The sequence below is a fragment of the Triturus cristatus genome, chromosome 4_1 (assembly GCF_964204655.1).
Source record: "Triturus cristatus chromosome 4_1, aTriCri1.1, whole genome shotgun sequence".
In the NCBI taxonomy this organism is placed as follows: domain Eukaryota; kingdom Metazoa; phylum Chordata; class Amphibia; order Caudata; family Salamandridae; genus Triturus; species Triturus cristatus.
This window is the reverse complement of record NC_140585.1, coordinates 1,246,086,882-1,246,663,597: the sequence shown is the minus strand read 5'-3', so window position 1 is coordinate 1,246,663,597 and position 576,716 is coordinate 1,246,086,882. Positions and strand designations below refer to the sequence as shown.

The 576,716-nt window shown below is 48.3% G+C and overlaps 1 long non-coding RNA gene and 1 pseudogene across 2 annotated transcripts; one reads left to right on the top strand and one right to left on the bottom strand.

Moving 5' to 3' along the window:
• Positions 1-107,918: 107,918 nt before the first annotated feature.
• LOC146856510 (uncharacterized) lies at positions 107,919-108,923 on the bottom strand (annotated as a pseudogene).
• A 14,373-nt stretch (positions 108,924-123,296) lies between these two features.
• On the top strand, positions 123,297-394,238 carry LOC146856509 (uncharacterized). Of its 2 annotated transcripts, none has more exons than XR_014980961.1 (3): positions 123,297-123,421; positions 139,416-139,488; positions 394,138-394,238. It is a non-coding gene; the product is annotated as an uncharacterized LOC146856509 (long non-coding RNA). The 2 variants fall into 2 exon arrangements; XR_014980960.1 differs by lacking the exon at positions 394,138-394,238 and adding an exon at positions 185,639-186,589.
• The last annotated feature ends 182,478 nt before the right edge of the window (positions 394,239-576,716 follow it).

Sequence of the window (576,716 nt, the reverse complement as noted above, 5' to 3'; positions counted from 1 at the left end):
CGCAATCGCAAATAGTGATTGCATGTCACCGATTCGCTAATTAAGAAATCGCTATCTGCAACATCGCTATTAGAGATATCGCAAATAGCGAAATCACTAATAGCAAAATCACAAATTGCGAGTCACTTTTAGTGCAGGGTGATGACATCACAATCAGGAAGTGATGCATCCCATGCTTGTTCCAGCGCACTGAGAGAGTCAGAGGAGGAGGCTGAGTGCAGGAGCACAGCAGAAGAAGGCAATTTTGGTATTTTAAATACTGTCCTGTGCCAAAACATGGAATCAGCAGCACCAGGGAAGAAAGCAGCTGAAAGAAAACGAAAACTAAAATTTAGTGAGAAGGAAATAGATATCCTCATTGAGGAGCTTGTGAGGAACCACAATAGGGTTTTTGGAAAAGTATCTCTCCGGAGTAGGATACAATCAAAAGTATACGCAGTGGGGATCAACCACCGCAGAATTGACAAACTGAAAAAAAGGTGGCATGACCTGCGCAGCCGTGCCAAAGAGGGGATTGCGGACAGGCTCAAGGAGGCAAAGAAGACTGGAGGGGGACCTGCAACACTGCCCGGAAATACACTCCTGGAGGACCTAGTCGAGTCCACACTCCAGCCTGAAGCTGTAGTGGGAGTGACGCAGTTGGACACCTCAGCAGCGGCCAGTACTTCACAAGGTAAGATGCATGCAAATGTCCATTTACAGCTGATTATTAATTTAGAAACATCACGTCAGTTCAGCTCTAGTGTTTAGAATTAGACTCCAGTCCACATTTTACTTGCAACACCCAAATGCATTATGGGAGTAACAGGCAGGGAAGGCAAGTTGGTAGGCAAATACAACAAGAGAGTAAAACACATTAACACTGTGTGTCATTTAGTAATTTAATGAGACTAAAAAGATGCTGAATGTGACACAACATTATTTTGAGAATTACTAAAAATTGCACTGTTTAACATCACAGATGCAGCAACAGAGGAGGCGGAGAAAAGTGAAGGCGGAGACACACAGGAGACTCCGGCTGAGGCAGATGTGGAAACACCTGTGGCCCCACTAGACGCAGGTCCCCAGTCGCACCACTGCAGCTCATGGAACTTGAGGAGGAGTGTGAACCAGCTCTCCAGACAACCCGGACTGGAGGTACAGCCATAACAAGACCCCAGTCACAGGTCCGGAGCAGCACAAACCAGAGCCGAAGGCATAGGTTAAGGGCAATGATGTCATCATAGGAGGAAAAAAGTCCAAATGTCTGGGGTGGGCTGGAGAGCCAGATGCTGAGGGTGCAGCACCTGCAGGCAAAACACATGAGATCAATGCAGGCACAATTCAGCAAAATGGCGACCAACATGGCAGAAATGAAAGACTGTGTGAAAGAACTGACTACAGCAGTGGTGGAAGGCAATAGGCAGTCCAATGAGGCCATGTAGGAGCTATGCGGGGTGATGCAGGAGGACCAGGTGTCACAAAGAAAAAGGCATCGCCAATTATTAGTGCGTCTAGATGGCTATACTAAATCCAACAACCGCCTGAGCAACAACACAGCACTGCTGTCCCGTCGGTCTGTGACTATGCAGCTCGAAATGAGCCATTGTTGAGGGGATATGGCCAGGGCACTGGCCGAGGTTACTAAAGCCATAGAGCAATTTCAGACTGCGACTGCTGGGGGCAGCAATGTAACATGGGAAGAGGGGAGTGAGGAGACATCCAGCCTCAGTAGTCTGTTGGTGCCAGTCACTACATGCAGGAGGCGTATCACTAGGAGCACAACACCTTCCGAAGCCTCCATGAGGGATGAGAATGAGGCCAGCGAAAGGCGTTTGGGAGTGCGTGGTCGACAAAAATAGTGTGGCCTTGGCAGACTAACTGACAGATGGTGATGTAACCATTGACAATGCTACAGTAGTGACTGATAAACAAGTCTGATGCTGAGGTCTTGTTGTTTATGATGTTTACACTCACTGTGTTATTTTGCACATGGTATGTGTGGTTTAACACAACCACATTGTTAAATTCAAATACATGCAGTACAGTTCAAACATGCTGTTGTGTCTCATCATCACCCTCTTCAAAAATAATGTTGTGTAATTTCTGCACATCTCCTTCTCCCTTCTGCTAAGCTTGCACCAGCTGCTGCTTGTAGTTGAATTATTTACATGGAACCAGGGTAGTCAAATTATTTACATAGAACAGGGTAGTCAAATTATTAAGTAGTTGAGGCCCTGGCTGGTTGTCCTCCTCAGGCTCGCTGTCTGACAGTTCCAGGGGTATGCCTCTCCTAGTAGCGATGTTGTGCAAAATGGCACATGTGGCCACTATTCTGCAGCAGGAGTTTGGTTGGTACTGCAACGCCCCGCCAGTCTTGTGGAGGCAGCGAAACCTACTCTTCAGCTGTCGGAAGATGCGTTCTATGACGTTTCGGGTTGCTATGTGTGCTGCATTATAACACTACTCACTTGGGATAGTTGAGGGTTGAGGTATGGTGTCAGGATGTAGTTGCGCATGGCATATGCGCTGTCACCTACAGGATAGTAAGCAAACGGTTAGTAACTGATATCCATTTCCATTAGGCCATAGTGTCAGAGCGAATGTAACATATGTTTACCAAGCAGATGTCCTTCTCCAAATTCACCCCCAAGGAGCCGAGTTTGTATGCCACTGTGTCTAAATATGTACAAGTCATGTGTGCTGCCAGGGTATTGTGCCACAATGTCAGTACTTGGATATTCAGTGAATTATATGATTTGCGGGTCCTACAGATGTACTAATTCACTGATGGTGAACAAATGGCAACATGAATTCCACCTATGCAACCTATTACATGGGGAAACTGGGCTACCTGATAGAAGTCTATTTTAGTTTTTACCAAATCTTGTGGGGTTGCGGGGAAGCTAATGTGGTGGTGTATTCTTGTCAATATGGCCTGCAGGAATGCATTGAAGAAATGTGACAGGGAACTTTGTGACACTCCTCCAGCTACAGCTACTACACCCTGGAAGCTGCCTGACGCTAGTAGGTGCAGGGAACATAAGACCTGCATGTGAGTGGGAATAGCATGTGTCCTGTGAGGCTGGCGCTGCAGTAGGGGATCCAATTCTGCAATCAGATCAAGGATCATGGCAGCATTTAGCCTGTACTTGTCATAGATCTCCTCTTCAGTCTGCCCCAACAATGTGATGCGCACTCTAAAAATGCACTCCTGTAATCTCCTTCTTCTCTGTGCTGCTGCTCTTAGCCTCATCCTCCTCGCCAAGGCGTAGAGCACTGCTATAGTGAAACATTCTGAGTCCTCCTGGGTCTGTTTAAATACTTTGCTGATGTGCTGCACCTGATGAGATTGTTTTCACCTGTTTACCACCTGCCTGTAAAATTTGGTAAATTGCGAGCACTAAATAGCAATTTTGATAGAAATTGCTATTTGCAATTTTTTGTGCTTAGCTTTGCGAGTCCTTATTTGCAATTTGCAAATAAGAATTCACTATTTCAGGTCCCGCAATTTTGCGAATTCTTATTTTTTGCTAATTCCTTGAAATTTCGCTATTTTGTGTTGGTGCATTGCGAAGGGCTATTTTGCGATCGCCAACTGACTTTTTTTGCGATTCACAACGTTTGCGATCGCAAAATAGCTTGATGCATGTGCAAGTGTATATGCTTTTTTCTCAAATCATATGAACCTCAGCCACAAAATTAATCTATTGTTTACTTGCTACTCTATTCAGCCTTTATGACTATCAATGAAGATCCTATGATGCAAAAGGAAATGATGCATACCTGTGGTTCTAGTTCTGCATCGTAAGAATCTTCATTGAGGTCATAAACATCCCATCCTCCTCCCTAGCTGTCTCTTCACACAACATATTCTATCCGCAAATAATAACTGACTCTCACAGGCAACTGTCAACACAAAGCATTGTAGGTAGAGGTTCCTCCTAGGTGCTTAATAGAGACTTTCTTTTTTTGCTCCTATTACAGAGTAAGTCTATCAGGCTGCATTTTCTCTTAATGTTTTACATGTTAAAAAGGTAGCCCTTTTCCATGGCAGATGATGTAAACTCAAGGAGTTATTCATCTTCATCAAGATTTACAAGCATTCACACATAAAATGACATCTTTGATAGCCTAGCATTTGATTTTCACAGGAAATTAACTTGGATTTAGAACATTCTACAAAGTTAATTCCATTAAAGATCAGGGCCTGATTTAGATCTTGGCAGACGGCTTACTCTGTCACAATGGTGACGGATATCCAGTCCGCTGAAATATAAATCCCATTATAACCTATGGATTTTATTTTGACGGACGGGATATCTGTCACCATGGTTATAGAGTGACCTGTCCGCAAAGATCTAAATCAGGCCCTATATTTTCAAAGGTGTTCCGGGATCTGCGCAGTCAGTGGGGAATTATTCCGCGTTTATGACTTCAATGGAGAATTTTACGATGTAGAACTAGGACTACAGGTATGTAACCTTTCCTTATTGCATAACAGAGTTAGGCTTTGGATGTGTTATAATCAGTACATGGCCCTTCTGAATTGCTTGCTCTTTGTGTCCTAGAGCATCAGCTGCATGTACACCCTCAAAAAAAGACGCAACATAACATATATTCTTATATTAAGCACAGAGGTGTAGATGTTGTGTTTCTTCAGAAAACCCACATCACTGAGCCCGAGGAAGCTAGGTTATAAAATACGTGGAGGGCTCAATGGCCAGTTACAGTACAGGTAGGCAGGGAAGGCAGGTATGTATTGATAGAGGGGCTGCTTATATCACCTCAGTATATATCGGGTGGCCTTCTTGTTTGACTTCTCCCAGTTGTTAGCTTGATGGGCCAGCATACCTTGGGTCTTTGAGGATGACTTCAATTGTACTTTGGATACCACCCTTGACACATCAATGCCTTCAATTCCTCACTCAACTGCAAATGCAGTTGCTTGATCATTCTCACAATGGCTATAACATTGGTTTCTTGGAGACACATGGAGAATCTGAACCCCAGACAAAAGACAGTACTCCTACTCACCTTCTCATGACCTACACGACCGGCTTGATTGTTTCATTCTTTCTGAAACATTCAGTCTGTCTGCATGTAATGTTGAGGGCCGGAGTAAAAACATTCGCGGCCATAATTACTCTCATGGCATACTGGGCTGGGACCCTACTACCGGTTCCTAAATGGAAGCTTCAACAGGGTTTGTTAGAAGACTGCATTCAGGTTTACCCTACGAGAGTGAATTGGCAACTACCTAGAAGCCAACACCAGGTTTACGTCCCCCCCCCCCCACTAGTTTAAAGGGAAGCATTCAATGTAGTAGCCTGCGGCTGCTGCATTCATGTTGGGGTGGGGACCCACAGGGTATTAGACCACGAACTGCATGACTCTGAGGCCTCATTGGGATGGCTTGAGGCTGACTTGTCCTCTGGCAATGCTACTGGACGGACACTCCTGGCTGCAAGGAAGTCACATGCCTCCCTGTTAGAAAAGCTGCGCTGCTTTGACTTTTGTACATATAGGTGCCAATTCCGATCCGGTAAAAAAATTCCCCGTCCGACTCGTATCCGGATTTTTTTCCGTCCGAATCGTCAAAGTAGCGTACAAACTGCCAAGTACGATTCGAACGGAAAAAAGTTCATACGAATCGCATTGGGAAGATTTCCCCACACGTCCTCGGGTCGGGAAAAGTCACCGACACGTCCCCGGTCGAAAAACCCACGTGCGGAAAAATAAAGTCCGACAGCGCAAGTACGATCCCTCCCGTCCTCCCCATTTCACAACCGTACGCAAAAAACACCGTCCGAACCGAACTCCCATAGCAACCATGGAGACATGTGCCCGCATACGCGCCGAACACCCCACCACCCCCCGCCCGCGTATGTACGCCCCGAACCCCCACCCGTGTATGTACGCACCAAACCCCCACCCGTGTATGTACGCCCCCGAACCACCACCCGTGTATGTATGCACCGAACCCCCACCCCAGCAGTGTATGTACGCACCGAACCCCCACCCCAGCAGTGTATGTACGCACCGAACACCCCCCCCCAGCCGTGTATGTACGCACCAAACCCCCACCCGTGTATGTACGCCCCGAACCCCCACCCGTGTATGTACGCACCAAACCCCACCCCAGCACTGTATGTACGCACCATACCACCACCCGTGTATGTACGCACCAAACCCCCACCCCAGCACTGTATGTACGCACCAAACCACCACCCATGTATGTACGCACAGAACCCCCACCCCAGCAGTGTATGTACGCACCGAACCCCCACCCCAGCAGTGTATGTACGCACCAAACCCCCACCCGTGTATGTACGCCCCGAACCCCCACCCGTGTATGTACGCACCAAACCCCCACCCCAGCACTGTATGTACGCCCCGAACCCCCACCCGTGTATGTACGCACCAAACCCCCACCCCAGCACTGTATGTACGCACCAAACCACCACCCGTGTATGTACGCACCAAACCCCCACCCCAGCACTGTATGTACGCACCAAACCACCACCCGTGTATGTACGCACCGAACCCCCACCCCAGCAGTGTATGTACGCACCGAACCCCCACCCCAGCAGTGTATGTACGCACCGAACACCCCCCCAGCCGTGTATGTACGCACCAAACCCCCACCCGTGTATGTACGCCCCGAACCCCCACCCGTGTATGTACGCACCAAACCCCCACCCCAGCACTGTATGTTCGCCCCGAACCCCCACCCGTGTATGTACGCACCAAACCCCCACCCCAGCACTGTATGTACGCACCAAACCACCACCTGTGTATGTACGCACCGAACCCCCACCCCAGCAGTGTATGTACGCACCGAACCCCCACCCCAGCAGTGTATGTACGCACCGAACACCCCCCCCAGCCGTGTATGTACGCACCAAACCCCCACCCGTGTATGTACGCCCCAACCCCCACCCGTGTATGTACGCACCAAACCCCCACCCCAGCACTGTATGTACGCACCAAACCACCACCCGTGTATGTACGCACCAAACCCCCACCCCAGCACTGTATGTACGCACCAAACCACCACCCGTGTATGTACGCACCGAACCCCCACCCCAGCAGTGTATGTACGCACCGAACCCCCACCCCAGCAGTGTATGTACGCACCGAACACCCCCCCCCCAGCCGTGTATGTACGCACCAAACCCCCACCCGTGTATGTACGCCCCGAACCCCCACCCGTGTATGTACGCACCAAACCCCCACCCCAGCACTGTATGTACGCCCCGAACCCCCACCCGTGTATGTACGCACCAAACCCCCACCCCAGCACTGTATGTACGCACCAAACCACCACCCGTGTATGTACGCACCGAACCCCCACCCCAGCAGTGTATGTACGCACCGAACCCCCACCCCAGCAGTGTATGTACGCACCGAACACCCCCCCCAGCCGTGTATGTACGCACCAAACCCCCACCCGTGTATGTACGCCCTGAACCCCCACCCGTGTATGTACGCACCAAACCCCCACCCCAGCACTGTATGTACGCACCAAACCACCACCCGTGTATGTACGCACCGAACCCCCACCCCAGCAGTGTATGTACGCACCGAACTCCCACCCCAGCAGTGTATGTACGCACCGAACACCCCCCCCAGCCGTGTATGTACGCACCAAACCCCCACCCGTGTATGTACGCCCCGAACCCCCACCCGTGTATGTACGCACCAAACCCCCACCCCAGCACTGTATGTACGCCCCGAACCCCCACCCGTGTATGTACGCACCGAACCCCCACCCCAGCACTGTATGTACGCACCGAACCCCCACCCCAGCAGTGTATGTACGCACCGAACACCCCCCCCCCAGCCGTGTATGTACGCACCAAACCCCCGCCCGTGTATGTACGCCCCGAACCCCCACCCGTGTATGTACGCACCAAACCCCCACCCCAGCACTGTATGTACGCACCAAACCCCCACCCCAGCACTGTATGTACGCACCAAACCACCACCCGTGTATGTACGCACCGAACCCCCACCCCAGCACTGTATGTACGCACCAAACCACCACCCGTGTATGTACGCACCGAACCCCCACCCCAGCAGTGTATGTACGCACCGAACACCCCCCCCCAGCCGTGTATGTACGCACCAAACCACCACCCGTGTATGTACGGCCGTACCCACACCCCACCAGGGAATGTACGGACCGTACCCCCACCAGTGCATGTACGGACCGTACTGACGCCAAAAACACACGTACTGAACCAGGACAAACCATATTTACACAAGGAGAGTCAATTAGAGTTTCCCCACACCACCAAACATGCCCAACAACCCCACAAACATCACATACACTGACCTGCAACTGCCAAACTGCCAAACAGAGGCCCAAAACTCAATCACTCCTCATAACACACCCACACAAATTTCAAACACAGCCACACCCACAAATGGACCAATAAAAATGGACCACACACACAAACCATGAGCCTTTGCAACAGACCCACTGCTGCCAGAGCCCACAGACGACCCACACCACCATACTTGAACCTCACACTTGCATACCTTCACACAACCACCTATACAAACACCCCCTCATCACATTCACACACACACCTCCACTACCACACCCACACACCCACAGCCATCCACACCCACACCCCCACAACCATCCACACCCACACCCCACGCCATGTCCACCACCAAGAATCCAAAGTTCACAAAGGAGGAGCTGGAGATCCTTGTCGACGAAATCCTCAGAGTCGAGCCACAGCTCTTTGGGACATTGGTCAGACAGACCAGCATATCCGAAAAAACGGCCATGTGGCAGAGGATTGTCGATTCTGTGAATGCTGTTGGGACCACCAGAAGGACCAGGCACGAGTGCCAATCCAGGTGGTACGATCTGCGGAGGACGGTCAAGAGGAAGATGACTGACAATCACAACCAGGGGAACATCACTGGAGGAGGGCCGCCCCCCAGACCGGTACAATACCATCCCTGGGAGGAGAAGGTGATGTCCACGCTGGCGGTGGAGGGACTACACGGACTGCCAGGACTCCCAGACCCTGGTGAGTACACAAACAACTCACCTCACATGGGGGGGATGCCATACACAATCAATCATGCATGCCACCCCCCCCAAGCCACCACCGGACACAACAACACTCCACAAACACACACATGCCACTAGCGCCTCCATGCCCCATGCATCAATCAGGGCCATGCCAAGTCACAGGCCACACAAAACACCAACACAACACAGGATGTGGTCGATGCTGGGAGTGGGGGCATCAAAACTAACATTGAGCAACTCACAAGCACACAACAATGCCCTCAGCCCATATGGCCCAGGGCACAGCCATACTAACTGTGTGTACCCACACAGTACTGTCTTGCCTGTAAATGGTGGCTGCCATGCAGGATGACATGGGTCTGAAGGCACAATTTGCACATTACAGCAGACAATGAAGATGCATCGCTCTGATAGAGTCTCAGCACACACCGCCACAGCAGCAGCCTACACTCAGACACACTGCCCAATGGGTGCCCGGAGAACAGGGACTAACTCACATGAACAAGCCAATGGCCATTCAAAGACCGGCTAACTGTGTGTGCCCAGGAAGCTGGCCTGAGGTGACAGAGGGTGACAAAGAGAGGGAGGGAGAGGGGGAATGAGAGGGAAGGAGACAGAGGGGGACACAGGGAGACAGACAGAGGGAGGGAGTAGGGTGACAGAGGGAGACCGACAGAGGGAGGAGGGTGACAGAGGGAGGGAGGAAGGGAGACACAGGGAGACTAAATCACCCTTGGGTGGTGTGGCCATGTCCACTCGTCAGCCGGTGGACTGTGTGCATGCAGACAAGGTCTGGCAGTGCCTCAAACCCCCCCTTCCGTAGATGAAGACCGGTCCATGTGTCAATCTGTGCACGAGTCCATCCGTGCTGCAGGCACAGACCTAACCACACACCCAGTATACCCACCCACTGTGTCGGTAAGAACCCTGTCACAAATGCTTCAGTCACCTACCTGCAACATCAAATTGCCTTGGCAAAACACCATTTGGCCACGTACAGTGCAACACGTAAGGCGCCTCTGCATGGCTCGCTACGCCCGCACACCACACTGCTGACTGTGTACCCAAATAGATGCATCAACTAAGATTGTGTCACACATGCGTAAAGCCCTGACAGTTGTGGCCAAGGGACATACCCATGCACAAGTGCACTGTGAGAGGAATGCAAGACAGATCCAACTACCCAGAGGAAGAGTGCCAAATCAGAAATGCATGAAACATGGATGCCACATGTGACACTGTTAACATTGTCTCTCTCACACACAGGTCAACGTCGACGAACACCCCCCAACACTGGGGGGGAAGTCTCACAGGACCAGGCTCCGCGGGATGAGGACCCCACCGCCAGCGATGACTCTCACCACTCCGTGGATGACCCAGACCAACCTGGCCCCTCTGGTGTCCAACCACCTGCAGCACCTGCGTCAGGTACAACTGTGCCAACCACCACCCCCATTCCTGCCACATCCCAGGAGACGTCCAGGAGCCCTGCCCGCACACGACCACCCAGCCAGTCTGCCCAGGAGGGACACGGTCCTCCGGGCACCCAGGAGGAGGCAGGCGGCAACGCAGATGCCATCCCTCAGGGGTCCCGGAGACCCGATGCGCCCACAACGGCAGGCCAGGTGCACGTGGGCAGGGGTGGCGGGAGTGGAGGACGGCGGAGGCGCGAACCTGACCAGGCAGCTCAGGACCCGGTAGTGTCCCAGGTCAGCAACATCCTGGATACATACCGGCGTGACACCAGGGGCATGGACCAGATTGCGTCCACCCTCAATGACATCAAGGGGACCCTCCAGGAGATGAAGACCCTGCAGGCCCAGCAACATGCCTGTCAACTGCAACACCAAGGAAGGATGGAGGATAGACAGGCTGAGCTCGTGGCGGTGCAAACCCAAATGACCGGTGTACTCAGTCGGATTGCCGACAACATGGGCAACCCTCCCTGTGGCACCAGGCGAAGGCCATTACCAGACACAGGGAGGGATCAGGAGGAGGAGGATTCATCCGACGGAGCGTCACAGACATCGTCACGGCCTGCTTCCGAGGGTCCCCGCAGGAAGGTGGGTCGTCCACGAAAAAGACTGTGAGAGTCAGCAGAACATCACCATCTCCCAGGTCACCTGGCCTGGCACCTGGCCCTCTGGCCCAATAGCAGCACATGACATTCTCTGCCACATGGACTTGCTGGTCACTGTCTGACCTATGTTTTTTTTTTTTTTTTCTTTTTTTTTTTGAAAACCTTTATTGACATTTCAATCAATTACACATATGGGCCTACAACCCCCGGGGCCGGCCGCTAAACACTCAGAATAACAGAAAGCAGGTCTATCACAGTCAGTACCTCGGGGAGCAGAATCTCGACGCTAGCATTCTCTCAGTCTCTGAACAGCCCAAGTAGGAAGGATAATAAAGGTTTACATTTTATAATAGAAAAGGATGGAAGGATCAGGTGCCAAACAGTTTCCCAGCAGCGAAAAATGGCAGGCAGAACGATGAACGTAAACAATACACAGCAGTCTATCTAAGCAATGGCGCTGAAACAGGAAGTTCAGGATGTAGAGGAATGACACGGCCATTTGCGCCTGCAACCCCCTGCCCCAAGACCCAGGAAACTCCACGGAAATTATGGCACTCCGGAAACAGCAGTGATTAACAACAAAGGAGTACTACCATGCTGATCCCAGAAAAAGACAAAGAAGAATAAGAGAAGAAAAGGAGGCCATAGAAAAAGGAGATGAAAGACTAGAGGATCTCCTCCCCCAACCCCCCACCCTGCACCTCTGCAGATGAGTACGGCCCCCCCCCCCCAGCAGTGTGCCTGTCGCCCCGGAACCAGACCCGAAATATAGAAGAAACAGAGAAAAGAAGTGGGAAAAGAGCCCCCACCAGACGGGGGGGTAGAGAGAGTATTAATAAACTGGAGGAGGGCCTGCAAAACACGCCCCCGGCTTCTCCCTCCCGCACCACACGGTTTCCCATAAAGCACACAATAAAGAACACAAAATCGACCCTGTCAAAGAGGAGTAAGGAGCATTACGCACTTGGTACACTAACAGTTATGCCGTGAGAGCATACAACTCCCGAGCCCGCCCGCCTAGTAGGTGACCACCTCGGAAGGGTCAGCATCATCCTTGGCCACTCTTTGCAAACCCACCCATGCATACCCCCCGTCCCAGTGCCATGCCCAATGTTACCAGGAAGAGAAGTGTCCAATAAAACTCAGGAAGCGACACACACAGGTAGGGTAGAGGGCTCTGAAGATCGACACAGTCAGCTCTAGGGAGGATCGTCTTTCCCGATGCCGAGCCAGGATTTACGCTGCACACCAGGCCCAGGAAGGCGGAATCAGCCAGGGCGGGCGACCGTTGCTTGGACGTTGCCTGGGTCGTCGGAGACCGCGCACGGGACAAGGCCACCACCCCCCACTCAGGTCCGAAACCTCCGGGACAGACCAAATCCACAGCCAGCTGATCGCACGTTAATATACTGTCCGGAGAGTCCAGGCGTGCACTATTCACAGGGGCGGCCACGACACTGTCCCCCCGTGCGCGGCATGAGAAGTCCCAGTGTACCTGGGGATAGGCAGGCGGCAACTGTTCCGACGCTGATGTCACTCCATCGAGCTTGCTCCCCAACACCCAGGCTCCGTAAATCAGGGTGGAGTGAAGGGCACCGAGAGCCTCGAGAAGGTCACCGTACCCCAGTACAGCTCCCGGCGCTCGCTCCGCTACGCTCCTCAGAGTCGCACCCTCCCAATCCTGCTGCAACCCGGTGTACAGGATGGTGGACTCAGGCATACCAAAATGGCCGCTGGGTAGGTCCATCCCAGATCGGGGCCGGGGCTCAGACACAAGCGCCTCGGGTTCCATGGCACTGGTAACTGGGTTCCGAGGGCAGGCAAACAATGTGTCCGGTGTGTGGTCACGGGCCACGGTCGTCCCCACCACGGACCAGCGCCCGCGAAAATCCGGGAGCCGCCCGCAAGAATCGGGACAAGTTACGGGCGGCGTCCGGGCAGCTCACCGGCGAAGGCTGAAGCAATCACCGGAGAGTCTTGGAGTTGCCACCACGGGCACGCACTCGTTCAGCTACGCTTAGTGGTAGGAGCGACCACGGCGAAGCGCAGTCCGACATTCGCACCACTCCGGCGGTCCGACCACACCCAGTCACCAAAGGCCGTTGTTGTTGCACTGCCGCCCGGCCACGGCGTTCACTCGAGGTCCCGGCTCCGGGGCAGCACAGGCCGCAAACTTCAGACGGACATTTCTCCGGCGGTACCGCTGCCAGAAACTTCGGGGTCACACGGCCGGTTGCCGCTCGCGTTCACCAACACGGGTAGATGGCGCAGGCTAAGGATCTCGTGCAGGATATCTGTGCGGGGTGCGGAGGTTCACGGAGCCGGGAGCCTACGCTGCCGTCCCGGTCGCCATCTTGGCTCCTCCCCTGTCTGACCTATGTTGACGAAGACTGTGGCATGGACTCTGACATTTTGCTACGGCAAGGATACCAACTCCCCCAGTGAACTTTGGATTCTACACTCCCGCTGTGCACCTCTTGTCATCCCCACAAACCCGTAGCCCACCACAAATAAATTAATCACACTTACAAGATGATGCCGTGATTCTGCATTATTACAATACATGTGTGTGTCGTAAAGTCAAAGCATGCCTGATCTCAGAATTAACTCCAACCATCCAAACCGTGGGGTCGCAGTCTTGCCCAGGACACACATGGGTCCCAATGTATCATCTGATACAGACATGGAGTACCATATTCACCTGTGCTGGGCCCAACCAGCTGAGTGGTTCCCGCACAACTGTGGCTACAGACACATTCAGGGGAGCAACAGTCATGCGCAGAGGTCAGGGATCATGTGGAGTGACCTGGCTTGCCGCTCCCAGGTATGTCTAGACATGTGTCCCTACCATGTCCTGCATGCTTGCGTCAGGCGGATGTTGAGAATGGTGGCTAGCCCAAGGTTGGATGCATGGAGATGCCAGAATGGAGTTTTGGATCACAGTGCCACATGGTTGTGTTGGGGTTGTGGGCTGCATCATGAGTGTGGGCGTGGATCGAGAAGGTCATCCTGCAGCTGGCTGTGAATCATTCCCCCCATCCCGTTTGGACGTTGATGTGGCCTGGTTGCCCGATGCAGTAGCAGAGCTGTGCAGATGCACTCCGGATATGGACAAGTATCATGGGAGTCGTAAGGCACATGTCCGTAGACTGCAGGGTAGGATTCGACACGGATGTTGTAGTTGCCCTGGGGGATGGTCTCTCTTGCCTTGAGGTGGATGGAACTGTGCATCTTGTGCATAATACAGTTCCCACTCCCTGACAAACCGCTAGCATCTTGTCACTCTACACATAGACACATATGCACCACCTCTGAAAACTATGCCAGACATGCCGCACGCACAGTGGCAACAGGCCACCATTGACAGGGAAGAGGCACCTTGGAGACAGAGGGACAAATTTATTAGTCATGTGTGTTGGAATGACAATGATACTCTGTCAACACATACACAGGTCATGTGGATGAACATGTGGGAGCAACACTGGCACCCCCCATTGCAACACAGATGCTGGTATTCCATTGAACTGGCACACAAGTGACGGATAACAGCTAAACACCCCCTGCTGCCACGGAGAGGCTGCTATACACCATTGAGGCCCTGATGGGGCAATCACACACCATGTCAACCCGGTGCAACCTGTATGTTTCCGAGGTCAGTGTTACACACATTGATGGCCTCATCACAATCCCCAATCCCCTGACACATGACAGTCACCAAGTCTGACCATGGCTCCAGGTGAAGCCTGCCCCATGTCATGTTCCCCATGTAGGATCCACATGTATGCAAATTGAACACACATGAACCGGAGAAGTGCACACAGACTACAAACAATTCACACACCCAAAACGCCGTGAGGCATCCCTTACCCTAAGGAGATTTCAAAACTTGCCCGTGCATGTGACGCAGAATCAGCACATGTTGCTGTGTTCATGAGGAGTAGCAGGAGCACAACAATGCCACCAGCAGACAGCATGCCCATGGACCTGTGGAAGAGAGACACACAAGGAGTCAGCCCAAAGGAGCACATCCGCAAGCATGTACTCAACACGTATCATGTTGTCAACATGACAGGTGACAATGATGACCCTCGGACAACATCCTTCCATTGCGCCATCACTCGAGTGACACTTCAATACACACCACTGACTCACTTGGCAGACATGCAGATGGACACACACATTGCAACACATGCCACACACGGCCCAATGCGTGCACACTCAGACACTGGAACTCACCACTAAGCAAAGAAGTTGCGTATGAGCCGACTCCGCATGTCCTCCACAGCCTCCTCCTCCTCCACATCACTTGCCCCGTCACCAAGGCCTTCATCCTCCACGGGTGGATGGTCCTGGTCATCTTGATCCAGTATGAGTGGAACAGCTTCCTCCACTGCCATGTTGTGCAGCATGCAGCAGACGATGATGATCTTGCACACCTTCACCGGGGCATATGGGAGTGCTCCGCCGGTCTTGTGGAGGCACCGGAATCGGCTCTTCAGAAGTCCAAACGTCCTCTCAATGACTCTCCTGGTCCGCCCATGGGCGTTGTTGTAGCGGTGCTCGGCAGCCGTGCTGGGGTTGCGGACAGGCGTCATCAGCCATGGCATGTTGGGATAGCCAGCGTCCCCTACAAGGAAACATCATGGACAGAAGTGTGTCAGCACAGGCAGTGAGATTGGAAGATGACGCCAAACACTGAACTGCCAGAGTCTACCCACCAACAATACATGCTCGCTCGTTCCGCAGCTGCAGCATCATTTCAGGCAGCCTGCTACGCCTCATGATGAAGGCATCGTGTGCTGATCCTGGAAAGCGAACACAGACATGTGAAATCACCATGTTGGACAGACACACCACAAGGGCATTAATGGAGTGATAATGTTTGCGATTCCTATACACCACCTCCTGTGCCTGTGGTGGTACCAACGCAACATGTGTCCCATCTATGGACCCAATGACATGGGGCATCCCTCCCAGGGCATAGAACTCACGCTTGACATCTGTCAACTGCTCACGAATTGGGAATTTAATGTACTCATCCAGGTGAACCAACATGGCCTCTAAGAAATCATGCAGAACACGGCTGAACATCGTCTGGGACATGCCCCCGACATCAGCAATGGTATGTTGGAACGTACCCGTGGCAAGGAAATGTAGGGCTGCCATCACCTTCAACTTGGGTGTCAGTGCACTGGGATACCTGTGGCGCGGGAGGAGTTGTGCTTCCAGCCGGCCAGTCAACTCATCAATCAACCGTTGGCTGAATCTGTAGCGGCGTATACAGTCCCGTTCATGCAGGGCAGCCATGTCTGGCATACGTCGAGGGAGAGGCGGAGCCCTGCAGTGAAATGGAAGGAACACCGAAGAGTGAGCACTGTACAACGACATTGCCAATGCACTGAGCACATGTTACACAGCCAATACACATATGGCACATTCTGAGTCAGGTCTGTGCCACATTTCCTGGACACGTACGCCAGTCAGGTGACACTCCTACCAAGGGACAGCCACTAACGGAGTGGGGCAAGCTCACGATGACATGGCATGAGACTAGCTGTGGGCCATTGTAAGTGAACATGCACACGCATCACAGGATTCACAGACATCCACACATGTGCAGAAGTAGTATGCGTATGGTACAGACAGGTTGGTGGATGCGATATGCACTGGTCACATGTCATAGGAATAGGACAGGCCACACACATTGCCTTGGAGGAGTACATGTCGAGACAGAACATACATAGAGAGCATGTGGATATGTACTTGTGTTGATACTCCGTGTAGTTGCATACATACACACCTCATGGCAAATCACATATGTGGGCTGGTGTGCGGAACAGTGTGCCATGGCCATCTACACACAGACACATGTTGGCAGCAGCAACTGCTGATGCATTGGACCACACACCTACAGCAAAATCATGGAAACACATGCCACACACATGACATGGTTGCAGCGTCCACGCAGCCATACACATGTCATGTGTAATATTCCGTGTACCTGGCATCAGGGGACAGGTGCGGGTGTCCGTGACTGGGACATGCAAGTGACTCATGGCTCCACTAGTGTGTACGACATGCACACATGTCAAAGGAGTGCAGGGGATGTGTGGTACAATGCGCACCATCACACACGACATGTGTACACAGCTCATCGTACATGTGCTTTGCCCACACCTCAGGGGTGAAGTGCCACATCACATCCTGACACACCTGTGTCACACACATGTGGTATTGCACAGACAATGCATTGGTGTCCACCCTTGGCAAAATCTGACCGCTCCATTCCTGTCTGTGTGCCGCCTGTCACCACTGACAGGTGTGAAACGCACCGTACATACGCTCTGAGTGCGTGTATAGGGTCCCTGGGCCAATATTGCCGCTGGCGTATGCGTACGCCACAGTAGTACGAACTGTACACGCGCTTGTACGGTCCGGATCACAATATGGGCGCTGGCGTATGCGTACGCCACAGTAGTACGGACTGTACACGCGCTTGTACGGTCCGGATCACAATATGGGTGCGGGCGTGTGCGTACGCCACAGTAGTACGAACTGTACACGCGCTTGTACGGTCCGGATCACAAAATGGGCGCTGGCGTATGCGTACGCCACAGTAGTACGAACCGTACAAGCGCTTGTACAGTCCGTACTACTGTGGCGTACGCATACGCCAGCGCCCATATTGTGATCCGGACCGTACAAGCGCGTGTACAGTTCGTACTACTGTGGCGTACGCATACGCCAGCGCCCATATTGTGATCCGGACCGTACAAGCGCGTGTACGGTCCGTACTACTGTGGCGTACGCATACGCCAGCGCCCATATTGTGATCCGGACCGTACAAGCGCGTGTACGGTCCGTATCACTGCTTGTGGGGTGCCCTAGGGCGTGGAACGCACCGTACCTGTGTGTATATGTATGAAGACACATAGGGGACACATGAGGGACAAGTATAAGGGCCTAAATGCATGATGGTTGCCATGGAGACTGAGTTAGATTTTTGAATTTGAGCACCAGGTGCCCAGCAGAAGTCAGTTTGAAAGAATCTACATTGTTGCAATGTGGATGTTGACTTGACATCATCATCAAAACTGAAACCATGCAAAGCCACACACTGGGGTAGGTTTGAAGGGATTGGATGAAACGTAGGATGCAAATGTGACTGACCAATCAATCTGTACTCCTATACATGAACAGGCCAGCCAGGCATATATAAGGCAGCCAGGTCCCATGAGAGAGCACTTGCCTGCACATCCATTCATCCATGACCACTGCTGCTGATAGTGATTCCTCTGGCACCATGTCCAGGACTGTGGAGAGGTCACAGCCATTCACCCAGGAGGAGAACCTTGCCCTGATAGATGTGATCCTCCCACAGTTCCAGAGCCTGTATGGTCGACCAGGGGTTCAGGTGAGTGCAGACTCCACTAGCTTAGACTGTGCCCCTTTTGTGTGCCAGTGACTTCTGCCATTGTATCCATGTGTGACAGACATGCACTGTTGTTTGGAGTGGGTCCCAGGGTGTGGAAGGCCTCATGTCACCCATGCAGAGCATGCTGTGTTTCCTGTGTGCACTCCTCACTTGCATAGTGCCTACTGTGACAATGAATGCAAGGTGCATGCCACATTCTGCCTGCATACTCCTCCTGGGGATGTTGTTTCCACAGTCCTGATGTGATCCTGTGTTCCCCCCAGTGTGACAGGTGTCAGTACCCATGGATGTGTGTTTGTTCAGTGTACCTGTGCTGTGAGTGTCCAAAGGCCGTGTTCGTCTCCTGCACATTGGTGTGTGTGTGTAAGTCCCCTGTCATGTGGGTGAGTGCATATGGGGAGTGTTGCACACAAGCAGCATGAGGGATGGATATAGCCTGGCCATCCGATGTGGGCAGGGGGAAGTGCTGTGTGCATGCCGTGCTGAGCCAGCCCCACACCTGTGACACCCCCGTCTACTGGCACATGGGCAGAGTGAGGTGTGTACCCGCAGTTGGCAATGCCATGTGATTGTCCTGTACCTGTGTGTGTCTGTGTACTCTGCTGAGGTAGCATCAGTGTGCTGGGGCAGGTGACTGCTGTGAGGTGCTGTACATAATCCTGGTGTAGCCTGTGAGGCACAGTGTGATCCCTGGTCAGTGAGTGTGTGGTGCCCCTCGTGTACTTTCAATGACACGTAGTGCATTTGGCCTTCCACAGTGGATAATGTCCCTATGACAAAGGTGCAATTAGTTGCATGCATACCATGGCCTGTTCATAAAGAGGATTGTTCTATATGTGTGTCTCTGTGTCTTTGCTCATGTGGATTAATGTATTCTCACTTTTGCATCCTCACAGGTAGGCGCCATTGCCAAGGGGGAGATCTGGAGGGAAGCCGTCAGTGCCGTGAGGGGTACAGAGGGTCGGAGGCGGAGCCTGTCTCAGGTGAGGAAACGCTGGCAGGACATCCGGTGCTGGACGAGGAGGATTGCACGGGTCCTGCTGGGGGACTCACCTGTGAGCCGTAAGAACCGTGGGCGCCGTCGTCTGACCCACATCCAGGAGCGTGTGCTGGCGGTGGTCTTCCCCGATATGGACAGGCGCCTACAGGAGAAGCAGCAGCAGGAAGGGGGTAGGTACATGTGTGTCAGTTGTGTGTCCCCAGCCAATGTAAGTGTGCAGTTGCATGGATACACTGCCAGGGTTTGATTGTGCAGTGCGTCAACTTCTCCACAAAGTAGCACAGTGCTGTTCTCACTCCCTCCCTTCCCCTCCTTGCCATGTGTTCCCTGGTCTGTCTGTAGCCACTCTTGCACAAGGTTATTTAGGCAGGCAGTTCATGCAGGTGCCCAATGCTATCAGCATCATGTGTGGGGGTGATGTGCCACAGGTATGGGGACCTTGCGTGTGCCATGGCCAATTTCAGTCATTGTGGTGTCCATGTCACTTGGCACTGATTGTGAATCACGACATAGGGGTGTGTCTCCAAAATGTACAGCCTTCCAGCATACATGTCCAATTGTGTGCCCTCTGACATGATGTGCCTGAGTGGGAGGCCTGCTAAGTGCAGGGACGGTTGCTTAATTTGCAGTCATGGCCATCCTGGACCATGGAGGAGTGTGGGCACTACTGTGCCCTGGGGCACCTCTTCCTAGGTATCATGTGCGTCATCCAACAATATGGCCATTCACTGTGTCTTCGCCATGGGTTGGGTAGGGTGGCATTGTACCCTGGGCTCAACTGTTAGGACCTACAGGTTGCTACATGTGTCCACTGTACAGGGGGACCCATTTTGCTTGTGCATACTCACAGTGGGCATTACCTGTGTGTGTTGTTGAGACAATCTGATGATGTTTGCCTGTCAATGATGTGTGGACATGCCCACCAGGGGCTGTGTGTGTACAGTCATGAATTAGTGGAGGCCATGTGTTTTCATCCCAGAGTAAGAGGTGTACATACTTTCTCCGTCTCAATGAGATTGTCTCAGGTGTGGGTGGTTTGTGCGTACAAGGCCTACATGTCAGAAGCTTCATCCTCCTTGCTGGGTTTAGCCTGTGTGTGATGTTTGACTGGACATACGCTCAAGGTGCAGTGACCCAGTCATGTTTGGCCTGGTTTCATGTATTGCCTTTGCAGCATGTGGCAAGAGTAAATGGATATGATTCATGCTCATCCCTTTTTGACGACGCAGTGTGGTGCAGGTGCTGTGCACATTTGTCCCCAGAGGCTGGCTCCTCTGTAAAATTTCAGGTGCAGTGATTTGCTGTTGTGTCATGCTCTCCATTGTGTCTCAGTGGCATGGTGGGTCGACAAACTGTGTGTTCCATGGCCTACATGTGTACATTGTTTTGTAGGTGTTACTCCTGTTGCTTTTCAGGCTATGCAATGTGACCTATGTATATTTGACTCATGTGACATATGTGTACAGGTGTCTGATTATCTCCTGTCTCTTCACCTTGCCCACAGCATCGCCGGGGGACACGGAAGGAGACACTAGCACGGACCGGGAGGAGGGATTGAGCACCAGTGCCAGCAGTGCTGTCCTGTCTGGCACATGGAGTGGCACGGAGGCCGAAGGGAGTGAGGCAGAGGACCTGTCGACTGCCAACACAGACTATGACGCAGACGGGTCCGAGGCTGAGCTCCAAGAGGTGGCGGAGTCTGCCCCCCCAGCTGATGGCAGCCCTCCACATCCCCCCGCCACCTCAGTTTCCATCACCGGCCTCCCACCTGCTCGTGGCCCTTCCCTCCGTGCTCGGTCCCCACATGTCTCCTTCCTGCCAGGCACCGCACCCCCTGCCCCTGTCACCACTGCTGCGGTGAGTGCGGAGTCTGTGGACATCCTGAGGCAGTTGCAGGTTGGTCAGACTGCGATGCTAAATGTCCTCTATGCCCACACCCAGGTGCTGACCCAGATGGAGGCATACATGGAGGGCATGTCGGCTGCGCAGTCTGACCAACGGCAGTTGCTGAGGTCCATAGACTCCACACTGACTGCAGCACTGGATCTCCTGCAGCGCTGCCTACCCCCCCTACCCCTGCACCATCCACAATTCCCACTCCCGTGCCTGTCCCACGCACATCCAGACGTCAGCGTGCACGCACCCCAACAGACACAGGCACCACACCACCAGGGAAGTCGAAGCGCACACCTCCTGTCACGCACACACAGGGTGAGGAAGGCACACCCACTGGGTCGGGGGGAAACGTAGAACACGCAGCCACAGTGGGAGTCCGCAGTCCACACAACCCACTCCCTCCAAATCCACTCCCCTTAGCTCTCCTGGCCAACAGTCGGTGACAGCATCATCCACTGCGAGTGTGCCCCCCAGCCCCAGGATGACACCACCCCGCAAGCGGTGGAGGCGGGACCCGGCCAGGGGAGTTGAGTCCCCCACCCTGTCCACACCCTCCCCCAGTGGCGCTGCGACCCATCCCTCTGCCCCCCCCCCCTCCTTGGGGCCTGTGGTTGGATTGGGTGCGGGGGAGTCGCTGGGGGAACTTGCCGACGTGTGCAGCGCCATTCTGTCCTCCACCTTTGGCGCTGGCACCCCCCCTGTGGCAGAATCATCCCTCCCTGCACCCACAACACCTACCCTTTCCCCTCCTGTCCCTGCGGTGCCTGTTTCCACCCTCCCCCCTGATGCCCCCTCTTCTGTGGATGAAATGGACTTGTGAACTGTGCAGGCACGCTAGGGGACACACGTCCCGATGTGTACCCCCCCCCCCCGGACTTTGCTGCTGGCCTGGCCCATGGCCCTTGTACATAGTGGACATTTTCTCAGAGATATTTTCCTGCTGAATAAAGCATTTTCTTTTGGTTTTGCACACTGATGCTTTCCTGGACTTGCTGTTGGTGCTGGTGCTCCCTGAGTTGGGGTGGTGATAATGTGTTAGGGGTCTGTGAAATGTTGGAGTGTGCTGCTCATGGGGTGTACCCTGCCATCTGCGTGCCATCACAAAGGTCTCTGCCAATGGTATTTGGTCATGTTTGCTCTCACTGTATGGTGACATTGTCCCAAGGTGTGTTCCATCCTCTGTGGAGCAGGCCATTTTCCCTGCAGGGTGTCTCCCAAATGCTGTGCTGTGCTGTGTCTACATTTCCTGGATGTGTGAGGGTTGCCGTTCAATATAGCCATGCTGGCTCAGCGATGGCTCCGCCTGCATCTGGGGTATCACCCTTGTTGGTCACTGAACTTGTTGATGGGGTATATTGTCCTATGTCTGGGCACTGCTGGGAGGACTCTGCACCCACCCCTCCTGTGTCTGGGCACTGCCGGGAGGACTCTGCACACACCCCTCCTGTCTCTGGGCACTGCTGGGAGGACTCTGCACCCACCCCTCCTATGTCTGGGCACTGCTGGGGGTGTTTGGCACACACCATTCTTATTGCAGGTTCGGTGCGTACATACACGGGTGGGGGTTCGGGGCGTACATACACGGGTGGGGGTTCGGGGCGTACATACACTGCTGGGGTGGGGGTTCGGGGCGTACATACACTGCTGGGGTGGGGGTTCGGGGCGTACATACACGGGTGGGGGTTCGGTGCGTACATACACGGGTGGGGGTTTGGTGCGTACATACACGGGTGGGGGTTCGGGGCGTACATACACGGGTGGGGGTTCGGGGCGTACATACACTGCTGGGGTGGTGGTTCGGGGCGTACATACACGGGTGGGGGTTCGGGGCGTACATACACTGCTGGGGTGGGGGTTCGGGGCGTACATACACTGCTGGGGTGGGGGTTCGGGGCGTACATACACGGGTGGGGGTTCGGGGCGTACATACACTGCTGGGGTGGGGGTTCAGGGCGTACATACACTGCTGGGGTGGGGGTTCGGGGCGTACATACACGGGTGGGGGTTCGGTGCGTACATACACGGGTGGGGGTTCGGGGCGTACATACACGGGTGGGGGTTCGGGGCGTACATACACTGCTGGGGTGGGGGTTCGGGGCGTACATACACGGGTGGGGGTTCGGGGCGTACATACACGGGTGGGGGTTCGGGGCGTACATACACTGCTGGGGTGGGGGTTCGGGGCGTACATACACTGCTGGGGTGGGGGTTCGGGGCGTACATACACGGGTGGGGGTTCGGTGCGTACATACACGGGTGGGGGTTCGGGGCGTACATACACTGCTGGGGTGGGGGTTCGGGGCGTACATACACGGGTGGTGGTTCGGTGCGTACATACACGGGTGGGGGTTCGGGGCGTACATACACGGGTGGGGGTACGGGCCGTACTTCCACGGGTGGGGGTACGGTCCGTACATACCCCTACCCACGCTCTGCGTGCCTGGGTATGGGCCGTACCCATGCCTTTGGTGGGTGGGTACGGTGCGTCCCCCCATTGTTGCGGTGCCGTGGGGTCCGCACCGTACACAGGCCTTGGGGGCGTGGCTACGGGTCGTACCACGCGTACCCCTACATGACCCCAGCAATGCTGGTACGAGCCGTACCAAGGCCTTTCTGACGTGGGTACGGGCCGTACCGCCATTGTTGGAGTGACGTAGGGGGACGCGTGGTACGTTCCGTACCCACGCTCTTGCGGCCTGGGTAGGGTACGTACCGGTTCGCGTGACCATCCACTTCCGTTGTGGCGGACGCTTGCGTTGCTGGCCTCGCCCCCACCCCCTGGAAGTGACCAGGCCCTGATGGTCAGGTATGTCCAGGCCATGTGTGATTTGGTACCGTGTGTTGGTGTTGTGTGTCCTGCCCCTGCCCCCCCCCTTTGCCCCTGGTTGTTGTGCCGACCTTCTGCGGCGTCTGCGTCGGTTCCTGTACGCCAGGTGGACTGCTAGGAGGGCAGGGATGGCACGTAGGTTCGGGTCCATGTCTGTTCGTCGCGTCCAGCTGCTCCTTGCGTGTGTCGTCCTGATTTCCCGGCAGTTTTTGGCAGCCGGTAAATATTTTCCGTGCGGGATGACGTCGGTTCGATTCGTACTTCCTGGTTCGTGAAACGTAGGCTGGATGCGTACCGACGTCAGGTCGGCGCCTTTCTGGATCGGAATTGTGTTTAGTTTCTGTTCGGTCGGTGTTTTGTTCGATTCGTACGGAAATGGTGTTTCCGTGCGAATCGTACTTGCATTTTCGGATGGATTTGGCACCGGGTACGAGTCGGACGGAGATAGGGCTCCGTCCGACGGTTCGTACCCGGTTTTTACCGGATCGGAATTGGCACCATACTGTCAAAACTAATTCGGAGGCTGATAAATCCGGTAGACTCCTAACTCACCTTGTACAGCAGGAAAAATCCCCTACCATAACTGCCATTTCATTGGCATCGGGCGACACAGTGTATACTCTATGCAAAATGTATGCCACTTTGTATGAATATTATAAGTTTCTCCACAGCCTGCCCTTATTGATGCTTGTTGGAGGCATTCACATGTTCCTACACTGCAGTGCTTAATTTGTGCCGGTGCTTTCCGAGGCTTAGCACCGGCCCTTATTTTTCAGTGCCGGGTCTACAACTGAGGGCCACTGCCAAATCACATGAAGGACTCAACTGCGTGTGATATGTTACATTATATGATTGACTCACTGCAGTGTAGTTCACTCTCTATCACAGTCTCCCGAGTCCCTGGTGAAGAGTGCTGCTGTGCTGAGCCGATACTCATTGGACAGGATATAGTTCTGTGGGGTAGGGACGGCAGCGTGCGTGCGAGTGTTTAACCTTTTTTTCAAAATTCCAACGCCTGCACCCACGCACTGCACGAGTCACTGCCAGTTCAGCAGGACGTATTGTAGTTTTTGAAACAGCCAGTGTGTCGTGCAGCAGTGTGTGTGCAGCAGCAGGCTTAATAAAGGCAGTGCCACCAGTAAGTACCCACACCAATGCTGCTTTTTATTGAGAGTGGTGTGACAGTCACCGTTTGTTAAACAGACTTCGAGTACGAGAAATCATGCCGCCGGCACCGTGTGCAATGCTCCGGCCTGGTGGCTGGAAGGAGGGCAGGGCCTTGTCTTATGGCCTTAACCCTTTTCTGTCTAATCGTTGACATAGTTGTCTTGCATGAAATGCTGTTTTTCCATGCGTTTATATCTCTTTCGTATATACTTTGGTTTTGGTATTTTAATACATATCCTCCCCAGTGCTCCTGTTGAAAGTTTATTTTCGACGTCATCAAACCTCGCGCTCGTGGCTCAGGTTGTTTGTGCAGTGGTGTGGTTGCTGTTGTGGGGTAAGGTGTGCATCCTTCACCCGCCGGTAGTTGAGTGATGCTTTACATTCTAGTGAGCACATGGCACCTCCGTAGTGAGAGCATGACACAACGCACACACCCCTTAGCTCAGCTGTATTTGTTTGCTGGCACTGGCAGTGGCACACGCCCTATGCAGAATTGACTCTGTATTTACTTTTTTTCATGTATGATGTAGTTCGAAATACCTGTTGTGCCAGCAGCCAAACCAGTCTCTGGAGCGAGTCCCTGTGAATGTTGCTGGTTTCAGCAAAACGCCGTGGGCATGTTTTCATTTTATTTCTGCCCTTGTCCTCATCGCAGTCCTTACACAACACTATCTACACATGCAGTGCCTGCTGTAGAGGGGAATTTGGGTTTACTGGCAGTGTTGCACCCTCTCTGTGCCAGGGTGAGGTAACACTGTGACCCCAGTATTTAATTGGTTTCATGGTCGGCTCTAGGTTAGTATGACTGGTATCACCAAACTGGGTGCTGGTTTCAGGGAGCGCAGTGTTTCAGATGCTTGCCTCCAGTAATTTCCAAGCAACAATAAAGATGTCAAGATAACTCCATGATTAATATTCTTCATGGAGAGCGATGGGAGTTGAGTCTAGTAGAGGTTTTGACTCATCAGTAGGTAGCACAGAGGGTTAATATGCGTGCTGTAAAGAATGGGTTCCATGCAGATCAAAAGTGCACATAATGTAAATAGGTCAGTGCTTTTCTAAGAGACATCCTTTTTTTACAGTTTATATGTTAAAAATCCTAATTTAGAACAGTGAATTATTAACTGTTGTCAAAGAACTGCATGCACAGTGCAAAGTATAGGTTAGAGCACAGATTAATGTTGCAAAAAGGGTTAATTTTGGTAGGTAAATTTTTATTATTTAAGAGAACCTCCAATTATGGTGTTCCATTTTCAGTTCAGAGGTTGTACTTCTCCAGACCAAGCAGTCTTAAACTATACTGCCTACCCATATGGATGACATGTCACTCCAACACCTTGTAGTCCTCTGGGCCTGGCTTATGTAACATTTCCTATTTGCTGATTTATATACGTATGATTAATTGTGGGAGCCAGTAGAGGAAGTGGGTGGAGCCGGGGGAAAGTAGGTGAGGCCTCCGACAAAGATTTAAGCACCTGGACTTCATATTTTACAAAGGAAAAAAGGCTGGATAGTATTACGATCTGCTCATGGAACGTCCACGGTTTTAAAGATATGGACCAGGACCATGAAACCCTAGACTTTTTCCAGCAACAAGACATAGGTGCCGATTACGATCCTGTAAAAAAAATCCCCGTACGACTCGTATCCGGTCTTTTTACCGTACGAATCGTACAAGTGCCGTACAAACTGCCAAGTACGATTCGCATGGGAAAAAGTCCATACGAATCGCATTGGGAATAATTCCCCACACGTCTTCGGGTCGGAAAATGTGTCCGACGCATCCTCGGACGATTTACCGTACAAATGTGAAAAGTGAAGTCCGACCGCGCTAGTACGATCCATCCCGTGCGTCCGATGTTACAACCGGATGGAAAAAACACCGTCCGCACCAAACTCCCATAGCAACCATGGAGACTCTGCCCGCATACGCGCCCAACACTCCCCCCAGCCCTCCTATGTACGAGTCGAATCCCCACCCGTGTATGTACACCCGTGTATGTACGAGACGTACCCCCACCTGTGAAAGTACACCCGTGTATGTACACCCGTGTATGTACACCCGTGTATGTACGAGACGTACCCCCACCCGTGTATGTACACCCCCGTACGTACGGTCCGTACCCCCACCCGCGTATGTATGGAGCGTACCCCCACCCCAACCGTGTATGTACGGCCCGTACCCACACCCGCGTATGTATGGAGCGTACCCCCACCCCAACAGTGTATGTACGGACCGTACCCCCACCCCAACCGTGTATGTATGGCCCGTACCCTCAACCGCGTATGTTTGGAGCGTACCCCCACCCCAACCGTGTATGTACGGCCCGTACCCACACCCGCGTATGTATGGAGCGTACCCCCACCCCAACCGTGTATGTACGACCCGTACCCTCACCCGCGTACGTATGGAGCGTACCCCCACCCCAACCGTGTATGTATGACCCGTACCCTCACCCGCGTATGTATGGAGCGTACCCCCACCCCAACCATGTATGTACGGCCCGTACCCACACCCCAACCTTGCATGTCCACCCGTACCCTCACCTGCGTATGTATGAAGCGTACCCCCACCCCAACAGTGTATGTACGCCCCGTACCCTCACCCGCGTACGTATGGAGCGTACCCCCACCCCAACCGTGTATGTACGGCCCGTACCCACACCCGCGTATGTATGGAGCGTACCCCCACCCCAACCGTGTATGTACGACCCGTACCCTCACCCGCGTACGTATGGAGCGTACCCCCACCCCAACCGTGTATGTACGACCTGTACCCTCACCCGCGTATGTATGGAGCATACCCCCACCCCAACCGTGTATGTACGGCCCGTACCCACACCCCAACCTTGCATGTCCGCCCATACCCTCACCCGCGTATGTATGGAGCGTGCCCCCACCCCAACAGTGTATGTACGCCCCGTACCCTCACCCGCATACGTATGGAGCGTACCCCCACCCCAACCGTGTATGTACGGCCCGTACCCACACCCGCGTATGTATGGAGCGTACCCCCACCCCAACCTTGTATGTACGACCCGTACCCTCACCCGCGTACGTATGGAGCGTACCCCCACCCCAACCGTGTATGTACGGACCGTACCCCCACCCCAACCGTGTATGTACGGCCCGTACCCACACCCGCGTATGTATGGAGCGTACCCCCACCCCAACATTCTAAGTACGGAGCGCACCCCAGGCCCGAACACCAGCACCTTCACCCAACATCGCGCATGTACGAGTCGTACCAAGCCAGACACAAGGACAGCACTGTACAACAAAATTGCCGATGTACACACTGTACACACGCTAAAAACACACGTACACAACCAGGACAAAGCAAAACAACACAAGAATACACTATTCGAATGGCACAAAGCCACAAAACATGTCCAACAAGCACAAATACAACACATTCACTGACCTGCAACTGCCAAAATCCCAAACAGAGGCCCAAAACACAACCACTCCATATAATACACCCACCCAAAGTTCAAACACAGCCACACCCACCAATGGACCAATAAAAAGGGCCCACAGACACAAACCATGAGCCTTTGCAACAGACTCACTGCTGCCAGACCCCACAGACAACCTACAGCACCATACTTGAACCTTTCCTACACCTTACACTTGTACACCTTCACACACCCACCTTCACAAACATCCCCTCATCACATTCACACACACACCTGCACAACCACACCCACACACCCACAACCATCCACACCCACACCCCCCACAACCATCCACACCCACACCCCTCACCATGCCCACTAACAAGAATCCAAAGTTCACTAGCCAAGAGTTGGTGGTCCTTGTCGACGAAATCCTCAGAGTCGAGCCACACCTCTTTGGAACATTGGTCAGACAGACCAGCATTTCCGAAAAAACGGCCATGTGGCAGAGGATTGTCGATGCTGTGAATGCTGTTGCGTCCACCAGAAGGACCAGGCATGAATGCCAAGCCAGGTGGTACGATCTGCGGAGGAGGGTCCGAGCCAAAATGACCGACGACCACAACCAGGCCAACATCACTGGAGGAGGGCCGCCCCGCAGACGCGTACAATACCATCCCTGGGAGGAGAGGGTGATGGCCATACTGCCGGTGGTGGCAGTGGACGGATTAGATGGACTCCGAGAGCCGGGTGAGTACACAAACAACTCACCTCACATGGGGGGAACGTCATCCACAACCAAACTCACAATCAGGCACGCAACCACCCCAAGCTATCGCATGACTCAACCACACTCCATGAACACGCACATGCCACTAGCGCCACCATGCCCCATGCACCCAGCTGGACAATGCCAAGTCACAGGCCACAGAAAACATCAACACAAGACACGGTAAGCCGGATGGCGGGAGTGTGGGCCCCAAAAATCACATAGTGCAACTCTGAAGCAGACAACAATGCCCTCTGCCCATATGGCCTAGGTCACAGCCAGACAAACAGTGTGTCCCCACACAGCAAAGACTTGCCAGCAAATGGCGGACGCCTTGCATTAAGACATGGGGGTGAAGGCACGTTTTTGCACATGACAGCAGCTAATGAACAGCCAACACTGTGAAAGAGTGGCAGCACACACCACCACAGCAGCAGCGCAGACACAGACACTACACCCAATGGGTGCCTGGAGATCAGAAACAAACTCACATCAACAAGCCAAGGGCCATTCAAAGATCTGCAAAAAGTGTGTGCCTAGGAAGCTGGGCTGAGGTGACAGAGGGTGACACACAGAGGGAGGGAGAGGGGGAGAGAGAGGGAGGGAGACACAGGGAGACGGACAGAGGGAGGAGGCTGACACAGGGAGGGAGGGAGAGGGGGACAGAGAGGGAGTGAGAAAGGGACACACAGGGAGACCAATTCAGCCTTGGGGGGTGTGGGAATGTCTGCTCGTCAGCAGGTGGACTGCGTGCATGTAGACAAGGGTGGCCAGTGCCTGAATACCCCTCTCTTCTCCATGGCAAAACACTGGGCCATGTCTCAACCTGTGCACGAGCACAACGACAGCTACCTGCATTATATAAGTGTGTGGAACAACTCCATGTGCCCACATACATTGCAACACAGAAAACACCAATGCATGGCTCGCCACACCTGCTCACTCCACTGCTGACTGCAGTCACAATTGACGCAGCAAGTAAGACTGTGCCACACATAGGTAAAGTCTCAAAAGCTGTGGCCAAGGGACATACCCATGCACAAGTGCACTGTGAGTGGAATGCAAGACATATCCAAATACCCAGAGGAAATGTGCCAACTTAGAAACGAATGAAACATGGATGTTGCATGGAACAAAATTAACATTGTCTCTCTCACACACAGGTCAACGTCGTGGATCACCCCCCAACACTGGGGGGAAGACTCACAGGACCCGGCTCTGGGGGATGACGGACCCACTGGCAGCGACGACTCTCACCACTCTGTGGACGACCCCGACCAACCTGGCCCCTCTGGTGTCCAACCACCTGCAGCACCTGCGTCAGGTACAACTGGGCCTACCACCACCCCCACTCCTGCCACATCCCAGGAGACACCCAGGATCCCTGCCCCACCACCACAATGCAGCCAGGCTGACCAGGAGGGACACGGTGTACCGGGCACCCAGGAGGAGGCAGGCGACAACGCTAATGCCACCCCTCAGGGGTCCCGGAGACCCGATGTGCCCACAAGGGCAGGCCAGGTGCAAGTGGGCAGGGGTGGTGGGAGTGGAGGGCGGCCGAGGCGCGAGCCTGACCAGTTGGCTGCGGAACCGGTATATTCCCATGTCAGAAACATCCTGGACACATACCGGCAGGACACCACGGGCATGGGCCAGGTTGTGTCCACCCTCAACGAGATGAAGGGGACCCTCGAGGAGATCAAGACCCAGCAGGCCCAGCAACATGCGGAGCAACATGCCTGTCTACTGCGACACCAAGGGCGGATGGAGGACAGACAGGCTGAGCTTGTGACGGTGTTCACGGGAATTCACCGTACACTCCGTTGGATGGCCGACAACATGGGCAACCCTCCCTGTGCCACCAGGCCAAGAACATCACCACCCACAGGGAGGGATCAGGAGGAGGAGGAGACATCCGACGGAGCATCCCAAACATCGTCACGGCCTGCTTCTGAGGGTTCCCGCAGGAGGGCGGGTCGTCCACGGAAAAGACCGTGAGGGTCGGCGCAACAGCACCATCTCCCAGGACACCTGGCCTGGCACCTGGCCCACTGGACCAACAGCAGCACATCAGCAAAAGACATTCTCTGCCACATGGACTTGCTGGTCACTGTCTGACCAATGTTGACAAAGACTGTGGCATGGACTCTGAGGATTTCCAATGGCAAGGACACCAACTCCCCCAGTGAACTTTGGATTCCACACACCCGGAAAGCCCCTCATGTCATACCCCCCCCCCCCACATACCCCAACAAAAATAAAAAGTTACACAATAAAGAGATGATGCCTACATTTTGCATTATTACCTTACATGTGTCTTGTAAAGTCTAACCATTCCTGAGTTCTCATATGACTTCAACCATCTACACCCTGGGGCCTGAGTCTGGCACAGGACACACATGGGTCACAATGTATTAGTCAACACAGACATGGAGCACCATACACACCCGTGATGGGCCCAACCAGCTGAGGGGGTGGCCGCACAACCGTGCCGACAGACATATTGAGTACAACGACAGCCATGCGCAGAGGTCAGGGATCATGTGGAGTGTCCTGGGGGCACCCAGGTATGTGTGGACAGGTGGCAGAATCATCTCCTGCAAGCTTGAGTCAGGTGGATGCAGAGAATGGTGGCCTGGCCAACGTTGGATGCATGGGGATGGCACATGTCACAATACCCACACAGCGGTTATATAGGGAGAGCACTCCGATAATGAACCAATTTTGTCAATAGTTCTGCGTTGGAAAAACAGCGGTGCTACAGTTATCTAGGAGTTTGTCTTCTCCTACTATGCTAAAGACCAGATATTGACAGGGTGAGAGCCTGTGTATAACTGTGCACTGTTCACAGGGTGTCTAGTCTGACACTATACAATCTTTGAAGTCATAATGTGCTTTAATTTTCAACAAAGAAACAAGATATTATCTAGAACTTTCCACATTATTTGGGTGTGAAACAACAAATAAAGGTATTGCGGTTTGTACCGAAAACAAATTCATGTCATGTTTTCTTAAAGAACACGGTATCATACAGTAATCATGTGGAATATTGATTCAATTACATGTTACAAACATCTCATAATGCTACAAAATTACATCACAACAGAAATCTAAATGCCCAATGCATTTCGGAACCAGCCGGTTCCTTCGTCAGGGGCTAATCTGCAAAATATAAAATAAACCATTTTGCTTGTAAGTACAGTGTGTTTAGGGCTCAATCTCTAGAAATCTGATGATGTTGATGAGATTACTGGGGTGAAAGCTGGAAAATTGCAGCGCATTGTTGCGATCTGTGGGTTTAGTATAGACTGTCGTGGTCAGTCCATGTCCATCTGAGTTTTTGTCGATAGTGACGTCGAGATATTGGATGGACTGTGTATCAATTTTGTGAGTGAATTGAATCCTGGGGTTATGTGAGTTTAGAGTGGTTATCATTTGTTCGAGGAGTTGCTGTGAGTTAGTCCAAACCAAGAAGATGTCATCGATGTATCGACAGTATGTGTAGATGTTTGAGGGGGGCGTGGCTTGGCGCGCGACTAAGATGGTCGCAGCCCTGTAGAGCTCCGTCGTGCTGGTGCCCTTATCCTGGGTTTATCCTGCAGGGGAACCCCTCCTGGGTGCTGTGAGCTGTGGCGGGGGCGGCTCGCTCACCCCCCAACACATCGGCGTGACAGTCGGCACGCGTGGACATTGTATGTGCAGCGGGGGGCGCCTGCAAGTTGCGGCCGGCAGTCCCGGAGTGAGGCTGGAGCTCGGCGCCCGGCAGCGAGCCCGACTGGACACCGCGGCTTGGTGGAGGCCCACTGGGCCGCGGCAGTTACGGCGCCGGAGCTCGTGATCCGGAGGTAACGCGGAGGACCCGTGGAGGTGCCAGTGCGGTGCGCATGCTGTGAGGAGCCGGCATTGAGGACCCCCGTAGAGGAGCAGGTGTCCGGTGCTGAAGGAGTGCACGGCGGGAAACCCTGGAAGACGGACGACCTGGCTGGCTGCGGTGAGAGCGGGGTGGGCTTGACGACCCAGTGGGAGCCATCCTGTGGCTCGGAGCCCGCCGAGGCGCGATCGCATTGCCGGGAAGGGGGAGGCGCTCCCCGCTGCGACCCCCGGCTGCCCGTGGTGAACTATGGCGCAAGGTAGCGGGAAGACCGGGGAGTGAGACGCTGCCTGGGGCCCACAGATAGCAGGTCTTCCGCTGCTGCCCCGTTGCCCCGCTGTGTGTCCTGGGAGTGCGACACCTTGCCCTGAGGAGCCACGCGGAGGAGCGGGTGTCTGGCGCCGACGGTGTGGACGGTGGACAGCTCTGGGAGGCGGACGATCTGGCCGGCTGCGGAGAGAGCGGAGTAGGCCTGAAACCCCGGCGGGAGCCACCCTGCGGTTCAGAGCCCACCGAGGCGTGATCACGTTGCTGTGGAGGGGGAGGTGGCCCCCGTTGGGGCACCCGTCTGCCAGCGGAGGACTATCGTGGAGGTAACGAGAGGATCGGGGAGTGTGACGCCGCCCGGGGCCCGCGGATAGCGGCTCTTCCTCTGCTGCCCACGCGGTGTGCCCAGGGAGTGCGGCGCCTTGCGCAGGGTCATTGCTGGGAGCTACCTGGCAGTACACAGGCGCTTGACTACCGACGTGGAGGCCCGCGCATGAGAGTTTGTGTGGGAGCGTAGCGAGTGGATCCACGGTGCTGCGGAGGGACAGACGGCTTGTACTAGACGGGACGTGGTCGCCGGTCGCGTGGACTGCGGGCGGATGCCCACTGCACAGCAGCTGGTCATGGGTCGGCTGCGCAATGCCCAGAGGGATGGCCAGCCACCGGCGGCCGGCCCGGGCCGGGCTGCGGCGCCCGGAGACTCTGGCCCGGCTCCACAAACTGAGCTACTGGCGGCTAAACTGGACTCTGTGCTGGCCGCAGTGGAGCGGATAGGATCCTCGCTCGAGCAAACGAGATCCTCCTTGGAGGCCCGCATTGACAAAGTCACCGTTGACTTCACGTTGCTCCACGCGGATCATCGCAAGCTGGCGGACAAGGTGACGCTGCAGGGGCAGACTCTACAAGACGTACGGCCGGTCGTAGCCACTCACACGGCCGCCCTCCAGGACCTGCTTGACCGCGTCCATGCTCTGGAGGATCGCGTGGACGATGCCGAAGGACGTTCACGGCGCAGCAATGTGCGCGTGGTGGGCCTGCCGGAGGGGGAGGAGGGGCGGCAGCCGGAGCACTACGTGGAGGAATGGCTGCGCGGCCTGATCGGCCCCGAGAAGCTTTCGCCGCACTTTGTGGTGGAGCGGGCCCACAGGGTGCCGGCGCGGCGGCCCGGCCCCGGGTCTCGCCCTCGACCCTTCCTGTTTAAGCTCCTGAACTACCGGGATAGAGATGTGGTGCTCCGGGAGACCCGGCGACTTGGCAACATCGCTGTCGGCAATGGACAGGTACAATTCTTCCCAGACTATACTGCCCTGGTGCAGAGGCGTCGCAGCAACTATCTGGCGGTCAAGCGTCGCCTGCGCGAGTTGGAGATATCATACTCCCTTTTGTTTCCTTCCCGTCTGCGGGTAGTCACCGCCGATGGCACTCGCTTCTTCGATGCACCATCTGAGGTTTGGGACTGGCTGGAGGAAACTGGGCGCAGCGATGGCTGGCGGCCGCCGGACGTGGAAGCAGCTCCGCGGCGTCGCAGGAGATCTCGGCAGCGCAGGGGGAGAGGACACTGGCGAGCGGAGGAACGCACCCTGGGAGTGGCCCCTAGCCCGGAGAGGAGCAGAATGGAACGGCAAGAGGCGCTGGAAGCGGTGGCCACTCTTGGGTCCCCGGACAGCAGGAGTGGGGAATCTACCCGAGAGCAGGGTGGACTGGTGGCCAGCGGCTCCTCTTCTCCGTCCACTGTAATATCGGATGACCAGCTGCTGCCGCTGGTCACCCCACAGACATCGGACCATGTCATGTAGGGCATGGGTGGTGGGGAGGTTGGGGTCATCGCCAAAGGTACTCCCCAGCATTGGGCCTGACTCGTGTGGGCTGTTGCCACTTGACCCGGGCCTGTGGGGTGGAGGGAGTGCTGGGGGGTGGACGGAGGGGGGGCCTGTTGTCGGGGTATCTGGAGGGGTTAGCGGGGAGGCTGAGATGAGGAAGAGGCGACCGGGCTTGTGTTTCTCTCTAGTGGGGTGCGCACCTGTTGTGCTGGACGTTCCCAAGTGCGGGCACACGCTGTGGGGGCCGCGCGCTCCTCCGGCTCACATTGCGCCCTGCGCAGGGGAGGCCCTTGCACCGCATATACACAGGCACCTTTACAGGGGACCACACATACGCAGCGACCACCACTCGCCCGCCCCATCAGCCACAATTAGGCTCAGTTTAATATTGTGAGCGTTGCCTCATGGTTTGGACGAACGCCCGCAGAGGGGTTTGCCCTGATGGTTACTTTGGCCTGTTTGGTCTGGTTTTGTGTTTGATTGTACGTTTACATGATGTTGTTCTAACTGGTTATCAATGCAGCTCCCTATATAATCTAGTGACAGTCCTCTGCCTCCCGCTCTGGGGCGGAGTCCCTGGCCCCGGTCGCAGATCTCCACTTTGGATCTACCCATGGCTGTTACCAATGTAATTACGTGGAATGTCCGAGGTATGCACACGCCGGCGCGTAGGTACTCGGTCTATGCATACATGCAGCGACACGCAGTGGCCATAGCTCTCCTGCAGGAAACACATATGACACCGAGGGAACTGGAAAGACTGCGCATGCGCTGGAGGGGTCAGGTATACGGCACCACATGCTCGGCGCACGCTAGAGGCACGCTGATATGGGTGAGGGCGGGTACCCCATTTGTTTGTTTGGAGGTGCTGGTGGACCCGGAGGGGAGGTATACCCTGGTACACGGGAAGATTGATGGGCAACAGGTGCTGCTGGGGTCCCTTTATGCGCCCAATGTAGAACAGCCCTCTTACCTGGCCGGGCTGTCGACGGTGCTGGCGCCGTACGCTGGCCTTCCCTGGCTCTTGGGCGGAGATTTTAATTCCGTCCTAGATGTGCACTTAGACCGGTCCTTCCCACCCCTGCGGAGCACACAGGTGGGGTCGAATGCTAGGGCCCTGACCGCCTGGCTATCGCAGTGGACCCTGATTGACCTGTGGCGGAGCATGCACCCCGGCGACCGCGTCTACTCCTTCTATTCAGCGGTTCACGGCCTCCATGTTCGGTTGGACAGGGTGGTGGGTACCCAATCGGTGCTTCCGTGGGAGGTTCGGGCGGAGTATATGGGTAGGACACACTCGGACCATAACCCCCTCATCCTGGGACTTCGGTGGCGCCCGGATAGACCTCCGGTTCCGACCTGGCGCCTTCAGACGGTGGCTTTGGAGGACTCGGAGTTCCGTGCCTCCCTGGGTACAGCGATCGAACAATACTTTGACCTAAATGAGGGCACTACGGATAGTGAGTTGCTGGAATGGGACGCCCATAAGGTGTATATTAGGGGGCACTGCTTGGGTGCGACGTGGAATATTCGTAGGCAGTTGGCGCGAACTCTTGCCGCCCTGGAATCCCGCCTCCTCGCGTGTGAATTGCCTGGGGAGGGTGGCGGTACAGGCTCAAGTGGCTTATTGGAGCTCAGGGCACGCCATGCTGAGCTTCTAGAACGGCTGCGCTGCCTTAATTATGCGGCCCACTCGGCTAGGGTGCACGCTACGTCGGATAGAGCCGGGCGGCTCCTGGCCTGGCTGATTCGGCAGGAGACCGCGCGGGGCCCTATAGGCGCCATTGCTGGCCCCGATGGTACGCTTGTCCATACCCAATGGGAAATCCATCAAGCATTCACGGCGTACTATACCTCTCTGTACCGGTCAACTGGAAGGAGGAGAGAGTGTGACCTAGATGACTTTTTGGGCAGTGTAGTACTGCCCGTGGTGCCGGAGGAGCACCATGATCTTCTGGAGGGCCCCCCCACGGTGGAAGAGATTGGAGATGCTGTCTCCTCGCTGGCGACGGGTAAGGCGCCGGGGCCGGATGGGCTCCCGGCGGAATACTATAAGGCCTACCGCGAGTCCCTGATACCAAAACTCCACAGCCTCTACTTAACAGCTCTGGAGAACGGCACGTTACCGGAGTCGATGAAGGAGGCCTATCTGATTTCCCTGCTTAAGCCGGGCCGCGATGCTACCCAGCTGGGGTCTTACCGCCCGCTCGCCCTGCTCAACACAGACTATAAAATCCTGGCGAAGATACTGGCGGAGAGGCTGGCGCCGGTGGTGCCTGCGCTGATACACGGTGACCAAAACGGCTTCGTGCCTAAACGCAGCACCTCTCTCAATTTGAGGCGGTTCTTTCGAGTCATGGCGGAGAGCACCCGCCTCTGGCCCCGGGCAGGATGTCTGATTTTAGACCTGGAAAAGGCCTTTGATAGCCTGGAATGGGGGTACCTAGTGACTACGCTGTCGCGCTTCGGGATGGGGCTCGGCTTTCTCCAACTGGCGGCTCTCCTGTATAAAGGTCCGACGGTGAGAGTGCGTACTGGCCCATATGTTTCAGAACCCATTAAGGTCGGACGCGGCACCAGACAGGGCTGCCCGCTGTCGCCTCTCCTGTTTGCGCTCGCAATGGAGCCGCTGGCGGCGACGCTTCGTAGGGACCTGGCAGACGGCATTCCGCTGGGGGATGCGGTGCACCAGGTGTCCCTTTACGCGGATGACCTCCTAGTCTTTGTTAGGGATGTGTCTTCTATCCCTGTAGACTTGGAACGAGTCTTGTCCACTTTTGAACAGCTCTCGGGACTCCGGGTGAATGCCGCCAAATCCTGCCTCTATGCATTTCGAGACGACACTCAGGACCCCGCTTACCAGCTTGGTGGGGTGCGAGTGCGGTGGCAGTCGGACACCTTTCGTTACTTAGGAGTCCAGATCTATCGCCGGCCAGAGGACCTGGTGGAGGGCAACCTGGGGCGTGCCGTGACGGCGCTTCGGACTCAGATGGCCTTCTGGAGTACGCTAGCCCTATCTGTCACTGGCCGTATAGCGCTGGTCAAGATGGTAGTGCTGCCTCGGTTGTTGTACTACTTCGCCAATCTGCCGCTGTACCTGCCGGCATCTTTCTTCGCAGGCCTCATGCGCTCCCTCCGGGATTTCGTCTGGGGAGCGGCACGCCATAGGGTTGCGTTGCCCAAGCTATGCCTTCCCGTTGGCCAGGGCGGGCTCGCAATGCCCTGTCTTGAACACTACTATTTGGCGGCGCAGTTGCAATGGATAGCCCGGTGGCTGGCGGACAGATGTCGGGAGGATACTGCAACAGCGGAGAGTCCTCCGATGGCGGTGGCGGAGCTTCTGCGGATCTTTCACCCGACGACGGGGGCTTCCCGGCCAGCACCGGCGCTGCTGGCGGTGGCGTGCAAATGCTACCGCAGAAGCCTCCGGCTCACCAGTACCAGGACCCCTTATGCCCCGGCTATGCCCCTGGAGGGTTCCCCTTGCGGCCGGGACACACTTGGGGCCGCGGAGCTGAGGGACTGGCATGCGGTGGATATCCACACATTGGAGGATCTCTACCGTGAGGGGGAATTGTTGTCATTCGCGACCCTTGCGGAGGAGACGGGACTGGCACAGGGCCAGTTCCTCCGCCATCGGGCCCTGGTAGAGACGCTCACGTGGCACTGGGGAGACCTACGGGAAGAGCCGGAACAACACTTGGTGATGCAGTACCTCCATGTCTTGGGCCGCGGGGGACACCTGATCAGGTGGTTTGCTGCGGCACTGCGCGCGCATGCTGTGCCGGGTCTGGGTGCACTACGCGAGAAATGGGAGGGAGACCTCGCCCGCCCCATGACAGACAAGGAATGGGACAGGGTGTTGCAGGGGCCGAGGAGGGTACCTCGAAATATGAGATTTCGTCAAATACAATTCTTCGTCTTGCATAGGGCCTACCTAACGCCTGCCGCCATTAATAGGTATTTCCACCGTGTGGATGCCAGCTGCCCCCGTTGTGCGGAAGCTGATGCTGATCTGCTTCACATGCTGTGGGGCTGCCCGGAACTGAGTACATACTGGCAGGCGATACACGGGATACTCCGTCGGTGTACGGGACGGGAGATCCCTCCTGAGTGGCCTACTTACCTGTTGCACCTCTTTCATAGGTCACCCCCGGTCAAGGTAGCATCTCGTTTTATAGACCTGGGGGTCATAGTGGCAAAGCGACTCATCACTAAACGCTGGAAAGCAGACGCTGCGCCACACGTACGGGCGTGGCGCGGCTCTTTTCTAGTCTGGGCCAAGGCGGAGGAGGTGGCACTTCGGAGAGAGGAGACGCTGGGTCTCCGGATGACACCGATCGCATCCCAATGGGGAGAGATGCTGCAGGTCCTGCTACAATCTGATGGGGTGACTCTGGCTGGGGTCGAGGGTGAGCTGCAGGACCCGGGTTAGCTGCGGGGAGGTGGTCCGATCTGACGGGGTGCCGCAGCGCTGGGGCTGATTTGCTTGGATTCTGGCATTCCTGCGCGTCGCAGCCCGGATGTTCCTACACATGACGTTCCTGGGGTGGGAGCCGGGGGGGGGACTCGACGGGAGGGGGGGTTTGAGGGAGAAGGACGCCTGGAATTGAGACAGGAGAGCTGCTGTTAGATGTTGTTTTCGTTGTTCTGTGGCAAGCAGGCCAGTTCCCCAGTTGCAGTATGGGTGCGCAAGGCTGTTTGATTATTGATCTGGGGGTACACTGGGCAGCACGCGTCTATAGTGAATAAGGCGGTGACTTGCTACTCTCAACTGACACAGTGACTGCAACAACACGCGTGATGGTAGTGGTCATTACAGACTCACGGGTCACAACTTTAGCCCATACTGATTGCTCCTCAATTGGCGTAAAGTGTTATGCTTATATGTGGCATACTACGAGTCCTTACTGTGTACCAGCTGTAATTATGCTTTTTGCCATTCTGCACTGCATTGTATAATCTTCTTGCTGCAAACTTTAAAAATTCAATAAACAGATTTCTAAATAAATGTGTAGATGTTTGACCACCACTGGGGAATGTCCATGATATATTCCTGTTCGAACATCGCCATGAAGATGTTAGCGTACGATGGGGCCCCCGGAAAACCCATAGAGGTTCCCGAGAGTTGGGCGTAGAATCTTTCATTCCATTTGAAATAGCTGTGGTGAAGGCAGAAATGTAGTAGCTGTAAAATGAAAACTTTTTCTGTGTCAATGTCTTCGCGTTGGAGAAGGGCCCATTCAACTGCCTCCATACCTGTGGAGTGAGGAATAGAAGTGTAGAGAGCCACCACATCGATGGTGCACAGTAGCCAGGTTGATTGGATATTGGGTTGAATCAGCTCAAGTTTTTTGAGGAAGTCTGTAGTATCCCTGGTGTATGACCACCAGTTCTGTACAAACTTCTGCAGGTAATGATCCAGATATTTTTGTAAATTGTACAAATTGCAAGTCCCGTTAGCTTCTTTTATTCCACTCGGTACGTTTGTTTATATTCTTTATTTACTCTCCATACAGCTTCTAAAGTATTTCGTCAGAGGTAAGATTTCTATCTCCTCGAGAAATATTATACTTTTGTATACTTATTTTGTCTTAGGTTCTGTTAGCTTCACTTACCCTACACAGTCCGTTTTTTACATTTTCAGAAACAGGAGTTTCCTTTCAAACAGGTAAGCGTGAATCTGGTAGTTATCAACCGCCACCACTCACGTATATTCTACAGCTCTAGTTGTTGCTGACACGGTCACATCTTTATCTCTTTCAGAGCATATTAAATTGTACACACAAACAGGTAACTCCTTGAGTCACGTTTGTTCATCATCAGATTTCTAGAGATTGAGCCCTAAACACACTGTACTTACAAGCAAAATGGTTTATTTTATATTTTTCAGATTAGCCCCTGACGAAGGAACCGGCTGGTTCCGAAATGCATTGGGCATTTAGATTCCTGTTGTGATGTAATTTTGTAGCATTATGAGATGTTTGTAACATGTAATTGAATCAATATTCCACATGATTACTGTATGATACCGTGTTCTTTAAGAAAACATGACATGAATTTGTTTTCGGTACAAACCGCAATACCTTTATTTGTTGTTTCACACCCAAATAATGTGGAAAGTTCTAGATAATATCTTGTTTCTTTGTTGAAAATTAAAGCACATTATGACTTCAAAGATTGTATAGTGTCAGACTAGACACCCTGTGAACAGTGCACAGTTATACACAGGCTCTCACCCTGTCAATATCTGACAATACCCACACAGTCATGGACATCATGCACAATACAGAGTCTAATCCCACACAAACAGCTTGCATCTTGCTACTCGACACATAGACACATAGCCACTATCACGGAAAACCATGCCAGACATGCCGTATGCACCGTGGCAACACACCAGCATTGACTGAGAATAGGCACCTTGGAGGCATAGGGACACCTTTATTATTCATGTATTCGGGAATGCAGAGGCAACTCGGAGTACACATACACAGGTCATGTGGAGTAACATGTGGGTCCAACACTGGAACCCCCCTTCTGCAGCACAAATGCGTGATAGCCATGGAACTGGCACACAAGTGTCGGGTAACAGCTAAACACCCCCTGCTGCTCACGGAGAGGCTGCCATACACCATTGATCCTCTGATGTGGAAGTCCCACACCATGTCAAGCCAATGCAAACCGTATGTGTCCGAGGGCAGTGTTACACACATTGATGCCATCATCACAATCCACTATCCCATCACAGATGACTGGCAACAAGTCTGACCATCTATTCAGGTGTACCCAGCTACATGTAATGTGTCCCATGGTGATGCGACATGTCTGCAGAGGAACCAAACATCGACAGGGGCAGTGTGCACACATCGTAAACAACTGCCACACCCAATACACCCCTGATGCATCCCTTACCCTAAGGAGACTTCCAAACTTGTCCGTGCGTGTAACGCTGAGTCAGCACACGATGACGTGTCCATGAGGAATAGCAGTGCCACAACAATGCAACCAGCAGACGGCATGCGCAAGTACCTGGGGATGAGAGACACACAAGAAGTCAGCCACAAAAAGCACAGCCACTTGCATGTGCATGTACTCGACACATGTAAGGATGACAACATGCTAGGTCACAATTATGACTGGGGAAATACACTCATCACTGGCACCATCACTCGAGTGACACATCCACACACACCTCTGACTCACGTGGCATACATGCAGATGGACACACACATCGCAACACATGCCACACGGGGACCAATGCGTGCACACTCAGACACTGGTACTCACCTGTGGAAATATGGATTTTTCTGATCAGTTATGTCCCCTATCTTGGACCCCAACGGTTTCATGTATGAATCACAAGTACATGTATGTTCCCTCCAGTTCCAGTTATGAAGACGCAAACAGATGTGCGTCCACCGTCAACATGTCCTCTGTCAGATCCGCCATGAATAGGCCGGATATTCCATTCCTAAGTATGAAAGGCCACCGGCTTTATATAGTTCACTTATGCCATTTTACAGTCCAGGCAAGTAGGCCCTGATTCTGTCATCAAACTCTTCTTGCCTTCTGCCTCTGAAAGCTCCAGTCTGAGCCTGCATCTGTGACCATGAACTTTGTCTCATTCTCTGCGCGGCTCACGAAGCCTGACATCAGCCTGCTGCTTGCCAAAAAAACTGTATTTCACCTTCGAAATTATCTGCTCCGTTCCCTGCCCGATGCATTCCTGTCTAGTAGTTTAAGTAAACATTCTTCCAGCTACCGAGCAAAGGCTCGGCTTCTCTGTCTTTATGAAAGTAATTCATAGCCCTATTGCTATGGAAGATTTCCGCCCTCGCATCTAGTGTAGACGCTTAGACGCTTGTACACGCACTAGCAGTCAGTATAGTCAGTATAGAATAAGATTCTACTCTAAGAAGACCTCTCTCTCGGATAACTTAGTTCTTTAAACATAGGATGTTAGATATGATTTGGGATTAGGTTGACTTGACCCTCCAGACTTCTGTCGCCACATGTAGAGCTAAATGTCAAGTCCCCTTCACCCCCTAGTTGCACGTCAATCACACGTCATGCTGCTGCGCGCGCATTTCTGCCAAGTATTTCTGCTGACATTGCGAAATTCTTTCATGTGACCACCCTCTTATGACATCACATCTGATGACGTTCTTTAAACCACACCTAGTTACGCCTATTTCTGCTACGCACGAATATATTATCACCACTATCAATTGTTACGCCTCTTGTATTTGCTTCACTGTAATGTCTATTGTATAAAAGTAATTGATTGTTAATAACGTATGTACTTCACTTCCTGAACCTTCGTGGTGATGGAACTTGGAGCAACCGATTATAATCGACCATTGGAATAAAGCCCATTCCGAACCTCTAATACCACGGATTCTGCCTCTTATTTACTGAGCTATTTTATTATGTTTCTGTATCAAATTAAGTCCCGGTAATTAAATTATTTACCACATGAATGGCGCCCGAACAGGGACACTTTCTCATCTCACGCGCCGGCGGTGCGTTGCAGGCCCGGTCTCCTGCCACAGCTGGACGGACAATAACGCGTACCAGCAGGATTTCCTGTATCTCCCTCCGGTCAAGCGGGGGCGACTGAGGCTGCGATCAACACCCAGACGAGGCGGTGAGAAGTGCGAAGTATCCCGACCAGAGCCTAGCTGAGAGAGCAAGATCCGAGGTATACAGAGGCCCACCAGTTTCCGAAGTCCCAAGTCGAGTCCAGTGTCCGAAGTGGTCGAGTCGAGTCCAGTCCGGTTCAAGTTCAGTTCAGTTTCCGAGGCCTTCTGTTTCCGAGCTACCCGGTGAGTACCATTACTGGGGAGGCGTTCTGACGTGCACATAGGTTGTGCCGGTCAAGACGGGTTTGGGTACACAAATCCGGTCTGCACTGTTTCAGCAGTGTATCTGTACTGTTTAGCAGTATATCTAGTATATCAAGTATATAAATTCAGAATAATTCAGTTAAAAGTCGAGTATTATGTTTAGTGATTAAGTTTTCCTTAGATCGTCATCATCATCGTTGCTAAGTTAAATGTTAAATGTTGAATGTTTTAATATCGTTCTGCATATTGTGGTATGAATGACTGTTCATTATTGTGTTTACTGTATTAAGTTTGTTTAAAATCAAGTATCAGATCAGTTCTCAATATGCCGCTCTTTTCGAAATTAAGACAGATCACAACAAGAAAAGGGGTACTCGAAGAAGCCGTTCCTATTCCTCCTAGGGACACTCCAGGGTACTTCATGTATCATAAACATGGCTTAGACGCTATATTATTTCTTGATTTATGGGTAGACTACACCAAGGAATTACCAGAAAGTCAGAGGTGGCCCGCAGCGGGGACCTGGGATGCAGAGTGCATCATGAAAGTGGAGGAAGAGTTATGGAAAAGGAAAGTTAGACAGTCACAGAAAGACGCCATTGAGTTATGGCGTAAAGAATCTCATAGACGTACAGAAAAAGCACTCCGACAGGAAGAAAAGAATAAAGAGAGTTCAAATAAAGTCCGAGAAAATCTATTAATTGAAGAAGGTATCCGAGTGAAATCAGAACAAGTAGACAGACAAAGAAATGCCCTTATGAATGGTATGTATCCCCTTCTGGCCGAAGGATTACCTAAGGCTACTCCAGAGATACCAAAAGACTTGCCACCCCCATTATTTCCAATAAAGGTACATCCTAAGGGGCATCCTAGAACCGCAGAAGATGTTTTTCTTTCCTCATATTTAGATGACGCAGCTCCCGAGTATGCTAATTCCGCCCCACATAGACCGCCTGCCAGGGAGGTTCAACGCCAAGATCCAGTACCCGTATCTCTACAGCAACAAGTCCTGACACAAGTTCCGGCAAGCACATCTGTTTCTGCATCTGTTCCTACAGCTACTTCTATAGCTGTGTCCACACCTATAGTTGCTGTATCACGTTCAACGAACCCTTTTACACCCGATACCCCAGACGGGGCTACCGGAGGTGCTACCAACATTTTTTCTATGCCACCTAGAATAAATAAACTTACCTTTCAAGAGTCAGCACATTCACGTACCCCCAAACTCATAAATGCCCGTACGCTTAAGGAACTTCTTATAGATTGTAGATATGACCCTGTGCCCGGAAAAGAGGACGAAATGGCCCTGGCATCATTACGTATCAGACGAGCCGCAGTGTATTTAGGGAAGTTACCAGGAATGACTGCGCATCTAGATAATATATATCATTTTGTTCAAACAGGGCGAGACTCTGAATGTATTAACAGAGCTATGGAATACCAGAAAGTGGAGATACAGGGGGAACTGTTACGTTTCCTCATAAATTGTGTGATCAGAAATCAAGACCGACCGGGGGTAGACCCGGAAACAATGCAAATTCTTACCAGATGGAGCCAGAATATATCAGAAGGGAGACATGATAAGCAAAATTGTATAATAGCCATGTGCCGAAAGATCCGTAAAGAAATAGAACGCCTACACGAAGAAAGATTAGCGGTAGACCAGTTCGAACAAAGCGAGGAGGAAGGATCAGGACTGCCCACAGGACAGTCAGACACCATAGCCTATGTAGGTAGAGGAAGATCTTGTAATAGTAATAGATGTCTTATTGACCCGATACGTCCGATATGTCCAGATAATAACAGGAATTTCCAAATACCAATAATAAATATAAGGTCTAACGAGCATTCATTCCAAGCAGCTGACAAATTACTCCGAGAACGAAGGGGTTATCATTTTCTCGATTCTATGGATGAACAAGATTTAGCCAGGTCAGCTGTCCATTGGGTTGACAGTCCCGGAAAGTATAGTGATGATACAGTAGCACGCACATTTTTGAATCTCACCCCAGATGAACAGCGTTTAGCTGGGATTTATATGATTCAACAACTCCTTATACTATATCAGAGTCAACATTCGGATCCTGGTCCCTTGCCTGATATATTGACTGAATTACTCATGAATAGATGGAGAGGTTCAGGTACTAAATTAATTAAAGAAATACTAGAATCAAGAAAACAGTACATTCTTTTTGTATGCTCAGACCATGTCTCGTTGCCCATCAAGGAAAGAACCACGTATTACATGGACAGACAGAATCCCTTACGAGAAGTACACCCAATAAAAGGCGAGGACAATGAGTTTAAACGCGTATTTGTATATACGCCCATATCTAAAATAGAATTGTTAGAAATGAAGAAAGTGGTACCCAGTCATGACAAAGACCCAGCAGGTTTCCACCGAGAAATTAAAGACATGTTACTCATGGGAGAGTATACCTATCCCGACATTATGACAATATTAAAGGTATTAATGCCTGCTGGCATTTATGAAAAACTCAGGGAAAAAGAGTGGGAGGTAGGAGACCAAAAGATAGAATGGTCAGCACTAGAAGCAGAAGAAAAGGCCCGAACTGCAGGAGCAGGGCTTGGGGATAAAACTAAAGCACTACCAGATTTACTAGTACAGGTACTGCCACGTTTATTAACTACGAAAAAGGAAGATTGGGGTACAATTTCAGCCTGTAAACAGAAGCAAGATGAAGACACTAGTGATTTCTATGCCAGATTTGAAAAATGTTTTGGTATAAATAGTGGCATAAAAGCAAGTAGCGAATCATACCCACATCTGTTTGTGACAAAATTAGTAGAAAATGCCTTGCCCCAAGTAAAGAACAGAGTATTAAAATTCGAGAGTACCTGGCAAGGTAACACTCCATCACAAATGCTACAAATGTTACAGTACCATCACAATAGAATTAGAGAGGAACAAGAACATGAACAAAGACGCATGAAAGACACGAAAATGAAAATGCTAGTCTCCCAGACAGTTCCAGCTGAAGGACATAAAAAGGGTACGGCACATTCCGGTGATTCAACAGGACCTGTAAAAGGGACATGCAACTATTGTAAAAAGCCAGGCCATTACGTACACGATTGTCCAGTTTTGAAACATAATATCGCCATAGGTAATACAAAAGAAAGACCACGGCCACCTAGACAGGATCAGAATGAACAAGGAGCCCCGCAGCATGCACAGTCCATGCCAGCTCCACCACAATCTATACAGTTTGTGCCTGCTGCACCAGCGCTGCCTGTTGCTGCCACACAAACGACGACAAGACAACTGTACCAGACCGCACAGTACGACTATCCTGATTATCAGCGATACGCATGAACCAGCCTAGAGAGGGAAGTTGACTTACCCCTTATCGAGATCCCTGTAGATCAAGAAGGACCTTATGTACATAGTGAATTATTAGGCCAAGACCGAAAATTTTTACGCGATACAGGGGCAAGTCGAACAACCATAAAACGTAGTGAAGTTCCAGGGGCACCCCTCTCAGGCTCACAGAATATTTCCCTTGGTTTTTCAGGAAAACCTATTGTTAATGAAGTGTCACAGCCTCTTCCACTTACGATAGGACCGTTGACCCGAACTACAGATTTATTGCTTACTAAATCATGTCCAGAAAACTTGTTAGGAATAAAAACACTGAAAGCTCTAGGAGCTATAATATGTTGTTCTCCGGAAGGAGTAAGATTGTTCTTACGTGATTTTAAAGGTCACTATGTGTCTAGAGACATGGATCCCCGACTGCAGACTTTACCTACACATCTATGGGCACAAGGCCCTACTGATGTTGGTTGCATGAATATTACACCATATCGAGTCACACTAAAGGCAGGAGTGGTACTACCACGAATGCGACAATACAAGTTACCACCAGATGCCGTAGTGGCTTTACTGCAAATCATTGACGAGCTCATTGCCCAAGGAGTGGTTGTGGAAACAGACTCCAATGTATGTAATTCACCGATAATTCCGATTCTTAAACAAACAGATCCGAAGGCCCCGCCAGTATATCGATTGGTTATTGATCTGCGCGAATTAAACAAGTGCATTGTGCCACAATTCCCTGTGGTCCCAGATATCTCGTCATTACTGACAGCTATTGATTCCGAAGCAACATTCTTTACTGTAATTGATCTCAAGAATGCCTTTTTCAGCGTCCCAATAGATCCGGAAAGCCAATATTTGTTCGGATTTAGTTTAAATGGACGTAGCTTTAAATTCTCCCGCGCACCTCAAGGATTTACAGAAAGCCCCAGCATCTATAGCCAAGCACTGAAACGAGAACTCGACAGTATCCACATGCCAGTGAACACTGCTCTGCTTCAATATGTCGATGATCTGCTGATCACCGCTAGAAGCGAACCCGAATGTGAGAAAGCATCACTGACAGTTTTACAATTTCTAGCCGAAAAGGGGCACAAGGTGTCCCCTTCTAAACTGCAATTCTGTGTCCAGCGAGTTGTTTATCTTGGACACTCGCTGTCCAAGGAGGGAAGGCAGCTTACACCCGACCGCATTCAGTTAATAGCTAACATGCCAATACCAAAGACACAAAAGGAGGTACAGGCTTTCATAGGCCTCACTTCATATTGTAGGCAGTGGATCCCTCAGTATGCATTTCTAGCAAAACCACTCATTCAGTTGACAACACAGGAGGCAGCCACATCGACTGTTCTCCCTTGGACTCAGGAACATACACAAGCTTTTGAAAGCTTAAAGAAAGCTTTATGTCAAGCACCTGTTTTAGCAACACCATGTTACAGTAAACAGTTTACACTTTTCGTTACAGAACGCGAAGGTACTGCCTTGTCAGTACTCACACAGGAACAAGCAGGATCACACAAACCATGTGCTTATTTTTCTAGTACATTAGATCCCGTAGCTCAGGCTTTGCCTGTGTGCCTGAAATCAGTGGCAGCGACAGCTTTAGCAATCAGACAAAGCGATGCCATAGTGTTAGGACATCCATTGACAGTTCAAGTACCACATGCAGTAGAGGTTCTTGTAAATAGAACGCAAACACAACACTTGACTATTGCGCGACTCACTGGGTACGAACTAACATTGTTTCAGCCACACATAGAAATCAGACGCTGTAACACATTGAATCCTGCCACACTTTTACCTGTAATCGGAACAGATCCACTAGCTCATGACTGTATTGAAGTTATTACAATCACGACGAAACCCAGACAAGACTTAACCGATGTCCCATTGTCAGACCCAGACCTGACGTTGTATGTAGATGGTTCATGTATGAGAACAAGTACAGGAGAGTTGGTGGCCGCTTACGCAGTCACAACAGATACTGAAGTCATTGAAACAAATCGCATAAATACCTTGTCAGCTCAAGCCGCAGAGCTCATCGCTCTGACACAAGCCTGTATTCAAGCCACAAATAAAAAAGTCAACATATACACTGATTCGCGTTATGCATTCGGAGTTGTACATGACTTCGGCGTGCTGTGGCGAGAGAGAGGTTATTTAACTTCTCACGGTGCCCACATTCAGCACGGACCCCTCATTCATGCCTTATTAGATGCGATACATCTACCCACTGCAATATCAATCATGAAATGTAAAGCTCATACGAAAGTTACTGATATCATTTCTCAAGGCAATGATCTAGCCGACAGAACAGCTAAACAGACTGCTCAAACTCAAACATCCGACATGACAAAGACAATAGTCCCGACGCCAACACATTGTATGACGGTTAAAGATCCTACTCTTGACGTAATTGACATACAGACACATGCTACACCAGACGAAATAAAGAAATGGACTGAATTAGGAGGGATCCAAACGGACCAAGGATGGATGATGAAGGAAAAATCTGTGTGGTTCCTTCCTGATTCAATGGTTCAAGTTACAATTAACACTGTACATAGTCCAGCACATCTAGGAGAAAAAGCTATGCTTGATAGCATTCAACACATTTGGTTCAATAAACATTTACGAGCAGCAGCCAAACAAAAAGTTCGTACCTGTATGATCTGTTGTCAGTTCAACCCAGGAAAAAGCGTTCCCGTAGAACAGGGTGGATTTCATCCTCCTGATCACCCTTTTGAAGTCCTCCAGATGGATTATATCCAGATGGAACGATGCCGAGGATTCAAATATGTTCTCGTAGTTGTTTGTGCTCTTTCCCGTTGGACGGAGGCATACCCGGTTTCAGATTACACTGCCCCGACTACTGCCAAACAGTTGGTTCGAGAATTCTTCCCACGATACGGTTTACCACGTGTTGTTCACTCAGATAACGGCCAGCCGTTCTCATCCGAATTAATGAAACAGGTTTCACTTTTGTTAGGCTATCAGTGGAAATTTCACTGTGTCCGACACCCCGAGGCAGCAGGTCTCGTAGAAAGACATAATCAGATACTGAAAATCAGATTGTCCAAAATATGCAGAGAGAAAGGTGTCGACTGGGTAGTAGCATTACCAGTTGCACTCTTTTACATGAGAATGGTAGCACACTCTCGAACAGGGCTATCCCCGTATGAAGTGATCTTCGGCAGACCACCAAATATGTGGGGGACGCCTATACCACGCAAAATAACTGATATTGACTGTAATATGCTGACAGATTACTTGGCTTCCTTGATGTCTGCACTACAATCTTGTCGTTCACAGGTAGCTGCAGCTTTTCCTGACAACACTGAGGTGAAACCCCATGACGTAGTTCCGGGAGACTTGGTCCTCGTGAGGAACTTTGATCGAAAGACTCAGCTGGAACCTAGGTGGAAGTCGCCTCAGCTGGTGTTGCTCACCACAAGGACAGCCGTGAAGATCGAGGGCAGAAAAGGCTGGATTCATTCAAGTCATATCAAGAAATTCCATGGACTACAATCAGATGTGAGTACCACACCTCGTGTGTCTCCACCCATTGACTCAAAACTTCCTTTTGTTGAAAAGAGTAATTCCGAACACTATAAACTAAAGCTCAGGTCCAATCAGTCAAGCAATTTGATTGTTTAAGTCCTCTCCAAGGTGAAGTGGTTGAATTGTCTCTGACATGTATCCCTTGGACCTGAATAGAGATAACACCCGAAAAATGTTGAAACGACAGGCGTACTGTAAATCACTGCGTAGTCATTGCATAGTGACGTTATTAATTTTGTTTTTCTTAAGTCTTTTAATAATTACTGCAAGTATATTGTTGCACATATATTATCCTATTTCTAGACATGTTTACAATGTTACTGCTGAACATTCTTTTAGTGAATTACCTCCGCTTGAATTGTCTTATAGATTTGCGCTGCGCAACAACACGTTTATCAGTATGTTACATCATTCCCATCAGGTTAGCAATGCTACAAATTGTTGGATATGTGGCCGACTCCCTCCCTATCAGAATTATAAAGGAATTCTACCTCTCTTTCCATACCCGTTCACACACAACGGCTCCTGTGGAGCATGGTTTAGTTTAATTAATTCTCTAGATTCAAATTCTGCAGTTTATCAAGATAACTGGGTATGGGGAAATTTGAACTTAGTTTTGTTTAAGGTCTGCCACCCTAACAAGGAGGGACTTCCCCAGAGAACAGGAACTGATCTAGAAAACGAAGTGTATGGATTAGGTAATTTTACGCTTAATCTTATGATCCTAAATGTCGAATCCGAAGCTACTCCAATTTTGCCCACTATGTCAATATTTCCAGTAAAGGGTGAATTATGTGTAAGAAAGAATGGTTCCATACATATGGGCCATAGTAGATGCACCACTGTAGTAGAATTTAGTGATCAAGGCAAGTCTACATTTAGAGCTTCCCGCCATTCTTATTTCATATGTGGTCAGACGGCATATGTACGTTTGCCTCTAGATTGGGATGGTACTTGCTATATTGGATTCCTTTTGCCACCTGTTTTTCTAGCTCCTCCTGATTATCACAGAAATACTCATTTAGTATATAATAGAGTAAGGAGAGATCTCCCAATAGTCGATTACACTGAAACAGCATGGGAAAAATACACAGATTTCAATAAAGGTCTTTTTCCCTATATAGGTACCGTTACTAATAGTAAGTTGATACGTAGATTAACCAGAACCCTTGAAGCAGTAGTGAACGAAACTATTTCCGCCTTAGGCAATTTAACAGAAGAGCAGTCTGCTATGCGGATTGTTGTGCTTCAAAATCGTCTTGTCCTTGACGTCATCCTAGCCGATAGGGGCGGAGCTTGTAGGGTCATCGGATCGAGCTGTTGCATTTTCATACCAGAAAATTCGCCATCTGTATATAAAGCCATAACTCGCCTTCATAAGATTGTAAGCCAGATACATCAGAACCCAGGCACCTGGACTTGGTCCGGTTGGTTTTGGAGTGTATTATCTACCTTTGGATGGAAGGTCCTATCTTTCCTAGGTATTGGCCTTCTCATACTATTCAGTTGCTGTCTATGTCTACAATGTGGACCAGCGATCTGTGGTCTGTGTGCCACATCGTGTATTCCACCACCAGGATTTCATTCATCACGGAAGAAGAAAGAAGAACAAATGATGTTATATGAACAGATCAATGGATTGATGAAGATTGATATCTCTTAACGGGCAAGTAGGGGACAAGGAGGGAATGTGGAAATATGGATTTTTCTGATCAGTTATGTCCCCTATCTTGGACCCCAACGGTTTCATGTATGAATCACAAGTACATGTATGTTCCCTCCAGTTCCAGTTATGAAGACGCAAACACATGTGCGTCCACCGTCAACATGTCCTCTGTCAGATCAGCCATGAATAGGCCGGATATTCCATTCCTAAGTATGAAAGGCCACCGGCTTTATATAGTTCACTTATGCCATTTTACAGTCCAGGCAAGTAGGCCCTGATTCTGTCATCAAACTCTTCTTGCCTTCTGCCTCTGAAAGCTCCAGTCTGAGCCTGCATCTGTGACCATGAACTTTGTCTCATTCTCTGCGCGGCTCACGAAGCCTGACATCAGCCTGCTGCTTGCCAAAAAAACTGTATTTCACCTTCGAAATTATCTGCTCCGTTCCCTGCCCGATGGATTCCTGTCTAGTAGTTTAAGTAAACATTCTTCCAGCTACCGAGCAAAGGCTCGGCTTCTCTGTCTTTATGAAAGTAATTCATAGCCCTATTGCTATGGAAGATTTCCGCCCTCGCATCTAGTGTAGACGCTTAGACGCTTGTACACGCACTAGCAGTCAGTATAGTCAGTATAGAATAAGATTCTACTCTAAGAAGACCTCTCTCTCGGATAACTTAGTTCTTTAAACATAGGATGTTAGATATGATTTGGGATTAGGTTGACTTGACCCTCCAGACTTCTGTCGCCACATGTAGAGCTAAATGTCAAGTCCCCTTCACCCCCTAGTTGCACGTCAATCACACGTCATGCTGCTGCGCGCGCATTTCTGCCAAGTATTTCTGCTGACATTGCGAAATTCTTTCATGTAACCACCCTCTTATGACATCACATCTGATGACGTTCTTTAAACCACACCTAGTTACGCCTATTTCTGCTACGCACGAATATATTATCACCACTATCAATTGTTACGCCTCTTGTATTTGCTTCACTGTAATGTCTATTGTATAAAAGTAATTGATTGTTAATAACGTATGTACTTCACTTCCTGAACCTTCGTGGTGATGGAACTTGGAGCAACCGATTATAATCGACCATTGGAATAAAGCCCATTCCGAACCTCTAATACCACGGATTCTGCCTCTTATTTACTGAGCTATTTTATTATGTTTCTGTATCAAATTAAGTCACGGTAATTAAATTATTTACCACACACCACTAAGCAAAGAAGTCGCGTATGAGCCGACTCCGAATGTCCTCTTGTGGAACCACATCCTCCACATCACTAGCCCCATTGCCAAGCCCTTCGTCCTCCACGGGTGGATGGTCCTGATCATCTTGATCCAGGATGAGTGGCACAGCTTTCTCAACTGCCATGTTGTGCAGCATGCAGCAGACCATGAAGATTTTGCAGACCTTCGCCGGGGCATATGGGAGTGCGCCGCCGGTCTTGTGGAGGCATCTGAATCGGCTCTTCAGGAGGCCAAATGTCCTCTCTATCACTCGCCTTGTCCGGCCATGGGCGGTGTTGTAGCGGAGCTGGGCCGGCGTGCTGGGGTTGCGGAGAGGTGTGATCAGCCATGGCATGTTGGGATAGCCAGCGTCCCCTACATGGAAACCACATGGACATAAGTAGGACAGGAGAAGCGGTCGTGCTGGAAGTCTACGCAAAATACAGGACAGACAGAGTGTACCCACCAACAACACATGCTCGTTCGTTGCGCAGCTGCGTCATCATTTCAGGCACCCTGCTACGCCTCATGATGTAGGCATCGTGTGCTGATCCTGGAAAACGAGCACAGACATGTGAAATTACCATGTTGGACAGACACACCACAAGGGCATTGATGGAGTGGTAGTGTTTGCGATTCCTGTACGCTACCTCATGTGCCTGTGGTGGTACCAAAGCCACATGTGTCCCATCTATGGACCCAATGACATGGGGCATCCCTCCCGGGGCATAGAATCCACGCTTGACCCCAGTCAACAGTTCAGGAGTTGGGAAATGGATGAACTCATCCAGGTGAAGCAACATGGCCTCTAAGAAATCATGCAGCACACGGCTGAACATGCTCTGGGACATGCCACCAACATGAGCTATGGTATATTGAAAGGTACCCGTGGCAAGAAAATGTAGGGCTGCCATTACCTTCAGCTTGGGTGTCAGTGCCGTAGGATACCTGTGCAGCGGTTGCAGGTGTGGTGCCAGCCTTGCCGTCAACTCCTCAATCAACGGTTGGGGGAAGCGGTAGCAGCGTATACAGTCATTCTCCCGCATGTCAGCCAAGTCCGGAATTGGTCGGGGAAGAGGCGACGCTCTGCAGTAATTTGGAAGTGACAAGGAAGAGTGAGTGCACTACAACAACAATTTATATGTACTGAGCACATGTTAATCTGTCAATACACATATGCTACATACGGAGTCAGGTATGTGCCACATGCCCTGGACACGTATGGCTGCCAGGTGACACTCCTACCAAGACCCAGCTACACACGGAGATTGTGAACCTCCACATGCCATGGCATGGGATTAGCTGTGTCCCAGTGTAAGTGAACAGCCAGACGCAACACAGGAGTGACATACATCAACACATCAGCAGAAGTAGGATGTTGATTGCAGAGACAGGTAGCGGAACACTAGAGCCACAGGTCACATGACATTACACTAGGACAGCCCACACACCTTGCCATTAAGGTGTACATGTAATGACTCACCACACATACATTGAGAGGATGCAGACAGGTCCTTGTTACGCTACTCCGTGTCCCATGCATACATACACACCTCACATCCGATACCACATGTGGCCTGGTGTGCGTAACAGTGTGCCATGTCCATCTACACACAGACACATGTTGGTTGCTGCAACAGCTGATGCTTTTGAGGGAACACCAACATCAAGCTAATGGGAACACACCACACATACATGACATAGACACATCGTGCACCGTGGGTAGTCACATGTCTGGTGTGGTAACCCCTGTAGCGGGCATCAGTGGACACTTGCGTGTGTTGTTGACTGTGCCATGCCAGTGACGCTCATCCCAAGTGTGCAGTATGACATGCACACATGTCAAAGGAGTTAAGGGCATGCCTGGCACATATTGCACCGTCACACATAACATCTGTACACATCTCATCATACATCTATTGCCTTCTCGACTCAGGAGTAATGTGCCACATCACAGCCTTTCACACCTGTGCCCCACACATGTAGTACTGCCAAGACAATGCCTTGATGTCCATCCATGGACAAGTATGTCAGCTCTATTCCTTCCTGTGTGCTGCCTGTCACCACTGTGATGTGTGAAATGCACCGTACATTCGCTCTGAGGGCCTGTGTACGTTCCCTATCACTATGGGAGTGCTGCCGTAGGCCTACCCATAGTGATGGTGAGCGTACGCGCCTGTGTACGGTCCGTATCACTATGGGTACGCATACGCCAGCACACCCATAGTTATAGTGAGCGTACGCGCGCGTGTACGGTCCGTATCACTATGGGTACGCATACGCCAGCACACCCATAGTGATAGTGAGCGTACGCGCGCGTGTACGGTACGTATCACTATGGGTACACATACGCCAGCACACCCATAGTGATAGTGAGCGTAAGCGCGCGTGTACGGTCCGTATCACTATGGGTACGCATACGCCAGCACACCCATAGTGATAGTGAGCGTACGCGCGCGTGTACGGTCCGTATCACTATGGGTACGCATACGCCAGCACACCCATAGTGATAGTGAGCATACGCGCGCGTGTACGGTCCGTATCACTATGGGTACGCATACGCCAGCACACCCATAGTGATAGTGAGCGTATGCACGCGTGTACGGTCCGTATCACTATGGGTACGCATACGCCAGCACACCCATAGTGATACGGACCGTACACGCGCGCGTACGCTCACTATCACTATGGGTGTGCTCGCGTATGCGTACCCATAGTGATACGGACCGTACACACGCCTGTACGGCCCGTTGCTATGCATTTGGGATGCCCTAGGGCCCCGGAACGCACCGTACCTGTGTGTGAATCTCCAAATTACATAGGGGACACATGAGGGACAAGTATAAAGGCCTACATGCATGCTGGTTGTCATGGAGACCAAGTTTAAAGTATGAATTTTTTTCTGCAGGTGCACAGCAAAAGTCAGTTTGAATGAATCTACTTTGTTGCAATGGGGTTCTGGAGTTGACATCATGCTCAGGAAAAATAAACAATACAAACCCACTGACTGTGCTAGGTTTGAAGGGATTGGAGGAAACATAGGATGCAAATGTGAGTGACCAATCACTCTGTACTCCTGTGCATGAAACAGGCCAGCAAGGCAGATATAAGGCAGCCAGGTCCCATGAGAGAGCACTTGCCTGCACATCTTTGGATTCTACGACCCAGCTGCTGCTCCTGATTCCCTGGAACCATGTCAAGGTCTGTGGAGAGGGCACAGCCTTTCACCCTGGAGGAGAACCTGGCATTGCTGGATGTGATCCTCCCACAGTACCCCCTGCTGTATGGGTGACCAGGGTATCAGGTGAGTGCAGAGTCCACTGGCACAGACTGTGTCCCTTTTTTGTGACTGTGACTTCTGGCATTGTGTCCAGGTGTGACACACATGCAATGTACTGTAGGGGGGGTCCCAGGGGGGGGAATGCCTGATGTCTCCCAGCCAGGGCATGCTGTGGTGCATGTCTGCCGTCCTCACTTGCATTGCGTTTACTGTGACAATCACTGCATGGTGCATGCCACATTCTGCCTGTCTTATCCTCCTGGGAATGTAGCCTTACAGTCCTCATGTGATTATGTGGTCAGCCCAGTGTGACAGGTGACTGTACCCACAGATGTGTGTTAGTTCTGTGTACCGGTGCTGAGAGTGTCCACATGATGTGTTCGTACCCTGGACATCGGTGTGTGTGTAAGTCCCCTGTCATGTGGGTGGGTGCATATGTGGAGTGTAGCACCCAAGCTGATGAGGGATGGATATACCCTGCCCATGTGATGTGAGCAGGGAGCAGTGCTGTGTGTCTGACGTGCAGAGCCAGCCCCACACCTGTGAGCCCCCCCCCGTCTAGTGGCACATGTGCAGAGTGAGGTTTGTAGCAGCATTTGGCAATGGCAGGTGAATGTCCTGTGCCTGTGTGTGTCTGTGTACTCTGCTGAGGTAGCGTCAGTGGCCTGTGGCATGTGACTGCTTTGAGGTGCTGCACATAATCCTGGTGTAGCTTGTGATGCACAGTGTGAGCCTGGATCATTGATTGTGTTGTTGCCCTCATTCCACCTGTGTCCTTTCAATGGCACGTACTGCTTTTGCCCTTCCCCAGAGGATCATGTCCCTATGACAAAGGTGCAATGCGTTGGATGCATACTATGCCTTGTTGTAAACAGCAAATTTGTTCTAATATGTGTCTCTGTGACATGTGCCAGGTGTATTGATGTAGTGTCACTTGTTCATCCTCACAGGTAGGCGCCTCTGCCAAGAAGCAGATCTGGATGAACGCCGTCAGTGCCGTGAGGAGGACGGACGGTCGCAAGCGGCGCCTGGCCCAGGTGAGAAAACGCTGGCAGGATATCCGGTGCTGGACGTGGAGGATCGCACGGGTCCTGCTGGGGGACTCACCTGAGACCCATAAGAACCGCGGGCGCCGCCGTCTGACCCACATCCACAAGCGTGTGCTGGCGGTGGTCTTTCCAGACTTGGACAGGCGCTTACAGGAGAAGCAGCAGCAGGAAGGGGGTAGGTACATGTGTGTTTGTTGTGTGTCACCAGCATTTGTAAGTGCACAGTTGCATGGATACACTGCCAGGGTTTAAAGGTGCTGTGCAGATCCTGTTACCCACAGTATAGCGGTGCTCTCCTGCCTCCCTTCCCCTTGCAATGTGTTCCCTGATCTGTGTGTAGTCACTCCTTCACAAGGTTATCTAGGCTGGCACTTTATCCACGTGAACAATGCCTGTAGCATCATGTGTGGGGGTGGTGTGTAACAGGTTTTGGGACCTTGCCTGTGCCCTGTCCAGTTCAGTACTTGTGGGTTCCATGTCAGTTGGCACTGATGCTGAGTCCAGACATGGGAGTTAGTCTCTCAAGTGTCATGCCTTACAGCACGCATGTCCTATGTTGTGGCCTGTGACATGATGTGCATGAGTGTGCGATACGCATTGTGCAGGGATGGTGGCGTGTGTTGCAGTCATTCCCATTCAGGACCATGGAGTTGTGTGGCCACTACTGTCCCCTGGGGCATATTTTCCTAGGTGTCATGTGTGTCATCACAAAATGTGGACACTCTCACTGTCTACAGCATAGGTTGTGCTCTGTGCCATTGTCCCCTGGCACCATGTATATTGACGTAAAATGTAGTACAAGTGTCCACTGTACAGCCTGACCTGATTTTCCTTGTTCATACTCACGGTGGCCAGTGCCTGTGTGTCTTGTTACAATCATCTGATGATGACCTTTTGTACATGATTATTTGGACAGGCGCACCTTGGGTATTTTGTGTCCAATCTTGCTTTTATCCAGCCCATGTGTATTACACCCAGACTAAGAGATGTAAGTGCTTCCTGTGTCTCAACAAATTGTCTCATGTAGGGGGTGGTTGGTGCGGGCAAAGCCTACATGTCAAAACCTGATATCTCCTTGCTAGGTCTGGCCAGTGTGTGATGTTTGTCTGGACATACACTCAAGGTGCAGTGAGCCAGTCATGGTGGGCATGTTTTCAGTATTACCTATGCAGCATGTGCCTAAAGTTCATGGATATGGTCCCTGCTCATCCCTATTTTCGGCAACGCTGTGTGGTGCAGATGTAGTGCTGGATTGTCCCCAGAGCCTGGCTCCTCTGTCAAAATCCATTTCATGTCATTTGCTATTGTGTCATGCTCTCCATAGTTTTTCAGTGGCATGGTGGGTCAACCAACTGTGTGTTGCAGGGCCTACATATGTACCTTGTTTTGTAGATGTTACTCATCTTTCTTTTCAGGCTATGCACTGTAACCTATGTAGATTGGACTCATGTGACATATGTATACAGGTGTATGATTAATTGCTGTCTCTTCACCTTGCCCACAGCATCGTCGGGGGACATGGAGGGAGACATCAGCACAGACGGAGCGGCGGGACCGAGCACCAGTGCCAGCGGTGACATCTTGGCTGGCACATAGAGTGGAACTGAGGCGGAGGGGAGTGAGGCCGAGGACCTGTCCAGTGCCACCACAGAATATGAAGCTGACGGGTCCGAGGATGAGCTCTCCGAGTGGGCGGAGGCTGCACCAGCAGCTGACAGCGGCACAACATCTCTCCCCGCCCCCTCCATTGCCATCAGCCGCCTCCCACTTGCTCGTGTCCCTTCCCAGCGTGCCCAGTCACCACATGTCTCCTTCCTGCCAGGCACCGCACCCCCTGCCCCTGTCTCCACTGCTTCCGCCAATGCCGAGTCTGTGGACATCCAGCGGCAGTTGCAGGTTGGTCAGGCTGCGATGCTTAATGTCCTCCATGGCCACAGCCAAGTGCTGAACAACATGGAGGCATACTTGGAGGGCATTTTCTCATCGCAGGCTGACCAACGCAACTTGCTGAGGTCCATTGACTCGACACTGACTGTAGCAGTGGGTCTCCTGCAGCGCTTCGTCCAACCCCCTACCCCTGACCCATCCACACTTCCCACTCCCATGCCTGTCCCACGTACACCCAGACGTCAGCATGCACCCACCACAACAGACACAGGCACCACACCAGCAGGGAAGGTCAAACGCACACCTCCTGGCACGCACACACAGGGTGAAGTAGGCACACCCACTGGGTCGGGGGGCAAACGTAAGACACGCAGCCAGAGTGGGAGTCCGCATTCCACCAAATCCACTCCCTCCAAATCCCCTCCCCTCAGCTCTCCTGGCCACAAATCCAGCAAAGACTCCTTCATGGCCGCTCTGTCCCTGAGCCCCACAGTGACACCACCCCGCAAGCGGTCAAAGGAGTCCCCGGTCAGGGTGGTAGAGTCCCCCCCCTGTCCACACCCTCCCCCAGTGGCGCTGCGACCCATCCCTCTGACCCCCCCCCCCTCCTTGGGGCCTGTGGTTCCTTCGGGTGCAGGGGAGTCGCTGGAGGACCTTGCTAAGGTGTGCAGCGCCATATGGCCTCCGCCTTTGGCGCTGCCCCACCCCCTGTGGTGGAGTCCTCCGTCCCTGCACCCACGACGCCTACCCTTCGCCCTCATGTCCCTGCGGTGCCTGGTCCTTCCCCCCCACATGATGCCCCCCACCCCCTCTGGAAGACGAAGGAGTCTGACTGTGCAGGCAAGCTAGGGGACACGCGTCCCACTGTGTCCCCCACCTGGATTTGAACTTTGGATTGCCCTATAGGCATTGTACATTTTGAACTTTCAAGGGACAAACAGATTTTTGGATGCTGAATAAAGCAATTTATTTTTCCTTAGTACACTACTGTCTGTCTGGTATTGCTGTTGGTGGACCTGCTCCATTATTTTGGGTGGTGATAATGTGTTGGGTGTGTGGGAATTGTAGTCTTGTGCTGGTCATAGGGTGGATCCTGGTATCTGTGTGCCATCACAAGCTGTTGGCTACATAACTTTGTTCATGTAAGCAGTTACTGCATGGTGACATCGTCCCAAGGTGTGTTCCTTCCTCTGTGTAACCTGACATCTTCCCTGCAGGGTCATTCCAATATGTGGTGCTGAGCTGTGTCTACATTGGCTGGGTGTGTGACGGACTCGTTAGACTTGGGCCATGCATGCTGAGCGATGTCTCCACCTGCATCATTCGTGGCGTCCTTGGTGGTCACTGTACTTGTGTATGTAGACTGTTGTCATGACTTCATGTGGACATGTTTTCTTTTCGGCGCTATGCATGTGTATACTCCCAGTCTCGCACACATGTGGTACATGTACTGCAGGATCTTTGTGCACCTGACTGACATTTGTGGGCATTGGATCTGTGGGTACTCCACCCTTTTCTTTGCAGGGGCACTGCTGTGAGTGTTAGGCACCCACCCCTCCTGTGTCTGGGCACTGCTGGGAGGACTCTGCACACACCCCTCCTGTGTCTGGGCACTGCTGGGAGGACTCTGCACACACCCCTCCTGTGTCTGGGCACTGCTGGGAGGACTCTGCACCCAACCCTCCTGTTTCAGGATATGTACGCCTAGAACATACACGGGTGTGGGTTCGCTCCATGCATACGCGGGTGGGGGTACGGTCCGTACGTACACTGTTGGGGTGGGGGTATGCTCCATACATACGTGGGTGAGGGTACGGGTCGTACATACACGGTTGGGGTGGGGGTACGCTCCATGCATACGCGGGTGAGGGTACGGGTCGTACATACACGGTTGGGGTGGGGGTACGCTCCATGCATATGCGGGTGAGGGTACGGGTCGTACATACACGGTTGGGGTGGGGGTACGCTCCATGCATACGCGGGTGAGGGTACGGGTCGTACATACACTGTTGGGGTGGGGGTACGCTCCATACGTACGCGGGTGAGGGTACGGGTCGTACATACACTGTTGGGGTGGGGGTACGCTCAATACGTACGCGGGTGAGGGTACAGGTCGTACATACACGGTTGGGGTGGGGGTACGCTCCATGCATACGGGGTGGGGGTACGGTCCGTACGTACACTGTTGCCATGGGGGGTACGCTCCATGCATACGGAGTGGGGGTACGGTCCGTACGTACACTGTTGGCATGGGAGGTACGCTCCATACGTACACGGGTGAGGGTACGGGTCATACATACACGGTTGGGGTGGGGGTACGCTCCATACATACACGGGTGAGGGTACGGGTCGTACATACACTGTTGGGGTGGAGGTACGCTCCATACATACGCGGGTGAGGGTACGGGTCGTACATATATGGTTGGGGTGGGGGTACGCTCCATGCATACGCGGGTGAGGGTACGGGTCGTACATACACGGTTGGGGTGGGGGTACGCTCCATGCATACGGGGTGGGGGTACGGTCCGTACGTACACTGTTGGCATGGGGGGTACGCTCCATACGTACGCGGGTGAGGGTATGGGTCGTACATACAAGGTTGGGGTGGGGGTACGCTCCATGCATACGGGGTGGGGGTACGGTCCGTACGTACACTGTTGGCATGGGGGTACGCTCCATGCATACGGGGTGGGGGTACGGTCCGTGCGTACACTGTTGGCATGGGGGTACGCTCCATACGTACGCGTGTGAGGGTACCGGTCGTACATACACGGTTGGGGTGGGGGTACGCTCCATGCATACGGGGTGGGGGTATGGTCCGTACGTACACTGTTGGCATGGGGGGTACGCTCCATGCATACGGGGTGGGGGTACGGTCCGTACATATCCGTACCCACGCTGTGGAATGCTTGTGCGGGCCGTACCCAGGCCTTTGCCACGTGGGTACAGCCGTCCCGCCATTGTTGGGGTGACGTAGGTGTGGGCGTGGTACGACTCGTACCCACGCTCTTAAGGCGTGGGTACGGGACGTACCTGTATTGTTGTGTTACCGGTTCGCGTCGTCAACCACTTCCGTTGTGGCGGATGCTGGCTTTGCTGGACACGCCCCCACCCCCTCGTAGTGACCAGGGCCTGGGGGTCAGGTATGTCCAGGGCATGTGTGCTGTGTGACTTGGGTGGGGGTTTTGTGGCCTGCCCCTGCTCCTGCCCCCCCCCCTTTCCCCCCTCCCTTTGTTGTTCTGACCTTCTGCGGCGTCTGCGTCGTAACCTGTAGAGGAGGTCGACTGCTATGAGGGCCGGGATGACACGTAGGTTCGGGTCCATGTCTGTCCGTCGCGTGCAGGTACTCCTTGTTCGCGTCGTCCTGATTTCCCGGCAGTTTTTGGCTGCCGGAAAATATTCTCCGTGCGGGATGACGTCGGTGCGAATCGTACTTCCTGGTTTGTGAATGGCAGGCTGCGTGCGTCCCGACGTCACGTCGGCGCTTTCCCGGATCACATTTGTATGTATATTTTCGTCGGTCGGTGTTTTGTACGAATCGTACGGAAATAGTATTTCCGTGCGAATCGTACTTCCATGTTTGTATCTTGTTCCGACCGGGTACGCGTCGGACGGGGAATATGCTCCGTCCGACGGTTCGTACCCGGTTTTTACAGGATCGTAATCGGCACCAGAATCTTGCTCCAGTAAACTTGGAATATGACTCCAGCTTCAATTCCAGGATTTAAAGAACACCACATTCTCGCAGAAAGATTTTCATCTTTTAGGTACCCGCGAGGCGGTTTATCGATATATGCCGCCCAAAAGTATGATTGGTTAACTGAAGAACTGGATGCTGGGGTTAACTGGGTACAAGTGATTAAAATTAGTGGTAAGTCACCATTAAAGTGGCAACTTCTACTGATTAATGTTTACATTCATCCAGAGAGAAAGACCCAGAAAGAAACATTTTCTACTTTAATGACCTTGATAAAAGCAATGCAAAGATCTCATGAGCAATGCCCTATGTTCATCTCAGGAGACTTAAATTGTAATCTCACAACCAAAAATCAGATAGAAGGAAATAGGCTAGTGAACTGGGGAGGACGAATAATAACGAACAAACTAGAAGACCTTGGATTGACAATTCTGAATGGTAACACAAAGGGAGACACACCAGTGGCAATAACACACTTGAGTGGTAATGTTCGCTCAACAATAGATTTCACAATTATTAGTATTAAGTTATTCCCTTGTACTGAAACATTTCATATAGTCCAGCGCATAGAAAGTGATCAGTTCCCCCAAATTACGAGAATGAATATCTCTCTCACACAGGCCCAAAAAATTAACTCCCTTATATGGAATGCCCGAAAAGTTTAACCTAAGAAAACTAAAATGGCGAGGTGGGGGCTTGAAAGGCATTTAGGAGACAGCAAGGGAGTATGTGAGCAAATTGGGGCCACAGACAGAGGAGGAACGTGTAAAAAACTGGGAACAGCTGGCCCAGGTCCTCACCCAAAAACTTCCAGCCTTGCCGGGTAGCCAAAGAAGAATAAACACCAGAAGGGAACCATGGTTCAATATTGACCTACGAGACCAAAAGAGAAGGATCGCAAGAGAGGTACGATTACAAACATGGGCGATAAGAATGGGAAGATAACCAAATAAAAGTAAATTAAAGGAAATAAGGAACAACTACAGGAAGACGTTGAGGAATGCTAAAACAGCATATAAAGAAACCATCTGGAATAAACTATTGTGTGCAAGTAAACTGCCAAACAGCAGGGACTTCTGGGGCATCATAAATAATTTGAATAAAGGAGCAAGACTTCAACAAGAAGCAGGAATTGGAGAGGAAATGTGGGTTCAGCTTGTGCGAAATATGTACAGTAGTACGGAATTAGGGACCATTGGAGGTTCCTGAGGGCCATCGTTGGTAGAGGAAAAAATAAAACCAAAATCCAGTCAGGACAAGGCGGAGTGCGAAGATCCAGAACAAGAGAAAGGTGGTAATGAACAAAATACCCTGACCAACACTAAACAATTACGAGGTATAATACAAAAACTTAAGACAGAAGGAGCGCCAGGTCCGAATGGGCTGCCCAATGCGCTTTTCAAGAATGACCCAGATTTCTGGTCGGAGAACCTAATGCCTCTCTTCAATCAGATTTATACGCAAATCGACGTCCCCGACTCTTGGAAAGGGAACATAATCCATCCAATATTTAAACAGGGAGACCATCGCAAGCCAGGGAATTACAGGCTGATTCTCTAATTGATGTAGAGGCCAAGCTCTATGCTTCTTGCCTCCTAGTTCAGCTGCAATATTGGATGGATGATAAGAACATAATTCCCAAGTTCCAAACAGGCTTTAGACTAGGGATGGGCACATTAACAAACTTGGCTATCTTGGCGCTTTTAACTGAAAAAGCAGTAAAAAAGAGAACACGGCTGTATGCATGTTTTGTTAATATAAAATCCGCCTTTGACCGAGTGAGTAGAAAGAGTCTCTGAGAAAAGCTAAACGCATGGGGATTGCCGAGTCAATTACTAAATGCAATAATTGCCCTATACAGTGACACCTGGGCAAGAGTGAAATTAGGTGATGGATGCAGTACAACTTCGAGCATTGACACGCAGCAAGGTTTAAAACAAGCATGCGTGTTAGCACCAAGCCTATTTAATTTGTTTCTATGAGACATCAGCAAAAACATGGAAGCAGCCGATTGTCATCCGCCGAATATGGCCAACAAGCCGATTACTGTTTTAAAGTACGCGGACAATATTGTAGTGCTAAGCCAAACCCCCATTGGTCTACAAAGAGCGATAAATAACCTAGTATCCTATTTGGACCAGGAAAACTTGGAACTAAATAAAGAAAAAATAAAAGTCATCCGCCTAGTGAATTCCCAAAAAATTAAGTTTAAATGGTCGGTGAAAGGGGCAACGGTGGAAGAGCAAGGGTCCTATAAATACCTTGGCATAACAATAGGGCAGGGCACAACACACAAGGAGCACAAACTGGCCATAAAAGCCAAGCACAATCGCTAATTTTTGCGTACAGACTACTAAAACCAAAATTGGATTGCCCAAATCATAACCACCTTTTAAAAGTGATCGCTGCGCAAATCTTGACCACCTTGTCATACGGTTTAGTCACTTGGTGCGGCAAGGAGGCTGATCTATTAAATGATCTCCAAACGAAGATTTACAAGGCCGTTTTCAATCTGCCAAAGTCTGCCTCCCCATCGCAAGTTCGGTTTGAATTCGGCATCCAGAACCAGAAGTTCCGGGGCATGAGCGGCTTTGTAAAGCTGTGCCAGAAATTTCGCTCCGCAGACCCAGACACAATGGACAGCCTATGCTGGGAAGAAATTAAGCACCAGGTGGACCAAGAAACATCGAGCTCATGGGGAAGTTATTTGAGAACTTGTTTGGCCGACTTGGAAATAAAAACAGCATGGGAAAATAGGGCAGATTAAGCAAGCATCAGTAAAGCGGTCAATGACGCAGCAAAAAAGAAATCTTTCCTGGAAGATAAAAATACAATTTCCAAACGTCGGCATGGGTGGACTGTCATCACCTCTTATAAATCATTAAAGCCGCAAACAAACTTAATATCTCACTTTAGCCAGCAGTTAAAAAAGAGCTACACAGTCTACCAGAGGTGTCTGCACGATTTAAAAGACCTACAGCCGTCCTGGAAAAACAGCAAACAAACAGCACAGTGTCGACTGTGTGGCTATTATAAGGAATCTCTAATCCATCTATTATGTGTATGCCCAGCAGTCACGTTCCTGAGGAGACAGTACTTAAAACAATTTTTTTCTCAAAAGTGTTTTTTTATTAAGATATAAAACAAGGGAAGGGAAAAAGGGGAAAAAAAAAAAAACACGCGGCAATCCCGCAACAATTCCCACGCAGGGGAAATGCACAAATTGGGGGGGGCGCCATGACTAGCAAATGTCCTGCTGTCTGGCCCAGCTAAGCTATATGTCTAAAGGAAAATAAGAGGGTCCAAGTCCAGGCCTCCAGCACAGATGCAATACGGGCGTCGGAATCCCGCCCACCAAGAATGGACAACAGCATTGAAGGTACCGGGGCCGGACCAGCCAATCCCAGTACTGCGGGCTCTCCCCTCTTGTCGTTTAGGACTGTCACAGTAACCCAAAGAAAAACTAAAATGAAACCCGGGAAAAAGAGGAAAAAAAAAACCCACCCCCCCAACACCACCCCACCCCCCAGTGGTGGCAGCACACAATCACACTTCAGCAATCATCCAATGATATTCAAACCTGAAACAGATGGAGGGCTCGGACCGATGGCGGGCAAACAGCAGCTGGTAGCCCTCCAGACAGAAAGCGCACCAAGGGCCCCCAACGGAAAACAACATTTTTGAAGTCCCCCAGAAATATGTCCGCCATGCGCTCCATGCTCATCAACTTCCACAACCTCGCATGCCACAGCGAAATCGCTGGGGCTTCCCTCTTTTTCCAGGCCACCGCCAGAGTGATTTTAGCCGCCCCTATGCAGAGCCAAAAGATCTTCTTGTCCGCTCGAGTCTGATGTTCTAGAAGCGGGTCCCGAAGGCCCAACAGCACATGCTCCAGGGAATCCCTGATCGGGTACCCCAAGATGTCCCTAATATGGGACAGGATCTCTTCCCAATAGGGGCGGATGACCGGGCAGTCCCACCAGATATGGCGGAAGTCCCCCAACAAGCCACAACCCCTCCAACACCTGTCTGAGGATCTGGGGAAGATGCGATGGAGCTTGGCAGGGGGGAGGTACCAATCCATCATAGTTTTAATATGCGCCTCTCGAAGTTCCATTGAGTGGTTATGTCTGGTCAGGTCCCGCCACAGATGGGACCACTCCTCATCCGTGATGCCACGCCCAAGGAGGTCCTCCCAATGACCCATGTATCGTGGCCGAGGCGAGACCGCGGTGGTCAGGAGGTGGCTATAGATGAAAGAGATGGCCCCGCGCATGGCCGTGGTTCGAGAGAGAAAGGCCTCAAAGGGGGTGGGCAGCCGAGTTGCCACCTCTCGATCCGACGGAGATAGGGCCCAGTGGATCAACTGAGCGTGGTGGAACTGCTCCGTCTCGGCAATCCCATAGTCCCGCCCACAATTCGGGAAAGTCAGCGGGGCATGGCCATGAAACAGATGCATGAGGGCTAGGCAGCCTCCCTCCCTCCAGGCATCAAAAGGGCCCTCCCGAAGTGCAAGCGGAAAGGCCGGGTTGAAATGTATGGGAGTGAAAGGTGATGGGAAAGTAGTCCAGCGCTCGTCTCCTGAAACTGAGTCCCAGACCTTAAGGGTGGTGCCGGTAGGGGTGCTAATGTAAGCATTCTTGGGCCTATCCCCCCTAGGCTTCCACACCAGGTCCCAGATCGTGCGACCCGCCACACTATCCATGTGGAGCCAATGCTTCTCCGAAAGGGGTTGGGTCCACTCCACCAAGACCCTCAATTGCGCTGCTTTATAGTAGAGATGCACGTCAGGGAGGCCCACCCCCCCTCCGCTCGCGGTCGCCGAAGAGTGGCAAAGGAAAACGAGCCCGGCCCCCCTGCCACACGAAGCGAAGCATGAGGGTCTTTATGCGGCGGAAGAAATCCCCATCGAGGACAATAGGGAGGGCCTGAAATAAATATAAGAGCTTCGGTAGGAGCGTCATCTTGATCGCATGGATCCTGCCCAGCCAGGAGATAAACAATGGCTTCCATCGCTGCAAATCAGTTTGGATAGTCGCCAAGAGCGGGGGGAAGTTGGCGGAATACAGCTTACCAACTGTGGGGGTCAAGCGAACCCCTAGATACAATATGGAAGAGTGGGACCACGGTAGGGGCGAGAGCGGTCGGAGACGGTCCACCTCTGCCGACGAGAGCGTGAGATTGAGGATATAAGACTTGCCGTAATTGACCCGAAACCCCGCCACCTCCTCAAAGTGCGCCAGGGCCCTCTGCACATGGGGGATGGAGTGCGCCAGATCCGTAAGGGATAGGAGGACATCGTCCGCAAACAAAGAAATCTTGTGTTGCTCCCCTGTGAAGGGCAGTCCCCGGATATCCGGGTGTTCCCGGATCGCCATCGCTAGGGGCTCGATACTCAGGGCGAACAACAAGGGGGAGAGAGGGCAACCCTGTCGCGTGCCCCGCGAATGCGAGAAGAAGGGGGACAAATACCCATTCACCGCGACTCTAGACCGGGGGCCGCTATAGTTGGCTTTAAGCATGGTCACAAACCTGTCCGAGAATCCAAAGGCTTGAAGGGTCCGGAACAGGAACTGCCAGTCCACCTGGTCAAATGCCTTCTCGGCATCCAGGCCAATCAATACCGCCGGGATGTTAAACCGGTTGGCCTTCTCAATAAGGTGGACCACCCTTCTAGTGTTATCATGAGTTTGCCGCCCCTTGATGGAACCCGATTGGTCAGGGTGAATCAACGCCGGCATCAGGTCTTGTAAGCGCGACGCGAGAATGGAAGAGTAAAGTTTAGCATCGAGGTTGAGAAGGGCTATCGGCCGGAATGACGAACAAACAGAAGGATTTTTGCCAGGTTTAGGGATCACCGAGATGACCGCCTCTGCCATGGAGACCGAGGACACCCCCGCGTCGGCCATTTCCTTATACAGGCGAACCAGGAACTCACAGACATCCACAGCAAAGGTCTGATAGAAAAGGGCCGTGAACCCGTCCGTGCCAGGCGCCTTGTGGGGCTTCAGAGATTTAATGGCGCCCAACACTTCCTCCCTAGTAATGGGGGCCGAGAGCAGGTCATTTCACGCGGTAGACACACGGGGGAGAAGAAGAGCGCGCAGGTAGTCCTCCTGGGCAGCGGGGTCCAGGGCGTCCCCCGAGTACAACGTCGCATTAAAGTTCCCGAAGATGCCTGCCTTGATCGCGACGTTGTACTGCAGCAGGCCGGCGGCGTCCCTCATGCCCCCTATGTACTCCTTCTCCCGTTTATGGCGTAGTTGGCGGGCTAGGTCCCTCCCCACCTTGTTCCCCTGGGAGTAAGAGAGATGGCGGAGCTTCAGGAGAGTGAACTCTGCCCTGTTATTATAGTGGGCCCGGAGCTTGCCCCTGAGAGCAGTAAGGGAGCGCAGCGTTTGCCGGGATGGATTGGCTTTATGCGTCTGCTCCAGCGTTGAGAGCTCCCGCTCCAGCGCTTCCCGTTCCGCCCTCCGCAGCCTATTGAGCGCTGCATTAAGGGCCAAGCAGCTACCCCGAATCGACGCCTTAAAGGCGTCCCAGGTAGTAAAGATCGAGGTGTCCTGCACCGGGTTGAGCTCAAAGAAGTCCAGAATCGCCTTACGGAGGTCTTTACAGGAAGACTCGTACCGCACCAGGGACGCCGGAAAGTACCATCGTCGCGGCGCAGTCCCCTCCGGAGCCCACTGGAGGCCCAGCGCCAACAGACTATGATCAGAGACGGAGAGGGGAAAGATCTTTGCTTCCCTCAGAGACCCCTGGAGGGACTGGCTATAGAAAACATGGTCGAGTCGGGAGTAAGAGTGGTGCACATGAGAAAAGAAGGTGTAATCACGAGAAAGGGGGTGAAGAGAGCGCCACCCGTCCACCAGGCCCAGTTCCTCAAATCGCTGACGTGTCTCCTCAGAAAAGAGGCCGGTCTCGGCTCTCCGCTGGTGAGAACAGTCCAAGTCCCCATCCCAGACCAAATTGAAATCGCCCATTATGAAGAGGCCACCCTCCACAAAGTCCTCCACCGAGCGCAACAAGTCCAGGAGAAACCTATTTTGCCCAGCGTTAGGGGCATACAATACCAGGAATGTGCAAGTCCTGCCGAGGAGTAGTCCTTTAACAATGAGCCATCTGCCCTCCTTATCGCCACGCACCCCCAACGGCTGAAACTGAAGGGTCGAGCGGAACATCAGGGCCACTCCCCTGTGTTTCGACGCCGCCGAAGACCTATAAATAAGGGGGAATTGCCTATGTTTGAGATGGGACTCGTCCCTCCGGGTCAAGTGTGTCTCCTGAAGTCCCACCACATCCAGGTGGTGATCCAGGATGTATTTCCAGACCTTCTGGCGTTTCTGGGGAGAGTTCAGCCCCTTCACATTCCAAGTACCTAGGGTAACAGGCATCCTACATAACTCCCCTCTCCCGTCTCTGCCAGATCACCCCACTCACACCAAAGCTCCCTCACCCATTCCCCAGCGTGTGCAGGCCTCCCTTCCCCATCGAGGGTCAGCAACGCACCCCAGGTCAGCCGCCCCCGACTCACAGCGCACGGAGACTCCAGGTCGTATCCCAAGTCATCTTGCTTCGCCCCAGACCCATCAACCAAACGTCGCCTCGCGCTCTGCCACAGCAAATAGAACAAGGACCCTAGCCAAGTCAACCCCTCACCCCACCGCCCGGACTCACATCGCGTACAGTTACTCACCCCAGGGCCACCCCCCAACCCCCGCGGAACAAACTATCCCCACACAGCCCGCATACGCCACCCCCAGCCGCCACCACCGGCCCCTCACCCCCCAACCCCAACCCTCCCCCCCCCGAACCCCCCTCCCTCTCCCAGGGCCACCCCAACTAGGACCCCACCGAAGACAAAAAAGAAAGAGAAAAAAAGCCAGCAACCCCAAAGCAGGGACCACTGTGGTTATCCCCCAAGTCCATGGAGCGGAGTCCCCGATCCCACCCCTCCAGGGACCAGGCCCAGGGTGTCTCCCCACAAAGTACATCAGTTCCCAGTGGTACCTGAAAGGAGGGTGGCCCTCCGGCGTCAAGCACGCAAAGGCATCCCAAGGGATTAGGCAGCCGAAGAAGAGTCCTGCAAGGCAGCCTCCGTCACAGTCGCCACCGAAGCAACCGCGGCACCTCGCTCCTGTACGCTGGTCTCAGGGTCCGGCCGACCCGCAGCGGAAGAGCGCCCCACTCTCTGCCAAGAGGAGGAGCGTCGGCGGCGCCTCACCGACGAGTCCCCAGCCCCCAGCGGGGGGGACCCGTCATCCAATCCCAGGAGATCCTTGGCAGCCTGTAGAGAGCGGACCTGAACCAGCCGGTTCTGCCACCGGAAAATAAGCCGGAACGGGTGGCCCCACGAATAGGAGACATTCTGGTCCCGCAGGAAGGATGTCACGGGACGGAAGTCACGCCGCTTCTGGAGCGTCGACGCCGCCAGGTCTTGAAACAGCTGGGGACGGTGGTCCCGGTACAGCAGCGACGGAATCCCACGCGCCTTCTGAAGAATGCGTTCTTTAGGCTGGAAGTTATGGACGCAGACCAGGATGTTGGGGGGGGAGCCCCCGTCCTTCTCGGTAACCCCACGCGATGTACTCTGTCCATCCGGACTTCGCGGACATCATCCTCACCCAAGATCTGCAAGAACAGGCCCTCCACGTAGCCCCGCAGGTCCCCGGCCTCTCCATCCCACGGCACCGCTCGAATGCGATTGTTGTTCTGGCGGGACCTGTTTTCTAGGTCCTCCGCGTGGGCTTGGAGGTCCAGGTTCTGCTCCGTGAGCCGCAGAACATCCTGTTGGAGTTGATGGATGTCGCCGGTGAGCCCTAAATCATGCTCCTCCAGGGTCGCCACTCTCTCCCCAATACCATCCACACCGCGGCGCACCTCCCGGAGGTCAGAAGCCAGCTGGGAGCGGAGGCTGGTGATATCCTCCTTGATGGCGTTGAACAGCTCCAGCATAAAGGCCTTGGTGACAGGCGCGTCATCATCAGTCTGCTTGGGAGGGGCACTGGCTCCAGGCGGCGTCGAAGGGGTAGCACCCCGCTGTGAACTGTCCTTACCGGTCTTGCCCCCCCGGGCTCTGTTGGACATCGTGCTCCGTTCGAAGATAGCTCGACGAAACGTGCCACCAGGCCACCCGACTCCACCACCGGTGCGGCCCCCACTGCGCGACCCAACAAACGGGAAAAGCCGGTCTCCGTGCAGGTCCCTCTTCCCAGACCGTGTCAAGCGTGGGGAATGAGCAGAGACAGGTAAGCGCTCATCAGGTCGGAGGGGCCAGCCATGGAGCAGCGCACCCAGCTGCAGGACGACTTTACGCACGTCTCCACTCTCCCAGACCTCCGCCGCTCTCTCCTCATCCGGGGCCACACAACCAGCAGGCTAGGCAGTGGGGTTACACCTCCCCCAGACGGCCGTCAGCGGGAGCCCCCAAGGGGAACCGCTCATAGGATGGGCCCCAACCAGAGCCCGCCGGACCCACACCGGAATCGCCTGGTTCCAGGGGGGAGCCCGCCACTTCACGGCTCCCCCGGCAGTCCACGCAGGTTGAAGTAGGCCTCACCCAGCTCGGGGGCAAAGGAGCACTGCCCCCGTGCGCCTTCACGTCATGGCAGCCGGTCACTACTCCGCAGCCACCTTGGCAATCCAGCCACGTCCCAGCGGGGTCCCGCCTGTAAGACTGCGGGCCCCCCGGCACCACCACGGGCGGAGCACGCTCCCAGCTCCCACGCCCAGGCCTCCACAAGTGTCCCCCTGCAGTGTCCGCCAGAGGCCGCAGCGCCTCCAAGAGTACAGTTGCTCACCGCCTCTCAGGTACCCGGAGGGGTCAGAACGCCTCCCTGCACGCCGCGTCGCCTGGGCGGCTCGGCGATCCCGGCCTCCAGCTGCTCAGCGCTCCGGTCCGGGTACTCCCGCAGGACCGGCCCCTCCGTCAAAGCGTGGGCGTGGGCCAAAGCTCCCAGGCGACCGCCGCTGAGTCCCCCAGCAGGTCAGGGGCGCGTGGGCCACAGCTACCGGACGTCCCCGCAAGGCCGCCTCCTCCGATGCACCGCTCCGCCCCCGATGGGAGCCCGGGCTCCACGGCTCCTGCCCGGCTCCTAAGATAGGCCCCGGCTTCTCCGTCAGCCACGCCACAGGCCGCAGGCAGGACGAGACAGCCAGCAGCACGAGAGGGGCCGCTGGAGACTCCAAACTCCGTCCGCTGCCTCAGGGGACTAAGCAACACACCAGGCAGGTCTCAGGGGCCCTCGGGAGGCCGCTATAATAATGCTATGGAGGACTGACGCCGGAGGGACCGAAGAAATCGTCCTAGTCCGTCGCCATCTTGACTCCGCCCCTTAAAACTGATAGAAAAATGAAACGCGGGGGAGGATTAGCAATAGTAGCAAAAGAAGAACTCAGGATTAGGAGCTCAGAAAGAGGAAGTAACTCGGACTGTGAAACCTTGACCTTCCAAATCAAGATCACAGATAACTACACGTTTAATGGACTATTAATCTACAAACCACCTAGCGCAAAAACGCCCCTAATTGAGTTGTTAAGTCCATTTTTAGAATCAAGCCTGACAGACCCTGATTATACAATTTTGGGAGATTTTAATTTGCATCTAGAGAAAACCATCGACCCTAAGATAGCATCATTTATGGACGCAATGTCAGATTTCGATCTAGAACAAAAGGTACACCTAGATACCCATAACGCTGGCCACACACTGGACGGTATATTCACCTCATGTCAGAGCTTAAATAAAATTGATACTCTCACGGTCCCATGGTCGGACCACAAACTAGTCCTGTTCATACTAGAAATTAAAGAAGATACGGGGAGACCCATGGAAACCCTTAAGAAAACAACATACCTGGATTGGTCCAGGGTTAACCATCAGGAATTTGTTGATATACTCCGAACATCTTATCCTTTATTTGATGGAAACTGCAATATAGCCTGTAAACAATTTAATGAATGGCTAGATACTGCAGTGAAACTTACAGTCCCACAAAAAAAAGCTACCTTTAAAAGAAAAACCCCCTCACAGCCGTGGTTCTCGGAAGCACTGAAGGCACAAAAACAGAAGTGCAGAAGAGCTGAGAAAAAATGGAGAGATAATTATGACACCCAGCTCAGACAAGAATATAAAGCTGCTCTAGCCAGTTATAAAAAACTAATAATAACAGAAAAATTATATATTTCATTCAGAAAATTAATGAGTCAAAAAACTCTAGTAAAGTTCTCTTTGATACTGTCAAAATTTGAAAATGAAAACTCTGAAGAAATGTCATCAGACTTCTGTAACACACTAGGTGAATTCTTCGTTAGTAAAGTATCTTCAGTCTATGACTCCTTTAAAAATCACAACACAGAGATGGCAGGCCAGGATACCCTACACCCAATAAATCTGGCGGAACAATCAGTTCAACCTAAATTGTTCCATTTCACCCCTCCCACTGCAGATCAAATCCAGAAAGAGGTGCTCACCACTAACTCAGGTAGCCCAATGGACCCTTGTCCACCTAAAATAATGCAAACCTGCTCAGAACAGCTGAGCCTGGTGTTAGAAAAACTATTCTCCCAAATTATCGAAACCAACATCTTTCCAGATGATTGGAAAATGATATCGATCAAGCCGCTACTGAAAAAACCAAACCTAGACGGTGAAATCCCAAACAATTATAGACCAATAGCCAGGATCCCTTTTGCCGCAAAAATCATCGAGAAACTGTTAAACAAACAGCTATCCCGATATCTGATGGATGGTGACTGGCTGGACCATTCTCAGTTCGGTTTTCGCGAGGGACACGGAACAGAGACTGCGCTACTCACAGCAGTGGAGGAAATCAGGCAAGTGTTGGACAATGGAGCGAAGGCCACCTTGGTACTACTTGACCTATCGGCGGCCTTCGATACGGTCAGCCACGAGATCCTCCTAACCCGACTAAAAACAGCAGAAATACATGACTCAGCATGTACCCTCATTGCTTCCTACCTAGAGAATAGAACTTTCTCGGTAGAATCAGGAGGAGCTAAATCCAATGCATTCAACCTACCATGCGGGGTCCCACAGGGCTCCTCGATGAGCCCCACTCTTTTTAATCTATATGTGGCCCCTCGTGCTGAAATTATAAGGAACTGTGGATTCATTCCAATATCCTATGCTGACGATACTCAAATCGTGGTGTCAATCAGTAAGGATGTGGAGGACACAGCAGAAAAATGTCAACATTGCATGGTTAAAGTCAGCCAATGGATGAAAAGAAACTGCCTAAAACTTAACGGGGACAAGAGTGAGGTCATGATATTAGGAGGCAACACAAATATATGGTCCCCCTCCTGGTGGCCTAAAAACATGGGAAGATGCCCAGATCCATCTGAAAAAGTGAGGAACCTGGGAATCATTCTAGACACCAATCTCTCATTTGACGCCCAAGCCAGCAAACTGGCATCAACACTCTGGTATATCCTAAAAATGATTAAAAAAATATTACCTTATCTACCACAAGATTCGCGTAAAACAGTGGTGACAGCTTTAGCTTTGTCAAGACTGGACTACGGGAACGGCCTTTATGCTGGAGCCAGGATGAAAATCCTAGCCAAACTTCAACGCCTGCAGAATGCAGCAGCCAGGCTTGTATTAGACATACCTAAGTTTGAGCCAATTAGCCACAAACTAAAAACTCTGCACTGGCTACCTATTGCAAAAAGGGTACAATTTAAATCACTGTGCCTGGCATATAAGGCTATTAACGGAACTGGATCACAATTCCTGAAGTCACATCTAAAACTTTATGAGCCAAATAGACTTCTCAGATCCGGCCAAAAGAGACTTATCGGGATCCCGAGATTCAGAAGAGCCAATTGGGGCGGAAGAAGCTTCCTTGTACATACAGCAAGAACCTGGAATCAGCTGCCTCTTGCCATAAAAATCAGTCCATCTTTGAAATCTTTTAGAAAGGAAGTTAAAACCTGGCTGTTCTCCGCATAGCTCTAACAACATCTTCAAGAGACAAGGGTATATCTTAGCGCCAAGACGCCTTCGGGCATTCGCGCGCTCTATAAATTGATAAATCAAATCAAATCATTAAAACACATTTTTAACAAACTGAATATCCGCACGTGCAGGCAAGCTGTAATATGCTGGTTGGACGGTTCCTCCATAATTCTGGCCTGCCGGGGAGTAAAATACCTGGCAGAGGTAAGAAAACTTTTACGGCAAGCCGATCTGGAGGAAAACAAAGAAGTATGACCGACCAGGCATGGGCCCAGCGGAGCCATCTGCATAATATATGGACTGAAAGTAAAACATATCAGTCTATTTAGTTAGTAGGATCACAGAAGTTGGATTTAATTTTAATTATTGTATTTATAACATTTTATGCGCTGGTTAAGCACACGCACTTTAGCTAAACAACCAATGGGATAATATCAATGTTGTCTGGTTTTAACTGCGAATGTAAAGATATTTTATTTCTTGGGGATATTTGTAAAGATTTTAATTAATCATACAATAAATTTTGACTTGACATATTTTACAAATTACAAAACACACAAGATGATGGACGGAATGTTGCACAATGGCAAAACATTCACCCCCAGTCACAGATCTGGGTTTAATCCATCGTTATTTTGCTCACCACACCACCCCAGTTCAGACATGGCCATATGCAAATCAGTCTTGACCCTGTGCCTCATGGGAACAGTCCAGCCCAAACTGCCAAGCCATGTCTTCCCTGGACCGGAAACAAGCATCCTAGGACCGGTTTCTGGCTATCAGCCGTCATCAGCCAGGATAGCTTGACTCCAGTGGTGTAGTGAGCACGGGACCCACGTCTGGGCATACCCTTCCCACATAGGGTGAACAGCAAAACACACAAGATGATGGACGGAATGTTGCACAATGGCAAAACATTCACCCCCAGTCACAGATCTGGGTTTAATCCATCGTTATTTTGCTCACCACACCACCCCAGTTCAGACATGGCCATATGCAAATCAGTCTTGACCCTGTGCCTCATGGGAACAGTCCAGCCCGAACTGCCAAGCCATGTCTTCCCTGAACCGGAATCAAGCATCCTAGGACCGGTTTCTGGCTATCAGCCGTCATCAGCCAGGATAGCTTGACTCCAGTGGTGTAGTGAGCACGGGACCCACGTCTGGGCATACCCTTCCCACATAGGGTGAACAGCAAAACACACAAGATGATGGACGGAATGTTGCACAATGGCAAAACATTCACCCCCAGTCACAGATCTGGGTTTAATCCATTGTTATTTTGCTCACCACACCACCCCAGTTCAGACATGGCCATATGCAAATCAGTCTTGACCCTGTGCCTCATGGGAACAGTCCAGCCCGAACTGCCAAGCCATGTCTTCCCTGGACCGGAATCAAGCATCCTAGGACCGGTTTCTGGCTATCAGCCGTCATCAGCCAGGATAGCTTGACTCCAGTGGTGAAGACATGGCTTGGCAGTTCGGGCTGGACTGTTCCCATGAGGCACAGGGTCAAGACTGATTTGCATATGGCCATGTCTAAACTGGGGTGGTGTAGTGGGCAAAAGAACGATGGATTTAACCCAGATCTCTTGACTGGGGGAGAATGTCTGCATTGTCAGCATTCCGTCCATCAATTGTTTGTTGTAACGCTTTTTGCCCTAAGTGGGATGGGTATTCCCAGACGTGGGACCCGTGCTCACTACGCCACTGGAGTCAAGCTATCCTGGCTGATGACGGCTGATAGCCAGAAACCGGTCCTAGGATGCTTGATTCCGGTCCAGGGAAGACATGGCTTGGCAGTTCGGGCTGGACTGTTCCCATGAGGCACAGGGTCAAGACTGATTTGCATATGGCCATGTCTAAACTGGGGTGGTGTAGTGGGCAAAAGAACGATGGATTTAACCCAGATCTCTTGACTGGGGGAGAATGTCTGCATTGTCAGCATTCCGTCCATCAATTGTTTGTTGTAACGCTTTTTGCCCTAAGTGGGATGGGTATTCCCAGACGTGGGACCCGTGCTCACTACGCCACTGGAGTCAAGCTATCCTGGCTGATGACGGCTGATAGCCAGAAACCGGTCCTAGGATGCTTGATTCCGGTCCAGGGAAGACATGGCTTGGCAGTTCGGGCTGGACTGTTCCCATGAGGCACAGGGTCAAGACTGATTTGCATATGGCCATGTCTAAACTGGGGTGGTGTAGTGGGCAAAAGAACGATGGATTTAACCCAGATCTCTTGACTGGGGGAGAATGTCTGCATTGTCAGCATTCCGTCCATCAATTGTTTGTTGTAACGCTTTTTGCCCTAAGTGGGATGGGTATTCCCAGACGTGGGACCCGTGCTCACTACGCCACTGGAGTCAAGCTATCCTGGCTGATGACGGCTGATAGCCAGAAACCGGTCCTAGGATGCTTGATTCCGGTCCAGGGAAGACATGGCTTGGCAGTTCGGGCTGGACTGTTCCCATGAGGCACAGGGTCAAGACTGATTTGCATATGGCCATGTCTAAACTGGGGTGGTGTAGTGGGCAAAAGAACGATGGATTTAACCCAGATCTCTTGACTGGGGGAGAATGTCTGCATTGTCAGCATTCCGTCCATCAATTGTTTGTTGTAACGCTTTTTGCCCTAAGTGGGATGGGTATTCCCAGACGTGGGACCCGTGCTCACTACGCCACTGGAGTCAAGCTATCCTGGCTGATGACGGCTGATAGCCAGAAACCGGTCCTAGGATGCTTGATTCCGGTCCAGGGAAGACATGGCTTGGCAGTTCGGGCTGGACTGTTCCCATGAGGCACAGGGTCAAGACTGATTTGCATATGGCCATGTCTAAACTGGGGTGGTGTAGTGGGCAAAAGAACGATGGATTTAACCCAGATCTCTTGACTGGGGGAGAATGTCTGCATTGTCAGCATTCCGTCCATCAATTGTTTGTTGTAACGCTTTTTGCCCTAAGTGGGATGGGTATTCCCAGACGTGGGACCCGTGCTCACTACGCCACTGGAGTCAAGCTATCCTGGCTGATGACGGCTGATAGCCAGAAACCGGTCCTAGGATGCTTGATTCCGGTCCAGGGAAGACATGGCTTGGCAGTTCGGGCTGGACTGTTCCCATGAGGCACAGGGTCAAGACTGATTTGCATATGGCCATGTCTAAACTGGGGTGGTGTAGTGGGCAAAAGAACGATGGATTTAACCCAGATCTCTTGACTGGGGGAGAATGTCTGCATTGTCAGCATTCCGTCCATCAATTGTTTGTTGTAACGCTTTTTGCCCTAAGTGGGATGGGTATTCCCAGACGTGGGACCCGTGCTCACTACGCCACTGGAGTCAAGCTATCCTGGCTGATGACGGCTGATAGCCAGAAACCGGTCCTAGGATGCTTGATTCCGGTCCAGGGAAGACATGGCTTGGCAGTTCGGGCTGGACTGTTCCCATGAGGCACAGGGTCAAGACTGATTTGCATATGGCCATGTCTAAACTGGGGTGGTGTAGTGGGCAAAAGAACGATGGATTTAACCCAGATCTCTTGACTGGGGGAGAATGTCTGCATTGTCAGCATTCCGTCCATCAATTGTTTGTTGTAACGCTTTTTGCCCTAAGTGGGATGGGTATTCCCAGACGTGGGACCCGTGCTCACTACGCCACTGGAGTCAAGCTATCCTGGCTGATGACGGCTGATAGCCAGAAACCGGTCCTAGGATGCTTGATTCCGGTCCAGGGAAGACATGGCTTGGCAGTTCGGGCTGGACTGTTCCCATGAGGCACAGGGTCAAGACTGATTTGCATATGGCCATGTCTAAACTGGGGTGGTGTAGTGGGCAAAAGAACGATGGATTTAACCCAGATCTCTTGACTGGGGGAGAATGTCTGCATTGTCAGCATTCCGTCCATCAATTGTTTGTTGTAACGCTTTTTGCCCTAAGTGGGATGGGTATTCCCAGACGTGGGACCCGTGCTCACTACGCCACTGGAGTCAAGCTATCCTGGCTGATGACGGCTGATAGCCAGAAACCGGTCCTAGGATGCTTGATTCCGGTCCAGGGAAGACATGGCTTGGCAGTTCGGGCTGGACTGTTCCCATGAGGCACAGGGTCAAGACTGATTTGCATATGGCCATGTCTAAACTGGGGTGGTGTAGTGGGCAAAAGAACGATGGATTTAACCCAGATCTCTTGACTGGGGGAGAATGTCTGCATTGTCAGCATTCCGTCCATCAATTGTTTGTTGTAACGCTTTTTGCCCTAAGTGGGATGGGTATTCCCAGACGTGGGACCCGTGCTCACTACGCCACTGGAGTCAAGCTATCCTGGCTGATGACGGCTGATAGCCAGAAACCGGTCCTAGGATGCTTGATTCCGGTCCAGGGAAGACATGGCTTGGCAGTTCGGGCTGGACTGTTCCCATGAGGCACAGGGTCAAGACTGATTTGCATATGGCCATGTCTAAACTGGGGTGGTGTAGTGGGCAAAAGAACGATGGATTTAACCCAGATCTCTTGACTGGGGGAGAATGTCTGCATTGTCAGCATTCCGTCCATCAATTGTTTGTTGTAACGCTTTTTGCCCTAAGTGGGATGGGTATTCCCAGACGTGGGACCCGTGCTCACTACGCCACTGGAGTCAAGCTATCCTGGCTGATGACGGCTGATAGCCAGAAACCGGTCCTAGGATGCTTGATTCCGGTCCAGGGAAGACATGGCTTGGCAGTTCGGGCTGGACTGTTCCCATGAGGCACAGGGTCAAGACTGATTTGCATATGGCCATGTCTAAACTGGGGTGGTGTAGTGGGCAAAAGAACGATGGATTTAACCCAGATCTCTTGACTGGGGGAGAATGTCTGCATTGTCAGCATTCCGTCCATCAATTGTTTGTTGTAACACTTTTTGCCCTAAGTGGGATGGGTATTCCCAGACGTGGGACCCGTGCTCACTACGCCACTGGAGTCAAGCTATCCTGGCTGTTGACGGCTGATAGCCAGAAACCGGTCCTAGGATGCTTGATTCCGGTCCAGGGAAGACATGGCTTGGCAGTTCGGGCTGGACTGTTCCCATGAGGCACAGGGTCAAGACTGATTTGCATATGGCCATGTCTAAACTGGGGTGGTGTAGTGGGCAAAAGAACGATGGATTTAACCCAGATCTCTTGACTGGGGGAGAATGTCTGCATTGTCAGCATTCCGTCCATCAATTGTTTGTTGTAACGCTTTTTGCCCTAAGTGGGACGGGTATTCCCAGACGTGGGACCCGTGCTCACTACGCCACTGGAGTCAAGCTATCCTGGCTGATGACGGCTGATAGCCAGAAACCGGTCCTAGGATGCTTGATTCCGGTCCAGGGAAGACATGGCTTGGCAGTTCGGGCTGGACTGTTCCCATGAGGCACAGGGTCAAGACTGATTTGCATATGGCCATGTCTAAACTGGGGTGGTGTAGTGGGCAAAAGAACGATGGATTTAACCCAGATCTCTTGACTGGGGGAGAATGTCTGCATTGTCAGCATTCCGTCCATCAATTGTTTGTTGTAACGCTTTTTGCCCTAAGTGGGATGGGTATTCCCAGACGTGGGACCCGTGCTCACTACGCCACTGGAGTCAAGCTATCATGGCTGATGACGGCTGATAGCCAGAAACCGGTCCTAGGATGCTTGATTCCGGTCCAGGGAAGACATGGCTTGGCAGTTCGGGCTGGACTGTTCCCATGAGGCACAGGGTCAAGACTGATTTGCATATGGCCATGTCTAAACTGGGGTGGTGTAGTGGGCAAAAGAACGATGGATTTAACCCAGATCTCTTGACTGGGGGAGAATGTCTGCATTGTCAGCATTCCGTCCATCAATTGTTTGTTGTAACGCTTTTTGCCCTAAGTGGGATGGGTATTCCCAGACGTGGGACCCGTGCTCACTACGCCACTGGAGTCAAGCTATCCTGGCTGATGACGGCTGATAGCCAGAAACCGGTCCTAGGATGCTTGATTCCGGTCCAGGGAAGACATGGCTTGGCAGTTCGGGCTGGACTGTTCCCATGAGGCACAGGGTCAAGACTGATTTGCATATGGCCATGTCTAAACTGGGGTGGTGTAGTGGGCAAAAGAACGATGGATTTAACCCAGATCTCTTGACTGGGGGAGAATGTCTGCATTGTCAGCATTCCGTCCATCAATTGTTTGTTGTACAAATATTTTACAAATTAAGCACTGCTACACTGTACATACAGTCTTAAGATCCCATTGGAGTTTATTGACGGTGTGGATTTGCTAACATCAAACCAAGAGGTCTATGGAGCAATCAAGGAACTGGCAACTTGTAAGACCCCAGGCCATGATGGCCTGCCTTTGGAGTTTTACAGCACATACCCCGATCTCCTGGCTGCCAGACTAACCAAACAATACAACACTGCGGCTCAGAACAGTCCCTCTGGGAGATCCGTCAGTGAGGCACAAATTACATCACTTCCCAAGCAGATGTGTCATATTATAGACCCTTGGCTATACTTAACTCTGATTTGAAATAATGAAAGAATTAGTAAAATCCTCTCTGTTTACTTGCTTGCCTGTGGAATTGATCCATAGCAACCAGAATGGATTCATATCTGGCAGGTTCACCTCCATTTACAATTGGCGGTAATTTCACAGTATGGAGGTGGACCCCGCTAGTGGCCCTACTCTGAAAGCGTAGTTATAGACCTGGGAAAAGCGTTTGAAATCCTGCGATAGTCCTACCTATTTGCGGTGTTTAAAAAATTGCTATGGGCAATAAAATGCTCCATTGAATTATTTGTACACACTGCTTACTGCCAGGGTCAGAATCTGTACACTTATCTCAAATGCATTTCCTTTCCAAGGGGGTCTGAGGCAATGATGCCCGCCTTGCCCCATGTTGTTCACTCTCGCCACAGAGCTATTAACTGTGATTTTGCCATCCCTGCAGTGGGATTTCGGCATTTCTCTAGAATGCCACATATGCAATCTCACTTAGCACTGATGACCTGCTAGTTTACATCAGAGAAAAACTTGCTGACCTCTCCCTGATATCCCAGATCCTTAGTGAGCTTAAGGATTTAGGTGTTAATTGGACTATGTCCACTCAATTTCTGCTCTCCTCTGACTGCCCTGAAATTACATGGTCAACATCTATGTTTCAGTACCTCTGCAACAGCGTACACCATAATAGCAATTATTTACTGGAAACCAACCGTAACAGATTGGTGACAGCCTTACGTGCACAGGTGGGGTTCTGGAAATCACTCCCTATTTCCACAGTTGGCAAAATCACTCTAGCCAAGATGATCATGTTGCCTAGACTTCTTTATCATTTTTCAAACCTCCAGCTTCCTGCCTAGAAAAGATTTTAAATCGGTGGGCAGGCTGTTGGTGAACTAATATGTAGTTTAGGTAGGCGCAGAATATCACTGGCCAAATTGAAGCTGGGTGCTCCTGATTTTGAACTTTATTATTTATCAGCTCACTTATAATGGGCCTCCATTGGCTGGCTGGTCGACTATTAGTGGAAATTCCAGTCCCCTCTACAGAATTGCAGAGATTGCTCAACCATTACTAACTGCTTGCTTCGTGTTGTGCCACGCTGCTGTCCACGCTGCTTATCTATCAATAGGCATCTACTTTTGTAAGCTTCTTTTATCCCCCTTTGTTTCATCCCTGACCCCAAACAGGGCAACGGCAGGTTCATCTTGACTGCATGGGAGGAACTGAGCTTATGCACATTGGACAATTTCTTCCAGGAGAGACCTTGATCCACGTCACATCAATCATGGCGATACTACCTTGCACACATGTAGCTGATGTCAACCCTCTAGAAATGATGTGAAGTTGCGGACACTGAGCTCTCCACCACACGCTACTGTAATACCTCTACATAATGGGCTTTGGAAGGCGCTTAATTACTTAGATTTACTGGGGCATCATAGCATATGCCGGAGCGGATCGCTCTGCGATATGAGGTGAATAGGAGCTAAACATTGGTAGAACCTATTATGAATCCAAGTGGACCAAGATTGCAGATAATCCCCATAAACATTTCCTGTATCGCACGTCTTCAATACATTACATTTTATGAATTCTGGGCAATAAGAGTGTGGGGGGGGGCACTGAAGCTGGGCCATCAGCAATGCATCCAGGTGCACCATAGCTAAAGCCATCATGCAGAGTGAGAGTCCGCATAGTATGAGGGAAAGGGTGTGAGTGACCAACAATGAGTGGAGCATGAAACAGAGGAGACAAAGCATAGCCAACAATTGCAGATAGAAAATGTATGCATGTCAGTAGATCAAGGGGGTCTAGTTTAATCTTAAATCGCGCCAAGCAAGCTAATCAACATTTCATCCCAGTAAGGCCCCTAGACTCTTCTCTATGTAAGGCCACACTCTCAGCCTCAGCCCATCTTAACACAGTACCCAGCGACTGCTGCAACATAGGATGTTAGTTTCTTTTCCAATTCTAGGCTATGGATCGCTAAGCAAGCAAGAAAGACTAATCCAATAATTTGGAATTAGCCCATTGGGGTTTTGTTAGTTTAAAGAGACCCACCAGGTTATGCTAAGCAAGCATGGCACTAGTGAGCCAGTGATTTCAGATGACAGCTACACCACCTTATACCAGAAACTATAGAGGTGCGGGGAAACTCCAAAACGTGTTACAGGACAGCCTCGAGAGGATTCAGAATCTGTATCAGGGCTGAGTTTTTTCAGGGGTTTGGGTGTCAGGTCCACCCTTTCTAATATGTTGTGCCACGCTCTACTTCGCCACATGCTCACAATTAATGTGGTTCTCAATCATACCAGTCTGTGGTGCATCATTTCTTTAGTTGTTGTATTGTTCTCTGGTTTCTGACCATTTCATGCTGAGGGTTGTTATTTTCAGCATTCGTGTCACCCACTATACCACCGCCTATGGACTGATCACATATCCTTTTGTCCCCTTACAGCTCATGTTTTTCACTTCATGCATACATATTTGTTGACCCACGTATGGCAGGCAATATGCTGACCCGATTTTTGTATTTCACGAAAAACCTAATTAAATTACTTTAAAATGCTCGTGTATGGTAGTGAGTGCCAGAGCCAGCGTGACCAGAGTCATAGTGAATGATAATTCTGTTGTTCGTGTGTCTGCACTTTAAACATCTATTAACTCTGAGCATGAGCTCTTCTCCATAATTGTGTGTCGTGCTTGATGGCTGCTGTCTAAGGTTCCAACTTGGAGTACCAGTGCAATCTGAGCAAATGTCCAGCTTTTTCATGCTCACAACTGGAAATGCTGTGTGCTTTGTTTGCTAGTTCTTGTCCCTAAGGCTGAAATCTGGAACAGAGTAACCCATGCGTACATCTGCGCAGTCTAAGGTTCAGACCTGGAACAGCGGCACAGTCTAAGCACAGGCCATATTGGCAAGCATGTGTATCTGAATTGTTTGTATCGGACCGCAATGTAGTTCATTTGTCTTGCTAATGTAATGTTTAAGAAATGACTACTGACACTGTAAGTGTGTGAAAATGTCTTTGATGAGACATGCACATCACATTTTCTTACTTCCCTGGTAAAAGCTATACAAACTAATCTCAACAACCTTTCTAACACAATTGTATTCCTGAAACATCCCCTCCCTCTCCTCACTTCTCTAAAATTCTATGTCAGGACCCAGAGGCGAGGATTAGGCTGTCATCTCTCTTCGCTTTAATAATTCCATTTTCTCCAGCAGCCATTTTTACAAAAGATTATTCAAACTCAAACTACAAATCCCATGAACACTTGGGAAACCAATAGCGATAGTCCATCCAATCACGGCACAGAACGCGGTATAATGTCCCCTGTAGACACTCCATCCGCCTCTTTCTTCGCTGCTCCAGCAGCGGTTCAGATAAGTGCCTTGCTTTTCTCTTTCGCTTTGTTTCTCTGCAGTTTATGTTTATTACGTGGTGTTCATGCTATAGCTTTCATTGAACGTGATCGTGGGGGCTTGCAACGCTCGTACGTGGTAACAGACCTGATTTCCTGATGGCTTGGGTGTGCGGTGTGGTCTTCTGACAGCCGGAGGGCCAGCGCACTCTGAATTCATGCGCTGCGCGTTCCAGACCCCCCGGCAGCCGGAACACATCAATTTCACTGTCAGAGTACAGTGAAGTGTTCCGGCCGCGGCCGACACTGGGAAGCTCCTGTATTACCACTCGCGTTTGAACCGAGTAATGGTTTTTCAGACTGGAATTTATTCATTGGGAGCCACAGCATGAGGCATAACACCCTAGGGGGTAAGACCTATACTTGGGACCTCCCAGGTGGGATCTAACCCAGATTTCACAGGGATGCCTTCCCACCTGTCCTATTTGCTCTTGAACTAAGGGCTTTGCTCAATATACTGCCCTCTTGTTGTTCTCCCACCTCAGTGCACCCTTTATGGAATTTGAAGAGGCTTGGGATTTTATGGAGGAGGAAGAGATTACCTACCTCCCGGCGGATGACCGCTTCTGTGAAGTGATGGCTGCATCCATCCTCAGAGCAGTCTCCCAAGTGGTAGCCCCCCTGGAGAGGAAAATTCTGGTGCTCCAGGCGCAGTGCCAACAACCCCTCAAGCGAAGAAAGACCTCACTGGGTCACAGGCCCCCTCAACTACAGGGCAGTTGGCTACCCCAACCCTTCCCTCTCTCCAAAATGAGAAGCGCAAGCGCTCGGAAGTCCCCGGGGTCGACCTAGATGCTTTTGCGCAGCTGAAAAAGGCGTTTTTAGACTCCCAACCCCTGCCAGACACACAGACTCCTGGCACTTCAGGGACAACTCCGGCTATGCCCCCAGGGGACCAAGGGAATGGCGATGATTCACCCAACACCTTGGATTGGGATGGGGACGGTTCCAGGCCTTGCCGCCCTATGGCCAACCCCTCACCGGATGTCCCCTTACCATCTACTCACACGCAGCCCCCGGCTGGAGATCTTCTGGATCCCGATGATCTGTTGCATCCATGTTTGTCGGAATAGTGTCCCGCTCCCAATGTGGTAGCCTATATGGCGAGCTGCTTAAGAAAACCCCTTGATAAGGAAGTGAGGGGCTGCCTTAAGGCGGAGTGTCCCAGATCTTCTTTGGAAGGGAAGGCGGCCACTACTCCGCAGATAGACCCCAATATGGCCACTTTCCTGGCCACGTTTGTATGAGACCCAAAGAATAGTATTGACAGGTCATGGCGCTTATGCCAGGACAAGCTCTTGGGTGTCGCTGGGCCCTTGGTAAAATTAATGAACATGGTGGAAGACACGAAATCTTCCCGGTCCCTTATTTCCCCTGGACTCAGAGAGCTATTATCTTTTTGGGGAATGCAAACTGTGCAATCTCTACAGAAAGATGGACCCCAATTTAGCTGAATTATCCACATCAAAAGCATGGGGCCATTGCTCAGGGTAACATGTTCGGGGACCCATTCATTAGGCAACTGAGCAAATTCGTCAACACGTTTACTTTCCTAGACAAAGCTCAATCTTTGATTAAAAAGATATTCACACCCCGTGTTTTTGCAGCAGCCAGTCGAGGTAGGGGGCGCTCGACCGGCTGCCCTGCCCAGCAAGCCTCCAGAGGTGATTATTCTCGCTATGAGCAATGGCAGGACCGAAACAAATTCGGAAATTTGTACCAGACCAAGTCCTATCTGTGCCGCCACGGAGGCAGAGGTGGAGGTCGAGGCGCTAACTTCAAAATTCACAAGGTGAGGACTCAGGATGCTGGGAACAATCATGTGGGGGGTCGATTGGCCCTTTTTCGGTCATACTGGGAAAGTCTCTCATCCGATGCATGGTTTCTTTAGATGATTGGAGGTTTTCATATACATTTTTACGGCTCTCTATGCCAAACCCACTTCCACAGACCACTGTTTTTTTCCAAGGAGCAACGTCCTCTGGTGGATCAAGAGATAACGAGCCTTCTACAGAAAGGGGCAATAGCAAAGTCGGTGATTCATCCCTGTGGCTTTGTCAGCAATCTTTTCCTGGTAGAGAAGAGGGATCGCGGACAACGCCCTGTGATAAATCTTAGAGAGTTAATCACATGGCTCCTATACCACCACTTCAAGATGGAGGGCATCCATCTCTTGAGGGATCTCCTTCAGGGATCGGATTGGATGGGCCGCTTGGACCTGAAGGACGCCTACCTGGTAGTCCCCATATTCCCACCTCACAGGCGTTTTCTGCAATTTCGTTGGGATTCGCAGGCTTTCGAGTTTACCTGTCCTTCCTTTCGGTCTATCATCGTCCCCTTGGTGCTTCACCAAGCTGATGAGACCGGTCGTCGAACATCTGCAAGCTCTCGCGGTACGGTTAATCATCTACCTCGACGATATTCTGATCATGGATCAATGTCCAGGCTGTCTCACATTGAATGTCCAAATGGCAGTGGATCTACTGGAATCCCAGGGATTTGTCATCAACACAGGGAAGACTGAGCTGGTTCCATCCCAATCAGTCGAATTTCTGATAAGCTCGACCAAAGCGACCCTCTGCCTGCCGAATTGGAAGCTGTCAAAAATCAGACACGAGCTTCAGAGGTCCCAAATTACCCTTCGACACTTGACACAAATTGTAGGCCTCCTTTCGGTGTCCATTCAGGTGATCTTCCACTCTATTACGGGGCGATTCAGCGCTTAAAAATAGACCACCTCAGAAGAGGTCTTTTTAATTCCCAATTGAGTCTACTCTCGGTCAAAGCGAAAGAGGAACTGCGTTGGTGGTTGACCCACATGGAAGCCTGGACCGGCCGGGCGATCTTCGGATCCCAACCCGACCTGGTAATGGAATCAGACGCTAATGGCTCGGGTGGGAGTTCTCCACCGGTGGAAAATGGTCCTCCACAGAGCAGTTGTTGCACATAAATTGCCTGGAACTAATGGCGGGCTCCTTTTCCCTTCGATGTTGGACCAAAGAGTGGGTCAAGTGTTCAGTTCTGCTGAAAATGGACAACGTGGCAGCAGTTCGTTATGTCAATCACCTGGGGGGCACGTGGTCCAAGACTTTGTTGGACCTCACCCGCACTTTTTGGGAATATTACCTGGCCAACCAGATTTCACAGACAGCGGAACATCTCCCAGGTTGTGCCAATCACGTAGCGGATTGGCACTCTCGTCACTGGAAGGACAATAGCCTCTGGAGGTTGGACCTTCATCTCTTTCGATAACTCCAGGCCCGATGGGGTCCTTTCTTCATGAACCTTTTTGCCTCCCGTCTAGATCACTAACTCGAACGGTATTGCAGTTGGAGGCCGGATCCACACGTGACGGCCTCGGATACCTCTCTCCAGATTTAGAGCAAGGAGCGAGCCTACGCCTTTCCACCCTTCGCGATGATAATGTGCTTGACGGCTCAAACACGGAGACAGGAGGCGGATCTGGTAGTGGTTACCCCGATCTGGAGATCACAAGCGTGGTTTCCAGTGATGGAACTTTCTTGGGATTTTCCAATTCCTCTAACCCTGTCTCCCGAACTCCTCAAGGATCCCCAGAACAATCCCCATCCGCTGATCATAGCAGGATATCTCCGCCTCATGACTTGGAAGGTTACTAGCAACGTTGGGAAGTCCCAGGCCTTTCACGAGAAGCTGCCTCCTTGCTCGCCAGGGCATGGGCGGACGGCACAAATAAACAATATCGATCCGCCTGGCACCGATGGACAGGTTTGTGTATTCAACTACAGGTGGATCCCATGGGGGCAGACGTTACACACGTCTTGAACTTCTTGGCGGATCTAGTCTCGCAGGGTTTTGCTTACCGGTCAATGAATACCTTCAGATCGGCAATCTTCACAGGCTGTCTCCCTGTGGATGGCAGGCCAATTTGAGACCATCCACTGGTCTGTAAGTTATTGAGAAGCATCAGGCTCTCAGTGCCCCTGGAACCAAGATATTCTGCATTTTGGGACGTTAACAAGGTCCTTTCCTTGTTCAAATCCTGCCCTTTGAATAAATATCTCTCGAGGAAACAACTGTCAGCAAAGTTAGCAATGCTTCTCTGCTTGATATCTTGTCGTCAGGTATCCGATGTAGGAGCCCTGGATATTACAGGTAGAGTTTTCACCCAGGACAGGAGGACTTTCCAAGTTGGTGTCATACCCTGCTTTTCCTCAGATTACAAAGTTATGTGTTGTTCGGACACTTAAGAGATATGAAGTGGTTACAGATGAGCTCTGCCCACATGTCGAAAGGCAGTTGTTGATTGCCCTCACAAAATCCCACAGAGCGGTGTCTTCCCCTACGATTGCCAGGTGGGTCACATGGGTCATGCAGGAGGCAGGGATTGATATATCCAGTTTTGGAGCCCATTCAGCAAGAGAGGCGATGGCCTTGAATGCCTTTTGTCTGGGAGCTCGTCTTGAGGATATACTCTTTGTGGCAGACTCATCTTCGGACTCAACCTTCAAGGCTTTCTACTTTATGGTTTAAATATTTTTATTAGTTTTAAACACCAAAATACACCACTACAAACAGACATCTATGAGCATGAGATGTTCTATGCATTCCACCATACACGGTGGTCATAAGAGTTACTCAATTGTGCGTAGCTCCCACTACCATAACAATCAATAGCAAACCCCCATAAATCCCCAACCCCCTCCCCCTAACCCCCCCCGCGTCTCTCTTCAAGGGTACAGTGGGGCCTCGTCTCGAACCTCCGTTGCTAGTCGCAGCAGTCTTAGGTATCTGGGGCATGTGACTTTTCAGAACTCAGTGGCCAGCAGTGACAGGAATGGACGCCACAATTCCCCGTATTTAGCCCCCTCCCCTGCCAGGGTAAGTGCAAGCTTCTCCATCCCCAGGACATACCACAAGCGGTGTAACCAGCCTGTAAAAGCTGGGAGAACGGTGGTACGCCAGTGTGCGAGAATATTTTGCGTAGCCGACCCCAACACTATAGCCATCTGCCTGCCTCTACAGGATTTTAGTGGGTAGGTCAAGGGGTTAGAAAGACCCAAGAGGACATAGGCCGGGAAGCGCGGTATCTCCGTCTCGAAGTGCTTGTCTACCTCATCCAACACCTGTGCCCAGTATGGCTGAATGAGTGCGCACTTCCAGAGCAAATGCACTAGAGTGCCTTCCCGGCCGCAGCCTCGCCAACATGTCGCCTCTCGGGTCTGGTCTATGTCATGCAATCGTACCGGGGTGTAGTACCAATATGTTGCTATCTTTGTTAAAGTTTCCTTGAGGCCCATATGGTATGCTGAGTGCCTGGCTCTGTAATAAATATCTTCCCATTCCTTATGTGTTAAAACTCTACCCAACTCACGTTCCCACCTCTCTCTACTGGGATTGTGAATATGCGCGTGTGTCAGCTGCAGTGTTTTGTAGATATCCAATATGAGTGTCCGGTCGGACGTACGTGTGAGAAGCCACCTTTCATAGGGGGAAAAACTCCTGTCCGCACCGGAGCGGGTCTGCGGCTGAAGTGCCCAGTGTCTCACCTGAAAGTATTGATGCCTTTCGGCCTCCTGAAACCCAAATTCCTGCTGCATTTGGGTAAACGAGTGGACCCCTTTGGGCCCGTAGACGTGGTACAGAAATCGACATCCCGCTTCTTTCCACTTAGAAAAGGCTACCTTATCCATTCCCGGGGCAAAATCAGGATTGTCTGTCAACGGGGTGAGCGGAGATGGGAAGGATGTGAGTTTATATTTAGTGCTAGTGGCGTCCTACACTTCTAGGGGGACACACGTGATATAGGAGGCATATAGGTTAGGCGGTCTATGCGGCTTTCGCAGAAACGGGATTTCCTGCAGGGCGCGGGCTGCCACCGCCTGATCTTGGAATAGCCAATGTTTACCCGACTCCCATTTGCTCCATTCCACCAAATACCTAAGCTGCGCCGCCTGGAAGTAGAGCTGAAGATCCGGGACGCCCAGCCCCCTGCCTTCTGGAGCGAGCACCACTAGGGCGCGTCGCATTCGTGGCTTCCGGCCATTCCAAATAAATTGAGCTAAATCGGATTGGGTCCGGCGAATCCAGCCGGCTGGCGGTCGCAAGGGTATGGTACGGAAGAGATAGAGGATCTGCGGCAAAATGATCATCTTAACTGCCGCCACCCTTCCCAACCAGGACAGTGGATAATGTTTCCAACGGCCCACTTCACGGCGAATTTTCCCGCGCAATGTGGTATAGTTGACATCAACCACTGCGGAGAGTGAGGGAGCCAACTGGATTCCCAGATAGGGGATCGTGTCCGTCGCCCACTGTAGGGGAAGTATTGCCTGCAAGAACTCCCTCGTGGACCCCGCCAAAGACAAATCGAGGGCCAGGGACTTATCAGTGTTCACCTTAAAACCTGCGACTCGGGCAAACGCCTCCAGCTCTGCCATACACGCCGGCAACGCGGACCTCGGCTCGGCGAGCGACAACAGGACATCGTCTGCATATAAGCTAATGGTGTGAGTGAACTCCCCGAATTTGATCCCCTGTACTTCCGGGTTCTGCCTTATACTTTGAGCTAATGGCTCCATGTAGAGAGCAAAAAGAAGGGGGGACAGAGGACATCCCTGCCTCGTGCCTCTTTCAATTGAGAAGCGGGAGGACGTATATCCATTTACTCTAACTGTTGCGGTGGGGAATTTATAGCAATTGAATATGTACGTGCAAAATCGTTCCCCCATCCCGACCTTCCCGAGCACCTGTTCCAAAAATGGCCAGTGCACACGGTCAAATGCCTTTTCGGCATCAATGGCCAACATCATATACTCGCCTGGCACCCGAGAACCTTTCTCGATGAGGTGCAGGACTCTTTTGGTATGATTTGCCGTTCCGGGATAAACCCGGCTTGATCCGGGTCAATGAGACTAGTCATATAAGGACTGAGTCGGGAGGCCAGGATCCCCGTGTATAGTTTAAGATCTATGTTGAGGAGGGAGATTGGTCGATATGATCCGCACCGGGATCTATCTTTCCCGGGTTCGGGGATTACCACTATAGAGGCTTCCAAAAGGTCCTTATGCAATGCCCCCGGGGTGGCAAAGGAGTTAAACAGCCGAGTGAGAACCGGGGCAAGCACAGCACAGCACAGTATGTTTTGTAAAAAAATACGGAAAAGCCGTCTGGGCCGGGGGCCTTCCCCGATTTAAGGCGAGATATAGCTGCTATGACCTCTTCCTGTTGGATTTCCCTGTCTAAGTGAGTCGCTTGATCCTCCGTCAGTGTAGGTAGATTAACGGACGCGAGGAGGGCTGTCCCCTCCGAGCTCTCTAACGAGTCTCCTGCATATAGCTTGGCATAGAAGGCACGGAACTCCTCCGCTATTGCCCCGTCCGCCGAGACACAAGTGCCATCCCCTCGGGCGATAGTCTGGATCCCCCGATGCTGACGTACTTCCCGCAGCTTGTGAGCGAGGAGACGTCCACATCTGTCTGCCCCGGTGTAATATGCATGCTTCAGCCGTAATGCTGCATATTCCGCTCTGTCCTGATCTAACGCGGCTAACTGGTGCCGTGCAGCTTTATGCTTTCTCCACACCCTACGCACACCCGTTCTCTGATGTATCTGTTCTAACTCCCGGGTCTGCTGCATGAGATCGTCCCGTATCTGACCGCGCTCTCTGTTGTTCGCCACCGACAAAGCTATAAAGTCCCCTCGAATTACTGTCTTCATGGCCGCCCACTGTATTGCCAGTGCAGTGTCGGAATTTGCATTGTGTGTGATGAAGTCGTCTATGGTGTGTCGTACGCGTTGGACGACGTCTGGTCGGTGTAGGAGAGTGTCCCTGGGTCGCCAAACCCTAAGTGGTCGTGGTGTGGGTGGAAGGGCCAGAGTGGCCAGGACCGGCGCATGGTCTGACAAAGCTGCAACTCCAATCTCCACTGTCTTGGTGAGTGTGCGTATCGAGTCAGACGCTAAAAAATAATCCAAGCGAGCGTACGTCTTGTGTGCATTAGAATAGAATGAATATTCCCTGGAGTAAGGGTGAAAGCTACGCCATAGGTCACACAGTCCCAGGTCTTTTATGTCTGCGATCCCCTCTGCTGATAGGGCCCCCTTGAAGTGGGTGCGTTGACTAGACCTGTCCCTATGAGTGTCTAACACCAGGTTCAAATCGCCCCCTAAAATGACATTCCGATCTGTCGTGGCTGTTGCCTCCATCAAGGCGGAATGTATAAATCGTTCCTGGTTTTCGTTTGGGGCTTATAGGGAACCAACCGAGAACGTCTGTCCCCCCAGGGCAAAGCGAAAGACTAACAATCTTCCACGGATCTCGGCCACTCTATAAAGGACTACCCCCCGGAACTTCTGTGCCACCAATATCGCCACCCCTGCCGTTTTAGTATTGGCAGAAGAAAAAAACTGTGTAGGGAACTTCCAGGATCGGAGACGGTGGCAGTCTCTCAGCAGCAAATGGGTCTCCTGTAAAAGGCACAGGTCCGCGTGGGAGCCCTCCAGACAGGACAACACAGCCCTACGCTTCACGGGGTTATTCAGACCCCTCACATTGAGGGTAAGGATTTTAAGTGTGGTGACTGGCATATGCAAGAGCCCCCATTCCTTGCGACATTAAACAAACGATCCCCGAAGCCGCTCCCATCCCCCCATCCGGCAGACGTCGGGGCCATGCATGAGAACCAGCGGACCCCAGCAGGACACAAAGAAGGTGGGCGCGGGGTAGCGGAATCCCTCCCTCAACCAACCCCCCGTAACACATCAACAAAAACAATTTACAACCAGCACCAATAACTCTGAGTCCATCTCTCGTCAGTGATTGGTAAGAAACCATGTGGGTGAAGTTTTCCACCGTGGGACGAAAGCCCTCCTCCCGCCAGCGACCCCTCTAGGAAAAGACAGGCTGCAAATATTAAGCAAATAGTAGTTCGGAGTCAATCCGGGCCAGGCCCCGACAGGCCCGCGGAGACGGCCTCCAAAGCAGATCGCTGACTCTCCGCAATGTCTGCTGCTGGGGGCTTCTTGGGGCGACGTCTGCAGCTCTGTATGCGCCATCGAGCCCCATGTTTCTCAGGGTCCGACTTACGTGGCTTCCCGCTAGTCCCCTCTTCCGGAGGGTCAAGGCCCAGGAGCTTGCAGGCCTCCGATAAAGAGCGCAATTGAAACAGTTTGTTGTCCTTACGGAACACCAGCCGGAAAGGATGGCCCCAGCTGTAGGGGATGCCATGTTGTTGAAGGTGCGCAGTGACAGGCCTGAATGTTCGCCGTTTTTGTAATGTGAGTGCGGATAAGTCTTGAAACAGAACCGTGGTCTGTCCCTGAAACTGTATGGGGTGTAGATGGCGTGCTTTCTGAAGGATGGATTCTTTAATGCGATAGTCCTGGACACATATGAGGATATCCGAAGGGGGAGCCGCCGACGCCCTCGGGGGACCTACTCTATGAGCACGATCTATTCGGATCTCGGTCTCAGAGGGGTTGCCCAAAATGTGATTAAAGAGCTTCTGTGCGTAGTCAAACAGGTCTCTCGAGGTTTCATCTGCTTTCACCCCTCTAATCCGTATATTGTGGCGACGGGAGCGGTTTTCCATGTCCTCAAAGTGGGTTTGGAGATCCACTTGTTGATCATGGAGCCGGATGATCTCCTGCTGAAGATCCGAAATCTCCACATCCCGGCCATCCCCCTTGCCTTCCAGATCCGCTACTCGCTCCCCAATAGCATCCACATCACGACGCACCTCCTTCAGCTCTGCAGTGAACTCCTGCTTGAAAGTGCGAATATCTTCTCTCAGTGCCCCAAACATAGACTCCAGAAAGGCCCTGGTGACCTGCCCAGAATCCTCCGTCTGCATCGCCGCTCCCCTGGTGGCGCCCGCCTCCGCGCTTGAAGCCATCTGCTCAGCCGGGCCCTGGGCAAACAAATCCTTGATCGACCGACCCTGCCTCTTCTTGGTTGTGGGCATAGCCCTCTCCTGTCGAACCGCCGGAGGCGCGACAGGCCCGGCACCGCTGCCCACGCTCCTCCCTAGCAGGCGTCCCTCGGTTCAATCCGCCGATCCAAAGTGGGCCTCCAGGCGCCAGACGATCGACACGACCCCCTCTTAATACCGAGTGACGGCCGGACCCAAAGGCAGCCACGCCACCGGGGTGGGCCACGGACCAAATAATATGGGCGCCGACCTCCACTCGCCTTGGGCGTCCAAGAGGGCTCCGGTTGCTATTGTGCCTGTGCGAGTCCCTGCGCCGCCAAGTCCGCTTCTCCCTTTGCGGCCCACCTCCAGGCGGAACTGCACTCCGGGGTCAGGGCACCAAACCCCTGCGCCGCGGTGCTAGGGCGTCTCCTCCCAGCTCGCCGCCCCTTCACACCAGGGACTCCGACACCCGCTTCTCCATGTCCTCACTCCGCGGCCGCCGCTCGGCCGGGCGCTGCTCCTCTTCCCGCGCCGAGCTCGAGAACCGCCACCTCTCAGCTTCCACGGTGCGAGCGGGCCTCCGGGACCCTGCGCTTCCGGCCCCGCCGCACCGTCTTCCCCAGCCTTCGTCGTGTGTCTAGGGCCCCGTCTCCACCGGCTTCGCACTCCGACCAGGCTTCGGCCTTTCGTGGCGTCGAGCCCCGCAGCACCTCGCAACACCTCCGATGTCCTGCCACCGCGCCTACCGGAACCGGCGAGCCAGCGTTTACAGTGGTCGCGGGACACACCGAGCCCTGGAATCCGCCCTGTTTGTGCCAAAGACGGTCCACGGACCGGCGCTATCCGGATCGCCGGCGGGAGCAGAAGAGCAACACGTCTGCTCACTCTGCCATCTTGACTCCGCCCCCAAGGCTTTCTACTTTAAACCAGTCCCATCCCTGGCAAGCGTAGTGGTTGATAAGCTTTAAACCAGTTTATTCCTCGCCTCCGGGTCCTGACAAAGAATTAAAAATTTCCTAGCTAACGTAAAGGAAAGTTTCAATTCTATTAAGGACACGGAGGCGAGGATTAGCCTACCCTATATCACAATAGATAACTTGTCCCACCTTACGACAAGATGATCATACTCCTCATGTAAGGATAACAAATGGTTCTTATGGTGTTTGGTTTAACTGCTGCGGAAAGTAAAATTCCCTGTTAATGCATTTTGTTTGATAATGCCAGAATGCGTTCTGTGCCATGGTGACAGACATTATGTATTTTGGTCCATTAGGGTCGGAATCTAACAAGCAAGAATAAATCAAATGGAGTACTCAGGCTCCGCAGGAAGAAAGAGGCAGATGAAGTGTCTACAAGGGACATTATACCGCGTTCTGTGCCGTGATTGGATGGACTATTTCGATTGTTTTCCCAAGTGTTCATGGTATTTGTAGTTTGCATTTGAATATTCTTTTGTAAAAATGGCTGCTGGAGAAAATGGAATTAATAAAGCGAAGAGAGATGACAGCCTAATCCTCTCCTCCGTGTCCCTAATAGAATTGAAACTTTCCTTTACGTTACCTAGGGAATGTTTCATTCTCCCTCTTGTTCATCACTGCGTTCCCATGGACAACTTTCTCTTAGACTTTCTCAGATAGTTCTGACAAACGTGACCTCTTTACCTGAAAACAAATCCAACAACCCCCTCCCCTAGAGGTGAACTGTCTGTACCGCAGCCAAACCAACCCTGTTTCTATCCTTCTCCCAGTGCAACCTGGCACTAAAAAAATCTTGTCAAGCTATTTTTCTGCTCCCCCGTATTCCCCAAAAACCTGAACTGAATTGTCAGCCAGGACCCTACAACTACTCCCCCCCCAGCAGCTCAGCCAGCCTTTCTCTCAACTGAAGTAAATACAACTCCATTGCTGTATCATCTCTAAAAAACTGCTTTATCTGATATTTTATATTCTCGTGCACAATTCTTTCCACCCTCTACTCGAAGCAGAAATGTTGTAGCTCTCTATAAATCTTTCTGCTCCTCTTATCAATAGTGCTCTGTTTGTGTGCACCTCACCACTCCCTTCTTGGTATCAGCTCCGTCCCCACTATATGCGTTCCAGCCAAGTGCATAGACACTTATTTAAGGTTATTCCTTATTGCCTTCAACAAATCAAATCCTTTTACTTTCACTAGGTCATTTTAGCCTAGATGAATAATTATTACATCTAGGCACTCCCAACATATTTGCAGTTTACTTGAAGTAGGCAACAATTCCATCCAGCGCATACCACCCTTTTCAAACCATTTTATTTGCACCTTTAGGTCTTTGAAGCCCAACTGCTGTCGTATCTTCCCTGTGCAGCTTACTTTGCTGTCCATTTTACGTATGAGTAGCCACATAACTGCATTAATATCTATAGTTTCTGACGACCAGCAACGCAACCTAGAACAGCCAACAGAAACAAGACAAATGTTAACAACAACAACAAATCAATGCAACACCCAATCAAGGCAAACATATTTCTTAAAGTACCCAGACCTCCAACCTCCCAGTTCCTGAATCCTCTACTTTCCATAACTCAATACATCTACCTCTGTAGCCATCTCCATTCTGAAAGAACGTGCTCAAAACACCCTCCCTGACAGCCTCAATATCCCAAATGCCTATCGCAAAACCACCAACACCTGACTGCTCTCCACCAGGGCCCATTTATGTGTCGCAACCCAACCTCCTTTCCCTCCCAACCAAAACCCATAATGGGCATATTTCTGCCATTGGATATTGTAGTAACATCACTTTTCTTCCCAATACCTTCTTTACAGCCTTGCTCTTCCTGACAGTAACTTCAAGCCTGTCCTGTCTTTTTACCACATTCCTCAACTCTTGACCCCCATCTATTCCTCCCCACTATCTCTGAAATACAAAATGCTCCAAAACGCATCCACACCATTGTCCCTATAAATCACACAGCCTCAACCACATTTTTACATACAACTTTCAAAAACTGAACAATTTTTTTCAACAAACCCAGCGTGATTGGTCGTCGCATTCTCAGCCAAATCCTGTTTTTTCAGGTCCACCCTTCCTAACTTTTTTGCCCAATCCTCCCGTTGAAGGAATGTGCCCCCTCAACATGTTCCCATGAAAGGCATCCTATACAGTTTTCCTGCTATTGATACTGGAAATAATACTTTGTTAATCATATCCAAAATAAACTGCACTACAACATTAACCAGATCCACCACCCCCTCCCCAGTACTGTCTCTCCGTTTTGCTCTGGATCTCTTGAACTCAATGTAGGGGGAATGAGAGGGGCTCTTAGAGCAAAGAGACAGGGCTCGTAAGAGGCTAAAAGGTTTTTAAAAACTCACTTTGTGAACTCAGTCAATCACAACTCATTATCTACAGACATTCATTCTAGCGTTCACCACCATAGTATCGTATATCCTTCAATACTGATCCCTGAACTAAGCAATTCAAATTTTACAAGAAATATTAAAATCTTTACTGCCGACATATTACATCCCAGACTACATATTACATATACATAAAACTTCAATTAAAAGTACATTTACCTAAATTCATGAATAGCAAAATGAAATTACAAAAAAAAGTTGAACACAAAAGACTATTACATCTGTCTTTCTAGTTTGGTTATTCATATGAATCAACAATTAAGATACACAATTGTTCATAAAATTAACATCAATTGTATCCTTGTGTTCCTCAGATTTAGCCCAAAGTGAGCGTCCGCGCGTTTCGGTGGCTGACATGAATTTTGACTACCTTCTTCAGGACAAGATATCACCCATTTATAGATTTCTATTATTAGAATGTACCAAACAAATGCGACAATCTTTCGTATTTGACTGGTGAAGGAAGTGACCCGATTAGGGTCACGCGGGTTACTCGCGACCTCCTCTTAGCCTTCCAAGAGAAATGAGTCGGTGATGCAGTAGAGAATACGAACTAACTGATTTATTAGTAGTTACACTGCAGTGGAGTCCAGTCTGACCAACCCCATTAGAAGGCTGTCGAGGGACTGACTTCAGAACACTTGGTAACATAGAATAAGCTTTTCCAACACCCCCAAGTCCCGTCCCTGGTGGAAAAATACAACTTGGGTAAACACTGAACAAAGGGAGGCACAGATGGATAAGCTAAGAATCTGAGACCAGGCTACACTATCTCTCTGGCAAGGTCATTCAGTCTGGGCTTGCTGCTGGAATAGTGGGAGCAACTTCTATGTAAAGGGAAAGGAATGTGTTAACGAGCGACTTTCTCATACTTCAGTGAGGCCTAACCTTGGAGATGCAAATGGATTCAAGCAGCTTTCTGCTGTGGCACGCAACATGAGACAGAAGCTTAGTTTCAATCATGGAGCAAAATGGTGGCTGTATGGCTGAAAATGGCTCCACAGATGCTAACTTTAACGAACACAATATTTGCAGGGATTGATTACACACGTATGCAATAGCGATTAATACAAAGTAGCTACATGATGCTAACAAAATACAGTGTAAAGCATACGTGATGGAGCAATAACACATTCAATTCTAACACTGGTTCAGTTATTGTCTAAATCAAATCTATTTAGTTGAGCCCAATAACTATTTGTACAGCAGAGGCAGCTCCTCAGCTATGGCGGAGGAGCAGCACCCGCCAGCCTCAAAACTTGAAAAATAAAGTGATAATAAAACAGGTTTATTATCGTTTTGTTTTTCAAGATCTAAATGCCGGGCCGAGTCATGGGGCGGGGCCAGTCATGAGAGGGAGTGGTGGGTACTGCTATCGGTGTGCATGTCTGCTGGGCCAGCCATCTCAGGACGGCCAAACCGACATAAGCACTGAGCTGTTTCCAACCCAAGCTGCGTTGCTGGGTTGGAGACAGCAAGCACAGGCTCTCTGGAAGCGCAAATTCAGGGCACTCAGGCTAATCCTGATGCTGCTTTCAAGCATGAGAGCAGCATCAGAATTGGCCGCAGGGGAGTCTGGTAGCATGTGTTGCAGCGAGGACTGCAGAAAAGCACCGGGCGGCGGTTAAGTTAATTTTTCCCCTTTTTTCTGTTTTTTTTGTTGTCCGTCTGTCCCCGCCACTCTGCCTGCACACCAATCACTACTGATAGATGGTCCTCAATATCACAAGAAGGACCCAAGCCCTTGTGTACTTGCCACATTGTCTGCTTAGTTGAGCTGAGGGACTACAGAGATATGTAGGTTTTCTTCATCGCACTATGATCATTTCTAGTGCTGTTCGGACCTGTGTATAGTTCTGAAACCACTGGGTTCCAATGTCTCAAGAATTCTGTGCCACATATAAACGTGCACACATCTTTCCATACATTTTTATCGCCGTGTACATGAATTTAGGTAAATGTGCTTTTAATTGAAGCTTTATGTAAATTTCATTTGTGTACAACGATCCAGATATTTTTCACGATACACACTGGCATAAATATGAAAAGCCACCTACCAGTTCTCTATGGTCACCGGCACTCTCTGTCTCCTTGGTAGCTCGTACTCTTCCTCCTTCGACCTGTCTCTTGTCTGGACCCCCTATCTAAGAGTTTAAAAACATCCATATACTCCCATTTCCAGATCCTTTCCTTTATCACCATCATAAGATGTGCACCCAATTGCTTCATAATGCCCACAGGGCAACTTCTTATGCTTAATCCCTTTACTCCCCAACATTGCCTGTTGAGATTCCTTGGCTTTTGCACAATCCTCACTGCTCCTATCCATCATTTTACTCTCAGTCTGCATCCTTCTTACCTGTTTATACATCTTTCTTGTTCTCCGCCCTGTCCCCAAATCCATCACATATTTACGGTTTCGCAAATGTGCTAAGCCGTCAACATCCCCCCACCCATACGCATTGCAAAACACTCCATTCAGAGTCCCTGAAACCTATTTTACTGCTGTTGAGAGTGAAGTGAGGACATTACTTTGGGATGGGAAGCCTTCCCAAATAGCTACACATAATCTCGTGAAAGGATGGTATGACGGCGATATGGCACTGCCCAACATTCGAGTATACTACTGGATGCCACAATCGGTGGTTGTTAACCATTGGGTATATCGACTGCAAGACGAGACAGCATACCGGATTGATAGGTTACTCATGGGCACCGGGGGCTATGAAAGAGCCCTGTATACAAACCCCCAATGCCAGTCCCTTATGGGCCAGAAAGCTTGCACAATTGCACTATGGCATCATGTAAACAAGATATTGGGTTGGCACAAAAAAGTGATGCCCCTGTGGCGTGCCGAACAGTTAGGCAAGCTAAGTGACTGCCAGGGTTTTGACAAATGGGAAGTCATAGGTATATCAACAGTTGGGGATCTCTGAGCGAGGAGGGTGTGAACCAGTTTTCAGATCTGCGGACGGAGTACAAAATGATGGACTCGGAAACATTTAGGTATCTACAAATACGTTCTGCCCTGAAGACTGTCATCCCACAAGACAAGGTCTTGCTGGAGGCCTCCGCACTGGAGGATAGGCTCTTATCGGAACCTATGGATCGCTGAGCAATCTCCATGACTTATCAAAAAATTGTCAACAACATGCCAGACCCACTCTTGCATCTTCGTGAGCTTTGGCAGAGGGATATGGGAAACCTAGAAGACAAAGATTGGCAGGAAGCACTGGCATCCCTGCGTGAGGTAGCCATCCCACTGAAACTTAGATTAATCCAGCTCAAGATACTGCATAGCTATTATCTCTCTTGCGGCACTATGACCATAATGGGGAGGAGAGATGACTCTAGGTGTATATGACTCTGCGCACAAGAAGGCATGTTCTATCACATTCTTTGGGAGCACCCTGCTATCAAAACATATTGGGAGCCTATAATTTCCCAGCTACGGAGTGTGTGTGGAAGGGAGATTCACCCAATAGCCCAACTATTTCTACTCAATATATGGGAGGCCACTGATCTGACCCACCTAGAGCAAACATGATTTACCCTGGGTATGATCATAGCTTAACGAAACATAGCCCAAAAATGGGGAGCTAGAGAAACACCGACTGGAGAGACATGGGCAGGTGTATGATAGCAGAAAAAAACGTCTATAGAAATAGAGGAATTCCGGGGAAGTGGGACTGGCTGTGGGGTAGATGGAATGCACATAGAGGTAATATATGTGCCTCTCCCATCAGTCAGCTAGACAGGGCTGAGCTTGGCGGGACTGCTGGGGAGAGAAATTATGAAGAAATGCGACAATTTGTATATGATCCAATTCATGCTAAATTAGATGAATTGTTCGCTATTTATATGTAGTAATTGCTGTTCTACTTTGTCTGAATGCTGTTTGACTGAACAACTTACAATAAAGAGATGTCATTTCAAAAAAATGTTTAACTCCTACTCACATCCACTGAACGTACAGCCCTGGTGACTCCCCTGTACCCTTCTTACTAGGCCTTTGGATAAGGGCCCGATCCAAACTCATCCTCCAAGCCAGTGCTTTTTTTACTTCCATTAGTCTTTTTGGCTATGGTGTTCTGTCCTGCAAAACGCCAAATCTCCTCCTATTCTCACCACCCTCCCCCTGACTGGTACCCATGTTCTCAGACCACCATGCATGTTCTACCCACTGCTCTTTCACCTCTTGCCCTTCTACAATTCCACCCTCCTTCAGTTCTTCCTCTTTGTCCTCTTAGTCTAAATCAGTGACATTCAAATGTGTCCCATTATTTGACTCGAGCTGGTGCTCGGCTTCTCTCCATCTCCAATTCCACATCACCTTATACATCAAATTCTTGGTCCTTGAGTTGTGTAGGCTTATAAATGGGGGCTGCCCAGAGCCCACCATGCTTCTCGCGTCAAGAGTTGAACGCCTCTGTCATGCCTGCCACACAAGCCCCTGCCTTCTCTTCTTGCCGAGGTAGAAAAGCTGCACCAAACTTTCCCAGTGCCTTTGCGCCACAGTCCCTGCATTCAGTAAATCCTGCCTGATCCACTGTGCCACCTAAGGATTGTATCTAGGGTGTCCAACCATCCGTAAATTTCACGGACCGTTCGTTATTTTGCTATCACGTCTGTTATCATTCCTTTTATGGACGGCTTTTGTCCATCATTTTGGGATTGGAGCATAGGACCCGGACCCCCCAGAGCAACCCCGTTCCACCCATTGTGCACCCACAAACCATTCAATAGTCCAAGGTGTGGGACAATTAGGCCATGTTTAATACAACAAGATATTCATAAACATGACAATCAATAACATTGATAAACTTTGCAGGTTACAAATTCATTTTTACCACATTTAATGTTATAAGCGTTCAGAATTCATAACCCAATATTTTTGTCCCTAATACCCTCCAGCACTAAAGGGCCTCCTGGCTCGCATCTCCAATGATTGAGAACCACGCAAGGCGCAACCCACCTGCGTCCTTGAGTGGTGAGCCCCCCAGCCCTTGGTCCTTGTCCGTCTATTTCCAGGGGGCCCACCCCTCGCCACCAGGCTGCGAAAGGAGGCTCGTGTAACCTGTCGCCCTTGCCTCTCCAGCCGGTGTCCCCATTCTCCCTGCGGAGAGCTTACCGTCTCTCCCCTCAGTGCTGGCCTCGGGAGTATGCCAGCGGGCCTCCCGTTACCCAGAAAATCACAGCTCTGTGACCCCTTTTCCGCAACCCCCCTCACTCCTATCCTGCCTGGAAACTTTATCTCAAGGGATGGGTGGGTGGGAGATCACAGTAATCCTCAGCATCCGGGCAGGGCAGGAAGATCAGGAAGAGAGGAAGAGTGAAGGTGAGTGCCGGGCATAAATAGCCCCCTGGTCCCAGTTCCACCCCCCCCCCCCCCGCCGGAAGTCTGCGATGGGCCCACGTCGTGGTGCCCCGGAAGTGATACTACCGGCCAGCAGCCAATTAGGCTGCTGGCCGCGCTGAGGGGGTGTGTCACGGGGCGGGGTGCCGGGCCCTAAGTGCGCACTCTCCTAGGGTCGCGCTTGGCATAGGACCCGGACCCCCCAGAGCAACCCCGTTCCACCCATTGTGCACCCACAAACCATTCAATAGTCCAAGGTGTGGGAAAATTAGGCCATGTTTAATACAACAAGATATTCATAAACATGACAATCAATAACATTGATAAACTTTTCAGGTTACAAATTCATTTTTACCACATTTAATGTTATAAGCGTTCAGAATTCATAACCCAATATTTTTGTCCCTAATACCCTCCAGCACTAAGGGGCCTCCTGGCTCGCATCCCCAACAATTGAGAACCATGCAAGGCGCAACCCACCTGCGTCCTTGAGTGGTGAGCCCCCCAGCCCTTGGTCCTTGTCCGTCTATTTCCGGGGGCCCACCCCTCGCCACCAGGCTGCCAAAGGAGGCTCGTGTGACCTGTCGCCCTTGCCTCTCCAGCCGGTGTCCCCATTCTCCCTGCGGAGAGCTTACCGTCTCTCCCCTCAGTGCTGGCCTCGGGAGTATGCCAGCGGGCCTCCCGTTACCCAGAAAATCACAGCTCTGTGACTCCTTTTCCGCCACTAGGGTGACCAGGGCCCACAGGTCCTTCATCCTCCCCACCAAAAAACAGGTTTTGCACAAATGACCAGATCCCCCTGATCCACATGTCCGTGCCAATGTCTGATAAGTGAACGCCGTCGTGGTGAAACATCCGGTCCCCAGTTATTAGTCTGTGAGGGATATGGCACAGGCAGTCTGGACCTGAGCACAACTTGGCCAACTCCCCGTTGAGGCGTCTCACTGACACATTCAAGGCCCGGGATCTGACCCCCTCCGCCCAAGTCCGGCGAGAGATCATGCATGACCACGCAATCCGGGCCCGTGGGAATGTTCTCCCCAGCCAGGCAAATTCGGTCAGTAAGTCCTCTCTTACTGCCATGCGACCCGACTTCACCATGTCATTTCCTCCCAGGTGCAAGATGATTAGATCCGGGGACGGATGTCCCTCGTGTTCCCGTGTCTCTTCAACCAGCTGACGCAACTGCCGGATTCGCAGACCGCTGACGCCTCGCCATAAGAATGATGTCCCTTTTAAACCCAATGGTTTTGCCACTCGCTTTTGCCGCAGCCGGACTGTGGCGCGCCGCACGAACGAGTGCCCCAACACCCAAATCACTTTCGGTGACATACTAATAGCGAGGGAGAAGAAAAACAATGTCAGCGTGGTCAACTCTATACACTGCACTTCATTTCAAAGTAACTCAGGCCGCACATAGTGCTTAAAACAGGATGATGACCAGTGCCCCACTTTCTTAACCGTCTCAGCCGGTAAACCAGCGCCTGCAGCAAGCGTTGCTGCCCCTATCCTAAAGGAGTGTGATGAATATTCCTTAGGATCCAACCCTAGGCAGTCCAACGCCCGTTGAAACGCTGCCCTGAACTGGAATTGAGATAGGCAATCCCCCTGCTCATGTATGAACAGGGCCTGCCCCCCCCAACAGGGCCGTATTAGCAGATATGCTTCCATATTGGCTATGGGGCATGCCACATCTCCTGGAGCTGGGGACAAGTGAATTAAGGCCCCCTTCCCCAACGGGTCTGTCTTGGATCTCCTTAGTACCACCTCCAAACCCCTTGGGTCTATTCTTGTGTCCTGCCACTGGAGGCCCCCTAGGTGATCTCTTTTTGAAGCCCCTACTAATTCACCCAGCCGGAAAGCCCCATAAAAGGCTAGGGAGAATGCTGCCCTGAATAGCATGCATTCATACTGGGAAACGCATACCGACTAATATCCCTAAGATGTCCCTTAGCGTCCTCACTTCCAAAGGCCTCGTCATGTCTTTCTTTGCCCCTTCCAATTTTGCAAAGAAGCCTATTGCTGTTACGCGCGCCCTGGCGTAAGAAGCCGGTCTACCCTGATTTCTAAGTGCCATTAAATACAAGCAAGCGTCTCAGTGGAAAAAAGGGGGGACCGGCTTGTTGGCCTAGCGAACATCCTGTATGCTCTGAACTGCTGCTGGTATGTCCGTCTCGTGCGTTCACTCAATGATGATCCCACCGACCCGGCTATTCCGGGACTCCAATCTTCCACAAAGATGCCGGGAACACTGTCATCTGCTCATCTGCTCGTCTGCCTGAGGGTGGTACTTTCTGAACTCCTGCAACTTGGAGCGAGACAAAGCGTCAGCAGCCTGGTTATTTACACCGGGGATATGTGCTGCCTTGAACACCAAATTAAGTTTTAAACAAGCCATGACCAAATTCTTCAACAATCGTAACACGTGCTTACAAGTAGCTCCTTGCCTATTGATGGCTTCCACTACTGCCATATTGTCAGACCAAAAGATTACAGTCTTATTCCTAAAGACTGGTGCCCAGATTTCCACTGCCACTATGATTGGGAAGAGCTCTAAGAAGGCTATGTTCCTAGCCAGACCACTCTCATGCCATGCCGCTGGCCAATCGCCCCTACACCACTGAGGCCCCAATATTGCCCCAAAACCAATGCTACCTGCTGAGTCAGTGAGCAGGCCCAATTCTGAATTGGAAATCGCCGGCTCGGGCCAAATTACCTTTCCATTGAAATCCTTCAAAAAACTACGCCAAATCCTTAGGTCTTCCTTCACATCTGCCTGCAACCTCACGTGGTGATACTTCTGAGTGAGACCCGCCATAGCTCGGACAATTGATCTCGAGAACGGGCGGCCCATCGGGATGATCCTCAATGCGAAGTTCAACTGTCCCACTAGTACCTGAAGTTGATGCAGGGTGACCTTGGGACCTGCTAAGGCAGCGTCTATTACCTGTGAGAAAGCCCTTACTTTGTCTAGCGGCAGCCTGCATTCCCCCGCCACTGTATCAATCTCAATGCCCAAGAAGGACATGCTGGTATCAGGGCCCACCGTCTTACCTGGGGCCAGCGGCACTCCCAGCTCTTCAAACAAAGCTACCAGCTCGCTCAAAGCCTGCCCACACTTCCCTGACGCAGGGGGGCCCATGATCATAAAATCATCCAAGTAGTGCACTATCTCTTAGTGCCCTGTTCTTAATACAAACAACCACTGTAGCATAGTGCTGAACATCTCAAAATATTTGCATGACACTGCGCAGCCCATTGGCATGCACCTATCATAATAGTAATTGAAATTCAATTGGAAACCTAGGATATGATAGTCTTCTGGGTGCACTGGCAAGAGCCGAAAGGCAGACTCAACGTCGGTTTTTGCTAGCAAAGCGCTTGGCCCTAGGTCGCGCAGCCTCTGTAGAGCCGCATCGAATGAAGAGTAAGTCACAGAGCACAGGGACGGGCCTATGGCGTCATTCACTGATGCACCCTGTGGCGCCGATAAATTGTGAATCATTCTGAATTGACCCGGCTCTTTTTTGGGCACCACCCCCAGGGGTGAACATACAAAACCTGGGAGTGTCGGAGTCCCAAAAGGACCTGCCACCCGCCCTAGCGCTTTTTCCTTGCGCACCTTAAGCGCCACTACCTCTGGATGCATACGCGCTGACAATACATTTTTACAATAATCCACTGGTGGTACTCCCTGCGCCGGGATGCGGAAGCCTGCAGAGAACCCTTCGTACAAAATTCTGGTGTCACCATTGGTATTGCTGTGGTGACTGGTGTATTCTCTGGGACTGTGGGTATTGGGGTAGTTGTGGCCGGCGTCAAGGCCCTAATAGCCCCTCTGATTTCGGCCAATATAATTCTCACATCATCCCGCCCTTCCCCTGGCCCCCCACCCACTGGGCGTGGGGGTGCTTCTTGTGGGACCGCCGGAGCCATGATGGGCTCGGGCACTGGGGTTAATGTAGGTATGGGGCCACCGGTGCAGAAGGCATTGTAGGTACAGGTTCTGGTGGTGTCTGTGGTACCACTGGTTGTGGCCCGGGAGTAACTGGCACTGGCCCTTCAATCTCCCTCACCACCCTCCTCTTCTTGTTTCCCTTGGCTTTCTTCACTAGAGTAGGGAAGGCAGCATGGGTGGGACAATAGCCCTACGCGGGCGCTCCCTTGCTACTGGCTCTGGGACATCCTCACTGTCTGACTCAGGAGCCTCCCCCCCAGCATTCTCAGGCAGCTCACCCTCACTATCCTCGTCCCTGCTCAGCTTTGCCAGCACCAGCTTCAACAGTTGCGCAATTTCTGACTCTCCCTCCTTCCTCTTAGGGTTCCTCTTAGGAGGCATTGCAATTCTTGTGTGATCGGCCGAGTGCTTGTCAAACACAACTGCTTTGACCCGCTGACCCCGTGTGTCCTCCCCCACGTCAGTCACCAATCCTTTTGAATTTGTCCACACCCCTTTACTCTCTCCCCTAACTTGACCCTTGCTAAATGTAAACTGAAACTTTGTCTGGTCTATCCCTTCTTGCTTAACACAGGATTCTATCTGACCTGAATCAATGGGAATTGAACCTGTGAACTAGATTATCAATGTCCCGCACTGTTATTATACACTTTATATACCAAAAAACCTGGGAATTGCACCTGTAACTCAAAGCGAATCTGAGATTATGAGCCACAGACCTAAATTATGTTTAATTAGTTGCTTCATAAAAAACCACGCACACGGGCAGTGAAGCGCTTGCTGCTTCGCGCTTCTCGCTGTCTAATTACGGTACTCTGTTCCTCGCTGCCCTGCTTCACAGAAAGCCCCGCGCTCTCTCTACGCCTGCGCGCAGCTGCCGACTTGTGCTGACTTCTCCTTAATGATTGCTGTCCCTACGAAGCCGCGCTCAACCCAACCGCCGCACTTCGGCCCGCCCGCACCACAAAGCGTTCTAAACCCCGGCTTGTCCTTATGCGCTACTTTTCCAAGAGACGTGCCCAAGCGTGTCCCAAGCGCTTATCTTACACCGCTAATCGAACAGAATCAATGGGAATCGAACCAGCAACCTTGAGAGTTAGAGTCTTAAAGCTTAACCATTCGGCCACAGTGACTCGCAGTTGCTGGGGCCCACTGACGAAGCGCTCGCCGCCCACACAATAAATAATATTGACTCCGGGAATCCTCCGAGACGCGCCGCGCCTGCCTCACAGTCCCACGATGCGGAAAACAGAAGGGGCACCGCGCCGCGACCTGGAGCCCAGCGGGGACCACGATACTAATAAGGATTACACCGCTGGCCGCCCCCTGAAAACCGGAAGCTGCACACGCGCCCCCACCGCCCCCAACACCTTACCTGGGAATCAGCGACGCCGCAAATATACGCTGCTACCAGATCACCGCCGCCCGCGCCCCGAACGGCACCAAGCAGCCCGACAAGCCCCGCAACCACGACACGACGACCTCGACGACTGCGGGAAAAAAGATCGCAGTAATCCTCAGCATCCGGGCAGGGCAGGAAGATCAGGAACAGAGGAAGAGTGAAGGTGAGTGCCGGGCATAAATAGCCCCCTGGCCACACCTCCACTCCCCCCCCCACCAGAAGTCTGCGTTGGGCCCATGTGGTGGTGCCTCGGAAGTAATACTATCAGCCAGCAGCCAATTAGGCTGCTGGCCGCGCTAAGGGGGTGTGTTACGGGGCGGGGGGCCGGGCCCTAAGTGCGCGCTCTCATAGGGTCGTGCTTGGCAGACTGTGCTGTTCCCCTGCGGCAATCACAGCCAGCTCGCACTTCTCTTGTGAACAGTAGAGGCTACAGCAGCCCTTCCCGGACCTTGCACAGACTTTGTACAGGCCCATTGTCATTCTGACTGTGGCTGATTATGACATAAAGAATTACAATGGGCCAAGGTGGAATTTGAAGCACCGGCTAAGTGGGGGTGGCACGGGTCAGATAAAAGTGTTTCATAATCCTTCCTAACTTTGATCTGTGGCTTGCAGGTCAGCAAAAGACAGAATGAGAATCTAACAAACAAAACAAGAATAATCACTGTGATGCAGCTGTGAGGAGGGGGGCCAAAGGGTGCCGAAGTAGCCAAAAGAGCAGACTGAAAGAGACATTATTAATATGGTAAATCAAAAAGAAGTACGAGAGAAATGGAGTGAGAAAATGAAGGAAGAATAGAATGCAAATAATGAAAGAAAGCTGGAAAGATATAAGAGAAAGATTTAACAATGAAGGAAGGACAAGACGATAATCAAATTAAAAAAGAACACAAAAATGAATAGGAATATAGAATATTGAAATATGAAAAGAAAATGCAAAATGAATTTAAAGAACAGAGCGAAAACAATGTGGGATGAAATGAAAGGATGCACAGACAGAATGATCAAAAGGGGAATAAATGGAGGATGGAAAGAAGAAAGTAGAGAACAAAGGTGGATAGAAAGAAAGCACAGGATAAAAGAAGAACATAAAGAAAGAAAGAAGATAAAAAGAGAGAAAGAATAAAAGAAAAATGTCAACATAGGTAAATGCAGTTTTTGACCAAGTTTCATTCATGCTGTAAAAAGGGTAATTTTGCATTATTTTATGCAAATTTTCACGAGGGGGACAATTCTCAATGGCTTCAATGGGGAAAAGCCAGGATAGCTCACTTTAGTCCTTTATTTAGTGCCTCATAAATCGGGGGTATTTTATATTCATGGCTACTCCCTTCCAATGGGCCCTTATGTAGTTACAGCATGTGGTGTGCCTTCCTCTGCATAGGCCTAGGGCATAGCATTCTGCTAGAGTGGAGGAGCCATGCTGGAGGACAATGCTGCATTTTGAAATTTCCGACAGGATTAAAGGCAAAGCCATCTGATTGCTTTGCACCTGCAATTTTCAGGCCATAACAAAAATGTCTATTTTGACTCTGGTGAATAATATATCTTTTGGAAAGATCTGAGTTTTCACTAATCACAGTTTTGACTCATCATAAAGAAGTACAGATTGATAAAGCGCCTTTTGCAAAGCACAGAGTGTAACATGCAGATCAAAAAATTTATTTGGATAATGATAAATATTTTTAGTAGGGACAACCCAAACCACTATGTTATGTTTTAAATCCTGAGTTTGTATTTCTCTGGAGCAAGAACTCTTAACATGTAGTCGGGCCACTGGAATTATGTGATTGTGCAGCTGCAACAGTTTTCCCATGATTTTGGATTTGCCACATAATCCATCATCCGCTGCATAATCTGAACATTCTAATTTAAAAATAGTTTCTAGCTCAAATGGTTCAAAATATATCAAAACATTTAGTGACACGTTTTACGATGGGTGACTGGTCACCTTTCTTTTGCATATTACTATATTTGGGTGTTAAACCGGTACTAATGAGGTCAAACCTATGCCCTGAAAGTGTTAAAAAGTGTACAATTAATAGTTAATGTAGTAATACTATCACAAAATGAGCAGCATTATGCTGCATAATTTCCCTTTTCTTGCCAAATAATTTAGTCAACCCTGCAGTATAATTTGCCCCCTCACTGCATAATTCCAGTGGTTCTGCATATAGTACCTACCAGTATGGATGACGTGACAACTACACCTTGCATCCCTCATTGTCTCAAGTAACATTTCCTATACATTGATTTACACACTTCCATGAGTCATTGTCTCTGAACAATATGTGTGTGTGCTAAAGCGCTCAATAGCCTTCACTGGGCTGAGTAGCACTCTAAAAGAAATTAAATACACATGAGTGAGGGTCTGCATAGAAATGAGGGGCGCCATTGAAGGTTGATAGTGAGGTAATCTGTGCAGAGGGAGGTCTTTGGTGAAGGGGTGTAATGAAGGACTCTGCAGGGCGGGGGCAATCCTTTAAGGGAACCCCAAACCTTCAGGAGGCCTCATACAGCTTAAAGCCAATGTACATTTGTGAGATATGGTAGATTCAGGGGCCCATCATCTTATTCTCCACGGGGCCCCCATAGTTTTGCATTATGCCACTACTTTCACTGAGGGTTGCACCAACAAAGAATGTCACACCAGGTGCCACAAGCAGGAAAGCTGGTCCTGCCAGGGTCGTAGCTTTCATTTCTGAAGCCTGGGTTGTGCCCCAGGCCTTGAGGTAAAAGCACTTCAGGAGCTGAATGTAGGACGGACTATTAGGAAGGCATAACCTGTGAACGGAGGGATTTTATTATATTATAACCGTATATCTGTACAGTTTCTATTTCCCCATTTCCAGTTAATGGAGAATGAAGAGCACAATTATAAATGTCTAACATAACACAACTGGTGTGCACTAATCCCAAAACCCTGTATTGCATCACTTTAACCTGCCAGACAAATGCTCCGAACTGTAGCCTTGGATACATTTATCCCTCATTCTTTGAAAAATAGCCTTTTTTCCTAGCAAACTGTGATTTTCTATCTTTATGTATGTATATGTTATTTCTGTAGTGTGACCTTCGCCAAAAAGGCAGTGGAGTGCTGTACAATGCCCAAGACAAAATGTCTGTCTGAAAACGTGCCAAATTTATGATGGATATATTTACCAACATTTCATGCAACACAGCGCAGCAAGTGAAGTTCTGCACTGTGTTGCCTGAACTGGAAAGAGCACAAGAGCACCGTATTTTCAAATATATGGTGCTGTTCTGTTCTCTCCTAATACTGGGGCATTTGTGGCTACCTAGTGCCAAAACATTGTGGTCAAGTAAGCTTTTTGTGCTGGAAGGGGAACCTATCCTTTGCAGCTATTTCTTATTTGTATGTGTACTGCAGTTTGCAGCACACATGCATAGAGAAAGTAACGAGGAGGAATGAAGATATTTTTCTAGTTATACCTACCTCAGACAGACACACTATTTTGCCACAAACCCTTGTTCACTAGTCTTTGTAAATATGGGTTTAGATTGAGATGCATGGAAACGTACATGCACCATCCATGTAAGGCCTACCTGACCGTTCTCTAAAATTGGAGTCAAAGAAAGAATTGTAAAGTGTACTAGTTGACAGTCTTGTTGTGGTGGTAAAGAACGTGTGAAAACGAAGGCTGTAAGCTGTCAGTTTTTTTTGTAACACGCAACAACGTTTAGATACCTGTAAATGAACTGTGCACATGTTTCAAAACATTCAGCAGTTAGAAAACCACATTTGTAGTTCAGAAGTGTGCTGGAAACAGAGGGGCATATTTACTAGAAACTGGCGGAACAAGGTGTTACGCCAAAATTGGTAATGCCGTGCTTCGTCAGTTTCAAAATGCGGGGATGTGCCATATTTGCAAGAATGCGGTGCACATCTGCCTTTCCCCTAGCACTGGCACTAAAAAAGCTGCCTTGCGCCAGCACAAGCACCCTCATGCCATGTTGCAAGCGTGCTTGCGCTGTAGGAGTGATTGTTTATGTATCTTTACAGGTGATTTGCTGTTTCTATGATTGCTGCAGAATGCAGCACACATGGTAAGAGCAAAATACGAGGAGAAAGTAAACATTTCTCCTAGTATTGCCTGCTTAAGACCAAGTATTCCCTGGCGATATATTTGGCACTCCCCCATACCTTGTAAATATGGGGCAGCGTCAAAAAGCAATGGGTGTTGCAGCGGAACGCCCACTGCAACACCTATTGCCTGCCTCTTTCACGCTAAGTGCTGCCTGAATAGGGGCATTACTTGCAAGGAGGCGTTAAGCCACGTTAAGTGGCTTAATGCTTCCTTGTGAATAAGGCGAAGGACTTAACGGCACCAGAATGTTGGAAAAAGTGACGTTCTGGTAGAGTTAACTGTACATATGCCCCAGAGTTTTAATGGGATCAAAACAATCAAGACACTTCACTTGGTGATGTTCGAATGATATATATTTGCTTAAAGCACATTGCCATGCATTATTGTTTGAGCACTATATAATTTTATCAGTAAAAGTTCATGTTGGTATTTTGCTGCCATTTCCATGGAAAATGTTCTGTATGTAAAAGACAGTGCCTCCTTCTGACCTACAATAATGCCTCAACAACATATACAGTTTCTAGTCTGTAGCACACTTCTGTGCATCTATGAAAATCTGCAGTTTACAACTCACAGAAATGAAACAGCCCAATCAGTATACTATTTGCTATATACAGGTAAAATAAGGAGGGCTGATATATGGCTAGCTAGGGCCCTATATAGTGATGCTAACTTCTATCTAACTGTTCTGGCCCACAATAATACCATAACACCCAGCAGTCTGCACCCAGTTATAGCTCATTCAGGCTGGTTAATAACTCCCTTTTCTTGCTTCATGCTCTTACTGTCTCACAACACATGTCTGCTATGGGTCTTAAAACAGTTCAATCAGGGTGGGGGGAAAAAAGAAGCAATGGTCCATTTGGCTTTCATGTGTTAATCCAAAAATCAATGGGGGGAGAATGGACCACTTGTCCTGTGTAACCAGGGTCTATTCAGTTATGGATCCTTCTTAAAAAAAACTCAAATCTGTACACAGGTGTCAGTCGGTATATTTTGATTCTCTGCCTTCCAGTACAGTGGCAGCATCATCATAGGGTTTAGTTTGTTATGCTGACCTCCGCCCGGAGGTTAGACCAACTGGTGTTACAGTAAGGTCCAGTGATCAAAAAATAAGTGATAGTGCTCTAAGTGAAGTGAGTTAAAATTCCCTACACCGCAATATGAGAAACATTTATTAGAGAAAAATGGAGGTGTGGAAAATTAAAAGCAAGGTGGTGCATGCATAGATCCAGTTACTAATCTACCGCACTATTGATGGTCGACATGTTTCAGCCTCTTGGGATCTCGAGGCTTTCTTCAGGACCGAGTAATATGTAGCAGCACGTTGGGGCGGCTACTAAGTGGTTAACTTACCACTCTTGAGTTATCGAGTCAGGTCTGTCGTACCTGTAACTGAAAAAGAAATTGCTATTGTATGTTTAACTTCATTTTTGCAAACGTTTTATTTTAAAAACCCAAAATGGAGATGCTCACTATAGCGCGGTGGTCTAGCGCATTATTTAAAGTGAAAAGATTGCTCACTGGTTACGTAAACTCAGAAGGGGGGGATAAAACAGGGTTAAAAATGTACTAGGTTTGAACACAAGTTAACTGAATCGTTGTGACAGATTCATCGTGTACTCACATGCTGCTCTTAATTAGACACTCTATTAGCATAAATGCATAGGTAGCGCATTTTTGGATGGCATTTACAAAAAGCGCGCTATTGATATGTGTATTATCTGCATCTTATCATGGTCGCAAGGAGCAGTTTTGGTTAAGCATCGCATTTGTGAGCGAAATCTCAAAGACAGCGCATGGTTTTGGGAGAGTGTGGTGTCAATTACTGGTAAGAATCGATGGCGTCTTTAGACTAAAGAAGAGTGAAACTGATCGCTCGTTCGCGGGGATGGAATCGCCGTATATTGATCTGTCAGTGTATACAGTGACTGAAATTATTGTTTTAAATGCCTTTACTCATCTTTCAATTATAATTTTTATAAATACCTCAACGTTCCCCAATCCGGGCTTCCTCGGGGTACCGGGGAGCTCACAAGAACTGCTTCTGTTGGGTTAAATTAAATATTAGTCATGCCTTACTTGTTAGGTTCCTTAGACCCTTACTCTTTTAGTTGCGTGATCACCAGTCCGTGTTTAGTCGTAACTTGTGCTTGCTCTGTCTACGGTGCCCCCGGTGACGCGGGCCCACGTAGAGCTCCTGGTTATCTGTAGGAATTCAATAGGAATGGTAGAAAGACTATCGGGATGTTAATATAACGTAGTCTACCGTTAGTGATTCAAGACTCATTATTATTTTATATGACTTGTTCTCGTATCGCCAAGTTTATTTTGAAGAACTGCTGTGGATCAAGGCCCAAAAACACATTTAATGAAATATGTTAGTTTGTATAGCTTAACCTTAGTATGATGGAATATACATAATGGTGGTATATGATGGTTTTCATCGTACGGCAATAACCATAGGCCCCGTGTGTCCTGTAAACTGATGGAGGATTCTGTTCTCTGTTTAGTTGTCAGACTAGAACCATAATAATTTTACCTTCATAAGATGGAGTATACATAATGGTGGTGTATGATGGTTTTCATCCTATGGCAATAACCATGGGCCCCGTGTATCCTATGAATTGATAGAGGACTCTGTCCTCTGTGTAGTTTACAGGTTAGAGCCCACTATGGTGTGCGGAATAAAGTTAGTCTATGGCTTTTTTGATGCTCATGAGGGTAATTCGTAACTCAGAGAGTTCTTGTTCATAAATTCCCTTAAGTTCTAACTAAGATATCATGCCAATGCATGCCAGTGAATATTATCATTCAGTACCTCTGAATCTGTCCGGAGTCGATGTACCCATCACTGCTCCTTCTCAAATAGGATTCGTTCTGCATTGTGACTCATGACAGAGAGTGTTTCCAGAACCACCCAATTCATCTCCTCAATGGTATGGTTGCTATCTATGTAATGTTTACTCATCTTGGTAGTGGCCCTTTTGCAGTTCACGTTGCTCTTATGTTCACAAATTCGTTGTTTTACCTTACGGCAGGTCATCCCTATGTATTTCAGATTACAGGGGCACATGATCATATAAACCACGTGTGGTATTACAGTTAGTGAAATGACGCAGTGTCCAGGTAAAATTTGGTAACAGTTGTAACGTTTTGGTTACTTTGGTCAATTTACAGACTGAACAATGAGCGCATGGATAGTGTCCTATGATGGGACTCAAGTTCCAAGTTGTGGTAATTGTCTCACTCATTGTGGTTGGAGTTGGCCTCGTATGCACAAGGATGTCCTTGATGTTCCAAGTCCTTTTGTTGGCAAACCTTTGGTTAGGCCATTTCAACGTGCCTAATGTCAGAATCTTCCAGTTCTTGTTGATAATTTTCTTTACTGTGTTAGAGGATGTGTTGTAAGTCGTGACACAGGTTAGTAGATCTTCTGGTGGTTCTCATGGTGTAGTCACAAGTAGATTTTGTCTTGGTTGGTTCCGTGCTCTTTTTTGACATTTCTTTATCGTTCTGGTTGGATAATTCCTTCTTTGAAGTTTCTGGCTTAGTTCATCCGCTTGTGTTTTATAGTGTTCTAGCTTGCTGCAGTTACGTCTGAGACGTAAAAATTGACTGTAAGGCAAATTCTCCCTCAATGGGCGAGCATGAAAGCTATTGTAAGAGAGTATACTGTTTTTAGCTGTAGGTTAATGGAATGTTTTTGTCTGGAGTGTGTTATTTTCAACATAGATGGTAATATCCAGGAAATCCAGTTGTTTCTTATCTGAGGAGTGGGTGAATTTCAGGCACTCGTGTCTGGTGTTGATCCATTCTAGAAATTCTTGTAGGGTTTCCTGGGTGTCTTCCCAGATCATGATGACATCGTCTATATATCGTCTCCAGAATTTTACTTGTGTGAAAAATGGGTTGACTTGGTTCTGGATGTGCTGTTTTTCAAAACTACTCACATAAAGTCTTGCCACACTGGGGGCAAATGTGCTGCCCATAGATGTTCTGTGGCATTGTTCAAACAGGGTGCCTTCATATTCAAAATAATTTTCAGACAGTGCCAGTCTGCAGCACTCTAGAACGAAGTGTCTTGGCGTCCTGTAATTCCATTGCTCAGAGAAAAGGATGTCCTCCAATGTTTCTAGAGTCTTCTGTTGAGGCAGACTCGTATAGAGACCAACAAAAGGACTCGGAACATCAAGGTCATCCTTGTACATACGAGGCCAACTGCAACCACAATGAGTGAGACAATTACCACAACTTGGAACTTGAGTCCCATCACAGGACACTATCCATGCGGTCATTGTTCAGTCTGTAAATTGACCAAAGTAACCAAAATGTTACAACTATTACCAAATTTTACCTGGACACTGCGTCATTTCACTACCTGTAATACCACATGTGGTTTATATGATCATGTGCCCCTGTAATCTGAAATACATAGGGTTGACCTGCCGTAAGGTAAAACAACAAATTTGTGAACATAAGAGCAACATGAAGCAAAAGGGCCACTACCAAGATGAGTAAACATTACATAGATAGCAACCATACCATCAAGGAGTTGAATTGGGTGGTTCTGTAAACACTATCTGTCAATAGTCACAATGCAGAATGAATCCTATTTGAGAAGGATCAGCGATGGGTACATCTACTCCGGACAGACACAGGGGGACTGAATGATAATATTCCCTGGCATGCGTTGGTATGATATCTTAGTTAGAACTTAAGGGAATTTATGAACAAGAACTCTCTGAGTTACGAATTACCCTCATGAGCATCAAGAAAAAACAATAGACTAACTTTATTCCGCTCACCTTAGTGGGCTCTAACCTGTAAACTACACAGAGGACAGAGTCCTCTATCAATTCACAGGATACATAGGGCCCATGGTTATTGCCATAGGATGAAAAACATCATACACCACCATTATGTATACTCCGTTTTATGAAGGTAAAATTATTATTGTTCTAATCTGACAACTAAACAGAGAACAGAGTCCTCCATCAGTTTACGGGACACACGGGGCCCATGGTTATTGCCATACGATGGAAACCACCATATACCACCATTATGTATACTCTATCATACTAAGGTTAAGCTATACTAACTAACATATTTCATTAAATGTGTTTTTGGGCCTTGATCCACAGCAGTTCTTCAAAATAAACTTGGCAAAACGAGAACAAGTCATATACAATAATAACGTGTCTTGAATCACTAACGGCAGACTATGTTATATTAACATCCCGATAGTCTTTCTACCATTCCTATTGAATTCCCACAGATAACCAGGAGCTCTACGTGGGCCCACGTCACCGGGGGCACCGTAGACAGAGCAAGCACAAGTTGCGACTAAACACGGATTGGTGAGCACGCAACTAAAAGAGTACGGGTCTAAGGAACCTAACGAGTAAGACATGACTAATCTTTAATTTAACCCAACAGAAGCTGGTCTCGTGAGCTCACCGGTACCCCGAGAAAGCCCGGATTAGGGAACATTGAGGTATTTATAAAGATTATAATTGGAAGATGAATAACGGCATATAAAACAATCATTTCAGTCACTGCTTACACTGACAGCTCAATATACGGCGATTCCGTCACCACGAACAAGCTATCAGTTTCACTCTTCTTTAGTCTAAAGACGCCATCGATTCTTACCAGTAATTGACACCATGCTCTCCCAAAACCATGCCCTGTCTTTGAGATTTCGCTCACAAATTCACACACGCGATGGTTAACCAAAACTTCTCCTTGCGACCATGATTAGATGCACATAATACACATATCAATAGCGCGCTTTTTGAAGATGCCATTCCAATAATGCTCTACCTACGCATTTATGCTAATAGAGTGTCTAATTAAGAGCAGCATGTAAGGACACGATGAATCTGTCACAACGATTCAGTTAACTTGTGTTCAAACCTAGTACATTTTTAACCCTGTTTTTTTCCCCCCTTTTGAGTTTACGTAACCAGTGAGCCATCTTTTCACTTTAAATAACGCGCTAGACCACCGCGCTATAGTGAGCATCGCCATTTTGGGTTTTTAATATAGAACATTTGCAACAGTGAAGTTAAACGTACAATAGCAATTTCTTTTTCAGTTACAGGTACGACAGACCTGACTCGATAACTCAAGAGTGGTAAGTTAACCACTTAGTAGGCGCCCCAACATATTACTCGGTCCTGAAGAAAGCCTTGAGATCCCAAGAGGCTGAAACATGTCGACCACCAATAGTGCGGTAGATTAGTAACTGGATCTACGCACGCCCCACCTTGCTTTTAATTTTCCACACCTCCATTTTTCTCTAATAAATGTTTCTCATATGGCGGTGTAGGGAATTTTACCTCACTTCACTTAGAGCAGTATCACTTATTTTTTGATCACCAGACCCTACTGTAACACCAGTGGGTCTAACCTCCGGGCGGAGGTCAGCATAACGAACTAAACCCTATGATGATGCTGCCACTGTAGTGAAAGGCGGAGAATCAAGATATACCGCCTGACGCCTGTGCACAGATATGAGGTTTTTTTTAAGAAGGATCCATAACTGTGCTATGGGTCTTATCATTCACTCAGTACTGTACTAGCCCCCAAACCAGTCATCACCAGCTGAACAGACATGTAATACCAGAAGCAATCCGACACATAAAACTGGCCACTCACAGGACTGCACTGTAGTCTAACACTGCAAGTCCCAATTATCTACATTCTATTTGTGCTGCTTTGCATCTCGGAATGGCACTCAGAAATGAGATGCTAGTAACAAAGTCCATCCGAGCAGATCTTCCCAACCACTTCTCCCAACAAGCATGCCTGCTCAGGACCATGAACTGTAAACAAAATATCAGACTGGACAACCCAGTGCAGTAACCATATAAATAGGTTATGATCATATGAAATACCACAAAAATACCTGCACAGTTGCTCAAAGATGCATGCATACTGAAAAACCGTGAAGTGCACGATTGTCTCAAACGAATATAAACTTTTTTTGACTTGTACTTATGTTGGTTGTCAATTTTACTTTCTTATATACTATTGCACGACCTCCTTGTTGTGTCTGTAAAACTTACATTTTGCCCCGAATTTTGACCTTCTGTCCTGAATTTTTGTCCTGAATTGTGACCCTTGGTCCTGAATTTTTACACTCACCATCCTGAATTTGAATCCATGCCAGTTGGTCACCCTCACTGTATCCCTTTGCCTGTGTAAAGATGAGACGTCAGAAGGTTTAGCAGTAAGTAAGTTTATTACTCTACAGGACGACACACTCAACCGGAGGCTAAGTGCAACACCTAACATATGACGTTACTTCCAACTGTCACAACTGTCACCTTGGAACGTCCAGCTGTCAACATTCCAGCTGGTGGCTGCCGCGCGCAGGAGGGAGGGGCGCGCGGTGGAAGGAGGCAAGCAAGATGCAAATGAACTAAGCAATCAACATAACAGCCTGATGTGCCACTTACTTTCTCCTCCTCTGGTTAGGTACCCATACCCATGTTTTTCTACGTTGCCCTCTACTTCTAAGGATCTTGTCGCTCCTCCTCTTTCAGAAAAGGACTGTTTTCTCTTTCCGGATCACCACATACTGTAAAACCCTCCCCACTCGCCTTGCTGCTCCCACTATTTGACACTATTGTTGTATGTTTAATTTATTACACTTTGTTATTACTGCATGTTGTTTCCCTTTAATTCCAGCTAGTAGGGCGAGACGTGGAATCTTGCTGAGCTATTGTTTAGATTCTGACCCAGGAGTCAGTTGCACTGGCGTCCTGGAGAAGAAGCTGTATTTACCTGGCGCTCACCTGTACTAAGATTTGCCTAATAAATCTTCGTCTTGGAGAAGAAGCTGTATTTACCTGGCGCTCACCTGTTCTAAGATTTACCTAATAAATCTTCTACCTACTACCGCCTTAATTGCATCATTACAACTATGTCATACTGCTCCTTACTTCCAAGGCGCTTGCACCGCCATGTCACTTCCTTTAGTCATTCCCGCCGCCCTCTGCGCTAGTTTATTTGTGCTCTTTCCCCATTCCTCACAAGCACTTGTCACCCAAGAAAGCCTCCATCACAAGCATAGAACTCGAAAGTCCTTTCTCTCTTTTTCTTACTGTAGGTGTGTATTCACGCGTCTGTATGGACGCACTCACGTCTGGGCATGCCCTTCCCTCGCGCTCCTGCACAGCTGCCCCTGGTGATTCGACGCCGCCACCGCGGGATGCTAGTCTGGCGCGGCCGCTCCAAACAGCCTCACCACGTTACTATGCAGCCTCCGTTTACCTCAGGTAAGGCTGCCTGCCTTTTCGCCGACTGCGCACCAGCTCTATGGAGCCTGTCCGCCCAAGTGGGACTTACTTATACACGCTTTTCTCCTAAAGTGCACACCAGTTTTCTATTGCTGCCTCCTTCACTTTTGCTCCTCGGGGCGAGCACACCTACATGGCGGCGCCGCCCCCCAGTTGCCCGCCTCACCGGAGGCATTGCACAGGGTATTCACCAGGTCTCTTCAGGCACCCCTGTCTGGCTCAATAAGGTCGGCCCTCCCCGCCTCCTGCAAAAAACCCCAGAGCCTCAATCACCTTCTCAGTAGACATCTCTCCGCACAGCTAAAAAGGACACCACAAAGAAAGTCCTTTTCCTTAAGGCCTGTACCTGCTTGATGACCACCCTACTCTTTGCCTCTCCTTGTAGCCAGGGTGTCCCTACCCTAAAGAGGACCTCCCCATTTCTAGCTGAGCTCTTTCAAGTCACTAACTTTGCCCCCTTTTCTCCTTGACCAATCTTTGCCCAGCAGACCTATGGCCTGCACCACTCGCCCACGGACCCCGGCGTGGTCTCTTCTAGCCAGCATCGTCCAAAGCCCCATTTTGCAAAACGTCTTCTGTTGCATTTTCTGCCAGTGAAAGAATTCCTGTTACACACAGTGCCTTAACGCAAAATGATCCCCCACAATCAAACGTTATGAGAGGCCCCTGAGTCTCCTATATCTCACAGAGTGCTTCTACATTACCAGCGTCTGAATGGCGGCCTGCTACAGGGTTAGGCCTGGGCGAAAATTCCGTTCCGCTCGCGGAAATTGCGATAATTTGACATTTTCGCGTTCCGCGGAGAGCGCAAAAATGTCAAAATTTCCGCAATCCGCATCTTACCGGAATTTTTTCTTTCTCGCGCTCCCAAAAATACATTCTCGCGTGCGTGCGATCGCCTTACCTGAATCCCCGCGTTCGCCGACAAGTTTTCCCGATCCGGTCGCGTTCTCCACGAGATATTGGATTGTTGGTAGCCATTTGCGCTGTCTCGCGACAGTTCGTGCCCGCATTAACATAATTCGTCGCGCGATCATGTCTTTCTTCTCGCGATTATGCACCGCGAGATAAGTGAAAACAAGATGGCTGCGCCCTTGAGCAACCACAAGGGTAAGTTGGCGAGCCGCGATCACGCAGAAAATACCACGAACGGGCGGGAAAAAAACATTCGTGTCTTCGCGATATTTCTGCGTGTTTGCGGAGATTTTTAACATTTTCGCGATAGTTTGCGAAAGTGAATTTCGCAAATTCCGCCCACCCCTGTACAGGGTCCTAGGCCCCCTGAAGGATTGGGGGCCTACCTGTGCTTTAGCGGCCTGGGTCACGACTCTGGTTCAACAGACTGGCATTTTGGCAGCTTGCTCAGCAGCAACTGGTGAATCCTATACTATTATAGGTAACAATAATCGAAATTGGGATCAAATCATCTTTATTGCAATTTCATAGATTAGAAGACAGCCTTTGACTCTGTAGATCAGGCAATTCTGTGGACAACACTGTCAGCACAGGGAACTGATAAGGGATATTATTTTGGAAGATTTCAACATTTTTGTTGATAGGACGGATGACCCCCCCTTACGTGTACATTTCTTGTCTTTAATACACTGTTCGTTATCACGATTTCTAACTTCTTGTGTGCTCATACATCCGACCACTTACTGGATTTTATTATAGCTCCTGATCCTGAAGCATCTGTCTCTCTTATTTCCATTTTGCCCTCCATGTGGTCTGACCATTTCTCATCTGATTTTACTCTGCCCTTCTCACACTGTACCGCGGCTCCTCTGCCTTTGAGATTGCCTTCCAGAAACCTGAAGAATATAATCCATCCTTTCAACCCATTTTCTCCACCAGTGTTAATAATGTAGGACCAGCTGTACATAACATTGTTTTTGGTAACAAAACGTCTGATTCACAGAATCAGAACATTTGCAATCACAAAAAAGAATTTTCTCAGTATACAAACCACAAATTGCAATTTGGTAGCATGTTACCGAATCGGTATTTGGAAGGGGCGTGGTTAAGGCATCCCTTCCAAATACCAATTTGCATAGGTTTGTATTAATGTTTTGGGACCGAATTCTGGTTGCAAAATTTTAATCTTTTACCACCTCCTCAAAATAGGTGGCAAGCCATTCGCAAACTATACCACTTCCCCTTTGTGAATCTGGTCAAGAACGTTTTTATAAACAAATCCTATTTTGCTTTAAGGAAAATGGGTTGCATTTAAACAAAAACAATTGCCTGATTAAAAAGCAATCACAGACATTTCGGTCTACTGACCTCAACACGCCACAATCTAATTGATGGCTGCGATTCTTTAGGGGTCACACTTTGGGACCTACCTCATTAATATTCATGAGGTATGTCAAACTTCTACCCACTTGGAATTGGTAATTTGCGAATCTACCTACTAGTACATAGGCCGCTCACAAATTACCACACTAGTTGCAAAAATATTGTCGCAAATTGCGATTGCCCCGCTGCATCTTACATCTCTCTCACAAATAAATACACTGCGTATTGCTGTCAGATTTCTACTGCTTTATATTTGCTATTGCCTTCTAAGAATAATCTCATTTGGAAAAAAATCTTAACTCTATCCCTGGTTCAATAAGACCCTTTAACATGATCTGAGATGTACAGAACCCATTTGGTGCCGTAACTATAATAGTGCCTGGATACCCTATCGGCTGATTAGCCGTGCTTTATAGATCCTGATTGATTGAGTAATATGAAACAGGAGTACAGGGCAGCCCAATCAAAATATAAATCTGTTTCAAAAGGTACAAAACCCTTCAGTTATAAACACCAGAAAATCATCAGTAAAAATGAATGCACCTTCAACAGACTGAGCTCCTCTTTAAACAAGTATTTATTTGCCTTTAAATGAGGCAAAGATGTCAGAGACCTTGCAGTCAGAGCACCGACCTCTAATGAAAAGCCTACTTTTTCCATTACCCAGCAATTGGGCTTAACCTCTTTTATTGGTACTTTTAAATGTGTCAAATGTTACTGCGTTCAACTATGTGGTCTATACTAAAATTTCACACAAGAGCATCTACATCATATAAACAGTCACACTAATTGTATGTTCCCAGTTTTTCTTTAGGCCATCTGGTGCCCTTGTGGGAAGGTGTACTGCTTGTGGGGAGATAAGGTCCCCTTGTGTCCTGAGGACCTCAGAACTAAAGTGGACTTAGTCCCCCAAGCAGAAGTGCGCCAGGAGGCACGTTTGCAGAATGGTGTGGGGCGTGTCCTCTGACTACCTCTCAGCAATCCAGCTGTGTGGGTCTTACTAGAGGTACCAGGAGGGCTAGTTGGCCCACAGGGACCATCAAGAGGCAAGGGCACTCCATCCTTCAACCAAGAGCGCACCAGGAGGCACGTTTGCAGAGTGGGGGTTTAAGGGGTCGTGGACTTGTATCAGAACTCAGCAATCCTGCTGTGTGGGACTTACTGGAAGTACTAGGAGGGGTAGTTGGCCTCCAAGGATGTCCTTGGGGGCCAACTACCCCTCCTGTTACCTCCAGTAAATCCCACACAGTGGGATTGCTAAGGTTTTCGGAGGCCGCGCCCCCCTTTCTCCACTACTCTGCAAACACGTCTCGTGGTGCACTACTGGTTGGAGATGAAGTCCACTTTACACTTGAGGGACCTTGGGGGCCAAGAAGTCCTCCTGGTACCGCCTGTAAGTCCTACGCATCGGAATTCCTGAGAGCTGGTTCCAGTGACTGTGAGTGTTTTTTTTAAAGTTTATGAGTGTTAAATATATATACACCAAGGTGTATTGGTAAAACTGTGGGTTTATGAGTGACTGTATGGATAACTCAGCGTGTGCGTGACTGACTGTATAAGTGAGTGATTAGGTGTCTCAGTGAATGTATGGGTGAGTGACTGGTTGTATGAATGTATGAATCTGTCAACTAATGTCTAAGTGGGGTATGAGTGTGTTAGTGAGTACGTGAATGGCTATATAGGTGATTGATTGGTTGTTTGACTACGTCTATGGTTGTCTGGGTGTCTGTGTGTGTGGGTGAGGAGGTGTGTGACTGCCTGTATGGATCAGTGAGTGGGTGAGTCAGTGGCTGTATGGGGTACTGTTGCATGTGTGAAAAGTTGTGTGAGTGATTGGGTGTCTGTATGGCTGTGTCGGTGATTGAGTGCATGTGTCAGTATGAGTGAGTGAGTATGTGAAAGGCAGTATACATGAGTAACAGAGTATATGAGTGACTGTATAGATGAGTGAGTAAATGTGAGAGTGGCTATATAGATGAGTGCATGCTTCCGTCAGTGACCGTATAGCGGAGTGAGTATGTGTTCCTATTTCTATGAGTAAGTGGGTGGGTGTGTAACTGTTTGGGTAAGTAAGTTGCTGTATGATTGACTGTATGGGTGAGTGTCTAAGTGTGTGAGTAGTTTTATGGGTGACTCACTCGGTGTGTCAGTGCCTTTATGCCTATATGAGTGGATATGTCAATTGCTGTATTAGTGAGTGAGTGGGTCTATGACTGGCAGTATGGGTGAGCGAGTGGATGTGTGTATAGATCAATGAATCAGTGAGTGGGTGTGTAAGTACTGGTATGGATTTGTGAATGGGTTTGTGAAATGTGTGGGAGCAGCAGTGGGTGTATAAAAGATTCTACAGTGGTGTGAGTGGGTGCATCTTCGGAAACATGGTGAGACTACAACAGTGACATGGGAAGGGTTGCTGTTTTATATTTGGCTAGGCCCAACATTCTGAGCAGTCAGTGAATAGTGATGCTCCCAGAAAGAAGTGAGGATTAAGACATGTTGGCAGAGGGATTAGGGATTAGGCTACTCCGTATGAGTCTCTTGAAAGGTACACTTGAAGTAGGCCGTATAAATGTAGGTGTCTGCTTGCAATGGGAAGTGCAGTTGAAAGGTCTGCGTGTTCTTGTGACTCAGGTATGTGTCTACTTGTACATGTATTCTGACACATGCTATGCGTCTGAAGATGCTAAACTTGTAGTTTCTCATACAGGTGCACAAATCTTCTCCATTCCGCTCCATCATTCCGTCGCAGCGGGAGACATGTCACCTATATAGGTGTCACAGAACTCCTCAAATAGACTGTTGAATACCCATGTGCCCTGTATTATCAGCAGAAAGGAATACATACACCTTCTACAGAAATTTAGAGAGCATGTGGTCTTAAACACAGGTATTCTACTATTTCTAGCCTTCTTTTTATGTATCATGTCACTGGAAAAAGGCACAGACACACGCATTGAAGCTTTCGGAAACATGGTGAGACTTACAACAGTGACATGGGAAGGGTTGCTGTTTTATATTTGGCTAGGCCCAGCATTCTGAGCAGTCAGTGAATAGTGAAGCTGCCAAAGAAAAGGCTCTACTATTACATTCATCCAATCACTCACGCACTCTCCTTGCACTCAACCATTCACTCAGGTACTAAGCATACACGTCTGCATTCTCTCAGGTACTACCCATGCACTTATCCATTCATCCGGGCACTTCCCATGCTCTCATCCAATCACTCGGGCACTACCCATGCACTAATCCTTTCACTCAGGCACTATGCATACACTGTATTCTCTCACGTACTACCCATGTAATTATCCTACTTATTCAATGACGCAGACACTACTCTTGCACTCATCCAGTCCCCCAGGCACTACCCAAGCATTCATTCAAACATTCAAGTACTTTTCTTCCACTAAATCATTCGCTCAGGCACTATACACGGTCTCATTATATCACTGAGGCACTACCCATGCACTAATCCATTCTCTCAGGCAGTACCCATGCACTCATCCAGTCACCTAGCACTGCCCATGCTCTCATCCAATCACTAAACCACTACCCATGCACTCATCTAATTACTCAGACGCTACCCATGAACTCATGCATTTTCTCAGGCACTAAGTATGCACTCATCCAGTCACCCAAGCACTACGCATGCATTCATCCAATCACCGAGACACTACCCTTGCACGCATCCAATCACTGAAGCACTACTCTTCAACTCAAGCATTCACTCAGGCACTAACCATGAACTTATGCATTCTCTCAGGCACTATGCTTGCACTCATTCAATCACCCAGGCACTACCCATGCACTAATAAAATCACCCAGGCACTACCCATACACTTATCCTATCACCCAGGCACTACCCTTGCACTCAACCATTTACTGAGGTACTGCCCATGCACTCATCCATTCTCTCAGGCACTACCCATGCACTCATTCAATCACCCAGGCACTACATTTGCACTCATGGATTCACTGAGGCACAACCCATGCACTTATCCAATCATTCAAACACTATCCTTGCACTCATCCATTCTTTTAGACACTACACATACACACTTCCATTCGCTCAGGCACTTCTCATGCACTCATCCAATCAACCATACACTATGATGCACTCATGCAATCACACATGCACAAGTCATGCACTCATCCAATCACCCAGGCTCTACTAGTACACTCAACCATTCACTCCGTCACTACCCATGCACTAATCCAATCACCCAGGAACTAGCCTTCCACACATCCATTCACTCAGGTACTATCCATGCATTCATCCAATCACCCAGACTCTACCCATGCACTCCTCCAATGAGCCAGGCACTAACCTTGATCTAATCCATTCACTCAGGCCCTACCCATGCACTCATTCAATCACCCAGGCACCACCTTTGCACTTATGCATTCACTGAGGCACTACTCATGCAGTCATCCAATCAACCAGGCCCTACACATGCACTCATGCAATCACACACGCACTAGTTGTGCACTCATGCAATCACCCAGGCACTACTATTACAGTCAACCATTCACTCAGGCACTACCCATGCACTCATCCAATTGCCCTGGCACTCATACAATGAGCTAGGCATTACCCTTGCACACATCCATTCACTCAGGCACTACCCATGCACTCATTCAATTACCCAGGCAGTACCCATGCACTCATCCAATGAGCTAGGCATTACCCTTGCACACATCCATTCACTCGGGCACTACCCATGCACTTATTCAATCACCCAGGCCCTACCCATGCACTCATTCAGTGAATTTGGCCATTTTGCCAAATTCAAACTACTGTACACCGCAAAACTACAGCAACAAATGCGACGTTAGAAGCAACTAGCTTCCATCAACCGTCACTCATTGCCAGTATACCCTACGGGGAATTCTTGAGATTGCGCAGAATATGTACTGAATACGAAGAATGGAAAAATCAGAGTCGTTTGACAGCAAAGAGATTTGAACTGAGAAAGTATGACAAAACATTGATCAAAAGATGTTGGAAACGAGCAGATGGGAAACCGCGAGCAGAATGTTTGAAACCAAAGCAAGAGACCACATTGGGCAAGGAACCTATTAGAATGATTTCAGACTTTACGAATGATGCCCAACAAATCAACAGCATATTAAGGAAAAATTGGAAAATCTTGCAAATGGATGAAACAGTGAAAGAAATTGTGGGCAATCACCCCATGATCACGTATCGCAGAGCTCGGAACCTCAAAGATCGATTGGTTAACAGTCACTATCAACCAAAAAAGGATACTCATTGGCTAAAAACAACAGGTTTCATAAAATGTCAAAAATGTAAAGTGTGTGAGATTGCCAAACCCATCAAAGATGTCTGCCTAGCAAACGGTTCCAAATGGCAAATAAAACAGCTAATATCATGCAAAAGTGAATTTACAATCTACATAATCGAGTGCCCATGTAAAATGAAGTACGTGGGTAGTACCACTTGTGAACTAAAAAAACGAATTTTGGAACACACACGAGCAGTGACAAACAAGGATGCATCCAACGCAGTGGCAAAACACATGAACCAATCACACACGAACAATTGGAAACTCCTAAAATTTTATGGAATTGAAACCATACCACTGACCATCAGAGGTGGTAATAGAGAGAAAACCTTACGACAAAAGGAATCTCGTTTCATTATTAAACTCAGAACATTGACTCCTTATGGGCTCAACCAAAGTGAGGAATTATACAGCCACCTCTGAATTGTATGAAATGGATTCTTGATGTACATTTTGAATGTTTTGGAAACTTGTATGGGGTTTTTCTGAAGCTTACAATGCTTGGAACATGAAAGGGAAACGCATTGACTGCTCAACTGATTAATTCCTACCATGTCCTGGTTTCCCATTTTGCTAACCCGGTTAAACAATTTGGGTGCCTATCTGTTAACATATTGAGAGACACTAGAACGATAGACAGAAGTATGATTGTAATACTTGAATGTCACACCCCACTGGAGGGGTATAAATGATGAACAACAATGGTACAACAAATGGTTAAAAATCGTGCCTTCATCACTCTCTAATAACAATTCATTGGGTACCTTATAAATTATATATTTTCGCTTATTGTAAATATTTATCGTGGCACTATTGGTCTACAGAATAAGATTGTATATTCTTCATGTGGAATGGAATTTTCTTTGAACATTATTGATGATTGTAATATGCTGATAATGCTGAAAGCTTATGTTAATCTGGTGTTGGGAACTACAAGTCCCAGAATGCACGCAAAGTCACATGACAGGAAATCCCTTTGTTTTTTCAAAAAACAGTTATGAATTGTGCACGTAAACCAGGCCACAGTATCGTGAGCAAGGTCTTGAGGCAAGACCGAAACGCGTCGCTTTGTTTTTGGATTTATTGCATACTTCAATTGGGCTGAAATAAAAACAGTTCTTGTACTTTGCGGAGTGCGACCCTATTTTCTCTTGTTTAACCCCTTCAGCGCTGGGCGAATTCCGGAACGGTTCCGTCATGAGCACAGCTCAACCGTGGCTCATGACGGAACCGTTCCGTCATGAGCATGGAAGGGGTTAAGAGAGTTGGACATATATATATATATATATATATATATATATATATATATATATATAGCCCTATTATTGTGTTCTTCTGACACGCATTAGTGTGTTATGTCCTAGTTCTGTTCCGTTGTGCCTGCCGAAACCTTGTTCTTTGAGAATCTGAGGAAATGAGGTCTCTGTAAATAATTGCGATTTACATACGCAGCACGTTTTTATTTATTGCAGGCTTATTCATTGCTGAGCTATGTTCTGAATTTTCATCAGTAGGGAATATGTTTTAGAGAGCATTGGCGCCATTATTTTAAATTCACATTAGAGTAACTCGGCTTGTGTCACTATGACATGCTACTAGCTAGGGTAGACGATATATATTTTTTTCTCTGCATATATCAGGAGGCTGATTATGTTTGATCTTTGGTGAAACTATGCTGTTATTTATATCTATGGTCTCATTGTATTTTGTATTTTATATTATGTGACAAGCATGTTATCCCAGTTATATTTTAGATGTTTAATTGTATATTGGTCAAACACAGGAATATGGCTGCGATCAGCATTTCGTCATAACAGCACAGTCTATTTCCTATGTTCATTCATGCCTTAGAGGGGGGAGGGCTATATAAACTTGAATATTCATGGCGCCAATCAGATTGATAAAGGCTGCTGTGCAGCCGAAACGCGTATCTCTTCTATTGTGGGGTCGAGGGAGACCTGATATACAATAAATGAGCCCTATTCCTACTTACCTCGAGTACGTGCCTCTTCTTTGCTGGAGCAGGACGTCTTTTTTGATTGAGATATATATATATATATATATATATATAACATTCTTAAACTTTTTACAAACACTCAGTCCCTGGATGATGTCATTTGAGATATCAGTGATGTCACTGACCATATCATGAGTGATGTTATGTGGTATTTATAAAGCGCGCGGCTACTCCCAGGAGTGTCCCGGCGCTGAAGAGAAAGACCATATAACAGCTTACAGAGAAAAACACCCCAATGCAGAAAGCTGTCCGGAACCTACAGTTGGAAAAGCCAGGTCTTTAATTTCCTCCTAAAGGTGAGGAGGTCCTGTACCTGTCTAAGAGAAAGAGGTAGAGTGTTCCATAAGCGAGAGGCCACCGCTTAAAAGGATCTTCCCCCAATCCGGGACAGCAAGACCTTAGGCGTAGAGGTCAGAAACTGAGCAGATGACCTCAAGGTGTGTTGAGGTGTATAATGTTGGAATCTTTCCCTGAGGTAGGGGGCCCCTATCTTGTGAAAGGCCTTAAAGACCAAAACCAATGCCTTAAAATGGATTTGTTTCCGAACCGTAAGCCAGTGTAAGGAAAACAGGAGATGGGTCGTGTGTGTCCTAGGTCCTGCCAAAAAAGGCCCTAGTCGCCACATTCTGGACCATCTGCAGATGGCTAAGCAAGTACTCCAGGAGACCCAAGTACAGGGAGTTTACGTAGTCCGGTCTCGAGACCACCAGATCCTGGACTACCATCTTTCTGTGAGAGACTGGGAGCAGGGGGAGAAAGTTTTGCAGCATTCTCAGTTCCCGGCCACCGATTGAACCAGAGGCTTCATCGAGAGGGTAGCATCCAATTTGACCCCTGAGATTTTTCACTGTAGTAACTAATGCCGAGGAGGGAGACATGTTTGCGGCCACCAGTTGTGCCATGCTTCACAAGGGCTTGAGCCAAAGAAGATAAGCTCTGACTTTTCAGAGTTACACTTCAGTTGGTTTTGTCTGAGCCAGGAGAATACCTCAAATAGACAAGTCTTGATCGCATCACCATTGAACTCAGCACACTTCTCGTAAGTGAACAACAGTTGGGTGTCGTCCGCATACGACACTATTTTGGCACTGTGCTTCTCGGCAAGGAGTGGAAGAGGGGCCATATACAGATTTAACAAATGTGATGTAATATGTGACATCATCAGCAGTGTACTGCAGGGGTGCGAGTTCTAGTTAGCTCAGCGTACCATAACAGCTGAATTTCTCTGGTTTTGTACGAGTGAAATGTCAGCCTAACTATAACGTTCATGTAACCTGTGGTTTTTTTCAGTGAATATACTTACATATATGCATGTGTATATATATATTATCTACTGGTGGTCGCCAGTAGGTAGTTATAGTTAGAACCAAGTTTCCATAGGAAGAGCATTTTTTGTTTTGCTTATAACTTTGGCGTCGTTTAATGAATCTTCATGAAATCTTGCAAACAAATTCTTTGTTCATATCAGCCCCTATGTTGAAAGTTTGGGGGTGATTCGTAAAGGGGGGGCTGAAAAAAAAGGGAGGTCCCAAAACGTGTTTTCTCCATGCAATTCCCATAGGAAACTTCAGACAAGGCTACCGGTCGAACGGAATTACCCCAAATGTGGCAGGGAGAAGGGTCTTGGTATAGAAAGCACGCTTTTGTTTATTTGGTGTAAATCCGTTCAGTAGTTTTGGAGAAGTATCGAAATTTACAGATATCGATATTTGGGAATTCTGCCATCTGATTGGCTGAGGCGTTACTAGCACGAGCTTGCTGCTTATTGGCTGCAAGCGGTGTGAGCGGTTGCAACTAGGAAGTGTTGGCAGCCTTTTTGTGATTCTGTTGAAGTGAGTAAGGGGAAAAAAGGGCGAAAAAAGTAGGAAAGAGGAGGGTAGGAGCACTGTGACCTCTGTGGGGTGTTTAGGGTGTGCTATACAGGGGTGCTAAGCGAACTATTCATCCCTACCGGTCTGAAAGTGCTGGGCTGCAGAAATTAAGTGAGGTATTGCCTAGAGTCTGATGCTGGTAAGGTGAGCTGCTGCGGGACTCGGGGATTAAAGCGTGACCCCAAACTGTGTGTCTTATGCTGTGATGTCATGTGCCCTCTCCGTTGCACCACACCTGTGGAAGTAGTGTCAGCATGTGTTTATACCTACTAGGACGAACTACTGACCCCTACTGGTCTGAAAGTGCTGGGGTACTGAAAATATGTGAGGTATTGTCTAGAGTCTCATGCTGCTAAGCTGAGCTGCTGCCGGACTCGGGGATGAAAGCGTGAGTCCAAACTGTGTGTCATATGCTGTGAAGTCATGTGCTCTGGCCGCTGTGCCACATCTGTCCAAGTAGTGTCAGCATGTAGTTATACCTACTCGGAGGAACTTTTGTTTCGAACATTGTAACTTGTGTATGGTGCTTAGTGGGTGTTATACAGGGAGTGCGAAGGTAAATTTGTGCGTATCAAATCAATTTGGTATTTGTAAAGTGCAAACTACTCACTCCTACGGGTCTGATGGCGCTGGGGGCAAACGGTGAGCTGCTGCCGGACTCGGGGATAAAGCCGCTGAACTACTGACCCCTACCGGTCTGAAAGTGCGGGGTACGGAAATTAATTGAGTGTGAGGAGGTGGCCACCATAACCAATATACCCCTCCTTCCGTCCGTTTCAGAGCAGAGCAACAACAATACGCGAAGGCAGGGAGAGAAAGAGTTAATCTCTTCCACTGCCTCTTCCGTACAGGGAGGAGCCCCGCTTGGAGTGAACAGGAACCAATGGAATGAAGGGGAGGCGGGACCATCCCGGAAGATCAGCAGGTTGTTGTTGATCCGACGGAGTGGAGAGAACAGCAACGACACGAGGAAGAGAACCGCGCGAAGGCGGAATACCCAACAGACAGAGGACAACGCGAGGAACCAAGTCCAGACGCCAACCCTGATGTCGCCTTCTAGCCGAGAGAAGCAGAGACCTGAACCGAAGAGTGGTGGACACCCCCGGAGGACACTGACGAGCCGCCGCAACTCCGGAGAGTTGCGGCTATCGCGGTACGTGATGCAGGAGGGGGGAGGGAGTAATTGTGGTCTAGTGGACAACTACGGGGCACTGTATATATTCTTGTGATACTGTTTATCCCCGTTACTTGTACCCCTACACAGACCCAAGTCGCGTTGTCACGAGCACTGTCTGTCACCCCTCTGTACTTTGGCACACCCTTTTTTAACTTCCTGGACTGAGATTTCCCACACTAGAAGTGCTTAAAACCCTATCCCTCTCTGTTCTCACTTACCTCCTCCTCTTTGTTATGAGCTTCCCAACTTTTCCCATCCTAAACCTACGAAACGTCACGCCTACAGCCGGCTATTCCTTTTTGTACAGCACAACGGGTGTATTTAGAAACCGGTGAAGGGTTCTCAGAAGAAACGTTAGAACAGAGAGACTTACTGCCTTCTCTCCTTTTCACTTCCGAGGCTACCTGGGCAAGGTCCAACCGCATCAAGAGTCACCTACCAGCCAGGAAGAAGCTAATGAAGACCTCAGGAGAGAAGAGTCCTCCCTATCCATCTTGACTTGTTTTGCGGAAAGCCTGCTTTGAATAAAACACAGTCACAATTGATCCTCTAATTCGGGCTCCTTGTTTTTCCTTTCACCCATCCCTCTCACACGTGGTGTCAGAAGTGGGATCAGAAAGGATGGAGGCCGCAATACAGAAAATGGCTGAAGGTCAGGAGAAATTCGGTTGTATCGTGGAAAGATTCCTGGCCACAGCCGAAGAAGACAGAGAAAAACACCACAAATCCATGTCCGAGCAAAGTCAAACTCAGGAGGCCATCTTCAACAGACTTGCTGATACGATGGGTCAACAAAGAAGCCAAACCACCCTACCTTCAGTGGTCCTCCAGAAGTATGTGAGCGGGGAGGACCCAGATTTCTTTTTTGCTAATTTTGAGAGAAAGGCCAGAGCAGCAGGGTGGGTCGCTTACAAATGGGGTCAGTACTTGGGCCCATTGTTGACAGGTGACCTACAGGCTGCTTATCAGGCTGCTAATCCCCTAGGCCTTACCCCTTATGATGATGTGAAGAAAACAATGTTGGAAAGGTTGGGGATAGACGTTGAGACTTACAGAATACGTCTCCGACAGGTGAAAGAAGGCCCCAGGAGACCCCCAGAACCCTTTCTTTTCGGATTCGGGACCTAGCTGACCGGTGGTTGAAACCCCTGACCGCCACCAAGGAGGATATCATGGAAAAGATATACCTGGAACAATTTTTATCCTCCCTACACAAATGGGTGCGACAGAATACGGGACTAACCTTTGACAAGGCGATAGAAATCGCTGGGGCATACAACCGCGCACAAGAAATTCAAAGAGGACGGGATGAACATTCCTGGAAGCATCCTAGCGGGGGGCCGTCCAAAACGACGAAGTCAATGCCTCCTCGAAGACCGGACACGGTCACACTATTACCTGATCCTTTGCCTACTTCCCTTCGACCCTCACCTCCACCCGGACCCCAGTGTTTTTCCTGCGGAGGTTTCGGTCACATAGCCAGGGTAAGCCCCCAAAAAGAAGAGCCCATGGAAATCGGGCCCACCCGTTCCTACTATTGCAATCCAGCAGGGAAAAAGCCTCCCTACTATCACACTGTAAGGGTCAATGGAGAGAAACCACAAGCCCTGATGGACACTGGATGCTTGCCGAGCGTGATACAACCATCTGTAATTCCAGGAGGGGTTACACAGACCACCGGGACAGTAAACATACAGTGTGTGCACGGGGACAATAAGCAGTATCCTACCACCGACGTACAAATCCAACACGGTTCAGCATATGCCCCGGTTCCCCTAAGGGTAGGGTTGATACCACGTCTGCCTGAGCCCCTAGTCCTAGGATTGGACTACCCCTATCTCTCTAAGGTAGTACCAGAAACAATCACCGACCAGGAAGATTGGTGTCTAACTGCCCCTTTTTCCAAAGTGACCTGCCTCGCGCCACCTCAAGAGAAACCACATATGCCATAAAATTTGCGCAAATTGAATTTGCATTCTTATTTTCACAGGCAGCGTATGTTATCCATCACGTTCCATTTGTTTTAAAAAAAAAGCCACAGACTTATCGTAAAAGCCACTGACTTTTTCGATACTCATCTTAAGGTTAGATTTCACTGTCAATTCAGCACTAACGTATCGACACCATCCACTAACGATGCGTCTTTTTCATCACACCTCATCACTGTTAAGTAAAAGCACGTTATTACCGAATTTACCGAATTTGATTTTCTTTTCCACGTCATCACCAATATAAGTGTTTGCGCACTTTCTTCTGAGGTTCATACACGAGCACGCAAACCGTTCTTTGGTATAATCACTGAACTTTTGAGTACACGAGATCCACCAAAAGAAGCGCGGGCTTTTCTAATGTTGCTGATTTCACTGTGTAACCTCGTCTTTCACGCCCTTTCCACTTTTTCTCGCTGAAGTCATCACTTAGTTTGCAATCTGAAACCGCCAATACCTCCATGTATAGTTGTCTTTAAATACATGAAAACGATTTTGATCCAATGTTTCACTATAACCTTTTTAATGTTTTCAGAACGTAAGTACCCTGATGAAGGGCAAGCCCGAAATGCATTGGGCAGAAATATGTGAAATTGAGCAAGCAATGTTTGGAATACTATGATTGGAATAGTATGAATACAAAATTAAAAAGAATACGACAAACAATACAACGTTTTCAGTACATTTATTGGAAATTCTTTACATCAAGGAGTGCTGAGTAAGAGACGCTACTCCCACGGGAGATAACGCTTTCATTTTATTTATTCCACCCTCATGCCCAGGAGGGTTTACTTACCAGGCACCCGAAATTAATTCACTCCCAAGCACCTGCCTGTACCAGGAGTGCGAGGATCCACATTCCATTTGGATTACAATTATCGGCTATTATAATGAAACACATGTCCTTAACTCAGGGCCTATGAATGTACTGTGTAAAGGACCACTTGAGATGTCTTGATGAAACCGCTTTAATGTACTCTACTGCCAAGATCAGTAAAACTATGGTGGTCTGCTGTATGCTGCACAAGATGGACCTATGGAGAAGCATACCAATTATCACTGATGTGAAACAGCCCGAAGGTGATTTTGGCGTTGTACGACAGCATGATGACAGTGATCAAGAATATAGCCATGAAGTCAGCCAAGATTTCATAGAACCCCTCTTTTGACTAATAGTATATTCATCCATGTGGGTGTTATTGTTTTTGTATGTTAATTAAAAAAGTAAAAATTAGACTATCAGTGTTTTCATTTTAGGGGAATTATTATGCTTTTAATAAAATTATTTGTTTAGTTATGATTTTGTTGTTTCTTCATAGGCCAATTCATCTTTTCATCTGCTGCCTTAAAATGGCGTTATGTGTGGATCCATTGAACCTTGATCAGACACTGGTAAGCTAGCAATATAAAATATTAGATGCATGCATGTTGTTTGAATGCAAGTGGTTACTGATGCATTATTCCAATACTCTGTCATTCTATGATGTTAGTTTTACATGCTTTTTGATTATGCTTAACAAATGTGCAGTTCTTCTGTAAACATAGAACTTTGCCTTAGTAACAATTATCGTGCCAAAACCCACATGTAAGTAGAGGACTTTCTGCATGTGTGCAGACACAACTTACATGAGATAAGATTTGAAAATAGAAAGTGTTGTTTGTAACACCCAATTAAAATATACAACACTATTTTGAAAATAACTGCCTGCTCAGATGTGCATGACATACATGAATTTAGCAACTGGTGAGATGTAATATCTAAATGAAATATAAGAAAGCGATAATCAGTTTATGCCAAAAGTATTTGTTTGATTTGCTGTGTTCTAATATATATTTCTCATTGGTGTGCATTTTCTACATGGTGTTGAATAAACATGGTGGCTTGTACGCCTCATGCTAACCATAGCTCATTTATCCTGTCTCTCTGGTGACCAAGATAATGGTTTTCATTGTTCTGTAATTTTAAATTGCATTAAATACTTACATTGTTTGGACACAATTATATTTTTCTATTAATAAATATTATATAGTAATTGTAGACAACTTTTCAAATAGCAGTATGAATAGGGAGGAATAGTTTGAAATGCTTATTGAATGTTAAAAGTTTCAACACGATTGTGTATTAACATGAACAGCAATACTTTTTTTTTGTATAACTTTATTTTTATTGGCAATTGCAGCAAAAGAAATACATTCATTTCAAGGCAGCAATACTTTTAAAATATAATATTATGCAAACTATTCTTGAAACATAACTGACATGCATTTGATTTTGTCTGCATTAGCAATGTTATTGTGTAAACATAATATCACTATATAAAAACAATATAAATTACATTACCAATGCTTATGTAATGCATGGTTTGTGTGTACTTAGAATTATATTTTCTTGATTTTAAGATCAAATATTTAGTTTGTTGATTTAATATGTAAATTTATTTTTACAGCGTGGTAATACATCTAATTATTTTTCCATAATGTAATACAGTGTATGTCTTAATATGAACAAATGTTAGAATGTCTTGTAAAATTAAATATCAGAAAAACATTCACACGCTGACAAACATTTTTTAATCTACGTTAAGAACATATATTTTAGCAGAAATCATTGAAAAGCTTTGAAAATAAAACACATATTTTTGTTAACTAGTTAAATTTGTTAACTGCTTCGAAGTGAAGGACGTCCTCCACATTACCTTTATAGTGCAGTGGCTGTGAATGTCTTATACTCCACACAGAGGCAGAAAATCCTTCTTGTGCAAGCACTGGAAGCATTTTCTTTTTTGAGGATAAACTCAGAAACTGAGTGAATAGCTTCTTCTGTTACATGAGGATCAGCCCGCTCAGCACGCTGATGTCACTCAATGAAGGTGAAAACAGTCAGTGCTATTAGGTATACCTCAGCCGTCGAGCACCTCAATGCAAGAGAGTTACCACTAAAAAGTGGACAATGTCCTCTTTCCTGCGACACCTCGGGGATCTGTGCTTGGAGATCACTGAATGATAATGATGCTCAAACAGGGATCACCCACCAGGCACCAAGAACTGCCTTTGTGGGGAGCGTACACCCTGGGAGAATGCTCCCCTCCTTAAAAATAAAAAAACGACTATTTCTGCTCTCTGGGCCAAATTGGTGGCTTACCCCCAATATACGCAATCGGCTGAAGACCCACTAGCCACCAAGGAATGGCTTGTATTTTAAAAGAATAAGGTAGGGATGGTAGCCTTGACATTGGACCTTACCTCCATCACTAGAGGGCTCTGCAATGTTTCTGCCCTCCAGGACCGGCCAGATTAGGGGATTTATCCCCAATATTCTTACCTTGGAGGAGCAGAAAGCCAACTAGAAACAAGGATATATTAAAAGTAAACAATGGGGTGGGGCAGCTTATTCAGGTATTGGACATCACCTCACCCCTATAGGTTTAAGCACTCTTTGTGGGCAGATTGGTGAGATTTAACAACAGTCTGCCCACAGCAGGGGTAGAAACTTCACTAGACAAAGGAATAATGTATAAAATAAAATTAGAGTTGGGGACCAACCCGCTTCAGGCCTGCCCCGACCGGTAAAGCCTCAAGAGTCTTTCTGTTCTCCCAAGCGGTAAGAATGGAGGGTTTACCCCCAATCTGCACCCTGGTGGTGAAGGGAAGCAGAAAACCCATTGGATACAAGGATCGGTTTAAAAAACAAAATAGATAGTATTGCTGGGGGTGCTAGCTATCCTGGCATCAAGCTGCAGCACCACCACTAAAGCACCAGCAGTCTTTCTGTCCCCTAGAGAACTCACAAGGAATTTTGATTCTTTTAGGCATAGGTATGATGACCTATAGGCTGGAAGAGAGGAGGTAACTCTCACTGTCATAGTTGATGGCTACACTGTTTGGCTGTGGGTCAGCCAGAAACCATGGTACCCTACCAACCCTGGGCATTTCTGAAACCTAGAGGCACAGAGAAATTCAGGGTGGTGTCGGCTTGTATGGATCCCAGTATGTTTTCTAACCCGGAAAAAAATGTGAATGACAAAGTGTAGGTCATAAAATGTTACTTTCTCCATGTTTTTGTGAGAAAAGAGCCCGGGCACTTCCAACCTATGGCCAAAATCTACCACCCTGCATTCCCACACTTCTCGTAATTGTAACGCTACCAACAATGTATGGGTGAACCAAACGCATGGCACGGCCTAGGAATGAACCAAAACTTAACTATGTGAAGACTTGATGATACCTATTTACTTCATGCGGTTCACTTTATACATTTTTACTGGTTGCTGTTGCTGGCAATAGACCCACTCAAATAAAGTGAAGTACTGTTTTTATTAGTTGGAGTGTAGGAATGCTGAATGGTAGAAATTTTGTGGATCCCTGCACATTCCATAACATTCTCTCAGAAATATGAGGACAGTACAAGTGTTAGATAAAGTTTTACCTTTGCAGGGCTTTTTGGGTATGATTCATTAGATTGTACTATATAAATTGCTGTATTGTTGAAATACAATGAAATATTATTATAGGCTGCATCTCCGTTGTTGACTCTGGGTATTGCATGTTTTTGGCAGACGGGCCCGATTCATATAATGGTATCTTACTTTTGTAAACCAATCACTGGGGCAGAAAATTGCAGATGAAAATATTGTTAACTTTTTCTGTTTTTCCTACTTATTTTAATCATTTTTGGGAAAAACCATAAGCAATGTATTTAAATGATCTGTTGTTGAATTTGGAATTCTATCTTCTTTTTAGAAATGTATATCTCTTCCGGGTTCACCAGAGGGTTTTACAACTGTTTCCAATACAAACTGCAAGAAGGTAAAAATCTCAAACAAATGGGACAAAATCAACTACCACTTAAAAAAATTCATATGCTGTGGTACAAAACGATTTCCTTTTACAACTCTGCCCTTTCTTGAAATCCAGAAAGAAGGTGATCTGAGCACAGCAAACCATTTGTTGACGCCACTTTTAGGAAAAGAAACATACACTTTCTTGCAAATCCCCTCTTTCCATTTAAAAACAAAAATACCCCAAATGTTTCTATAGTTTGACTATTTTATTGGGTCCCACCAGGGGAATGATAAACCCTGGGTACCTTCGAAATACCCAGCATGTGGGGACAAAGCGCACACATTTGCTTTGATGCCTTTTGTAAAAAAGGTTATGAAGATTCATATGTGAAGTGCCATAAACACAAAAATGTTTCAGTGCTGGCAAGGAGCTTTAGCAGTTAACTGGTTAATAATCTTTACATTTTTACAAGGTATAGCAATTTCTGAAAATTAGGTAAAGATAATGGGTATGTAAAGATAGTCCATAGTTGCTTAAAGTCAAGGTTTCAACAGCAAAGTCCAGAAAAAAGTGATATGTTTTGCCATCACAAGCATAGAATAACATAAACGTCTTGGGACCTGATCCCAAAGGGTGACAGTTCTTCCTGTTCTTGGTGAAGAGTTCTGAGTGTTAGAATCAGCTGTGCCAATAGAACAACTCTACATAGTGGATGTTGAGGTATTGCATCTGGAACAGGGTATTGGTTGTCAGGGGTAGCAATGTGTTTGGTGCTCTTGTGCTCTCCAGCACCATGTCATCCTGAGGTGTTGTAGAGCAGGTGGTGGCAGAAGATGCTGCTTGATTACAGATAATAGAATATATTACTGATATTACTCCAATAAGTGCCTTAAAGCCACCAAATACAATGCCACACTGCCGAGTCTGACATTGATGTTCCCCTTTAGGAAGGTATTCAATGTCTTTAGTAAAGTAATGATATTGCCCAGCTGCTCTTCCCGCTGTGTTGTCACACCAATCATGCTTTGCCTTATTTCATTTACATTTTCAAATGCACCCTGTGTCTCCTTCTAAAAAGTAGGTCCTGTGTCACCAGCTTGAGAAGGGCCTTGTGACACTTGAGTAGTGGTCACATATCCCTTGTTATGCCAACAACGATGTTGTGCTTTGACTTGGCGTGAAACGAGGCAAAACAGAGTTGTCCAGAATGCAGATGGTGGTGGCCATGGCACAGGGGAATTGACCCAGTGGTGGTGGTGGTTGGAGATGAAAACAGGACGCTGCTGGATACAGTAGTGTCGATGGCACATATGAGAGTGATTGGGGGCAATCTAGACAAACATGATGGTCCTGGTGTTTCATCTTGGTTGTCTGATGCGTATGAAAACTTCTGCTCCCACTCAAGGTATGTGATAGTCCTTCTGCATATGGTGTGGACAGGACTGTTGACTCGGAACCTGGTTGCCTATGTTTTACTCCTACCACAGAAAATTGTATTTTATGATGACTGGTGTTATGTAAATGTACATCACATTGTTTTTCCCATGTGTAAATATTATTTTAATTTTAAACAATTGTTTACGTTTTTAAATTCTCAGAGTCTCATGCTTAGGAATTATTAACTATTAGTAGTATTTATTATTTAGCTTTTTTCTCATTGTGGCTTATTTAGGACCTCATACATTGGCGGTAAGTATCCATGCCGCCAACAAGATGACAAGGGGAGTATTACTTTATTTTTCAGAGCCCTATACCAGACAGCTGATTCAAACACCTTATTCAATGCCTTTTTTTAACTAACCAAAGCATATATATATATATATTTATATAAATATGTGTGTGTGTGTATTATCTACTGGCGGTCGCCAGTAGATAGTTATAGTTAGGACCGTGTTTCCATAGGAAATCTGAAAATTCTATTTTGAATAACTTTGGCGCCGGTTGACGAATCCTCGCGAAATTTTCAAAACTAATGGGGCGCTCCGCTCAGCTCCTACCCTGAAAGTCTCGGGGTGATTCGTCAAGCGGGGGCCGAGAAAAAAGGGGGGTCCCAAAACGCGTTTTTCCCCATGCATTTTCCCATAAGACCTTTAGTCGAAGGTACAGCCCGAATGGCTGAACAGAATTACTTGAAATTTGGCAGAGAGGTAGTCCTCAGGTCAGGCATGTGCCTTTTGCATGTATGGAGTCAATCTGTTCAGTATTTCCTGAGAAAATTGCAGTTAAATGTACATCAATATCTATAGGCGCGCACGGTGCGCGCACCCTAACGTGCGCGAGCGTAATTCTGATTGGTGGTTACATGTCAGTCAACGTTCGAATCGGTCGAAATCAGGAAGTGTCGGCCGCCATTTTGTTTTTTTTCGGTGCGCCAGTGAAAAAGAGAGGTGGCGAACGTGAAAAGGGGGCAGGATTGAAAGTTCCTGACCCCCTAGCCTTTGTCAGGGGGTCCCTGAAGGACCCCGAAGGGTGAAAAAAACATTTTATTTTTTTTCAAAAAATCGTGGAGTGGGCGCACGGTGCGCGCAGCGCACGGTGCGCGCACGGTGAAAAACCTTAAAAAAATATATATAATAATACATACATAACTTAGCATTTAAAAAACCGTACGAATTCACTTAAAAAACCATAGGTTTCACACACGTTATAGTTAGGAATTAGCATTTAAAAAACCTTGCAAATTCACTTAAACAACCCTAGGTTTCACACGTGTTATAGTTAGGTGGACATTTCGCTCGTAAAAAACCAATGAAATTCCCCCGTTATAGTTAGTTCAGATAACTATAAGTCGCGCGACCCCCACTCTATCACAAGGATGATGTCATCAGTGATGTCATGAGTGATGCCACTGACCATGTCATGAGTGATGTAATATGTGACGTCATGAGCAGTGGATTGCGGGCGCGCGAGTTATAGTTATCTGAACTAACTATAACGGGGGAATTTCATTGGTTTTTCACGAGTGAAATGTCCACCTAACTATAACATGTGTGAAACCTATGGTTTTTTAAGTGAATATATATATATAGATATATATATAGATATATACATACATACATACATATACAGAAATAGTACAATTGCAAACCCCCAGATACTCTTGTAGTGTTGACCCAGCATGTGTGGATTGTTTCTAAATATTCATGTTTGGTTGTAACAGACTTTCCTTACCGGTCATTAACACAGTCATAATTTATTTGAAACATATACACTCAGTTTGTAGAACTGTATGACATACATAGATCAAAGACAAAACATGCAATAGACCATCAGTTGAAGCGTAAGGTTGCACCAGCAGGACCAGTGGAGGCCTCACCAGCAGAAACATGACAGTTTGTGCAGTTGTTTCATTATCTTATTGGACAGGATAGTATGCAATGCTTGAGGCAGACTAACCTGTGTTCTTAACTCTAAATAAGGGTGCATCCATGATGACCTGGAATTAGTTGGTCCCTCCATGCCATTTGCACTTGTACATTTTGTAGGTGGAGGAAGTAGGAAGTGAGAAAACATAACTGTAGGAATATGGTGTACTCTGACCGAAATGACTCCACATATGTGGGACAATTTGTAGCGTAATTGGTAGTTTTTTAATTATTGAAAAATAGGTGCCCAAATAAAGTTAGAGCCATCGGGCCCGATTCACAGAACTAACTTAAGACAAAATCCTAAACTTACTACCATTTTGGTATTCACAGAAGGCACTTACTCATGTCGGTATTCACAGAAGTTAGGAGTCCTAACTTTAGGACTCCTAAATGCCTTCTGTGAATAGCCAAGTCTTAAAATTATGATTTTTCTCAATTTAGTAGTCCTAAGTTTAGGACTCCTAACTTTAGGACTCCTAAATGCCTTCTGTGAATACCGAAAGTCTTAAAATTAGGATTTTTCTCAGTTTAGTAGTAGTATAGTTAGGACTCCTAACTTTAGGACTCCTAAATGCCTTCTGTGAATACCGAAAGCCTTTAAAATTAGGATTTTTCTCAGTTTAGTAGTTGTAAAGTAAGGAGTCCTAACCTTAGGACTACTAAATTGAGAAAAATCCTAATTTTAAGACTTTCGGTATTCAAAGAAGGCATTTAGGAGTCCTAAAGTTAGGAGTCCTAACTATACTACTACTAAACTGAGAAAAATCCTAATTTTAAGACTTTCGGTATTCACAGAAGGCATTTAGGAGTCCTAAAGTTAGGACTCCTAACTTCTGTGAATACCGAAATGAGTAAGTGCCTTCTGTGAATACCAAAATGAGTAAGTGCCTTCTGTGAATACCAAAATGGTAGTAAGTTTAGGATTTTGTCTTAAGTTAGTTCTGTGAATCGGGCCCCCCATATATAAAGACATGTTACGGAGTACTCACCACTGTCAACTTCACCTTCAGTGGGCAAAATACCTGCCGGGTAGAGTAATTCCAATATCTTCTCCTGTTAGGGGCCTGGGAGATCCAGAACCTGGCCATTTGGCACGCTGGTGGGACTGGGCATTGAAGGCCCACAAGTCGTTCCACTGACTTTCCTCCTCTTGTGGATGTCATTCTGCGAGTATCCCACACTGGTCACAGGATACACGTGATACAATATTTTGGCCCACATTTCCTTTTACTGACTTGTGGTTGTGTTCTGCACCTGAGTTTCACAGAACTGTGACTCAAACCCTCGCTCATAATTTCATCCACCATCACAGTTAAATAATTTTCAGAGAACCGAGAGCCTCTCCTGCTTGCTTTGGTAGTGGCTCTTTTGTGGAACACCACAGGTCTGTGTTGTGATTGGTAAATGGTTTGGATTGTTTGTGAGGTCTGTTTTGTAGGGGAGGGAGCAGATGTATGTGATCGGTAGATGTACACTAGGTGTGTTCTCATGGATTGTCAGTTTAATTTTTCCATCCACCATACGTTTGGCTTTCTGCCATTGCCATCTTCTGTCAAAGCGGTTTGTTCATCACGCCATGGTGGCAGCACAACACCAATGTTGACAGACATATGTGTGCCAACAGGGAGGCTGAACCTCTCAGAGAGTAGAGCAGGACTGCCAACAGACTTCACTCTGCCAGAGCTTTTGGTGTACATGACAGACAAAACCCTAAATGCAGAGAACAGCTATCTGCCACACCCTTGACTATATAGTTTTGCCATGGCAGAGGAAAAGTGGCGTCTGCCAACCTGTAACGCTAATAGTTATTTTTCCTCAAACTATTAACCCTCCTGAAGACTGATGGGAATACCACTACATTTTTTCCAAATTATTTTAAAATATGTATGTAATCTAACCTCCCATGAGATATTTTGTATGCATCACATAGTATTTTTCTATATTTATTTCTGGATTTTGATTTTCTTGGCCTTTTGCATAGTACGATTTATTTTTAACAGCTCCTTTTCTCCTGAGTGGTCAAATGATGTTCAACCGTCCACCCTTTACTAATTGTTTATTAGTGCTCACATCAACACTCACAATTTGACGGCCGGCCTTACACAGCGCCATATTGGATGAAATACTCGACAAGGCATGCTCGTCAGACTTGCACACGCTGCGTGAGGACAGTGACAACTAACTGCAATGCGTCAGTATCTGGGCTACAGGTGATTCTGACATATTTGTGACTTTCAATATCTTGTTGTGCCATTCTCATTAATTGATGGCGATTCCTATTAATATTTTTCAGATTTTTTCCACCATTTATCAGTCCATATTCCAGACATTTCCCTGGTTTTTGCCTGGTGAGTAGCCTAGTGCGACCCACCATTTCTACATTTATTTGAGTCTTGTTTTATCAGACGCTTACTGCCTCATCCTTTCCTTTTTAACAGATTATTTGATCTTCTAGTAAAGTGAGAATGCACCTATAATTCTCATAAACACAATGTTGATGTAGTCAATTCCATGCAATCATTTTTGTTAATTTTATTTTATTGCTGTAGTAACTCCTCATTTTTTGGCTGAATTAACTCCTCTGAGGGAAACGCGATTAATCTTGGACCAGCAGAATTATTTATTGATCCATAATCAACTATTTTGACCCCTCATGGGTGCTAATTTTCCAGTGTACTCAACACAGTCCCGGTCATGATCCCTGAAACTTAAACGAACTTAGGTAAAACATTTTATCTATTTGGACTGTCCATTTACCTACTGCTCAAGGGATGCTGTATAAGGTGTTTTTCACTCATCTGTGTCCTCTAGTGTTGCTAAACTTTCCCACTTGAACTCTTCAGTTTTTCTTTTGTGCTTTATCCTTTTACTTTGTTCACACTTACCAAAGTCACTTGAGCACCGCATCATCACAGTAAGCGCTATTAAGTACCCTTCTGTTGTTGAATAATAAATATACAATGTAGCACGACAACGATATGAATATGCATGTTTGTTCTGTTCTTAGGTGTCATTTGTGCCTTGGTATATTTATCATTACTTGGAATCTGTTGCATTTTCAAAGGAGCATGTGGCATAACTGGTTTATTCCTAAATGATCATAAGATTAGTATGAATGGCCTGTATGAATCATTGTATTTCTTATATTTTGCATTTTCTAAATAGCCATTCCTACGGAATGGCTATTTAGGAAATGCAAAATGGTATGTACAAAATTTACGAATTCCTATTGCTATTAGGAAATCGCAAATAGGAAATGCTATTGCATTCCCCTCTGTGGGACAAATAGAAATGGTTTGCATTTCCTAAATTTCGATTTCCCAATAGGAAATCGCAATTTAGGAAATCCAAACCCAAGGGTGCTTTTGGGCTTAAGGCCCCCTTGGAGTCAACCCGAAATTTGTAGTGCACATCTAAGTGCACATATGCCCTAAGGGCATATGTGCGCTTCATGTCACAGTATAAAATGCATTTTTAAATGCATTTTTTAAATTTTGGACCTGGTTACCATTGACTTTGAGTCAATGGTAATAGCATTTCCTAAATGCCCAGTTCACGTTTAGGAAATGCTTTGTACATGTGCTTCAGGAATTGCAAATAGGTTATCCATATTTGCGTTTCCTAAATTGTGGTTGCAGTTTGTGATATCTACTGGGTAGGTATCGCAAATTGCAACCAATTTTTGGCCTTTGCACATCAGAAAAAGCTGGTTTGCATTTCTTAACGGGCCGAAATTGCAGTTTGGGCTGGACTGTTCCCATGAGGCACAGGGTCAGGACTGATTTGCATATGGCCAGTTCTAAACTGGGGTGGCATTGTGAGCAAAAGAATGATGAATTTAACCCAGATCTCTTAACTGGGGGTGAATGTTTTGATTTGTTCTGCATTCCGTCCATCAATTGTGTGTCTTTTGCTTCCTCGCCCTAAGTGCGCCAGGTATTCCCAGACGTGGGTCCCGGGCTCACTGTGCCACTGGATTCAAGCTATCCTGGCTGAAGAGGGGTGAAACCCCGAAACCGGTCCTAGGATGCTTGTTTCCGGTCCAGGGAGGACCTGGCTTAGCAGTTCGGGCTGGACTGTTCCAATGAGGCATAGGGTCAAGACTGATTTGCATATGGCCAGGTCTAAACTGGGGTGGCATGGTGAACAAAAGAATGATAGAATTAACCCAGATCTCTTGACTGGGGGTGAATGTTTTGATTTGTTCTGCATTCCATCCATCAATCAATTGTGTGTCTTTTGCTTCCTCGCCCTAAGTGCGCCAGGTATGCCCAGACGTGGGTCCCGGGCTCACTGTGCCACTGGATTCAAGCTATCCTGGCTGAAGAGGGTTGAAACCCCGAAACCGGTCCTAGGCTGCTTATTTCTGGTCCAGGGAGGACCTGGCTTAGCAGTTCAGGTTGAACTGTTCCCATGAGGCACAGGGTCAATACTGATTTGCATATGGCCAGGTTTAAACTGGGGTGGCATGGTGAGCAAAATAATGATGGATTTAACCCAGATCTCTTGACTGGGTGTAAATGTTTTGATTTGTTCTGCATTCCGTCCATCAATTGTGTGTCTTCTGCTTCCTCGCCCTAAGTGCGCCGGGTATGCCCAGACGTGGGTCCCAGGCTCACTGTGCCACTGGATTCAAGCTATCCTTGCTGAAGAGGGGTGAAACACTGAAACCGGTCCTAGGATGCTTGTTTCAGGTCCAGGGAGGACCTGGCTTAGCAGTTCGGGCAGGACTGTTCCCATGAGGGACAGGGTCAAGACTGATTTGCATATGACCATGTCTAAACTGGGTTGGCATGGTGAGCAAAAGAATGATGGATTTAACCCAGATCTCTTGACTGGGGTTGAATGTTTTGATTTGTTCTGCATTCCGTCCATCAATTGTGTGTCTTTTGCTTCCTCGCCCTAAGTGCGCCAGGTATGCCCAGACGTGGGTCCCAGGCTCACTGTGCCACTGGATTCAAGCTATCCTTGCTGAAGAGGGGTGAAACACTGAAACCGGTCCTAGGATGCTTGTTTCTGGTCCAGGGAGGACCTGGCTTAGCAGTTCAGGTTGAACTGTTCCCATGAGGCACAGGGTCAATACTGATTTGCATATGGCCAGGTTTAAACTGGGGTGGCATGGTGAGCAAAATAATGATTGATTTAACCCAGATCTCTTGACTGGGTGTAAATGTTTTGATTTGTTCTGCATTCCGTCCATCAATTGTGTGTCTTCTGCTTCCTCGCCCTAAGTGAGCCGGGTATGCCCAGACGTGGGTCCCAGGCTCACTGTGCCACTGGATTCAAGCTATCCTTGCTGAAGAGGGGTGAAACACTGAAACCGGTCCTAGGATGCTTGTTTCAGGTCCAGGGAGGACCTGGCTTAGCAGTTCGGGCTGGACTGTTCCCATGAGGGACAGGGTCAAGACTGATTTGCATATGACCATGTCTAAACTGGGTTGGCATGGTGAGCAAAAGAATGATGGATTTAACCCAGATCTCTTGACTGGGGTTGAATGTTTTGATTTGTTCTGCATTCCGTCCATCAATTGTGTGTCTTTTGCTTCCTCGCCCTAAGTGTGCCAGGTATGCCCAGACGTGGGTCCCTAGCTCACTGTGCCACTGGATTCAAGCTATCCTGGCTGAAGAGGGGTGAAACCCCGAAACCGGTCCTAGGATGCCTGTTTCCAGTCCAGGGAGGACCTGGCTTAGCAGTTTGGGCTGGACTGTTCCCATGAGGCACAGGGTCAAGACTGATTTGCATATGGCCAGGTCTAAACTGGGGTGGCATGGTGAGCAAAAGAATGATAGATTTAAGCCAGATCTCTTGACTGGGGGTGAATGTTTTGATTTGTTCTGCATTCCATCCATCAATCAATTGTGTGTCTTTTGCTTCCTCGCCCTAAGTGCGCCGGGTATGCCCAAACGTGGGCCCCGGGCTCACTGTGCCACTGGATTCAAGCTATCCTTTGGCTGAAGAGGGGTGAAACCCTGAAACCGGTCCTAGGATGCTGGTTTCTGGTCCAGGGAGGACCTGGCTTAGCAGTTTGGGCTGGATGGTTCTCATGAGGCACAGGGTCAAGACTGATTTGCATATGGCCCGGTCTAAACTGGGGTGGCATGGTGAGCAAAGGAATGATGGATTTAACCCAGATCTCTGGACTGGGGATGAATATTTTGATTTGTTCTGCATACCGTCCATCAATTGTATGTCTTTTGCTTCCTCGCCCTAAGTGCGCCGGGTATGCCCAGACGTGGGTCACGGGCTCACTGTGCCACTGGATTCAAGCTATTCTGGCTGAAGAGGGGTGAAACCCTGAAACTGGTTCTAGGATGTTTGTTTCCGGTCCAGGGAGGTCCTGGCTTAGCAGTTCGGGCTGGACTGTTCCGAAGAGGCACAGGGTCAAGACTGATTTGCATATGGCCAGGTCTAAACTGGTGTGGCATGGTGAGCAAAAGAATGATGGATTTAACCCAGATCTCTTGACTGGGGTTGAATGTTTTGATTTGTTCTGCATTCCGTCCATCAATTGTGTGTCTTTTGCTTCCTCGCCCTAAGTGCGCCAGGTATGCCCAGACGTGGGTCCCAGGCTCACTGTGCCACTGGATTCAAGCTATCCTTGCTGAAGAGGGGTGAAACACTGAAACCGGTCCTAGGATGCTTGTTTCAGGTCCAGGGAGGACCTGGCTTAGCAGTTCGGGCTGGACTGTTCCCATGAGGGACAGGGTCAAGACTGATTTGCATATGACCATGTCTAAACTGGGTTGGCATGGTGAGCAAAAGAATGATGGATTTAACCCAGATCTCTTGACTGGGGTTGAATGTTTTGATTTGTTCTGCATTCCGTCCATCAATTGTGTGTCTTTTGCTTCCTCGCCCTAAGTGTGCCAGGTATGCCCAGACGTGGGTCCCTAGCTCACTGTGCCACTGGATTCAAGCTAGCCTGGCTGAAGAGGGGTGAAACCCCGAAACCGGTCCTAGGATGCCTGTTTCCAGTCCAGGGAGGACCTGGCTTAGCAGTTTGGGCTGGACTGTTCCCATGAGGCACAGGGTCAAGACTGATTTGCATATGGCCAGGTCTAAACTGGGGTGGCATGGTGAGCAAAAGAATGATAGATTTAAACCAGATCTCTTGACTGGGGGTGAATGTTTTGGTTTGTTCTGCATTCCATCCATCAATCAATTGTGTGTCTTTTGCTTCCTCGCCCTAAGTGCGCCGGGTATGCCCAAACGTGGGCCCCGGGCTCACTGTGCCACTGGATTCAAGCTATCCTTTGGCTGAAGAGGGGTGAAACCCTGAAACCGGTCCTAGGATGCTGGTTTCTGGTCCAGGGAGGACCTGGCTTAGCAGTTTGGGCTGGATGGTTCTCATGAGGCACAGGGTCAAGACTGATTTGCATATGGCCCGGTCTAAACTGGGGTGGCATGGTGAGCAAAGGAATGATGGATTTAACCAGATCTCTGGACTGGGGATGAATATTTTGATTTGTTCTGCATACCGTCCATCAATTGTATGTCTTTTGCTTCCTCGCCCTAAGTGCACCGGGTATGCCCAGACGTGGGTCACGGGCTCACTGTGCCACTGGATTCAAGCTATTCTGGCTGAAGAGGGGTGAAACCCTGAAACTGGTTCTAGGATGTTTGTTTCCGGTCCAGGGAGGTCCTGGCTTAGCAGTTCGGGCTGGACTGTTCCGAAGAGGCACAGGGTCAAGACTGATTTGCATATGGCCAGGTCTAAACTGGTGTGGCATGGTGAGCAAAAGAATGATGGATTTAACCCAGATCTCTTGACTGGGGGTGAATGTTTTGATTTGTTCTGCATTCCGTCCATCAATTGTGTATCTTTTGTGTCTGTTGAGAAATGCAACAATCTTTCGTACTTCTGGCCCTATTTCTACCAAAGCTCCATGGATATTGGTTTTCCTCTTCTTTCTGTCTTTGTTAAAACATACTCACCTCTTCATTACTCAACCAGAATCTTTTCTGTCTACAGATAAACTAAATGGAACCGTTCAAAATTATTAACAAGCTAACCCGCTTTCTTCAAATATTGACACCCAATTTTTCTGTGAGCAATTAACTAATTTCTTTTTTTTAAATGAGTGATTTTAGAGACATAATTAATGAAGAAGTTGATCTTAAACCTTCTTCTCTAGTACGTGCTGCTTTGTCCAGCTAGGTTTGACTGAGTTTAAGCCATTCGATCAATTTAGTTGCAAATCTGTTGCAAATGTAGTCCCTCTTCTGATATTAATCAAGTTAGATTATTTTCCTTCTTAGAAGACATTCTGCCATCTGATCTTCTAGAAATTTAAACTTATTTCTGTTGTATGTTAATGTACTAATCTCTTTTAAGGCTGCCCCTCTTCTCCTTCTTTTGAAAACCCTCATTTGATTCTTCCTGAATTTTCAATTATCACCTTAGTTTTTTTCCGTTCAACTACATGCAAAATGTCTGAAAGCCTTTGTAGCGCACTAGCTTTCAAGCTTTCTTGAATCTCACAATACTCTGGGTGATGCTCAAGCAGATTTTAGATCCAACAAAAGTACTGCATTTAAGACTCCATCTGGCTGCTTACATCAACGGTGTTAATGCCCTGATTCTTTTAGTTCCATTATCAGATTTTGACACTGTTAACCACACTCTTATCTTAAATGAACTGTCTGCAGCCAGCATTGGCTGCACTGTTCTGCAGTTGCTGCGCTGTTTTATATCTTGATGCACTCAGAAAGGAGCTCTCAGTTCACTTCTGTCCTTTAGATGCATGCTCTGCTGTGGCGTGCTGTAAGGTTCTGCTCTCCCCCCTTATCTTTTAAATCTTTTTCTCAGACCACTTGCTTTTCTTATCTACTTCTTCAACTTTTAACTTTACTCTTGTCCTGAACATACCCAAATCCTCTTCAGCACAAGTGGTCATTACACTGAAATCTTTCACTTCAGCGTTGTCACCCTAAAATGTGTCCTTTGATAGGCCACCACTGGCTAAAATTGAATATTGACAATACAGAGATTTTGATCACCAGTAGTCGACCAACTCTTTGGCAGCCTTCTCTTTGGCCAATGGATTTTGATCCCTGCTCCGATCCATCTCAATCAGAAAAGAGTCTTGGTGTTAGCATTGATGCTGCTCTTTCAGTGAAATGTTGGTGTTCTTTGGTTGTTTCTTACTGAACCTTTGTTATGAGGAAGTTATGCCCACCTCTCCCTTTCCCTTTTCAAGATGTTTGCCATACCACTGGCATATTGCTTATTAGGTTCTCTAGGACTACTACAACAGTGACTACCTCAGCATCAATACCACTCTGATTCAGTATATCTTATAGAGACATCTAGTTGCAGATTCCTTAATTTAGAATATCCCCCAGGTGCCAGTCTGGATCCGGATATTTTTCCAGCAGTACCTCTGCGCGCCGGGGGACGGCGTTGCATGGCTCTGCCCTGACGTCGTCCACGGATATGACGTCAGTGGAGTCATATAAGTCCCTCTCGCCGTGCTGACGTCAGTCTCCTTCTTTACGTGGCTACAACGCGGATCCAGGAGAAGCAGTTCCTCTGGCCTGTTTTTGTTTTTAAGCCTTACCGACGCCATTTTGAGTCCGGGAACAGTGTGCGATGCCTTCGGGTTTCAAGTCGTACGTGACCTGTGCGCGGCATATGTCGGCGACGGATCCACAAGCGATCTGTATGTGGTGCTTGGGAGAGCAACGCCTGTCAACAGCTGAAGCCGAAGCCTCTGCGGGAACGTAGGATGAAATTGTTGTCCGCCCGGTTGTCCTGCTCGGAGTCCAAGCGTCACCGCTCTCCATCTCCAGCTGGGGCTCCTGTTCGAGGCAGGTCACGTAGTCGTTCCCACGGACGTCGCTTATCTTCCACAGGTAAGCACAAGAAAAAGTCACGGAGGTTGTCGGCCCCCCATGGTCGTGACGTCGGGGGGCCGCTACTCTTGGTCTTCACCGGACACGACCCCTCCGAAGTCGATCCCCACCTACCCACCATTTCCTTGGGCTGGGGCTGGGGCGACTAGGGCCCAGATGGAAGCCTATTTTCAGGCTTTGCAGGCCATCTTTGGGTCACCCCTCTCCCTGGTGCACCCTCGGGCCCCCCAGAGAGGGGGTAGGGACTCAGCTGGGGAATTCGCCGGAGGGTTCGCCCTCAGCGCCCATCGAGTACCCTGACTCCGGTTCCGGAGTCAATGTGAGGTCGGGAAACGGCCCGGAGGGGCTTCCCGGTTAGACGTCGGGCCGCAGTCCAACTGCTGCGTTGGAGCACAGACCAGTGGGGCTCCCGGGGATGACGTCTGCTGTGGCTACAGCTTGACTCTGAGTAGACGCGTTCCACATCGCAGTCCCCCATCGCGTGGATGTCGAGTCAATGCTGGCCCGGAGCTGGCGGTGGAGTCTCCTTCAGCTTGTGGAGGATGAGCCCCCTGATGGTTCATCCTCCCTCCCCGGGTTCTTTACATGTTTCTCAGCCCGTGTGCCCGTGGAGCGCTGGCAGTCACTTGGCCCTGCTCAGGCTACAGAGTCTCTGCCGTTTAGTGGTCGTGTCAGCCTGCAGCCGTCCACTACTGATGACCTACTGTTGCCACCTAGGATGGCCGTGGAGGCTAGTGCAGTGTTTGGGAGACCTGTTCGCACAGCTCTAGACATCTTACAAGTCCAGCCTCCATTGGTCTCTCCGTCTTCTGATCCCTTATTGGATTTGCTCCACCGGGGCAACGTGAATGTGGAGTCCTTGCTGCCTTTTGGCGAGTCATTGTACGACATCCTTCTCGGGACATACCCGAGGCCCTCCTCGGGAGACCCTGTGGATCGTGCTATAGCACATGCCATCGGCCAGCTCCGGTGGACCCTGTCTGTTTGTCCCTCCACCCTAGGGCTCAAGGGCTGGTCGTCCTGGCAGCCTCAACCTCGCTGCCCTCCTCCTCTTCTACTCTGTTTTTTCCACCGACTAGCGAGTCTCGATGATTGGAGTTGTGTGGCCGACATGTTTTTGCGTCCACGAGCGCGGGCTTCCAAACTTTAAACATGTTCTGCGTGTTTGCACAAGCTACTTTTACCCTCTGGGACTCAGTTGAGCGCCTTCTCCCATTTCTTCCGCAGGCCCTCAGCCTGACCTGGTCCAGATACTCCACGATGGTCGTGAACTGGCACAGTTTGCCATCCGGTCGGCCATGGACACCACTGACTCTGTGGGTCAGGCTATGGCCAGGGTAGTGGTTCTACTTCGCCATGCTTGGCTGCGTGATGGCAGTTTTCCTGAAAGAGATTTGCCCTTTGATGGGGCGTACCTTTTTGACAGTCATGCAGACTCTGCGGTCCAGTGTCTCATGTCTGGTTTTCCGTGATTGTGTTCTTTCTAGTCCTTGTTGTGGAATTCTGTTCTCGTTAAGCATTGATTGCAGTATTGTCACCGTTTTTTCCCTGGTTCCGTCTCTGAGTTCAAGCTGTTATTTCCCAGATAGACTGTACGGCTGACTAGCTGTTTCTGCTTTTCTTTTTCAACACCTCTGTCTAAGAGAGCTAGTCTCAAGAGGTATCCCCTTCCTTTTTCTAGGGATGCGGCATACCCTATGTGGGGTATTCATTGGTTATTGTATGACCATTCTGCCTTGTCACAGGAAGTGTTCTTCCTGGCTGGTGTGTGTTCAGTGCTCCAGGTTCTGTTGTTCCTGGATGGGATACGCCCTTCATGAGGGTCCCGCGGGGTCCTCTTGGGGTTATTCTCTTCTTTCCCTATGGGGAATTTTCCATTGTTCCTGCTGTACGCTTCAAATGTTATGGCTGCCTACTGTTGTGGGACTTCTCCTTTGGTATGACCTGCAAGGATGACGTAGCTCTTTCTCTAGCTTCCATGTTCGTATTTTACGGCTGGTCTGTAGTTATTTCTGTGGATGTAGATTCCTCAAGCATATTGTTTGTTTACGCTTCGACTGACGTGTCATGGCTTGTTCCAGTCTTCATTTTCTTGCCTTTAACCCTTCTACCTATGTTGACTGTCTTGGCCGTCAACCAGTGTCTCTTGTGAGCATGTTGTTCTGTTCCACTTCCGGTACAGTTTCTATTCCGAATTCAGTCCTGATACGGCATGAGTTCACAGGTACTGATGACTACTGGTCTGTATACTGAGCCACAGTGTTTGCTGTGGTCTATTCCTTGTAGTTCTGTCCACTCTTTCCTCTCTGGTGGTGAGAAGTGCTTCTGCCGTGGTCTTTCCTCATGGCTCAGACTATCTCTGGCTTTTTCCTGTGTCAGCAGTTAATTCTGCGCCAGACGTGTTGCTTCTGCACATTGTCTTGCCCCCCCCCCCCCCCCTTTTTCCTACGTACTTTCCAGGCAGGGACTCAGGCTCCTCTGCTCCTTCCCAGACAGGGACTCTGGTCCCTCTGCTCCTGGCCTCTACCTATGTCATCCTTAGCAGTTTCCCTGCTCAGAGATGCTCGTGGTCATTTATGCAGTGTCTGTTTAGAGATCTATCTATATACCTATTTCCAACTGTATCTGTATATGATTTACTGTTTTGCAGTGTTCTGCCCCGCTGTGATTCACAGCGGTACCATGGTACCCATTGTGCAGCTTCTGTGTTTGCCTTGGGCGTGCTTTTCGACTATCTTTTGTTTAAAGAAAAAACACAACATATGTGTTCATATATATATATATATATATAGATGTGTTTTTATTATAGATATATGATTATATCTCTTAATATCTACGCATACCTCAAGACGGTGCACATACTTTTTCTTCCGGGTTGCAGTATCCTGGGTTTCTTAGCCCCAGATTCTCTTTCTCTCTCTCTCTCTTCCTTTTATGAGATCGAGCCCGGTTTCTACCGATATCCCTTACTCACTGCACCTCCGGGTGTAGTTGGTCAGTATGACTACCAGGTGATCAGTTGGCGGACAACCTCAGAGTGGGTGCGTTCTGTTAATTCTACTGTTAGGGGTTTGGTATATGTGTGGTGGGGCGCCCACGGTCCACACTGTCTGCTTATGTGTATCCCTCTTATCCACGTACATATATCTCCTTGTACTCATGGGTTGTTTGTACCTCTACAAGGGTGCCTCCTGTCTCTACACCTGTCATTCCTGGCCTCCTCTGTGCTGCATGCTCATTTTGTTCAATTGGCTCTGTCTGGCTGTTTTGTCCTTCTCTCATGGGATTCTGTGCACTGTTCGACTGTTAATTCTGATTGCAGCTTATGGATTCCCTTCCATTGTGAACTGCATTTTTTGGTTTCTGTGATTTTCCTTTGCCCCTTCCTGGACGAGGGACGTCTCGTACTGTCCTCTGACAGACTGTGGTACCGTTGCCTTTCCTTCTCCCACTCCTTGCAGAGCTTCTTGGTCTAGTGCCAGCCATACTTGCACTGGCTGTTCCCACCTGTTTAAGTCACTCTTTTGAGGGATTAGTTCTCTTTGGAACTTGGTGGGTTTCAGTCACAGACCCTCTTCCAAGGGTGTATAGCTTTAGTATAAATTCTAAGTTAAGGAATCTGTGGCTAGATGGCTCTATCAGATGAACAAGTTACTTACCTTTAGTAATGATGTATCTGGTAGAGACACAGTCTAGCCGCAGATTCCTTAATGCCCACCCATCCTCCCAGCTCTGCGAGGACATTTTTAGTTTGGGTTCTTACCCACTGGTCTTTCCCCCAGTGGTCCCAGTCTTCATGCGTGTTAATCTACTTCACGTCCTTCTCAGGTCGGGATGTCTTCTTCTGTTTGACCTGTTGCTCCTCCACCTATTCGCGTACTTTGGTGGTGGGCTCATTTCTCCATCCACGCTCTGGCACCCTAGTTCTTTCTAGGGTGGAGATTGGTCATTTTCTTCTTCTCTCCCTCCCCCCGATTATTTTTCTCCATTAGTTTGGGGTCTAATTGACTGTGTTACAGTCAATTGGTCATGTATGGTTCATATGGTTTCACATTCTCTGTTGTTGCAGAAGCGTTGTCACTGGTCATACAAGTCATGTTGCTACGTTCTTGTTGTCCTTTACCATAGTCAAGTCAAGTCAAGTCAGAGGCATTTTTATAGCACAAAACATATCACTCCGAAGAGTCTCATGGCGCTTGCAGCGGCTCTGGTCAAGAATGAAAGAAGAAAGTTACTGATCAAACAACCATGTCTTCAGCCTATTCCGAAAACAGCTGTGAACGGGGATGGATCGCAGATATACAGGCATTTTATTCCAGGAGGCCAGGGCTAAGTACGAGAAAGATCTACCACCTTGTCTAGTAGTATTTATTCTGAAAGGGATAAGCAGTGACATGGTACTAGACCTGAGTGCCCTCTTAGGCTTGTACCAGCAAAGTTTTTTAGGCCAATATTTTGGGCTTTTCCCATAAAGATGTTTATGCGTAAGGCAGAGGACCTTAAAAAGAATATGCTTTCTCACTGGAAGCCAATGTAGAGCTCTAGGGCATGGAGCGGAAGATGTTCGATACGGCAGGTTCAGGATCAATTTAGCCACAGTGTTTTTTAGAATCTGCAATTTATTTAATGACGTTTCATTAATGGACTGCAAAAGTGCATTACCATAATCCATTTGATTGGTAATAAGACCCTGAATCTGAGGTTTTCTTGCTTCCAAGGGGATCCATTTAAAAACTTTCCGCAAAGTGCGCATTATTCCAAAGCATGAGCTGACAATGTGATTTACCTGGGCTTTCATAGACACTTGATTGTCCATATGAAAACCCAGATTGCGAACCACCTCTTTGGGGACAGGACAGGTGCCAAGATCGGATGGCCACCAGTTAGGCGACCAGTATTCAGACGCTTTCCCAATAAGCATAATCTCAGATTTAGTACCGTTCAATTGAAGATGGTTACTTTTCATCCACCTATTGACGTGGGACATGCAGTTTTTAAAACGTACCATGGTTTCATTCGGATCAGGACCCAGTGTGACTATGATATGAGTGTCATCGGCATACGATATGACAACAAATCCATGAGCCCTAATCACTGGGGCAAGTGGAGTCATGTACAGATTAAAAAGGGTAGGACTCAAGATGGAACCTTGTGGTACTCCCATCGTAACAGATCTTGCGGAGGAAATACTGAGTCCCGTCTGGACAATGGTTTTGCGGTCCGAAAGATAGCTTCTGAACCATTTCAGAGCCTTGCCACTGACACCAATCTCCCACAGCCGATGTTCTAGAATTCTGTGAGAGATGGTGTCAAATGCAGCCGACAGGTCGAGAAGGACGAGAATAACTGATTGGTGCCTGTCCAGAGCCCGTCTGATGTTATCTGTAACCTCGACCAATGCCGTCTCAGTGCTATGTGCAGCTCTGAAACCAGACTGTGAGGGGTCCAGTAGATTGTGACTCTCCAGATAGACAACAAGCTGCTGATTAACAAAATAGGGGAGCAGAGAAATTGGACGGTAGTTAGAGAAGAGTTTAGGATCAGCCGTAGGCTTTTTCAGAATGGGCTTCACACGGGCAATCTTCCAGCTCGAAGGAAAAACAGGTTCTGAAAGTGATTTATTAAAGAGGTCTGTAATGTTGGCTACCAGTGCAGGGGCAATAGTTAAAAATAGCTTAGGGGAGATCAAATCACTGGGAGAACCGGATTTTATCTTTTGCAAGGCCCTAAAGTCTAATTTAGAGTCACAATTAGTGAATTCATCGAGAAAATGAGAGGGAACAGCGAGGGCACCAGGCTCGTCGGCTGGATCCGAACTGTTATCATGAAGAGTCAAAGATCGGTGAATGGTTAAAATCTTTTCTTCAAAGAAGTTGGAGATGGAGCCCACCCAATGTTGTGAAACGGGAGCTGACGACTGGTTTCTAGGGGTTGTAAATTCCTTCTGAATTTGATATAATTCCTTCGTAGAATTGCCAGCCTTATTTATCCTGTCGGTTAAGAACAGGTTTTTTGCCACTTTGATTTCCATCATATAGCTGTGATGAGCTTCTTTATAGGTAGCACGGTCATCCAAGCATTTACTCTTACGTCATTTGCATTCTGCTGCACGACAAGTAGTCTTTATAGCTCTTAGTTGGTCAGTATACCATGGAGCAGTTCTTATCTTGGTCTTTACCTGTACCGGAGGGGCAATTATGTCCAATACAGTTAAAACTACCTCCTCTAAGATATGAAGTGTCTGATTTACACCCATATCAGGACTAATTAAGTCAGAGGAGAAGTGCTCTAAAAAGAGAGGCAGGGTAACTTTGCGCCATACCATTTATGTGGTTGTAGACTGCTTATTGTTTACCATAACATTCATTTCCATTGCTATTTTGCCTCTTAGGACGGTATGGTTTTTTGCTCGTTCAAGACTGGTTCTAGGGGCGATTATTTTGCTCTCCCCTTTCAGTCTCTTACAGTATGAAGGGTTTTTCTCTAAAATGCATTGTGATGTTTCTCATCACTTTATTATTTATTGTCATTGTTGTTTCAAAGATTTTTAATATTTTTTGGCACACTGTCTCACACTCTCACGGTTTTTGTAGTGGCCCCGCGTTGTGGCACGGAAAGGTTTCACAGTAGAAAACTGACGTAAGCGCGCCGGGGATCACTTATATGGCTCCACTGACGTTATATCCGTGGACAACGTCAGGGCAGAGCCATGCGACGCAGTCTCCCGGCGCGCAGAGGTACTGCTGGAAAAATCTCCAGATCCAGACTGGCGCATGGGGGATATTCTTAGTTAAGGAATCTGCGGCTAGACTGTGTCTCTATCAGATACATCGTTACCGAAGGTAAGTAACTTGTTTTTTCAGTCTAAATAGTAACTTTTGTAACTCAGGCACTTCGATGTAGCCGATCTCTATTCACTCTAACATCTATATATTGGGTTCCAATTCAAGGCCAAATTTCCTTCGAAATCCTCTGGCTTCTCCAATGATTTTATTCCCGCTTAAGCAAATATTATAGACCTCCTACAGACGCCCTCCTATCTGTCTTTTCAGCAATTTTTGCTCTCAGTTCTGCGATTTCACAAAGTTTGCCTAGCTGGATGTTCTATTTCCGAACTGGCCCCCAGCCCCTGGAAATTTCTGCTTTGTCTCTTGGATAAATCCCTTATGATTCAGAAAGGGATTATAAACTGTGCTATTGAATAAAGCTTATGCACAGCCACTTTCTGTCTTCTGTTTTGTGACCCTTTGTGTGGTTGTGTGGTGTAGAAACCCTTTATAACCTAACATAATAACAATAAAACACATCAGTAATTTACCAGCAACATTCAAAATTACTTCTTGAAATACCTGTCTCCTAATGGATTACATGTGAATCACATTGTGAAACTTTGGGGGCTAGTGGCTGCAGTTTTGATTTGTGCTGTGACTAAGCTTACACAAATCAAAAATAATGTTATTTTTATCAGAGGAACTTTTTGTGAGAAATGTCGTGGATGGCATGGAATGCAGGCAGCAGTGGGCCTCAAAAAAAACACATGGTGTGAAGAACGTCAAACTTTGGCTTCTTTTTGGGATCAAGGTCCCAATCATTCCTCAGTCAAGGTAGAAGTTTGACCATGGAAGGTGCCTGATCCATGACATTGTTTTCTCCATTAGTACTTATTGGAATGTCTCGGTCCAAGAAGTGGCAGAGTCTCTTTCTTTGACGTTAGTTTCTGTTTAGGCATACGAAAGGCAGCGTTTGAAAAGGCGAGATACATTGCAATACATTTGTTCCCTGATTTTTCCTTGAGTTCTTCACCTTCGTGGTATACATTTTTGTCTTGATGTATCTCAGCATAGTGCATTCTCCCTTTCCAAGAATCTTCTTTCATCTGTTGTGTGGTGAGCATTTTTTCTATTGTTATTTTTTTTCAAGCAGCTTCGATCAATTCCGTGTGGAGTGTCTTACTATGGACTTGTATCTTGCTCAGCTTGTTTCTCCTTTCTGATGTCAGGAGCTTCTGACTATGAATTGTATCTTGCTTTAGTGCCTTGGTGATTTCATCAACAAAGTCTGCATCTTCAGTCAAAAGCTATGATTGCCAGATAGCCTCATCTGGCAATCATAGCTTTTGACTGAAGATGCAGACTTTGTGCGATCCTGCAGAGGAGGTTCTATATATATTGTCACGGTACATATATGTGGCGCTAGTTATAGAAAATCCAGACTTAATAAAAATAAAAATGTTGTCCTCGATATTTTGTCCAATTGATATTCTGTTGCAGATATTTAGGGTGCACAGTGTAAATGGGCCACCCGAGGAACTGCCCTTTTCTGAGGCAATCTCAAAGGGGACCTGCCAGAAATACCTTGTGTCCGTGGCTCAACAGCTAGTGGTTTGTGTTTGTAAACCAGATTTTATTGAGTTTTCAAATATTCACATCCCAAATCTAATGTGTACAGTACTGCACATGCAGTGCATTATTCATGCACTCTGGTTTGTCCCAACAACAACTTAAAACTTCTCTCCCCCTACCCCCCCTTGAGTTGCACTTGCGTCCGGGTAAAAGTCTGCTCGTCAGGTGTTCGCACAGTGAGGTCCTTTTCCTAACATCAGTTACTATGTGTTCTCATATAATAGGGTTAGAGTTGTCTGGTAGGCTATACTTTATACTGTCTGACCTAGTTTCTCCTCTCCCCGTTCAGGTGTTGGGGGCTGCGAGGAGTCTGCTCTCTCCGCTTCGGGCCCATTGGCTGCTAGTTTGTTCACTAATCGCTCCCGTGCTCTAGCCTTGTCTATTTTGCCGATGCCCCGTCTCGCTTCTCTTAATAGTAGTCTCCCTTCAGCCCCCGCCCAATTTTCCGGTTCCTTCTTCCATGTTCCCACTCTTGGTCCTCCTGGTGCTTTCCAGTTCCTGGTGATTTCTGATTTAGCCAGGACATAAGCCAGGTCTTTCCCTGTTGTTTTTGTTTTGGCTGTATGTGGAAATCATCTTAGTAAGAAGTGGCCTGGGGTGTGTGGTATCTCTTTTTCAATGACATCTTCTATTATGTGCTGTACCTCCTTCCAGAATGGGTGTAGAGTAGGACAACCCCAGAACATATGCACCTGGGGCAAGCTGCTGTATCCACCCCAAAGTATCTTTTAATTCGTGTTGGGGTAAGATATGCTCTCTGAAGAACATAATAGTTTATTAGTTTGAACCTCACATTCCTGGACACTTTCGGAGTTCTTTCGACTATGATCTCCCAATCTCCTTCAGGAATCGGCCTTCCCTGGTCCTCCTCACACTGCAGCTGCCGTCCCTCTAAGGGTTTTTGTATATCATGGCATATTGCCCTATAAAGGCAAGAGACCGTTTTGATCTTCCCTGTCGAAAGAGCAGCATACCAGGAGCCATCGAGTGCTTGGAGTTCCGTTGTGCCCATGCCCCAGTGCTTCCGCAGTCTCAGTGTAAGAGCTCTGTGCATTAAGAAGTGGCCTCCAGGCAGGTTTTCAAAGAGAAGCAGTTCAGAGTCCCGGATAAGGTCTCCTATTGCCCTCACCCCTGCCTGCTCCCAGGCATCTGGTCCCGCCCAGTGTGCCCCACGTGAAAGATGTCAGATCAGTTCTATAGGCAAGTCAGGGGAGTAGGGCACTCTGCAACCAACACATCTTAGATACCTAGCCCAGCATCGTGTCACCACCTTGATTTCGGTTGTGTCCCCCGCAGGTCTCCGCTGCACACATAACAATATTTTCGTAAGTATCGGGGCAGTTGGTGCGAAGGGGTCCTGTCCCAGCAGTCAGCCACTGGATCATCCAAGTAAGTTGTCTGCTATGTAGTATGCTTCAAAATTCGGGACTGCTAATCCACCCGCCGTTGTGACACCCAGCATTGTGGTCAGTGCCACTCTCCTGTGACCCGTTCCCCATATGAATGATACAATCATCGAATATAGATCTCTAAATAGCGCTCGGGAATCCACACTAGGAGGGTTCAGAAGAAATACAATAGAGTGCCGATTACGATCCTGGAAAAACCGGGTACGAACCGTCGGTCGGAGCGTTTTCTCCGTCCGACTCGTACCCGGTTGTAAAACTGTACAAACATGGAAGTACGATTCGCACGGAAACACCATTTCCGTACGAATCGTAAAAAACACCGTCCGACGAAAATATACATACGAATGTGATCCGGGAATGCTCCGACGTGACGTCGGGACGCTGTCAGGCAGCGTTTCACGACCCAGGAAGTACGATTCGAACCGACAGCAGTCCGGACGGCAATATTTTCACGGCACCCAAAAAGTGCCGGAAAAGCGAAGTACGCCGCGAAACGACCAGAATAGGGGGCCCGGTACACGCCGTACCCCCCCCCCCCAGCCCCTGTGAGTACGCGCCGTACTTCCCCAGCCCCCGTGAGTGCGCGTCGTACCCCCCCAGCCCCCGTGAGTACGCGCCGAACCCCACCCGTGTATGTACACCCGTGTACGTGTCGAACCCCCCGTGTATGTACACCCGTGTACGTGTCGAACCCCCCGTGTATGTACACCCGTGTACGTGTCGAACCCCCCGTGTATGTACACCCGTGTACGTGTCGAACGTCCCCCCCGTGTATGTTCACCCGTGTACGTTCGAGTCGTACCCCCACCCGTGTATGTACGGTGCGTACGCGCTGGGGGTATGCACCGTACATACACGGGTGGGGGTACGACTCGAACGTACACGGGTGTACATACACGGGTGGGGGTACGACTCGAACGTACACGGGTGTACATACACGGGGGGGTTCGACACGTACACGGGTGTACATACACGGGGGTTCGACACGTACACGGGTGTACATACACGGGGGGTTCGACACGTACTCACGGGGGCTGGGGTGGTGGTTAGGCGCGTACATACGGGGGCTGGGGGGGTGGTTAGGCGTGTACATACGGGGGCTGGGGGGGGGTTCGGCACGTATGTGGGCACATGTCTCCATGGTTGCAATGGGAGTTCGGTGCGAACGGTGTTTTTTCCATACGGTTGTGACATCGGACGCACGGGATGGATCGTACTTGCGCAGTCGGACTTCACGTTTGTAGGGTAAATCGTCCGGGGACGTGTCGGACACATTTTCCGACCCAAGGATGTGTGGGGAATTATTCCCAATGCGATTCGTATGGACTTTTTCCCATGCGAATCATACTTGGCAGTTTGTACGGCACTTGTACGATTCGTACGGTAAAAAGACCGGATACGAGTCGTACGGGGAATTTTTTTACAGGATCGTAATCGGCACCTTCGTGTGGGAGTGCCACCATCCTGAGTATGGCTACTCTTCCAGCTACCGATAGCGGCATGGACTTCCAAAAATCTACGTAGGACTCTGTCCACATTGCCCTCCAAGAACTCTTTGGGGCCATGATATATTTTCACCCCTCGGTATGCCATCACCAAACCTCTGTAATCTTGCCCTCTTCCTGCCTGGCAAGTCAGGGATTCCATGGCAAGGACAAACAGCAGCGGGGACAAGGGGCATCCCTGTCGTGTGCTCCGCTCCACTGCCTGCCTAAGAGAGACGGTCTTTCCTCTGCGTACCCTAGCTGTCGGGTTTGTGTAGAGCAATCTTACCCATGCCAAAAACCCTCCTCCAAGTCCCATCGCGGACATTACCTTGTAGAGAAAGTGCCATTCCAGGCTATTGAAGGCCTTCTCAATGTCTACGGTGAACACCGACACTGCTGGCTTATCATACTTCTCTATATCCATAATTGTTAGGAGTCGCAATATGTTTATGGCTGTATTCCGTCCCGGGATAAACCCGTCCTGGTCTGGGTGGACCAGTGTCGACATGTGTGGTAATAGCCGGGTTGCCAATATCTTGCTTAATATTTAGTAATCCATGTTCAGCATGGATAATGGCCTGTAGGCCGTGTGATCGTGTGTTGGCTTTCCTGGCTTTAGCATCAGGAAAATGAGGGCTTCCCTGGTTCTTTCCGGCAAAACCCCTGTATCTCGAGCTACAGTGTATAGTGAGGCCAACCTGAGAGCAGTTTCCTCCACTTATGTTGCCTAAAATTCAGCCGGTAAACCATTGGTGCCCGGCGTCTTGTTATGCACTATATGCTTCATGGCCGCTCGTACCTCCTGCAAGGTAATGGCCATCCCTATTCCCTCAGTATCTTCTTGGACTACGCACCGTAGCCGCAGTCACTCAAAATACTCCTGGATCACAGTCCTATCGCACTGAGCTGAGCCCCTATAGAGCCCAGTATAGTACTGGACAAAGATGTCATTAATCTTCTCTTGTGTGTATTGTCTGGTGCCCTCTTTGTCGTCTAACTCTACTATTGGTAGCTCTTGCCTATGGGGTTAGCCAACCACACCAGGAGGGACCCAGATTTGTCCCTCTCTGCTTGTGTTTGCTCTAGATAGTGTTTATAATCGAAACCACTGAGCCTCTCGGTTTGTCACGCTACTTCCTATTTAGCCTCCTGAACTGTCTGTTGGAGCTCTGGTTGCCCTCGTTGCCTGCGCTCCAGTCCCCTAAGAGTCTTGTCTGCCTCTTCGACCTCCCTGAGGAGAGTGCGCCTGAGCCTCGTGTTTTCTGCCATGCACTGTCCTTGCAGGACCACCTTGAAGGCGTCCATCTCCGCCAGCGGCGAAGAGGCTGTCCCGTCATTATCACTAAAGTTATAATGCCATCATATCACATACACACAAATTTACCTCTCTAGCTTTATTAGGTATCCCATCTCTGGTAACCCAGCATGCGCTTGTGTCCTAGCATCTTGCGCTGTAATTTGTCTGAAACCTGGCTCGCAATTTAATTGAATCGAATTTTAAATAATTCTCGTTTTTGTGCTGTGCTTAATTGTACCTTTTGTGGTTATTTCTTGTTTTTAAAATCCTCATACTTGCACCATAAAAAATCTTACCCTGCTCACCGCATTTTTCGCGGCTCCCCTGCCCGGTTGACTGGACACCCAGGGCCATCTTGGGGGTTGATAGGGACGGATAGCGGGCGCCATCTTGGGTTGCGCTCTAGCTGCTAGGCTGTTACGTCAGACCCCTACTTAAGGCACTGATGCTTACGCGCAGCATTCGCGCGCAGCAGGCGTGCTGTATGTGCGCCGGAGTCGCGCCAGAGTCTGCGCCCGTCCGCGCCAAGGACGTGCCGGAGGACGGACATTACGCTGAATTATCCACATACGGTGAGGCCATGTACGAAAACAAGTCTTATACGTAGAAAGAATTAGTTGCCTTTAGACCTCCTCGCCTATCATGCCATCACTCTTTTTCTCCAGATGCGCTTTTGAACTCTCCGGGCTGCGATTGCTATCGGCCACGGTGCTCCCTGCCGCTAACGGTTGGGTCTTTTGCTAATCCCATTACTACGGCTGAAGCTCCTCCTATAACTACAAATGAGAGTGGTTTCCTCATTAATGTTAGATCATTAGTGAAAAATAACATAGCTTTCAGTGAGTTTGTGTCGGTGGGAAAACCTTCTTGGGTGTTCTTAACGGAAACATGGGCCTCGGACTCCTCCGGTCCGGATCTTATAGATGCCATTCCCGAAGGCTATGCTCTTGTAAGATTGGACCGTGTGGGGCGTAGAGGAGGCGGGCTGGGGATTTTACATCAAACTTCCCATTCCTGTCGTACCACCCCGCTATCTGCTCCTTCAGATTCTTTTCAGGCCTTACATTTTAAAATTACTTCCGCGCTTTCTGTCCCTTTTTCGGGCATACTGATTTATAGACCTCCTGGACCCAGGACTGAATTTAGTCAGAATTTACTCAATGTTTTAGAACCTTATTTTGGTTGTGAGCATCTGACGATCCTGGGGGATTTGAATTTTCATCTGGATAACCTTGATTCCAGGGATTCCCTCTCCCTCTTGGACTCGATGTCTGCCTGTGGCCTCACTCAATTGGTTAAATTCCCCACTCATCGGGCCGGGCATATCCTAGATGGGGCCTTTTCTAATGATCCTAGGCCGCCCTATCCCTCTGGTCTGGTCTGACCACTTGGCCGTTCCTTTGGAGCTTCAGGGTCCCCCTGCTGTTTCTATGTCCCATAGTCATAGTAGAAGAGAACCTAAGCGGAACTATAAATTGATTTCCAATGAGACTCTGGCTCCCCTGATCCCTAATAGTAAGATCGCTAATGTCAGAGATGTCAGCTTGGCGGCCTGTGAACTGGACTCCTCCATGTGTAGGGCGGTGGATTTTCTGGACCCCGTTTCTCTGCGCTACTCGGCGAGGGAGAGTCCATCGGCCCCCTGGTTTACTGACTCTTTGAGACGCCTAAGGCAGGGCTGTAGGAAACAGGAGAGACTCTGGAGGGCGAGTTGGGACAATAAAGAAAGGGAGAAACATAAACTTTCTCTCAAAAGGTACAAGGCGTAGGTAATTAAACAAAAGCAGGACTACTTCGCTAAGTTGACCACCGATCTTTCGTCCCCCAGAGATCTCTTTCGAATTGTTGAATCTCTGTGTACATTGCAAATGCCCGACCCTATTATAAGTTCCCAAGATCTCTGCGATAGGATTGCCCAGTTCTTCCATTCTAAAATAGCCGATATCTATTCTGCACTGGAATTGCAAAGGGCCTCTTTGCCCCCCCCCCCCCCCCTCCCTACCACTCTCGTTATACCTGGCATTGAAACTGAAAACCGGGCTTTTAAGGCGAGTCTGTCTAGCTTTCCTCCGCTTGCCCTAGGCCAACTGGACATGTTGCTGAGTAAAACCAGGTCGGGATCGCCTTTGGACCCATGCCCTCTTAAAGTCTTTAAGGACTGCAAGGAAACCTTATTGCCCCCCTTCTGGACATTATGAACAGGGCAATACAGGAGGGTGTGTACCCGGCCGTGTGGAAGAGGGCGGTTGTCAAGCCTCTTTTAAAAAAGCCCACCCTTGATCCTGAAATCCTAAAGAACTTCCGTCCCATTTCATTGCTCCCGGCACCAGCTAAAATGCTCGAGACTCACTTAAATGAACATCTGATGGCTTTTCTTGACTCCTCCGGGCTTCTCGATCAGGCCCAGCACGGTTTCCGGAAGTTCCATAGTACGGAGTCTGCCCTTACAGTCGTGCTAAATAACATTCGCAAGGAGGTGGATCAGGGCCATACTACTCTTTTGGTCCTGTTAGACTTGACAGCTGCCTTTGACACCCTATCCCCTGTGACTTTGACATCTCGTCTGAGGGAGATGGGGGTGGAAAGCTCGGCTCTGAGTCTTCTGGCCTCTTTTTTAGACCAAAGGGAACAGAGGGTTAAACTGGGCGAATTCTTATCTCCATCCCTGCCTGTCCAATGTGGGGTCCCACAGGGTTCGGCTCTTAGCCCGACCCTTTTCAATATCTATGTGGCCCCACTTGCCAAGCTTATAAGATCTTATGGGATGGAGGTGGTTTCCTACGCGGATGATATGCAGATCATGGTGTCCCTCTCACACCCTGGCAATTCCTCGACATCCAGCTTCAGGAACTGCATGGAGGCAGTCTCTAAATGGGTGATTTTTAATTCTTTGAAGCTGAATGGTGAAAAAACGGAGGTTCTTGTATTTGGGGGTGGGAGTGACGTATGGTCTGCTGAGTGGTGGCCCCACTCTTTGGGAACGTGTCCTACACCCACTGACTCAGCTCGCAATCTGGGAGTTCTGATTGACCCCTCTCTTTCTATGAACCAACAGATAAATAGAACGGTTTGTACTTGCTGGGGCGTTTTCAAAATCTTAAGGAAAATAAAACATTATCTTGCTCCCCTAGCGCGCAAGCAAATTGTGGTTGCCCTTGTGATCTCTCGGCTTGATTATTGTAATGCCCTTTACTCTGGTATTGATACGGTTTGGTGCAACGGCTACAAACTGTTCTGAACGCGGCTGCCAAATTTGTGACTGACGCCCCGAGGCTTTCCTCGGCTACTGCTGTTAGAAAGAGCCTTCATTGGCTCCCTATCTCTGCCAGGATTACTTTTAAGATCCTTAACCTTACGTGCGGGGCGATCTCTGGCCAGGGAGCTGGAGGGGTCAAGGACCTCCTTGTACCCTATGTCCCCTCTAGAAATCTTCGCTCTTTAGGAAAGAATCTGTTATCTGTTCCCCGATTTAGGAGAGTCAGGTGGGGAGGAAGGTCTTTCTCTCATTTGGCTCCTAAGCTCTGGAATGCTCTTCCCATGGAAATTAAAGCTCAACCTTCTGTCCCCCTGTTTAGGAAATCATTAAAGACTTGGCTTTTTGTTAAGGCATATCCGTGAACTGGCTTTTTGTTAAGGCATATTCGCGAACTGGGTTTCTGTGTCTTTTGATCGTATTGTTAGGCGCCTTGATGCCTTTGGGCTTAGTCTGCGCGGTATAAATCTTCTTTGATTCATGAATTCATTCATTCCCATCAGTTGACAGCCTTCTTCTTAAGTTCAAATCCAATCACTCCCCTTTTATATGCACGCTATTTTATAGACCACCCCCTCCATATGCCCACATTCTCGCTGTCATTGGGCAACGCTATCGCGGAGCTGGTCATATACCATGCCAGAGTGCTGATAATTGGCGACTGCAACTATTGGCCACATAATGCACGGGAAAGCCCTTGCTCGGCTGAATTTACCGACCTGCTAACGGGAATGAATTACACCCAACACATCAAGGTAGCAAAACACATAAAGGGTCATATCCTTGACCAGGTCTGGACATCCAACCTAGAGCTAGCCGACCTACAAATCTCCCACTGCACATGGTCGGACCACCATTATATTACCTTCTCTATTCCCAGTACCCCTCCCCCCAAACCCCCACCTCCAGGTACTATCATGGCCAGAAACTGGAGCCGGGTAGACACCACAGAATTATGTGCCCAACTAGCCGCTTCTACACCCCTCGGCCTAATGGCATCCCCTCACACCCAGGTGGAAAATATTAATGCTTGGCTGGAATCAGCTAGAGACAGCGTAGCTCCCCTGAAGAAAATGAAAAATAAGAGGCCCCATGACGCCCAACATTGGTTCACCGACAATCTGAAGGAGAAGTAATTGGCTCTGCGTCAATCTGAACGCAAGTGGAGACAGGATTACTGCTCCAATAAAAAGGCAATTTTCATATCGGCTCTTAAAGAATACAAAAGCGCCATCCTCTGGTCCAAATCTGAATACTTCTCCTCTAAGATCCGGTGATCCACTCCGGATCACCGACCGACCCCTGCCCTCACCACGTCTTCAACAAGGCCGACGCTGTCATCGCACCCCACCTGCGAGACATCATCAACACATCCTTCGACACCACCATCTTCCCTGAGAGCTGGAAACACGCCGAACTCAGCGCTCTACTCAAGAAACCAACAGCGGACCCCACCGACCTCAAGAATTACCGCCCCATCTCGCTTCTCCCGTTTCCAGCCAAAGTCATCGAGAAGACCGTCAACAAGCAGATGGCCGCCTTCCTCGAGACGAACGGATCCCTCGACCCCTCACAGTCCGGCTTCCGAGCCAACCACAGCACCGAGACCGCCCTCATCGCCGCCACCGATGACATCCGAGCCCTGATGGACAATGGAGAAACAGCGGCCCTCATCCACCTAGACCTCTCCGCGGCATTCGACACGGTCTGCCACCGCACCCTAGTACGGCGCCTCAGCAACATCGGAATCCAGGACAAGGCGCTGGAATGGATCATCTCCTTCCTCGACGGAAGAACACAGAGAGTCCGCCTACCACCGTACAAGTCAGAGGCCTCCGAAGTCATCTGCGGCGTCCCCCAAGGATCATCTCTGAGCCCCACCCTCTTCAACGTCTACATGAGCCCCCTCGCGGCTATCGTACGCAAACACAACCTCAGCATAATCTCCTACGCCGACGACACCCAGCTGATCCTCTCCCTGACCAACGACCCCGCCGCCGCCAGAGCCAACCTGCACGAAGGGATGAAAGAGGTAGCCGAGTGGATGACGTCCAGCCGCCTGAAACTGAACTCGGACAAGACGGAGGTCCTCATCCTGGGCTCCTCACCCTCCGCCTGGGACGACACCTGGTGGCCTCCCGCCCTGGGCACCGCACCCAAACCGACGGACCATGCACGAAACCTGGGCTTCATCCTGGACTCCTCCCTCTCCATGACCAGGCAGGTCAACAACGTCTCCTCGGCGTGCTTCAACATCCTACGCATGCTACGGAAGATCTTCTGGTGGATCCCCACAGAGACCAGGAAGACCGTCACCCAGGCCCTCGTCACCAGCCGACTGGACTACGGTAACGCCCTCTACGCCGGTACCACCGCCAAGCTCCAGAAGAGACTCCAGAGGATCCAGAACGCCTCAGCCAGACTCATCCTCGACATCCCACGATCCAGCCACATCTCCGGACATCTGAGAGACCTTCACTGGCTCCCCGTCAACAAGAGAATCACCTTCCGCCTCCTCACCCACGCACACAAAGCCCTACACGACCAAGGCCCGAGCTACCTCAACAGCCGAGTCAACTGCTACGCTCCCAAACGCCACCTCCGATCAGCCAACCACGCCCTCGCCGCCGTCCCCCGCATCCGAAGAGCGACTACAGGAGGAAGGTCCTTCTCCTACCTGGCCGCCAAGACCTGGAACTCCCTCCCGACCGACCTGCGCCTGACCCAAGACCACCTCTCTTTCAGGAAGAAGCTGAAGACCTGGCTGTTCGAGCAGTAGCGGCACCCCCCCCCCCAGCGCCTTGAGACCCTACGGGTATGTAGCGCGCTTTATAAGTGATTGATTGATTGATTGATATAATCGACTAATAAAGCGAAGGACATCTTCTCCATAGTAGATGAACTCGTTAAACCTGATCGTGTCACTGCAAAACCCACCCCATCACAATCCCTTTGCGATTCTCTCAACACATATTTCATCGAAAAAATTGCCACCATCAAATCCAGCATTCCCAAGGCTATCTCACCACCAGACCCCTGCTGCTCATACTCCAATTCTCACCATCTCAACCAGATCCCACTTATTATTCAGGAGGTCCTTTTCTCCCTACTTAAAAAGGTCTGTTCTGGCACCCCTATGGACAGTTGTCCCCCGCACATCCTCCTGGAAGTCTTTCTTCACTGTCCGGAGGCCCCATTGTCGCTCCTTAACAATTCCCTCACCAAGGGTATTGTTCCCAACCTATTTAAGAGTGTGGAAGTTGTACCCATCCTGAAAAAACCAGGCACTGATCTCTTAATACCTAGTAACTTCCGCCCTATATCGCTGCTGCCCTGCCTGGGAAAAATTCTAGAGGCCCAGGTTGCTAACTGCCTGAGCACCTTTATAGAGCATTCTCACTACCTAGACTCACACCAAGCAGGCTTCAGACCCGAACACTCTACCGAATCTGTCATCTTCGCAGCTCTCGACGAATTAAGGAAGGGGGCAGACCAGAACACCAAGCAAGCCCTAGTGCTTCTTGATCTATCGGCTGCTTTCAACACCGTCGACCACCATTTGTTGGTCGACCGGGTTGAAAGCGCCGGGATCCGGGGCCTTTCACTAAAGTGGATTGCTTCTTTCCTCAGTGACCGCTATCAAGCGGTCCGCCTCGCCAACTTTTGGAAAGAAGACTGACATGTGGGGTACCACAGGGTTCATCTCTTCCCCCTCTTCTTTTCAATTTGTATATCTTTCCCCTGATCCTGGCCCTTCACAAGAGAGAGGTTGTTACCTTTAATTATGCTGATGACCTCCAGTTAGTGTTTAACATCATTTCATCGCTCTCATCTATGGAGAACTTTCAATCTACAATGAATTTCATTAGTAACTGGATGAACACTAATCAGCTCAAATTAAATCCTGATAAAACCGAGCTGATTCTTACTAGGGGCTCAGCCAACCCCTTGAATTCCAAATTCTGGCCTCAATCATTGGGTTGCTCCCCCTCCCCAGTCAGCTCAGGTAAAAGCCTGGGAATCTTGATCAGCAACGATCTCACCATGAAGGCCCAGATACATTCAGTGGTCTCTGCTTGTTTCTTCCACTTGCGAAGAATTGGGAAAATAAGCAGATTTCTAACCACTGAGGCTTTGATCCACGTCATTCTTGCCCTGGTAATGTTGTGTATTGATTGCGCTAACTCTCTGTATACCAGCATTCCAGCCTACCAACTACGCCGGCTACAACTGGTGCAGAACCAAGTCGCAAGGCTTGTCTATGGCCAGCCGAAATCCCACCACGTGAAACCATTGTTGAAGAGCCTCCATTGGCTCCCCGTGACCCAACTCTGTCTTTTCAAACTTGGCTGCACGATCTACAAAGACCTTTCGGATCGCGGCCCGGCCTTTATCGCCACCAAAATGCAGCTCTATGTCCCCTCCCGTGATCTTCGCTCGTCAAACATGAACTTACTGACCCCCTGCCCATCCAAACAAAAAAAACACGGCGGCCTAAGATTCTCGATTCTTGCACCCCAATTCTGGAACTCCCTTCCTCCTGAATTGCGTCTGGCCACCTCCTACCCCAAGTTCAGGAAATCCCTCAAAACATGGCTATTTGCCCAGGCTTACAATTAATTCCACTGTTTCTGTCCGAGGAACCGTCCCGGCTCAGCGCCAAGAAACCGTCTGGTGAACTTGCGCTTAATAATTTATTTTAACATAACATAACATAAAGTAGTGTGTGATTTTTCCCTGAATCCCTTCCTGGAACACCTGATCCTCTAGGGCGTCCGGGCACAGTCTCCAGGTATGACTTGCGGGTCTAAAGTGCGCCATTTTTAGGATCAGGAGTGCCGGGTTATGGTCTGAGATTATGCGGGATAAATATCCTACAGTGTGTACTAGGCTCTGAATGTCTGCGGTGCATAGAAAGGTGTCTAATCTCGTGTGACCCTCATGTACGGCCAAAAAGTAAGAGTAATCACGGTCCAGAGGATGTAAAGTTCTCCAGGAAGCTAACAATCCCCATTGGTGCTGCCAGCTACTAAATGCATGTGCTGTGTGTGTGGTCGGAAATCACATAGTAGGGGTCGGATCTGTCCAGCTGTTATCATATCATATCATAGCGCTGGTCAAATACGGGGCCAGACCGTGGTTCAAGTGGGTAAAGAAGGCGGATTGCTCAGTATTAAGAGCATACACACTCACTATGCTCAGTTTGCGTCTTTCCCAATCGTCCCCGCACTACCACATATAGGCCCTCCAGGTCTATTAGGGAGTCTATCAGTTGGAATAGGACCCCTGCCAGGATCCATACCATTGGCTCTCGCGCATAAGCGGAATACGTGGTGTAGAAAGCTTGCCCTCTCCAGCGCCTCTGCAATGGTAACCCCTTTTTCTGCGTGAGGTGCATTTCTTGTAGTAGGGCTATATGAAGTCCACGTCTTCGAAGGTATGAAAGTACCTTATTGTTACGATTGCCTGCCATGCGGATCTGGGGCATAATATTGTGGCGGTGCCGAGCAGGCACCGCCATCCATATTATGATGTGCAAATTTAAAGGCCTTTCCATGGCGGCGATGCCGCCATGGAAAGGCCGGCGGAAATTGCTTTGGGGGCCCTTTACGGGTCCCCGGGGAAGTGGGGTTCTGCACTTGAGGGGTACCTATGGTACCCTCTACATTGCCATACACAAGGTGACAGGCACCGCGCGGTGCCTGTCACGTTGTGCATGGCAATGCAAACCATGCACTTTTAACATTGCGGACGGAGCTGCACCCAGCAGCACCGTCCGCAATGTTAAAGGCCAGAATGCGCCCGCCAGTGTGGCAGGCGCATCCTAATTGGCCTTTTGGGACCGCCGCACCTCTGGCGGTTGGTCCCATTTTCCGTTACGGTGGCGGGCGGACTAAGTCTGCCTGCCATCGTAATGGGGCCCTTTATGTTTGTTTTATGTATAATAATAGTTAGTTAATGTTATTTAAAAAAATGTATAGTATTTTTTAGGAGCAGGATGTTGGGTTAATAGGGGATAAGGGTGGGGAGTGTTTTAAAATAATTGGTATTAAAATTTAATAAATTCAAATTTTTTAATTTTAATTTCGAAATTATTGTTTTAGGAGCTTATAGGGGATAAGGATGGGGAGTGTTTTAAAAAATATTGATTTCAAAGTTTAATAAATTCTAAATTTGTAAATGTAAATTAGGAATTTATTTTTAGGAGCTGGATGTTGGGGATAAAGGTGGGTAGTGTGTTTAAAAAATGATAATTTTTTTTATAAAATTGACATTTTTAATTTAAAGGTAGAACATTTATTTTTAGGAGTGGGATGTTGGGTTTATAGGGGATAAGGGTGGGGAGTGTTTTAAAAGAATTGTATTTTTTTTTTTTAATTATGAGAAATTAATGTTTAAATTAGAAATATTTTATTTATGAGTGGAATGTTGGGTTTATAGAGGATAAGGGTGGGAGTGTTTTTTAAAATTTTTATAAATTTAAAATTACAATTTAGAAATGTCAGTTTTGAATTTAGAAATTATTTTTTTATGATTGGGATGTTGGGTTTATAGGGGATAAGGTTGGGAGGTGTTTTACAGTAATTGCTTAAATAATTAAAATAATGAATATTTTAAAATAAAATTATATCTATTTAAAAAATATTATTTGTTTATAGAGTATAAATTTAATTCAAGTAGTATTAAAAATAATGGTTTATTAAGCAGCTCTCGTCTTGGGCTGAATCTCAGGGCCTCTGCGATGTATGGAGGATCTGGCACCCGCAGGCTCGCCAATACACCCACACATCGGCGGCCCATCACTCCCATGCCCGGATCGACCTCATCTTTGTACCGTCTACCGACTGCGCAGGGGTGCAGGATGCGCGCATTCTCCCGAGGGGCCTCTCGGACCACTCACCAGTACTCCTTGCTCTTGGCCCCCCCCCCCTCTCCGCCCATCCGATGTGGCGTTTGAACGCCTGGTTCCTCCACGACAAGGCTTTCCGGAAGGTGGTCGGGGGCGAGATAGCCGATTACTACTCTCACAACGAGGGCTCTGTCCCCTCCCCTGCCGTCCTGTGGGAGGCTGGCAAGGCGACTATTCGGGGCGCGCTAAGGGGCATCTGCAACGGCAACGGCGGGCCCAATCTCAGAAGCTCGCGGACTGCGAGGCTCAGGCCTTGGACCTGGAGCGCAACCTGGGGGGGTTGGAGGACAACACACGGTCTCGTCGCCTGGCTTTCCTGCGGGAAGAGATTCGCTTACACTCCTTGGAGGCAGCAAAGACTCTGTGGCGCTCCTCGGTGGCCCGGGTATACGGCTGGGGAGACAAAAATGGCACGCTCCTCCACCGGCTGGCTACTTACCCCCGGGCAGGTAGGATCATTCCGGCCATCGCGGACTCGACGGGGGGCCTCCACACAGCCTCGGTGGCGATGGCCCAGGCGTTCGCCGACTACTATTCCCGGCTGTACCGACTCCGGAAGTCCACGCTCTCCCTAGAGGAGTTGCTGGGGACGAATGGGGCGATGCTTGAGCGGCTGCAGCCTGCGGTCTCTGAGAGCCTCGACTCACCTATAGAGCTGCTGGAGATTGAGGAGGCGATCGGCTGCCTGGCGCCCGGGAAGACCCCGGGACCCGACGGGTTCCCTCAGGAGTACTACGCTCACTATCGTGAGACTCTGGCCCCGAGGCTTCGGGACCTGTTCGCGGACGTGGTGGGGACGGGCTCGTTCCGGCCTGAAACGGACACAGCGACCATAGTTGTCCTCCCCAAGACGCAGCCCCCCTCGCGGTCCTGCTCGGACTACCGGCCAATATCCCTCATCAACACCGAAATCAAAATCTATGCCACGGTCCTCGCACAGCGGTTGTGCCCATCTCTTGCTTCTCTGGTCCACCCGGATCAATGCGGATTTATGCCGGACCGGGGGACCAGGCACTGCCTGCGGCGCCTGCACCTCGCGATGGCGCACCGCGGCCGCCTTTCCCCCTATCTGGCCCTCCTGCTGGTCGACTTTGAAAAGGCCTTCGACTCAGTGGGGTGGGCATACTTGGGTAAGGTCCTTGAGCACATGGGTTTCGGTCCCCGGTTCCGTGCCATGGTTGCGGTCCTGTACGCGAGCCCGCGGGCCCGTGTTTTGGTCAATGGGGCTCTGTCTCGCCCGTTTCCCATCGGTCGAGGTACGCGTCAGGGATGTCCGCTCTCGCCCCTCCTGTTCGCTCTGGCCATGGAACCCCTGGCGGTACTGATTCGCTCGGATCCCGCTCTTCGCGGATGGGATTGGCCAGGCCTGGCCCCTGATAAGATCGCCCTCTACGCGGACGACGTCCTCCTCTATCTCTCTGATCCAGCGACCTCGGGACCCCAGGTCCGCCGGATTCTCCGCCGGTTTGGCCAAGCATCGGGTCTCCATCTGAACCCTAAAAAGTCCGTTCTAGTCCCGCTGCACCCGTCCCGGGACTGCTTCGACTGGCAATCGGATATTCCCCTCCGGAGACTCTCCTTTAAATACTTGGGGATCTGGGTCACCCTCCTTCCGGAACTCTGTTGGGCCCTCAATGTGGCTCCTGTAGTCAACAAGACCAGATCAGACATGCTCCGGTGGCAATCGCTCCCATTGAATCCGCTGGGGAGAGTTGCCCTCTATAAAATGATGGTCCTCCCCAAGTTTCTATACATGCTACAAAACACTCCGTGCTCCTTTCCGCGCCCGTGGTTCCGGGAACTGGATAAGATGGTGACTAAATTTCTCTGGGGCGGCGGCAGGCCCCGGCTGGCCTTAGATCGCTGCAGAGTCCCCTCCTACGACGGCGGCCTGAGCATGACAAACCTATATCTCTACTATCTGGCCACCCAGCTACTGGTGATCCACGACTGGTTCTCGGGTGGATGGGGCGATCCGGCTTATCGACTCGAGGTGCATTGCCTCGGGTTCTCCTCTATCCAAAACATGCTCTATGGAGCAGCGGTTCCCCTGTCGCTCCCCGGCGTCGTGCGGGCCCCTTTCCTCGCGTGGCGCGCGGCTTTGAGGCACACCCGGTGGTCGGGGACGAACACGCAACTCACACCGCTTTGGCACGGGACATGGTTGCGGGAGGTGGTGGGACTGGTGGGCTTTCGGCAGTGGGATCTTCTCGGGATCTCCACTCTGGGCGATATATGGCGTGGGAGCCACATGTGTTCCTTCCAGGAGCTTCAGGCCCGCTTCTCGCTGCAGCCTTCTCAATTTTATCGCTACCTTCAATTGCGCCATGCGGTCCGGACCCACGTCCCTCTTGACTCTAGATTGCCTTCCCATAGCCCGCCTGAAGCCCAGGTGATGTTAGGGTGTCTGGGGAAGGGGGGCATATCCCGCATTTACAAATCCCTGATTAACAATACCCCGGTAGACTGGAGCGGACTAAAACAGCGATGGGAGGCCTGGGTGGGACCCCTAGATGACGCGGACTGGAGGGACGCCCTTATGGCCCCTCGGTCGCTTACCACCTCCGCTAGGTTGCGGCTCATCCAACTCTACTACCTCCACACCGCTTATCTGACCCCGGACCGCCTATACCGTGCGGGCCTCCGCGTGGATGCCTCCTGTGCCCGCTGTGGGATGGCTCCGGCGGATTTTTTCCATATGGTGTGGTCTTGTCCCCGCCTGGCAGACTACTGGGCAGCGATTGAAGCCGACCTGGCGGAGGTTCTGGGATGGGAGGTCCCCCATGAGCCTAGAATGGCCCTGCTGGGCATCACGGACGGGATGGATGGGTCCCGTAACGACAAGTACTTCCTCACTACTGCCCTAATGGTGGCCAAGAGGGACATAGCAGCCGCATGGTCGCAGCCAGACCCGCCCAGAAGGGCTACCTGGAGTAGAGGGGTAGATTGGTGTGCGGCCCAAGAGCGGTCGTTGTACGCTGCCCGGGGCTGCCCCAAAAAATTCCGCAAAATATGGGGGAAATGGCTGGGGGGACTGCTTTGAGGGGTGGGGGCGCAGAGGGTGGGGACGGGGGCTGGGGGGGGAAGGGGGGGTGTTTACATTCGTTTGTCGATACCTTCCTGATTGCAGGTACTGATGCCATGTTCAATGCACTGTTGTATATCTTTCTTGATATTGTCCTTTATGCTGCAAAACACAATAAATTTGTTTGTCAAAAATAATGGTTTATTATTCATCCTCTATTAAAATTAAAAATTATGTAATTTAATATTTAAAATGTATAGTTATATTTTTATCAATATATGTTAGCTATATATATATAAATATGTGATCTTTTTCTAAAAAGTAAAAATATATATATATTCATTACTTTATTTAAAAAATTAAATTTCTAATTTAGTATTATGTTTAGTATGTCGATAAAATATTATTTATATGTGAGTTATGATATTTAGGAATAAATATTATTGTTTGAAAGAATATTTTCTATATAAATATTTTAATTTCATATGTTGACAAATATTATTATTAATTAAAATATATAGTTTTAATAATTATTATAGGAAATATTAAATACATTATTTTTATGTAGAGTACAGTTAGTGATATTATAATAATTGTATTGGGAAAAGTAAATCAGATCTGTTTAGTGTCTGGCACCATCTCTGTCTTTATAGTACTAGGAGTGGAAATAGTAAATTAATTACGTTTAGTATCCAGCATCTACCCTAACTTAATGCTAACTGGAGTGGGAATAGTAAATTAATGACTTTAGTGTTCAGCACCTCCCCTGACTTAATGCTAACTAGAGTGGGAATTGTAAATTAATTACGTTTATTGTCCAGCACCTACCCTGACTTAATGCTAACTGGAGTGGGAATAGTAAATTAATTAAGTTTGGCGTCCAGCACCTACCCTGACTTAATGGTAACTGGAGTGGGAACAGTAAATTTATTAAGGTTAGTGTCCAGCACCGACCCTGACTTAATGCTAACTGAAGTAGGAATAGTAAATTAATTAAGTTTAGTGTCCAGCACCTACCCTGACTTAATGTTAACTGGAGTGGGAATAGTACATTTATTAAGTTTAGTGTCCAGCACCTACCCTGACTTAATTCTAACTGGAGTGGGAATAGTAAATTAATTAAGTTTTGTGTCAAGCACTGACCCTGACTTAATGCTAACTGGAGTGGGAATAGTAAATTAATTAAGTTTAGTGTCCAGCACCTACCCTGACTTAGGGGTCGATTAGGATGGCGGTCGGAAAACCATTCAGACCGCCGTGGTAGCGGAAATTAACTGTGCCGTGGGAAAACCGGCAGTCAGATTTGGATGAACCGCCACAAAATTCCAACTGCTGCAGTCGCATTCCACAAAAGTCCGCCGGGAGCATGCGGAGCAGGTGAAAATCCGTCTGCGGGGGTCGGATTTGCTGTGGAAATACCCTAAACCGCCGCACGGCCTGCAGATTGACCGCACGTGAAATTAGGATACGATTGCGGTGACAGCGGAACAATCAACTGCTTCCGACCGCCGCGATCGCAACTATTGAGTAATGGGAGAGCCGGCGGAAGGGCTGTTGTATTCCGACCACTGCGGTTGCTCAGTAAGAGTAATGGCAGACGAAAGCAAACACACAACAAGGCTACCAAGTGTGGCTGTATATCTGGCTCAGCCTCAAAAAACACCTAACACACCCCAATGACACATCCCCTTGGCAACTTAAAAAACTACAAATCCCAGGTCAACCCACACAACACACCTAACAGGAAGTCTCCATTTTGACCCACCCACATAGCTGAGTATAAAACCAGCCCCTTCCCTGACCAGAATCCTTTGCACTACTCCACAACTGAAGAGCCCAACCCCACAGCATTAAGGAGAAGCAAATCTGCACACATCACACCATCACAACCACACACACACCACACACATCACCACCACAACCTTCACACCTGCACCTTCAACCTATTTGCACATCATACACCATGTCACAGAAGAAAATGCCCAAATTCACTGACAATGAGTTTTCAGTGATGGTAGATGAGGTAATCAGAGTAGAACCACATTTGTTTGGAAACCTGGTCCAACAGACACCATTAGCCACCAAAAATCAAATGTGGGCAAGGATAGTCAACAAGGTCAACGCAGTAGGGACCATCCCGCGCTCCTAGTAGGAGATCAGGAAGAGGTGGAATGACCTCAAGACCAAGGTGAAAGCGGAACAACAAGAACCGTAAGTTGGCTCAGATGACTGGCGGTGGCCCTCCTATTCCACTATGAACATTCACCGAATGGGAGGAAAAGGTGCTTGCCATACTGCATCCAGAGAGTCTCACAGGAATACCCGAGGGAGTGGAGGCTGGTAAGTACCAACAAATGTCTCCTAATACACTGCTATGTACTGTCTTGCACAACTAAAAAGCAACACCTCCTAGGCCCAAATGCACTCATGTGCACTACACTCTCCCCGAAACATGTCTCACAGATCCAACATTTTCTCCCTCTGATTCATCCCAAAGGTATCTAGCAATATTTCCATGGGGGCATGTTTACAGCCAGCCAGCACTACAACTCCCACCACACTCACAGGTAGGTAGCCATCATAACAGGGAGGGGTGTTGCACTACAACTCCCACCTGGCTCACTTGTCCCAAAGCTCAGCAGGATGGAGCACTCCCCCACCTCCCCCAGCCAGAAGCATGTGGTAGCCATTGCATTGCTCAATTCAAACTAACAGGAAGGTAGCCATCTTAACAGGAAGGGGTGTCTGCTCACATCAAACTCAAAGGTAGGTAGCCATCTTAACAGGGAGGGGTGTCTGTGGGTGGGAAGCCATCACTACTACTCCCACCAGGCCACCTTGCCCCACAGCTGAGCAGGATGGAACACTCCCCCACACAGAAGCATGTGGCAGCCATTGCATTGCTCTCATCAAACTAACAGGTAGGTAGCCATCTTAACAGGAAGGGGTGTCTCCTCACATCCAACTCACAGGTAGGTAGCCATCTCAACAGGGAGGGGTGTTTGTGGGTGGGAAGCCTGCACTACAACTCCCACCAGGCCCCCTTGTCCCAAAGCTCAGCAGGATGGCACACCCCCCACACCCAGAAGCATGTGGCAGCAATTCCCCTCAACTGTGTCACAGAACAGGTAGGTAGACAGTGCATGCACCCTGCCATTCCTCTCAAAAAGCATGGAGCCATATGACCACACCAGCCCTCACATGTCATCCAAAAGCCACTTCCAGTATGCGAACAGCTAAGCGTATGTAACTGTCACAGAAATTAAAGTTTGACTCACCAATTCACATGTTGAAGAAATTCAGGGCACAATCATGCTCAGCACTGAATGCTATGTGTAAGTTCCATGGTGGCAGAGCATCAAGGCCCATATGAACACAAAACATGCATGGCCAATTGGTAAAAAAAAGTAAACTACATGATATTACAATGGCTAGTTCATGCTCAGACGTAATGTCTTCCATGCAGAGCAAACAAAAGAGTCGCATCACATAAAGTTGTTGTACTGCTAGTCATTAGATGACGACATGTCCTTGTAATCACACAATCTGTACGTGGAACATGGTATCTATTGACATGGCACACCATGGACAAGTAATGTATGTACCTCTACATCATGTCATGATGCTCAGTACCTTGCAGCCATACAAAGTGATATCAATGTAAACTGTGTGGTGTATCACATGTAACTTCCAAACGTTTAACACCAAGCTTGAGGGGTGCACTTCAATGACCATTTCACCTCTGTTCAACAGGAGATCAACAATTGACTGCTGCAGAAGACCACACCGACCTGCAGAGCCAGTCTCCCCTCCCCGGAACATGGACTCTTGGATGCAGACTCCCTAAGTTTCTCGAATGCGGACCCCGACCCTGGCCCATACGGACTGCCAGGGCACACCACGTCCCAGGCCCCCACTGTCCCCACCACCACCACCTCAGCAACAACAACAGCGCTGACACCTGCTGCAACGACCTGTGCTGCCTCAACCACCACCACCAGTGCTGCCTGCAACACTCTCCCTGCCTCAGTGGATACCAACACCATCACACAATCAGAGGAGGGCAGGGAGAGTCTGCGGGTGCATGGAGTGGCAACGCCACAGGTCGGGGACAGCAGGGCAGGCGGGAGGGCAACTGGGGGACAAAAGCGAGAGGACACTGGGACCGAAGCCCTGGCCAACATCGCCAGAGTCCTTGGGGCATACGAGCAAACCCAGAGACACATGGGCCAGGTTCTGGAAGAAGTGCGTGAGCTCCGCCTGCTGATGAGGTCCATGGACACGCGTATGGGCCAGATCGTGGACCTCATGGGCCAGCTTGTGGGTGTTCTGAGGGACAGTTATGCGGCCCAAAAGACAGCTCAACCTCCCTCCAGTGGCCCGCAGGATGATACTCTCACCACCTCAGCTGTGGCCACAGAGAGGGGTGAGCTGCAACAGGATAACTCCTTAGACACTACTGCACCCGCAGCAGGCGCCCCCTCCCCCGGAAAACGCAAAAGGGGCCGTCCCAGAAACACCTCGGGAGGAACACGTGGCAAAGCACCAGCCAAGCGCAAAGAGCCAGCCTTGATGGCACCTCTGTTCACCTTGACATTGACTTTGTTGACTATCCTTACCCACACTGCCATGTTGATGGCAGGTGTCTGTTGGACTGTGTCACCACATCAATGTGGTGACTACTCTATTGTCTCGTTTACAATCACTGACAACTCATTGATTCACTTTGCACCATTTTTTTAAACATCACTTGTCTGTCACAAACACTCTTTGTAAATAAACTCTCTTTACACACCTATGTTTTTGTGTGAGGATGTTTATCACAGGATGTACAATGTTGACTCTGATTCCAATGTACTAGAAGCTCTGATTGTTTCGAGGCATTGAGAGGCTGAAGGGACCTAGAAAGACACAAGAGAACGACATTTACTAATCAGGTGATGGCATCACATCCAGTACACACTAGTCATCAATGTACACAAACCAGCACACATTACAATGAGAAACGATATCAACATAGACATCATATGGCTGGTCATGACTACACTGTGCCACAAACATCAGCCATCAGCAGAGAGCCAACAACAGGCAGCAGTCAAAAAGCTCCTGAAGGCCATTTCACTACCATCAAAGACAGCAGACAATGGCACTGTTGTACAATGTGACTCACACTCAAGGGAAGTAGCGGTTGATGAGCTGTTGACGCTGATCGACACCTTCCTCCTCTCCACTATCCTCGTCACTGAACATGTGTGGGTTTGGAAGCGGGGGCATCTGCTGCTCATCATCGTCCAGGAGCAGGGGGATCTCTTTGCGCAAGGCCAGGTTGTGGAGCATGCAGCATGCAACTACGATCTGACACACCTTTTGGGGAGAGTAGAGTAGTGCACCTCCGTGCTTGTCCAGACACCGGAATCTAGACTTCAGAAGACCAAAAGTACGCTCCACCACATGACGTGTCCTCCCATGGGCATCATTGTAGCGGACTTCACCTGGGGTCATGGGATTCCTCAGTGGGCTCAGCAACCAAGGCCGGTTGAGATATGCAGAGTCACCTAGGTGTAACATACATAGCCCAGTTTTGTAATATAACTGTAGCTGAGGACAGCGTGTCACACATACAGTACACTACTTGACTCTGCTTACTTGCCCACAATCCATGCACGCTCCGGGTGCAGATTTGCCAACAGCTGTGGTACGATGCTGTTACACAGTATGTAGGAGTCATGTGCTGATCCTGGAAATCTGGCACAGATATGGGAGATTATCATATCCACTTGACATACCACTTGCACATTAATGGAATGGAAATGCTTCCTGTTCCTTCAAATGTGCTCACTTGCCTGTGGTGGAACCAGGCCAACATGTGTACAGTCAAGGGCGCCAGCAACATTAGGGATGTGGGCAATGTCATAAAAATCACCCTTCACAGCTGCCAAATGATGTCTCCTGGGAAAATGGATGTAGCTGTCCTTGTATGTCATCATAGAGGACAGGACATCACCTAGCACCATGCTGAACATTGGTTGACACATCCCACCTGCGCTGACCATAGCGTACTGGAACAAACCAGTTGCAAAGAACTGCGGGCCGCCATCACCTTACATGTTGGTGTCAAAGCAGTCAGATAGGTTCTGTGAGGCCTCAGATGGGGCTCCAACTGACCACATAGGTCTTGAAGGGTAGGTCGATCCAAACGGAATTTACGTATGATGTCCTCATCCTCCATGTCCACAAGCAATGTGAATGGACAATGCACATTTGGTCGCCTCCTACATAAGACAAAAGGGAACACATGTCAATTCAATTCCCCTATTAGATGTGTCCAGCATCTTACGTTTTGACTGACACAGCGCCAACAAAAACTGGCCTGAAACAACAGCTTACAGCACAAGTCACATGCAGAGACACCTTGATCTAAAGTAGTTGTACACGTGTTCAGTATTTACATAGTGAGTACCCCCAAAACAGATTCAGACTATGTGAATGGAAAATGGTACAATCCAACATCTTGTGTCACCAGCCCTGAGAGTATTGACACAGCATATGTCTGAAACAGAAACACTGCTGGCTTCTACCTAGCTGCTGTACTTGCCACACCTTCTTGCGTGAGTTGGACAGGGCACACATTAACAACACAGTTAGCACAGTGTGTGCATAAATATCAAGTATCAACATGAGTTCAACAATCTACACAGTGAAATAGGCACATTATGTAGTCAGTCCATCATTACTGTGGTTTGCTTAGCCATCTCACACATTGACATGTTTACATATTTGAGAGACTCACACATTGACATGTTTACATATTTGAGAGACCATCACACAACCGATCTGTGTACATGCACAACATCATAAGTGACATGTGAGGGAGTACATGCCAATGCATGTAATCCTGTGCACTGACATGACATGTGTAGTCATCAGTGAGTTAAATGTCACATTAGCATTGAATTTGACTATCTGGTGGCATGATTCATAGAAAGAGTCTACTGTTCAATGATGAGAACTGGCCATTGCCATTGCTACAGCATGATGTGTCCATAGGTGCCGTAAGCGTGCACCGCCACCGCAATCACGGTCATTGGGTACAATTTCGAAAAATACACGATTGCGGTAGCGACCGCCTGGGCCTGCGGTGTGACACCACTAATGCCCATGCCCTTTCAGCCAATGGGAACCGCAATCGCGGTAGCGAAATCCACATTTAAAAATCGCAGTAGGCGTTTGCCACCGCGGGCCGGTCATTGGATACAATTGAAAGATGTCAATTTGCGGTAGTGACCGCCTGGGACCCGCGGTGTAACACCGCCAATGTCCATGCCCTTTCAGCCAATGGGAACCGCAATCGTGGTAGTGAAATACACTTTTGAAAAACGCAAGAGGCGTGCTCCGCCTCCACGGTGCCGGTCATTGGATACAATTGAAAGATGCCAATTCGCGGTAGCGACCCCCTGGGCCCCGCGGTGTGACACGGCCAATGCCCATGCCCTTTCAGCCAATGGGAAGCGCAATCGCGGAAGTGAAATACACTTTTGAAAATCACGGTAGGCCAGCTCCGCCATCGTGGGGGCCGGTCATTGGTTACATTTAAAAAAGCTGATCTGGAACACCAATTGCAGCATCTGAGTACCACTGAAACAACCCCAGAGGGCTATATATATCTGGGAGAGAGCCACACATTTACACTGCATTCAGACACTGCTGCCTGCAATTCTTCACCAACAACTGCTGCTGTTCCTGTCTCCTGAACCCAGTGATGGCGAGAACTGAGAACACCAGGGCCCGTCCCTTCACCATAAAGGAGCTAGAGGTCCTGGTGGACGAGGTGCTTTCACAGTATGGGAGGCTATATGATGCTCCTGATGTAATGGTAAGTGTTTCAGAGTGAAATTTGGGAGAGTGCAAAGAGTGCTCACATGATGTTGCTCTGCTGTAGTATGTGCCTGTGAGTGCAAGTTTGTGTGACACACTGCCTAACATGCTGACTTCATGTCAATGGGATGTTTAGCCTTATTTCCACAGATCCAAGGCTGCATTTAAGGATGGGAGGGACATGCAGTGTTTTTGCAGCCATACAGTAACACTGCTGGTTTGGACAGTGGAAGTCAGAACAAACATTGCCTGTGCTAATGGATGTCAGAGTCCATGAGGTTTTCACATGCTCATTTGTGACATTGCAAATGTGTTTCGTCCAGAGGGTACTGAAGGATGTATGTACAATTTTCATATTGCCACCATGGATATGTATGCAGTATGCACAAGATTGAAATGCCTGAGGGTGACACTCTTGGTGGAAATTCACCTATGACACATCAGATTAATGTACTTCGGAAACATCATCCTTCCATTGTTTTCATTATGTGTACTGACTTGCATGTGTAGGCACTGTTTGCCTTCTCATATTGTACATGCATGTGAATGTTCTGATGGCCCACGTTTAACCTCAGTGTGAGTCTCCCTGGCATGCACAGATACTGCCCAATTTGACAAGGACCCATCAGTAAATGGACAGAGTGAAACATATGTGTTGTCTGCCGCCCTATTTCTCAATGAGCTATCTTAGGCCTGAGGATTGCACAAGACAGACCTTGTGAGAAGGGTGTAAGAATGTAAGATCATGTCTCTAAAAGTGACCTCCATGACACAGTGAGCCATTCACAGGCCAAGGACATTGAGGGGTGTGTAGTGTTGGACACAGTGAGTCTGCCCCAACACATCATTTCCAATGTAGTGTATGTCTTGCTCACTCACATACTGCATCACAGATAAGGGCCTTCTTCACATTGTTTTCTGTGCTGGCATTCTGCATGTGTATGATGGCCATGTACAGTGTCCACCCTCATACTTGCATACATTTCTATGCGATTATCTGATGCAAATGTACTGCGTGTCATGCTGTATGGCCTCTGCTCAACATTTCTGTATTGGTGTGCTATGTTTTTGCATGCTCCTGTACTGAGACACAGTGGCACATAACACAGTGTCACTGAAACTTCCTCTTCTTGTCTCCCATGCCTGCAGCTTAAAGTCCGCCAGCGAAAGGCCTTATGGAGGGTCATTGCACGCAAGGTGCGGGCTCTGGGTGTCTCCAACCGACAGCACACACACTGTCACAAGAGGTGGGATGACATCTGCCGGCTGAGCAAAAACGTGGCAGAGATGACGCTGGGGCTGCTCCCTCGGACTGAATGGTTGGCGTGCAGGAGCGTGACATCATTAATGGCCCGCATCTTGGCAGTGACACAGCCAGAGCTGGATGGACGTTCGAGGGCCCATCAGCAGCAAGTTGGGATGAGTATTCTGCGAAGGGTGACTTTGGGTGTGAGTGACTACATGTATCACAACCCTGAGCCAGTGCGGAGCTCTGTGATGTTTCTAGTGTGATGCAATGTCTTCTAAGTGACCTCTGTGTTGAGTGCAGCTGTCAGGCATTTTCGCTAGATGTACTTTCTCATGTGTTGGCCCTTGATATTGCAAGATGAGATATGGCCTTATGACATCTGCTGCATTATGGGTGTCATAAATATCACCGGGCAGTGAACAGCAGTGTGCATCATCTTAGTGTGCATTCGCCAATGTGTGCATTGCCTGACTTGGAAATTGTGAGAACTACACATCTGACACCAATGTGCAACGGTCGTTGTGCTTCAGAGCACAACATGGTGGACATCGGTAGCTCATGGCCATTGCAAAAGGACATTTTGGAGTCAGTATCTGTGTTGTCCCCTTAAAGTGACTACATATGTGACTGAGACAACATGTTGAGTTGTATATCTATCTCACCTACAGGCACGTAGGTATGCTTACAGAGATCAGTGTGTTAGGTTACACGGAAACACGGGCCAGCTATTTGGCTGTCTGAACGTCACATGGGTCCTCAATGTCAACTATGCATGTTTCCATGCATCTTCTGAGTTTTGCATTAAGGTTGCACATGTAGACTGCACAGGGTGGTGCACAACATGGGGGTATCATATTCTAGTGTTGTGCTTTGCTTGCATATGATGTTTGTGAGTATGGCACTATACTGAACCTACGTTTCTTGTCTATTGAAGCATCTACCGAAGGCAAGGAAGGACAGGGGACGGACACCAGTGGTGAAGCTTCTGGCATGACTGCTACACATGAGCACACTGACACTGATGTGACCAGCGCATTGGAGGGGGACAGGAGTGCCCTGGAAGAATCACACCCAGAAACACCAACCTTAACATCATCTGACTCCAGAGGTGACTCCTTGATGTTGGCGGGCACAGGGAGTATGAAATCTGCATCTTCTTCCACCACACATCGTCCAATGCCCACCCTCCCGGCTACTACCACTAGTGCTGTCTGTGCCCACAACACTAGGAAGGGTAGATTGTCCCTCCCCAGGCACTGCTGCCCCTGCCCCTGTCTCCCCTGCTGCCCTCAGTGTGGAGGCAGTGGACCTTTTGCACCAGCTGTGTGCGGTTCAGACTACTCTCCTGAATGCCTTCCAGGATCATGACAAGAAGCTGGCACAGGTTGTTGCCTTCATGGAGGGCATTCATTCTGACGTGGGTGGGCTACACAGAACTGTCCTGTCTTTGTCCTCCACAGTGACGGCAGCCATTCAGCTGTCACAGGCTCAAAGTCCAGATCCAGTCCCTTCACCAACCACCCTGCCAGTGGCACCACCTGGTGAGAATGACCACACACCACAGCCCTCAGGCGCCAAGTACTCCACATGCAGCACACAACAGCAGCACTCCAAGCGGCACAGAGCACAGACACCATCCCCAAAACATACAACAGGCACATAGGAGCGCAAAGGCAAAAGCCCTTCACGTGACACTCAGGGGCATCAGGCCAAGAAGCAGGCCACAGGGTCACATTCATCCAAATCACCCCCATCCTAGGACACTGCCATCCCCACACCTGCTCCCAAAGACAAACAAACAGTTGCCCTGCCTGCTGTGAAGCTGGTACCTGCAAAGAGTCAGCACAAACAGATCTCTAAGGCAGATTCACCCACAACCTCAACTCCCACCCACACCCCTGTGAAGCTGGGACAGGAGAGCAATGTGGGGGTTCACCTGGACAACAGGTGATGGAGGGGAAAAGGCAAGGCCACCCCAAGCGTACCACCAGATCCAGCAAATCCCCACAGGAAGAGCCACCTGCACCTGATACACCTTTGGTGGAGAGTGAGGCTGTTGTGCCCGTCCCACTTCCCACTCCTACCAAGACAATTCTTGCCTATCGAATCCCCAAGAAGTGGAGACTCAGCCCTCCACATTTACCCTCACACACTGTGTCTCACAGCAGTATGTCTCTGCCTCACCATGCCACCCGGCCCAAGCAGCCCTCTGGCCTCCACAGCCACTGATGCCTCTACCTCAGCTGGTCCTCTCTCTCCCAGGTCCAGTCCTCCAACTGGCCCCAACAATCAGCTACCTCCCAGTTCAACTGACAGCCAAGTCTGAGGCGAAGCCCCCCTCCCAAACCCATCTCTCCAACAGCGGTAACCGGACTGCCCATTTGTGTCCCTGGAGCTGTGGTGATTCCCATGGCAGTGGACGGTGGATGCCCATTCCCTGTGCAGTTTCTCATGCACACATGTACATACTTTGAACTATGGACTGGCCAATGGCCTTGCTGTTTATCACTTTGGATACCCATTCCCTGTGCAGTTTCTCATGCACACATGTACATACTTAGGACTATGGACTGGCCAATGGCCTTGCTGTTTTCTACTTTTGATGCCTATCTGTGTATTATGTAACAAAGACAGTTACTCCTGTTGTCTGCTTTGTCAGTGTCCTTGCTAAATAAAATGTTTGATGTATGGGTATGGTTTCATGTGACACAAGCTCTGTATGCCACTTTAACATTGACAATTGCTTGTTTTACTTTAACAGAGTTTGCCAGAGGTGGCAGGCACTTTAGTTCTTCTTGAGTCTGAGGCTTGAAGGTGCAATGGTGGGTGTTTCTGATGATCTACTCTTATCCTAATCATTCTATGGTCAGGTTTGCTAAATGGTACACGTCATGTTAGGATGCAATACCAGAACAGAGGTGAATTCTGTCCACAGGATGACTTGCGTGCTGGCCAGGTCCATCATATCTGTGTGATCTTTCTTGATGTGTGAACAGCAGTGTTGATGTGTGGTCATCTTGTGTAGGCCGGTCTTCCTCGTTACATGGATACATTTGAATATGTGAACTTGAGTGGTCATACAATGTGAATGGGCTGTCATTGTCAGTAGTGTTGATGTGTGTGTGCCCCTGCAATGCCAAATGCACATATGTATGACCAAGTTAATGAGTGCCTGTTTGTTTCAATTGTCTACCATTTGCTTCAGATTGTGGGCACATGTAGGAGTTGTAGGTTGGGTACTGTGCAGTGTGTCGGTGTGTCATTGCACTCCTGGGGGACACCTACTTGTTGTTGCTGCCAGTTGTGAGTATGCAGAGTGTGTGACTGCCAAGTCTGTGTTGTGTTTTGTTGATCAGCCATGTGGCTTGTTACTGTTTGTGCTCACTGTGCATACCTTCTCAGCCACACTGATATTATGTGTGAGTTTTCTCATGCATTGCTGTCACTTGACCCATTTTTGGCTCCATTATGGTATGTGGTATGTGGATTCATGCCATCCCCTATATGTGCTTCTGATGCCTACACATTGTGAGTTACTCCTCTATGTGTTTGTGGACTGTACACTCCTTACCTGTCCACTACACCACTTCAATCTCATGTCTTCCACCCCATGGCTTGCCATTGTGTGAGCCTCACCACCACTTCATAGTGTGACACTTTGCTGTGTGAGGCTGATCTGTGTACATGACCAATGTGCCACTCAGGACAGTTTCCTCATGGTTGCTCATATGCAGTGCATATGTTTGAGCAGCACAGTCAACTAGTCATGTTGTTTGCAACTGGATTTCCCTGAGTTGCGCATCTGTCGGTGATGGGTGACCTGTATGTGTGTTTGCTGAGGTACGGCTACCCTTCCTGAGTGTGATGTTATGTTTGTCATCTGATGATTTGTGTTGTGGGAGTTCATGGTGTGGCACTCAGATATGTGTGCTACTGGTTTGGTTGGTGTGCACACTGCTTGGTGTGCATGCAGTGCTGTCAGTGTATGTTGCCTTGTACTTGCCATGTGTGCATCCCCCTGATGTCCAGCTGAGTTTTCTGTGTGAGGGATTGGTAAGTGCATCTGTTGTGTTTTTGTTGTGGATGTATGCAGTGTTTGGCCTTGACTCTTTATACTGACAGATGCTATGTGGGTGTGATGTTCTTTTTGCATGATATTGGGTGTGAGTAGTTTGTGCATTGTGATATATTCAGATGTGTGTTGCAAGTGTAGTGTGCATTACTTGTGTGTCTATCAAATGCAGCACAATGGATTCTTGTTCATGAGCTTGTTTTGAGTGCACAGTGGTGGTTTTTCCTCCTATTTTTGACCTGTCACTTATCAGGATTGTGCATGTGTATGCTTGTGGTACACTTTGACACCGTGTTCACTCGATGACTGGTGTGATGTCTCTGTCTGTGTTAGCTGATTTGTCCCATTGATCCCAGTTAGTGTTCATGATTGTTTTTTGACAATGCATTATCTGTGTTTCTCACAGGTGTTGAGTGTTGCAGGTATGAGGTGGGTAGAGGAGAGGAATGTGTGAAGGTCCTACTTATGTTTGACAGTCCGGGGGTGTGACAATGAGCCATGTGTGTGGTGCTGATGACATACACATGTCAAGTAAGTTGACATAGATGTGTGGCTGGTCACTGTAAGACTTCAGACACTTTCTATCATTCCTATGCCTATGCATGGCTTGTGTTGATGTATCCCAGAGTTGTACAGAGGTCACTCTGGTTTAATTTATAAGGCTGGTTTGATATGTTCCTTCTATTGCATGTGATGTACATATGCTATGTGGCTTGCTCCATGGTTTTCCAGCACTGTCCACTTCACTTTTGGCTGGCCCATTTATTGTCCTCCATTGCTGCTGACCTATGGTATGAATATGTGGCTGTGTGTCAGTGTTGGGTGTTTCTGAGTGACTTGACAGGCAGTGTGGACAGTTCAGCGGATGTTCATATGCAGTGTGAGTCTTCATTTTGTAATTATACTCAGTTTGCTTCACATGAGGGGAAGTCAGGTGTGAGGAGGAGGGTTGTCCAGCCCCTGAGCTTCTGTGAAGGGTGTTCCTCTTCACGCCCACCTTCCCAGTCAATCTCCCTTGTCCATTGATGTGTGAGGTGCCAGGTCTGGCTACACTTGGCTGATTAATTGTGCAGAGGGGGCACAGAAGGAGCACACAGAGGGGCCAATTCCGATCCGGGTCGGAAAGCACTCCGACCGAGTCGGATCCGGAGTGTTTTCCGACCGAGCCGGACCCTACAGTCCGACCGAGCAAGTACGATGCGCACGTATGCTGTCGGACTCGGTTCGGTCGGACTCCCATAGAAGTCAATGGGAGCCGGTCGTACGACGCGTACATGGGCTCCCATTGATTGAATGGGTACGTCTCGAACAAGTGTGCCCCGTACAGTGGGTACGCGTTGGTGCCACCCGCACCGTATATGCCTGTGTTGGGGAGACCCATAGGTCTCCTCCTGTGTTCGAGTCGTAGGGCTGCGGGTGTCAGGGGGTCCGTCGCGGACCCCCAAAGTCCGACTCCGGGTGCTTTTGCGAGCCGGACACTCCGGCTCGCACAGGCTGTCCGACGCGTGCATCGTACTGGCTCGGTTGTAAATCGCATCCATTGCACGCCACGGCTAGCTTCCGACCAGGTCGTACGGAGCGGTTCGGACCCGGAAACGACTCGGTCTGTGAATTTGATGTAGCTCGCATCGTACTTGCTCGCTCGTACAGCTGTACGAGTCGGCTGGAAAACACGCGTACCGCTCGTAGTTTTTCAGGCCGAACCCGATTCGGTGCCCTTCCGACCGAGATCAGAATCGGCCCCTGAATGTGCCCAAATGGGTGTGTGATGCGTAGTATGGGAAGGGTGAAGGCGGAGTTCTGTGAATCTGGCTGGACAGCCCATGCCTGGCACAGGCCCTGCCTACTACATTGTGCGCAGGTTTTCCCGCGTCTTCACCGCTGCGGTGACGTGACCGGGACATTGCAGTGATTTCGCGGTTGATGGGTGACCCTGATGCGGAGGGGTGAGTTTCTGACAGGTAGAACATGTGTGGGTACACTGGGGGATATGTTCCTGTCCCCACCAGAGTCTCTGATGTGGACAGGAACCGTATGTCAGCACAGGAGTTGTTTGTTGTGGTTGTGTGCGGAGTTGTGTATTTGCATACCTGCGGCGTTGTCTTATTGGCTGGTAGTGGATGTGGTATAGCAGCGGAAAGGCTTGAAGAGCTGGATCCATAGCGGTCAGACCCGGGTGGAGGGGACCGGGAGTCTGGTTTCGCTCTCCGCTGTCGTGCTTCCGCCGTCTCTGGGTGGGTGGATTCTCCGCTGGGGTGCAATGGGCTGTTGGCGGCATCGTGATTTGTATGGCGGGACGTGTCAATCTGTTCAGTAGTTCCTGAGAAAATAGCATTTAAAAGCATATAAATATCTATAAGCGCGCACCGTGCGAGCACCTTAACGTGCGCGAGCGTAATTCTGATTGGTGGTTACATGTTAGTCAACGTTCGAATCGGTCGAAATCAGGAAGTGTCAGGCCGCCATTTTGTTTGTTTTCAGTGCGAGAGTGAAAAAGGAAGGTGGCGAACGTGAAAAGGGGGCAGGGTAGAGAGTTCCTGACCCCCTAGCCTTTGTCAGGTGATCCCAGAAGGACTCCAAAGGCAGAATTTTTTTTTAAAAATTTAAAAAAAATCGTAGGGTTGCGCACGGTGAATTTACAAGGTTTTTTAAATGCTAATTCCTAACTATAACGTGTGTGAAACCTATGGATTTTTCAGTGAATATATATATATATATATATATATATATATATATATATATATATATAGGCCCCCCAACGGAACCAGTATTACGGAGGAGCGAGGGTCGAAAACTCAGCAAGGACACAGGTAAGCGAGGGTCGTATCGGAGGAAGCGACTATCGCATAACTGCAGATCTTTGTATTGAGTATAGACCCGCCCTAGTGTCAACTGTTCCGGGTTGGGTGTGGGGTGATTCGAGTGTGGCGAAAACGGGCTGTGTGACTGTGTGAAGTCGGGAAACAACCCAATCCAGCCTGACATCGCCAGCAATCTTTCATTCAACTTTATTTAACTAAGACAAACTCCAAATGGCAGCAGACGCAATGAGAGAAAGGGAGGAGGCGGCGGCGGCAATGTTTTGTGATGACAATATACCGCCAATGGACTCCAATACCCAGAATGCCCCAGTAAACGGAAAAAATCAAGGAATAAAGGAAAAATGCAAACAACTTGAGAAAGCAATGAGAACGGAACAAAAACGTTGGTGGGAAGCAAAGTCCTTGCAGCGCTACATTGACGTGGGGAGGATTCCCCGCGGCCTGAGAATTCTCATAGCCCCCAGCTATGAAGCACCAGACCGCGACATGATGCGCGAATGGCCAGAAACCAATCTCGAGTCTTCACGCAAATTGCTTTTTATTCTAGTTAAATATGCAGAAAAGGATTGCATTAAACTGGCGGATGAAATTGAGTCCTTAAACAAGGAATTGGAGAAAATGGATCAACAAGATGACATCGTAAAATTAAAAACTGATATGAAAAAGCGACTCAAAAAAGAGGAAGATGTAATAAGGGAACGCAAAACATTCAAATTTCATAGAGATCGATGCGACTATGAACAAGGCCGAATATTTACCTTCGCCCGAAAGTTTGACTCGCTCAAAGCTGACAACACTGACACAAAGAAAAAGGAGGCGGCAAGGGTTAATCAACAAACTGACTTAACGTCTGCATCTGAGGGAAGTTTAGCAGCAGAAAGTGGATCAGAAATTGAAAACCCGAACAAAGCCAAAGCAAGTACATCACGCAGGCACTCCCTCACAGACGAAGTGGATTTTTTATGCATGGAACGGCTACAATCCCTCAGGCCAAGAAAACAACAAACCGGGGAAAATCAAGAACAATCAAAAATAAAAAACGGAGAGAGAGGAGAAAAGCCCAGAGAAGAAGGATCATACAAAAAGTATCCAAAGAAACAACAGAGGAGATATTGGAAGAAATCAATCCCAGTGTTGCTGATGCCTCTAGTGACATGACAATCATCAATTTAACAGACATGATTCTGAACAAAGCTGAATTACAATTACTGGCCTTGGGCCTCTCCTATTGCCCGGAAAGTACGTTCAACTACTCCAAATCTAGAGTTGACATTTACAAAAGTGTCAGGAAATTAAAATTGAAAAAATACCACGCACAGGTGAAGAAAAAGAATATAGCAATTGAAACAACGTCAGGCAGCAACGAGTCTCTGACACAAGGAACGGACAGCGAATCCAATACCATGCTTAATTCTGAATCATTGATTGACACACTTTTCGATTTAGCATGTGAAGGAAATCTAAAAGGTGAATCTCATGAAGCCTTTTCTAACAACACTCAGGCATCGACAAGCACAAAATGTGTGACACCCTTCAAACCACCTTCCTCGTTTTATCCGTTGATGCTGAAAGACACCATTGATACATTTCAGGAAAAAGTGATTACTGAATTAAAAGGCCTAAACAGAATAACACACAATGGGCCAAGACGCAGCAAAAAGAATGTATATGAATTGCAATATCATTCTTTGATAACCAAAATTAAAAATGACAAGGAAATAGTCGTGCGGGGCGCCGACAAAGGAGGCAATGTGGTACTCTGGAAAAGAGAGGAGTACGTTAAAGAAGCAATGAGACACCTAGATGACAAGTCGTGTTATGGAAACAGTAATAGAGTGGCCTGGAACGCGACGCAAACATCTTTTCGTATTACCTTGATGGCATGGCGAGAAAAGGGCTTGTTAACGTCAGACGAATATAAATACTTGTGGAAATCCAATCCAACAATCCCGATTCTATACTTCATACCGAAGGTGCATAAAAACAAAACCAGCCCTCCTGGCCGACCTATAATATCTGCCCGGAACAGCATCTTTGAAAACACTTCTATTTTATGTTGACTATTTCCTACAAGATCATGTTCAAAATTTAAGGTCATATATTAAAGACACTGGTGACTTTCTTTCTAAAATTAAGAACTTCAAATGGAACAATGAATACTTCCTAATTACCCTCGATGTGACGTCACTGTATACCTCTATCAGACACAATGATGGCCTACGGGCCATGAAATACTATCTAGCGAAGAAGGGAGCACAATATGAAGAACACAACAAAATGCTTGTTAATATGGTTGAACTGTGTCTTATGAATAACATTTTTATGTTTCAGAACACCATGTATCAACAACTGAGAGGCGTAGCGATGGGGGCCAGCTTCTCCCCCAGCTATGCATGCTTACACATGGGCTGGTGGGAGGAGCAGGTCCTCATGGTAAAACACTCTGAAACTTTTGAGCGCAATATCAAATGTTGGCTGAGATTCATCGATGATTTGTTTTTGGTTTGGCAAGGCACTGAGGAGGGAGCTTTGGAATTTATTGAATCGCTTAATAACAATGACCTCAATCTCCACTTCACATCCAACACCAGTAAAACAAATATAGTTTTTTTAGATGTAGAAGTGTATGTAGAACAAGGCAAATTAGAAACTAGACTTCACAGGAAACCCACGGCGGGAAATACCATCCTACATGCAAGCAGCGCGCACCCAAGTCATCTTATACAGAGCATCCCCTATGGTGAGCTCTTACGCATCAAGCGCATTTGCAGCCATCAAGAAGCCTTGAAAGTAGCGCAACATGAGTGTATTAACAGATTTAAGGCTAGAGGATACAGTAAAAAATGCCTAGACAAAGCTCTCACCAAAGTCAACCTCCCTAATAATGATAAAACACCAGCCAAGAGGATACAGTCCAGGGTCCCTGACAATACTGTTGATGATTTTAGATTCATCTTGGATTACAATCAGCACCATATGTCAGTGAGAAAAATCATCAATAAACATTGGCATCTTGTCAAACAGGACCCTATCATAGGTACTATGGTACCAAAAAAACCCTCGATGACTTACCGTAAAGGGATTTCTATGAGGGATTCTCTTGTTGACAATGACCCATGCGGAATCACAGCCAAGGGATCTTGGTTGGCCCAACGATTTGGCTTTTTCAAATGTAAGACCTGCAAGGCCTGTCAGCATGGCGTTTCCACATCGAGCTATCCTACTCCTTTTGGCGGTCCAGACAAAGTCATTACCACAGCCCTGAACTGCAAGACAGATTATGTAGTTTATGTCTTAGAGTGCCCCTGCAATTTAAGGTACATAGGTAGTACTATACTACCAGGCCACAAAAGGGTACTTCAACATCTACGAGCTATTAAGAACAAAGACCAGGCATACCCGGTAGCACGGCATTTTCATGAAAAGCATGAAGGCAACCCCAAAGACCTCAAATACTTTTTCATTGATTCTGTAACTAGAAACAAAAGAGGGGGTGACAGGGAGAAATCTCTCAGATTATTGGAAATGCACTACATCTTAAATTTAGATAGCAAACATCCAAATGGACTCAATAGCTCGGAGGAGTTACATGCGAGTCTATAATAAGGTTTTCTATCTACAACCTATCCAATTACTGGACACCTTAGCCTTCTTGCCGTCCTATCCAATAACATTTGCCTAGACCTTTAAGTCACTCTAAAACATAAACTTTCATCAACAGTCACAACCATGAGGGTATTGTGGTAAAGACATATTCAATGTTACACTTAAAAGTCATAAGTCAAAGGTCCAATTGTTGCCTCCCTTTGAAATTTCTACCTCTCCTTTTCTCTCAAACACATTAGTTTTTATCACGGTGTTTTTAGGTATTTTTTAGCACATAATCAAATATAAATATATCCAAAGAAACAACAGAGGAGATATTGGAAGAAATAAATCCCAGTGTTGCTGATGCCTCTAGTGACATGACAATCATCAATTTAACAGACATGATTCTGAACAAAGCTGAATTACAATTACTGGCCTTGGGCCTCTCCTATTGCCCGGAAAGTACGTTCAACTACTCCAAATCTAGAGTTGACATTTACAAAAGTGTCAGGAATTAAAATTGAAAAAATACCATGCACAGGTGAAGAAAAAGAATATAGCAATTGAAACAACGTCAGGCAGCAACGAGTCTCTGACACAAGGAACGGACAGCGAATCCAATACCATGCTTAATTCTGAATCATTGATTGACACACTTTTTGATTTAGCATGTGAAGGAAATCTAACAGGTGAATCTCATGAAGCCTTTTCTAACAACACTCAGGCATCGACAAGCACAAAATGTGTGACACCCTTCAAACCACCTTCCTCGTTTTATCCTTTGATGCTGAAAGACACCATTGATACATTTCAGGAAAAAGTGATTACTGAATTAAAAGGCCTAAACAGAATAACACACAATGGGCCAAAACGCAGCAAAAAGAATGTACATGAATTGCAATATCATTCTTTGGTAACCAAAATTAAAAATGACTAGGAAATAGTCGTGCAGGGCGCCGACAAAGGAGGCAATGTGGTACTCTGGAAAAGAGAGGAGTACGGTAAAGAAGCAATGAGACACCTAGATGACAAGTCGTGTTATGGAAACAGTAATAGAGTGGCCTGGAACGCGACGCAAACATCTTTTCGTATTACCTTGATGGCATGGCGAGAAAAGGGCTTGTTAACGTCAGACGAATATAAATACTTGTGGAAATCCAATCCAACAATCCCGATTCTATACTTCATACCGAAGGTGCATAAAAACAAAACCAGCCCTCCTGGCCGACCTATAATATCTGCCCGGAACAGCATCTTTGAAAACACTTCTATTTATGTTGACTATTTCCTACAAGATCATGTTCAAAATTTAAGGTCATATATTAAAGACACTGGTGACTTTCTTTCTAAAATTAAGAACTTCAAATGGAACAATGAATACTTCCTAATTACCCTCGATGTGACGTCACTGTATACCTCTATCAGACACAATGATGGCCTACGGGCCATGAAATACTATCTAGCGAAGAAGGGAGCACAATATGAAGAACACAACAAAATGCTTGTTAATATGGTTGAACTGTGTCTTATGAATAACATTTTTATGTTTCAGAACACCATGTATCAACAACTGAGAGGCGTAGCGATGGGGGCCAGCTTCTCCCCCAGCTATGCATGCTTACACATGGGCTGGTGGGAGGAGCAGGTCCTCATGGTAAAACACTCTGAAACTTTTGAGCGCAATATCAAATGTTGGCTGAGATTCATCGATGATTTGTTTTTGGTTTGGCAAGGCACTGAGGAGGGAGCTTTGGAATTTATTGAATCGCTTAATAACAATGACTTCAATCTCCACTTCACATCCAACACCAGTAAAACAAATATAGTTTTTTAGATGTAGAAGTGTATGTAGAACAAGGCAAATTAGAAACTAGACTTCACAGGAAACCCACGGCGCGAAATACCATCCTACATGCAAGCAGCGCGCACCCAAGTCATCTTATACAGAGCATCCCCTATGGTGAGCTCTTACGCATCAAGCGCATTTGCAGCCATCAAGAAGCCTTGAAAGTAGCGCAACATGAGTGTATTAACAGATTTAAGGCTAGAGGATACAGTAAAAAATGCCTAGACAAAGCTCTCACCAAAGTCAACCTCCCTAATAATGATAAAACACCAGCCAAGAGGATACAGTCCAGGGTCCCTGACAATACTGTTGATGATTTTAGATTCATCTTGGATTACAATCAGCACCATATGTCAGTGAGAAAAATCATCAATAAACATTGGCATCTTGTCAAACAGGACCCTATCATAGGTACTATGGTACCAAAAAAACCCTCGATGACTTACCGTAAAGGGATTTCTATGAGGGATTCTCTTGTTGACAATGACCCATGCGGAATCACAGCCAAGGGATCTTGGTTGGCCCAACGATTTGGCTTTTTCAAATGTAAGACCTGCAAGGCCTGTCAGCATGGCGTTTCCACATCGAGCTATCCTACTCCTTTTGGCGGTCCAGACAAAGTCATTACCAAAGCCCTGAACTGCAAGACAGATTATGTAGTTTATGTCTTAGAGTGCCCCTGCAATTTAAGGTACATAGGTAGTACTATACTACCAGGCCACAAAAGGGTACTTCAACATCTACGAGCTATTAAGAACAAAGACCAGGCATACCCGGTAGCACGGCATTTTCATGAAAAGCATGAAGGCAACCCCAAAGACCTCAAATACTTTTTCATTGATTCTGTAACTAGAAACAAAAGAGGGGGTGACAGGGAGAAATCTCTCAGATTATTGGAAATGCACTACATCTTAAATTTAGATAGCAAACATCCAAATGGACTCAATAGCTCGGAGGAGTTACATGCGAGTCTATAATAAGGTTTTCTATCTACAACCTATCCAATTACTGGACACCTTAGCCTTCTTGCCGTCCTATCCAATAACATTTGCCTAGACCTTTAAGTCACTCTAAAACATAAACTTTCATCAACAGTCACAACCATGAGGGTATTGTGGTAAAGACATATTCAATGTTACACTTAAAAGTCATAAGTCAAAGGTCCAATTGTTGCCTCCCTTTGAAATTTCTACCTCTCTTTTTCTCTCAAACACATTAGTTTTTATCACGGTGTTTTTAGGTATTTTTTAGCACATAATCAAATATAAATGTTTTTATATGTACTTATACCGTATTTTAAGTATATGTTTTAAGTAAAAAAGAAAAAATAGGTCTCAACACTATGGGTATTAAGTCTTGCACTATTATATGTCATCCAGTAGGTGGGCTTCAACAGTGGTTCAACAAATTTACAAACTGAAATGTACGCTCATCATGACTTGTTGGTCCAGTTAACTTAACCCCAACTTATTGTAAATCATTTAGCTATCAGTCCACAGATTGGTGAGACTTTGTGTGAACCAACATTGAGTACATGAGATTATGACCAATTGATGGTTTTAAATATTTTGGTATTCAATATTTAATATTTAATTTTTAAGGATTGATATTTATTGTGTATTTGTATGTGTCTTTAATAAGATATATTTATGCACAGTCTATTTTTAACATGTTCTAACCATCTTAATTGCGATTCGTGTTATTTAAATATATTTATTCTTGATATTTATTCATATGAGGGAATTCCCACAATATGTTGGTTTTAACACTAGAGAAGCTATATGTTGCACTAGTAACAACAATTCTACCTCATTACATTAGGATCAACTTGAGCGTTATGTTATTTTATCATATTTCATCCTAATTTCTTTAATCAATATTGCAAATATTTTACGTTGAGCATTACAGGATTTATCCTGAGATTTATGTGAAAGTCTAAATACCAACGTCTCACTGCACATTTATGCTGATTAAGTGTCATAGGAAATGAAATTTACACAGGAAACCACTATTGAAATATTGCCCAATCAGATGACGTGATGTTAAAAAATGTAAAAAAATGTTTTTCCTTTAAATACCGCATGTCATTGGTTAAACTGCGTCATGTGATCAAGTCCCCCAGGAGGGATGAAACGCGTTATGGCTGCCTGGTTTGTTTTAGTCTTGTGAATAAACAGATATTGGAAAAGAATCCGTGGTCAGTGCTTTGCTGATATATATATATATATATATATATATATATATATATATATATATATATATATATATATATTCACTTAAAAAACCATAGGTTTCACACATGTTATAGTTAGACATTTCACTCGTAAAAAACCAATGAAATTCCCCTGTTATAGTTAGGTCAGATAACTATAACTCGCGCGCCCGCAATCCAGGGCTCATGACGTCACAGATTTCATCACTCATGACATGGTCAGTGGCATCACTCATGACATCACTGATTACATCATCCTTGTGCTAGAGTGGCGGTCGGGCGAGTTATAGTTATCTGACCTAACTATAACAGGGCAATTTCATTGGTTTTTTACGAGTGAAATGTCCACCTAACTATAACATGTGTGAAACCTATGGTTTTTTAAGTGAATTTGCAAGGTTTTTTAAATGCTAATTCCTAATTATAACGTGCGTGAAACCTATAGTTTTTTAAGTGAATTTGTATGGTTTTTTAAATGCAATTTATTTATTTTTTTTAATGGTTTTTCACCGTGCCCGCGATTTAGGGACCCCCTGACAAAGGCTAGGGGGTCAGGAACTCTCTACCCTGCCCCCATTTCACGTTCGCCACCTCTCTTTTTCACTCTCGCACCCACAACAAACAAAATGGCGGCAGACACTTCCTGATTTCGACCGATTCGAACGTTGACTGATATGTAACCACCAATCAGAATTACGCTCGCGCACGTTAGGGTGCGCGCACGGTGCGCGCACGGTGCGCGGCTATAGATATGTATGTGCTTTTAAATGCAATTTTCTCAGGAACTACTGAACAGATTGACTCCATATATGCAAAAGGCACTTCCCTGACCTGAGGACTACCTCTCTGCCAAATTTCAAGTAATTCTGTTCAGCCGTTCGGGCTGTACCTTCGACTAAAGGTCCTATGGGAAAATGCATGGGGAAAACGCGTTTTGGGACCCCCCTTTTTTCTCGGCCCCCGCTTGACGAATCACCCCGAGACTTTCAGGGTAGGAGCTGAGCGGAGTGCCCCATTAGTTTTGAAAATTTCGCGAGGATTCGTCAACCGGCGCCAAAGTTATTCAAAATAGAATTTTCAGATTTCCTATGGAAACACGGTCCTAACTATAACTATCTACTGGCGACCGCCAGTAGATAATATATATATATATATATATATGTATATATAGTTAATTATAACATATTTAATACGGTAAATTTAATAAATATATTTTTACATTAAATACGTTAATGAAATGATACACAAAAAGTAGGCATTTCATTTTTTTATTGATCTTTATTTATTGTAAATGATTTTGTAATCAACAAAAAAAATATTTTATTAAGTGAATATAATATAAATCAAGTCATATAGAGAAAAGAAAATTATAATTTCTTTTACAGACACAAAAGTGCCGATTCCGATCCTGTAAAACCCGGGTACGAATGGTCGTACGGAGCGAATTCTCCGTCCGACTCGTACCCGGGAATCCACCCTACAAACCCGCAAGTACGATTCGTACAGAAATACCATTTCCGTACGAGTCGTACAAAACACCGACCGGCTAAAAAATACCCACAATTCCGATCCGGGACAGCACGTACGTGACGTCCGGACGGAGTCAGGCAGCGTTTTACGGACCAGCAAGTACGATTCGTGCCCACGTCACTCCGCACGTAGCATTTTTTACGGGAGCCAAAAACTGCCGGGAAATTGAGGATGACGCGAACAAGGAGCACCGGTACACGACGGACAGCCATGGACCCCATCCTACGTGTCATCCCGGCCCTCCTAGCCTACGACCTGGTGCACCGAAACCGATGCAGATGCTGCAGAAGGTCAGAACAACACCCAGGGGCAAAGGGGTGGGGGGGGTGGCGAGGGGCAGGAAACATAACCCCCCCCCCATGTTAAAACATATATATCCTGCACATAACTTACCCCCATGGTCTGGTCACTTCGGGGGGCGTGTCCACCAATCCCACGTACCGCCACAACGGAAGTGGACGTGGACGCGTACCCGTCACCACTACAATGGTGGTACGGGCCGTATCCATGCTCTGGGGGGCGTGGGTACGGGCCGTACCACCATTATAGTGGTGATGGTAGTGTACGTGCCGTACCCACGCTGTGAGGGCGTGGGTACGGCGCGTACCCCGCCATCACCACTCCACTGGTGGTACGGCCCGTACCTACGCCCCCACAGCGTGGGTACGGCCCGTACCACCATTGTAGTGGTGATGGAGGTGTATGCGCTGTACCCACGCCCTCACAGCGTGGGTACAGGGCCGTACCACCATTGGGGTGGTGATGGAGGGGTACACACTGTACCCACGCTGTGAGGGTATGGGTACGGCGTGGGTATGGCACGTACCCCTCCATCACCACTCCACTGGTGGTACGGCCCGTACCCACGCCCCCCAGAGCGTGGGTACGGCCCGTACCATCATTGTAGTGGTGATGGAGGTGTACGTGCCGTACCCACGCCCTCACAGCGTGGGTACGGGCCGTACCCACCATTGGGGTGGTGATGGAGGTGTACAAGCCGTACCCACGCTGTGAGGGCGTGGGTACGGCGCATACCCCTCCATCACCACTCCACTGGTGGTACGGCCCGTACCCACGCCCCCCAGAGCGTGGGTACGGCCCGTATCACCATTGTAGTGGTGATGGAGGTGTACGCGCCGTACCTACGCCCTCACAGCATGGGTACGGGCCGTACCACCATTGGGGTGGTGATGGAGGGGTACGTGCCATACCCACGCTCTCACAGCGTGGGTACGGTGCGTACACCTCCATCACCACCCCAATGGTGGTACGGCCCGTACCCAGGCTGTGAGGGCGTGGGTCCGGCGCGTACACCCTATGAATGCGGGGTTAGGGTCCGTCCCACCTGTACCCTACGGCACCAATACAGAATCGATACAAGGCATACACACGCCACGAATGTTTGCATAGGGCCTGTTGCAGCATATAAGCAGTATATTGGTGTGTGTGTATGCACAGGACAGCAGTGTACTGCACCAAGGGGGCGGGTGGGTTGGTGGGTGGGTGGCTGCAGAGGACTCCCAGCAGTGGACAGAGACATGGGGAAGGGTGCATATCACTCCCAGCAGTGCCCAGACATATGAGGGGTGGGTGCAGAGGCCTCCCAGGAGTGCCCAGACATATGAGGGGTGGGTGCAAATCACTCCCAGCAGTGCCCAGACATATGAGGGGTGGGTGCAGAGGACTCCCAGCAGTTCCCAGACATATGAGGGGTGGGTGCATATCACTCCCATCAGTGCCCAGACATATGAGGGGTGGGTGCAGAGGACTCCCAGCAGTGCCCATACATCTGAGAGGTGGGTGCAGAGGCCTCCCAGCAGTGCCCAGACATATGAGGGGTGGGTGCACATCACTCCCAGCAGTGCCCAGACATATGAGGGGTGGGTGCAGAGGCCTCCCAGCAGTGCCAAGACATATGAGGGGTGGGTGCATATCACTCCCAGCAGTGCCCAGACATATGAGGGGTGGGTGCATATCACTCCCAGCAGTGCCCAGACATATGAGGGGTGGGTGCATATCACTCCCAGGAGTGCCCAGACATATGAGGGGTGGGTGCAGAGGACCCCCAGCAGTGCCCAGATATATGAGGGGTGGGTGCAGAGGCCTCCCAGCAGTGCCCAGACATATGAGGGGTGGGTGCCTATCACTCCCAGCAGTGCCCAGACATATGAGGGGTGGGTGCAGAGGACTCCCAGCAGTGGACAGACATATGAGGGGTGGGTGCAGAGGAGCCCCAGCAGTGCCCAGACATATGAGGGGTGGGTGCCTATCACTCCCAGCAGTGCCCAGACATATGAGGGGTGGGTGCAGAGGACTCCCAGCAGTGCCCAGACATATGAGGGGTGGGTGCCTATCACTCCCAGCAGTGACCAGACATATGAGGGGTGGGTGCCTATCACTCCCAGCAGTGCCCAGACATATGAGGGGGTGGGTGCAGAGGCCTCCCAGCAGTGGACAGTAACATGGGGGTGTGTACATCATCCTCTGATGAGCAAAACTCCATGGGTGCATGAAGGCATCCACAATGTGCGACTATGTTGAGAGTGCCATGACAACACATCACTGACAGCAGTGTCCCACTCCCATGAGGATGGATGTCCTTCCCCCACTGCATGACACACCACATGTGGGTGTGATGACAAATTACACATGCATACCCACCCCTGGCGGTGGCAGCACAATACACACACTGAGATCATGCAACAAGAATGTATCCTCATGTTAAACCCCACTAAACTAAGAGAGCCTAAGGGAACACACACTGCCACCCACATTCCAGGACTGATAGGAATGTACAGGTGCTGGGGCAGCCAACAAGTTGTTGCCTCCCATGAAAGGAAAAGGGTGGAGTACCCACAGATACAATGCCCACAATTGTCAGTCAGGTGCCCAAATACCCTGCAGAACAAGTAACACATGTGTGCTAGGCTGGGAGTACACACATGCATAGTGCGGAAAAGGGACCATGTCCACATGAAGCCATGGCAACATACTCCATACACAAGTACAGTGACTACCAAGGATGGCACAGACGATGCAGGCGGAGACATTGCTGAGCAGGCATGGGCAAAGTTGCAGGGATCCCTCACACAGCAAGGAAATGTAGACACAGGTCAGCACAACAATTGGGAAACACCCTGCAGGGAAGAAGTCAGGTGCCACAGAGGAAGGAACACTCCTTGGGACAATGTCACCATACAGTAAGAGCTTACATGACCAAAGATTATTTGCAGAGACCTTGTGATGGCACGCAGATACCAGGGTCCTCCCCATGAGCAGCACACTACATTTCCCAGACACCTAACACATTATCAGCACCCCAACTCAGGGAGCTGCAGCACCAACAGCAATACCAGAAAAGCATTTGTGTGCAAATGAAAAACAAAATGCTTTATTCAGCATAAAAAATGATTTGATTTGAAATGTACACTATATACAAGGCCCATAGGCCAGTCCGTATGCGAATTCCTGGGGGGGGGGGACACATTGGGACGCGTCTCCCCTAGCTTGCCTGCACAGTTCAGAGTTCCTTTTCATCCACAGGGGGGGGCATCATGTGGGGGGGAAGGACCAGGCACCGCAGGGACAGGAGGGGCAATGGTAGGTGTTGTGGGTGCAGGGACGGACGACTCCACCACAGGGGGTGGGGCAGCGCCAAACGCCAAAGGTGGTGGTTAGGATGTCGCTGCACACGGTTGCAAGGTCTTCCAGCGTCTCCCCTGCACCCGAAGGAACCACAGGCCCCAAGGAGGGGGGGGGGGGGGTCGGAAGGATGGGTTGCAGCGCTACTGGGGGAGGGTGTGGACAGGGGGGGGACTCGACAACCCTGCCCGGGGACTTCCTCGACCGCTTGCGGGGTGGTGTCACACTGGGGCTGAGGGACAGACTGGCCATGAAGGACTCTCTGTCCGACTGTTGGGCAGGGGAGCCAAGGGGAGTGGTTTTGGAGGAAGTGGATCGTGAGGACTGCGGACTCCCACTGTGGCTGCGTGGCTGCCGTTTGCCCCCCGACCCAGTGGGTGTGCCTACTTCCCCCTGTGTGTGCGTGACAGGAGGTGTGCGCTTGGCCTTCCCTGTTGGTGTGCTGCCTGTGTCTGGTGGGGTGCGTGCATGGGGATGTCTGGGTGTGCTTGGGACAGGCATGGGAGTGGGAAGTGTGGATGGTGCAGGGGTGGGGGGGGGACAGAGCGCTGCAGGAGACCCACTGCTGCCGTCAGTGATGAGTCCATGGACCTCAGCAACATCCGTTGGTCAGACATCGCTGCTGACATGCCCTCCATGTACGACACCATCTGTGTCAGCAGTCTGGTGTGGCCATGGAGGACATTAAGCAGCGATGTCTGACCAACCTGCAACTGCCGCAGGATGTCCACAGACTCTGCATTGACGGCAGCAGGGGAGACAGGGGCAGGGGGTGCGGTGCCTGGCACGAAGGAGACATGTTGTCGCCTAGCACGGACAGAAGGGACCCGAGCAAGTGGGAGGGCGGTGATGGGAATGGAGGGGGCGGCGAGAGATGTACTGCTGCTTTCAGCTGTGGGAACAGCCTCCGCCCCCTCTGGGAGCTCAGCCTCGGACCCGTCAGCGTCATAGTCGGTGTTGGGACTGGACAGGTCCTCCGCCTGACTCCCCTCGCCCTCCGTGCCACTTTCTGCACCAGACTCCCCAGCACTGGTGGCACCGGTGCTGGATCCCTCCTCCACGTCCGTGCCGGTGTCTCCCTCAGTGTCCCCCGACGATGCTGTGGGCAAGGTGAAGAGACAGGAAATAATCAGACACCTGTATACATATGACACATGAGTCCAAACTACATAGGTCACAGTGCATAGCATGAAAAGCATCATGAGTAACATCTACAATACTACGCACATATGTAGGCCCTGCACTACACAGTTGGTTGAGTCACAATGGAGAGCATGACACAACAGCAATGAACTTGATATAGAATTATACAGAGAAGCTAGTGTCTGTGGACAGTCGAGCACAGCATCTGGACCACACACCGTTGCCAAAAATGGATGAGCAGGAACCATGTCTTTTAACTTTTGACACATGCTGCAAAGCACAAACATTAAACCCTGCACAACATGACTGGGTCAATACTTGTTGAGTGTCTGTTCAGACTATCATCACACACAGGCCAGACCTGGCAAGGAGACATAAGGTTTGGACATGTAGGCCTTGCCCGCACAAACCCCCCCCCTACCAGACACAATGTGATTGAGACAGAGGAAGGACTTGCACCTCTTAATCAGGGATCACAAAAATGGGCTCCATTAAATCCTAATTGCACTCTAACTACCCCTCGTGGGGCCGACCACACATATTATTGACAAACAACCATCATCAGATAGTTGTACACAGACACACAGGCACTGGCCAGTGTGAGGATGCACAAGCCACATTGGGTCACCCTGTACAGTGGACACATGTAGCACCCTTTATGTAAATACAAATGAGGCCAGGGTACAATGCCACAGAGGCCAACCTATGCTGAAGACACTGAGAATGTCCACAGTGTTGGATGACACACATGATTCCTAGGAAAAGGTGTCTCAGGGGACTGTAGTGGCCACACTGCTCCATGGTCCTGGATAGATCTGACTGCAACAGGAGCAACCGTCCCCGCACTAAGCATATCTCCCCCCTCATGCACATCATGTCTGAGGCCACAACATCGGTCATGCATGCTGCAAGGCAGTTCATTTTAAGCCTCACATGTTGAGACTCTGCATCAGTGCCAACAATCATGGACCCCCAAATGACTGAACTGGACAGGGCACAGGCAAGGTCCCAACACATGTCACAGACCACCCCCACACATGATGCTGCAAGCATTGGGCACTTGGATTAACTGCCTGCCTAGATTACCTTGTGCAAGAGTGACTACACACAGACCAGGGAACACATGTCAAGGAGGGGAAGGGAGGAAGAACAGGACCGGTTGACTTTGGGGAACAGGATATGCACTGCACATATAAACCCTGGCAGTGTATCCAGGCAACTGAGCACTTCAAAAGCTGGTGACACACAACAAACACACATGTACCTACCCCCTTGCTGCTGCTGCTTCTCCTGTAACCGCCTATCCATGTCAGGGAAGACCACCGCCAGGACACGCTTCATTTGGTGGGTCAGGCGCCGGCGCCCGCGGTTCTTGCCTTCTGGTGAGTCCCCCAGCAGGTCCAGCACCGGATGTCCTGCCAGCGTTTCCTCACCTGGGCCAGGCGCCGACTGCGACCCTCCACCGACCTCACGGCCTTGACGGCCCGCTTCCATATCTCCCCCTTGGCGTAGGCGGCTATCTGTGAGGATGACAAAGTGAGACAATATCAATACACCTGCACCATGTCACAGAGACACACATTAGAACAATTAGGCTTGTTTGAACAGGGCATAGTATGCAGCCAACTCATTGCACCTTTGTCATAGGGACATTATCCTCTGGGGAAGGCCAAATGCACTACGTGGCATTTAAAGTACACAGGTGGCATGAGGGGTGCGACAGAATCAATGATCATGGCTCACACTGTGCATCACAAGCAACACCAGGATTATGAACAGCACCTCAAAGCAGTCACATGCCCCAGGCCACTGACGCAACCTCAGCGGAGTACACAGACACACACAGGCACAGGACAATCACCTGCCATTCGCAACTGCGGGTACAAACATCACTCTGCACATGTGCCAATTGACTGGGGGGAGTCACAGGTGTGAGGCTAGCTCAGCACGTCAGACACACAGCACGGCTCCCTGCTCACATCAGATGGGTAGGGCATATGCATCCTCCATGCAGCTGGGGTGCAACACTCCACATAGACACTCACCCACATAACAGGGGACTTGCACACACACCAATGTCCAGGGGCCGTACACATCATTTGGACACTATCACCACAGGTACACTCAACTCACACATATCTGTGGGTACAGTCACCTGTCACACTGGCGGGACCACAGAATCACATCAGGACTATAGAAACAACATTCCCAAGAGGATTAACCAGGCTGAATGTAGCATGCACCATGCAGTGATTGTCACAGTAAGCACAATGCAAGTGAGGAGTGCAGATATGAACCACATCATGCTCTGCATGGGAGACATAAGGCATTCCCCCCCTGGGACCCACCATGAACAACATTGCATGTCTGTCACACCTGGACACAATGCCAGAAGTGACAGACACAAAAAAGGGGCACAGTCAAAGCTAGTGGAGTCAGCACTCACCTGCTCCCCTGGTCTCCCATACAGGCAGGGGTACTGTGGGAGGATGACGTCCAGCAACGCCTCATTCTCCTCTTGGGTGAAAGGCTCTGCCCTCTCCACAGACCTGGACATGGTGCCAGAGGAATCACAAGCAGCAGCAGTGGTGTGGAATGAAAGGTTGTGCAGGCAAGTGCTCTTTCATGGGTCCTGGCTGCCTTATATCTCCCTTGCTGGCCTGTTTCATTTACAGGAGTACAGGTCAATCTCATTTGCATCCTACGTTTCCTCCAATCCCTTTAAACCTACCCCAGTGAGGGCCTTTGCATGGTTCAAAATTTGAGCATGATGTCAAGTCAACAACCACTTTGCAACATAGTATATTGTCTCCAACCGACTTTTGCTGGCCACCTGATGAAAATTTTTGATCTGGAAACTCGGTCTCCATGACAACCAGCATGCATTTAGGCCCTTATACTTGTCCCTCATGTGTCCCCTATGTAATTTCACTATCCACACACAGGTACGGTGCGTTCCACACGTGCCCCTAGGCCACCACTACTCCAGTGATACGTCCGTACACGCGTGTGTAGGGTCCGTATCACTATGGTAGTGTTGCCGTAGGCATACGCCATAGTGCTACGGGCCGTACATACGCGGGTACGGCCCGTATCTCGATGGCGTACGCCTACGCCAACACTACCATAGTGCTACGGGCCGTACCCGCGTGTGTAGGGCCCGTAGCACTATGGCAGTGTTTCCGTAGGCGTACGCCATAGTGCTACGGGCCGTACATACGCGGGTACGGCCCGTATCTCGATGGCGTACGCCTACGCCAACACTACCATAGTGCTACGGGCCATACATGGGTGTGTAGGGCCCGTAGCACTATGGTAGTGTTGCCGTAGGCGTACGTCATAGTGCTACGGGCCGTACAACCGTGATGCTGGGTGAGGGTGCTGGGGTACGGTGTTGGGGTACGGTGCGTACAGGTGCGGGGCTGTGCTACGGTGTTGGGGTGCGACGCGTACTGGTGCGGGCTGTGCTACGGTGTTGGGGTGTGGCGCGTACAGGTGCGGGCTGTGCTAGGGTGTTGGGGTGCGGCGTTTACAGGTGCGGGCTGTGCTAGGGTGTTTGGGTACGGTGCGTACAGGTACAGGGCTGGGCTACGGTGTTGGGGTACGGTGCGTACAGGTACGGGGCTGGGCTACGGTGTTGGGGTACGGTGCGTACAGGTACGGGGCTGTGCTACGGTGTTGGGGTACGGTGCGTACAGGTACGGGGCTGTGCTACGGTGTTGGGGTACGATGCGTACAGGTACGGGGCTGGGCTACGATGTTGGGGTACGGTGCGTACAGGTACGGGGCTGGGGTACGGTGTTGGGGTACGGTGCGTACAGGTACGGGGCTGGGAGACGGGCCTGGGGTGCGGCGGGTACAGGTGGGGGGCTGGGGTACAGTCCTGGGGTACGGGGCGTACAGGTGCGGGGCTGGGAGACGGGCCTGGGGTGCGGAGCGTACAGGTGGGGGGCTGGGGTACGGTCCTGGGGTACGGGGCGTACCGGTGCGGGGCTGGGAGACGGGCCTAGGGTGCGGCCTGTACAGGTGCGGGGCTGTGCTGCGGTGTTGGGGTATGGTGCGGAGGGGGGGTACGGTGCTGACATACGGGGTACGTTGCTGACATGTGCGGGGTGAGGGGGGCTGTACGACTCATATCCGGGCACAAGTTTACCCGTGTACATGTAGGCTACAGCGTTTGCTCCGTACGGGGCCTTTTACATGCGGTTGTGTATTCGGACGGGCGGTACGGATAGTACTTGCACGCTCGGACTTCTGTTTTACGATTTGCACATAAAAATGTCCGGCTCCCTATCGGACACTTTTCCCGACGCTATTCGGACGTAAAAATTTACGGCTCCCTCTCGGACCATTTTCCCGACCCAATTCGTATGTATTTTTCACGTACGGATCGTACTTCGCAGTTTGTAAGGTACTTGTACGATTCGTACGTGAAAATATACGGATACGATTCGTAAGCAATGTTTTTTTCACGATCGGAATCGCCACCTTTATGTTCAATGAGATGTTCCTTGCGAACGATTCTATGCATAAATCATATCAGTTCTCCCACGGTACCTGAAAATAATTTGGGAAAGTCAACTTTTAAGTTGTTAATAAATTTATATTCAGATTCAATAACTAAAACCTGTTCTAGCTGTTATGGTTTAATGTTATGCTTCAAGCTCTTTGGTCCACTGACCCTAAAACTGATGGACCATTCTCTGAAACATAATCCCCTTGAATTTGAATGTTAGACTCATGCCTCGTGTACGACAAGCACATTAAGTAAAAGGAGTCACCATTTGCACACCAACTTTTACAAAATGAATTCTCAATTTGTAAACCGACCAATGTATTAATCGGTCAGTTCACAAAATACCAGAATCGTAGTGGGTCGCAACTTGACTAACCTCATAATTATATTATTGAGGTGGGTTGCAAATCGCAGCCATCTACAATTGGCTGCAATCAGAGACATGGTAGCTTGTTGGTGTCAGCAGCGCAATCTTTTTTAATGTACCCGTTTTCCCAAAAGGGAAACGGGATGCATTTAAAAAAAGAAAGGAAAATGTTTGCACACTTTTATCTGATTAGGCAGTTGCCCATGGAGCAACGACTACCTACTCTTGAAAAAAGTTTTTTTGCCATTCAGAAATGGGGCAGGCTTTCTTGGGGACCCGTTCCCATTTGCGAATGGGTTATGACCTTCATTTGAGTCAATCACAAAATATGAATGTTTTGCAATAGGATTTCAGTCGCAAACCATTAACACATACCTTAATAAAATGGTATTCAAAAACTCCCCTTCCAAATAGCGTTTACTTGATATTTCCTAAACCCATGTTTAAACTGCCTGCTCTTAAAAAATGAAACGTTTAAAAAGAAAATGTAAATTATTCCAATTTTCCTTTATGGAAAACGGGCTGCATTTAAAAAAAACTGCTTTATTGAAAAAGTAGTCACAGACCTAGTGGTCTGCTGCCCCCAGCAGGCCACCATCCCTGTGGGTGCCGTCTATTCTTAATGGTTCGCACAATGCGACCTACCTCATGAATATTAATAAGGGAGGCCCTTTGTGATCCATTTGGGTAACGCAAACAGTGTCTCAGACACTGTTGTACATCAGTGTTTGCGAGTCGCAAAAAAATGCACATCGCAAGACACAAACACTGAGGGTCGTACATCTGGCCTCAAATTTGTTACGAAAGATTGGAAGCTTCTTCGAGTGTAAAGGTACATTTGCTAAGTGGCATACAGAAAGACAGCCACACCAGAGCCAGGTAAGCCTCTAACTGTCAACATCAGAATACTGACATCGCCCGCAAACTATAATTATAGAATCCCCATGCTGCTCCTAATAATTAAACAACACTACAGGCATGATACCTTCAATCTTTAGCCCTTCTTTAGTTTCCTTGTTTCCTACCCTCAAACATACTGTACTTAGATTCTGTTGTTGTTCTGAGGATGAACATTCTTATTCTGTCAGTTGGCTCCCTGGTCAGCTGAGAGGTGTCCGTTACGCTGCTGGCTCCATTAAAAGTCGGTATATACAACTTACCTGAAGACTCCTGAGTAGTTACTTCACTACAGATTTTGACGACGGTCTTTGCGTGTTTCTCAGGTAAATCCCAGCTACGATTTCCGGCATGCTGGCCAGGAGAGTCCCTGGACCTTTGCCCAGTGGTTCAGCGGTTCAGCAGAGCACAGCAGCAGACACTTCAGAGCATCTGCACTGCCACACACACTTAAATAAGTATTGTGGGGCAAAACGGAAAACAATAAAAGAGGTGAAGACTTTCCGCAACAAGCGTGGTGATGTCATCCTACAGGCCTGCCCCTGCGCACGTCATCACGTGTACACGCATGGCGGACATCTTTACTAATAAGATTTGGCCTGTTCTTTATGAAAGTTAGCGGTGCAGCTTATCTTCTCTATGTCAGCGCGTCAACGTCATCACGTAACGTACTGTGGCCATCTTGATCTAGTTTTCTTCGAATTATAAAGAGTTCGCCTCGCACGCCCAGCAACACGGTCCAGTTTACATCGAGTCATACGAATTACTCCTCACATGCCCAGCAACATGCCCTGCGTTTCCCTGCTTCTTCGGCACATCCACGTCCGTGTGTGTCCAAAGGTGACACGCACACCGCGAGTATCTTCAGGTGACTTTGATTGGCTTTTGGTACTCTCCTCGTGTCTCAACGGTGACACGCACACCTCAGGTGTATTACAGCTTATTTTATTTTCCTTATATCTTTATCTCAGCGCGTGTCTCAATGGTGACACACACACCTGTGATGTTCTACATCTAATTCTTCATCACTCTTCTTCAATTGACACATAGTGTTTGGTGGTTTGCATGTCATTCTTTGTTGTTGTTTAAAGTGACACACTCACCTATAATATACACGTTACTTATTTATTTTATTTATTAAATTTATATGGCGTACAGCTACCCGGAGGTTCCCCGCCCCCTTACGGTGATGTGCATACCTTTCTCCAGTGATATCCCACAGCTTTACATATAAACCCATCATATTTATACCATTATGTCTGTTCTACAAGTTTCTGTTGTGCATCGTCCCCATTTCTTGCAACAACTCTGGTTCTCCTTCCATACCATGGGAGGACTGGATCGTCATTTTTGAAAATTATTTGGATGCTTTAGATGGCCAAGAATTCAGTGCAAAAAGTAAAAAGGCACTTTTACTCAGCACTCTAGGTAAAGAGGGGCAACATATTTTTAGATATCTCCCACAAGCTCTTCAAGCAATGGGGAACCTGTGCCAGAATAATACAAAGAAGCAGTGTGTAGACTCTAACAGGCACATGCATCAAAGGAAAAACCGGTCGCAAACGGGCAGATTCTCAGAATCTGCCCCTTTGCGACCGGTATTTTTGCATTTGGGATGCATAAATGCAAAAATCGCAATTTAAGGAATCTCTAAATTGCGATTACTTAAATTGCGATTGCATTTAAGGAATCCCAAATTGAGATTCCTTAAATGCAATGCATTAAAGTTAAAAAAAAATTGCGATTTCGCTAATAGGGGGAGCAAATTACCATGAAGTTGAACTTCATGGTAATTTGCAAAAACTTTGAAAAATGCACTTTTGTGCATTTTTCAAAGTTTCATGTTGCGCACACACATGCCCTTAAGGCATGTGTGTGTGCAACATATTTGCACAGATCAATTTCAGGGGTGCAAAAGGGTGTCATTTTGACACCCTTGCACCCTTGAAATTGCATGAGCAATTTGCGAGTACCTACTGGTACTCGCAAATTGCTCATGCAATCTCCAATTCATTCCTATGGGCCTGGAGGCCCATAGGAATGAATGGGACAGCATTACTTAATTGCGAGTCGCAATTTGCGAGTCGCAATTAAGGAATGTGTAGGAATCGCTATTTTTATAGCGATTCCTACATGCATAGGCTTTTGCAATTCCTTAATTGCGATTCCTTAATAATCGCAATTAAGGAATCGCAAAAGCCTACGTTGATGCATGTGTGTGGCATCTTCCATTTCTATTCCTGTATTGGTTGCTATGCTTGTCATAGTAGTTGCGTTGTCAAGAATGACCTACTTATGTTCTGAGAAGGTTGGGGTAGGCAGTTGGAGAGCTGTTAGTAAGCTGTTTGGATCTAATGAGATGTTGCTGGGTAGGATCTTCTATTGAGAAATAAAAGTATCTTTCTTCAACTCTACTTCGTGTTGGAACCTGATGTTAAATATTACACTGGCGTAGTCGGCAGCTTTTGGCAAAAGGATGAAGATTTAAAGAAGATCCTAACACGCGTCATCAGTAAAGCGAAGCGGCATCTGTTTCATCAAGGGGTGATGCTGCAGCTGTTTACGGTGTGTCATCAATGAAAGGAAGCGGCAGCTGTTTTATTAAAGGAGTCGTGTGAGCAAGGACTTTATTAAAAGAGTCGTGTGAGCAAGGACTTCGCTTTCTGAGGAGTTTTATAATCCTGCAGTTCGTCTTTGTAACGTTTGACTCACAGTGCTGTGGTGATTCTCGGACTGTGCCGCTAATGGTCATCTTGCTTCTCCGTGTATTTGGTGTGTGTTACACAAGAAGTACGATCTAGCAGAGCAGTGTTCGACATACAGCACGGATGTGACTTGTGGCTTTCCGTGTGTGCTTCTAATTTGGGTGTGCCTTTGGAATTCTACATATCGCTGTTCAAGTACTGTGGATGCTCTACTCGTCGGGTGTGAAACCTTCGAGCCTGAACGTTTCACAGCATAGCGGCTCATCAAAGCAACATCCGAGTCTACATTTTGGTTTTCAAAATAAAACACAGAAAGAATTCGCTTAAAGAACTCACATTTCACGCGACGTTCCAGTTCCTCTTACGTGGATGCTTTGGAAGCGCTGTGCGCATGTCACAGTTTTACGTCTCCGTGCGTGACCTCTTGGTGTGAAGTCAGATCGTTGCTTAGCTACGAGGTGGAGCCTTCTCTGATTCGTCCTCAAGAAAGTCTGATTGTGGTTCGTGGTTGCTTAGCTACGACACACGATCTGTTTGTTTCCGTGGCTAACGTGAATTGGTTTCTCACTTGTCAGGAAGAGTCGTGATTACAGACCTCTTATTTAACTGCGTCAAGTGCTTATGATCTGGTAACTCTATGTTATACTTGTGTTCAAGCACGAGTTGTAGCAAAACTGTACTGTAATTCGACTCGCTCATTTTCGAGTTCTTTTTCTTGTTTTTGTGTCTCTTCAGCGATGCACACGCTTTTTCGTGTGTGAAAGAGTATTTTGTTCAGGCACAACCATTTTACAAGCTGAAGTCAATGTTTGTATTTTCGTGTTTCTACTTAACAAGTAATACGGACACTTAGAAATAAGGTTTCAAGTGTACTGTTGATTAGTTATGTTATTATAAGTGAAACAGAATAATAGTTTGTAAGTTCAGGTGTAGTGGCAACAATGCAGAACGTCACTGCTGCCCCATTTTTTTTAGCATCTCCTGGTGAACCCCCCATAAGATGGAAGAAATGGAAGAAGGTATTTGAGAGATATGCGAGGGTGTGTGGTGCATCTTTAGGTGCAGAAAGGAAAACTTCTTTGTTGCTTCATTGTTTGGGGTCTGAAGGGCAAGACGTGTTTGATCACCTACCTGAATTGTCTACTACAGAGTCACAAGGGCTTAATGAGTATGAAATTTGTATATGCAAATTGGATAAACATTACTTGCCCAAAGTAAGTACTATATTAGAGAGGTATCATTTTGGGAAAAGAATGCAACGTGAAGAAGAAACTGTGGAAGGTTATTTAACTGATTTGAGGAAATTAGCTTCTTCTTGCAAATTTGAGGGTTTAGTTGACGAGCGTTTGCGTGACCAATTTATGTTGGGGTGTAATATGGACAAAGTGAGAGAAGAACTTTGGCTTAGAGATGAGCCCAATTTGGATGAGGTCATAACTGTAGCCAAAAGAATTGAACACTCACTGAAGTGTGTGGCTATTATTAACAAAGACAAGACAACTGACCCAAAAGTACAATGTGTGAATGATAAGAAAGATTCATATAAAACAGAAGTTAGTGGAAAAGTTATTAATAACAAAGGTACAGCATCTAGTTTTCCTTCCTCGTTTACTTCTTCTTTTAAATGTTATAGATGTGGTAAATCAGGTCATCTAGCGAATGATCGTAAATGCCCTGCTCTAAATAATATCTGTAGTAAATGCAAAAAAAAGGGACATTATCCGTCGGTCTGTAGAACTAGACCTGCACCTAGAGTAAAAAGAATTGATGTTTGTGAGGGTGAATGTTCACAAAAAGGCTATGAGGACGTTGAATGTGTACAAATCATTTCACAAATAAGTTGCTCTATCGATAAGAGGACTTGTCCGTATGATGAAATCCTTGTGGATGGTATCTCCACTCGAGTATTATTTGACTCTGGTGCTAAGATTACAATTGTGTCAAATGAGTTTTATTGGAATAAGTTGGCACCAAAGGTGAAGTTGTTAAAGCCTGATATATCTCCAGTAGCTTATGGAGGTGAGATTATAAAGTTGCATGGATATTTCTGGGGTATGATTGAGTTTAGAGGCAGGTTGATATCAGGGAAGGTGTATGTGTCGAAAAAAGGTGACAGTTTGATAAGTTGGTTTCATCAGGTTGAACTGGGTGTCTATTTAGATCCCAATGCTGTACCTCAAATTTTGTTAAAAGATCAAGTAAGTGTAGTCAGCAGTTCTGGTGATTGTGAGTTTACCAAGATGTTGAAGACTGAATTTCCAAAAGTATTTAGTGATGGTTTAGGCTGTTTGAGAGGATATCAACATAGGATTAAACTAAAGAATAATTCAGTACCGTTGTCCTGTAAAGTCAGGGGTGTGCCTTTGTCTGTCAAGGATGAGATGATGAAGGAATTGGAGAAGTTGAAAAGAAATGGCATCATTGAGGAGGTGGAAGGAACTGAATGGCTTTCTCCGGTGGTCGCAGCTAGGAAGGCCAATGGAGATTTGCGTTTATGCATTGATTTGCGCCAACTGAATAAGAATGTGATTGTTGACAGATATCCTTTACCCAATATCAGTGAGTTACTCTCGTTGTTGGGGAAGGCTAAGGTTTTTAGTACAATTGATTTAACATCAGCATACCACCAGGTTGAACTTGAACCTTCTTGCAGAGATTTAACAGCGTTCATAACGCCTTTTGGAACGTTTCGTTTCATAAGGATGCCTTTTGGATTGGTCTCTGCGGCCTCAGTTTTTCAGAGGGTTATGGAAGGTTTGCTTAAAGGTATTGAGGGAGTGTGCATCTATCAAGATGATATTCTTGTTTTTGGCAATGATTTGGAGCAGCACGATTCACGGTTAAGGGATATTCTTTTAAGGTTAAGTGATGGGAATTTGACGATAAAGTTGGAGAAGTGTAAATTTAGAACGGACTCTTTGAATTATCTTGGACATAACATTTCTGGCAGCGGTGTCAAACCCAAGGAGGATTTAGTTAGTTCTATTCGGAGGTTGTCAGCTCCGAGCTCGAAGGAAGAACTTATGAGTTTTCTTGGCATGATAGAGTATTATGCAAAATTTGTTAAAGGATTCTCTGATTTGACTTCTAACATGAGACTGCTTCTCAAGAAAGGAACCAACTTTGTGTGGTCTAGAGATTGTCAGGAAGAATTTGTGAGGATCAAGGAGAGGTTAGCGATTGCCCCGTTCCTACAGAGTTTTGACACTAGTTTGAAGTCTATTTTGACTACCGATGCGAGTGATAAAGGGCTTGGTGCTGTGTTGCAACAATTGAGTCCTGATGGTATGAGGACCATCCTGTTTCTGTCACGTGGCTTAAAGGATCCTGAAACCAGGTATTCGGTTGTTGAGCGTGAGGCGTTGGCGATCTCTTGGGCGATTAAGAAACTGAAAAAATTTCTGTGGGGTGTAAGTTTTGAAGTTAGGACAGACCATAAGCCTTTAGTGGAAATTTTTGAGAACAAAGGTTTGGACTTAATCTCGAGTAGAATAACGAAATGGATTATTGGTCTTCAGGAATACTCTTTTTCAGTTAAGTATATTCCTGGTGTGGATAATGTTGTAGCGGATGTGTTCTCGAGATTGGGTTCTGAGGGGTCTAGTGATGATGGTGATAGTGATGATTGTGATGATTTGGTTTGTGTGGTTGAATGTAGTCATATTTCTCAAGAGAAATGGGTTGATGAGGTTGCAAGAGATGATACTCTTAAAGAGGTGATGAATTTGATTCAGACTAACTGGGTTAGTGTGAAATGTGGCTCAGATGAGTCTAAACCTTTTTGGTATGTTAAGGATGAGCTAGCTGTAGAGGATGGGCTAATGTTCAGGGGCATGAGATTGGTTCCTCCAGAGAAACTGAGAATTGAGTTGGTGAAGTTGGGTCATGTCAGTCATCCAGGTATTACGAAGACTAAGGAAAGGCTGCGTTCATCGTATTGGTGGCCAGGCATGGACAAATTTATTGAGAGGCAAATACGTGATTGTGGGTTGTGTAGTATTAGTGAGAAATCGAAAGTGCCTAGGGTGCAGCCCATGATCATTAGATCTCGACCCAAAGCCCCATGGGATGATATTTCAATCAATCAATCAATCAATCAATCAATCATGGAACTTATATCGCGCACTACTCACCCGTAAGGGTCTCAAGGCGCTTGGGGAAGGGGGTCTGCTACTGCTCGAACAGCCAGGTCTTGAGCTGTTTCCTGAAGGCCAGGTGGTCCTGGGTCATCCGCAGGTGGACGGGTAGGGAGTTCCAAGTCTTAGCTGCCAGGTAGGAGAATGACCTTCCTCCAGCGGTGGCTCTCTGGATGCGCGGGACGACGGCGAGGGCGAGGTTAGCGGAACGTAGCCGGCGGGTGGGCGTGTAGAAGGTGAGGCGGCAGTTGAGGTACCCTGGGCCTAGGTCGTGGAGGGACTTGTGTGCGTGGGTGAGGAGTCTGAACGTGATCCTCTTGTTGACCGGGAGCCAGTGCAGGTCTCTCAGGTGGCACGAGATGTGGCTGCGTCGGGGGACGTCCAGGATGAGTCGGGCGGAGGCGTTCTGAATACGCTGAAGTCTTTTCTGAAGCTTGGCCGTAGTACCGGCGTAGAGGGTGTTTCCGTAGTCTAGTCTGCTGGTGACGAGAGCGTGGGTGACCATCTTCCTGGTCTCGGTTGGGATCCATCGGAAGATCTTTCGGAGCATGCGGAGGTTGTGGAAGCAAGCTGAGGAGACGGCGTTGACTTGTCTGGTCATCGATAGGGAGGAGTCCAGTATGACGCCCAAGTTGCGTGCGTGGTCCGTCGGTTCAGGTGCGGTGCCTAGTGCCGGGGGCCACCAGGAGTCGTCCCATGCGGAGGGTGATGGTCCCAGGATGAGGACTTCTGTCTTGTCCGTGTTCAGTTTCAGGCGGCTGATGTTCATCCATTCAGCGACGTCTGTCATCCCTTCGTGCAGGCTGGCTTTGGCGGTGTCGGGGTCTCTGGTGAGGGAGAGAATTAGCTGGGTGTCATCGGCGTAGGAAATGATGTTGAGGTTGTGTTGGCGTGCGATGGCAGCGAGGGGTTTCATGTAGATGTTGAAGAGAGTGGGGCTGAGCGACGATCCTTTTAGGACCCATTAACATGTCAGGGTCTCAGGTGTATCTCTTAGTCATTATTGATATGTACTCTAGGTGGCCTGAGGTTTTTTTCCTAACTAGTGTTGACTCCGCAAATATCATAAAGTGTTTGAAAACTTTATTTGCTAGAGAGGGTTTGCCCAAATCGATTTTATCAGACAATGGGGTACAATTTGTATCAAAAGAAATGGAAGAATTTTTAAGTTCTTGTGGAATTTTGCATAAGAAATGTGCTCTGTATCATCCAGAGTCTAATGGGATGGTGGAAAGGTTTAATAGAGTGTTGAAGGAAACCATCACACTTGCTAAAGCTTTAACTCTGGATTGGAGGAGTGAGGTTCTTAAGAAAATTGAGGAATATAGAAGAACTCCTCATTCAACCACAGGGAAAACTCCATTTTTTTTGTTTCGAAGGAGAATTCCTAACACTTATTTGGAGCCCAGTTGGGTTAATAATTACAGTGTGAGAAAGGGTAGAGTGGATGTGTGTGATGAGGATGAATTGAAAGTAAAGGAGGATGTTGAAGTCTGTAAAAAAGGAAGGTGAACTTTGACAGTAGGAAACGTGTCAAGTGTGTGAAGGTAAAAGTTGGTGATCTAGTGGCTGTTAAGAAACCTGGACAAGGTGGGAATGCAAATCTAAAATATTTTAACCCCATGACTGTTATCAAAGTTTTTAAGAATGCTATCAAAACTCAAGATCATCGGGTTTGGAATTTGAACAGGGTGGTGGTGTTAAAGGACGGACATGGAAAAGTGATTGGGAATGACTTTCACACATCTTCGGATAAGGTTACCTTGACGAGGAGTTTGAAGAATCCGGAGGTGGCTTTGCGACGTTCTGTGAGACATTCTTCACAACCAAAGTATTTAAAGGATTATGTATAGATAGGTATTTTATTTATTTGTATGTTGTTTTGTGTTTTCTGTTTATAAGGAAGGGAGATGTGTGGCATCTTCCATTTCTATTCCTGTATTGGTTGCTATGCTTGTCATAGTAGTTGCGTTGTCAAGAATGACCTACTTATGTTCTGAGAAGGTTGGGGTAGGCAGTTGGAGAGCTGTTAGTAAGCTGTTTGGATCTAATGAGATGTTGCTGGGTAGGATCTTCTATTGAGAAATAAAAGTATCTTTCTTCAACTCTACTTCGTGTTGGAACCTGATGTTAAATATTACAATGTGCCAGTTTGTTAGATATGCCAGAGAGGAAAATTTTGTGATGAATCGTTAGAAATGTTATACTCACCACCAAAAGAACGATGAAACTATTGACGAGTTTGTAGCCAGGTTGAGAGAACTTTCTATAAAGTGCAAGTTCGGTGCCGTGGCTGATGAGTTATTTCGAGACCAACTGATGTTTCAGTGTAATAACAAAAAGATCCAAGAAAGATTATGGGTGGCTAAAATTCCTAAAATAGCCATTGACTTAGCAAAGGTCATAGAACAATCTGAATGTTGAATGAAGGAACTACAGAAACACAATACCAGCCATGATATTGCAGAAATTTCTGATAACTATTTTGGTGAAGGCAGTGATCAAGGAGATGATGATTCTAACAATGTAGCACTGCTCAAGAACAAAAATAAGTTTAGCAATAAGAGCAACACCTCCACCAAAACATCTACAAAATCTTGCTCTAGGTGTGGTAGCAATGATCATGCATCTGATTCTAAATTCTGTTTTGTTACAAACAAAGAATGCCTTAAATGTGGCCGGTTATGCCATATCGCTAGGATGTGCAGATCTAGATCAGAGTTGCTTCCAATCAAGATAGTTGGGTCTGGAAAAGAGACTTCTTTTTTTATTTTTTTTATTGCTTGCCAACAGTACAGATACAGAAAACAGAAAGGGAAGACACGGCATATATGGTCAACATAGATAAAATTACATACACCTATTCAATGGTTCAACAAAAGACTATACCTTATATAACATTTAGAACAGGGAGAAAAAAAAAAAGAGGAAAAAAAGAGAAAAGGACATCCATGAATTGAGCCAGAGAGAAAAAAAAAAAAGGGGAAAACCGGGGTCATACATTAATCTACACCTCCAGCCACTACCGAACAGGAGCCCAAATTTTATGACCCAGCTCAGACCTCCTTCTACCATGCCTCGAATAGATTGCAGATTCAAGACTATAGAGGGCTAATATCCGTGATCTCCAATTAAAAAATGTTGGGGCTTCTGGACTAAGCCATTGTGATGTGATACAGAGCCGGATTAAAGACATTGTTATAAACAGAAAAGCTGACAGATGTCTTGTCCTTTCAGCTGAATCACAACCAAGCATCACCATCTCTAAAGAAATATTAAGGGGAATGCTTAAGCTAGCATTAATGAAATGCTCAACATCAGATAGAAAGCCCGCTAGCTTTGGACAAAAATAAAACATGTGGGTATCATTGGCCGCCTGGAGCCCACACCTAGCACAAGAATTACCCTTGCAGCCTCCCCATTTTGAGATTTTGGCCGGAGTGTAATACAGATCGAATAGTGCCATGTAGCTCTGAGTACGGAGGCTCCCAGGAATTAGGGCATAGTTTGCTAACTCCAATGACAAGCTGATATCCAGTCCAACTTTACCAAGTTTACCCTCCCACTTAATATTTTGTAATACCAAATCATCAGGGAGGTTAGATATCAAATATTGATACAAACATCCAATTCTAGCCCTTCTTCGGATAATTTCAAATAAAGTACTTTTTGCAAAAAGACTTGGCATATGGTGCTGTTTTTTAACTATAAAGCTCCTGATCTGTAAATATTTTTAAAAATCATGAGTTTTAAGAGAGTACCGCCCCTTCAAAAAAGAGAAGGGGGCCATTTGTCCATCCAAGCTCAAGTCACCTTAATAATCGCAATTAAGGAATCGCAAAAGCCTACGTTGATGCATGTGCCAGTTTGTTAGATATGCCAGAGAGGAAAATTTTGTGATGAATCGTTAGAAATGTTATACTCACCACCAAAAGAACGATGAAACTATTGACGAGTTTGTAGCCAGGTTGACAGAACTTTCTATAAAGTGCAAGTTCGGTGCCGTGGCTGATGAGTTATTTCGAGACCAACTGATGTTTCAGTGTAATAACAAAAAGATCCAAGAAAGATTATGGGTGGCTAAAATTCCTGCTTTAAAAATAGCCATTGACTTAGCAAAGGTCATAGAACAATCTGAATGTTGAATGAAGGAACTACAGAAACACAATACCAGCCATGATATTGCAGAAATTTCTGATAACTATTTTGGTGAAGGCAGTGATCAAGGAGATGATGATTCTAACAATGTAGCACTGCTCAAGAACAAAAATAAGTTTAGCAATAAGAGCAACACCTCCACCAAAACATCTACAAAATCTTGCTCTAGGTGTGCAATGATCATGCATCTGATTCTAAATTCTGTTTTGTTACAAACAAAGAATGCCTTAAATGTGGCCGGTTATGCCATATCGCTAGGATGTGCAGATCTAGACCAGAGTTGCTTCCAATCAAGATAGTTGGGTCTGGAAAAGAGACTTAAATGACAAAATACTTAGCGTTGATGATGAGCTTATTGACAATGATAAGAGAAGGAATAGACCCACGTCTCTGTTTTTGGTTGATGGCCAACAGGTTTCCCTAATGGTAGATACAGGATCTAGATACACCATTATTCCCAAGAGGATGTTTGACCAAGAGTGGTGAGGGAGATCGTTGCTGCCCAAAGATATTTCTCCCGCATGTTATCAGGGAGAGTCTATAAATGTGTTAGGTTATTGCACAGCTCAGATCACATTCTCCAATAGATCCACCAGAGGGAAAGTATATGTGGCGGAGGACGGAGATCCCATTCTGGGTTGGATCCACCAATATAATCTTCACATTATAGTGAATCCCAGGGATCCCTTGCAAGTCATGGTGGTGGACAACGAGAATCTAGAAGACATTATTAAAGAAGCTGATGTAGTGTTTAAAGGAGAGTTAGGTCTACTTGAAAGATATGTCCACAAAATAGTGTTTACAAAGGATGCCCTACCTATCCTACACAAATTGGGGAGAGTACCCTTAATAGTGAGGGATGAGGTGAGGTCCCTCATAAAGGAAATGTTGGCTGGGGAAGTGATTGAACTGGCAGAAGCCTCCAGTTGGGGATCTCCAGTAGTGATCACCAAGAAGGCCAATGGCAAGCTTAGGTTTTGTGTAGAATTGAGATCCTTGAGAACAAGTGCGTAGTTGCTGACACCTTTCCTTTGCCCAATATAGGTGAGTTGGTCTCCACCTTGAAAGATGCAAAGTTTTTCTCCAAGCTTGTCCTTAAGAGTGCATACCATCAAATTAAACTGCATGAGAGTTCAAAACATCTAACGGCATTTATCACCACCAAAGGTACATTTCAGTTCACATGATTGCCTTTCGGGTTATCATCTGCCGCTAGTGTGTTTCAGCGCATGGTTACAGAGATTTTCAAAGGCATTGATAAGGCTGTTTTCTTTCAGGACTATATCCTCATGTTTGGAAACTCTCTACCGGAACACAACCAGGTCCTTAAATCAGTGTTACATTGAATGTCAGATGTTGGTCTCACTTTACGTAAGGAGAAATGGTCTTTCTTGGTGGAACAGATTGAGTATGTGGGCTATGAAATTGCATCTCAAGGGATAAAGCCCAAGAAAAATATACTAAGTGCCATTGAGCTGGCCCCTGCACCCACGGATAAAGATCAGTGGAGGTCCTTTATGGGCCTCATAGAGTACTATTCCAAGTTTGTACAGTGCTTTTCTGACACAACTTATGTCTAAGATAATTGCTTAAAAAAGGCGCAAATTCGAGTGGGGTGAGCAACAAACCACCTGCTTTAACAACATAAAGAGTTAAAATGCAAAGCTAATGTGCTAGCACCTTTTGATATAAAACTCAAGTCTATTGTGATGGTTGATGCCAGCACCACCGGTCAGGGGGTTGTACTCTCACAGAAACATTCTAAGGTAGAGAAAACGGTCGCGTTTGCTTCAAGGACACTCACAACCTCCGAGCAAAATTAATCTGTGATAGAGTGGGAGGCACTGGCGGCAGCCTGGGGTGTTTAATATTTTCACACCTATCTCTGGGGTACGAGGTTTTTACTAAAGACTGACCATAAGCCTTTGGTTAGAATCTTATCTCCTGGAGGTGCGGGCAAAGGGTCTGCGAGGTTGGCTTGACTTGCAGCTAGGTTACAGGAATAACAGTATGAGATCACACACATACAGGGGTGGAAAAACCTTCAGGCAGACTGCCTTTCTAGGTTGTCTTTCAAATAGGAAACGGTTGGTGGTCTTCTGCTAGTGAAGAAGGTGCTGTTGCTTCAGTTCAAGATGTGGTGTTGGTTGGTGAGGGAACTTTTACATGTGAAGATTGGTGCAGAGAAATGGATGCCGACCATGTCCTTAAGGCTGTTATAGACTTAATTAAATTGGGTGCCAGGTATGAAAGTTCTGTGCTTGTGTCTGTACGTCCTTTTGCCAAACTTTTGGAGGAATTGTCCATTTGTAGTTCAAATGTTCTTATGAGAGGGGACAGGTTTGTTCCACCTTTTGGCCTAAGATCTAAACTATTAGTCCTCACCCACGAAGGACATTTGGGTCAGACCTTAACCCAACATCGCCTCAAAGCTAATTTTTAGTGGCCAGGGGTTGATGAACAGGTGACTTCCTGGTTCGAGAAATGCCATGTGTATAAAGAATGGGAGAAAAGACTTAAAGTAGGGTCCAAGGCTGAGATGGGTCATATCAGGGACCCAGGCAAAGCCTGGCATTGCATATGTTTGGATTTTATTGTACCGATGGATTAACTTCCCTCTTGTGATAGGTTTGCCATAGTGGTTATTGATGTCTTTTCCAAATGGTTGAGTGTGAAATTTGTGAGGGATATCACCACAGAGAGCACCATTTTCTTTTTAAATTCTTTGTTTCACGAAAAAAGCTTCCCCTCCATCATTATTACTGACAATGGTACACAGCTAACTTCATGTGACATGCAAACTTTTCTCACCAAGTGTGGAGTTGTACATCATCGCACTTCTTTGTACAACCCACAAGGGAATGGTCTGTGTGAGAGAGCGAACCGTGTGGTCAAAGGGATCATCCAAATGGCATGTGTCAGTGGTGGGGTTGCTCAGGCTATGGTGGAGGAAATGGTTTGGCTTTATCGCACCACCAAGCTCAATCAGAATGATTTGTCCCCCTTTGAGCTTATGCGGGGAAGGTCTCCAGGTTCTAAATTAGTCTCAGGTGGAGACCTGAGCGAAGCAATGTTGGATGATTCTTGTGCTAAAAGTCCTTGCTTTGGTAAGGGAGATTTAGTCAAGGTCAAATCTAGGAGGTTTAACGAAGGCATTTCTAAGTTTAAGGGGCCTTTTAGAGTTAAGTGTGCTTTTCCACATTTTGTAGTGTTGGAGAACAGTTAAAAATTGAATCTGCGTCAGGTAGCCTTGTATCAAAATGCTGCGCGTTCCCCAGAGAGTAGTGTCCCTCACTTAGGAAATCTTGTCACTCAGGACAGGAGTGTGAGTACAAACAGTGGTTACATGTTAGCATACGATATCGGCTCGACAATTTTCCCTTCTGAAAAGAGTGAAAAGGTTGGTGGTAATGGTGATACTAATCACTTTGAGAGTCATGTTCCTGTCGATGTACATGGAGAAAACTCTCAGGTTATCAGAAGTTTAAGAAGGCGCAGACCACCAGCATATTTAAATGATTTTGTTTGCTGATCCCTGTTTTTCCTTCTTCATGTTTATTTTTGTTTCATTGTTCTGATAAAAGATGAAGATGTGTTGTACTTATTATTTATGTCTAAGCCCTTCTTTAGTTTCCTTGTTTCCTACCCTCAACCTTTTTGTACTTAGATTCTATTGTTGTTGTGAGGATGAACATTCTTATTCTGTTAGTTGGCTCCCTGGTCAGCGGAGAGGTGTCCGTTACACTGCTGGCTCCATTAAAAGTCGGTATTTACAACTTACCTGAAGTCTCCTCAGTTGTTTCTTCACTACACAAGGCAGTTGATTTAGGCTGTTAGGCCAGGTTTTTGGCAACCTTTGTACTTGGCTCTGAAATAAGGCTGTGTCCTTCTCCCTCGGTACTGGATATTTCTGCTAGGACAGCTATAATTATGAGGCGTGGCCTCAGAACACCGCTCTGCAACGCAGTTCTGTGGCGCTTAATGGAGGTACCTGGTGGGCTAGTTGGACCTAAGGGACCCTCAGGATTCAAGGGGTCTTAATCCCCCAATTTACATCGCACCATGGGGCGCGTTTGCACAGTGTTGCAAGGAGGGGGCAGGGCCTGATATAACAAGTTAGCAATCTTGCTGTGTGGGAGTTACTGGAGGTAATAAAAGGGTAGTTGGCCACCAAGGTTGACGTTGGGGGCTAACTACCCCTCCTGTTACCTTCAGTAAATCCCACAGAGTCGGATTGCTAAAAGGTTTTTGGAGACCACGCTCACCTTTCTCCACCACTCTGAAAACGAGACTGCTATGTTATAGTTAGAAATTAGCATTTAAAAAACCTTTGAAATTCCCTGAAAGAAACATCGGTTTCAGGGACTTATAGTTAGAAATTAGCATTTAAAAAACCATTGAAATTCACTGAAAAAAACATAGGTTTCAGGCACGTTATAGTTAGAAATTAGCATTTTAAAAAACCTTAGAAATTCACTGAAAAATCCATAGGTTTCAGGGACGTTATAGTTAGTTGGACATTTCACTCGTACAAAACCATAGAAATTCTGCCGTTATAGTTAGTTGAGCTAACTATAACTCTCGCCCCCGCAATGCACTGCTGATGACGTCACATATTACATCATTCATGACATGGTCAGTGACATCACTGATGACATCTCAAATGACATCACTGATGACATCATCCAAATGAAAATCTGATGCATCTCCTCACATCTAATATAACCTTTGATACACCCACTGTAAAATACAGACTACCATTTTCGAAACCATCGACACACCAATACCAGTTACTACATATGCACTCACTGATTCCTAGGTCTACACACACATCCACTCATTCACCCATACAATCACTCATACATGCAGTCACTCATCAATATAACACTATCAAATGCACTCATAAACCTATACAGACACTCACACACCACCACTCATCCAGAGTTACTCACACACCTAGTCAGTCATGCAAAGAATCAATCACACTTCCATTTACTCACCTATACAGTTATACACATACCACATCACTTATTCATACAGAAACAAACGCATAGTTACTCTCTTATACAATCACTGATACAAGTACACACTCATCCATACAGCCAGTCTCACAATCACTGACTCTCACGTATAGTCATTTATATACTCCAACTCTCACATACACTGGCTTTTACATATGTAGATACTTGGACATGTACCACTGAGACATCCATTCACTCACCAACACACCCATACACACACTCACCCACCCATACAGCTGTTTCCACATGCACTCTTGAACCCATATACCCATTGAATCAACCACTCAAACATCTATGCACAGACTCACACACCTCCCACCCACCCACACAGGCACCCATACAAATACTCAGGCAACCAATCAATAACCCATATAGACACTCATGTAGCTACTGACCAACCCATGCAGCAGTTTATACAACAACAGACAGACTGATACAAACATTCACACTGTTTAGTCACTAACCCATGCATTCAGTAAGACACATTTAATCACTCACTTAAACAGTCAGTTACGCACCTACTAAATCCTCCATCCAGACACTCATACACCCACTCATTCTTCAATACACCTTGGCATATATATAAAACATATTAAAACTTTAAACAAACACACAGTCACTGGATGATGTCATCAGTGATGTCATTTGAGATGTCATCAGTGATGTCACTGACCATGTCGTGAATGATGTAATATGTGACGTCATCAGCAGTGCATTGCGGGGACGTGAGTTATAGTTAGCTGAACTAACTATAACGGTGGAATTTCTATGGTTTTGTACGAGTGAAATGTCCAACTAACTATAACGTCCCTGCAACTTATTGTTTTTTCAGTAGTTAGTGGCACATTTCACTCGTACAAAATCATAGAAATTCCGCCGTAATAGTTAGTTCAGCTAACTATAACTCGTGTCCCTGCAATGCACTGCTGATGACGTCACATATTACATAATTCATGACATGGTCAGTGACATCACTGATGACATCTCAAATGACATCACTGATGACATCATCCAGTGACTGTGTGTTTGTTTAAAGTTTGAATATGTTTTATATATATGCCAAGGTGTATTGAAGAATGAGTGGGTGTATAAGTGTCTGGATGGAGGATTTAGTAGGTGCGTGACTGACTGATTAAGTGAGTGATTAAATGTGTCTTACTGAATGCATGGGTTAGTGACTAAACTGTGTGAATGTCTGTATCAGTCTGTCTGTTATATTCCCTTTTCTTTTTTTACTTTATTTTACATCTACCAGTGGCACGGAGAAAGCCTGGTTAGAAATTCTGGGAGACAATTCCATCATTCTTGGCTAGCCGGAGGATAGAGTCATCAGTCTCACCCATCCTATGAATTGCCTCACATATTGCATATGTTTTTAATTTTCCAATAACTCTGCCTGTGACCTTGTCAACCTCAGCTATGTTCATCTGGATAGAAGCATGATCCTTGGCACCAATTATGCTGTTGCTTGCAGAGCATTTATGAGGAACGTAAAGGTCCACAAACTCACAGAGGTCAGTTTGACTTTGTAATAGGATAATATATTTTAAGTGTAAGAAAAGTTAATATTACTTTTACTCCATTATTTTAGTCCACTCATTACAACCACTACCCAGTCTAACCAGTCTGTCCCAGCTTGTCTCTTGATTTTGGCTCCCTGGTGAGCAGCACCTGGATTAACCACTAGGTGGCAGGGAGCTCACAATAGAGTTATGAATTTAGACAACGTTTATGTGTAAAATAAGTAGATTAAATAAACAAATAATAATGCGGGGGTGGGGGGGCAAAGCTTTTGTACAGTGCCAAAATCATTGCCGAATGCCGGGCCGCTGAAATCCATCCTGCCTTGTTTTGTTTTCTCATCATACCTCTTGCATCTGCTACCTCTCACTTCTATTCTCTTTATCTCACTCTTCCATGCTTTTCTCATCCCTCAGTTCTCCCTTTTTCACTGTTTCCCTAACTTTCACTTCTTTATTCTTTCTCCCCTTTTCGCCTTTCTCTCTCATGCTTGTGGTCAAAGTCTGATGACAAAAAACATAAGACCTGGTCCCAAAAACGAGATGCTCTTCTGTCCACCTGCGACTACCTGCACAGATCAAACACATTTGACACTAAATTAATAACCCTGTAGGTGCTGGGTAACAGGAGTTCAGGGTACTGTACTGATATTCTTAGGAGCTTTAGTACTGCAACTTTCTTTGTGCGCGAGTTTCAGCCAAATCCATAAGAAGGTTCTAACTACTTCACTGAAGAGCTGCAAAGGCAAACCCTGGGGTGAACAAAGGGCCATTGTTCATCAGGGCAATGTTAATCGTGTTCTTTATCCGTAAAATGGAGCGTCAAGTGTAAGATCCAGAAACTCCATCATTAACGTTTGTTCAGAGAGCTTCACTCTGCACGTCTTCAAGTTAAAAATCTGTCGCTTAAAGAACCAAGGGGCATATTAGCAAGGGCCAGATCGACGCTTTATCGGCACTTTTTACCGATAAAGCAGCAATTTTTTATTGCCCAATTACCAAGCTATCGCTAACAGCAGTTAGCGACAGCTTCCAGGCGATAGCGACCAGTTTGGGGCTTTGCATGTCAGCGATATTTATCGCTAATGACATGCAAAGTGGCGTACCCAAACTGGTAGCGACTGAAAGCAGTCGCTAACACAGCTATCGCCTATTAGCAGTACCCGCGGCGCAATAAAAAAACGCACGCTAACCGCTATTAGCGCCAGGATTTTACACCTGGTAAAATCCTGACTTAGCCATAATAGTCAATGGGTGGTGGATTCTATGGCTAAGTCCCCACCTGCCTTTTAGCGAGATTTTCCTTAGCGATAGGATTAGCCGCTATCGCTGGATTTTTATCGCCGTGGAGATAAACGTTGGTAATACAGCGCTATCTCCGCAATAGAATCCAGCGATAGGAGGCGATTAAAAAAAATCGGGCTAGGCGCGGTTTGCGATAATTATCGCAAGTTATCGCTAATATGGCCCCAAATTATTTGCGACTGATTACTTTCTACCATTGCCCATAAACCGTGAAAGGCCTAACCCAGTTCTCTGATAGATTTACAATATCACACCGCTTTCATTATCACGCGGAAGTCATTCCTTTTTGGCAAAGCATTGATGGAAACCCCTCCATCTACTTTGGGGTCTTAGGATTTTTGGGACTTAGAAGCTATATGAGGAACGCAGTGTATTGTCGGATGCCCAACTGCACTCACCACTTCTACCAATAATTCCTGCTGCACAGCACCTTTAATCACTCTTATAATTTGGGTTTTATAATAGAAAACAATATATCTGAAATCGAGTATTAGGACACCCCCGCTAGACAGATCCCTGATGCCCTAATGCACATAGTATAGCACCAAAGCCAGATTGTAATCAAAAGAGCTGCAGCTCAACTCCATTTCCCTTGCACCACATCAACATACATCTTAAAACAATTCAGATAAAGTTAGCCTAAACATACCACACCATCACCTCTACAACCCTGCATCATAGTTAGCAAACCTGTCTAGAAAACAATCTCCAAAAACCCAACTAAATGAAAACAGCTATATCCTTTAGCGCACCCATGTGGACACATACCACACTGCAAAGATCTTTAGCGGGATCAAACAAATTTTACCGCCACATTACTGACCAGTTACTATACTAGACTCTAAACAAAACTCGACCAACAATAGATAACAGTCACAAACAAACAACTATACACAACCGATGGAAATCCCAGAACCACTTGAAAATGATAAAGTGAGTATGTGCTATATTAATAGAAGCAAATGCATAAAGAATAATTGATGGACAGAATGCTGAACATTGTAATGCATTCACCCCAGTACAGAGATCTGGGACTAAATCCATCGTTTTTTTGCTCCCCATGCCATTCCAGTTAAGACTCAGCCATATGCCAATCAATTCTGAGCCTGTACCTCATGGGAACAGACCAGCCCGAAATGCCAGGCCAAGTCCTGACTGGACTGGAAACAACCATTCTAGGACCAGTTTCGGGGTATCACCCCCTCATCAGCCAGGCTAGCTTGACTCCAGTGGCATGGAGAGCACAGGATATTAATAGAAGCAAGCATTAGCAAATGTTGATAACATAACATACAGAGGCGAGCAGATGTGATGTAACGGCCAGATCTTTTGACCTGGGGAACCAAGTTCCAGTCTCAGTGTTGGCTCAACATTCTGTGATTCTGGGCAAATCACTTTAATCTACCTATCATGCCTATTGCCTACAAAAAAATGAATGTGTCTTTCTGTATCGAATCAAGTTCGCGCTATCTGAAACTGCAAAAAAATAAAAAATGCAGACAATCATGAAAGAATGGATTAGAAGTGCCAGTCACAATTAAGGTATCATTTCCTAAACAAGGCGGTGTCTAGATAATGGTCAGCCCTCACTTCATGGTAGCATGAAAGCTTCTAAAATAGACTGAAAGACCTTGTTGCATGCATGTGGTCCCTTTAAAACTATCTTCATCATAAAGCCCAAGTGGCATCTTTGTTTGACACTTCAGGAGGGAGACTAGGATCTAAATGAGCACTGAATCAGGTACTGTCTTGACCCCCACACTTCTATGGACTCCATTTCCTGGCCCTTTTACACATTAATTTCTCTCAAAATGGGTTTTCCATCCTACCAGAGCACAAAACTGTTAGTATAGAATATGCGTTCCAATTTCGTATCCTTTAATAAATTGTCTCAGGTGTAGCTGCTACGCATAAGGCAACAAGCACGTCGCCTGTGGGAAGTTCAAAGTTGTGCAGCAAGGAGCAGAGACACAGCATTTAAACGGATGCTGTGTCTCTGGATGTTGGGAATGACGGGGCCACCGGACAACTGATGTTATTGCCAAGTGAAAATATAAATGTTGTAGAGCAATATTTGGAAGGCAAGAGGAAACATGTTGGACGGGAGCTGTGTTTGTGTATGTGGGGAGGACGTAGAGGGAGTTAAGTGGATCGTATTTTTGGAAAAACTTTCTATATCCTGTAGACTTGTGGATGCAGGAGCTTGAGCATGCCAGATGGCACATTGCAAAGCTGAAAATAGGTTTTCCGTGGCGGCCGTCCATGCCGCAGGCCTGCAGTGTGGCCAGGATTGATGTGGTGGACACACATGCAGCTCACACTGATTAAGGTTATGGGGCATGGCCTACACATGTGTCATAAAGTTCACCAGATCGATCAGTATTGGCACGAATGCTTCCTTATGCGCCAGGACTTTTGGATTGCACAGTCGCTACAGTGTCCTACTTGGGAATTCTTGTGAGTGAAGGGAACTTGCAGGAGTGTTTTTTCAAGTCCCAGCTCCAAAGGGGGGTAGTGGTCGGTTGGGTCAGGCCCTCCTAAGAGAGCCAGGGGCCACACAAGGCCTATGTTTCACATTTATTTACAGACCGTGGTTTCAGCCTCAGAGGCTCACTTACATAACTAACAATGAACTTGGGGTACTTTGAGCGGCAGGGAAGTCACAATGGCAGATTTGGCAATTTGCATAGCACCACTGGATGTCATGAGCCCTCTTCACACGGTCTGCTAGTGAAGAGTCAGTGTTGCACGTTGTGCACACAGTGAGCTGGAAACCACTGCAGAGAGCAAGTTTCCAGCTCGCTGTGTGGAGACTTTAAGCAGCTGGTCTGTGCTTCTCTGGCTTTCAGATTAGATTCAATCTGATAGAGGTTTTTGGACACTAAGCTTGAGTCTCATTATTCCATACTCATTTTGAATTTTATAAGTCGCAATTTTGTTTTCTTGTAGATCTGTGATACATTGTCACAGGTGTACTGGTTCACAGAGTCAATGCTGTGAAGGGCTGCAGTCAGCGGTCAAAAGGGTTTGCAGAAATGTCAGCAAATTTTTTGATCAGTAGTTTTTCCTTTTGATCAAGTCCTTTGTAGAATTTCTCATTGAGTTTGCGGAAATGGTCATCCAACATCTTAACCACCAAACCTCTGTTGAGGTCTGCTGTTGTTGTAGGCAAGGAACAACTGCTTCTATCTGAAGGGCCTTGTTCTATAGTTTGGTATGCAGCTGACATCCATCAGGGGTTTTAAAAGTTCCCTAAGATGTCTTTGCCTGCCTCAAAGGTCATTTGTTTTTGGAGAGGGTGATGAGATGTGTGCTTGGACAGTGCCGTCTCTAAGCCCCTGCCTCCTCTCCTTCTCCCCCTCTATTGTTGACCAGGGTGTAGTGTGCTCAAAGCTCTGCCCCCAACACCAAGCCTGACTTATCAAGCCCAGTGGTGATCTTCACAGACAATGCTCTGCAATTTGTGGCAGGGGAGTTTGAGTCTTTCCTAACAAAAGATGGCATTGAGCATCATAGGACAGCTGTTTATCATCCCAGTGAAAATGGTTTAGTGGAGCGCTTCAACAGGGTGTTGGGGAATGTATTTAATTGGAAGAGTGAAGTAAAAAGCATGTTGTGGAGTTATCATACTACTCCACATTCGGTGACAGGAGAATCTTCATTTTTCCTGCTCAAGGGAAGGGTGACATGTACCACAGTAGTACCTGTATGGTTGGAAAGGATGGCACATACTGCTATTGACAAACGAGTCTTGATAGTCAGAGTGGAGAAGTATCAAAACAAATATGCAAGACGACAGAGAGAATTAGGGGAGAGAATGTGGCCAAACAGCTAGGCAGTCGAACTCGGAGCTGGGGAACCGGGTTCAAGTCTCAGCAGAGACGCTCAACATTCTGTGATTCTGGGAAAATCACTTAATCTCCCCGTGCCTAACAAAAATGAATGTGTCCGTCTGTAATGTAACTGGTGCTCATGTAAAGTACTCCGATACCTTTGGGTCTAGTTCGCGCTATATAAAACTCCACACAAAAAAAGAAAAAGACAGAATGACAGAGTGATAAAGCAAAGTAAGAAGGTAAAAGTGGGTGATTGGGTATGTGCGAGAGCTGGGATCTGCAGGAAGAGTGGCTGAAAGTTGTCATGCTCTAAAGAAATTACTGACAAAAGGGGAAATATGTTATGCTTGTCAAATGGCAAGTAGTGGAACATGAGAAAGGTGACAACTTGCAGTAATTTGGAACTGAAGGATTGGAGGAGAAAGATTACATCCAATTATAAGGCTGTGATGGACAGTATGGATGAGATTCAAAGTTGTGCCCGAATTAGATCTAAAGTTAAAAGATTAGAGGATTATGCATGTTTTTAAATAAGAGTTTGTGTCTTGTTGCAAATGTGATATTTTATTTCACTAAGGAAAATGTAATGTTCAGGGTGTTTGCTATTTTAGTTTAGTGCTCATTAATGTGTATGGAACTAATGTATGTTTGGGGTTTTTTGTTATGGGAAGGGAGATGAGCTTCATTGTTGTTGTAATCTACCTTTTTTCATCAAAAGTTAGTTGCTGGGTTCTATGTTGAGATAAAGGGATTCCAGAAGGTGGGGAAATGGCGGTGCCTACCAGGGGTCACATATGATGACTATGCCTCTTTAAACTCCTGTTTAATACATCAAACTGTGGAAGTTTCTGCCTAAAAGTGGCAGCATGTAACCACTTGATGTGCGGTGTATCAGACAACTGTATGTTTCCCTACAATAAAAGTATGTTGTGAAATTGGGTCGTCCAAACTTGGTCAAGTAATCAGTGTCTGTATACCATATTTCTACCATGTGTGTGTTCTCGTAGCACTCTTGGAAATCTGTACTCCCTTTTCTTAATAGTTGTGGTAATTCGCTTTTTCCAGAGTCATTTGGTCTAGTGTTAAGTTCTGCTAGATTGGTAATTATTGAGATGCTCAATGAAGTGTTAAGTGATAGTTTGTATTGGTTCCTTGAAATGCAGGCAATGTGGCTGGTGTTAAAGATATATGTAGTACATGAGTTTGTGTGCTTTAAGACTGCTGTTTCTTTCAGTACATTTATTTTCCTATGGTGGAACTTGCTGGTAGATAGGTGGTGTTTTTGTGTATTTATTTGCGGTGGGATGTATTGTCCGTAGTTAAAGGTTTTGAAGAAGTTGTACCCACAGTGTAAATTTTTTTATGGCTATGTCAATATAGCCAAGTTTCCCTAAACTCTTGTCCATGAGGTTGGATTTCACTAGCATTCAGCCTGTAAAGTTGCATCTAATTAAATTTCCCACTCCTTTGTACATTTAGAGAGTAGACTGTAGTTGTGTGTGTCATAAGATGGTGCCCATAGACTTTGGTTTGCCTAGTTTGCTGGCCAAATGGGCGTTCCTCAAAGGTCTTTCTTTACGGTTGCCAGTATCATTGGATTTTCTTATGATGTTGGGTTTCCTTATTGTAGTGCCTGCAAGGCACGATTTCACTATGGCAGTGACTGCAGGGTTGAGTTTCACTATGGTGGTGTCTGTAGGGTTGGATTTCCCAAGGCTCATGCCTATACGTTGGGTGTCCTTACGGTGGTGCCCCCAGAGTTGGGTTTCAATTTAGTGATTCCTGGATGTTTGGGTTTTCCTAAGGGATGCCTGTAAGATTGGATATCACTTTGGTGGTGCCTGTATGGTTGGGCTTTCCTAACGTGGCACCTCTTAGGATGGGTTTCATCATTATAGAACCTGAAGAGTTAAATCTGTTGACATCCCCACACCTCTTCATATTTAGACAGTATGGCATGTGTTTTGTTTTGTAGCTGTGGCTTTTATCCAGTGGGTTGCGTTTTCTGGTTATAAGGTGCATGAGGTCTGAAGAACTTGTTTTATATCTATATCCATACCGATATCTATTTATAAATAGATAGACAGACAAACAGAGAGACAACCGACTTCTTGAGATCATTTACAAATTACAAATCTCCCCTGGTGGAAAACCAGTTGGCACACATATTGATCCTACTAATGCATATTGATTTTTAGGCACTTAACCATACTTTTTCAGCAAAAAGGCACTTATTTTATTTGTTATTTTTGAATAGTGTTTGCACTTGATGTAGCAGCCTATAACAAAGCCCTTCAATGACAAGTTGCGGGTCAGGATGGTAAGTAGAAAGGGACCAACGGCAGGCAATATACAAGAGAGTGAGATTGGCCATTTGAATGACTTGCCAGAAGTTTCTTTTTTACACTTATGGCCTGATTACAGTCGGTCCATTAAGTTGTGATTCCAGTGAAACCACCAATGACCTCCTTGTTCTTCCTTGCTTCAGTACTTATGATTGAGAAGCTTGTCTCATCTTGCAGACTATTCCAAAAGTCCTACTATTCTTTTAATTATGTTAGAAGGAACACATAGAATATGAGGCTCCTTTCCCCAGCCGATCAACTTGTTTTTTGTCAGCTTCAAGCAGATCAGGCTGGTGGTGCGGTTGACACCAGCCATTATTTCATAATCAATAGCAGCAAGCATGGGAGGAGAGAGGAGCAGTCCTTACTTACATGGATAGAGTTTCGTCATTCGAGAAAGTAGATTCTTTGTCAACTTTGGTTTAACCATGAAAGGTTTAAAGTCATCAGCCTCCTCCCTGAGTAAGTGAATAAGATTGTGGATTGCTAACGCTTTCTTAGTAAAGGACTTGCCTTGCTCTGTGGCGATTCAGGTTAGCTTGAAAAGAAGTGTGTTCACTTCCTGGGCGGAAGTTCAGGGAGCTTCTTTCACTGAGATTTGCAGGGTAGCCACATGGGTGCATCCCTCTACCTTTGTAAACCAGTGTACAGTGTGAATCTGACAGCTCTGAGATGTTCAGAGTGAAGGTTCACTTGATGGCAGTGAGGTTATAACGGCTGCAAATTCTTTTCTTTGTTAGTGCTCTTCTGAGCATTCAACTTAAGTGGTCTGCAAGAGGAGGCGAGACCCTCAAAGCTAAGGTCTGGAGCGAGGAAGGACCCTTAGTAATGGAATTACCTGGAAATAATTTAAGCATTTGTGCAAAGATTGCAGTTATCAGTGGTGCAATGCTTATCGCACCTTGTAGTTACCAGGTGCAATAAAATGTGGATCCTTTGTTAGATTTCGGCATGCCCAACCTGTCAGAATTTAACATATGTGGAAAAGGTCTAGTATTTACCGCAACAAGCGGATTTTGTTGCAGTAAGCGCCAAAATCAGAATTTTGTTCACCAAAGAGTCAAAATAAGCAATACAAACCCCATCCGGCACACCTCATTGTCAAGTCAAGGCCCGTGTCAGATTGACTCTTTCTGTCTCTGGGACATTGATCTTTTGTTCGATTTTGTTAACAGATGAGAACATTTTACGCAGACAACACCTTAACAGATATTTTTGCAAGGAGGTAAATGTGTCTGCTAAAGTCATTGACTTTCTACTCTGGAATTTCTCATACTAAACTTAGCAAGCACTGCTGGGCAGGTAGTGACGACTGCAAGCATTTTACTATGGAGTCCACACTGATTATTGCAGATAGGAAAACACCCATACTGATGTCAGTTTATTAGCACTCTTGATTCATATGAGCCTTCCTTGTAGAAGAAAAAGTTACAGACAACTGCCATGTTCATGAATCATAATACATGTTTTATGCAATGTAAAGGAACATAGTAGTTTCTGGGCACCAGCTCCATACAACGGCTTTCTGGACACATACTTTAAATGTATGAATGACCACGCGAATCTTTGCTGACACCCAAGCGTGGTTAGTTCATACAAGCAAATACAGACATAAAAGAGGAAACTGGGTGCCGCAGCTCTGTTTTCTTTGCCTAGTGTTAGCAGACGAGTTTGCCAGGATCAGATATACATGGTGTGTGGGCATCCTCAAAGATGTAGCAAAGGTGGCAAGCAGTGCCCTTCCTCTTTTCTTCAATTCTTTATTGCTTGATGTGTGCCACTTTTAGCAATAACAAACTTTCTCTTAGGGACTTTTTTTCTGTTCAACTGCGTCTATTTAACTGTCTTGATAGAAAACGACCAGCAGAGGTCAGTAAAATACCAGAATTGCTTTCTGCTGAGAGACTTACTTTTTTTTCTGGCAACTGCCTCTATTTAACTTTCTTGATAGAAAACGACCTGCAGAGGTCAGTAAATTACCAGAATCACTTTAGCATTCTCTAGATTCCAGCCCATAGAAATTGTCTTTCCCGAGCACCTGTAGACAATAATATTGTTTTCAAATCTTGTTTTTTCAGTGATATGACCACCAAAGGCCCTGATTTTATATCAATAACAGAGCTTTGGAGTATACCATTCCCCGCCGAAAGGCAATATTTCTCTCCATGTGTTCCCATACCTGGTGTGTCACGCAGTTTGGTGCTTACTTTCCCTCCATATTAAAGAACAGTAGATGTTTCAGCACCCTAGCTAATGAGCTGCATGGCTAAATACATATAAGCAGTGCTTTAAATGGGTCGGTACTGTCCGGTACGGAGTACCAGCACTTTTTTATTTCGAGAGGGAAAGTACCGGCACTTCTCAAGAGAATTGCTATACTTTTATGTTTTTGTTTTTTTTTGTCCTCATTAGCCGCCAATCTCCCTTTAAGTGCACATTCGAGAAGTCGGTGCCCACACTCAGCAAGCTGGGCGGCGTAGGTAATTAGCGCTTAGGATCGCCCACCTACCGGCACTAAGACTTACCGAAACGCACACCAAAGCTTCCAGTGAGATAACTCGATATTGCGAGCTTCTAGAGCTCGAAGGCCTTGTCTTAGGACCTCAACCTCATACTGGGGAGGAGGGTTCCAGACCTGAACCTTAGAGTATTCAGGCAGCCTTAATCATAGGACCCGAGGAGGGGAGAAAATTTTTTTAAAAGAATAAACCTCAGCTACGGGTCCCATTTCCTTCCAGTATCTTCCAGAATGTTCTCTTCTTTTTGCTGCCGGTTCTCATTAAGTCCATCTTAGAGGTCGCCAAAACAGAAGATTGCCACTCAAAAAAGGAAGGGGGGGTGGGATCAGTCCATTTCTTGCATATTTGTCTCCTAGCCAGGAGCACAGCATAAAAAAGTAGCGGTCTTGCAGGGCCTCTAACATTGTCTTGAAGTCCAAAGAAAATCGGGGATAGATCCATAATAACCATGATCCCTAATAACTCCGACAGAAATTTGCCTACACTGTCCCAAAATAAAAAAAGCGCTGGGCACTCTTTAAACATGTGGCTGTCGGAAGCCATGGCCAAACCGCATTTTTTACAACATACAGGCTGCTCTTTATTGATTTTAGAGAGCTTCAACGGAGTGAAGTAAAACCTGTGAATGGTAAACAGGTGATTCCTTTTCAACCACGCCGGCTTTACTATGTCATACAGGAGTTTACATGAGGATTGCCATAAAGAATCACATTCTCGATCCGATAAGACACTACCCCATAATTCCTCTGCCAAGGTAAACTCTCCGTCCACTGCCTCCAAAATTGCTTGGTACCAAAAGGAAACTTCTTTCCTCCCATAGGGTTTAGTCACAAGATTGTGATCTAGATCGTTGCCTTTCCCTAGTAAGCCCCCCTTGGTTGTCTGTAACTGAGCCTGAACCCAGCTCATCAGCTGCCAATATTTGAATCTGGAAAGGCCTGGCCCTACCCTCTCGCTAAGTTGTTCCCATGTTACCAAAGTGCCATCTGAGATCAGATCCCCCCCAGACCATCAAGCCAGAATCCCTTAACGGGATCGCTAACCTATCTCTCAGACACTCTGGACTACCAGGAGAGTCCCATATAGGGGCCATGCTAGACAAATAGCCAAGAGTTGTCGACCTCCTCAAGTTTGTCCAAGTTTTACCCAGACCCTGCAAAACCTTAAGCCTAACTTTTTTGAAAAACGTAACATCTCCAAATTTAAACAAAAATCCCTCCACCGGTAAATGTGCACCCTGTAACATTGCTAAAAACATCCCTCCCACACCAACCTTAGTCAGCATTTTTAATAGCATGCGAGCGTGAGAAAGTTGAAATGCCTATGCATAGAGCTGAAAATCAGGCAGGGCAAGGCCTCCCTTCTCCCTTCGGCGTCTCAGCTTTTTACAGGCCAATCGCGAAAATGTATACCCCCAAACAAAAGAGTTGATATCCAAAAATAAAAACCACAATGCTAGCGGAATCCCCCTGAGGCAGCACCGGATTTAAAGATAACTCAATATAGTAGTAAGGTTAAACGATTATTTATTCACCAGGAGTGTGCACTATTGGTTAGCACCCGCCAGCACAATGCCGTTCCAATACTTGGAATATACAAATGACAAAACACAGCACCAAGTGCACCACTCTATTCATGTAATACAGATAAATCCAAATTTTCAAGGTGGTACGTTTTCCAAAAAGTTCTTTAATGTTCAGTTTAAAATGTGAATGTTTTAACAACAGCAAAAACAGCCGACGCGTTTCGTCCAACTTTGGACTTCTTCAGGGCTGTAACAAAATTATATACACAAAAACACAAAAAGTATAAATGACATACATAAAGACAAAAGCACGAATAGCACATACAATACATGTATAAATATTAAAAACTTGTTAAGCTAGAGCATATTAATATCAAAACGATGACAGGCTCATATGAGCACATCTTAAAAAAGGCTACAACAACCAACAATAATAATACAATAAACAACCATGTGCATTAGGATAACAAAGCAATATTACCGTGAAACATGGGGGCACCCCTCAACATATGTCACATGTTAAGGATGAACCTAAGTTATCATAAAGGGGAATAGGGACCAGAAAAAGCGTAGAGGAATGGTAGAACAGGCGAAAAAAGAGGCGAAAAAAGAAAGGGACGTCACCCCAGTGTAATAAGGGGACAGTAGGTAAATGGAGCGAAACCAGCTAGTAAAAATAAAACCAAGAGATGGGAATAAGGCGAAAATAACGTCTTATTACGGCAACAAGCTCAATTTGTACCCACCTACGGTCGTAGGTTGAAATATAGACACAAACGGTTTTGATTGGCTCATTTCGAGGCATCAATTATATGTTGAGTGTCTATTATGATTTTATGTCTAGGGGTGTTTCCCCCTTCAGGATGGCGACCTCTTTTAAGACACACGTTGGTGGGGTCTGGTTTTTCTTTCCATTCAACCATGCACACCTTGCATGTACTCTAGTATGATAAGTTAGTTTAGATGACTTGGTTTTGTTCCACTCTCTCCATTCAACCATGCACACCTGACATGTACTCTATTATGATGAGTTAATTTAGATTACTTGGATTCGCTAACATCATAAATATCCGTTGGTTTATTCGTGTAATTAGGAACTTCTGGCCGTTATGTACAACTTTTCCACCCCTTGGAGGTAATCGGTTTTCCGACCACTCCAAGATGGCGACTGTTTCTAAGATACAAGCTGTTGGAGACTTTGTTTTCCTCTATTCAACCACGCACACCTCATATATACTCCAGGATGATGGGTGTTCTCAAATGTTAACTTGGCTCTCATTTGAGTATGTACGACGTATTATGGCCGTATGGCAATAAGCATTCTGTTGTTACAACTATATTCACATTAGCTGTATTTTGACTCACCTAAGATGGCGGCCGAATTAGGATATTCGTTGGTTGAGACCGTTGCTTTTCCGTTTAATTACGCATGCCTCATATATTTTCTAAGATGGTGAGATGCCGCAGATAAGCCGTACAAGCTCCTTTAGGCTTGTACGACTTTCATTGGTCATACTTAGAAAGCCAATATAACGTAACATTATTATTTGAATTTATTAAATCTTAGTTTTGTTTATTTTGTCACTACTGATAGGTGACCTCACAGTATTCTGGGAAATTATGTTAGGTTGAAGTGAGTGTGTCCCGGCACACTTGGGATCGTCAATTTCCTGTTTACGTTACGATACGGGCAACGGGCATACAGGCTCTGTTGCTCGTTCCAATATGGCGACTGGCTTCTCGATATTCTTCCCCTTCGGCCTATGCCGGACCCTTGGCTTGAACTCCCGATCTTCGGGAATCGCTCACAGGTGTTTGTTATCTGAGTCTGATACTCCACACTATTTAAACAAGTCTTTTCTTACTAGTGGGTGTTGCTGTCTCTGGACGGAGCGGACATTTGCCTTTCACTGCGCCTTTGAATACTGAATCGGGTAAGAAGTCTCCTCTCATGCCTGCAGGGAGGGTCACGACGCTTTTTGATATTAGCGTGCTATTGATAGCTCTGAGGTTACTTTCGTTTCATCCACCTTAATACCGTCACGTCTTTGACTTTCCCGATTGGTTTTACGTAGGATTCATGGAACTTTTGGCACCTTTCTCTTGCCTTGTACATGTTTAATTTTAATTCATGGCTTTTGCCGACATTGAAACTGTTTACATATAACCATTTAAATACCGTCATGTATTTTACATTACCGATTGGTTTAAACGTAGGACTCTTGGAGGTTTTGGTGTATTTTTCTTGCCTTACATAGGTTAAACTTAATTCATGACCACCGCTGACACTGATGCTATTTATACATATCCTATTACTATTGTCAAAGTTCCCGACTTATTAGGATTTTAGCCTGACTCGCTATGCTACTGTTCTTCTCTCTATAAACGTCAATTTTTTGTGAGAGACATGCCTCAAATATATCCCCCTCATTTTTAGGTATTCAACGATAAGACAAATTCGTTCTTATCAATTGACTACGATCTGTCACTGACACTATGAGAACACCGCTTTTGAATTTCTGAAATATTAAATGGTACTATCCATTTTCTCTTCTATACAGTAAGTAGGTTTACACATTGTCTACGTTTATGATAATTGCTTTAGAGAAGTTGCTGGTTCCCTCTTAGGGATTCTTATGTGGCTTTCTTTTCCTTTTAGGGACTCTGACCTTATACCATGGATATTCCAAATCCAGCTGCACTGTGCTAGATTTTGGATTTGAGCCAATCAAAACCGTTTGTGTCTATATTTCAACCTACGACCGTAGGTGGGTACAAATTGAGCTTGTTGCCGTAATAAGACGTTATTTTCGCCTTATTCCCATCTCTTGGTTTTATTTTTACTAGCTGGTTTCGCTCCATTTACCTACTGTCCCCTTATTACACTGGGGTGACGTCCCTTTCTTTTTTCGCCTCTTTTTTCGCCTGTTCTACCATTCCTCTACGCTTTTTCTGGTCCCTATTCCCCTTTATGATAACTTAGGTTCATCCTTAACATGTGACATATGTTGAGGGGTGCCCCCATGTTTCACGGTAATATTGCTTTGTTATCCTAATGCACATGGTTGTTTATTGTATTATTATTGTCGGTTGTTGTAGCCTTTTTTAAGATGTGCTCATATGAGCCTGTCATCGTTTTGATATTAATATGCTCTAGCTTAACAAGTTTTTAATATTTATACATGTATTGTATGTGCTATTCGTGCTTTTGTCTTTATGTATGTCATTTATACTTTTTGTGTTTTTGTGTATATAATTTTGTTACAGCCCTGAAGAAGTCCAAAGTTGGACGAAACGCGTCGGCTGTTTTTGCTGTTGTTAAAACATTCACATTTTAAACTGAACATTAAAGAAGAACTTTTTGGAAAACGTACCACCTTGAAAATTTGGATTTATCTGTATTACATGAATAGAGTGGTGCACTTGGTGCTGTGTTTTGTCAAAAGAGTTGATATCCCTCTGGATTTTATCAATTTGTAATTTTTCTAAATAAAGTGGGATGCAGTTAAAAAGAAAAGTTATTTTTGGGAGTATCGACATTTTAGCCAAATTAACCCTGCCAATAATAGAGAGGGGGAGTGAAGCCCAGATCTTCATAAGCTTCACACATTCTCTCGCTACTTCAGTCAAGTTTATCTCAGCAATCTTAGCTATATCTTGCACTATGTTAACTCCAAGATATCTCATTTTAGAGCTTAAAAGATGCCGACATTGATTGACCGCTTGATTCCAAACCATCACCTCTGTTTTAGCGGCATTGATTTCATACCCTGAAACTACTCCAAACTCCTGAGCTTGACTGATGACTGCTGGGAATGCCCTATCCAAATCGGCAGTAAAAATCAAGATGTCGTCTGCATACAGGGCTACCTTCCTCTCCCACTCTCCATACCTAAAGGGGTGGATGTTAACGTCCTCTCTAAGCCGTTGAGCAAACGGCTCAATATATAGGTCAAAAAGGAGAGGGGAGAGTGGGCAGCCCTATCTAGTGCCCCTGGATATATTAAAGGATGCTGTAACACTGCCGTTTACCAGAAGTCTGGCTGTAGGGCTCCTATATATGGATTGTATTGTATGACGGAACTTCTCGCCAAGATTAAATTTTTCCAAGACCTCCGACAGGTATACCTAATTAACCCTGTCGAAGGCCTTGGTGGCGTCCAAGGTCATTGCCGCTAAGGGGATAGAATATGCGGACGCCAGATCTGTAGCACCAATTAGATCATAAGTTAGGTGCGTTATCTGGCGCCCTTTCACAAAGCCCTTCTGTTCTGGATGCAGAATGTCTCCCGCCGCCGTACCCAGATGTGCTGCCATTATAGAGGTAAAAATGTTATAATCAGCATTTAATAAAGATATGGGTCTATAAGACCCACAATTGAATGCCGCCTTCCCTGGTGTCAAAATGAGAACTATAGTGGCCTCGTTCCATGAGTCTGGGGGATCAGGCCTTCTTGTAAGATCTGGTTGAAGAGTTTAGTCATAATAGGGACAACCTGTTCCCCTATTGCCATATAGATCTCGGAAGGCAAACCGTCTGACCCTGCAGCCTTACTGTTCTTACTATTAGAGATAGCTTCCCTTACTTCCTCATAAGAAAATTCTGCATCCATAAATGTTTGTTGCTCGGGGCTAAGGGAGGGAAGCGAAATATCTTTGAGCCAATTCTGAACACTCCGACTATCTACATTACCATCTTCCTGATAGATGGATTGGAAGAAGGCCTGAAAGGCATCCCAGATTTCGTCATCCATAGCTAAAATGCCCCTCTCGTTTCTAATCTCCTTAATATAGCTCCTTGCTCGGTCTGATTTACTCTTCCAAGCAAGGAGTTTACCTGCTCCTTCACCATACTCGAAATGGGAGATCTTTCTGGCTTCCCACCTACGGATAAGTCTAGCATTCAGAATACTCTCCAACTCGGCCTTCAGACTACTAATCTTATTTCGCTTTTCCTGCAGAGTTTCAGGGGAAACAGCAGCAGAGAGATCCACCTCTGCGCCCTTTAACCTAGCTTCAATCCCGGTGATCTCTTCCTTATATTTTTTAGAGAATTGCTATACTTTTAATTGGAAAGTACCGGCACTTCTCAGAAACATGCAGGTACTCTGTTACAGAGTACCTGCACTTCTCTTTTTCCATTTTAAGCACTCCATATAAGGTCCCAAAGGCGAGACCGATTGCATTGCAATTGCTTGCTTCATCATTTCATCGCTGTTGCCTGCAGAAGGCAGAAATGACAGTAAAAATCCAATTTCAGGAACAGAATTAAGTCTGATAAGCCAATGGGTGAGCCAGGCCACGCATTATTCCTTGGTTCAAGATACTAACTGTTCGATTCAAGATTTCGTTCTTTTTTCCTAGGAGAGTGTTGGTAAGGGCCCTGCTTCAGAGCAACGCGGAGTCAGCGTCAAGATCAGGGAAACTAACTGCTGACCTAGAGAGAGGCCTGGATTGTCTCGGTGTGCAAGTATGACAATTATGTAACCGAGCAGTCTATTGCGGGCTTTTCAGTTCCAATGTAATACATGGCCTGCGCGACAGTGCCACTCTGTAACGGCAGTGCGGCTGTGTTTCTGTCTCCTGTGGCTAGAAGGCCTGCGCTCGACATTGTCGTGCTGCTCGCGGTCCACGCTGTGCAGCGTTTCACGCTCCCCACATGCCTCGTGAGAGAACGTGATTGGCGTTAGCGGCAGGAGAGCCGGAAGATCCGCGCCAGGGTGGGGACTGGCGGAAGGCGAGGGGGCGGCTCTAAGCCCATGGCGCCTGCCTCTTCCACTTTTGCCTTCTTCTTTCCAGGAGGCTCTAACTTCCTTTCAGTGAAATTGCAGTGAAAATAACGATGATTATTTCAGTCTTGGCTGGAGTTGCAGGTCACCCTGAACGCTAACCGCTCAAATAAGAGAGCTCGCTTCCTCCCCCAGTCAGACTCCAGTCGGCCGAGCCGCACCGAGCCCTGTAATCAGGACGCGACCAAATCAGCCCTTGTATTTATACTGCTTTGATTTCTCCTTCCCTATCTTGTCTTCTGTTTTTTGGGCATCCGGCCACGAGACTTTTGAGTTCTCCCTGGCGCAGCTTGGTCTGTGGCAGCTTTTGCATGGGGCGGCATCTCTTTCCGACATCCTACCTGTCCTGCTGAAGCTATGTTGGGAGAAGTGGAGTGGTGGGGAAGAGGAGGACGCCCCTATATTCAGAATGCGTGGATGCTATCGAAATTGTATCATCATAGGCTTACTACGTTGATCCAGAATATTAGTAAAAGTTACCACTGGCAAGCCATTAGGCAGCAGTCTTTGACGATTTACAAGCAGTTCATAACGGGTTTGATAGAGTGTAGGGATATTCCCCAGGGGTGAGCTGTGGCTAGTGGCTACCAAACCCATAAACCCAAGTTTACATCTTGCTAACAAAACTATAAACGTACCTGTGTGCTCACTGACCTGTGCTCACTGACCTTCGCAAGGGGTCGGGTGGGTGGGTGTAATGTCGCGATACCAGGCCCTGACGTGACACGCGATGGTGTGCGCGTCAGGGCACGTTGCTGTACGTAATAGAATAAATGTGACGTCATGCGGACGCGGCGGCAGTCAAGCCCCGTGCTGCGGAGACGGCAGCATAACCAGCACCAGTGTCCCCGAGTCTTTGTGCGCCACGCGCGTTGCAGGCCCCACGCGCCTCGCCAGATACGAGCACAGGGACACTACAAATTGGCGACGAGGGTGCGATCGTGCCCCTGCTCAGCCTCGGCGCGTCCGGTTGGAGTGGCGGCCGCTAACGGTCCTCGTTGCGGTGCTCGTGCCCCGCCGGAGCGCGCTGGAGGCCCCCATACTGTGAGCCCACACAGAAAGCGTCTCGGTGTGCCTGCCTGCTCGCGCTGGGGCCGGCTCTGCAATCGGCGCCCAGCGCGCTTCAACAACGTCGCGTGCCCTGACCTCCTGACCTCCTGACCTCCTGACCCGGAGAGCACGCCGCAGCCTCGGTGCCCCGCCTCTCTGCCACGCGGCCACCCAAGGAAAGCACACGGTGTCATCGGGACCACCGGAGGCCTGTGAAGGTAGGGTCAAGCACCCCTGGAATCCCATAGACTCTCCAAAATCAGACGGCAAAAGGGAGGGGCTGGCCCACTCACACACACGGATCCCTGGGGACCCTGGGAACAAAGGACAGGCCAAGGGAGAAGAGGTCTCGCCTAAAGTTAGCCACACACAGGCCAAAAGGTCTCGCCCAGGGGAGCCTGAACGGCCCAAGGGAAGCAAGGTCTCGCATCGCGCCGCACACACACGCGCGTCAGAAGGTCTCGCCCAGCGGGCCTGCGCCTGAAAGAAGGAGGTTCAAGCCCGCGCAAGCCACGTGCACGCACCATGGCGACAATCCCGCCAATAGAGCCGTTCTCCATCGAGGGGGCCCCATCGACGGTAGCGGCCCGGTGGAGAGACTGGGAGGACCGAGTGCGCATCTTCTTCGAGGCCACGAAGGTCCACAGAGATCAAAAGCGCGCCATGATAATTCACCTAGGCGGGAAAGAAATTCATAACATAGTGAAGACTCTCACGGAGGCCACTCCCAAGACGCACACGACGCTCATAGCCGCTCTCAACGAGCACTTTGAACCGATGGCAAATCGCGACTATGAACGTTTCATATTTCGCCAGGCGCGCCAGGCGCCGGAGGAGTCGCTCGACAAGTTCCACGCTCGTCTCAAGAACTTAGCGGCCACCTGTGGGTTTCGAGACGAGGCGGAAGAGATACGAGGCCAGATAATTCAAGGATGTGCGTCCGCCAAGCTAAGGGAGAGGATCTTGGAGGAATCCGGGAAATCTCTAGCGGACATCCTGACGATGGGCCGAACGAAAGAGCTATCCAAGGCGCGCGCCGCGCACATGGAAGCGGCGCTGCAAGTGCCAGTGAAGGCCGAGCCGGTCAATGCCGTGGCGGTCAAGCCGAAACAGAGGTGGCCCCGACGAAAGCAAGCCCCGGCTGCTCAAGAACAACAGAAGTCCTGTGGGTACTGTGGCGGCTCACCCCATGCCCCGGCAGAGTGCCCAGCGAGAGGGACCAAATGCAGAGGGTGTGGACGCTTTAATCACTTTGAGAAAGTGTGCCGTTCGAAGGGTTTTCGGAAGCCCCGCCAGGCTGTGCACACGGTCGAGGAAGGAGGCCCAGGGGCCAGCGACATGGACGACGACGAAGAGGAGGAAAAGGTCATACACCGGGTGCACATGATAGGCACGGCAGCCCGCCGAACCAGGAGACTGCCGCAGTGCAGCATCCGGATAGGGTCAGAAGAAGTCACAACAGTGGTAGACACAGGAGCCAGCATCAACATCATGGCCGCTGCCATGCACAAGTCCATGTGCCCTCAGCCCCCATTACAGCCCTCGACCATCACAGTATTCGCCTATGGACAGGAAGAACCATTGAAGGTGCGAGGAAAGTTTAGAACGGTAATATCCCATGGGACCCGATCTATCACATCGAACGTCTATGTCACCGAAGACGGACAAGGCATGCTCCTGGGCTGTCGAGCGGCGGAAGACCTGGGAGTGGTGACCTTCACGTTTGGGGTACACCAGGAGTCAGTACAGCGCACTCTGGAGGAATTCGAGGACATCTTTCAGGGAATAGGCAAGTTCCGGGGGAAAGAAGTCCACCTACACATCGATCCCACAGTCCAGCCGATAGCCCTCCGACATCGCCGCATAGCCTTCCACCTCAGGCCACTCGTGGAAGCGGAACTGAAGAAGCTAGAGGCGGCGGGGATCATCGAGAAGGTGTCCGGACCGACCCCGTGGGTGTCACCGATCGTTGTGGCGAAGAAACCCAAGCAGCCAGGCGCTGTCCGGATATGTGTGGACATGAGACTCCCGAACGTGGCCATCAAAAGGGAGCGACACATCACCCCCACTATCGATGATATCGTTGGTGAAATGGCCGGCGCCAAGTGGTTCTCAAAGTTGGACCTCCGCTCAGGGTATCATCAACTGGTCCTGGATGAGGCGTCACGGAACATAACGACATTCTCCACGCACGTCGGTCTGAGGCGATACACGAGGTTGAGCTTCGGAGTCTCGAGCGCTGCGGAGGTGTTCCAAAATGTGATCCAGGAACTGATCGCGGGGATTCCAGGGGCGCTCAATGTCAGCGATGACATCATGATACACGCCACGACGGTAGCGGAACACAACGAGAGACTGGTGCAAGTGCTACGACGCATACGAGACGCAGGCCTCACGCTGCACCGGGAGAAGTGTGAGTTCTTATGCCGAAAGATCCAGTTCTTCGGCTACACATTCTCAGCTGATGGGGTAAACCCCGACCCGGACAAGGTCAGAGACATCAAGGAAGCAGCTGCTCCCGCCAATGTCACAGAGGTGAGAAGCTTTCTAGGCATGGTGAATTACTGTGGCAGGTTCATCAAGGATCTAGCAAACCTCACAGCGCCGCTGAGAGAGCTCACAAAAGACTCAACCCCGTGGACGTGGAACACGGACCAGAGCAGAGCATTTGAGGAAGTCAAACATGCACTCTCAGAAGCTACGACGCTGGCCTTCTTCGACCCGGCCAAGCTGACACAAATTGCCGTTGATGCTGGTCCGGTCGGGCTAGGAGCAGTCCTGCTGCAGCGGAAGACGGACGCTGAGGAGTGGGCCCCGGTGGCCTTCGCAAGCCGATCACTCACTGAGACGGAGCAGAGGTATTCTCAAATAGAAAAGGAGGCGATCGCCATTCACTGGGGGTGTCGTCACTTCCACTTGTATGTCTATGGCAAACCGTTCGTCGTGACCACCGACCATAAGCCACTGGTATCCCTGTTTGCAGGCACATCAACGAAGCCGCCGCCACGAATAGAAAAGTGGATGTTGCAACTGCAGGACTACAACTGCAAGATTGAGTACCAACCGGGTGCGCGCAACCCGGCAGACTACCTCTCTCGTCACCCCCGAACAGCCACTCCAAGAGAAGCACAAGAGGCGGCAGAAACGGAGGAGTACGTCCGGTGCGTCACGGCGCGGTCGTGCCCCCGGCCAGTGTCCATGACCAGCCTGTCCCAGGCCACCCGCGAAGACGAGTGCTTGCAGAGGGCGAGAATGGCGGTCCGGGACAACAGCTGGACCCGCGCCCGAGAGGAGTGGAAGAGTCTGACGCCTCAGGCCAAGCAGATCATGGAAAGCCTATACCACGTGAGGACAGAATTAACGGAAGACGAGACTGGTTGCCTGCTGAGAGGCCACCGGCTGGTAATCCCGACGTCCCTCACTCAGAGAGTGGTGGATCTCGCCCACATCGGTCACCAGGGCATGGTCAAGACCAAGTCACGGCTCCGAACCAAAGTATGGTTCCCTCTCATGGACGACCTCGTGGAGGCGACAGTTCGCGAGTGCCAGGCGTGTCAACTGTCTGGTGAAGTGCCACGGCCTGCCCCGGTAGTGATGGAGCCTCGCCCAAGGAGGCCCTGGTCGAAGATAAGCGTTGATTTCGGCAGCCTGCCTGACGGAAGGCACACCTTGGTGGCCATAGACGATCACTCCAAGTACCCCGAGGTTGAGATACTGACCGCTCTGAGTGCCCAGGAAGTAATCCCGAAGCTCGAAAAGATCATGGCCACACATGGCATTGTCAAGGAAATCAGGACCGACAATGGATCACCATTTCAGAGTCAAGACTTCGCGGCATACCTACAGGCTCTCGGAATTCACCATCGGCGGATCACTCCACGATGGCCTCAAGCGAATGGAGAAGCAGAACGCTTCATGAGGACTCTCAACAAAGTCATTCGAATAGCCCACGAAAAGAGCCAGTCTGTAGAGCTGGCCATTTTCACGTTCCTCCGGAGCTATCGTCAAACGCCCCACTCCATCACGGGAGTGGCTCCCGCGCATTTGCTTATGGGGCGGGTGGTCACCGATTCTATACCCCATCACCCAGATTGGCAGCCCGAAACTCCCAATGACAGTGCCATTGATGCGCATCGACGCGGAGCGTTTGCCCAAACCGACGCCCGGAGGAGGGCTGTGTCCTCACCAATAGCCCCAGGTGACTATGTACTGATCCGAAACAGGGTGCCAGGGGGCAAGTTTCGTTTGAACTTTGAACGTCAGCCCTGGAGGGTGGAGAAAGTGAGAGGCACTTGTGTGACGGCCCGGAAGGGCGCTGAAAGGATAACGCGGAACGTCTCCTTCTTCAAGCGGATTCCTGTACCCTCCGGAGGTGAGGAACAACGACAGGACAGGGAGGTGCAGCGACAAGGCAGAGGCCTAAGAGACATGCCGCGAGGAGAAGGGTTTTCAGGACCCGAGAGCCCCGTGAGTGAGAGGGTAGAGCTCACCAGTCAAGGGCATGTCACCATGCCGCCCAGGCCAGAGACCCTGCCGCCTGGAGTCGCAGGCGTACCTGAGGCCGGAGAGACCGGAGCCGAGGGTGACTTTGTGAGCGGAGACCAAGACGCTGCCGGTGAGCGTGGTGGAATGCGATACGACCTGAGGCCGCACCCAGCGCCTTCCTGCCGGCTGCGAGACTACGTAAAGTAAGACTGTTCATGTTTGTGTATGAGCCTGTTGAACTGCTAAGAGGTGGACAAGGCGTGACCTGCCGTCCATGTTGAAGAGTATAATTACGGACTGTTTCGGGGAATACTGTAATTTTGTTTTGTGTGTTGGGGAGGAATGTAATGTCGCGATACCAGGCCCTGACGTGACACGCGATGGTGTGCGCGTCAGGGCACGTTGCTGTACGTAATAGAATAAATGTGACGTCATGCGGACGCGGCGGCAGTCAAGCCCCGTGCTGCGGAGACGGCAGCATAACCAGCACCAGTGTCCCCGAGTCTTTGTGCGCCACGCGCGTTGCAGGCCCCACGCGCCTCGCCAGATACGAGCACAGGGACACTACAGGTGGGGGGGTTGTGTTTAGGGTGAACAGGGCGCACCTCACACATGGGCGGCTCCACCCTTTTCGAAAATGCTAATAACAGCACAAGTAACCAGGGGAGTGTCAGTACTGTGTCAACTGTGATGGTAGCCTAATGGGATAAATAATCAGAAAGGAGGGGTTCCCTTTGTTTTGTCTATCCTTGTTCTTAATCAACTCCACTGTCACTCTTTCTTTCTAATTTTTTTGCCGTTTTTCGTTTTCTTTTTTGTCATTGTCAGTTTGTTTAGTTTCATCATTTCCTTGTGTGTTTCTTTCTTACCTTTTTTTTGTTTATTTCCACCTCCCTGCTAAATCTTTCCTAATTTCTGTCTTCAAAGCAACTTATCTTAAAATTGTATATATTAATGCCATACTTTAATTTGCTCCCCTCTTTCTGTATTCTTTCTTTGTATTTTTGCTGTTTTGTTGTCCTTTATTTCTTTCTATAATTATCTCTTTCATTCTTTATTTCATTTGGATTTCGTTTTTTTTGCGGGCTCTGCATCCTTTCCATTTTTTTTCTTTTTTTTTGAATCCACTGTACGACTTTCTGCTGTACTTTTACTTCGCCACTCTCTTTTTTCAATTTCCTGTTTCTCTTTTATGATGTCTCGCTTTATCTTTTATGCTGTTTTCTCTCTAGCACTCGTCCTCACTACCACCATATGTCACTTTAATAATTGGTTACCGTCCTCTGTTTCAATTACTTCTTATATAGTTAGTAATTTGGCTGAGCAGGTGATTGCTCTTGCTAAAGATACATGTGTGCAAAACGCGGTTCTAATGTCATATTCAGTCTATCACCTTTATGGTGTTGAAAAAATGACAGCCATTGATTTGGGTCCAAATATGTGATGTCGGCGCTTTAAGACAACACTGGGCTCCATAGTAAAGATCCATTCTAATTTCCATGTGCATTATTTTGTAACTATGCCCCCCCCCCCCCCCCAATTCGGTTAATTTTCGTATCTGACTTGTTCATCTTCTCTTCCAGACTTTCTGTTCGTCTGACTTCGGCCTTGGCTTCTCCTAGTCTCGCAACTGTCTCCATAGCCATGTAATATAAATAACTAAATAACGTATTCTCAGCTTTTTGGGGCCTTTTATCTCCCAATCTCTCCAGACAGCTCCCTTTAAAGTGTTCTCCTCGTTTGATCTCAGGAATGTTTCTCCATCTGCTTTCCACTTTACTATCAGCCTTAAAGCCGGCTGCACCTCTCACCTGTTCTGCTTACTGTTTTTTTACTGAGCATTCTTTTGAAGGCAAACACAATAAAGATAACAATAAAAATAACACGCACTTGAAGCAGTTTTACAAAACCATTTCCTCTATTAGCTGCAAGGATCCTTTGTTTGCTGTCTCCAGGCTGTCGTTGCCTGGAGATACAGAGCCCAGTGTCCAAACAGACAGCAAGGGTGGCTTAAGTAAGGGAACCATGCAGGGACCCCACCCTGCCAAGACTGACCCCCTGTTAACTGGAGAATGAAATGCTCTCTCACGCCCCTCGGGCAAGTCTGTCTCACCTGAGGAAGGAGTTTGTTTAGGTTGTGAATGACTCCTCAGGAGTCCGAGGGCCCAGGAACAATGAGGATAGGCTGCTGGGGCCCTGCGGGACTCTCACAACAACCCCCTGCCCTCCCCTTCGCCCCTATTGTCCCTCTCACAAAGCGTTCCGCCCGGTGTGCTTTAGGCAGGAGGTTGTCGTAGCTACAGCAGGAAGCCTCCCTCCGGCACCAGGGCTTAAGTCGCTGCGGGCTGACAGTTCTGGTTTGTAACCGGTTGTGAGAAATAGGTGTTGTTGTTTAACCGGACTGGTTGGTGCTTTGCCGCGTATTCTGTGGGTTATGAGTGGGAAATATTTTGCAGGCAAAGCATGTGATTTTCCAGAAGAAACTGAATGAACTACGTGTCACTATAGCTTTTTGTAGTTTTTCTCAACAAGACCTCACTAGTCACTCAGTATGCCGTGACACCGAGCAGCACTTCTGTCGGAGTTTAATCTTGTTTGCTAGACTAAACTCCATTTACTGAATGGAGGGGACACATTTATTTAAGCACTTTTAAAACGGAGCTGTTTCAAGCTGCTCGTTCTGTGACTCTTAAGAGTATGAAGGGACGAACACATGAAGTAGTTAGTATTCAACCCGTCGGATAGGTGTGAGGGGTTCTTTCAATTAGCAACAGTTTATTCTAAACCCCACGAAGCGAGAATGTTATTTATCTTCGTGACAAACTTTGTCTTAAGGATTTTCACATTTCCTTCATAGACTTTCCATCTAGGAATCATAACTTTCCTGTTTTTATTGTTGTATTTCTCAACCAGTTAGAGACAGAGGGCTTAATTTAAAGATGGATAGAGGGATTACTCCTTAATGTGATAGATATCCCAGCCATCTTATTACAAGTGCATTATATCCTCTGGTACTTGTAATAAAGCAGACAGGATATTCGTCAAAGTCAAAGAAGGCTTTAATCGATTGATTGGACAAACATTCATAAAAGCACAAAATTACAATATACATACAAAGAATTCTTACATTAAGAAAGAAATTCACATGAGTGATACATTAATAATTTCATTGATTGTGTTAAAAACGGTATTAAACTTACAAAAGCCCTCATCTCATTAAAAACAATTAAGTGCGCATGCGTTTCCTTAGGCTCAGAGCTTTTTTCAAGAAAATTGTTATCCTAAAAACACTATGCTTATTATCTAAACGTTGTAAAGCCAAAAGGGCAGGACGACATTGGCGTAGCCCAAACTGTTTCAAGATAGATACTAAGAGCAAACTCCTAGCAGCAGAATAAAACCTACAAAAAAGAATGACATGAATCGTGGATTGTGGGGAGGTATTATCGCTGGGGCATCGCTGGAGGTCTCGAGACCAATCATTCATTATGGGAAAAGTTACTAATCTATGGAAGACCCCCAGCCTGAAACGAGTTAATAAAAATCTATCATAGGCACCAGGTACAAAAATTAAATAGGGTTGAATATTAAAAGTAGTTAAGACCAACTGATTACGCAGGACTGTGGGTTTTAAAATCTCAGATGACATTCTAATGGTATCCAGGAGTAGGATACCCTCTTTTCTTAATTCCTTCCTTGTTGTTGCCCTAATGGTAGTAGGATTGGTAAAATACGCTAAATGGCCAAGATCTTTTACAAAATTATAAACATATCTTAGCCATGGTATCCTCATTACACCTCCCAGATTCAAAATATCTGAAAGGATATCTCTGTTCAGTTTGGCCTCTTCTTTAGTCCCGAGCCTGTGCCATAATAGAACAGGCTCAAGCTTAATTAAATCAGAGATAAAGGGGAGTCCTAACTCTGCATGACAAATGCATGCTGAGATATCACTCGGGACAGATAGAATGTATCTTAGGAAGGAGTTCTCTACTCTCTGAATTGGAAGCAGATCAGCAAACCCCAGACCCCACTCCTGTAAACTGCAGCTGAAACGCACTTAGCCTTGTAAATTTTGATGAGCTCCTCTGGGTTTTTTTTGCCTAGTTTTCTGGCAAAAACTGTAAGAGCAAATGTAGTGCGTAGGAGTGCCAGTTTCTTTGCTGCAACTGCTTGTACCCAAGTATCGTTGTGGGCGAAAAGAATGCCCAAGTATGAGAATTTCTTTGTAACCCTAATCTTTTGTCCAGCCACATACATATCCTTTTGTTTCTTTATGCCATTACCACAGCGCATGATAAAAGTTTTGGAAGAGTTTACCATTAAACCTAGGTCTTTCATGAAAAGGGAAAAACTGTCCAAAACGCGCTGTAGGCCTACTTGTGTGCGAGACATCAACACCGCGTCGTCTGCATACAAGAGAGCTGGGATAGGGCGGCCGGCTACTAGGGGGAAGTCATGGTTGTTTTTAAGGAGAGCCTCCCCCAGTCCATTTATATACAAGTTGAAAAGGAACGGGGCCAGGACACAACCCTGCCTAACTGCCAGGGCCGGACTGGCTACCGGGCATTTTGGAATGCTGCTGAGGTGGGGGCTGATTTCGTTGATGGGGACCTGCGTGTACTGAACGAAATTTGTAATGCTTTAATCATTTCGAAGTACACGCAGGTCTCCATGAACGAAATCAGCCCCCAACGCAGTGAAATCAGCCCCCTGCTCGGCAGAATTCCAAAACGCCCGGTAGTCAGTCTGGCCCTGCTAACTGCACTCCTAATCGGAAAAGCAGCTGAGCGCTCACCCTTCAGACCACAGCGCACGCGTGCCTTGGCATCACTATAAAAACGTTTAAGAAAATAAATAATATTTACATCAACCCCCATATCTTCTAATATTGACCATAGTTTAATGTGGATCACACAGTCAAATGCGGCTGTGAGGTCCACAAATGCTAAAAACAGGTTCCCTTTCTTAGCCCTAGTGTACTTCCCCACCAAGAGTGACAGATTTAGGCCCTGCTCTACAGTCCCCACGCCGGTCCGGAAGCCATATTGTAGATCAGACAGGACAGAGTTCTCATCAGCCCAATCCTGAAGACTGAAGGCGTTTCAATACAATTCTACACACTACCTTCGTTATGGCGTCCAGCAGGGAAATTGGCCTATAACATCCTGGGTCTTGTCTGTCCCACTTCTTAAAAATGGGCACAATAGTAGACTCTACCCAAGTGGGTAAAAAATCAGTGGTACAACTGGTGTTAAGCACCTGTACCAGTAGGGGCCCCCATAAAGGAATGTTGGATTTGAACATGTCTACAGGGACCCCGTCCGGTCCAGGCGCCTTGCCACCTTGACTTGCATGTAGGGTCCGCTCCACTTCCTCTAAGGTGAACGTTAGTTCTTTGTAGTTTAAAAGATAATTTAAGCCATGAGCCCCCTGAACTTGGATATCCATTAAATTGGAATTTCCCACGCCCTTGTATACTTGAGCAAAGTGCTTGATCCACTGTTCCTCAGTTAGGCTATCTCAATAGACGGGCCGGCCTCCCTTGTCGTACTTTGGTATTCGGAACCGCGTAGGGGACAGGGCCCTACCTCTGTCTATCTTGGTATTAGCGAACCGCAAATGGTAAATGCGGCACGTACGAGTGTTTTATGTGCCGTTCTAGCTACGAATGCACTGTGTACACGTTATTCTGCTCAACTACGCGGGTTCCATTTTGGAAGCAGCGGCCATCTTGTCATTGCCCTCACATAGGCTATGATGGAGTTAATACGGGCCTCACAGTACATGGGTTTTCCCTCTGACTTCTCCGTGACCTGGGCAGCTGGCTCTGCTGCCCCGGGTCAAACCGGTCTCACGAGCTCCCCTTCCTCTCTCCACCTGTGATTCGTATCAGGGCTTGACCCGTCATAAAACCCTTTCATTCTACACAATCCCCCGGCTAATCTCTTCCACACCTGCTTGTTCTTGCTTTATGACTTGTTTCCCAAAACAGGAGATGCTCATGTTTATTGGGGGGTCTATTTACTTCAAACATGGGATCTGAACCTTCTTGTGTAAATCATTGTGGGCTGGCCGAACTGGAATGTGGGATGGTCATCATGACTCTGCCTTTTCTTTGTAACATATCCTTGTATATTGCCATTTCATAAAACTCAGGAATGTATGCTTGGGGCCAGAAAAGGCCTATTTAAGATGTAGCCTGTTCCTATGATTTTCAGCAGTCTCCTGAGAACATACACGCTGTTGTACTTCTAGGATATCTGTCATTGGTCTGCAGCCAATAAACGATTCTTTGACTTCACCCAGAAGACTCTGTGTTTCTGTAGGTCCGGAACAGGGTGAAACCCCGAAGTCATAGGGTGTGTGCCCCTGCACCGCTGGGACTAAAATACCTAGTACTTCAGTTTGGCACCCAACGTGGGGCCGATTTCAGCGGTACCAGTCCAAGCCAGAGGTTCGTGAGGAGCTTCGTGTGGAAATTCCGGAGGAAGGCCGCCACTTCATCGACCCCTGCATGTCGACGTGGTCCGAAAGTCTTTTCTGCGAGGTTCTCCGCGTCCCGACGGCTACGAAGGACTGCTGCCCTGATTAATCGACCTGTTTTGGACCCTTGACGAGTTTGAGCCTTGACGAGTTTGAGAGAGCGAAACAATCGAGAGAGTCTTCTGGTGTCGTCATCGATCAGCAATATTCAGTTAAGTATAAGTGGAGCGTCTCCCATTTGTTTTGGTATCCCTCGGGATCGTTTGGTTTGATTTGGTAATTGGTGATTTGGTGTTTGCAAACCCCAAAGCCAGAGGACTCGTGTATTCACGAGAATATCGTAATCGATAATCCTCTGACGTTTGGATCTAGACTAGTGAGCGAAGATGCCTGGTTCTGGACTATTTGGTAGATTATTTTGTTTGGGTTGTGGAAAAGATTTCCAACTGGAAGAATCATGTCCGGTTCCTCCGGTTGGAACTCCAACTTATGAGCTCTATGTGAAACATGGCGTAGGCCCCATTGCATATAACGAAGTGTGGATCCACTACACCAGGAAAGACGGTGTTTTAAAATGGCCCCAAAATGGTAGTTTTGATACCGATATTTTAGATAATCTGGAAATTAAATTGTTTAAGAAGAAAGCCCGGCCGGCGATGTTTGACTCTTTCCGCTTATGGCGAAAGGAAGCCAAACAGAAGGAAATTAAGTTAGCGAAAAAGAATAAAAGAGAGAGAGGTATGTCAGTAATGCAAGCAGCTGTACAATTTAAAGACAATGAAGAGGAGCAAATGAGTGAGCAATTGCACAGGCAGCGTAAGTTAGGGATTGACAAATGTTATCCAGCTTTGCCACATTCTAAGCAGGATGAGTCAGAAGAAAAGGAGAAAGATCCCCTGATGTCACATTTGTTGAGTTCGCCACCCCCGTATGCTCAAACTGCCACGGCGCCTCCCCAGCTTGTAAATATGCCACCTCCAGTGCATATACTGCAAGCCTTGCCGCAACCGCCAGTTGCTTTGCAACCAGTTCCTATTCCTGTAGCGCAGTCCTCTCAAGCGCCTCCGGTAGTGCTTCCAACTGCCCCCGCGCTTCCTGCGACTTTGCTTAATCCAGTAACTGCCTCTCCTAACACTCTTCCTTCTACCACTCCAGTACCTGTCTCTACATCCTCTTTTCTTCCCTCTGTTTTTCCCCCTGTTCTCGCCTCAGCTTCTCCTTCAGCGCGACAGCGCTTAGCTAATGTGGTTACTACATTAATGTCGCCTCTTTTTGGGTCATCTGGTGCAACTCCTGGTGTACAGCGTAAACAGTTGCGCAGCCAATTGCCTAACCCCGATGAGAAAAAGGTAATAGATCACATGGCGCGTAGATGGATCGTTTTTCCTTCACTGTATGATGTGGAATCGGTTGTTAATACTTTCCATCAATGGGATGCCCCGAAACAGAGATATGTATTCGAGAAAATGTGCGAAATTCTCTGTGAAGAACTGGAGGATAGTGGTAGAAATCCGAACCCGCAGGAATTGTGTAGAGTGAGGTTCGATTTTGGAACTGGTATAATTGTGGACCGCGAAGTAGATAAAGCAGTTGCGGTTGTATTGTCCTTAAGGAATGACGATTGCCAACAGTCATTGTTTGAACAAGAGGTCCTTGTGGGGAAAAAGGCAAAAGCGCGACAATACCCTATGAGAGAAGTTCCCCCGGTATGGAAGGAAGCAGTTGCAGCTGCCGGTGGTAACCCCGCTGTGGCAGCGCATTTCCAGCGTGTTTGGGTGCATGTTCCATGGAAGCGCTCTGAGGTGTTAGCCCTTAAGCAGACGTTGCCTGATCCCCGTAAAAACCCAGCAGGTTATTATAAAGAGTTGTCACAGACGGCAGGGTCATGCATTATGAATCTGGCCGACATAGATATGTTGTTTGGTAATGTTGTTCCACAGCCTCTATGGGGATCAATTCGTAATGTAGATCACAATGCAGAACTAGGGGATACATGGGCTAACATTGTTGCTGCTGATGCTAGACAAACGGGTGGTGCGAAACCAGAACCTTTAGTAGCTGAATTGCCTGGTAGAATCATCACGTATATGAAGACACTAATGCCTGCGATGCGCGTAAATTGGGACAAGTTATCTGCATGTAAGCAGAAGAAAGATGAGACAGTGTCAGACTTCTTTACTAGGTTTGAAGAAACGTTTATTGACCACAGTGGACAAGATATGAGTACTGAGGGTGGCCAACGGTTGTTTGTGGATAAGTTTGTGCAGAATTTACTCCCTGACCTGTGTAAAAAGTTGAAAGATTCAGAGAGTTCTTGGGCCGTTTCCTCTTCAGCGCAAATACTGGCTACTGCACAGTATTATGAAAACAGAGATAAAGACGAGAAAGATAGGACGGAGAAGAAAACGAAGGAACTAAAGACGAAGGTCCTTTTACAGCAGGCCTATCCGCCACGTGGAGGTGGTAATAATTATGGACAACCCCAAGGTGTCTATCACCAACCCCAACAGTTTCAGAACAATCAGCAAATGAATGGGTATTATCAACCACGTGTCCCTGTAGGTCCCAACCAATGTTCATACTGCAAAGAGGAAGGTCATTTTAAATATAGTTGCCCTAAATTAATGCAACGGAATGGTAATACGTATGGCGCCAGAGGTAGAGGTGGTCAGCAAGCTCCTAGAGGCAGAGGGCGTGGAAGTGTTCCCCAAAACGCGCGTCCTCTTCCGCCCCAAAGCGCCATTAATAGTTTTGATCAGCAAGCTAACGTGACTGGTAATACGGCACAGTATTACAATAATGATTATTATGTGGAGGATGGTGATGCAGAAAATAATGGTTACTAGGACAGCCATAGACAGAGAGAGGGAGTTGTTTCAGTGCCAGTGGATCAGAGTGGACCGTATGTTGAGGTGACTACAGCAAATGTAACGGAGCCTTTTCTGCTAGACACTGGTGCTGCAAAGAGTTCAATCATGCATTCAAAACTCCCTGGCGCACCTTTGTCTGGCGATATAAATGTTTCAGTAGGTTTTTCTGGCGCCCCAGTTAGGAACCCGGTTTCCAGTCCTATGTCACTTTCTGTTGGACCTTGCGAGCTGAAAGCGCCCCTGATCCTGACAACAGGTTGTGGTGAGAATTTGCTGGGATTAGATTTGTTGAAAAGATTACATGCTACACTGTATTGTTCTCCTTCAGGAGTACAACTTACATTAGGCAAGAAAGTGTTTTCCCCAATGTATTTGTCTAAAAACACGATGCCACCTGAATTGTCATCCCTTCCGGATGCCCTTTGGGCTACTGGTCCCAATGATGTGGGCCTCTTGGAGATACCACCATATGTGGTGACTCTAAAGGCTAATGTCAGACTGCCACGTATTCCCCAGTACAAGATCTCTAATGAAGGGCAGAAAGCATTGTTAGACATTGTCAGCGACTTGATTAATAAGGGTGTGATTGAGGAGACAAGAGGCAACGTTTGCAATAGTCCGATTTTACCTGTCTTAAAGCGAACGGACCCTTCACAGCCACCTGTTTACAGATTTGTGATTGATCTTAGAGAGGTTAATAAGATTGTTGTGCCTCAGTTTCCGGTTGTCCCCGATATAACTGCCTTGTTAACGATGATTCCAGCCTCTGCTGCATGGTTCTCAGTGATCGATTTAAAGAATGCTTTCTTTAGTATCCCAATTGCGGAAGAGAGCAGAGACATTTTTGGTTTTAGTCTGGGAGGCCGAAGCTTCTGCTTCAAACGCGCTCCCCAAGGCTACTGCGAGAGTCCATCCATATATAGTCAGGCTTTGAAAGCGCAGCTTGATGCACTTGTTTTACCCAGTGGCGCTATCCTGATCCAGTACGTGGACGATTTACTGATCGCCGCGGATACTGAGAAGCTCTGTAAAGAAGGCACATTGTCACTGTTGCGCCATTTATCCGCATTCCATCACAAAGTGTCTCTCTCTAAGCTGCAATATTGTCGACAAGAAGTGACCTACTTAGGTCATCTCTTATCGAAGGAGGGAAGGAGACTGACCCCAGAAAGAATTCAAGCCATTGCACAGTTGAGTGTGCCAAAGACACAGAGAGAAGTGCGTGCTTTCTTGGGCATTACCTCATACTGTAGGCATTGGATCCCAAGTTTTTCTTTGTTGGCAAAACCTTTATTAGCATTAACATGTAAAGACACACCGAATCCTATCCCATGGTCTGAAGAGTGCCAGAGAAGTTTTGTGGAATTGCGCAATGCGTTGTGTTCAGCTCCTGTGTTGGGCACTCCTGACTATAGCAAGCCTTTTACATTGTATGTTCACGAGAAAGATGGATGTGCGTTGTCAGTGTTAACACAGCCTTTTGGCGACAGACCGCGCCCATGCGCATATTTTTCATCCACCTTGGACCCTGTAGCGAGGGCATTGCCAAGCTGTCTGAGAGCGACAGCTGCTGCAGCGATGTCTATCCGACAATCTGCTGGTTTGGTAATGGACAACACATTGATTGTCATGGTTCCACACGCTGTAGACACATTATTAAATAGAACCAAGACACAACACTTGACTAGTGCGCGATTATCAGGGTATGAACTCACACTGTTAGCGAATCACATACACATAAAAAGATGCAATACGCTGAATCCAGCCACATTATTGCCGATTCCAGCAGACTCAGATGAGATTGAGCAACATGACTGTCTGTTCAGAACAGAAGAAGAGACGAAAGGGAGAGTAGATCTCAAAGATACTCCCCTGACTGAGTGTGATGGCACTTTATGGGTAGATGGGTCATGTTTTAAGCTCCCTAATGGTGACACGACTGCTGCATATGCTATCACGACTTTGCACACGGTCGTGGAAACTGCACGAGTGCCACATAATTCGGCCCAAGCAGCGGAATTAATCGCCCTCACGAGAGCATGTGTGTTGTCTGAAGGAATGAGAGTGAACATATACACAGATAGCCAGTACGCCTTTGGCGTGGCTCATAATTTTGGGCGATTGTGGAAAGAGCGTGGGTTCCTGACGTCGCATGGAGCTAAAATTCAGAATGGCAAGTTGGTGAATGATCTCCTTGAGTCACTGACCCTACCTTTGCAAGTTGCGATCATGAAATGCAGTGCGCACAGGAAAGTCACAGATGACGTTGGACGTGGGAATGCGTTTGCTGATGAGACCGCGAGAGAAACCGCACAGAATGTGAAGACTAGAATGTATGTTGCAGGCCCGCAAGATGGGTTAATGATGTGGGAATGTGCGAGAACACAATAGAGAGTGTGAAGTCGCTTCAGGCTGAAGCCACGGAAGACGAGTTAAGCAAGTGGAGAGAGAGTATGGGTAAGTTGGATGAGAATGGTTGTTGGATTGACCTGACAGAACATAGGCGATGGTTGTTGCCTGATGCATATGTGCTTCCAGTGGTTACTATGGCGCATGGAATGGCACATATCAGTACAAAAGGTATCTGTAAGTTGTTGGCTCCAGTATGGCAGAATGTTGGGATTCCCAAGTGTGCAGAGAATGTGGTCAAGAATTGTATAGTATGCTTGAAGTACAACCCTGGTAGGGGAACCCCAACTCCGGCCGGTCACTTTGCACCCCCATCATGTCCATTCGAAGTTTTGCAGCTGGACTTTATTCACATGGACAGGTGCAACAACCTAAAATATGTATTGGTGGTTGTTTGTGCTTTTTCCAAATGGGTAGAGGCTTATCCTCTGAAAGATAACACTGCCCTATCCACAGCCAAAGCCCTTGTGAAGGAGTTTTTCCCCAGGTTTGGAATGCCGAGAATGGTATGGTGTGATAATGGAAGTGAGTTCGTGGGTAAAGTGATGAAGAATGTATGTGAAGGTTTAGGCATAAGGCAGAAATTCCACGCTGCAAATCACCCCCAATCAGCTGGATTAGTAGAACGCTACAATGGAGCCTTAAAGCTCAAGTTAGCCAAAATTCAGGCGAGCACTGGTCTTAAATGGCCTGACGCTCTGCCTCTAGCACTCCTGTCCACCAGAATGACGATACACTCACGAGTGGGACTTAGTCCTTATGAAGTAGTCTTTGGCCGCCCGGCCAGCGTATGGGGTGTGCCAAGGCCTACGAAGTTCAGTGAAGTAGAGCATCCAGTACTGCTCGATTACCTGTATGATTTGACTGTTAAACTGCGTGTTTTGCACCAACAGGTACATGATACTCTTCCCCAAGCCTCTGAACCTCCTGGACACCCCATCAACCCTGGCTCGTGGGTCCTGGTACGGAATTTCCAGCGCAAGGGCAACGACGAGCCTCGCTGGATTGGCCCTCATCTTGTTCTTCTTTCGACAAGATCAGCAGTGCGAGTGAAAGGGAAGAAACACTGGATTCATGGTACTCACTGCAAGGTAGTTCCCTTGCCTCTGCCATATGACCAGTGGGTCAAGGAGGGTATCGCCGACTCAGAGACAGACATTGTACCTCGCTTTGTACCATTCAGTGACGCACGCTTAAGAGACACAGCTTCAGTTCAAGAGAGTGACAATATTCTGCAGGAAGCTGTGCCGCCATCAAATCGACTGGACACCACTGAGCCTGAACTTTTGTTTCAAGACCAAACAGCACCTGGCCGTCTCCGCTATAATCTGAGACCTAGGCCCATAGACAAATAAAGATTTCCTCATTACTTCCCCTTTGACATTTTTTGCTCTCCCATCTGAAGGACTTTCTTGATTTTTGTTTTTCGAACCACCATCCGGGTTCCGCCGCAGGGTCGCGGTGCCAAGACTTTGGGGTACAGGCCGAAGACGCTAGGTCAACGGTTCTGGTTGGTCTAGGGCGTTTCCCTGGACTGACAGGCGTACTCCTTAGCAGAAGAAACTCATCCACCGCGAGCGGCCCGAGTAGAGGATGGAGTTCTGTAAGATGGAGAGACCGATTGAGGAACTTAACTTTCAAACAAGGATGTGTAGAATTGTAAAAAGTAAATGTTTTGTCTTTTTGTGCTTTTTTACACTGTGTAGTATCATGATGTTCATTGTAGGATGTGTGTTTTTCTCTGCTCAAAAACCCATTGCACCCACTCAACAGCCTATATCTCTTTCTACTGCCTCCTCTCACTCTTTTCACCCTTTGCCTGAGCACGAACAGACCAGACGATCAGAGTTCGTAAATAACTCGTTTATCCAACTCTTGCACCAGCACCAACTGGTAATGAATACGACCAATTGCTGGGTCTGTGGGTTAATGCCACATACCATTAACAAGGGTATTCCCTACCTGGTGCTACCGTACAGTTACAACGGATCGTCATGGGCATTCCAAACCATGTTTCTCTACGCTCTAGATACGTACTCCCCTCGCCCACCGCGTTCTATCAGACCCATCACCAATAATAAGGCTTTGATGAAAGGAGTTGCCGATATGAGTAGAGATCTTGATGCATACTCATCCATTCCTAAAGAAGAGCTGAGACCTTATGTAGGATGGAACGCGACGGGGTATAGTATTAGTCTGGGTGAAAGACAGCGAAAAATCTCATCTCCAATCTGGGTCGTACCCCACATGGGTCGGTTCTGCTTACAGGGTAATGGTCAGAATCCAAGGGCTCAACTGGGAAGAAGTGACTGTACTGAAACGTACACTTTCCCGTCACAGTTCTCCCCTGCGTTTTTGGCTGCTAAGGGCACATATTTTATCTGTCATGACCGAGCATATACATGGCTGCCCCCTGATTTCTCGGGCACATGTTATATTGCGAACTTGCTACCGCCGACATTTACTGCCGCCTCTGACTATCACAAGACCAGAGTTGTGAGAGGTGTGATTAGTAAGGAGGACACTGCCGGTCAGGAAGCAGGAGACTTCTTCTTGGGTTTCCTGCCGTTTTGGGGACCTATGGTCAATAGTAGGAACCTGAGACAGCTGACTCGGGTGGTTGAATCCACCGTCAATGTAACGGCTGGTGCCCTTAGTAATTTGACAGCTGAGCTCCAAGCGGATCGCCTTATGACTTTGCAGAACCGCATGGTTCTAGACGTTATTCTTGCAGACCGCGGTGGGGTATGCAAGGTCATCCAATCCAGTTGCTGCATTTTCATACCAGATAATGCTCCAACAGTGTATCAAGCCATCTCCAAACTCCATAAAATATCTGAAGCCATACACGTGGATAAGGGAGATTGGTCACTGATGGGATGGTTCTGGGAATTGATATCTGCCTGGGGTTGGAAAGCTCTGATGGTCATTGGAATGATCTTAGCCATTCTTTTCCTGTTCTGTCTATGCATACAGTGTGCTCCTACGATATGTGGCCTCTGTGCTACCTCATGTGTAAGGAAACCTGTATCGAGGGACGAGCTAAGTAATAGGATGATGCTACAGCAACATCTCCATGACTTCGTGGACATTGACCTAGACTCGGATTAAGATGAGTATAGTGATTGCCTATGTAAGGGCAAAAGGAGGGTCTGTCGTACTTTGGTATTCGGAACCGCGTAGGGGACAGGGCCCTACCTCTGTCTATCTTGGTATTAGCGAACCGCAAATGGTAAATGCGGCACGTACGAGTGTTTTATGTGCCGTTCTAGCTACGAATGCACTGTGTACACGTTATTCTGCTCAACTACGCGGGTTCCATTTTGGAAGCAGCGGCCATCTTGTCATTGCCCTCACATAGGCTATGATGGAGTTAATACGGGCCTCACAGTACATGGGTTTTCCCTCTGACTTCTCCGTGACCTGGGCAGCTGGCTCTGCTGCCCCGGGTCAAACCGGTCTCACGAGCTCCCCTTCCTCTCTCCACCTGTGATTCGTATCAGGGCTTGACCCGTCATAAAACCCTTTCATTCTACACAATCCCCCGGCTAATCTCTTCCACACCTGCTTGTTCTTGCTTTATGACTTGTTTCCCAAAACAGGAGATGCTCATGTTTATTGGGGGGTCTATTTACTTCAAACATGGGATCTGAACCTTCTTGTGTAAATCATTGTGGGCTGGCCGAACTGGAATGTGGGATGGTCATCATGACTCTGCCTTTTCTTTGTAACATATCCTTGTATATTGCCATTTCATAAAACTCAGGAATGTATGCTTGGGGCCAGAAAAGGCCTATTTAAGATGTAGCCTGTTCCTATGATTTTCAGCAGTCTCCTGAGAACATACACGCTGTTGTACTTCTAGGATATCTGTCATTGGTCTGCAGCCAATAAACGATTCTTTGACTTCACCCAGAAGACTCTGTGTTTCTGTAGGTCCGGAACAGGGTGAAACCCCGAAGTCATAGGGTGTGTGCCCCTGCACCGCTGGGACTAAAATACCTAGTACTTCACCCTAGTTAAAAATGGTGCTCTAATTGCCTTCCAGAATGCCACACTGTCTTATCAGGGGCAGCTGTTTCATTCAGGCATATCTCTATGTGTGTTTTACATCTATCCACCACGATTTTAATCAGCGTAGTCACAAACTTTGTCTTGAGGATTTTCACATTTCCTTCAAAGACTTTACATCTAGGAACCATGACTTTCCTGTTTTTATTGTTGTATTTCTCAACCAGTTAGAGACAAAGGGCTTAATTTAAAGATGGATAGAGGGATTACTCCATAATGTGACATATCCCAGCCATCTTATTACAAGTGCATTATATCCTCTGGTACTTATAATAAAGCAGACAGGATATTCGTCACGTTGGCAAATAGGCTTACACTGGGGCAAAAAACAAGAGCACTCACTTCTGCGGTCAGTGGCCTCCTCTGATCCAATAGATAGGTTGGTTGTGAGCAATTCACCAATATAAGGTAATGGTGTCGTGTAGAGGTAAAGGGGCAAGACTACAATACGTTTGCATAATTTTGTATTAATGATGTATGGTGCGTGGTTGGGGAGGGGGTTGGGGGTTAGGGTCTGCTGTTCTGCAGACTTCATTGGGGATATTATACGGTGCCTTGCTAATGTATATTGTTTTCTTACATGCTTCGATGCTCGCTGGGCTTGCCCATATGTTACCTTGAAAATCAATAAAATTTGTTGTTAAAAAAAAAAAAGAAGAGCACAAGATAATTCTTAAAGGGAACTATAACTGCCAAGGGCTGAAATGGGAAGCACACTCTGCTGCCTTCTTGTAAGAGCCTTATCTCATCTTGCGACTTACATCACCATAACTTGCTATCTGAAGTAAACACCTCTCCAGGACCAGATACTTACTTATTCTGTACTTCCTTTCTGAATCCTACATAGCATCGGCCCTTGATCGTGGTCAGGGAGCATTGCTCATCTTTGTAACCCAACGTGTGGTTCTCTGAACCAGAGTTGAAATCCAATAAACACTATCTGCACTTGGAGAGAGGCAAACCACGGCCACTGCACAATGAACTGGATCAATGGCACACTCTTGAAAGCCCTGACAAATGTTTAAACTGCTTCTCCCTAGTGTGTCTCAGTTCAGACATCCTTCACTTTCCAGGCTTACCTTAGTTGAATCATCTGTTGACCACCACGCCTTATTGGCCACATTTGGATAGCTCATTTGACATATGAAACCTGCAGATAGTCGTTATAGTCTATTTGCTCTTACAGCCACCACCTTACAACATCCAGATTCAATCTCAAATTCTACATCAAATTGTAAGCCTTTTCTGCCTAGGACTGTACAAAACGCTACTCAACTGTAGCTCACAATAGCAACACCCTTAAGTCTGCGACCCTCTTGAGCTGCAACCTTTGTCAATAAGTCTCAAGGTGGACAGCCTATTACAACTGGACTGCTCCCTTCAAACATAATTCTTCACACCTTCTAGGGTACTTGATTTTGTTGTTTTACCACCTAAATCAATACAATGCTGATGGCACATAAAATATGTTGATCGGACTATTTGGTCGCTAAACATATTGGTACATTTGAACACACTCCTCTCCTCTCACAGTCTTCCAAACGTATGCACACCTAGGCGCAGTGTCCTTATACATGAATCAGAACACTGCAGAGAATCTTACACGTGACAGAAAAGTTGTACCCTCATAGGCTACAAGACTGGTGCACACACAAACACACTTCAAGCCATGGATGCATTATCTGGCCTTCAGCAAAAATGGCAAGGAAAGGGCTATGAGGCCACACAAGCAGCAGCAGTGTGCCCTACAAATGTCAAGGATCAATAACAGATAAAGAGATCAAAACACACCGAATGTTGAGCATTGGGACTATGATATTGCAATCCTCTCTAAATGTAAAAAGATTATGTTTAACGAGATCAAGAATTTTATTCTTGTCTATTTTAAGAAAAGATAAAGAAATACCATGCCATCAGGTGATCAGTATTTGACATGTATCATTAATATGCAATATTATCTGTTTGTTTTCTAGAGTATTCACATTTTTGTTTTATCTGCTCAGATTGTATGCACTTACAGAGATTAGATAGGTTAATCTGTATCCAATTGGGAACTTGATCTCCTTTAGTATAAGGGGTGAAAAATACTACCACTCTTTGTGTATCTGAAGGTTTTATGTAATAATATAAAATATTAGTAAAATAAATGTGCCAACCAGGAAGCATAGCCTCTTGCCACTCTTTGTGACTGTTTAGAAATTTCCATCTATATGCTTTTCAGAAGGCTGGTCGTATATGTTAGTGGGCATTCTTTAGGACAAGTTGGTGACGTGAAAAATTAACATTTGGATACATTTTCTATGGAGGATGTAGCCATGTAAAGAACTTCATCCAGCAAGGGCCCTAGTTACAGCAACAAGTAGATTCTGTTGCGTCTGTTTTTGACATGGCCAATGGGTAAGACAGAAGAATGGTCATCAAGAGTACTACTTCAGGAGGGCTTTAAAGTAGTTCAGCACATGGTGGTGTGTGCATAAGGAAGACAATGTCAACAGACGTGGTAAAGCCAATGGACCAACTCATGTGTACTTTTGGATTCTCACTTATGTGATATTCTAGTGACACTCCAGTCATAGTTTCTTTAAAATATGATGTGGGTCTTCTCCAAGACAAATATTTCCTGTGCTTTACTGTTGTGGCTTCTCGAATGAAGAGAACATCTCTAAGTCTCAATAGAGGGAAAACATTCATATTATTTAGAGCCCTCCCCCTACCGCCTGGTCACCTGGCTGGTTGCTGAATTAGACTGGAATGCCACTGGCTCTGACTCCAGCCTTCTCAACACAAAATCTGGGATTTATTTTTAACCACCAACTGTTTAATTAGGAGCAAACTAGCAGAGTCTCTTCCTCTTGCTTCTTTTAGCAGCTGTTGAGAAAGTATGCACCTCTTTTACCAACGGATTGCTTAAAACTGGGGCCCAATCTCTAATTTTGTATTAAATTAATTAATGGATGTTAGACCTGGCATCTTTTGGCGTGTTTCCCCAGTCTCTTTGCTTTCTGACCTCCTGGTTTTGCTGGTTTAGTGTCTCTGCGCTCTTTCTCACTGCTGATCAGTGCTAAAGTGCAAGTGCTCCTATGGTAAATTATGGTTATTGAATGGTGTTTCCATGTTTGGCCTATTTGATATACTGCTAAGTCCCTATGTATAGTGCACTGTGGATGCCCAGGGCCTGTTAATCAAATGCTGCTAGTGGGCCTGCAGCATGGTTGTGCCACCCATACAAGCAGCCCTTCAAATGATTCTCAGACCTGCCACTGCAGTGTCTGCGTGCACCTGTGACTGAAACCTGGCAAGTGCACCCACTTGCCAGGCCCCAAACATTCCCTTTTCTTACATATAAAGCACCCACCAGGTAGGCCCAAGGCACCCCATGAGCAGGGAGCAGTGTAGGTGAAAGGTAGAACATGTACTGGTGTGTGTGATATGGCCTGATATTGAAATACAGTGTATTGCTTTTTTTCATTATTGAAAGGCTATCTGTCCCATAGGATAGAATAGAAGATATTTTGTAAAATCTTACAAGTATAACTTCCCATTGGGACAAGATAGAGAAATTGAGTTTGGGCTCTCTGAACTCAGCATTTAATCACACATCTTTAAGTAAAGTTGGTTTTTAAATTGTACGTTTGAAAATGCCACTTTTAGAAAGAACCTAAACAACCAACAGAAGGAGGTAACCCATAAACCAAGTTGAGACCTGGGTAACGAGCATATGCAACAATTAACAATGTCTCAACAGAAATCAATTCAAGGCAAGTTTAAGTATGCACACAATAGTAGTAAAAGAACAAGAGGATAAAAAAAGGGAGGGAGACATCAATGGATTTGCAAAAATTGCTAAGAGCGGTTTTATATTCAGAATTGGATAAAACGAAGAAAAAAGCACTGTGTTACATTTAATGACATGTAACCTGTACCACGTGTACTTGTGAAAACAGTGAACAGTGCAAAGTGACAAGTGTAAACCAGCAAGGGACAGCGCAGAGAAACAGTGATATATTATATACAAAACATTAGTAATGGTCCAATCTCAGTTAACAATCTCTAGGAAACCCTTTACAGGATTGAAAGACCAAAACACAGATGCAACAGGTGAATTGTGCTAGCGAGTCAATGACGTTTCGACCTGACAAGTATGCAGGCCATCATCAGGACCAGGTTACATTTAATTTGAAGTGCTGCATAGGGCCCACAGGAAGGGCATGAGAGGAAAGCACTGGTTTCAGCGTCCGTATCAAACCGGAGGGGAAAGTTACTCAAAAGAGTGTCCACCAGGAATGGCTGGGTCCTCAAGGTGACCAAATTCAAGCTGAATCGTCAAGGGTGGCAGATAATAAAGCAACCACAGTCTTTGGAGTGGGGCAAGCAGGGGAATCGTGTGTACGAAGTATCACAGGTCCCAGAGTTAGTGCTGAATTAAATGATGGAGGCAGTAGAAAGAGCAGAGCTGGCGTGCAGGGTAACGGGCGTTCTGCAGCGTCCAACGGTTAAGGACGCGGAAGTGTTCCGCCAACAGCGACTGGAAGCGCAGAACATGAGCGGCAACGGTGTGTGTCCGTGCTGCTCTGTGGTGCCCAGAAAAACACTCGGTGAGATTGTTGCGTACACTTTTAGAAAGAGACATTTTCTTGTTTAACCATCCTGAGCGCCTATGCTGGGTTGTGGATTGACTGTCTGGCTTTGTAGTGTCAGGGGCTGGGGATGTGCATTCACTGTAGACAACCAGTGGGGGGGGTTGGGGGGAGGGCTGAGGTGTGTTCTGCCTTATCTGGATGAGTCAGGCTGTGCTGAATAGACCTGGGCTGCATTCAGAGTAGTCATAGATTTCCTTGCACCTGAATACACCTTGTCTACCTTACACAATACTGTCTCCACCTCCTGCCAGGAAGCTGGACCAGAGAGGACAGAACTGGTTTTGACTAAGCACAGAGACTTTCTGCCACAAGAGAACAAAGAGAAATGTGGTATAAATATTGCGGCCCAGACCCCAGAACTTTAGAACTCTTTTGGACTCGGAAACCTGCCAAGAAGAAGCTGCGAGGAGGAACTACAACTTTGCTGTGTGCTTTGCTGTGTTGGCCTGCAGTGGCTCCTTCTGTCTTGGGATGGGAAAGGACTGGACTGACGTTTCCGCAACTTCTTTGTTTGACTGTCTTCAAGGGCTTGAGGTAAAGCTTGCTCTCTGTTCAAAAAGTCTCAGGAACAGCAAAGACTTCACCTGTCTCTGTGTACCGCCTCTGGTACCGCGTGTCTCAGTTGCCACAGAGGAAAACCGCAACCCGACGTCGTTGCCCAGACTGCCGGCGGTTTCGTGACCTGAAGGCACTGCAGAAGGCACTGCCGAACTTCGCACAGCAAACCTGGTCTCACCGAAGATGACGACCGCCGCTGCATTGAGCCGCTGCCTGCACCGCAACCTGTGGGCACCGCACTCCGCACCATCTCGCTTCACTCCGCCTCCGTTGTCGCACCAACAATGCTGTTGCCAGCTGATATCGCCTCCAGGGTCTGCACCGTGGTCTAGGGGCACCGCTCGTAAGCTACACGAAGCACCACCCCGCAGCCACGGCCCACTAACGCCAGCCCCATCTACCGCCGATCTTCCCCGGACGCCGCCACTTGCACCGTGACTGTCAGCACAGCGACGAGCACCCCTCCAATTTGCACCGCAGCCCTGGTTTTACTGACGCCATTAGACGACCGCCACCGAGCCCCTGCCTGCACCACAACCTGTGGGCACCGCACGCTGCACCGCTTCGCTTTACACCACAGCCTCGACGACTGCCAACCCCGGCCCTCACCACCGCGATTGGCTGGAATAATAGGTACTTTTTAAAAGTCTTCTGACACCTACGCCGGTCCGCACCCATGCGGTCGACTGAATCTGTTGGATTTGGTTGTCTTCAGCACTGCGGTAGCACCGGACGGAGTTACCACCTTCAAGGAACTGCATTTTTAAGGTTATTCTTGCAAAGTACCCATTTTGAGTATTGCATATTGGATTTTTATCATTTGCGTCTTGTATTGCACAGATAAATATTGGATATTTTTTTAACTGGTGTGGTATCCTTTTGTAGTGTTCTCACTATATTACTGTATGTTAGGTGCAAATGCTTTACACATTGCCTTCAAGATAAGCCTGACTTCTTGAGCCAAGCTACCAAGGGGGTGAGCAGGGGTTATTTTAGTCCCTACTAGGGAGAAGGGTCCCTACTTGGACCGGGTAACAACCTGCCAACTAGAGACCCCCATTTCTAACAATGGACATCTTTATTTCTATGGCTCCTTAACCAGCAAGTTTAAAGCCTATAATCTAATAGAGACTTCTACTTGCAGATTCCTTACCTTAGAATAATCCCCAGGTGTCAGACTGGATCTGGGAATTTTTCTTGAGCAGTCACCCCTGCGCCCCAGTAGGTGGCATCTTTTAGCTCCGCATGACGTCGTCTGCGCCAGAGGTGATGTGCGCGTTGCCTCAAAAGATTCCACTCCATCGCGCTGATGTCAGTTCTTTTCTTTCCGTACCAATCAGCGCAGATCCGGGGAAGAGCTACCCTAGTCTTTTTTGACTGACCTTTTGTCAACATTATTGAGACTGTCTAAATGGTGCATCGAGGATGTCAGCTAGGAAAGCTGGTTGCACGACGTGTCGCGCCTGTCACTGACAGAAGTCAGTAACAGATCCACATTTGGTATGCTTTTACTGCTTGGAGCGTAACCACGACACCTAGAGCTGCGTTGATTGTATCACTATGCACCCCAAGGCCTTAAGGGAGCGGTCCCTCAAGCTCCTTGATGCACAATATCTCGGTTGAGATGAAGGTACTAAGATCTGACACGGAACCACTCCAAGTGCTCGTTGCCGCATCAAGGTAATCAGGTTAGTCAAGTAAGTCCCACAGACATAAATAGAGCAAGAAGTTGACTACAGTTTCCTCACTCAGTACCCCACCCTAAAGAGCCTGGTGGTCCAGGTCTCCATCTCCAAAGTTAACCCCAGAGCATTCCCTACCACTACAACGAACAGGGAATACAAAAGGCTGGATATCTTTGGGAAGAGGGTGTTCTCTTCCACCAGCCTGGCACTGCGGTCTGTGAACTCCGCATGCTTCTTAGGCCGATATTCACATAATATCTGGGACTCAGTTGCACAAATGCTGCCCATGGTCTTTGAGGAGGCCCGAGCCATACTCTCCCAAGCAGTGGCTGATGGAAGGGATGCAGCCAAGTTCTCCATACGATGGGGACTGGATTTGACCAACTCGCTGGGCTGAGCGATTTTATCCTTGTGGCCCTTAGGCACCACACCTGGCTGAGAACCACTGGCTTTTTTCGGGGGATGTCCAAGTCTCACTCATAGACATGCCCTTTGAGGGGTCTCGGTTGTTTGGAGAAAAGGCGGACTATGCTCTCAAGCGCTTTAAGGACAGCAGGGTCACGGCTAAGTCCTTGGCCCCTAAGCCAACCCCAGTCAGCCTTCCGCCCCTTTCGTTGCCATGGTAGGGGCTTCTAACTGCGTCTTTAGAGTCACCCCGGCCAGCAAACCACACAGTCTTTTCATGGCCTTGGATGCGGTTCCCACAGACCATGTGGGACAGGCAGCCAGAGGTTGAGCCAGTCCACCACTCCCCCGGCAGCCACAGCCTCCAAACCCCTCTAACCATCCGGCATCCAGTGGAGGGGCGGGATACATCATAAATGACACCACTGGAGGTCAATAACATCTGACCGTTGGGTTTCGCTGCTAGTCCAAAGGGACTACTCCCTCCCCTTTATGACTACCCCTCCAACCATGCAACCTACCTGCGACAAGCTGATGAAGGATTACCTCTCCTTTCGTCATCAGGAGGTCTTAGCTCTCTTGTCCAAAGGAGCTATAGAGAAGGTCCCGGCATCAGAAGTAGGTCACGGTTGCTATTCCCACCACTTTCTGGTGGCCAAGTAGGATGAAGGACTTAGTCCTACTTTAGATCTGTGTCTTCTCGATCTCTTCCTGAAAAAAGGAGAAATTATAAATGCTCACACTCGCACAAGTCCTGTCTGCCCAGGACCGAGGAGACTGGATGGTATAGCTTGGCTTACAGAATGCTTATTTTCACATCCCCATCATGCCTGCCCACAGGCGTAACCTGCATTTCATGGTATGCCAAGAGCACTTTCAGTTTTCAATGCTCCCCTTTGGCCCCACCAGTACCTCTTGGGTGTTCACAAAAGGGATGGTGGTGATTGCAGCTCATCTGCAGAGGTTAGGGATTCCAGTCTTTTCCTACCTCGATGATTGGCTATTGAATGCGGGCTCGCCGCAGGCAGTCGTCTCCCACCTTCAGACTACAGCAAACCTTTTGCACTTGCTGGGGTACTATGTGCTGAAGTCACACCTGAATTATTCCCAGACATTGCCCTTCATCAGAGCAGTTTCTGGCCTAGCCTCCTGAGCAGGGAGTCCAGGATATTCAGGCTATGACACCAATGTTGGGCCTCATGGATTCCTGTATCCTTCTTGTGACACATACTCGTTGGCATATGAGGGCTCTGCAGTGGGACCTGAAGTTCCAGTGGGCACAGCATCAGTGGAATCTCTCCACATGGTCCAGATCTCAGAGGGAATTGCAAAAAACCTGCAGTGGTAGCTAACGACCCACAATTGGGTCAGTGGCAGACCCCTCTCTCTTCCCTAACTAGAGTTAACTGATCAGTCCATTTCTAGAATCCAGTGTGAAAGGCCCCGACTTTTCCGTTCTGGGAGATTTCAATCTACACCTTGAAAAAAGCGCTGATTTAACCACAGCTACACTGTGCGACGCGCTGGCCAACTTAGCTATGGTCCAGATCGTCAATCAGAGCACCCACGCAGCTGGGCATACCCTTGACGGGATTTTCACTTCTAATCCCGACATTAAACTCCTAGACATCCTACCAGTTCCCTGGTCGGACCATAAGGCCATAATCTTCACTATCAATACTAAAGATACCCGAAATACAGCTGTCTTTCCTCCCAATAGGGTATCTTATTCCGACTGGGCCAAACTAGACGCCACTAAACTAAATGAACAGCTCACTCTCACCATCCCTGAATTAGCACCTGACAGTAACATCGCCACACGTCAAATATCTAGCTGGATAAAGGCAGCCATTAATGAACTAGTACCTTTAAAAAAGGCTACTTCTAGGAGAAAAACCCCTTCTCAACCTTGGTTCTCGGATGCCCTAAAATCACAAAAGCAATTTTGCAGAAGGGCGGAGAGAAGATGGAGGACCAATTATGATCCTCTGCTAAAAGATGTTTATAAAACCTCCTTGACCTCCTACAAAAAACTAATATTAGATGAAAAAAGTAAATACTTTGTCAGAAATATTAACGAGGCAAAGAATTCAAGTAAAGAACTCTTCGCCACTGTGAAAAAACTGACAAAAATTGATAGCGACAAACAGGCAGCAATAAGCACTGAATTTAGTAACACCCTGGGCCAATTTTTCGTAGACAAAGTGACCACAGTCTATGAATCTTTCAAAATATCTGATAAGGCCACACCCACACCGCTACACACAACTCCCAAAGATGTTCCACATCTATTAGAGCATAGTACCTGCTTCCACTTTACACCACCTTCAGTGGAACAAATTCTCCAAACAGTCAAGACAACTAAGTCAGGGAGTCTAACGGACCCTTGCCCTCCCAAGGTTATGCATCTTTTTCCAGAGCTTGTGAGTGAGCAACTAGGCAGTTTATTCTCTCATATAATTAACTCCTGCCAATACCCAGATCTCTGGAAAATCACTTCTGTATTGCCACTCCTGAAAAAGCCAAATCTGGACCCACAGATCCCAGCTAACTACAGACCTATTGCAAGAGTTCCTTTTGCAGCAAATTTTCTTGAGAAAATACTAAATAAGCAACTGTCCATGTTCCTCTCTGACACCCATGCCCTAGACCACTCGCAATTTGGCTTCCGAGAGGGTCATGGGACTGAAACAGCACTAATTACAGCAGTTGAGGAACTTAGGAACATCTTAGACACTGGCGGGAAGGCCGCCTTGATCCTTTTAGATCTCTCGGCGGCCTTCGACACGGTCAACCACGGTACTCTTCTCACCCGTCTAGCCGAAGCCGGAGTGCACTCGTCAGCTCGATCTCTGCTTGCCTCCTACTTGTCTAACAGAACGTTTACAGTAGAGCTGGGAGAAGTAAAATCACAATCTTTCAGCTCTCCATGTGGTGTGCCTCAGGGGTCATCTCTGAGCCCCACTCTTTTTAATCTATACGTCGAGCCCCTAGCTGCTATCATTAGAAACTGTGGATTTCTGCCAGTGTTTTACGCTGACGACACCCACACAGTGGTGTCAATTAAAAATAATGTCAGGGAAACAGCAGAAAAATTTCAAGAATGCATGACATAAGTCAATAAATGGATGCAGAGGAATTGTTTAAAGCTGAACGGAGATAAAAGTGAAGTTATGTTGCTAGGCACTAACATGGAAACTTGGTCCCCGGAGTGGTGGCCGCATAACCTAGGCCAGTGCCCACGTCCAGTAAACAAATTGAAAAATCTTGGCTTCATACTAGACAACAAACTGACTTTTGACGCTCAAGCCAACAAACTTGCATCTACCATGTGGTACATTCTGAAATTAATAAGGAAACTCCTGCCTTTTATCCCCTTAGATTCCCGTAAAACGGTGGTAACTGCCCTGGCCTTGTCAAGGCTCGACTAAGGGAATGCTCTGTTTGCTGGGATTCAGGCTCAACACCTAGCTAAACTTCAACGCCTGCAAAATGCAGCGGCAAGATTGATCCTTGACATTCCCAGATCTGAGCCAATTACATACAAACTGAGATCCTTACACTGGCTACCAATAGATAAACGAATAAAGTTTCAATCCGTCTGCCTGGCCTATAAGGCCTTACATGGGTTTGGATCTAAGTTTTTGAAAGATCACCTGCAACTATACGAGCCCCCTAGGACTCTTCGTTCGAGTCAATCAAAACTTATCCAGACTGCAAGATACAAGCAGGTCAGATGGGGGGGGGGGGGGGGGGGGGGAGAAGCTTTCTGTTACATGCAGCAAGGGCCTGGAATCTCCTCCTTATCACAATCAAAAACAGTCCTTCCATCCTGTCATTCAGGAGAGAGGTAAAAACTTGGCTGTTTTACTCCATGTAGACCAGGCCATGTCATTTTACCAGGTAGTTTTGTCTCTGTTTAGCGCCAAGACGCCCATGGGCACACGTGCACTCTATACATTTCTAATCAAATCAAATCAAACTGTGGTGACAGATGCATCGCTTCTAGGCTGGGGCAGTCATCTGGGAGAGGTGGGGATAAGAGGACTGACTGAATCTGGATTCCACATCAACCTGTTGGAGCTCCTAGCGATCCGCTGACATTGAAGGCCTTCCTTCCTTCAATAAGGGGAAGTCAGGTGTTCATAGACAACAACACCGCCATGTTTTATTGCAACAAACAGGGCAGGGTGGGGTCATGGATCCTTTGTCGAGAGACTCTGCGCCTCTGGACATGGCTGGAGTGTCAGGTAATATCCCTGGTTGTTCAGAAACTGGTGGGCTCCCTAAACACCAGGGGGGACAAACTCAGCCGTTGATGCCTAGCAGATCATGAATGACGTCTCCGTCCGGAGTAGCACAAGGTCTCTTCCAGGAATGGGTAGACCCTTGGTAGTATCTGTCCACCTCCCTCGAGAATGTGCATGTCACATAAGAGGGGAAACACAATCACATAAGAGGGGAAACACAATTGGGGGAATTTACTCCCTTATAAATGCACGATTTCCGGATGATTTGGAGAAAGTATCTCAGAAGTGGCACGAGAAAATTGGTACAACCTCGGAAAAGTTTTACTCTGCGACGCCATGTTTCAAACTATTCTTATGTCTACAAAACTCCAAACGCAATTTTATAAAACCTGCTTTTTTCTTTACTACACTCCAGATAGGATTGCTAAATGGGGGAGTGGTAAGGGGACATGTTGCCCAAGATGTATGCTATTCAATGCTGACTGTGTGCATATTTTTTCCATCTGTAATGGACTAACATCTCTAAAACAAAATATTGAGAAGTTTTTGTCGTCCATACTCAAAAGAGAGATTGTCCTGACTAGTGAAGTCATACTATTGGAGATTGACAGATCCTAGTTTGCCCAGGCCGGGTCATGAACTTATTTCTATAGCCATGGCGGTTTTAAGAATGTGTATCGCCTCGGCCTGGCTAGACCCCAATGCGCCGGCTTTTCACCAATGGCTGGCTAGGTTCCTTGCAATCTCCAATCTAGAGGCTGCTATCTATAAACGGAAAGGGAGAATACGCCGAAAAAGAGGTTGGAGAATTTGGTCCCACTTAATTGAATGGTGTCAATCTCAAAATAATACTGAGAATATAGTGAATCTTAGCTAATCTTATGATCTAATAATAAGTGGTAGCTATAGGGATAATGTATACTGTGACGATGAACTGCTGTGAACATATACATTTTTTTGATTTTGCTTGTATTGTATTATATTATTAAATGTCTGACCTGGGTGGGTGGGTGTGGGAATTTTGGGTGTGCTAATTATGGTAAAATCAAATAAAGATATTTAAAAAAAAAAAGAAGAGAATGTGCATGTCAGCAGTTTTGGCGCCGGAGTTTCTAAGGGAGCAAAAGACACACAATTGATGGACGGAATGCAGAACTAATCAAAACATTCACCCCCAGTCAAGAGATCTGGGTTAAATCCATCATTCTTTTGCTCACCATGCCACCCCAGTTTAGACCTGGCCATATGCAAATCAGTCTTGACCCTGTGCCTCATGGAAACAGTCCTGACCGAACTGCTAAGCCAGGTCCTCCCTGGACCGGAAACAAGCATCCTAGGACCGGTTTCAGGGTTTCACCCCTCTTCAGCCAGGATAGCTTGAATCCAGTGGCACACTGAGCCCGGGACCCACGTCTAGGCATACCCGGCGCACTTAGGGCGAGGAAGCAAAAGACACACAATTGATGGACGGAATGCAGAACTAATCAAAACATTCACCCCCAGTCAAGAGATCTGGGTTAAATCCATCATTCTTTTGCTCACCATGCCACCCCAGTTTAGACCTGGCCATATGCAAATCAGTCTTGACCCTGTGCCTCATGGAAACAGTCCTGACCGAACTGCTAAGCCAGGTCCTCACTGGACCGGAAACAAGCATCCTAGGACCGGTTTCAGGGTTTCACCCCTCTTCAGCCAGGATAGCTTGAATCCAGTGGCACACTCAGCCCGGGACCCACGTCTAGGCATACCCGGCGCACTTAGGGTGAGGAAGCAAAAGACACACAATTGATGGACGGAATGCAGAACAAATCAAAACATTCACCCCAGTCAAGAGATCTGGGTTAAATCCATCATTCTTTTGCTCACCATGCCACCCCAGTTTAGACCTAGCCATATGCAAATCAGTCTTGACCCTGTGCCTCATGGGAACAGTCCAGCCCGAACTGCTAAGCCAGGTCCTCCCTGGACCGGAAACAAGCATCCTAGGACCGATTTCAGGGCTTCACCCCTCTTCAGCCAGGATAGCTTGAATCCAGTGGCACAGTGAGCCCGGGACCCACGTCTAGGCATACCCGGCGCACTTAGGGCGAGGAAGCAAAAGAGACACAATTGATGGACGGAATGAAGAACAAATCAAAACATTCACCCCCAGTCAAGGGATCTGGGTTAAATCCATCATTCTGTTGCTCACCATGCCACCCCAGTTTAGACCTGGCCATATGCAAATCAGTCTTGACCCTGTGCCTCATGGGAACAGTCCAGCCCGAACTTCTAAGCCAGGTCCTCCCTGGACCAGAAACAAGCATCCTAGGACCGGTTTCGGGGTTTCACCCCTCTTCAGCCAGGATAGCTTGAATCCAGTGGCACAGTGAGCCCGGGGCCCACGTCTAGGCATGCCCGGCGCACTTAGGGCGAGGGAGCAAAAGACACACAATTGATGGACGTTCGGGCTGGCAGTTCGGGCTGGACTGTTCCCATGAGGCACAGGGTCAAGACTGATTTGCATATGGCTGGGTTCAAACTGGAACGGCATGGTGAGCAAATAAACAATGGATTTAGGCCCAGATCTCTGTACTGGGGTGAATGTATGACATTGTTCTGCATTCTGTCCGTCAACTGTTGTTTTTGCATTTGTCACCCCGAGTGGGAAGGGTATGCACAGACGTTGGTCCAGTGCTCTCCATGCCACTGGAATCAAGCTATCCTGGCTGAAGAGGGGTGAAACCCCGAAACCGGTCCTAGGATGCTTGTTTCCAGTCCAGGGAGGACCTGGCTTGGCAGTTCGGGCTGGACTGTTCCCATGAGGCACAGGGTCAAGACTGATTTGCATATGGCTGGGTTCAAACTGGAACGGCATGGTGAGCAAAAAAATGATGGATTTAGGCCCAGATCTCTGTACTGGGGTGAATGTATGACATTGTTCTGCATTCTGTCCATCAACTGTTGTTTTTGCATTTGTCACCCCGAGTGGGAAGGGTATGCCCAGACGTGGGTCCCGTGCTCTCCATGCCACTGGAATCAAGCTATCCTTGCTGAAGAGGGGTGAAACCCCGAAACCGGTCCTAGGATGCTTGTTTCCAGTCCAGGGAGGACCTGGCTTGGCAGTTCGGGCTGGACTGTTCCCATGAGGCACAGGGTCAAGACTGATTTGCATATGGCTGGGTTCAAACTGGAACGGCATGGTGAGCAAATAAACGATGGATTTAGGCCCAGATCTCTGTACTGGGGTGAATGTATGACATTGTTCTGCATTCTGTCCATCAACTGTTGTTTTTGCGTTTGTCACCCCGAGTGAGAAGGGTATTCCCAGACGTAGGTCCCGTGCTCTCCATGCCACTGGAATCAAGCTATCCTGGCTGAAGAGGGGTGAAACCCCGAAACCGGTCCTAGGATGCATGTACCAGTCCAGGGAGGACATGGCTTGGCAGTTCGGGCTGGACTGTTCCCATGAGGCACAGGGTCAAGGCTGATTTGCATATGGCTGGGTTCAAACTGGAACGGCATGGTGAGCAAAAAAACGATGGATTTAGACCCAGATCTCTGTACTGGGGAGAATGTATGACATTGTTCTGCATTCTGTCCATCAACTGTTGTTTTTGGAGTTTCTAAGGGGGCTCTCTCTTGGAGACACTTTTCGTCTTGAGTGGAGCTCAGGCCTCCTGTATGCCTTTCTGCTAGTACCACTCCTGCCCAAAGTTCTCAAGAAAATCAGGAACGACTGGGCCCAAGTCATTCCTGTGGCTCCAGATTGGGCTCAGAGAGCAGCGCTAAATTTAAGCCGGTGGTTTCCGGTGCTCGGCACCGTCACCTAATTGTCAACAGTCTGCCACATGATGGCTCTGTCTGGCTAATTTAGAAACTAGCACAACAATAGTCATTTATTAATTCATTATACATTCAAAGGGACTAATATCTGCTGGCCAAGCCATTCTTCTAGTTTTGGGTGCCTCAAATAGTCTGAATTGTCACATTTGTAGGAGAGTGATGGTTAGTAGTTGTGTTGGTAATTTCACTGGCAGTGCTGATGGGCAGTGGGTGGTGCATGTGACAGTGGGCTTCTGACGAGGGCCCTGACAATTATTTTTTCCCAAATTAAGCACCGCCAGAGAGTCTGGTGTCCCAAACTGTTAGCATGAGCATGCCACGGGGCCTTGGATCACACTGCCCCTTCTGGAGGATCTTCTGTGCAGCAACAGGGCAGGGTTCTCCACCCAAACCTGAAAACGCTTCACTTTCATGCGTGGAGATTGAGTAGCAACATATGACAGCTTTCAACCTTCTGCCCTAGATCTGTAATGTTATCTTGGCAGTCAAGCGTCCCTCCACCAAAGCTGTATACACCTGCCATTGGAGCAAGTTTGTAGCATGACGTGCAGACAGACAAGTTGACCTTCTTTCTGCACCCCTTTCCCAGGTTCTATTGTTTATTTTTACATTGGCACAGCAGGGCTCTGCTTTAGGCACATTGAATGGCTATCTTTCTGCCATCTCTGCATTTCTGCGGATGCCATATCAGCAATCCCTGTTCAAGACTCCAATTTCACAGGTTTTTGAAAGGCCTCCAACACATGTTCCTACCTGCACCCTTCTTTATTGCACAATGGGAGCTTAATTTATTCCTTAAATTTCTGATGTGTGCTCCTTTAGAGCCATTATCCAACTGTCCTATCAGGCTCCTCACTGTAAAAACAGCTTTTATGGTGGCAATAACATCTGCCTGGAGGGTCAGTGAGCTGTGGGCTCTGTAATCTGAGCCTCAGTACTTTACCAACTATCCAGACAAGTTTGTTCTTCAGACTAGAGCATCCTTCCTACCGAAGCTAGTAACTCACTTTCATGTAGGCCAGTCCATTACCTTGTGTACCTTTCACGCTCCGCCTCCCCCTCTAAAGAAGAGGAGAGACTCCATCAACTGGACCCAAAAGAGTGTTGTTCTTCTACCTTGACGGTATAAATGAGTTTTGTGTGGATTATCAACTGTTTGTAGGGTACATCAGAGCAAAAATTGCAAGGACAGTGCCGACACGTGCCAAAAATCTGCTACACATTGGCCAAAAAGCAAGCTCCTGAAGGTTTACAACCCCATTCCGCCAGAGATGTGACCACTGCGTTAGCTTGCCCGGTAATTGTCCTGGATATCTGTCAGACAGCAACGTGGGTTTCTCTGCACACGTTTGCAAAACACTACTGCCTGGACAGTCACGTCCGGCGAGATGTACACTATGCCCGTTTGGTCATGCAGGACTTCCTTGTTTAATCGGTGTCGCAGCCCCACCTCTGAGGAGGTATTGCTTGGGCATCAATTCTAACGTAAGGAATAAAAAAATTCCTAGCTATCCTAACGGAAAGTTTCAATTATATTAAGGACTCGGAGGCGAGGATTATGTATTCTTTCTTTGTTTATTTTCAAATAGCAGCCGTTAAACGAGGATAACATACAACAAACTTCCTTTCCCATCATGCCAGGGAAAGAAGTCAACAACATAAACAAAGTCCTCGTCCAATTAGGAACTGCCTATCCCTTCAAGTGGTGTCGTCCTTCCTCTCTTGCCCTCTTTTTTCCTGCGACTCAGCCGACTTCAGAAGACAAGACTTTCAATCCTGTTTGGAGGGCTCGGTCACTATAAGGCAGAGAGAGATCAGCAAATTAATCCTAGCCACGACTGAGTCGCAAACCATACAATTCCAATAGAAAAAACACATGAGCAATTGTAATTCATAACATTGCAGATAAAATTCACAATGGCAATCATAAAGCTGAAAAAATGATTACTTACTACTATAAGCATATCCAAGAATCTGGGTGGGTTCCTAAGACCTTAGGATGGGCTAATCCTCGCCTCCGAGTCCTTAATAGAATTGAAACTTTCCATTACGATAACTAGGAAATTTTTCATTCTATGGCAGGACCCGGAGGCGAGGATTATGCTGTTTCAAAGCTTGTCCACCACTTGGGCCCCAATGGAGGAGACTGGTTTAAAGTAAAACCTCTTAAAGGTCGAATCCGAAGACTAGTCCGCAGCATTTATAATGTGCTCCAAGCGTGCTCCTAAAGCAAACGGCTTTGAATCCATGGCCCGCGCACGGAGTGAGCGCCAAAACTCTTGGTATCAATGCCCGCCTCCTGCATAATCCATCGCACCCACCTGGCGATGGTTGGAGAGGTCACTGCCCGAAAAGGCTTCCTCAAAGCAATTAACAGCTGTCTCGCTCCATGTGAACGGAGGTCCGTCGTTGCAGCCTCCTAAGCCTTGATGCATCTGACCATGCACAACTTGGGCACCATTGGAAAAGCTGGGTAGGCAGGTAATGAGACACAAAAGGATGGCCTATTTGGCCGACAATTGTTATCTGGAGAGATATCTATTGCTTGGCCAGTCAGACAAGAACTTCAAGACCGAATATCTCGGTTCCGGAGGGAGGGACAACTGAATGCCCGAAGCAATTTTTTGACTAGCAGATGCTCCCCCACCGGGAGAACCGCCATCACTGAGTGGCCTGCGGAAATGGCTGACTGAAAGGTGTTAACCGATCTGTAGGCCAGTCCTTCCGTAGCTAGACCCGCCAGAAAGTTTAAGATATGGACAACGTCCGCCCCCATGGGATCCAAACTCTGTCGCAAACACCAACCCATCCAGCTGGACCAGGCTGATCGGTACAGTTTAATCGTACCCTCTGACCAGGCCTTGGAGAGGAGACACGCAGCTGCGCTCGATAGTTCCGGGACTTGCCATCGGGACCTGTAATTCTCCATGCCATAAGGTGGAGATTGCCGGTCATGATCAACGGGTGAGAATTCCCGGCAGGGTTGGTCATGAGATGAGGACACTGGTGTAGACGGAGTGGAAAAGCCCAAGAAAGTTCCATCAGAACTGGAAACCAAACTTGCGATCTCCACACTGAGGTAATCACCACCAAGTGCGCCTGTTGTCTGTGTACCTGTGTCGTCAGGCGCATGATCATGGCAAAAGTGGGAAACGCATAACCATGTTCCGTCAACCAATTCTGGATAAAAGCATCGGTCTCCAACTGTAATACCGGGGCAGCTGATGGTCGAGCCGAGATGCAAAAAGATCGTTCGTGAATGGGCCCCAAAGAGAGGAAAGGGCCCTGAACACATCCGGGAGAAGCTTCCACAAGCTCGCATCCCATAGATGGTGAGATTGCCAATTTGCCACTTGGTTGGCTGACCCTGAAAGATGCTCCGCTGTCACGGAGACATGATGGTCCAGGCAGTACTCCTAAAAGGTCTTGGCCAGGTCCGCCAGAGCTTTGGACCTCGTGCCCCCTAAATGATTGATGTAACGGACCGCCGCTACGTTGTCCATCTTCAGCAGAACACACGATTGAATCCGGTCTTTGGTCCAACACCTAACCGCAAAGGAGCCTGCCATTAATTCCAGGCAGTTGCTGTGGAGGGTACGTTTTGTAGCGGACCATCCACCTCCTGTGGCGAATTCTCCACAACAGGCTCCCCAGCCCTAACCCTGGCATCGGACTCGATCACCAAATCTGACTGGGAACCAAAAATGGTTCGTCTGTTCCATGCCTCCATGTGCGAGAGCCACCAATGAAGCTCCTTCCGGGCCTCCCCTGACAGAGGAACGAGCTGGAAGTATGAGAGGCCACAGCGGAGGTAAGCCGCTTTCAGGTGTTGAAGGGAAGTCTAGGGGGCCCGGGACGATGGCCTGGAACGAGGTAGACAGCAACCCCACCACCCTGGCCAGCTGGCAAAGGGTGATCTCCGGTCGAGACAACGTCCTTCGAATTTCCAGGCCAATCTTTGCCATCTTTCTGGACGGCAGACTCAAGGTGTACACCTTCAAATCGATTACAAACCCCAGGAAGGTAATGGATCGTGACGGAACCAGGGCTGATTTTGCCTGATTGATAATAAACCAAGGATTGATGCTGGTCTATGGCCCAATGAAGGTGACGGAACAAAGTCTTGGGCATTGGTCCATCAGCAGCATGTCATCCAGGTATACGATCATGCGAATTCCGTACGCCCTCAAGTGTTCTATGACTGGTTTGAGAACTTTGGTAAAACATCAAGGGGCCGAGGACAGGACGTAAGGCAGCGAGGGGAACTCGAAAGTGCGGTTTTGCCACTGAAACTGCAGGAAATGCAGATGAAGGGGGAAGATGGGAACCACTAGGTACGCGTCCTTGAGGTCCAGAGGCACCTTCCAGTCACCAGGGTGCAGAAGATCCCGAAGAAGGTGAATACCTTCGACTTTGAGGTGGCGGTAAACCAGCCACCCGTTGAAATCCTGGAAGTTGATTACTGGTTGTTGACCCCTGTCCTGCTTCTGGACTAGAAACAAATTGCTGAGAAAACCCGATGGGTGAGGGGTGGTCTGGCAAATCGCCCCCTTGTGCAGGAGCTCCTGAACTTCCTGCTGTATAAGCCCTGCTTCCTGCCCAGAGAAAATGATGGGCCGGGAGGCAGTGGCCTGAACTGGGGACCCATAGAATTCTATTTGAAACCCTGCACCGTCTGGAGAACCCAAGCATCCGAAGTGAGAGTGCTCCAATTGGGGAGAAACTGCGCCAAGCCTCCCCTAAGCGCGTGCAGGAAATAAAAGAAAAATCCACCGCAGGAATTGGAGTTGCCTCCTCCTGCCCTGGGTCCTTTACGTTGGCCTCTGTGGCATCCTTGTCCACGTGTGGGGTAGAAACCTCCGAACCGTGAGGAGTCCTGCCATTGGCATCGTTGGGATTGCTGGCTCCTTCCGGAGGCGACTGAAGAGGAACGGCCAGCTGAGCGCCCCCTACCGCGACTGGCCCCAGTGAAAACATGGGCATTGAAAAACTCTGGACTGGGCATTGTCCAGAGAATTAAACGTGTAAACAAATTTTCCCAACTCTTTGACGAACGGATCGCCAAAAAGTCCCCCTTGAGCTACCTGTCCAGCTTCCGACATGGCCAGCTCCCCTAGCTGTGGATCAATTTTAATCAGCAAGGATCTGCCCCATGTGGCACAGTTCTCATTGTCTAAAAATATGATAGCCCGCTGGGCCCAGCTGGAGAGGATCTCTGGGGAAATCAAAGACCCGGAAGCCTTGGCCTCCTCCACCATATCAAAAATGTTAACAAGCGGGCCCCCCACATCCAGGAGCTTGTCCTGGCATGACCGCCAAGAGCGGTCAATGCCCTTCTTGGGATCTTTAATGTATTTAGACAGGAAAGTGGCCATCTTTGCGTCAATCTCTGGACTGACCGCATCTTTCCCTTCCAAAGACGGGCGGGGACAATCTGCCCTGAGGCGACTCCTGATCTATGGGCTTGCGGAGCCTGCTAGCGACATACTTAGCCACCTTGGAGCAAGGACACCACTCAGAAGTACGTGGGTGCATAAGATCCTCGTGATCCAAACAATCCGATTGTGCATCAAAGGGGTCCACTGCCGGGGCACTGGGACCCTCAGACTGGAGGGCTGAAAGCCTCCAAGGCCTATCCCGATCGGAATCCCCTTCGGAACCTGTCGGCGAACCATCAGAAGCGGGTGGGTGGGAGGGAACCTCCTCCGGTGGAGGGGGAATAGTAGGAGGGATGGCTGGTGGGAGATTTGGGGACTGAGTCCCTAGGAAGGCCTGTTTGAGCCTGTCAAATGCATCAATATCCACCCCCAAATCATGAGGGCGTTTGCGCGGATTTTCAGGGGGGGCAGTGGCCTGCTCCAGAGGTAGTGGGGCCGAGGTCCCATGCAGCTCTTCCCTCTGTGAGAGGGGTTGAAGGCACCGTTGCACCATCTCCATGAGTCTCTTCTCAAGAGGGGCCACTGCGTCTGAGACCGCCTTAAAAATTGAGTCGTCCACCGCGTCACAAAATTCATCAGTGTCCGGAAAATACTGGACGTCCTCCTCCTCCTCAAAGTAATCGCCATATTCCTCCATGAGGTAAGTAAGGAAAATACTGAGGACCAGCAGAAAAAATATGAGGTGGCCACCCACCAGGTAAGAGGGATAGGTAAACCCAACTGGGAGTGGGTAGGAACCCCTAGACATCTGTTATATAGGCAAAAGATTTGAACAGGGGAGCCAAAGGTCCTGCACAGGAGCAGGCAAGTGCACAATATATCAGGCCCACAGATGCCCTTAACAGCTCTTAGCAGAGCTGGCAGACAGATCCCCCTCAGGATAAACACGGGCTGCACACAGATTTTATGGCAAGGCCCGGAGGCCAATATTATGGATCACCTTACCCCGCAGGGTGTCACGCTCCAGGCTTAAACGGGGCACAAGAAAAGACTCACTACGGCCGCGGGCGGGAGGCGCTCAGATCCGAAAGAAAACTGACAGAGAAACTGACGCGCCTTCCGCTCCGCAGTCCAGCGAGAAACAGAGCGTCGGAGGAAGACGCGCTGAGGGTGCGCGTCTTCTAGCGGCCAACAGACCGCCGCGCTCCCGCCCCGATCCCTCACAGGGCATAATTACAGTGCTGAAAATGCGATTGGTCGCACGTGGAGTGAAAACAGCACTCCCGCGACCACCAAGATACGAGGAACAAACCTCAGCTAACCCAAATAGAACATCAGATGCGTAAAGAGCAAAGAAAAGAAAAGGAAAGGGGACGGAGTCCCAACACTCATCTGCATTAGGCTGCAAGCAGCGAACAAAGAGACCTAGAGAGGGAGGACAACACCCCTAGAAGGAACAGACGGTTCCTAATTGGACGAGGACTTTGTTTATGTTGTTGACTTCTTTCCCTGGCATGATGGGAAAGGAAGTTTGTTGTATGTTATCCTCGTTTAACGGCTGCTATTTGAAAATAAACGAAGAAAGAAGGCATAATCCTCGCCTCCGGGTCCTGCCATAGAATCTGCTACTAAAAGTCTCTATCAAATGAACCAGTTACTTACCTTTGGTAAGGCCTTATCTGGTAGAGACTTTATCTAGCTGCAGATTCCTTACTGACCCACCCATCCTCCCCTCTCTCCGAATGGATTTCAGATTGAGGGGTTGTTTCCCTTTTAAGGATGCTAGTTTCACGCACAGTGGTCAGTGTACTTCGGAGCTCCGCACTTCTGGTGTAGAAAGTTGCAAAAAGAAACTGAAGTCCATGTTCTGGAGTGACACCTGTATAGGTACCGCAGATGTCATCTCCTGCTCTAACGACACCACGCAGAGCCGAACAACGCCACCTACTGGCGAGCAGGGGTAGAGCTCATGAAGAATTTCCAGATACAGCCTGGGTATTATTCTAAGGTAAGGAATCTGTGGATAAATAGATTTTCTCCCAGATGAGGCGATACCGAAGGTAAGTAACTTGTTTGTTTATTCAAAACAACTACATTTAGGAATTAGAAATGAGGATTTACGAATTGGGAATGCCCTTTATCCTTCATCTTCTATTCTGTTCAAATTACACTGGCTTCCTGGGGTCAAGCACTCAATATTCAAAGCCCGCTGTATTTGTCATTAAACCCTCCATAAAAAAAGGTCCTGTTTTAATCAAGTAATAAATTGTCCCATATATTCTTATTAGAGCACTTCGTTCTCCCTTTGCTTATCTGTTGAAAATACCCCATCCAAAAAGCAGGCTACTCATTTAATTTTTTTTACAGCAAAATGCTGGAAAGACCGCTGAAGGAACATAAAGTATAATGTGGTGATGTTAGTTATGCAATACTCTCACAGACCCCAAAGATGGCCCCTGGATTCACACAAATAAATACTTAGTTCAGTTCTGGTAGTGTGGCAAAGAGCAATCAGGCTTTACTAGAGGAATATGTGTTAAGCATTTCAGAGTACCAACATAGCCGGTAAGTAATTGATACAACTCGAGAGAAATCCGACACCAATTTATAAAAATAGAGGGTATTTTTATCTTAATATAGACACCTGAGTTATAGATTTTAGAAGCAATATAAAATCGGGACAAAATAATACAGTGAATCATTGCGGTCAATAGGAAAAACCCCTAGTGACAATCAGTACCTTGCAGGCCCAGTTACCTGGTACCCTTGCAGGGGAAGGGTGATGCAGGTCCCAGGAATAGGCCATGACTGTCAGTTCAATTTCACCTGCCCCATGGAGCCAGGGTGTGGAAATATGGATTTTCCTGATCAGTTATGTCCCCTATCTTGGACCCCAACGGTTTCATGTATAAATCACAAGTACATGTATGTTCCCTCCAGTTCCAGTTATGAAGACTTGACCTGCCTGTAGCTGGTGGTGAACGGGAGCCGCGGGAGAGCTGCTTTTACCGCTTACACGGTGCTGTGGGGAACAAGATGCAAAAACACAATGGGTCGATTGCTGACGTTGGTTGAAGGTTGGATGGAGTTCCCTCGAGGTGCAGCGCCGAGTGCAGTGGTCGGTTGCCTGACTGGCGACCAACAGGCCTTGGAAATAGGTACCTCGACTTCCAATGGTCCCAGGGTACACAGTAGCTGCCAGTAACTTTGTGTAAGGCAGGACTACAATTCCCACAATGCACTAGACCGTCTGGATTTGGGCAATCTCACGGTGATCCCGACGGCCAGTGATTCTTCGGATCTGGAGCATTGTTTTACTTGCAGTTTGCAGGGGACTAGTGCCACTAGTCTAGGGGAGTCTGAGGACGCTTCAGGCTTTCACAGGGTCCCTCTGTCTGGGGGAACCCAAGAGTTAGCCTAGGATGAGTTTTGATCTGGCAGTTCCAGGAGCGTTGCCACAGGTGCAGAATATACCTCTTTTGCTTTGTGCAAGTCCTATTGTCGCAGACATGGGTCTCTTCTTTGTCCTCTTCAATGCGGGTTGTTCAGAAATGAGGTTCTGGTGTCAGGAGTAGCCCTTAAATCTTAGATGTAGGGGAGTTAGGGGTGTGGGTACAAGTGGCAAATGGGCTGCTTGCCCCAGCGGCTAATCCGCCTTTGAGGTGACCACATCCGGGGGTGCAGGTCACCTTTCCTACCCAGAACCCTCTATTCTGCTATTTCTAAAAATGGCAGAATCCTTCATTCAGTGTACAGACCAGGCTCCCCACCTTGGAGGTGTGACTAGTATTCTGGGGGTGTACACCTACTTGGCTATCCAATTTCCCACTTGCCTGGGTGCAAATGTGCCTGGGGCAGGGGGAGGTCTGTTTCCTCCTCTGGGAGTCAGCCCTGACGCATATCAGAGGAGGTGCAACCTTTGAAGCTCTCACCTTGAAGTGCCACTTCAATAGCCCTCCTGGGAGGGAGGAGGTGTGACCTCCTTCCTGTCCAGGTCTTTGTTCCTGACTCCTGATAGGGATCCCACTGCCTGGCAGAAGGTCAGAATCCTGTCTTGGTGGCAGCAAGTGCGGGCTGGCAGCCAGAGCTAGAGAAGCTGGGGCAACCAGAGGCAACTTCTAAGGTAGCCACCTGGGTGTACGCCACATGACCCTCGACATGAAACTTGTGTCAGGGGTGAAAAGGCATGTTGTTTGATACCAAACATCGGGTTTGCCAGCCCATGTTATCCTATGGACCGTGTATCACGTATAGTGCTTTTTAATGGTAAAGGCCAATATAGGGGCCTATTAGCTTGCACTTTCATGCCCACACCGTTAATATAATACACCCTGCCCCCTGGGCTGTAGGAGGCCTTTCTTAGGGGTGTCTGACATATATGACCAGTATTGCATTGACTTACGTGAGGGCAAAGTTGAGTTGGAGCAGTTTACGCTTTTCCTGCAGTCTGCAATGGCAGGTCTGCTGTCGGCAGTTTACTTGGGTCACCCAGGGTGGCATAAACAGTGCTGCAGGCCCTGGAGACCCCTTTACCACCCGTGCCCTGGGTACCCCTGGTACAGTATACTAGATACTTATAAGGGGGGTAAAGTGCTTGTCAATTGAGGATGCCAGTTAACACATAACAGTTTAGGGATTCATAGGCATCTGTATTGGAGCAAAGAGTGGGGGTGGTAACATACATAAAAGGCACTTTCCTACAATCTTTCGCTCGCCATTCACTCTGTACCTAATATGTGGCTCATCACTTGTTCCTCTTAACTGTCTTCTCTCTCATTGGAACCTCAGCTACAGAACACCCTAGTAGGGTATCAGTGTGCTATATCAATTGTTTTTCACAGATTCATCATGATTAGAAGATCAGGTATTAGGTGCATGGCAAATAATCGCCCCATGCAGCACCAATGAAAGGCAGTGATCATTCTGATAAAGTCACTATGGAGTACAGTGGCCCATCACAAGGGATTTTGTATTCACCTGTCCAATATGTGCTGCTTATTTTTAGGTCTTGCCTTTGAGACAACTTTCAACTGTCTCACCAGACTGTTGTTTTGTCAAAGAAGTTCATACATAATACATATATAGAGAAAGGGTCTTTTGGTTGGTGCACTTCATCCATTGGTCTGTTAAATTATCCGCCCACCTCATCAGACAGCATTGGCTCCCTTCACTTTGAGTAAGTGCACAAAGCCCCTGCATATTGTTCACATTCACCCAAAATCGTTTCTTTTTTCAATGACAAAGGTGATTCAAATGGAGCTTTTAAAAAAAAAGAAATGATTAACTTTAAATACCAGCTATTTATATTGCCTGCAGTTTGGGTGGCCTGTTAAATGGCTATTGCTTCCCCCACTCTTGTTGATGTTGTTGTTATAAAGTGTTTAAGTGACCATAACTTTCTAGCTGAGGGAGATTTGAATCTATGGTTAGGTGTTAATTTATTTGTGTCTCCATCACAAATAATAATATTAACATGTGTGGAACAACTAGAAAGTGTGTTATTCATAAGAAAACATCAATAATAAAACAACCTCATCAGTGAATTAAAAAAAAAACCATGGCACCTGCTTGCCAAGGCCAGACCTGTTGGTTGTGCCAGTGCTTGTTTAAAATTTGAATTTACCTAGAATAATCTAAGGTCAGCTGCCAAGAGCAGATTGACTGGCCTGAATTACTTTGGAATGCGAAAAATCATCCCTTTCACCTGGAATATGAGCTATTCCTTACCTAATAGTCTGTACGACCTAGCTGTTCGACCTGTCATCAGTAGGGTGCTCTTCACCCAAACCTGCCTGCTTACCTCCTCTTTTTGTTGTATTTCTTTGTTCTTATACACAAGGTTAGGGGTCCCGGATGGGAACCCTAGAAGGGTAGAGAGGTCCTCAAATGAAGAGGATGGAAGGGATACGTCCTTCCTGTCATAGACTCAGAAACAAAATAGTATCCCCCTTGGAACCGGGATGGCTCCTGTGGAAAAGGTAAAGGACTGGGGGATGTTTAGTACGCCAGGTGGCAACACACCAACTATTGTAGGTGGGAAGGGAAAGTGATCCTTTTCTTTAAATAAACCTCCTCACTCTAGTAGTGACATGCTTCATCATCGGGTTCATCCAGACTCCTAAAGGTTGGGGTGGACTCAACCGTATTTCAGGGAGCACTTATGAAGACTGGGTGTATGGGGGCATAACTTTAAAGATAAAATTCCTCTCCCACTTCAAAAGTATCCTTTAGTCGTAGGGTGGGAGGGAAGGTTTGGGGTATATTTATTGTGTTACTGTGTGTGTGTGTGTGTGTGTGTGTGTAATGCACAAATACTTTACACATTGCCTCTTTAGATAAGACTGGGAGTACAGGTTATATTTTAGTGTGTAACTAGCTTACCCTAACCAGAGTGGTGATTCCTGCTTGGCAGGGTGCATATCTCCAACAACCAGAGACCCCAATCAATTCTAACACTAGATTACTGTACTTTCTCCCATGGTTGTTTACTCCTACACTGGTGGCACTCTGAGGCTACATAAAGGCAGTGTGAGCAGAAACAGCTAATCTAACAAGCATTGGCAAAGCAAATATGTCTGTCATTCAGCAGACTTGTTGGCTTTGGCAACGATATTTTATCATGCTGTTTGGCATAAGCAAAAACAGGAAACACAAATTATTTTTGCCAATGCTGTGCCATAAAGCCTCCACAAAAAAAGTGCAATGATGTGCACATGCATGCATCATCGTGTATCCATCCGTCCATATGTGTCATGATGCTACATCAGCCCATGGTGATTACGTAAACATTCATATGGGATAACACAACCTCTATTTTTTTTTTTACTTACTGTTTCTATCCTACATCTTCGCATGGTTCCCAATCATCTGGCTTTCCGTAAACAACTGCAGACCTTTCTGTTTCCTTACTTCTTCTGCCTCCCCCGTGTCGGTTCTTAGCGTTGGGACGCTCCCGGGTAGCCATGTGCTTTATAAATGCTTTTTCATTTCATTTAATTTCATACTGTGAACAGCAATCTTGGGGCGGTTAGTAAAATAAATAAATAATAAAAGTATGCAAAAACACGTTCTTAAAAAAGGAACAGACTGGCAGCAAATTGCAGTGATCTCCCAAAAATGTCAAAAGCATTTTTTCGAAGAACATGATGGGAGAGGCCCAGGAGCAGCCGAGGAGCTGTGGAAGGAAAGACAGGGTGGATGCAACAGGGAGGGAACAGAAAATGTAACAAAAACGCTGGGAGATGTGGAAAGGAAAGGCAGGAGAGAGCAACACAGTGCACATGGGAGGGAGATGGTGTTTGGGGAAAGCAGCACATGTGGGATAGGCAAAGAAAACTCACACTTTCTTGGAGCGCTGAAAGAGAGAAAAAAAGAAGATACAGAGTATGAGCAGTGGAAGTATACAAGTCATCTAGTCAAAAGGATGTTAAGGAAGCTATGCTCCAGGGAAGGGACAGACATAAGAAGAGAAAGCAAAGTCATTGAATAAAAAAGCAAATGTGATTGTCAAGAAAGCTAATTAATGTTAGACAGAGAACTGACCCAAAGCCCACTGTAAGTATTGGCATTATCCACAATATGTATTTTTGCCAACAGACAGCTAAAAGTTGAGACTTAAAAATCAAAATCAAAACATGCTCAAACGGAGGTGGCAAAAAAAATCAGTTGTTAAAATGGCCAGTGACAGACTCTTTGAAGCAGGACTAATGATAAAATTACCTTTATGTTGACTCTGCTACTCGTAGTCATCAGTCTCTTTCACCCGAACAGTCTTGTCGATATCCTTCCAAATAGTAGCGGCTTTGCATGGGCAACTCATGAACACATACATAACCCACCCCGTGCATAACGACCTTCACCAGTTACCTTGTCAATAAATGGAACCAATCGCACGTCTCTCTAATCGATGGCTGAAGATCCAGTGGATGAGCATTGTTAACCCGAAAGAATCTATAAACATAGAGTAACATAGTCACTACCAAACTAACTTCGTGCCACTTTTCCCATGGATTCTTTTGCATCCTCAACTTTGTGGCTAGACTTCACAGGAATTGAGAATTAGAAACGGAATAAGAGAAATGCAACACTGGAAATCTAGGTCTAGCTAAAGAAATTGCAGTACATTGTCTGCCTGATGCTCTCACCACTCCAGGAGGACACTTCAAGAGTGTACTAACAGCAGAACGTATGTGGGATAGCACACATAGCCACTGGCACACATCTCTGACAGGCACATACCTGGATACCTTAGCTTTATATGAGTATTACGTGAGTGTTCAGGCCATTATTTAGAGATTTTAAGAAGCGTAAAAATTGCTTTAAATGTGTTGCAAGCAGATTTCTCTGCATCAATGTTTAGAATTCTGTGGCATTACCACTTTTAGAAATGCAGTAATATCACTTGACTGCATGAGAAATCCGTGCCTGTGAGCACCAGAAAACACCTGGTGCCAACCTTCAAATTAATAAAAACTTGTAGAAACACTTTTTACCTATTATATCCAATTTAAAGATAAATCCATTGTAATATTACCATTAACAATTGTGGATTCGTAATTACCAGATTCTTGGCATTGCCACTAATGATTTAACTATCTCTAAAACGAGGTCAAAGTCTATGGTGGTTACAAGTGTCGAGTGAGCAGAGCTACTGTGGTTTCTAATTGACTACTATGCCACAGAAGTTCCAGAATCCAGTATAACTCTTGCCCCAATCTATCCTATGGCGATGCCTTTTCGAAATAATAGCACAATGGAAAAGGAGACTTGCATTATCAATTGATCAAATATGTGTTTCAAAGCATTGGATTGTCCATATCTTCCTGTGTTTTAATTTCTCTCCGTCGTCAGGCTGGGAATTCACGATAATTGTAAACTGTAATAAGTCGTTACAATGGTCATGAGCCTAAGAATAGTGTTTGTTTAGTAGCACATTCACAGCACGGAAAGGTACCCAAACGTTAGACAATCAGTCGAATGACCAGCACTCTCACTTACTGTAGAGACGATTTTACATCAGATTTTATACCAAGAGTGTCTCTGGGCAGCGCTCTTGTCTATCTGAAACATTTACCTCAGAAAATCTAGTTTCACCTTTTTCCCCTCTCCCGGATGTCATCTTAGTCCAGCTTCAGCCTCTGCTTCACAGTCAGTTGTTTCTGGATATTGGTTCTTCTTGGCCAGGAGAAAAGTCGGCCAAGATGCTACCTTCTTCTCAGAGAAGAAATCTCTCTTAAAGTGCTGCTCATCTTGTGTCTGGAAAAAGATCTACGCTGATGATCCAAACCACAAGTGCATTTATTACCTTTATCCAGAACAGAAGGCATCAAAATGTGACATTTGCAAATCTTTCACATGCTATAATTTTTGCGACAAAGTCAAGTGCCTAGCTATATTTATACGGGCAGACTAAAGATAACCCCACTAAAGGGGATGCCTCCTTCTCAGGAGATGATTCTGCAAGAAGTATCCCTCTGGGAACTTCAGAAAAAAGAGCACCGAAAAGAAAGCACCTTGATGTGCCTGAAGTACTGAAAGTATTTCTCCTGAATCTACTTCTGTTTCAAAAAAGCGATTCACCTGTCTTGATGCAGCCTCCATTCATTACCCTCCAGGAAAAATGGTGCCAAAAATTGTCCTCAGTCGATAGCCTGTGACCTTTCTTGTTAAAACCATCATAGTCGCAGCCTCATCGACAAAGAAGAAAAATCAAGTTATCTGGTTGTACGCCATTATCACTGATCAGCACCTCATCTGTGGCTTCCTCACTGACAGTCATCTTGTTGTAGACAACCTCATCAACAGTCACCTCATGTAGGAAGCGGGCTCTTTATATGGTATACCAAAAAAGAGGTATACCGTGCAAGAAGTCCAGGTATTCCTTTACTAGTGGACAGGGGCTTGTTCTAGTTATCTCAAGGCGCTCTTCTAGGGGGTATTGTGGTTGCGCAGCCATAGGCTTATCATAGAGTGTTAGACATCTGCTGCACACACACAGCCACTAACGACGCACACAACTTAATAAGGAGCTCCACACCAATTTATAATAATAACACATATAATTTTAGGCACCAAGATAATCAAAAAAAGGTAATACGTTTTAAAATAGCAGGTAAGAAGAAAACAGGTTTTTGATACTTTAAATTGTAATTGAAGCACTTTGTGGCAATGTTAACTTAGGAATAAAACATAAGCTGCATACAGTCACTTAACAACGACTTCCGGGACCCTTCCCTGGGTCTTAAGGTGAGTATGGGACAAGGTCCCACATCACCTCTGGAGGCACCGGGACGCCTGGGTGCAGAGATGTATTTTTTGGCATCAGGTGACTTTGATACTTTAAATCATAATTGAAGCACTTCATGGTAATGTCAACCTCTGGAGGAAAAATAAATATTGCATTTGGGAACTCAATAGCGACCTACGTGACCACTCTTCTGGACTTAAGGTGAGTATGGGGCAAGGTCCAAGGCAGCACCAAGAGTTCACTTAGAGCAGCACTGGGGAAGCCTGGTGCGGAGGTGCCTTTACAGCATCAGGTGCCCTTTTCAAGTCTATGGAGATCTGTCTGTCGGAAAAGAGGCTGCAAGCTCGGACTGGGAGACCAGTTGGGCTGAACCAACAAGGGAGCTCAACTCTTGCGATGCTCTGGGATGTGGGGGCACCTATGGGCCTCTTCTCCAGGGGCGACAGGTGCCGAGCTGTCTTTAGGCGACGGATTTTCTTCACTGGGAGAAGTTGCATTACAGGGGGCCTGCAAACAGAGGCTGCAGGTGGCATCAGGAAGTCTACAGTGGACAAGTCCAAGGTGGACTTTATCTCTGTAGTGTCGGGGGACTATACTGGCACTGTTGGTCCACTTCAGCTCAGGCTAGGAAACAAAGGTGCTGTGGTCCTTTGCGGTGTTAGGTTTTAGCTGTTGGGAGTTTCAAAGTCTTTTTGGTAATTCCTGCAGGATGCAGGGAAGCAGCTCTGCTGCTCTGTGGGAGTTCTTGAGTCTTTATTGAAGGCAGACAATCCTCCCAGGCTTTGGAGGCACAACAGCTGCAGTACGAGCTGTATTTGGTGCAGGTTTGACGGGGAACAGCAGACAGGCCAGCAGAGCTATTGCCAAGTTAGTTGCTCTTCTTCAGTCTTCTGCTTTCGCAGCTATTCAGTGTCCTTCTTCTTTGTAGTTCTTCAGGATCTGAGGGCTTCATTGGCACCATTGTCCCATTTCAGCTCGGGCTCGTGTGGCTCGGGTGCAGTGGTGCTTTCTGGTGTCAGATTTCCGCAGTCTTGGAGCCTAACATCTCTGTCTTTGGTACCTGCAAGACCCAGGGGAACAGCTCAGCTGTTTACCAGGTGTTCCGGAGTTTTTGGAGAAATGTTGTCAGTCCTCCCAGGCTTTGGAGGGTCAGCAACTTGCAGGGCGATTCGTCTTTGGCGCAATTGTCGAGACTAGGCGAACAGGCCAGCAGGACTGGTGAAAAGCCAGTTGCTTCTTTTGCAGTTCTTTGTTTCGTGGCTCTTTCAGCCCTTCTTCTTTTGGTCTGCAGGATCTGATTTCCTGCTGTAAGGCCTCCCTTAAACACTGAATTTAGGGGTGTTAGGGGAGTAAAGGGTGGTAGCCAATGGGCTACTTACCCCTAGGGTCACTACGCCCCCTATATGACCACTTCCTGGGGAAAGTGGGCATAAACCTGTCCCAGAGATCCTAAATGTGCAATTACCAAGATGGTTACTTCTGAAAAGTGGCATCCACTTCAGGTAGCCCAGTTCATGGGTGGTACTGACCTGAGTGGTGGTCACGCTTGTCCTGCCTAACTAATTTTCCCGCCTGTCCAAGTGCCAAAGGACTCTGGTCAAAAGGGGTTGGTTTCCTAACTTGTTGGAGAAGCCAGATTCATGTAGCAAAGGTGATGGGCCTCTTTGAAACTCCCCGGCCCTGAAATGCTAATCCATAGGTCACCCTGTGGGCGGGGGTGCAAAGCACCCTCTGCCCAACCAGGCCTGGTTTATGGCCCCCTTAGAGCAAGGGCCCTCATTTTTAGGGTCAGAAACCCTTCTCTGGTGGCAGGCTAGTAGGTTTTCAGGGGGTGCCCTCTGGGTACATGTATTACTAAATCCGACACTGGCATCACTGTGGGTTTCTTAATACGAGATGTTTGATACCAAACATCTCTGTTTTCTGTGAAGCTATCTTGTAGTTGGGGAACTCATTTTCACCAGTGTCCAGCACATGTTTTTTAAAATGGCATCCCTGATCACTTGTACTGGCAGTAATGGAACTGACCAGTACGGGGCATATATGCTCATGCAGGTATGCCCTCACATGTAGTATAGTGCACCCTGCCTTAGGGCGGTAAGGCCTGCTTTAGGGGTGACTTACTTTTACTGCATGCAGTGCCGGTAGGCAGGGCACACAGCCTATATGCCATGTCATGTTTTCACTTTTTTCTGCACCAAGACATGCTGCCTGCAGTGGTGAAGGACCCCTTAGGGGGGCACAATTCATGCTGCACCCCTTGGGGACCCTCTTTAGTACCTCAGGCCTCAGGTACCATTTACTAGGGACTTACAGTGGGCACTAAAGGTGAATCTATCTCATCACCACGCAGTCTTTGTTCCCGCAGGGAATCACAACGCGGTCGTTACAACGACCGCGTTGTGATTCTGCACACCATTACTCCGCAAGTCGGAACAACGACTTGCGGAGGGGGGGCGCTGGATGTTGGAATAGTATAATTTACTATTCCAACTCCAGTCTGTGCGGACACTAGGGAAGGTGTTGGATTTTAAATCCAACACCTCCCCCAAGGCCCCCCCCCCCCCGCGTGTCGTTGTTGCGACTTGCGGAGAAATGGTATGCGGAATCACAACGCGGCCGTTGTAACGACCGCGTTGTGATTCCCTGCAGTGACAAAGTTTTGCGGTAAACGTTATTTACCACTAAAGGTATCGACAATTGGGAAAAACAATTGCACAGTTTTGGGAAAGAGATCTCGCACTGGCGACCTGGTTAGCAGGAACCAAGTGCACTTCCAGTCGAAATCACATCAAATACTAGGCAAAAAGTGTGGGTGACCATGTCTCAAAGGGCACTTTACTACACCTCATCATCAACAACCTTTATCAAGGAGATACTCATTGATTGTGCCCATGTCACTGACATTCATATCTGATGGAGACATCTAGCTGTATGTTCCTTAACTTTTGAATTCTCTCCAGGCTCCAGTGTGGATCCCGACATTTTTAAGCAGTACTGGGGGATGGCGTTGTATGACTCTGTGATGGTGTCCACTCAGGTTGTGACCTCAGCTAAGTCATATAAGTCCTCTCTGGTGCGCGGATGTCAGTTTCCTTTTTTTCTGTGCTCCAACGCTGATCTGGAGAACCGATTCCTAGGGCCTTTTTCAGGTCTACCTCGACATTTTTTGTCAGTTGGAACAGTGTGCCTTTTTTCCTCATGTCTTCAGGCTTTAAGCCTTGTGGGTTAAAGCCTGTCCGCCACGGACCCTCATTCCATTTGTATGTGGTATTTGGGTGAACAAAAAGACTCTGAAGATTGCAGCACCTGTCAGAAGCTGAAGGTGCTCAAGGAATGCCGGATGAAACTCTGGCGGCGCTGTCGATACATTCCTCAGAGACTTTGCAGTTGCCTCGGTGTTCTCATCATTCAGCGGGCCGTTCACAGGGCCATTCCAGGAGCTGGAGCGTTCCTGTGGACGTCACTCGGAACCATTGACATCCCTAGGTAAGCGCAGGTGGTTGAAGTTGCGGGACCCCTTACTTAGCTGCATGGAGACTCCCTCTCTTATGCTCCTCCCGTTTGCTGGTTGAGGAGACTGTACACCACTCCGCCCGCGCTTCCCCATCTCTCTGGGAGCCAGGCGTCGATGGCTCAAATGAGAGATTATTATAACTCTCTACATTTTATCTTTGGGTCTCCACCTTCCTCTGGAGCGCTGTCAGGCCTCATGGAGGTGAGAAGAGCCATGCCGGTGGGTTGAACCTTGGTGTCAGTTGGGTCCTCTGAGTCATTTGGTCAGCGCCGGTCGGCGTTGGCCGACTCTGCTTCGGCGCCAGTGCACAGCGCTTCAGGGGTTTCACCTTTGGCATCTATCCTCGATCAGCCGGCTCTAGCAATGGCGTCGGTGGCGCAGATCAAAGCCATTTCTCGCTCACTCGACGTTGAGGCATTGCCATCTTGGCATCAGTCTTTGTTAGGTGCAGAGTCGATGGTGCTTTCTGTGGGGAAGGTTGTCTTTCCGCTTCCCTCTTATGGTGATACTTCTGAGGGTAACCTCTTGGGAGATGATACGGAGCAGTCGGGATATTGCAGCTATTTCGCCTCTTATGGAGGTGAATTGGCTGTCTGCACCAGGTGAGGCTAGTGAGTTGCAGTCTTCAACAGCTTCTGGAATACTTTCTCCTCCTAGCCTTGTTACTGAGGCGAGTTCCTCTTTCGTGGACATGTTAAGGAGAGTGGCTATGGTCTTAGAGTTATCACTTCCTTCTGTGAGAAAAGTCTACTGATCCGCTGATTGATATCCTCTTTCAAGGTCAGACAGAGCTGGAGCCTGTTCTCCCATATAGTGAGGCCCTGTACAACATTTTTCTGGGTACTTGGGCTAAGCCTGATACAGGGGTCTCTGTGAATCATGATATATCTCACAGGCACTAGCCTGCTCCTGGAGATCTGGCTTGTCTCCTCAGACATCCTACTTCTCGTGGTTTGGTGGTACAAGCTGCTTCGGCCTAACACACAATATGGATTCTCTACCTAATGTCCCGTTGGATAGAGATTCTAGGAGACAAGATGCGTGTGGCAAACATATTTTTTCCTCAACTAGTTCTTCTTTACGTTAATTAACACGTCTTGTGTTCTCGGGCGTTTTTCTCACACATCATGGGATTCATTACAAACTATGTTGCTGTAATTTCCAGATGACTTCTGATCCAATCCTGATCAGTTGATTCAGGATGGCCAACAGGCAGCTAAATTGATCATTAGTTGGGGCAGGGATACTACTGATTCAGAGGTCATGGCATCCTCTGTGGCACTACGTTGTTGTGCCTAGTTACGTACCTCAGGCTTTTCAGAGGCTGTCCAAGCTTCTTTGATTGATATACCCTTTGATGACACCCATCTTTTCAGTGCCCAGGCTTTACATCGTTTCCGTGAAAGAAGAGGTGAAACAGGGTCCTAATTTCTGTCTTTCTAATTATATGCCTCTTTAATCTTTTCCCTATACTAGGCTTGTATGGGGATGTTGAAATTTCGTTTCTTACACGGCTGCTCATGTTGTGTCAGTGCCATAGTTGTCGAACTTCCGCCTGTTGGTGGTACACTATGTGGTGTTCCTGGGGTTAGCAGATATTACTCTTTCAATACTATCTTTGACTGGTTGTGTTGTACAAGGATATCTATTGCATTTATTTTTCCCATCCCTTTTCCCCTCCCCTTTTTTCCTCTTATGATGGGCTTCATGCTCAAGAGGTCATTTGCTTGTGATATTTTCTTCCGGTTTGGAAGTTTACTTATGTCACCTGCTCCTTTGGAAGCACTTTGGCATGCTTGTATGCATTACTTTTTACTTTCAGTATCTCTTATAGGAACATCTTGTTTAGGCCCTTTGTGGGGCTTTTATGCAAAGCGTAGGCTTATTCTTTTTGGCTTCAGTGGAGTTTTGAACTCTTTTCAGCGATCTATGTTTCTGGCCTGACCAAGGTTCCTTCTAGGACTTTTTTTTATTGGTCCGTCATTAGGTTGCAGACCTTTTCGCTTATTTTTGGCATGGTGCACTTTTATTTGGATTCTGATGGTGCACGGGCTGGTTTCGCATTAGGTGATTTTCGCAAAGGTTCTGCTACCCTATGATGGGGATTATACCAGCTTAAAAATACAAAGGAGGGATCCCGAAATGAATAAAGGCAGGTGACTCAGGAAAATCAGACAATATATCAAAACTCTACACAAGAAAGGAATAAATGTCACCTGTCAATGATACACACTGAGCGCAATGCGTCTCTGATTTAACAAATGGCAAGAAAATATCGCCAAAGGAGGGGGGAAAAGGGATTTGCCGCAAAAACCACAAAATATGAAGTAGCAGGGATATCAAAGATGTTTTATAGAAAAATATTTTATTAAGGGTGAAAAAAAATATATATTTTCAATTATTTTTAGATTTTAAATATATCACCAGTTTAAGTGGACACACATAAGGGGTGATTAGGATGGCGGGCGGACTTAAGTCCCCCCCGCCATCCCGCGGTGTTGGGACCGGCCGCCAGACATGCGGCGTACCCGCACAGCGCATCAGGATGCGACCGCCACCCTGGCAGTCGCATTCTGCAGTTTGATATTGCGGCAGGTGCTGCTTACAGCAGCACCCGCCGCAATAACAAATTGCCATGTTGTGCATTCCCATGGACAATGTGGTAGGCACCGTGCGGTGCCTGCCACATTGTGCATGGGAATGGAGGGGGTACCATGGGTACCCCCAAGTGCACCCCCACACCCCTGTGGACCCGCAACGGGCCCCCATTGCAAATCCCCTCCAGCATTTCCATGGCGGCAGAGCCACCATGGAAAGGCCTTTAAAACCCAGCATCCTAATATGGATGGCGGTGCCTGCTAGGCACTGCCACCATATTGAGGCCCAAGTACGCCTGTCCGGCAATTGGAATGATTGCCGACCGGCGGAAAAGCGGTGGACGCACTTTGCGTCAGCCACGTTACCCCCGTCATTATAATATGGCGGGGGTAAATCAGGTTGCGATGGCGGGCAGATCGCCCGCCATCCTAATGACCCCCATGGTCTTTTTCAGAATGACACCACATAAACAATAATGTATCACAAAAATGCCTCCGATTCATAGTGGATTAAAGCAAAAACATTAAAACCATCAAAAACATATCAAATTCCACAACCCCACTCTCTCATTAGATCAATCATACTTCAATCATGCCAATACATCTACCATACTATCAACAAAACCCAGTAGAAATGGTGGTTAAGGACAGGAACCACTACCAAGACTGTTATAGTGTCAGAAGCAAAAAAATATGAAAAAATGAAGTGTAATGCAATGGTTGAGAAATAGTTTCTAGCAAACGTATTATAGTGGATATCTGTATAGGTTATGTAGATAACAGAACATTTATATGTAAAATTTCTTAAATTGATTGGCATTTTCATCATATGTATCACAATTGAGATTGGATCTGTCGATATGGGCCATCTCCTCAGGCACATCCCTCCATCGTGGGATATTAAACAAAATAGTCATAAATATTGAATATTTCCACTCTTATTGAACATTATTGAAGAAAATTCAATTATCTTCCAAAAAACCCAGTACCAATCTGCAGCCAGCATTAAATGAATGTAAGATTTATTTTGCTACAAGTAACATTAAAAAAACATTGTTTTTCTTTTATTGTGCTCGAGTGCAAAAACACAGCTTATTTTAACTGTGCTATTTTCTTTTTAATAGAAAGGAGAAACATACAAGAGAATGGGACCAGATAGGCCTGAACTTGAATGAACTCAAAAGGAAAAAGGCATCTAGCGGGTTGGTCTGAGAGATGGTTAGAGGAAGGGGTTAGTATCCTCTCATATTTATTACATCAGAAGGAAATCAAACCTTTTAGCAATTCAAATCTTAGTTTAAGGTACAGGAAATGGACAGGACACTATATTTTCAGTTTATGCAATGGGCGCTGGATCTCATAAAGAAAAAATTAGTCACTAGGATCTAACCCACATGGAGAAATTTAGGAGAACGCACCTAGGATCAGGGAAGAGAATATGGATATATATAAGTTCTTGTAAGAAGAACTAGCCAAATCATAGTGGGATACCAAGTTTGATGGGAAGCTTCTCTACAGAGCGAAATCCCAGAGGAGGAGAAGAGGAATACGAAGGGGTTTGGAGGGACATCCCTAGCCGTGTCGGGCATTCCATTGAAATAAGCAACTTTCATAGTATTAATTCGGTGGTACATGACTGCTAAGAGATTACACCATACGTACCCTGAAGTATCTGACAAATATTGGAAATGGGAGAGGCAAGTTGGCATAGTGATGGATGTATCGTGCAGAAGTCAGACACGGCATGTTTTGGAAAGAGGTCCTTAGTCATATCCAAGAAATGCTGGGGTATCCTGTGCCTGAGAAACCAGGTCTGGGATTAGTGGTGCTCGAGGACAGACGCTGGATAAAATTTACACATATGAATTGCTGAAGCAAGTGACAGGAGCTGTAAAATCTGTTAAAGTAATTTATTGGTAGTAAAGGCAACCGCCGGACCGCACGCATTGGTTTCACAACGTATTGCAAAGCTTGGCCTTTGAAAAACTATAACTTGTATTCTAAGGTAGGAGGATAGATGCTATGGGAAAAAATTACTTGCTACTCATTCACAGGAAATGCAGCCCTACAGGATGCCCTGTGACTGTGAGCATTGCAATTATTTGATTACTAATCCAGTCATGATGATAAAATTACCTGATAGCAGAGCTCTCTAGTCGGAGTTCGGCCTAGATGATACCCCTGCAGAATAGTTATATAATTTCTCAAAAATGCTTTAAGGTTGATATAAGAATATAGGATCATCCGGTAAAGGGGTAACGGAGAAGAATGAGAAATTAAATTGAATTAAATTTAGATTTTTAAAGCGAACTACTACCCGTAGGTGTCTAGGCGCTGAGCTCCCAGTTGGTAGGAGAGGTAGTGAGTAAAGCCAAAACGACATGTGTGGAATAAGGTAGGTGTTGTACTAATTATTAAACAGCCAAGTTTTAAGTGCTTTACGAAAGATAGTCAGATTTTCCGTGGTTTTTAGTTTAAGAGGCATCGAGTTCCAAAGTTTAGCGGGGGCCACTGCAAAACTCTTCCCCCCCCCCCCCCCCCCCCCCCGCCCCAAGTGGCTCTCTTGATTTTAGGTACAACCAGATTGGCCTGGGAGGACGTTCTTAAAATCCTCGGAGGGGTGTATCGATAAAAGAGCTGTCTGATGGATTCAGGGCCACCAAAATGGAGGGCCTTAAAAGCTATACACAGAGACTTGAACATTACCTGCTTCCTCACTGGAAACCAGTTGAGTAAGGGGAGTGATTAGGAGACCGACTGAGTTTTGGTATCCCTAAAAGCAATCTGGCTGCAGAATTTTGGACCATCTTCGGCTTATGCAGAGCTTTCTTGTGGGCGTCAAGAAAAGCCCATTGCAGTAGTCTAGTTTAGAAATAACTAGTGCAGTAATCACTGCTTTGTGAAGGTTCAAAGGAATGAAGGGAAAAACCTTCCTAAGTGATTTAAACATAAAGAAACACAAAAAGGTGATGGCATCAGTGTGTCCCACACAGGAAAGCTTTTCTCAAACTGGTCTCCCAAATTTTTTACTTTGGAAACAAGAATTGGGAGAACTCCCATTTCCTGAGGCCACCATTTGGGAGACCATAATGAAGGGCGATTGCCAAAAAGTAGCCCTCGGTTTTGTTTGAATTTAATTTCAGACTGTTGTTGGACATACAGCTCCCGATCTGTAGCATATAGTTGTGAAAGCATTCTGTAGTTTTGTCAGGATCTTCAGTGACCGACACTACGATCTGGGTGTCGTCAGCGTATGAGACAACTGAGAAGCCAAAACTTTTAATCAATGAAACCAAAGGTGTGACACACAGATTAAAAAGAGTTGGGCTCAGTGCCGATCCCTGTGGTATACCACAGGGAAGAGTAAACGGTGTTGACCTATGGCCGTTAGATTCCACGAACTGGACTCTGTCAGTGAGAAAGAATCTAAGGAGCTTAAGGGCACTGCCTCTGACACCTAAGGAAAAGGTACAGGACATATAAGAGGAAAAGTAGGATTTGCTTATTAACTGTGTATCAATGAATGACCAACAAATGTGTGATCTTTATTGGAAATGTTATTTAAAATCATAGCAAAATATGTGAGCAATGTGATCTAAAAATAAAATTCATTATAATTTAAAAATGGTAGTAAAATAAAAGTGACAAAAACACAATACTAACATTCTGAGTCTTCATAGGCTAAAATGATTAAGTGGCAAAACGACGGAAGGTGCAATCACGCAGTCACATGCATAAGGTTCATTAAAAGAGGCCAGCACAGATAGAATTCATCATCTCATCTGAATAAGAACAAAGGCAGAAAATGCAAGCGTGCCATTACATACATACTCTAGCTTGATAAAATCAGCATCAGCAAAAATTATTATGTAACAGAGGTGGCTGAAAGTTCAATCATGCAGTCAAATACATAAGGTTCATTAAAAAGATCATCACAGAAAAATATAAAATTCTGATTTAAAAACTCAAGTGAGAAGCTACTCGCAGTTATTCCAGCCTTTCCAAACAAATTTTGTACATTTAACGAGGCGAGAAGTCAACTGGACAGATTCACCCATAAGACGTGTTCAACTGCCACCTGACAAGTTCTAATAGATAAACACCTGAACTTTGGTTTCAGCCAGTATTTTCGAAGTGTAAGGAGGTGAGGCCAAATACAGATGACATGACTCAATGACTTAGATTTTATTCTGCATCAATAGCAGGGAAGATTTGAGCCGTACCCAACACTACTGTACCAAAATGCAGTGGTGTAACATAGACCCCTGCTGCCCCCGCGATGCATGGGGTCCCCGAGCTGCAGTGGGCCCCCTCAGCACAGTACTCTGAACTGAGAAATCCTGAGCAGGGGCACCTCCATGTACCTTGCAGTGAGGCCTCCCCTCAACTTTAGTTACACCACTGCCAAAATGTTCTCAAAGGGATCAGTCCAAAGCGGTATCTCATTAATGCTATTTTCTATTGGAGTGGCCAAAGCTGCTTAAGATAATATGAACACTCTGCTGTTCTTATAGCATAGGAAACAACTTATTATACAACTTTTTGCTTAAATCTTCAATATCTTGCCTGATTGTTAGACGTTTAGCCTGTTTATTTACTAATTTCGAAAATTATTTATCTGGAAACTCCTTCCTCCAGAGGTCCCTGGCTTCTAGTTCTTTTGTGACCCTTTCCAAACGAAATAACCATTTGGAGCCTTTATTTATCATTGTCCAAAGACAATATTTCAAACTATCCAGGCCAACTCTTTTTAGCTTATAGCAATAGGAAATACATCTTGCTTGTAGATCTGGCTTGAATAAACTGTTTGCTTCTAGCCAAGTTAAACTCTAATCTTAGTTGTTTGAGAGGATGCAGGAGGAGTCTGAATATTGGCGGAAACTCTTACAGTGTATTATCTCAAGCAAGTCTCCTAGTTTATCTTTAAATACAATCATACCATTCAGGATTGTTGAAATTAGTTTACACTCCATCACTTCACACAATTGACTTGTGTCAGAACATGAAATGTTCTTTAGAGGACAGCAGAGTATTGTGCTTAAAAAGGCGGCCGTGATTCCTAATTGAGGTCTTGTGCGCTAATGTGCACATGATGCTCCACACTCCCACTCAAAGGACAACACTCAGGGGGCAATTACGATATTGGGCAGAATTCCTTCCGCCTGACACCTCGGTCTCGTAAACGGGACCGATTGACCTCGGGTCTGCGGTCCTGACCACCTGATTTGGATGCGACCAAACACTTTTCGATCACATTCCGACATTTCTCTATGGGAGCATGTAAACCGGCCATAGTACATGCTCCCAGAGGGAACAGGGAGATGGTGTTATTTCAAGGTGCCTGCCATGGGGTGCAGGGATTAACGGGGGGCACCATAGGTGCCCCGTCGGCTTTCAACCGGAGGCTTTTTACACAAGTCTAAGGGCCCATGAACACGCTTTCCGACAGGGTTTCCATGTCAGAAAGGCCAGCATGGCAACCCTGCTGGAAACTGTGCATCGTAACTCCAAGGGCGGAAAGACCGCACTTTGGGATTACTGGCCAGCCTCTGACTGGCTGACGGGTTTCTTGAGCCAGTTCGAAGCCAATCAGAATGACCGGCCGGTTTCAGTTCTCACAGCTGATTCATAATCAGCCGGTCGGAATTGAAACCAGTGATGACAGTCAGAAAGCCTCCGACCAAAGGTCGGAGGCTCTTCAACCGCCATTGTATTGTAATAAGCCCCTTAGTGTGGAATTGTGTCAGTGTCACTCATGTGACTGTTGCTTATCCTCTCTCTTTTCAGGTAAGATTTTCAAAAGTGCCTCCACTCTCGCCGAATCTAAAAATAGATAATCACTCTCGTTTTCAGTTGCCTTCTATTCCACAGGTGAAACACGCCTATCCAGACAAAAGCAATGCGGAATTACAAAATTCTGCCTATTACGCAGACTTAATTAAAAAATCCGCCCACTCCTAGCATACAGTGGAATAGCGTACAATGGAGTGGTGTATTGAGTGGAGTGCCGGAGAGTGGAGTGGGACATAGAGGGATAGCGTAGCATAGAGTGGAGTGGAGTAAAGTGGAATGGCGAACAGTAGAGTGTGAAACAGTGGCAAAGTGTACAGTACAGTGACGTAGAGTGGAGTGGTGTACAGTGGAATAGGGTAGAGGGAAGTGGAGTAGAGGAGAGTGGCATATAGTAGAATAGCATACTGTGTAGTGGCGTACATTGGAATAGTGTGGAGTTACAGTGGAATAGTGTGGAGTGGCAGTCAGTGAAGTGGAGTAGACTGGAGTGGCATAGAGTGGAATAGTATACAGTGGAATGCATAGAGTTAAGTGGCATGTTGTAGAGTAGTGGCGTAGAGTAGTGGAGTGCTGTAGAATAGAATACTGTTGAGTGGAGTGATGTAGGGTGGAGTGGCCTAGAGCGGAATACTGTACAGTGGAGTGCGTAGAGTCGAGTGGAGTGGGGTACAGTAGAATGGCATAGACTGGAGTGCTGTAGAGCCGAGTAGCGTATCGTACAGTTGAGTGGACTGCCATAGAGTGGAATACTGTAGAATGGAGTGGCGTAGAGTGGAATACCATAGAGTATAGTGCTTAGAGTGGAGTGGCATCCAGTGGAGTGGCATATTGTACAGTATAGTGCAGTGGCTTACAGTAGAGTGGGATAACCTAGTGCCATAGAGTTTAGTAAAGCTGCATGCAGTAGAGTGTAGTGATGTAAAGTGAAATACTGAAGAGTGGAGTGGCATCGCGTAGAATACCCCACAGTGGAGGGAATAGAGTGGAGTGACATTCAGTGTAGTAGCATGTCGTAGAGGAGAGTGGAGTGGCGTAGACTAGAGTGCCATAGAGTAGAGTAGCATTTCATACAATAAAATGTAATATCATAGAGTGGGATGCTGTAGAGTGAAGTGGTGTATAGTGGAGTGGCATACAGCCAAATAGCGTAGAGTGCAGTAGCGTACAGTGGAGTGGCCGAGTCTGGAGTTGCATTCAGTGGAGTAGGGTACAGTGGAATAACATACACTGGAGTACCGCACAGTGGTGTGTCGGAGAGTGGAATAGTGTTGAATGACATGGCGTACAGTCGAGTTTTGTACAGAGCAATAGCGTAGAGTGGAGTGTCACACAGATGAGTGGCGTACAGTGGAATGGCGTACAGTGAAATATTGTACAGTGGAGTGGCATACAATGGAATAGTATAGCTTGAAGTGCCGTAGAGTGTAGTTGCATACAGTAGAATAGCGTACAGTGGAGTGGCATCGTTTAGAGTGGCATAGAGTATAGTGGTGTACAGTGAAGTTGCATATAGTGGAGTGGTGTATAGTGGAATAGCATAGAGTGGAGTGGTGCCACTCCACTCTCTGCTATTTCACTCTATGTTACTCCACTCTACTCCACTCCACTCGACACTATTCCACTGTATGCAACTCCACTCTACGCTGTGCCACTACACTCTGCTCGACTCCATTGTAAGCTGTTCCACCGTATGCCACACCACTGTATGCCACTCCACTCTATTCACTCTACAATACTCCACCATTCGCAACTCCACTCTACACTACTCCTCTCTATGCTATTCCACTCAATGCCACTACGCTCTCCCCCACTCCACTGTACGATACTCCAGCCATTCCACGGCAGCCCGAGGAATCACTAAGTTTTAGTCCAAAACAGCAGAACGTATATTCATGAAACTCAAAAAAGTATCCTTTACATACCAAAGTTTATAATACTGCCAAATTTCATGAAAATACGTTTAGGCGTTTTAGCGCTACGTATGTCTAAAATGTTTTTTTAAAGTCTATTGAAAATGCATTAGGGAAAACATGTTTCGGGACCCCAATTTTTCTTTACACCCCTTGATGACACTGCAAAACTTTACATTATCTACCAATGTAAAAAAGGCAATATGTCTGCAAAGTTTTGTGGAGATTCGTCAAAGGGCTGCAAAGTTATTAGCAAGCAAAAATCTGAGGAATTCCTATCTCTGGGAATCCTAACTATAACTGTCAGGATTCAGGCCCAGCGGCGCCTACCTCGCGGATTTCCGAGGTGAAACTACACTTCCCATGATGCAATGCGGAAGTTTGCATAAAGGCGCGCTGCCTGAAGGAGCCGGCGCGCATAATTCTGCAGTCACTTCCGCCCAGGACTGTGTGGACGAAAGGGCTGTTTCCTCAAAGACTTCTGTTTGGGCCACTCAGCGAAACCGGCGAGACTCTCAAGAGGCCGGAGTAGAGAAGCGGCGGAATCGTGAGTACCACGAAGGAGAGCGGCAGACACTCTCGCTGGTGCGGGACATTGTTCGTTAGTGCCACCGCGTAGCCACACCCGAGGGGCGGCGGCAGGCTCTCAGGATTAGTACGGGATAAGAGGAGGAGAAAGGTCCCTTATCCCCGTTGTTCTTTTTGTGTTTATGACAGCGGAGCGTCGCGGTGATAGGAACTGCACGTTGAGTGGACTGCCATAGAGTGGAATACTGTAGAATGGAGTGGCGTAGAGTGGAATACCATAGAGTATAGTGCTTAGAGCGGAGTGGCATCCAGTGGAGTGGCATATTGTACAGTATAGTGCAGTGGCTTACAGTAGAGTGGGATAACCTAGTGCCATAGAGTTTAGTAAAGCTGCATGCAGTAGAGTGTAGTGATGTAAAGTGAAATACTGAAGAGTGGAGTGGCATCGCGTAGAATACCCTACAGTGGAGGGAATAGAGTGGAGTGACATTCAGTGTAGTAGCATGTCGTAGAGGAGAGTGGAGTGGCGTAGACTAGAGTGCCATAGAGTAGAGTAGCATTTCATACAATAAAATGTAATATCATAGAGTGGGATGCTGTAGAGTGAAGTGGTGTATAGTGGAGTGGCATACCGCCAAATAGCGTAGAGTGCAGTAGCGTAGAGTGGAGTGGCCGAGTCTGGAGTTGCATTCAGTGGAGTAGGGTACAGTGGAATAACATACACTGGAGTACCGCACAGTGGTGTGTCGGAGAGTGGAATAGTGTTGAATGACATGGCTTACAGTCGAGTTCTGTACAGAGCAATAGCGTAGAGTGGAGTGTCACACAGATGAGTGGCGTACAGTGGAATGGCGTACAGTGAAATATTGTACAGTGGAGTGGCATACAATGGAATAGTATAGCTTGAAGTGCCGTAGAGTGTAGTTGCATACAGTAGAATAGCGTACAGTGGAGTGGCATCGTTTAGACTGGCATAGAGTATAGTGGTGTACAGTGAAGTTGCATATAGTGGAGTGGTGTATAGTGGAATAGCATAGAGTGGAGTGGTGCCACTCCACTCTGCTATTTCACTCTATGTTACTCCACTCTACTCCACTCCACTCAACACTATTCCACTGTATGCAACTCCACTCTACGCTGTGCCACTACACTCTGCTCGACTCCATTGTAAGCTGTTCCACCGTATGCCACACCACTGTATGCCACTCCACTCTATTCACTCTACAATACTCCACCATTCGCAACTCCACTCTACACTACTCCTCTCTTTGCTATTCCACTCAATGCCACTACGCTCTCCCCCACTCCACTGTACGATACTCCAGTCTATGCTATTCCACGGCAGCCCGAGGAATCACTAAGTTTTAGTCCAAAACAGCAGAACGTATACCCAGTGGCCTATCTGTCAAAAAAACTAAACCCGGCAGAAAAGAATTATACCATAGCCGAGAAAGAGTTACTGGCTATCAAAAGAGCCTTTCAGGAGTGGAGACACTACCTGTGGGGGGCTAGTCATCCCACCACAGTATACTCGGACCACAGAAACCTGCAGTATATGAAGACCGCTCAACACCTTTCACAGCGCCAAATGAGATGGATGCTGTTTTTCGCAGGCTATGATTTTACTATCACGTTCCGACCCGGAGTGGAGAATCGCAAGGCAGATTCTTTGTCTCGGCAAGACTCGGCGGGTTGTCCTGCACCATGCACGACCCCAGACTCCATTATAGACCCCTCCAAGGTGTTGTGCGCTGTTACCATAAACAACTTTCTGGAGTGCGTGCGAAGACACGCCACTAGCGAGGCTTGGCAGGAATGGGCCCGAAAGGAAGAACGACGAACCGTGCGTGATGGGTTGCCTTTTTTTGAAAACCGGCTCTATCTTCCCACAAAGGATCTCCGTCAGAAAGCCTTTTCTTGGTGTCATGAATCTCTGTTGGCAGGACATCCCGGAATCCAGAAAACCGTACAATTGGTCCATCGCCGTTTCTGGTGGAAATTCTGGAACAGAGACGTGACCTCCTGGGTAACCAAGTGCGAGGATTGCGCCCGAGCCAAAACAGAAAACAGCAAGAGAAGGGGGAAGCTCGTGCCCTTGCCAACCCCCAGGCTACCGTGGCACAACATAAGTCTCGACTTCATCACTGGACTACCGCCCGAGAAGGGGTATTCTGCCATAATGGTAGTAGTGGATGGGCTCACAAAAATGGGGCATTTCATTCCTTGTGGGAATTTACCCACAGCTGGTCAAACCGCACAATTGCTGCTTAGCAACGTCATCAGAGCCCATGGAATACCAGAAGTGATAGTAACCGACAGAGGACCCCAGTTCATCGCCAGGTTCTGGAGAATGTGGTGCAAGGCCTTGCACATTGAGTCCGCGTTATCTACAAGCTTCCACCCACAGACCGATGGCCAGACAGAACGCCTGAACCAAACGCTAAAGAAATATCTCAGGTGTTATGCAAAGGAGGCACAGGACTCCTGGGTTGACCTGTTATGGATGGCGGAGATGGCATATAACAACGCCAAACACAGCTCTATAGGCGATTCCCCGTTCCATGCCACCTATGGCTATGATGCCCGCATCCTGCCCATCACGATCCCCGAGGAAGTGGCAAGCCAGCCATCGGTGGCAACGCAGGTGCGAAAACTGCATGCGTTACACCGCACGATAAAAGCCCATCTGGTACGGGCCAAGCTGGCATATAAGAAATGGGAAGACAGACATCGAAGCGAGGGACCGCAATACCAGGTGCGGGATAGGGTATGGCTATCCACAAAAAACATCAGGTTCAAGCTGAGGAGTATATTCCATCCACGCTTCATCGGTCCCTATACAGTAGTACGACAGGTAAATCCTGTGACATATAAACTGAAGCTGCCCGGTTCCTTACGTATCCATCCAGTGTTCCTTTGTCAACTCTTGAAACCGGCCTTAGGTGCACGCCGGAGGGCACCACCACCAGTATTGCGCGATGGGGGATGGGAATACGAAGTGAAAAGCATTAAAGACTCCAAACGGAGGTGAGGGGCTTTATGGTATCTGGTATCATGGAAGGGATACACAGCTGAGGACGACTCATGGGAACCCCATCACAACGTTCATGCTCCCGCTGCCGTACGTGCTTTCCATCGGCGCTTTCCGGGGAAACCCGGGCCTGGAAGGCGCTAGAAAGAGGGATCTACTGTCAGGATTCAGGCCCAGCGGCGCCTACCTCGCGGATTCCGAGGTGAAACTACATTTCCCATGATGCAATGCGGAAGTGTGCATAAAGGCGCGCTGCCTGAAGGAGCCGGCGCGCATAATTCTGCAGTCACTTCCGCCCAGGACTGTGTGGACGAAAGGGCTGTTTCCTCAAAGACTTCTGTTTGGGCCGCTCAGCGAAACCGGCGAGACTCTCAAGAGGCCGGAGTAGAGAAGCGGCGGAATCGTGAGTACCACGAAGGAGAGCGGCAGACACTCTCGCTGGTGCGGGACATTGTTCGTTAGCGCCACCGCGTAGCCACACCCGAGGGGCGGCAGCAGGCTTTCAGGATTAGTACGGGATAAGAGGAGGAGAAAGGTCCCTTATCCCCGTTGTTCTTTTTGTGTTTATGACAGCGGAGTGTCGCGGTGATAGGAACTGCACGCTGCCGTGTGTCAGATTGGTGCAGGACTGTGAGAGACACCATTTCAGGGTGAGCGACACCATTTCGGGGTGAGCCAAATAAACTCCGAGAATCCTCAAGGGGTACCACGGTGAGGGAACCGTTTTCAGTAACAGAACCCCTACGGGGGAAGGAGCGCTTGGACTAAAACTCATTTCCTCTGGACTAATGAGGTGTACTGGGCACATACACTTCCCCTATTTTGATGCAGAGGAGATACAGGTGGGGTACGTGTGGTGTCATGATCGCTGGTGCAGAGTGTAAGAAAAAGGGGGAGAGCATTGCCATTAATGCTGTGTTGTGTTGTTACAGAACCGATTACTCCCACAGACTGTTGAGGGCTGCGTGGAGGTTTACGTCAGTTCCCCGTCCCAGGTATAGCAGATGCTTCCTTAGCGAGAATACATGAGAGTAGAGTCACATGCAAAGTCTTATGCACTTGTTCCTTTTTGTTACAGGTTCCACCTCCCCTGCTGTTCCCTTCCCTATCCTTTCCCTCGCCTGATCCCTCGAATACCCTGTTTTGTTTCACCGGGGTGTTGGTGATATCAGGAGGTGGACCTTTCTCTGCTACCGCTGGATCCCGTGGAGCGTATCCTGACAATAACTACATAGCTGCTACTGCCACTGTGTAACATATATATATATGCCAATTAAGCTCTCACTGGTGGAGGAATTGGATTTTTTTATGCCAAGATCGGTGGCAAACCCTCGGCCCAAGAATCCAGAGAACCAGAGCAGAGCAAACAGAAATGGCAAACGCAGGCAGAGGAGGAAAGTGAGTAGGAAACGAATCCAATGCCAAAAAGCAAACAACTGACAGATGGAAACACAAGTGAAAGAAAACGTAATGACCAGCAAGACAATCATCAACCTGGCCAATATGGAACAACTTTTAAGTCTGGGCTTGTCCTACTGCCCTGAGAGCAATTTCAACTATGCCACCACAAGGATGGACATTTACAAATGTGTCAGAAAACTGAAATTAAAGAAGTATCATCTACTAATGCACAAGGATCAAACGGCGAACAAAGTGGAAGAAGTTAATGCCCAAACATCAGCATTAAATCAGTCAATGTCTGACATGCCTCTCCTAAAGGACTTGCAAGAACTAATGGGAGAGAATGACACAGCATGCACACAATGGGCAGAATCCAACAATACAAGAAACAACAAATGATACTCCTGTTTTGATTTGTTCTGCATTCCATCCATCAGTTGTGGGCCCGGGTATGTCCAGACATGGGTCCCGGGCTCACTGTGCCACTGGATTCAAACTATCCTGGCTGATGAGGGGTGTACCCCTGAAACTGGTCCTAGGATGCTTGTTTCCGGTCCAGGGAGGACCTGGCTTGGCAATTCAGACTGGACTGTTCCCATGAGGCACAGGGGCAAGACTGATTTGCGTATGGCCGGGTCTAAACTGGGATGGCATGGTGAGCAAAAGAATTATGGATTTAACCCAGATCTCTTGACAGGGAGTGAATGTTTTGATTTGTTCTGCATTCCGTCCATTAATTGTGTGTCTTTTGCTTTCTACAACTATGGGCTTGATGTAGAGTTTGGCAGATGGATTATGTACCGTCACCATGGCGATGTACTTTACTTCTGCCATGGCGGGGGTAATTCAGCAGCAAAATTGAGAGATGTCTGCAGGCCCAACAGACCTCTCCTGCACTTCCAGGAACCTCCATCAGTGCGGTTCCTGTAAATGCATTGAAAGTTTGACGGATGTTTCTATGAACATGACTTAGCCATACGTCAAACAGTCCTCTTTTTTTCTGGACAAAAACAGAATCCAGAAGTAAGATTTTGCTTTTGAAAATAAAAAAAGTAATGACCTCCTCTCCAAGAGACTTTTTCTCCCATGGTGTGCGTTAATTTCGTAATGTTCAGTGCCCCTTATCGTCGGGTTTTACTTCGAATTGACAGACAATGAAAACTTGCCAATTTATCTGGCAAAACAGAGGAATGACCGTCGGCGGTGCATGTCAGCTGCGAAGACGCAGTAGTCTCCATCATCGGCATACTGAAGGTCTGCTCGACTCTTAATGGCTGACATTCAGTTTGGCGGAGAGGGTACTCTGTCAGTGACGGTTGGTAGGGGACAATGGGGGGGTTAGGAAATAAATAAAAAAGCAAACGTACCTGCTGGTCACCATCGCCAGCCGCTCCCTCTCCCTGCAGGAACAGGAAGCACCCAGGCTTCCAGACTCCACTGACCAATCACGACGATGCTGAAAGTAGCGTTGTGATTGGTCTGAGTGCCGTGGTTCAGTGCTCAGAGAGGAAAAGGGAGCCTGGGCATGTTCTCCACCCAGGCTGTAATGCAGCCTGGGTGGAGAACATGAAAAATGCGCATGACTGTTTGGACGGCTGAAGAGGGCAGGCCAAACAGTCATGTGTACTTTAGGTGCAACAGCAGCCACTTCTCCTCCCTGAAGTCATGGAAGCCCAGCCCGCCCTCCCTCACCTGGCAGCAACTGGAATACTAAAAATAAAATGATAATAACTTTCATTATTATCAATTTATTTTTTCCACTGCACTGCTTTAAAGCAGTTGGACGACGCTCCTCCGCCTTAGTGGAGGAGCCGCCACTGTGTAGCAGACCTCTGTCGTCATTGCGTCATACACTAAATCGGGCCCTATCTTTTTGAAGCAGCTTGTGACATCGTCCCGTGCCTCCTGACAATATCTTCTTACAGCTTCTCGTGGTTATATTTCTGAACCCTTTACTATTTCCTACCTGGAGCTTATAGCATCTCTTCCTCTCCTGCTGATATGATATTCCTCCTGGCTGCTCGTGGCATCTTCTTCTGCCAACTATCAGGTTTCTTCCAGCATAGTTTTGGCTTGTGCATATGAAGGGCTGATTTACAGCTAATAGAATATAAGTGTGCCTTTTATTCCATTAATCTTTACGGTAAATCCCGGCTCAGTGGAGTGTACAATCTAACAGTTAGCTTGATAATCTTGATGTGTTGATAATAACTGGATATGTTGACAATTCGCTTGATTATTATTACCATATGTTTCTGTGTTCGCTGAGATTACGTTATTTCTGCTGCTTGCTGCTCTTGCTGATATTCTCTCCCTGCTTCTGCCTGTGGTATCTTCCCCTGTCTGCTGGTAAGTTTTCCCTCGTGTTTTTCACGGGATCCTGCTGGCCCTTCGGAAGTGCTCCTTCAAGATTTTCATTTAACAGGGTGAGTGACCTGACCGTCTGTTATCTAGTCACAACAACTATATTCCTTCAAAGCAATTACTACAGCAGTCTCTCCACTAATACCCTTCACAGTGGAGTCACTGTGTGCACATGTAATATTTGTAATATCACATTACAAATGCACGTCATATTTTTAATATCACATTACAAATAGTGGGAGCTGCAAAAGGTGGACGTATTTTTAGGCGCTAAAGGATGAAGAGAACAATTCAACAACAACTCAGTCACCAGAAATAAATCACTGTTTCAAAGAATTACATGGAGCACTGCAAACAAACTGATTTCCCTCGATGTTTAATTCCCGTAAGGATTATCAGCAGGTGAATCGCGGATCAGGAGACGGGAAGCGGACACACCTGAGCACCTGGGGAGAGGGCTAGAGTGTCATTATGAGAACAGCAGAGCCCTCCAGGAGGAATTTTCCTGACAGTGGGGGTCCCTTGTCCGAGACTGTTTCCATTTCATGCTTATGCTAAATTGGCCTCCTCCCCAAATTGAACTCTTTGTGAAGCAGGGAACACCCGAGGTGTTTTCACAAGTTTTACAGCCCTCATTATGCATGGCAGCGAGTTCCTTCATTTTCAATTTAAAAGACGAGGAATTCAAGAAGTGCCTTGAAGTGTGTAATAAAAGAGGTTGCGGAAACATTGATTTCTTTCAAACGCAATAGGCAACAAGAATGCAGTTCTGCCTTTAGCTCAAGTGAGGTAGAATGCACCTCCCCCAAAAAGGAGGACATGCCCTATAAATTCTTAACGCTTGGTTTGGACGTGTAGTGGCTCAAGCCGCCATCTGTGTAGCAACTACGAAGAGACATAAGTTCACAACCACGCTTCTCTATCTGGCCGCAGTGTTGTGCTCCATGGCAGGAACGCAACATGGGCCATGCAGCCCCTGAGGCGCATGGTGCCCCCCAACTCTCAAGGCAGACGCCAACCCTTCAAGGGGGCCCATTCATCTCAGAGCCAATGATATCTTTGAGATCATCACATTCTGCAGCAAGGCCCCATCATTTTAAGGCCCTCCACTGCTCCACAGAAAAACTATTCACGATTTCCTTCACTTCAGAACAGGTCTTAAGTGGGATGAAAAAACTGTGGGGTCTCTTAAAGGGGTGTGGTTTAAAAAGTAAGCTAAACATCTATGTTTAGCATAGTGTGTCGCCCGACTGGTAATTTGCTGCTTCTGTCATTGCATGCAGATATAAAACACATCAAGTAAAATGACACCACAAGCCAGAACGATTGGCTTTGTCAATGGTTAGTTGCATAAGATAAATAAGCAACAACTATGGCTTCCTTGTATAGAATATTGAAAATGCTTCAGTTCAGAAATGATGAGACTGAAAGAACTATACCGAGTCTCTTTGAAGTTACATCAAAGGCAGTGAGGGGTGGCACTGCTGCAGAGTTAAGATTTCTTTTTCGCCTGAGAGTGAGGGCAAAAATGGAGAGCCCGATAGGGACCCTTCACGGCACATGCTTTTTAGAACTGCCGGTGCTGAGCACCGACAGGACCCAGCGCACTTAAAGCCCTGGGTTTAATGCTCACAACTGCTAGGTGGAGGTGGAGGAAGGGATTGTGAGAGGGTAGGGGAAAATAGTGAACGAGTACAGAAAAAACTCAGGGGCATATTTACAAGCAGGCGATAATTTTATCACCTAATTAGCAAGGCCACGCTAACACGTGAAGCCTTGCTTTAGTGTCAGGATTCCTAACGCCCAGTTTTGCATCTCTAATGAGATACAAAGTGGGCGTTCCTGACCTAACATGACAGGAGAAATGTCGCTAAGCGACATTTCTCCTATCATCAAGCCCCACGCTATGAAGCATAGCGTCAGGAAAAGTAGCAATAACCCCAGTTATCACTACTTTCCTTACGCCTGCTTCAGGACTGACTTAGCCATGATATCCTATGGAATGTGGATATCATGGCTAAGTTTGTGAGTCCCTATCAGCAAGCTAACGCCACATTGCGTGAGATTATCGCTGGGTTTCCAGCGATAATCTCACGTTAGGCAGTTAGCGTGAGGATTTTTATCGCTGAGGAGATAAGCGTTGCTAATAGCACGCTATCTCAGTGATAAAAATCCACGTTACCCGGCGATAATTATCCTCACGCTAAGAGCGCTGAGCGATAATTATCGCCGGGTGTTGCTGATATGCCCCTCAGTTGTTTCAGCCAAAGCCTCAATTGATTTAATCACTTTTTTAGCGGGCAATTATATCGGGTCTGGTGTTTCCACACATGGGAAAACCAGGTGTGGGAGCACCAGCCCACTCGTTTCAGTGCCGGCTCTAGGGCGGTGCGACCGGTGCCACCGCACCGGGTGCTGGTTTCCTGGGGGCACCCTGTTTGCAAGTTTATGTTTTTAAAGCACCTGCTGCAGCGTTCCATTCCTCCGGGAATTACCAGGCCTCACTAAAATATCAAGATAACTCCTGTGAGTAATTATCTTCCTGGAGAGAGATCAGCGTTTTGTAAAGTTAAGGTGTTGACTTATGTGAAGTTAGTGCAGAGGGTTAATATGCTTGCTGCAAAGAACGTGTACCAAGTACATTACAGAGTTCATATAATGTAAACAGATCAGCAGGTTACTGCTTTTAAAAGAGACATCCTTTTGTAACTTGCAATTTATTACTTAAAGTCCCAATATTCAACAGTGAACTATTAACTTTCATCGTATAGCTGCATACACACTACAAAGTATACATTAGAACATTGATTAATGTTGCAAAAAGGATTAATTTGGCTAGAAATTGATTCTTATTATTAAAGAAAACTCCCAACTATTCTGTTTCTTTTTCGACTCTGAGTTTGTGCTTCTCCACACCAAGCACTCTTAAACTATACTGCCTACCAGTATGGATGACTTGTGACTCCTACACTTTTAGTCCTTTGGCTTATGTAACATTTCCTATACACTGATTTACACACGTATGATTGATTGTCTCTGTGTAATGTGTGTGTGTGATGCAAAGTGCTCTGACACCCTACACTGGTATGAGTGGCTCTATACCCTCAGGTATCAGACTGGATTCGGAAGATTTCCGAGGAGTACCCCTGTGCACCGGTAGGTGGCGTGGTTTGGCTACCCATCGGTGGCGTCCACCACGGAAGTGAATGCGATGTACCTATAGAGGATGTACCTTGTCTCACTGATGTCAATTATTTCCTTTCCGCGCCAGATAGCACGGTTCTGGTCTGAGCTACCCCTTGGTCACTTTTTTCTGTGACTTTTTATTGACTCTTTGTGAGATTTTCATCTCCTGATGTGAAGATGTCACTGTGAAGATGTCACCAAAGAAACTGTCTGGTTTCAAACCAAATGGGGCCTGTAATAGGCAAATGTCAGTGACAGACCCTCACTTGTTGTGTTTGTGGTGCCTGGAGCTGGGACATGATTCCAAGGCTTATGAGGACTGCCCCATCATGCACCCCAAGGCGATGTGGGAGCGATCCCTCAAGCTCCTTACCACATGACGTCGGTAGACTCCGCAACACTCGATGTCCAGTTCACATGGGAGGTCCCGGAACTCATTAGTGGAGCCCCTCCTTACATTTATCATCGCATTCAAAGTCATCGGGGAAGTCCACCAAACAGAAGAAGTTCAAATTATCTTTAACTTCACCATGTCCCTTACTGGATCTGAAGTGGAGCTGCCGGTGAACCTGAAACCTTCCTCGGCGCCCTCTCCAGTTCTGATGCTCCTAGCGCCGCCGATGCCCAAATGTGGCGCCGTCCCCATCGTTATTTCTGACTCCGACATGGAGCCAGATGGGCATCGTCTAATGATGTGTCCCTCGCCGACCAAGGACATTCTTCCTGGAGTGGAGCCAGTGCCGTATTTGATGGATAGGCCTGGTAAGGGAGATGTTTGGGAGAGGTCTATGGACCCTTCTGAAGATAAACCATTTGAGAAACCGATCAACTGGTATGAGGAACTGGGTGAGGCCAGTGGGTTGGCTACCTCAACTAACACTGGCCTGGGAGGAGCCAAGATGGCGACCGGGACGGCAGCGTAGGCTCCCGGCTCCGTGAACCTCCGCATCCCGCACAGCTATCCTGCATGAGATCCTTAGCCTGCGCTATATGCCCGTGTTGGTGAATGAGAGCGGCGACCGATCGTGTGACTCCGAAGTTTCTGGCGGCGGTATCGCCGGAGAAATGTCCATTTGAAGTTTGCGGCCTGTGCAACCCTGGAACCGGGACCTCGAGTGGATAACATGGCCGGGCGGCAGTTCAACAACAGCGGCCTTTGGTGACTGGGTGGAGTCGGACTAACCGGAGCGGTGCGAATATCGGCCTACATTTCGCCGTGGTCGTTCCTACCACTAAGCGTAGCGGAACGAGTGCATGCCCGAGGTGGCTAATCCAAGATTCCCCGGTGATTGCCTCAGCCTTCGCCGGTGAGCTGCCCGGCCGCCGCCCGTAACTCGCCCTGATTCTTGCGGACTGCTCCCGGATTTTCGCGGGCGCAGGTCCGTGGTGGGGATGACTGTTGCCCGTGACCACACACCGGATATATTTTTTGCCTGCCCCCGCAACCCTGATTCCAGTGACATGGAACCTGAGGCGCTTGTCCCTGAGTCCTGGTCCCAATCTGGGTTGGACCTACCCGGCGGCCATCTTGACAGGACGAAGTCTACCATCCTGTACACTGGGTCGCAGCACGATTGGAAGTGTGCGACTATGAGGAGCGTAGCGGAGCGAGCGCCGAGAGCTGTGCTGGGGTATGGTGATCTTCTCGAGGCTCTCGGTGCCCTTCATTCCACCTTGGTTCACGGCGCCTGGGTATTGGGGAGTAAGCTTGATGGGGTGGCATCAGCGTCGGAACAGTTGCTGCCTGCCTGTCCCCAGGTACACGGGGACTTCCTACACTGCACACAGGAGGACAGTGTCGTGGCCGCCCCTGTGGATAGTGACCAGCTGGAAACTCCGGACAGTATATTAACGTGTGATCGGCTGGCTGTGGGTCTGGTCTGTTCCGGAGGTCTTGGACCTGAGTGGGGGGTGGTGGCCTTGTCCCGTGCGCGGCCTCCGGCGACCCAGGCAATATTCAAGCAACGGTCGCCTGCTCTGGCTGATTTCGCCTTCTTGGACCTTGTGTGCAGTGCAGATCCTGGGGCAGCACTGGGAAAGACGACTCTCCATACGGCTGACTGTGTTGGTGTTCAGAGACTTCCACCCTACCTGTGTGTGTCGCTTCCTGTTCTTTTTTGGACGCTCCTCTTCTTTGTAACATTGGACATGGCACTGGGTCGATGGGTATGCATGGGTAGATTCGCAAAGAGTGGCCAAGGATAAGGCTGATCCTTCAGAGGTGGTCATCTAATAGGCGGGCGGGCTCAGGGGTTGCGTGCTCTCACGGCATAACTGTTAGTGTAATAGGCGCATAATGCTCCCCATTCTTCTTTGACTTGGTCGATTCTGTGTTGCTTATTGTTTGCCTTGGGGGAAAACATATTGTGCGGGAGGGAGAAGCCGGGGGCATGTTTTGAAGGCCCTCCTCCAGTTTATTAATATTCTCTCTACCCCCCCGTCTGGTGGGGTTTCTTTTCTTACTCCTCTTTCTCTGTTTCTTCTATATTTCGGGTCTGGTTCCGGGGCGACAGGCACACTGCTGGGGGGGGGGGGGCCGTACTCATCTGCAGAGGTGCAGGGTGGGGGGTTGGGGGAGGGGATCCTTTAGTCTTTAACCCTTTTTTTCCATGGCCTCCTTTTTCTTCTCTTATTCTTCTTTGTCTTTCTTTTCTGGTATCAGCATGGTAGAACTCCTTCGTTGTTAATCGCTGCGTTTTCATGTGTGCCACAATTTCCGTGGTGTTTTCTGGGTTTTAGGGCAGGGGACTGCAGGCGCAAATGGCCGTGATATTCCTCCACATCCTGAACTTCTTGTTTCAGCGCCATTGACTAGATAAATTGCTGTTTATTGTTGACGTTTATTATTCTGCCTGCCATTTCTTGCTGCCGGGAAACTGTTTGGCACCTGATCCTTCCATCCTCCCTTATTATAAAATGAAAACCTTTTGTATCCTGGTCTCCTACTTGGGCTGTTCAGTGGCCGAGAGTATACTAGCATGGAGAGTCTGCTCCCCGAGGTGCTGCCTGTGATAAATATTGATTTCTGTTACTCTGACTGCTTAGCGGCCGGCCCCGGGGGTTGTAGGCCCATACTTGTCATTGGTTGAAATGTCAATAAAGGTTTTTCAAAAAAAAAAAAAAAAAACACTGGCCTGGTTTCCCATCCTACTATTGCTTTGGAGGAGGGAACCTTGTTTGCAATGATGTTGCTCAGGGCAGCTGAGGTCCTGGACCTTAACCTACCCTCAGTGGAAGTCAAGACTAATGGCTTGACAGAGGTGTTTCAGCTGGGAGTCACCCCCTCAGAATCCTTACTCTTATTCAGTGAAGCCCTTACGGCCGTCCTACTTGGGACCTGGTCCAAGCCCTGCACAGCGGCTCCTATGAATAGGATAATTACCTGCAGCCATCGTCTAGCTCCTGGGATTCCATTTCCTTACCCAGCACCCAGAGAGCTTGGTTGTCCAAGCCTCATCATCACATATTCACCCTGACGCGTTCCATACCACTCTACTGGATAAGCAATCCAAGAGGCTGGACACCTTCGGTAAGAAAAATAAAAATCCGATTGGCCGCACTCTGCTAGTCCTACCAGCGTGTTACCCCAAAGAATTGTGGTCCATGAAGTAGCGTCGGCGGGTACGCCTATGCCAAAAGTTTAAAATGAAAATAAGTGTCGCGTTAGCCATCCCTAGACACGTGTTTCGAGGTAGTTGCCTCTCGTCAGCAGGGAGTAGGTATGTGTGTAGGGTTGCTGCGTAGGCTGCCAAAAAATATTCTCAGGTAAAGTACCACTCAAGGCGCGCAGGTGCGTAGCCATGGGCTCGTCAGCCCCACCGGCTCAAGGGAGCCTGAATGTAAACAAAAATACGATTGGCCGCACTCTGCTAGTCCTACCAGCGTGTTACCCCAAAGAATTGTGGTCCATGAAGTAGCGTCGGCGGGTACGCCTATGCCAAAAGTTTAAAATGAAAATAAGTGTCGCGTTAGCCATCCCTGGACACGTGTTTCGAGGTCGTTGCCTCTCGTCAGCAGGGAGTAGGTATGTGTGTAGGGTTGCTGCGTAGGCTGCCAAAAAATATTCTCAGGTAAAGTACCACTCAAGGCGCGCAGGTGCGTAGCCATGGGCTCGTCAGCCCCACCGGCTCAAGGGAGCCTGAATGAAAACAAAAATCCGATTGGCCGCACTCTGCTAGTCCTACCAGCGTGTTACCCCAAAGAATTGTGGTCCATGAAGTAGCGTCGGCGGGTACGCCTATGCCAAAAGTTTAAAATGAAAATAAGTGTCGCGTTAGCCATCCCTGGACACGTGTTTCGTGGTAGTTGCCTCTCGTCAGCAGGGAGTAGGTATGTGTGTAGGGTTGCTGCGACACTCATTTTCATTTTAAACTTTTGGCATAGGCGTACCCGCCGACGCTACTTCATGGACCACAATTCTTTGGGGTAACACGCTGGTAGGACTAGCAGAGTGCGGCCAATCGGATTTTTGTTTATTTTCAGGCTCCCTTGAGCCGGTGGGGCTGACGAACCCATGGCTATGCACCTGCGCGCCTTGAGTGGTACTTTACCTGAGAATATTTTTTGCCAGCCTACGCAGCAACCCTACACACATACCTACTCCCTGCTGACGAGAGGCAACTACCTCGAAACATGTGTCCAGGGATGGCTAACGCGACACTCATTTTCATTTTAAACTTTTGGCATAGGCGTACCCGCCGACGCTACTTCATGGACCACAATTCTTTGGGGTAACACGCTGGTAGGACTAGCAGAGTGCGGCCAATCGGATTTTTGTTTATATTCAGGCTCCCTTGAGCCGGTGGGGCTGACGAGCCCATGGCTACGCACCTGCGCGCCTTGAGTGGTACTTTACCTGAGAATATTTTTTGCCAGCCTACGCAGCAACCCTACACACATACCTACTCCCTGCTGACGAGAGGCAACTACCTCGAAACACGTGTCCAGGGATGGCTAACGCGACACTCATTTTCATTTTAAACTTTTGGCATAGGCGTACCCGCCGATGCTACTTCATGGACCACAATTCTTTGGGGTAACACGCTGGTAGGACTAGCAGAGTGCGACCAATCGGATTTTTGTTTATATTCAGGCTCTCTTGAGCCGGTGGGGCTGACGAGCCCATGGCTATGCACCTGCGCGCCTTGAGTGGTACTTTACCTGAAAATATTTTTTGGCAGCCTACGCAGCAACCCTACACACATACCTACTCCCTGCTGACGAGAGGCAACTACCTCGAAACACGTGTCCAGGGATGGCTAACGCAACACTCATTTTCATTTTAAACTTTTGGCATAGGCGTACCCGCCGACGCTACTTCATGGACCACAATTCTTTGGGGTAACACGCTGGTAGGACTAGCAGAGTGCGGCCAATCGGATTTTTGTTTATATTCAGGCTCCCTTGAGCCGGTGGGGCTGACGAGCCCATGGCTACGCACCTGCGCGCCTTGAGTGGTACTTTACCTGAGAATATTTTTTGGCAGCCTACGCAGCAACCCTACACACATACCTACTCCCTGCTGACGAGAGGCAACTACCTCGAAACACGTGTCCAGGGATGGCTAACGCGACACTCATTTTCATTTTAAACTTTTGGCATAAGCGTACCCGCCGACGCTACTTCATGGACCACAATTCTTTGGGGTAACACGCTGGTAGGACTAGCAGAGTGCGGCCAATCGGATGTTTGTTTATATTCAGGCTCCCTTGAGCCGGTGGGGCTGACGAGCCCATGGCTACGCACCTGCGCGCCTTGAGTGGTACTTTACCTGAGAATATTTTTTGGCAGCCTACGCAGCAACCCTACACACATACCTACTCCCTGCTGACGAGAGGCAACTACCACGAAACACGTGTCCAGGGATGGCTAACGCGACACTCATTTTCATTTTAAACTTTTGGCATAGGCGTACCCGCCGACGCTACTTCATGGACCACAATTCTTTGGGGTAACACGCTGGTAGGACTACCAGAGTGCGGCCAATCGGATTTTTGTTTATATTCAGGCTCCCTTGAGCCGGTGGGGCTGACGAGCCCATGGCTACGCACCTGCGCGCCTTGAGTGGTACTTTACCTGAGAATATTTTTTGGCAGCCTACGCAGCAACCCTACACACATACCTACTCCCTGCTGACGAGAGGCAACTACCTCGAAACACGTGTCCAGGGATGGCTAACGTGACACTCATTTTCATTTTAAACTTTTGGCATAGGCGTACCCGCCGACGCTACTTCATGGACCACAATTCTTTGGGGTAACACGCTGGTAGGACTAGCAGAGTGCGACCAATCTGATTTTTGTTTGTATTCAGGCTCCCTTGAGCCAGTGGGGCTGACGAGCCCATGGCTACGCACCTGCGCGCCTTGAGTGGTACTTTACCTGAAAATATTTTTTGGCAGCCTACGCAGCAACCCTACACACATACCTACTCCCTGCTGACGAGAGGCAACTACCTCGAAACACGTGTCCAGGGATGGCTAACGCGACACTCATTTTCATTTTAAACTTTTGGCATAGGCGTACCCGCCGACGCTACTTCATGGACCACAATTCTTTGGGGTAACACGCTGGTAGGACTAGCAGAGTGCGGCCAATCGGATTTTTGTTTATATTCAGGCTCCCTTGAGCCGGTGGGGCTGACGAGCCCATGGCTACGCACCTGCACGCCTTGAGTGGTACTTTACCTGAGAATATTTTTTGGCAGCCTACGCAGCAACCCTACACACATACCTACTCCCTGCTGACGAGAGGCAACTACCTCGAAACACGTGTCCAGGGATGGCTAACGCGACACTCATTTTCATTTTAAACTTTTGGCATAGGCGTACCCGCCGACGCTACTTTATGGACCACAATTCTTTGGGGTAACACGCTGGTAGGACTAGCAGAGTGCGGCCAATCGGATTTTTGTTTATATTCAGGCTCCGTTGAGCCGGTGGGGCTGACGAGCCCATGGCTACGCACCTGCGCGCCTTGAGTGGTACTTTACCTGAGAATATTTTTTGGCAGCCTACGCAGCAACCCTACACACATACCTACTCCCTGCTGACGAGAGGCAACTACCTCGAAACACGTGTCCAGGGATGGCTAACGCGACACTCATTTTCATTTTAAACTTTTGGCATAGGCGTACCCGCCGACGCTACTTCATGGACCACAATTCTTTGGGGTAACACGCTGGTAGGACTAGCAGAGTGCGGCCAATCGGATTTTTGTTTATATTCAGGCTCCCTTGAGCCGGTGGGGCTGACGAGCCCATGGCTACGCACCTGCGCGCCTTGAGTGGTACTTTACCTGAGAATATTTTTTGGCAGCCTACGCAGCAACCCTACACACATACCTACTCCCTGCTGACGAGAGGCAACTACCTCGAAACACGTGTCCAGGGATGGCTAACGCGACACTCATTTTCATTTTAAACTTTTGGCATAGGCGTACCCGCCGACGCTACTTCATGGACCACAATTCTTTGGGGTAACACGCTGGTAGGACTAGCAGAGTGCGGCCAATCGGATTTTTGTTTATATTCAGGCTCCCTTGAGCCGGTGGGGCTGACGAGCCCATGGCTACGCACCTGCGCGCCTTGAGTGGTACTTTACCTGAGAATATTTTTTGGCTGCCTACGCAGCAACCCTACACACATACCTACTCCCTGCTGACGAGAGGCAACTACCTCGAAACACGTGTCCAGGGATGGCTAACGCGACACTCATTTTCATTTTAAACTTTTGGCATAGGCGTACCCGCCGACGCTACTTCATGGACCACAATTCTTTGGGGTAACACGCTGGTAGGACTAGCAGAGTGCGGCCAATCGGATTTTTATTTTTACCTTCGGTAAGAGAATGTTCTCTTCCACCAGCGTGGCACAGCAGTCGGTGGGTGAACACCACATGCCTATTTGGCTGTGTTCCCATACAGTATGGGATTTGGTTGCGCAAGTGCTGCCTTTGGCCCCACAGGAGGCACGAGTCATACTCTCAGGCTGTTACCGATGAAAGAGATGCAGCTAAATTCACCACCCGCTGAGAACTTGACATAACCAACTCACTGGGCAGAATAAGGACACTTAGGAGAGGACTTTGAGCAAACCCCTTTAGACTTAGGGGGCTCTAGGGCCAGCACCCACAGGAGCACCGGAGTACTCAAGTTACCTCGCCCAGGTAAGCCCAATTAGAAGTAAAGTTGCCTTCACAGAGACCCACCAGTCGACGGACTAGGAATCGCGAAGGGACCTCGAGAGAAAACACAAAGGGCCAGCTCACAGAACACTCGTGGAGTGTAAGCAGGCAATCTTCGGTGCAAATGCTGCTCAGGGTCCGGGCTACAAGTAACCCAAAGCTCAGCTGCAGGAGTCGCTGGAAAGCTGATTCTTCTGCAAATGGTCGCGGCGCCCAGGGGTTCGGGTTGCACGGTCTTCCACGAGGGATACAGGCCTCAGAATTGCTGAGTGCACAGATCGACCTCAGAGACCACGGAAACCCACCTCCTGTTTTGCAAAATTCTTCAGAGTCCGGCCGGAGCTTCTGAGATGCAAACCGGACAGATGCATCTTTGGTACCTGCCTTGTAGGGGAGTAACTCCTTTACTCCAAGGGAGATTCTTCAGTCATCTAGTTCAATGTAGATAGTCGAAGTTCCAGGGTTCAGCATCAGAGTTTCGTCCAGGTGTAATCTAAAGTCCTGTAGTCAGGGGTTCCTTCTTTATACCCAAGGAAGGGGTTGGACATACTCTGGGGACCCACCTATGGTAGAGGGTCAGGAAAGAGGGGTGGCTACACCCATTTCCTTTGTCCAGTTTCGCGCCAGAGCAGGGGCTGGTAGCCACTGCAAGCAGTTTGAACTGGACTATGCACAGGGACACCAAATGTTCCCCCAGTGCTGAACTTCAAAGCACTCTTTTTTTAAAAATGTGTTTATTAATTTTCAAGCAGGTCAGCGTTATCAATGACAATAATACTGCTACAATACGCCAAGCAAAATAAACCCAAAACCGCCCCCCCCCACCCATCCCACAAGCAGAGAAAAAAGAAGTCCTATACAGTACCACAACACATTTGGTTCAATAGCGATACATACAGGATATAGAAGCAATAACAACGGAGTACACTGTGCGCAAGGAAGGTTAGTTAGCCAGACCGGCAGTAGATGCGATAGGGTCCAAGAGGATTTGCACAACAAAATGTCCATCAGAGATACGTGTGGGTCAGCCCGCAAAATCTTCTAGAGTATACAAAAGGAGAGAGCAATGTTAAAACAAGTTCAAACCAGATCAGGATTGGTCAACTAGTAAGCAGTGAGGGGGGCCCAGAAATCTTTGGGACGAGAAGCCTCAGGAAGTTCCTCCGCATACGTTAGCAACTGAGATTTGCAATAAATTAGATCCTGAAGCCATCGTTTTATCGTCGGAGTGGTTTTCACACCCCAGCATTTTGCCACAGCCCTCTTCGCAAAAAGAGTGGATACCGCAACTAAACGCCTATTGCAGGGCTTTAGGCGCTTCACATAGCCCAGTAAGCAAAGTTCAGGAGAGCAGTTCACAGCCTCCAAGACTACAGCTGTAAGCAGTTTCGTCACTGCAGACCAAAAAGCAAGCGCACCCGCACAGCTCCAAGCCACATGGAAAAAATCAGCATCCGCCATACCACACCGCACACATTAGGCTGTTTCTCGAAGACCGTAGTTATATAAGTGGACAGGCGTGTAGTGTAATTAATGTAGGAATTTAAAATGTATTATTCTAAGGTTGCAATTGGCCGTAAGGCGGCCGGTAAGGCCATAACATTCAGACCATACAACTGAAGTGAGGGCATCCCCCAGCACTGTTCGCCATTTAACACAGGAAGGGTGCTCGGGCGACTCTCGCTCTCGCAATGATGCATTATAAAGTTTGGTGATTAGGCCCCGCCGCTCCTCTCCTGCCAGCATTGCCTGCAAGGCCCGCAGTGTTATAGGTTCAGAATGGATAGTCAGGATATACTGCTTTAATAGCCTGTCGCACACGCACGTATGTAAAGCCAAACATGAAGCCTCGGTCCTCACCCCTCTGCACAACTTGCAGTGTTTTAAATTTACCATTCTCATACAGATCTCCCATGCGCAAGATGCCCACTTTGGCCAATACATTTAGGGCCTGTCTATCGTGTGCCACTGAAATCTCCGGGTGTGAGACCAGAGACAAAGATGGAGCATAAAGGTACGGCAATCGAGCCCTCTCCGCCAGCTGACGCCAGGCCCATGCCGTACACTGTACAGGATTAATCTCAGTTCGTGGACTACCCGTGCCCCCCGATAAAGTTGCCGCCTGCACTGCCATTGGGAGCACAGCATCAGACTCAATCGCCACATGAGGCTGATATCGCTGCCGGAAGTGCCAACAGTGTGCAAACTGAGCCTGTGCGCACAAATAATACAGCCGGAAGTCAAAGGGCTGCACGAGAAGGTCCCACCGGCACCTGGGTTTTTTCCCACCCTAGACGAACTTGGTCAAAGCGGATTTCAGGGTCTTAAACAACACCATATTGAGTCTGATGGGTATATTGACGAAGAAATAGAGCAACTTGGGGAGGAACGTCATCTTTACGACAGCTATTCTATTTGCTAAGGAGAGAGGCAGATGCTCCCATCGCTCAGCCTGATCCGCGATAAGAGTAATAGCACAGCCGTAATTCTCCGAGATCACCACCTCCGGATTTCTATGCAGCCAGACCCCCAGATATTTCACCGGATCCGATATCCACGTAAGTGGGTATTCCAATTCTATCTAAATACACCGCAGGTTCGCGTACGTAAAGAAGCATGTCATCTGCATATAGCGAGACAATCAGCGGCCTTTGCCGGAAGCGCAAGGCAGCTGCCCCATGGTGTTGTCGGAGTTTACAAGCTAGGGACTCAAGAGCGAGCGAAAACAACATTGGTGACAGTGGACACCCCTGTCGCGTGCCTCTCTGAATAGGAACTGGAGAAGACACCCGCCCATTCACACGCACCAGAGCGGTCGGGCCTGCATAAAGCACTCTGATCCATTGTAAAAAAAATGGGAGGGAAGCCCATCCGGGTCAGGACCGTAATCAGATACGGCCATTGCAGAGAGTCAAAAGCTTTTGCTGCATCAAGCAGATCTGCAACAGCCTGAAAGTCTGAGTCAAAATAATGGAGAGTCAAGAATATGGTTCGGAGGTTATGTGTGGTTGAACGTGCGGGGACAAACCCAGATTAATCGGGCAGGATCAGGAGAGGAACCAGCGGCTGCATCCGAGTGGCGATTATTTTTGCAAGAATCTTAACATCGATGTTAATAAGCGAGAGAGGCCTAGAGGATGTACATTGATTGGGGGGCTTGTCCGGTTTCAGCAGGGTCACCAACAGAGCCTCCTGGAGGGAGGGGGGCAGCCTGCCAGTTTCATACGCCTCTGCATACACCTCTAAGAGGCGGGGCGCTAGGTCCGATGCATAGGCCTTGTAAAACTCGCTAGGTAGGCCGTCTATACTAGCCGCCTTGCAAGGTGGTAGGAACATGATGGCCTCCTTGACATCTTCCTCATCGAAGGGCTGCATTAGATACTCCTGATGAGAATTAGAGAGCCAGCCCAAGGCTACGTCTTCCAGGTAGGCATCAATCTCTTCCGGGGAGAGGGGGCTTCCGGCAGTGTACAACTCAGTATAGAACTGCACCACCGCATCGCTAATTTCAGGGATAGTGTAGTGGGGGACCCCATCTGCATCTTAACATCTCCGTAATCTGTTCCTGGGTTCTTGGCGCTGCTAGCTTTTCTGCTAAGGATCTACTCGGGCGACCACCCTCCCCATAATAGCGAGCCGTTCTGCGGTGGGAGCAGTGGAGCAATTCCTGGTCGACCATGTCGTTATGCTCCTTAACAAGGACACGTATATCTGCCAACTTCGCGGATGTAGGATGGGCCTCGTAATCTCGTTCGAGGGCTGAGATGTCGAACGCCAGCTTTTTTAAGCGGCGCCGGATATCACGCAGCACACCTGCCTGTGCCCCAATACACACACCCCGGATGGTTACCTTGAATGCCTCCCAGAGCACCCCCGCGCTGTCCACGGTTCCCTCATTCTCGCGAAAGAAATTTCTGATCACCTCGGTAACTGTCTGCTTAAAAACCTGGTCTGTTAGTTCAGTGGGCTGTAAGCGCCAAGCAAAGGGTGGACGCTCATAAGTGGGGACTAGTATATCTAGGGATACAGGAGAGTGGTCCGAGAGTGTGCCTACCTTGTGCGTCACTCCTTGGACCCAAGATAGTATCTCCTCTGAAACTAACCAGAAATCAATGCGAGATCAGGAGCCATGAACCGTGGAGACAAAAGTGCTCTCCCGGCTCGTTGGGTGTCGAAGTCGCCATATGTCGTATAACTGTTCTGCCTCGCAGATTCCCTGTAACGTCGTCGCGGCATGCTTAGTTCTCACATCACTGCTTCCCGATCTGTCCAATGCTGGATCTAGACAAACATTGAAATCCCCACCCGATATAAGCGCCGCAGGAGGGAACTCAGAGACTCTCCACCACACATCAGAGTAGAAGGCGGAGTCATCCGTGTTCGGGCCGTACACATTAACCAGCAGCACATTCATGCCCCCCAGACAGCCATGCAGAATTGCCACTCGACCCTGTTCATCCACTTCCATTTGAGTCACAGAGAGTGGGAGACCTTTTTAATCAGGATTAGTACCCCTCTGGAATATGAAGAGTACGAGAAAGCGACCTTCGCGCATGCCCAATGCACTCCCACCCTCCCCGCAGATTCAGCCGTAAATTGTGTCTCCTGCAAGAAGGCCACATGGACTCCCATGCTGTCTAAAAATGCAAAGACTGACCATAGCTTTTTAGGGGTATTGAGCCCTCGCACATTCCAAGAAAGAAACCTAATATCCGTATGCATGGTGATAAAACAGCCTCGCCAGATACATACACCAATAGTCTAGAACATATTGCGTGGATCCAATAGAACCAAGTATTACGGACCGAGTGTTCTGAAGATGGACTTAGTGCAAGTCTGCCATACCTGCAAGAACCCACCCAACCCCCACCTCTCCCTACCCCCCTCCCACTTCAGCGCCCCCAACTCGCCAAAGCCATCCCATCCCGCAAGACCCCAACCACAACTAAAAACAAACAAAACAACAACGGGGTACACCCATTAGGGGCGTATGAGAGCATCTGGCCTCCCAACAAGTAGGAGGTGGCTGAGCAAAACAATGGTTTCGCCTGCCATCCTTCAAATAACTAACAACAAGCAGGCCAATCGAGTCCGTGACAACCCGGGGCTAGCCTCCGGTAAGAAAAAAATTTAGACACATGAGAAACGCATTCCTCTAATAGAAATACATTATAGCAGCCAAGCCGGGTGCCCTATATAGCGCAGAGCTAAGCACAGTCTCCATAGATACTTTAATCCTCGGTGTCACATAAAGTCGGAGATTCCCGTCGCCGCCTCGTCAGAAGTTTTGCGTGCTCCAGTGCCGCCTTGGGGGTAGTGAAAATCTTGTAGTCACTATCCAAGCCGATCTTCAAGCGGGCCGGGTAAAGCATGGCGTAATGTACTCCTTCTGCTTGAAGAAACTTCTTGACAGCCCCAAACTCCTTACGTGCCGCCTGTACTGCCACTGTGAAGTCAGGGGAAAAGGCGAGCTTATTTCCCTGGTGTTCGATCGTTCCTTTTTCCCTAGCCAGGCGTAATATAGTGTCCCGGTCCCTATAGTTGAGTACTCGAGCTATAATGGGGCGTGGCAGGGCACCCGGGATTGGTCGAGCCGCGAGAGAGCGATGAGCTCACTCGATGATAAACATGGGCGAGAGGTGCTCAGTGCCAAAGATGCCCGTGATCAGATTTTCAATGTAGGTCTCCGTCCTCCCCACGTTTGTGGACTCTGGCAAGCCTGTGATCCGCACATTGTTCCTTCGGGAACGAGCTTCCAAGTCCTCATTCTTGGCTTGGATTAGAGAGATGACCTTTTCCATGTTGAGAGTTTTCCCCGCAACGTCACTTAGACCATCTTCAGCAGCAGACACCCTTTGCTCGACCTCCCCCATACGAGCATTCTGCTTCTCCAATTGAGATTACATGTGGTCCAAGTGTTTGTTGACTGCCGTCATTGTGCCCTCAATGGACTGCAGGGTGCGCTGCATAGCAATGAGAGTGGTTTCTAAAGTGGGCTGACCAGCATCTTGCGCATCCGCCTCCGAGTCCGATGCCACCTTTTGCGTGGACTTCGAAGCTTTGTGAGCCTCGAACGTGAGGCGGGGTTGTGATTTGTACGTCTTGCCCATAATAACGGCGCGTGGTGGCACTCACAGGAGTAGGAAGCTCACTCGCGGCGGGAGACCCAAGTAAGCTAGGATCCAAGAAAGAGCAAGACTCAGGCAGTATAAGCTGCACGAATGGGTCCGTCGTTGCACTGAGCCAGAGTGAGCAGGAAGTGGAGCACGGTGCGCACTGGTGGGCTAAAACTCACTAAGGTTCAACCAGCAGGACGGGCTCATAGCACTCTGCAACACTTAAAATAGAGCGCCGAGGCCGTATCTCAAAGCCGCCTGCCAGTACACTGATATACTAATTCACCCAGGCCTGTCTTAGCAAGACCCTCTGCTGTCAGGATGGTCAAGAGAATGCAAGAGAGGGAGCAGACTCCCGTACTGTCCCGTTGTCATCTGGCAAATGTCAGCAGCGTTTCCGGCGGGAAGAAGGCCGCACTAAGCAGATACTTCAGTCAGGGGCTGCGGGGTATGATCACACGGCAGGATGACAGTCAGGGCGCTTTCCGCCTCGGCACGAGGCAGCCGTTGATTCAGGCAAGCAGCACTCCTGTAGCAACCCGCGCCTCCCGGCGCTAAGCCGCCGCACGCAGGCCGCCGACCACGCCAGGCCCACCACCGCTGACTCAGGCCCAGCGCAAGCCGCGCCCCACTCACCGCCACCGGATCCAGGAGTTTAGGCGCCAACCTCCGCCGCCCCTGCCACAGCTCCTCGCAGCCTCCAGGGCCCGCGCACCGCCTCACACCGCTGGCACTTCACAGGGCACGGGGCCCGCGGCAATACGTTCAGAACAGCGATCCACCACCCGCACTGCAATGTCGCTGGCACCGATCGTGCCGCCGTCGACACAGGTGAGGACCAGGAAGGCAGCCGGAATCAGGGTCTCGCGGGCGACGCCATGTTGGCGCCCGAGTGTCGCTCAACGGGATGTTCGGGGCAACGCAGATTTCGGGAGCGATTGGGACGCACCAATCAATGCCAGGGGGTCACAGCTTTTGGAATCGCCGTCGCATTATATTAGATGGCAGGATTGCAAGCAGATCTTGGGCGGATTGCGGCTTAGCCGGGCAGAGCCTCACACAGTTGCGGCCATCATGCCGTGCACCCTCTAGAGCCCCTCCGAACTTCAAAGCACTCTTGGAGTCCACCCAACTAGCCCCAATACACTAAAGCCTGTCTGGTAGGTGGTGACACCTCCCTGTGACAGGAAACCTATTGTCCAGGCCTCCCCTGCTGGAGTTTCGTCCAGCAGCAGGAGGGAAGACTCGTGTCTGTGGCTGGCAGCATCCATTTTGTGAAGCCAGGGCTCTGTTAGCTGGTACCGGGTATACCGGTGCTGTCATGTCTCTCCCTCTAGAAGGGTAGGATCATACTCCCACACCAGTTACTGGTGTGGGGGTATGATTCCAAGGTGTTTGACACCAAACAAGCCATGTTTCCGTGCAGCCATCCCAAAGTTAGCATTTACCGTTTGGTTAAAATGCACTTAAGAGTATATGGTTTGGCTGCATCACAAACAACCCCGGAATAAAGCTTCCGAAGACTGCAGAGGGGCTCTGCTCATGCATGGGCACCCTCTCACATAAAACCCAGCACCCTGCCTTCATGATTAGTAAATCCTGCCATAGGGATGACTGATAGGTTTATATGTGCAGTGATATGGAGAGATATAGTGAACCTGTATCTCAGTAAGGGGTGCATGCCCCATCTTACCCAGGCTGCAGTAGCAGTCCTGTGGTGTCATTTTGGAAGGCTTCCCAGGGGTGGCATAATACATGCTGCAGCCCCTAGTAGGCCTCTGGGGTACCTATGACCTGGGTACATAGTATACCAGGTCATCAAATGCCTTTTGACAGCTTACTGTCCACTGAACTTACTTGGGAATTTTCTTAGAAGTAAGGTCATTCAATGGGGTCACAATGAATCCATAACCTTTTACAAATCTTCTGTAGTACCCAGTCAGGCCCAAGAAAGCTCTGACCTGAGTCTAGGTGGTTGGAGCAACCCAGTCCATTATGGTCTGGATTTTGCTCTGCAATAGTTGAACCTGGCCTCCACCCACAAGGTGGCCCAGGTACACAACCTGACTCTGCCCTATCTGGGACTTAGTGGCCTTGATAGTTAGGCCTGCTTTTTGAAGGGCTTCCAAAACATTCCTCAGGTGGACCAGGTGATCCTCCAAGGTGGAGCTAAAGACAGCAATATCATCTAGATATGCTGCACTATAGGCTTCCAGGCCTGTAAGGACTTTATTCACCAACCTTTGGAAAGTGGCAGGTGCATTCTTCAAACCAAAGGACATCACCACAAACTGGTAATGCCCACTAGGGGTAAAAAATGCTGTCTTTGGCTTTGCATCATCAGCTAGTCTGATCTGCCAGTAGTCAACTGTCAAGTCAAATGTGCTCAGAAACTTGGCTGAGTCCAAAGTATCTATAAGCTCATCTGCCCTTGGGATTGGATGGGCATCAGTCCTAGTGACTGCATTAGACCCCTGTAGTCTACACAGAACCTCATCTCTCTCTTGCCATCTTTGGTGTGAGGTTTGGGCACTAAGACCACTGGACTAGCCCAAGGGCTATCTGAGGGTTCAATGACTCCCAATTCCAACATCTTCTGGACTTCAGCCCTGATACAGTCCCTGACATGATCAGGTTGCCTGTAAATCTTATTTTTAACAGTCAGACTGTCCCCAGTGTCCACTTCATGAGTGCACCAGGTAGTCTGACTTGGAGTCAGTGAGAACATATGTCTAAACTGGCTGAGAACCTTTCTGCAGTCAGTTTGTTGTTGGACAGTGAGGCTGCCTGCCAAGGCGACACCATCTACTGATCCATCATCAGGGTTCTGAGAGAGCAGGTCAGGGAGTGGGTCACTCTCTTCCTCCTGTCCCTCACCAGTTGCCATGAGCAAGCTTGACATGGAGCACCGTATGGGTGCTCCTGGGAGTTCCTAGGGCCAACAGGTAGGTAACCTCTCCCTTCTGCTCAAGTATTGTATGGGGGCCACTCCACTTGTCTTGGAGGGCTGCTGGGGCCGCAGGCTCCAACACCTATACTTTCTGCCCTGGCTGGTAAACAGTCAGCACAGCCTTTTGGTCATGCTAGGCCTTTTGTCATTCCTGGCTAGCCTCAACGTTTTTAGTTGCCTTCTTCATGTACTCAGCCATCTTGGAGCAGAGACCAAGTACATAGTCCACAATATCCTGTTTAGGGGGTTTGAGAGGTAACTCCCATCCCTCCTTCACCAGACACAATGGACCCCTAACTGGATGTCCAAACAGAAGCTCAAATGGGCTGTAACCAACCCCCTTCTGTGGAACTTCCCTGTAGGGAAATAGAAGGCAGGGCAAAAGTATGTCCCATCTACGCCTAAGCTTTTCTGGGAGACCTTTAATCATGCCCTTTAGGGTTTTGTTGAACCTTTCAACTAACCCATTGCATTGTGGGTGATAAGGGGTGGTAAATTTGTAATTTACTCCACACTCCTTCCACATTGCTGTTAAGTAACTAGACATGAAGTTTGCATCCCTGTCTGATACTACCTCCTTAGGGAAACCCACTCTGGAAAAGATTCCAAGTAGGGCCCTTGCCACCACAGGAGCTGTACGGGTTCTAAGGGGAATGGCTACTGGGTACCTAGTGGCATGATCCACCACCACCAGTATAAATCTGTGCCCAGATGCTGTCTGAGGATCCATGGGACCAACTATGTCAATCCCAACCCTCTCAAAGGGAACCCCTCACCACAGGTAGTGGTATCAGGGGGGCCTTTGTTGTGCCACCTGCCTTACCACTGGCTTGACAGGTGACACAGGAGCGACAAAACTCCTTGGTGTCTTCAGACATGTGGGGCCAATGAAAGTGAGGGACAATTCTGTCCCAAGTCTTGTTTTGGCCCAGGTGTCCTGCTAAGGGAATATCATGGGCTAGTGTCAATAGGAATCACCTGAACTTCAGCGGTATAACCAACCTCCTGGAGGCACCAGGCTTGGGATCTCTACTCTCTGAATACAGGAGTCCATCATCCCAATATATCTTATGGGTTCCATTAGCATTCCCAGCAGCCTCATCAGCAGCTTGCTTTCTGAGGGGTTCAAGAGCAGGGCAGCTCAGCTGCTCCTGGCTCAGATCTGCCCTGGAAGGGCCTCCTGTCCCCAAGAACCCAACCTGGTCTGGTTCAAGCTCCTCTGGGACAGTTCCTTCTTCAGGCTTGAGATCATCCCCCTCAAGAGACTGATCTGCTTCCTGAGCCAGGGGGAAGACACTGCCTTACCCCTGCTGCTCCTTTTCTTGGGAGGCGCCTGGTCCATTCTTCCAGGATCCAGGGCCTGTTCAGCTTTTGACATTTTTGACTGTGACCTGGTCACAGCAAATACATGTGAAGGGATTCCCAACATTTCTGCATGAGTCCTGAGCTCCACTTCAGCCCTAGCTGAAGTTTCTAAATCATTGCCAAGCAAGCATTCAACAGAGAGGTCTTCACTTACCACAACCTTCTTAAGGCCAGTTACCCCTCCCCAGTAGAAATTAACAACTGCCAAGGAATGGTGTCCTGACATTGCTAGCATTGGTCACTTGGTACATTTCACCAAGTATGATCTACTCAGGAGCCACAAGATCTTTTGTCACCATTGTGACACTTGCTTCTATGTCCCTGAATGCCAAAGCTTCTTTTCCACTGATTAAAGGCTGCTGTCTGTATTTGCCCAGATTACTGGGACTCACGAAGGAGGCCATTTCCATGCCTCCATCACATATCAGTACAGCCTGAGTTGGAACTCTGACTAGGCCAGAGTCTATCTTGTCCCCACCCTTGTCAGAGTTTTTAGAATCCTGCTTCTTGGAGTCAACGCCTTGGTTCTGAACCTTCTTCCTCACCCTGGTTCTGACCCATTTGTCTGCCTTCCGACCCAATATTTGGGGAGAGGTCAGATCAGAGTCCACCAGGTACTGATGCAACAGCTGATTTTGACAATTATTAAGGATCTGCTCCCTCATAATCAAATTGTATAATCCTTTAAAATCACACACTTTACTGCCAAGTAACCAGCCCTCCAGAGCCTTAGTAGCACAATCTACAAAGTCAACCCAGTCCTGAGTCTGTGCCTTTTGGGTATCTCTGAACTTCAACCTGTACTGTTCAGTGGTTAGGCCAAACCCATCTATCAGTGCACTCTTCAAGACTGTGTAATTGTCAGCAGCCTCTTCTCTAACAGTGAGGAGCTTGTCTCTGCCTTTGCAAAGACGAGACACAAGATTGCTGTCCACTGCTCTGTACTTTACAGGCCCTTTCCAGTGCAGTCATCCATTTGTGGATGTCATCCCCACTCTGGTAGGGAGGGACAATCTTGTTCAGGTTCCTATTGTCATGAATATGCTCTCTACCTCTAGGGACACTGTTGCTGCCACCATGGGGCTCTAGCCCCCATCTATGTGAAGCTTTTTGGAGCTCCAGGGATTCCCTGTCCAATGCTAACTGGTCCCTCTTTATCCTAAGCTTAGCTTCTTCAAACTGGATCAGTCTGCATTTCCTCTCATAAGAGGACTCCCTCCTCTGGGGGAACATGGTCCTATGAGAGACAGAGGTCCTTCCAGATGCACTAGAATGATTATACTCCATTGAAGGAGATCTTGATCTTCTTGGCACACTACCAACCCTTTCATGTGGGGTATAGAGAGGGCCACTGAGGCCTTCTCCTTCAACTTCAGGATGGATTGGATTTTCCAGGTTAGAATCATCTTGATCCTCCTGGTCAGCGTCATAGTCCTGGTCATAGGTGTGGTCACCTCTTGGCCTTTCCTCTTCTGCTGGCCCACCCATCTTGCCTACCTCATCAGACCCTGGGGTCTTCCTAAGGTCATCTGCAAGCAACATCTTTATGAGATGTTGTGCTGGTGGGCTTTTCCCTGTCTTCAATTTCCTTGAGGAACACATTGTCCTCAGCTCTTGGTATGTCATATGATCATACTTAGAGGGGAGAGACCCACTGGGTTCTGACCTTGAAGACATGACTAGTGTGGTGTGGTGTATGCACCTACCTACTCTAGTGAGGCCTACCACACTCTCTTGAGTTGTACAAGGGGTGTGCTAAGCCCTTGACACACAACTCTTAAGTTAATAGAACTTACTGTATTCTAAACTTGATTTATATGTACCTATAGTTGTTTTCAGTTAGTCACTCAAAGAGATTATCTGGTAAAGCAATAGCAAGCTTGAATCCAACCGCTGCATACCAATGTGAGAAGTTGGCCTAGCATATGCTGTCCACTAGGTATAGTGGGCACCTTGCACCAGTTCAAACAACACTTATTGATGATAGGTTTAAAGACAGCTTTTATTGAAAGCTATCCTAGTGGTAGCTATGGAGAGCAGCCTTCAGGCTAGTCTTGAAGGAGTGTAAACCAGCTTGGTTTACCAGATTATAACTTCTTGAATCACTGAATGAAAGGAGAACCACACAAGGTATATATATAAAATATATGTATTTATTTCTAAACACTCTCTACTAACCTGTTAATGAAGTTAAAGAGCAAGGCACACAATAATACAGTTCTAAAACGACAGTAAATAGCACAATATACAATGGGCCCTAGGGGCAGACCAAACCATATATTAAGAAAGTGGTATAAGAACCACAACTTGATTAGACACAGTGCCTAGAGCTCATAGAATCGCTGGGACCCCAAGGAACCACCCAAGGTAGTGACACAGGAGACCCACGGGGGATGCGTGCAGTGTGAGAACACAGGCGCGAGCCCCGTACTATTCTATGGGAAAGTCGGGGTTGGAATTTTAGAACTTAAGGACACTTAGGAGAGGACTTTGAGCAAACCCCTTTAGACTTAGGGCGTTCCAGGGCCAGCACCCATGGGAGCACCGTAGTACTCGAGTTACCTCACCCAGGGAAGCTGGGTGCATAGGTGTCAAATGGTGTCGGGAATCGTCGTTGATTTCAATGGCAATCTGCTGCAAAGTGCTGCTGCCAGGAAGGAGAGAAGTGTCTGGTGTGATCCAAGCCTGGATCGAAGATCAGAAGAACCTGAAAGCAGAGGGGACAGAGTCTGGGTCACTTGCCAATGACCAGGGGCACGATAGACGAATGCCCACCGATGTCAGGTGTTTCAGGTGTGAAGAGGTGAAGCTTGACTCTGCAGCCACAAGGACCAGGAGGCGTCAACCACGACCAGGAGCTGGATTTGAGCTGTCCCACAAAGGATGTCGAGTGCTGCGGTGTCGGTGCCCAGATTGGACCCAACAAGCCTTGGCAACAGCAACCCACGCAGGAAGAGAAAAGATGCTTTGGTGCAGACCAGCAAGGTCTGGGGGACTCCCCAAGCGATGGAGAGTCAGGGCACGTCTGGAGCAGCTAGGTAAGTCCAATTAGAAGTAAAGTTGCCTTCACAGAGACTCACCAGTGGACGGATTAGGGATCGCGAAGGGACCTCAAGAGAAAACACAAAGGGCCAGCTCACGGAACACTCGTGTAGTGTAAGCAGGCAATCTTCGGTGCAAATGCTGCACGGGGTCCGGGCTACAAGTAACCTAAAGCTCAGCTGCAGGAGTCGCTGGAAAGCTGATGCTTCTGCAAATGGTCGCGGTGCCCAGGAGTTGGGTTTGCACGGTCTTCCACGAGGGATACAGGCCTTAGAATTGCTGAGTGCACAGATCGACATCAGAGACCACGGAAACCCACCTCCTGTGTTGCAAAATTCTTCGGAGTCCGGCGGGAGCTTCGGAAATGCAAACTGGACAGATGCGTCTTTGGTGTCTGCCTTGCAGGAAAGTAACTCCTTTACTCCAAAGGGTATTCTTCAGTCATCTAGTTCAATGTAGATCGTCGAAGTTCCAGGATTCAGCATCAGAGTTTTGTCCAGGTGTAATCTGAAGTCCTGTAGGCAGGGGTTCCTTCTTTATACCCAAGGAAGGGGTTGGACATACTCTGGGGACCCACCTATGGGAGGGTCAGGAAAGAGGGGTGGCTACACCCATTTACTTTGTATAGTTTTGCGCCAGAGCAGGGCCTGGTAGCCCCTGCAACCGGTTTGAACGGGACTATGCACAAGGACACCAAATGTGCCCCCAGTGCTGATCTTCAAAACACTCTTGGCGTGCACCCACCCAGCCCCAATACACTAAAGCCTGTCTGGGAGGTGGTGACAACTCCCTGTGACAGTAAACCTATTGTCCAGGCCTCCCCTGCCGGAGTTTCGTCCATCAGCAGGAGGGCAGACTCGGGTCTGTGGCTGGCAGCATCCATTTTGTGATGCCAGGACTCTATTAGCTGGTACCGGGTATACCGGTGCTGTCATGTCTCTCCCTCTAGAAGGGTGGGATCATACTCTCACACCAGTTACTGGTGTGGGGGTATGATTCCAAGGTGTTTGACACCAAACACAACATGTTTATGTGCAGCCATCCCAAAGTTAGCATAAAACCCAGAACCCTGCCTTCAGGATTAGTAAGGCCTGCCATAGGGGTGACTGATAGGTTTATATGTGCAGTTATATGGAGAGATATAGTGAAACAATATCTCAGTAAGGGGTGCATGCACCACCTTACCCAGGCTGCAGTAGCAGTCCTGTGGTGTCATTTTGGAAGGCTTCGCAGGGGTGGCATAATACATGCTGCAGCCCCTGGTAGGCCTCTGGGGTACCTATGGCCTGGGTACATAGTATACCATATACTAGGGACTTATAAGGGTACCCCAGAATCCAATCTGGAGTGTACCTAAAGTACTTGTAATCATTTTAGAGAGGAAGCAGCTAGGCTGGGGTCCTGGTTAGCAGGGCCCCAGCCAGACTAAAGTCGAAAAACAGTGAAACATCAGCAAAAAGTGGGGGTAACTATAAGAAGCAGATCCTACTCTCCTACACAGGTTTCCCAGCCTTTTCATGACAGAGGTCATGGGTCCCAGAAACCACCTGGGACAGTTGGTCAGCAGTCGGGTCAGTACTCCCCCCCCCTCCCCCCAGCAGCCGCCCTCAGACCATCATGGTTATCCAGTGGAAGTCAGGATATGCCATCACTTCCCCTGTGGCGGCCAGTAACATCAAACCAATGGGTACACCAGACAGTCCAAAGGGTCTACTCCTTTCCCTTTGTGATAACCCCACTACCCGTAGCACCCCCTTACAATTGGCAGACGGTGGGCCATCGCTCCTTGCTCCATCAAGAAGGGCAGGCTTTTTTGACTAAGAGAGCCATAGAGAAGGTGCCTACATCAGAAGTAGGGCAAACACAAAGAGATTATGGACGGAGCGCTGAAACTTTTCATACACTCGCCGCCAGTCACAAATCTGGGTTGAATCCATCATCGTTCTTTAGCTCACTTCGCCACTCCAGTTCAGACCCAGCTATATGCAAATCAGTCTTGACCCTGTGCCTCATAGGAACAGTCCAGCCCGAACTGCCAAGCCATGTCTTCCCTGGACTGGAAACAAGCATCCTGGGACCGGTTTCAAAATAACTCCCCTCATCAGCCAGGCTATCTTGAATCCAGTGGCAAAGTGAGCAAGGGACCCACGTCTGGGCATACCCTGCCAACTTAGGGCAAACAAAGCAAACGCAAGGAGATGATGGACTGAGCACTGAAACGATGGATTCAGGCCCAGATCTCTGAACTGGGGTGAATGTATGACATTGTTCTGCATTCTGTCCATCAATAGTTCTTTTTGCATTTGTCACCCGAGTGGGATGGATGTGCCCAGACATGGGTCCTGTGCTCTCCATGCCACTGGAGTCAAGCTAGACTGACTGATGAGGGGTTAAACTCAGAAACTGGTCCTAGGATGCTTGTTTCCAGTCCAGAGAGGACCTGGCCTGGTAGTTAGGGCTGGACTGTTCCCATAGGGCACAGGGTCAAGACTGATTTGCATAGGACTGGGTACAAACTGGAATTGCATGGGGATCAAAAAACAATGGATTTAGGCCCAGATCTTTGTACTGGGGTAAATGTATGACATTGCTCTGCATTCTGTCCATCAATAGTTCTTTTTGCGTACATCAGAAGTAGGTCGTGGTTGTTATTCCCGCTACTTTCTGGTGGCAAAAAAGGACAGAGGGCTTTGTCCTATCCTAGATCTGCATCTCCTCAACTTCTTTCTTGAATAAAGATACGTTCAATATGCTCTCATTCTTTCAAGTTTTGTTTGTCCTAGACCCGGGAGACTGGATGGTAGTGTTGGACTTGCAGGATGCATATTTCCACATCCCAATTCTGCCTGCCCACAGACGCTGTCTAAGGTTAACAGAGGGCCACAAGCACTTATAGTTGACTCTGCTACCCTTTGGCCTTACCAGAGCCCCTTGGGTGTTCACTAAGGTGATGGCGGTGGTCGTAGCTCATCTGCGGAGGTTAGGTGTTTCAATCTTTCTCATACCTTGAAGACTGGCTGTTGAAGGCAGGCTCACCCCAGGCAGTTGTCACCCACCTTCAGACTATGGCAGTCCTCCTGCACTTGCTGGGGGCTCACTAGCAACATGCTGAAGCTGCACCTGACTCCCTCTCAGATACTCTCTTTCATCTGAGCTGTTCTTGATACAGTGCAGTTTCGGGCCTATCCTCCTGAGTGACGAGTCCATGATATTCAGGCTATGATTCTGATGTTTCGGCCTCTAGCCTGGATTTTGGTGAGACTGACTCTGAGGCTGTTAGGCCTTGTGGCCTCCTGGATCCTGTTGATGACACATGCCCTCTGGCTTATGTAGTTTCCACAGAGGGACCCGAAGGCCCAGTGGGCACAGCATGGTCTTTCTGTTCTGGGTGTAAGCAGTTCTGTGTGAGATTGTTGCAAGTCATTCCTGACAGCCAGAGGCCCATCGGTTTGGCTTGCTCCTTTTTCCTCTGTGGTCAAGTCAGTTAACCAAGGAGTCCCGCAGCGATGCCTTCATGGTCCTGTTGGCCTCTGTAGTCAAGCTATAGGAATGTAAAATAATATCTGAAAGAAACAGTTAGTTATAGATTCCTTACCTTGGAAGTACCCCCAGTCGTCAGACTGGATCCGGAAAGTTTTTCATCAGCAGTACCTCTGCACGTCGAAAGGTGGCATCGGTCGGCTCCACGTCTGTCGTTGGCGTCATGGTCGCTGGAATGACGTCGTGGTAGCTACTTAGACGCCACCCTCGCGTACCAACGTCAGTTTTTTCTTTTTCCGCGCCAGCCAGCGCAGATCCGGAGAGAGCAGTACCTCCAGTCACCTTTTGAATTAATCTTTGAGCGACTTTTGTCGATGTCTTTTTGAGTCCTACCGACTCCTGGTGCACGTAGGAATGCCCCGCTTCAAGACTTGCGGTTCCTGTACCCGACTGATGTCGGTGACGGATCACCACTGCGTGTGCCTCTTTTGCCTGGAGCGCGACCACGACCCCAAGTCGTGCTCCGACTGATGGACCATGGCTATGAAGTCTTTGCGGGAGCGGTCCCGAAAGCTTGTTGAGCAGTTGGTTCTGTGCCGCTCGAGGTCTCAATCGCGAGGGAGGTCAAGGGACCGGTCCCGGAGCCATCACCACGCGTCATCCAAGTCTTCGCACCCGGGGTCAGTTAAGTCGAAGCACAAGAAGAAGTCGAAGAAGCATCGTCGCTCTTCAACTTCTCCCCATCAATTGGCTGGCGCGACGAGGGATGCAGGCGGTGCCCCTCCCATGGCTCCGCGTGCGGAATCTGAAGGGTCGGCTTAGAGTTTCCCTCCCTTCCCGGGACCCGGAGTGACCCCTGCCCAGCTTCGTCAGTTTTATGAGGCAATGTATGCCATCTTTGGGCAGCCCGACTCCGTTGGCGCTCCTTCGGGCCCGCGAACTCGGTTGGGGGTCCTAGGACTTCCCTGCAGGTCTGGATCCGGATCGGTGCCGGTTGACCTCATTACACCTCCACCAGCAACACTTCCTTCGGCACTGCACCCGACGCCGGTTGTGTTCCTAGCCGGCATCGACCCACCTCCATTCTGATGTGGACACGGTGCCGGACCAGCGTCGCCAGGATCCGCCTTCACCTGCCCCACTGGTGCACCATCACGTCGGACAGGTGGGTTTTGCAGATAGTACAAAGAGGCTACTCCCTCCCCTTCGAGGCTACCCCTCCAGCCATGCCACCTCAGTACCATCGCATGTCGGAGGATCATCTGGGCCTTCTCCAACAGGAAGTCACGGTTCTCTTGGTCAAGGGAGCCATCAAGCGCGTTCCTGCCTCAGAAGTAGGTCGTGGCTTCTATTCCACTACTTTCTGGTACCCAAGAAGGACAAGGGCTTGCATCCTGTCTTGGACCTCAGGAACGTCAACTGCTTCCTTCGTAAGGAGAAGTTCAAAATGTTGACGCTAGCTCAGGTCTTGTCTGCCCTCGACCCTGGAGACTGGATGTTAGCGTTGGACTTGCAGGACGCCTATTTTCACATCCCCGTCCTGTCGGCGCTACTTGCAGTTCACAGTAGTCCATGAGCATTTTCAGTTTACCGTGCTCCCCTTCGGCCTTACCAGCGCCCCTCAGGTGTTTACAAAAGTGATGGTGGTAGTTGCAGCTCATCTGCGCAGATCAGGGGTCCCAGTCTTCCCCTATGTCGACGACTGGTTGTTGAAGGCGAGCTCGCCCCAGACAGTCGTCTCCCACCTCCAGACTACGGCCGACCTCCTGTATTCGCTGGGGTTCTCCATCAACGTGCCGAAGTCACACCTGATTCCCTCTCAGAAGCTCCTTTATTTCTGAGCGGTTCTGGACATGACGTGGTTTCAGGTCTATCCTCCCGAGCAGCGAGTCCGGGATATTCGTGCTAGGATTCCAATTTTTCAGCCCTTATCCCGGGTTACGGTCAGGATGACCCTCTGGCTACTGGGCCTGATGACCTCCTGCATCCTGCTGGTGGATCATGCCAGGTGTTCCTCCTTTCTTTGTGCCAGCAGGACTCTGCTCAGGGCACTATCAAGGGCTATGTCTTGGCCATTTCTGCCTTTCTTAGGCTTCCTGATCAGCCTTCTCTCTTCATGTCCCTGGTTGTAAATAGTTTCTTAAAAGATAGTACTCATCTCTTTCCTCCTATCCCCTTCGTACTGCCTCAGTGGGACATGAACTTGGTGTTGACATATTTGATGTGCGCTCCCTTTGAGCCGCTTCACAAATGTCCTCTTAGACTCTTAACTCTTAAGACTGCATTCCTGGTGGCCATCACATCTGCCAGAAGAGTTAGTGAGCTCCATGCTCTTTCATCCAAGCCTCCTTTTCTGGTTGTACATCCGGACAAGGTTGTCCTAAGAACTCGTCCATCCTTGCTTCCCAAGGTGGTCACCTCCTTTCATATTCGACAAACCATCACTTTGCTCGTTTTCTTTTCGACCTCCCCATCCTTCTAAAGAGGAAGAGATGCTCCACCGTCTGGACCCAAAATGTGCGCGTTCCTTCTATCTGGCTCACACCAAACAGTTCCGAGTGGATGACCAGCTCTTTGTTGGCTACGTGGGCACCAAGAAAGGTTGGGCTGTACACAAGCGTACCATCTCCAGATGGGTCGTTTTGTGTATTAAAGCCTGCTATTCTCTAGCAAAAAAGGAGCCTCCAGTGGGGCTACGCGCCCATTCCATCATTCCACCGCCAGAATAATGTTGCGGTAGCTACTTAGACGCCATTCCGCGACTTCATTCCGGCGACCACGACGCCAATGACAGACACGGAGCCGACTGATGCCGCCTTTCGACACGCAGAGGTACTGCTGACGAAAAACTTTCCAGATCCAGTCTGACACCTGTTGGTAATTCTAAGGTACGGAATCTATAACTAACCCATGTTTCTTACAGATATATTGTTACCGAAGGTAAGTAACTTGTTCTTCACACGCCAGTGACACACAGCTACTATTTGCCTTTGACGGTGTGCCTGCCTCTATCACAGCTCCTTTCACCGACTGCATGCGTGCTGTCTGAACTGCCGCTCCCTGCCGAAACACAGCGCCGAAATGGCACTGTTAATGGAGGAACACAATCCAGATATTCTGTTTTTGACGGAAACTTGGCTGACTTCTGAGTCCGACCCTGCGGTTGTAGACGCTCTCCCGCCAGGCTTCCAACTCAGTCGGCTAGACCGACCCAAAGGGAGAGGAGGAGGTCTGGCAATTATCTACAAAGAACAACATCACTGTAGAGTTATGCCGGAAAACATCCCGGACTGTGAGAGTCTTGCTTTTAATATCGAACTCTCATCCAACAGTTGCTTCTCAGGCACCCTTGTCTACCGCCCCCCAGGCCCCTCAAAGCAGTTCCACGCTAATCTACCATTAAATATGGCCGAACGAATCAACACCACGTCCAACCTCACTCTGCTTGGAGATCTCAATTTGCATTTTGACTCTTCACTGGACCACATAGCCGCTACCTTAGCAGATAATCTAGCAGCCCTGCAACTTACTCAGCGTGTTACCACCCCCACCCACGTAAAGGGTCACCTGCTGGACCCCATCTTCAGCAACTGCTCTGATCTCCAAGCCGGCCCATCTATCCCTTTGCCATGGACTGACCAGTTCCTGGTTCCCTTTAGCTGGACCACGGTCAAACCTCCATTGACCATACCCACTATCAAGGTCATGCGAGCGTGGTCCCGCCTTGCAGTGGATAACTGGGCTACCGAACTTGCTAGTACCCTACCCTGTGATCACGAGGATCCTGGCCTAGCCAACCAGGCCTATGTCAACTGGATCACGCAAACCCTAGATACCACACTCCCTATAAGGAAGACCACACTGAAACGTTCACAAAAAACGGCCCCTTGGTATACGAACTCTCTTAGGGACAAGAAACGTCTATGTAGAAGACTGGAAAGACGTTGGCGCTTGGACTATGCGGCGGACAATAAATCCCACTACCGCAAATCTCTCAGTGAATACAAAATGCAAGTAAAAACAGCCCAAGCCACATATTTCTCCAATAGTATAGTGATGGCTAAATCGAAACCAAAGGAGATTTTTCACATTATAAAACAACTAACGAAGCCTCCCCCCGCTGTGCAGGTCGATAAGTCCACCACCCACTGCAACAACGTTGCTGAATTCTTTTACCAAAAAGTAAATACCATCTACTCAGCCTTTCCCCCCCTATCAAAAACAGTACCTTTCCGACCTATCCCGATAAAGCCATAGCATCTTACCCCCCCCCCCCCCACTTCCCCAATCCACTTTGACTCACTTCCCCCTACTGGACCTCACAACTCTTGAATCCTTAGCAAAGAGAGTCAAATCCGGGTCCCCGGATGACCCAGCCCCCCCTGATATAATTTTGGCCGCCTCCCAGGTGACCCTACCTATAATTAGGGAGGTACTAAATGCTTCAATCATCTCTGGCATGGTCCCGGCCATCTGGAAGCAGACCATGGTCAGAGCTCTACTAAAAAAACCCACTTTAGACCCTTCTGACCTGGCCAATTATCGTCCCATCTCCCTATTACCCTGGGTGAGTAAAATCTTAGAGACTCATGTAAACCATCACCTAGTAAATTTTTTGGAGAGTTTTCACCTGCTAGACCCCACACAGACGGGCTTCAGACCAAAACATGGGACTGAGACCGCACTCCTCATGGTCACCGAGGAAGCAAGAACAATCCTGGATCAAGGAGGATCAGTGGCAGTGATCCTCCTTGACCTAAGCGCAGCGTTCGATACGGTCAGCCATGACACTCTGCTGTACCGTATGTCCTGTGCTGGGATTAAGGACAAAGCCTGGTCATGGTTTAAGTCCTTTCTAGAGGACAGATCCTTCAGAGTCTTCGAGGGTGAGTCCATGTCTTCTAGTAGACCTCTGAAGTGTGGAGTCCCCCAGGGTTCCTCTCTGAGCCCCGCACTTTTCAATCTATACATGAGGCCACTGGCTGAGGTCGTCCGCCCTTTCGGGATTAAGATCATCTCGTATGCGGACGACACGCAGCTGGTGGTCTCACTGACGTAGGATGATAACCTTCCTGCGTCAGGCGGGCTCAGAGAGTGCCTTGAAGAGGTGAAGACTTGGATGTCCTCCTTATCCCTCAAGTTGAACGGGGACAAGTCGGAGCTGATGCTCCTAGGTCCCCCGGATCTTCGTCTCCCCGATGCCCTATGGCCCCCGTGTCTGGGTCCTCTACCAGCTCCCAAAGAAAACATCAAGAGCCTCGGAGTTTGGCTGGACAGATCCCTATCATTCAATACACAGGCCACGAAGCTGTCAGCTACCTGTTTTGGCATCATGAGGATGTTAAAGAAAATCTTCCCCCTCCTCCCCATGGAAGCCAAACAGGTGGCTATACAAGGGCTTATACAATCACGTCTTGATTTTAATAATGTGCTCTATCTCGGCGCCCCAGACTACGTTTTGCGCAGGCTGCAGACAGTGCCGAATTGCGCAGCCCGTTTATTGCTGGAGATTCCTCGTAGACACTCTGTAAGGGCCGGACTGGCTAGCCTTCACTGGCTACCAGTTCGCCAAAGAGTTCTTTTTAAGGCAATGTGCATTGCCCATCAAGCCTTCTGGGACACTGGTCCAATTATTACTCGTAACCTAGTCACTCACTACACGCCCAATAGAAGTCTCCGCTCCAGCCAGACCTTTCTAGCTGTGATCCCTAGAATAAAACGATCCAGGTGTGGCGGCAGGACCTTTGCCCACAATGCCTCCAGGACATGGAATGCCCTTCCACTTCACCTCAGAGCTGATTCTAACCTTACCTCATTCCGTAAACAGCTTAAAACCTTCCTTTTTAATTCACCCCTCTAACCTCGTTCCCCCCCCTGTGTTTTCAGGCTGGTTCTGGCTATCATCAGCGCTTGGACGCCTCAGGGCAGCAATTTGCGCTCTACAAATATAAATACAATACAATACAATACAATACATCTTGCCTATTCTTCTCACCCTCTGGCTAGTACTCAACAAAACTGCACCATATATGACTGCAATTTGTTGGCAGTAAAGGAAGCATTTGTACACTGGTGGCATTCTTTAGATGGAGCTAACCATAAGCTCAATCTATGGACTGATCATAAAAATCTACATTGGACAGTGATGAAGTGTGCTTATGCTTGCTATGCCCAATGTCTTGCTTCTGTTTTTGATTGCACTGTGATATAATGTATCTTCCTGGTCATCAACATGATAAGGTCAATGCCTTCTCTAGACAAAAGAGTAGAAAAGGAAGCATCCCCATCTCCGAGCATGCTAGCTTTCACTGTTATATCAAAGGATGGCTGTCCTTTCTTTTGAGGGAAGTCCAGCAGTCAGTGAATAATCCATAGTGGGCCAATAGGAGGCTCAGATACAGAAAAATGTACCAACCTCGCCAATTTTTTTGACGATAAGATTAAAAAAATTCTCTCCTCCCTTCCTGCTACCAAATCCGCTACCTCAGACAAAGTAAAGGAGTTATCCCCTGCGTTAAGGAACGCCCCCGATAAACCCGACACACCACATTTAGTGGCATTCGGACCAGTCACCGAGGAGGAAGTGGCAGTAACCCTAGCATCTACTAAGAGTGGTGCCCCCAGTGACTCAGTTCCCGTTCGGTTCGCCAAAAACATCACTCGGACCATCACAGCTAAACTTACTGCCCTCATTAACACCTCGCTCGCCCAAGGAGAAGTTCCACAAAATTGGAAGGAGGCGGTTGTCAAAGGTCTACTCAAGAAACCTTCGTTAGACCCCGCGGACCTATCCAACTACAGACCCATCTCGCTCCTCCCCTGGATAGGTAAGATCGCGGAGAAGCTTGTTAACAAAAAGCTATCTCACTTCTTAGAAGCAAACCACCTTCTTAAAAACTCCCAGACAGGCTTTAGACCAGGCCAGGGCACTGACACCGCCCTCCTGGCTGCCGTAGAGAGGGCAAGAGAAATTATCGACACTGGAGGATCAGTGGCAGTGGTCCTCCTAGACCTAAGCGCGGCATTCGACACTGTCAGCCACCTGGTCCTAGCCCAGCGCCTGGATAACATCGGCGTGAAAGACAGCGCGCTGAAATGGCTTGTATCCTTCCTCTCCCGACGCTCCTTCCAAGTCTGGGAAGGAGAAAGCCGCTCCCCCTCTATCCCCCTCCGGTGTGGAGTGCCTCAGGGCTCCTCACTGAGCCCCACGCTTTTTAACGTGTATATGACCCCACTGGAGGAGCTGGTCTCACCATTCGGAATCACTATCGTCAGCTATGCTGACGACACTCAGCTGGTGGTGACACTTTCCCACCCCCAGCTAGAGCCCGCCAATGTTCGAGACTGCCTCTCCAACGTCCATCAATGGATGAATGACTCAGACCTCAAACTAAACGGGTCAAAAACAGAGATCTTGCTCCTAGGTCACAAAACTAGGAGCCTTCCCTCAAATCTCTGGCCCGCTTGTATGGGTGAACCCCCCACTCCCAAGACGGAGGTTAAGAGTCTGGGAGTATGGCTGGAGACAGATCTCACCTTCAGGACTCAGGCTAGGAAAACTGCTGGCATCTGCTATGGCCTACTGAGATCTTGTAGAAAGGTGCTCCCGCTACTACCTTCTCAGTCCCGTCTTCTGCTGATTCAAGGCTTAGTCCTATCCAGACTGGACTATAGCAATGTCATTTACCTCGGAGCACCGGAAGCCACTTTCCAAATACTGCAAAAAGTTCAGAACGCCGCAGCACGCCTACTCACGAACACCCCAGCGAGAACCTCAGCCAAACCAGCTCTGAGGAAACTCCATTGGCTCCCCGTGAGGGAAAGAGTCGTTTTTAAAGCCCTTTGCCTGACCCACAAGGTTTTGCATAACGCCGGCCCCCCTATTCTGAATAATTGGATCACTCCATACAGACCAACGAGAGCGCTCCGGTCAGAACAGGGAAACCTGATCATTGTCCCCAGGGTGAAGAAAGCCCGCATAGGCGGCCGCCGCTTCTCCGTCAACACAGCTAGAAGGTGGAACGCACTCCCTCCGAATCTCAGAGCTGAACCAAACCTCCTACGGTTCAGAAAATCCCTCAAAACTCTTCTATTCCCCTGACTCGTCAGCAGCCCCTCTTTGCCCCCTCCTTAGGAGTCTGAGGTTTCAGCGCTGGGATACTCGAGGGTGACTACGCGCTCTATAAAAACCTAAATAATAATAATAATAATAATAAGATACAACTGAAATTGACTTCGTTATATCAAGGTGAGGTTTTGTGCCTCTTATGCAAGAAATTACACAATCAAATTAAACAATTGTGTCATAACTTAGCCTTAACTAGGCTGTCCTCGAATCTCTTAATCTAGATATCAACCACTCGAATAACTCACAAACGAAAGAATATGAAAACGGAGAATAGAGGGAGTAAGCCCAGGGATTAATGTGTTTACTCCCTGTGCCTTAGAGACAGAGACCAACCTAAAGCAAATCAAAGTTGGTCCTGCTACAGTAGGAACAGACCACACAGATTTACCAAGCCCAGTCCCCCTGAATAACAACAAAATAATCCACTGATGGATTCATCCTTGTCTGAGGCCTATGGCACAGTGAGCATGGTACCAACATCAGAGCATACTTATGGGACTTAATGCAATTATTAAGACAAACAAAAACATCATGAGGGGAATGATTCACTAAATCTCATTTACTGGCAATTCCTTAGATTACATTCCAGCCCTTCTTTTTTTCTTACCATGCCACTACTGATATGGCACAACCATATGCAAATAGACTTGGCTTGGTCTTGCTCCAATAACAAGAGTACAACATAAAGTGCCTGTTCCCTTTGAAAGGGAATACAAGCAAAAATCCCTGACTGTTTTAGCTTTGTTGAGCCTCATTTGTGAGGTGCACGCTCAGGAACTATTCACAGTGGTTTGCGGCTGCTTGTGTTTCTCTTCTGTGTATAGCATACCACGTAAATCAGTGTGGACCATCTCTTGTGGAGAGGAGCCAAGACTGATTTTTATACAGCTGTATCTGTAATGATTCAAAGAAGATAAAAAGCATGGAATGCGGCTCAGAGAAATTACCAATTGTTGAAATTCATTCAAGCAGCCCACCCATCACTGTTTCTTGCAGCAGAATGTCAAGGGCCTCTCAAGAGCTGGATGCAAGGGTAGACGTTCTGAAAGTTTTGGGTATGAAGCTTGAACGATCGCCTCCGGAAGCCACCGTGCCAGCCAGTGATGGAAACACAAAGCTGGAATGTGTCCTCTAAGGAAACAGCCAGGAGGAAAAAGCATAAAGCAGAAAAAAAACCTCCAGAATTCATACCACAACAGAAGTACACAGCACACGGAGAAGTAAGTACATTTAAAAAGAAAAATGGAACAGGGACATCTGGGCGTGTCGCAGTACACAAAAATACCTTTTTGAGAGGTTTATATTGTAAAGAAGGACCTAGAATGGAAGCAGGAATCAAGGAAGTAATTCCCTACACAGTTTAGGAAAACTCCATCGGAATCAATGGAAAGGCAGCAATGATGGATTGGGCTAAGAAAAAAAGAAGTTCAGCCCAATAGCGCCATTACTTTCTGCCAAGACCTTTCTTGTAGGAAGCATGGTGCTCCCAGGAACCTAAACTCCCACCCCCCTAATGGCTGCCAAGAAGGACCCAGAGGCAACCCTGACCACAGCAGGTAATGAAGTATGCAGGAGCTTTTGAAGAGCACATCTGCTCCTGCTGATGGGACACACTCGGCGGGCGCCCCCAACTCTTCCATAAGGGTGCATCCCACGAGCGCATCTGACAGTATATACCCCCTCCAGAGGCTCTAAGGTTATGATGATGCAAGTAGAAAACTCTACGTACCAACCTAGGGGCATGTACAGCTGTAGCTGGTTCTTATGATTGATCACTGGTGGGGTAACCCTTCCAATGCACCAGAAACTGTAATTTCACACGATGGATGCGAGAATCACAGTCAGAGACATCAAACTCAGGGACTCCATGAACTAACACTGGGGTAGGAGGTGGACCAACTCAAGAAACGATCGGTATCATAGGGTTTCAACTATGAAATATGGAACACAAGATGATCGCTCCAAGAAGGAGGCAATTGAATCTGGACAGACACAGGAATAACAAGCTTAACAATGGAAAAAGGAACAAGAAAAATTGGGCTGTTTATAGTGCCTACCGTGGATAGGCAAAAAATGGGAAGACACCCAAACCGTATCTCCCACAGAAAGCTAGGAGTAGGGCGACGATGCTTGTCAGCTTGAGTTTTCATGCTGCCTTTGGCTAAAGACTGGTTAATTCTAACAGTATCCCTTACAGACACTAGATGGTTCAAATATTCTGAGGCTGTTGGCACCAGAGAGTCAGTGGAAACTCTTTTGGGTCATTCTAGGATGAAGACCTTCCAAACAATAAAAGGGAGAAACTCTAGCGGCACTGTGTAATGTTGTTGTAAGCAAATTCAGAAAGGGGGAATACAGAAGGCCATTTATCATATGTAGCATTACAAAAACATCATAGGTATTGTTCTAGAGTTTGATTAGTACATTCTGTGAAGCCATCTGAGGATGGAAACCTGTAGATAAGGCTCTAGAAATTCCCAGGGCAGCACAGACCGCTTTCCAAAACTTGGAAACATATGTCGGACCTCTTCCAGAAATTATGGTTGAAGCGAAAAATATCTGCGATAAATCGTCGTGCCATATTAGATGCAGTCGACACTTTCTTGAAGGCTGAAAAATGGGCTATCCTGGAAAATGTATCAACAATTACCATGATCACTGTAAATTTCTTGGCTTTGGGCAATTCCTTGATAAAATCTGTTGATATGATATGCCAGAGTCTGGGAGCTACTGGCAACAAATGTAAGAGGCCATAGGTCCTGGAGTGGGAAGACTTGAATTGGTTACAGATCGGGCTTCAAGATACAGTTTGCTTTATATCCCTTGTTACAGTGGGCCACCAAAAAGATCGCAGGATTAGATCCTAGGTGAAGGAAGCTGGGTTTCTATTGCAGTAAACCCCCCTCCACCCCCCCACTTTTTGCCAGATTTCTGACGCACTTTGGCTTGATGTGCCCTGGGTCCCTGCCAATCAGGTTCCCATGGCCTTTGTTCTTTCCCAAAACTGTACCTTGTACCCCGAATTGGCACCTCTATGGCTACATGTTAGTCCCTTGTAAAAGGTACCATGGGTACCAAAGGCGCTGTGGCCAGGGAAGGCCTCTAAGGGCTCCAGCACTTATTGTGCCGCCTTTAGAGCCCCTTTACCTTTACACACGCACACTGCCATTGCAGGCTGCGTGGTTTGGTGCAGAACAAAGTGAAGAGTCGACATAGCACACATCCCTGTGTGCCATGCCTACAACCCAATGCCCTGGCATAGGTCAGCCACCCCTCTAGCTGGGTGCACTATACCAGTGGGGAGGGTACAGGTGCATGAGCCCCCTACCGCTACAGTGTCTAGACCAATTCTTAGACATTGTAAGTGCAGTAATGCCATTAAGAGTATATGGTGCTGGGAGTTTGTAATTACGAACTCCACAGCACCATAATGGCTTTACTGATAACTGGGAAGTTTGGTATCAAACTTCTCAGCACATTAAACCCACACTGATGCCAGTGTGGGATTTCATGGAAAATACACTCAGAGGGCATCTTAGAGACGCCCCCTGAAAAAGACCAGTATCTGGTGGGTTCCCTGACTGGTACACACCAGCCTGCCACCACAAGACATGTTTCTGGACCCCTGGGAGCCTTTGCTCACTGAGCCCAGAAACAAAGCCTTTCCTGGGCGAAGGTAGTCACACCTCCCCAGGTCAGGAAGAGCCATCTGTGGCAGGTGAGCTTCAAAGACCTTGCCGCCTTTGTAATGCGACCCCCAACCTCCTCTGCTATCAGGAGCAGGCCCCCTCCTTTTCGGCAGCAAGACAGGCGGGAAAAATTAGCACAGCCCAGAAGGTGTGCCCACCTCTGCCAAGCCCACCCCTCAGGTGGGGGAAGCGAGGTGAAGCCCACTCTTCAGTGCCTGCCATCTTTCAGATGGGAGGTGCTCTCCAATCAGGATTAGGGATTGTGCTTACTCCCCCACGTGGGAGTGAGCACACCAAGGGTGTAGTCACCCTAAGGTCAGTAGCCAATGGGCCCCTCAAACGCCCCCTAAATACAGTACTTATGGGGCAGTCCTAAACCAAGAAGACAGATTCCCGCAACCTACGAAGAAGGACGAAAGAAGACTCCCTGCAGAGGAGACTGGAGAGATGAACTGACTTGGTCCCAGCCGTACCGGCCCGTCTGCAGTTTCCTAAGATCCTGTGCCAAAAGTCGCCTTGTCCTGCAGCCAGCAACCTCCAGAACCCCTGGGAGGACTAACTGTCTTCTGTGAACATCAGTTGTGTTCAAAAGGAAATTCCCAAGACAGACTCTGAACCTGCTGAGGACAAAGAAACCCGATGCCTGGAACTACCACCGCACCTGACGCCTCCAATCCCAATCCAGGTGGCCCATCGGTCCCAGCGAGGTCGCCCAGCACTCCAGAGTCCAAGACCACCGTGGGTTGACCCCTCCCTATCCCCCATTAAATAACATTGGGCCTCAACACTCTGCACCTGGCCGCCCTAGTGGCACTGAGGGTGCTTTGAGAGTGCATCCTCAACCCTGTGGGAACCCTGGTTCTAACCCCAGAATACCAACTCCCACATATAACTACTTACCTGTAAACCAATAACTCTATTTCCTTCCGTAGGATTGCATTGACTGCTTTCCTTGAAAACAGTTTTAAGTGTGGAGTTGGTTTGTTTGAAACACTGAAAAACTGTTAATGTATAAAAACGTATTTACTTATCTTTTCTCGAGGAAATGTCCTAGTGTGATATCTAGGCATATTACACTGAGTAGAAAAAGTAACTTAAAAAGTAATCTAAAGTAACGTACAAAGTAATCTGTAAAGTAACTAAAAAGTAATTTCAAATCATTGACTTACCTGTAATTCAGTCATCTACATTTGAACCTACATTCAATTGTAAAATTTTGCATAAGATTTTGCAATGCTTATTTCCCTTACCTGCACCAGGCTTGGCATGTTTCTAGAAATAAAATAACGTAATAATATTTTTGATACTAAAAGTTGGTCTGAGTTCCGTCTTTGAGTGTGTGACATCATTTGCTGCCTGAGTGTGTACAACAAATGCTTAACACTACCCTCTGATAAAGCCTTGCTGCTCACCTACACTACCACAAGTAGGTGCCATCTACTTTTACCTCTGCCTACCTTTGGAGTTCCACTGGACGCTGTGCACACTATACTTCATTTTGATATAGTATATACAGAGCCAGCTTCCTACACTAGTTATTTATTTTACCGCAATGACCAGCACTTAAGGTGCCATGACACAATTTCAATATCAACTGTTGTAAAATTGGAACAGGAATAAATAGTGTTTTATTGAAGTAGTATAAATCACCTTGCTTCTTAAATTTTCACACATCTCTTCTAGTTCTTCCATTTTCAAAGAAAGATAAGCCTGTTCGAGCTTCTCTAAGAAAGAGATCGATGGCTAGAGATATTATCTGTTGTGGAGCAAAAAAGATATGAGGTTGGGCTAAGGAGACTAAGGTTCTAACGGGACAGAAAACTGGCAAAAGTATTGCTGGATCCAGGGATATAGGTGACCATGAAGTTGCACTGAGAAAAAAATACACCAGACAGTGGATGTATGATAAAACCACACATGCCTTTACCACTCATGCCTTTACCATGCAGAATATTACCACACGTGCGTTTACCACACATGCCTTTACAACGAAAATGTAAGTGTCTTGCAGATATATATATATATATATATTCACTGAAAAAACCATAGGTTTCACACATGTTATAGTTAGCGGAAATTTTACTGATAAAAAACCAATGAAATTGCCCCGTTATAGTTAGTGCTGGCAACTATAACTCACGCGACCGCAATCCTCTGCTGATGCTAATACTGTATTTAGACACTTATTTGCCCATGTCTTCTTCCATACATTTTTAGCTATACATATATTACAAATATTTTTTTTTATAAAGACACATATGTCATCAGCAGAAGATTGCGGTCGCGTGAGTTATAGTTGCCAGCACTAACTATAACGGGGCAATTTCATTGGTTTTTTATCAGTAAAATTTCCGCTAACTATAACATGTGTGAAACCTATGGTTTTTTCAGTGAATTTGCAAGGTTTTTTAAATGCTAATTCCTAACTATAACGTGTGTGAAACCTATGGTTTTTTCAGTGAATTTGTACGTTTTTTTAAATGCTAAGTTACTTTACGCCATTCGAGGCGTGCGCGCCCACTTAACGCAGTGCGTTCCGTGCACGGTTTTTATCAACTTTAATAAGCCCTGTACATTTGGTGGCCTTCGGCCACCAAAAGCACAGGGGGTGGGGTCAATGTGGATAGTGTTTTTTTTATTTCGATTTTATAATTTCATGTTGCCAAAATATAGTTTTTTTACTGATGTAATAAGCCCTGTACATTTGATGGCCTACGGCCACCAAAAGCACAGGGGGTGGGGTAAGTGTGGATAGTGTTTTTTTTATTTCTATTTTTTACCGTACGCTTACGGTAAGCGTACGGTAAGCGTACTCGGCGAAATTGCCGAAAAAAAAATAAAACCGTTTTTGCTCTTGGGGGATGTTTGGGGACTCCCTCAACATGACTATGTGGGAGGGAGTTGTCAAAACAGCCCCGTAACATGTTTTTGGGCATCATGTTTGATAAATAACACTCAGTGCGAGAGACAAAATGGCGGACGCCGCGTCCTGGTTTCGGCCGATTCGAATGTTTACTAAGATCTAAGAGCCAATCAGAATCGCGCTCGCGCACGCCACCGTACGCGTACGGTAAGCGTACCGTAAGCGTACCGTAAGCGGGCTCAGATATATATATTGATTTAAAGGCTATTTTCTCAGAATCTACTGAACAGATTTACACCAAACCTACAAAAGGCACTTCCTTGACATAGGGACTACCTCTCTGCCAAATTTCTAGTAATTCTGTTCAGCCGTTCGGGCTGTAGCTCTGTCTAAAGGTCCTATGGAAAAATGCATGGGAAAAACGCGTTTTGGGATCCCCCTTTTATCTCAGCCCCCGCTTGACGAATCCCCCCGAGACTTTCAGGGTAGGAGCGGAGCGTAGCGCCCCACCTATTTTGAGAAATTCGCGAGGATTCATCGACCGGCGCCAAAGTTATTCAAAATAGAATGTTGCGGATTTCCTATGGAAAAGGGGTCCTAACTATAACTACCTACTGGCGACCGCCAGTAGGTAATATATATATATATATATATATATATATATATATATATATATATATATATATATATATATATATATATATACACTAGAAAAATACAGAGATGCCAATCGTGTTCCAAGAGGACTGCGGGTACTCATTGCCCCTACATTTGAAAATCCTAACCCTCAAATGTTACAAGAATGGGCCGAGAACAATTTGCAGGCATCAATGAATATGATCCACATCCTCATTAAATATGCTGAAATTGACCGTTATGTTCTCCTGACAGAAATTGATCGTATTAATGGCCTACTTGATGCAACAGGACAAAGTGACCTGATAAGTAAAAGTAAACATGAAATTGAATTACGCATCAAAAAACATGAAGAGGTTATCAAAGAAAGAAAGATCTATAAGTTTGAACGTGATCAGAATGATTACGCAACTGGAAGAATTTTCACATTTGCTCGCAAATATGATAATTATAAGAGGCAAGCTTTAACCGGGGGCAATTCACAAAGCTAACAAGTAATCAGTGGTGGTGAGGCACGTATGATTGAAGGTGACTCTGATTCTGATGAGAAGGGTCTCGAAGAAATGACAAGTGAGACAGAGAACTAGGGGTGGGCGGAATTTGCGGAATTAACCTTCGCAAATTATCGCGAGAATGTTTAAAATTATCGCAAACAAGCAGAAATATCGCAAAGATGCGGAAGTTTTTTTCCGGCATGTTCGCGAGATTTTCTGCATGGTTGCGGGTCGCCAACTTACCCATGTGGTTGCTTGCGGGCGCGGCCATCTTGTTTTGAGTTGTTCTCGCGGTGCATGATCGCGAGAAGAAAGACGTGATCGCGCGACGCATGACGTCACTGCGGGCGCGAACTGTCGCGAGACAGCGCAAATGGCTAAAAACAATACAACATCTCATGGAGAACGCGACCGGATCAAGAAAACTTGTCGGCGAACGCAGGGATTCAGGTAAGGCGATCGCGCGCGCGCGAGAATGTATCATTTTACAGCGCGAGCAAGAAACAAATTATCGCCAAGCTGCGGAAACCGGAATTTTTGACATTTTCGCGCTCTCCGCGGAACGCAAAAATGTCAAATTATCGCAATTTCCGCGAACGGAACGAAATTATTGCCCAGGCCTACAGAGAACACTGTCATTAATTTAACAGACACAGTGTTATCCAAAGCTGAAGAGCAACTTTTATCTTTGGGCCTTTCATACTGACCTAAACATCGCTTTTCTTACAATCAGGCGAGGATTGACGTGTTCAAATTTATAAGGAAGATAAAACTGATTAAACATTTCCAGTTAAACACGTTCACTGGCAAATCACCTGGTTTTTCATCCAATTTCATCAATACGGATGGGGCATTGCATGTTAAAGACATTCCTAATCTACAGATCTTGTATGACTTGGCACAGGAAACCAGCAATGATGATTTATCTACTGTCAGCCAGGATGTTTGCCACAAAAGGACAGCCCCTAGTCCATTTCGTCCTGCCTCTACTTTTCTTCCACTCATGCCAAAAGATGCAGTAGATGTATTCAGTGACAGAGTCATCACTGAGCTGAAATCCCTGAAGAGAACTGTGTCTTTTCAATCACGACAGAAAGATTATAGAAACAATCAATACCACACATTGATTACTAAACTTCAAAAAAATCAAGATCTTATTATAAATAAATCTGATATATGTGGTAACACAGTTTTATGGTCACGTAATGATTATTTGGCAGAATCTGAACGTCATCTTTCTGACACCTCATGTTACAGACACTCTACGAAATTTGAAGTGAGAGCTGCAGAAGATAGAACCCGTAAAAAAATCCATCAATGGAAAAGAAATGGGTTGGTGACTAAAGAAGAAATTAATTTTCTCACCGTAGAACATCCAGTCACTCCCGTATTATACTTTCTGCCTAAAGTACATAAGAAGGTCCCCCCTGTGCCAGGCTGTCCGATCATTTCAGCACAAGGAAGTATGAATGAGAACTTATCGAAGTATGTCGATTTTTTTCTGCAGCCGCATGTGACCAGTCTGCCGTCATACATAAGAGACACCACTGATTTTTTAAATAAGATCAAAGATGTAAATTGGTGTTCTGATTATTTGTTGGTGGTGATGGATATTGAATCTCTTTATACGAGTATAAATCACTGCAATGGTATCAATCCCACTAAACATTTTTTGGAGAACAGGGACATTGATATGAGAGATCATAATAACATGCTGTTGGAAATAATTGATTTGTGTTTAACGACCAACTTTTTCATGTTCCAGAATGATATTTACCAACAGGTGCGTGGTGTGGCGATGGGGGCATGCTTCTCCCCCAGTTACTCATGTTTACATGTGGGCTGGTGGGAGAAGCATGTCCTCAGAACCACACACCATCATTGGTGGAGTCATATAGTGCATTATTGGCGCTATATAGATGACATCTGTTTAGTCTGGAGCGGGTCTAGAGAAGATGCCATAAAATTTGTAGGAGATATCAACTCTTAATGATTTAAATTTAAGGTTGACTGCCTCTATTGATAGCTCCAAGGTCGAATTTCTTGATGTCCTGTTGTATGTAGATGAAGGTATTCTGCAAACTAAGTTACATAGTAAGTCCACCGCTGGTAACTCGATTCTTCACGCAGACAGTGCAAATCCCCGTCATCTTATCAACAGCATTCCACATGGCGAATTCATCCGTATTCGGAGAATTTGTAGTTCTGAATAGTCTCTAAGGATTGTCAAATGGCAGCTTTTCGCAGATTTCTTGACAGGGTTATAAGAAACACCAATTGACCCTTGCCCTAAATAAAGCCAATAATCTGCAAAGAGATATCCTGCTCCTACCCCAATCCAGTACTGAGTCTGAGAAAGAGAGTTTGGAGACAGATGCTTGTCCTATTCGGTTGATAACTACTTTTAGTGCACAAGAACAGGTTATTCGCAAGATTATCTATTCAGAATGGCCTATTGTCTTGACCGATAACATCCTTGGTCCCATTCTACCCAGCTTACCAGCCATCCAGAAGGGCACCCTCTATGAGGGATGCCCTTGTTAAATCTATGCCTGAGGTGAAATCCAAAAGTACTTGGCTTACTAAGAAGGGCTTTTTTAAATGTAATTCTTGCCGTGCGTGCACATTTGCCAAGAATAGTACTCACTATAAAACAGCATTTAGTGAAAAGGAGATAGCTATTCATGAGCATCTCACATGTCGTACCGAATATGCTATTTACAAATTGAAGTGCACCTGCAATCTGGAATATATTGGCAGTACGAAGCGCCCGGTGCATAAACGCATTCTTCAGCATGTTAGGGCCATCGTGAATTCTGACCAAAATTATCCGTTGGCCAGACACTTTAAGTCTATTCATGACAACAAATTGAACGACTTGGAATACACAGTCATAGGCAGGGGCGGCTGGTATTAATGGTCGAAATGGGCGCTGCCCTCCCAACTTTTAGGAGAAAGAAGAAGAGGATGAAAAATAAATAATACTGGGCATCTTAAAATAAAATGTAAGTTTGTATTTAATTTTATTTGTTTCTATGTTTTTCTGAGGGCCGGGTGAGGGTCCGAACGAATGGCCTGTGCCCGGACGATCCCGCACTTTGTCGGGGGCCAGGGCGAGGTCTTGCTCGACCTGCAAGCATAAGCTTGAAATATGACGTCAATAGTGATGGGAGTGGTGATTGTTCATTGCGAGATGCAGAAACCAATTTGGGCGTACTTCGCAATGGCCCAGGGCGTGTCTGGAGCAGTGCCATTAAAGTAAATGGCAAGGGGCGGAGTAGGTCTATGGAGAGAACGAAAGGCTGGGCGTGTCACTGGCCTCTGACACTGCTGTTGCTCACTTTGATTGGCGGGCTGGGGCCTACTGAATGAACAACCACGTCGCAGCAGCGTGTACTGTTCTTTTACGTGTGTTAGGAATCGAAAAAAAGAACCAAGCAGCAGATTTTACTAAATCAATGGCCAAGAACGGCACGCTAGTTGGCTCACCCTGAACTGAGCATTATGGATCACTGCCCGGAGCTTCCAAGCTCTCTGTCTTGCCAGCCTCGTTCTGAAGTGCCGGCCTGAGCTGCTCTGCCACAGGAGCTACCACAGATGAGAGAGTAACGGTCCGGACCTTCCGAATTCAAACAGGAGCCAACGCTAAAACGCACCTCTAGCCGACCCCCCCCCCCCCCCCCCCCCCCCCAAATCATCCTGCACATTAAAGGTAGGTTTTATTACAGTTACGTTTACTCAATTTATTGTGCTACATATTTTTTTTTAATTAACGGAGTGTTCGCATAGCTTCACTAAATGAAAGTTAATTGAATCATGTTCGTATAAACGTGTGAGCCATCTGATGTGTGACCTGTAACGGGGCGGTGCGCCGTGCGTGGGTGTACACTGTATATGGGTTCTAAGGGCACCCAGGGCTTTTGGGATCTGAACACCATCAGGAAACGTGGGCCCGTCTCAAGCAGCAGCACGAGGGTTCAGTGGTGCACAAGATGTTTGCGTGAATAACTGTGTGTGCACCCCACTGCTGCAACCCAGCTGCGGGAATTTGTATACAGAGAGGCCTACCCCATAGGGCAGGAAGGGAGGACCTCACCAGCTAGAGGCAGAGTATGTGGGGATTGGCTGCGATAAAATGGAAGGGAGAGCACGCTTGTATGCTTGTGTGTGTGAGGCAGCAGAGTGAGGAGGGTGAATGATTGAGAGAAAGCGAGAGAGGTGGGGGTGAAACTAAAGGGCAGGAGTGAGGGAGCCAGGGAAAAACATTGAGAGAGATACAGAAGAGAGAGAGAGTACAGGGCAGGAGAGAGGTAGACAGACTGGGAGAGTTGGGGATAGAGACAGAGAGAGAAAGAGAGAGAGGTGGGGGCGAGACTAAAGGGCAGGAGTGAGGGAGCCAGGGAAAAACATTGAGAGAGAGAGAGAGATACAGAAGAGAGAGAGAGTACAGGGCAGGAGAGAGGTAGACAGACTGGGAGAGTTGGGGATAGAGACAAAGAGAGAGCAAGAGAGCGAGAGAGATTGTAGAGGGCACGAGAGGGAGAGAGGAAAGAGATGGGGGCAGAGAGAGAGTGTAGCGGGCAAGAGAGGCAGCCGGAGAGAGAGGCTGTGCCTTGTTAAATAAGATTGGCACTAGTCTGTTGGCACACTGTTCAGAAGCAGTCCTGGAGGATTGCTGTTCCGCAATCAGGGCCGGCTCTAGGGCAGTGCGATCGGTGCCACCGCACCGGGCGCTGACTTGGGGTGGGGGTGTCATGTTCATCTTTTTAAAAGCAGCTGATGCCGTGTACATAATAAGCAGTTTTCCAGCATCAATAAAAATGACAACTGCGGTGATTAATGTTCTTCCTGGAGAGACCGGAGCTTTGTCTAGTGAGAGATTCGACTCCTTCATAGCGCAGAGGGTTTATATGCCTGCTGCAAAGAACGTGTCCCATTCACATCACAAAGTGCATATAAATAAATCATTGGGTTACCGCTTTTGTCAGAGATCCTTTTGTTATTTTCAGTTAATAAGTTAAAATCCTAACAGTGAGCTATTAACTGCCACCAAAGAGCTTCATTCAAACTGCAAGGAAATATTTGAGCGAATTATTTTTTGCCCAGTCTTTCATTGTCCTAATATTGCAAAAGGGGTTCATTTGGGTAGAAATCAATTCTTATTATTAAAGAAAACCCCTAATAATGGTGTTACATTTTAAATTCTGAATGTGTGCTTTTTCAGTCCAATCACTCTTAAACTATACTGCCTACCAGTATGGATGACATGTGACTCTTACTCTTTGTAGGCCTCTGTCTTATGTAATGTTTCCTATACACTGATTACACACCAATGATTGATTGTTTCTGTGCAATGTGTGTGTGATGTAAAGTGTATGCTGACATCTTAAACTTTTATGAGTGGCGCTATAAAACTATATAAATCTAAGAGACAGTGGTTATGGAGACTTGAGTGGCACTGTCAAATGGTGGTAGTGAGGGATTCCATAGCGGAGGTGGTCATTTGGGGGGGCACCAACCAAATTGTCGCACAGGGCGCCACTAGTGCTAAAGCCGTCCCTGTCCGCAATGAAGTGTGTTGAAGAAGCCAGGCCAATGGGTGCCGACGGAGCTCTGCAGTGTGACTGAAAGGCACTCTCTCCACTCGGTGTTTATAGAATACCATGGGCCCCTATGATTTGCTAACGAGGTGATTAAACCGGGCTGAGAACACTATCAGTTAAAGCATGATTTTCATAGCGCTCCACTGGTTTCAAGGCGCTAGAATTGGGTTACACAACAGCCTTATACGAAGACCCACCGTCCCACAAACATAACAGACAGTGTGCACCGAAACAAAAAAGCATTCCCAATGCTTCCACACACACTTTTCAATAACCGGTCACTGCAGGATTATATTGTGATCAAAAGTAGGCCCGGGCTATACTGAATAAGCAGCTATGTACGTCATCAAATGAAATCTCTACTGATGTCAGAACTAAACTTTCACAATTGTCTTATTAACCTTCTTGCTTGCTCAAATATGCTTTAAAATGCACAATTTGCTCAAGCTTTTTTATTTTTTTTACAGGGGGATAATCCTCTCAGACCCTCATTATGACAGTCGAGCTTGCTCGCTACAGGTCACTGTTCCCGAACTTTTACGCCCTACCACTTCCAAATGTCACCAGCCGCCCCTGGTCATAGGGTCAGTTTCTAACCCCGGACGGGGAGGAAATCGAGATGAGCTATTGAGACAACGAGAATCCCATTTTATTTTAGCTCTCGACACAAGAGTCCCTAATGGTCTTAACATAAATGAAGATTTGCACAATTTTTTATGATGGTTTTTTATGATGGTTATTTATCATGATGGTAACGTAGTATGATGGTCATCTGTTTCATTGGATCAGTGTAACGTATATATATTTTTTGCTCTCTGTAAAAGTGGTTTGTTCTGTGAGTTTACTATTTTTATTGCACTTGCACTTTAGGATCGTTTAGGCCTAAGCGATTCAGGGTTTTTTCCCTTGCTGCTAGTGTTAGAGTATTTTTTGCACAGCACTATTTTGCACTTTTTGCACTATGCACTTCGTTTTTTATACAGATTATTTATTATCACATGGCATCTTAATTGTGTATATATATATTTTTTAGCATGCAATTTTGATACTAACTGATTTTATACATTTTGTCCTCCTTTTTAGCATTGGGTCTCTTTAGTTCTGATCAGTTACCTGACAATATTGCACTTGCACTTTATTGTAGAATTATTTGCTGCTAATTAGACAGATCTGTGATAGACAGTATGGATCTGTATTCTTAGAAACCATTTGCATGACAGATATGTGATTATATGATGCCTCGTTTTTCATGTTTGGCACTTTATACACTCAGGTCGCCTAACTTCTTTTATATTGGTTATTGAGAGAACTGTACTTTATGGTTTTGTATTTTGGGCACTTGGCGAATATTGTTTTAGCAGACATCACCAACCTCTATTTTAGGTTGCTGATTGGCGGATTCAGTATATACTTTTGCACTATGTATGAAATTATGTTTTCATCTATTGTATTCCGCTGCTATGAAATCATGTATTTTTCTTTCTATACTTTATTACGCATTGTCATTCGGAAATTGTCCATGATGATGGTAAAGTTCGAACGTTAGTAACTGACCGCATTAGTGCCGCAGTCTGTCTTCTACATTGTTTTACAGTGATAGTCTGTTTCTTCAGTTGATTGTGCACATTTTTAACCTTAAATACATCACAGTGTGGAGACGCATCATGTGATCAAGCTCCCCTCGAGTAGCAAAACGCGTCATGGCAGGCACTGCTCCTGTGAAATTTTGGTTTCAATAAATTGACACTGCTTCACCCACCTATGCCTCGTGGGAGTCCGTGATTTGTCTCTGGAGTCTGGAGGTCCGTGCCTGTGGTTCCGCAGAGGGAAAAAGGGTGGACAGGACGGTTTCCATATATATATATATACACACACACACACACACACACACATATATACATATATATACTTACATATATATCTATATATAGTATTTTTTTTAACAAAAGTTACAGAGACATTATAGTTAGGCTCAGATTATTCATGCGCTAAACCATAAAAGTTCAGCAGTTACAGTTACCTGAGCTAACTATAACTTTTGCCCCTACAGTGTACTGCTTATAACCTCACATATTACATCACTCATGATGACATGATCAGTGACATCACTGTTGACATCACGGATGACATCTCAAATAACATCCCAGATGACATCACTGATGACATCATCCACTAATTGTAAATTTTCTCTAAAAGTTTATGAGCGTCAAACATATATACTACGTTACCACAACAGATAAATTAGTATACTCTGTCCTACCAATGAGTAATACTATTTCTAACATATATTGTGTGAGTGACTATGTGACTGTGTATCTTTGTGAATGGCTGTATGGGTGTGTGAGTGGCTGTATGGGCGAATTGGTGTGTGTGTGAGTAGATGTATGGTGAATAAATGGATGTGTGAGTAGCTGTATGGGTGAGTGAAGGAGTGAGTGTGTGAGTATCTGTCTGGGTGAGGGAGTGGCTGTTTGAGTGGGTGTTTGGGTAACTGAGTGGGTGTGTGAGTAGCTATGTTGAAGAGTGAGTTTTAGTGTTAGTGGCTGTATGGGTATGTCAGTGGCTGTATGGGGGAATTAGTGGGTGTTTGAGTAGCTGTATGGGGGAATAAGTGGGTGTGTGAGTAGCTGTATGGGTGAGTGAGTAGCTGTTTGAGTGGGTGTTAGAAATGGGATTTCTTGTTGGTTAGGACAAGCCCCTAAGCCAGGCAGAAGCCACCATTCTAGTCAGGGCAAGGGAGTTACACACCGAAGATAAACCCTGCTCATCCCCTTGGTAGCTTGGCTTGAGCAGTCAGGCTTAGCCCAGAGGCAATGTGTAAAGCGTTTGCGCAACACACTCACACAGCAGCGACACACCAGGCACACCACAAAAGATACTCCATACAAGGTTATGTAAAAATAGCCTTTGTATTATCCATAAAACACATTAGAACATAATCACAAATGTAAACTGTGCCATCCGGCACTTAAGCATCACTTTACAGGGGATTTATATACAGGACAGGGCCAATCGGGCCGCTGTAAGAACCATCAGACCTGGTAAGTAATAAAACAACCAGTAATTACTTAGCACAAACACATTATGCATCAGTCACTTTGGGCATCACCCACATAATGCATAAATCACATTTATGTATAAACACATTAGGCCTAAACATTGGGCATAAACACATTATGCATAGATAAGTAGTAAACAACCAGTAACTACTGGTTAAGACACTTTGCACAAATCACATTAGCAAATCGGCCCAAGTACCCACCGGTACCAACAATGCTCCCCCTCCAGTCCCACTCACCGGGGCTTCTGCAAGAGATCAGGCACCCAACACCTAGGCACCAACAATGCCTTGGGAGCCCCTCTGTCCCGGGGCTCCTTTCCCAGGTGCAACAGATGCCTGAAATAGGCACCCACAGTGCCCAGCACAGGCCCTACTCACCGGGGCCTTTCCAGACTGTTTCTGGTCTTCCTGCAATCTCCAGTGGGGCAGTCAGACCGGACGTCTCCCCTCTCCAGCGCGGTCCTCAAGTCGCGTCTGCGTCTCTCGGGGGCGGTCTCCCGAGCCTGCGAGGCTCCGGTCTCTCTTTTGGCGCCCACCAGCACGGGGTAGGCTCCAGCCTGGATCTCAGGCTTGGTGGCGTCACTCCGTCGGGTGCGGGCCACGCCCCCAAGCAGGCTACACTTCTACCTGGCTTCCTCTGGCTGCACAGGCCCCGTCCACAGTCAGGCTTTGCTCCTGCCTGACTTCTGGCCTCGGACGTTTCTCAGAGCTAAGTTTCTGTGGCTCCTGCCGCACTTCCTTCAGCGGTCCCCAATCAGGCCACAATCGCCTGACTTCTTCTTTGGAGCCCTGGACACATAAGAACGCGGGGTGGGCTCCTGCCTTAAGGGTGACTTCACGACATCTCTCTCCCTTGCGAGAGCCACGCCTTACACCAGGCTCAGCCTTCGCCTGGCTTCCGCTCACCCTCCCACAATCGGGCTCTGCCTGACTTTCGGTTTTGTGGGACGATTCCCTAAGGCTCAGCGCTTGGGAGCGCAAATCCAGGAAGTAATCCAAGGGCTCTGCACGCTCCTTCCGATGCCCCGCAGAAGTAGGGGATCTGGACACAGCGCTCCCCACGCCAGCAAGGAGCAAACAGCGCATTCCTTCCAGAAGTGCACAGGCAGGCCAGCACACCGGGTCTCCTGGGCAAAACAGCAGTTCCACCAGCTGCCAAGCATGGCAGCAGGTCAGTCCCCGGCGGTGGTTCCTCCTGGCAGTCCGGCAGCCTGCCGGCCCTCAGTAAGCACCAAGCAGCACACACCGCTACATGGGGTCACAACCCCAATATTTATACCAGCCAGGTATTTGTTTTGCACTGGCACAGGGATTGGGGATCCAGTCAAAACCAGTTCTGGGGGGCACTCAATATTTTATTCACAGTGCACAACAGTCCCTTTGACATTGCAGGTCTTGGCCCCTGACACATCACAGGGGAGCGGAACCAGCATTGTACAAGGCAGGCACAGACCTATTCAGGGTCAGGGGCTACTCCTCCCACTACTCCAAAATGCAGATCAGCCTATTCAGCCTAGTGCTGACTCACCCAGCCCCTCTGGAGCCACGGCACCTCCCCAGTCCCTGTCACTCCAGAGCCAGACATGCAATACACATCAGGCAGGCACAAAGACATATAGCACACAGAAATGCCCACTTCTAAAAGTGGCATTTCTAAAATAGTGATCATAAATATGCGCACACTATTACGCAGCATTTATTACCACTATTCCAAACATACCAAACTTGATCCCGCTCCTCCTCTCAGATCAGGAATTACCACTGAATCACTTATCAGGGAATCCCCAATGCATTCCTATGAGAGGGCAGCCTCACAGTAATGAGAAACCAAAATGGCTGTGTGTGACTACCAGGACATCCCACACGGTTAAGGCACATGTCCTACCTTTTACCTACAATGCACCCTGCCCATAGGGCTAGCTAGGGCCTACCTTAGGGGTGACTGATATGTAGTAAAAAGGGAGTCACAGATGTGGCGCCCATTTTATGTGCCACGTCACAGCAGCAGTGAACTGCGCATGCAGGCCCTGCAATGGCACAGGCCTGAGACAGGTTTGAAAGGCTACTTTGGTGGGTGGCGCAATCAGCGCTGCAAGCCCACCAGTAGCATTTAATTTACTGGCCCTGGGTATATGAGATACCACATTACTGGGGACTGATAGGTAAATTAAATTAGCCAAACAGGTGTAGACCAATCTTACCATGTTTTACCATAGAGATCACATATAGTGATAAAGTGCCCAGAGCCCTAAAACCACCAACACCAGGTCAGAAAAAAGATTAGGAGGAAGGCAAAAAGTTCAGGGATGACCCTGCACAAAAAGGCAAAGTCTCACAGTGGGTATTTGTTTAACTGAGTGGCTGTGTTGAAGAGTGAGTTTCTGTGTTAGTGGCTGTATGGGTGAGTGGGTAGACATGTGAGTGTTTGTATGGATGTGTGAATGGGTATGTAAGTGGTTGTGTGAGTGTCTCTACTAGGAGGCTGTATGGGTGTGAGGGACTGATTGAATAAGTGGGTGTGTGTTTCATGGCAGTGTGAGTGGCTGTATTGGAGAGCGAGTGTGTCTGTGAGTGGCTGTATAGGTGAGTGAGTGGGTGTGTGAATGGCTGTGTGGGTGGAAGAGTAGCTGTTTGAGTGGGTGTTTGGTTAATTGAGTGGGTGTGTGAGTGGCTGTATTGGAGAGTGAGTTTCTGTGTTAGTGGCTGCATGGTTGTGTGATTGGCTGTATGGGTGAATTAGTGGGTGTGTGAGTAGCTATATGGGTGAATAAGTGAGTGTAAGTAGCTGTATGGGTGTGTGAGTGGCTGTATTGGAGAGTGAGTGTATCTGTGTGAGTGGCTGTATAGGTGAGTGAGTGGTGTGTGAGTGGCTCTATGGATGAGTGAGTTGGTGTGTAAGCTGTGGTATGGGTGTGTGCGAGATTGTGCTGGTGTGTGAGTGGGTATATAAGTGGTTCTGTGGATGGTGTCATCAGTGATGTCATTTGACATTTAATCAGTGATGTCACTGACCATGTCATAAGTTATGTAATATGTGAGGTCATAATCAGTGAATTGTGGGCGTAAGTTATAGTTAGCTCAGGTAACTATAACTGCTGAATATCTATGGTTTTGTTACTGTACGAGTAAAATCTGAGCCTAACTATTGTCCCTGTAACCTTTGGTTTTTTTCCAGTGTATTTCTAAGGTTTTTTTGTTCTATTTTTTAATTATAACGTCACTGTAACCTTAATTTTATCTAAGGTTAGTTTAATTCTATTTCCTATCTATAACGTCCCTGTAACCTTTGTTTTTTCAGTGAACTTAAATGTTTTTGCAAATTCTGTTTTCAAAGTAATGTCCCTGTAATGTTTAGTTTCTTAAGTTCATTGCTAGGGTTTATTTTTAGTACTAAGTATACTGCAATTTATTTTGCTTGTTAATTTGGTAATTTTTCAAAAAAACTTTAGACTTTTGTAAAAGAAAATATACTTTATATATATTTTGAAAGGTAAATTCAGATACCTACTTAATGTAAAATATATAATGTAAATATAATTGAACACGTTTAAAAAAAAAATGTTTTTTTGGTACAGTGGTCTGAAAACATAGACTGGTTATTGATTCAAATCATGTGATCGTAATGAATCTGTAAATTGAGAATTTCAGATTTGCCAACATTTCTTAAAATTATTTTAAACATGTACATCCCTCTACTTTCATTAATGACATCAGCGTGAACATATTTATAAGTATACATATGACATCCTATGTAGTTTTTTCAGGAAATGTACTAGTTTTATGAGTTCCATGACTTCACAAACCTACGGACTGGAATGCGAATTCTCCCGATGACACACCCAAACCTTGCCTTTTGATTGGGCACATTAGGACCTCACCCATGTCCATTTAAAACCACACCCAAAAATTGTTATTTCTCCAAGTCTGTAGAAAGAGGATTCAGAAGAATTGGTTCTGTTTTATCTTCACTTTTGTGAATAGTTTGATAGAATAGCTGTAGCTTCATCTTCTGTCGAGGATGAACGTCCAGAACCTATTGACTGTTTTTGGGTGGCAAGGGTAATTTTAGGGTTTAAGATGGGTTTGGGTGGCAAGGGTAATTTTACTGTAAGATGCCCATTGCAATGCACGGTGGGGGTGGTGGGGTTGGACGCATTGTGCTGCCTCCACCCAAGCTTCAAGCTCCTGCTCCCCTTCTCCTTGTCATCCATTGTCCAAGTTCTTGCCCCTGCTCCTTCATTACAACCCTGTGTGGCCATTGTTTTGCCACTGCTTTTCCCGCCTGCCTTAACAGGGGTGTGGAATTTAATGAAATATCTACTTGTCCAGGGGAAAGGAAGCTTCATAAATCTACTTGTCCTGAAACAAAATCCACTTGTTCCTTGGGTGCCATGTACTGCACCGTCAAATAATGGCTGTACTCATTATAGAAGAGCTTGGATAATAGCCTCTCTGGTTATGTCAGGCTCGTAGTATAGAAGGATTTGAATACTAGTGATTTCCTTATTTTGCCTCTTTTTTGAAGATCTACCCATTCATCCTTTCATTCGCCCACTGATATCTAGCATTTCACCTTTACATTGGCATCCATTCATCAGCCTTTCACCATTCTGGTTGTCCATCCATCCATCCGCCCATCCATCCGCCCATCCATATCCAAACCTGCCCATCCATATCCAAACCTACCCATCCATCCCCAAACATATCCATCTCAGCCATCTATCCATCCTTCCGCTCAACCATCAATTTACCCTTTCACTTATCCATCCTTTTGATTACTAATTCATCTACCCTGCAACCCATCTATCTTTTCACCCTTTCCTTCATCAACACATCCATCGTCCATCCACCATCCCCGTCACTCATCCATCCATCTAGCAAGCCATACATACACTCTCTCATCTATCCACCCTTTCACCCACACATCCACACTCTCTCATCTATCCACCCTTTCACCCACACATCCATCCTTTTACTCATTCACCATTAAACGTTAATTATGGGCCTTTGTCTGCTGAGCTGCAGACAGAAGAGGCCCATCAAGAGCTCCACCCCCACTGTAGCTGCTAAAGTGAGTGGTTCACGACTCCCCTGGCCAAACCTATCAGTCCAGCTCCAAATCTATCATTCAAACTCATCCATCCATCCATCCTTTCGCTCATCTATCCAGCCACTTACACCTCTCCATCCACCCTTTCACTCATATCCATCCAATCTTTCACTCATCCCTATATCCAGCCATCATTTTTCTCTTCCATCTTTCACTCCTCCATCCTCCTTTTCACTCATATCCATCCACCCTTTCACTCATCCCTCCATCCATCCATCCTTTTGCTCTTCCGTATTTCACCCCATCCATCCTCCTTTTTACTCCTATCCATCCACCCTTTCACTCATCCCATCATCCACCGTTTCACTCAACTATCCTCCCATCAATCTATCCATCCTTCCATACTTCAATCTATCCATCCTTCCACCATCCATCCACCGACACATCCATCCATCCACCCACTCCATCATCCATTCATCCACTCTTTCTCTCATCCATCAATCCACCCTTTCATTCAACCATCCATCCACTCATCCATCAACTTTCACCCCATCTTTTCATTCACCCTTGCACTCATCCATCCATTCTTTCACTCATCCATTCTTACATCCTTCCTTTCACTCTTTCATCCATGTATATATCTATCCACCCTTTTATGTCAACTATGAACCTTTGTCTGGACCTGCAGAAAGAAGAGGCCCATTAAGAACTCCACAGCTGCTGTAGCTGCTACAGCAGCGTGTTCAGATCCTCCCGGTGCACGCACAAAGTGAGACAAGGCCCAGTGCGGACAGAAATGAGGGTGGGCCTGAGGATTGCATGAATTCCCCATGGGGAAACTAATGAGCTTTAATGTAAGCCCTTGGATGATGTAAGATATGAGAGGCCAAGGGGAGCGGGTCAGGGCAGTCAGGGGGGGCAGCAGAGGGGGGTGAGGTGGGGTTAGCAAGTACAGGCACCGGGTGAAACATAAGGTGTACAGGAAAAGCAAAGTGCAAAGGAGGGTTGTGCAGGAGCTGCATGAGAAGGGAAAGCATGACCCTTTACTGTAGGCCCCTGGAAGCGTGGGTGAAGCACACAATAAAAGGCAGAGGGTCACAAGGGTTAAATCCGAGCAGGAGCCAAGAGGCCCTTAAGGCAGCCTCTTACATTCCATTGATGCCAGTGTTTTGGAGCTGCAGAAGCTCCATGTTAGTCTTGTGATCAAAGAAAATGAAAGGAGCAGGGGAGGGCCTGGAAGTCACACAAGAACCTTGGGGAGAAAGCAAAAAGACTCTTACCCTGACAGTGCTGTGGATCTTTTATACGGAGCTGCAACTTTGAGCTCAGCTTCATCATGTTGTTCTTCTGCTGTGGGGAAATTAAAGTGCAGGCCCCAGCTTTTGCATTGACCCTTTCATTGCCAATAAACTGCTCAGAGCTACTTATTAACTGGCTGTGACCAACAGGGTTGAACAGGTGTGTATCGGATTACCGTAAGACTGTCTACTTGTCCTTTGGACAAAATAGAAATGAAAACCTCTCGTCCTTGTAAGAAATCTAGATGTCTCGGGGTTGGGAGATAGGAATTCCCCACCCCTGCTTAAATAGTTAGCTTTCTGCTCCTCCCTCCTCCCTACCCTCTGTTGTCCAAGTCCAGCAACCAGCCCCCTACCTTTTGCCCTACATGATCCGATGTGCTTCCACTGCCCTCCATTTAGCTTGATATCCTTGCCCACTTTTCCTGCCTTCCGTTGCCCAATTCTATGCCCCATCATTGCCATCCTGTTTAGCCTCTCTGCTTAGCTTGCTGCCCCTACCCTCATTCCCCCTGCTCTACGATGTCTGTGTGCATGCCCCTGCTCCCTTTTGTTTGCCCATCATGTTCCATGGACTTGCCCCTGCCCCTGCCCCTCCTATCTACTCGGAGTGTTCTGTTGTGCTGCCAATGCTCCACCCACCTTCCTAGCATGGTCAGAAGGCTGCCATCTGTCTCTGCCACATCTACCCTGCGTGTCCGAGTTCCATGCCCTTATCCCCTGCCTCCTGTCCTCCATGTTCCATTTTGCTGCCACTCTCTTCTGCCCTCCATGCTTTGTTGTGCTGCAAATGCTCCTCCTGCCTGCCCTGCGTGGTATGTTGGGAAGGCCTTTCTCGTACCATATCTTGTCTGCTTCTACTCCTTCCTTCTGACCTCCAAGATCCTTTGTGCATGCCGCTGCTAACCCCCTCTTGCCCACTATGGCCGTGGTGCTGCTACTCACTCTCCCGCTTGCCATGCATGGTCCTCTGTGCTGTCCCAGCCACTCCCACCTGCCCTGTGTGGTCAGCTTTCTGCCCCTGACCCACTACCACCTTCCCTCCTTTGTCTGTGTATATGCCATTGTAGTCTCACTGTTTCCCTCCATGGTGTGTTGTGCTTCCAGTGCCCATCCTGCCTGCCCTCCATGGTCAGCTTGCTGCGCTTTCCCTGTGCCTTTACCACCTGTCCTTCGTTTTCCATGTGCAGGCCCCTATCCACTCCCTCCTGCCTTGTCTGGTCCATTGTCGGGCCCCTGGCCCCTCCCTCCTGCCCTTCATGGTCCGTTATGCTGTAATTGTCCCTCCTGTATGTCCGGTATGGTCAGTTTGCTGCCCTTACCTCTTTCCCCTCTGCTCTCTGTTGTCCATGTGCATGGCCCTGTCCCCTCCCAATTGCTTTCCATTGTGTGTTATTCTGCACTGCTGTACCGCTTGACTTGTGTGGTATATTATGCTGCTGCAACCCCTGACACCTGCCATGGAAGGTCAGATTGGTGCCCCTGCACATCTTCCTCCTGCCCTCTGTTATCCGAGTCCATCTCTCTAGTCCATTCCTCCTGCCCTCTGCGATTTAGTGTACCATATGTGCCAACATTTTGAACTTGGTAAGAGGGAGATGTTGACAAACAAACCTGGGCAATTGATTTTCCCTATTGACTTGCATTGAAAAAGAGGAGGTTTTAGGCCTGAGACAGATAAAATAAAGCCTATTTTGGGCTTAAAAACATCAGAAGTCTCCTGCCTGATTAGGGTCTGTTGGAATTTAGGGTTGTACTGCCACTGCCTCTTCTTCTGTCCTCACTGGTCTGTTGTAGCCTCTCTAGCCTGTCCTGCATGGTTGGTTTGTTGCCCCTGCCCCCTTTCCTCTGCCCTCCATGGTTTGTTGCCACTGTGCCTCCCGCCTGCCCAGGGTAGTCCACTTGTTGCCTCTGCACCCTCCTCCCTGCCCTCAGTTATCCGATTCCATGCCCCTGACCTCTGCCTCCCCACAGTATTCTAATGAGCAACTAGATTGGTAACATTCAATATTTATTACAAAAGTGTGGCACACCTGATGTCATCTCAATGTAATCAAAACTTTTATATCTAAAGCATTTCATTTTTAAATTATAAAAATGAGTCTTATTCCTATAGAAATTATAGTTAGTGTTCTAAAAAAATAAAATGAGGACATATTTACCGAGTTCTCAAATAGTGACAAAGCACTTTTAAATTATTTGCTATTTTTGTGTTTTTTATCCAGTTGATTACTTGACTATATCTTGCACAGAGGATGTGGTGTTACGGCCAGAGCTACAGACTTTGCAACTGGGGAACCAGGTTCAAGTTTCAGCGTCAGCTCGACATCCTGTGATTCTGGGAAATCACTTAATCTCCCCATGCATAAAACCAAAATGAATTATTCCTTGTGTAATGTAACTGATGCTCATGTAAAGCACTCCAATAGCTTTGGATCAAGTCTGCACCATATAAAACTGTAAAAAAAAGAAAATTACGTTTTTTGCACACTTCTGTCATTAGGTATACTTGTGCTACAACTGGGTGATATTTATTCTACATTTTGGCTCTTTTTTTCCTCTGGTGACCATTTTAGGAGACTTACTTGTTATGAAGCTCCCTAATTTCCTCAATTACTGCTAGTGTCCTCAGTAGAAAATGCTTTCAGTTTTCCACTTCGAATCCATCAAGATGGCATTCAGATGTGCCACAGTTTTGGCATAAATTCAGAATGTTAGCACTCTGTTGCTCTTTAGAACACTGTAGTAAAGCTGCTGATCACCAGGGAGTTAACTGGCAGTCTGCTGCTGGTATTGAAAGTACGTTTCAGTCTGTATGTCAGAATGTTTTAATGAAATGGAAGAGGAAGATATTTGAGAACTTACTTAAAACGTGTCCTAATTTATCTTTTTACAGCACTAACCATAATTTCTATGACAAAATGAACCCTCTCCTTTTGTTATTTTATAAATGCAAAGGAAGATTTACCACTATGATACAATCAAGATGACTTCAGGTGTGCCATGCTTTTGTCATTAGTAAGACTGTTAGAGCTCTAGTTGTTCTTTAGAACACTCTGGGAAGCTGCAGTAGAACACAAGGGAATTAACTGACAGGCTGCTCCTGTTGGAAGTACATATTTTACTGAGAATGTCAGACTTCATTCACATATGGCTGAGAAAGATAGTGTGAATTGACAGAAAATATGCTCTCATTTTAGCTTTTAGAGCACCTTCGATTATCACTAAGGGAAAATCGTGAGATAATAGTTTTCTCTCAAACATGATTAATGGAATCCCATCAGAAGGCTTCTCCACAGGGTAAAATCATATTAGAACACAACACACTTTCTAAAATTAGTATAGTTCCATCAACAAATAATTGATATTATAACTAAAATTTGTTATCACCCTTTATAAATTCTCCTTTGTGTGACCCTTAAAACCTGCCATTCACTACAATGCATTTCAGTGGGGAACTATCATGACCCAAGATGGCTGCAAGCACGTTCTGGTTGAAGTGCTGACAGCCAATCAGATCCCACCAAGAGATCTGTACTTTGGCTCCGCCCAGATCTAAAATTTTGGATTTCCGTTATTATTTCTAAAACTACGGTACGGATTTACACCAAATAACAACCAGCATGCTTTCTGAGCCAAGAGCTACCGTTCCACCAAATTTGGTGTAATTCCATCCAGCGGCATGGGCTGTACTTGTCTCTAAAACCTCTATGGGAATGAAGGTGGAAAATGCATTTTTTTGACCCCCCCCTCCCCCCTTTTTGCTTAGCTTCCGCTTGATGAATCATCCCAAAACCTTCTATGCACAACTAATATCAGCGGCACACTTTTTGAGTGTTCGTCAAACGGCACCAAAGATATAAGCAAGTCAAAAAATGATTTTCCTATGGAAACACGGTTTCAGCTCTAACTATTCACTGGTGACTGCCAGTAGGTTTTATATATATATATATATATCCAACCGAAAGTTGCCCAAGAAAGAGTGCCACACAGGTACTTGCGTCTCCAAACACTTTACTGCCAGCTACAGACGTGCAAATTGTACCCTCGGCAACCCAAATAGTTCAATACGCCAGACGCGTTTCAGGATTTCCCTTTTTTCAATGGCGTTAAAATCCCAGGTGAGACATCTTTTCAATCCAATTAAATGAATTCTGCCATAGTAGGCGTGGCCTCCGGGCCTTCTGGTTAATGTAGTTTCACAATTATCATGCTACAGTGAGCGTGTCTCTTTATCAAATGTTTTTTCAAAATTAGTTGGTGCCAGAGTAACAAAGCGCTACGGCTGCTTTCTTCTGCCCGCAGCATTGGAATACCTCCCATTATGGTGATCGTCTGTCACACCACGGGTCCATGTTGCATGGCGAGGCACTCTTGTTCGGCCGGGCGCGGCCGCACTATATCCAAACAAAAGTTGCCCAAGAAAGAGTGCCACACAGGTACTTGCTTCTCCAAACACTTTACTGCCAGCTACAGACGTGCAAATTGTACCCTCGGCAACCCAAATAGTTCGATACGCCAGACGCGTTTCAGGATTTCCCTTTTTTCAATGGCGTTAAAATCACAGGTGAGACATCTTTTCAATCCAATTAAATTAATTCTGCCATAGTAGGCGTGGCCTCCGGGCCTTCTGGTTAATGTAGTTTCACAATTATCATGCTACAGTGAGCGTGTCTCTTTATCAAATGTTTTTTCACAATTAGTTGGTGCCAGAGTAACAAAGCGCTACGGCTGCCTTCTTCTGCCCGCAGCATTGGAATACCTCTCATTATGGTGATCGTCTGTCACACCACGGGTCCATGTTGCATGGCGGGGCATTCTTTTTCGGCCGGGCGTGGCCGCACTATATCCAAACGAAAGTTGCCCAAGAAAGAGTGCCACACAGGTACTTGCTTCTCCAAACACTTTACTGCCAGCTACAGACGTGCAAATTGTACCCTCGGCAACCCAAATAGTTCGATACGCCAGACGCGTTTCAGGATTTCCCTTTTTTCAATGGCGTTAAAATCACAGGTGAGACATCTTTTCAATCCAATTAAATGAATTCTGCCATAGTAGGCGTGGCCTCCGGGCCTTCTGGTTAATGTAGTTTCACAATTATCATGCTACAGTGAGCGTGTCTCTTTATCAAATGTTTTTTCAAAATTAGTTGGTGCCAGAGTAACAAAGCGCTACGGCTGCTTTCTTCTGCCCGCAGCATTGGAATACCTCCCATTATGGTGATCGTCTGTCACACCACGGGTCCATGTTGCATGGCGGGACACTCTTGTTCGGCCGGGCGTGGCCGCACTATATCCAAACGAAAGTTGCCCAAGAAAGAGTGCCACACAGGTACTTGCTTCTCCAAACACTTTACTGCCAGCTACAGACGTGCAAATTGTACCCTCGGCAACCCAAATAGTTCGATACGCCAGACGCGTTTCAGGATTTCCCTTTTTTCAATGGCGTTAAAATCACAGGTGAGACATCTTTTCAATCCAATTAAATGAATTCTGCCATAGTAGGCGTGGCCTCCGGGCCTTCTGGTTAATGTAGTTTCACAATTATCATGCTACAGTGAGCGTGTCTCTTTATCAAATGTTTTTTCAAAATTAGTTGGTGCCAGAGTAACAAAGCGCTACGGCTGCTTTCTTCTGCCCGCAGCATTGGAATACCTCCCATTATGGTGATCGTCTGTCACACCACGGGTCCATGTTGCATGGCGGGGCACTCTTGTTCGGCCGGGCGTGGCCGCACTATATCCAAATGAAAGTTGCCCAAGAAAGAGTGCCACACAGGTACTTGCTTCTCCAAACACTTTACTGCCAGCTACAGACGTGCAAATTGTACCCTCGGCAACCCAAATAGTTCGATACGCCAGACGCGTTTCAGGATTTCCCTTTTTTCAATGGCGTTAAAATCACAGGTGAGACATCTTTTCAATCCAATTAAATGAACGTAGTTATACATAATAAGGGTAAGCCAGCGGAAGAATGCTCTTCCTATAGGCCAATCTCCCTCCTTAACGTGGAGGTCAAAAGTCTGGCCAAGGTCCTGGCTCGACAGTTGATCCCAATTGTTGCCAAGCTCGTGCATCCGGACCAGTCCGGATTCATGCCCAGACACAACACTGCTCTCAACTTGAGGCAATTGAATGCAGTTTTTGGTCGAAGGGACTCTATCCGGGAAGATGCAGCAATACTATCATTGGACCAGGGTATGGCCTTCGACACAGTCGAATGGCCATACATGTCCGCAGTTCTAGAGCGCATGAGGGTGGGCGAAAAGTTTATCATATGGCTGCAGCTGCTATATTCAGCGCCTCTGGCCCAAGTCGTAGTAGACGGGCGAACATCAAACACTTTTACGTTAAATCGGGGAACAAGGCAGGGTTGCCCACTGTCTCCGCTGCTGTTCGCCATGATACTGGAGCCCTTAGCAAGTTGGATTCGCGGGGACCCAATTAACCGAGGGTTACGATGGACGGAGGGACGCAAAGATAGAATTTCGCTCTATGCGGATGATATAATCCTATATGTAGCGTCGCCGCGAACTTCCATTGATACGATACTCCAGATCTGCTCCACTTTTGGTCGATTCCGGGATACACCATCAACTGGTCCAAATCATTGGTGTTCCCCCTCCGGGGGCCTGCTCCTGTCTTGCCCTCAGCCTGCAAAGCTAAAATTGTGACAGAAGGATTCACATACTTAGGAATATATTTCACATCCAGGGAGCATCTTTTCTATGAGCTTAATCTCCTTGCTCCACTGGTCCGACTACGGGGAGACATGCAACATTGGCATGCCCTGCCATTTTCCCTGTTGGGTAGAACAGCGTTATTTAAAATAATGGCTCTACCGCGGTCCCTTTACGCTCTGCAAAATATTCCTTAAGAGATTCCTGAAGCGGACTTTCGGTCCATAGACGGGGAGGTCAGGAACCTGCTGCAGGACGGGAAGCCTCCCCGTATAGCAGCCCACAAACTCACCACGGGCTGGTACGAGGGAGGAATCACGCTACCCAATATTCGGGCATATTACTGGCCATTCCAATTGTTAGTCATCAATTAATGGGTTTATTGCTCACAGGTGGATCCGTCGTGTCACATGGACGAATGGTTGATGGGAGTCGGGGGGTAGAGCGAAGCAGTAAATACCAATCCCAAGAAAAAGAAGCTAACGAGGCCCACGGCCCAAACGGTAACTAAACATCTTGGTTGGGGGAATAGGGTGACACTGGCCACACCTCTCTGGTGGGCAGAGCACCTGGGCAAGTTGGGCCGCTACCAAGGCTTTAATAAATGGGACACCATCGGCATCTCAAGGTTGAATGATCTGTGGGTAAGGGGGAAAATAATCCCATTTACAGAACTGCAGAAAGAATACGAGCTCTCCGGGAAGGAACTTGTTAGATATTCCCAAATATGGCATGCTCTCAAAGGGGTGGTCCCGGGAGGGGAGTACATACAGGAGGCATCACCACTAGAGGACAGGTTGCTATCAGAGCATATGCAATGTAAAGCCGTATCCCTGACCTACAAACAAATTATTAACAACTTACCTGAACCACTCCTCACTTTACGTGAGCGTTGGCAGGCTGACATCGGGCTTCTAGAGGAGGAGGAGTGGATGAGGCACTTGTATCGCCCCCTGGAAGTTGCAATACAATCCATCCCACTGCCCTGAAATTGTGCTTACTGAATATATGGGAGGTAACTGATATGAATCAGACTGAACAGCTGTGGTCTACTATGGGCCTCATGATTGCAAAATGAAATTTTGCCCAGAGGTGGGGACAGCGGAGCCGCCAACCCCAGTGGATTGGGATCAAGACATGGACTGGTGCATGATTGCTGAAGTCGAGGTATATAAAAATAGAGGATGCCCTCGGAAGTGGGAAAAGGTTTGGGGAAATGGAACTCGCTTAGAGGGAACATTTGCAGTCCTCCTCATGCCCGGGGAATGCATACAGATGGGTGGAGCAGTGGCAGGGAGGCTCCGGACGAAGACATGTGAGGTGGATTTGGTGCTGGAGTACACAAAAAGTCTTGGTAATTGTAACTGTCTGCTATGCCTAGTGAGACTGGTTAATATATCGCTACTGTATTGTTTTCTTGCTATGCTTAATAAACAGATCATACAAAGAAAAGTCTCAATGGCACAAGGGGGAAGGGTAGGGTTAAAGGTAGATTTGGGCTTAAAATCATAAGGACAGATGACACCTAAATTAAAGAGAAGGACAACCCAAATTGCATTACCTTTGTTTCTACAGAGGTAAGAGAATGGGTAGAGAGATTTACCACAGTGCTTGATGTATTCATTGTTTCTTCTTTTGTCCCCTTGATTTCATTCCCACAGGGGTTCCTTTTACTCTTACTCCATTCTCCTTTCCTGGTTTCTTTGGTGATGTTGTTGATTTCTTCCTTTGCCATCCCTTTGCCCTTGCCTCTTTCTCCTCTGCCTCTTCCTTTCCCCGGCCTCGATCCTTCTGCCAATTTCGCTGGTACTTTCCTTGATTGAGTAATCGAAGTTCCTCCCAAAAATGTCCCACTCCTGTCATACCTGTATCAGATTGCCCCCCTGTGTCATCTTCAGATATATCGCTTTCGCTTATGTCACTTCTGAAGTCCCCTCCTTCATTTGGTTGCAGGGATGCTAAGTTCTGGGATGTTTTCATCTTTCTTCAAAGATCATCAAATCCTACTGAACATCAGAATTCTGCCTTTCTGATAATCTTGTTGGTCTCTTGTGAATTTCCTTTGCTTCTTGAGAATGATTTCATCTTCATGGTTTGTTAGTTTCAAGGATACTTCCTCCAGTTTTTTTTGTAATAGGATTCTTTACTGTCTTCCTTGGATAATTCTTGTTTGAGTTGGTCACTCGATTTAATAGTGTGACTCGCTCCTTCAAATATGGAGGTAATAACTTGTCTCTGACTAAATGTTTTCTAACTTGCAGTGTAGATAGTGGTTTTTAATATGTTTGTTTCCTGTTTTTTTTGTTTCACATAGGACCTGCCGTCAGACGGTTTACAGTATACTGTACTGAAAGAGAGCACTGGGCGCCTATTTTTGAGGCTGATCATTTTCCTTACTTACTTCTTAGAAGGCTGAAGAATTTCTACACTCAGCTTATCAGTAGGACAATATGCATTATTAATTAATTTCCTTGGCCTGGTTTGAGACTAGAAAATGTATATTATCAGTATTCTGATTGTTTTCAATATTTTTGTATACATTGTTAGTATGATTTAGACAATAAGCTGTAGGGGCACATGGAAATAAGATAGGACGTGCTCTACTATTCCCACTATGGCTGAATTGTGGTATTTGTAGGTCGAAGAATGTAAATAAGTCATCATACGATTTCTCTGGTTTTTGATATATACAAGTATTACAGACTCAGACTATGCCTACTGGGGCTTTATTGACCCACACTTATATTGTCATTTTCTTCATCAGTTGACATTAATACACCTGTCTCTGGAACAAATATAGACAATAATAGGTAGTGATGAGTACATTTATCTGATTTTTAAACTGGATCTTCTTTGGTCAAACTCAATTCTGATATTAGTGCAATTTATTTTCATTACGGTGCATATTGATATCACAGCATGGATTTTGAAAATTGATTGCATTTATCACATGATTTAACCCCTTCGCTGCCAGGCCTTTTCCCCCTCATGTGCCAAGCCTTTTTTTGGCTATTTGGCATAGTGCGCGCTTAGGCCCCTGTAACTTTTTGACCACATTAGGTATCCACGCCAAATTTGCGTCCTTTTCTTCCAACATCATGGGGATTCTAAAGGTACTCAGGGTTTGTGGATTCCCCTGGAGGGGTCACAGAAATTAGCCAAAATACAGCAAAAGTTTGTTTTTTTTCGGAAAAATTGGAAAAACAGGCTGCAAATGAAAGCATCTGGGGTTTTCCCTGCAAATGTTATCAAAAAAGGGTTTGTGGGGTTGAAATCACCATTTTCCCAGCTTTTTGGGGATACCAGACTTTTGTCAGAGACCCAAAATCTTTTACACAGTTTTGGCATTTTTCTGGGACATAGCCTATTTTTGCTATTTTTTGTGCTTTTGACCTCCTTCCAGTTAATGGCAGAAATGGGTACAAAAGCAATAATGGATCCTGGAAAGCTATACATTTTCGAGAAGAAGACAAAATTCTGAATTCAGCAAGGGGTCATTTGTATAGATCTATCAAGGTTTTTTTATAGAAACAAACAGTTAAATATAGGATAAATTGAAAATTAGTTGAAATAAACAGCCTTTTGTGTCAACGTTTTCACCTGTAACTTCTTCTAATTATGACTGCTCTTTGAAAGCAATATACCGTTGCATCCGCTGGACATTACTGGTTGTGGGGATATATAGGACTTGTAGGTTCACCAAGAACTCGACGAGCCCAGAGCCAAAAACTGAGCAGCAACTTGCAATGGTTTTTTATTATGTACCGGGTATATAGTAATTATTCTGTAAAAATGTGTACATTGAAAAATCAGTATGAAAGACACCTATGTATTTCTGAAATGGGAACAAAATATAGAGTTTAGAAACAGTAGATATTTGCACATTTCTGAAATTGGGAATACTCATACTAGCATGAGAATTATCAGTCATTTTTTAGAATGACTTATTTTTTACACAATGTCTTTCATTTGGAAGGCAGAAATGCATCGAAAGTCAATAGATAATAACAGTTCCTTTACAAAACTGAATTACCCTAAGTCTCCCGATAAAAATGGTACCTCACTTGTGTGGGTAGGCATAGTGCCCACGACAGGAAACGGCGCAAAACGCAACGTGGTCACAACTCAATATCGCAGTGAAAATGTACCCTTTTTTGGCAAAGTGCCTAGCTCTAGTTTGTTAACCCTAGCTCTGCGGGCACCTTGGGAAACCTAGCAAACCTATACATTTTTGAAAACTAGACACCCAGGGGAATCCAGGATGGGGTGACTTGACTGCCTCCCACCAGGGTCTGTTACCCAGAATCCCTTGCAAACCTAAAAAATTGTCAAAAAAACACATTTTCCCCACATTTCTGTCGTGGAAAGTTCCGGAATCCGCGTGGATCCACAAATTTCCACCCACCCCCCGTTCCCCAAAGTCTTACGAGAAAAACGGTACCTCACTTGTGTGGGTCGGCCTAGTGCCCGTGACAGGAAACGGCGCAAAACGCAACGTGGTCACACCTCAATTTCGCAGTGAAAAAGGACCCTGTTTTGGCAAAATGTCTAGCTGTAGTTTTTGAACCCTAGCTCTGCGGGCACCTTGGGAAACCTAGCAAATCTATACATTTTTGAAAACTAGACACCCAGGGGAATCCGAGATGGGGTGACTTGACTGCCTCCCACCAGGGTCTGTTACCCAGAATCCCTTGCAAACCTAAAAAATTGTCAAAAAAAACACATTTTCCCCACATTTCTGTCGTGGAAAGTTCCGGAATCTGCGTGGATCCACAAATTTCCACCCACCCCGCGTTCCCCAAAGTCTTACGAGAAAAACGGTACTTCACTTGTGTGGGTCAGCCTAGTGCCCGCGACAGGAAACGGCGCAAAACGCAACGTGGTCACACCTCAATCTCGCAGTGAAAAATGACCCTTTTTTTGCAAAATGTCTAGCTGTAGTTTTTGAACCCTAGCTCTGCGGGCACCTTGGGAAACCTAGCGAACCTATACATTTTTGAAAACTAGACACCCGGGGGAATCCAGGATGGGGTGACTTGACTGCCTCTCACCAGGGTCTGTTACCCAGAATCCCTTGCAAACCTAAAAAATTGTCAAAAAAAGCACATTTCCCCCACATTTCTGTAGTGGAAAGTTCCGGAATCTGCGTGGATCCACAAATTTCCACCCACCCCGCGTTCCCCAAAGTCTTACGAGAAAAACGGTACCTCACTTGTGTGGGTTGGCCTAGTGCCCGCGACAGGAAACGGCGCAAAACGTAGTGAGGTAACATCAAAATTGCCTATCTCAAAACCACCTGGTTTTGCAAGGGGGGTCACTTGGGTTTTTGGCCCGGTGCTCGGCGGCCATCTAGGGAAACCTACCAAACCCATACATTTCTGAAAACTAGACACCCAGGGGCTTCCAGGGAGGTATGACTTGCGTGGATCCCCCAACGTTTCCTTACCCAGAATCCCCTGCAAACCTCAATTTTAGCTGAAAAAATCACTTTTTTCACACATTTTTGTGTGGGAAAGTTGTGGCATCACCAGGCTCACTCAAATTTCCCACCTCCCAGTGTTCCCCTGGGTCTCCCGGTAAAAATGGTGCCTCACTTGTGTGGGAGGCCCAAGTACCCGCGACAGGCAAGGGCCCAAAACGTTGTGAGGTGACATCAAAATTGCCTATCTCAAAACCACCTGGTTTTGCAAGGGGGGTCACCTGGGTTTTTGGCCCAGTGCTCGGCGGCCATCTAGGGAAACCTACCAAACCCATACATTTCTGAAAACTAGACACCCGGGGGCTTCCAGGGAGGTATGGCTTGCGTGGATCCCCCAACCCTTCCTTACCCAGAATCCCCTGCAAACCTCAATTTTAGCTGAAAAAATCACTTTTTTCACACATTTTTGTGTGGGAAAGTTATAGCATCACCGGGCTCACTCAAATTTCCCACCTCCCAGCGTTCCCCTGGGTCTCCCGGTAAAAATGGTGCCTCACTTGTGTAGGAGGCCCAAGTACCCGCGACAGGCAAGGGCCCAAACATTTTTTTGGATAGGCAATGTTGATGTCGCATCACTACGTTTTGGGCCCTTGCCTGTCGCGGGTACTTGGGCCTCCCACACAAGTGAGGCACCATTTTTACCGGGAGACCCAGGGGAACGCTGGGAGGTGGGAAATTTGAGTGAACCCGGTGATGCCACAACTTTCCCACACAAAAATGGGTGAAAAAATTGATTTTTTCAGCTAAAATTGAGGTGTGCAGGGGATTCTGGGTAAGGAAACGTTGGGGGATCCACGCAAGCCATACCTCCCTGGAAGCCCCCGGGTATCAAGTTTTCAGAAATGTATGGGTTTGTAGGTTTCCCTAAATGGCCGCCGAGCACCGGGCCAAAAACCCAGGTGACCCCCCCTTGCAAAACCAGGTGGTTTTGAGATAGGCAATTTTGATGTCACCTCACTACGTTTTGGGCCCTTGCCTGTCGCGGGTACTTGGGCCTCCCACACAGGTGAGGCACCATTTTTACCAGGAGACCCAGGGGAACGCTGGGAGGTGGGAAATTTGAGTGAGCCCGGTGATGCCACAACTTTCCCACACAAAAATGGATGAAAAAAGTGATTTTTTCAGCTAAAATTGAGGTTTGCAGGGGATTCTGGGTAAGGAAACGTTGGGGGATCCACGCAAGCCATACCTCCCTGGAAGCCCCCAGGTGTCTAGTTTTCAGAAATGTATGGGTTTGGTAGGTTTCCCTAGATGGCCGCCGAGCACCGGGCCAAAAACCCAGGTGACCCCCCTTGCAAAACCAGGTGGTTTTGAGATAGGCAATTTTGATGTCACCTCACTACGTTTTGGGCCCTTGCCTGTCGCGGGTACTTGGGCCTCCCACACAAGTGAGGCACCATTTTTACCGGGAGACCCATGGGAACGCTGGGAGGCGGGAAATTTGAGTGAGACCGGTGATGCCACAACTTTCCCACACGAAAATGTGTGAAAAAAGTGATTTTTTTCAGCTAAAATTGAGGTTGCAGGGGATTCTGGGTAAGGAAACGTTGGGGGATCCACGCAAGCCATACCTCCCTGGAAGCACCCGGGTGTCTAGTTTTCAGAAATGTATGGGTTTGGTAGGTTTCCCTAGATGGCCGCCGAGCACTGGGCCAAAAACCCAGGTGACCCCCCTTGCAAAACCAGGTGGTTTTGAGATAGGCAATTTTGATGTCACCTCACTACGTTTTGGGCCCTTGCCTGTCGTGGGTACTTGGGCCTGCCACACAAGTGTGGCACCATTATTACCGGGAGACCCAGGGGAACGCTAGGAGGTGGGAAATTTGAGTGAGCCCGGTGATGGCACAACTTTCCCACACAAAAATGTGTGAAAAAGTGATGTTTTTCAGCTAAAATTGAGGTTTGCAGTGGATTCTGGGTAAGGAAACGTTGGGGGATCCACGCAAGCCATACCTCCCTGTAAGCCCCCGGGTGTCTAGTTTTCAGAAATGTATGGGTTTGGTAAGTTTCCCTAGATGGCCGCCGAGCACCGGGCCAAAAACCCAGGTGGCCCCCCTTGCAAAACCAGGTGGTTTTGAGATAAGCAATTTTGATGTCACCTCACTACGTTTTGGGCCCTTGCCTGTCGCGGGTACTTGGGCCTCCCACACAAGTGAGGCACCATTTTTACCGGGAGACCCAGGGGAACGCTGGGAGGTGGGAAATTTGAGTGAGCCTGGTGATGCCACAACTTTCCCACACAAAAATGTGTGAAAAAAGTGATTTTTTCAGCTAAAATTGAGGTTTGCAGGAGATTCTGGGTAAGGAAACGTTGGAGGATCCACGCAAGCCATACCTCCCTGGAAGCCCCTGGGTGTCTAGTTTTCAGAAATGTATGGGTTTGGTAGGTTTCCCTAGATGGCCGCCGAGCACCGGGCCAAAAACCCAGATGACATCCCTTGCAAAACCAGGTGGTTTTGAGATAGGCAATTTTGATGTCACCACACTACGTTTTGGGTCCTTGCCTGTCGCGGGTACTTGGGCCTCCCACACAAGTGAGGCACCATTTTTACCGGGAGACCCAGGGGAACGCTGGGAGGTGGGAAATTTGAGTGAGCCCGGTGATGCCACAACTTTACCACACAAAAATGTGTGAAAAAAGTGATTTTTCAGCTAAAATTGAGGTTTGCAGGGGATTCTGGGTAAGGAAACGTTGGGGGATCCACACAAGCCATACCTCCCTGGAAGCCCCTGGGTGTCTAGTTTTCAGAAATGTATGGGTTTGGTAGGTTTCCCTAGATGGCCGCCGAGCACCGGGCCAAAAACCCAGGTGACCCCCCTTGCAAAACCAGGTGGTTTTGAGATAGGGAATTTGGATGTCACCACACTACGTTTTGGGCCCTTGCCTGTCGCGGGTACTTGGGCCTCCCACACAAGTGAGGCACCATTTTTACCGGGAGACCCAGGGGAACGCTGGGAGGTGGGAAATTTGAGTGAGCCCGGTGATGCCACAACTTTCCCACACAAAAATGTGTGAAAAAAGTGATTTTTCAGCTAAAATTGAGGTTTGCAGGGGATTCTGGGTAAGGAAACGTTGGGGGATCCACGCAAGCCATACCTCCCTGGAAACCCCCGGGTGTCTAGTTTGCAGAAATGTATGGGTTTGGTAGGTTTCCTTAGATGGCCGCCGAGCACCAGGCCAAAAACCCAGGTGACCCCCCTCGCAAAACCAGGTGGTTTTGAGATAGGCAATTTTGATGTCACCTCACTACGTTTTGGGCCCTTGCCTGTCGCGGGTACTTGGGCCTCCCACACAAGTGAGGCACCATTTTTACCGAGAGACCCAGGGGAACGTTGGGAGGGGGGAAATTTGAGATGGACTTCAGTATGGATTGTGGTGGACAGGCCTTCAAGGTTAACCCACAATTGACACCACTAGGGTACACCTGCTTGTGCTAAGACATCAAGCCTTCTAAGGTCTAGTGGGGCCTTCTACGGTCTAGCATGGGAATGTGCTCCCTCAGTACAGCGGTGTGGTGGACCGGTCATGAATGCGGAACCCGGTTCCCCAGTTCCAAATTCCACATCTCTGGCCATAGTGCCACATCCCCTCTGAACACCATACTTGCCCACTGAAACTCGCACTGCCTTTAGCTGTAACCTAATTGTGCCCGCTATAAACACTTGGATATGGCTCAATTCAAATTATGCACTTGATAAGAGTAATATGCTGCCTAAAAAAAAAAAAAAAGCATCCACTCATAGGGAATGCAAAGCATGTGAAATGTAAGCAGAAACAACATGGTTACCTAAACGATCTCTCATTAACTATTCAGAAATCAGCGAGTGGTTTCACCTGAAAAGTTATGAACATGACTAGAGGGCCCTGAAGGGAACCGTTTCACTGTCCACTGCTTACATCCTTACAAAACGTAAGCAGTATGGTATAAAAAGACCACATCCATAAACACAGAGCCATGGTACACATTGTGTTTTCCAATCCACCCATCAACCAGGTATTGCAGTACCTCCAGGAATAGTACACTCTCCCAACCTGGAAACAACAATGCTCTTCAAAGAAAGACAAGAAAATGAAAGTAGCACTTCACTGGCAAACTCTGTAAAGTGATGCTGGTGTATTTGGATGTAAAAAAAAACAATCTGGTCACTTTGCAACTCCTCTGTCTTGCTATTATTCTCATATAAGAAATTCTATTTCTCTACATGCTGCTGCACTTTGGATTTGAAAAAAAGAAGGGCATTTCTCGGCATTTTTGGATCCATTTCACAGGGAAGCAACTAGAAAGATGAGCGTTTTTCAAATTTGGATCCATTTCACAGGGAAGCAACAACAGGCACACAGGAACGAAGCCGAGCCTCGTGGCATGCCTGGGCATACCAAAGTGCCCCCACCCTAACCCAAACCCACCGATGCAAAAATCATCCTGCTGCACTTTCGATTTGAAAAATTACAAAGAAGGGCATTTCTCGGCATTTTTGGATCCATTTCACAGGGAAGCAACTAGAAAGATGAGCGTTTTTCAAATTTGGATCCATTTCACAGGGAAGCAACAACAGGCACACAGGAACGAAGCCGAGCCTCGTGGCATGCCTGGGCATACCAAAGTGCCCCCACCCTAACCCAAACCCACCGATGCAAAAATCATCCTGCTGCACTTTGGATTTGAAAAATTACAAAGAAGGGCATTTCTCTGCATTTTTGGATGCATTTCACAGGGAAGCAACTAGAAAGACGAGCGTTTTTCAAATTTGGATCCATTTCACAGGGAAGCAACAACAGGCACACAGGAACGAAGCCGAGCCTCGTGGCATGCCTGGGCATACCAAAGTGCCCCCACCCTAACCCAAACCCACCGATGCAAAAATCATGTTGCTGCACTTTGGATTTGAAAAATTACAAAGAAGGGCATTTCTCTGCATTTTTGGATGCATTTCACAGGGAAGCAACTAGAAAGACGAGCGTTTTTCAAATTTGAAACCATTTCACAGGGAAGCAACAACAGGCACACAGGAACGAAGACAAGCCTCGTGGCATGCCTGGGCATACCAAAGTGCCCCCACCCTAACCCAAACCCACCGATGCAAAAATCATGCTGCTGCACTTTGGATTTGAAATATTACAAAGAAGGGCATTTCTCGGCATTTTTGGATCCATTTCACAGGGAAGCAACTAGAAAGACGAGCGTTTTTCAAATTTGAAACCATTTCACAGGGAAGCAACAACAGGCACACAGGAACGAAGCCGAGCCTCGTGGCATGCCTGGGCATACCAAAGTGCCCCCACCCTAACCCAAACCCACCGATGCAAAAAACCCCTCTCCCCAGCCCCAAAACTCACCTTTACTCTCCGACGCGCAGGAAGCCATTTGCTTCCTGCGCCACGGAGAGCAAACGGGAAACGTCCAATGACGTCAGCGCGGCTCGCGCGCTGACGTCATTGATGACGCGGGGGGAGGCAGGGGAAGGTCTTCCCCTGCCTTCCCAGTAAAAAAAAAAAAAAGATCGACCACTCACGGGGGGAGCGCCAGCGCTTCCCCCGTGGGTGGGTGCCATGACGAGCTGGACTCGTCATGGGCACAGCGCGACTGTGCTCCATGACGAGTCCAGCTCGTCATGGGCACGGAAGGGGTTAAGATTATCCGTGTTAACACAGATGGCTTATCAGGTATGGATTTTCACCTTCCTGTGCCAAATGTGTGGTATATTATGCTTTGGATATTATGTAACATAGTGAAAAAAGAACATGTGCTAAGATGGCTCCCAGTTTCTTCTGCGTGTTGTACCTTTTGAGAAGTATTGCCCTATTTTTGTTACTGAGTTGCCCTTAAAATGTATGCTATCCATCCTACCTGTGAACAAGGCGTGTTTGATGTCGAAACACATCGGGTTGTTCGGCATGTGGAGTAAATAATTATGGATATTCTATTGGATTGACGTCTTTTTGATTGCACCTATCAGATAATACAGAATCTTCCATACGGTAGCCCAACACCCAGCGCAGCCAAAGACTTTAACACAGCACCTTTAGAAAAGGGTTTTATTTCTCTCTCTCTCTTTAGAATAAGGCTTGGGTTTTTATTTTACACAATGCTCTCTAACAGAAAGACTTTCCCAGATGTCAAATGCACAAGGTTCAAATACACAAAGAGATATATATGTTTATATGCAAGTAATAATCTAAATGCATGAATAATACTGATTAATAAACAAGCAGCAAATAATATGAGATAAGACTCAAGCAAATATACTGGACGTCCTGCAAGAGATCAGAAAGATATATATATATATATATATATATATATATATATATATATATATATATATATATATATATATATATATATATATATATATATACACACATCAGATGATTACTTTGGATGCGCACCTCAACTCACTCAGACATCACAAAGAAAACACCTCAAATGATTAAAGCCACTGGCCAAACATCACAGTGGCAATAACCAAAACTCAATAAATCACCTGGTGCAAAACACCACATCTCAGACTGGGGAAGTAAACAGCCGTGATTAAGAGCCTCAGCAACCAGGGTCCACTCTCTGAGGTAGACGCGTCCGCCCCCACTCAGATTCCAAAATACCGGTTTCCGAGTCAGCAACCCTCAGCTTTAAACACACTAGAAGGTTCAAGAAAGACCTCTTCCTGGGCCAGAGGAATCTTACCAGAACTGGCCAGGCTGCAAGCAAGCATTCCCACGGCAGGAAGGAGTTCTCACGCCCCCTTCTCCAAATCTCACATGTTCCAGCCTGTATCTTGACGAAGCTCACAAAGCCTTTCAGAATACATAAACAATCCCTCACAAAAAACAGAAAGACCTTGAACGTGAATAACCCAAGCAACCTGCAAGCGCTGCTGTGCACGCAGAAAAGCTGAAGCAAGGCACAGCCAGGAAAAAAGGATTACATGAGGCCATGTCAAAGCCAATAGTAGGAACTTCATAATTTTCATAATAACACAAACAACTAGCAAGTGCTGCTATGCACGCAGAAAAGCTGAAGCAAGGCAAAGTCAGAAAACAAGATGATATAAGGCCATGTCAAAGCCAATAGTAAGAGCTTCATAATTCTCATACAACACCAAGCACATGTGTGCATCGCTGCCCACAACACTGCACTTCGAGACCAAAAAGTACACTCCACACCTCTCTCACCCTTTCACGCTTTCAAATGCACAACCCACACGTTCTACTCTTGGTAAGGCTGTCCTACTCCGTGACAGCTCCCACTGAAAGACAGCAAGATTACAAGAAAAAAAAGAAGCAAGGCATATGCTGGACCGTCGTACATCCAGGCTAGGATGAAATAACACACTAAAGTCAGTTAAAATAATAGTAGTCAAAGGTCATCACTGGGTGTCAAACCACAAGAGTGCTTCTAACACTATCTCTTTCTTTGATGTGAGGGTGAGTGCATGATTCCGAGCATTGCTGTCAGCAAACCGGAAGGAACTGTAATTAGAGAGGGGCTCATATATATATGTATATATATATATATATCCAATCAAGAGTTTGCCTGGAAAGAGAGGACACCACACAGGTAAGTTCAAATCTTGTTACCATTTATTCACCGAAGGCAGTGACAACAGGCAGACATCGCGGCAACTTGAAATCCCTCCCGACGCGTTTCGTGCTATGGAGAGCACTTCCTCATGGGATGCTGGGATCATGTTGAAAATGAACACGGCAGTCTTTTGCACCACAATTAAATAATGAAACCCCGCCTTGAGTGGGCGTGGCCACCCCTGTGGCCTGATGGTCAACGTAGTGCAACTGTGCTACTCGGGTGAGTTTGCCATAATTCAAACAACTTTCTGTCAATGAAGTCCTCAGTGGGTGTGCACACAGCATGCCAGTCTTTGTACTGCCGCTCCACTCGCTGAATCACACTCACCCTTCCTTTGTGCTGAAATGCGTTGTGCACCTCAACAGGACTGCGCAGAGCGCAGCGGGGTCACTCTCGCGGCTCAGGCGGTGCCGCATCAATCCAATCAAGAGTTTGCCTGGTAAGAGAGGACACCACACAGGTAAGTTCAAATCTTGTTACCATTTATTCACCGAAGGCAGTGACAACAGGCAGACATCGCGGCAACTTGAAATCCCTCCCGACGCGTTTCGTGCTATGGAGAGCACTTCCTCATGGGATGCTGGGATCATGTTGAAAATGAACACGGCAGTCTTTTGCACCACAATTAAATAATGAAACCCCGCCTTGAGTGGGCGTGGCCACCCCTGTGGCCTGATGGTCAACGTAGTGCAACTGTGCTACTCGGGTGAGTTTGCCATAATTCAAACAACTTTCTGTCAATGAAGTCCTCAGTGGGTGTGCACACAGCATGCCAGTCTTTGTACTGCCGCTCCACTCGCTGAATCACACTCACCCTTCCTTTGTGCTGAAATGCGTTGTGCACCTCAACAGGACTGCGCAGAGCGCAGCGGGGTCACTCTCGCGGCTCAGGCGGTGCCGCATCAATCCAATCAAGAGTTTGCCTGGAAAGAGAGGACACCACACAGGTAAGTTCAAATCTTGTTACCATTTATTCACCTGTGTGGCGTCCTCTCTTTCCAGGCAAACTCTTGATTGGATTGATGCGGCACCGCCTGAGCCGCGAGAGTGACCCCGCTGCGCTCTGCGCAGTCCTGTTGAGGTGCACAACGCATTTCAGCACAAAGGAAGGGTGAGTGTGATTCAGCGAGTGGAGCGGCAGTACAAAGACTGGCATGCTGTGTGCACACCCACTGAGGACTTCATTGACAGAAAGTTGTTTGAATTATGGCAAACTCACCCGAGTAGCACAGTTGCACTACGTTGACCATCAGGCCACAGGGGTGGCCACGCCCACTCAAGGCGGGGTTTCATTATTTAATTGTGGTGCAAAAGACTGCCGTGTTCATTTTCAACATGATCCCAGCATCCCATGAGGAAGTGCTCTCCATAGCACGAAACGCGTCGGGAGGGATTTCAAGTTGCCGCGATGTCTGCCTGTTGTCACTGCCTTCGGTGAATAAATGGTAACAAGATTTGAACTTACCTGTGTGGCGTCCTCTCTTTCCAGGCAAACTCTTGATTGGATTGATGCGGCACCGCCTGAGCCGCGAGAGTGACCCCGCTGCGCTCTGCGCAGTCCTGTTGAGGTGCACAACGCATTTCAGCACAAAGGAAGGGTGAGTGTGATTCAGCGAGTGGAGCGGCAGTACAAAGACTGGCATGCTGTGTGCACACCCACTGAGGACTTCATTGACAGAAAGTTGTTTGAATTATGGCAAACTCACCCGAGTAGCACAGTTGCACTACGTTGACCATCAGGCCACAGGGGTGGCCACGCCCACTCAAGGCGGGGTTTCATTATTATTGTGGTGCAAAAGACTGCCGTGTTCATTTTCAACATGATCCCAGCATCCCATGAGGAAGTGCTCTCCATAGCACGAAACGCGTCGGGAGGGATTTCAAGTTGCCGCGATGTCTGCCTGTTGTCACTGCCTTCGGTGAATAAATGGTAACAAGATTTGAACTTACCTGTGTGGCGTCCTCTCTTTCCAGGCAAACTCTTGATTGGATTGATGCGGCACCGCCTGAGCCGCGAGAGTGACCCCGCTGCGCTCTGCGCAGTCCTGTTGAGGTGCACAACGCATTTCAGCACAAAGGAAGGGTGAGTGTGATTCAGCGAGTGGAGCGGCAGTACAAAGACTGGCATGCTGTGTGCACACCCACTGAGGACTTCATTGACAGAAAGTTGTTTGAATTATGGCAAACTCACCCGAGTAGCACAGTTGCACTACGTTGACCATCAGGCCACAGGGGTGGCCACGCCCACTCTAGGCGGGGTTTCATTATTTAATTGTGGTGCATAAGACTGCCGTGTTCATTTTCAACATGATCCCAGCATCCCATGAGGAAGTGCTCTCCATAGCACGAAACGCGTCGGGAGGGATTTCAAGTTGCCGCGATGTCTGCCTGTTGTCACTGCCTTCGGTGAATAAATGGTAACAAGATTTGAACTTACCTGTGTGGCGTCCTCTCTTTCCAGGCAAACTCTTGATTGGATTGATGCGGCACCGCCTGAGCCGCGAGAGTGACCCCGCTGCGCTCTGCGCAGTCCTGTTGAGGTGCACAACGCATTTCAGCACAAAGGAAGGGTGAGTGTGATTCAGCGAGTGGAGCGGCAGTACAAAGACTGGCATGCTGTGTGCACACCCACTGAGGACTTCATTGACAGAAAGTTGTTTGAATTATGGCAAACTCACCCGAGTAGCACAGTTGCACTACGTTGACCATCAGGCCACAGGGGTGGCCACGCCCACTCAAGGCGGGGTTTCATTATTTAATTGTGGTGCAAAAGACTGCCGTGTTCATTTTCAACATGATCCCAGCATCCCATGAGGAAGTGCTCTCCATAGCACGAAACGCGTCGGGAGGGATTTCAAGTTGCCGCGATGTCTGCCTGTTGTCACTGCCTTCGGTGAATAAATGGTAACAAGATTTGAACTTACCTGTGTGGCGTCCTCTCTTTCCAGGCAAACTCTTGATTGGATTGATGCGGCACCGCCTGAGCCGCGAGAGTGACCCCGCTGCGCTCTGCGCAGTCCTGTTGAGGTGCACAACGCATTTCAGCACAAAGGAAGGGTGAGTGTGATTCAGCGAGTGGAGCGGCAGTACAAAGACTGGCATGCTGTGTGCACACCCACTGAGGACTTCATTGACAGAAAGTTGTTTGAATTATGGCAAACTCACCCGAGTAGCACAGTTGCACTACGTTGACCATCAGGCCACAGGGGTGGCCACGCCCACTCAAGGCGGGGTTTCATTATTTAATTGTGGTGCAAAAGACTGCCGTGTTCATTTTCAACATGATCCCAGCATCCCATGAGGAAGTGCTCTCCATAGCACGAAACGCGTCGGGAGGGATTTCAAGTTGCCGCGATGTCTGCCTGTTGTCACTGCCTTCGGTGAATAAATGGTAACAAAATTTGAACTTACCTGTGTGGCGTCCTCTCTTTCCAGGCAAACTCTTGATTGGATTGATGCGGCACCGCCTGAGCCGCGAGAGTGACCCCGCTGCGCTCTGCGCAGTCCTGTTGAGGTGCACAACGCATTTCAGCACAAAGGAAGGGTGAGTGTGATTCAGCGAGTGGAGCGGCAGTACAAAGACTGGCATGCTGTGTGCACACCCACTGAGGACTTCATTGACAGAAAGTTGTTTGAATTATGGCAAACTCACCCGAGTAGCACAGTTGCACTACGTTGACCATCAGGCCACAGGGGTGGCCACGCCCACTCAAGGCGGGGTTTCATTATTTTATTGTGGTGCAAAAGACTGCCGTGTTCATTTTCAACATGATCCCAGCATCCCATGAGGAAGTGCTCTCCATAGCACGAAACGCGTCGGGAGGGATTTCAAGTTGCCGCGATGTCTGCCTGTTGTCACTGCCTTCGGTGAATAAATGGTAACAAGATTTGAACTTACCTGTGTGGCGTCCTCTCTTTCCAGGCAAACTCTTGATTGGATTGATGCGGCACCGCCTGAGCCGCGAGAGTGACCCCGCTGCGCTCTGCGCAGTCCTGTTGAGGTGCACAACGCATTTCAGCACAAAGGAAGGGTGAGTGTGATTCAGCGAGTGGAGCGGCAGTACAAAGACTGGCATGCTGTGTGCACACCCACTGAGGACTTCATTGACAGAAAGTTGTTTGAATTATGGCAAACTCACCCGAGTAGCACAGTTGCACTACGTTGACCATCAGGCCACAGGGGTGGCCACGCCCACTCAAGGCGGGGTTTCATTATTTAATTGTGGTGCAAAAGACTGCCGTGTTCATTTTCAACATGATCCCAGCATCCCATGAGGAAGTGCTCTCCATAGCACGAAACGCGTCGGGAGGGATTTCAAGTTGCCGCGATGTCTGCCTGTTGTCACTGCCTTCGGTGAATAAATGGTAACAAGATTTGAACTTACCTGTGTGGCGTCCTCTCTTTCCAGGCAAACTCTTGATTGGATTGATGCGGCACCGCCTGAGCCGCGAGAGTGACCCCGCTGCGCTCTGCGCAGTCCTGTTGAGGTGCACAACGCATTTCAGCACAAAGGAAGGGTGAGTGTGATTCAGCGAGTGGAGCGGCAGTACAAAGACTGGCATGCTGTGTGCACACCCACTGAGGACTTCATTGACAGAAAGTTGTTTGAATTATGGCAAACTCACCCGAGTAGCACAGTTGCACTACGTTGACCATCAGGCCACAGGGGTGGCCACGCCCACTCAAGGCGGGGTTTCATTATTTAATTGTGGTGCAAAAGACTGCCGTGTTCATTTTCAACATGATCCCAGCATCCCATGAGGAAGTGCTCTCCATAGCACGAAACGCGTCGGGAGGGATTTCAAGTTGCCGCGATGTCTGCCTGTTGTCACTGCCTTCGGTGAATAAATGGTAACAAGATTTGAACTTACCTGTGTGGCGTCCTCTCTTTCCAGGCAAACTCTTGATTGGATTGATGCGGCACCGCCTGAGCCGCGAGAGTGACCCCGCTGCGCTCTGCGCAGTCCTGTTGAGGTGCACAACGCATTTCAGCACAAAGGAAGGGTGAGTGTGATTCAGCGAGTGGAGCGGCAGTACAAAGACTGGCATGCTGTGTGCACACCCACTGAGGACTTCATTGACAGAAAGTTGTTTGAATTATGGCAAACTCACCCGAGTAGCACAGTTGCACTACGTTGACCATCAGGCCACAGGGGTGGCCACGCCCACTCAAGGCGGGGTTTCATTATTTAATTGTGGTGCAAAAGACTGCCGTGTTCATTTTCAACATGATCCCAGCATCCCATGAGGAAGTGCTCTCCATAGCACGAAACGCGTCGGGAGGGATTTCAAGTTGCCGCGATGTCTGCCTGTTGTCACTGCCTTCGGTGAATAAATGGTAACAAGATTTGAACTTACCTGTGTGGCGTCCTCTCTTTCCAGGCAAACTCTTGATTGGATTGATGCGGCACCGCCTGAGCCGCGAGAGTGACCCCGCTGCGCTCTGCGCAGTCCTGTTGAGGTGCACAACGCATTTCAGCACAAAGGAAGGGTGAGTGTGATTCAGCGAGTGGAGCGGCAGTACAAAGACTGGCATGCTGTGTGCACACCCACTGAGGACTTCATTGACAGAAAGTTGTTTGAATTATGGCAAACTCACCCGAGTAGCACAGTTGCACTACGTTGACCATCAGGCCACAGGGGTGGCCACGCCCACTCAAGGCGGGGTTTCATTATTTAATTGTGGTGCAAAAGACTGCCGTGTTCATTTTCAACATGATCCCAGCATCCCATGAGGAAGTGCTCTCCATAGCACGAAACGCGTCGGGAGGGATTTCAAGTTGCCGCGATGTCTGCCTGTTGTCACTGCCTTCGGTGAATAAATGGTAACAAGATTTGAACTTACCTGTGTGGCGTCCTCTCTTTCCAGGCAAACTCTTGATTGGATTGATGCGGCACCGCCTGAGCCGCGAGAGTGACCCCGCTGCGCTCTGCGCAGTCCTGTTGAGGTGCACAACGCATTTCAGCACAAAGGAAGGGTGAGTGTGATTCAGCGAGTGGAGCGGCAGTACAAAGACTGGCATGCTGTGTGCACACCCACTGAGGACTTCATTGACAGAAAGTTGTTTGAATTATGGCAAACTCACCCGAGTAGCACAGTTGCACTACGTTGACCATCAGGCCACAGGGGTGGCCACGCCCACTCAAGGCGGGGTTTCATTATTTAATTGTGGTGCAAAAGACTGCCGTGTTCATTTTCAACATGATCCCAGCATCCCATGAGGAAGTGCTCTCCATAGCACGAAACGCGTCGGGAGGGATTTCAAGTTGCCGCGATGTCTGCCTGTTGTCACTGCCTTCGGTGAATAAATGGTAACAAGATTTGAACTTACCTGTGTGGCGTCCTCTCTTTCCAGGCAAACTCTTGATTGGATTGATGCGGCACCGCCTGAGCCGCGAGAGTGACCCCGCTGCGCTCTGCGCAGTCCTGTTGAGGTGCACAACGCATTTCAGCACAAAGGAAGGGTGAGTGTGATTCAGCGAGTGGAGCGGCAGTACAAAGACTGGCATGCTGTGTGCACACCCACTGAGGACTTCATTGACAGAAAGTTGTTTGAATTATGGCAAACTCACCCGAGTAGCACAGTTGCACTACGTTGACCATCAGGCCACAGGGGTGGCCACGCCCACTCAAGGCGGGGTTTCATTATTTAATTGTGGTGCAAAAGACTGCCGTGTTCATTTTCAACATGATCCCAGCATCCCATGAGGAAGTGCTCTCCATAGCACGAAACGCGTCGGGAGGGATTTCAAGTTGCCGCGATGTCTGCCTGTTGTCACTGCCTTCGGTGAATAAATGGTAACAAGATTTGAACTTACCTGTGTGGCGTCCTCTCTTTCCAGGCAAACTCTTGATTGGATTGATGCGGCACCGCCTGAGCCGCGAGAGTGACCCCGCTGCGCTCTGCGCAGTCCTGTTGAGGTGCACAACGCATTTCAGCACAAAGGAAGGGTGAGTGTGATTCAGCGAGTGGAGCGGCAGTACAAAGACTGGCATGCTGTGTGCACACCCACTGAGGACTTCATTGACAGAAAGTTGTTTGAATTATGGCAAACTCACCCGAGTAGCACAGTTGCACTACGTTGACCATCAGGCCACAGGGGTGGCCACGCCCACTCAAGGCGGGGTTTCATTATTTAATTGTGGTGCAAAAGACTGCCGTGTTCATTTTCAACATGATCCCAGCATCCCATGAGGAAGTGCTCTCCATAGCACGAAACGCGTCGGGAGGGATTTCAAGTTGCCGCGATGTCTGCCTGTTGTCACTGCCTTCGGTGAATAAATGGTAACAAGATTTGAACTTACCTGTGTGGCGTCCTCTCTTTCCAGGCAAACTCTTGATTGGATATATATATATATATATATATTTTCAATGAAAAAACCATAGGTTTCACACACGTTATAGTTAGGAATTAGCATTTAAAAAACCTTGCAAATTCACTTAAAAAACCATAGGTTTCACACATGTTATAGTTAGCTGGACATTTCACTCGTGAAAAACCATTGAAATTCCCCCGTTATAGTTAGTGCAGGCAACTATAACTCACGCGACCGCAATCCTCTGCTGATGACGTCAGATATTACATCACTGATGACATATGTGTCTTTCTGAAAAAAAAATATTTGTAATATATGTATAGCTAAAAATTAATGGAAGAAGACATGGGTAAATAAGTGTCTAAATACAGTGATGTAATATCTGACGTCATCAGCAGAGGATTGCGGTCGTGTGAGTTATAGTTGTCTGCACTAACTATAACGGGGGAATTTCAATGGTTTTTCACGAGTGAAATGTCCAGCTAACTATAACATGTGTGAAACCTATGGTTTTTTAAGTGAATATATATATATATATATATTTTTTTTTTTTTCACCACGTTTCTCCGTCAGCTTCCTGCTCTCAGCACAGCGGGTGCTCCAGCCGCGAGGACGAAAACTCGCGAATTAACGCCAGCCACAGTTTAAAGATTGCTGCGCACTCCAACCAGTATTCAGATTGTTTTATTTCATTCGTTGCAAACACGATCAACAAAGTTTACTGACAAACGCGTTTCAGCCTCCTGGCCTTCGTCAATGTCAGTGATTCCCTGCTCACGCCTCTTATTTAACCATATCATTTCATTGGTTAACAGGGATTTCAATCAAAGGAAAATACAGTGATAAAAATAAAAAACGGTCTTGCAGAGACCGGATACTAGTTTGGGAAAGTGTCAGCCATATTGGCACTATGCTCTCTACTGGTAGACAAGGTAGCAATGGCATGTTAGACCCCACGTTTTCACAAAATAGTCAATGGAAATCATCAAATTAATTAATTAAAATGAGAATCACAATATATCATTGGTCTATCTGAATTTGCTGATTATTAGATTAATAACGGTGTGCCCTGATGCGTTCATTCTGATCTGATAATACTGACCTCTAAATAGAGTGGGCATGTGACTATCGTGGTTAAATTGCATTGATCAAATTGTGTCAAAATAAAGCTCTGAATGAGAAAACTCAAATTGCTGCTGTCTACTCTATCCTAGGTTGTTATTACTTGCTCTTACTTTTCCCCATTAGTTCCAGCTCCAAAGGTACAGCGCATTGTACATGTTTCTATTCTGTTTATCCAATAAACGACCACAGTTCCTCCTCTTGGTTTAGCCCTCCCGGGGTCCTGGTACGTAATTCCACTATGAGTTTGGCCTCCAATTGCCTGAGTGTCTTAACTCTATCTCCCCCTCTTTCTGCCGGTGGGATCTGGTCTAGGCAATAGTATGTCAACTTTTCACTCCTAGCTTCGTGCATGTTGGCAAAGTGCCTCGCCACTGGATATGTTTTGTCCCTATTGGTTATGGCTCGTTTGTGCTCCAATACACGTTTCTTTGCCGGGTGTATTGTGCTTCCGACATACTGTAACCCACAAGGGCAGGTTAAACAGTATACCACAAAGCTGGAGTTACAGTTCAGTAGTTTGTCAATGGGCCTTCTATCCTTCTTCCCAGGTACCGAGTAATCTTTTACTTTTTTGCAATTCTTGCATGCCTTGCAATTCATGCAGGGAAAAAAGCCCGCAATCAATGGTTTGATCCGGGATTTGTCCTCAAAGTGACTGCGTACCAGGATATCTTTCAGGGAGGCGCTCTTCCTATAGGTGACATCAAGACCAGACGGGATCAATTTCCCAAGGATCTCATCAGTTTGCAGGATATTCCAATTTTTCTGAATAAGACCCCTGATTTTTTGTGCCTCAGAGGAGAAGGTCATTATTAACCTAACTTTGCCTTGCTCTTCTTCCGTTTCCTTCTTATCTGTTTGTTTTTGGGTTAGTAATTCTAGCCTGCTTCTACTGCTAGCTTTAACTGCCGCTTCCTGTAGTACTTTGTTTGTGTAGCCCCTATCCCTAAATCTATCTAGGGATTCATTGGCGGCTTCTTGGAAGTCGTCTGGTCGGGAGCAATTTCTCTTGAGTCTCAAAAGCTCCCCGTATGGTATACTGTTGATCAGGTTACGGGGGTGTTGACTCCAAGAGTGCAAAACATTATTCCCTGCCGTGGGTTTACGGTATAGTTTAGTGCACAACTTGTTATCTGCCACAAAGACTAGGAGATCTAAAAATGCTACCTCCTTTTCACTGATGTTACTGGTGAATTGTAAATTGAACTCATTGTCGTTCAGGGATCTTACATAGTCTTCTGCCTCTATGCGTGTACCTCTCCATACTATGAAGAGGTCATCGATGTACCTCGTCCATAGGGCTATCTTATCTAGCCAGATTTCGTTCTTGCCCGCCCAGGCCACGTGCTTCTCCCACCAGCCTACGAATAAATTTGCATAGCTGGGGGCGAAGCACGTGCCCATCGCGGTACCTTGTATTTGCAGGTATAATTCCCCTGCAAATAAAAAAATGTTGTTGTGCAGACAGAATGATGCTATTTCTAATAGCATCTTGTTATGCTCTTGAAACTTCAGGGCTCGGGTCTTTAGAAAAAATTCAAGGGCTGCCAATCCTTGCGAGTGTCTAATGCTCGTATACAGACTAGTTATGTCTAATGTGATTAGCAGTAGTTCATTGTCCCAAATTATGTTTTGAATCTGGCGAATAAAGTCAGTTGAGTCCAAGATGAACGAACTGAGGTCCTTCACCATTGGAAATAGAAAAGAGTCCACATAAATGGAGGCTTTTTCTAGAAGGCTTCCCAATGAAGATACTATTGGGCGTCCTGGAGGTACATTAATATCCTTATGGACCTTTGGAAGGTGGTAAAATGTGGGCAGAACAGGACATTCTACCCTCATGTACTGAAATTCATTGATCTCTAGAATTCCCTTACTGTTCCAATTTTCAAGGAGATCATGGAAGGCCTGTACGCTCTTGCTGTAATCCTCTCTCTTGATTAGTATATAGCTTTGTGAGTCACCAAGTAGGCGAAGGGCTTCCTGCTTGTATCGCTCTTTCGTCATTATCACAACATTTCCCCCTTTGTCTGACTGTTTAATCACCAATCTGGGGTCATCTCTGAGGGATTTCACAGCTTCCCATTGTTTTCTCGTAAGGTTGTATTTCCTTCTTCCACCTGGAGCGATCCCTGCCATTCTGAATTTATCTAGGTCCTTAATTACCGCCTCATGGAAGCAATCAATAGCGTCGTGCGGAGTCTGTGTGATGAATTTAGATCGTGGTTTGAACTCACTTTTCCCACTACTCTGTTCAATCCCAGTCTCTAACAAAAGCTGAGTGTTACTTTGCATGTCCAAGACACTCTCCATTGATTCGGATTCGTGCAGATCACGGATTGTTGTTAGGATTTCCAGATCACTGCCTACTAGGTTACCCATGTTGGATTTTTCTGTTCCTTGCTGTTTCTTCTTGGGGCCAGGGTGCATCGCAAATATCTTGCGTAACTTGAGCTTGCGGATGTACTGATACAAGTCAATGCGCGTAGTTGTATAGTCCCATTGAGTCGTTGGGCAGAAAGTCAACCCCTTCTGTAGCACCGTTTTCTCTACTTGTGTCAGTGTCCTTTCAGAAAGGTTGATGATAGAAAGATTGTTCACTTCCTCTTGCCGCCCCGTTTGCTCCTTGTAACCCGGGGTTCGTAGTCTTGATTTGTTGATCTGCCCTCCTCGCCTTGTTTTCCGCCGCTTTGTTCCGGTGGACGGCTCCTTTGGGGAAATTTGCGCCACGTTTCCTTGATGAGGTGATATTCCTCGGGAAAATGCTGGTCCGTATTGGCAGTGGCTCCCCCGGAATTTCTGGGTATCTCTGATTCGGAAAGATCCGCTTCCGATTCCGATGTATCTCTTTGCGTAGTGGCTGCTTCACCTCTCGCCTCTCGCAGGGCTCTTCTTGGGGCGTCGTACTTTTTAGCGAAAGTGAGCACTCTGCCGCTCTCGTAGTCTTGCTGATCACGCGCGAACTTGTTCTGTTTGCGTCTTTTTATGTCGTTCTCATATGCCACTAGCCGAGTTTTCATACGTGCTCTCAGAGTTAATATATATATATATATATATATAAGGTAGGTATCCACACTTTATTGAGGTTAAAAATGGAACAGCAAGCGGCATCGTCTCTGAAACTCCAATGGCCTGACCGGTTTCGGACACACACGTCCTTACTCATAGGCACCATGCTCGGAGTCACGTAGCAAGCAGATTGCAGCTCTCCTGCCTTTAATTTATACAAAATTCCACATCCAGTGAGTTTTTACCGCAAGTGCATTCTGGTACTGGCACGCTGCAATATTCCATTAATCCCAAGTGGGTGTTGCCGTGACCCTAAGCATACAAAGTTAATAACCCCAGTGGGGTGAAACAAAGTCCCGCTTTGCTCCTCCATAGTCAATAATATAACACCCAATATGGGCCCACCCGTTCCGGCGATGCCTCCAAAAGCGAGTCACACCAGATCCGCCTTGCTGTCTGGCGGCGGAGCATTCTCGCGACCGGACCAGCTGCAAATATGTGAAGAAAAGTTTGCCCTGCAAAGAGAACGCTCCACAGGTAGGTTTCCACGCTTTATTGATGTTAAAAATGGAACAGCAAGCGGCATCGTCTCTGAAACTCCAATGGCCAGACCGGTTTCGGACACACACGTCCTTACTCATAGGCACCATGCTCGGAGTCACGTAGCAAGCAGATTTCAGCTCACCTGCCTTTAATTTATACAAAATTCCACATCCAGTGAGTTTTTACCGCAAGTGCATTCTGGTACTGGCAGGCTGCAATATTCCATTAATCCCAAGTGGATGTTGCCGTGACCCTAAGCATACAAAGTTAATAACCCCAGTGGGGTGAAACAAAGTCCCGCTTTGCTCCTCCATAGTCAATAATATAACACCCAATTCGGGCCCACCCGTTCCGGCGATGCCTCCAATAGCGAGTCACACCAGATCCGCCTTGCTGTCTGGCGGCGGAGCATTCTCGCGACCGGACCAGCCGCAAATATGTGAAGAAAAGGTTGCCCTGCAAAGAGAACGCTCCACACGTAGGTATCCACGCTTTATTGAGGTTAAAAATGGAACAGCAAGCGGCATCGTCTCTGAAACTCCAATGGCCTGACCGGTTTCGGACACACACGTCCTTACTCATAGGCACCATGCTCGGAGTCACGTAGCAAGCAGATTGCAGCTCACCTGCCTTTAATTTATACAAAATTCCACATCCAGTGAGTTTTTACCGCAAGTGCATTCTGGTACTGGCAGGCTGCAATATTCCATTAATCCCAAGTGGGTGTTGCCGTGACCCTAAGCATACAAAGTTAATAACCCCAGTGGGGTGAAACAAAGTCCCGCTTTGCTCCTCCATAGTCAATAATATAACACCCAATTCGGGCCCACCCGTTCCGGCGATGCATGCAATAGCGAGTCACACCAGATCTGCCTTGCTGTCTGGCGGCGGAGCATTCTCGTGACCGGACCAGCCGCAAATATGTGAAGAAAAGGTTGCCCTGCAAAGAGAACGCTCCACAGATAGGTATCCACGCTTTATTGAGGTTAAAAACGGAACAGCAAGCGGCATCGTCTCTGAAACTCCAATGGCCTGACCGGTTTCGGACACACACGTCCTTACTCATAGGCACCATGCTCGGAGTCACGTAGCAAGCAGATTGCAGCTCACCTGCCTTAAATTTATACAAAATTCCACATCCAGTGAGTTTTTACCGCAAGTGCATTCTGGTACTGGCAGGCTGCAATATTCCATTAGGGTGTTGCCGTGACCCTAAGCATACAAAGTTAATAACACCAGTGGGGTGAAACAAAGTCCCGCTTTGCTCCTCCATAGTCAATAATATAGCACCCAATTCGGGCCCTCCCGTTCCGGCGATGGCTCCAATAGCGAGTCACACCAGATCCGCCTTGCTGTCTGGCGGCGGAGCATTCTCGCGACCGGACCTGCCGCAAATATGTGAAGAAAAGGTTGCCCTGCAAAGAGAACGCTCCACAGGTAGGTATCCACGCTTTATTGAGGTTAAAAATGGAACAGCAAGCGGCATCGTCTCTGAAACTCCAATGGCCTGACCGGTTTCGGACACACACGTCCTTACTCATAGGCACCATGCTCGGAGTCACGTAGCAAGCAGATTGCAGCTCACCTGCCTTTAATTTATACAAAATTCCACATCCAGTGAGTTTTTACCGCAAGTGCATTCTGGTACTGGCAGGCTGCAATATTCCATTAATCCCAAGTGGGTGTTGCCGTGACCCTAAGCATACAAAGTTAATAACCCCAGTGGGGTGAAACAAAGTCCCGCTTTCCTCCTCCATAGTCAATAATATAACACCCAATATGGGCCCACCCGTTCCGGCGATGCCTCCAAAAGCGAGTCACACCAGATCCGCCTTGCTGTCTGGCGGCGGAGCATTCTCGCGACCGGACCAGCTGCAAATATGTGAAGAAAAGGTTGCCCTGCAAAGAGAACGCTCCACAGGTAGGTATCCACCCTTTATTGATGTTAAAAATGGAACAGCAAGCGGCATCGTCTCTGAAACTCCAATGGCCTGACCGGTTTCGGACACACACGTCCTTACTCATACGCACCATGCTCGGAGTCACGTAGCAAGCAGATTTCAGCTCACCTGCCTTTAATTTATACAAAATTCCACATCCAGTGAGTTTTTACCGCAAGTGCATTCTGGTACTGGCAGGCTGCAATATTCCATTAATCCCAAGTGGGTGTTGCCGTGACCCTAAGCATACAAAGTTAATAACCCCAGTGGGGTGAAACAAAGTCCCGCTTTGCTCCTCCATAGTCAATAATATAACACCCAATTCGGGCCCACCCGTTCCGACGATGCCTCCAATAGCGAGTCACACCAGATCCGCCTGGCTGTCTGGCGGCGGAGCATTCTCGCGACCGGACCAGCCGCAAATATGTGAAGAAAAGGTTGCCCTGCAAAGAGAACGCTCCACAGGTAGGTATCCACGCTTTATTGAGGTTAAAAATGGAACAGCAAGCGGCATCGTCTCAGAAACTCCAATGGCCTGACCGGTTTCGGACACACACGTGCTTACTCATAGGCACCATGCTCGGAGTCACGTAGCAAGCAGATTGCAGCTCACCGCCTTTAATTTATACAAAATTCCACATCCAGTGAGTTTTTACCGCAAGTGCATTCTGGTACTGGCAGGCTGCAATATTCCATTAATCCCAAGTGGGTGTTGCCGTGACCCTAAGCATACAAAGTTAATAACCCCAGTGGGGTGAAACAGAGTCCCGCTTTGCTCCTCCATAGTCAATAATATAACACCCAATTCGTGTCCACCCGTTCCGGCGATGCCTCCAAAAGCGAGTCACACCAGATCCGCCTAGCTGTCTGGCGGCGGAGCATTCTCGCGACCGGACCAGCCGCAAATATGTGAAGAAAAGATTGCCCTGCAAAGAGATCGCTCCACAGGTAGGTATCCACGCTTTATTGAGGTTAAAAATTGAACAGCAAGCGGCATCGTCTCTGAAACTCCAGTGGCCTGACCGGTTTCGGACACACACGTCCTTACTCATAGGCACCATGCTCGGAGTCACGTAGCAAGCAGATTGCAGCTCACCTGGTTTTAATTTATACAAAATTCCACATCCAGTGAGTTTTTACCGCAAGTGCATTCTGGTACTGGCAGGCTGCAATATTCCATTAATCCCAAGTGGGTGTTGCCGTGACCCTAAGCATACAAAGTTAATAACCCCAGTGGGCTGAAACAAAGTCCCGCTTTGCTCCTCCATAGTCAATAATATAACACCCAATTCGGGCCACCCGTTCCGGCGATGCCTCCATTAGCGAGTCACACCAGATCCGCCTTGCTGTCTGGCGGCGGAGCATTCTCGCGACCGGACCAGCCGCAAATATGTGAAGAAAAGGTTGCCCTGCAAAGAGAACGCTCCACGGGTAGGTGTCCACGCTTTATTGAGGTTAAAAATGGAACAGCAAGCGGCATCGTCTCTGAAACTCCATTGGCCTGACCGGTTTCGGACACACACGTCCTTACTCATAGGCACCATGCTCGGAGTCACGTAGCAAGCAGATTGCAGCTCACCTGCCTTTAATTTATACAAAATTCCACATCCAGTGAGTTTTTACCGCAAGTGCATTCTTGTACTGGCAGGCTGCAATATTCCATTAATCCCAAGTGGGTGTTGCCGTGACCCTAAGCATACAAAGTTAATAACCCCAGTGGGGTGAAACAAAGTCCCGCTTTGCTCCTCCATAGTCAATAATTTAACACCCAATTCGGGCCCACCCGTTCCGGCGATGCGTGCAATAGCGAGTCACACCAGATCTGCCTTGCTGTCTGGCGGCGGAGCATTCTCGCGACCGGACCAGCCGCAAATATGTGAAGAAAAGGTTGCCCTGCAAAGAGAACGCTCCACAGATAGGTATCCACGCTTTATTGAGGTTAAAAACGGAACAGCAAGCGGCATCGTCTCTGAAACTCCAATGGCCTGACCGGTTTCGGACACACACGTCCTTACTCATAGGCACCATGCTCGGAGTCACGTAGCAAGCAGATTGCAGCTCACCTGTCTTTAATTTATACAAAATTCCACATCCAGTGAGTTTTTACCGCAAGTGCATTCTGGTACTGGCAGGCTGCAATATTCCATTAATCCCAAGTGGGTGTTGCCGTGACCCTAAGCATACAAAGTTAATAACCCCAGTGGGGTGAAACAAAGTCCCGCTTTGCTCCTCCATAGTCAATAATATAACACCCAATTCGGGCCCTCCCGTTCCGGCGATGGCTCCAATAGCGAGTCACACCAGATCCGCCTTGCTGTCTGGCGGCGGAGCATTCTCGCAACCGGACCAGCCGCAAATATGTGAAGAAAAGGTTGCCCTGCAAAGAGAACGCGCCACAGGTAGGTATCCACGCTTTATTGAGGTTAAAAATGGAACAGCAAGCGGCATCGTCTCTGAAACTCCAATGGCCTGACCGGTTTCGGACACACACGTCCTTACTCATAGGCACCATGCTCGGAGTCACGTAGCAAGCAGATTGCAGCTCACCTGCCATTAATTTATACAAAATTCCACATCCAGTGAGTTTTTACCGCAAGTGCATTCTGGTACTGGCAGGCTGCAATATTCCATTAATCCCAAGTGGGTGGTGCCGTGACCCTAAGCATACAAAGTTAATAACCCCAGTGGGGTGAAACAAAGTCCCGCTTTGCTCCTCCATAGTCAATAATATAACACCCAATATGGGCCCACCCGTTCCGGCGATGCCTCCAAAAGCGAGTCACACCAGATCCGCCTTGCTGTCTGGCGGCGGAGCATTCTCGCGACCGGACCAGCTGCAAATATGTGAAGAAAAGGTTGCCCTGCAAAGAGAACGCTCCACAGGTAGGTATCCACCCTTTCTTGATGTTAAAAATGGAACATCAAGCGGCATCGTCTCTGAAACTCCAATGGCCTGACCGGTTTCGGACACACACGTCCTTACTCATACGCACCATGCTCGGAGTCACGTAGCAAGCAGATTTCAGCTCACCTGCCTTTAATTTATACAAAATTCCACATCCAGTGAGTTTTTACCGCAAGTGCATTCTGGTACTGGCAGGCTGCAATATTCCATTAATCCCAAGTGGGTGTTGCCGTGACCCTAAGCATACAAAGTTAATAACCCCAGTGGGGTGAAACAAAGTCCCGCTTTGCTCCTCCATAGTCAATAATATAACACCCAATTCGGGCCCACCCGTTCCGACGATGCCTCCAATAGCGAGTCACACCAGATCCGCCTTGCTGTCTGGCGGCGGAGCATTCTCGCGACCGGACCAGCCGCAAATATGTGAAGGAAAGGTTGCCCTGCAAAGAGAACGCTCCACAGGTAGGTATCCACGCTTTATTGAGGTTAAAAATGGAACAGCAAGCGGCATCGTCTCAGAAACTCCAATGGCCTGACCGGTTTCGGACACACACGTGCTTACTCATAGGCACCATGCTCGGAGTCACGTAGCAAGCAGATTGCAGCTCACCGCCTTTAATTTATACAAAATTCCACATCCAGTGAGTTTTTACCGCAAGTGCATTCTGGTACTGGCAGGCTGCAATATTCCATTAATCCCAAGTGTGTGTTGCCGTGACCCTAAGCATACAAAGTTAATAACCCCAGTGGGGTGAAACAGAGTCCCGCTTTGCTCCTCCATAGTCAATAATATAACACCCAATTCGGGTCCACCCGTTCCGGCGATGCCTCCAAAAGCGAGTCACACCAGATCCGCCTAGCTGTCTGGCGGCGGAGCATTCTCGCGACCGGACCAGCCGCAAATATGTGAAGAAAAGTTTGCCCTGCAAAGAGATCGCTCCACAGGTAGGTATCCACGCTTTATTGAGGTTAAAAATTGAACAGCAAGCGGCATCGTCTCTGAAACTCCAGCGGCCTGACCGGTTTCGGACACACACGTCCTTACTCATAGGCACCATGCTCGGAGTCACGTAGCAAGCAGATTGCAGCTCACCTGCTTTTAATTTATACAAAATTCCACATCCAGTGAGTTTTTACCGCAAGTGCATTCTGGTACTGGCAGGCTGCAATATTCCATTAATCCCAAGTGGGTGTTGCCGTGACCCTAAGCATACAAAGTTAATAACCCCAGTGGGCTGAAACAAAGTCCCGCTTTGCTCCTCCATAGTCAATAATATAACACCCAATTCGGGCCACCCGTTCCGGCGATGCCTCCATTAGCGAGTCACACCAGATCCGCCTTGCTGTCTGGCGGCGGAGCATTCTCGCGACCGGACCAGCCGCAAATATGTGAAGAAAAGGTTGCCCTGCAAAGAGAACGCTCCACAGGTAGGTATCCACGCTTTATTGAGGTTAAAAATGGAACAGCAAGCGGCATCGTCTCTGAAACTCCAATGGCCTGACCGGTTTCGGACACACACGTCCTTACTCATACGCACCATGCTCGGAGTCACGTAGCAAGCAGATTTCAGCTCACCTGCCTTTAATTTATACAAAATTCCACATCCAGTGAGTTTTTACCGCAAGTGCATTCTGGTACTGGCAGGCTGCAATATTCCATTAATCCCAAGTGGGTGTTGCCGTGACCCTAAGCATACAAAGTTAATAACCCCAGTGGGGTGAAACAAAGTCCCGCTTTGCTCCTCCATAGTCAATAATATAACACCCAATTCGGGCCCACCCGTTCCGACGATGCCTCCAATAGCGAGTCACACCAGATCCGCCTTGCTGTCTGGCGGCGGAGCATTCTCGCGACCGGACCAGCCGCAAATATGTGAAGAAAAGGTTGCCCTGCAAAGAGAACGCTCCACAGGTAGGTATCCACGCTTTATTGAGGTTAAAAATGGAACAGCAAGCGGCATCGTCTCAGAAACTCCAATGGCCTGACCGGTTTCGGACACACACGTGCTTACTCATAGGCACCATGCTCGGAGTCACGTAGCAAGCAGATTGCAGCTCACCGCCTTTAATTTATACAAAATTCCACATCCAGTGAGTTTTTACCTCAAGTGCATTCTGGTACTGGCAGGCTGCAATATTCCATTAATCCCAAGTGGGTGTTGCCGTGACCCTAAGCATACAAAGTTAATAACCCCAGTGGGGTGAAACAGAGTCCCGCTTTGCTCCTCCATAGTCAATAATATAACACCCAATTCGTGTCCACCCGTTCCGGCGATGCCTCCAAAAGCGAGTCACACCAGATCCGCCTAGCTGTCTGGCGGCGGAGCATTCTCGCGACCGGACCAGCCGCAAATATGTGAAGAAAAGATTGCCCTGCAAAGAGATCGCTTCACAGGTAGGTATCCACGCTTTATTGAGGTTAAAAATTGAACAGCAAGCGGCATCGTCTCTGAAACTCCAGTGGCCTGACCGGTTTCGGACACACACATCCTTACTCATAGGCACCATGCTCGGAGTCACGTAGCAAGCAGATTGCAGCTCACCTGGTTTTAATTTATACAAAATTCCACATCCAGTGAGTTTTTACCGCAAGTGCATTCTGGTACTGGCAGGCTGCAATATTCCATTAATCCCAAGTGGGTGTTGCCGTGACCCTAAGCATACAAAGTTAATAACCCCAGTGGGCTGAAACAAAGTCCCGCTTTGCTCCTCCATAGTCAATAATATAACACCCAATTCGGGCCACCCGTTCCGGCGATGCCTCCATTAGCGAGTCACACCAGATCCGCCTTGCTGTCTGACGGCGGAGCATTCTCGCGACCGGACCAGCCGCAAATATGTGAAGAAAAGGTTGCCCTGCAAAGAGAACGCTCCACGGGTAGGTGTCCACGCTTTATTGAGGTTAAAAATGGAACAGCAAGCGGCATCGTCTCTGAAACTCCATTGGCCTGACCGGTTTCGGACACACACGTCCTTACTCATAGGCACCATGCTCGGAGTCACGTAGCAAGCAGATTGCAGCTCACCTGCCTTTAATTTATACAAAATTCCACATCCAGTGAGTTTTTATCGCAAGTGCATTCTTGTACTGGCAGGCTGCAATATTCCATTAATCCCAAGTGGGTGTTGCCGTGACCCTAAGCATACAAAGTTAATAACCCCAGTGGGGTGAAACAAAGTCCCGCTTTGCTCCTCCATAGTCAATAATTTAACACCCAATTCGGGCCCACCCGTTCCGGCGATGCGTGCAATAGCAAGTCACACCAGATCTGCCTTGCTGTCTGGCGGCGGAGCATTCTCGCGACCGGACCAGCCGCAAATATGTGAAGAAAAGGTTGCCCTGCAAAGAGAACGCTCCACAGATAGGTATCCACGCTTTATTGAGGTTAAAAACGGAACAGCAAGCGGCATCGTCTCTGAAACTCCAATGGCCTGACCGGTTTCGGACACACACGTCCTTACTCATAGGCACCATGCTCGGAGTCACGTAGCAAGCAGATTATACAAAATTCCACATCCAGTGAGTTTTTACCGCAAGTGCATTCTGGTACTGGCAGGCTGCAATATTCCATTAATCCCAAGTGGGTGTTGCCGTGACCCTAAGCATACAAAGTTAATAACCCCAGTGGGGTGAAACAAAGTCCCGCTTTGCTCCTCCATAGTCAATAATATAACACCCAATTCGGGCCCTCCCGTTCCGGCGATGGCTCCAATAGCGAGTCACACCAGATCCGCCTTGCTGTCTGGCGGCGGAGCATTCTCGCAACCGGACCAGCCGCATATATGTGAAGAAAAGGTTGCCCTGCAAAGAGAACGCGCCACAGGTAGGTATCCACGCTTTATTGAGGTTAAAAATGGAACAGCAAGCGGCATCGTCTCTGAAACTCCAATGGCCTGACCGGTTTCGGACACACACGTCCTTACTCATAGGCACCATGCTCGGAGTCACGTAGCAAGCAGATTGCAGCTCACCTGCCATTAATTTATACAAAATTCCACATCCAGTGAGTTTTTACCGCAAGTGCATTCTGGTACTGGCAGGCTGCAATATTCCATTAATCCCAAGTGGGTGTTGCCGTGACCCTAAGCATACAAAGTTAATAACCCCAGTGGGGTGAAACAAAGTCCCGCTTTGCTCCTCCATAGTCAATAATATAACACCCAATATGGGCCCACCCGTTCCGGCGATGCCTCCAAAAGCGAGTCACACCAGATCCGCCTTGCTGTCTGGCGGCGGAGCATTCTCGCGACCGGACCAGCTGCAAATATGTGAAGAAAAGGTTGCCCTGCAAAGAGAACGCTCCACAGGTAGGTATCCACCCTTTCTTGATGTTAAAAATGGAACAGCAAGCGGCATCGTCTCTGAAACTCCAATGGCCTGACCGGTTTCGGACACACACGTCCTTACTCATACGCACCATGCTCGGAGTCACGTAGCAAGCAGATTTCAGCTCACCTGCCTTTAATTTATACAAAATTCCACATCCAGTGAGTTTTTACCGCAAGTGCATTCTGGTACTGGCAGGCTGCAATATTCCATTAATCCCAAGTGGGTGTTGCCGTGACCCTAAGCATACAAAGTTAATAACCCCAGTGGGGTGAAACAAAGTCCCGCTTTGCTCCTCCATAGTCAATAATATAACACCCAATTCGGGCCCACCCGTTCCGACGATGCCTCCAATAGCGAGTCACACCAGATCCGCCTTGCTGTCTGGCGGCGGAGCATTCTCGCGACCGGACCAGCCGCAAATATGTGAAGGAAAGGTTGCCCTGCAAAGAGAACGCTCCACAGGTAGGTATCCACGCTTTATTGAGGTTAAAAATGGAACAGCAAGCGGCATCGTCTCAGAAACTCCAATGGCCTGACCGGTTTCGGACACACACGTGCTTACTCATAGGCACCATGCTCGGAGTCACGTAGCAAGCAGATTGCAGCTCACCGCCTTTAATTTATACAAAATTCCACATCCAGTGAGTTTTTACCGCAAGTGCATTCTGGTACTGGCAGGCTGCAATATTCCATTAATCCCAAGTGTGAGTTGCCGTGACCCTAAGCATACAAAGTTAATAACCCCAGTGGGGTGAAACAGAGTCCCGCTTTGCTCCTCCATAGTCAATAATATAACACCCAATTCGGGTCCACCCGTTCCGGCGATGCCTCCAAAAGCGAGTCACACCAGATCCGCCTAGCTGTCTCGCGGCGGAGCATTCTCGCGACCGGACCAGCCGCAAATATGTGAAGAAAAGTTTGCCCTGCAAAGAGATCGCTCCACAGGTAGGTATCCACGCTTTATTGAGGTTAAAAATTGAACAGCAAGCGGCATCGTCTCTGAAACTCCAGTGGCCTGACCGGTTTCGGACACACACGTCCTTACTCATAGGCACCATGCTCGGAGTCACGTAGCAAGCAGATTGCAGCTCACCTGCTTTTAATTTATACAAAATTCCACATCCAGTGAGTTTTTACCGCAAGTGCATTCTGGTACTGGCAGGCTGCAATATTCCATTAATCCCAAGTGGGTGTTGCCGTGACCCTAAGCATACAAAGTTAATAACCCCAGTGGGCTGAAACAAAGTCCCGCTTTGCTCCTCGATAGTCAATAATATAACACCCAATTCGGGCCACCCGTTCCGGCGATGCCTCCATTAGCGAGTCACACCAGATCCGCCTTGCTGTCTGGCGGCGGAGCATTCTCGCGACCGGACCAGCCGCAAATATGTGAAGAAAAGGTTGCCCTGCAAAGAGAACGCTCCACAGGTAGGTATCCACGCTTTATTGAGGTTAAAAATGGAACAGCAAGCAGCATCGTCTCTGAAACTCCATTGGCCTGACCGGTTTCGGACACACACGTCCTTACTCATAGGCACCATGCTCGGAGTCACGTAGCAAGCAGATTGCAGCTCACCTGCCTTTAATTTATACAAAATTCCACATCCAGTGAGTTTTTACCGCAAGTGCATTCTTGTACTGGCAGGCTGCAATATTCCATTAATCCCAAGTGGGTGTTGCTGTGACCCTAAGCATACAAAGTTAATAACCCCAGTGGGGTGAAACAAAGTCCCGCTTTGCTCCTCCATAGTCAATAATTTAACACCCAATTCGGGCCCACCCGTTCCGGCGATGCCTGCAATAGCGAGTCACACCAGATCTGCCTTGCTGTCTGGCGGCGGAGCATTCTCGCGACCGGACCAGCCGCAAATATTTGAAGAAATGGTTGCCCTGCAAAGAGAACGCTCCACAGATAGGTATCCACGCTTTATTGAGGTTAAAAACGGAACAGCAAGCGGCATCGTCTCTGAAACTCCAATGGCCTGACCGGTTTCGGACACACACGTCCTTACTCATAGGCACCATGCTCGGAGTCACGTAGCAAGCAGATTGCAGCTCACCTGACTTTAATTTATACAAAATTTCACATCCAGTGAGTTTTTACCGCAAGTGCATTCTGGTACTGGCAGGCTGCAATATTCCATTAATCCCAAGTGGGTGTTGCCGTGACCCTAAGCATACAAAGTTAATAACCCCAGTGGGGTGAAACAAAGTCCCGCTTTGCTCCTCCATAGTCAATAATATAACACCCAATATGGGCCCACCCGTTCCGGCGATGCCTCCAAAAGCGAGTCACACCAGATCCGCCTTGCTGTCTGGCGGCGGAGCATTCTCGCGACCGGACCAGCTGCAAATATGTGAAGAAAAGGTTGCCCTGCAAAGAGAACGCTCCACAGGTAGGTATCCACCCTTTCTTGATGTTAAAAATGGAACAGCAAGCGGCATCGTCTCTGAAACTCCAATGGCCTGACCGGTTTCGGACACACACGTCCTTACTCATACGCACCATGCTCGGAGTCACGTAGCAAGCAGATTTCAGCTCACCTGCCTTTAATTTATACAAAATTCCACATCCAGTGAGTTTTTACCGCAAGTGCATTCTGGTACTGGCAGGCTGCAATATTCCATTAATCCCAAGTGGGTGTTGCCGTGACCCTAAGCATACAAAGTTAATAACCCCAGTGGGGTGAAACAAAGTCCCGCTTTGCTCCTCCATAGTCAATAATATAACACCCAATTCGGGCCCACCCGTTCCGACGATGCCTCCAATAGCGAGTCACACCAGATCCGCCTTGCTGTCTGGCGGCGGAGCATTCTCGCGACCGGACCAGCCGCAAATATGTGAAGAAAAGGTTGCCCTGCAAAGAGAACGCTCCACAGATAGGTATCCACGCTTTATTGAGGTTAAAAACGGAACAGCAAGCGGCATCGTCTCTGAAACTCCAATGGCCTGACCGGTTTCGGACACACACGTCCTTACTCATAGGCACCATGCTCGGAGTCACGTAGCAAGCAGATTGCAGCTCACCTGTCTTTAATTTATACAAAATTCCACATCCAGTGAGTTTTTACCGCAAGTGCATTCTGGTACTGGCAGGCTGCAATATTCCATTAATCCCAAGTGGGTGTTGCCGTGACCCTAAGCATACAAAGTTAATAACCCCAGTGGGGTGAAACAAAGTCCCGCTTTGCTCCTCCATAGTCAATAATATAACACCCAATTCGGGCCCTCCCGTTCCGGCGATGGCTCCAATAGCGAGTCACACCAGATCCGCCTTGCTGTCTGGCGGCGGAGCATTCTCGCAACCGGACCAGCCGCAAATATGTGAAGAAAAGGTTGCCCTGCAAAGAGAACGCGCCACAGGTAGGTATCCACGCTTTATTGAGGTTAAAAATGGAACAGCAAGCGGCATCGTCTCTGAAACTCCAATGGCCTGACCGGTTTCGGACACACACGTCCTTACTCATAGGCACCATGCTCGGAGTCACGTAGCAAGCAGATTGCAGCTCACCTGCCATTAATTTATACAAAATTCCACATCCAGTGAGTTTTTACCGCAAGTGCATTCTGGTACTGGCAGGCTGCAATATTCCATTAATCCCAAGTGGGTGGTGCCGTGACCCTAAGCATACAAAGTTAATAACCCCAGTGGGGTGAAACAAAGTCCCGCTTTGCTCCTCCATAGTCAATAATATAACACCCAATATGGGCCCACCCGTTCCGGCGATGCCTCCAAAAGCGAGTCACACCAGATCCGCCTTGCTGTCTGGCGGCGGAGCATTCTCGCGACCGGACCAGCTGCAAATATGTGAAGAAAAGGTTGCCCTGCAAAGAGAACGCTCCACAGGTAGGTATCCACCCTTTCTTGATGTTAAAAATGGAACAGCAAGCGGCATCGTCTCTGAAACTCCAATGGCCTGACCGGTTTCGGACACACACGTCCTTACTCATACGCACCATGCTCGGAGTCACGTAGCAAGCAGATTTCAGCTCACCTGCCTTTAATTTATACAAAATTCCACATCCAGTGAGTTTTTACCGCAAGTGCATTCTGGTACTGGCAGGCTGCAATATTCCATTAATCCCAAGTGGGTGTTGCCGTGACCCTAAGCATACAAAGTTAATAACCCCAGTGGGGTGAAACAAAGTCCCGCTTTGCTCCTCCATAGTCAATAATATAACACCCAATTCGGGCCCACCCGTTCCGACGATGCCTCCAATAGCGAGTCACACCAGATCCGCCTTGCTGTCTGGCGGCGGAGCATTCTCGCGACCGGACCAGCCGCAAATATGTGAAGGAAAGGTTGCCCTGCAAAGAGAACGCTCCACAGGTAGGTATCCACGCTTTATTGAGGTTAAAAATGGAACAGCAAGCGGCATCGTCTCAGAAACTCCAATGGCCTGACCGGTTTCGGACACACACGTGCTTACTCATAGGCACCATGCTCGGAGTCACGTAGCAAGCAGATTGCAGCTCACCGCCTTTAATTTATACAAAATTCCACATCCAGTGAGTTTTTACCGCAAGTGCATTCTGGTACTGGCAGGCTGCAATATTCCATTAATCCCAAGTGTGTGTTGCCGTGACCCTAAGCATACAAAGTTAATAACCCCAGTGGGGTGAAACAGAGTCCCGCTTTGCTCCTCCATAGTCAATAATATAACACCCAATTCGGGTCCACCCGTTCCGGCGATGCCTCCAAAAGCGAGTCACACCAGATCCGCCTAGCTGTCTGGCGGCGGAGCATTCTCGCGACCGGACCAGCCGCAAATATGTGAAGAAAAGTTTGCCCTGCAAAGAGATCGCTCCACAGGTAGGTATCCACGCTTTATTGAGGTTAAAAATTGAACAGCAAGCGGCATCGTCTCTGAAACTCCAGTGGCCTGACCGGTTTCGGACACACACGTCCTTACTCATAGGCACCATGCTCGGAGTCACGTAGCAAGCAGATTGCAGCTCACCTGCTTTTAATTTATACAAAATTCCACATCCAGTGAGTTTTTACCGCAAGTGCATTCTGGTACTGGCAGGCTGCAATATTCCATTAATCCCAAGTGGGTGTTGCCGTGACCCTAAGCATACAAAGTTAATAACCCCAGTGGGCTGAAACAAAGTCCCGCTTTGCTCCTCGATAGTCAATAATATAACACCCAATTCGGGCCACCCGTTCCGGCGATGCCTCCATTAGCGAGTCACACCAGATCCGCCTTGCTGTCTGGCGGCGGAGCATTCTCGCGACCGGACCAGCCGCAAATATGTGAAGAAAAGGTTGCCCTGCAAAGAGAACGCTCCACAGGTAGGTATCCACGCTTTATTGAGGTTAAAAATGGAACAGCAAGCAGCATCGTCTCTGAAACTCCATTGGCCTGACCGGTTTCGGACACACACGTCCTTACTCATAGGCACCATGCTCGGAGTCACGTAGCAAGCAGATTGCAGCTCACCTGCCTTTAATTTATACAAAATTCCACATCCAGTGAGTTTTTACCGCAAGTGCATTCTTGTACTGGCAGGCTGCAATATTCCATTAATCCCAAGTGGGTGTTGCTGTGACCCTAAGCATACAAAGTTAATAACCCCAGTGGGGTGAAACAAAGTCCCGCTTTGCTCCTCCATAGTCAATAATTTAACACCCAATTCGGGCCCACCCGTTCCGGCGATGCCTGCAATAGCGAGTCACACCAGATCTGCCTTGCTGTCTGGCGGCGGAGCATTCTCGCGACCGGACCAGCCGCAAATATTTGAAGAAATGGTTGCCCTGCAAAGAGAACGCTCCACAGATAGGTATCCACGCTTTATTGAGGTTAAAAACGGAACAGCAAGCGGCATCGTCTCTGAAACTCCAATGGCCTGACCGGTTTCGGACACACACGTCCTTACTCATAGGCACCATGCTCGGAGTCACGTAGCAAGCAGATTGCAGCTCACCTGACTTTAATTTATACAAAATTTCACATCCAGTGAGTTTTTACCGCAAGTGCATTCTGGTACTGGCAGGCTGCAATATTCCATTAATCCCAAGTGGGTGTTGCCGTGACCCTAAGCATACAAAGTTAATAACCCCAGTGGGGTGAAACAAAGTCCCGCTTTGCTCCTCCATAGTCAATAATATAACACCCAATTCGGGCCCACCCGTTCCGACGATGCCTCCAATAGCGAGTCACACCAGATCCGCCTTGCTGTCTGGCGGCGGAGCATTCTCGCGACCGGACCAGCCGCAAATATGTGAAGAAAAGGTTGCCCTGCAAAGAGAACGCTCCACAGATAGGTATCCACGCTTTATTGAGGTTAAAAACGGAACAGCAAGCGGCATCGTCTCTGAAACTCCAATGGCCTGACCGGTTTCGGACACACACGTCCTTACTCATAGGCACCATGCTCGGAGTCACGTAGCAAGCAGATTGCAGCTCACCTGTCTTTAATTTATACAAAATTCCACATCCAGTGAGTTTTTACCGCAAGTGCATTCTGGTACTGGCAGGCTGCAATATTCCATTAATCCCAAGTGGGTGTTGCCGTGACCCTAAGCATACAAAGTTAATAACCCCAGTGGGGTGAAACAAAGTCCCGCTTTGCTCCTCCATAGTCAATAATATAACACCCAATTCGGGCCCTCCCGTTCCGGCGATGGCTCCAATAGCGAGTCACACCAGATCCGCCTTGCTGTCTGGCGGCGGAGCATTCTCGCAACCGGACCAGCCGCAAATATGTGAAGAAAAGGTTGCCCTGCAAAGAGAACGCGCCACAGGTAGGTATCCACGCTTTATTGAGGTTAAAAATGGAACAGCAAGCGGCATCGTCTCTGAAACTCCAATGGCCTGACCGGTTTCGGACACACACGTCCTTACTCATAGGCACCATGCTCGGAGTCACGTAGCAAGCAGATTGCAGCTCACCTGCCATTAATTTATACAAAATTCCACATCCAGTGAGTTTTTACCGCAAGTGCATTCTGGTACTGGCAGGCTGCAATATTCCATTAATCCCAAGTGGGTGGTGCCGTGACCCTAAGCATACAAAGTTAATAACCCCAGTGGGGTGAAACAAAGTCCCGCTTTGCTCCTCCATAGTCAATAATATAACACCCAATATGGGCCCACCCGTTCCGGCGATGCCTCCAAAAGCGAGTCACACCAGATCCGCCTTGCTGTCTGGCGGCGGAGCATTCTCGCGACCGGACCAGCTGCAAATATGTGAAGAAAAGGTTGCCCTGCAAAGAGAACGCTCCACAGGTAGGTATCCACCCTTTCTTGATGTTAAAAATGGAACAGCAAGCGGCATCGTCTCTGAAACTCCAATGGCCTGACCGGTTTCGGACACACACGTCCTTACTCATACGCACCATGCTCGGAGTCACGTAGCAAGCAGATTTCAGCTCACCTGCCTTTAATTTATACAAAATTCCACATCCAGTGAGTTTTTACCGCAAGTGCATTCTGGTACTGGCAGGCTGCAATATTCCATTAATCCCAAGTGGGTGTTGCCGTGACCCTAAGCATACAAAGTTAATAACCCCAGTGGGGTGAAACAAAGTCCCGCTTTGCTCCTCCATAGTCAATAATATAACACCCAATTCGGGCCCACCCGTTCCGACGATGCCTCCAATAGCGAGTCACACCAGATCCGCCTTGCTGTCTGGCGGCGGAGCATTCTCGCGACCGGACCAGCCGCAAATATGTGAAGGAAAGGTTGCCCTGCAAAGAGAACGCTCCACAGGTAGGTATCCACGCTTTATTGAGGTTAAAAATGGAACAGCAAGCGGCATCGTCTCAGAAACTCCAATGGCCTGACCGGTTTCGGACACACACGTGCTTACTCATAGGCACCATGCTCGGAGTCACGTAGCAAGCAGATTGCAGCTCACCGCCTTTAATTTATACAAAATTCCACATCCAGTGAGTTTTTACCGCAAGTGCATTCTGGTACTGGCAGGCTGCAATATTCCATTAATCCCAAGTGTGTGTTGCCGTGACCCTAAGCATACAAAGTTAATAACCCCAGTGGGGTGAAACAGAGTCCCGCTTTGCTCCTCCATAGTCAATAATATAACACCCAATTCGGGTCCACCCGTTCCGGCGATGCCTCCAAAAGCGAGTCACACCAGATCCGCCTAGCTGTCTGGCGGCGGAGCATTCTCGCGACCGGACCAGCCGCAAATATGTGAAGAAAAGTTTGCCCTGCAAAGAGATCGCTCCACAGGTAGGTATCCACGCTTTATTGAGGTTAAAAATTGAACAGCAAGCGGCATCGTCTCTGAAACTCCAGCGGCCTGACCGGTTTCGGACACACACGTCCTTACTCATAGGCACCATGCTCGGAGTCACGTAGCAAGCAGATTGCAGCTCACCTGCTTTTAATTTATACAAAATTCCACATCCAGTGAGTTTTTACCGCAAGTGCATTCTGGTACTGGCAGGCTGCAATATTCCATTAATCCCAAGTGGGTGTTGCCGTGACCCTAAGCATACAAAGTTAATAACCCCAGTGGGCTGAAACAAAGTCCCGCTTTGCTCCTCCATAGTCAATAATATAACACCCAATTCGGGCCACCCGTTCCGGCGATGCCTCCATTAGCGAGTCACACCAGATCCGCCTTGCTGTCTGGCGGCGGAGCATTCTCGCGACCGGACCAGCCGCAAATATGTGAAGAAAAGGTTGCCCTGCAAAGAGAACGCTCCACAGGTAGGTATCCACGCTTTATTGAGGTTAAAAATGGAACAGCAAGCGGCATCGTCTCTGAAACTCCAATGGCCTGACCGGTTTCGGACACACACGTCCTTACTCATACGCACCATGCTCGGAGTCACGTAGCAAGCAGATTTCAGCTCACCTGCCTTTAATTTATACAAAATTCCACATCCAGTGAGTTTTTACCGCAAGTGCATTCTGGTACTGGCAGGCTGCAATATTCCATTAATCCCAAGTGGGTGTTGCCGTGACCCTAAGCATACAAAGTTAATAACCCCAGTGGGGTGAAACAAAGTCCCGCTTTGCTCCTCCATAGTCAATAATATAACACCCAATTCGGGCCCACCCGTTCCGACGATGCCTCCAATAGCGAGTCACACCAGATCCGCCTTGCTGTCTGGCGGCGGAGCATTCTCGCGACCGGACCAGCCGCAAATATGTGAAGAAAAGGTTGCCCTGCAAAGAGAACGCTCCACAGGTAGGTATCCACGCTTTATTGAGGTTAAAAATGGAACAGCAAGCGGCATCGTCTCAGAAACTCCAATGGCCTGACCGGTTTCGGACACACACGTGCTTACTCATAGGCACCATGCTCGGAGTCACGTAGCAAGCAGATTGCAGCTCACCGCCTTTAATTTATACAAAATTCCACATCCAGTGAGTTTTTACCGCAAGTGCATTCTGGTACTGGCAGGCTGCAATATTCCATTAATCCCAAGTGGGTGTTGCCGTGACCCTAAGCATACAAAGTTAATAACCCCAGTGGGGTGAAACAGAGTCCCGCTTTGCTCCTCCATAGTCAATAATATAACACCCAATTCGTGTCCACCCGTTCCGGCGATGCCTCCAAAAGCGAGTCACACCAGATCCGCCTAGCTGTCTGGCGGCGGAGCATTCTCGCGACCGGACCAGCCGCAAATATGTGAAGAAAAGATTGCCCTGCAAAGAGATCGCTTCACAGGTAGGTATCCACGCTTTATTGAGGTTAAAAATTGAACAGCAAGCGGCATCGTCTCTGAAACTCCAGTGGCCTGACCGGTTTCGGACACACACATCCTTACTCATAGGCACCATGCTCGGAGTCACGTAGCAAGCAGATTGCAGCTCACCTGGTTTTAATTTATACAAAATTCCACATCCAGTGAGTTTTTACCGCAAGTGCATTCTGGTACTGGCAGGCTGCAATATTCCATTAATCCCAAGTGGGTGTTGCCGTGACCCTAAGCATACAAAGTTAATAACCCCAGTGGGCTGAAACAAAGTCCCGCTTTGCTCCTCCATAGTCAATAATATAACACCCAATTCGGGCCACCCGTTCCGGCGATGCCTCCATTAGCGAGTCACACCAGATCCGCCTTGCTGTCTGACGGCGGAGCATTCTCGCGACCGGACCAGCCGCAAATATGTGAAGAAAAGGTTGCCCTGCAAAGAGAACGCTCCACGGGTAGGTGTCCACGCTTTATTGAGGTTAAAAATGGAACAGCAAGCGGCATCGTCTCTGAAACTCCATTGGCCTGACCGGTTTCGGACACACACGTCCTTACTCATAGGCACCATGCTCGGAGTCACGTAGCAAGCAGATTGCAGCTCACCTGCCTTTAATTTATACAAAATTCCACATCCAGTGAGTTTTTATCGCAAGTGCATTCTTGTACTGGCAGGCTGCAATATTCCATTAATCCCAAGTGGGTGTTGCCGTGACCCTAAGCATACAAAGTTAATAACCCCAGTGGGGTGAAACAAAGTCCCGCTTTGCTCCTCCATAGTCAATAATTTAACACCCAATTCGGGCCCACCCGTTCCGGCGATGCGTGCAATAGCAAGTCACACCAGATCTGCCTTGCTGTCTGGCGGCGGAGCATTCTCGCGACCGGACCAGCCGCAAATATGTGAAGAAAAGGTTGCCCTGCAAAGAGAACGCTCCACAGATAGGTATCCACGCTTTATTGAGGTTAAAAACGGAACAGCAAGCGGCATCGTCTCTGAAACTCCAATGGCCTGACCGGTTTCGGACACACACGTCCTTACTCATAGGCACCATGCTCGGAGTCACGTAGCAAGCAGATTATACAAAATTCCACATCCAGTGAGTTTTTACCGCAAGTGCATTCTGGTACTGGCAGGCTGCAATATTCCATTAATCCCAAGTGGGTGTTGCCGTGACCCTAAGCATACAAAGTTAATAACCCCAGTGGGGTGAAACAAAGTCCCGCTTTGCTCCTCCATAGTCAATAATATAACACCCAATTCGGGCCCTCCCGTTCCGGCGATGGCTCCAATAGCGAGTCACACCAGATCCGCCTTGCTGTCTGGCGGCGGAGCATTCTCGCAACCGGACCAGCCGCAAATATGTGAAGAAAAGGTTGCCCTGCAAAGAGAACGCGCCACAGGTAGGTATCCACGCTTTATTGAGGTTAAAAATGGAACAGCAAGCGGCATCGTCTCTGAAACTCCAATGGCCTGACCGGTTTCGGACACACACGTCCTTACTCATAGGCACCATGCTCGGAGTCACGTAGCAAGCAGATTGCAGCTCACCTGCCATTAATTTATACAAAATTCCACATCCAGTGAGTTTTTACCGCAAGTGCATTCTGGTACTGGCAGGCTGCAATATTCCATTAATCCCAAGTGGGTGTTGCCGTGACCCTAAGCATACAAAGTTAATAACCCCAGTGGGGTGAAACAAAGTCCCGCTTTGCTCCTCCATAGTCAATAATATAACACCCAATATGGGTCCACCCGTTCCGGCGATGCCTCCAAAAGCGAGTCACACCAGATCCGCCTTGCTGTCTGGCGGCGGAGCATTCTCGCGACCGGACCAGCTGCAAATATGTGAAGAAAAGGTTGCCCTGCAAAGAGAACGCTCCACAGGTAGGTATCCACCCTTTCTTGATGTTAAAAATGGAACAGCAAGCGGCATCGTCTCTGAAACCCCAATGGCCTGACCGGTTTCGGACACACACGTCCTTACTCATACGCACCATGCTCGGAGTCACGTAGCAAGCAGATTTCAGCTCACCTGCCTTTAATTTATACAAAATTCCACATCCAGTGAGTTTTTACCGCAAGTGCATTCTGGTACTGGCAGGCTGCAATATTCCATTAATCCCAAGTGGGTGTTGCCGTGACCCTAAGCATACAAAGTTAATAACCCCAGTGGGGTGAAACAAAGTCCCGCTTTGCTCCTCCATAGTCAATAATATAACACCCAATTCGGGCCCACCCGTTCCGACGATGCCTCCAATAGCGAGTCACACCAGATCCGCCTTGCTGTCTGGCGGCGGAGCATTCTCGCGACCGGACCAGCCGCAAATATGTGAAGGAAAGGTTGCCCTGCAAAGAGAACGCTCCACAGGTAGGTATCCACGCTTTATTGAGGTTAAAAATGGAACAGCAAGCGGCATCGTCTCAGAAACTCCAATGGCCTGACCGGTTTCGGACACACACGTGCTTACTCATAGGCACCATGCTCGGAGTCACGTAGCAAGCAGATTGCAGCTCACCGCCTTTAATTTATACAAAATTCCACATCCAGTGAGTTTTTACCGCAAGTGCATTCTGGTACTGGCAGGCTGCAATATTCCATTAATCCCAAGTGTGTGTTGCCGTGACCCTAAGCATACAAAGTTAATAACCCCAGTGGGGTGAAACAGAGTCCCGCTTTGCTCCTCCATAGTCAATAATATAACACCCAATTCGGGTCCACCCGTTCCGGCGATGCCTCCAAAAGCGAGTCACACCAGATCCGCCTAGCTGTCTGGCGGCGGAGCATTCTCGCGACCGGACCAGCCGCAAATATGTGAAGAAAAGTTTGCCCTGCAAAGAGATCGCTCCACAGGTAGGTATCCACGCTTTATTGAGGTTAAAAATTGAACAGCAAGCGGCATCGTCTCTGAAAATCCAGTGGCCTGACCGGTTTCGGACACACACGTCCTTACTCATAGGCACCATGCTCGGAGTCACGTAGCAAGCAGATTGCAGCTCACCTGCTTTTAATTTATACAAAATTCCACATCCAGTGAGTTTTTACCGCAAGTGCATTCTGGTACTGGCAGGCTGCAATATTCCATTAATCCCAAGTGGGTGTTGCCGTGACCCTAAGCATACAAAGTTAATAACCCCAGTGGGCTGAAACAAAGTCCCGCTTTGCTCCTCGATAGTCAATAATATAACACCCAATTCGGGCCACCCGTTCCGGCGATGCCTCCATTAGCGAGTCACACCAGATCCGCCTTGCTGTCTGGCGGCGGAGCATTCTCGCGACCGGACCAGCCGCAAATATGTGAAGAAAAGGTTGCCCTGCAAAGAGAACGCTCCACAGGTAGGTATCCACGCTTTATTGAGGTTAAAAATGGAACAGCAAGCAGCATCGTCTCTGAAACTCCATTGGCCTGACCGGTTTCGGACACACACGTCCTTACTCATAGGCACCATGCTCGGAGTCACGTAGCAAGCAGATTGCAGCTCACCTGCCTTTAATTTATACAAAATTCCACATCCAGTGAGTTTTTACCGCAAGTGCATTCTTGTACTGGCAGGCTGCAATATTCCATTAATCCCAAGTGGGTGATGCTGTGACCCTAAGCATACAAAGTTAATAACCCCAGTGGGGTGAAACAAAGTCCCGCTTTGCTCCTCCATAGTCAATAATTTAACACCCAATTCGGGCCCACCCGTTCCGGCGATGCCTGCAATAGCGAGTCACACCAGATCTGCCTTGCTGTCTGGCGGCGGAGCATTCTCGCGACCGGACCAGCCGCAAATATTTGAAGAAATGGTTGCCCTGCAAAGAGAACGCTCCACAGATAGGTATCCACGCTTTATTGAGGTTAAAAACGGAACAGCAAGCGGCATCGTCTCTGAAACTCCAATGGCCTGACCGGTTTCGGACACACACGTCCTTACTCATAGGCACCATGCTCGGAGTCACGTAGCAAGCAGATTGCAGCTCACCTGACTTTAATTTATACAAAATTTCACATCCAGTGAGTTTTTACCGCAAGTGCATTCTGGTACTGGCAGGCTGCAATATTCCATTAATCCCAAGTGGGTGTTGCCGTGACCCTAAGCATACAAAGTTAATAACCCCAGTGGGGTGAAACAAAGTCCCGCTTTGCTCCTCCATAGTCAATAATATAACACCCAATATGGGCCCACCCGTTCCGGCGATGCCTCCAAAAGCGAGTCACACCAGATCCGCCTTGCTGTCTGGCGGCGGAGCATTCTCGCGACCGGACCAGCTGCAAATATGTGAAGAAAAGGTTGCCCTGCAAAGAGAACGCTCCACAGGTAGGTATCCACCCTTTCTTGATGTTAAAAATGGAACAGCAAGCGGCATCGTCTCTGAAACTCCAATGGCCTGACCGGTTTCGGACACACACGTCCTTACTCATACGCACCATGCTCGGAGTCACGTAGCAAGCAGATTTCAGCTCACCTGCCTTTAATTTATACAAAATTCCACATCCAGTGAGTTTTTACCGCAAGTGCATTCTGGTACTGGCAGGCTGCAATATTCCATTAATCCCAAGTGGGTGTTGCCGTGACCCTAAGCATACAAAGTTAATAACCCCAGTGGGGTGAAACAAAGTCCCGCTTTGCTCCTCCATAGTCAATAATATAACACCCAATTCGGGCCCACCCGTTCCGACGATGCCTCCAATAGCGAGTCACACCAGATCCGCCTTGCTGTCTGGCGGCGGAGCATTCTCGCGACCGGACCAGCCGCAAATATGTGAAGGAAAGGTTGCCCTGCAAAGAGATCGCTCCACAGGTAGGTATCCACGCTTTATTGAGGTTAAAAATGGAACAGCAAGCGGCATCGTCTCAGAAACTCCAATGGCCTGACCGGTTTCGGACACACACGTGCTTACTCATAGGCACCATGCTCGGAGTCACGTAGCAAGCAGATTGCAGCTCACCGCCTTTAATTTATACAAAATTCCACATCCAGTGAGTTTTTACCGCAAGTGCATTCTGGTACTGGCAGGCTGCAATATTCCATTAAACCCAAGTGTGTGTTGCCGTGACCCTAAGCATACAAAGTTAATAACCCCAGTGGGGTGAAACAGAGTCCCGCTTTGCTCCTCCATAGTCAATAATATAACACCCAATTCGGGTCCACCCGTTCCGGCGATGCCTCCAAAAGCGAGTCACACCAGATCCGCCTAGCTGTCTGGCGGCGGAGCATTCTCGCGACCGGACCAGCCGCAAATATGTGAAGAAAAGTTTGCCCTGCAAAGAGATCGCTCCACAGGTAGGTATCCACGCTTTATTGAGGTTAAAAATTGAACAGCAAGCGGCATCGTCTCTGAAACTCCAGTGGCCTGACCGGTTTCGGACACACACGTCCTTACTCATAGGCACCATGCTCGGAGTCACGTAGCAAGCAGATTGCAGCTCACCTGCTTTTAATTTATACAAAATTCCACATCCAGTGAGTTTTTACCGCAAGTGCATTCTGGTACTGGCAGGCTGCAATATTCCATTAATCCCAAGTGGGTGTTGCCGTGACCCTAAGCATACAAAGTTAATAACCCCAGTGGGCTGAAACAAAGTCCCGCTTTGCTCCTCGATAGTCAATAATATAACACCCAATTCGGGCCACCCGTTCCGGCGATGCCTCCATTAGCGAGTCACACCAGATCCGCCTTGCTGTCTGGCGGCGGAGCATTCTCGCGACCGGACCAGCCGCAAATATGTGAAGAAAAGGTTGCCCTGCAAAGAGAACGCTCCACAGGTAGGTATCCACGCTTTATTGAGGTTAAAAATGGAACAGCAAGCAGCATCGTCTCTGAAACTCCATTGGCCTGACCGGTTTCGGACACACACGTCCTTACTCATAGGCACCATGCTCGGAGTCACGTAGCAAGCAGATTGCAGCTCACCTGCCTTTAATTTATACAAAATTCCACATCCAGTGAGTTTTTACCGCAAGTGCATTCTTGTACTGGCAGGCTGCAATATTCCATTAATCCCAAGTGGGTGTTGCTGTGACCCTAAGCATACAAAGTTAATAACCCCAGTGGGGTGAAACAAAGTCCCGCTTTGCTCCTCCATAGTCAATAATTTAACACCCAATTCGGGCCCACCCGTTCCGGCGATGCCTGCAATAGCGAGTCACACCAGATCTGCCTTGCTGTCTGGCGGCGGAGCATTCTCGCGACCGGACCAGCCGCAAATATTTGAAGAAATGGTTGCCCTGCAAAGAGAACGCTCCACAGATAGGTATCCACGCTTTATTGAGGTTAAAAACGGAACAGCAAGCGGCATCGTCTCTGAAACTCCAATGGCCTGACCGGTTTCGGACACACACGTCCTTACTCATAGGCACCATGCTCGGAGTCACGTAGCAAGCAGATTGCAGCTCACCTGACTTTAATTTATACAAAATTTCACATCCAGTGAGTTTTTACCGCAAGTGCATTCTGGTACTGGCAGGCTGCAATATTCCATTAATCCCAAGTGGGTGTTGCCGTGACCCTAAGCATACAAAGTTAATAACCCCAGTGGGGTGAAACAAAGTCCCGCTTTGCTCCTCCATAGTCAATAATATAACACCCAATTCGGGCCCACCCGTTCCGGCGATGCCTCCAATAGCGAGTCACACCAGATCCGCCTTGCTGTCTGGCGGCGGAGCATTCTCGCGACCGGACCAGCCGCAAATATGTGAAGAAAAGGTTGCCCTGCAAAGAGAACGCTCCACAGGTAGGTATCCACGCTTTATTGAGGTTAAAAATGGAACAGCAAGCGGCATCGTCTCTGAAACTCCAATGGCCTGACCGGTTTCGGACACACACGTCCTTACTCATAGGGACCATGCTCGGAGTCACGTAGCAAGCAGATTGCAGCACACCTGCCTTTAATTTAAACAAAATTCCACATCCAGTGAGTTTTTACCGCAAGTGCATTCTGGTACTGGCAGGCTGCAACATTCCATTAATCCCAAGTGGGTGTTGTCGTGACCCTAAGCATACAAAGTTAATAAACCCAGTGGGGTGAAACAAAGTCCCGCTTTGCTCCTCCATAGTCAATAATATAACACCCAATTTGGGCCCACCCGTTCCGGCGATGCCTCCAATAGCGAGTCACACCAGATCCGCCTTGCTGTCTGGCGGCGGAGCATTCTCGCGACCGGACCAGCCGCAAATATGTGAAGAAAAGGTTGCCCTGCAAAGAGAACGCTCCGCAGGTAGATATCCACGCTTTATTGAGGTTAAAAATGGAACAGCAAGCGGCATCGTCTCTGAAACTCCAATGGCCTGACCGGTTTCGGACACACACGTCCTTACTCATAGGCACCATGCTCGGAGTCATGTAGCAAGCAGATTGCAGCTCACCTGCCTTTAATTTATACAAAATTCCACATCCAGTGAGTTTTTACCGCAAGTGCATTCTGGTACTGGCAGGCTGCAATATTCCATTAATCCCAAGTGGGTGTTGCCGTGACCCTAAGCATAGAAAGTTAATAACCCCAGTGGGGTGAAACAAAGTCCCGCTTTGCTCCTCCATAGTCAATAATATAACACCCAATATGGGCCCACCCGTTCCGGCGATGCCTCCAAAAGCGAGTCACTCCAGATCCGCCTTGCTGTCTGGCGGCGGAGCATTCTCGCGACGGGACCAGCCGCAAATATGTGAAGAAAAGGTTGCCCTGCAAAGAGAACGCTCCACAGGTAGGTATCCACGCTTTATTGAGGTTAAAAATGGAACAGCAAGCGGCATCGTCTCTGAAACGCCAATGGCCTGACCGGTTTCGGACACACACGTCCTTACTCATAGGCACCATGCTCGGAGTCCCGTAGCAAGCAGATTGCAGCTCACCTGCCTTTAATTTATACAAAATTCCACATCCAGTGAGTTTTTACCGCAAGTGCATTCTGGTACTGGCAGGCTGCAATATTCCATTAATCCCAAGTGGGTGTTGCCGTGACCCTAAGCATAGAAAGTTAATAACCCCAGTGGGGTGAAACAAAGTCCCGCTTTGCTCCTCCATAGTCAATAATATAACACCCAATTCGGGCCCACCCGTTCCGGCGATGCCTGCAATAGCGAGTCACATAAGATCTGCCTTGCTGTCTGGCGGCGGAGCATTCTCGCGACCGGACCAGCCGCAAATATGTGAAGAAAAGGTTGCCCTGCAAAGAGAACGCTCCACAGATAGGTATCCACGCTTTATTGAGGTTAAAAACAGAACAGCAAGCGGCATCGTCTCTGAAACTCCAATGGCCTGACCGGTTTCGGCCACACACGTCCTTACTCATAGGCACCATGCTCGGAGTCACGTAGCAAGCAGATTGCAGCTCACCTGTCTTTAATTTATACAAAATTCCACATCCAGTGAGTTTTTACCGCAAGTGCATTCTGGTACTGGCGGGCTGCAATATTCCATTAATCCCAAGTGAGTGTTGCCGTGACCCTAAGCATACAAAGTTAATAACCCCAGTGGGGTGAAACAAAGTCCCGCTTTGCTCCTCCATAGTCAATAATATAACACCCAATTCGGGCCCACCCGTTCCAGCGATGCCTCCAAAAGCGAGTCACACCAGATCCGCCTTGCTGTCTGGCGGCGAAGCATTCTCGCAACCGGACCAGCCGCAAATATGTGAAGAAAAGGTTGCCCTGCAAAGAGAACGCGCCACAGGTAGATATCCACGCTTTATTGAGGTTAAAAATGGAACAGCAAGCGTTATCGTCTCTGAAACTCCAATGGCCTGACCGGTTTCGGATACACACGTCCTTACTAATAGCCACCATGCTCGGAGTCACGTAGCAAGCAGATTGCAGCTCACCTGCCTTTAATTTATACAAAATTCCACATCCAGTGAGTTGTTACCGCAAGTGCATTCTGGTACTGGCAGGCTGCAATATTCCATTAATCCCAAGTGGGTGTTGCCGTGACCCTAAGCATACAAAGTTAATAACCCCAGTGGGGTGAAACAAAGTCCCGCTTTGCTCCTCCATAGTCAATAATATAACACCCAATTCGGGCCCAACCGTTCCGGCGATGCCTCCAATAGCGAGTCACACCAGATCCGCCTTGCTGTCTGGCGGCGGAGCATTCTCGCGACCGGACCAGCCGCAAATATGTGAAGAAAAGGTTGCCCTGCAAAGAGAACGCTCCACAGGTAGGTATCCACGCTTTATTGAGGTTAAAAATGGAACAGCAAGCGGCATCGTCTCTGAAACTCCAATGGCCTGACCGGTTTCGGACACACACGTCCTTACTCATAGGGACCATGCTCGGAGTCACGTAGCAAGCAGATTGCAGCTCACCTGCCTTTAATTTAAACAAAATTCCACATCCAGTGAGTTTTTACCGCAAGTGCATTCTGGTACTGGCAGGCTGCAATATTCCATTAATCCCAAGTGGGTGTTGTCGTGACCCTAAGCATACAAAGTTAATAAACCCAGTGGGGTGAAACAAAGTCCCGCTTTGCTCCTCCATAGTCAATAATATAACACCCAATATGGGCCCACCCGTTCCGGAGATACCTCCAATAGCGAGTCACACCAGATCCGCCTTGCTGTCTGGCGGCGGAGCATTCTCGCGACCGGACCAGCCGCAAATATGTGAAGAAAAGGTTGCCCTGCAAAGAGAACGCTCCACAGGTAGGTATCCACGCTTTATTGAGGTTAAAAATGGAACAGCAAGCGGCATCGTCTCTGAAACGCCAATGGCCTGACCGGTTTCGGACACACACGTCCTTACTCATAGGCACCATGCTCGGAGTCCCGTAGCAAGCAGATTGCAGCTCACCTGCCTTTAATTTATACAAAATTCCACATCCAGTGAGTTTTTACCGCAAGTGCATTCTGGTACTGGCAGGCTGCAATATTCCATTAATCCCAAGTGGGTGTTGCCGTGACCCTAAGCATACAAAGTTAATAACCCCAGTGGGGTGAAACAAAGTCCCGCTTTGCTCCTCCATAGTCAATAATATCACACCCAATTCGGACCCACCCGTTCCGGCGATGCCTGCAATAGCGAGTCACACCAGATCTGCCTTGCTGTCTGGCGGCGGAGCATTCTCGCGACCGGACCAGCCGCAAATATGTGAAGAAAAGGTTGCCCTGCAAAGAGAACGCTCCACAGATAGGTATCCACGCTTTATTGAGGTTAAAAACGGAACAGCAAGCGGCATCGTCTCTGAAACTCCAATGGCCTGACCGGTTTCGGACACACACGTCCTTACTCATAGGCACCATGCTCGGAGTCACGTAGCAAGCAGATTGCAGCTCACCTGTCTTTAATTTATACAAAATTCCACATCCAGTGAGTTTTTACCGCAAGTGCATTCTGGTACTGGCAGGCTGCAATATTCCATTAATCCCAAGTGGGTGTTGCCGTGACCCTAAGCATACAAAGTTAATAACCCCAGTGGGGTGAAACAAAGTCCCGCTTTGCTCCTCCATAGTCAATAATATAACACCCAATTCGGGCCCACCCGTTCCAGCGATGCCTCGAAAAGCGAGTCACACCAGATCCGCCTTGCTGTCTGGCGGCGAAGCATTCTCGCAACCGGACCAGCCGCAAATATGTGAAGAAAAGGTTGCCCTGCAAAGAGAACGCGCCACAGGTAGATATCCACGCTTTATTGAGGTTAAAAATGGAACAGCAAGAGGCATCGTCTCTGAAACTCCAATGGCCTGACCGGTTTCGGACACACACGTCCTTACTCATAGGCACCATGCTCGGAGTCACGTAGCAAGCAGATTGCAGCTCACCTGCCTTTAATTTATACAAAATTCCACATCCAGTGAGTTTTTACCGCAAGTGCATTCTGGTACTGGCAGGCTGCAATATTCCATTAATCCCATGTGGGTGTTGCTGTGACCCTAAGCATACAAAGTTAATAACCCCAGTGGGGTGAAACAAAGTCCCGCTTTGCTCCTCCATAGTCAATAATATAACACCCAATTTGGGCCCACCCGTTCCGGCGATGCCTCCAATAGCGAGTCACACCAGATCCGCCTTGCTGTCTGGCGGCGGAGCATTCTCGCGACCGGACCAGCCGCAAATATGTGAAGAAAAGGTTGCCCTGCAAAGAGAACGCTCCGCAGGTAGATATCCACGCTTTATTGAGGTTAAAAATGGAACAGCAAGCGGCATCGTCTCTGAAACTCCAATGGCCTGACCGGTTTCGGACACACACGTCCTTACTCATAGGCACCATGCTCGGAGTCATGTAGCAAGCAGATTGCAGCTCACCTGCCTTTAATTTATACAAAATTCCACATCCAGTGAGTTTTTACCGCAAGTGCATTCTGGTACTGGCAGGCTGCAATATTCCATTAATCCCAAGTGGGTGTTGCTGTGACCCTAAGCATAGAAAGTTAATAACCCCAGTGGGGTGAAACAAAGTCCCGCTTTGCTCCTCCATAGTCAATAATATAACACCCAATATGGGCCCACCCGTTCCGGCGATGCCTCCAAAAGCGAGTCACTCCAGATCCGCCTTGCTGTCTGGCGGCGGAGCATTCTCGCAACGGGACCAGCCGCAAATATGTGAAGAAAAGGTTGCCCTGCAAAGAGAACGCTCCACAGGTAGGTATCCACGCTTTATTGAGGTTAAAAATGGAACAGCAAGCGGCATCGTCTCTGAAACGCCAATGGCCTGACCGGTGTCGGACACACACGTCCTTACTCATAGGCACCATGCTCGGAGTCCCATAGCAAGCAGATTGCAGCTCACCTGCCTTTAATTTATACAAAATTCCACATCCAGTGAGTTTTTACCGCAAGTGCATTCTGGTACTGGCAGGCTGCAATATTCCATTAATCCCAAGTGGGTGTTGCCGTGACCCTAAGCATAGAAAGTTAATAACCCCAGTGGGGTGAAACTAAGTCCCGCTTTGCTCCTCCATAGTCAATAATATAACACCCAATATGGGCCCACCCGTTCCGGCGATGCCTCCAAAAGCGAGTCACACCAGATCCGCCTTGCTGTCTGGCGGCGGAGCATTCTCGCGACCGGACCAGCCGCAAATATGTGAAGAAAAGGTTGCCCTGCAAAGAGAACGCTCCACAGGTAGGTATCCACGCTTTATTGAGGTTAAAAATGGAACAGCAAGCGGCATCGTCTCTGAAACTCCAATGGCCTGACCGGTTTCGGACACACACGTCCTTACTCATAGGCACCATGCTCGGAGTCCCGTAGCAAGCAGATTGCAGCTCACCTGCCTTTAATTTATACAAAATTCCACATCCAGTGAGTTTTTACCGCAAGTGCATTCAGGTACTGGCAGGCTGCAATATTCCATTAATCCCAAGTGGGTGTTGCCGTGACCCTAAGCATACAAAGTTAATAACCCCAGTGGGGTGAAACAAAGTCCCGCTTTGCTCCTCCATAGTCAATAATATAACACCCAATATGGGCCCACCCGTTCCGGCGATGCCTCCAAAAGCGAGTCACACCAGATCCGCCTTGCTGTCTGGCGGCGGAGCATTCTCGCGACCGGACCAGCCGCGAATATGTGAAGAAAAGGTTGCCCTGCAAAGAGAACGCTCCACAGGTAGGTATCCACGCTTTATTGAGGTTAAAAATGGAACAGCAAGCGGCATCGTCTCTGAAACTCCAATGGCCTGACCGGTTTCGAACACACACGTCCTTACTCATAGGCACCGTGCTCGGAGTCACGTAGCAAGCAGATTTCAGCTCACCTGCCTTTAATTTATACAAAATTCCACATCCAGTGAGTTTTTACCGCAAGTGCATTCTGGTACTGGCAGGCTGCAATATTCCATTAATCCCAAGTGGGTGTTGCCGTGACCCTAAGCATACAAAGTTAATAACCCCAGTGGGGTGAAACAAAGTCCCGCTTTGCTCCTCCATAGTCAATAATATAACACCCATTTCGGGCCCACCCGTTCCGGCGATGCCTCCAATAGCGAGTCACACCAGATCCGCCTTGCTGTCTGGCGGCGGAGCATTCTCGCGACCGGACCAGCCGCAAATATGTGAAGAAAAGGTTGCCCTGCAAAGAGAACGCTCCACAGGTAGGTATCCACGCTTTATTGAGGTTAAAAATGGAACAGCAAGCGGCATCGTCTCTGAAACGCCAATGGCCTGACCGGTTTCGGACACACACGTCCTTACTCATAGGCACCATGCTCGGAGTCACGTAGCAAGCAGGATTGCAGCTCACCTGCCTTTAATTTATACAAAATTCCACATCCAGTGAGTTTTTACCGCAAGTGCATTCTGGTACTGGCAGGCTGCAATATTCCATTAATCCCAAGTGGGTGTTGCCGTGACCCTAAGCATACAAAGTTAATAACCCCAGTGGGGTGAAACAAAGTCCCGCTTTGCTCCTCCATAGTCAATAATATAACACCCAATTCGGGCCCACCCGTTCCAGCGATGCCTCCAATAGCGAGTCACACCTGATCCGCCTTGCTGTCTGGCGGAGGAGCATTCTCGCGACCGGACCAGCCTCAAATATGTGAAGAAAAGGTTGCCCTGCAAAGAGAACGCTCCACAGGTAGGTATCCACGCTTTATTGAGGTTAAAAATGGAACAGCAAGCGGCATCGTCTCTGAAACTCCAATGGCCTGACCGGTTTCGGACACACACGTCCTTACTCATAGGCACCATGCTCGGAGTAACGTAGCAAGCAGATTGCAGCTCACCTGCCTTTAATTTATACAAAATTCCACATCCAGTGAGTTTTTACCGCAAGTGCATTCTGGTACTGGCAGGCTGCAATATTCCATTAATCCCAAGTGGGTGTTGCTGTGACCCTAAGCATACAAAGTTAATAACCCCAGTGGGGTGAAACAAAGTCCCTCTTTGCTCCTCCATAGTCAATAATATAGCACCCAATTCGGGCCCACCCGTTCCGGCGATGCCTCCAATAGCGAGTCACACCAGATCCGCCTTGCTGTCTGGCGGCGGAGCATTCTCGCGACCGGACCAGCCGCAAATATGTGAAGAAAAGGTTGCCCTGCAAAGAGAACGCTCCACAGGTAGGTATCCACGCTTTATTGAGGTTAAAAATGGAACAGCAAGCGGCATCCTCTCTGAAACTCCAATGGCCTAACCGGTTTCGGACACACACGTCCTTACTCATAGGCACCATGCTCGGAGTCACGTAGCAAGCAGATTGCAGCTCACCTGCCTTTAATTTATACAAAATTCCACATCCAGTGAGTTTTTACCGCAAGTGCATTCTGGTACTGGCAGGCTGCAATATTCCATTAATCCCAAGTGGGTGTTGCCGTGACCCTAAGCATACAAAGTTAATAACCCCAGTGGGGTGAAACAAAGTCCCGCTTTGCTCCTCCATAGTCAATAATATAACACCCAATTCGGGCCCACCCGTTCCGGCGATGCCTCCAATAGCGAGTCACACCAGATCCGCCTTGCTGTCTGGCGGCGGACCATTCTCGCGACCGGACCAGCCGCAAATATGTGAAGAAAAGGTTGCCCTGCAAAGAGAACGCTCCACAGGTAGGTATCCACGCTTTATTGAGGTTAAAAATGGAACAGCAAGCGGCATCGTCTCTGAAACTCCAATGGCCTGACCGGTTTCGGACACACACGTCCTTACTCATAGGCACCGTGCTCGGAGTCACGTAGCAAGCAGATTTCAGCTCACCTGCCTTTAATTTATACAAAATTCCACATCCAGTGAGTTTTTACCGCAAGTGCATTCTGGTACTGGCAGGCTGCAATATTCCATTAATCCCAAGTGGGTGTTGCCGTGACCCTAAGCATACAAAGTTAATAACCCCAGTGGGGTGAAACAAAGTCCCGCTTTGCTCCTCCATAGTCAATAATATAACACGCATTTCGGGCCCACCCGTTCCGGCGATGCCTCCAATAGCGAGTCACACCAGATCCGCCTTGCTGTCTGGCGGCGGAGCATTCTCGCGACCGGACCAGCCGCAAATATGTGAAGAAAAGGTTGCCCTGCAAAGAGAACGCTCCACAGGTAGGTATCCACGCTTTATTGAGGTTAAAAATGGAACAGCAAGCGGCATCGTCTCTGAAACTCCAATGGCCTGACCGGTTTCGGACACACACGTCCTTACTCATAGGCACCATGCTCGGAGTCACGTAGCAAGCAGGATTGCAGCTCACCTGCCTTTAATTTATACAAAATTCCACATCCAGTGAGTTTTTACCGCAAGTGCATTCTGGTACTGGCAGGCTGCAATATTCCATTAATCCCAAGTGGGTGTTGCCGTGACCCTAAGCATACAAAGTTAATAACCCCAGTGGGGTGAAACAAAGACCCGCTTTTCTCCTCCATAGTCAATAATATAACACCCAATTCGAGCCCACCCGTTCCGGCGATGCCTCCAATAGCGAGTCACACCTGATCCGCCTTGCTGTCTGGCGGAGGAGCATTCTCGCGACCGGACCAGCCTCAAATATGTGAAGAAAAGGTTGCCCTGCAAAGAGAACGCTCCACAGGTAGGTATCCACGCTTTATTGAGGTTAAAAATGGAACAGCAAGAGGCATCGTCTCTGAAACTCCAATGGCCTGACCGGTTTCGGACACACACGTCCTTACTCATAGGCACCATGCTCGGAGTAACGTAGCAAGCAGATTGCAGCTCACCTGCCTTTAATTTATACAAAATTCCACATCCAGTGAGTTTTTACCGCAAGTGCATTCTGGTACTGGCAGGCTGCAATATTCCATTAATCCCAAGTGGGTGTTGCTGTGACCCTAAGCATACAAAGTTAATAACCCCAGTGGGGTGAAACAAAGTCCCTCTTTGCTCCTCCATAGTCAATAATATAGCACCCAATTCGGGCCCACCCGTTCCGGCGATGCCTCCAATAGCGAGTCACACCAGATCCGCCTTGCTGTCTGGCGGCGGAGCATTCTCGCGACCGGACCAGCCGCAAATATGTGAAGAAAAGGTTGCCCTGCAAAGAGAACGCTCCACAGGTAGGTATCCACGCTTTATTGAGGTTAAAAATGGAACAGCAAGCGGCATCCTCTCTGAAACTCCAATGGCCTAACCGGTTTCGGACACACACGTCCTTACTCATAGGCACCATGCTCGGAGTCACGTAGCAAGCAGATTGCAGCTCACCTGCCTTTAATTTATACAAAATTCCACATCCAGTGAGTTTTTACCGCAAGTGCATTCTGGTACTGGCAGGCTGCAATATTCCATTAATCCCAAGTGGGTGTTGCCGTGACCCTAAGCATACAAAGTTAATAACCCCAGTGGGGTGAAACAAAGTCCCGCTTTGCTCCTCCATAGTCAATAATATACCACCCAATTCGGGCCCACCCGTTCCGGCGATGCCTCCAATAGCGAGTCACACCAGATCCGCCTTGCTGTCTGGCGGCGGAGCATTCTCGCGACCGGACCAGCCGCAAATATGTGAAGAAAAGGTTGCCCTGCAAAGAGAACGCTCCGCAGGTAGATATCCACGCTTTATTGAGGTTAAAAATGGAACAGCAAGCGGCATCGTCTCTGAAACTCCAATGGCCTGACCGGTTTCGGACACACACGTCCTTACTCATAGGCACCATGCTCGGAGTCATGTAGCAAGCAGATTGCAGCTCACCTGCCTTTAATTTATACAAAATTCCACATCCAGTGAGTTTTTACCGCAAGTGAATTCTGGTACTGGCAGGCTGCAATATTCCATTAATCCCAAGTGGGTGTTGCCGTGACCCTAAGCATAGAAAGTTAATAACCCCAGTGGGGTGAAACAAAGTCCCGCTTTGCTCCTCCATAGTCAATAATATAACACCCAATATGGGCCCACCCGTTCCGGCGATGCCTCCAAAAGCGAGTCACTCCAGATCCGCCTTGCTGTCTGGCGGCGGAGCATTCTCGCGACGGGACCAGCCGCAAATATGTGAAGAAAAGGTTGCCCTGCAAAGAGAACGCTCCACAGGTAGGTATCCACGCTTTATTGAGGTTAAAAATGGAACAGCAAGCGGCATCGTCTCTGAAACGCCAATGGCCTGACCGGTTTCGGACACACACGTCCTTACTCATAGGCACCATGCTCGGAGTCCCGTAGCAAGCAGATTGCAGCTCACCTGCCTTTAATTTATACAAAATTCCACATCCAGTGAGTTTTTACCGCAAGTGCATTCTGGTACTGGCAGGCTGCAATATTCCATTAATCCCAAGTGGGTGTTGCCGTGACCCTAAGCATAGAAAGTTAATAACCCCAGTGGGGTGAAACAAAGTCCCGCTTTGCTCCTCCATAGTCAATAATATAACACCCAATTCGGGCCCACCCGTTCCGGCGATGCCTGCAATAGCGAGTCACATAAGATCTGCCTTGCTGTCTGGCGGCGGAGCATTCTCGCGACCGGACCAGCCGCAAATATGTGAAGAAAAGGTTGCCCTGCAAAGAGAACGCTCCACAGATAGGTATCCACGCTTTATTGAGGTTAAAAACAGAACAGCAAGCGGCATCGTCTCTGAAACTCCAATGGCCTGACCGGTTTCGGCCACACACGTCCTTACTCATAGGCACCATGCTCGGAGTCACGTAGCAAGCAGATTGCAGCTCACCTGTCTTTAATTTATACAAAATTCCACATCCAGTGAGTTTTTACCGCAAGTGCATTCTGGTACTGGCGGGCTGCAATATTCCATTAATCCCAAGTGGGTGTTGCCGTGACCCTAAGCATACAAAGTTAATAACCCCAGTGGGGTGAAACAAAGTCCCGCTTTGCTCCTCCATAGTCAATAATATAACACCCAATTCGGGCCCACCCGTTCCAGCGATGCCTCCAAAAGCGAGTCACACCAGATCCGCCTTGCTGTCTGGCGGCGAAGCATTCTCGCAACCGGACCAGCCGCAAATATGTGAAGAAAAGGTTGCCCTGCAAAGAGAACGCGCCACAGGTAGATATCCACGCTTTATTGAGGTTAAAAATGGAACAGCAAGCGTTATCGTCTCTGAAACTTCAATGGCCTGACCGGTTTCGGACACACACGTCCTTACTAATAGCCACCATGCTCGGAGTCACGTAGCAAGCAGATTGCAGCTCACCTGCCTTTAATTTATACAAAATTCCACATCCAGTGAGTTGTTACCGCAAGTGCATTCTGGTACTGGCAGGCTGCAATATTCCATTAATCCCAAGTGGGTGTTGCCGTGACCCTAAGCATACAAAGTTAATAACCCCAGTGGGGTGAAACAAAGTCCCGCTTTGCTCCTCCATAGTCAATAATATAACACCCAATATGGGCCCACCCGTTCCGGCGATACCTCCAATAGCGAGTCACACCAGATCCGCCTTGCTGTCTGGCGGCGGAGCATTCTCGCGACCGGACCAGCCGCAAATATGTGAAGAAAAGGTTGCCCTGCAAAGAGAACGCTCCACAGGTAGGTATCCACGCTTTATTGAGGTTAAAAATGGAACAGCAAGCGGCATCGTCTCTGAAACGCCAATGGCCTGACCGGTTTCGGACACACACGTCCTTACTCATAGGCACCATGCTCGGAGTCCCGTAGCAAGCAGATTGCAGCTCACCTGCCTTTAATTTATACAAAATTCCACATCCAGTGAGTTTTTACCGCAAGTGCATTCTGGTACTGGCAGGCTGCAATATTCCATTAATCCCAAGTGGGTGTTGCCGTGACCCTAACCATAGAAAGTTAATAACCCCAGTGGGGTGAAACAAAGTCCCGCTTTGCTCCTCCATAGTCAATAATATAACACCCAATATGGGCCCACCCGTTCCGGCGATGCCTCCAAAAGCGAGTCACACCAGATCCGCCTTGCTGTCTGGCGGCGGAGCATTCTCGCGACCGGACCAGCCGCAAATATGTGAAGAAAAGGTTGCCCTGCAAAGAGAACGCTCCACAGGTAGGTATCCACGCTTTATTGAGGTTAAAAATGGAACAGCAAGCGGCATCGTCTCTGAAACTCCATTGGCCTGACCGGTTTCGGACACACACGTCCTTACTCATAGGCAGCATGCTCGGAGTCACGTAGCAAGCAGATTGCAGCTCACCTGCCTTTAATTTATACAAAATTCCACATCCAGTGAGTTTTTACCGCAAGTGCATTCTGGTACTGGCAGGCTGCAATATTCCATTAATCCCAAGTGGGTGTTGCCGTGACCCTAAGCATACAAAGTTAATAACCCCAGTGGGGTGAAACAAAGTCCCGCTTTGCTCCTCCATAGTCAATAATATCACACCCAATTCGGACCCACCCGTTCCGGCGATGCCTGCAATAGCGAGTCACACCAGATCTGCCTTGCTGTCTGGCGGCGGAGCATTCTCGCGACCGGACCAGCCGCAAATATGTGAAGAAAAGGTTGCCCTGCAAAGAGAACGCTCCACAGATAGGTATCCACGCTTTATTGAGGTTAAAAACGGAACAGCAAGCGGCATCGTCTCTGAAACTCCAATGGCCTGACCGGTTTCGGACACACACGTCCTTACTCATAGGCACCATGCTCGGAGTCACGTAGCAAGCAGATTGCAGCTCACCTGTCTTTAATTTATACAAAATTCCACATCCAGTGAGTTTTTACCGCAAGTGCATTCTGGTACTGGCAGGCTGCAATATTCCATTAATCCCAAGTGGGTGTTGCCGTGACCCTAAGCATACAAAGTTAATAACCCCAGTGGGGTGAAACAAAGTCCCGCTTTGCTCCTCCATAGTCAATAATATAACACCCAATTCGGGCCCACCCGTTCCAGCGATGCCTCGAAAAGCGAGTCACACCAGATCCGCCTTGCTGTCTGGCGGCGAAGCATTCTCGCAACCGGACCAGCCGCAAATATGTGAAGAAAAGGTTGCCCTGCAAAGAGAACGCGCCACAGGTAGATATCCACGCTTTATTGAGGTTAAAAATGGAACAGCAAGAGGCATCGTCTCTGAAACTCCAATGGCCTGACCGGTTTCGGACACACACGTCCTTACTCATAGGCACCATGCTCGGAGTCACGTAGCAAGCAGATTGCAGCTCACCTGCCTTTAATTTATACAAAATTCCACATCCAGTGAGTTTTTACCGCAAGTGCATTCTGGTACTGGCAGGCTGCAATATTCCATTAATCCCATGTGGGTGTTGCTGTGACCCTAAGCATACAAAGTTAATAACCCCAGTGGGGTGAAACAAAGTCCCGCTTTGCTCCTCCATAGTCAATAATATAACACCCAATTTGGGCCCACCCGTTCCGGCGATGCCTCCAATAGCGAGTCACACCAGATCCGCCTTGCTGTCTGGCGGCGGAGCATTCTCGCGACCGGACCAGCCGCAAATATGTGAAGAAAAGGTTGCCCTGCAAAGAGAACGCTCCGCAGGTAGATATCCACGCTTTATTGAGGTTAAAAATGGAACAGCAAGCGGCATCGTCTCTGAAACTCCAATGGCCTGACCGGTTTCGGACACACACGTCCTTACTCATAGGCACCATGCTCGGAGTCATGTAGCAAGCAGATTGCAGCTCACCTGCCTTTAATTTATACAAAATTCCACATCCAGTGAGTTTTTACCGCAAGTGCATTCTGGTACTGGCAGGCTGCAATATTCCATTAATCCCAAGTGGGTGTTGCTGTGACCCTAAGCATAGAAAGTTAATAACCCCAGTGGGGTGAAACAAAGTCCCGCTTTGCTCCTCCATAGTCAATAATATAACACCCAATATGGGCCCACCCGTTCCGGCGATGCCTCCAAAAGCGAGTCACTCCAGATCCGCCTTGCTGTCTGGCGGCGGAGCATTCTCGCAACGGGACCAGCCGCAAATATGTGAAGAAAAGGTTGCCCTGCAAAGAGAACGCTCCACAGGTAGGTATCCACGCTTTATTGAGGTTAAAAATGGAACAGCAAGCGGCATCGTCTCTGAAACGCCAATGGCCTGACCGGTGTCGGACACACACGTCCTTACTCATAGGCACCATGCTCGGAGTCCCGTAGCAAGCAGATTGCAGCTCACCTGCCTTTAATTTATACAAAATTCCACATCCAGTGAGTTTTTACCGCAAGTGCATTCTGGTACTGGCAGGCTGCAATATTCCATTAATCCCAAGTGGGTGTTGCCGTGACCCTAAGCATAGAAAGTTAATAACCCCAGTGGGGTGAAACTAAGTCCCGCTTTGCTCCTCCATAGTCAATAATATAACACCCAATATGGGCCCACCCGTTCCGGCGATGCCTCCAAAAGCGAGTCACACCAGATCCGCCTTGCTGTCTGGCGGCGGAGCATTCTCGCGACCGGACCAGCCGCAAATATGTGAAGAAAAGGTTGCCCTGCAAAGAGAACGCTCCACAGGTAGGTATCCACGCTTTATTGAGGTTAAAAATGGAACAGCAAGCGGCATCGTCTCTGAAACTCCAATGGCCTGACCGGTTTCGGACACACACGTCCTTACTCATAGGCACCATGCTCGGAGTCCCGTAGCAAGCAGATTGCAGCTCACCTGCCTTTAATTTATACAAAATTCCACATCCAGTGAGTTTTTACCGCAAGTGCATTCTGGTATGGCAGGCTGCAATATTCCATTAATCCCAAGTGGGTGTTGCCGTGACCCTAAGCATACAAAGTTAATAACCCCAGTGGGGTGAAACAAAGTCCCGCTTTGCTCCTCCATAGTCAATAATATAACACCCAATATGGGCCCACCCGTTCCGGCGATGCCTCCAAAAGCGAGTCACACCAGATCCGCCTTGCTGTCTGGCGGCGGAGCATTCTCGCGACCGGACCAGCCGCGAATATGTGAAGAAAAGGTTGCCCTGCAAAGAGAACGCTCCACAGGTAGGTATCCACGCTTTATTGAGGTTAAAAATGGAACAGCAAGCGGCATCGTCTCTGAAACTCCAATGGCCTGACCGGTTTCGAACACACACGTCCTTACTCATAGGCACCGTGCTCGGAGTCACGTAGCAAGCAGATTTCAGCTCACCTGCCTTTAATTTATACAAAATTCCACATCCAGTGAGTTTTTACCGCAAGTGCATTCTGGTACTGGCAGGCTGCAATATTCCATTAATCCCAAGTGGGTGTTGCCGTGACCCTAAGCATACAAAGTTAATAACCCCAGTGGGGTGAAACAAAGTCCCGCTTTGCTCCTCCATAGTCAATAATATAACACCCATTTCGGGCCCACCCGTTCCGGCGATGCCTCCAATAGCGAGTCACACCAGATCCGCCTTGCTGTCTGGCGGCGGAGCATTCTCGCGACCGGACCAGCCGCAAATATGTGAAGAAAAGGTTGCCCTGCAAAGAGAACGCTCCACAGGTAGGTATCCACGCTTTATTGAGGTTAAAAATGGAACAGCAAGCGGCATCGTCTCTGAAACGCCAATGGCCTGACCGGTTTCGGACACACACGTCCTTACTCATAGGCACCATGCTCGGAGTCACGTAGCAAGCAGGATTGCAGCTCACCTGCCTTTAATTTATACAAAATTCCACATCCAGTGAGTTTTTACCGCAAGTGCATTCTGGTACTGGCAGGCTGCAATATTCCATTAATCCCAAGTGGGTGTTGCCGTGACCCTAAGCATACAAAGTTAATAACCCCAGTGGGGTGAAACAAAGTCCCGCTTTGCTCCTCCATAGTCAATAATATAACACCCAATTCGGGCCCACCCGTTCCAGCGATGCCTCCAATAGCGAGTCACACCTGATCCGCCTTGCTGTCTGGCGGAGGAGCATTCTCGCGACCGGACCAGCCTCAAATATGTGAAGAAAAGGTTGCCCTGCAGAGAGAACGCTCCACAGGTAGGTATCCACGCTTTATTGAGGTTAAAAATGGAACAGCAAGCGGCATCGTCTCTGAAACTCCAATGGCCTGACCGGTTTCGGACACACACGTCCTTACTCATAGGCACCATGCTCGGAGTAACGTAGCAAGCAGATTGCAGCTCACCTGCCTTTAATTTATACAAAATTCCACATCCAGTGAGTTTTTACCGCAAGTGCATTCTGGTACTGGCAGGCTGCAATATTCCATTAATCCCAAGTGGGTGTTGCTGTGACCCTAAGCATACAAAGTTAATAACCCCAGTGGGGTGAAACAAAGTCCCTCTTTGCTCCTCCATAGTCAATAATATAGCACCCAATTCGGGCCCACCCGTTCCGGCGATGCCTCCAATAGCGAGTCACACCAGATCCGCCTTGCTGTCTGGCGGCGGAGCATTCTCGCGACCGGACCAGCCGCAAATATGTGAAGAAAAGGTTGCCCTGCAAAGAGAACGCTCCACAGGTAGGTATCCACGCTTTATTGAGGTTAAAAATGGAACAGCAAGCGGCATCCTCTCTGAAACTCCAATGGCCTAACCGGTTTCGGACACACACGTCCTTACTCATAGGCACCATGCTCGGAGTCACGTAGCAAGCAGATTGCAGCTCACCTGCCTTTAATTTATACAAAATTCCACATCCAGTGAGTTTTTACCGCAAGTGCATTCTGGTACTGGCAGGCTGCAATATTCCATTAATCCCAAGTGGGTGTTGCCGTGACCCTAAGCATACAAAGTTAATAACCCCAGTGGGGTGAAACAAAGTCCCGCTTTGCTCCTCCATAGTCAATAATATAACACGCATTTCGGGCCCACCCGTTCCGGCGATGCCTCCAATAGCGAGTCACACCAGATCCGCCTTGCTGTCTGGCGGCGGAGCATTCTCGCGACCGGACCAGCCGCAAATATGTGAAGAAAAGGTTGCCCTGCAAAGAGAACGCTCCACAGGTAGGTATCCACGCTTTATTGAGGTTAAAAATGGAACAGCAAGCGGCATCGTCTCTGAAACTCCAATGGCCTGACCGGTTTCGGACACACACGTCCTTACTCATAGGCACCATGCTCGGAGTCACGTAGCAAGCAGGATTGCAGCTCACCTGCCTTTAATTTATACAAAATTCCACATCCAGTGAGTTTTTACCGCAAGTGCATTCTGGTACTGGCAGGCTGCAATATTCCATTAATCCCAAGTGGGTGTTGCCGTGACCCTAAGCATACAAAGTTAATAACCCCAGTGGGGTGAAACAAAGTCCCGCTTTGCTCCTCCATAGTCAATAATATAACACCCAATTCGAGCCCACCCGTTCCGGCGATGCCTCCAATAGCGAGTCACACCTGATCCGCATTGCTGTCTGGCGGAGGAGCATTCTCGCGACCGGACCAGCCTCAAATATGTGAAGAAAAGGTTGCCCTGCAAAGAGAACGCTCCACAGGTAGGTATCCACGCTTTATTGAGGTTAAAAATGGAACAGCAAGAGGCATCGTCTCTGAAACTCCAATGGCCTGACCGGTTTCGGACACACACGTCCTTACTCATAGGCACCATGCTCGGAGTAACGTAGCAAGCAGATTGCAGCTCACCTGCCTTTAATTTATACAAAATTCCACATCCAGTGAGTTTTTACCGCAAGTGCATTCTGGTACTGGCAGGCTGCAATATTCCATTAATCCCAAGTGGGTGTTGCTGTGACCCTAAGCATACAAAGTTAATAACCCCAGTGGGGTGAAACAAAGTCCCTCTTTGCTCCTCCATAGTCAATAATATAGCACCCAATTCGGGCCCACCCGTTCCGGCGATGCCTCCAATAGCGAGTCACACCAGATCCGCCTTGCTGTCTGGCGGCGGAGCATTCTCGCGACCGGACCAGCCGCAAATATGTGAAGAAAAGGTTGCCCTGCAAAGAGAACGCTCCACAGGTAGGTATCCACGCTTTATTGAGGTTAAAAATGGAACAGCAAGCGGCATCCTCTCTGAAACTCCAATGGCCTAACCGGTTTCGGACACACACGTCCTTACTCATAGGCACCATGCTCGGAGTCACGTAGCAAGCAGATTGCAGCTCACCTGCCTTTAATTTATACAAAATTCCACATCCAGTGAGTTTTTACCGCAAGTGCATTCTGGTACTGGCAGGCTGCAATATTCCATTAATCCCAAGTGGGTGTTGCCGTGACCCTAAGCATACAAAGTTAATAACCCCAGTGGGGTGAAACAAAGTCCCGCTTTGCTCCTCCATAGTCAATAATATAACACCCAATTCGGGCCCACCCGTTCCGGCGATGCCTCCAATAGCGAGTCACACCAGATCCGCCTTGCTGTCTGGCGGCGGAGCATTCTCGCGACCGGACCAGCCGCAAATATGTGAAGAAAAGGTTGCCCTGCAAAGAGAACGCTCCACAGGTAGGTATCCACGCTTTATTGAGGTTAAAAATGGAACAGCAAGCGGCATCGTCTCTGAAACTCCAATGGCCTGACCGGTTTCGGACACACACGTCCTTACTCATAGGCACCGTGCTCGGAGTCACGTAGCAAGCAGATTTCAGCTCACCTGCCTTTAATTTATACAAAATTCCACATCCAGTGAGTTTTTACCGCAAGTGCATTCTGGTACTGGCAGGCTGCAATATTCCATTAATCCCAAGTGGGTGTTGCCGTGACCCTAAGCATACAAAGTTAATAACCCCAGTGGGGTGAAACAAAGTCCCGCTTTGCTCCTCCATAGTCAATAATATAACACGCATTTCGGGCCCACCCGTTCCGGCGATGCCTCCAATAGCGAGTCACACCAGATCCGCCTTGCTGTCTGGCGGCGGAGCATTCTCGCGACCGGACCAGCCGCAAATATGTGAAGAAAAGGTTGCCCTGCAAAGAGAACGCTCCACAGGTAGGTATCCACGCTTTATTGAGGTTAAAAATGGAACAGCAAGCGGCATCGTCTCTGAAACTCCAATGGCCTGACCGGTTTCGGACACACACGTCCTTACTCATAGGCACCATGCTCGGAGTCACGTAGCAAGCAGGATTGCAGCTCACCTGCCTTTAATTTATACAAAATTCCACATCCAGTGAGTTTTTACCGCAAGTGCATTCTGGTACTGGCAGGCTGCAATATTCCATTAATCCCAAGTGGGTGTTGCCGTGACCCTAAGCATACAAAGTTAATAACCCCAGTGGGGTGAAACAAAGTCCCGCTTTGCTCCTCCATAGTCAATAATATAACACCCAATTCGAGCCCACCCGTTCCGGCGATGCCTCCAATAGCGAGTCACACCTGATCCGCCTTGCTGTCTGGCGGAGGAGCATTCTCGCGACCGGACCAGCCTCAAATATGTGAAGAAAAGGTTGCCCTGCAAAGAGAACGCTCCACAGGTAGGTATCCACGCTTTATTGAGGTTAAAAATGGAACAGCAAGAGGCATCGTCTCTGAAACTCCAATGGCCTGACCGGTTTCGGACACACACGTCCTTACTCATAGGCACCATGCTCGGAGTAACGTAGCAAGCAGATTGCAGCTCACCTGCCTTTAATTTATACAAAATTCCACATCCAGTGAGTTTTTACCGCAAGTGCATTCTGGTACTGGCAGGCTGCAATATTCCATTAATCCCAAGTGGGTGTTGCTGTGACCCTAAGCATACAAAGTTAATAACCCCAGTGGGGTGAAACAAAGTCCCTCTTTGCTCCTCCATAGTCAATAATATAGCACCCAATTCGGGCCCACCCGTTCCGGCGATGCCGCCAATAGCGAGTCACACCAGATCCGCCTTGCTGTCTGGCGGCGGAGCATTCTCGCGACCGGACCAGCTGCAAATATGTGAAGAAAAGGTTGCCCTGCAAAGAGAACGCTCCACAGGTAGGTATCCACGCTTTATTGAGGTTAAAAATGGAACAGCAAGCGGCATCCTCTCTGAAACTCCAATGGCCTGACCTGTTTCGGACACACACGTCCTTACTCATAGGCACCATGCTCGGAGTCACGTAGCAAGCAGATTGCAGCTCACCTGCCTTTAATTTATACAAAATTCCACATCCAGTGAGTTTTTACCGCAAGTGCATTCTGGTACTGGCAGGCTGCAATATTCCATTAATCCCAAGTGGGTGTTGCCGTGACCCTAAGCATACAAAGTTAATAACCCCAGTGGGGTGAAACAAAGTCCCGCTTTGCTCCTCCATAGTCAATAATATAACACCCAATTCGGGCCCACCCGTACCGGCGATGCCTCCAATAGCGAGTCACACCAGATCCGCCTTGCTGTCTGGCGGCGGAGCATTCTCGCGACCGGACCAGCCGCAAATATGTGAAGAAAAGGTTGCCCTGCAAAGAGAACGCTCCACAGGTAGGTATCCACGCTTTATTGAGGTTAAAAATGGAACAGCAAGCGGCATCGTCTCTGAAACTCCAATGGCATGACCGGTTTCGGACACACACGTCCTTACTCATAGTCACCATGCTCGGAGTCACGTAGCAAGCAGATTGCAGCTCACCTGCCTTTAATTTATACAAAATTCCACATCCAATGAGTTTTTACCGCAAGTGCATTCTGGTACTGGCAGGCTGCAATATTCCATTAATCCCCAGTGGGTGTTGCCGTGACCCTAAGCATACAAAGTTAATAACCCCAGTGGGGTGAAACAAAGTCCCGCTTGGCTCCTCCATAGTCAATAATATAACACCCAATTCGGGCCCACCCGTTCCGGCGATGCCTCCAAAAGCGAGTCACACCAGATCCGCCTTGCTGTCTGGCGGCGGAGCATTCTCGCGACCGGACCAGCCGCAAATATGTGAAGAAAAGGTTGCCCTGCAAAGAGAACGCTCCACAGGTAGGTATCCACGCTTTATTGAGGTTAAAAATGGAACAGCAAGCGGCATCGTCTCTGAAACTCCAATGGCCTGACCGGTTTCGGACACACACGTCCTTACTCATAGGCACCATGCTCGGAGTAACGTAGCAAGCAGATTGCAGCTCACCTGCCTTTAATTTATACAAAATTCCACATCCAGTGAGTTTTTACCGCAAGTGCATTCTGGTACTGGCAGGCTGCAATATTCCATTAATCCCAAGTGGGTGTTGCTGTGACCCTAAGCATACAAAGTTAATAACCCCATTGGGGTGAAACAAAGTCCCTCTTTGCTCCTCCATAGTCAATAATATAACACCCAATTTGGGCCCACCCGTTCCGGCGATGCCTCCAATAGCGAGTCACACCAGATCCGCCTTGCTGTCTGGCGGCGGAGCATTCTCGCGACCGGACCAGCCGCAAATATGTGAAGAAAAGTTTGCCCTGCAAAGAGAACGCTCCACAGGTAGGTATCCACGCTTTATTGAGGTTAAAAATGGAACAGCAAGCAGCATCCTCTCTGAAACTCCAATGGCCTGACCGGTTTCGGACACACACGTCCTTACTCATAGGCACCATGCTCGGAGTCACGTAGCAAGCAGATTGCAGCTCACCTGCCTTTAATTTATACAAAATTCCACATCCAGTGAGTTTTTACCGCAAGTGCATTCTGGTACTGGCAGGCTGCACAATTCCATTTATCCCAAGTGGGTGTTGCCGTGACCCTAAGCATACAAAGTTAATAACCCCAGTGGGGTGCCAGTGGGGTGCCAGTGCCAATACCAGAATGCACTTGCGGTAAAAACTCACTGGATGTGGAATTTTGTATATATATATATATATATATATTCAGGCTCAAAATTCCTTTCTCTCACAGGAAAATAAGAACTCACGGGCGGCGTTATCGTGGGTCTTATTTATTGTCAGATCAAACGCGTTTCGGCGGTCTGCCTTCCTCGGTGTTACCGGCACACCGCAAGCAGCCGTCATTTAATCATGCATGTGTTATCGTAAACCTCAACAATGGACTAAACCAGCACCGTAAAGATAGCCGCCATCTTGTAATGTATTGTATATATATTTCATTACAGTCTTGCAATGCTGGTATGAGACAACAAACAAATATCTGAATGCAAATCATAATTCATTTTCATTGATAAATATCGTAATTCATGATACAAAAATTGCAATACTGATATTGCATGTTGAAAATTGGTCTTGTGTACTATGCGTACCATTTCCTGCCCTCTAGCCGTGGATCGGCATGTATCCATTGTAAATAGTTATACCCTCTCATGCAGACTCTTAAAATTTCAAAACATGCTGCAGGTGGCTTTAGGAGATAATATCATTCAATAGGATACCATGATATCATTTTTTACTCCTTTATGATATCATATACTATCTTAATTCACTAGCATCTATCTCGCCGTATATCGGCAAATCTACAACTAAAAAGTATATCCTGCAGCAAGGGAACAGACAATTCATAACTCTATCTACTTAATAGAATTAGACGCCTCGATGCGATGCTAATTCTTCGCTACTATTCAACCCTCTAGGGTATTTTGGCTGTAAATCAATTATGTAGCGCGATTCTAACCTATGCAGTCTTTTCAATCTATCACCACCCCTTATACTATCAGCCACACAGTCCAGGCCATAGTATTGTAGCATATTCCTATTACTGGAATGTTTCTCAGCATAATGTCTTGCTACTGGGTATGGGATATCATTTTTAGCGATTGCCCGTAGATGTTCAAGCACCCTGATTTTCAATGGATGAATGGTGCTGCCTATGTAGCATAAGCCACAAGGGCACACCAAACAATAGACAGCATATGAGGTGCTACAAGTCAAAAATTTGGTTATAGATCTTTTCAGACATGTGTCCGGAACTGTGTATGTCAGGACCCTCTTGCTGTTAAGACAGGCTTTGCATTTTCCACATGGAAAGAAACCTCGCATTAATAATAATAATAATAATAATACTGCATTTTATAAAGCGCGAACAGCTACCTCGCAATGGAGGTGTCCCGGCGCTAGAGGAGTACAGTTGACCTAGAGGCAGAAGGAAAGAGGCTAGCGGGGATGAATGAAGAGCCACGTTTTCAGTAATTTCTTGAAGCAAGGCTCAGAAGGTGCCTGTTGAATTTCTTGAGGTAGGGTGTTCCAAAGAGAGGTGACGTTTGCCGAGAAGGTCCGGCCGCCTAGTCGAGCCTTTCTCGATCGTGGAACAACCAGCTGAACACGGCAGTTGGACCGAAGTGCACGTGTTTGGGCATACCTTGGAAGGCGTTTTTTCAGATATTCTGGGCAGGATCCATGCAGAGATCTAAATGCTTTGAATTTTATTCTGCTGGTCACTGGCAGCCAGTGCAGAGAGCGAAGATGCGGAAAGACTGACTGTCTGAGAGGAATTCGCAGTAACAGTCTTGCAGCCGCATTTTGGACTACCTGGAGTTTTTGCGTCAGGTATTTAGGTTGGCCAAGGTAAAGTCCATTGGCGTAGTCCAGCCGAGATGTGACAGTGGCGTGGATAACCGTTTTCCGGCAACTCTCCGGGAGGAATCTCAAGATTTTCCGGAGATTTCTAAGTTTGCTGAAGCAGCACCCGGCAACTTGTTGGATGTGGGCGGTGAAGGCCATACTATCGTCCCATCTAACTCCAAGGTTTTTTGCCGAGCGGCTGGGCGAGGGGGCTGGGCCCATCTCCGTTGGCCACCAAAAATCTGAGGCGGGGGTGGGGCCTCTGCCGAAGAAGATCACTTCGGTCTTATTGGCATTCAGTTTTAATTTATTCGTGTTCATCCAGTGGGAGATATCTTGGAGGCATCCTTTGAAGTTCGAAAAGGACTCCTGCGTCATCTCTGAGTATGGAAATACCAACTGGGTGTCATCGGCATAAGAAATTGCCTTGACACCCCAGTTGGCAATCAACGTAAAGAGAGGCGCAAGGTATATATTAAATAAAAGGGGGCTGAGGGCCGACCCTTGTGGGACTCCACAGCTAAGGGCCTTAGGGGCTGAGGAAATCGTCCCTAGTGCCACCTTTTGTGTCCTCTCGGACAGATAGGAGTGAATCCATCCCAGCGCCTTGTCCTGGATGCCTATCTCGGCCAGCCGGCTGAGTAGTCTGGCATGGTCCACCGTGTCGAAGGCGGCCGACAGATCCAGGAGTACCAGCATTGCTGAGTTGCCTGCATCCATCGACCACCTTATTGATTCAGCTACCTCGATGAGCGCAGTCTCCGTACTAAAGCCTGGACGGAAGCCTGACTGTGTCTCATGTAGTACATTATTTGTTTCTACAAATTTGCTAAGTTGGCGCTGTAGGATTTTCTCTAGCATTTTCCCGGGGGCGGCTAAGAGTGATATAGGGCGGAGATTAGTAAGGTCTTCTGGATCACCATTGGGTTTTTTTTTTAATGGGAGGAGAGTGGCATGTTTCCATACATCTGGAAATGTACCCGAGGAGATGGATGAATTCCAGATGTGTTGTAGTGTAGGTGCTACAAACTCAGCAATGGAGCTCCATAATTTTGCTGGGCAGGGGTCGTCAGGGGAGCCGGATTTGCATCGAGTGAGTTCTTCTCTCGCCTCGCTCAGAGGGATAGTCATAAACTGGGTGAGGGTCACGTTAGGTGCGTCTTTAAACACGAGGTCCTGTTTTAGCGTGTTTATTTCAGGTCCAAAGGATTCATACACCTTTTTGATCTTTTGATCAAAGAACTCGGAAATTTGCTCGCAGAGAGTAGCTGTCGGTGCGACCTCCCTCTCAATGCACTTAGGCTTAAAAAACGATTGTACTACTTTAAAAATCTGTTTGCCTGACTGCTCTGCCTGAGAAATAGAGTCCGCATAGTATTGTTTTTTACCTTTCCTAATGGCTTTCCGCAGTTTTTTGGAGGCCTCCTTATATATCGTTCTTTCTTCCTGACTGTAGTTTGCTCTCCATAACCTTTCCAGCTTTTTGCAAGCTGCTTTCTCTTTCCTTAGGTCCTGCGAAAACCAGGGCGCTGAGGGGGATTCTCTCTTTGATAATGCTCGTGTAGCCGGAGCAATGGCAGAGAACATCTTTCCGATCCACTCATTAAGAAGCTGGGCATCTGTATTAGCATTATTGGTCAAAGAAGGGGTGGTTTGTGCTAGGACAGGGCCCATAGTGTCAGGGGTCAGCCTTTTCCATTGTCTCTTCAAGAAGTAACATTTGCTTGAAGCAGAAGTGTCATAGACCATGTTTAGTGTAAAAGGGACCAGAGAGTGGTCTGACCATGTCAGAGGGAGTGGTGCTTCAGGCAACATGTTCTTCATATTAGAGAAAATGAGGTCAATCGTGTGGCCCCCTGAATGTGTAGGGCCCTCATTTATCAGTCTAAGACTGGCAGTATTTAGTGTTGCTCTGAGCATCTCTGCCATGGCACAGTCGGACTTATCCATATGGATGTTGAAGTCTCCTACCACAAGGAAATGGGGGTGGAGGAGGGAGCTCTGAACAATCGTATCCAGTAAATTGTAAAGGTTGGCATCTGTGCTGCCAGGGGGGCGATATATCACCAGTCCTGCGAGTGACAGCTGAGGGCTAACCTGGAAGCAAAAGTGGAGGCCTTCAATTCCCTGGATAGTAGTCGGGGCCGAGGATGTTAGCCTTAGTTGTTCTCTGAAAATAATAGCTACGCCACCGCCTCTTTTTGTCCCAGGTCGGTTGGCGAGACATATTTTGAATCCCAGAGGTACAGCTAGTGCAATCGAGGTCATATTGTCCTCCTTCATCCAGGTTTCAGTTAAAAATAGGATATCCCATTCCTGCTCTTCTAGTAATAGCCAAACATCATCTGCATGTTTGGCTAAGGATCTACAATTCAATAGGCCAGCTCTAAGGCTTGTGCGGGTTGGTAGTTTACGGTAAGGGGGCCCTACAAAGTCATTTCTACCTAGAACTATTTCACAGTTGCCACAGGTCTGCGGAGGGTTGAAGGTCAGAGGGTCTAAAGTGTGAGAGCACCGATTGGATGGGGGGGCAAATGCTCTTAGTTCCTCACCTGACCACACTATCCTCTCACCTTGAGTTCTGTGACCGGCAGCATAACTGGCCTTGGCCACGGTCTGGTCGCGGACGGGCGCAGACGGGCTTGCCTTAGGCGCGCCTTCGGCGCGCAAACGGCGCTCCCGCTGCGCTCGTCCGCTGCGCTTCCGGGGGAAGCACATGATAAATAGGGAATGGGTAGAGGGCGTGGCCTGGCGGTTAGTGGGCGTGTCCTGGGAGTCCCGGGGGGAGCGTCAATACCAGGAAGTATCCCGCCGCAGCGATGCCAGCAGCTGCGCGGTGGTGCCCAGAGGGGAGGGGTGGGTTTATGTAGTAAAATCACACAAAAACACACTCAAATCTTAAAACAGTTTAAAATCACTGCCAGATACAAATTTTTAAAAAGCGAGGATCGCCTCTCCCGGCTTCCGCCTCAGGAGGTCGACGTAGTCCAACTCGCGCTGTTCGTGGCGCGCTATTTAACAGTATGTTAGGGGGCGTGGCCTGGCGGTTAGTGGGCGTGTCCTGGGAGTCCCGGGGGGAGCGTCAATACCAGGAAGTATCCCGCCGCAGCGATGCCAGCAGCTGCGCGGTGGTGCCCAGAGGGGAGGGGTGGGTTTATGTAGTAAAATCACACAAAAACACACTCAAATCTTAAAACAGTTTAAAATCACTGCCAGATAAAAATTTTTAAAAAGCGAGGATCGCCTCTCCCGGCTTCCGCCTCAGGAGGTCGACGTAGTCCAACTCGCGCTGTTCGTGGCGCGCTATTTAACAGTATGTTAGGGGGCGTGGCCTGGCGGTTAGTGGGCGTGTCCTGGGAGTCCCGGGGGGAGCGTCAATACCAGGAAGTATCCCGCCGCAGCGATGCCAGCAGCTGCGCGGTGGTGCCCAGAGGGGAGGGGTGGGTTTATGTAGTAAAATCACACAAAAACACACTCAAATCTTAAAACAGTTTAAAATCACTGCCAGATACAAATTTTTAAAAAGCGAGGATCGCCTCTCCCGGCTTCCGCCTCAGGAGGTCGACGTAGTCCAACTCGCGCTGTTCGTGGCGTGCTATTTAACAGTATGTTAGGGGGCGTGGCCTGGCGGTTAGTGGGCGTGTCCTGGGAGTCCCGGGGGGAGCGTCAATACCAGGAAGTATCCCGCCGCAGCGATGCCAGCAGCTGCGCGGTGGTGCCCAGAGGGGAGGGGTGGGTTTATGTAGTAAAATCACACAAAAACACACTCAAATCTTAAAACAGTTTAAAATCACTGCCATTGCCTTAAGGGTCCCTGTCGTGCATGATTCTTTTTCCAAATGGCTTCGTACCAGCGTATCACTTAATGATCTCGATTTTTTAAAGGTCACTAGCGGATATATTGGAATGTCATTATGTAGTGACTTAGTCCAGACGTGTAGAAGATCTTTAGATGTTTATTTGTAGATGGTTACAAGTCATCCAATTCAATCCATTACAAGATAGTCAAGATCAATCATAGACCCCACCAGGAGCAGCCAGTGTAGTGCTCAGCCCTTCTCAACTGACATCTCTGGCTCCCAACATTCTGTACTACATCATAGGATGAACATTCCACTGGCAAAGCAAGAGATGCAATGCATAACCACAAAGCCAGGATATTACATATCCCCTTTTCTTCCATATAAAACAATGAAGAAAGAAAAGAGAACAAACAGATAGAATAAACACAGAGTAAATCCGAAACATCGGAAACCATTGAGAAAACAGAACAACCAAAAGGAGAAACGAAAACATAAGTGAAGAAAACAGAGAAGAAAGACAAAAGGTGAGAATGCCGTAAGAAACACAAAAAGTGACAATCCCAACCCTTTTTCCTCATAACAACAACAAAAAGAGAAAGTACCAAACGACTACCTCCAGACATACCTACTGGCCAGGCAAGTATAAAAAGAGACAAGTTAAAACACAACACAATGACCAACAGACCAAGAGTAGACAGTAAAAAGAAAACGGAGAAGAAAACCTCCAAAAAAACAAAAGAACACCACAGGAAGAGAAAAACAAAGAAAAATAGAATTCAGAATTCACAGATGAAATCAATAACAGATAACAAGAGGAAAACTGAGCTGTAAAGGGAAATGATGAGTCAAATTAAGATAAATCACACAAAATTCCCATTACATGAAAATTTCAATAAAATGTCAAATACAACTTGTGTAGCATAACCAAATGAGACGAGAGGTGTATGGACAACTAGTGTGGGACTTCCACACTGTGCACTAAAGCAACATAAAAGTTAGCTTCTCAGGTAGGAATTCGAGTACATGGGTGGGAACCCGTGATAGTGTGCACTGAAAAGAAAGAAATACCCTGGAGGTAAATTCTTGTGCACTGAGCAGATGGGAATGTGACCCATATGAGACACCTCATGAAGAGGCAAACATGATGTGCACCGAAAAAAATGGGAATGTAACCCATATGAGACACCTCGTGTAGAGGTCATAGTTGTCCACCAGTAGAAGAGCTAGAACCCTTACGTAACACCAGGTGAAAGTAAGGAAAATGTGCACGATAATGACGGGACTCAGAACCCTTGTATGACACCCCGTGTGGAGGTAACAATGTGCACAGTAATGACGGGACTGAAAACCCCTGTGCACTGTAATGACGGGACTAAAAACCCATACGAGATACCTCGTGTTGAGGAACAGATTGTGCACTGCGTGAATAAAAAACCTTAGACACCCTGTGTAGGGTAAAATGTGCACTGTAACACATAGGACAAAACCACTAAATCTATAGTTGTGCACCGTAGAGAATGGGGATAACCCATGACACTACGCATAGAGGCAAAGATCTTGTGAAAAATCAAATGATGTGCATTATCATAAACTAAGCAGAGAATAGCAATATGTTTAAAAAACAACTACTGTGAAAATGTCCCAAAAACAATAAATTAAAATAAAAAAGGTAGTCACCGTTGACAGTAAACAGCTGAAATCAGGAACATATGACCCACAAACCAGGAAAAACGGAACCCCCGTTTCTTTAGGACACCGTAAACAGTATTGCACCAGAGTCTCACCAAGGGAGTAATGTTCTGTGAGAATGCGTAAATACCAGCTGCGCGCACAATAAAAAAAAAAATCACAGGTGTGCCTGTCACCGGAATACTGTGGCAGGCAAGTGCGCTGCAGGATAATGTTCACAAGAGGTACTGCAGTGTATTTCAGATGAGGCGATAAGGAACAGATGAAGACACACTGAAAAGTAGTGAAAAGTACCTCCAGACACAAACGTTTTACCATAGAGCGTCTCCTCACCACCTACAGTAAGCCAATCAGGAACTCGCCAAAGATACAGGAAGGAGTCCTTAACAACCTTCCGTCTTGACACGGCATCATGAAGTAGACGTGGTTGGCAAAGAGAAACAAACTCCGGTGGTGCTTGCGCTCACTTCCGCTTCAAATACGCAGTACATTGGTAAAACTTGGCTACTGCCAAACAAAAGATGGCGGCGCGCACAGTGATGCCGCGCCGGGTGGCTCCAGGCACGTCGATGCATCCTGGAATACTGAGGAAATAATGCAGCTCAGTATGCAAAGACGTCACAAGAACACGGAGGCAGCCAAAATGAAGGTGAGAGCGCGCGTTAAGATAATGCGTGTGCTGGAGCTCGTGTGACGCTCGTGCAGTAATGTTCAAATGGCAGCGGTTAAACTGCCATGTCGCAGATCCAGCCCCAAAAATCACTTCTTACTTTAAAACGTGTGAATAAAGTCACTTCCACAGTAACTCACGCCAGTTTGAAAAATAATGTTGCACAACACGCGACAAGTCGATATTATAGGAAACAGATAGACGCATGTGTGGAGCAGGAACACCCAGATGTTATTTGACAAGCCGTGAAGATAGTTGAGGTTAAATAGGCAGAACCTCTTTGAACAGTTGAATAACGTAGATCATGCCTCACCAAAATCAAACAGTACTGTTAGAGAAAATATGAACAGGACAGCTGGTAAAATAAATAAAATGCTCACACCTCAGCAGGTCCATGTCTCCTCTGGAGCGATGCCTCACACAAGCATAACCATCTCAGTGTGAAATGCTTAAAAATAAGGAAACAGCAAAGTTGAAGACTGCAGGTTAAAAGAAAACGTTCACAGGACACATGTCACTTGTCTGTTGAAACGCTTGCTTGTCGATACGCCTGAGCTGCATTTGAGCCAGGAGCTGGCACTGTAAATCATTGTTCCTTGCATGTTCCTTGTATGTTGAGATGCTGTAAAGGCAACAGGAACAGAGTTCTTGAGATGCTGTAGGGACAGGAAGAACAGATCTTTTTGAGATGCTGTAGGAACAGCAGGCAGAAACTTGAGCTGCGTAGAGACTGGAACTGGCACTTTTGGGTGAAGGGCGACCGATGTAGAGGTCACTGGTGGGGTCAAGGGTGCCAGATTGAAGAGAGAAACAGCTTCAGTTACTGTTAAGTCTGTAGTATTTGAAGAGGTGGAAATTGAAGTTTGAAGAGGTGGAAGTAGCAGGTTCTTTAGAAGATCGTCGCCAAAATTCTGTAGTGACTTAGTCCAGACGTGTAGAAGATCTTTAGATGTTTATTTGTAGATGGTTACAAGTCATCCAATTCAATCCATTACAAGATAGTCAAGATCAATCATAGACCCCACCAGGAGCAGCCAGTGTAGTGCTCAGCCCTTCTCAACTGACATCTCTGGCTCCCAACATTCTGTACTACATCATAGGATGAACATTCCACTGGCAAAGCAAGAGATGCAATGCATAACCACAAAGCCAGGATATTACACATTACTTATGACATTATCAGTTTTTAGAATATGCCATTTCTTTTTCAGCATGCGTTTCAGGAAATTGGCTTCTGCTGAATAGGTGGTAATCATCCTGAACTTGCCTTCATGTTTGAACTCAGTCCCTCTTTGTCTCTGTTTTTTACTGTCTTGAAATAAATTTTCTCTAGGGATACCTCTTACTTTCTGGAGTGTCCCTTCTAAAAGGGCCAGTTCATAACCTCTCACCTCAAATCTTGCTATACACTCCTTAGCAGCTGCTTCAAAGTCACAAGTTCTCGAGCTATTTCTTTTTAATCTTAAAAGCTCTCCATAAGGGATGCTTTGTTTCAATTTGTGCGGATGATTGCTTGTTGCAAACAGAGTTAAATTACCAGCTGTCAACTTGCGATAAAGAGCTGTATGTAATTAAGAGGCAGAGGAAGAGCCTCGGCCTGGGTGTCGCGCAAAAAGAAGTACAACAAACGATAGTGGACAGTACGAATCTGACAGTGGTCAATCTTACGCCAAAACATTTGTCTGCTAATGAAATCAAAGTATTAACTCTTTAACTTTCTCTGGGAAAATCGCTTAGAGTTTACACAGACAAGGATTGACCTCTTTAGCTTCATACGAAAATTGAAGCTACACAAATATTTCAAACTAAGGCCAACTATGAAGGAAATCAAATCAACATCGGTAACAATGACAACAACAGACCTCTTAACATGTAATGATTTACCATCTGATTGCTGCAGGAATACTTTTTAGTTGTAGATTTGCCGATATACGACGAGATAGATGCTAGTGAATTAAGATAGTATATGATATCATAAAGGAGTAAACATTTATATAATGGTACCCTATTGAATGATATTATCTCCTAAAGTCACCTGCAGCATGTTTTTAAATTTTAAGAGTCTGCATCAGAGGGTATAACTATTTACAATGGATACATGCTGATCCACGGCTAGAGGGCAGGAAATGGTACACATAGTACACAAGACCAATGTTCAACATGAAATATCACTATTACAATTATTGTATAATGAAATACGATATTTATCAATGAAAATGAATTATGATTTGCATTCAGATATTTGTTTGTTGTCTCATACCAGCATGGCAAGACTGTAATGAAATATATATACAATACATTACAAGATGGCGGCTATCTTTACGCTGCTGGTTTAGTCCATTGTTGATGTTTACCATAACACATGCATGATTAAATGACGGCTGCTTGTGGTGTGCCAGTAACACCGAGGAAGGCAGACCGCCGAAACGCGTTTGTTCTGACAATAAATAAGACCCACGATAACGCCGCCCGTGAGTGCTTATTTTCCTGTGAGAGAAAGGAATTTTGAGCCTGAATATTTACGGAATGCACCGCCGTAACAGAGCACCCGTCCATGAGTGATTCTTGTTTTGGTGCAGTTGGAGCGACGATATATATATATATATACACACACACACACACACACACATATAGGTATTGGAATGACCTGGTGCCCGCCGCTTAGCGCAAGTGAAACAAGGGCGGCTGCAGCGCGGTCCGTGACTTCACGGAGGGTGGAGTGCATTGCCATATCTACCTCTGCCCGGTGGAAATTGTTAGCTGAGGGGCTGGAACGTTTGGGGACCGGAGGAAGCTCTTGGGTTCATAACTACAGGACATAGACTTGTGATCACGTCGCCAAATGCCCTGCACTCCGTCAAACCACTTGGTAATGTCCCGTGCTACACTTACCAGAGAATGGAATTCAGGGGCTCGTAGTTTCCATCAAGAGCGAGTGGTGAGCGAATATTCAATGAAGGGGGCAGGGCGGACTCCGACCAATGGGAAATTCAGCAGGACATTCAAAAGCGAGTGGTCAAGTCGCCTGAACATTTTTGGCATCTGAAGAAAGCCGTCCATGCAGAAATGCATTATGCCGCATAACCAATAAAAGGGCTCCCACTGTATACCCTGTGTGGCCTCTGCTTCTTTGTTGCTGGAGGAGGTGTGGAGTGATATTTTGCGCCTTAGCCAGAGACGCGCTTCAGAGGCCCCGTTCTTTAAGTTGGCCCGGGTCTCTCTGGTTCTTGCTTCGGCAGTTCTCTACTCATGTCCAAGGTATTGGAATGATCTGGTGCCCGCCGCTCAGCACAAGTGAAACAAGGACGGCTGCAGCGCGGTCTGTGACATCATGGAGGGTGGAGTTCATTGCCATATCTACCCCTGCCCGGTGGAAATTGTTTGCTGAGGGGCTGTAACGCTTGGGGACCGGAGGAAGCTCTAGTGTTCATAACTACAGGACATAGACTTGTGATCACGACGCCAAATGCCCTGCACTCCGTCAAACCACTTGGTAATGTCCCGTGCTACACTTACCAGAGAACGGAATTCTATGGCTCGTAGTTTCCCTCAACAGCAAGTGGTGAGCGAATATTCAATGAAGGGGGCTGGGCGGACTCCGACCAATGGGGTATTCAGCAGGACATTCAAAAGCGAGTGGTCAAGTCACCTGAACATTTTTGGCATCTGAAGAAGGCCGTCCAGGCCGAAATGCATTATGCCGCATAACCAATAAAAGGGCTCCCACTGTCTCCCCTTTGTGGCCTATGCTTCTTCGTTGCTGGAGGAGGTGTGGAGTGATATTTTGCGCGTTAGCCAGAGACGTGCTTCAGAGGCCCCGTTCTTCATGTTGGCCCGGGGTCTCTGGTACTTCCTTTGACAGTTCGCTACTCACGTCCAAGGTATTGGAATTACCTGGTGCCCGCCGCTCAGTGTAAGTGAAACAAGGGCGGCTGCAGCGCGGTCTGTGACTTCACACAGGGTGGAGTGCATTGCCATATCTACCCCTGCCCGGTGGAAATTGTTTGCTGAGGGTCTGGAACGTTTGGGGACCGGAGGAAGCTCTTAGGTTCATAACTACAGGACATAGACTTGTGATCACGTCGCCAAATGCCCTGCACTCCGTCAAACCACTTGGTAATGTTCCGTGCTACACTTACCAGAAAATTGAATTCTGGGGCTCGTAGTTTCCATCAACAGCGAGTGGTGAGCGAATATTCAATGAAGGGGCAGGGCGGACTCTGACCAATGGGGAATTCAACAGGACATTCAAAAGTGAGTGGTCAAGTCGCCTGAACATTTTTGGCATCTGAAGAAGGCCGACCAGGCCAAAATGGATTATGCCGCATAACCAATAAAAGGGCTCCCACTGTCTCCCCTGTGTGGTCTCTGTTTCTTCGTTGCTGGAGGAGGTGTGGAGTGATATTTTGCGCGTTAGCCAGAGACGCGCTTCAGAGGCCCTGTTCTTCAAGTTGGCCCGGGTCTCTCTGGTTCTTGCTTCGGCAGTTCTCTACTCACGTCCAAGGTATTGGAATGACCTGGTGCCCGCCGCTCAGAGCAAGTGAAACAAGGGTGGCTGCAGCGCGATCCGTGACTTCACGAAGGGTCGCGTGCATTGCCATATCTACCCCTGCCCGGTGGAAATTGTTTGCTATGGGGCTGGAACGTTTGGGGACCGGAGGAAGCTCTTGGGTTCATAACTACAGGACATAGACTTGTGATCACGTCGCCAAATGCCCTGCACTCCGTCAAACCACTTGGTAATGTCCCGTGCTACACTTACCAGAGAATGGAATTCTGGGGCTCGTAGTTTCCAACAACAGCGAGTGGTGAGCGAATATTCAATGAAGGGGACAGGGCGGACTCCGACCAATGGGGAATTCAGCAAGACATTCAAAAGCGAGTGGTCAAGTCGTCTGAACATTTTTGGCATCTGAAGAAGGCCGTCCAGGCCGAAATGCATTATGCCGCATAACCAATAAAAGGGCTCCCACTGTCTCCCCTGTGTGGCCTCTGCTTCTTCGTTGCTGGAGGAGGTGTGGAGTGACAGATATATATAAATATATATATATATACATTCGGCTCCCAAACTCCCTTACTTTTCAGATGGAGTCAAGCACTCACTGGAGGGGTTAGATATCGTTTTTTCTTTATTTCAGTAGAAAAAATGGACAGCAGGACAGACGCGTTTCGAAATGTTCTTCATCAGTGTCTTGTCGCAAAGATCGCGCGCAAACATTAAATACAATTGCGTCGTGTTTCACGCGACAACATAATCAAAACAGATGATGGCAACAAACCCACATTATTCCATTGTGAATGGGGTGGCCATCTTTGAATGGTGTACTCTAAACACAAAAGCTCATAACATGGCGTTATGTCGGCTGTTTGCCACGTAGAACCAGAATTATCTACTTAGTCACGGGTACCTGCAGATCAATTGCCTCATATTTGGAGGCGACTCCTGCAATATGTTTATTTAAAATTGGTTATAATTGGTTGTACCCATTTATCGATTTTTGGCAGAATCTGACACCTCTAGATTTCACATAATATAAATACTGGTGAATATCCCAGCTAGCATGGCTCCTTAAGGGTTATGATCTATGAATTCATCTTTATATTTATATACTTATGAGCTTTTGTGTTTAGAGTGCACCATTCAAAGATGGCCACCCCATTCACAATTGAATAATGTGGGTTTGTTGCCATCATCTGTTTTGATTATGTTGTCGCGTGAAACACGACGCAATTGTATTTAATGTTTGCGCGCGATCTTTGCGACAAGACACTGATGAAGAACATTTCGAAACGCGTCTGTCCTGCTGTCCGTTTTTTCTGCTGAAATAAAGAAAAACCGATATCTAACCCCTCCAGTGCGTGCTTGACTCTATCTGAAAAGTAAGGGAGTTTGGGAGCCGAATATTTACGTGGGGCACCGCCACGTTACAGCACCCGCCTGTGAATGACCTGGTTTGCTGGTGCAAGTCTGGGAGCGTTCATATTATCCAGGGCACCATCCCGTAACGCTATATTGAACACCATCGGAGCAACAACCGAGATCGAGGTCTATGCATTGTCCGAGGATCGTTCCGATATCAACGAACCCGGTAAGCTGCGACGTTTATTTATTCACTCTGTAAGCCTCCTCAGATCTCTACAAACAGCATCTACACGGTATAAGGCGTTTTGGAGGGGTTGTATCGGAGGGTAAGCGAATGCTTTGCCCGAGGCAGATGTAACGAACATGTTTGACGAAGCAGACCGTCGTGAAGCAGCACGCGACATCTTCAAAAAAACTACGAATACATCTACTACCGGATCCGATGAAACATCGAATGGGTCCAGTACTCGAATCACTTTACGCACACAGTACAACAAACTGGAAAGATTGTGTGAGAGAGAAATAAGAAAATGGTGGGAGGCCACCTCACTTCAGAATTATATGGACGTCGACAGGGTACCAAGAGGTTTACGGATATATACCGTACCTGCCTATGAGAACCCGGACCCACAACTTCTTGAGGAATGGGCAGAGTACACGGCAGCATCATGTAAAGGGATGTTAGCTATCTTGGTTAAATTTGCATGGAGCGATAGAAACAAAGCTCTGGCAGAGATAGCCATTATCGAGAAGGATCTCTCCAAGGACGCTGACACAAGTACACAGGAGGCCCTAAGGGAGGAAATGAGAAAACGATTACAGAAATATGAAGCAGTAATCAGACAACGCAAACAAGAGAAGTTTGCTCGCGATGAACGAGATTACCTGCAGGGGAGGATACTTACTTTTGCGAAAAAATTCGACAAACCCCGTAGAGCATTGAATAGGAAGCAACCTCCAGAGCCAGCAACCAGAATCGAGACCTCCGAATCAGAGATCACAGAAAGTGAGCTCTCTGGAGATGAAACATCGGCCCCTGCCAACAATCCAGCAAAGACCCCTTTTCACCAGGAGTTCAACCTAATACGCCAATCCTGGCTCAGAGGTGGCAAGAGCAAACCACCCGAAAGCGAAGACCGACAAGAAGGGGCGGCTGGAAGGGCAGGAGGAAGAGGAAGGGGCAAACAGACAACACGAGGGTCTCGGAACAACAGGGGCAGGAAATGGTAAATGATACAGATGACACAGATGATCTTACTATTGTCAACCTGACATCTAGAGTGTTGACAACTGCCGAAGAGTCCGCTCTTAAACTGGGACTATCATTCTGCCCCAATAATCACATGGAGTATACGCAAACGCGTATTGACCTATTCAAGTTCACACGCAAAATGAAGCTTCATAAGTTCTTCAAATTGAAACCAACAATGACGGAAGTCAGACGACTCAAACAGCAAGGACAACTAAAAGCAACTGATCTGCTAACAACCAATGATCTTGAATTGCTTGAGATGCTGGAGGCTTTACGGAATGAAGAAGACAGTGCTATTACTCAAACTGAGGATCCCGCTGCAAGAGCGGTTCGGGTGGGCATAGAACAAGAGACACCAATTACCACCTTCAAGCCCCCCTCTGTCTTCATCCCACAAATGCCTTATGATGCGATTGACGCATTTTCGGACGCTGTCCTACAGGACCTTCAGCAATTTAGAACTAAGGCTGTCAGTAGAAGGAATCAAGGCACCAACCTTACTGAAGAACAAAGGGCCGTTTTGAAGACCAACAAGAAGGGGCGGCTGGAAGGGCAGGAGGAAGAGGAAGGGGCAAACAGACAACACGAGGGTCTCGGAACAACAGGGGCAGGAAATGGTAAATGATACAGATGACACAGATGATCTTACTATTGTCAACCTGACATCTAGAGTGTTGACAACTGCCGAAGAGTCCGCTCTTAAACTGGGACTATCATTCTGCCCCAATAATCACATGGAGTATACGCAAACGCGTATTGACCTATTCAAGTTCACACGCAAAATGAAGCTTCATAAGTTCTTCAAATTGAAACCAACAATGACGGAAGTCAGACGACTCAAACAGCAAGGACAACTAAAAGCAACTAATCTTCTAACAACCAATGATCTTGAATTGCTTGAGATGCTGGAGGCTTTACGGAATGAAGAAGACAGTGCTATTACTCAAACTGAGGATCCCGCTGCAAGAGCGGTTCGGGTGGGCATAGAACAAGAGACACCAATTACCACCTTCAAGCCCCCCTCTGTCTTCATCCCACAAATGCCTTATGATGCGATTGACGCATTTTCGGACGCTGTCCTACTGGACCTTCAGCAATTTAGAACTAAGGCTGTCAGTAGAAGGAATCAAGGCACCAACCTTACTGAAGAACAAAGGGCCGTTTTGAAGGATTTATCCAAGAACGAACAAATCATCTGCAAACCCTCCGACAAAGGAGGCAATATCGTATTATTAACGAGAGAACAATACTGTCGTGAAACCTACCGTCAATTGAATGATGAAAGACTGTATGAGGCAATTAACATCGAGCAATACAATCTTAGCATTTTGCAATATCACAATCTATTAGAGAGATGGCGTAATAAAGGCATGCTGGGAACAAACTAATTTCTCTTTCTACGCAACCCTGATCCTATATTACCAACATTTTATCAACTGCCTAAAATTCATAAGGATATAAACGACCCACCAGGCAGGCCCATTGTCTCCTCCAAAGGGAGCCTTACTGAGAACATGTCTGTCTATATTGATTCCTTTCTCTTTCCACTGGTATTACAGCTAAAATCTTATGTTAAAGATACCACGGACTTTATTATGCAGATCAACAATATCAAGTGGGAACCTACTTACCAACTGATTGCCCTGGACATAACCAGTCTGTACACATGCATAGAACATGGGAAAGGGCTAGAGGCGATAGCCCATTTTCTTGGAAAAAGACCTTTGAAATTCTCTGAACATAATCTAATGTTAATTGAGTTTATCCAATTTTGTCTGTCCAACAATATCTTCTTATTTCAAGACCAACTTTATAGACAGCTATCAGGGACTGCTATGGGGACCTGCTTCGCTCCCAGTTATGCAAATTTTTTCGTAGGCTGGTGGGAGGAGCAGGTCGCCCTAAGCAATCAGATGCAGAAATGGACCAACTCTGTGGTAGTATGGCACAGGTACATTGACGACCTTTTCCTTGTTTGGAGAGGGTCGCCAGAACAGGCCCAGAACTTCATATGTGACCTTAATAACAATGAATTGAATCTTAGGTTCACCTATGAAATGAGCCCCGTAACGGTCAACTATTTGGATCTTAAGGTTTATGTAAGGGATGGAGTCCTTGAAACTGAGCTGTATAGAAAACCCACTGCGGGCAATTCTATTTTGCACGCCCACAGCAACCATCCACCTAAACTCATCAACAGCATCCCATACGGCGAGTTTCTTCGCCTCAAACGAAATTGCTCAAGAGTAGCTGATTTCGAAAAAGCAGCCACTCAGAGCCTGAAAAGATTCCTTGTTAGGGGCTACAATCATGAGAAATTAGTTTCAACACTTAACAAAGTCAGAAGAATACCTAGAAAGGAACTATTAGTGTACAAAAAGTCAGTTAATAGACAATCAGATGATCAAGAAGGGAAATTCCGTCTAATAACCACTTTTTCAGATGATGCCAACAGATTTAGGAGGATACTTAAAAAAAGCTGGCATATCCTCAAGACTGACACAGTTATCGGCAAGGACATCCCTAGAGTCCCATTGATCACATTTCGGAAATCTAGATCACTTCGGGACAAACTGGTGCAGAGCCATTTATCACCACTGACACAACCCACAGGCACTTTGAAAGCGTTGCAAGGATTTTTCCCCTGTGGGAAATGCAGGGCCTGCAAAAATAGCAAAAGGGTATTCACATACAGCATTCCAGGGATCGGCAAACCAAGACATATAGATAAATTAATTACCTGCTCTACTACCCATGTAGTATATTGCCTGACATGCCCATGTGGGCTCAGATACATTGGCAGTACAATAAATAGTGTGAAGATGCGCATTTTAGAACACCAACGCGCAATCAATAAGAACGATACCAACTATCCGGTAGCCAGGCATTTTGCTCTCAAACACCATAGCAATAGGGAGCTTTTGCAGTACTTTGGCCTGGACCAGGTGCCCGCGAATATCAGGGGGGGGCGATAGGGTCCAGAAATTGTGGAGATTAGAGTCCCGCTACATTATTGACTTGCACACGAAGTTCCCCCACGGTCTAAATAGTGGTGAGGAACTGAATGTACACCTGGGTAGATGAACTGGTAATATAATGTCTTGGAAATATGATTAAGGTCATAGGAAGGTATTTGGTAGCTGCTTCACTATTAATATAAATTATGCATGAATTAGGAATATCTATGATAGTGTGCAAGCTGGGCCATCACAGGATTTGTGGAAGTTTTAGAAACTTATTGAATTTTGAAATTTCTGTGACATTGTTGAAATATGTAAATTCGGGAAATTCTCAACATGTTCTCTTTCCCTCTCATATTTTCTCGAACCTTTACCCCCTTTGTCAGGGCCTCTTTCTTCTGCCCTTCTTTCTAGTTTTCTGTTTTTCTATTCTTCTTTTCTCTCTCTCGCTTTTTTCTCTTTTTCTCTCTCTTGCTCTTTTCCTTTCTTTTGTACTTTTTTTTCCCCTTGAGCCATGCCTTAAATATGTTTCGCATATATATGCAGAGGGTTTGCCAATACATGGCGTTATGTCGGCTGTTTGCCACGTAGAACCAGAATTATCTACTTAGTCACGGGTACCTGCAGATCAATTGCCTCATATTTGGAGGCGACTGCTGCAATATGTTTATTTAAAATTGGTTATAATTGGTTGTACCCATTTATCGATTTTTGGCAGAATCTGACACCTCTAGATTTCACATAATATAAATACTGGGGAATATCCCAGCTAGCATGGCTCCTTAAGGGTTATGATCTATGAATTCATCTTTATATTTATATACTTATGAGCTTTTGTGTTTAGAGTACACCATTCAAAGATGGCCACCCCATTCACAATGGAATAATGTGGGTTTGTTGCCATCATCTGTTTTGATTATGTTGTCGCGTGAAACACGACGCAATTGTATTTAATGTTTGCGCGCGATCTTTGCGACAAGACACTGATGAAGAACATTTCGAAACGCGTCAGTCCTGCTGTCCGTTTTTTCTGCTGAAATAAAGAAAAACCGATATCTAACCCCTCCAGTGAGTGCTTGACTCTATCTGAAAAGTAAGGGAGTTTGGGAGCCGAATATTTACGTGGGGCACCGCCACGTTACAGCACCCGCCTGTGAGTGACCTGGTTTGCTGGTGCAAGTCTGGGAGCGTTCATATATATATACATATACATATACACTTACCTGCAAAATACATACATTTTCATTGTAAAGGCATGCGCAATAAAAGCCTTTGAGTTGTAATGGGTGCGTGACAATGGCAGTGTTGTAAAGGCTGTTTCCTGCTCGACAGGCTTGCTGACTGTTCTGACACTGAAACTCTTGCAACATCTGGAGATTAGTGTGATCCATCCTGATCTCAAAAGTATGGCGACTACCTTGGAGAAGATGTCTCCACTCTTAGCAAGCTTCTTTCATTGCCAATAGTTCTCTTTCTGCTCTGAGGAGGATAAGGATATTGAATAGTAAACGATTGGGTGTTCCAACCTGTCATCTTCCTGGCATTGCAACAAAAACTGCCCCCAAAGTTTTTTTCTTGGGGTCTGGATGGCTAAAAACCAGAGCCGAGGTAAAATCCACTTTTAAAGCTTGAAAAGCCCTTTCAGCTTGATGATATCATTGAAAACATGACCTCAGGTTTTCAATCAATCAAACTAATCAATCACATCTTTATTCTGCAATTAATGGCGAAGAAGCACATACGAATAAAAACATCAATACACTAAAACATTAAAATACCACAAATAAAACCATCATTAAAAAAAAATCTTATAAACATGATCCATATGTAGCAGCATACTAGCAACATAGAAACATTGTTCACTGATAATTACTTAAAAACACATAAAATATAATATATAAAAATACCAGTCTCAGTTTAGTAAATAGGGAAAGCATTGATTATGTCTTCACTTGATTGCAGGAATAAAAACATTAACTGTATGGTGGTACCCCAATCCTGGACAAATGGCTATTTAGTATCAACACAATGCCAGCGCAGCATTCAAAACAGTGCACTTCTATGCCTACGTTTCCACATCCACAACAGGAAGCGAGAGACAGCAAATAAAATTGGAGGTGCTGTGTTAGATCTAAGAATCCTGGAAGCTGACCTATAGTCTCTAATCCCACATGCTGCGGCACAGCAGCAGTATCCATTTCCTACTGTGAGTATGATAATGGACTGCTTTATCTCGGGCCAAGTAATATCAGGATCGTTGGAGAAATGCTACCATTTGGCAGTAACAGCGCGAAGCGAGAAATTCCCAATGTGAAATTTGATATACAGGGTTTTTGCGAGCGGGGTCTCAATGACATCCATGTACTCTTCCAGAGAGTAAACATCTTTAAAGTCTAAGAAAGCTAAAATCAGAGGGCCCACCCTCCCATTTCTATGTAGTCCTCCATCTACATCTTTTAAGTAGATCCACTTGACGATAGACTTTTTTATTCTACAAGCGGTCTCACAGTTCGGCCACAGATGCTGACACCTAAGATCAATTAAGTGAGATTTGATGAACCCAAACCAAGGGATCCTAGTGGCCCCAGCGTGCCTTAGAATATCCTTCAGTCCCATTCGATATGGCTGTAGGTCTTCGGAGGCCCAAAACCTTCTCCAGTACAAAAAGGGTCTATGGCCCACTCTATGAGCGTTCAATCTATGGCCAAGTTCTAGCCGGAGAGGGAGAAGCGGGGTGCTAGAGGGAAGACTAGTTAAAAGTCGTAAAAAGCAGTTGTCCACCAACTCTAAAGCGTTGACTTTCTCATATCCTCATAATTCTCCTTCATATAGCGAGCCCCCAATTGCTTGTAGATTGTAAATTTGGAGGGTTGGAGATAGTGGCCAAAAGCTACAGCCCTGGAAGGCCCTCAAGATGCTTCCTGTATAGTGCTGTAGCTTACGTTTACTCTTCTGGATCTGTGCAGACCAACCAAAGTGCTCCTTAAGAGTTTACCCCAGATATTCAAAAGTACAGACACCATCAAGGGACGGGTGTGGGCAGGGTGTTTGGCAAGGGTTCAGGACCATATACTTAGTTTTTTAAAGATTGTTCTTGAGCCCTCTATGCCTGCAGACCACACCAAACTGCTCCAGCAGATTTTGTACGCCCATGGGAGATTTGGAGAGCAGTAAGATGTCATCTGCAAACAGGAGCTTTCTGTTAACCAAACTCAGGGCATCATGCTTGCACAGCTCTAGATGGGTGACAAGGTCGTTAATATTAAATAGGAACAAGGTTCGGACAAGTACCCACCCTTGCCTCACTCCCCGAATAATTTGGACGGGCGCTGTCAATTCCCCTGAGCCACATCTAACTTGTGCATAATTCATTGGGTGCAGCATTCTGATAACATCAACTAGGTATTTTGGGGCTCCTAGGTCAATTAGGGCTTTCCACAGGGCCTCCCTCTGAACTAGATTGAAAGTCAACTATAGGTCGACAAAGACTACATAGAGACATCCACCTCACAGAGCAACATATTTCCATTAAAATAATTGCAATCAAGATACTTGGTTGGCGGTAGTTGTCCTTAGCAAGCCCACCCTCTTCAATCCACTGATTCAGTCTCATTAAGTATCCAGCTAAAGAGCTCCTGCGAGCTTTCAATAAGGTGATTGGCCGATAGTTGGATGGAAGGAACTTTGAGCAGAACAATCTCAGCCCCTGCCCACATTGGGGGAATTGAAAACCATTCCAAGATGCAGTTAAAGTAGAGGGCAAAATAGAGGCCACAGATGTCCTTATTGGTTTTAAACAGATCCCCCTTATCCAGCCCTGGCACTTTCCCTGAAATAATCTATTCTATCGCTTTAGGAATCTCCCTAGCAGTAATGGGACGAATATCACAATCATCCTGGTGGGACAAAGCCACCCCATGGAGAACACTCTCCACACACCTGTCCCTATGGTTACTCGGTCTCCCATTTGGTCAGTGTACACTGCATTACTGAAGGGCACGCACAAATGTATTAGTGCGTGCACTACCATGGTCATTGTTTTCTGGGGAACGGGTGGATGGCATTTTAACAGAGATATTTTTTATGAACTTCATTTGGTAGAATGTACCTTTAACCACCTCCGTGTTTGTGCATAGAGACCAAAGCCAGTCTCCTCCCACGTTACTCCGGGATGACATTTGCTGTGATGGGGATGATGTCTAGGAAGAATAAAGGGGCTAAACAATATTTATTTTGTTGAATAGGCGAGACAGGCCTAGGTTAAAAATTTCTATTTTTGCTCACTGTGCTATCAGGGTGCATCCATGTTTCTATAGCTTAAGACAGTGCTTTCCAAACTTTCCGCAGCCAGATGCAATATGTAAAAAATAAGTCAACGACACAATGCAAAGCTGGGGGGCGTGTCCGAGCCGCCGACCAAAATGGCCGCGCGGCATTGAAGCTCCGCCAGCCGGCCCAATACATACACGATTTCCCCCTCATCCGGGGCAGTTTGTGCTACGATCGCTGCACCGCTGTGCCCCTGATGTCCTGCTGCACGCGGTGATATGCTTGCACTTCGGAGAGACGATTACATAGCAGCGCTTCGGTGACCTTGCTCCACGGAGCTGAGCGCGAGGTGCTTGTGGCCTACTTCATTAGAGGCGGCGGAGGGAGAGAGCGCCGAGCGCCGGAGGCCGCAGCCTTCCAGACACGGGAACCTTTGTTGCAGGTGAGTGCTCCGGGTGCCGGTTTGGTTGGCCTCCGCCCCCCCCCCCCACTTATTTGGGCTCCAGATCGACTCATGAGGGGCTGGGCCTGCTCTGATGACCCCAAGTCACAGCTCGTGCTTCCACCTCGTCCCTAAGGCCCAGCGGGGACAGGGCCTGGGGGTGAGCCCGGGAGGCGGCCGCCTGGTCATCGCGGGTAGCACGATGGGAGGAAGGGTTGGAGGCTGCCTGATACCCTCCGGCACCAAGGGACACTGCCCCGAGACATCGCGCTGAGACTGCATTTGATTTGGAGTGCAGCTTCTCCGGTGTATTTCTGGTCCTCTACTATCAGTTGCTCCCAGCCCCGGACATCTGTCGCGCCATTCCTCGTTGCATAGGGGTTGCAGCGCTTCCATGTCAACCCTCAAGTTGCAAGCCACAGCAGCATAACATGATCTTCTGTCTAACCCGGATACCCCATTAGCAGTAACCGCAACTCATTCCCACATCACCCAAAGGACTGGATTTGTGGACTGGTGGGTTGGCATGGCGCGGAGGGAACATCGTGCGCTGATTGCGCTCTCGTAGGCCTGTATACTTGCTGCGGTGCGCCGTGGCTATCTCCGCCCTAGGCCCTACCCAACTCCCCCTCCGCGTATAATTCAGCGGTCGCGACTTGGCGGCCTGACTCGTCTTGCTGCACAGCGGAATGGGCCGCAAGGATCCGAAACAGAAGACTCTCCCATTCGAGAAAATACATGAGAAGGTCGCTGAGGAGAGTTCCAACATGGCAGAGGGTGGCCAGAGTTCGACCCGCGCTGATGCCTCCTCTGCCCATTCGGCTGCATTTCTCCAGGAGATTAGGGCGGGCTTTAGAGCCTTGGATGGGCGCTTTGACGCCCTCGACAGGAATCTAGAGTCATTGGGGGCCAAGATCCAAGTCAATGACAGGCGCTTAGATGTGGCAGAGGCGCGTATCTCTGATATTGAAGACGGCACCGCTCAATCTGTTAAACGGCTGGAAAGGGTGGAGCGTATACTGAAGGAGGTAGCCATCAAAAACGAGGACCTCGAGGCACGCAGTCAGTGCAACAACATCCGCATCCTGGGGGTGCCGGAGTCCACCGCCACTGGCCGACTTGACCTCTTCGTTGAGACCCTGCTATCTGATCTGTTTGGGTAGGAGTCCTTCACACCAGGCTTTGTGTTGAGTGCGCCCATCGCACCTTGGGGCCTCGGCCCAACCCGGGCTGCCCCCCACGCCCGCTCATTACTCGTAATATGAACTTCTGTGATTGTGACACTATACTGCGCCTGGCCAGAGAACGCGGGGACACCACATGGCAAGGTTCCAAACTAGCTTTATATCCAGACTTTACTGTCATGGTGCAGGAGATATAATAGGGTGAAGGCCACCCTTAGAAACCTAGGACTGAAGTACGGCATGCCGTATCCTTCCAGACTTATGTTGGTGGCCGGGTGCACATCTTCGACAATCCGAACGACGTGCAGTACTTCTGTCGTACATATAAGCACAATAACGATCAGGGACTGCTGGTGGGAGCAGGCCCTCCCCCCCGCATAGTGGGTCGGATGCGAGCATGAAACTTTTCTCAGGCTCCGGAGTTGGTTGACATTGCTGAGCTGCTGTTTCTTACCTTAGCTAGACTGCATGGGGATTTCACTACACACCAGTTTAATATGTTACATACAGTTGGTCGACTGGTGTGGCGTTGCCACTCCTCTTGGTGTACGCCTTCGGTTTGTTTATGACGTTTCTAATGTGCCGATTTGAGGTAATTTTGTTCCACTTTAAAGACAATTGGTACTATGTCTCTTGTTCTCACTCATGGGTTTGCCTTGCCTTTATTGTAGTAAGGTTGGGTGGGGGGGGGGATTGTTGTTCCTGCGTTAGAATGGTTGATTATCTTTCACATTGCTCACTGTCGCGGTCTATTTTTCCACAATGGCGCTCGATTCTATCATGCACTTCACGCCATCTAGATGGCTCAGCCGGATGTGATTGACGGCCCCTCTAATCTGTTCTTGATGTCCTGGAATGTCCGGGGTCTCAATGATAATCGTAAAAGGCGACAGGTTGTTCATTATCTACTCCGACACAACGTAGACATTGCCTTCCTACAATAAACCCATTTGCCTACATCAGACCCTGCTCGCTTTGCTTCTAATTCGAGCACACATAGATATTTTGCGAATTTTAGTAACTACGCGAGAGGAACGGCTATTCTTATATATAAGACGGTCCCATTTAGCTGTCAGTCGGTCATCAATGACGGAGAGGGTAGATACACCATGGTAGTTGGGTTGTTAATGGGTCACAAGGTTACATTACTATGTGTTTATCCCCCGAACACTGATTCCCCTGAATTTTTCCACTCTTTGCACGCACAACTCTCCAAACTGGAGCCCAATTTATTGCTGGTAGGCAGGGACTTCAATCTCCTTCTTAATACCGACCCAGATAGCACTGCCAATTCCCCGGACACTAAACCTTGAGCGCGTCGCGCTCTCCTTGAACTGTGCGACCAATTTTCTCTCATTGATATTTGGCGCAGGCGTAACCCTTCCCTTACTGACTTCACACATTATGCGGGTCAACACAATACTTGGACAAGAATTGACTATTGGTTTCTTTCTCCTGGTGTGTCCTCCTGGTATCACACGCTGAAGACGCTACCCAGGACATACTCCGACCATTCTCCGGTCCAGCTCTTTCCCCGAGTTTCACGGCCAGACGGGTTTGAGAGGCAATGGCGCTTCCCTGGTCACATCCTCCTGTTATGTTATGTTATAGTGTATTTATACAGCGCACAAATACTCATAGGTGTCCTGGCGCACAAAGTGAACGTGATCAAGTGGAACAAAGAATTTATATAAAGGAAAGTTTTAAGTTGTTTTTTAAAAAGTCTGAAGTCCTGAATATACCGTAGTTCCGAGGGAAGGGAATTCCATGCTATAGCTGCTGTAACGGAGAGCGACTGACCCCCCAGTCGCGTCCTGCGGAATCGGGGGATCACCATCCGTCGTTGTGTGGCTGAGCGCAAAGATCTGCTGGGGACATAGAAAGCAAAACGCTTTCTGATATACATTGGTCCAAGACAATGCAGGGCTCTATGAGCCAGAGTGAGGGCTTTAAATTGCACTCTGTGGGCCACAGGAAGCCAATGCAGGTCTCGTAGATATTGTCTTATGCTTGATCTTCCAGAGATGTTAAACAGAAGTCTAGCTGCGATATTCTGTATGGTTTACAATTTTTTTAGCAGGTAACCAGGTATGCCAATGTACAAAGCATTGACATAGTCAATACGGGAGAGAATGAGAGCATGGGTGACCATTTCCTTGGCTGGCCTCGGTAGCAAGGGGAAGAACCTTCTAAGTGATTTAAGAGTGCCAAAGTAGACTCCGGTGAATTTCTTGATTTGCACCGAAAACCGAAGGTCTTCTCCAAACCAGACCCCCAAGTTCTTTGCTGGATCGCCCTCTGAGTTGGGTCGTGGAAAGTCTAGTGGCCACAGGGTTTCTCCAAAGGCAGGCAGAAACTGACCGTACAGAAGGACCTCTGACTTGTCCTCATTGCACTTCAGTTAAGCATGTGCAAGCCACTTAAACACAGATGAGAGACATTTCTGGGCAGTTTCTGTAGACAAGTCGGAGTCCTTCCAGGTAAATAGGAGCTGATTATCATCAGCATAAGCTATTATTGTTGCTCCCAGCTCCTCTGCCAGGAAAATCAAAGGAGTCAGATAAATATTAAAGAGCAGGGGGCTCAAAGTAGAACCCTGTGGAACTCCTGTAGACATTTTCCTGGCAGCCGATGAAAAAGGTGGGATCCAGACCTGCTGAGTGCGCTCTTCCAGAAAGGATTTCAACCAATCCCAGGCGGGGCCAGCGATGCCAATGTTTGAAAGTCAGGCGAGGAGTTGATGATGGGGCACCGTATCGAAGGCGGCAGAGAGGTCAAGCAAAATCAAGGCCGCCCTGCCGCTCGCGTCCAGGCACTCCCTAATCGCCTCTGCCATTTCCACCAGTGCGGTCTCGGTGCTAAATGGCACCCTAAAACCGGATTGCGTCGGGTGAAGAGCACCGGATGCCTCAACATAGGCCTCAAGCTGTTGGAAGACCACCTTTTCACAAACCTTTGTCAATGCCGGTAGGAGAGAGATGGGGCGATAGCTAGCGAGTTTGAAAGGATCTAAGGAAGGTTTTTTTTAAAAGTGGCAAAAGCTTGGCCTGTTTTCAATTCAGAGGTACAGTAGCATTCTGGATAAATCACCTCAGCAACCCCAACCAGAACTCAAGCTGGACACGGGTCTGTCGGAGAGCCCGACTTAAGTGATTTATGGATGGCCAATGTTTCCTACCCAGCTATGGGCAGAAACTTCATAAATGGAGGAGCTGATGGAATGGGAGCTGAAAGAGGCAAAGGGGGGAATCCCTCTACACCAGGGTACCCGTCCCTAGGCTATTTTGGATGTTCTGTATTTTTTCAATAAAGAAAGAAGACAGCTCCTCGCACCATTGAGATGAAACTGGAAGGGCAGGGTGCCAGGAAGCTTCTGACAATGGAGAAAATCTCCTTACTATTGTTATTAGCTTTAGCAATCCGCTCCGCATAAAAACTACTTTTTGCCTCCCAAATGGCTGCATAGTAGTCTCTCTGAGCTTTGCCAAGAGCGATTTTACCAAGGGACAGTACTCCCGCCGCCAGCATCGTTCCAGTTTTTTACAACCCAGTTTAAGCTCTCTGAGAGTGCCCGAATACCATGGTTGAGATGGAATATGTCTCAGTCGCTTGTGGGAAAGGGGTTTAGAAGCAGAGCCAGCCCCTTGACTGATCCAGGTGGCAAAACTATCTACCGCTCTTTCAAGATCAAGGGCGGCCGACGGCCTTTTCTGCCATGAGATCCGCGAGGCCATCGAAGACTACTTTACTATTAACACCGGCTCGGTTGACACCTGGGCAGTACTGTGGGAGGGGTTTAAGGCGCACATTCGAGGTGTATGCATTTCCAAACATGCGGGAGTGCTTAAGGCTCTCCGTACCACATTGACTAGATTGGAAGGTGAGCTCACAGAGCTTGACAACGAGGCTCGACACACCCCTACATCTACTCTGGCAGACCGGAGGCTAGCCCTTACAGAGACGCAGCCGATCGTGAGATCCTATTTTTGGGCAAATACCAAACTGAAAGACGATATGGCGAGGGCGACCGCCCTGGTCGAACTCTGGCTCAGATGCTTCGGCCCCCCTACAACAAAGCATACATCACCAAGGTTCGCTCTTCCACGAATACAATACTTACTTCCACGGCGGACATTCTTGATGAATTTCGGTCCTATTAAACTACTCTCTACGCCTCGAAACTGGGCCGGGACCCAACTGCTCAGGAAGCTTATCTCTCTGAGTTTGCTCTAGTGTATCTAGAAAAAGATATGCAGGACTTCCTGGCGGAGCCGATCACCGAGACCGAGGTCCTTGGAGCTATCAAAGTTCTTTGCGGTTCGTCCGCCCCAGGGCTGGATGGCTTCACAGGGGAATTCTACTAGACCTTCCAGGACCTCTTAGCGCCACATTTGATCGAAGTGTATGCTGAGGCCCTAGAGAAGCAGGTCCTTCCCCCACACTACGAGAAGCTGTTATTATTCTTCTCCCCAAAGCCGGCATGGATCCCTCCCTCTGCGGATAGTACAGGCCTCTGTCCCTACTCAATTTAGATTATAAAATCCTCGCAAAAATAATTGGCAATCGCCTATCTCAATTGATGGATTTCATTATCTCCCCAGCGCAGTCCGGCTTCGTCCCTCACCGCTCGACCTCTTTGAATCTTAGAACGTTGTTCGCGGTCCTTCAGATACCGCTGCTGCAATAATCCTCAATACGGAAAAGGCCTTTGACATGCTGGAATGGCCATTCTTCATGTCTATCATGCACCGCATGGGTATGCCGGTTGGCTTTATGGCCACCATGGCTCTGCTCTACAGCCACCCCACGGCAAGACTTCGTCTGAATGGCACGCACTCCCGCCCATTCTCTCTATCTGGCTGCACACGCCAAGGGTGCTCTTTATCACCCCTTTTATTCATTCTAGCCCTGGACCCTTTAATTCGATATTTCCAGGATAGACACCTACAAAGAGGGCTACAATTTAACACTGGCCCCCTCTTGGTTTCATTGTATGCTGATGATACTGTTCTGTATGTCAGAGAACCCCAACTAAACTTAGACCCGCTCATTCGAGGGATCCTTCGTTTTGGCCAACACTCCGGTCTCGGCATAAACTTGCACAACTCTGTTATCTTTCCATTGACTCCCAGCACGACCCCCTAGCCCTGTGAATTCCCTCTTGAATGGTGCTCAGACTCAGTCAAATATTTGGGCATACACGTCGACATGGACACGTACCAGATTATCCACCTTAATTATGGGCAGGCAGTTGGGGCACTGGAGACCCAGGTGGAGAAATGGCTGCGACTCCCGATGTCCATTGCAGGCAGAGTTGCCTTTATTAAAATGGTGGTTCTCCCTAAATTTTTATATATTTTTAATAATATCCCCATTCCCCTCCCGAACAGGTTCTTTTTAAAACTACAGTCGCATCTCACAAGGCTGGTCTGGGTTGGTAAACAGGCGCACGTCCGATGGCAGGTTCTCACCTTACCATATGACAGAGGCGGGTTTGGGGCCCCGGATTTCCACTTATATTATCTCATAGCTCAATGCAGTTACGCCTTCGTGTGGTACCACCCGGAAGCCAGGATTCTGTTTCTGCGCCCGGAGGCGGATTTTGTTCTTCCTGAGCGGCTGGCTACTGTCCTACCTAGAGGCATGCCTCGGGACCCTACCGATGTACAAACAGTTTGGACTACTAGCTGGTCATGGAATAAGCTTCAGCGACACACAGGCGATCTGGTGCTATACTCTTCGACTCTTCCTCTCCCGAATGCCCGCTGGCTTTCTATCACAGGCGAAAAGCTTGTGCCACGCACAATGACCAAGTTCTCCATCTCTACATTGGGTGACTTGTATCTCGGCTGTCACATTTGTTCGGCAACAGAGGATGCCCGCTTTCACAAAGCCACGTTCATGTACAGCTTTGTACTTAAGCGGCTACACTCTGCATTACTGGCAACGATCCCTGGGTTCCCTCTGGAGCCAGACTCATTCGCTCCTCATTGAAAGTGAGAGCAGAGTACACCTTATATCCAATCTCTACAAGACTTGCTCCACAATGATCCCAATCATAGATGACAAGGTCCGTGGGGATTGGGAAACTGATCTGGGTCGCCCTATCACAGATGACCAATGGGCCAAATGCTGTAAAGTCATGAAAGACGTCTCATTGAACAGCCGACATAAATTGCTACATTTAAGTTTTTATGCAGAATTTACGTTACCTTACGTTACGTGAGCTAAGGTTCACAGACTTGACCCTAGTAGACCGCACACATGCAGGAAATGCTGTGCCCCACACACAGATTTTGCTCATCTCACCTGGACCTGCCCCACTATACAATCATTCTGGGAGGCAGTTCACAAAGCGCTAGGTGACATGTCAGCTCTCCCTCGTCCCCACTCCGGAAGTGGCACTCTTGGGTTTCATGGTAAATCTCCCCAAAACTGTTCGGAAATTCGCATCCCTTAGCCTGCTGTTGGCCAATAGAGAAATCACACTTCACTGAGGTCGTAGCACTTCCCCCTCCTCAAAAGCTGGTTGAACTGTCTAGCCTACTGCAACACCAATAGCGAAGTTTACTCCAGCACGCTGACTTGTTCCTCTCGTCCCAAGGACATCTGGGGACCCTACAAGATATACGTTAACGCTCTTCACAATTCCTCTGCCTCTCCGATGGACTCGGGAATAGTCCCCACAGGTATAGGGTAGATGGTCAAAGCGCACACCAACATGTCCTCATAGGCAGCATTGCACCTTGTGGAGGGGTGCACCGACCCTCCTGAAGACTCCACACACTGAGACTGAGCAGGGGTGGGAACAATGCCTTACTGTTAGACGGCGACTGTACAAATACTGGACACGGGGGTGCCTTGGAAATTGTATTAACCATCAAATTGTTATCTACCTGGCTGCTATTGTTTTTCCTTTTGATATCGAGCTGTGACAGACTCTTTGTTGTATTTTAATACTATGTTTCTTTTCTTGATGGCAATACTACGCCCTGAGCATCTGCGATTGTATTGATTTGCTGTGTTTTGCTAATCAATAAAAAAGAGTGGGAAAAAAAACGACAGAATGCAAAGTCCATAATATGATTGTTCATCTTTATTTACACATGGCTTAATTTATTTGCACATTCTAGTAGTACTGGTTATGTGCAATAGTTGCTTTGCCTGCACGCCTCTGCGTGCCTGTCATTACACCTGCAAGACCGCCCCTCGTCCACTCCTAGCAGGGTACCCCTCCTGAAAGAATCTACCTCTCCTGCCCATCTCTCTCTGGCCCCACCCCTATGTATAATCAGACCTGGATCTCTGACCTCCCCCCTCCTGTCACTGCCCCTGTCAGTCCCTCCTGTCTTCAGAATCCCTGACCCCCCTCATGTCGCTGCCCCTGTCAGTCAACCTCCTCCTGTCAGTCACATTCCTGACCCCTTCATGTCAGTCAGCCTATTTTTAGAAATATGAATGAAAGGTTTTCGTGAGATATGTTGTGTCCCTATACATTTTGTTATTAACAATTTCTATGACAGATATGTATTTGTCCTTATCTCTTACATGCAATTAATTTAACCTCCGGTTTGCTAGTAAAACTGAATTACTGTGTTGCGAAATGATGCATGTCTAAAAATGCAGTTAATTTAACCTTCGGTTTGCTAGTAAAACTAAATTACAGTGTCGCGAAATGATGCATGTCTAAAAAGTGTGTCACCAACATGAAAGTTTGGAAAGCACTGCATTACTCGTTCTCTCATTTGGCCAGTGTACACTGCATTACTGAAGGGCACGCACAAATGTATTAGTGCGTGCACTACCATGGTCATTGTTTTTCTGGGGAACGGGTGGATGGCGTTCAAGAGAGATATTTTTTATGAACTTCATTTGGTAGAATGTACCTATAACCACCTCTGTATTTGTGCATAGAGACCAAAGCCAGTCTCCTCCCACATTACTCTGAGATGACATTTGCTGTGATGGTGATGATGTCTATGAAGAATAAAGGGGGTTGGGGTGGTGCACCACCAATTTGCTTGTAAGTATATTACACCAAGTGGTCAGTAGTTGGTACACAAAAAGTCTTTATTTTAAATTAATTGTCCAAACAAAGCCTCAGCCAACGCGTTTCGTTCAGATTGAACTTCGTCAGGGCATGCGTAGAAGTGCGAGTGCAATCGACACTCGGAGGGGAGAGCACGGACTACCTTTTCGTTACAGAAACGTGTACAGTGCCCTTATCAAGGTGGCACTGAAAATACAATCAGGACTGCTTACCTTATAAAATACAACGTGATTCACAGTTCTTCGCGAGACGGACACTGGTCTACATAGACTTCGGTCATATTATTGGATTGCACTCGCACTTCTACGCATGCCCTGACGAAGTTCAATCTGAACGAAACGCGTTGGCTGAGGCTTTGTTTGGACAATTAATTTAAAATAAAGACTTTTTGTGTACCAACTACTGACCACTTGGTGTAATATACTTACAAGCAAATTGGTGGTGCACCACCCCAACCCCCTCTTGGAAATTCATTGATCTGCCTGGCAGTTGGCATCTACTAACGGCGGATGCAGGGGTGCTAGTATGCACACCATCATCAACTATACTATTTTAAACACACTGGGAACACAGTAAGGAGGTGCAGTCATTGGAGTCCGCCGTTAACCCCGCTTTCTTCTCAAGAATAAAGGGGGTGTATAATATTTATTTTGTTGAATAGGCGAGACAGGCCTAGGTTAAAGATTTCTATTTTTGATCCATGTGTGTTGGACAGGCCTCACGGACGGCTTGCTCCCTCCCCGCTCGACAGGGCCCGAACTCCGGCCCACCTGGCATATCCCCGCAACAAGCACCTGTACTCCGTCTCCCGACGGACCCTCTGCCCTCGGACCCCTACTCATCATGGGGTCCAGCCCCACCGGCTTTCCCGGCCGGGTCAAGCCGCCATCTTGGGCCCTGCACCACGCGGCCGCATGGCCTCCCCTCGACCCTAACCCCGGGCCTGGCCGGCCCCGACATCCCGGCACCACCATCCACCCAGGAGGTGAGCGGACCACTTGGCAGGTCAATGGGAGAACGAAGTGTCAAGGGCTCTCCCCCGCCAGGTGCCGATCGCCCCCAGCTCCCCCAGGCACTGGCTCCACCCCCTGCTGGGTGTCTGGACACCTTCATCCCGGACCCTCCGACCTCCAAGTGCGAGGGTCCGGACATCAAAGGGCACCAGCCCTATAACTGAGGCAGCTCCGGAGCAGGAAGGCAGTTGTATCCTGGAGTCGAGAGACACCGAGTGAACTCAACCCTGACGGTCTACTGGCGCTGCCGTAGCCCGCTCTTGTGAAACATCGTCCTGCCTGCTGGCGCTGCCGCGGCCTTCTGCAACAGTCATCTTCCTGGGACCTGCTGGCGCTGCCGCGGCCCGTTGTAACGACCATCTTCACCGGGACCTGCTGGCGCTGCCGCGGACCGTATATCTTCCGGGGACCTGCTGGCGCTGCCGCGGCCCGTTGTATCGACCATCCACACCGGGACCTGCTGGCGCTGCCGCGGCCCATACCACCTAACCACCAAGCTCGAGGATTGTGAGCTCATCATCATCTCATCCGAACTACCTGATTGGTAAATAGACTGTCCCGCTACCCCCTTCCCTACCTTGCGAGACTCTAATCGAGGGGACCCCTGAGTCCAGACCTCCTTGTACCATTTAATCGTACCTTAAATAAGTGCTTATAAAGAACACTGAACCTTATCCGTGTGTGATATCTGTCTGTGGGGGGGAAGTTACTTGTCTGTACGATCGCTGGAGACGGCTCTCCCCGGAGACCTCTCCTCCTGACCCCGGCCGACCCTCCCGGTCCGTCTACCTTTTCTAACATTGGTGGCCAGCGGCGCGATCCGAATCAACGCGTAATCGTACAGAGAGTAGCTCACCCCACGACAAAGCACGATGTCGACCAAAGATAGCAGCTCCACCGAGAAGTTCCAAATGGAGAAATTAGAAGAATACAACCACCGCGAACTGAGACAATTTTGCATAGAACTTGGCATTGCTACCACCGGCCTGAGTACCAAGGATGATCTAAAGCGCGCTCTTGAGTCATGGACAGAAACTGGGGTCGCAGGACCCTCCGACCAAAACAGCGTCACACCAGACCAAAACAGCATCACACCAGAGGGGAACGCCACGGCTCCCGAGGAGCGGGGAACGGGCCTCTCACAGGAGGAGATACGAGAAAGAGACAGAGTCAGATTACACGAATTAGAGATGGCACGACTCAAGATGGATGGGGAACTTAAGTTAGCTGAACAGAAAATCAACCTCGAGCATATGCGGATTCGAGAGGAACGAGAAGAAAAGCAGAGACAAAGAGAGCTGGAAGAGAAAAAAATAACGCTCGAGCACGAGCGCCGACTGGCGGAAATAGAACTGCGCAAACAGAATAAGGAACTGGGGGTGCCTGAGCGACCACACACCCCGGGGCCTATTGAGAAAAAAGTTCACATCCCCAAGGATGTGGTCCGCGAGTATGTCCGAGAAGACGACATACAACAGTGGTTTAAAGCCTATGAGATCGCAATGACCTCCCACCGGATCGACCGGAGTGATTGGGGAGCCGGACTTTGGGGGAGATTCATCAACGAGGGTCGCGATGCCCTGCTGCAGCTCCCCGATCACCAAATGTCGTCCTACGACCACATGAAGGCTGCCCTCCTCACCCGCTACGGCCTCACGCCCGAGATGTACCGCCAGAGGTTCAGAGATTGCACCCGGATCCCAGGTACAACTTGGGTGGAATACGTGAACTATTTCAGCCGGGCCTTCGAGGGTTGGATCAAGGGAAATCAGGTCACCACCTACGAACAACTCTTCAACCTTATGGTATGGGAGCACCTGTCAAACAACTGTTTCGTCGAGCTCAGGCAGCACCTACTCGACAGTAAGCTGACTGACCCCCGGCAGCTCGCCGCCGAAGCTGACCGGTGGGAAAGCACCCGAGTGGGCCGGAAAGGGCCACACGACCAGAACAGAAGCAACCAAGGCCAGCACCGTCCTCGGGGAGGAGGAGGGGGCCAGGGGCGAGGGAGAGACGCCTTACCAGCAACACCCGTGGCCAGCACCCCACCTCCGGCCGGCAGGGGCAACCCCCCGTTTCGGCCTGGGTACCGAGCCAACGTCACGTGCCACCGGTGCCAGCGACTAGGCCACTACGCCAACGATCCGAACTGCCCGCTAAACCAACCACCCAAGCCCCGCCAGGTAGCTGCCGCTGCCCTGGGGGAAGAGCAATCCTCGGAGGGACCCGAGGAGTATGAGCCGGACCAGCAAGGGTGGGAACCGGCCGCCATGGTCCTGGCATGCTTAGGGGGAAGGGACCTGATTCCGCGGGCTCCCCTACCCGCCAACACCAGAAAATACGGTCAGTGGGTGACCATTAATGGACAGAGAGCCGAGGCCTTGCGTGACACCGGCGCCAGCGTGACGGCCGTCCGCTGTCACCTGGTGAAGCCCGAGCAGATCCTGCCGAACATTCTCTGCCCCGTCCGCTCGGCAGATAACTCTGAGAGCATGTGTAAGATGGCCTGCGTCCCGTTTGAATGGGGAGGGGTCTCCGGCCTACTGAAGGTGACGGTCCGGGACGATGCCCCCGTGGACTGCCTCCTGGGGAATGACCTCGAGAGTTCCCCGTGGGCCACCGTCGAGAGAAGAGAGCACTTGGGGATGCTGGGCCTCCCGGACTGGGCCTGCATAACCACCCGATCCATGGCCGCCCGTGCCGCCCCCCGATCAGAAGAAACCGAATGGCCAGCACCTCCGCCCCCGGTTGCCCCCGTAGAGGACAACGGCGAGTCCGACCTCCCGGACCCGACTACCGAAGAAGACGCGCAACACCAGGACCTTCCGGATCTGGCTCAGTGGCGGCAAGAAGGGGGGCCCACCCAAGAACAGTTCCGCCAGGAACAAAAGACCTGTCCCTCCCTCGAGGGACTCCGCCAACAAGCCAGCACCCAAACCGCCGGGGACACCACCGGAACCCACTGGGTCTACTGGGATAACGACCTGCTCTACAGCGAGCAAAGAATCGCCGAGCTGGGGGCCGGTCGAGTTCTGGTGGTACCTCTCCGCTTCAGAGACTTTCTGCTCAACTTAGCCCACAATGTCCCCCTGGCTGGACACCTGGGCCAGGACAAAACGTACAGTCGCCTGGTGACCCATTTTTTTTGGCCAAAAATGAGGAATGACGTCCTGAACCACTGCCGATCGTGCCCCACATGCCAAGCCAGCGGGAAGAGTGGCCGGAAGCTGAAGGCCCCTCTACAACCCTTCCCGGTGGTCACCACCCCGTTCGAGAGGGTGGGGATAGACATTGTGGGACCTCTGGACCCCCGCACGGCACAAGGACACAGGTTCATCTTGGTACTAGTGGACCATGCCACCCGCTACCCCGAGGCGGTGCCCCTACGGACAGTGACCGCTCCAGTGGTTGGCCGGGCCCTGATGGGGATCTTCTCCCGGGTAGGCTTCCCCCGAGAAGTCGTCAGCGACCGAGGCACGAATTTCATATCAAAATACATGAAGTCCCTCTGGCAACAATGCGGGGTCACCTACAGATTCACGACCCCCTATCACCCCCAAGGGAACGGACTAGTGGAGCATTTTAACCGCACTCTCAAAGGGATGATTGGGGGATTGGAAGAACCTCTCCGTCGCCAGTGGGATGTACTGCTCCCGTGCCTCCTCTTCGCCTACCGGGAAGTTCCCCAGAAGTCCCTGGGTTTTAGCCCCTTTGAACTCCTATACGGACACCCTGTGCGAGGGCCCCTCAGCCTAGTCAAGGAAGGTTGGGAGATGGCCCCCCTAACGACCCCTCCAGACGTCTTCAAATACATCCTGGCCTTATGAAACCAGACCCGGCGCCTCAGGGAGATGGCCAAGGCGAACCTCGAGGCCAGCCAGGAGGACATGAAGAGGTGGTATGATCACAATGCCTCCTCCGTTGAATTCGAGCCTGGGCAACAAGTATGGGTGATGTCCCCCACCGAACCATGTGCCCTGCAAGATAAGTGGACGGGGCCCTTCAAAGTGGTCGAGCGCAAAAGCCCCGTCACTTACCTCATCGACATGGGGTCCTCCCGGAACCCCCTTCGGGTCCTCCACACCAACCGGCTCAAACCGCACTTTGTGCGCTCCGAACTAAGCCTCTTGATGGCTACGGACAGTGGCACAGAAGAAGACTCCGAGCCCCTCCCGGATCTCCTGAAGACTCAGGAGAAGGACGGCTCCGTGGACGGGGTCCGGCTCTCTGACGCCCTCACTTCGGAGCAACGCCAGGACTGCCGGAACCTCCTGCTGCAGTTCGCTGCCCTGTTCTCCCTCACCCCCGGGGTCACCCCCTGGTGTTTGCACGACGTAGACACCGGGGACAGTCCCCCTGTCCGGCACCGGGCATACCGCGTACCAGATCGGGTACGGGCCTGCATACAGGAGGAAGTGGCCAAGATGCTCACGATCGGGGTCATCGAGCCCTCGGACAGTCCCTGGGCCAGTCCGGTCGTATTAGTTCCCAAGGCCGCTGCCCCCGGCTCCGCCCCTGAACTGAGATTCTGCGTCGACTACCGGGGCTTGAACGCTGTCACCCGGACCGACGCTCATCCCATCCCCCGAGCAGACGAGCTGATCGACCGGCTGGGGGCCGCCCGCTACCTTAGTATCTTCGACCTAACGGCGGGCTACTGGCAGATCGGCCTCGCACCCAGGGCTCAGGAACGGTCAGCCTTCTCTACCCCCGATGGCCACTATCAATTTAAGGTCATGCCCTTTGGCATGAAGAATGCCCCCGCCACGTTCCAACGCCTTGTGAACCAGGTCTTGGCAGGGCTTGAAGAATTCAGCGCTGCCTACCTGGACGATATCGCTGTATACAGCCGCCACTGGTCCGACCACCTCCGTCACCTCCAAGAGGTCCTACAAGCCCTCCAGCGAGCCGGCCTCACCATTAAGGCCGGCAAGTGCCAGATTGGCCAAGGGTCTGTGACCTACCTTGGGCACCAAGTGGGGAGCGGGCTGGTGGCCCCACTACAACTGAAGATTGCTGCCATCCAGTCCTGGCAGCCCCCCGTCACCCAGACCGAGGTCCGAGCCTTCTTGGGGCTCACCGGCTACTACCGGCGGTTCGTGAAGGACTACGGCAGCATCGTGGGGCCCCTCACGGGTCTCACATCCAAGAACCAGCCGAAGCGGGTCAACTGGACTCCTGATTGTCAAGCGGCCTTCGAGGAGCTGAAGGCCGCCCTGTGCACCGCCCCGGTGCTCCAGGCCCCCGATTACAGTCGGGAATTTGTGGTGCAGACCGACGCCTCCGACCACGGCATCGGGGCCGTCCTCTCTCAGTTGAACCCCGAAGGTCATGACCAGCCGGTGGCCTTCATCAGCCGACGTCTCCTGGCCCGAGAACAGCGTTGGAGCACCATCGAGAGGGAGGCATTTGCAGTAGTGTGGGCCCTCAAAAAGCTCCGACCCTATCTCTTCGGTACCCACTTCCGGGTACAAACCGACCATCGACCCCTGCAATGGCTGATGCAGATGCGGGGGGAGAACCCAAAACTCTTGCGCTGGTCCATTTCCCTGCAGGGAATGGACTTCACCGTGGAGCACCGACCAGGCCAAGACCACGCCAACGCAGATGGCCTGTCCCGCTTTTTCCGCCTCGACGAAGAGAGTCCCCAAGGAGATGGGTGACTCTCCCCGCCTTCAGCTGGGGGGGACGCATGTTGGACAGGCCTCACGGACGGCTTGCTCCCTCCCCGCTCGACAGGGCCCGAACTCCGGCCCACCTGGCATATCCCCGCAACAAGCACCTGTACTCCGTCTCCCGACGGACCCTCTGCCCTCGGACCCCTACTCATCACGGGGTCCAGCCCCACCGGCTTTCCCGGCCGGGTCAAGCCGCCATCTTGGGCCCTGCACCACGCGGCCGCATGGCCTCCCCTCGACCCTAACCCCGGGCCTGGCCGGCCCCGACATCCCGGCACCACCATCCACCCAGGAGGTGAGCGGACCACTTGGCAGGTCAATGGGAGAACGAAGTGTCAAGGGCTCTCCCCCGCCAGGTGCCGATCGCCCCCAGCTCCCCCAGGCACTGGCTCCACCCCCTGCTGGGTGTCTGGACACCTTCATCCCGGACCCTCCGACCTCCAAGTGCGAGGGTCCGGACATCAAAGGGCACCAGCCCTATAACTGAGGCAGCTCCGGAGCAGGAAGGCAGTTGTATCCTGGAGTCGAGAGACACCGAGTGAACTCAACCCTGACGGTCTACTGGCGCTGCCGTAGCCCGCTCTTGTGAAACATCGTCCTGCCTGCTGGCGCTGCCGCGGCCTTCTGCAACAGTCATCTTCCTGGGACCTGCTGGCGCTGCCGCGGCCCGTTGTAACGACCATCTTCACCGGGACCTGCTGGCGCTGCCGCGGACCGTATATCTTCCGGGGACCTGCTGGCGCTGCCGCGGCCCGTTGTATCGACCATCCACACCGGGACCTGCTGGCGCTGCCGCGGCCCATACCACCTAACCACCAAGCTCGAGGATTGTGAGCTCATCATCATCTCATCCGAACTACCTGATTGGTAAATAGACTGTCCCGCTACCCCCTTCCCTACCTTGCGAGACTCTAATCGAGGGGACCCCTGAGTCCAGACCTCCTTGTACCATTTAATCGTACCTTAAATAAGTGCTTATAAAGAACACTGAACCTTATCCGTGTGTGATATCTGTCTGTGGGGGGGAAGTTACTTGTCTGTACGATCGCTGGAGACGGCTCTCCCCGGAGACCTCTCCTCCTGACCCCGGCCGACCCTCCCGGTCCGTCTACCTTTTCTAACAATGTGCTATCTGGGCGCATCCATGTTTCTATAGCTTAAGGCAGTGCTTTCCAAACTTTCAGCAGCCGGATGCAATATGTAAAAAATAAGTCAACGACAGAATGCAAAGGCCATAATATGATTGCTCATCTTTATTTACACATGGCTTAATTTATTTGCACATTCTAGTAGTATTGGTTATGTGCAATAGTTGCTTTGCCTGCACCCTTCTGCATGCCTGTCATTACACCTGCAAGACTGCCTCTCACCCACTCCTAGCAGGAATACCCCTCCTGTCAGAATCTACCTCTCCTGCCCAACTCTCTCTGGCCCACCCCTGTCTAAAATGAGCGATAAGGATGTGCAAAGTTGGCCCAGTGAGGTGGAGGATGAATGTCGCTAGGTCCCGGCACACATCCGTCAGAGTGGTCAGGCTAGGTGAGCAGATATAACACACCAGGGTGCAAGAGGCTCCTTTCATCCCTACCACCATTAACATATTTTTGGGACTATGAACATATGATACTTTCTGAGTGGTGCCTATATTTGTATGTCTCAAAACTTCTCTATTCATACTTATATGTGTCACCATGGTTTACCCTGAGGCCAACGATCGTACCCATTCAGGCCAGTTACGGACTTCCCGCTATTCTCCTTGAGCTGTAATACAGTTTTTCTGCTGACCACTCTCCTATTGTCGGCAGGCTTTTTCTCCCCTTTTGACCACTGTAAGATGGTCGCTTCCTATCCCTCCTAGGTGAATCAACCTTCTCATGACGCGGCGGGATGACGTCATCACCCGCCTCCCGCCACCCGTCCGCCAGCGGTACTTATCCCGCCAGCTCCTTCTAAGCGATGTCACCGGCGGCACTGCAGGATGGGTAGGTTCCCCGATACGTGAGGAAGGACCACTAGTAAGTACACTTACCCTGATCTTACTAGCATTGTCTAAGGCAGCACTACTGTGTTACGATACCGCTCATTGTTGTCTACCCCCCCTTTTCATATGTAGCCTCACTCCGAGGTACGGCTGACGGAGTCCATCTTCGTTTCGGGGAGGGTAGGCTTGTATTTCGTTATTCAGCATGGATGTATTTTAGCATGGGATTACAATATATACCATGGTTTCCACTCTGTATCCCCCCACACACACTATATATATTATTGATTATATATTTTGTTTATATACGCAACAGCTGCACTGCTTATCTGCCTTCAGCACACCGGTTGGCTTTCTCGCCTCCTCTCCCCTTAGGGGTAGGCGCAGTTACCATGACAATATCTAGTCATAGGTGAACCAGCATTTTAATACGCCCTGGTTCCCCTTTCTGATATTGTTCCATTTGGTTTTTACAAACCAGGCTCGTTAAAGCAACCGCTACCATCTGGAACGTCCACTCGGCATACGGTCCTACACCTGAGCGCTGCACCATTTCTATAGCGCTCACCACCATTTCCGATCTCACGTGCACGTTAAAAAAAATGTTGGACCCCTATGCTACCACTACTTGGCGGCGGCATAGGACACTGTCAGAAACTATGATCACAACTGCACCCTCTAGCATTTGCGTGTGTTCACCTGCAGCACCAGCATCGTGACGCATGACCATAGGGGAGTGTGCATGTCCACTGAATTTTTCATGCACACGGTACTTGGGCACATAATTGTGCGCTCGTCGATCCATTTTTGTAAACGAGTACCATATAGATTTGATATGTTACTTTGTTGCTTGTCTTTTGTTCTTGTTTCCCCCCCCCCTTATTTTTGTCTCCTTTTAGGCTTTGGACAGGACTTACGTATAATAACGTGTCCCAAGACATTACTTGTCAAACGCACCTGACTATAGGTTATGTATGGGAATATAGGGTGCCTTTCCCTGATTCCCCTTTTTTCAGTTTTCTATATGGTCCTGATGAAGCGCTCTAGGATCCACCAGGGACCACCTCACAGCGCGAAACATGTCGACCCTTTTCTAAACACTCTAGATATACACTACACGGGTTGAGAGAAGTGGGACTCTATTTGGTCTTGTTTCCCCTCTCAAAGTGGCACTACGGTGCATCTCTATCCCCGTGAATGTTTTACTCTGAACCAGGGGACCTCTGAATAAACTATTTAGGCCCTCCTGGCTCATTCTTAACTTGCACTCACTATCACCCACATACCCTCATACACAAATGCGGCAACTCCTGAAAAGATCTCCGCCAGAGTGCCCCTGAACAGGGCCCGTGAGGGACTGCAGCGCCACCCCCACGAGGAGCAATTTGCCCAATGATGATGCTATACACTCGCAAGGGTGTGTGAGGGAACCACGAATCATACATAGGAGTACTTTCTCTCCTCTTTGCATACTCACCTATCCTATGGAGACATTCCCTGTAATTTACAGCCTATCTGCTTGCTGTATTCCCCTTTTTTTGAAGGAACTGATACCATCCATTGTGATCATGCAAGAGAGCACCAACAGCAGACGGCTCCCGGCTGGAAGATCCTCACACAAGGCAGTAGGTGGGCAAATAAAGAGATCCAGAGGGCCATACAAACGCCTGAGTACTACAGGCCTAGGTGAATGGGCTAGCCAGCACCTATAGGTCCCCGCAGGCTATCCAGACACGCTGTACCCACACAAAGAAGCTCTGCGAGGAAGGGGCAGGCGGCGAGATCAGATCCTAGTAGAGGGAGAAGAAATCAATCACTGTGCTGGGCTCCGGGGCTGGCCGCCAGCGACAACCGGAGGGCAACAATAATGGTTCGCAATAAGGGCACAGGACCAGGCCAGGCCAATCAACTGGCAAGTACACTGTGGCGGTGGGCCGTGAAGGAGGTGCGACCAGAACCACAATGCCAGCCGGAGAAGAAGACCAAACCCCAGACCGTTTACTAAAAGACATATTGCTGGCAATCAGAGACCTAAGGGGCACCCTGGAACCAAAACTTGACTCCGTAACAGAGGAAGTCAATGTACTCAGGGCAGACTTTTGGAAGCTCGCAGACAAAATGTCGGCAGCCGAACTAAGCATAGGGGGTCCACAATCCAAAATGAAGCGCCTGGAGGAACAAGTGTCATCGCTAACTAAAAACCAAACAGAAATCGTGGCCAGGCTGGAAGATCAGGAAGGCATAGCGCGCCGCAACAACATCCGGGTGGTAGGTGTCCCGGTGGGCATGGAGGGACAGTCAGTGGACATCTACTTTGAAGACTTAATCCTCAACAAGCGTAAACCTAAGCACCTGTACATCTTTTTCTCTGTGGAACAAACACACTGGGCACTGGGACTCGGCCCGCGCCCTGGAGCTCTCCCCCGCACAATCATAGCCCTCCTTTTAAACTATAGGTACAGGGGGGTGATCCTGCAGGTGGCATTTACACATGGCGACCTGCAACATGAAAATTGCCACCATCCAATTCTTCCCCGACTTCACGCTTCAAGTGAAGCGAAAACAACGCACCTTTGACGCAGTGAAACAGACCCTCCTGGAGCAAAATGTGAATTACATGAAGCTATTCCCAGCAAAACGTAAGGTTCTTTCCGAAGGGAAATCCTACTTCTTCACAAAGCCGGAAGAGGCATGGAAGGCTGGCGGATGGTCAGGCAGAAAGGAGGCAGAGCCCGGTCACCATCCATGAAGGAACGAGACTCGACGAGATACCGACTCCCCGCCTGGGACACTCAGCAGTGAATAGTTAACCACTGAAACAAAGACTTGTGACTTTTTTCACAGAATGTCTTCATACATATAAAGACTGTTAACAGATATACTCTCACGGGAAAGTATTGGGGTACTACTGCCTCCATCACCAAAATAATCCCATTGGTGCTGGCGGCTTGTTCACTACCCCTCAACAATTGTTATCATAGCACAGTTCAGGCAACAGGCACTCTGCATGTTGGGGAGGTGGGGGATTTTTAACTCACCTAGCAGGGATGCAGGGTGGGGGGAGTTGGGGAAACTGTTCAAATTAGTTTTTAGTATTCTAACTGTTGCTCAAGACAGAAATAGCTGCTATAGGATGCATGTGGACACCAGGTTAACCAAAGGGGAGGGGGCACCTCACAACAATAAACCACCATTTCCAAGACAAAAGGTGAAACCACCAGTATCTGAGCTTGGACCTGGAATGTAAATGAGTTGGGGAACAAAATTAAACGCACACTTGTTCTGCAACATATCAATTGGCATGCCCCAGACGTGGTAATGCTACAAGAGACCCACCTGAAAGGGAACCACTACAAGGCCCTAGACCGTTTCGGATATAAACTGGTACCTAATTCGGGATATTCAACAGATGCCCTTGGAGTGGGCATTCTGATGCGTAAAACACATTGCCCCGACCCATAGACAAAACCTGGTGTGACAATGCTGGCTGCCGCGTAGCTGTAGTTGGTAGATGGGAGGGAAGCCCGCTTGCACTCTGCTCGTTCTACATACCAAAGAGACTACACTCAATCATCCTCCCGAAAATTAGCGAGCTTTTGGTGGGCCTTTCTACAGGCCCCTCTTAGCTGGAGGAGATGCCAATGCAGTGGCGGAACCCGAACTTGACCGCTTCCATGCGTAGGTAGGCCATAGGAGAGAGCAGATCTTTTTGAGCTTTTTGGCGTCCAAGGGCTTCGCAGACCTCTGGAGAGCACACAACCCCCAGGAACGACAATACACATACTATTCGGCACAACATGGTTCCTTCTCAAGAATTGATTACTTACTCACATCCCACAAACAAAGTGGGGGGCTTCACACAACTTACACATATGGCAAGGGGCATATCAGATCATTCCCCACTGAGCGCCTCTTTCCGGGGACCGACCATTAGCAGAGCAGCATTCCTGAGAATCGACCCCTGGCAATTAAAAGACCCAGCTTTATGAAACAAGCTTCTTGAAGGAACCGAGCTGTACTTCAAAGAAAATATAGGATACGTCAAATCACATCAGATTATATGGGAGGCCTTCAAAACCATGCTGAGAGGCCAAGCCCAGGCGCTGATAAATATATTTTTCTATACTAGTTTTCAACACTAATCCTTGATGGGTTCCGGAGTAGCATGCAAGTCACCAGAAAAACACTTCAACACCCATCAGGGGTAACAGGTGCTATATGAATGCAAACCTTTCTTCCTCTTCAATCCCTCCGCTATCCTTATCACTCCAAACAACTTACTAATATCCACCACTCCAAATTACTTTCATATTTCACCACTAATCCTTTACGGGTTTCCGGAGTAGCTTGCTACTCGCCCAAAAAACCGCTTCAACACCCCATCAGGGGTAACAAGCGCTATATAAATACAACCCTTTTTTTCCACTTCTATCCTTCTGCTATCTTTCCGAATCCAAAATACTGACTAACCTATCCACCACTTAAAATTACTTTCATATTTCACTATACTAATTCAACACTAATCCTCTATGGGTCCCAGAGTAGCGTGCTACTCGCCGAAAAAACGCTTCAACGCCTCATCAGAGGTAGTGAGCGCTATATAAATGCAATTACAATACAATACAATACAACTCGGTGATGCAGCGCACGCAAGGTAAATTGTTTTATTTATTTATTTATTTACTTTCCTCCGTTCTGTCATATGTCCGAGTCCACTACTACCCCACCCTGCACCTCACCGCCCAGCAGTACTCCCTATGCGAGCCACCACTGCAATTAATAAGGACAATTTGCCGGACAGGGTGCAGGATAACTTTAATACATCAAGAAGCCTGTTGGATAGAAAGAAAGCTCAAAGACTGCCCAGCCGATCACTAGACAGAGTTGGCGTACAGGAGGTAATAACAGAGCGCATTGTGGGTCAAGTGAGGAGGGACCCAAAGCTTGCGAATCGCTGCCCACGACATAAGGCCAACCCAACTACACTACACCAATGGCGACAACGGCCAGGGTCCAGAAGGATCGCTCGGTGAAGAATATGCTGACGAAACAACCACTGGCGGGCACCCCCCACAGGCTGCTCGGCGGGAGTAGAAGATCACAAAGATGGGGTCGACACAGCTGAGGGCCTGGCGACCAAGGCCTTTATGACCTCGCTCTTCTCCGTGTGCGATGATCTCCTGGCGGTGTAGACCCAGTTCTCAGGGGACCTCAAAGAAGTATGAAAAGACCTAGACGAAGTTGGAGACCGGGTTGCGAACGTTAGAAGAAAAAGAAAATAGCAGGGACGAGGAACTGGAGGTGATGCAACAGGAGATACTGGGATTAAGGGAGCAACATATTGATCTACAGGCGGCCACTGAGGACTTAGAAATCCACTCGAGAAGAAACAACACACATATCTGGGGAGCAGCATCACAGTCTGAAGGAGACGATATCCGAGCATATGTCCTCGTTCTCTTCAAACTTGTAATCGGTGATGAAAGCACACTGGACATTCAAATCGATAGAGTGCACAGAGTGGGTTTTCCCAGAGGCACTAAAGCTCCTCCACCATACATCCTAGTGTGCGTACATGATTTCCAGATCAAGGAGTCCATCATTCGAGAGGCAAGGAAAGCGCTCCTAGTGCAATTTAGAGGACATACATTGCTCTTCTTTCAGGATCTCTCCTTAACCACATTGTTCAAACGCAGAGAATTTCGACCTGTCACCACACACCTTAGAGAAAAAGGGATTTCATATTCTTGGGGCCAACCTTTCCGCATCATATTCCGACTTGATGATAAACTATGGCAGATTAACTCTCTAAAAGAAGCATGTGAGGTTATAGAAATCAACTCAAAATCTGCCCAGGAAGAGCGGGGCAGATATCTGCGGAGAGAAAATACAAAGGTCTCCAGCTGGCGCAGAGTCGGGGGCCACACCGCCAACCACACACTAGACCTCGAAACAATAGCAAGTGAAGGTAAAGCTGTAATCTGAAAGAAACACGTTAGTTAGATTCCTCACCTTAGAATATCCCCAGGCATCAGACTGGATCCGGAAGATTTTTCGCCAGCAATACCCCTTGCGCGTCGCTAGGCATCGTCTGCGGCTCCGCATCCGTCATCGGCGTCGTGCGCCGGAATGACGTCGTCGGAGTACTTAGACGCCGCCCTCGCGCGCTGACGTCAGTGCTTCTTTTTTCCACGCCAGTAAGCGCCGATCCGGGAGAGCTACCCCTTTAGTCAATTTCTGAGTAACTTTTTCGACTCTTTTTGGTCACTTTTCGACTCTGGTGCCGGTAGGATGCCTGGTTTCAAGGCCTGCGACGACTGTCATCGACTGATGTCGGTGACCGATCATCACCGCCGGTGCCTGTACTGCTTGGGCCTCAACCACGACGCGGAGTCGTGCTCCGATTGTATGGCCCTGACCTCGAAAGCTAGGCGGGAGCGGTCCCGCAAGCTTCTCGAGCTCCGCCACTCGGCTCCGCGCCCCTCTCGATCCCGGTCCAGAAGGAGGTCCAAGGATCGGTCGCGGAGCCGCACTCGACATCGTCGCTCGTCTGGCTCGAAGTCTTCGGGTAAGTCGAAGCACTCTAAGAAGTCCAAGAGGCGACACCGGTCTTCGGACTCCCCTCGCCGGTCGCGCGACTCGGCCGAGGGTCCGGGTGGTTCCACCCCCGCGGCTCCGCGGGAGCCGCAGGCGCCGCGCAAGTCCCCATACCCGCCGGTCCCTGGGACTGACGCGACGCCGGCGGAGGTCAGTGCCTTCCTCTCGGCCATGAGGAGCCTGGCCCTGCCGTCGACGCCCGCTGGCGCGCCTTCGGGCCCCGCGGACTCGACTGGGCGACCTCGCGTGCCGGCGGCTCCGGCCCCGGCGCCGTTGGAGGCTCCGGCCCCGACGCCGCAGGTCCCCGAGGGCCCGGGCCTGGGCCCCCGTCGACGCCGGTCGACCTCGTTACGCCTCCTCTGCCGGCGTCGACTCCGGTGCCACCTCTGACGCCGACTCCGGTCGACGTCGATCCCCGGTTCAGCCCCTGTCCTGTCCCGACGCCGCTGCGGCGCCGCCCGACGCCGCATCCGATGCCGCTAGAGACACAAATTGTCTATCGACTGGCTCCGATCATTCCTCCTGTTTACCAGGAATCGGATGACGGGGGCGAATGGGAGGGGTCTGAGGACCCTATGGCCCTTCAGGGGCAGCTTTCTCAGGACTGGGCAGATGAACTGGGGGAGGCCAGTGGATTGGATACCTCACCGGACACTGGATTCATCTCTCCTCCGACTGTGGCTTCGGAGGAGGGTGCAGCTTTTTCTGTGGTGCTGCGCAAGGCGGCCGCGGCCCTTGGGCTTGAGCTGCCTGCCGTGGCTGTGAGGACTAACATCCTCACTGAGGTGCTTCAGTCTGCCGCATGCTCCACTGAGCCTCTGCTGCAATTCAATGAGGCCCTCACTGACGTTCTGCAGGGCACCTGGTCCAAGCCCTCCACAGTCCCTCCTGTGGATAGGAACGTTGCCAGGCGCCACCGCCCTGCTCCGGGCGACCCCAGTTTTCTGTCCCAACACCCCACCCCGAGAGTCTGGTTATCCAGGCCTCTACCTCCCAATCCTCCTTCCCGTCCGCTCCTCCGGACTGGGATTCCAAGAGACTGGAACAGTTCGGTAAGAAGCTGTTCTCCTTGCTCAGTTTGGGCCTGCGGTCTTTGAACACCGCCTGTCTCTTGGACCGTTATTCCCACTCTCTGTGGGATGCGGTGGAGGACGTGCTGCCACTGTGCCCGGAGGAGGCCCGGGCGCGGCTTTCCTCGGCTCTGGCCGATGGGAGAGATGCAGCGCGCCATGCAATCCGATGTGGACTTGACACTACGGACTCACTGGGTAGGGCGATTTCTACCACGGTGGCGCTTCGACGTCACGCCTGGCTGCGGTCCACGTCCTTTTCAGGGGATGTCCAGAGTACACTCATGGACATGCCTTTTGATGGCGCTCGCCTTTTTGGTGAGAAAGCGGACAGTGCGCTGGCTCGCTTCAAGGACTCCCAGGCTACGGCCACGTCCTTGGGCCTCTCGGCCCCGCGGCCACAAACTTCCGCTTTTCGCTCCTTTCATGGCCAAGGAAGGGGCACCTCCTCATGTCCGCCTAGCCACCGGCCGCAGAACCAGCCTGCACGCGGTCGCGGACGTGGTTTCCGCCGAGGGTTCTGGAGGACGACGCGGTCAGTCCACATCCACTCCGGCAGCATCCGCCTCAAAGCCTTCCTAGTCCGAGCTTTCAGGCCCAGTCCTCGCCAGTGGGAGGCCGGGTTCGCCATCACCTGCTCCACTGGCGTACCATTACTTCGGACAGGTGGGTGCTGCAAATCGTCCGAAGGGGCTACTCCTTCCCCTTCGAGACGACCCCTCCAGCCATGCCACCGCAGCACTACCGTATCTCGGAGGATCATTTGAATCTTCTGCGAGAGGAGTTTCAGCACTCTTGGCCAAAGAGGCCGTCGAGCGCGTTCCGAGCCCAGAAGTGGGTCGTGGTTGTTATTCCCACTACTTTCTGGTTCCCAAGAAGGGCAAAGGAGGCCTACGCCCTATCTTGGACCTCAGGAACGTCAATGCCTTCCTCCGGAAGGAACGGTTCAAAATGTTGACTTTGGCTCAGGTTCCAGCTGCCCTAGACCCTGGAGACTGGATGGTAGCGTTGGACTTGCAGGACGCATATTTCCATATCCTCGTCCTGCCGGCCCACCGGCGTTACCTGCGGTTCACGGTGGGTCAGGAGCACTTTCAGTTCACCGTGCTCCCCTTCGGCCTTACCAGCGCCCCTCGGGTGTTCACGAAAGTGATGGCGGTAGTCGCAGCTCATCTGCGCAGATCAGGGGTTCCAGTCTTCCCCTATCTCGACGACTGGTTGTTGAAGGCGGGCTCGCCCCAGACAGTCGTCTCCCACCTCCAGACTACGGCGGATCTCCTGCATTTGCTAGGGTTTTCCATCAACGTGCCGAAGTCACACCTGAGCCCTCTCAGAAGCTCCTCTTCATCGGAGCGGTTCTCGATTCGGCGCAGTTCCGGGTTCATCCACCGGAACAGCGGGTCCGGGATATACAGGCCCTGATTCCCATCTTTCGGCCTCTATTCTGGGTTTCGGTCAGGCTAGTGTTGCGGCTTCTGGGGCTGATGGCCTCCTGCATCCTACTAGTGCATCACGCCAGGCGGCGCATGCGGGCTCTGCAGTGGGACCTGAAGTTTCAGTGGGCCCAGCATCACGGCAACCTGTTCGACCATGTCTTGATCTCGGAAGGCACTGCACAGCAGTTGCAGTGGTGGCTCACGGACCGCGATTGGGTCACGGGCAAGAGCCTCTCCCTACCCCTACCGGAGCATGTTGTAGTGACGAATGCGTCCCTCCTGGGATGGGGTGGCCATCTGGGAGAGGCGGAGATCAGAGGCCTCTGGTCTCCGGCGGAGTCTCGCCTCCACATCAACTTGTTGGAGCTGAGAGCGATCCGACTTGCACTGAAAGCCTTCCTTCCCTCTGTCCGGGGAAGTGTCGTGCAGGTGTTCACGGACAACACCACCGCCATGTGGTATTACAACAAACAGGGCGGGGTGGGGTCGTGGACCCTTTGTCAGGAGGCTCTGCGCCTCTGGACATGGCTGGAACACCAGGGCATCACCCTGGTGGTTCAACATCTGGCGGGCTCTCTGAACGCCAGAGAAGACGAACTCAGCCGCCGGTGCATAATGGATCACGAATGGCGTCTGAACTCCGAGGTGGCGCAAGGTCTCTTTCAGCAGTGGGGAGAGCCTTGGTTAGATCTATTCGCCACTGACGAGAATGCGCAATGTCAGCAGTTCTGCGCGTTGGAATTTCCAAGGCGGCACTCGCTCGGCGACGCTTTTCGTCGCAAGTGGAGTTGCGGTCTGTTGTACGCCTTTCCGCCTATACCACTTCTGCCCAGAGTGCTGAAGAAGATCAGGCGCGACCGGGCCCAAGTCATCTTGGTGGCTCCGGATTGGGCACGAAGGTACTGGTATCCCGAGCTACTCAGTATGTTGACCGATCCTCCGATACGTCTGCCCCTTCGGGAGGATCTTCTGTCGCAGCAGCAGGGGACAGTCCTCCACCCGAACCTGTCCAGCCTCCACCTCCATGCGTGGAGATTGAGCGGCGGCAGTTGATGCCATTTGACTTGCCTCCTGAAGTCTGTGATGTCATTCTGGCAGCCAGGCGTCCCTCCACAAAGACGGTATACGCCTGCCGGTGGAACAAATTTGTGGCATGTTGCACAGCAAAGGCTGTGGATCCCCTTACCGCCCCTCTTTCTGAGGTTCTCCTCTTTCTTCTTTCTTTGGCCCGGCAGGGCTCTGCCCTGGGCACACTGAAAGGTTATCTTGCTGCCATCTCTGCCTTCTTACGGCTTCCTGATCAGCCCTCTCTTTTCAAGTCCCCTGTAGTGTCACGCTTTCTTAAAGGCATTAAGCACACGTTCCCTCCTTTCCCTTTCATAATGCCTCAGTGGGACTTGAATCTTGTCTTAACATTCCTGATGTGCGCTCCCTTTGAGCCTCTTCACAGTTGTCCTCTTCGTCTTCTAACTCTTAAGACTGCTTTCGTGGTAGCCATCACCTCGGCTAGACGGGTGAGTGAGCTCCAGGCTCTATCGTCCAAGCCTCCTTTTCTATCTGTTCATCCGGACAAGGTTGTCCTTCGGCCTCGTCCTTCCTTTCTACCGAAAGTGGTGACCCCCTTTCATCTTGGGTAATCTGTCACCTTGCCCACCTTCTTTCCGTCTCCGCATCCTTCCAAAGAGGAAGAGCGGCTCCACCGTCTGGACCCAAAACGTGCACTCTCCTTTTATTTGGTCCGCACAAAACAGTTCCGAGTGGACGACCAGCTTTTCATTGGCTACGTGGGTGCAAAGAAGGGAAAAGCTGTGCACAAATGGACCATCTCCCGGTGGGTCGTTTTGTGTATAAAAATCTGTTATTCCTTGGCGAAAAAGGACCCTCCTGTTGGGCTGCGAGCCCATTCTACTCTGGCCACGGCGGCTACTACTGCTTTGGGACGGGGAGTCCCTTTGCAGGACATCTGTCAGGCGGCGACGTGGGCTTCGCTGCACACGTTTGCCAGGCATTATTGCCTAGACAGCCAAGTCCGGAGGGATGGCTTCTTTGGCCGTTCTGTCCTCCAGGACTTTCTGGTGTGATCTTGGTTCGCAGACCCACCACCGGGGTTGGTATTGCTTGGGTATCTATTCTAAGGTGAGGAATCTAACTAACGTGTTTCTTTCAGATGAACAAGTTACTTACCTTCGGTAACGATGTATCTGTAAGAAACATTAGTTAGTTAGAGTCCTCACCGACCCACCCATCCTCCCCGTTCTGCGAACTGACATCTAGGGTTAAGGCTATCCCTTTCAGGGCCCTAGATTTTTTGGCACCAGTGTCGGTCTCTTGCATGGCTCTGCGTTCCTGGCGCGGAAAGCTATGTACAAGAACTGACGTCAGCGCGCGAGGGCGGCGTCTAAGTACTCCGACGACGTCATTCCGGCGCACGACACCGACGACGGACGCGGAGCCGCAGACGACGCCTAGCGACGCGCGAGGGGTATTGCTGACGAAAAATCTTCCGGATCCAGTCTGACGCCTGGGGATATTCTAAGGTGAGGAATCTAACTAACTAATGTTTCTTACAGATACATCGTTACCGAAGGTAAGTAACTTGTTCATCAATGCTCTGGCCAGCTCCCCGAAACATCCGGTTTTCTCCCTGAACAATTCCAAGATGGCCCCGGGACTTTTTGGGAAGGTTGGCGCTGAAGGACACCTCACAAGCAGAACAGCTCCTCTCCTCTCTTCGGAGTCACCCAGGTAACTCGAGACACCAACCCACCGTGCAGACGACAAAGCCGACGCACTACCCCCATACTAGTTACTCTTGACAAACTGTTGTTAATTGTTGTGAGAACAATGGTTATTAGTTTAAGTTGTGTTTTGATTTATTGGGGATTGTGTGATGTGGGATTTTCTTTGGGGTTACATTCTCCTCCGTACCAAAGTCCAGTAAAATGTCACAAAAAGTATGATCATCACTGCGGCACCCCAATCAAAGTGAACAAAGAGCAGGCCACTGAGGTACCAAATGTTTGCCCCCCCCCCCCCCCACACTTGACTTATAGGTAGGAACCTGAAGATTATAAGCCTAAACGTCCGAGGCCTTAACCACCCGGCAAAGCGCTCAGCGATCCTGTCCCTTTTAAAAAACTCAGGCGGAGACATCTGTCTCCTACAGTAAACACACATCCTGCAGCGAGACACACACCGCATGCGCTCCCAAAGATTTCCATGCCAATTCTATGTCGGGACTGGAGGCTTCGGATTATGCTGTGCTTTCAATGCTTTATTCCAACAGCAGCCATTTTTTTAAACTTGAACTGAGACCACATTTCCCAAACACCCTCGGGAAAAAGTGGTCAGCAAAAAACACAAAGAAGGGACACCATATACCTCAGTCCAAATAGCCAATCATGATCCAGGAACCACAGCCCAGTTCGTCGTCATCCCCTTGCTCATTCTCTTTCTTTGCTGCTCGGCAGCCATAGATGAGTGTTTTTCTTTTTCTATACATAATTGTGTGGAAATTTGATTGTGTTCGGCATCCGCGGGACCGCATTCCGCGCCTGCCGTTACTTCCTGATTGTCATATTATTGATTTAAGGCTGTTTCAGCATTTTTCAACTGTTTTAGTGACACGCTAATTTCAGTGCGGCGCTGGTAACCTGTAGCAGCTAACCTCAGTCTACTATAGTTGACTCGCTGAGGGGCCGCTCCAGCACACTACCGCATGCTCCGGGGCTTAGGGATGCCCAGTTTGGTGTGTCTGTGTGATGCTGAGGCATCTAGAACTTAACATTCGTTTGTCGCGGTCCGCGGGTCCGTTGTCGGGCCTACGCGGGTCCGCTGATTTCTGCTGTGAGGCGTGGTCCTCACCCCGACCGCTAGGGGCGCTGTTGCGCGTGTCAAGCGCGTCAGCTCCTCTCGCTGGTAACGGCGCGCGGACTTTGGAAACGGTCAAGTTCCTGACATTCCGCCTGCCGTTGCCTGGCTGCCTCACAACCCCTGGAGATTAACGCCCTCATCAAGGGTCTGTAGAGCTTTTGCTCTGGCCAACTTGACGCTCGGCTCTGTCGAGTAGGTGTGCGTGTGTGTGTGCCTTGCTTTGACGCCCGCTGGGTGTATAATTACTTTGGCTTTTTATCAGGCTGAATTGGGGCCTGCAGGGACACGTCCCAGGGTTGATACTATCATTCCCTGCTTTTAATACTTTTATGGAGGGTGTCCCGGAAGCTCTTCACGGTGCCTCTTTCATTTAATTGGGGTTTTACCCTGTTTAAGTTTGCTGGTCCCTAGCAAGTGAATAATCAGTCAATTGACTGTGGGGCTGCCACTAGGCTTGCAGCTTCAGGGCCCGTGGGTTGAGTCATTGTACTCTGGTCATGTCACAGCAGGGAGACATGCACTGGGAGGAGAATCCCCTTGATCAGCTACCCTGGGATGACGATTTCTACGACGCGGTGGAAGAGTCCATCTACTGTGCCTTAGAAGAGGTCATTGCTCCCATGGAGGAGCGTTTATGCCAAAAGTTGGAGCAGTTTTGTTCTAAATGGGCCCCACCTGTGACCCTGTGCCCGCTAAGCGTCCTAAGGTGGATGGCGTAGAGCAAGACACTTTTGAGCGTTTGAGAGAAGCCTTTCTAGCACACAACCCTCAGCAACCCCCTCCCTTAGCCCCCTCTCCTTCCTCTGCTCCTATTGATCCACCCAGTCCCTCCCAGGGGTTTGAGGATGACGGTCACGGGAATACTGACGAGGAGCCAGGTCCCTCTAGGACGTGGCGGGGGACTCCATCCCCCGCCCTTCGGATCCGTAGGGTACCAATGGAGAATCCGATATCTGGATCCTGAGCTGTTAATGCACCGAAAGTCCTCTGAATGGACACCTTCAACCAAGTTGGCTGGTTATGTTGCAAGCAGGATCCGCATGCCGATGGGCAAGGAGGCTCGCAGCCGCCTTCGCTCAGAATGGCTTCGCCCCTCTCTGGATGGGAAAGTTGAGCAAACACCGGAGCTCGATCCTGGGATGGCGACCTTTTTTCGCGAAATTCATCAAAGATCCTAAGAAAGTGATAGATCGGTCCTGGAGGGCATGCCAGGATAAACTCCTGGATGCCCTGGGCCCCATCACCATGAAATTGGACATGGCGGAGGACGCTAAGTCTACAGGAGCAGTAATCTCTCCAGACGCTCTTTCCAAATGGGCGCAAAGGGTAGTAGTCTTTCTGGGGAACGCCAATTGTGCGCTCTCAACTGAGCATAGGAGGTCTTTTTTGATAAAAGTGGACCCCAAGCTAAGAGTCTTGGCTGACTCTGAGGCCGGGGCGGTTGCCCAGGGAGGTTTGTTTGGTGAACCATTTATAAAGGAGCTGGGTAAGTTTGTGAACACGTTCACATCTTTGGATAGGGCCCAGTCTTCCATTAAGAAAGTTTTTCCCTCCCGGGTTTTCCGCGGGCCCGGTTGAGGAAGGGGCCGCTCGACTGGCCAGGCCCCCAACAACAACTTCAGGGGGCAAGGCTCCAGGCAGGGGAATTACCAAAACCAGGCACAGTATTCCAACTTTTATCCGTCCCGAGGGCACCGTCCCAGAGGCCGAGGTTTCCGTGGTGGAGACAACACCTCTAACTCGGGTAAGTGTTTCCACAAGTTCTCTGGTGCGAGTGGGGGGCCTTCTGGCCGAATTTCTGAATGTGTGGAGGACAGTCACGTCCGATGCTTGGGTTCTGCAGACGGTGCAAGGTTTTCAAATAGAGTTCTGTGGCGATCCCAAGCAAATGTTTCGGCCCCACCCTATTCGGTTTTCCCAACACGAGGAGGCGTTGATCGACGCGGAGGTCTCCGCTCTCTTAGACAAAGGCGCTATTTGTCCCACTGTCTTGCATCCACAGGGATTTCTAAGCAATATGTTCATGGTGGACAAGACGGATGGGGGAAGCGGTCGGTTCTCAACCTGAGCAATTTCAACAAATGGCTGGTGTACCTCCTTTGAGACGTTCTCAGACCGGCAGATTGGATGGTCCGCTTGGATTTAAGGGATGCCTACCTGGCCATTCCTATTCCCCCCCACCTCCACAGAAGGTTCCTGCAGTTTCTCTGGCACGGACAAGCGTATCACTAAACGACTCTTCCCTTCGGTCTTTCATCCGCCCCATGGTGCTTCGCGAAGGTTCTCAAACCGGTGGTGGAATACCTGAGGGTGAGAGGGACGCGTCTCATCGTTTACCTAGTGTTAGACCTGTCAGCCCTTTTGGCTGTTCCCTCCCCTTTTTATTTTTTTTCCTTTTCCTTCTCATTTTTTTCCTGTCCACTAACTACTTTTTGGGTGTTGATGTAGAGGCTCTGGGCGCCTCATTCTCAATAGCTGAGGGAGAGGCGCAAGGTGCTTCACTGAAGAAACAGGAAGAGGGAGGTTAGTCTCACAAAATGGTGGTTCCAACTGTCACCTCAGCACCTGGGCCATAGACTGCCATGAGAGGTTCCGGAACCTTCTGGGCCACTCTGGCCAGTCAGGCCCCAGGTGATAAATAGAGGTGAGGGCAGGGCGGCCATTTTAGGACTTAGTTGAGCTGTGAGGTAGACAGGAGTAAGGCACCTGTGTGGGGAGGTGGCTGCGCTAGATAGGGAATTGACAGGTCTTAGGCTCTGCGTGACTTCCCTCATCAGTTGACACCACCCTCAACCTTCTGACCGGTCCCTGAGCACAGCCAATGACTTGGGGGGTCATCGTTACCCTGGGAGCCTCCATGTGTTCAGAATCCTTGAAGGTCTGGACCAGGGAAAGAATCGCCGTCTGGAACTACCTTCCTCTCATCCCTGTTGTTCCCTGGGGTTTCTAGTCAAACTGGCCCTAGCGACTGTCCACTGTCCCTGGCTATAGGGGAGGTGCCTGGGCCCTATTCTGCAGAGATTGGCTGGCTTACTCATCGGCTCTGAGGTGAGCCCTGCATCCTTAATTTCAGCCCCCCCCCGTCACGAATCCTTGCCTGGAGTACTCACCGCCGCGACCCCGGGGTTGAGAGATTGACTGAGATCACCAGGGAGTGGCCTGTAATCACCAGGAGGTCTGGGGAAGTGTCGGGACTCCTTGGTGTGGGCCAGCGCACAGCCGTCGCGTCTGATAGCTGAGGAGAAATTGCATCCCGGAAGCCGGGGACGTGACAGGCCCTGAAGCCGCCGTCCCGGTGTCACGTGAGAGGGGCCAAAGCACCGCCCCACTGTTGCCGGTAGAGGTTGAAGGCCGCGCCCCCGCAAGCCGCGCTGCTCCTGGAGGCTGCGGGCGCGCCTTCCCAGCAGACGCGGAGTTACCTTGAGACAGCGCCTGGCCTTCGGAGTCCATTAGGAACTTGTTGTCCATTAGGGAGTGAGACCAGCGGACTGAGGGGAGCGGAAGAGCAAGGCTTCTACCAGCGGAGGAGACCCACCAGCAGGGTAGTCCTTGGGGGAGGTGGTCAAGGGGGTGTGCCCTGTGTTTCGCCCTCCCCTACTTGAAGAGATCTCCTTGCCAGCGCGGTGAGCTCCGTCTGTCCCAACGACGAGGGAACTCAGCTCCTGGCTCTGCTGAATTCCCCAACGGAGGACACCCTGAATATACAGTAAGCTGGGCATAAAAAGAAGGGGGGAGAGCCCAGGAGAGCACGCAGTTGCGGACGGTTGATGTCCTGTCATACCCGATTGCCGGTCCCTGGAAAAGCCAGGTTCTAGGTTAATTAAATGGGTACACTGACATAATCACACGTGAGACTGAAGTCTACGTACTAAGAATCTTAAGTATAGTGTTGGAAATAGCAGTTTAATCTCTAGTAACAGCCAGAGTTCATGTACAATGCCTAAATGTAATGCATTAATGTCTAGTGCTAAAGTAATTTACATGTACACTGCCTAGAGGTCACCGATTGTTTGCCAGTAACAGAGTGAATCTCCCGCTTAGTTCCTAAATGTAATAGTTTGATTATTTGCGACAGCGTAAGGTCCAAGAAGTATAGCGGTTAGGGAAACCATCTGTCAGAAGAGCATTGTGTAGTCTAAATAACCAGCTGAAATCCAGAGAGATGTAAATGTTATGGGGAGTGCTTCTGTGAGGATTTAAAGTGGCGCTCCAGAGTCAAGGTGCTGGGTTGTAACAGCAGAGGGGGTGTAGGTATCTGCTATACTGAAGTAACGAAGGGAATGGTACTGTCGATTTAAATGTAATTAAATGTTTTACTCTGAGATGTGAACCTGATTAACCACGTTTGAGAAGGGAAGATAAAGATTTCTGGTAAACTTTATAATTATTCGGTGTAGCATCATTTTTCAGTGGTGTATCGCTAGAGTGTGAGTTGGGTGTGATGCAAGCACGATATGCGCTTCTGAGTAAAAGCCTTTTTACCGGAGCCAAGCTACCTCTAGGATGTTAGGTCCAACACCTAGACAATATGTTGTTGCTGGCCCAGGCTCTTCACGATCAGCTGCAACTAGCGGTCAGTCTGTTGGAGAGTTTGGGGTTTGTCATAAATTCCAAAAAGTTCCTGTTGGTGCCGGCCCAGTGAGTCACCTTTTTGGGTTTTGTGATCAATTCCACGGCCACGACCCCCAGTCTCCCAGCACGAAAGTTGGTGAAGATTCGCCACAAGCTCAGACACACCCTGGCCTAAGGCACGGTTCTGCTTTGACAGATCGCCTGCATTGTGGGGTTGCTCTCAGCCTCGATCCAGGCAATATTTCCGGGACCGCTACGCTATCGGGCCTTGCAACGCCTGAAGGCCAAACATCTGCACAAAGGGCTCCCATACTCCCATCCGGTCTCCCTGTCGGACGAGGTTCTAGAAGAACTTCACTAGTGGCTCTCTCACATGGAGGCCTGGAATGGAAGAGCGATTTTCGGCTCCTCCCCAGACCTACTTATAGAGTCAGACGCCAGCAGATCAGGCTGGGGCGCAAGGTGTGGAGAATTCTCCATAGGCGGTTTATGGTTCCCGCAGGAGCAGGAACTTCACATCAATTGCCTGGAGCTTCTGGCGGGTTCCTTCGCCGTGCGTTGTTGGACCAAAGACAAAGTCCAGTCCGGTGTCCTCCTAAAAATGGACAACGTATTGGCGGTCCGATACATCAATCACCTTGGGGGCACCTGCTCGAAGGTGCTTTCGGACCTGGCAACAAATCTTTGGCAGTTCTGCCTCAATCCATCATGTCTCGGTGACGGCGGAATATCCCCCGGGTCCAGAGAATCTGGTCGCAAACTGGCAGTTGCGACACTTCAAAGATTCCAGTCTGTGGAAATTGCATCCGGACGTTTTTTTCTCAGGCGCAGGACCTTTGGGGTCCTTTTTCCGTGGATCTTTTTGCCTCCAGGTTGGATCATCAGCTACCTTGCTTATTCAGCTGGAGGCTGGATCCCCTGGCTCTGGCCACGGATGCGTTCCTGCAGGATTGGACGCAGGAATGGCCTTATGCGTTCCCGCCCTTCGCCATGATCACCAGAGTGTCAGCTCAGATCAGGCGTCAGCAGGCCAGCATGGTTCTCATTACCCCATTTGAAGGTCACAAGTTTGGTTCCCAGTTCTTCTGGAACTTTCTTGGGATTTTCCAATCCCGTTCCCCCACTTTCCAGAGCTTCTTCTCAATCTTGACAACCATCCTCATCAGATGGTCCTCAACGGCTCTCTTCGCCTTATGGTTTGAAGATTACATGGGTAGATGGTCTCTCCCATGCCTTTCGGAGTTCGCTGAGAGCCCCTTGTCCAAGGCCTGGTCGGACAGTACCGTCAAGCGTTATCACTCGGCCTGGGGACGATGGTGTCGTTGGTGTGTGCGACGGGTTGCGATCCCGTGGGCACAGATTTAGTCCATGTTTTGAATTTCTTGGCGAATCTGGCCGGCAGGGTTTGGCTTACTGGTCGGTCAACATTTTCCGCTCGGCAATCTCAGCAGGGCATGTCCCGCTGGGCGGCAAGCCGGTGGGAGAACTTCCTTTCGTATGCAGACTCTTGAAAAGCCTCCGCTTGTCACTTCCTCCGGAACCCCGGTACTCGGAGCTGTGGGATGTTAACAGAGTGCTTAATTTGTTTCTTTCATGGCAACCTGATGAGTTTTTATTCTGCAAAGAGCTCTCTGCGAAACTAGCGATGCTTCTTTGTTTGATTTTGTGCCGCTGAGTGTAGGACGTACGGGCCTTAGACATCACGGGCAGAGTTTTTTCCCCTTCGGGTGTGTCGTTTACTATCAGTCGCAGGACCAAGAGTCATACGTGTGTCATTGAGAACCCAGCATTTCCAGACTCTGTGTGGTGCGCTGTTTGAAAGCTTATGAGGAGATGTCTTTGGAGCTCAGACCTCCTGGGGAGAGACAGCTATTGATTGCTCTCCGGAAGCCACACAAGGCGGTGTCATCACCCACTATTGCACGCTGGGTGAGGTGGGTTATGCAGGAGGCAGGCATTAGCCTTCGTCAATTTGGAGCTCATTCCACACGCGGCGCGATGGCCTCCAAGGCATTCTCCCTGGGAGCTCGTCTGGAGGACATTATGAATGCAGCGGATTGGTCCTCAGATTCAACCTTTAAGCGGTTCTATTTTAAGCCTATTATCGATATGGCGCATTTGGTGGTAAATGAGCTTTGAACTAGCATAATCCGAAGCCTCCAGTCCTGACATAGAATGAGGAATTTCCTAGCTAACGTAACGGAAAGTTTCAATTCTATTAAGGACTCGCAGGCGAGGATTATCCCACCCACGGGTCTCTGTGAGATATCCCACCCGTTGGGAGTAAGTACTTTCTTTATGATTTTTACTGTGCATTTTGCTTGTGTATAATTTTTGGCTTAGGTATTTTGGTCATTGCCTGGTTTGATGTTTCATTTGCCTTTAGCATTGTGCTGACTCCTTTGGTTTTCTCTTGTCGATACCCTTGTTTGCTAGTTTTTGCCTTCACCTCTGACAATTCGAGTCCTGATGTTGTTCTTTGGTTTCTAGGAGCAGACACCGGTAAACAGGACAACTAGAGAAGGATTAATGGCGTACTCACGCAAAGAAAGAGGATGAGCAATGGGATGACGACGGGGTGGGCTATGTTTCCTGGATCGTGATTGGCTATTTGGACTGAGGGATGTGGTGTCCCTTCTTTGTTTTTTTGTTGACCACTTTTCCCGAGGTTGTTTGGGAAATGTAGTTTCAGTTCAAGTTTTTAAAATGGCTGCTGTTGGAATAAAGCATTGAAAGTACAGCATAATCCTCGCCTCCGAGTCCTTAATAGAATTGAAACTTTCCGTTACGTTAGCTAGGAAATTTCTCATTATGGTCCTCTAACACATCCCCAAAAAACAACAGAGTGGCAATTCTCTTTAGTGCACGGTTTAGTGGTAAAGTAATCACCACTCTCGCAGAAATTAGGGGACGGCTGTTGGCAGTCAGGCTACGATGGGAATCTATGCACTTTACACTCACAACCATTTACACCCCGAACACCCAGCAGGAGTCCTTTATACGCAAAGCCTTAGGAGAGGTTATAACATCCCCAGATGCAGCTATCCTCATAGGAGGAGACCTCAACCTGGTCATGATTGACACGCTAGATAGATCGGGGCAGTGCCATGTACAGACAGAATCCTTCTCTGCAGAGGGCCTGCATTGTGTAGCAGATCACCGAATCTATAATATATGGCACATTCATCACCCGGGCGTAAAATACTACACATACTACTCAGCATCCCATAAAACCTACGCATGCATAGATCATTTCTTAACCACACTGGCCTTAACCCCAAGCCTCTCTGACCCTACCATGGAGTTGCGCTTTCTCTCGGACCATGCCATGATCACGGTATCAATACATCAGAACGCACCCCCCCCTAACCCTGCGGGCTGGCGCCTGAGGCGATAGTCTCTTACAGTCCAAAGAGGTAGAGAAAAAGGTTTGCGCACAGATATTGAATACCTGAGCATTAATGATGTAGGCACAGCATCCTTATCATCCATCTGGGAAGCACTTAAATTAGTGATCAGAGGGGAATGCATCGCAATCTCAGCGGGAGAAAACAAACGTCGCCGGGAAAAATGCCAGAGCATAGAACAGGAAGTGGTAGAACTGGAAACGATAAACGGACGGGCGCTCCCAGACTATGGAGGGCACAAAAAAATAAAAGACCGCCTGTGGCGTCTCTATTTAGACAGAGCGGAGTATGCTCTCCTAAGATTACACCATACATTTTTCTTAAGCAGTGATAAATGTGGGACGATGCTAGCACAGAGACTTGGGGCAAAGACGATGGCGATGTCAATACACACAATAAAAGATGCCACCAGTAGCACAGTGACTGCTGACCATGATATAGCTAGAGTGTTCCAGACTTTTTACCAAACACTGTACTCTAAACCGAGCGCACATTAGACACCACCTGAGAGTTATTACGAGACATACCAGTGTCCAAACTCACAGAGACTCTTAGACCAAGAAATTTGCATAGAAGAGGTAATAACAGCAATTGCACGCCTCCAACTACATAAATCACCGGGTCCTGATGGGTTTACAGCACAATTCTATAAAAAATTCTGCCCAGAGATTGCGCCTCTACTGACCCGTTTATTTAATTCCTTATTAAATAACGGCTCGTTAACTAATTCCATGCTAGAGGCCTCAATATCAGTCATCCTTAAACCAACAAAGGATACCTCAGAGTGTGGTTCGTATCGCCCTATTTCCTTATTAAATATTGGCGCCAAAATATTTGGAGGCATATTAGGAATATGTGATGTTACAACGCGATCAAAATGATCGCGGTATGTAACATCGCAGTTTTTACAACGCAAGTCGTTACAACGACTTGTGCTGGAGGGTGCTGGACTTAGGAGTAGTAAGATTTACTATTCCAACACTAGTCTACGTACAGTAGGGAAGGTGTTGGAATAGTAAATCTTACTATCTATCAATCAATCAATCAATCAGCTTTATTCGATTAAAAGAAATAATCATAAAAGCACAATACAATTACGGGCACAATAAATACTAATATTAGCTTATAAATTCATAAAATAGCAATGCGAATCAATTCCAGAAAAGATCAGAAAAGGAATGAATTACATCATGATTGAATTTCTACATTTTAAAACTAATTATAAAAACATTAAAATTGATGCGGCCAGTTGTTCTTCTCCTAATGTTTGTAGAAACAGAAAAGCAGGACGACATTGTCTTAGTTCCTTATTTTTTAAAATTGGCAAAATCCGCCTGTGCCTATTATAAGAGTAAAATTTACAAAAGAATAGAACATGAATAGTTGATTGAAAAGAAACATCATCACATGGACATTTACATAACTCCTTCGACCAGTTGTTTTCAGTGGGAAAAGAGACAAGCCTGTGAAAAATGTTCAATCTCAAACGGGTCAACAAAAATCTGTCATGCTCTCTTGTAAACTTGCTTAAGTAGGGCTGGAGTTTATCGGTGACCATTATTAACTGATGCGCCTGTACAGAGACTTTTTGGGATTCTATATCTCTTCTCTTATTATCTAAGTAGGATAGAAAGATAATTTTTTATTCTTTCCTGTTTACAGCTAAAAGAGTAAGGGGGTTCGAAAAATATTCAGGGTGGCCAAGGTAACCAACAACATTTTTAATGTACTCTAGCCAACTAATCTTCCGTGCCCCATCCAGTTTACCACAGTCTGTAAGTAGCTGTCTATTGAGCTCCAGCAAATCGGATGTCCATATTCTATGCCACTGGAATACAGGTTGAATTTTACAAATGCCCATAATATATGGCAAGCCCAATTCAGTATGACAAACATAGGTAGAAGTGCTGTCCGGGACAATCAATAAAAATCTTAAAAACCTGTTCTCAATACATTGACGTGAATTAACATTCTCATAACCCCAGATGCCTGCCCCATAGGTGGCTATTGTGATGCATTTCGCCTTATATATCTCTAATAGGACCTCTGGAGCTCGTTTCCCCAGCTTCTTACTAAAATTAAAGAGTGCGGCTACCGCTTTAGAAAACAGTAGCCTCCTAGTCCTAATGGCCTGGGTCCATGTCCCCCTCTTATCAAAGAGTATACCCAGATAAGAGAAGGTTTTGCAGCACTCAATCGGTTTCTTACCTACTAAAATGCGTCTGAAATGTGTATTCCCTCCCCCACATTTCATCACAAAAGTTTTAGAAATATTCACTTCTAATCCCAGTTTAGCCATATAATCAGCGAAACAATCAACTAACCTCTGCATCCCTACAGCTGTGCGTGACATCAAAACCGCATCGTCGGCATACATTAATGTGGGAATAGGTCTCTTCCCCACTTGTGGGAGGTCCTGGCACTTTTTCCCCAGCTTATTTCCCAAGTCATTAATATATAATATAAATAGGAAGGGTGCCAGGACGCATCCCAGTCTCACACACCTTCTTACCCTAAAGTGCTTAGTGCATTCCCCTTCCATCCCAGAACGAATCCTAGCATTTGCTCCCGCATATAATTGTCTTAAAAATAAAACTATCGAACTTTCCACCCCATATTAGTTAAGATTCTCCAGAGTTCCTCATGGATTACAGAATCAAACGCAGCAGTCAAATCTACGAACGTTAAATACAACCTACCCCTTTTGGCTTTAGTGTATTTGCCGATCATCATATTCAAAATTAACCCCTGGTCAATTGTACCCATGCCTTTGCAGAAACCATACTGAAGGTCACTAAGTATCGAATGGTCAGCCGCCCAATCTTGTAACCTTAATAACAAAACTTTGCCGATAATCTTAATTGTTGAATCGAGTAGTGATATCGGCCTATAGCAGGCAGGGTCCGACCTGTTATCTTTTTTGAAAATGGGGACCACGGTCGATTCATACCAGGAAGAAAGAGGACCGATTGTGCTACAAGCGTTTAAAACTTGAGTTAAAAGAGGACCCCACAATAAAATATTATGTTTAAAAAGATCTACCGGGATGCCATCTGGTCCCGGTGCCTTACCTCCCAGGCTTGATTCAATGGCTAAGTTAACCTCACTCAGCTCAAATTTCAGATTCATGTCCTCTGTACCTTGACTAAGAACCAAATTGGCTACAGGCTCCATCTCTACCCTTATTGTATGAGCTGTATTGCTATATAATTTTCCAAAATGCTCCAGCCACTCAACCTCGTTAATAGCTATCTCAATCGTGGCCCTGTCCTTCTCCAACAAAAAGGGCGCATTGACCGCCTTCCAAAAGGCAGAGTGGTCTTTTAGCTTTGAAGCTATCTGCAAGTCCCGCCACGCTTCATTTTTAATAGTGGTTTTCCTTAACTTTAAGGCCACATTATATTCCCTGCGTGCCAGCCTGACATCCTCCACAACTCTAGGCTCTGTATGCAGTGCTCTCTTTAACTTGGCATGGGCCTTAGAACATGTTGCATCAAACCAACCATGTTTAGGTTTATTAGATTTATTGAGTTTCAAAGACATTTCCTGTTTGATGTATTTTGAAATTGTCTGGAACCCACTTATAATGTCTTTGGTCATAGTATTTACATCTAAACAGGCCTTGACCTCCTCTTTGCAATTGGTAATAACCTTCCTTATGAAAGTATCAGGGTTCAGCTTATCCCATTTTAGGGCATATCCAATTTGCCTAGATATATTGAGATTCCCCATAAATGTAGATGTATGATCTATTATATTTCTCTTAGACCTAATGGAGATGCTCAAAGGAAAGTGATCACTCACCGATATGTCATGTGTGACAAAATCTTTGATTCTAGTAGTGTACCTGCTTGACATCAAAATAAAATCTATTGTTGATGACTTTCCCTGCCCATTATAGGTGGGATTAAAAGGCACGGGGTTGGGACATAACATATTGGCAAAGCCCAAATCTGTGTCAAACATAATTTCATTTAGAATGCCCCCGGATTTATTATGTGCAAAGTGATGAAAGGTATGGTCCTTATCCCACGACAAACCATAGCACCCGTTATCTACATAACCACAAATATTACAATTAAAATCACCCCCCAAAGGATGCACACTTCTCTGGTTGATGCAGCCTGAAGGTTCTGTACAATGGTGTTAATAGATCTCACTACCTCCTCAAATCTACTGGTAGGAATATTGTTGTAAAAGTTAACCACCAGCAGACAAAATATCCTGTCTATGTGAAGCGACATGACCTGATAGTAAACATCGCTACCAATTAGAACAGATTTTTCCAAATTCAGGAGATTCGACACATAAAGACATAATCCCCCCTTAGCTCTCCCATAAACTGATGGAGTAGCAGGGGTATGAAAAGTTCTAAAACCATTTAAATGTATAGGTTCGCAAATCCAGGTCTCTTGGACAGCTAATACATCGAACTCCTTAACAAAATCAATCCAGGTATGATCTATCACCGATCATAGGCACTCCAGCAGTGGGATGTGGGGACTGTTCATGCGATGGATTAACAAATATTTCTTTGTTGGTGGGGCTAAAAGTTCCCACTCCCTCCACCGCATCCTCCTTATTACCATGAATCAGTCCAGTGCTAGCCCTATTTAAGTGTTCTCTGTTGTTAACGAACTGGGGTTCAAAAGACCTTTCAGGGATAAAACTGATGGAAATAGGCAGAGATGCGTGGTTCCTAGGTATATGAGTCGTTAGTCAATCTACCTCTTCTAAATTATGAAGAGCCTCAAATCTATTATGAACCTGAACGTTAAACTGTTGTTTGTGGTTTGCTAGATAGGGGACTGAATATACCATTGGGTGGGGATCACATGTTGGTTGATAAAAATAGCCCATGGGGAGGATGTTTATGCTGGCTTGTGTTATAGCCTGCTCGCTACCTCTAGACAGAATCATTTGCACAAACTGAGGATTGCCAAATGTATGAACCACACAGTCACCACTTAACCTTTTTTGTCCACGTCCTACCCAGCTTATCCTTCTCACCATCTTAAATTCGGCAAATAATTTCTCGGAGTGGCCTAGCTTTGTGCCTAGCCAACCTAAACTTTTATTTCTCAATGACACCCAGGATTCTTCAGTCCCCTGTGGAAGTGTCGGTACATTAGCTAAAATCACAGTATAGGGGGTAGCTGCCGGTGGGAGGTCCAATATGCTAGCTTTATGGGGAATTGCCTGGTTAGACCAATTAAGATGCACTTCAGAGTTGCCCTTGTCCGCAGCTACCAGAGGTTGTGGGCCATGGCCAAATCTTTTTAATGGTGAATACCTTTGATAGGGATTTGGCACGCCAGAGCTCTGACAATTAAAACAGGGTGGTGATGCAAGCGTATGGGGTTTGGACTGTGCAGGGCTATCGCTTGTCATGCCATTACCTACAGAGGCCCTCTTAGCCATAGTCCCCCCTGGTACGGCAGACCTCTTTAAGGGGCCCGCATCATCAGGAGATTCCGTTCGCTTAGACATTGAAGATACTAAAACGTCTAGCTTAGTGGCAATGGTAGACATGAATTCTTAGAGGGGACAACAGTAGCTTTTGCATTCCTTGGACGGTTATCTGGGGGCTGAGTCGCACTATCCTGCTCACAACCCGAGATATGATCAGAAATATCCAGAATGCACCCATTTACTTTACCTTCATTTCTTATTGGGCTTGTAGGAGGAGATGGTACAGTGGGTAGACATAATAGCGGGCCTACTACTGTGGCTTCCGCCTCTTTCTCACCCTCTGTACTTAGTTTTTCTATATTAATAACTTCCTCCACTGTGCTGATTTGCTTTTCTATAGCCCCCATCGCTCCAGTCAAATAATTTAACAGGATCTGCCTGGGGCCTTCAACCCTACTAGTTTTAGATATACCCTGAGCGTTCCTTTTCCCCATATCAAGGAAATTAAATGGGGCACAGCACAAATAAAATTCGAGGTGCAAAAGTCAATAAAACGCAAATATACACGTCACGCCTCCCTCCCAGACAAAGCAGCTCAGTGCTTACAACTTACAAACTTTGCTACTGCTGGGATTCACCGGGCTAATGTCCATGAAAACAGTCTTGGCCGCCCCACATGCATAAACCAAATATACGTAAAGTTTTGGTAGTTTCTTACTGCACCGAAAGGCCAAGAAATGTGGCCCGGCCCGGCCTCATCCGGTCTATGACGGGTGCAGACGGGCCCGTCTTGGCCCGGCCTTCGCCCGGGCGCCGTCCGCTCGCGTCCCGCATTGCGTGACTGGGTTCGTCTAAAATAGACTACTGCAGGGACTGGGCAGAAAGTGCGGCGTGCCGGTAGCCCAGGCAGGGGCTCTCAGTAAAGTGCAGGGTGCAAAGCAGCAAAATAGGTCCGTTATGGAGCAGTCTCCCACCTTCCTTGACCGGCTCCGCCTCAAGTAGAATACTGCATGAACCGGGCAGAAAGTGCGGCGTGCCGGTAGCCCAGGCAGGGGCTCTCAGTAAAGTGCAGGGTGCAAAGCAGCAAAATAGGTCTCTTATGGAGCAGTCTCCCACCTTCCTTGACCGGCTCCGCCTCAAGTAGAATACTGCAGGGACCGGGCAGAAAGTACGGCATGCAGGTAGCCCAGGCAGGGGCTCTCAGTAAAGTGCAGGGTGCAAAGCAGCAAATAGGTCAGTTATGGAGCAGTCTCCCACCTTCCTTGACCGGCTCTGCCTCAAGTAGAATACTGCAGGGACCGGGCAGAAAGTGTGTCGTGCCGGTAGCCCAGGCAGGGGCTCTCAGTACAGTGCAGGGTGCAAATCAGCAAAATAGGTCCGTTATGGAGCAGTCTCCCTTACTATTCCTTAGGTTATAGCGCCCTCCAGTGCAAGTCGATGTAACGCTTGCGTTGTAATGGCAGCGTTCTAAATGCATCGCGGTGTAATCACTGCGATGTAAAGGATGTTTCCCGCATATTAGCGGCCCGTCTAAATCCACTGATGGCTGGGCTGATCGATTCAGATCAATCCGGTTTCATCCCCACCCGGCAATGAGCAGACAACACAAAACGACTACTCCATCTCACGGATGTCATACACTGATCGCAAAGGGAGGCGCTATTCCTCTCTATCGATGTGGAAAAAGCATTTGATCGAGTCCGATCGTCCTACCTTTTTGACACGCTACAGCACTTTGGGTTCAGAGAAGGCTTTATTGAATGGATTAGTGCATATATAAAGCTCCATGAGTCTTTGTAGGCGTTAATGGAGTGTCCTCAAACAGATTTCCTGTAGCAAGAGGCACCCGGCAAGGCTGCCTACTATCACCTCTCCTCTTTGCACTATATCTAGAGCCATTTGTACAAAGAATCCATGACGAACCACAGATTATAGGCATCAAATTTGGAGCAGAGACTCATGCTATCAGTTTACATGCGGATGACATGATTCTCTCTCTCACGAGCCCGCAGACATCTCTCCCGGCTCTCTTGATAGCATTAGAAAGTTTTGGAAAAGTGTCGGAATCTAAATAAATCACAGATTTTAAATCTTTTGATCGCTCCTCCCCAGAAAGACTTGCTGCAAAAAGTATTCCCATTGACATGGGCGGAGTGGTCAATACCTTACCTGGGTATCACCCTGGCCCCCACTGTGTCTAAGACAGTTGTCTTAAATTACACTACTCTTGTGGACCAGACGGTGCAGGCCCTGAACAACTGGCACCACCTGGGACTGGCGTGGTTCAGTAGAATTGCGGCTGTTAAAATGACAGTCTTACCGCACATTCTGTATACCTTTCAAATATTACCTCTAGCTCCGCTCCCGAAAGTAATGCGTTCTCTATAATTAGCCATTAACAGGTTTCTATGGGATGGGAAAAAACACACATAGCAATGGCACATATTGCTAGGTCAACGCGAGATGTGGGGGTGGGGCTGCCTTTACTTCATAGGTACCAACAGGCGCCACATCTATGTTATATCCTGGAATGGAACCGGCCATTACCACAGAAACATTGGTCCTTTATGGACCAAACAGTTGCGGGGGTCAACATCTGGTGGGAAATCTGGCTGCTGCGTAGACACGGAGCGTGGGGATTATATTCCTCTCCACTACAATGAGAGCATGGGACAAATTGGCATGCTCTAGGAAATGGACGTCATTTCCGTCCCCGATGACTCCAATCACTGGGAATCCTGGGGCATATTATCAAGCACGGCGTTACAATTATCGCCGCTTTAGCAGCAGAAAACTGCCACTAAAGCGGCGATAATGGGATTGGAGAATTCCAATAGAAACCCATGTTGACACCAGAACATGGGCTTCTATGGGAATTCTTAAGGGCATATTATCAAGTCCATTATCACCACTTTAGCGGCAGTTTTCTGCCGCTAAAGCGGCGATAATTTTAACGCCGTTTCTTGATAATATGCCCCCCTGATTTCCCACCAGGACGTAACTCAACAATTTTTGATAGATGGCGAGAACAAGGGGGTAAACGCATTGGGTTTTTGTTTGACTTGGAAGGCTTGATTCCATTTGATCAATTAAGACAGGATTACGATCTCCCTCCAACAGATACATTTCAGTATTTGCAGCTTTGCCATTGTATCATGGGGCCAACACATCAGGAGGCAGCCTCCAGAAAGCTAACAGGGTTTGAGAAGTGGCTGGTGCAAAAGCAGGACAATAAACCCCTTATATCGGAACTCTATGTGTGGTTGACAGGGGTTGAGAAAAGTGAAAGGAGCAAAGGGCAGAAGCGGAGGAAAGAAGAATTAGGGCGCGCTATGTCCGACAAAGAATGGGAAGACACTCACTACAGACCCAGACACGTAGCACATAAGACAGCAGGTGCAGAGTCGGCATACAAAGTGCTATCTTATTGGTACCTTACCCCGGCTCTCATACACTCCTGGGATAAGAGTCGATCCGAGAAATGCTGGCGGGGGTGCGGTCAGACAGGTTCCCTGGTTCACCTACTTTGGCACTGCCCCAAACTAGAACGCTTCTGTGAGACAGTCCTTGACGATATAGATATAGATAAAGCGTTTGAGACATCAATCCCGTGCTTCCCAGCCTATACACTTCTGGGCCTATCAAGCTCTCTGACATTCCCCTTACCGCTCCCTGAAGGGCAGACAAGTAGCTCTCGCAGTACTATCTGCGCAACAGGCAAACCTGACTAGATGGGGCACACCAGAGGCTCCGAATCAGTTGGCATGGCTACCGAGATTGTGGCTAATCTTAGCATTGGAGCGAATGTCATTGGTGGCAGACCATAAAGACGAGAAAGACAAGGAACTCTGGCCCGTTCATTCAGATAGTTTCTACTGAATTTTGTGTAGTCACCTGCCCATAATATCTACGAATCCTGCATCTCCTTCTGTCTGAGAGGAAGTCACTACAGTCCACCTTTGCCGACTACTTACTTAGATTTTGAACTGCACTCTTTTGTAGATATTGTTCTTCTATGTTTTCCTCTGTAAAACGATCTCTCAACGCTGCCGGCCCCTGGGTTGTAGGCATACAGCTGTGTTTCCAAAGACTACTGAATACCGCTGCGGGCCCCCAGGGTTGCGGGCACATAGCTGTTTATGAGCTATTGATCGATAAATAAACAGAAGGGTTCCATAAAAATCAATCAGCAATTCACTTTCAACACATAGAATAATAAAAACAGATATTTAAAACAAGCAAGTTAAAATAGCCCCTCACCTACACTTGTTCTACCTTATCCCACAGCAAACGATGGCTATTATATTAAACATCCTTACAACAGTTATTTAGACAATAAATAATCCGCAATTTGGACTAATCCAATAAAACTACCCCCCTCTTAGAAGAACCTTTCCTGGTTTGCAAAACTGAATATATAAAATTGGCAGTCATAAGACAGACAAACGGGGTTTCCAAAGTATTGATAACTGCAAGGGCTGAGGAATGAGAGGTTAAACTCAATTTTGTTATCATTGGTAGAATAAACTTTTTCATTTCTGATTTATAGAAACAGCAAGAAAATAAAATGTGCGATTTTGTGGAGATCGGTCGTCACATGGGCATAGATTGAGCTGGATAGCCTACCATTAAAGGTAAAAAATGTTGTCTCATCCTTGTTAGTAAATATCGATGCGTGGTATTTGAAACAAAAGAGAGATAAGAATCATGACCTAAAGCCACACTAGGCAAGGTTTGATAAAATAACACTGTAACTTTACTTTGATCACGGTTCCATCTTTCTACTTCGCAGTATTAACAAAGGCCTCTCTTAACTTGGATTTAGGGGAAGACAGACATTTTGAGGGTGATGTATACAAAAAAGCTAAGCCGAGGTCTGTGAGGGTCTGCTTAACATATGCTAACCATGGGATGCAGTTGGCTCGTCATAACAGACGAGTTTAGTTTGGAATCAAAAAGAATACCTAAATACATAAGAGACTCTACACATTCCAGAGAGCCCCTATCCAATTGGAGCAAAACTGCCTTTTTTCTTCCCAACCCCGCTGACATGACAAAGGTTTTTTATTTGTTGACAGACAAACCCAGATCAGCCATATAATTTGAGTAATTCCCAACCCATTACTGTATGGCTAGCAGTGTTCTGGCCATCAAGACCACATCATCTGCATAGAGAAAGGCTGGCAGCGAATAGCCACCTGCAGATGGAACGTCTCTACACTGTGTGGTCAGGACTTCACTAAGATAGTTGGTATACCGGGAGAGAAGAAAAGGGGCTAGAACACAGCCCTGTCGGACCCCCTTTTCAATTCTAAACATTTTTGTACATTCCCCCTGTTGTCCAAACCCCTGCCTCTCTCTACAACTCTCTAATAAAAGAGTTATGGAGTTGTCCACGCCCATCACCTCTAGAAGTGCCCACAGTTTTGTGTGGCCCACGCAGTCGAAGACCGCGGACAAGTCCATAAAAGCCATATAGAACTGACTCTTTTTTGCATGGACATATTTTGCTTCCAGTAAAGCTAGATTAAGTGCTTGATCAATTGTGCTCCTTCCATTTCTAAACCCATATTGGGCCTCAGCTAAAACATTGTTTTCAGATGCCCACTCCTCCAATCTATTTAAAAGCAATCTCCCCATTAATTTAGCAGTACTATCCAGCAAGGAAATTGGGCGATAATTTGCGGGGTGTGAGGAATCCCCCTTCTTATATATAGGAATATCACTGATTGTTTCCAGGATGCCGGGGGACTTGGGTCAGGAGTGGGGCCCACAAATGTTTATGAACAAGGGAAATATCCAATGGGACCCCATCTGAACCTGCTGCCTTCAAGGCAGGTGATTGTGAAAGTGCAAGCTCAATTAACTCTCAGGAAAATGTCATCCCCAGTTGGTCCACCATCAGATCCTCTAGTTCTCTTGTGGTACTATCCCTTTCAACCTGAAAAATGTTCTGAAAGTGAGCCTGGCAGGTGGCTTCATCTGTGTGAAGATCAAGAGAGGGGCCGCCCTGTTCCTGGAATAAAGTCGCATTTACCACCCTCCAAAATACTTTGCTGTCTTTGCTCCTAGAGGCCTCACACACATGTTTCCATGCTTTATCCCTCAACTGCTTCTTTCTCACCTACCTAGCTGTCTTGTAGTCAGCACATAACTTCCTTATCAGGGCTTTATTTCTGGGGTGTATTTTGAGAGCAGTGTGGAGTTGTTTAGAGGCCTTCGAGCAACTTGCCTCGAAGCATCTTGTTACCGGTGGAGTATTTCTTGTTGCTGGGCATGAGATATTATCACTTATAGATGTTAAAATACTTTTAAATGGTGTTACTACTTGGTAGCTATCGGAGTAGGGGTCTAAACAAGAATTTATCTCAAGTAACACCTCCTTTACAACCTTTGGGAGAAAGAAAGTTGAATCAATTTTCTCCCATTTAAGGGTGAATCAATTTTTTCTGCTTAAAATAGGTTTTGGAGCAAATAGCGGGTTAATCTTAGGAAAAAGAGGCCAAACAAAGCAGAAAAGGAGGAAAGCATGATCACTGAATTCTGTCAACTCAGTCATAGAGGACTTAATACATCTCTTAAAGATAGCTTCAATAATTGTGAAAACAATTGTCGAAAAAGCCCCAGATCGTTGAAAGGTAGGGAGAGACTGACCTGAAGCAGGGAGAGACAGGTTTATTATTACTAGGTCCCAGGTTAATAATACACTGTTTAGAACATTTCCATAATTAAAATGATTAAAATAAACCAACGGTGACTCATTAGTGTCAGTTACCTCACAGATACGAGTGTCTGTTTTAGTACAACAGTGCGCATTAAAATCACCAGCCCAAATTATAAAAATTGAATGGGGTGGTGAGTTAACAGAGCTTCTATCCCCCCCCCCCCCCCCCCAACTCCTCTATCACATGAGTGGGATTCTGGAAGTCATTACTATAAGTTTATCAATAACAAATCAATTTTCCCAGAACCCTCAGCTAAAATAATGTGACAGTATGGCGAATTATTAATAAAAGTCACCTTACCTAGGGGGGTCGTATTTGCTACCAATGTAAGTAGTCCCCCTTTAGATCTACCTCCTACTGAAGAAAGTGCTGGTGTAACAAAAGAACTATAGCCATTTACATAGATAGGCTGCTCTGCCCATGTTTCCTGGAAACAAATAATATCAGAATTCACAAACACGTTATACCAACTTTTGATCTCTATTTTGTTTTCATAGCCGGCTATGTTCTATGAAAGGAACAATATATCCCTTGAGTACTCTTGATTGCCGATTAACATTGGTTCCGGTAAAGAAGACGATATGGGGTCAATTGAAAGAAGCGTATTACTACTTTGCGAGACTGGAGCAGCCGTCTGTGCACTCTCAGTGGGTACAAAAGTGGAGTCCATTAGATATTCGTGATGGAGAACTAATTGAAGAGGCGAGTGGTTGAAAGATAAACTGAGTCAATCTCAGGCCTCCATATCTTCTAACGGAGAGTTCCTATTCGAGGAGAGGGGAATATCAGAGGACATCTGGTCTGGGTAGTGACCAATACTCGTTGAAAAGTGGCCCTGGACGCATATGGTAGAACTGTGTACTAATGTAGACATATAAAAGAAACCCAAGGGATCTGCATAAATCTGAGATTGAGATGTAGGTGCAACTGGTAAATTCCCCAATAGGTCTCTCACAAGCCTTACATTGTCGAAATTCAAGATGATACAATCATTACTAGTTATTTTTACATCAGACCCAATCCAAGGCGTTCTTCTGGCCTTAATCATGTGATTTTGAATGAGATGACCACTACTTACATTTTCTGTCATCCAGTGCCGAGCCATGGCCATAAGCTGGAGTGTAGACTCTCTTTGGTTTGGGCGGAGTAGAGGCACATTAACTAAAATTAAGACATAACTATAAACTGCAGGAGGAAGATTCATGAATTCCTGATTGAATCTGCAATGGGCATTTGATTGAACATGTAACCTTGATGAGTTTTGTAATTTCCCCCTACCCTCAGTATCTTAAGGGGACTCTTGTGGTGGACAGTACCTAGGGACCAAACCTACGTGGGCTGGACCAAGAGGATCCAGGCTAGGAACCATCTTATTTACAGCACAAGGAAGGCCAGAAGGAGTGGAGGATGGTTTATCTAACTCACGGCCAGTAAGCCTATTTTTACAGGCCTCCAAATTTTAACATTCAGAATTACAATTTTTGTCTAATATACAAATAAATGTTACAGGCAACAGAGGAATTAACCCTAGTAGGAGGTTGGAGACTAGAATTGGCAGAGCTGCTATTAGCATCTACTGCCGTATATTGCACTTGATTGTCCGCTAGCAAACTTTGTAGAGTACGATCTATGGAGTCTAAACGGGCATAGATCGGTTCCAGGAGTTGTTTGAAATTATCAAAAAGATTGCCGCAATTAGGGGGGGATGTAGTCTCTGGATGTATTTGAACAATACTACTTATGGGTGCCGCTGATGTGGTGGCCTTTCTGGTCTTCTTGGCAGGGCAGTTAAAAGGTGGTTTTGCTGGCCCTCTTTTCCTTTTCAGAACTTAGGTACTTGAAACTAAAGAATTCCCACTTAATACAGAGGAAGTATGTAGAGTTGTGGAAAGCGACTGAATAACCACAGATGGATTTGAAGAAACACTCCCATAACCCTCCATTCCCCCCCCCCCCCCCCCCGGGGTTGAAGTGACAGCAGTATTGGAAACCTGCCCTGCCCCTCCCCCATCGAGAGTCTCTTTTCAGTAAGGTAATTTCTTTTTCTAAGGCCGATGTTGCCTTGACCAAAAAAGTATCTTAAGAGGTCACAGTTACCTCCTCTATTGCAGGCTAGAGCTAGAAGGTTCAAAGTTTCAATGTGGGGATGAAAGCGGGGGGGCCCAGCCCAGCCTCCTCCAGGCTCCGTCAGCCGTGGATGGGCCCGCCCTGAGCCCAGGCGCGTCCCGCGCTGTGGGGACCGACACGCTTTAGAGCGCTTCCCTCTCGCACGGGGGTGACGTGAGACGTAGTCCCCCCTGCGCAGTCTGTGGTGTGTCCTCTCTCCTCCTCCAGGCAGGCTTGGAAACAGGCTGTTGGTGGCTATAGCTGCCGTGGGGAAGCGACGCTCTTTAGAGTGCTTCTCCTCTCGCATGGGGTGACAGGAGACGTAGTCGCCCCTGCGATTCTGTGGCGTGTCCTCTCTCCCTCCAGGCAGGCAGGAAAACAGGCTGTTGGCAGCTACCATATTCCATTGCTCCTACTACCCATGCACACTCCTTGAAAAATGGGGAATGCACAAACAGCGCTATGTGTCAGAGGATGCCAGCAGGAGGGACTTTTTTTCACATCCTATGGGAATGCCCCAAGATCAGCTCACTCTGGCAAAGCGTTACGACAATAATGTCAAAGGTAACGGGGTGGAGGTCTCGATGGATGCCAGATGGCTCCTTCTAATGATTCAGGGGGAGGAAGACTGGCGGAGACACACTAGGCTCTGGCAGCGGTTGTCGCAAAACGGAATATCGCAAGGCGCTGGGGGGGCACCCCTCCCCCTGTCAGCAACATAATGGGAAAAGGATTAAGACTGGTGTCAGTGAGCGGAAGAAGTAGTATACAAAAGTAGGGTGTGTGAAAAAATGAGAAAAAATATGGTCTCCATGGTAAAGATACAGAAATGCATAGAGAAGCCTGGGACCTGCGATATTGTTCCATTTACTTTGTAATGTATTACAATGTATCTGCTGTAAATCTTCTCCTGGAAAGAACTGCTAATTTATACCATGCTTTTTCCTACGAAGATTGAGGTTGTCCCAACGCCCCCACTCACGTTCTACTCTCACTATCAATCAATCAAATGGGGTAGATGCATATATGTTTTATAATGTACTATCTTATGAGCTTGTTTAATAAAAAGAATACAAAAATAAAAATAAACTACAATTAAAATCACCTGCCACTATTCTGAATATACCAGGGGAGAGGCATGATAAGTGAGCATTAATTAGATCTTTAATGGCTAAGTTAGCCTTAAGATCTCATGTCTGCAGTACACATTATATAAACACAATGAAAACCCAGAAGAGAATTGCAGGATAATACATAATACATAAGGGGAACCAAGATCAACCTCTGTTGATGAGCAAGCCAAAGTGGTTTTAATCCAAATTTCAAGGCCTCCCGATGGGCCACCTTTCTCACACGAGACTGCTGGCCAATGAAAACTAGCAAACCCAGAACGAAATTGAGGAGTAACAGCCCAAGTCTCTTGGAAGATTCAAATATCAAAGTGGCCCCCCAAAGAAGTTCGTTCATAATGCCTGCAAGGTTCCAGGAGACAAGCTTGTTGTTTACTGCAACATTAATTGAAGGGCTACTACTGACACTCATACTAAGGTCATCAATAGCCGGTGGTTGTTGACTTTCAACTGTAGCCAATTTTACCATATGACCAATGTCAAGAGGATTCCGAGTAGGGGCTAGATGAAAAGGACCATCAGTTCCAAGGGCATTCTCCTATTTCCGTGGCCCCTATTAAGCAGAGGCCCTATTAGGAACCTGGGTAGAAGAATGTCAATTGTTAGCATCCAAGCCTGAAAGAGGTAAACATCTATTATGAGTAGAATCAGAACAATCTCCTGTAACGTCTGATTGATATCATGGAATCTTTTCCCCTCTCAACTGGCTGGGGGAGGGGGAGGGTTAGGTCTATAAGAAGCCAAGTGGGACAATACTAACAGATGCACTTAGATCGCGAGACCTACAACCAGATTTAATCAGCCAAAAAGCCATGTCTGGGTACCTACAATTTATAACCACACTGGCTCCCTCTATGGATTTGGCTAATTGACCTATCCACCCAATCCTCCTCACCAATAAAATATTGTCATATTCAGATATGGAAAATGTGGTGTTCTGAGAAAACCGGACCTTGTTCTTCATTTCCAGATAGCATTGTTCCCTATCATATGGTAGCGGTGATACTCAAACCAAAACCGCTACATAGGGACAGCAGTCATGTGGAAAAGCCAAACACGTCTGGGGGCCTTAGAAATAAGACTGAAGCTTTTGCTCCTCGAAAAGGGGCCTGCCAGCACGATTAGCGCCTACTTGACCTTGCTTCTCTGGACCAACTGTACTACTGTTTGCTGCGGACAAAGACCTATCCCTCATAGCTAGATTGGATGGGTCGGCAGTGAAAGCATGTGGCTCAATGGGTAATAAAGGCCTCTGTTCAACGTGGTTATTGGTGACAATGTAGCAGTTTCTTTCTGCTTTTTCCTGGCTGTTGGTTCTCAGGGACTAGCAATCACAGGCTCATTCATGGAAGTCACTCTATATGTGGTCAGCAGAGAAATATGTCCAGTGTCCAGTGACCTCAGGGGTTGGTGGTCTACAACAACAACAACAACCCCAAGTCCCCTCAGGGGAACCTGACAGCGATCGTGCCCCACTCAGTCTTGGAATGCTATATTCCAACCCCATATCAAGGGATAAGCGCCTCTCTGCCAAGTCAATTTCTTTGGCAACTACACTTACTGTTTGTGCCAGGAATGGGTCCAGTGTAGTGCCACTATGTGGTTTATCAGTAGTACTGCCCTTCCCTTCAGCCATTTTTCTCTTACCCATGACTCCTGCCCAGATAGGGTCAGAACAGCATCCAGTGCCTTACAATTCAAATGGACTCACCAATGTTGCTGAGAATCATCAGCCAAGAGGGCAAAGGGGGGTGGTCAGCCCAGCATCTTCTAGGCGATGACGGGTGAAGACAGACCCGTCTTAGCTCGGTCTTCGCCTGGGCGCATGTTCAGGCATGACCCATATACGTCCCGCACTGCAGGAATTGTAATGCGCTTGAGTGTGAAGTCCCCTCTCTAACCCGCTCTGCCACTGAGACAACAGGGGTATGTAGTCCCACCCCAGTCCAGGGCAGAAAGTTCAGGCATGGCATATTGCTGGCAGGGGAACCTCTGAATGAGATCCGCACTGCGGGATCGGTAATGCTCTGAAGAGCATGAAGTCCCCTCTCTGGCCCCGTCCTGCCACTGAGACGACTGGGGGACATAGTCCCACCTCAGTCCAGTGCAGAAAGTTTAGGTGTGGCGGATTGTGGGAAACTGTCAGATGCGACCGGCGCTGCGGGATCAGTAATGCTTTTAAGAGCACGAAGTTCCCTCCCTGGTCCCACCCTGCCGCTGACATGACTGGGGGACGTAGTCCTACCCCAGTCCAGTGCACAAAGTTCAGGCATGTTGGATTGTGGGCAGGAAAACTGCCAGATGAGACCTGTGCTATGGGATTGGCTAATGCACTTATGAGCGTGCAGTCCCGTCTCTGGCCTCACCTGCCACTGAGATGACTGGGGGACGTAGTCTCACCCCAGTCCAGTACAGAAAGTTCAGGCGTGGTGGACTGCAGGCAGGGAAACCACCAGATGAGACTCGTCCTGGGGGTTCAGTAATGCGTTTAAGAGCACAAAGTTCCTTCTCTGGCCCCTCCCTGCCACTGAGACGGCTGGGGGACTTAGTCCCATCCCAGTTGAGTACAGAAAGTTCAGGCATGGCAGAGTGTGGGCAGGGAAACAGCCAGACGAGACCCTCAGGTTTTTCTTCTTTGGCAATTGAGAGATCTTGCACAAGAACAATCTGAATAGTTGTAAATAAACTGCCTATAGAAATTGGCAAATCTGAGGAAACTCTGGGTTTCCTTAACAAAAGAAGTAGAGGGCCACTTTAGTACTGCTTGAATCTTTTTATGATCCATTGATTTCGCACTAGGAGAAATAATGAACCCTAGATACTCTACTTCATTTTGTTCAAATAAACATTTCTCTAGTTTGCATGCTAAGCAATGGTCTCTTATTTATTGCAGAACATTCCGGACATGTAGACGATGTTCTTCCAAAGACCTTGAAAGATCAAGATATCATCTAGGTAGACAATCACATTTAGAATCAATAAGTCTGAAAAAATGTTATCCATGAAACGTTTAAAAATGGAAGGGACATTGCACAACCCAAAGAGCTCCATCCTATATTCAAAATATCCATTTGGAGTCTGAAATGCCATCTTCCATTTGTCCCCAGGCTTTATTTTTGGTAAGTGATAGGCTCCTCTAAGTTCTAACTTTGTATACACTTGGGCTCCTCTTACTGATTCCAGAATATCTTTAATCAATGGAAGAGGATATCAATCTTTAATCGTGATTTCGTTGAGCCCTCTGTAGTCTATACAGGGTCTTAATTCCTTTGACTTTTTTTGTGCACAGAGAAAAGATGAGCTCCAGCAGGAGATGTAGAGGGAATGTTTAGACAATCAGCCAGTTTGTCATCCAAATACTGTCTTAACACTTTCTTCTCTGATTCAGAAAGCAGGTACATCCTACCATAAGGCAGTGTGATCCTGGTACTACATTTATGGCACAGTCACAATTGCAGTGCGGACGCAAGGTTTCAGTCTTTTCTTCCTCAAACACGTTACTGAATGCTTGGTACTGTTCAGGAACTGCTGATGAGTTTGCCACTGTCGTCACAGATTTTCTTATAAGGTATTAGGGCTCTGTGCTCTTCACTTAATTTAGGGCTTAAACAGTTTTGGGCACAAGATTCCGCACTTAAGAATAACACCCTAGTAACCCATTTAATGTAAGGGTTGTGCATGACTAACCATGGAACTCTAAAAATCACAGGATGATTGGGAAATGTCATTAAATCAAATTCTGAACATTCCTGATGATTAAATAACTTTACTTGAAGGCGCTCTGTGCAATGAGTGACAATACCAGAAAATATAGGAGTTCAAGCCACTGTTTGAATAATGTCTGCACATGCCTTAGCTCGTATGAGAAAGTGGTTTTTGAGAGCCCAACCCTTATCTATGAACATACCAGTAGCTCCAGAATCTAGTAAAGCAAAAAATTAATTTAAGGGGATCTTATTTCCTATGGAGATTGGTAGCAAAAACAATGGAACATGTTCAGGAGTCTCTGAAGATCCAGAAGATATTATTCGAAGAAGAGATGCGTCATCCAAACCTTCCTTCATCTTATGGGAGGGGCTTGTTTCCCGATGACTTGGCAAGGCTAACTGGACATTGGCATACAAGATGCCCATTCTCTCTATAATATAGGCATAAACCCTTTATCTGACATCTGTGCCTTTCTTCTTCAGATATTGGGGCTCGGGTGATTCTGATTTGCATTGGTTCTTCTGCAGTCGACATCTGAGTGGGGCTCTCAGTTTTTCGTATTGGAGGCATTTTATGAGTTGAGATTGACTATAATCTCCCTTCTTTTCTTTTCTCCTCTTATTCAATCAGTGTTCCATGTATAAGGCTGATTATTGCCTCATTAAAAAAAGTGGGTTGAGGAATGCAAATAAATTAATCCTTGATTTTATCTTCCAACCCTCTACGTAACAAAGTTCCCTCCTCCTATGTTGTTTCAGCAGACAAACAATTAAAACGTGCCACATAGGACAAAACATCCTGAGTGCCTTGTTGAATTTTACAAAGAGCCTCCTCTGCATAACTCTCTAAGGGAGGACTTTCAAGCATTTGGTGGAAGGCTTACACGAAGGTGGAATAATCATCCAGACTAGGGAATGATGCAGTTCTCAAAGTCTTAGCCAAGACTAAGGTTGCTCCTGTCAGACCACTAATTAGATAATCCACCATAATCCTATTTTAGGAGAGCTGGGTAGGTCGGAAGAGTCCAGGTCCTCTTTTAACTTACTCGGGTCTCCTTCGAAATGTTGGGCCCCTGCAGGAACTGCTGGTAACTCAGAAGGTATTCTGAATGGCAAGGCTTGGCGTAATATTGTATTTTCAGTGTGGAAAGAGTCTAATTCTGCAGACTGTTGCTGTGTGGCATCCGGCAAGGCCTGTGTGGTATCCATCTTCACCTGGGTATGTTGGCGTTGCAATCTCTCAAGAGCTTGACGCAAGGCTTGACTTCTAGGTTTGGAAGTTCTGGATATGAAGTTTGGGCGCTTGCCTCCGGAAGCCACCTTGCCAGCCAGTGATGGAAACACAAAGCTGGAATGTGCACTCTAAGGAAATCGCCAGGAGGAAAAAGCATGAAGCAGAAACAACCTCTGGAATCGCATTGCAATGCATCAAAAGGTCTTTTCGGGAGGGTTATATAGGAAAGAGTGACCTGGAAGGGAAGCAGGAAACAAGGAAGTAGGTAGAGAAAACTCTATAGGAATCAATTGGAAGGTGGCCATGATGGACTGAGCTAAGAAAAAAGGAAGTTCCACCCAATGGCGCCATCACTCCCTGCCAAGACCTTCCTTGCAGAAAGCATGGTGCTCCCAGGAACCTAACCCCATACCATGAATGGCTGCCAAGAAGAGGGACCCAGAGGCAACCCTGACCATAGAAGGTAATGAGGAATGCGTGGGCATTTGAATAGTTCATCCGCTCCTGCGGATAGGACACTCTTGGCGGGTGCACCCAGCTCTTTGATAAGGTCATGTCCTGCGAGCGCACCTGACAGGGCCATGCTACAGTTTGGTAAGAGAAGATCCACTCAACAATTCCACTGAACGTCCATAAGTCAACCTTAGCCCCCAGTAGGGATGGAGACCACCTAGAGGCCAAGATTGAACCCAAAGCTCAGCAGTGATTAGAGCGGCAGAGTCCTGTACAACCAGTGTCAGCTAAAAACTGAATGATGAGGTGCAGAGCGCATTACCTGAATTCTCAGCATTTAAAATGAGTTTCTTGAATTGGAGGTGGGATACCTCATAAGCAAGAACTGGGACAAAGAAGACAGATGTATGAAAATGGGGTCCATTGACACCAGAACAAAATGCTTTGAGTTATGTCGCAAACAAATCTTCAAACTCATCAATGGATTACATGTGCGATGCAATAAAAACCCTAATGTTGGGATCATTTGAATAACTTTTGTAATATTTTATTAGAGGTCATCATGAACAATGTGGTACGAAAATGCAAAGAAGCAACACAGTTACAGTATAAAAATGGATTAGGAACTCAAAATGATGCCCCCCTGCAGAATGTGATAAGGGGCTCTGGGGTCAGCCCTATCTTCCAGATATTAATTGGACTTTGGCTGAATGGGGGGAGGGGGGGTACCCTGAAGGGTTGGGGACCCCAGCACCACTGGGGCTGCGGAGGCCTGTGTCGGGCTTCTGGCTGAGAAAACATCTTTAGAGGACGATCGTGCCTGAAAAGTGAGTCGTGGGTAGTATTCAGTAGTACTGTGCGTTCAGGACTTTCTAGATGGCTTCCTAATACTGCGGGCCTCATTCTTAAATCGGGTATTCTGACTAACTATTGCAAAAAGAATTTTGTGTCACAAACATATCATGTTTAAAATATCGTGATCTTAAAATATCGTGGTATGTAATATCGAAGTCAAAATATATGGAAATTAGGCGTTGTATTAAATATCGCTGTCAAAAATATCGATGTTAAAAATATTGTTGTGTGTAATATCGATTTGTTTAGTTAAAAATTGTTTGAATAATGTATTTTATGTATTGTTATTAATAGTAAAATAATACAAATATGTATTCTTTTTGGGTGTAATTTTATATGCTGTAATTAATTTAATCTGTAGAATTGTTTTGTTTTGGTGTTTATTAATATTTTTTAGGAGGGGGATGTTGGGTTTATGGGAGATAACTGTGGAGAGTAATTGAAAAAAATTGTGATAAAAATGTGTAATAGTATTTTTGGGGTTTATTATTGAGATAAAAATAATAGAATTTGAGAAGATTTAGGAGCAGGATGTTGGGTTCATAGGGGATAAGGATGGGGAGTAATTAAGGGGCCTATTAGGATATCTGGCGGATCGCCGGCCCGGCGGTGGCGATCTGTCCGGCAAATATCAATTTTCACCATCAATTTTCACCCCCCCCCGCCATATTAGCATGGCGAGGGGCACCGCGGCGGACTGAAAGACCGTCCGCTGCTTTTCCGCCGGTCGGATTGCCGTCCGGGCGGAATAGGCAGACAATATGGTGGCGGTGCCTTGCAGGCACTGCCATCCATATTAGCATGCCTGCGGTGACATGCCTTTCCATGGCGGAGACTCTGCCATGGAAAGGCATGCAGAGAATGCCTTCGGGGGCCCGTTGCAGGCCCCCGGGGGTGTGGGGGGTTGATGCCTGCACTTGGGGGGTACCCATGGTACCTCCCTTCATTGGCATGCACAAGGTGGCAGGCACCACGCGGTGCCTGTCACGTTGTGCATGCCAATGCACAACATGCATATTTTGCATTGCGGGGGGGGTGGTCGCATCCAGCATATATTACATAGCGGCGGGCGGTACTGTAAGCAGCACCCGCCACAATGCAATATATGCATGTTGTGCATTGGCATGCTCAATGTGGCAGGCCCCGCGTGGAGCCTGCCACCCTGTGTATGCCAATGTAGGTACCCCCCAGTGCAATCACCAACCCCGTAACCCCCTCGGGGGCCCACAACTGGCCCCCAATGCCCATCTCCACATGCCTTTCCATGGCAGAGTCTCCGCCATGGAAAGGCAGGCATACCACCATATTGACTCCCTTTTCCGCCCGGCCGGCAATCTGACCGGCTGAAAAGCGGCGGACGGTCTTTCCGTCCTCCGCGGTGCCCCTCACCATACTAATATGGCGGGGGTTGAACCAGGGTCATTTGGTGGGTGGATCGCCACCGCCAGGCTGGCGGCGGCCACCGCTGTCCCGGCGGTGGCGATCCGCCCGCCATCCAAATAGACCCCTTAGTTATGTGTAACTTATTTTTAATAAATAGGTGATTATTATGAAATATGTTTTAATATTTATTGTAAATGTAAGATTAATTTAAATGATTAAAATATTTTACATTTTTTGTTAATAAGATGTGTAAAGAATCTATATAATATAGTACAAATTTTGCAATAAATATAAAAAATATGTTAAATATATTTTTAAGTTATTTAATTATTATCTACATTGAAACATTTGTGTTCAATTATTTATATTCCCTTTATACATTTTTATATTTATGAATTGTTGTGTAGTTTTTTTAATTTAAGTAATGTTGTGTTTTGGGGCCTCATTAGGATGGCGGTCGGACTTACGTTCGACCGGCATCCTTTCGGAAATGGGACTGCCCAACTACAAGTCGGCGGTCCCGACAGCCCATTTAGGATGCACCGCCACCAGCACGGTCACAATGTCTATCTTTTGTATTGCAGCAAGTGCTGCAGTCTGCAGCACACGCCTCAATACAAAACATGGACATCCCACATATACCTGCAGCAAGTGGAAGGCACCATGCGGTACCTGCGACATGGTGCAGGAATATGTAGGGGGGCACTATAGGTGCCCCCCCCCCAAGACCCAAAGCTGAGGCCCAGAGGTGAAGGGGGCCTGCTACAGGCCCCCAGTGTTCCTTTCCACCAGCCTTTTCATGGCGGGATCACCCCCATTAATGGCCAGTGGAGAGGAACATTGTAATACCTACGGCGGTGCCTGCAGTGTAGGTATTACTGCTGATCCAACGGACCGAAGGGCTCAAGGAGGCCGTCAGATTCCATGGCAGTCGGTCTCTCCGACCGCTATACATCCACTCGTCATCATTATGAGGTGGGCGGTAATCCTCTGTGGCCGGTCTCTGACCCCCATACATCCACCCGCCATCATTATGAGGTGGACGGGAATCCTCATTCTGATGGCGTTGGGACTGCCATCGACGGGCTGTTATTTTTGTTGTTTTTAATATACAGCACTTTTCTGGAATCGATTTATGATTGGAGTGGGTTTTTTTTTTGTAATGTTTACTGTTTAACACCTTTGTTAAATATTTTATGTTTGGAGCTTGATTTTTTTTTTCTTTTCTGTTTAGTGTGTAGTTAATTCCTTGATTCAAATTATAGTGGAGTGGTAATAGTATATTTTTTAGGTTAAGTGTACAGCATTTTCTCAGAATTAATTTATATTTGGAGTGGGAATAGGTATTTTTTTATGTTTAGTGGCCAGCCCCTTCCTTGATTTGATTTATTTTGGAGTGGTAATAGTAAATTACGTATGTTTAATGTGCAGCAGTTTTCCCTGGATTTATTTGTGTTTGGAGTGAGAGTTATAAATATTTTTAAGTTTAGAGTACAGCACCTTCTCTTAGTTAAGTTATTTTGAAGTGGGAATAGTAAATTATGTATGTTCCGTGTCCAGCACCTTCCCTGACTTAAGTTATCTTGGAGTGGGAATAGTAAATTATGTATATTTAGTGTTCAGCACCTTCCTTGACTTAAGTTATCTTGAAGTGGGTGTTACAAAGTAGCACACATGCTTACTGGGAATAGAAAACTACAAAGCCCAGAATGCAACACTTGAGAGGAGGTGGTTGTGTGCACTCCTAGACCCTGTCACATGACCTTCGATATAAAAGAAATCTGCTCCCGAACACAGGTGCTTGGCAACTGACTTCAGTGGACCACGCCTTTCAAACCTTATTCTGCATACCGAATTCTGTTTGGAGCCTCGTTTCTATTTGGATCCCTTATTTTTATTTTGGATATCTGAATCGGACTCTTCCCTCCAGTTGAGGTGATTTGTTTTGTATTATTATTTGCTTAGTGTCCTGCTCCTACTATTGTTCTCTGATGAGTTCACTGGGAGCCCTTTTATTTGCTGACTCGTCCTTCCATTTTTTGGGTGTTGCGCGTGTACCACTATTTTGCTTAAAGCAATTTTTTATGGTCGCTTCTATGTGCGATATTTCATTTTTTTGTGTGAATTCCTGCCGCTTTACCGCTGCCCCGTGACGGCGGTTACCTTTTGATCATTTTCCGCTTTCCCGCGGCGGCGGCTGTTTTCTTTGAATTTTGACGCTTCACACTGCGACGCGAGCTTTCCCTTGGGTGTTGCAGCTCCCGCGCGCAGTTACATTTACTTTAGCAGGGCACATGGACACTCTGTATCGTGCCTGTATTTCTTCGAGCAGCTCCCTCCCTTCTGGTGCCTCGGTGCAAGGATCATCTTCTCTCCTCGGTGGACAATTTACATTTTGAGCCAATAACGCTTGGATTAATAGGACTGTTACCTGATAGTAGTTTAGGAGCATTAAACATAACACCAGAGATGGTTATGTTAGTTGTAATCTGAATATTTATTTTGTTTGTTTCCTATTAGGTTTTGGCGTAAACACCTAAACACTCCTGAGTACTTGTGTATACCGAACTTGTCCTTCACCTTGGTGGTTCTGAGCTGACTCTTCTCTCCTTTAGGGGTGGATACTAGCAATCCGGTAATTAAGACGGATCTGGTGGTACCCACAGGGAGAGTTGAGATCCCTCTTCGCTCCCGAGGAATTGGCTATCCGCCTAGCGGACCTAGAAACCGCAACAGAGGGACTAGTAAATTATGTATGTTTAGTGTCCAGCACCTTCACTAACTTAAGTTATATTGGTGTGGGAATAGTAAATTACGTATGTTTAGTTTCCAGCAACTTCCCTGACTTAAGATATATTGGAGTGGTACTAGTACATTTTTAAAGTATAGTGTCCAGCACCTTCCCTGACTTAAATTATTTTGGAGTGGGAATAGCAAATTATGTATGTTTAATGTCCAGCACCTTTCCAGACTTAAGTTATATTAGAGTGGGAATAGTAAATGTTGCATGTTTAGGTGCCGATCACGATCCGGTAAAAACCGGGTACGAACCGTCGGACGGAGCATATTCTCCGTCCGACGCGTACCCGGTCGTCAAAATATACAAACATGGAATTACGATTCGCACGGAAACATCATTTCCGTACGAATCGTACAAAACCCCGACCGACGAAAATAAACGTACAAATGGGATCCGGGAAAGCGCCGACGTGACGTCGGGACGCACGCGGCCTGCCATTCACGAACCAGGAATTACGATTTGCACTGACGTCATCCCGCACGGTGAATATTTTCCGGCTGCCAAAAACTGCCGGGAAATCAGGACGACGCGAACAAGGAGTACCGGTACGTGACGGACAGACAGGACGACGCGAACAAGGAGTACCCGTACGCGACGGACAGATATGGACCCGAACCTACGTGTCATCCCGGCCCTCATAGCAGTCGACCTCCTCTACAGGTTCCGACGCAGACGCCGCAGAAGGTCAGAGCAACTAAGGGAGGGGGGAAAGGGGGGGGGTGGCAGGACCAGGGCAGGCCACAAAACCCCCACCAAAGTCACACAGCACACATGCCCTGGACATACCTGACCCTCAGGCCCTGGTCACTACGAGGGGGTGGGGGCGTGTCCAGCTAAGCCAGCGACCGCCACACCGGAAGTTCTTGATGACGCGAACCGGCAACACAACCAGACAGGTACGTCCCGTACCCACGCCTTAAGAGCGTGGGTACGAGTCGTACCACGCCCACACCTACGTCACCCCAACAACGGCGGGACGGCTCGTACCCACGTGGCAAAGGCCTGGGTACGGCCCGCACAAGCATCACATAGCGTGGGGACGGATATATACGGACCGTACCCCCACCCCGTATGCATGGAGCGTACCCCCAACCGTGTAAGTACGACATGTACCCCCACCCGCGTATGCAAGGAGCGTACTCCCCCATGCCAACAGTGTAAGTACGACACGTACCCCCACCCGCGTATGCAAGGAGCGTACCCCCATGCCAACAGTGTAAGTACGACACGTACCCCCACCCGCGTACGTATGGAGCGTACCCCCCACCCCAACAGTGTAAGTACGACACGTACCCCCACCCGCGTATGCAAGGAGCGTACCCCCCACCCCAACAGTGTAAGTACGACACGTACCCCCACCCGCGTATGCAAGGAGCGTACCCCCCACCCCAACAGTGTAAGTACGACACGTACCCCCACCCGCGTATGCATGGAGCGTACCCCCCACCCCAACAGTGTAAGTACGACACGTACCCCCACCCGCGTATGCAAGGAGCGTACCCCCATGCCAACAGTGTAAGTATGACACGTACCCCCACCCGCGTATGCAAGGAGCGTACCCCCCATGCCAACAGTGTAAGTACGACACGTACCCCCACCCGCGTATGCAAGGAGCGTACCCCCCAACCCAACAGTGTAAGTACGACACGTACCCCCACCCGCGTATGCAAGGAGCGTACCCCCCATGCCAACAGTGTACGTACGACACGTCCCCCCACCCGCGTATGCATGGAGCGTACCCCCCACCCCAACAGTGTAAGTACGACACGTACCCCCACCCGCGTATGCATGGAGCGTACCCCCCACCCCAACAGTGTAAGTACGACACGTACCCCCACCCGCGTATGCAAGGAGCGTACCCCCCATGCCAACAGTGTAAGTACGACACGTACCCCCACCCGCGTACGTATGGAGCGTACCCCCCACCCCAACAGTGTAAGTACGACATGTCCCCCCACCCGCGTATGCAAGGAGCGTACCCCCCATGCCAACAGTGTAAGTACGACACGTACCCCCACCTCGTATGCATGGAGCGAACCCACACACGTGTATGTTCTAAGCATACATATTGTGAAACAGGAGGGGTGTGTGCAGAGTCCTCCCAGCAGTGCCCAGAGACAGGAGGGGTGGGTGACTATCACTCCCAGCAGTGCCCAGAGACAGGAGGGGTGGGTGCCTATCACTCCCAGCAGTGCCCAGTCACAAGAGTGGTGGGTGCAGAGTCCTCCCAGCAGTGCCCAGAGACAGGAGGGGTGGGTGCCTATCACTCCCAGCAGTGCCCAGAGACAGGAGGGGTGTGTGCAGAGTCCTCCCAGCAGTGCCCAGACACAGGAGGGGTGGGTGCCTATCACTCCCAGCAGTGCCCAGAGACAGGAGGGGTGGGTGCCTATCGCTCCCAGCAGTGCCCAGAGACAGGAGGGGTGTGTGCAGAGTCCTCCCAGCAGTGCCCAGACACAGGAGTGGTGTGTGCAGAGTCCTCCCAGCAGTGCCCAGACACAGGAGGGGTGTGTGCAGAGTCCTCCAGCAGTGCCCAGACACAGGAGGGGTGTGTGCAGAGTCCTCCCAGCAGTGCCCAGAGACAGGAGAGGTGGGTGCCTATCACTCCCAGCAGTGCCCAGAGACAGGAGGGGTGGGTGCAGAGTCCTCCCATCAGTGCCCAGAGACAGGAGGGGTGGGTGCCTATCACTCCCAGCAGTGCCCAGAGACAGGACGGGTGTGTGCAGAGTCCTCCCAGCAGTGCCCAGAGTCAGGAGGGGTGGGTGCCAATCACTCCCAGCAGTGCCCAGAGACAGGAGGGGTGTGTGCAGAGTCCTCCCAGCAGTGCCCAGACACAGGAGGGGTGTGTGCAGAGTCCTCCCAGCAGTGCCCAGACACAGGAGGGGTGTGTGCAGAGTCCTCCCAGCAGTGCCCAGAGGCAGGAGGGGTGTGTGCAGAGTCCTCCCAGCAGTGCCCAGAGTCAGGAGGGGTGTGTGCCTAACACTCATAGCAGTGCCCATGAAACGCAAAGGGTGGAGTAGCCACAGATACCATGCCCACAAATTTCAGTCAGTTGCACAAAGACCCTGCAGTACATATACCACATGTGTGCGAGGCTGGGAGTATACGCATGCATAGCGCAGAAAATAAAACATGTACACATGAAGTCATGTCAATAGTCCACATACACAAGTACAATGACTACCAAGAATGCCACGAATGATGCAGGGGGAGACATCACTCAGCATGCATGTGCAAAGTAGAAGGAGTCCGTCACACACCCAGCTAATGTACACACAGCTCTGCGCTAAATATTGGGAACACCCTGCAGGGAAGATGTCAGGGTACACAGAGGAAGGAATACACCTTTGGACAATTTCACCATGCAGCAACTGCTTACATGAACACAGAAACCTAGCTAACACCGTGTGATGGCACACAGATCCCAGGGTCCCCCCTATGACCAGCACACGATTGGCCAGGTATTGGCAGCTAGTAACAGCTCTTGCGCAGCGTGGTGAGCGCGTTCTGTTTTTAAAAAGCCCGTTTTGTACTTTTGTTCGTTTATTTTATTTTTCCCCTGATTTTAATAGGCAGTACTCCTGGGGCTCACCCCTTACTTGCACTGTAATTGGTAAGAACACCGCCGCTTGTGCGGGCCCGGTTTCGGGGTTGTGGAGGGTTTCTTTTTACTTCCTAGCGGGCGCCATCTTGAGAAGGGCTTTGACGCTCTTCCAGCGCCATCTTGGGTGTACCGGAGGGTCGTTTTGCTCCCCACCTGGAGGGACTATTTAAGGCGGTCCTTGGGCACTGAACACATTGATAGAAACGATCGGCTAGGTATTGGCAGCTAGTAACAGCTCTTGCGCAGCGTGGTGAGCGCGTTCTGTTTTTAAAAAGCCCGTTTTGTACTTTTGTTCGTTTATTTTATTTTTCCCCTGATTTTAATAGGCAGTACTCCTGGGGCTCACCCCTTACTTGCACTGTAATTGGTAAGAACACCGCCGCTTGTGCGGGCCCAGTTTCGGGGTTGTGGAGGGTTTCTTTTTACTTCCTAGCGGGCGCCATCTTGAGAAGGGCTTTGACGCTCTTCCAGCGCCATCTTGGGTGTACCGGAGGGTCGTTTTGCTCCCCACCTGGAGGGACTATTTAAACCAGTCCTCCGAGCGCAGCGGGATCGCGCAGCGGGTCGGCCTCCGCTTTGCCGGAGTCTTGCCAGAGTCTTGCCAGAGTCTTGCCAGAGTCTTGCCAGAGTCTTGCCAGAGTCTTGCCAGAGTCCTGCCCGTCTGCGCCCGTCAGCGTCTCGGCAGCGGCCGGAGCTGGACGGTGGGTTGCCTATTTTTGTATTTGCTTGTAGTACTTCTGTGTTATCTCACAGATATGTTTTGCTATATTTCGGCAGACTTACTTGCCTTACGCCCCCCTAGTGGCCAATGTAATTCTTTCTTTCCTGGCAGCCGGGCCTTAAGAAAAGGTTGTCCAACTTGCGGTTGGCGTCTTCCAACGTCTATCGGAACTGCGCTGGACAATATTCCGGCCCCTTATCAATGTCTTCTTCTTAATACTAGATCCTTGACCTGTCACTCCCTTGATATCTGGAATTTATTACAGAATTCCAATATATCATGCCTATTTCTTACTGAGACCTGGCTGAGTGACTGCTCTGCACCTGATTTAGCCAACGCCATCCCTCCGGAATACAACATCTTTAGGAGGGATAGAATATCAGGCAGAGGGGGAGGTGTAGCTCTTGTGGTAAATAAAAACATTCCCTGCTCTCCCCCCTCCAGGCTTGTACCGGGATTCTTCTGTATAGAGCCCCGGGACTTGCAGGGCCGTTCTTTGATGAACTACAAGTAGCTCTCTCAGTCCCTTGTCTCAGATCTGAGCATTGTATTCTTCTTGGGGATCTCAATGTTCACATGGATAATACAGCGGACCTCGATGCAATGAAACTCAGTGACATCACAGTTCCATTAGGATTGTCTCCATTTCTGCAGAAACCGACGCACAACAAAGGCCATACTCTTGACCAGATTTTTTCAACAAAATCTATTACGATAACGTCTATACAACCAGTATTATGGTCTGATCATTTTTTGATCTCCTTTTTTGTGCCTGCCACTGCTCTTACTCGGGTGAGAGAATCAATAGAGACCACGCGAACTTCGCGCCCTTTCCATCTGCTTTCGTGGATATGTTATCTGAGGCCCTTACCACCTTTCCATGTCCTCTTTTGGGCAATTTGGAAGAGAATCTTAGTCTCTTTCAGAATTGGCTGACAGCCAGATTTCAGACCTTAATCCCCGAAAAAAAGTTTAAATCAGGCGAACGTAGAGCGTCGGCCCCATGGTTCACTCCCCAGGTAAGGGAGCAGCGGCAGGGTTGTAAAAGGGCTGAGAGAGTTTGGAGACGGACCTATGATATGACTGAGAAATCAGTCAATCTGGAATGAAAAAAAGGCCTATTTTGAGCGTCGAATTGATGAGGCTGAAAATGGCTGTAAAGAAATTTTTTAAGTTGTTCTGGATTTCACCTCTCCAGCTATCTGTACACCATCTCATACTCATTCAGAAGTATGGATAAAACAGCTTGCAACTTTCTTCACCAGTAAAATCACAACCATTCAAGCCTCTCTTTTCCACCCTAGCTCTCAGTCGGTCGTGGGTCCCTCATCCCCCCCTTCATGTAGGGAGAGTCTAGGCCCTTTTCTTTTACAATTTCCACATCTATGCCTTGACACTTCTCTCGAGCTTTTGTCAAGCTTGAAATCAGGTTCTCCACTTGATCCGTGCCCGGCTAAACATCTGGGGAAGGTGGCACCCGCTTTAAATGCCTTGCTGAACCCCCTTCTGAATTCTTCGCTGTCAACGGGAGTGGTCCCGCAGGCATGGAAACATGCTCTGATCCTGCCATTGATCAAGAAGCCTACCTTGGACCCCCTCATCCATGCCAACTATAGGCCTATTTCCCTTCTCCCTGCCCTGGCGAAAGTGGCCGAGAAATTTGCACATCGGACGATTTCCAATTTCATCGAAGGAAACGACCTGTTGCATGACACGCAATCTGGGTTCCGTGCAAATTTCAGCACGGAGTCGGCTCTTCTCGAGGTCACGGATGCCATCAGGGAAGTACTCGACTCTGGAGGAAGGGCCATGTTGGTAATGTTAGATCTGTCGGCGGCCTTCGACACCGTCCCTCATGATCGCCTCCTTGTAAGACTCTGGGAGAGCGGCATTCGGGGAACGGTGTGGAATTGGCTTAAATCTTTTCTGGCCGGCCGCCGGCAAACGATCTGGGCGCCCCCTTTCTCCGCTGATATGGCTCCACTAGAGGTAGGGGTACCGCAGGGTTCCATTCTTAGCCCCATGCTATTTAACATCTTTATGGCCCCTCTGGCGGTAGTCGCGGAGTCTTTTGGCGCCCAGATCGTATCTTACGCCGATGACACCCAGATCCTGTTCACTTGTGATAGGGGCGGGTCATTCGACGGCGTACAGATCAGGGATTGCCTTGGTGCGGTTTTTGAGTGGTTCAGGTGTAATGGATTAAAGTGCAATTCCGATAAGTCGGAGCTGCTCTTTTTTGGTTGCACCTGTGAACCAGACTGGAAAGCTTGGTGGCCACAAGATCTGTTTCCACCTGACAACGTGTCTCTCAAGGCTAAAAATTTGGGAGTGATTGTGGACAGTGAATTGTCCTTTGGGCCACATGTTTCGTGCCTCTCAGGTAAATGCTTTGGCATTTTACGGATGCTGAGGAAGTTTCTTCCTCTAGTGTCTTTCCAGCATAGGAAGATTATTGTTCAGGCCTTGATCGGATCTCGACTGGACTACGCAAACGCCCTTTTCTTGGGTCTACCAAAATATCTTTTGACCCGTTTGCAAGTGGTCCAGAGCTCGGCAGCCCGTGCTATTTACCGGCTCCCGAGAAGAGCAGGTGCCACGGCTTTACTGAATTCTTTACACTGGCTACCGATCGCTAAAAGAATTCTTTTTAAGTGCCTGACTTTTGCCTTCAAAGCTTTACAAGGATCTAGCCCTAAGTACATAAGGAAACGTCTCTCCCGATATGTACCCAGCAGGTCTTTGAGATCATCTTGTCTATCCAAAATGACAGTCCCGGTTATCAGGCGTGCAAGGATGGGAGGTCGATCGTTCCGCTACCTAGCCCCGAAGGAGTGGAATGAACTACCACTTTCTCTCAGACAGGCTCCCAGTCTCCTTGCTTTTAGAAAAGAGCTTAAAACGTGGCTTTTTACTAAATAAACTTTTTACTAAATAAACTTGATCCTTCTCTTCTGTCTGCTTTTTTAGTTGTTATGTCTTGTTTTGCCTGCCGATATTCTTCATCAAAGCGCCGGGATGCTCCTCGGAGTAGCCGAGCGCTATAGAAGAAATAAATTAACATAACATAACATAACACATTACTACATTTCCCACACAACCAACACATGATCACCACCCAAAATCATGTAGCAGCCCCACCAACAGCAATATCAGAAAAGCAGTAGTGTTCAAAGGAAACAAAAATGGCTTTAATCAGCATGATCAAAAATTGTATGTTCGTAGAAAGTTCAATATTTACAAAGCCCATAGGGCAGTCCAGAAGTCACAGCTGGATGGGGGACACAGTGGGATGCGTGTCCCCTAGCTTGCCTGCACAGTTACATTCCGTCGTCTTCCACAGGGGTGAGGGCATCATGTAGGGGGGAAGAAACAGGCACCGCAGGGACAGGAGGGTGAAGGGTAGGCGTCGTGGGTGCAGGGATGGAGGACTCCACCACAGGGGGTGGGGCAGGGCCAAAGGTGGAGGCCAGGATCTCGCTGCACACCTTAGCAAGGTCCTCCAGGGTATCCCCTGCACCCGAAGGAACCACAGGCCCCAAGGAGGGGGGGGGGGGTCAGAGGGATGGGTCGCAGCGCCACTGGCGGAGGGTGTAGACAGGGGGGGGGGAATCCACCACCCTGACCGAGGACTTCCTTGACCGCTTGCGTGGTGGCGTCACTGTGGGGCTCAGGGACAGAGCGGCCATGAAGGAGTCTTTGGGGGAGATGTGGCCAGGAGAGCTGAGGGGAGTGGATTTGGAGGGAGTGGATTGGGTGGAATGCGGACTCCCACTCTGGCTGCGTGTCACACGTTTGCCCCCCGACCCAGTGAGTGTGCCTACTTCACCCTGTGTGTGCGTGTCAGGAGGTGTGCGGTGGACCTTCCCTGCTGGTGTGGTGCCTGTGTGTGTTGTGGTGGGTGCATGCTAACGTCTGGGTGTACGTGGGACAGGCATGGGAGTGGGAAGTGTGGATGGGGCAGGGGTAGGGGGTGGGACGTAGCGCTGCAGGAGACCCACTGCTGCAGTCAGTGTCGAGTCTATCGACCTCAGCAAGCTGTGTTGGTCAGCCTGCGATGAATGAATGCCCTCCAAGTATGCCTCCATGTTGTGCAGCACTTGGCTGTGGCCATGGAGGACATTAAGGATTGCAGCCTGACCAACCTGCAACTGCCGCTGGATGTCCACAGACTCGGCATTGGCGGCAGCAGTGGAGACAGGGGCAGGGGGTGCGGTGCCTGGCAGGAAGCAGACATGTGGTGACCGGGCACGTTGGGAAGGGACACGAGCAAGTGGGAGGCGGCTGATGGCAATGGAGGGGGCGGGGCGAGATGTAGTGCCGCTGTCAGCTGCTGGTGCAGCCGCCGCCCACTCGGAGAGATCATCCTCGGACCCGTCAGCTTCATACTCTGTTGTGCCAGTCGACAGGTCCCCGGCTTCACTCTCCTCCGCCTCAGTCCCACTTGATGTGCCAGCCCCGATGTCACCGCTGGCACTGGTGCTCGGTCCCTCTGCTCCGTCAGTGCCCATGTCTCCCTCCGTGTCCCCCGACGATGCTGTGGGCAGGGTGAAGAGACAGAAATTAATCATACACCTGTATACATATGTCACATGAGTCCAATCTACATAGGTCACAGTGCATAGCCTGAAACAAAAGAAGAGTTACATCTACAAAACAAGGTACATATGTAGGGCATGCAAGACACAGTTGTTTGACCCACCATGCCACCGATAAACTATGGAGAGCATGACACAATAGCAAATGAGATGGAATGGAATTTTGACTGAGGAGCAAGGCCCTGGGGACAATCCAGCACTGCATCTGCACCACACAGCGTGGCAGGAAATAGGGATGAGCAGGGACCATATCCAGGAACAAGAGGCACATGCAGCATAGGTTATACTGAAAACATGCCCACCATCACTGGCCCACTGCACCTTGAGTGCATGTCCAGACAAACATCACACCCTGGCCAGTCCTAGCAAGGAGATATCAGGTTGTGACATGAAGGCCATGCCCGCACCACCCACCCCCTACATGAGACTATTATTTGGAGACACAGGTAGCACTTACATCCCTTAGTCTGGGTGAAATACACATGGGATGCAACAAATCAAGGTTGCACACAAAATACCCAAGGTGCGCCTGTCCAAATAATCATGTACAAATGGCCATCATCAGATGATTGTAACAAGACACACAGGCAATGTCCACCGTGAGTATGAACAAGGAAAATCAGGTCAGTCTGTACAGTGGACACTTGTACTACATTTCACGTCAATATACATTTGGCCAGGGGACAATGGCACAGAGCACAACCTATGCTGTAGACACAGAGATTGTCAACATATTCGGATTACACACATGATACCTAGGAAAATCTGCCCCTGGGGACAGTAGTGGCCACACAACTCCATGCTCCTGAATGGGAATGACTGCAACACACGCTACCATCCCCGCACTATGCGTACCGCACACTCATGCACATCATGTCACAGGCCACCACATAGGACATGCGTGCTGTAAGGCCTCACACTTGAGAGACTAACTCCCATGTCTGGACTCAGCATTAGTGCCAACTGACATGGAACCCACAAGACCAGAACTGGACAGGGCACAGGCAAGGTCCCAAAACCTGTTACACACCACCCCCACACATGATGCTGCAGGCATTGTACACTTGGAGAAGGTGCCAGGCTACATAACCTTGTGACGGAGTGACTTCACACAGACCAGGGAACACATTGCAAGGAGGGGAAGGGAGGCAGGAGAGCACTGCAATACTGTGGGTAACAGGATCTGCACAGCACCATTAAACCCTGGCAGTGCATCCATGGAACAGTGCACTTACAAATGCTGGTGAAACACAACAAACACACATGTATCTACCCCCCTCCTGCTGCTGCATCTCCTGTAAGCGCCTGTCCAAGTCTGGAAAGACCACCGCCAGCACACGCTTGTGGATGTGGGAGAGACGGCGGCGCCCGCGGTTCTTATGGCTCTCAGGTGAGTCCCCCAGCAGGACCCGTGCGATCCTCCGCGTCCAGCACCGGATATCCTGCCAGCGTTTCCTCACCTGGGACAGGCGCCGCTTCCGACTATCCGCACTCCTCACGGCACTGACGGCGGTCAGCCAGATCTTCTCCTTGGCAGAGGCGCCTACCTGTGAGGATGAACAAGTGACACTACATCAATACACCTGCAACATGTCACAGAGACACATATGGGAACAAATTAGCTGGTTACAACAAGGCATGTCATGAAGCCAACGCATTGCACCTTTGCCATAGGGACATACTCCTCTGGGGAAGGGCAAAAGCAGTACATGCCAGCGAAAGTACACAGGTGGAATGAGGGCAAAGACACAATCAATTATCAAGGCTCACACTGTGCATCACACCCACCCCTCCTGACTCTGGGCACTGCTGGGAGGACTCTGCACACACCCCTCCTGTCTCTGGGCACTGCTGGGAGGACTCTGCACACACCCCTCCTGCCTCTGGGCACTGCTGGGAGGACTCTGCACACACCCCTCCTGTCTCTGGGCACTGCTGGGAGGACTCTGCACCCACCCCTCCTGTCTCTGGGCACTGCTGGGAGTGATAGGCACCCACCCCTCCTGACTCTGGGCACTGCTGGGAGGACTCTGCACACACCCCTCCTGTCTCTGGGCACTGCTGGGAGGACTCTGCACACACCCCTCCTGTCTCTGGGCACTGCTGGGAGTGATAGGCACCCACCCCTCCTGACTCTGGGCACTGCTGGGAGGACTCTGCACACACCCCTCCTGTCTCTGGGCACTGCTGGGAGTGATAGGCACACACCCCTCCTGTCTCTGGGCACTGCTGGGAGGACTCTGCACACACCCCTCCTGTCTCTGGGCACTGCTGGGAGTGATAGGCACCCACCCCTCCTGACTCTGGGCACTGCTGGGAGGACTCTGCACACACCCCTCCTGTCTCTGGGCACTGCTGGGAGGACTCTGCATACACCCCTCCTGTCTCTGGGCACTGCTGGGAGGACTCTGCACACACCCCTCCTGTCTCTGGGCACTGCTGGGAGACATCAGGCATCCCCCCCCCCCCGGGACCCCCCCTACAGTACATAGCATATGTGTCACACTTGGACACAATGGCAGAAGTCACAGTCACAAAAAAGGGACACAGTCTGTGCTAGTAGCTCTGCACTCACCTGATACCCTGGTCGCCCATACAGCAGGGGGTACTGTGGGAGGATCACATCCAGCAATGCCAGATTCTCCTCCAGGGTGAATGGCTGTGACCTCTCCACAGACCTTGACATGGTTCCAGGGAATCAGGAGCAGCAGCAGTGTGGTAGAATCGAAATATGTGCAGGCAAGTGCTCCCTCATGGGACCTGGCTGCCTTATATCTGCCTTGCTGGCCTGTTTCATGCACAGGAGTACAGAGTGATTGGTCACTCACCTTTGCATCCTATGTTTCCTCCAATCCCTTCAAACCTAGCACAGTCAGTGGGTTCTTATTGTGTTTTTTTCTTCAGCATGATGTCAACTCCACAAACACATTGCAACAAAGTAGATTCATTCCAACTGACTTCTGCTGTGCACCTTCCAGAAGAAATTCAAACTTAAAACTTGGTCTCCATGACAACCAGCATGCATGTAGGCCTTAATACTTGTCCCTCATGTGTCCCCTATGTAAAATTGAGCTTCACCCACAGGTACGGTGCGTTCCGGGCCCCTAGGGCACCCCAAATGCATAGCAACGGCCCGTACACGCGTGCGTACGTTCACTATCACTATGGGTGTCCTCGCGTATGCGTACTCGTAGTGATAGTGAGCGTACAGGCGTGTGTACGGTCCGTACCACTATGGGTGTTCTCGCGTATGCGTACTCGTAGTGATAGTGAACGTACAGGCGTGTGTACGGGCCGTACCACTACGAGTACGCATACGCGAGGACACCCATGGTGATAGTGAACGTACAGGCGTGTGTACGGTCCGTACCACTATGGGTGTTCTCGCGTATGCGTACTCGTAGTGATAGTGAACGTACAGGCGTGTGTACGGGCCGTACCACTACGAGTACGCATACGCGAGGACACCCATGGTGATAGTGAACGTACAGGCGTGTGTACGGTCCGTACCACTATGGGTGTCCTCGCGTATGCGTACTCGTAGTGATAGTGAGCGTACAGGCGTGTGTACGGTCCGTACCACTACGAGTACGCATACGCGAGGACACCCATGGTGATAGTGAACGTACACACGCGTGTACGGGCCGTACCACTATGGGTGTTCTTGCGTATGTGTACTTACTGACCGTACACATGCCTGTACGCTCACCATCACTATGGGTACACATACGGCAGCACTCCCATAGTGATATGGGAACGTACACAGGCCCTCTTAGCAGCAGTACGGTGGTTTTCACACATCACAGTGGTGACAGGCAGCACACAGGAAGGAATAGGGCGGACATACTTGTCCATGGATGGACATCAAGGCATTGTCTGGGCAGTACTACATGTGTGGGGCACAGGTGTGACAGGCTGTGATGTGGCACATTACTCCTGAGTCGAGAAGGCACCAGATGTATGATGAGATGTGTACAGATGTAATGTGTGACGGTGCAATGTGTGCCAGGCATGCCCTTGACTCCTTTGACATGCGTGCATGTCGTACTGCACACTTGGGATGACCGACACTGGCATGGCACGGACACCAACACACGGAAGTGTCCCCTGATGCCCGGTACAGGGGTTACCACACCTGACTTGTCACTACCCACGGTGCACGATGTGACTATGTCATGTATGTGTGGGGGGTTCCCATTAGATTGATGTTGGAGCACCCTCAAAAGCTGCAGCTGTTGCAGCAACCAACATGTGTCTGTGTGTAGATTGACATTGCACACTGTTCCGCACACCATGCCACATGTGGTATCGGATGTGAGGTGCGTATGTATGCATGGGACACGGAGTAGCGTAACAAGGACATGTCTGCATCCTCTCTATGAATGTGTGGTGAGTCATGACATGTGCACCTTCATGGCAAGGTGTGTGGGCTGTCCTAGTGTAATGTCATGTGACCTGTGGCTCTAGTGTTCCGCTACCAGTCTCTGAAATCGACATCCTACTTCTGCTGATGTGTGGGTGTATGTCACTCCTGTCTTGCGTCTGGCTGTTCACTTGCACTGGGACACAGCTAATCCCATGCCATGGCATGTGGAGGTTCTCAATCTCCCTGTGTAGCTGGGTCTTGGTAGGAGTGTCACCTGCCAGCCATACGTGTCCAGGGCATGTGGCACATACCTGACTCCATATGTAGCATATGTGTATAGACAGATTAACATGTGCTCAGTACAAATTAATTGTTGTTGTTGTGCACTCACTCTTCCTTGTCACTTCCAAATTACTGCAGAGCGCCGCCTCTCCCCCGACCAATTCCGGACTTGGCTGCCATGCGGGAGAATGACTGTATCCGGTGCTACCGCTTCCCCCAACGGTTGATTCTGGATTTGACGGCGAGACTGGCACCACACCTGCAACCACTGCACAGGTATCCTACGGCACTGACACCCAAGCTGAAGGTAATGGCAGCCCTACATTTTCTAGCCACGGGTACCTTTCAAAATACCATAGCTCATGTTGGTGGCATGTCCCAGAGCATGTTCTGCCGTGTGCTGCATGATTTCTTAGAGGCCATGTTGATTCACCTGGATGACTTCATACATTTTCCTACCCCTGAAATGTTGACTGGGGTCAAGCGTGGATTCTATGCCCTGGGAGGGATGCCCCATGTCATTGGGTCCATATATGGGACACATGTTGCTTTGGTACCACCACAGGCACAGGAGGTAGCGTACCGGAATCGCAAGCACTACCACTCCATCAATGCCCTTGTGGTGTGTCTGTCCAACATGGTGATTTCACATGTCTGTGCTCGTTTTCCAGGATCAGCACACGATGCCTACATCATGAGGCGTAGCAGGGTGCCTGAAATGATGACGCAGCTGCGCAACGAACGAGCATGTGTTGTTGGTGGGTACAGTCTGTCTGTCCTGTATTTTGCGTAGACTTCCAGCACGACCGCTTCTCCTGTTCTAACGATGTCCATGTGCTTTCCATGTAGGGGACGCTGGCTATTCCAACATGCCATGGCTGATCACACCTCTCCGCAACCCCATCACGCCAGCCCAGCTCCGCTACAACACCGCCCATGGCCGGACAAGGCGAGTGATAGAGAGGACGTTTGGCCTGCTGAAGAGCCGATTCAGGTGCCTACACAAGACCGGCGGCGCACTCCCATATGCCCCGGCGAAGGTCTGCAAAATCTTCATGGTCTGCTGCATGTTGCACAACATGGCAGTTGAGAAAGCTGTGCCACTCATCCTGGATCAAGATGACAAGGACCATCCACCCGTGGAGGACGAAGGGCTTGGCAATGGGGCTAGTGATGTGGAGGATGTGGAGCCGCAAGATGACATCCGGACTCGGCTCATACGCGACTTCTTTGCTTAGTGGTGAGTACCAGTGTCTGAGTGTGCACACATTGGTCCCCGTGTGGCATGTGTTGTGATGTGTGTCTCCACCTGCATGTATGGCACGTGAGTCAGAGGTGTGTGTGGGTGTGTCACTGGAGTGATGGTGCCAGTGATGGTTGTATTTCCCCAGTCATAATTGTGACCTAGCATGTTGTCATCCATACATGTGTCGAGTAAATGCACATGCAAGTGGCTGTGCTTTTTGTGGCTGACTTCTTGTGTGTCTCTCTTCCCCAGGTACTTGCGCATGCCGTCTGCTGCTTGCATTGTTGTGGCACTGCTATTCCTCATGGACACGTCATCGTGTGCTGACTCAGCGTTACAGGCACGGACACGTTTGGAAGTCTCCTTAGGGTAAGGGATGCATCAGGGGTGTATTTGGTGTGGCAGTTGTTCACGATGTATGCACACTGCCCCTGTCGATGTTTGGTTCCTCTGCAGACATGTTGCATCACCATGGTACACATGACATGCAGCTGGGTACACCTGAATAGATGGTCAGACTTGTTGACAGTCATCAGTGATGGGATAGTGGATTGTGATGATGGCATCAATGTGTGTAACACTGCCCTCGGACACATACGGTTTGCATTGGCTTGACATGCTGTGGGACTTCCACATCAGCGGATCAATGGTGTATGGCAGGCTCTCCGTGAGCAGCTGGGGGTGTTTAGCTGTTAGCCGACACTTGTGTGCCACTTCCATGGCTATCACGCATTTGTGCTGCAGAAGGGGGGTGCCAGTGTTGGACCCACATGTTACTCCACATGAAGTGTTCATGTGTACTTCAAGTTGCCTCTGCAATCCCGAAAACATGACTAATAAAGGTGTCCCTATGCCTCCAAGGTGCCTCTTCTCAGTCAATGCTGGTGTGTTGCCACGGTGCATCCAGCATGTTTGGCATGGTTTTCCCTGATAGTGGCTATCTGTCTATGTGTCAAGTAGCAAGATGCAAGCTGTGTGTGTGGGATGAGACTGTGTATTGTGCATGATGTCCATGACTGTGTGGGTATTGTAACATGTGCCATCCCCATGCATCCAACGTTGGCCAGGCCCCCATTATCTGCATCCACCGGACTCAAGCTTGCAGGACATGGTTCTGCCACCTGTCTACCCATACCTGGGTGCCCCCCAGGACACTGGACATGATCCCTGACCTCTGCGCATGACTGTTGCTGTACTCAATATGTCTGTCGGCACGGTTGTGCGGCCACCCCCTCAGCTGGTTGGGCCCATCACGGGTGTGTATGGTGCTCCATGTCTGTCTTGCCTAATACACTGTGACCCGTGTGTCCTGTGCCAGACTCAGGCCCCAGGGTGTGGATGGTTGAAGTCAAAAGAGAACTCAGGCATGTTTAGACTTTACAAGACACATGTAAGGTAATAATGGAACCAGCAGGCATCTTCTCTTCATGGTGTGACTTTTTATGTTTGTGGGGGGGGGGGGGGGGGGTATGACATGAGGGGCTTTCCAGGTGTTTGGAATCCAAAGTTCAGTAGGGGAGTTGGTGTCCTTGCCATTTGAAATCCTCAGAGTCCATGCCACAGTCTTTGTCAACATTGGTCAGACAGTGACCAGCAAGGCCATGTGGCAGAGAATGTCTTTTGATGCTGTGCTGCTGTTGCTCCAGTAGGCCAGGTGCCAGGCCAGGTGTCCTGGGAGATGGTGCTGTAGCGCCGACCCTCACGGTCTTTTCCGTGGACGACCCGCCCTCCTGCGGGGACCCTCAGAAGCAGGCCGTGACGATGTTTGGGATGCTCCATCGGATGTTTCCTCCTCCTCCTCCTGATCCTTCCCTGTGGGTGGTGATGTTCTACGCCTTCTGGCACAGGGAGGGTTGCCCATGTTGTCGGCCATCCGACGGAGTGTGCTGTGAATTCCCGTGTACACCGTCACAAGCTCAGCCTGTCCGTCCTCCATCCTCCGTTGGTGTTGCAGTAGACAGGCATGTAGCTCCGCATGTTGCTGGGCCTGCTGGGTCTTGATCCCCTCGAGGACGGACACAACCTGGGCCATGCCCGTGGTGTCCTGCCGGTATGTGTCCAGGATGTTTCGGACATGGGAATATACCGGATCCCCAGCCAACTGGTCAGGCTGGCGCCTCCGCCGTCCTCCACTCCCACCACCCCTGCCCACTTGCACCTGGCCTGCCCTTGTGGGCACATCGGGTCTCCGGGACCCCTGAGGGGTGGCATTGGCGTTGTCGCCTGCCTCCTCCTGGGTGCCCGGGACACCGTGTCCCTCCTGGCCAGCCTGGCTGCTTTGTGGTGGTGGGGCAGGGATCCTGGGTGTCTCCTGGGATGTGGCAGGAGTGGGGGTGGTGGTTGGCCCGGTTGTACCTGACGCAGGTGCTGCAGGTCGTTGGACACCAGAGGGGCCAGGTTGGTCGGGGTCGTCCACAGAGTGGTGAGATTCGTCGCTGCCGGTGGGATCGGCCTCCCGCAGAGCCGGGTCCTGTGAGTCTTCCCCCCCAGTGTTGGGGGGTGAACCACGAGGTTGACCTGTGTGTGAGAGAGACAATGTTAATTTTGGTCCATGCAACATCCATGTTTCATCAGTTTCAAAGTTGGAACATTTCCTCTGGGAATTTGGATCTGTCTTGCATTCCACTCACAGTGCACTTGTGCATGGGTGTGTCCCTTGGGCACAGCTTTGGCGCCTTTAACTATGTGTGGCACAGTCTTTGTTGCTGCGTCAAGTGTGACTGCAGTCAGCAGTGGAGTGGGCAGGTGTGGCGAGCCGTGCATTGGCGCCTTCCGTGTTGCACTGTACGTGGGCACATGAAGTTGTTCCACACACTTATATGATGCAGGTAGCTGTCGTTGTGCTCGTGCACAGGTTGTGACATGGCCCTGTGTTTTGCCATAGAGGAGAGGGGGGGTGCTGGCACTGGCCACCCTTGTCTACATGCACACAGTCCACCTGCTGACGAGCAGACATTCCCACACACCACATGGCTGATTTGCTCTCCCTGTGTCTCCCTCCCTCTCTGTCCCCCTCTCCCTCCCTCTGTGTGTCAGCCTACTCCCTCTGTCCGTCTTCCTGTGTCTCCCTCCCTCTCTGTCCCCCTCTCCCTCCCTCTCTGTCCCCCTCTCCCTCCCTCTGAGTGTCAGCCTCCTCCCTCTGTCCGTCTTCCTGTGTCTCCCTCCCTCTCTGTCCCCCTCTCCCTCCCTCTCTGTCCCCCTCTCCCTCCCTCTGTGTGTCAGCCTCCTCCCTCTGTCCGTCTCCCTGTGTCTCCCTCCCTCTCTGTCCCCCTCTCCCTCCCTCTCTGTCCCCCTCTCCCTCCCTCTGTGTGTCAGCCTCCTCCCTCTGTCCGTCTTTCTGTGTCTCCCTCCCTCTCTGTCCCCCTCTCCCTCCCTCTCTGTCCTTCTCTCCCTCCCTCTGTGTGTCAGCCTCCTCCCTCTGTCCGTCTCCCTGTGTCTCCCTCCCTCTCTGTCCCCCTCTCCCTCCCTCTCTGTCCCCCTCTCCCTCCCTCTGTGTGTCAGCCTCCTCCCTCTGTCCGTCTTCCTGTGTCTCCCTCCCTCTCTGTCCCCCTCTCCCTCCCTCTGTGTGTCAGCCTCCTCCCTCTGTCCGTCTTCCTGTGTCTCCCTCCCTCTCTGTCCCCCTCTCCCTCCCTCTCTGTCCCCCTCTCCCTCCCTCTGTGTGTCAGCCTCCTCCCTCTATCCGTCTCCCTGTGTCTCCCTCCCTCTCTGTCCCCTTCTCCCTCCCTCTCTGTCCCCCTCTCCCTCCCTCTGTGTGTCAGCCTCCTCCCTCTGTCCGTCTTCCTGTGTCTCCCTCCCTCTCTGTCCCCCTCTCCCTCCCTCTCTGTCCCCCTCTCCCTCCCTCTGTGTGTCAGCCTCCTCCCTCTGTCCGTCTTCCTGAGTCTCCCTCCCTCTCTGTCCCCCTCTCCCTCCCTCTCTGTCCCCCTCTCCCTCCCTCTGTGTGTCAGCCTCCTCCCTCTGTCCGTCTCCCTGTGTCTCCCTCCCTCTCTGTCCCCCTCTCCCTCCCTCTCTGTCCCCCTCTCCCTCCCTCTGTGTGTCAGCCTCCTCCCTCTGTCCGTCTTCCTGAGTCTCCCTCCCTCTCTGTCCCCCTCTCCCTCCCTCTCTGTCCCCCTCTCCCTCCCTCTGTGTGTCAGCCTCCTCCCTCTGTCCGTCTTCCTGTGTCTCCCTCCCTCTCTGTCCCCCTCTCCCTCCCTCTCTGTCCTCCTCTCCCTCCCTCTGTGTGTCAGCCTCCTCCCTCTGTCCGTCTTCCTGAGTCTCCCTCCCTCTCTGTCCCCCCTCTCCCTCCCTCTCTGTCCCCCTCTCCCTCCCTCTGTGTGTCAGCCTCCTCCCTCTGTCCGTCTTCCTGAGTCTCCCTCCCTCTCTGTCCCCCTCTCCCTCCCTCTCTGTCCCCCTCTCCCTCCCTCTGTGTGTCAGCCTCCTCCCTCTGTCCGTCTTCCTGTGTCTCCCTCCCTCTCTGTCCCCCTCTCCCTCCCTCTCTGTCCCCCTCTCCCTCCATCTGTGTGTCAGCCTCCTCCCTCTGTCCGTCTTCCTGTGTCTCCCTCCCTCTCTGTCCCCCTCTCCCTCCCTCTCTGTCCCCCTCTCCCTCCCTCTGTGTGTCAGCCTCCTCCCTCTGTCCGTCTTCCTGTGTCTCCCTCCCTCTCTGTCCCCCTCTCCCTCCCTCTTTGTGTCACCCTCTGTCACCTCAGCCCAGCTTCCTGGGCACACACTGTTAGCAGATCTTTGAATGGCCCTTGGCTTGTTGATGTGAGTTTGTTTCTGATCTCCAGGCACCCATTGGGTGTAGTGTGTGTGTCTGCGCTGCTGCTGTGGTGGTGTGTGCTGCCACTCTTTCACAGTGTTGGCTGTTCATTAGCTGCTGTCATGTGCAAAACAGTGCCTTCACCCCCATGTGTTAATGCAAGGCGTCCGCCATTTGCTGGCGAGTCTTTCCTGTGTGGGGACACACTGTTTGTCTGGCTGTGACCTAGGCCATATGGGCAGAGGGCATTGTTGTCTGCTAATGAGTTGCACTATGTGATTTTTTGGGCCCACCCTCCCGCCATCCGGGTTACCGTGTCATGTGTTGGTGTCTTCTGTGGCCTGTGACTTGACATTGTCCAGCTGGGTGCATGGGGCATGGTGGCGCCAGTGGCATGTGCGTGTTCCTGGAGTGTGGTTGAGTCATGCGATAGCTTGGGGTGGTTGCGTGCCTGTTTGTGAGTTTGTTTGTGGATGACGTTCCCCCCATGTGAGGTGCGTTGTTTGTGTACTCACCCGGGTCTCGGAGTCCTCCTAATCCTTCGACTGCCTCCACCGGCAGTATGGCCATCACCCTCTCCTCCCAGGGATGGTAGTGTACGGGTCTGCGGGACGGCCCTCCTCCAGTGACGTTGGCCTGGTTGTGTTCATCCGTCATCTTGGCTCGGACCCTCCTCCGCAGATCGTACCACCTGGCTTGGCATTCCTGCTTGTTCCTTCTGGTGTCCGCAACAGCATTCACAGCATCGACGATGGTCTGCCACATGGCTGTTTTTTCTGAAATGGTGGTCTGTCTGACCAATGTTCCAAAGAGGTGTGGCTCGACTCTGAGGATTTCATCGACAAGGACCTCCAACTCTCGGTTACTGAACTTTGGATTCTTGTTAGTGGGCATGGTGAGGGGTGTGGGTGTGGATGGTGGGGGGGGTGTGTGGATGGTTGTGGGTGTGTGGGTGTGGTTGTGCAGGTGTGTGTGTGAATGTGATGAGGGGGTGTTTGTGAAGGTGGTTGTGTGAAGGTGTGCAAGTGTAAGGTGTGGTAAAGCTTCTAGTTTGGTGCTGTAGGTTGTCTGTGGGGTCTGGCAGCAGTGAGTCTGTTGCAAAGGCTCATGGTTTGTGTGTGTGGGCCCTTTTTATTGGTCCATTGGTGGGTGTGGCTGTGTTTGAAGTTTGGGTGGGTGTGTTATAAGGAGTGGTGGTGTTTTGGGCCTCTGTTTGTTTTTGGCAGTTGCAGGTCAGTGAATGTGTTGTTTTAGTGGTTGTTGGACATGTTTAGTGGCTTTGTGCCATTCGAATGGAGTATTCTTGTGTTGTTTTGTTTAGTCCTGGTTTTGTACGTGCGTTTTTAGCGTGTGTACGGGGTGTACATGGGCCATTTTGTTGTACAGTGCTGTCCTTGTGTGTGGCTTGGTACGACTTGTACATGCGGTTGTGATGTTGGGGCCTGGGGTGCGCTCCGTACTTAGGAGGTTGTGGTGGGGGTACGACTCTGACGTACACGGGTGTACATACACGGGTGGGGGTACGACTCTAATGTACACGGGTGCACATACACGGGTGGGGGTACGACACGTACAGGGGTGTACATACACGGAGGGGTACGACACGTACAGGGGTGTACATACATGGGTGGGGGTATGACACGTACACGGGTGGGGGTACGACTCTAATGTACACGGGTGCACATACACGGGTGGGGGTACGACACGTACAGGGGTGTACATACACGGGGGTACGACACGTACAGGGGTGTACATACAGGGGGGGTACGACACGTACAGGGGTGTACATACACGGAGGGGTACGACACGTACACGGGTGTACATACACGGGTGGGGGTACGACTCTAATGTACACGGGTGCACATACACGGGTGGGGGTACGACACGTACAGGGGTGTACATACACGGGGGGTACGACACGTACAGGGGTGTACATACACGGGGGTACGACACGTACAGGGGTGTAGATACACGGAGGGGTACGACACGTACAGGGGTGTACATACACGGAGGGGTACGACACATACAGGGGTGTACATACATGGGTGGGGGTACGACACGTACACGGGTGGGGGTACGACTCTAATGTACACGGGTGCACATACACGGGTGGGGGTACGACACGTACAGGGGTGCACATACACGGGGGTACGACACGTACAGGGGTGTACATACACGGGGGGTACGACACGTACAGGGGTGTACATACACGGGGGGTACGACAAGTACAGGGGTGTACATACAGGGGGGTATGACACGTACAGGGGTGTACATACACGGGGGGTACGACACGTACAGGGGTGTACATACAGGGGGGTACGACACGTACAGGGGTGTACATACACAGGGGTACGACACGTACAGGGGTGTACATACAGGGGGGTACGACACGTACAGGGGTGTACATACACCGAGGGGTACGACACGTACAGGGGTGTACATACACGGAGGGGTACGACACGTACACGGGTGTACATACACGGGTGGGGGTACGATTCTAATGTACACGGGTGCACATACACGGGTGGGGGTACGACACGTACAGGGGTGTACATACACGGGGGTACGACACGTACAGGGGTGTACATACACGGGGGCGCGTACGCACGGGGGCTGGGGGTGGTCGGCGCGTATGCGGGCACATGTCTCCATGGTTGCTATGGGTGTTCGGTGCGGACGGTCTTTTTTCCATACGGTTGTAACTTCTGACGCACGGGATGGATCGTGATTCCGCGGTCGGACTTCACTTTTCACATTTGTACGGTGATTCGTCCGAGGACGTGTCGGACACTTTTTCCGACCCCAGGACGTGTGGGGAATGATTCCCAATGCGATTCGTATGGTCTTTTTGCCATGCGAATCGTAATTGGCAGTTTGTACGGCACTTGTACGATTCGTACGGTAAAAAGACCGGATACGAGTCGTACGGTCTTTTTTTTTACCGGATCGTAATCGGCACCTTAGTGTCCAGAACCTTCTCTGACTAAAGTTATATTGGAGTGGGAATAGTAAAATATGTCTGTTTAGTATTAAGTACTTTCCCTGAGTGAATTTATATTTGGAGTTGGAAGAGTATATTTTGTATGTGTTTTAGGTGAGTACTTTCCCTTTGGAATTTGAATTTTACGTAGAATAAATAATTGTTTTTATTTTTTTATTGGTATAATAAATTGACTGATTAGATTGTTGTAGTTAATAGTCTATAGTAGTGTAATGTATATACTAACTATGGTATTGTTGTACTTTATTTACTTTTCCATTATATTTATACATTTAGATATATAGCCCTTTTCCCCCCGGCCCTCTGCATTTGGGCATTGGGGGCAGCTTTGGTGCCTGCCACACAGTGCAGGGATATTTTTAAACCTCCATTTCTCAGTGGAAGGTTGTACTGTGGGTCTTTTCCGTCTGCTGCTCAAGCTTCCATTAGGAAATGGAAGTTTGCCCTATGGGCGGTCGCATCGTTTTATAGCAGTCAGAACGGCTGACCTAAGGTTGGGCGTTTCCTTTTCCGCAACGGTGTCGGGGCAGACGTAAGCCCTCCCGACATTGTAATCAGGCCCATAGAAATGAAAAACCCACATGCATCTATTTTTTATTTAGCTCATATAAGCATTCAATGCATGTTTTCAGAAGTTGTTAAAAATAATATTAATGAGAAAATATTTATTTATTAAAACATATAACACATTTTATATGTATATGTTTGCATTAATTGTATGGATTTCTTTTTTATATTTTTTAACATTTTAATCAGAAAATAGATTTTAAAATATGTTTAATATACAGTATATACAAGTAGTTTATATTTGAAGTAAACATTAACATATATTTATAACTTTTTAGCAAGACATATTGTATTAACATTTATTAAATAATTTCTTTGTTATAATATTAATTTTCTGTTTTTTAGTCACAATATTTATTTGTACACAAAAATATATATTTTGCATATTTCATACAAACATGTTTTTGTTGATATTGCATGTTAACATACATTTTGATATCATTTTTAACATGTTTTGTAATGAAAATGTTTCACTGAGTAGTATAGTTTTAATATATATTAAATAATGTTATAGATTCTTTATTATTTAATATATTTTACAAACGTTTATATGCAGAATACTGATTTTTTCTATATGTGTAATTTTTTTTATCTATGTTAATATATATTTGTATAATAGGAGTTAATATTTTCTTGTGTTTTAAATCTTAATAATACATTAAAGAAAACATTTTTAGTGCAATATATTTAAATAATACATTGTTACATTTTGTATGTAATGGATAATTCATTAAACGTATTTTATACTGCTGTACAAATATTTTTTACTTGCAATTAACAAAATAAATGTTAAAATATAGTGAATATTATTACATATCATAATATTATTTACTATATATTGTAAAAAAAAATCTAATTATATTTCAATTTTTGAAATATTTTACATCATTTTTATTCACATTTTTCTTTTATTTATTTTTTACATTCTGTTCGAAGGGGAAATAGTCCTTTCTCCAGATTATTTTGGCAGCCATTTTTGTTTGGAGTAAGTGTATTTTGCATTCTGTCGCTATTGTTATTTGGTCGGTATTGGAGAAGGAAGTTTGCGGTTGGGAGCTGTGTTGGACCGGCTAAGGTAAATTTGATTTAACATATTTCTAAGGTAGTTTAAGGATAGGGGGAGGTAGTTAGGTGTTATATAGGGTATGTAGTGTGTTATTTTTGAGGTTGTGTAGTGTAGCGTGTTTGTACTAGTATATGGAGTATTAGTGTGTTGTATCTATTAAGATAAACAGTTTTGTCGTTTATTAGTTATGTGTATTTGAATATGTATTGTGTAGTTGTGGGTGTTGTGTTAAATGTTAAGTATTGCAATGCATATGTTTGTGCGGGAGGGATTTGTTTTTCTTTTTTACAGGTGCTTTTGTTCCCAATTTGGAGTTGGTCAGAGGATGCATTCTACTTTTTAAAAAAAAAGGAAATGTGTGTTGCTTCAATAAAAACGTATTATTATTAAACATTTCCTTTATTTTTTGGGTTTCCTGGAGCGTTTTTTTTACTCTATTTTTAGTTTTTTTTATGGTTCTAAGCTACAGAGGAATATTTCAGAGTATTTGGGTTGCATTATGATGGCCGTCAGACTTACGTCTGACTGCCATCATATCGGAGATGGGACCGCCCCACTTGCTGTTGGCGGTCCTGCCAATGGTATTACAAGGCGGTCGCAAAGTTTATCTTTGTATTGCGGCATGTGCTGCGGGCTGCAGCACACGCCGCAGTACATAAATACACTTTTAGCATATCCCTGCACTTTGTGGCAGGCACCATGTGGTGCCTGCCACTTGGTCCAGGGATATGTAGGGGGTCACCTTATGTGCCTGCCAAAACCCAAAACTGAGGGCCAGGGATAAAGGAGGGCTCGCTACGGGCCCCAAATGCCCCTTTCGGCCAGCATTTTCATGGCGGCCGGCGGGGAGGGACATCATAATCTCTACAGCGGTGTGTGGCAGGCACCGCCACCATTGTAGGGATTCCAGTTCCCTCCGATGGTCCGACGGGCTCCTTGAGCCAGTTGGATACTGTTGGTCGGTCTCTCCGACCACCAACCATTCGCCACCCATCCTAATGTGGTAAGCGGAAAACATGGTTACGATGGCAGTGAGACCGCCACCGACAGGCTGTCGGTAGCAGTCCGACCGTCATCGTAATCAGGCCCGTGATTTTTTCACAGTTGTATTTCTCCATTTTTGGGGCGTTCTTAACTTC